At 44.7% G+C, this 576,716-nt stretch overlaps 1 protein-coding gene across 1 annotated transcript; it reads left to right on the forward strand.

The window, feature by feature from the left end:
• Positions 1–53,212: 53,212 nt before the first annotated feature.
• Positions 53,213–437,550, forward strand: STPG4 (sperm-tail PG-rich repeat containing 4). The gene is made up of 7 exons (XM_069608424.1): positions 53,213–53,452; positions 170,311–170,376; positions 316,540–316,791; positions 329,476–329,540; positions 387,425–387,479; positions 425,452–425,559; positions 435,709–437,550. Exons 1-7 carry the CDS (start codon positions 53,354–53,356, stop codon positions 435,823–435,825), a joined length of 762 nt encoding a protein of 253 aa, XP_069464525.1. The 5' UTR covers positions 53,213–53,353; the 3' UTR covers positions 435,826–437,550.
• Positions 437,551–576,716: the final 139,166 nt, after the last annotated feature.

The following is a 576,716-nucleotide window of genomic DNA, read 5'->3' on the forward strand; positions in this document are numbered from 1 at the left end:
AAAATAAAAAAAAATACAATATAAAAGGTGTTTCAGAAGCATCTTAAAAAAAAAACTAAATAAAAGGCTCTTTTCAGAGCCAACCACAAGGGGAAATGGGGTACACTATTTAAATTTTCATTCCCCTCTCTCAGATTTTACAATTTGTCTGCTGACGCCGCGGATGTCCGCGTACACCGTGTATTACATACAGGGATTTTGAGGTTAAGAGGTATGCAAATGAGACTTAGCAGAGCAAGGGATTGGTTAATAAAGTCTACTGGGTGTGATGTGTAAGGAGAGAGTTTGTCAGAAAGTCTTTTTCTTGAGATGAGAGCACATAGCTATGGCTGTGTGTTTCAGAAAGCAGATTGTTTTGGATTTTGGGAGATTCGTGGGTAAATTGGTTGGAGGTGAATGCAGATCGCTGTGGAGTGGCTGCACATCTTGGATTCCCTCATGTGGAAGTGCACTGGCATGGAGTGCGTGGAATGAAGTGGCTGGATTTGGTACCTCTCTGTGCTACTTTGGTGACACAGTGTCATCCAGACATTATTATTATTCATTGTGGAGGGAACAGTTTAGGACATGTGTCTGGAATCTTTTTGCAATTTGCAATGAATGAAGGACTTGGGGGAGTCATTGACATGTTTCCAAACTCCCGAGTAATTTTTTCTTGTATAGTCCAGAGACAAATGTGGCTGCGTTCTTCTTCATTTGGTCCACAAATGGAGAAAGCGAGGCGCAATATCAACAAGGCTGTTTGTGTCCTTTTGAGAGATGTTGGCATGTCCTCTTTGCACAATGAAAATATTATGTTCGGTAGCACACACATTTTTCGCAGAGATGGAGTACATCTTACTTATGCCTGCAATCAGATTTTTCTGCGAAATATGCAAAAGGCATTGGAACCCTTTTTGGAATCATAGTAATCCATTTTGCAATAGGTGTAGACCATTTGAAGTTTTCGAAACACAAAAACACCCACAAAAAGGCTCTTTTCAGAGCCACCACTTCTTCCCGGAGAAAGGTGCAATGGTTCTGATAGGACAGCACCCCAAACATTTTAAAAGTCAGCAGACTTCTAAAAATGCACAGGGCCCTGCAGCATTTCATTGACACTTCTATTTTTGAACTGTGAAAGGCAGCTCTGAAAAGAGCCTTTTTTTTGTTTCTGTTTTATTTGTTTTGGTTTTTTAAACACGACACACAAGGAAAAAGGGTAAGGAAGGGACACCAACCACAGGGATAAGAAAGGGCAGGTGGAGAGAGGAAGATGTAGGGTGGGCCTTATTCAGGTAGGTAGCAGTCCTTCTCATACTCCTTGACCTGCAGCCTTGAAAGCACTTTGAAGTGTCTCCCCCCTGCAGAGTACTGCGTCGCAGTACATGCACAATACTGGGACCCTAGAAAGGTAAGGGTCAACAGCATCACGTATGGCCTGTGAGGCAGCTGGAGGGATGCACTGTCACACAGGAGTGATAGTAGCAGCGACTTCCACTACCTCATCCTCTTCATTACTCTCCTCTGCATCCTCATGCCTGTTCCCCTCTGCAGGCCCTTGGGGAGGTGATGGTGATGGTGGAGGGAGTGGGGCTGGTGCTGTGACAGCAGCATGGATGCCGTCAGGTCAGCTCTTAGCAATCAGCAAAAGCAAATAGCAAAAGCAGGTCCATCTGCAGTAGTAGAAAGACAGAATGAGGATCAGTTTTAGGGTGTGGCCTTTTATAGGGGTGCTGGGGCACGCTCCACGGGCACCCGCACTGTCACAGACACTTCAAACACTAAGAAAGGGCTCAAAAAGTTCCAAAAAGTATGTAGATCACGAGGGACATTGTCTGGGACATGTGCAATGGTGAACCTTTACTGAAAAATACCTTGGATTCGTCAAAAAAGCACTTTTTTTTAATGTTCAGGGGCTCGGATAGGGTCCGCAAACAAGGACCCATGCTCAGCGTGGGTGCGGTCACATGATGATGTCGCGGACTCGTTCGCGAATAGGACGGCTTTCGTAGAACATCAAATGCGCGGGGTCGATTGTATGCATGTGCGTGGATGTTCTACGGACAGTATTCCAGTCCCCCAACGAATTCAAACTTCGACACACGTGCGGTGGACAATTATGGACAGCAGCGCTGTTCCTAGGGCCCAAGAATGTGGTACGCATGCGCGCAGGTGTTCTACGGACAGTGTTCAAGTCCCCGAATAAATTAAATGTGCGTCAGAACTTTGCAGACAGGTGGACGGGATATATGTTCTATGGACATATTCATTCTGGTTGTGGACATTGCGAACAGGGGGAATGTTCTTAGGACACCTTAATCTGAATAGTTACGGACATGCGAACGGATTTAGTGTTGTGCGGACAACACCATTATAACTACGAACAGTGTAAACAGGTATTGTGTCCTTAGGACATTCCCATTTTGATTAATTACGGGCAGGTGGACATCTTGTGTGTCCTAAGGACACCTCCATTTTGATTGCGAACTGTATGAACAGGTATAGTGTCCTTAGGACACCCCCATTTTGGTTAATTGCAGACAGACGGACATCTTGTGTGTCCTAAGGACACCTCCATTTTGATTGCGAACATTACAAACAGGTATAGTGTCCTTAGGACACCCCCATTTTGGTTAATTGCGGACATCCCGGACAGCCGCGCTGTCAACAGACATCCTGACGGCCTTTTAAAAAAAAATAAGACACAGGAATATACTAACAACAAACTGTTTATTATTGTATAACAGTATGCAAATTACAAAAGAGAGAGTGAAGCAGAAACTGAAACAAGTACAGGGGAGTTAGGGGTTTGGACATGATGGATGGGAGGGGAGGAAGGGATGGAAGTCTCACCATAATATTTTTCTTGCTGGGGAGGGTTTTGGGATAGTTGACTGGGACATGGAGAGGGGGAACAGGTACATGTGGGACACTGATATTTAATGTTTTTTTTTATGTGGTCCTCTACAAAGTGTCTTAAAATAATGACATTTTTCATGAACATATTCATGTTTAGTTCCATTCGCTGCAGAGCTTTTTCTAATGTCTCTTGGTATATTATTTTTAGTGTCTGTATCGTCTGTTAAATAAAATGTGTTAAGTACACATAAAGTAATGGTTATTAATTGGTTTATATAAAGAAATGTTGTGTCTACCGTTAGTATCACTGTCTTCACTCATTTCATCCCATGGGAAATTTTCTTCCAGCCATTCCAAAGTACTGGACATTTCTGTGTAAAAAAAATAAATAGTTTTAGTGTATCTAATATAGAAAGTTTATAAATATATAAAATAAATGTAGTGTACGTACTAGTTTGGTACGTTTTGCTGTTACTGCTGTGTAGGTCTGCTGTTGCTTTTTGCTGTGCAGTTTCTGTGAGGTAATAATGTTGGAGGCATATTTATTTTGTTTTGGTATATTCCATTTTGGTGCATATGCTATTTAAATGGATGGTTGATGTCTTACATATACAGTTTCCACTTACTTATTTATTATTAAATTTAATGTGTTTATGTGATGCTTTTTGAACTTGTTCAGTGTTTCTATTGCATGATACAACAATGTAAGATACCCCCTGAGTTTTAGGATAGTTTTGATGTTGGCCGAGTCTGTCCGAGGACAGGAGCATAGTCCGCGGACATCAGAACCACTAGCACAGGTAGGGGGTTCAGAATGTTCTATGTTATATGTATATAAACTAAGGGAATCCTACTAAAAATGTATCAAATTTATATTATCTATATGCATATTCAGTGAAAGAACTTTGTTAAAGGGGTGTTATGGTTAGGTTGAGCTATTAAAAACCTATGAAATTCAGTGAAAAATATTCATTAAAGGGACGTTATGGTTAAGTTGCGCTACTAAAAACCTATGAAATTCAGAGGAAAAACTTTGTTAGAGGGATGTTATGGTTCAAGTAAAACAGAAAAACCCCTGAAATTCGCCAGTTATGGTAAGCTAAGCTACTATAACTCCCCTGAATTTCCCAGATCAAAGAACACTCCAAAGGACAAGTTCAAAGTCCTGATTAACAGCAGACCTCTGAGGTGATGATGGATGGATATATCAATCGGTGGGAAGCTATGGTTAAAACGAGCTCACGAGCACCTGGACGCCCAGCCTGCGTGCTGCTATATGTAGGTGGGAAGGTACTGATGCAGGTTAGAAGCCAACTAATGATAGGGTATTGCACGAGGGTCCTATAGTTATTTAGCCAATGGAACGTTGTGTATTTAGTGAAGTTCATAGTGACCTGTTTGAGGGGAGGGCTTAGTTGCCCCACCTGATATTAAGAAGCGAATCACATTATTCCACTGCCTAGATAAGTAGGGATTATATACTTGGATGTTTTCTTAGACCCTATCACACTTGTCACTAGGTTTTTGTAGTTTTCCACATAGGATGACGTTAGTAGTACGTGGGTCAACATCACCTATGACATTTTTTTGTTATGTAAACAAGCCTTTTTATGAAATGCATTGAGATCTTGATGAGGGACGTCTGCTGATGTCCGTTGTACTCCCTGTGCTAGATAATTGATATTAAAACAGTTATCCTTTTACCAACTACCAGAGTCATTTTGATTATTGATGTTTGAATAATTTCTGCATCAACCATCCATTTCAAGGGTATTGCTACCTCATCTTAAAGGGCTGGGAATTCCAGTTCACCTCAATTTAAATAAGTCTCAGCTGACACCATGTCAAATACTCCAATTCATTGCAGTGGTCTCGGATTCTCCCTCAGGCAAGGCTTTTCCTCCTGAGGACAGGGCTCAACACATTCTGCAGATGGTCACCAGATTCCAGAGCAGGGAATACCTGCCAGCCCTAGACTTCCTACGATGGCTCGACTTCATGGCATCCTGCATCTTTCTGGTGCCAGAGGCCCGATTGAGAATGAGATTGCCCCATGGACTCTGAGATCTCAATGATCGCAGTTCTCTAGCAGTAGTACAGATTTTATTCAAGTCCCGAGCAGAGTCACTCAGGATCTCCTGTGGTAGACACACAGGGAGAACGTGATGGCGGGAGACCAATTTTAGGAACCGTGGCAACAGGCAACCATAGTAACAGACGTGTCTCTGAAAGGCTGGGGCACTCACCTGAACAAGCTGCCGGTGATCTGGTTTTGGTCCCTGGTGAAGACAAAACTTCATATAAACCTGTTGGAGCTGAGGGCACTCAGACTGGCCAGGATGCCCTTTTTGCTCTCCATACAGGGGGAAGACTGTCCTGATCATGACAGACAACAGTGGCCATGCACTACATCAACAAGACAGGTGGTGTAGGATCACTCACCCTGTGCAGAGAGGAGATGCAATTCTGGTTGGGCATTACAGAATAAGATCTCCCTGTTAGCAATTCACCTCGCCAGAAGGAGAATACGATGAAGGACGCCCTGAGAAGGCAGGGCTCGGTCTCCCGCTAGTGGGAGCTGTGCCAGGAAGTTCTAGAGTTCTTTGCCCCCTGGGGAACCCACCCAGTGGATCTGTCTGCATCGTGTGAACAGGAAGTACAAACCATTCTGCTCCAGGAAATTTCCCAGAGAGGAGCACGGGTGAACACATTGTTGGTGGACTGGAACTTCCAGCTCCTGTATGTGTTCCCACCAATTCCTTTCATTCCTCAAGTGATGAGGAGGTTGAAGAGGTATGGAGCAATCATGATCCTGATTTCCCCGGACTGTGCCAGGGGGACATGGTACCCAGACCTTCTGCATATAGCCATCTGTCCTCCACACCATCTTCCCCCTGAGGCCAGACCATCTCTCTCAGAAGAGGGGGATGGTTCTTTACCTGATTGCACACTCGCTCAACCTGCAAGCCTGGCTACTGAAAGGCTATGGTACAGGGATTGTGACCTTCAAGAAGACGTGACGGAGGTGCTGCTTTCAGCCAGAAGGCGAGCAACTAAGGCTCTATACTGCTGCCGTTGGAGAAAGCTTTGCAGCTGGTACAGAGGACAGGATGTGGACCCCTTTTTATGCCACATCTCAAGGGTGTTTCTTTTCTGCTTCATCTGGCAAGACGGGGCCTTCAGGTCACCACCATCAAGAGCTATGTTGCACCGCTATTCATTTTTAAGTGCACGCCAGAACAAGGATTGTATTTTACGATCCCTTTGGTGGTTCAACATTTCTTATGGCCTCTCCATTTGAGCCATTGCATTTGTGTCCTCTGAGACTTCTTTCATGGTAAATGGCCTTTTGCTCGCTATTGTCTCAGCTCAACCAGTCAGTGGATTGCAGGCCCTCTTTAAGCCACCTTTTACAGTTTTTTCCAAGGACAAGGTGACTCATAGAGATCCCTTTGTTCCTCTGATGGACATATCGGAATTTCACTTGTCACAGAAAATGTGTTTGCCAGCTTTCTATCCACCTCCTCATCCATCTAAGGAAGAAGAAAGGCTGCATAGACTCGACCCCAAGAGGGCTCTGAGTTTTTACATCACTAGGACAAGTCAATTCAGACTGGAAGAACAACTGTCCATTGGTTGTACGAGCCTGAAAACGGGCAAAGGAATAACAAAGCAAGCCATTTCAAAATCTCAGTTGTCTCAGTCAGACGGGCTGGATCACCACCCATCAGTCAGCTTAGCCTGGTTCCTGAAGATTAGACCATCGGACAACTCACAATCTTTCTCCGTAACATGGTTGTTCTGAAAGCAGTCAGAAAAACCTCCACTGGAAGACAATATTCAAGTAAGGGGCTGAGATTCTGCCACTGGTGCCTTAAACAACTTGGCTATCTTCCTCTGAAAATCAATGTCCTCTCATTGGAGTTGGTGGAGTCTGGCATGGTGCTGGTCTCCTGTAGAACATTACCTTTCGGGTAAGAGGAGCCTTCATTGTCCAACCCTGTAGCTGAAATATAATTTCAGTGGTTTAAAGCATTTCCACAAGTAAAACCATCCCCAATCATTGAGGTACTTCAAAATGGCTCTAGAAGCTCTTGGGCATAAACCTGTTGAGCCTGTTAAATTGATGGACCTTGGGCTCCTTTTGTGCATGTGTTCGGCATTTGCCAGAGAATTGCAAGCCCTGCCATTCAAACCTCAGTTTAGGCGTTCTCAGCGAAAAACGTGTGCTCCACACCACTTTTTCCTAAAGTAGGCTTCACATGATTTAAAACACGGCTCTGCCAGTTGTTTTCCTGGATCCTGCCTGTCCATGGTTAGGGATTTGAAGTTTTAACCCTAATAAACACAAGCTTTCAGATTGTCTGATTGTCCGGAGTCTTACCAACCTCGCTGGGTCAACAGCAGCCAAGCAATCTATTGCCTGCTGGATATTGATTTGGGAGCGTACAAGGTAACTAAACCTACTTCCTTCAAGGGTCACAAGCCTCTGCTGCCTTTCAGACCTGTGCTGAAGAAAGGGATCTGCAAAGTGGCTACTTCTGTCAGCATTAATTGTTTGAGTCGAAATCTAGGGCTGAAACATCATCGGCCAAAAATTCATCTAACATGTATGATGGATTGTGGACCCTGTGCCTGCCTCCCATTGGTGAAGTGCTTGGTAGTCTCCCATGACTATGGACGAAAGGGGATAAGACCTAGGAGTAATTTAGCTACCTTAATGACTGATGTACTGGTCCTCTTTATGCCATACAACCCCCTCTTAGGTGTTGTACAGTAATGTGGAAAGCCCTGGCAGGTGGTGCCAGTTGCATGTATTAGGGGGGATCTGTAGTTGGGCCTGGTAGCGTATGCGCCCAGGCATGCCTGGTTAAATTGACCTAGAATGCTGCTTTGTAACATTTTGCGTTACCCAGAGGAAACAAGATCCACATCTATGTGGGAAATGCGACTATAGTTTAGCAGTACAGGAGAAATTAGGGTGAGTCACATATCTTTGGTTGTGAGTGATCCAATTTTAAGCAGTACCTGTTTTAAACTGTCATGGACTTTGGTTAGTGTGGTCTGCAACGACTCCTCACTTGTGGTTCGAGGCTCCAGGGAAATTGCCTTGAATCGTTCTTGATTATGATGTCCTGAAGCATCAACAATTAGGATTATAGACTATGGGTCAGTAGGATCCCAAAAATAAATTGTCTCACATGCCTTCGGGATGGGCAACACATGTAGCAGTGTGAAGGAGCGTGGTGTTCAAAGTGTGCATACATAGCCATGTGCCCCAGTGGCTCCCCGTGTATGCGCTGGATGCAGATGGCCAGTCCCTTATGGCATGGGAATTTAAGATTGCAGAGCAGCATCACTCTTCCCACACTTGTGTTCTCGGTCCCACATGTGGCGAACACTACTTCTTGCTGCAGGTTTGCAAACTGGTGTGAGCTAAAGAGTTAAAACCTGGTCTGAGAGCATTCCTTCATGTACCTTGGTTACTGTATCTGCCTATTGGACGGGGAACACCGCCAGTCGGTACCACCTTTTAGGTTCTTTTGCAACACCAGGAATTATAGCATTCTGTTGGACACATGTACCAGTCCTTTGATCATGTCCCCACCCTATGTACTAGCCAGGAAGCCACTGGTGGCCCTTGTCACAACAGGAAGTGTTCAGCTTCCAGCTTTGGCCATTTAATGTCATTCAGCTTTTCCAAGATAAGGAAGCACACCATGTTGCTCTTGTTTGCATTTTCTTATCTTACTTGTCACATTTAGGTGATGCATCAAAGTAAAGGGTCGCGGAAGGGTTTGGTGGGTCATCTAACAGATGAGATGTAATCTGCTGCCTTTATTGATTTTCAGTAGATGCTTAGTTTTACCGCAACACATAACACAAACATAACACACAGGGCAATCGGCGGACAAGGAGCACATTTCCTAGAAAAGAAAATAATCCACAAACCAGCGAGACTCCTCAGATCAAGCAATGAAATATGCCTAGAACAAAAACCAATCAAGAAAAAACTTGGGGGATCCTCTTTCTCCCACCCAGCCGCAAAAACCTGGAACAACCTCTCGAAAGAAATAAGAAACATCAAGCTCCGCCTAAAATTTAGAAAACTTCTAAAAACCTGGCTCTTCAACACCACAGAACCAAATTGAAACAACCAAAAACAATCAAACAGGAACCACAAAGAACAGACTGACAGAATATTAGATAGCACAGACAACACCCAGGACCGACTAAGGGAAACCACTACAAGAACAAGAGAGACGACGCTAGGTGGAGTAGAACACAAGCAACAACTCCATTAGGATAGAAAGTAGCGTACATGCCCAACACTACCAACAACCTTACCCACTCAGAAAGGGCCTAGAATATGGGCGTAGCTCACAGGTAATAAATCCAAAACCAGGTTACAGCGAAGACAAACTGGGATAAAACGGCTGGCCAATCACAAAGATGGAAACACGAAAGTAGCTAATTTAGCATAATGACTGAGAGATGAGACAGCGTTACCACGCTGAAACGTAATCTCCGAAAGGAAACAACCTTCTTTAAATCATGAAGGAGACGCAATAGAAATATGCATCTCTTCTAACAACAAGGATACTAACAACCACAAACACTACTAAAAACTTCACCACTCCTCAAACACCTCTCACACTCCAACCAAACACAACCACACCTCTTAAAGCCACAGCAAACCACACACACTTCACCACACCACAAGAACTACAACCACACCACACAGACCCCCAAACAACAGCACACGACGGACTCAGAACCAAATAACACACCATTATGCTCGGCGAACTGTGTTAACCGAACTTAAGCTGCCAACAGTACTTCACAGCTCTCTTACTCTTCTCCACACTTTGTCCTACTAATACACCTAACCTAACCTACCCTCCTTTGCTTTCAGATCCGCCAGAGCACCAGGGGACCACTCCAGTGGTGATGGTGTGCAGTACAAATATCCTTTAACATTAACATGTGTTTCTACAATTTAGCATCCTACTGCATTCTTGGTCGAAAACCAGACCTACATACAGAGAATATATGGATCGCTTTTTTATTTTCATGTGTAATATCCGATTCAAAGGAAAGTGATAAGGCAAGAATTCTAGATAAGGTTTGGGACACCACTGTGTCTAGTGTGGGATTCGAGCAGCAGTATTTGACTTTGCTCCTGTTAGAGGCTGCTTTAATGGATGTGGTGTAATAAGTAGCCTTAGTTTCTGATATCGAGTCTGCTATTTGGAACTTACGATTTTGAGGTCCTCCCTGCTTTCTGTGCCTTGTGCCAGTCTTTTCCAAGAGCTCTAATGGACTGTTGGTCGATGAAACTGGAGCATTCCAAAAGGTGGATGTTTTGGTTGTGGTGTGACCTAAATTGTCTAGAGCAAAAGTATCTGCCAACTCCTTCGAGGTTTGGTTATAGATTTCTAACAGCAAGATGACATTTAGAGGTGGCAGGAGGTGAACGATGGAGAAACTGTTATCCAGTACATCTACTGGAAAGTTTTTGAAGGAGTGCTGTTGCACCAGGAGGTTTTTATACTGACTCTTGTGGGTTGTGGGAGGGTGATAAGGAGAGTGAGATGGCTGGATGAGCTGCCCAGTTGAGTGTGATGGAGTTTGCATATCTTAAGAGAAGAGGATAAGATGTGATCTTGGCTATTACTCTTTGTGTAGTGGCTAGTATGTGCTAGGTTAATCCAGCGATTCTGCCAGGGACAGGAATGCATTTCTGGTATTTTTGGTTGTTTCGGTCCCGAGGACTTTATAGAAGCTGTAGAAAGTAAGTCGTAAATTCCCTCTAGGAAGGTACTGCACCTGTGAGGTGGTCTGTAGATGAGGTGGAAAGTGTCTGAGCGCTTGTGTGATAAAAATAATTTGCACAGGAGTTTCCATTGCATATGGAAGGGGAGTGAGAGGTGGCGGCGGCATACCCATTTGAGTCTAAATATAGACTGTACTTTCTGTAAATTATATATGTTCTCAAACCCTTTGCCAGTCAGTAGTGCCTTTGAGGAACAGTCTAACCCTGACCACATGCAATGTTGATTATATTGCAACTGCAGTTAGTACCGCATTACAGGGTCAGCGCTAGTTGTCCTCTAGTCATGTTGGGCTCTCTATAAGCAGAGTACCTTTTCATAGACTGGAGTAGGCTACAGGACAGGCCCAGTGGTCACTAACAGGCGCTGTGGCTAGTGCCCCCTTGTCATAGCTAGTGCCCAATACAGGCTGGCCTGGAAGACCCTGGCCACTACCCATCGGTTCTGAAGGTTGGCTTGGCCAAAGACTATGCCCTGGACAGTGACCCCTGGGAACAATAGGTAAGATAACTTATCTTTGAGCCATTGCAATTCAGTGGGAACTTTGAAGGATTGTTATGGTTGCAGTGCTAAACCCCCAAAAGCTGTTTCCAAAATAACCACTCCATCATGAACTCATAACTCTGCAATGCACTATTTGTGCTTCCAATTTTTTCCAATGTACCCACACATTGCACAATATTTGAGTAACCCCCAAAACTGGTTAGGGACTTTTTGACATTTTCTGTGAGGACCAACACACACGTTTGAAGACCCAATTTCCCACGGTAATCAGCGCAACGACTGCATGTGCTGTGCATCGCAGTGCATTCGTGTTTTCTTCAATGGCATTGCTTTAGAAACTATAACTGGTGATTTTCTGTTTTTGTGCTGCAACAATGTTGCTTTAGTATTTCACTGTATGTAAAGATGTTGGCCCTTCCCAACTGGTTCAATACAGCTTGCATCAATTGGGTTGGCAGACATATGAGTCGTGTGCCTTCTATATATACTCGATGGTAAGGATTAGTGTGTTAAAAGGGGCAGCTGTGCTCTGGACATACGAGCATGCAACCCAATGATAGATTCAATTACAGTAATGTCTTCATAATCCAGTGCACAGGCTCCTTAGTAGTGTAGACCTATATTAGGTACAAGTATTTTTATTGATTACACCCTGTTGCTTCACAAGGTATACCTCCAAATGCAAGTATTTACAATGCGTGTGCCTTTTGAACCCTGTTGCTTCACAAGGTGTATCCTAAGTACGTGGGTATTCAGAAGAATTTGTTATACAATTATTGTAAGTTCAAAACTTAAACAACATAGTTACTGTGAACTAAAAACCAAAAGCCGACTGCATGGCCACGAGTTTCACCCGTTGGGCTTTGTGAAGGCAGGTTTACATTACAATAGCATGCCCTTTTGATTTGTATCATCCGCAGCTGAGTAGGGAGTAGCTGACAAATTAGGTTTTTTATTAACTTGTTTTCATAATAGCCCTCCTACTCACACCAACTGCCACAACAGTTCCTGTTTTTTTCCACCCAAGATGTGGGTCAGAATTTGCTAACTCCGTGGCACTGTCTTTGTTGAGGCACTTAATGTTGTAATTCCTTTTTGTAGCGGTTTTGCCACTGACACATTTACTCTGCTGTTTGACCAGGTGGTTTAATGCTGGCTTGCAAGCATGCTGTTGAACACACTCCACACAATGGCAGCAGGTGACAACCAGGGAGTGGCGTATGCAAGGGAGACCAAATGCTGGTAAATGGAGGTCAGACGAAGTGAAACTGGGGCAGGTCTGCCAATCCAAGGATAAGAATAGGCAGGATGCATGCTGTGTTAAAGATGGTGAAGAACTGCTGAAAAAACAAGCCATGAGGTAAATACACAAGCAGCAAAGAAACCTGCTGTTTCATCCGAGGGTATGTTGTTCAATTTACTAACCGATGCTAATGAGCATGATGTTCCTTTTTGCATGCACCTCCTTCGGGCCCTGGCTTCAAGCAGTGCGTTCTGTGCAGAAAGCGATTCTTGTGTCTGGGGGAATCACCATTTGGTGAGTTCTTGTGTTCCCTCGGGCAACTCACTGGATGTCCTTGTGAAACTGCCTTTTGTCATATCACAGCTCAGAACAGTACCAAGCCAACCGTTGACTTGAGCAAATATTGTAAGCAGTGTTCCAGATAGAAATTTGGGGTGGGAGTATTTCACTCCGCAGTTTTAGAATTGGAGTGTAAATCCACTTTCAAGAAATGTATTTTTTCCTTCCCAAGAGTAAAAGTGAAATCGATCCAATGGGTGCATAAAGTTACCGGTTTCGGAAACAAAACAGTTGTCTCATTTGTTACACTTGTGGAAAATGTTCTCACACACACTAACATGTAGATGTGTGCTACCCACTTGCGTCCTCATGATACTTGGACACAGGAACTCTATCATTGTTTCTATCCTGTTAATCGTTTTCCATGTCATTACTCTGGCTCTTTCCTTTCTCACTGTTGATGTGTCTCCTCCTGTTGATGGACTTTCTTACACATTGTCTTGTGGGCTTTCTTTTCTCCTTTCTCACGTTTTGCATTTCCATCTCTCCCACATCTCTGTTTCCTTATTGTCGTTTCTCTTAATTTCTGTTTTGCTCTGCTTCTACCCTTCATATCTGTTGCTGGTGTTTATGTCCATCAGCTATTTTCCTCCATTTCCTTACTTTGACTTTCTTTGTTGCTCTACCTCCTTGGTCTTTTTATTTTCTTGCTCTACTTATTGTTTTGGCTTGTCTATTACATTCTCTGTTCTGTCTTACTCCTATTTAACTCAACCCTTTTTCTTCCCTGTGAGAGACATACATAGGGCCTCATCACGACCTTGGCGGTAACGCCGGCGGTATTAGCGTGGGGGCTTTTAGCGCGGGATCACGAGTTGGGCGGACTTGGAAGTCCCCATTCCCCATTGAGCCCATTCAGGAATGCCCCATTCCCCATTGGGCTCAATGGGGAAATTTCGCGCTCATACCGCCGGCGGATTTCCGCTGGTGGTATGAGCGCGAATTCTCGGCGGATTTCACACCAGCTCAGAGCTGGGTTGAAATCCGCCGAGGCCCTGATTCGGTGGACCCTTAAATCCGGCGGTAATAGCGCTACTGCCGGATTTAAGGGTTACCGCCGAGGTCGTGATGAGGCCCATAGAGTGGTAGTGTTTTCGACATCAGATATCCTTATTAAAAGAAAAGGTGTTGATAAAGGCCTCTCTGTCCCTATCCTAAAGAAAGTTTCCCTGCTTGGAAAACTAAAACTAAAGATCAGTTTGTGTCTTGTCAAAATTATATAAACTGTCCGTGTATCCAAAACATATCTGACCCTCAAACTAAAAATGAACATCTAAGAAATGTAAGGAAAATGGTGCTCTGACTTATGTTTAACCAAAATGTTCAAAGGTGAAACAAATAAAGAAATCCAACAAAAATGGTTTGCCCAAAAGAGAAGTCCCTGAATCCAGAGGGTAGTTCCCTTCCTATTTCAGGAAGGAAGGTGAACATTTCTTTCCCCAAATATTGTTTCCTTAATGAGAGCAAGAATGTCTCTTCCAAGTAACAGTTTCTCAAGTCTAGGAAAAGTGTTTCTTTTATACAAGTGTTATCGGTTATTTCAAAGATGGTAAAATGTCTCTTTAATACAACTGCTTCACAGATGGCAAAGTGTCTCTTTTACCCAACTGCTTCAAGGATGGCAAAGTGTCTCTTTTACACAACTGCTTCAAAGATGGCAAAGTGTCTCTCTTACACAACTGCTTCAAAGATGACTTCCTGGCACACTCCCTTACCAGGAATTCTTCAATAGTTTCCTCAGACCCCCTGGCATACCCTCCTACCAGGTATCTTTGTATGATGTCTCTTTCATTCATACACTTTGAGTGGACTCCCTGGTATACCCTCCTGCTAGGTATCCCCTTCTGCATTCTATATATCCCCTGGTATACTCTCCTGCCAGGTATCATTCCTCCAAAAGGTTAACTGCCTGATATATCCCATTTATCAGGTCTTCTTTCAGTGTTCTCTTTATTTCATAGTGAGCCGCATGGACCCCAACCGGTCCATAGGACTGGGGGTCTCCAAAAAGCCCTTTAAGATGAGCAGCAGCACCCTCGAGATAGATGGGGATGCAGATTCGTACTCTTGCACCAAACAAATATGACAACTCAATAGTTTGGCAAAGGGAGTCCGTTTAATGACGAGTACAAAAAACGGGGAGTTCAATGAACATCGGCTTCTGCTCGTTCTTCCTTCTTGTGTCTACTCCAATTAATTTCAGAAAAAACATAATATTTATACCAAACTTGTGTCATCCCTGACGTGTAATTCTTAAAACTTTAACATGCAACTTGATTGGTTCTAGGAAGTTAACTTTAACATAGGTACTATATCTGTATATGGTAACGGTGAGAGGGGATTGGATAATCAATGTCAGGTGGGGCAACTAAGCCCTTCCTTCAAAATGGCTCCTGTAACGTCACTAAAAGTACGACGTCTCTTTAGTTCTACTAACTATAGGACCCTAGATTACTTGGTCCACTATGATTGGGTTGGCATCAACCCCACTCTTACTTTTCCACTTGCGCTTAGCAGCATGCAGAATAGCCAGCCAGGTGCAGGGAGGTAGTCTGCAGCCATGCCTTCCTTCAATTATGTTACAATAAATCATCACCTCAGTGGTCATGTGTCAATTATTTCCTTGCAGTTTGGCCTTGAGTCTGCTTCTTGGTCTGGGAAAGTTAAGGAGTATGGGTATCACAAGGATCCAAGCGTAGGTGTGAAAGTCTCATCCCCTTCTGCCTGCCTGGTCACGTGATTCAGATACCGTGAAATCGGCCTCTTCTTCATGCATTTGCATGTATTTGATTTAATTTTGCCAGTCGTCTGCCATCTGTGGCTTATCTAGACCTTTCTGAACAGGATACTCTGCTCTTTTTTTCTTTAATTGTATCCACTGGTGGCCGATTCCAGCTGATACGACCTTGGTTTCTTGGCATGGTTACCTTCAGCTGGGTTTCTCTCCGTCTTAATTCTCGATTTGTTTGCTGCAGCACTCTCCTCTTGAGACTGTTAGTAACCTCTGTTTAATTCTGCGCATGTGCATAGTGGAATTGTATTTATACAAAGTGCTTCTTGAGGTAGATATATGTATAGGTGGCACTTGCCGCAATCTATTTCACTACTCGGCATAAGCAAGCTTCACTTAATTTCTTTGCTTCTTGCAGTTACTTTGCATATGTACACGTTTAAACTGACTGAATATCTTCATCTTGTCCGTGGCATACCTTTTTTTATCTCGGGTTCAAAATGTCACTTATCCTTGGTATTTCGTCTCCTTGTTATTATTCTCAGGTCGTTATATCTTCTATATGCGCATCAGTCCGATTTATTATGATGTCACCATTCATCTTCCTTTAGTATCTTCTTGGCTTCTTTGGGTACCACATTCTGACAAATGTCATTTTGTCTCGCTTGTAGGTATGGTTTTCTCAATGGGTACCTTACTGTCCAGGTTTTCTTAGGTGTCGGTACTTCAATAGCTGCTGTTATTCTGATAGACACTGGGCATAGCCCAAGTGTGGCTCTTTGCTGATTTATCTGTTCTCCATACGTCACATATTTTAGCGTGAACGTTCCTGGTACTTCAAAGTGGGGGGCTAGAGTGCGAATGATACTTGGCACTTCCTCTTCACTCCCCCCCTCTGAGCGATTCATCGACCACTCTCACCTCTTTCTTTGCATCCATTTTTTCTTTGTCTTCTAAATCCAGGCATCTGGGTCCGAAGAGATGATTCTTTAGGGTCCATATCTTTATGACTCCCTTCAAGCATCCTGCTGTTCTCACGTGTTCATCCTTGTTCCATGTAATTAGTTGACATTCTCCACTTGGATTGCAATAGTTCCATTTTCCCACATATTGTCTATGTTTCTTCGGATATCGAAACTTTGTTCCTTCTCGTGCATAAATGCTGGCTTTCACAAAGTCTCTAATCTTTTTGTCAGTTAAGTCCTTGGGCTTCCATCCTGACTCAACATCAATCATGATTTTCATCCCTATGGCCTTTATTGCAGTTTTCTAGCACTGAGAGATTATTAGCTTGATAACACAGAATCCAAGCAATATCATCACCAACAGGGCTCATAGGAACTTCAATGCATCTGCCATCCATTGTGGAACCCATGAAAACAGTGATCCAAACCAACTGTCATCGTCGACTTCGTCAACTTCATCTATCATTTGATTCTGTAGTTGTGTCAGCATACCTATAGCTTCTATTAAGGTTCCATTCTCGTCATTGTGCGATGGTGTAAATGTGCAACATGATTCTCAGATTTTTGCACGAATACCTCCATCCATAGCTGTGATCATATCTAGGACATATCTGTTCTGGAGAGTCATTAGTCGAATCGCTCTTAACTCTTCCTTGATCGCATTGAATCCCTTTATGATTGTGTTGATGCTCTGCAGTAACTCCCATCTGGTTATCCGCAACCATTTAGTATTTGCTCCAACTTGAATTCTTGGCATCAGGATTGTCATGAACACTGATGAGGTTAAGCTGAATAACCTATGTTCATATGGGATTTCATGAAAGGCTTCTTCTGATTTGGCAGAGAAGTAATTCTCTCTCTTCATTTGGCTTATCAGTTCCACAGATCTCTTCTTCCTCATATGAGCATCTGCTTTTGGGAAACTGTTAATATTCAGATCACTTTTTGGACTCACCAACGCTGGAACATGGACATTCACCAATGTACATATACCTCCCCAATGCTTCGGCAACCTGATATATGCTTTGGATCCACATGCCCAATAATGATCCATGATTACTGCTGTACCGTGTACCATTCCTCGAGCGTCAAAGACTTGGCCATAGTTCTGATTCTCTCCCATTTTTCTCATACCATTGTTTCTGAAACACAGTTTGGAATTCTCCAATGGCACTATCTGTGGGGGTCCTCCTCTGTCTTTGACCCATGTTAGAAGTCTTGCAAGTCTCAGCCATAATGGCTTGCATATCATCTGTGCATTTTCACTGGTTTCCTTATAGTATCCGATGATAATCCATGCTCTGCAGATCACTACTCCCTTCTCCCATCCTTCTGGAGAAAGCACTGTTCCCCACATTTGCATTTGACCTCTGGTCTTCCAACTTCAAGCTTTTTCTGGAGTTTTTCCTTGAACGTTCAGTTTTCTATTTGTGTCTCTTCTGATCTCTGCTCCTTGGACTCCAGGCTTCTCATATCAGATCACAATGCTCTTTGTTTTGCCATTGTTTCTCGTCTTTATGTCTTGGCCTTAATCATCTTCACTTGGATCAGTTGCTTCAGTTGTCCATTTGAGTGAAGCATCACTTCCTATGAACTTGCCTCTGGTCTTGCACATTACACCATGTGATAGGCAGTGCACTGTCTTGACATCTATTTCAACAGCTACGAAGATTTCTGACCTCCCCATGCTGTATGGTAGGAGTGCACACACAAAGAATTCCTTCTCTGACGTTAGTCTTCCAACTTCCTTCATATGTTGGTTCCATATGTTATTTCCCAAGTGTGCTGCACTGTCCAGGTAATCGTTCAATTTGTTATTGTCTTCATGTGTGTTCCTTTTAATCCTTAGGGGCTTCCTGTAGTTCGCTAAAACGACATCCTTGAACACATCCGTGAAACTTCTTCTTTTTGGAGAATTCTCAGGTACTTCCATCAATGATCCGGGCATGTCCTTATGTTGGCTTATTTGTGTGGGAGTTTGCGCAATTTGCTTCATCCTTTCAAGATACCAACCAGGCATGAAAAGGTCTCTTATGATTTCTGCTCTTGTCTTCTCTCCAGGCACTGCCCTTATCTCATGCCTCAGAGGATCAGGTGTGATTGCAGGTGTTGTCTTTGTTTGCTTATTCTCTAAGGTCTTTTGTCTCCTTACAAGTTCAGCATTCTCCATTTGTCTTTCAACTTCTCTTAGCTTGGAGCTTCTCATCGTTGGTTGTCCAAACTTCCCCCATTCTCTGGAATGTGATTCTGTAGTTATCGACACTAGACCAGGTGTGTATGTACTCATCATTTGTGCGTGCACTTTTCATCAACCCCTTCTCGGGTTTACCTTGCCGACCCTGTCTCCGGCGTTTCAATGCATTTGTTACCACAGGTGTGTTTGTGTCATTGCCAATCACATCCATCTTAATTTCAGTGACTCTATCATTCCTTCTAGGGACTGGGATGACCATATAAGGTCTGGGCACCTTTGTAGGTTTCATGTGTACATCATTAGGTGGCTGCACTGGAATCTGAACGCTTTGTGCACCAATAAAAAATGCAGTTCAAATCGTTAGTGACAGTAATATGATAATGAATACTATGCATGTGTAAATGATGCATCTGTAAGTTAACTTGCAGCACTTATTCCTGGGCCAACATGAGCGCCTCTCCTCCCGAGGAAGGACAAGGTTACTGTTCTGGTTGCCCATCTCGATCATCTAAGGAAATAAAACTAACTCCTTAATGCATGCTAAACAGTGTTATATCCAGATTCTGCGCTCTCTGTTTGCAGATCACAGATGCTGGAATGATTATCCTTCTTGTCTGAGCAATAGACTGTCTCTGTCTCTGGAAACAGTTCTCCTTTTCACATATGAAAATTCCAAATGAGGCAATAAGTTCAGCAAGTCTTTAGTTTGTGTGTTCAAAATAGACCAGTTCCCAGTCAATGCCTCTAATCTGTTTTACTACAGATGACATTTTGCTTCTCCGCCAGCAAAAATGTATTTCTTGTCAACACTTCCACGATCTGTCCCTTGAATGAAAGTTTACAATCTTCTCCGGTGATTCTGATGCTGACTAGAAAGTTCGACCTGCATCACGATTCCATGCAGGAGTATACTCAGATGTGTACTGTTCGCTGGGTCTCTGATGAAAGTGAGGACATCAACACTGGTAGGTCTCCCCACAAGCTCTGGAAAGTCTTCAATCAGATGAAAAAATACATTGCTAGCTAGTCTGCTATCTTTGTGTGACAGGGACATTTGTCTTGTCCTCCCTGTACTCCAGGAGTGAAGGAAACTGCTCTGCAATCACTGTGAGCAGCCTCCTTATTGTCTTTTCGTTTTCAGGATCTTGAAAAAATTCTATAATGTTCGTGAGCCTTCCCACCAACGACCGATATGACCTCAGTACCAACTCAAAATAGATCAGAATGCCCTTGGTGATGTCACTATTGCGTGACACCATAAGTAAGTCCAAATAAGGCTTCTGTGTCGAAAGAGTCAGGATACTGTATTCTCTTCTAATTTATATATCCTTGATCAACATTTGGCACATCGTTTCTTATCAAGGCTTCAGTGTGCCTCAGTTCAAAGTTCAAAGTCAACAAATTATGTTGTGGCTTAAACGTGCAATTTTCTTCTTCACCCTGCAACTAGGATGCACAGAGTGTCTGTGTTTTTATGTCCTTCTCCCCTTATTTTACTCAAAGGAAGTGTCAAAATTGAAGCCACAACTTTGCACAAAAGTTCTTTGTCTTTGCTTTGTTGGTCATGCGTCCTTCTTCCTCGTCATGGATCTCGTCTGCACGTGCTGTGGTCCTTCCCTGTTGTCTTTAGTCTCTACACAGTGGGGTGTGGGCAGAGGGTCTTCTCTGATGTATGGCTTGATGTCACCCAGAAATATCCAAGCTCTTCTTCCCTGTAACTTGACTGCAGAGGGTGTGACGTTCTCCACTCTAAAGGGACCGTTTAAACGTGGCTCCTCCCACTTTTTTCTTCTGTGATTTCTCACCAGGACCGTGTCCCCAGGGAAAATTGGTGGAACACATAAGTCCAGATTTTGGTCTGTTGTAGTATCACCTTCTGTGTTCTGTGCTACCCCGCATCCTGCTTGTCGTCGCTGCAGCTGTCCTGAAGTTACAGTAAGACAAGATGTTATGCAATTCAAGTAATTTTGCATTTCCGATCCTAAAACTTCTCCTGTTGGCTGAGCATCACACCTAGCTCTATTTTGGGGGTGTTAATGGCATGTGCATACTTCTGCCCGTCACAATCTCGTGCAGCGTGAGATGATGGTCAGACCCAGGCTGTTTCTGAGTGCATACAATGCCAGTGGAAGACAGTGTAGCCATCCCTTCTTCAGAGTATGCTTCAACTTGGCTATCCTTTCCTTTAACAAGCCGTTGAGCTTCTCGCATATTCCATTACCTTGAGGATGATACGCCGATGAGAACTTGTGCTTTATACCAAGCAACAAGTTGATCTGTTCAAATACTGCATTAACAAAGTGAGGACCATTGTCTGACCTCATGACTTTACACACTCCCCACCTGGGAAACACCTCCCTCACCAGAAATTTGGTGGCACAGGTAGAGTCTGGGTGTGTACATGGACCTGCTTCTATCCACCTAGAGAATGGACACACCACAACAATTAGATACCTATACCGTTACATACTTGAATCATATCAACATAATTGATATGCAAGTGCTGAAAAGGACCATTAGGCCTTTGGTAACTCCTCTAATCACACGTAGTGTATGCCCAGCTGTGAACTGCTGAGAGATATACAATTTATCTTGAAAAATGCAACATGTTCTGCCAAGTTCGGTATGAACCAGTCTTCGGCAATTGTTGCTGCTAGATTCTCCTTTGTCATGTGCGCTGGATAATGTAACTGTTCCAGTGCTATTTTTAATAAGGGTATAGGCATCACTGGTTTACCAGTGCTGTCTTGTCACCTCAATCTCTTGGAGGGGTTTAAAGAACACTCTCTTCGCTTCCATAGGTTTTCTTCGTCCTGTGGTGCCTCCCCCTGTGTTTTTTCCATATTACTATATCCTTCAGGTTCATTTCGAACAACAATCATTCTCTCATACACATCAGTTATTTCCACATTCATTATTATTTCGTCTTTGGTTGCCACATGCTTGGCTTCAGGGCCTGCGGTGTGATTTCCTCGTGAGATAAAATCTGTCCCTTTCATGTGGGCGGCCCATTTCACGACTGCTATGCCCACTGGGAGCTGTAGTGCCTTAATCAGCCTGTCCAATAAGGCTGCGTGCTGCACTGGTGTGACTTCCGCTTGGAGGTAGCCCCTCCTTTTCCAGCACGCTAGGCCTGCGTGCACTGTCAACGTCACATAGGCAGAGTCACTGTACACCATCACTTCCTGGTCTGCGTGATTCTCGACTGCGAGTATCAACGCCAATAATTCTGCAGCTTGTGCCCAATAATGTGAGGGTAATCGTGCACTAATGAGTACTCGAAATTCCCCATTTGCGTGTGTTTCATCACAGCGGCGCCTGTGTATCTTTGTCCACTGTTTTGATTGATCCTCGAAGAACCATCAACAAAGACGATTTCTCCTTCTGCCAATGCATGTTCTCTTACTCTGGGAATTTCATCATAAAATTCTTCATAGTTTGCGCAGTCATGTATTGGCTCTCCTTCAGTGACTGGCTCTGCTATAAACATAGCTGGGTTCACTATTTTGCATCAAACTATTTTAATCGATGGATTTGATATGACCACTTCATAAGCAGAAGCTCTCTGAGATGTCAATGTGCCTTTTGGTTTCTCTAAAATGGCAAATAATGCGTGTTCGATGAACAACGTAATTGGGCATCCCATTACAATGGTTGTAGCCTTCGCTATGGCGAACGCACCGGCAGCTAAACTTTGTTCGCACAGGAAGTGACCCCTCATCACTGGGTCTAGATTCCCACTGTGGTATGCCAGGGGCTTTTACCCCAGCGTGGTTTTCAGTGTTAGTACTGCCGTCATAACACTGCCATTCGTGTGTGAAAACAGGTAGAATTTCTCTGCATAATTGGGAATCCTTAAAACTGGTGCCGTGCAAATGTCCTTTTTAAGTTCACCATGCCCTTCTTGTTTGGTCTCGGTCCACACGATTCTTTCTTTCATTGCCTGTGCTTTCTTTAAGGCTTGTAACAAGGGCTTGGTATAGGAACTTTATTTTACACAATCCTAGAAAACTCTGCGTTTGTTTTATCGTGTGTGGCTTGGCTGTTTTTAAGATGGCTTCAGCCCTTTCAGGGGTGACCTTTTTCCCCTCTTGTGAGATCAGCTGGCCTATGTACAGCACTTCTTGTTGACAATACTGTAACTTCACTTTGTCAACTTTATATCCTATCTCAGCCAGTATAGTCAATAGCTGAATGAAATTGTGTCTGCACTTTTCCTCTGTCACACTGCAAATTAGAATGTCGTCCACGTATTGTAAGACAACACTTTCTAATGCAATATTGCTTAAGTCCATCTGCAGGACTCTGTTGAACATCGAAGGAGACTCACAGTACCTACCCCTGAGGCAGCCGTGTGCTTTTCAGACAAACTTGTCTGAACTTGAATGATGTCAGATCTTCTAAGTCCTTGTGCAATGGGATTGAGAAAAACGCATTTTTCAAGTAAATCACGTTGAAATATCGCACCTCAACGGGTATGTTACATAGAATCGTGGACGGGTTAGGGACTAGAGGGAACTCGGCTTATACAATTTCCTTTATTGGCCTTGAATCCTGAATTAAACGCCAAGACCCTCCCTTTGATTTTTTAATCGGATAAACCTCAGTATTGCATGATGTCACTAAGATGCCCTGCTCCTTATTAGCAGACATTTTTTAAAAATCCTTTCATCTGCTTCACTAGACATGGGATACTGTCCTGCCTTTGGTAAAATTGCTCCTGGTTTCAATGTAATCTTCACTTCTTCGACTCCTTTCAGTAAGCCTACGTCATAAGGGCCTGTAGTCCATACTGAGACAGGCACCTTTGCCATGTCGTCATCAAAATAGTCAGGACATTTTTGTGTCAGCATCATTCTCTGTGGCACCTCTTTTAATCATTTTCACCCAATAAATGAGATTATCCTCCACTGTCATCTCATCTACACCTATTTTCTCCTCAAACAGATCATCATCAGTGACATCAGTCAACCTGTATCCTTTCCCCAATGGGGATCACTGAACACCATTGTCTGCCTTCGTCATCACAACCATCAAGCAACGCCATCTTTCCTCGCACTATGGCTGCTTGTATTGTCAAGGGAAACACGTGTCCCTTTTCCTCATGCATAGGTATTCTTGGCCTAAACAGAAACTCATATGGGGTTCTCATTGTCTTGTCTGCAAGGCCTGGTAGCCATGACATTAATACATGCACTTCATACACAAATATTTCTGGTTCCAATGGAATAGCTCTCATGGCCATTTGTCCTGCGTATGCTCTAATCATTTTGCATACGTTCACATAATGCATTCCTGGAGTTGAACATAGTATGCCTTTCTCCGTGAACGAGATTGTCATGTTTAACTTTGTCATTATGTCTCGTCCCAATATATTCACCGGGGTTTGCCTTGAATATAGCAGTGGCACATTCATGTCACATTCTCCTATGGAAACTGGAAGTTCTTTTGTGAAAGGAACACGACTTGTTGCTCCTGTGAAGCCCTGACTATTTATGGCATCGCCGAACATGCGTTGTCTCCTCCGTCACCTTGAGCATTGTTGGCTCAAATCCTCCACTCTTTCTAACCAAACCTCCTACTTTTCTTATCACTCTCTTTATGACTCCTGCCTTAACTCTGGTAAGCGCTCCTACTTCTCTAACCTCCTTCACCCTCAAGTCTCTCATCCTCTGTTTATCTTTCAAACGCTTTCTCGGCTCCTCTCCCCCCACTCCTGACCTCTCTTCAACAACTCCTCTCTCACCTTCTGGCTTTGCTGACTTCTTCTCCGCCAAAATCCTTTCTCTTCGCCAAATAATTAACTGTTCTCCTTCCTATTCCCCCCTCCTCCAACCTTCCTTCGACCCGAATGTCTGAACTTTCTCCAATCACACCCTCTGATGTCTCTCTCCTCCTAACCAAGTACCATCCTACTGCCACCCATTCTGATCCCATCCCAACTCTTCTTATTCCAAAGATTGACCCTCATCTCATTCCCTACCTATCCTCCTTCTTCAATACTTGTCTCTCCTCTGCCGCCTTCCTTTCTGCTTTCAAGCACACCACTGTTATCCCTATCCTGAAGAAGCCTTCTGCCAATCCCCTTCTTGCTTCCAATTTTCATCTAATCTCACTTCTACCTTTTCTCTCTAAAATTCTTAAATGATTAGCCTATTCTCAGCTCACGACCTTTGTCACTAATCTCACTCTCCTTCCCCCCTCTCAATCTGGTTTCCGCCCTAAACACTGAGACCGCTCTCACTTATGTTCCCCGCTCGCTATGCTAAGCAGTCCTCAATCCTCATCCTCCTCAACATCTTGGCTGCCTTTGATCATCCCTTACTCCTCTATACTCTTTCCTCCTTTGGTTTCAAAGGCTCTGTCCTCAACTGGTGTTCCTCTTACCTCTCCCACCACTCTTTCGCTGTCTCTTGGGGTGGTCAAACCTCCACTACGCTCCCTCTGGACTACAGTGTTCCCCAAGGCTCTGTCCACGGGCCCTTCCTATTCTCTCTTTACACTTCACTCCTCGCCCCTATCAACTCTTCCTTTGGGATTTCTTATAATTTCTATGCCGATAACACCCAGCTGTCCTCTTCTTTTCTTCCTTCTCCCCTGACTTACATCTAAATCTCTCCTCCTGTCTTACTGCCATTAAAAACTGGATGTCATCTCACTATCTCTCTCTCAACACTGAGAAGACTGACGTATTATTCTTTCCTTCTAACACACTTCCTCATCCCTCCCCCCTCCTTCTATTTGTTTCCCCCCTTCTAATCTTCCCATCTCCACCCATGCTCGTAATCTAGCAATTCACTTTGACTCTTCCCTCTCCTTTACCCATCATATTTCCCCTACTTCTCGTACATGTCGCTACCACCTCTTCAATATCCGTAAAGTCTGCTCTTCACTCACCTTCCAAGCCACCAAACCTTTAATCTCCTCCCTCATCTTTTCTCACCTTTTCTATTGTTCTTCACTCTTCTTAGGACTCCTTGCTTCCGATCTCGCCCCCTCAAATCCCTCTACCACTCTGCCATCCGCCCCCTCTGTCTTCTCTCTCCTCATGACTCCATCTCCAACTCACTCTCTTACCTAGGCTGGCTTCCCTTCCACTCCCAACTTAATTTTCACTTTCTTTGCCTTGTCTTTAAATGTCGTCATTACCTTGCCCCCATATTTCTCCTCTCTTCTCTCATTCTATACCCCCTCTCGCTCCCTTCGTTTTGCAGATCTCTTCTTACTTTCTGTTCCCCCTCCCCCTTGTGCCTCTTCTCGTTTCCGCTCCTTCCAACTTCTTGCCCCCCTACACTGGAACTCCCTACCTCTTTCTATCCGCTCCATCCCCATCTATTTTTCCTTCTGCGCCTTCTTGAAATCACTCCTCCTTCATTCCCCACCCTGACACCCTTTCCCCCTTTCACCTTTCTCTCTCCCTCTAGTACCCCCGTCGTAGTTCTCTTTACCTTCCTCCTTCTCTCCTAAGTCCTTCTCTCGTCCTACTGACTCACTTTACTCCTTACTCTCTCTCCCTCCTCCTTTCCTTCCCCACTCCCTCCTCTCTTCTTCATCCTCATATGAAAATTGTCCTACTTACTGTTTTACTGGTTTGATTCATGCATATTGTTGTTTGCTTCTACTGTTTCATGTTCAATGTATTCTTTTTGGTAAACTGTAAAGCACTGTGGATTAAAGCGCTATACAAAAAAAAGAAAAATACAAATACAAAGAAAAATTGCCTTCAGGTATGCACGAGCGTGTCGTACCCGTGTCAACTAAGAAAGAATATTTCTTATCCCCCATAAGGACATCTACCATTGGTTCCTCATGAGGGTTCGGTGTCACTGGGTTGATAGAACACATCAGGCCTCCCAGTGAGCTATCCTAATCTATATATAATTGTGTCCCATATTGATTAAATGGACTTCCTCCATCACCAGTGTCATTCCTTTTTCCAGAATTCAGTACCTGTCCTGTGCTCGTTGTTTTTAACAGTTAAATTGGCGACTGTTGAGACTGTCCCTGTGCAAACCATCCTCTTCCTCGAAAGCCTCTTCCTCTTCGGTAAAACCCATTATTGCCTTGAGCAAACTGTCTTTGATTATTTATCTGCTGTGTATTTGATCCGTCTGTATTAGTGATCATTGCACCCTCAATGGCATACTTTGATAATTTTTTCTGCACCAATTTGGCCTCTTCACCTTTTCGTGCAGCATCCTTTTTGCAATTCTTTTCTTGTAGCAGCCTGCAATAGTGCGCGACGATCAACTGTATCTCAGACCACGGCCTAGCCTCAATCCCTACCAATTTCTTGAGCTTCTTCTGTACCTGTTCTGGCAGCCCTTGGCATAATATATGGTAAAACACAGGTATAGATTTACCCCAAGATTCACGAGTTTGTAGCACCCAGGCGTCTTGGAAATTCTGAATGTAAAGCAAAGGATCATCTGACTCCTTCATTTTTACGCATCATTATAGCTCCCATATCGGAAGTGTCCGGGTATAGCACGCAAAGCGCTTTCCATACCGCGGTTCTGCAATTGTTAAACAGCGCTCTGTCATGCACAGTATTAACTGTAGTCACTCCAGGGTAACGTGTACATGCCCACACATTGTCAGCTCTATCACCAAGTATGGTGATTAAAAGACCCTTAATATACCCTATGGCTAACGTGTTCCCTCCCGTCATTTTTTCTAACTCATGTATCCATTTTCCAGCTCCCGATGTCAACATTGGGAGTTTAGTTTTTATATTTTCTCTATCCATGTGTGGCCAAGATGTATATTGTGGCCTCATTCCTCCTTTTTCTAGTAATGGGAATTGTGACTCATGGCACTCCTTTTCCTCTATCATCATTTTCCTGTCCATCGCAGGGTAATATTCCTGCATCGCCGTCTACCTGGCAATGTCCTTAGTCTGCTCACATAGGGTGGTGGAGACACCCCCCTCAGACCGTAGGATACTCCTTCATGCCGGTCTGATTGTGTGGCTGACTCTGATGTCTTAGGTACAGACTGCGGAGCAAATTTCTGATAAGTGGCAGCTTGGGACCCCCTGCCTGCTTCAGCACCGTCTGCTCCCGTGTGTCTGCCTTCACCTGTGGTTCTGCCTCCCGCTTCGCCCAAGCTGCTTCTCTGCTTTCCACCTTCTGATTACCAGTGAAAATGTCCTGTGCAGCTGATTCACCTTGCAACAACTAGTACGTATGATTTGCTTAGTGTTTCTTTCAATCCACAGTAACTCCTTCTCCCTCATCTCAGTATTTGGGGCATTATGGGAGTTGGAGTCCATAGAATTAACAGGACGTCTACTGAGATTTTGTTTGAGATTTTTACCTAGCACAACATCATCAAGGATAGTAGATGTGATTTGTGTGTTATGTACATATGAGTTATGAATGTCATTCAGTCCAGAATGGATGTCAAGAAAGGTTTGAGTTTTGTAACTTGAGGGATTTGTATAGTGACAGCATACCATCAGCGATTTAGGAATGATAAGGTCCTCCTCCTTTATAAAGGGAGAATACAGTGTTTTCCCTGAGGGAGTCACCACATCTTTCCGACAGCCATCTCCTTCAATATGATCCTCCCTCATAATACCACCCCCAGGGTCAGGAACAGATAGTGGCTGCCATCCCCTGGCCAACTCGGAGGAGATCTTAGGCTGGGGGAATCAGTAATGACTCCACATGATTCATCACGGTTTGGAGTTGCTATTCTGACTCTATTTGGCTTCTGCCTAAGAAATAATAAATATTCCAAAAGCTGAAAATGCATTTTCCATCTACAAATCTGGTTTAACATGAACACCGGGGAGTCCTTTTGAATGTGTCCAACCCTGATTTTGGGAGTTAGGCTAGACATTACAGAATTAGTCGTTCTTAGCAGATGCTGCACTTGGCTTCCATGCAGATGCTGCCCCTGGACTGTATTCCAATACAAGTATAGCAGCCCTGATGAGATGTGTGTCCTGAACCATTAGCAGTCCTGTTAATGGTTGAAAAGTTATGTTAGTGCTGCTACAATTCCAAATTGTTATCTGCATCTTAAACACACACCCGCTCATCAACAGATTTTGATTCAGCAGGTTAGACACTGATCTCTGCAGCAGGATTATTGACCCACTGAGCTAAATCTCCTAACAGCCTACTGACCCTGAAAGGCCCACAGGATTGGGGAACTGGCAGTCCCATGGAAGGCTTACCTGATGTGACTTGCATCTCCCAAGTTCTACATCTTTTTGAGTGGACTATCCTACAAGTGAATCAAGATATTTATAATGAGGTTTGGTAGCTTTGAAAGGTGGTAGCTTTTGGCAGTGTCACTCAATGATCATTCGTGGGAGAGATAACATTTGTGGAAAGCACAAGATTGAGAGCAGGATAACTTGAAGTCTACCACAGAAATGCAATTTTCTTACACTGTCCCCCAGTATGCATCACACCAGCTCGGAAGAATGTAGAGAAGAGTGCAGACAATGGCCCTCATTACGACCCAGGCGGTAAGTTACCGCCTGGGTCGTACCCTTACCACCATGGCGTAAACTATGTTTACGCCATGGTGGTTGGCGGATTTACCGCCCCATTCCAAGGTGAGTGGGGCGGTAAATCCCCATTTCCCATTTTACCCTTCCCCATTCCCATTTTCGCCCCATAGGGCATAATGGGAATGGGGAAAGGCGATAATTACGGCACCGTAAATTACGGTGCCGTAATTATCGCCAAGGTCCCTTTGCGGCATGGATTTTAACGGCTGCAAAAAAGCAGCCATTAAAAGCCATCCCGCAAAGGGAACCTTGTAATCAGGCGTTAAGGGTCGGCGCTGTTTACGGCGCCGTAAACCCCTTAACGCCTGAGTCAGAATGTCCTTGTTCAATACTTTAGCTCTCTGCTGATACTTCCAATACATGTTGGTTCCGTCATTACAGCAACTACTGTCCCAAAACATAGCAGTCCTGTTAAGACATATGGATAGTATGCCACTAAATGCACATCAGACCTGCAATGAATAGTTGACATTATCCCATGAAAACTATATTTCATCTCTGCTGTAAAATGTGTGGAACTGTTGAGAAGCACTGGTAGGATCAGCGATAATAAGAAATATATAAAGCAATGCTATGAAGTTCTTGCCTTGTCCCCTTTAAAGATTATCCACACACTGTTGGAAAGGGCTGCTACTGGTGGGTGGCGCTGTGGAGCAGCCCAAGATGGCTGCCTAGCCTCTGAGCTCTGTGTGGGATCGGTGAAAATCTGCCTACATCTGCGGCCACAACGTGCGTTTCGCTCCCGTTTTCATAGTGCCGCTACCCTACATCACCGTGCTGCCGCCAGGAGAACTCCGGCTACTCTTCGTCCCTGGGAACCCCAGACTGAGCCTTCTGCCGGGGCGGCCCTCGTCCTCGCGGAGGCCGCGGTACTGACCCGGATCCCGCCCCCGCCTCTCGGCCTGCCTACCCCTCCTGGCGATCTGTTGGGCGGACTGCGGCCCGATCGTGATCCCCGAGGCTGCGCGGCGATCCGCAGCTGCCTCTTCTGGGCGAACTGTCTCACCGGTGATCTGCTGCTGGGGCCATCGCGGGAGCGCGCCCCGGCCTTGCCTGCCCATCCGGCTGTGGGCCTTCCTCGCCGTCCCCCGCAGGGTGTCGTGGCCCCTGGGGAGCGCGGAGCGGCTCCCCCCGAGGTGAGGAGTGGCTGCTCATACCAACTTGGTCCCCTCCAGGAGGTGACCGGCTTGTCCCCCTTCCTCCCCCCGCTGCTCCTTTGCGGAGCACACCCCCTATCCGTCCATCCTTCCTGGGGGGGCGGGCGGACTGCGGCCCGACCGGACCCTGGGTTGTGTGGCGAGCTGCGGCAGCCCCGTCCGGGCGAGCTGCCACATCTGCAGGTTGCTGCCGGGGCCGTCGTTGGAACACGCCCCGGCTCCCAACATCTCCCGACAGGCTCCGCTCCCTTGTGGCGAGGAGCGGCCACCTACTCACGTCCTGCTGGGGACGGTGCAGGAACCCCTCCCTGGAGAACTCACGCCTGGCCGTGCGCCCCTCGACGTGGGCTCTACCTGGGGCGCGCGCCTCTTGCCCCAGCATCCTGGTAGACACTGACCTCCAAACCCCTGTGTGACTCTGGTGTTTCGGCGGGGTGGCAGGCGGGACAACAACTACTAAGCCAGATCCCGCTTCCTCATCTGTGCCGCGACGCCACCCCCCGGATCCATCTACTGAGGCGGCTGACCCTGTGGTCCCAGCACCTTCCCATTAACAGACCCTGGAACCACCTTACTCCAACATACCAGCTAATCTCTGCCTACCCGTGCCCCTTCTGAGCCCTGCTCCCATCTCGGCTGGGGTAATCCCAACATCTACAGTCTGCACCCCTGACCTGGGACCACACTCTTCCCCCCTGTGGCCGGGCCCTCTGTCTGCGTTGTCCGTGGACCTAAAACAACAATGCCTGGCAAGGTCAAGGGGAACCATAAGGGGGGTGCCATGGACAGATTCGCTAAAGCTGTCCCGAGGGGAGAGGTGGAACAGGACTCGCCCATTCAGGATGAACTGGAAGTTGACCATCACCCCACTCCCGCACCCCCAGATCTGACTACGCTTATGGAATCGATGGCCAAAAACTTTGCGTCTTTTCACGAGAAATTAGACGACATCAATGCCAATGTTGCCTCTTTAAAAACGCGGGTGGATCAGGCGGGGACCAGAATCAGCGACGCTGAAAATCGTATATCCACCAATGAGGACGAAATACATGTACTACAGGACACAGTGGCATCCCTATCACGTGACATGCGCAGTGTGAAAGCGAAGTGCGACGACCTTGAATCACGCTCTCGCAGAAATAATCTGCGGATCGTCGGTGTCCCTGAGAATGCCCTTAAGGGACGCATGGAAGACGCTGTGGAATCCCTGCTAAAGGACCTCCTGGGCAACCCAGTCCTGTCCCCATACTTTACCGTTGAGCGCGCTCATCGGGCTCTGTCACCGAGGCCCAAACCGGGCGACATCCCAAGACCCATTATAGCCAGGATCCTCAACTATCGGGACAGAGACCTCATCCTCCGGCTGTCACGAGAGAAGGGGGACCTGCGCCTCGAATCTCATACTATAAGGATCTTCCCGGACTTCTCAATAGCGGTTCAGCAGGAGAGGCGTCAGTTCATCGGAGTTAAAAAGCTGCTCAGAGAACGTAACGTTCCGTATGCCATCCTGTTCCCGGCTCGCCTCAAAATCACACATAATGGGAAACTTTATTTCTTCACTGTTCCAGAGGAGGCTGTGAAATTCATTGAGACGCACCTACCGCTCCCCAACCCAGCGGGAGCCCCGGTTGATGAGGGGTGAGGAGAGGTAACACGGGCCGGACACTATTTCTCCATCCAGAACATCCGACACCTTGAACGTGCATATGGAAACAGCGCACTACAGATCCATCGCATCAGGCTCCCCCAGCGCCTGACCGGGCTGAGACTAGACCAAAGTACGGCGGACAATGCTCCCCCTGCGGCGCGGAGCATCGTATTGTCTACGAACCCTAGAACTTCCCTCATTCTGGTCTCTCCCGCAAAGCTCTGCTGGACATGGGCTCCTGTCTTTAGATCCGCCCATCGCAGAACCTACTCATGACAGCTTAGGCTGTCCTACATCTTTGTCTAAGAACCGCCCACACGGCTACAGCACACCTCGCTGCAATGGCAACGGTTTTGGTTTATTGGTTGTCACTGCTTTGGTGCCCCTGTTGGGCACAGAATGGGCCTTATCCCTGTTGGATTTCGCCCTCCGAGCTCCACCCCTCGGGGAGAATCGGACCTGTTGGTGACACATTTTTTGGGGGGCAAGGGATTTACACTGCAAGTTGGGGGTGGGCAGTGAGGGCGGGGGGAGGTATGGGTGGGTACCCGAGAAATGTTTTAGAAAAAGGCAGTGGCGGAATGGCAGGGCGCTACACACCGGCTCACCTATATTTGTGCATGCTCACTCTCTTATTTGAAATTCAACAAATTTCGTGGGATGTACATTAAAACCGTAGAGATGCATGCAATCGTCTCAATCACAATCACCCTGGGATTGGGGGTTCTGGAGACAGAGTTTGCGGCACATGGTGGGGGACACGGGCGTGAGTGTCACCTAGTGGGAGATTGTCCTCCATGGGTATTGTGCTTAGTGATATTCTTGTTTGATGCGCTAAGATGTCAGTGACGATAATGTCATGGAATGTCCGAGGCCTAAGTAATTACACCAAGGGCCGCAGGATCATGGCTTATGCCAATAGACACGGCTGCAAGGTACTGCTCCTGCAGGAGACACACTCCACTGGTCCACTGGCCAGAAGCATTGCGCCTACCTGGGGACCCTACAGATATTTTACTTCTTATTCCACACGCGCCAGAGGAGTCCTAACATTGATCCACAAGTCTCTTAAGTTTGTCCTCCATAGGAGCTATATAGATCCTTGTGGGAGATACATTGTGCTGTACTGCGCCATTGCCAATAGAGATTACCTACTTGTAAATACTTATGGCCCCAATGTCGACTCCCCCGAATTTATTGACCAGGTGGTCTCCATACTGCTAGGATACATGGATGTGCAAATCATCTGGGGTGGGGATATGAACTTTATTCTGGACACCTCCCTAGACAGGACTGGCATAGCACCCAGGCCCCCGTCGGGCGCAGCGCGCAGACTCCTATCCCACTGCAAGACACTTGACATTCATGACGCATGGAGAGCTCTACATCCGTTAACACGGGAATACACCTTTTACTCATCAGTCCACGACAGTTCGTCCAGGATCGATCTATTCCTACTATCTGGTCCTATGCTAGGCAGGGTTTCCAAGACATGTATACTCGCTCGCACACTATCTGATCACTCACCGATCCTGTTGTCTGTTGACATGGGCATGCCAGCCCCCACTATTAACACATGGCGCTTTAAATCGGCCGCCCTACAGGACATAGTCTTTAGAGCGGACATACTTGCAGATATCCAGTCCTACTTTGACAACAACTCACCACAGGACACCACCCGGGGGATCCGCTGGGACGCCTTCAAAGTCTTCATTAGGGGGGCGTCTATCTCTAGGGAGTCGGGGGTACTCAAATCCATAAGAACCACCCTATCACGCACTGAAACTAAGCTACGAGACCTGGAACGGGCCCACCCGGCCTCCGTTGACCCTGGTATACTCTCCCAGATCAGTGAGGAACTCAAGACCTTCAATGAACAGGCTAACAGGGAAGTGCAGTACTTCAGTCGTCCACAGACTGCACGGAAATACGGTGAGGGAGATAGACCCGGCAAAACACTCGCTGCCCTGGCCAGGGGGGAGTGGGGCCAAGCCCACATTACCAGTGTTAAGGATAATCATGGGACGACTCAGTGGTCCTACCAGGACATACTGGAGGTCTGTACAAGCTTCTACTCCAAACTATACTCTCAACCCCCCGAACATAGCGAATCCCATATGCGCGAGCTTTTAGACCAGATACCCACCACTATCATCTCCCCGGCAACGAGAGAACAGTTGGATTCCCCCATTACACTAGATGAGATAGTGGAAGCCATATCTAGTCTCCCGAAGGGGAAGGCGCCGGGCCCCGACGGGCTTACGGCTGAATTCTTTCAGGAACATGTGGCCATATTGGGACCCGAATTGCTTGAGGTGTGGAATGAGGCTCTCCGGCTGGGATGCCTTCCCTCGTCTCTACGTGAAGCCGTTATTACGGTCCTCCTCAAACCTGGCAAACCAGCCGATGACTGTGGTTCGTATCAGCCCCTTTCACTCATGAACTTGGATACGAAAATCTTCGCCAAGGTGCTCGCCAATCGTTTCATTCCTATTATGTCATACATGGCACATGAAGACCAATCCGGCTTTGTCCCTGGTAGATCCACATCACACAATATTAGGCGGCTCCTTAACGTCATGGCTCGTATCAGTCAAAACGTATGTGCGGTGGCGGTCACCTTGGACGCCCAGAAGGCCTTCGACATGGTATCCTGGAAGTACATGTGGTTGGTCCTGGAAAACATGGGCGTCGGACCCGGGATGATCGCATACATCAAACTATTATACACATCCCCAGTCGCCAGGGTTCGCGTCAACTCCCAAACATCTGCCCTATTCCCTCTCTCTCGTAGCACCCGACAGGGCTGCCCGTTTTCCCCTATCCTGTTTGCCCTTGCCATCGAGCCTATGGCGGACTATGTCAGGGAACGTCACTCATGCAAAGGGATACGCCTCCAGGGTACACCCGAAATTATCTCACTCTACGCTGACGACGTCCTGCTGTTCGTCAGGAGCCCAGATCTCCACCTTGACCCTCTCCTTCGGGACATCACTCGTATCGGAACATACTCAGGCTTTACTATCAATTACACCAAATCCGAAATTTTCCCCCTCACACACTCCACGCTCCAGCCGGCCACTGAATACCCACTCCGCTGGTCCCCCAACGGGATTAAATATTTGGGAGTTCAGGTGTCTTTGACCAAGGAGACTCTCTTGACTAGCAATTACCTAGCAGTGGCAGAATTAGCCGAAACCAAGATTGCGCGCTGGCGCCCTCTCCCGTTGTCACTTGCTGGGCGGTTATCACTGGTTAAGATGATTCTGCTTCCCAAATTATTGTACACATTCACAAATGTTCCCATATGGCCTGGCAGGAAATACTTCACTGATCTGCACAGGCTGTGTGCGCAGTTCCTGTGGCACTCCGGTGCTGTGCGGAAAAAGTGGGGGGATATGACTCTGCCCTACGACAGAGGCGGGTTCACGGCCCCTGACCTGATGCGATACTGGATAGCAGCGCAGGCACAATTTGCCACTTACTGGTACCCCGGACCCTCCCCTCGCCCGCACGTCAAGCTTGAAAACCTTGCTGCCTCCGGCGCCAATATCATGACCCTAATTTTACATCGTCGGTACGTACCTGACTCACCTATAGATCCAGTCCAGACCACGCTATCAGCCTGGGGGCGGTTGTTTGCTGCAGGCTCTGCGGAACACCCATACTATAAGTGGCTCCCCGCCTGGCAGCTCCCCGGGTTGGAACCCACGAATGACATAGCTCTGGCGCGTCACTGGCGGTCCCTAGGATACCTGGCCCTAACTGACTTCTATCCGGATGGGGTGTTTATAACACCACAGACTTGGAAGCCATCCCACTCTGGTACACCGCTGGAACTGCTGCAATACTACAGACTCCGAGCAGCGTTCCGGACCGCTTGGCCTGTGTTCCCCAACGAACCCCCTGACCATCCCGCTGTTGCCTATATTGCCAACTCCGGTGGGGCCCGAGGGGTAGTTTCATCGCTATATAAACTCCAGCTCACAGCTGCCACACCACCGCCCTTACGGGCTCGGGACGACTGGGCCTCTGAACTGGGGGTTGACATTACAGACCAATTGTGGGGTAAATTGTGTTCCCATACCAGCAAGGTATCCCTGAATTTCCGATACCGCACTATACAATACAAGTTACTGAATAGGCTATACTATACCCCGCGTAGACTCTCCAAGTTTGCCCGCTCTGATACGCGGCTCTGCCCCCGCTGCGGCGCGGAAGACGCTGGCCATCTCCACATGTTTTGGGACTGCCCCCAACTTGCCCCATTCTGGGATGAGATCTTTAAAACACTGTCCGAGATTTGTGATGCGACGATTGAGCCTGACCCGATGGTTCGGAGTATGGGGTGATGAAGGGGTCAGAGGGGAGACCAAACTCTTGAATGTATGTTGTATAATAGCCAAAAAATGTATCCTTCAAAATTGGAAATGTGCTGCTCCTCCCACCTTTCAGAAATGGCTGAATCTACTGACCCGGTCCCGAAACTGTGAGGAAGATTACATTACTACTCTCCCATCTGGTTCCCGGCCAAAAAACATTTGGACTGCCTTCAACAGTTATCTTAACGGTCTTGATGTCCCCTCCTCCGGTGTTGGTTCTCCCTAGGTCTCCACTGTTATGTACTGAATTCTCTGCAACACTGTTATGCTTTCCTCATCTTGGGGGTCACCCCTCGCTGCCTATGTACATCCCCATGTATTGCATTTGTCTTGCACTGTTATCTCATAATCGGCCTAATGTGTGTGTATGTCATCTACCACTGCCAGCAAAAATAAAAGTTTAAAAAAAAAAAAAAAAAAAAGGAAAGGGCTGCTACTGTTTCAGTAAAGTATATCAGCCCATCAAAGAACTGCTGCAACTTCATCCTTTCGCAGAACTCTTCATTCATTGCCAGTATAACGGAGGATCCTTTTCAGGATCCTCTGTCTTCTTTTTAAGTGCCTTCATGGCCTGACTCCTATTTATTTTGTCTCCAAGATCTGCCCATACCGCCCAGATCGATCTCTTCAATCTACTGAAAGTTCCTTCCTCACACTTTGTACATCGTGGAGACAGGTATTTTTCTGTCTTTGCTTCCTGTGCTTGCAATTCACTGCGCCTGACTTTCAGAAACTTGATTTGCTTTCTTTATTCAGGAAAAAGCTGAAAATGTACCTTTTCCTTTAACCTCTGCAATAATGTGGTTTACTTCCTCCCTTTTCTTTTTACTTTAGAATCAACAGCTGCGCCTAGATACAGTTTTTCTGTTTGGCTTCCTCTCCAAGATTTAGTGCATTACAAATAAATAAAAATAAATAAAAAATAAAGTGTTGCTAGATTTTCATACTGCACACCCGTGTGTATTATACCTCCTTGGGGACGCATTTAGTGTAAAGTCCAGAGCACACTCCCAGCCATTTCCTCTGCTGTCAGCTGACATGAGACTATTAACATTTGACTGTGCCCTTTCATGCATGCATGCTAATATATGTAATCTTTCAAAACTACACACAACACATATTCATATTTAACAGCAAAAGCTTTTCCTACTCAAAAATATCAAGTCTTACTGGGGGGCGCCTCTGCCATTGTTGGGGGCATATCGCAGACCGTCCAATCCCGATGGCTACAGTCGGTATTGCGCTGCATCACATCACGTGTATGTAGGCACATATACATGCCATGCACAATCTAGGCAAGACAGAGAGTGTGGCAGGAGTTGTATGCCATAGAACACTTTCCATGGGTACTGGGAGCCATTGATTTCACACACTGAGCACATTTACTGCAACCAGAAACATTGGGATTCAATTAATGTGCGGGTCATCTGCGATGCAAATTTTCCTGGAAACCCACATGACAGCTTCATTTACCACCAGTCACCACTATAACGGGCCCTGGCATCAGGAAACTTTTGCAACACCTGGCTCATCAGGGAGTATCAACTGTCACGCATATGCATGAAGTCACGTGACACACTGCATAACAGACCATGACAATCAATGCTAACAAAAACCATTTACACATTTGCAGGGGACAGTGCCTACCTCTCTCACCATTCCTGCTTACGCGATTCTGGAATCCTGCCACACCAGGCAAGGTAAGGTATGCAGCACACATAGCCACTAGGGGCATTGTGGAGCGTACATTCAGGGTTCAAGTCACTTTTCCGCTCGCTTGAGCACTCTGGCGGCGTATTGCTATGTGCCCTACCAGTAGTATGCTAAATCAGCGTGGCAGGTTGTGTACTGCACAATGTTGCCACATGGCATGGCATAACCGTAGAGATGCAGGAGGGACACCGCCTCAGCCAAAGACACCACCTCTGCCCTTGGCAGGCCAAATGCCACACGGACAGGATTCACACAATCAGCTTGTGCAAACCTACTTCACATGAATACCAGCCCCTGTGGAGCACACACAGTAAAGCCACATCCCTGGTGCCCTTCAATGATGAATCTGAGCCAATCCACCTTGCCCAAATCAACACTCTGAGAATGATCCTCTAGGAGAGGCAAACTGTGTGGGGACAGAACCACAATTTACCTGGTGCTGTAGGAGTTCTTGGTACTTGACAGGGTCAAGTCGGTTTCAGGGAGCTTTGCAGCTTCTGCAACAGAGTTCAAGACGGGAAACAGCTGTGGGCATCAAGTCACAGGCAGTTTGGTGAACGAGCCTGTACAGACAGCTGCAGTCTGGCCTACAAAGTGGCTCGGGGACAGGAATCATTGTATCAGTGCTGGTCGGTGGTTCTGAAGCACTGGTCGAAGTCTTTAAGTGACTGCAGCATCGCAGTCGGTTGCAGCTCGAGGGACTTGACTGGCCCAAAAATGTCCTTTAAGGCAGACATCGGTAGATGCTCGTCGAGGCACTTCTCCTAGCTTCTTCAATGGGCTCATGTCATCCTTTAAGGCGAACAACCCAACGCTGAGGAGTGTGTTGCAGGCAGCTGTTTTGTCTTTGGTTTGGTTTAAAGACTCTCTGACATGTCCCACCTAGGAAGCTTGCTGCAGAGCCTAGCAGGGCATGCTGAGTGCTGGCTGGGTACCAGTTTCAGAGCTGCTGGGTGGTCCTCTGAATTCGGTATCTCCCTCTCGTCGCTGGGAGATGTTTAGGGGAGCATCTTCCCTTTTGGAGTTCCTGGCCTTCCTTCACTGGCAGAAGATTTAAGGCAAACTGTACCGTGAGCCAGGGTCCAGTGCTGAGTTCTTCTTGCGAAGTCTTCAGATAATCTGCCCAAAAGAGGGTCTCAGCTCCCTTTTAAAGCCAAATGTACAACAGGGATTGGTGTAGGCTAAGCCTACCTTAATGAACCAATCATGGGTCCCCACCAACAATCTCCTATATGCGTATGGTCATAAACAGAGTGCTTTGCAACAGAAAAGGTAAAGGGGTGACAATATGAAATACTAAGTCCCACCCATCTTCCTGTCTCTTGTGGATCAAAGGGTCTCTCTGGTTAATGGAGCTGTCTGTGGTTCCTGATTAAAGCAGCAGGTCTCCCTTGAATCTGCGGCGAGATCAGACTTTCTGTTTCTTGCAAACCACATGCTTTTACTTTCTGAATAGGGTTCCCCTGCAGGTATGACTACTGTAAACATGCAGTCGCACACTTGATATTTCACTGTTAATCGATACTGAGGGCTGGAGCTGGCTTCAGGATGACACAGAAGCATATGAAAGGTTGTTGGGGTTTGCTGTCTCCTTTGTTAACCTCTGCGGCCAGGCCCCATGTAGGCCTGTTTGAAGTGCACTCTGTGTGTATGTTAATTATGTTAATCGATTGCTATCACCAGCTGCAGGGCTCAACAAAAGGACAGGACGGTCCATGGAGCCTTTGTTAGTTAATCAGGCTAGCCAGAGCAGGGGTGAGATTTGGTCCTCTCCCTTCTGGAGATGCATTGTGTACTCCTCCTGTTAGATCCCAACTGAATATGACAGGGGGGATGACACCTGTAGGCTGTGTCCCCTCAGAGTACACATGTCTATGCGTATGTTGTGCAGTGAGCATAGGAAAATGTGTGCGGATTAGCCCCACGCATTTTCTGGAGGTTGATCTACCATCATTCAGTTTCATTTTAAATGTCAAAAAAGCCGAGGCGAGAGCACACTCACTATGCGGATAGTCAAATTCCTCACAGGGCCCCCCACCAGTGGCCTGTGCAGAGGTCAGGTTGTCACTCAGCTTCTGCTTGTCCTTCGAACAAGGCTGTTCATCTGATTTTGTACCTCTTTAGCAGTGCGCCTCTCTACACCACAGGCCTTAATTTGATCTGTGACATGCTGCCACTTCTCCATTCACTGGATGGGAGTATGGGTGCTGCCCGTCGAGGGGTAGAGCTCGACACTGTGTTCTGTAACATATGTAATGAGAATTTCAAGCTCCTCATTGATGAAGCGATTCTTCCTCGGCAAACCCTTATCCTTTGCCTGTGCCTGATGTTGGGGTGGTGCCTCTTCCTGGTCTAGGGCATCCACTCTTGGCCCTTGTGACCCTTGTTGGTGCTGGGCCATCTGTAGGCCTCCCACCATGTCCCCGTCCAGGTGCTAGGTCACCTGTGGGCTGAGGCTCACCACACCCTCCTCCTGGGGCTGAGGCATATGTCTCCACACAACATCCATGTCTTCTCCCTTTCCCTTTTGGAGCCTTCCCACACAAATGTAAAGCACCAACAAAAATATCTGACATCAAAATAATTAAACAGCCTACATGATGGACTACATAGATGAATGATCTTGCAAGGCTCCAATCATCCCAGAACCAAAAGAAACATTACACAATATGCAGAGGCACCCCAAAAGCAAAATAATGCATACGGGATAAACAGAAAGCTTCCAAAAAGGGAAAAAATTTATGTGATACGCAAAGGCACCCTAAAATTAAAAACATGTGTATGTGATACACAGAAAGCTTCCAAAAAGGAAAGGCACTCCAATCGCAAAGAAAAAGCATATGCGATACTCAGAAAGCCTCACAATTAAAAATATAAAATATACATGTGTGCAGAGGCAACCCCCAAAAAGAAAATGTGGTACGGTTACATGAAAGCAACGGCTTTCAAAGCACCCCCAAATGCATATTAACAAAAGTTGAACCTCCATCTTCGTACCTTCTGGCACACAACCAGTTATGCGCGTTGCACCTCTTAAATATCCCATCATTGCTGTGTACCATGTAAGTCACGTAGGCATGTTGCACGCAGCACATTGCACGTAACTTATGCGCTAAGGCCCTTTAATCTGTTTTCCTCACTGCGTCATGTACGGATGCAACACGGCCTTGCTCCTGCCTCTGTGCCATTTTCTTTAGCCTCCTCTTGCCCTTTACTGCCTCCCACCTAACCATCTGATGCTGTCTGGTCGAGTGCAAGTGTCAGCTACCCACAGCACTGTTTTGGAGTGCCAGCTGTTTCAACATTGCCTGTTCTCCTGTGTCCGCCCTGTGGCCACCTCATTTTACTTTTTGGGACTTCCAGCTCTCCATACCAACTACACCATAGCTCCACAGCACATTTCCAGGACCCAGCTAAGCTACACCTGCCTCGGGGGTTGCCATGCTCGCACCATCTACCTCGTCTACATCCAGTAGCAGCCCCATGTCAGCGAGGCAGAGGACTGCCAACTTCACCAACACCGAAGTTGGCATCCTGGTGGATCGGGCCCTGGATAATTATGACGCCCTATTCAAACCAGCGGCACAGCTGGCAACACGATGGCCATCACCAGATCTGGGAAATGATCACTACTGCCATCAGCCCAAAGGGGGTGGCAGTCTGTTCATTGAAGACTGGCAGAAAGCGCTCGGAGGACCTCAAGACCCGTAGCTGTTCCTAGGAGGTGGCAACCCTCGAGGTAGTGCTCACTGTGGAGGTGCAACATGTGGGCTGCCGCCAGATGTCACCTGACCAGCTACGGGTCCTCGAGAAGTTCTACCCAGCACTCCATGCCACAATCTCTGAGTGGCAAGGATGTCGGGTAGCTGCAGGTGAGTACCCATGTGTTGCCCTGCTCTAAAGTGTATCTGCCTCATCATGAGTTTGGCGGTAACCCTTAAATGTGGCGGTAACACTATTACCGCTGCATATAAGGATCCACCAAATCATGGGTTTGACAGGATTTACCCCCAGCTCTGAGCTGCATGTTGGATGCATGTTGCTAAATGTAATTGGGTGGACAGGAGCCAGCTCTGAGCTGGGGGTAAATCCGCCATGAGTTTGCCAATGTTTGGTGCTATTACCACGTGCTAATACCACCGACGGTAGTGCCAAAAATTCCACATTGGGCCCAATGGGGAATGGGTAACTCCCGAATGGGCACAATGGGGAATGGGAAATTACCGTTCCGCCAAACCCGTGACCCGGCGCTAATAGCGCCAGGGGGGTTTCGCGGTAACGCTAATAGACCTGGCGGTATCCCGGTGGTACCGCCTAACTTGTGATGAGGCCCTATGTATGTTGTGCATGGGCATGCATTATTTCAGGTAACCCCTTCTGTATACAGCATGTGTGTTGCAGTGATCTGCAGCAGCATGCAGTCTCCTGCCAATGCTGGGTGTATGTGATTGCAGACATATGTTGATTGGACATGCGTTGGTATGTGCACTGTTTGTCCTTGGTGACTTGTGCACATGCAATGTGAGTTGATGAGAGCAAGTGCTGAGACAGTACAGATGTCAGGTTACAATGTGGTCATTTGAGGGACATGTATGCAGGGCACCTCTTTGTATTGCACATCTGCAAGTGAAGCCATCCACACACTAATGCTGAGAGTGACACATGTGCATGGATGTCTGTAAATGTCATGTTGGTGCATTAACCTCTCAGGGATGGGGATGTGATGTGTCATCCCACTGCATGTGAAGCCAGAGTTGGCATATGATCATGCCATATGTTTTTGCTGGGGCCAACAGCTTAAGCGCTTGTTCCTCAGAAATGTGTGCTTGTACAGGTCAAGCTGTCAGGGATGCATGTTGCTAAATGTAATTGGGTGGACAGGAGCCTAGGTGCATTTCCCATGGCCTTGGCTGCATGCTACACTTGTGTCACGTTGGCATTGGTATTGTGCCAGTGCATGTTTTGTTTTTTTATGTGTTTGTGGCCACACGACAATGTGCTGGGTTGACATGTGAATGTTCCATGACTGTGAGTCATCATTATACCTACACTCATGTGTCAGTATTCATGCTGATTGCATGAGCGTGCACGTGTATGTTTGTGTGTGTGTTTGTGTGTGTGTGTGTGTCAGTTTCTGGTTGACTCATGTTGCCTGAATTGTACTGTTAACGTTGTGTGTGCCACACATGCATTCACACTGATGACTGATATCAATTTCTTTCTCCCATTTTCTATGGTTGCTGAAGCTCGTGAAGGGGCCGAAGCATTGCTGTGGAGCGGAAGAGCAGGGACCAGGCACCCAGACCCAGGTGCACACCCCACCCAGTCCCCATTGCCACCACCTCCCCTGACAGTGAATTGGCTGGGGGAGTGCAAATACCATCAGGCGAGGCTGGAGACGGTAAGTCCCAGGTGGTGATTGTCGTGGGAACACCTCAGCAGTTATAGGAAAGGGTGCTGAAACACAGGGACCATCGAGGGCAGAAGATCCTCTTGAGTCATCGGGGTTGATGGAGGTGGTGTTGGAGGAGCAGACCATTGCACCACAGCCCATGGGGTCAGGTGGGAGCATCGAGGAGGGTGTTCAGGCTGCACCCCTGGCCCAGAGACATGAGAATGTGCAGTTCACCATGGAGGGTTCTGTGCAAATTCCTGTCCCTGGGCCATCTGCTGTGGCAGTGACCACCTTCCTGGATGCCTCCACCCAGACCGTTGACCCGCTTCCAGCCGATGTGTCCATCCAGGATTGGGTGTTGCCCCTGCTGGCTGGGGTCACGAGGCAGACTGCATCCATTTGTGATGCTGTTCAGGTTTGTCGACAGGATATTCCTGGCCCTGCTGTCAACGGCACCCCTCTCGGGGGGTGCTCTCTTGGTTTGGCAGTGTAATGACCCCCTCTGCCAATTCTTCCTCTGTGCCCCAGTTGCCCTCCAGGGGGAACTTTCACGCCACATACCGCAATGACCCCCTATGCACCAGTCCCACCACCGCCCAGTCTGTTTGTAGCTCATCCCTGCCCTAGGTGGAAGTCCCAAGAACCCCATGTTAGGTGGTCACTGTGCCTGCCCAGGCACTGACACGCAAACAGGCAGTAAAGAAACAGCTGGCATTTCAGGTCAGTGCCCGTGCCGTATGCCCATGACGATGTTCATCTGGTCGCAGGCCTACATTGGGAGCTTGTAATCTGCCCAGTAACAGCAGCAGATGGTGACAGTCAGGAGGCAGATTAATGCAGGCACTTCAACACTGAGAAGGCACTAGGCACACATGTGGCAAGAAGAACACAGGGGATCCTTCCAGGCCATGTGCACCATGTTTGATCAATACCGGAGGCAGCTGATGGCAGAGATGGCAGTGGGCAAGGCAAGCTGCGGAGATGGTGTTCAGGGCTGAAGTGGTGCTGAGGCAGGCAAGGAGGCAGTCCGGCTTCCTGGAGGATATTTGTTGGTTGGCAGAGAAGCCAGAGAGGCAGATGATGGCCACCCTGCAAGCCCTCAAGGCAACAAGGGAGGCGTGCCTATTTGAGGGGGACATGGAATATGACTCAGCCCTGGTGGAGGTCTTGTCTGAAATTGCAGAGGACTAGCCCGCAGCCTATGTATATATTTCATTAGGATTTTACTTTTATTTTTTTAAATCCCTGGACACTTTTAAGCTTCCCTTCATTTTATTGTTTATAGTTCTATTTTGATACAGGTTTTCATTCAGTTCATTCCACGCTTCTTGCAATCTTTTTGTCTGTGTGCACATTTACTTTTTTCATGTTCTCCCGGTGCATGTGTTTGGTGTCTGTCATGTGGATTGAGGCCTCACTGTGTGTGTCCTGTTGTTACTGAGATGTGCATGTGCTTGACATGTGGGAGTGGGACCATCAGACAGCATTGGAGGATTTTATGATTCGATTCCATGTGCAGGGGCACTTCGTTTTGTTGTAGGTGTGTTGTTGGAGTGAAGGCTTGTGTTCTGTGTGTAATGGTGTTCATACAGGCATGGTTGTGGTGATGTGTGAGATATCTCATGATGGTGTTTGTACTCTCCCGTTGTGGATGGATACCTACTTTTAATGTGTATTGACACATGTTCCACATGTTTACGTTGTGTGTTTTATCTTGTGTCATCTCATTTGCCTCTGCACATTCGCTACTAGAGGTGGAGATCATTGTACATTGATTTCCTTTCTGGTCCACTGATGTTTAGGTGTTTCTTTGGCACTTGCCTGACAATGTGCATGTGCCTACACTTTATTCACTGTTGTAGGTATTTTGCATTCCGGGTGTTGAGATGAGATCTGGCCTTACTGTGGATGGGTGAGCTGGATGCATCACTTGTGCAGTAGATGGTATATTGCTGTGTCATTCCCATGTCATGGTCACCCACCCGCACCCATCTGCAATCACCCACCACCTACCTACTCTCATTTCATGCATCTCCTCTGCCACTGGAATACAGCTGAGTCCCATGATTTTTGTTTCAGTCTAGAAGCACACATTTCCTGTCTCCCTGAGTCGCACACTCTCTGACTGGCTTCCCATCACCCATACACAGGCCTGTTCCTGCTTTTGTCACTGGCAGGGACTTTGCCACCCCTACCTACTGGCATACTTTTACACAGGCTGAAATGCACCGAGGCATTATTCGTGATTCATTGTACTTCTGTCCTCCAAGGGCATTGACTTGCAGTGCTTTGAGGCCATTGCACTTGCACAGAGGCACTGTACATATGCCGCATTGCATTGTCATGTCACATGCACATGGGGATGGCCACAGTGTAGGTGTTGCAACAGTGTGTTGTCATGTTGTGGTGCAGCGGATTCTGGTCTAACAGGGAGTGATAGAAGATGCTCCTGTCCTGGATTAAACACCAGTCCCTCCCAGTTGTTTGTGTTGATATGACCATCACAGGATTTAAATTTTTATTCCAACATTGCAAAACATAAACGTCACCAATGAATACAATATCTTAGGCAAACAATCAACATTGCATATAGAAACTAATTTTACAAAAGAAAGAGATAGATATGAGATGGCATTTATAACGTCCCTATACACAAGTGTTTCAAGGTGCGACAAGGCAAGGGAGGGGAAACAGAGGGAAGACAGACAATGGGCCTCATTACACGGATGGCGGTGAACCATGGCGCTCTTAGCGCCATGGTTCATGCCGGTAAAATACCGGCACCGCCTTGGTGGAAAGGGGAATTACCGCCCTATTCCAAGGTTGGCGGGGCGGTAATTCCCCCTTCCACCATTGCCCTTCCCCATTCCCATTTTCGCCCCATAGGGCTCTATGGGAATGGGTGAAGGCGCTAATTATGGTACCGCAAATTGCAGTACCGTAATTAGCTCCCTGGTCCCTTCGCGGGTTGGTTTTTAATGCCTGCACAAAGCAGGCGTTAAATTCCCCAACCCGCAAAGGGACCTCGTAGTAAGGCGGTAAGGATTTACCGGTACCGGTAAAATACCGGTACCGGTAAACCCTTACCGCCATCCGTGTAATGAGGCCCAATGATCCTACTAGGCCAGGTGACATTGAGATCGTGCAAGTGCAGGGGAGGCGGAAACGGGAAAAGTACAGTGGGGAAGGGGACAGTGCAGTATATAGGATAACAGTAAAATAATAGGACAGTAATAAAAGTGTGGCCAGCTGGTGGCAAGTGCAAGGGTAAATGCGGACATCAAGGGTCAAGTGCTAGTAGGGAGTGTAGGGATACAGAAACAGTCCCTGAGTGCAAGGGAGCAGTGCAGGTGTGTAACTGGCAGGGAGGGGACCGGGGCCCGAGATCAGAGGGTAGCCAGGTAACCAGTGCAGTTTCAGATTCAGCCAGGAGATCAGCAGGGGAGAGGAGGAGAGAAAGCAGAAGCAAAGAGGAAGGTCTTGAGGTGATACCGGAACCAGAGATGGTTCTCTTCAAGTTTCAGAGAGGCAGGGAGGATGTTCCAGAGGGAGGCCTCAGCCGAAGAAAGAGATCTACCACCAATTCGCTGCTTGGAGAAGCGACTGACCCTGAGGGAGTTGGAGACGGACGAGCGAAGAGCTCGAGAAGGAAGATTTTTAGGAAGAGGGAGTGAAAGGTATTGAGGCCCCAGGGCCCGGAAGGCCTTGTGGACAATGCAGAGGGTTTTGAACTTAATCCTCACAGCCACTGGGAGGCAGTGCAGAGGTTTCAGTCCTGGAGAGATATGTTCCCTGGGCTTGAGGCCAAGGACAAGTCTCGCAGTGCTATTTTGGATGAGTTGCACAGGTCAGAGAGTTGAGGCAGGCAGATTTAGAAAGAAGCATTTGCAGTAGTCCAGCCTGGAGAGAACCAGAGTTCTGGAGTCACTGAGCTTCTGGGGGAAGGAGAGGAAAGGAAGAATACCCCTGAGGAGGTGCAGCTGGTATTGTGACTTCTTAGAGATGTCAGAGATGTGAAGAGAGAAGGAAAGTGTGGAGTCGAAGATGACCCCAAGGTTTTTAGCCTTACAGGTGGGAGCAGGAAGAGGGCCAAAAGAGGCCGGCCAGAGAGTGACAGGAAAGGAGGGAGCAGGTGTGCTGATGAGGAGAATCTCAGTCTTACTGGCATTAATGCAGAGATCATTGGCTGCACACCACTCCTGGATGGCGGACAGACAGTCTGAGATGAGAGAGGGAGAAGAGGTGGCAGAAGGAAGCCTGAAAATGAGTTGAGTGTCATCCGCATAGCACTGAAAGGTGGGGCAGAGAGCGGCAATGCAGTGGGCAAGAAGTGCCAGGTATTTGTTGAACAGCCAGAGAGAGAGGTTTAGACCCCTGGGGAACGGTAGAAGTAGAGGTAGAGATAGAGGAGAGGAAGAACCCAAGTTGGACCTGGGAGGGTCGATCAGAGAGGAAGGAGGTCAGCCAAGCCAGGGTCTGATCAGTGGGTTATCACAGAGACGGTTTAGCAGGGTGGCATGGTTGACCATGTCAAAGGCAGAAAAGAGATCAAGTAAGATGAGGACACAGGGGGTGTTGGAGTCAAGGTTGGAGGGCAGGTATTCATGGATGTTCAGGAGGGCAGTTTCCGTGCTTCTGGCACCTCTGAAGCCAGACTGATGGTCATGGAGACAACCAACAGATTTAGTGTGGAGATTAAGCTGGAAGATGGCCAGCTTTTCCAGGAATTTGCCCAGGAAAGGAGTGATGGAGATTGGAGGTTAGTTAGCTGGGCAGGAAGGGTCAGCAGAAGGTTTCTTGAGCAGAGGGTGCACAAACGGAGTGCTTCAGGGGGAGGGTAAGACTCCAGTGGCGAAGGAGTGGTTGCAGAAATCAGCCAGGGCAGGAGCCAGGGTGTCAATGTGGTCCTTGATGGTTTTGGAGGAGCATAGGTGAACCTTGTTTTGACAAGACTTTCATGAATCGGACTTGTCTAGAAACCTCGTCTGAGGAGAATAGGGGAAAGGCAAAGAAGGAGAGAGGAGAGGTGGCCGAAGAAGGGTCAGAGGTAGAGCAGGGAGTAGAGGGAGGAGAGGGAGAGGAAGAGAGAGAAGACAGGATGTCATGGGTTTTTGAGATGAAATGAGAAGCCAGGACTGTGCAGAGGGCCTGGGAGGGGACAGGAGAGATAGAGACTGCAGCAGGATTGGCCAGCTCCTTGCAGATTTTAAAGAGTTTAGCCGAGTTGCGAGATGCCGCGGAGACGCAGGCTTGGATGTGGACTTCTTCTTGGTGAGGTATATGTGACAGGTATATATGTTGGAGGTGTATATGTGACAGGTATACTTCATGATGGATGCAGGCCAGAGGAGTTGAATTACGTTGACGCTCCACAATTGACTGGTAGGGGGGCAGACTGGCAGGGGTCTGCCTGGGATGATGGGCAGAGGTGAGAAGGGGTGGTGTCAGGACTTTAGGCGCCTGCCTGGGTTGGGTCAGAGGTCAGGGGGTGGTGGGGTTTGGTGTACTTGCAGGGGGATGTGGTGGCAGTCAGGGGTTAGGTGGGGTGGTGGGTGGTATCAGGACTTGAGGGGGACTGGCTGGGGGTTGTGGTGGAAGTCAGGGGTGAGGGGAGGGCTGTACTAGCAGGGGGCTGCCTGGTGGTTGTGGTGGAGGTCAGGGAGGTGGGAGTCATGTCAGGACTTCAAGGTGCTGCATGGGGTTTGTGGGGGAGGTCAAGAGGGTGTGGGGAGTATGCTGTATTTACAGGGGCCTGCCTGGGGGTTGTGACAGAGGTAAGTGAGGTGCGGGTGGGGGTGCACTAGCAGGGGGCAGGCTGGGGTTTGTGGTGGAGGTCAAGGGGGTGAGGGAAGTGGGTGTACTAGCAGTGGGCATCCTGGGTGTTGTGGTGGAGGTCATGGGGGTGAGGGATGGTGTCAGGACTTGCAGGGTCTGCCTGGGGGTTATGGTGGAGGTAAGGGGTGGTGGTGGGTAGTGTCAGAACTTGAGGTTTTTATGGTGGAGTTGAAGGGGGTGTGGGGAAGGGGATGTACTTGCCGGGGGCTGGTTGAGGTGGAGGTTACGCGATAGTGGGTGGTGTCAGGACTTGAAGGTGCTGCTATGAGGGGTGTAGGCCAGCAGTTTAGGTGCCTTGAAACTAGGGTTGCTATGGGTTTCACTTTGGTGCTGCCTTGAGTCACAGGTTGACGGTCCACAGTTTCGCTGGGGTGCTAACTTGAGTTGTGTGGGAATGGCACGCAATTTCGCCGGGGTGCTGCCTTGAGTTTCAGGTTGACAGTGTGCAGTTTCACTGGGGTTCTGCCTTCAGTTGTGTGGGGACGGCACACAGTTTCACTGAGGTGCTGCCTTGAGTTACGGGTTAACGGTCTGCAGTTTCGCCGGGGTGCTGTCTTGAGTTGCGGGTGGACAACATGCAGTTTTGCAGGGGTGCTGCCTTGAGTTGCGTGGGGATGCCATGCAGTTTTGTCGGGTGCTGTCTTGAGTTACGCTTTCATGGTCTGTGGTTTCGCCAGGGTGCTGCCTTGAGTTACGGGGGAGATGGTCTGCAGTTTCGCCGGGGTGCGGTCTTGAGTTGCGGGGGGACAACATGCAGTTTTGCTGGGGTGCTGCCTTGAGTTGCGTGGGGGTGACATGCACTTTTGTCGGGGTGCTGCCTTGAGTTACGGGTTGATGGTCTGCGGTTTCACCAGGGTGCTGCCTTGAGTTACGGGGGGAGGCCACGCAGTTTCGCCGGGGTGCTGCCGTGAGATGCAGGGGGCGGCATGAAGTTTCACCAGGGTGCTGCCTTGAGTTAAGAGGGGGACGGCAAGCAGTTTTGCCCGGATGCTGCCTTAAGTTACGGGTTGACGGTCTGCAGTTTTGCCGGAGTGCTGCCTTGAGTTGCAGGGGTATGACATGCGGTTTCGCTGGGGTGCTGCCTTGAGTAGCGTGGGGATGCCACGCAGTTTCACCAAAGTGCTGCATTCAGTTACTGGTTGACGGTCTGCAGTTTCGCCGGGTGCTGCCTGGAGTTGCGGGAGGACGACACGCAGTTTTGCCAAGATGGTGGCTTGAGTTACGGGTTGGCGGCACACAGTTTCGTCAGGGTCAATGGAGGGGCAAAGGTGGGAGCAAAGGTTGTTAGCTGTCGCTGGTTTTTGTTTGCATGAGGGCGTGTTGTGGGAGTTCTAGGCGCAACTCAATTTTCTTTGCCCCTCGGGTTACTTTACACTTTTGAATCCATGAATAGGCGAAACACACAAAAATACTCTTACGCGCAAGTAGGTGCAAAGTTGTTTTAGGCGCTAAGTACTTTGCTGAGACTTTGTACTTTTTCTATGAATTGGTCCCTCAAGAACAGGGGTGTGCCAGCCGATAGGTTCGAAGAGAAAAGTACCTGCTATGCTAAGAAAGGAAGGCACGCCGGAGTCTGCTTGCAGGAGGGAAGTAGAGGCCTGCAGCTGTCATCGTCGGATCCCACAACCCCCACTTTTGTGCCTGAATACACAAAACAAACCAGGGAAGGCAACAATAGTTGTGCATCTTCAATGCGTTATTGCAAGGTGCATGCGACAGAACACGAACAGCAGCAGAAACAATAACAAAACAATGGTAATCTGTACTATGCTAGATAAGAGAGGCATGTAAAGTTGAACATAAGCGGAAGCGGAAGACACAAAAAATGTCGGCACGTGACTAGCACGTAAGTCATAAATTGCAGTAGGTAGCCCATCACAGTGCATTCTCTTTGGTGAGGTAACGGTCAGCACGCCCAACCCATGGACTCCATAACTCTGGAAAACCAGCACTGTCAGACCACAGACTGCAGAGCGCGTGCACCTGAACGTTCTTCTGCCTTCCTACATCTTTCGACCCTCTGTAGCCCATCAGCAGCAGGACTCCACTGCACCTGGCACGTTCCAGTCCGTTGTCCGTTTTCAGGCGCACGTCAGCACGTCAGTGAACATGCATGACACAACTCCACAAGACAGAGGAAGGAAATAGAGAGGCGGCCTCGAGCACATTCAATACCCATGGATCCGCTCATGTCACTTAACTCAGAGCAACTTTTTACAATACAAACTATATTTCGGCAATGCCATAAAACATTCACCAAAAATGTGTATAATTATTTTAAAGAATCCTAGCATACGATAAAATACATAAACATCCAGAGAGTCATACACATTCATAGGTTCCCATTATAAGGTGCCACGGGAGAATACACATCGGTAAAACAGCACAGTGTCTTGCCAAGGGATATGCGAAAGTTGTGTACACTGTGTGACATTCCCTGGTATACAACAGCAATTCAGTTCTACACCTCAAAGGGATTAAATACAATAACACGTATGATGAAACAATTTAACTATAAGAATCAAGTAAAATCGTAAATCCAGGTCAATTTTATTTCTAATCAACTAAACGAACATTTGTAAATACTTGCAGTACTTAAAAACGACTTCACTTTTTATATAGGCACTATTCTAAAAACGACCTACTAATTCCTATGCTTGGTCTGCATATAGGTACAACCCTTCTGATATTCAGGAAATCCCACGGTAGACTAAGGTATTGATGATTTAAATGATCCCTACTACTTAAACACTGATGCGGGAAGGCCGTTCTTTAAACATTCAATGCAGAAGGAAACGAAGTTGCACAGTATGAGATTATTCCGAAATGGCTCTCTTGTAGTGCTGTCTGGTGGTCTGTCTCTGCAATTAAGTTGGGCTGAATAGAAAGCATCCAGAGAGAGTTCGCGCACCCGTTAAGCTTTGCATAACCGCTGTGTCATCGCACTGAACCGCAGCAAGACTGGCCCATTCAACATCCATCTCACGAAGCACACATTGGCACATTTGATTCAGTCAAATCGGTTTCTCACAAATACATTGGGGCATTTTAATGACATTTCTGGCTGCACTTGTCCTATGATAGCAACGCCCGCACACTGCATGTTATATAATACACATGGTGACTATAAACGTATTATGAGGGCATTTGAGGGTGCACTTGCCTTATGCTAGGAGCACATCCACGTTGCAGGGTATCGCATACATTTGGTGACTATAACGTTCGTATGATGGATGGCATTTTTGTGGTATTAGAGGATGCACCTGAAACAGTGGGCCTATTCCTTACTTGGGGTTACGTACACGACATATTAAGGCATTATTGGTTTGTTTGAGGAACTGTTTAGCAGATGTCGGCAGCAACTGCACATATGGGAAGTGGGAGAGGAATCATACTTTAGCACATGGTGACTATACAAGGACTTTAATGGCACTCGTACAGTACTCGAGAGTGCACTTGGTAAATTACATCCAAACCCTATTTGCTATGGCACCCCAGCATGCCTCACTGTCAATGTAACATATGCCACATGCATGTACACAGTTAGTCACATTTTATATTTTAAAACATAGCAGTATTTGATCAATTATTTTGTTGTTAACTGCCAAGCCTTTTGTAATGGCGCCTTGAAACACCATTTGTTGTAAAGGCGCCTTACAAATATCCAATACAATTAAAATAAACTAGTGCAGCATGGTCCAGTGACATATTTTAGCATTCTTTTGTTTCAAACATTAAATCATTGTTTGTTTGTATTGTCATGGTTCATTAGCAATAAATAACCTAGGTTGGAGAAGTTAAGTGTGACAGCAACAGTCTCCTCTCTGGTGGCAACCTGCAATCATGGTACACAATGCGTCACCAGGAGACACAGCCTTCACGTAACCTGATCGTGCGGGTCTAGCGAATCCCATCTCTAAGGCGACCAGAGATGGGCCCCGGGGCGTCCGCTGGACCATGCCCGAGAGTGCCTGTGCGCTGAGCGGATCACCGGAGGAGCGAAGGACGCGCTCCTAACCACCGGCGCTTTTCCCCTCACCACCATGAATTTCGGGGAGCACGAGGCGGTGGCGCAGGAAAGAAACACTCCCCTCAGCCAACAGGAAAGCCGCGTGCTCTCAGGCATCGCGAGCCCCTCTCAGGTAAGCTAGAATCACCTCAGCTCCGCGGGGGCCGAGAAGCGCATGCGTCGTAACGACGCTTAGTTCAAGGCCGCTTCTTAGCGCACAATGCCGCCTGCCATTGATCAGGAGGTGGTCTGGTCAGCTGGGTATGGCCGTACCGAGGGGAGCTGGGAAAGAGGAGGGGGCAAGCCCCTCCACCCATGTACATGGGATGTTGCAGGGATGTCAAGAGCAAGTTAGACGTTTGTGAAAAGTCGTTCCTCGGTGATACATACAACGTGGAGTTTACCAGCAACCAGAGGCTAGGGAGAACATAGACCTGTGTGCATTCCTAAGTATACTGCTTTTTTGTGTGTGCTTTTTAGTGTATGTTGTATATTAAATGATGTTTTATACTAACAGTCAACGCGAAACACTTAATCGAACTGCAATTATGAATATAACAAAACGGGGAAACTGCAGAAAGCACACAATTTACTAGAATCCATCAAAGTAAAAATATAAGGACTATAACACAAGATCTGAGGTATAAAGAATTTGCCTGAACAAATGAAAATCGTGTTTTAGATGGAGGGTGCGTACTTCGCTGGAGATGAGGCGATCTCTAGAGAGACCCCAGCGCAGTGAGGGAGATTTGGGCCTGTCCTGTTGGTGGTTGGTGTTCTGATCAATCGGCTGTCTTGCGCAAGATCTCCCATGCCTTTTTTACGCATGTTGCAGGTAGGCCATAGAATCCGGGCACCCCTGTGGCAAGCAGTGTACGTAACAAAGAAAATGTGAGCGAGGAAATAAGAATACTCCTATGTCCCTTCCCCTTTCCTCCATACTTGTGGGACATTCCGTCCTTCAGGGAGGGGACCAGAGCACTTTTTAATAGCATCAAAACATTTACTTTATTGTCCTTCTTTTATTTTTAAATGGTGCCACCGCACGTGACCGTAGCCCCGCCTTCCTGAGCTGTGTCCCGTGCATACCCCTTCAGTACTTTTCTCCACACGGTCAGTCGGATGCACTTGCATCATTCATGCTCCGGTTCCACGGTCATCTTTCCTCCATCTATGCCAGAGCGTCTGCGATTCATGTCCTGTTCATCATGCGAACGTCGGTTCACGAGGGCAGATCCCCACTCTCTCTGCCTGGAGTGCTTAGGCCCGGAACACCATTGGACTTGTGCTTCTACTGAGACTCCCTCCCCGTCCGGGCACTCCAGCATTGGCTTGTCAGGTGGCAGGAGGTGTTTCAATGCATACCTCCACCACATTTACAGCTGTTCATTGAAGAAAAAAGGAAACGGCCAGTAAGTTCATTCCTTTTCATGGCACCCTGGCCAGGAGACTCCTTCCCCGGGTCTTCTGGGTCTGGGAGGGGCTCAAGTAGCTACATTACCCAGGATCTCCCTGAGATGTCCCGCAAGGGATCTAACGGTGCTCCTGAGTTTCCCCCGAGGACCCCTGCAAGGGGGCTGCCATTACCGGATCTCTTCTTCTGAGGTTCCCCTTCTAAGGGCTAAAACTAGGACCAGTACATCTGGGGCTGTTGTCACAGGGGTCAGCCCCCAGGTTTCCACTTCTGGAACTAAGTGTACCGAGTCTCGGCTCGCGGACCCTGTCAAGGTGACTAAGTGTACCGGGGTTACTTCTGAGGTACCCCTTCTTGGGGCTATATCTGCGACCAGCAAGATTGAGGGGAACCCCTATTAGGCTCTGGCTTCCGGGGGTGACTCTAAGCCTCCCCACACTCAGACCTGTGGTGGAACCAAACCTGCTGAGGGGGCAAAGAAGCTGGTCAAGCACCATAATTCTTCCAGTACCGGCTCCGTTGAGGTTCCCTCACTTGGGGCTGATTCAGCAGCAGTCATTAAGGTGTCTCAGAAACACTCTAGATCTGCTAGCACTGGCCCTGCCGAGGTTCTATGTCACAAGGCCAAAATGGCACATAAGACCCCTGACTCCCCTGGAGTGACTACGGTCTCACTCACACCTGTGACGTTGATCCCATCAGGTGTTGACAAAATGGCGGTCCAACCCCCGAGGTCTACGGCGGGCATTTTGACTACCTCTCTTACACCAGCGTTCATCACGGCTGGTGCTGAGGGGCCTATTTTTGAGGCAGAGCAGCCTTTTCCACATTTTGTGGATAATAAAAACCTGTTCCGCCCTGCAATGGATTGGCGTGCTCAGACTCGGCTGCCGCATACAGTCTCGCTCCCTCCTGCATCCGCTCTTTTGATCTATGTGGATCCAGTTGGTGGGGGGACCATCTTGGCAACCATCCTCTTTGCGATCCTGGGGTTATGCCCCTTCTGAGCAGCCTCTGCCCACTCCAGCACCTAGACCCTCATCTGAGGATGCTTTTTTTTGGCAAGTTTCAAACACGTATGCATTCAGATCCCATGAAGGTGTACCTTAAGGATTTATTTAAGGAAATGCATCCTAAGCCGCCTGAACCGGCCCCTGCTCCAGCAATCCATATGCAGCTTCCGGTGGTGCCACCTCCTCCACCTTTCCCTGTGGGGCCTCCTCCCCCACTGCCTCCTCTCCCTCCACACTCCCCTTTGGAAAAGACTCTGGTTGCTCTGTCAACCATGCCTTCGGGGCATGAGGCGGCAGGTGTGGTGAATCAGACTTCTGCTCCTGTCTTACTGGATGAAGACCAGATGGAGCAGGATGGTGATGACCCACCTCACTCTATTATAGCCTTTCACGAGCGGGTGCTGGATAGGATGGCACTGCTAGAAATTCCGATACCCGAGCCCCCAGCTCAACAAGAGGGAGTACTTTTTGTAGCCTTCACTCTGTCGACACAGGAACGAACTGGCCTGTTCCTTCAGAAGGCCGATGCCCGTAAGGTCTGGGAAAAACCTTATTCCGGGCAGCACGTAAACAAGAAAATTTACGCTCACTACAAGCTTCACACGTCTGAGGAAATATCCTTATCGGCATGCCCGCTCCCTTCTTCGACGGTGGTGGCAGCAGCTACGCTCCAGTCAAAGCCAGCGTCTACATCCTCCACTGCAGCGTCTCAGATCCTCTCCAAGGAGGACAAGCTTCTTGACGCCACTGGGAAAAAGGTTTTTACAATTCGGCTCTTCAGCTGCCTTTCGGCTAATAATGAGCTTATCCTGGCGGCTGCCAATGCCAAACTGTGGAAGGAGCTAGCCAAGTTTCAGGAATGTATTCCTCCTGATAGGCTTGAAGACTTCAACGGCGGCTTATCTGACGCCAGGGTTATGGCGCAGGATCTACTTGAGGCTGCGGCCCGTCCTGTAGACACTTCCGCTCGAGGCCTTTTGGTCGGAGTAGATTTCTCCCGCCAAGTGTGGCTGCATACTATGAAGTTTTTGAAGGAAGTTCAGGACAAGGTGTTTGATCTCCCCTTCTAGGGTAAAGAACTGTTCCACTCCTTATCGGACGAGGAACTCACAAAGACCAAGGCAAATACTCAAACTGCCAAGTCATTGTCGGTCCTTGTGAAATTGCCAGCAAAGGCACCTTATACTCAGAGGTCGGGGTCTCAAACAAGGTCCTTCTCTGGTTTCAGAGGTTTTCAGGACCGCCGTGAGCACTGATCAGAGGCTTCAGCTGGTGGGCCCTACCGTAAACTGCAACAGCAAGATGGCCAGTTTTTCTCTCACCTGACAGCCTCCTCTTCAGCAACATGTGGTCTCTCTGCCAGAAAAACATCTAAATGATATTTTCCATCGGTCGCACAAGACTGTGGTGGGACGACACATTTCTTCTCATCTGGAGGCCTGGCAGACCATCACAGAAGACCGATGGGTTTTGACAGTTGCTCGGGTGGGCTTCCGCTTGACCATCCCCCCTACTCCACCTTCTCATCCTCCTTTTCTGCAGACTGGGTCGCCCTCCCTCAAGCCGAGGTTCAGAAATTTCTAGACCTCAGAGCATTGGAACCTGTTCCCTTGATGGAGCAAGGGGAGGGCTATCACTCCCGTCTGTTTACAGTGCCAAAACCATACAGGCTGGTCTGCGCAATATCCTCAACCTATCCAAGTTCACTCTCTTTCCATCCCAAGAGAAATTAAAGATGAATACACTCTGCCAGATAAAGTCTTCTCTCTGGAAGTGCGATTGGCTCAGCGTGGTAGACCTTCAGGATACATACATGCATATTCTGACCTGGAGCCCGCATCGTGGGAACAGAACACTTCCAGTATCGTGTGCTTTTGTTTGGTCTCAGCTTGGCACTGCATGTCTCTACGAAGATATTATTGGTTGTCGCAGCTCCTGTGCAGTCCTTGCCCACAGGCCGCTACGGCCAAACTTCAGTCACTCATTCAGCTCCTGTTCCATCTTGGGCTGTCGGTGAACTGGGGGAAATTGTGGATGACGGGCGCTCAAAACCTGATCTTTCTGGGTTTCCGTTGGGATACCGTCAGTACCAGAGTGTTCCTGATGGAGGATAGGATAGCAAACCCTTCGGCCGCGTGCCAGCTCTTCCTGCAGTCCTCTCACCTGTCGGCTTGGTGGTTCCAGAGACTCCTGGGCATCATGGCCTCTTGCATGTTAGCTCTTCCTCTTGCACACCTGAAAATGAGGCACACTCAGCTTGCTCTTCGGAGCTGCTGGTCCCAGGCTACGGAATCAGATTCCAAGATGATTCTAGTTGCATCCTGCATGACGGCAGATCTTCAATGGTGGTCATCCGCCAGCAACCTTTCAGTGGGAACCTCCTTCCAGGAGCCCTGCTCACAAGTAACGACTACTACAGACACTGCGTCACCTCGAGGTGTATCATTTGTGGACGCCTCAAGACAGGTGGCTCCATATCAATTACCTGGAGCTCCTGGCAGTTTTTCTGGCGCTCCAGGCTTTTCAACAATCTATCACCAAGAGTGTGGTTCAAATTCGCACAAACAATTTCGTAGCTTGTTCTACATCAACAAACAGAGAGGCACCAAGTCTCCCCTTCTGGGGGATCTTGCTATCCAAATATGGAATTGGGCTATCCAACACAATGTCTTGCTCCAAGCTGTGCACATTCCGGATCACATCATTGTGGCTGCAGACTCCCTCTACCGCCAATCGGCTGCGAGTTACGAGTGGGAGATGAACACTGATGTTCTCACCAAGGTCTTCCAGCAATGGGGTATTCCCGGGGTGGACCTCTTTGCGACATCATCAAACAGGAAACGTCCTCTTTATGCTTCCAGGGATGGGCTCAGAGCGTCTTCCTTGGGGGACACCCTCGAGATCCTGTGCGACAACATGAAAGCTTATGCCTTCCTGCCATTGCCACTGATTCATTGGTCACTTTGGAAACTCAGGAGTGCATCCAACTGCACTCTCCTCTTCATAGCTCCTTGGTGGCCAGCCAGATCCTGGTTTTCAGAATTGCAGAACTTGTCGGTGTCCGCTCCGATCAGGTTGCCTCAGATTCCTGACCACCTTCACCAGAGCAATCACCGTTGTGTGAACCCCTCCCCACAATCGTTCAGCTTGGCGGCCTGGTGCCTGAGATCCTATCATTAGCGCAGTTCAACCTCTACGAGGACAACATGGGTATAATTCAAGCAGCATGAAAGCCCTCTACAAGAGCTCAATACAGGAGCAAGTGGCTCAATATTTCTCATTGGTGTCTGACCAAAGAGCTTGATCCCAGGCATGCTTCAATTGACACTGTTTTGTCTTTTGTATATGACCTTTCAGCCTCTGGCATACATGTCTTATCATGCAGGACATATTTGTCTGCCATTGCGGCTTACCTGTCTAAAGACAGTTGCTCCTTTTTCGCTGGCTAATCCAGTCGTCAAAAGACACTTTGCAGGTCTCCATCTGTTTCCCCCGGTTCGGGCCCCTCAACCCAAATGGGATCTGAATATGGTCCTTACTGCTTTATTACATAAGCCTTTTGAACCCATTGCCACTACTGAACTCAAGTACCTGTCCTGTAAAATTGCCTTTTTGATTGCAGTAACATCTGCAAGGTGAGTAAGTGAGCTTCAGGCCCTTTCTGTGGAACATCCGTTCCTAACTTTCCATAAGGATAAGGTTGTGCTTCGCACTCACCCTTTCTTCTTTCCTAAAGTGGTTTCTGAATTTCATTTGAATCATATATCTTTACCAGTATTCTTACCAAACCCAGTCTCTGAGGCCAAGAGGGTCCTGCACAACCTAGATGTCAGACGGAATAGAACGAGCGAACTCAGAAACTCTTCACAACTCTTTGTTACGTTTGGTGACACAAAAGGGAAACCAGCCTCAAAAGCATCCATCTGCCGCTGGAAAGCTTCAAGTATTTCCGAGACCTACAAGATTCAAGGCCTTCAACCACCAAAGGGCATTCATGCACATCTGGTCCGTGGCTAAGCGGCTGCTGTTGCCCTCCAAAAGTAAGCCCCTTCGGAGTCCATTGCCAAGGTGGCTACATGGACCTCCCCATCGGCTTTTTACAAACACTACTGTCTCGACCTGAGCTCACAGGCTGATGCTCAATTTGGCCAGGCAGTTCTTAAGAATTTGTTCCAATAAGGGAAATTTCCATCCACCCGTAATACCTGTCACGCGCCTGACAACCTGGCGCTTGTGGAATCCACTGCGGTATCGCCGCCATTGAAAGAGCACATCACGCTTCTTGCTACGTTGCCCAGCGGTCTAGTTTCTTTAGTGTCATGGCCGCCGGCCGAAACCTTCTTGGCAGTCCAACTTTCGTTTCTCCCTCGCTTTGCAAACCTGCCTGCTTTTCAGCTACTTTGGGGTCTGACACTTGTATTCTTTCTCTCTGCCTCAGTGGTACCTTGCTTTTCCTTGTTTGGCTAGCTTTAGCTTCTGCCTGTGTTGTTTCTGGTGCCTGGTGCTGCTATCCTCCTTTTTTCTGGGTCTCGCTCCCATTCTGTTTCTCTCCCCCTTGTGGCATCCGCGCTTTGCATCCTCTTTGGCTCCCGCCGTGCCTCTCTACCTTTTCGGCGTTTCCTCTAAGCGTCTCTCCTTGCTCTGGCCTTTACGGATCACACTTCCCTTTCTCTCTGATCTGTTTTTTTTCTCTCTCTCTCGCGCTTCCGACCGGAGAGCATATACAACCTACGGCTTCCCTAGCCCTTGCAGCAGCTGAACCGCACTCCTGCATTCTTTTCCGCTGCTATTTATGAACATACCACAGATATTCTTCTTCATTGTTAGGAGGTATTTTGGACTTGACAGTGATCCTTGTCCTACTTACCAACGGAGCCATCCTCCTCTGGCAAGAAGCTTTCCAACATCTCCCGTTCTGGAGCCCTTTCATCTGGTTGCTCTACCAAAGGACTACTACGCTTCATAGGTTTTTTCTGCCGACCTGCTTTTTCCTCTGATTGGCTGCCTCAGAAAGGGGTCCCTAGCGGTCTTGTGTACCAAGACGGCATAGTGGCTTCGACTCGAGGGAGGCCATATCTCTACTAAAAAAGAATACCTGCAGGATAAAAGGCAAGAATACCCCGAGCAGTTCAGATGAAACAGGTGAGGAGGAGGTGGTTTTGTCTGAGCTGAGTGACGACCAGGGGATTCTGACAATACCTATGGTCAGTGCTTTGGAATCTGCCACAAGTATGGAGAAAAGGGGACAGGATGTAGGAGTATGACGAAGTTACTCACTGTAGTGACTGCCTTACTCCTAGCCCATAGTCCCCTTTCCTCCATACGCCCGCCCGCCGCCCCTCTAATAAGTATCCTCTATTGTTGGTAAATGGCCTTAGATCTGGAGATAGAAAAGGACTGAAGGGCAATGCGTGGGGCGGAGCTCAGGAAGGAGGGGCTACAATCACGTGCCGTGGCCCCATGTAAAAATAAAAGAAGGACAACAAAAGTAAATTTCTTGATGCTATTAAAAAGTGCTCCGGTCCTGTCCCAAAGGATGGAATGTCCCACAAGTATGGAGGAAAGGGGATGATGGACTAGGAGTAAGTAGTCACTACGGTGAGTAACTTTGTCATTGTGCTAAAACTTAACAGATCTTCTCGTTTGAGTCTCATAACATTTTTGCCAGTTTCTCAAATTTTTGATTTGCTTCCCGCTTCCACTAATAAAAATTCCATTCCCAGTCCAAAACGTGCAGCAACACCAACAAAAATGGCAGAAGGGCACTATACAAGTGCCCCTTTTCATACTACCATGTAACTAGCTGCCTGTCTATGGGCCATGTGACCCAGCCCCATTTCTCGGGCCGGGCTGAGCCAGACGGCCCGAGGCGCAGAGCCAGACGGTCTGGGGCGCAGAGCTAATAGCTCATGAGGAGGGCACAGTAAGGGGTGTAACAGATTATTACACAGCCCACGCAAGCCAGGGAACTCCTGCCCCTACAATGAATGTGGTGCACAATAAAACGCTTTTTATTTTTTTGGTATACTACAGATTCTTTTTGAGTAGGCCTCCAAACCGTCTTGCACCCAACCTCCACAAACACACCGTGTCACAATGGAATGGGAACCAGGCCGGTGTGTATCAATAAGATATTTATTAATGTATTATTTAATGTCAAAGGAAAATCAACCAATTACAACAGCCACCAATATTGTGGCAACACAAAATGCAATAATTTCTACAAAACAACCAGGGTAAAAGATACCGTCACAGCTACTTCCTTCTTTTAATGGCAGAACAGAAAAAGAACAATTTACCACATCATGATAGCACTAGCGTTAATCACTTCCACTGCAACACCCAACCCCCCAAACATCAATTGGACTTGATTCCTTTGAATGGAAGGCAGTGGCAGGGAGTAAGAATACAGGGGGAACATCGGTTTTGGTGTAGGATAGCAGATGCAAAGAGGAATGATAGTGGCAAATGAAAATTCGTTTATCAAGGCCCAATTTAAACACAGGGACAAATTGGTTTCCCAGATCACAATGGGATTCATTCTTTTGGGCAACACTATATAACTATGACAATTTAAAAAACACTGGGAAAAAGATTGCTGGTTTCGAATTCCATCAACCCTTATCCCGTGAAATTCAATGGGGGAATTAAGTGATTGACTTACAAAAATACTAAGAGGCCGATTCATGGAATAATTAGCGCGGCTCAAGTGGGCAAAAACGTGTGAATCGCAGTGGAATAGCGAAAATCGCAGTGCAAGTACGAAAATCGCACGAAAAGCAGCGCACATCGATTCATGGAAGTCCGTGCGCGAGAAAACCAGCGGATGTGCGATAAAAAAGTGCGCGGCGCACGTTGGCGCACAGGCCATCTAACAGCGTGCCCCAGGTCACAGCGAAAATCGCACAGGCCACAGCGGAAATCGCACATAGCGCGGCGCACGCAACAAAAGTAGGCGGAACACGGGCGTAACACTCGGAATGGGGAACAACTTGCCAAAACGTGGGCGTCACGGGGGAAGTACAGGGCACAAGTGCGCGGAACGCCCACACGCTCGCCTACAACACGTATTCATGGAATAGAATAGGGCAAAAAAGCGCACGCTCAAACCAGCGCACAGGCACAAACACGACCGCCACAAGAAAGCAGGCGGTAGCGTCTCTGCGGCTGTAAGAAATGTGCGCCAAAAGGTGCGCCAACAAATAGCACCTATATACTGCCATGATGAATGTCCTATACTGTGGCCCTCCAGGACAAATGACGTGCAAAGGGGTACCCACAAACACGGACACCCGCTGACAAAAAATACGTGTGCGTGTATACCGGGGTGCGCGGGAAGTCTCACATGCGATTTGGCCGGGTACGTGTATTTCAGGGGTGCGCGGGAAGTTCCACACGCGATTTCAGCAGGGTACGTGTATTTCAGGGGTGCGCGGGAAGTTCCACACGCGATTTCATCAGGGTACGTGTATTTCAGGGGTGCGCGGGAATTTCCACACGTGATTTCAGCAGGGTACGTGTATTTCAGGGGTGCGCGGGAAGTTCCACATGCGATTTCTGCAGGGTACGTGTATTTCAGGGGTGCGCGGGAAGTTCCACACGCGATTGGCCCAGTGCGAGCAGGGTACGTGTATTTCAGGGGTGCGCGGGAATTTCCACACGCGATTTCAGCAAGGTATGTGTATTTCAGGGGTGCGCGGGAAGTTCCACACGCGATTGGCCCAGTGCGAGCAGGGTACGTGTATTTCAGGGGTGCGCGGGAATTTCCACACACGATTTCAGCAAGGTATGTGTATTTCAGGGGTGCGCGGGAAGTTCCACACGCGATTTCATCAGGGTACGTGTATTGCAGGGGTGCGCGGGAAGTTCCACACGCGATTGGGCCAGTGCGAGCAGGGTATGTGTATTTCAGGGGTGCGCGGGAATTTCCACACGCGATTTCAGCAAGGTATGTGTATTTCAGGGGTGCGCGGGAAGTTCCACACGCGATTTCATCAGGGTACGTGTATTGCAGGGGTGCGCGGGAAGTTCCACACGCGATTGGGCCAGTGCGAGCAGGGTACGTGTATTTCAGGGGTGCGCGGGAAGTTCCACACGCAATTTCAGCAAGGTATGTGTTTTTCAGGGGTGCGCGGGAAGTTCCACACGCGATTTCATCAGGGTACGTGTATTTCAGGGGTGCGCGGGAAGTTCCACACGCGATTAGCCCATTGCGAGCAGGGTATGTGTATTTCAGGGGTGCGCGGGAAGTTCCACACGCGATTTCAGCAAGGTATGTGTATTTCAGGGGTGCGCGGGAAGTTCCACACACGATTTCAGCAGGGTATGTGTATTTCAGGGGTTCTGGGGAGTACCACACGTGAATTGGCCGTGTGGGCCCTCCCAGGTGTACGCTCCACAACCTCCACGGACCCTGCAGGCAGCCCACACCATGGGGGACTACCCTGCACCCATGCTCATGTCCCGCAGGCAGCCCATCCACCATGGGCATGCCCCCCAGCCAACCCACATGTCACCTTGCACTACCGATCAACAATGCATGTCTACCACCACCCCCACCCCCCTGCCACCATGGGCATCCTCCACCAGGCCCCCACTCATGTCACCCACCACCCCCAACCCCCTGCCACCATGGGCAGCCTCCAGCAGGCCCCCACTCATGTCTCCCACCACCCCCACCCCCCAGCAGTGCAGGGGCAGCCTCCACCAGGCCCCCACTCATGTCTACCACCACCCCCACCCCCCTGCCACCATGGCCACCCTCCACCAGGCCCCCACTCATGTCCCCCTGCACCCCCACCCCCCAGCATCCAGGGTCACCCTCCACCAGGCCCCCACTCATGTCTCCCACCACCCCCACCCCCCAGCAGTGCAGGGGCAGCCTCCACCAGGTCCCCACTCATGTCTACCACCACCCCCACCCCCCTGCCACCATGGCCACCCTCCACCAGGCCCCCACTCATGTCCCCCTGCACCCCCACCCCCCAGCATCCAGGGTCACCCTCCACCAGGCCCCAACTCATGTCTCCCACCACCCCCACCCCCCAGCCACCATGGGCAGCCCCCACCAGGCCCCCACTCATGTCTCCCACCACCCCCACCCCCCAGCAGTGCAGGGGCAGCCTCCACCAGGCCCCCACTCATGTCTCCCAACACCCCCACCCCCCAGCAGTGCAGTTGCAGCCTCCACCAGGCCCCAACTCATGTCTCCCACCACCCCCACCCCCCAGCCACCAGGGGCACCCCCCACCAGGCCCCCACCCATGTTTCCCACCACCCCCACCCCCCAGCAGTGCAGGGGCAGCCTCCACCAGGCCCCCACTCATGTCTCCCACCACCCCCCTGCCAACATGGGCAGCCTCCACCAGGCCCCCACTCATGTCTCCCACCACCCCCACCCCCCAGCCACCAGGGGCAGCCCCCACCAGGCCCCCACCCATGTCTCCCACCACCCCCACCCCCCAGCAGTGCAGAGGCAGCCTCCACCAGGCCCCCACTCAGGTCTACCACCACCCCTACCCCCCAGCAGTGCAGGGGCAGCCTCCACCAGGCCCCAACTCATGTCTACCACCACCCCCACCCCCCTGCCACCGTAGGCAGCCCCCACCAGGCCCCCACCCATGTCTCCCACCACCCCCACCCCCCTGCCACCATGGGCAGCCCCCACCAGGCCCCACTCATGTCTCCCACCACCCCCACCCCCCAGCAGTGCAGGGGCAGCCTCCACCAGGCCCCAACTCATGTCTCCCACCGCCCCCACCCCCCAGCCACCAGGGGCAGCCCCCATCAGGCCCCTACCCATGTCTCCCACCACCCCCACCCCCCAGCAGTGCAGGGGCAGCCTCCACCAGGCCCCCACTCATGTCTCCCACCACCCCCACCCCCCTGCCACAATGGTCAGCCTCCACCAGGCCCCAACTCATGTCGACCACCACCCCCACCCCCCTGCCACCATGGGCAGCCCCCACCAGGCCCCCACTCATGTCTCCCACCACCCCCACCCCCCAGCAGTGCAGGGGCAGCCTCCACCAGGCCCCCACTCATGTCTCCCACCACCCCCACCCCCCTGCCACCATGGGCAGCCCCCACCAGGCCCCCACTCATGTCTCCCACCACCCCCACCCCCCAGCAGTGCAGGGGCAGCCTCCACCAGGCCCCCACTCATGTCTCCCACCACCCCCACCCCCAGCAGTGCAGGGGCAGCCTCCACCAGGCCCCAACTCATGTCTCCCACCACCCCCACCCCCCAGCCACCAGGGGCACCCCCCACCAGGCCCCCACCCATGTTTCCCACCACCCCCACCCCCCAGCAGTGCAGGGGCAGCCTCCACCAGGCCCCCACTCATGTCTCCCACCACCCCCCTGCCAACATGGGCAGCCTCCACCAGGCCCCCACTCATGTCTCCCACCACCCCCACCCCCCAGCCACCAGGGGCAGCCCCCACCAGGCCCCCACCCATGTCTCCCACCACCCCCACCCCCCAGCAGTGCAGAGGCAGCCTCCACCAGGCCCCCACTCAGGTCTACCACCACCCCCACCCCCCAGCAGTGCAGGGGCAGCCTCCACCAGGCCCCAACTCATGTCTACCACCACCCCCACCCCCCTGCCACCATAGGCAGCCCCCACCAGGCCCCCACCCATGTCTCCCACCACCCCCACCCCCCTGCTACCATGGGCAGCCCCCACCAGGCCCCACTCATGTCTCCCACCACCCCCACCCCCCAGCAGTGCAGGGGCAGCCTCCACCAGGCCCCAACTCATGTCTCCCACCGCCCCCACCCCCCAGCCACCAGGGGCAGCCCCCATCAGGCCCCTACCCATGTCTCCCACCACCCCCACCCCCCAGCAGTGCAGGGGTACGTGTATTGCAGGGGTGCGCGGGAAGTTCCACACGCGATTGGGCCAGTGCGAGCAGGGTATGTGTATTTCAGGGGTGCGTGGGAATTTCCACACGCGATTTCAGCAAGGTATGTGTATTTCAGGGGTGCGCGGGAAGTTCCACACGCGATTTCATCAGGGTACGTGTATTGCAGGGGTGCGCGGGAAGTTCCACACGCGATTGGGCCAGTGCGAGCAGGGTACGTGTATTTCAGGGGTGCGCGGGAAGTTCCACACGCAATTTCAGCAAGGTATGTGTTTTTCAGGGGTGCGCGGGAAGTTCCACACGCGATTTCATCAGGGTACGTGTATTTCAGGGGTGCGCGGGAAGTTCCACACGCGATTAGCCCATTGCGAGCAGGGTATGTCTCCCACCACCCCCACCCCCAGCAGTGCAGGGGCAGCCTCCACCAGGCCCCAACTCATGTCTCCCACCACCCCCACCCCCAGCAGTGCAGGGGCAGCCTCCACCAGGCCCCAACTCATGTCTCCCACCACCCCCACCCCCCAGCCACCAGGGGCACCCCCCACCAGGCCCCCACCCATGTTTCCCACCACCCCCACCCCCCAGCAGTGCAGGGGCAGCCTCCACCAGGCCCCCACTCATGTCTCCCACCACCCCCCTGCCAACATGGGCAGCCTCCACCAGGCCCCCACTCATGTCTCCCACCACCCCCACCCCCCAGCCACCAGGGGCAGCCCCCACCAGGCCCCCACCCATGTCTCCCACCACCCCCACCCCCCAGCAGTGCAGAGGCAGCCTCCACCAGGCCCCCACTCAGGTCTACCACCACCCCCACCCCCCAGCAGTGCAGGGGCAGCCTCCACCAGGCCCCAACTCATGTCTACCACCACCCCCACCCCCCTGCCACCATAGGCAGCCCCCACCAGGCCCCCACCCATGTCTCCCACCACCCCCACCCCCCTGCCACCATGGGCAGCCCCCACCAGGCCCCACTCATGTCTCCCACCACCCCCACCCCCCAGCAGTGCAGGGGCAGCCTCCACCAGGCCCCAACTCATGTCTCCCACCGCCCCCACCCCCCAGCCACCAGGGGCAGCCCCCATCAGGCCCCTACCCATGTCTCCCACCACCCCCACCCCCCAGCAGTGCAGGGGTACGTGTATTGCAGGGGTGCGCGGGAAGTTCCACACGCGATTGGGCCAGTGCGAGCAGGGTATGTGTATTTCAGGGGTGCGTGGGAATTTCCACACGCGATTTCAGCAAGGTATGTGTATTTCAGGGGTGCGCGGGAAGTTCCACACGCGATTTCATCAGGGTACGTGTATTGCAGGGGTGCGCGGGAAGTTCCACACGCGATTGGGCCAGTGCGAGCAGGGTACGTGTATTTCAGGGGTGCGCGGGAAGTTCCACACGCAATTTCAGCAAGGTATGTGTTTTTCAGGGGTGCGCGGGAAGTTCCACACGCGATTTCATCAGGGTACGTGTATTTCAGGGGTGCGCGGGAAGTTCCACACGCGATTAGCCCATTGCGAGCAGGGTATGTCTCCCACCACCCCCACCCCCAGCAGTGCAGGGGCAGCCTCCACCAGGCCCCAACTCATGTCTCCCACCACCCCCACCCCCCAGCCACCAGGGGCACCCCCCACCAGGCCCCCACCCATGTTTCCCACCACCCCCACCCCCCAGCAGTGCAGGGGCAGCCTCCACCAGGCCCCCACTCATGTCTCCCACCACCCCCCTGCCAACATGGGCAGCCTCCACCAGGCCCCCACTCATGTCTTCCACTACCCCCACCCCCCAGCAGTGCAGGAGCAGCCTCCACCAGGCCCCAACTCATGTCTCCCACCACCCCCACCCCCCTGCCACCATGGGCAGCCCCCACCAGGTCCTCACAATCCCCAATCATGTGCGTAATGGTCAGCCTCCACAGCCAAAAAGCCCTACCAAGTAACCCATTCACCCACATGGAAATGGAAATCACATGTTACACCCCCAATGTTCATGAAGCTAATGAACCCATGTCCGTCACACACAATGGTTGCAATTGAATGGGAAAACACCCAACATGACATGCATGAAACCAATGAGATGATACCACACAGTGAAGTATGGAAACAAAATTGTATTGAAAAAAATAAAGAATGCCAAAGAAAGAAAACAAACTACAATGTGAATGAGAAAAAAAAGCTGCATGTCCGTATAAAAACACAAAACTGGAAATCCGAATCCAAAAAAATGTTGTCCAAAGTCAAATGTAAAAAAATCTCCATGCAATAAAGAACTATGTACAAAACTACCAAGGGTCCATGAGCCCAACTGAACAAAGGAAACCTACTAAAAAACCTACCTAAAAATCAACTATATACAAAAAGTGGAGCAGTGTCCGTCGACTCCAAATCATAATAAGAAAGAAAGGAAACCTAAAACTAAAGAACTATATACAAAGGCGGCGGGCAAGTCCAGCGGCTCACTCCGTGGTGTCCCGGGCCAGGGCATCATCGAACTCCTGTTCGATGTCCCGGAGGCAGTCCAGTTCCATGGCCCGAGGGTCCGCAGGGGCGACGCCGTGTCCTCCTCCAACCCCCTGCGGATTGCCTCGAGGCACTCGGCCCGCCTCAGGGCCCTCCGCATGGAGTTCTCCGCCCTGACCATTGTGAGCCGCGCCTCTTCCGCCCGCCGCCGCTCCGCACCTATGGCGTGGCCCAACCGCTGCCACACGGAAGACACTCTCTGTCCTGGGTCCCCCTGCCCTCTGGCCGATGTCTGCCCCTCCGATGTCGAAAGCCCCGAGCCTTCATGTCTCCCACCATGTTGCTGCTGCTGCTGCTCTGCCTCTGCCCGTGCACTGCCTCCTGCTGCCTGCACATCCTCTGCCGGCTGGGGTGCAGTTGTTGATGTGGGCACCCCTGCTGGACCTCCGACTCCCGACTGTGGCAGGGATGCCTCCTCCACCAGCCTGGCCGCACCGTCAGAGGCAGCTCCACAGGGCACCCAGGTGACTGATGGGTGGGAAGATGGCACAGAGGACGACTGGCGCGTAGGGGGTCCAGTTGAGGAGGGGGTCGAAGCAAGCCCCATCAGACAGCGGAATCCGGCCTGGGTGACCTGTCCCAGCAGGCTGACGTGGTCAACGAGCCATTCGAGATGAAGTGCAGTCTGTCCATGAAAAGACTGCAGGTCACCTCGCATGGCCCGTTGACGCAACACCACACCAGCCAAGACAGGCTCAACCCGGACCTGGATGGCCACGTCCGCAGGCAGAGGAAGGCCAGTTGACGTCAGCTCATCCCCTGCCTGAAAACGGGTCTGGACGTAGGCATCCCTGCTGGTGCAAGATGATGCAGGGACAGGATTGCACACAGGCACCTCTGCGGCCGCCTGTGCTGCCTCCTGTCCCTGGTCCTGCACTGCACCACTAACACCAGTGGGATCCCCACCTCCAGACCCCGTCTCTGGTGCTTGCACGGCCTCCTCCTCCACCAAACCCCCCACCAACCTGGATGACTCCGTGCCATCTTCCCCTGTTGGGCCCTGTGGGGTCCCAGCTGCCCCTTCTGCTGCCGAGGAGTCCAACTGCAACCTCTGCCTCTTGGACCTCCCCCCGGCAGCTGCGGCCTGGGACGCGGCACCGGACTCCTCACTCCCCGACGAGATGACAACACGGGAGGGGAGCCGGGCCTTGCGTCTCCGGCTGGCGGTCGGATCCCCGCCGCTGTGCTCCACAGCACCTTCTCCGCCCTCTTCATCAGTTGACGCTGCAGACAGGGAGAAACAAAACACAGGCATCAGGGCACTGTACAATGGACACATACACGCATGACAGTTGCACATGAGTGGCATTGGCAAACCTCAGACATGTCATCACAATCCCCAACACACATGTCATTGCAACTCGCACACATGAGCCATACCACAGCCATATCGCAACTGCCACCACCATCCATACACATACAACAGCATGAGCAGCCAAAGGGGAGCCAGACATCACATGCAACACAGGAAGTGCACCACACATGTACACACACCACCACACTTGCATGCATGTCTACACCTCTGCCAAGTGTCGCACTGTTCAGACGGGCACCCATGTCACATCTGCCAATCAGGCTTCCACATACGCTGTCACATGCATCCATGTTGCATCACTGTTGCACCCTTGTCAAATACTCACACATGCACATGTACACAGTGCTCATACATGCAGCCGAAAACAACATACATGCCTGACATCACGGACATGTCTACTTACATACACATTCATCCAAACATGTGTGCACGCACAACTGCATTTGCCATGCAAGCCCACACACACAAGCACCATCCATGTCTCACACATTACAGCCCTCGCATGTGTCAGCCCCACGGCCCTGTACACCCCCACCCATACTCGACCCCATACAAACAGATGTGCAACCTGCACAATACCGAATAATCACCACACGCACTGCTCACAATCAGGATGCATGTACACTCACCGCTCGACTCCAGACGGGTCTGCTTCTCTAGGACCTGGACGTGGAGCGCTGGGGATATGCGTTCCAGGACCCCCATCTGTTCTTCCGACAAGTGGCCCCGGCGCCCCTTGGCATCCGCTGCCTTCAAGAGGCGCCGGGCCTTGTTCAGGGTCCTGGACCTGAAGTCCTCCCAGCGCTTCCTGACATGTTGTAAGTCCCGGACTGCCACCCCCTCCGCGTTGATGGCAGTCACGATGTCAGTCCAGATCCGAGTCCGTCCTTCCTTGTCGGCGCGGGAACTTCCGAAGAGGGCATCATACTGCCCCAGGACTTGCTCCACCAGGACACCAACTTCGGTGGCACTGAAGCTGGTGCCCCTCTGCCTCTCTGGCCGGGGGCTGTCAGTGGTCACAGATGGTGTTTGCCCCGACATGACAACCCCAGAGGCAGGAGTGGGTGGGCAACTGGGTCCTGGGGCTGGGCTGTGGAGCGATGGAATTCCAGTCGGGAGTCTTCGGTTCCAGCAGGGGTGGTTACAGCAACAGCACCCCTGGCTGATGTGCAGGCAGCAAATGGCAGTGCACGTGGGCAGCAGGCAGTCAGGCAGCAGCAGATGGCAGGTGGGAGCGTGCTCGGGGCTCTGGGGGGCAGTAGTTCGGCCTTCTGGGCAGGAGCGTGGTCTTCCGTGTGCTTACGCGTGGCCAGCATGGTACGGAGTGATTTGGCACGTGAAAATCCTGCACGTCAGCGTGAAAACCAAGGAAAGGCCCTTAGCGCGTAAGCGCGTCAGCACGCATACGCGATTCTATTGGACCAAAGGCCCTCAGCGCGTAAGCGCGTCTGTGAAGTGACCCGCACGGGTGTTTCCCACACAGCACGTGATGACAGAGCACACGTGGAAAGACTGCACGTCAGAGTGTCATCGCGTGTGATTGGTGGAAATGGCCCTACACGCAGAAGTGACAAAGCGTGTCATTGGTGGAAATGGCCCTACACGCATAAGTGACAAAGCGTGTAATTGGTGGAAATGGCCCTACACGCATAAGTGACAAAGCATGTAATTGGTGGAAATGGCCCTAGCGCGTACACGCCGCGTAAGTGACGCTGAATGTGTGGGCCTGTATAAAAGGTACGCGTAGAACACCATTTCCTTGTACGTGCTTTTCGTGGAGAGCGAGTGGGTGAATTCTGTACTTCTTGTCGTTTCACACGCGATTTACTTCACTGCGTTTCAAGTTCGTATTCCCTGTTACCTCTGACAGCTTTTTCTCTTTTTTCTCTTTTACTGGTTTACCTGGGCCTGTTCCCTCAAACAGTGTTCCCTTCTACTGTTGTCCTGTCTCCTCAGACAGCGTACAAATCTTCTTTTGGCGGGGGTGTTGCCAACCAAACGCGCTCCTTTTTCACGCTCTTTTACCTGGCAGACGGTGAGTCACGCACGTATCGAACATCTGTGCTTGCCCCGTGTGTAGCCTACCCCTTCAGAGGTCATTCTAGGCTGCGTGTGACACGCATACGTTCATTCTTGTGTTACTGGGTGCCACAGCGTAGTGCAGGTTTTTTTTTCTGCACACGTGGTCTAGGAGGGGTTGCGTGCACGTCATCTCCCTTTTTTGGGGCTCCTGTGCGTAGCGTGACCCGTCATCTTTCCCCAGGGGTTACAATCAGCCTTGCAAGAGCACTAGGGTACAATTACCATCTGGTACCCAACCCCTTTGACCCCCAATTGCCCAGGACAATATTTTACAGCCACTCCCATACGCACATTAACATCAGTGCCATGGCTGGGAGGCGAGGATTCCGTAAGGGTGGCAAAGGTGGAAGAGCCACAAGTGGTGGCCGTGGTGGATCCACTAGGGGACGTGGTCGTTACTTGCAGGGTGAGCCTGTCCCCCCATGTGTGGAGGACCAGTCAAGGGCACCCATAATCCCCCCCTCCCGTTGAGGCTAATGTGGCTGACACCATCCATGCTCAGCCCTTGTTGGACCAGCCCATTGTGGCACCAGACCTGGCTGACTCCATGGCTGACTTCCAGGTCAGAAGGCCTATGACACGTGCGCTGGTGCACGTTGATGTCACCATGCCACGTGCATCTGGGGCAGCAAGGTCATCTGCTGCACCAAGTAGGCAGGGCGGAGAGGCTGCAGGGGCAGCTGCGGCTCCATCCACCCCAGCCCTCACACACCCAGCCCGGACAGTGTCGGTCCTAGTCCATGCTGCTGACATTCCCCCTGACACCATCACACTAGAGCCAATGCCTGCACCAACTCCCATGCTGAGTGTGCAATCCCACACTCCTGATACAGAGTCCACCAGGGCTCCTGCCCCTAGTGTCCAGAGCAGCGCAGGACACTCAGGATCACCACCACCTTCCAAGCGGAAGAGGAAGAGTGCTCGTCCGGCACAGGCTGATGCCCCAGACACGGCTACACAGTACGGCCCGTCCAGGAAGCCCAGCTTCACGGATGACGAACTGAATGCACTTGTCGAGTATGTGTCCGCACATGACAACGAGATGGTCATTGTTGCAGGATCCAAGACCACACCTGCACAACGCCAGGCACACTGGCAGACCGTTGCGTACATCGTAAGTGCCCTTGGAATCGTGAGGCGCACAGCCAATGATTGCTATAAGCGCTGGAATGACCTAAAGCGCAGGGCAAAGAGTATGCTGGCCTCAAGTCATGCCGCAACTCTAGTGACTGGAGGTGGGTCTCCAGTAGCAGACATGGAACTCACTCCACATGAGTCAGTCGCTGGGACCTACGTCACGGAGGAACAGATCCAAGGCGTGGGAGATTTGGCTGATTACGAGGCATTGTCCGGTGAGTGCACATGCATGTGTGTGTCATCCATGTGCATGGTGTGTGTGAGGGCTTCTGTTTGTGTGCCAGGTGAGAGTGTGTGCGCCTGAGTCGTATGGGTCAGCCATGTGCTTCATGCAATACATCCTGCGCAGCTGCATTTGGCCATAGCAGTATCCCTTCTGCCAACAGTAGACATCTAGCCCAACTGCACGCCAGTTGCCCTTGAAGTGTCACCTTGCCACAACATTGTTGCTTAATTTTTCACTGTTCATTTAGTCAGATTGTTTGCATTCCACCACTTTTACTAGGCATGTCGCAGTCCTCTAGTCACATGTCTGACATGGCTATGGTAAAGTGGAGTGACTTTGTTACCTGGATATCATTTGTTCAAACATGTCCCTGTGCAATTGCACCATTTCGGACTGGCAGCTCCAGGTGAAGGATCTGACCTGTTTGAATTAGAAAAGCTATTACATGCGGGAACTGGACTGAATGAATAGGTGCTGCCCTCCTCTCCATCTTCACTCAATAGCAATGGTACATGCCATCTGTGTGATGGCATGTGTGTTTCACCTGGCAATCACAGGCCAATGTGTGATGCCACTGCCAGGCAGCATGCAGAAAATGTGTTCATCTTCCATCTTGGTGTCATCAGTGTGTGCCATTTGCCTGCCCTTCATACGCAGTGAGGATGCATGCATGGGAGGGTTTTAGTCATGTGGGACATGTGTCAAACAAGTACTGGTTCTCTTGCTTCTCAGCCCTCATTGTGTGCCATGGTGCTAATGCCTGTTTCCATTTCTTTGTTTGTATGTCTTTGCAGGGGAAGACGCACCTGATACTGCTGGGGTTGTGGAGATGGTGCAGACCCAGGAGGGGTCCGAGGGCCGACCAACCACCAGTGAGGGACGTGGTGTGGTGGTGGGTGAGAACCCACAAATGCTGCAGGTCGTGCTCTCAAGGGGTGTCTCTGGCTGCACCTCCCCCGAGCTGTACTCAGGTGTTGATTCGGATGAGACCTACGTGCCGTCGCAGGTGAGTGTTCCAGGGAGGGATTCTGTTCTGTCTCACCCATCTGCACCAGGGTCAGAACCCTCAATGGGGATGTCAGTGTTGGCAGCTACGCCTTTGGTGGTTACGGATGCAGGGTCACACTCCACGACATCTGATCCTGTTCCTGGGCCAGCAGATCAGAGGGGGAATGCAGTCCTGCAGCCTCAGGCAGTGCCGGCACAGCAAGGCGCAGTTCGCCTTGCCCCAGACAGGTGTGGTGCCCGCCGACGTGGTGGCCGTACGCCACCTGGCAATACCGCATGGGAGCAATCCATTTACGGTATGGCAACCCAACAGGCAGCATCATCCGAGATGATGGCTCAGGCCATGGATAGGGTGGCCACTTCCATTGTCCCCCCTGAAAGGCTGATGGAGTGACTAGAGCAGGCAACCGACTCCATCTGCCAGTCACACAGGGAGGACATGTTGGGATCCAACAGGGACAGGCGGGCGGCACTGGCGACTCTGCAGGAGGCCATCTTCATTGAGTCCCAGGGCCACAGGGAAGCCCTGAGGCAGGAGCTCCTTCACCTCAGGACGACTCTTGTTGAGCTTGAGGCTTCAACACACCAAAGGACAGAACAGCAGCTGGAGCGTCTCACCTGTACGCTCTCAGCTGAGATGCAGGCAACGAGGGCGGAGGTCCGGACATCCCGTGAGTTGTTGCATGGGGACCTCCGCACACTCATCCTCCAGAACCAGACCTACCACACCCGCATGCTTGCAGCCATGGAGGAGCAGACTAGGGCCTTGCGTGGGCTGCCTCCCATAGTGCAACCACCTCCGGATGCAGCTGCACAGGGTGATAATAGCGACAGCAGTGATACTCCCACAATAGGGTAGCCGTGTGGGCCATGAGCCCATGGAGGTGTTCTTTTTTCCCAGGATCCACACAGGTGGGTTCTGGTGTGCATCCTGTCCTCGGACCTCCTGGGTGGCCTCCCCAACCCCCCCGGGCCCTTCAATGGCCATTTTTGATTTTTTTTTATTTTTATTTTTATTTTTATTTTTATTTTTATTTTTATTTATTTTATTCCCAATTTTTTTGGGACGATTTGTTGGCTTCCGTGGTTCCTGTGGGCATACGCTGCATTGTGGCTGGGCACATGCAGGCTTGTAATGTATTTGGTTCAGATGCTTGGGTTTGAGTCACACACACCCCTCCTGCTTCCCGTTTCCATGGGCTTGCAAAGGGTGTGCCCAAGTGACAGTGAATTACACAGTGACGTTGGACTCCCATGAGCTGTGTGGGCAGTCTGTAGTCAATACTGTGTATACATTCCTAGTGCATATTGCTGTTGTGTTGTACACTGCATGTTGCATTGATGTGTAACTCATCTTCTGTGTCTACCTCCCAATTTGCAGGTCCCTTCCTCATGTCTACACAAGGACCTCTAGTCTGGAGATGTGGTCCATGTTGGCAGCAGTGCACCTACAACTCTACATGGCGCCAACACTGCACAGTTGGTAGTGGTGGGATTGCAGGCATTTCCAGGTGGTGAGACTACTAATATTTAACATTAATGATGTCATGTTAATGGTAGTACGAGCTCAAGTTTGTTGTTGGTCCGGCATTACTGTGAGCATTTCAGGTGTTGCAAGTTTCTAATAGGGACACTGTACATTGTGACACTAGTGTCATGTTGTGGGGATTACTTTGTTTACCTGCAAATAGCATGACATGGCACGGTGTGTCGTGTGGCAGTGCTGGGGTTGGGTTGGCTGACATGGCACTGTCCTCTTGTTGCATTTTGCAAATGGGTATTAATTTTAGCTGCTTGAATGTGTAACTTCACAAAACTGCATTGGTGGTGTCTGTGTGGGTAGGGATGCACACATTGTGACACTTCCAGGTGAACAATCTCAGGCTGATATGCTTTTCACGGTTCTTTCTCCAGACATTCAGGATCAGTGTCAGGTTGAGTCATCATTGATTGTCAGATGGAATGTGCCAGGGCAGTGTGCACTCCACAGGGGTGTGATTTCTATGTGAAGTAATTAGCCACTAGCTGTGTACGGGCTGCCTCCCCCCGTGCCCTTTCCCCTCCCATGCGCAGCGGCTGTGCATGTGGTTGGGGATGGGGGGGCACCACCATGTCCACGGCCAGGCCCCGGCGTGTTGCAACATTGTGCAGGACACATGCTGCCACTATGATCCTGCACACTACTGGGGGAGCGTACAACAGCTGCCCGCCAGAACGGTCAAGGGAGCGAAAGCGTGACTTCAGCACTCCGAATGTGCGCTCCACTATGCCCCGGGTTGTAATGTGGGCTGCGTTATATCTTACCTGGGGTGGCGTGGTGGGGTTCCGAATTGGCGTCATCATGTGGGGGCTGAGAGGGTAGGCACTGTCCCCTGTGGAGGTGGTGATTGGTATCATTGGTGGGGTTGTGACCTTGCTCAGTATCTGACATGCATTCATACTCACCAAGCAGCCATGTATCGCCATGCCGCCCAGCTTCTAGGTCCGGGCTTAGGGTGGACATTCGGTAAATGAAGCTGTCGTGGGTTGACCCGGGATAGTTGGCATATACTGAGGTGATGATTCCCTTGGCATTACATACTACCTGCACGTTGATGGAATGCCAGTGCTTGCGGTTCCTATAGATGTGCTCAGATGCCCTGGGGGGACGTAGAGCCACATGGGTGCAGTCGATGGCACCTAGCACTTTGGGGAATCGTGCCACAGTGTATAAATCCAGGGCGGCAGCATTTCTTTCTGCAGGGGTTCTGGGCAGGTATATGTGCCTGCGGACTGATGGGCGTGCAGTGATGATGTTCAAGACCTGGAGTAGGCAGCGTGACTGGGTAGCCTGTGATACACCACCCACAATGGCACTTGTCCGCTGAAATGATCCAGTGGCTAAGAAGTGCAGTACATTGAGGACCTTCTCCAGGGGGCTGAGTGCTTGGGAGCACAGGGTGGGTGATGTGAGGTCATCCTCCCACTCACTCACCAGGTCCAGTATGATGTGTGGTGGAAACCTGTACCTCCCATGCACCTGGTCATCAGGCATCCCGAAAAGGCTGGTTCTGGGTGTGAATATTCTGGCCCTGACTATCCTCCTCCTCCTCCTTTGGTAGGCCACGCCCACTGCTGCTAGGAACGGTATGTTCATCCTGGGTCTGAACTTGTTATTTTGTTAGCGCGCAAATTAATGCGTTGCGCGTGTTGTAGGCGAGCGTGTGACCCGCGCACCCTTGAAATCCAGTACCCAGTACAATAGCGTGTGGAAATTCCCGCGCACACCGGGATACAGGTGCGCTGACGTACTTGCGTGTGTAAGTGTCCGCGCACACCTGATATACACGTACATAGGCCAATCGCGTGTACGCGCACTTTTGTCCAATTACACGCGATGACACCCTGACGTGCTGTCCAATTACACGCGATGAGACTCTGACGTGCTGTCCAATTACACGCGATGACACTCTGACGTGCAGTCTTTCCACGTGTGCTCTGTCATCACGTGCTGTGTGGGAAACACCCGTGCGGGTCACGTCACAGACGCGCTTACGCGCTGAGGGCCTTTGGTCCAATAGATTCGCGTATGCGTGCTGACGCGCTTACACGCTAAGGGCCTTTCCTCGGTTTTCACGCTGATGTGCAGGATTTTCACGTGCCAAATCACTCCGTACCAAGCTGCCCACGAGTAAGCACACGGAAGACCACGCTCCTGCCCAGAAGGCCGAACTACTGCCCCCCAGAGCCCCGAGCACGCTCCCACCTGCCATCTGCTGCTGCCTGACTGCCTGCTGCCCACGTGCACTGCCATTTGCTGCCTGCACATCAGCCAGGGGTGCTGTTGCTGTGACCACCCCTGCTGGAACTGAAGACTCCCGACTGGAATTCCATCGCTCCACAGCCCAGCCCCAGGACCCAGTTGCCCACCCACTCCTGCCTCTGGGGTTGTCATGTCGGGGCAAACACCATCTGTGACCACTGACAACCCCCGGCCAGAGAGGCAGAGGGGCACCAGCTTCAGTGCCACCGAAGTTGGTGTCCTGGTGGAGCAAGTCCTGGGGCAGTATGATGCCCTCTTCGGAAGTTCCCGCGCCGACAAGGAAGGACGGACTCGGATCTGGACTGACATCGTGACTGCCATCAACGCGGAGGGGGTGGCAGTCCGGGACTTACAACATGTCAGGAAGCGCTGGGAGGACTTCAGGTCCAGGACCCTGAACAAGGCCCGGCGCCTCTTGAAGGCAGAGGATGCCAAGGGGCGCCGGGGCCACTTGTCGGAAGAACAGATGGGGGTCCTGGAACGCATATCCCCAGCGCTCCACGTCCAGGTCCTAGAGAAGCAGACCCGTCTGGAGTCGAGCGGTGAGTGTACATGCATCCTGATTGTGAGCAGTGCGTGTGGTGATTATTCGGTATTGTGCAGGTTGCACATCTGTTTGTATGGGGTCGAGTATGGGTGGGGGTGTACAGGGCCGTGGGGCTGACACATGCGAGGGCTGTAATGTGTGAGACATGGATGGTGCTTGTGTGTGTGGGCTTGCATGGCAAATGCAGTTGTGCGTGCACACATGTTTGGATGAATGTGTATGTAAGTAGACATGTCCGTGATGTCAGGCATGTATGTTGTTTTCGGCTGCATGTATGAGCACTGTGTACATGTGCATGTGTGTGTATTTGACAAGGGTGCAACAGTGATGCAACATGGATGCATGTGACAGCGTATGTGGAAGCCTGATTGGCAGATGTGACATGGATGCCCGTCTGAACAGTGCGACACTTGGCCGAGGTGTAGACATGCATGCAAGTGTGGTGGTGTGTGTACATGTGTGGTGCACTTCCTGTGTTGCATGTGATGTCTGGCTCCCCTTTGGCTGCTCATGCTGTTGTATGTGTATTGATGGTGGTGGCAGTTGCGATATGGCTGTGGTATGGCTCATGTGTGCGAGTTGCAATGACATGTGTGTTGGGGATTGTGATGACATGTCTGAGGTTTGCCAATGCCACTCATGTGCAACTGTCATGCGTGTATGTGTCCATTGTACAGTGCCCTGATGCCTGTGTTTTGTTTCTCCCTGTCTGCAGCGTCAACTGATGAAGAGGGCGGAGAAGGTGCTGTGGAGCACAGCGGCGGGGATCCGACCGCCAGCCGGAGACGCAAGGCCCGGCTCCCCTCCCGTGTTGCCATCTCGTCGGGGAGTGAGGAGTCCGGTGCCGCGTCCCAGGCCGCAGCTGCCGGGAGGAGGTCCAAGAGGCGGAGGTTGCAGTTGGACTCCTCGGCAGCAGAAGGGGCAGCTGGGACCCCACAGGGCCCAACAGGGGAAGATGGCACGGAGTCACCCAGGTTGGTGGGGGGTTTGGTGGAGGAGGGGGCCATGCAAGCACCAGAGACGGGGTCTGGAGGTGGGGATCCCACTGGTGCTAGTGGTGCAGTGCATTACCAGGGACAGGAGGCAGCACAGGCGGCCGCGGAGGTGCCTGTGTGCAATCCTGTCCCCGATCCTGTCCCTGCATCATCTTGCACCAGCAGGGATGCCTACGTCCAGACCCGTTTTCAGGCAGGGGATGAGCTGACGTCAACTGGCCTTCCTCTGCCTGCGGACGTGGCCATCCAGGTCCGGGTTGAGCCTGTCCTGGCTGGTGTGGCGTTGCGTCAACGGGCCATGCAAGGTGACCTGCAGTCTTTTCATGGAGAGACTGCACGTCATCTCGAATGGCTCGTTGACCACGTCAGCCTGCTGGGACAGGTCACCCAGGCCGGATTCCTCCATCTGATGGGGCTTGCTCCGACCCCCTCCTCAACTGGACCCCCTACGCGCCAGTCGTCCTCTGTGCCATCTTCCCACCCATCAGTCACCTGGGTGCCCTGTGGAGCTGCCTCTGACGGTGCGGCCAGGCTGGTGGAGGAGGCATCCCTGCCACAGTCGGGAGTCGGAGGTCCAGCAGGGGTGGCCACATCAACAACTGCACCCCGGCCGGCGGAGGATGTGCAGGCAGCAGGAGGCAGTGCACGGGCAGAGGCAGAGCAGCAGCAGCAGCAACATGGTGGGAGACATGAAGGCTCGGGGCTTTCGACATCGGAGGGGCAGGCATCGGCCGGATGGCAGGGGGACCCAGGACAGAGAGTGTCTTCCGTGTGGCAGCGGTTGGGCCACGCCATAGGTGCGGAGTGGCGGCGGGCAGAAGAGGCGTGGCTCACAATGGTCAGGGCGGAGAACTCCATGCGGAGGGCCCTGAGGCGGTCCGAGTGCCTCGAGGCAATCCGCAGGGGGTTGGAGGAGGACACGGCGTCGTCCCTGCGGACCCTCGGGGCCATGGAACTGGACCGCCTCCGGGACATCGAACAGGAGTTCGATGATGCCCTGGCCCGGGACGCTGGACTTGCCCGCCGCCTTTGTATATAGTTCTTTAGTTTTAGGTTTCCTTTCTTTCTTATTATGATTTGGAGTCGACGGACACTGCTCCACTTTTTGTATATAGTTGATTTTTAGGTAGGTTTTTTAGTAGGTTTCCTTTGTTCAGTTGGGCTCATGGACCCTTGGTAGTTTTGTACATAGTTCTTTATTGCATGGAGATTTTTTTACATTTGACTTTGGACAAAATTTTTTTGGATTCGGATTTCCAGTTTTGTGTTTTTATACGGACATGCATCTTTTTTTTTCTCATTCACATTGTAGTTTGTTTTCTTTCTTTGGCATTCTTTATTTTTTTCAATACAATTTTGTTTCCATACTTCACTGTGTGGTATCATCTCATTGGTTTCATGCATGTCATGTTGGGTGTTTTCCCATTCAATTGCAACCATTGTGTGTGACGGACATGGGTTCATTAGCTTCATGAACATTGGGGGTGTAACATGTGATTTCCATTTCCATGTGGGTGAATGGGTTACTTGGTAGGGCTTTTTGGCTGTGGAGGCTGACCATTACGCACATGATTGGGGATTGTGAGGACCTGGTGGGGGCTGCCCATGGTGGCAGGGGGGTGGGGTTGGTGGGAGACATGAGTGGGGGCCTGGTGGAGGCTGTCCCTGGTGGCTGGGGGGTGGGGGTGGTGGGAGACATGAGTGGGGGCCTGGTGGAGGCTGCCCCTGCACTGCTGGGGGGTGGGGGTGGTGGGAGACATGGGTGGGGGCCTAGTGGGGGCTGCCCCTGGTGGCTGGGGGTGGGGGTGGTGGGAGACATGAGTTGGGGCCTGGTGGAGGATGCCCCTGCACTGCTGGGGGGTGGGGGTGGTGGGAGACATGAGTGGGGGCCTGGTGGAGGATGGCCATGGTGGCAGGGGGTGGGGGTGGTGGTAGACATGAGTTGGGGCCTGGTGGAGGGTGACCCTGGATGCTGGGGGGTGGGGGTGCAGGGGGACATGAGTGGGGGCCTGGTGGGGGCTGCCCATGGTGGCAGGGGGGTGGGGGTGGTGGGAGACATGAGTGGGGGCCTGGCGGAGGCTGCCCCTGGTGGCTGGGGGGTGGGGGTGGTGGGAGACATGGGTGGGGGCCTGGTCGAGGCTGCCCCTGCACTGCTGGGGGTGGGGGTGGTGGGAGACATGAGTGGGGGCCTGGTGGAGGGTGATCCTGGATGCTGGGGGGTGGGGGTGCAGGGGGACATGAGTGGGGGCCTGGTGGAGGGTGACCCTGGATGCTGGGGGGTGGGGGTGCAGGGGGACATGAGTGGGGGACTGGTGGGGGCTGCCCATGGTGGCAGGGGGGTGGGGGTGGTGGGAGACATGAGCGGGGGCCTGGTGGAGGCTGCCCCTGCACTGCTGGGGGGTGGGGGTGGTGGGAGACATGAGTGGGGGCCTGGTGGAGGCTGCCCCTGGTGGCTGGGGGGTGGGGGTGGTGGTAGACATGAGTTGGGGCCTGGTGGAGGGTGACCCTGGATGCTGGGGGTGGGGGTGCAGGGGGACATGAGTGGGGGCCTGGTGGAGGGTGACCCTGGATGCTGGGGGGTGGGGGTGCAGGAGGACATGAGTGGGGGCCTGGTGGGGGCTGCCCATGGTGGCAGGGGGGTGGGGGTGGTGGGAGACATGAGTGGGGGCCTGGTGGAGGCTGCCCCTGCACTGCTGGGGGGTGGGGGTGGTGGGAGACATGAGTGGGGGCCTGGTGGAGGCTGCCCCTGGTGGCTGGGGGGTGGGGGTGGTGGTAGACATGAGTTGGGGCCTGGTGGAGGCTGCCCCTGCACTGCTGGGGGGTGGGGGTGGTGGGAGACATGAGTGGGGGCCTGGTGGAGGCTGCCCATGGTGGCAGGGGGGTGGGGGTGGTGGTAGACATGAGTTGGGGCCTGGTGGAGGCTGCCCCTGCACTGCTGGGGGGTGGGGGTGGTGGGAGACATGAGTGGGGGCCTGGTGGAGGGTGCCCCTGCACTGCTGGGGGTTGGGGGTGGTGGGAGACATGAGTGGGGGCCTGGTGGAGGCTGCCCCTGCACTGCTGGGGGGTGGGGGTGGTGGGAGACATGGGTGGGGGCCTGGTGGAGGCTGCCCCTGGTGGCTGGGGGGTGGGGGTGGTGGGAGACATGAGTGGGTGCCTGGTGGAGGCTGCCCATGGTGGCAGGGGGGTGGGGGTGCAGGGGGACATGAGTGGGGGTCTGGTGGAGGGTGGCCATGGTGGCAGGGGGGTGGGGGTGGTGGGAGACATGAGTGGGGCCTGGTGGAGGGTGACCCTGGATGCTGGGGGGTGGGGGTGGTCGGAGACATGAGTGGGTGCCTGGTGGAGGCTGCCCCTGCACTGCTGGGGGGTGGGGGTGGTGGGAGACATGGGTGGGGGCCTGGTGGAGGCTGCCCCTGGTGGCTGGGGGGTGGGGGTGGTGGGAGACATGAGTGGGGTCCTGGTGGAGGCTGCCCCTGCACTGCTGGGGGGTGGGGGTGGTGGGAGACATGGGTGGGGGCCTGGTGGGGGCTGCCCTGGTGGCTGGGGGGTGGGGGTGGTGGGAGACATGAGTGGGGGCCTGGTGGAGGCTGCCCATGGTGGCAGGGGGGTGGTGGTAGAGATGAGTGGGGGCCTGGTGGAGGCTGCCCCTGCACTGCTGGGGGGTGGGGGTGGTGGGAGACATGAGTGGGGGCCTGGTGGAGGGTGCCCCTGCACTGCTGGGGGGTGGGGGTGGTGGGAGACATGAGTGGGGGCCTGCTGGAGGCTGCCCCTGGTGGCTGGGGGGTGGGGGTGGTGGTAGACATGCGTTGGGGCCTGGTGGAGGCTGCCCCTGCACTGCTGGGGGGTGAGGGTGGTGGGAGACATGAGTGGGGGCCTGGTGGAGGGTGCCCCTGCACTGCTGGGGGGTGGGGGTGGTGGGAGACATGAGTCGGGGCCTGCTGGAGGCTGCCCCTGGTGGCTGGGGGGTGGGGGTGGTGGGAGACATGAGTGGGGGCCTGGTGGAGGGTGACCCTGGATGCTGGGGGGTGGGGGTGCAGGGGGACATGAGTGGGGGCCTGGTGGAGGGTGACCCTGGATGCTGGGGGGTGGGGGTGTAGGGGGACATGAGTGGGGGCCTGGTGGAGGCTGCCCCTGCACCACTGGGGGTGGGGGTGGTGGGAGACATGGGTGGGGGCCTGGTGGAGGCTGCCCCTGGTGGCTGGGGGGTGGGGGTGGTGGGAGACATGAGTGGGGGCCTGGTGGAGGATGCCCATGGTGGCAGGGGGGTGGGGGTGGTGGGAGACATGAGTGGGGGCCTGGTGGAGGCTGCCCCTGGTGGCTGGGGGGTGGGGGTGGTGGGAGACATGGGTGGGGGCCTGGTGGAGGATGCCCCTGCACTGCTGGGGGGTGGGGGTGGTGGGAGACATGAGTGGGGGCCTGGTGGAGGCTGCCCCTGGTGGCTGGGGGGTGGGGGTGGTGGGAGACATGGGTGGGGGTCTGCTGGCAGGTGCCCCACAGTGCTGGGGGGTGGTGGGAGACATGCATTGTTGATCAGTAGTGCAAGGTGACATGTGGGTTGGCTGGGTGGCATGCCCATGGTGGATGGGCTGCCTGCGGGACATGAGCAGGGGTGCAGGGTAGTCCCCCGTGGTGTGGGCTGCCTGCAGGGGCCGTGGAGGTTGTGGAGCGTACACCTGGGAGGACCCACACGGCCAATTCACGTGTAGTACTCCCCAGAACCCCTGAAATACACATTCCTTGCTGGTATCGCGTGTGCAACTTCCCGCGCACCCCTGAAATACATGTACCCTGCTCGCACTGGGACAATCGCGTGTGGAACTTCCCGCGCACCCCTGAAATACACGTACCGTGCTCGCACTGGGACTATCGCGTGTGGAACTTCCTGCGCACCCCTGAAATACACGTACCCTGCTCGCACTGGGCCAATCGCGTGTGGAACTTCCCGCGCACCCCTGCAATACACGTACCCTGATGAAATCGCGTGTGGAACTTCCCGCGCACAGAATACACATACCCTGCTCGCACTGGCCCATTCGCGTGTGTAACTTCCCGCGCACCCCTGAAATACACGTACCCTGATGGAATCGCGTGTGGAACTTCCCGCGCACCCATGTAATACACGTACCCTGCTCGCACTGGCCCATTCGCGTGTGGAACTTCCCGCGCACCCCTGAAATGCACGTACCCTGCAGAAATCACGTGTGGAACTTGCCGCGCACCCCTGAAATACACGTACCCTGCTGAAATCGCGTGTGGAACTTCCCGCGCACCCCTGAAATTCACGTACCCTGCTTGCACGGGGCCAGTCGCGTGTGGAACTTCCCATGCTCCCCTGCAATACACGTTCCCCGCTTGGCGTTTGCTGTTTGCCAGCCCGGTGAACTGGTCCAGGGTTAGCGCAGCCCTTTGCGATGATTTAGCGATTTTGATGGCTTTTCCTTGCGCGAGGGCGTTCTTGGGGGCGTTACTGGCGCTGCTGCAGGGTCGCTGCAATTCTCTGCGCCACGGCTGGTTTGGAAGCCTGAAATCCATGAATACGCTGTGTGCGGAAATCGGTTTTAGCGCACGTGCCTGGTGCAGTCAATCGCACGCGGACACTCTGCGCCAGCCGCTTGCGACACTTTTCTGCGAAATTCTATGAATTACCCTGTAAGTATTTACACAGACAAATGAGGGGTTTTTCAATGGGGACTGGCTAGCATACACAGGCAAACAAGATATTCTTCAATGGGGAGACGACTGAAATACTCGGGAAAACAAAGGATTCTTCAATGGCGAGATGAATAAAATGCACTGGCAATTGGAGTTTTCAATGGGGAATTTTCAATGGGGAAATAATGGAGGCACTGCTACAAGAATGAAGAGCTTACGCAATTTCGGGATGGGGTTATTGCTACTTACATAGAAAGCCTTTGTTTTAGGTTCAGGATAGCCAGCTGCATCTCAGAACGCTCTGGAAAGATAGGGCAGGGGCCTGGTCACTCCACTCTCAAAGATGGTAAGTTTCAGCAGCCTTCTCTTAACCCTCCTGTTTTTCTCCTTCTTCTGTCTCCCCATTTTTTTGTGTCCCCGGTCCTAATGCATTCCCCCTTATACAGCAGAAATGACATCACCAATTTTACAATCTAGGGGAAGGACCATGCAATAATCCGTGCCACTAGGATGGGACAGTTACCCTCTCTCCTCCCCCAGTCAGGATTGGTTCAGGGATTCAGAACAACATCTGTCTTTTCCCATTTGTCATGATCCATTGTTCTCCTTTGAACTTTTTGGCAAAAACGAGTTATGTATCACAACATCATAATTGTACTAGCAACTGCCATACTAAACATGTTTTCTGATTTAGCTGATCATGGGGAATTAGATAAGCAGACCCCCAAATCCGTATGATGTAGCATGGCCATATGTCACAAATGTTGTCTTTTCCATAAAATGCACAACATTTATGAAGATGTAAGCTATTAAGTATGTCCCTAATTTCATTTCCACCTTTTCACCAACTCTCACATTTGTAACATGTTCAGGTCAGCCAGAAACCTAGTCTAACTGGCCATTACAGTTCCCGGAGTCACAGGTAGATGCCTTTTATATCCCCAAAACCGCCTGGAAATTACATAAAAAATGGTATAAAAATGAAATCAATCCACAGTATGGTTGCTGCGCAAAATGCCTAAATGAAATTAGGGCCTCATTACGAGTCAGCCGGTGGTAAATCCGCCACCACCGTTCTCTCCGGACCGGCTGATTAAGAGTCCTGCAGGCGGGAGGTGTCACTCCCGCCAGGTGTGACCTGGCAGGTTTAACACCTCCCGCCTGCAGGTGAACATGGACACACCGGCACCTTTACAGCATGGTGCTGGTGTTTCCACTTCCCCATTCCCATGGAGTCCTATGGAACTCCATGGCAATGGGGATTAACTGTAACGCTCACCTGATTCTCGCAGAGGCGCCGGTCTTGACTGGGCGACTACCGTATCTCCAAAGGTGATTTGTAGCACCCGGTTGGCTCTTGGGCTGGACCTCTGTGCACTGTATGCCTGACGTGTAGAGTAAGATGTCTTAGGTAAGTGAATGCCGAGCTCTCCATCTGCCTCGGGGCAGGGTGCTGTAACCAGTTTCTTCACTGGATAGGTAGCGCAGGCCTCTTGACTTCAGAGGACTGCTGTCTGTCGTTTACTGCACGAACGGTAAGTTTCGAGTCATTCAAATGTCTTTAAAGTCTTTAGTAATGATGTCTCTTGTTTTGCAGGGTTCCGGCGATGGCGGATGACGGGCTGAAGTGAGTTGAAGATGGAGCCCGTGTGATGAATAGAAGCGCCTGGAAGCACGTAAGTAAGCGCTTGTTGCCTGCTTCATGATGCGCTCTAACTGTCTTTTTATTTTGCAGGTACGAGTTCGGAGCGGCTGCAGGGTGCCGGAATACCCACTGGATTAGATGTGGAAAGGAGTAATGGCACGTGAGTATTAAAGTTCCCCAATGTCTTTAAACGCACCTTGTTTTGTCTTTCAGATGCGGGATGCAGCGCCGAAGGCCTCCGGAGCGTGCAAAGAGTTGGTAAGCTTTTGTCTTTCAGATGCCGGAATGCAGTGTGAAGACCTCCGGAGCGCACGAAGAGTAGGTAAGCCTTTGCCTTTCAGATGCCGGAATGCTAACCTGTTCTTTCTTGTCTTTATAGGTGTTGCTGAAGACTGGATTCAGGATGGTAAGCCTTTGCCTTTCAGATGCCGGAATGCTAACCTGTTCTTTCTTGTCTTTATAGGTGTTGCTGAAGACTGGATTCAGGATGGTAAGCCTTTTTCCTTAGGCCCAGGACCGGATGCAGAAGACACGATGAGCGTTCTGCTGCAGAGGTTGCAGAATAACGCAAAGCAAGATTCATCCACCGGGTGTGGTTTAAATAGCCTCCTGTAGTGCTTCGGTGTCTCCTTCCACAGCCACGCCTAGGTAAGAAAAGAGTTCCTGCTTTCCAGAAGAGTTCCAGTGTTCTGAATCTAGGGAGTGGCTCCAGCCCCACCCAACAGGAAAAGTAGTTCCAAACAGAAGGGGATCAGAGGCTCAACTGGCAGGCAAGTAAGCAGCATGGTCTGCTGCAGCTAAGTCCACCCAAGCATTATGAGCCCGGCGCTTCCAGCGCTGGGACTGGGCATATTTATGAGCCTGGTGCCACTGGCACCAGGACTGGGTCCAAAAGGTCCCAATTGGGACTGGTTGGCACTCGGAACCTGGGTTATGGATCTGCTTCCAAGGGAGTTGGGAAAACCCTGACCTTTTGGAAGCAGAGATCATGACAGTACCCCCCCTCAAGGCCCCTCCCAAACCGGGCTTCTCCGGGGGTTTTGGCTTATCAGGAAATGTTCGGTGAAATCTTTTGATTAGGCGAGGAGCGTGGACATATTCAGCAGGTTCCCAGGATCTATCTTGGGGGCCGTAGCCTTTCCAGTCAATTAGGTAGAATAGTTTAGATTTGGAGATCTTGGAGTCCAGAATGCTTTTAACTTCAAACTCGAGTTCTCCATCAACTAGGATAGGTTTTGGAGATTTGGTTAGTCGGGTTTGAGGTTGCACAGGTTTTAATAGAGAGACGTGGAAGACCGGATGTATCTTCATGTGCGGGGGCAAGTCCAACTTGACCGCTACTGGGTTTACTATGGTAGTGATGGAATAGGGACCAAGGTATCTTGGGTTGAATGTGCGTGGCCCTTTTAGAGATAGATATTTGGTGCATAACCAGACTTGATCCCCTACTTGATAGTGAGGGGCTTCCTTCCGATGTTGATCTGCTCCTTTCTTGTATTGTTCTTTAGCCCTTTGAAGGTGAGAAACAGCTTCCTTAAAGGCTTGGGTGATTGTAGAATGCAGGTAGTCTACTGCTGGTGTTTCAAGATCTTGGAGGGGATCCAACTCCGAGGTTCGAGGGTGACTGCCGTACAAAAGAAAAAACGGGGTTTTCCCAGTTCCCGAATGGACAGAGTTATTGTAGGCATATTCGGCTATCCAAAGGATATCTTTCCAAGTTTTTTCAGTTTGTTGCAGCATGCAGCGTAAATACTGTTCCAGAGTTTGATTGGTCCTCTCGGTTTGTCCGTCGGTCTGAGGGTGGTGACTGGTCGATAGTCTCACATCAATTTGAGCCGACCGACAGCAACTTCGCCAAAAATGAGAAATAAATTGACTACCTCGATCCGAAATTAGAACCGAAGGAAAACCGTGCAGTCGGACGATGTTTTCGAGAAATTCTCGGGCCAGAGTTGCTGCTGTTGGCAAGCCTTTGAGCGGAATGAAATGCGCCATCTTGGAGAATAAGTCCACGATTACTAGAATCGTATTGTATCCGGAGCATGGAGGTAGATCGGTGGTGAAGTCCATAGAAAGCGTATGCCAAAGGCTAGGTGGGATGTCAATAGGGCGTAAGAGGCCTGCTGGTCTTTCCTTTTGACTCTTGTTTTGGGCGCATACTCCACAGGACATTATAAAGTCTCTGATATCTTTCTTCCAAGACGGCCACCAGAAGTAGCGCTTGATCTTTTCTGAGGTCTTGGCCATACCGGGATGACCTTCCATTAAAGAGTCGTGATAACAAGAGATTACTTTTTTCTGTAAATCTGTGCTGGGTAGGTATAATCGTTCTTGGAAATACAATAAGTTGTCCTTTACTGCAAAGTCCTTTCCCTGCAGATGCCAATTCTGTATGTCTGCTGGAGTTACAAGTTGCCTGGCTTTATCCTTAACTTCCTCTATGGATTCGGTGGCGATTACACACAGAATTCTTTGTTCGGGAATGATTGGTACAGGTTTGGGGTTGATCAAGTGTTCTTCCACTCCCATCCGAGAAAGGGCATCAGCTTTACCGTTCTTTGTACCAGGTCGATAGGTAATTATGAAGTCAAACTCGGCAAAGAATAATGCCCAACGGAGTTGTCTAGAGGATTGGGCTTTTGCGGTTTTCAAATATTGCAGGTTTCGGTGATCAGTAATCACAGTAACGGTGTGTCGGGCCCCCAGCAGGTAATGCCGCCAAGCCTTAAAGGCAGACTTGATAGCCAGAAGTTCCTTGTCAGTAATCGTGTAATTGATTTCAGGAGGCGAGAATTTGCGGGACCAAAATGCCACGGGATGCAACTGATTGGTTACCGGGTCCTTTTGTGATAGAACTGCCCCCATGGCAAGGCTTGAAGCATCAGTTTCCACGATGTAGGGGAGTTCGGGGCAAGGGTGTTTTAAGATTGGTGCAGAGATAAATTTAGTCTTCAAATCCTGGAAAGCTTGTTCCGCCTCGGTAGACCATTCAAAACGTTTGTTTTTCTTTAACAAGGCAGTGATGGGCTGGACTATTCGAGAGAATTCGGGGATAAACCTGCGGTAAAAGTTAGCAAAGCCTAACATGCTTTGCACACCTTTTACGGAGGATGGTGATGGCCATTTGAGAACTGCATCGACCTTCTTCGAATACATACGCACTCCGCCAGGTGATAATATGAATCCCAAGAATTCAACTTCAGTCACGTTGAAAACACATTTTTCCAACTTAGCGAAAAGTTTGTGTTGACGCAATCTTTTAAGGACCATTTTCACGTGTTTCCGATGTTCAGATTCCGATGAAGAATAAACGAGGATGTCGTCAATGTAAACAACAACACATACATCTATGAGCTCTCTGAGGACATCGTTCATAAAATATTGAAAGGCGGCCGGGGCATTGCAAAGTCCGAAGGGCATGACCTGATATTCAAATAGCCCATACTTGGTGCGGAAGGCCGTCTTCCATTCATCGCCCTCTTTTACTCGTACCAAGTGGTAAGCTCCTCTAAGATCCAGCTTTGTATATATGCATGCTTTTCTGACTTGGTCCAGGAGTTCAGGGATCAAAGGTAACGGATATCTATTCTTAACAGTGATCTGGTTCAGGGAGCGATAATCGATACAAGTTCTAAGGTCTCCTTCCTTTTTTGGAACGAAGAACAAAGCTGAAGAAGCAGGGGACTTGGAAGGACGAATAAACCCATTTGCCAGGTATTGATCCAGGTATTGTCGAAGGTGAAGGTTCTCAGGCTCGGTGAGGGCATACATTCTACTACAAGGAGGAGTAGATCCAGGTATCAGGTCTATCTGGCAGTCATAAGACCTATGAGGAGGTAGAGAGTTAGCCTGATCCTTTCGGAAAACATCTTGGTATTCTAGGTATTCGGGAGGTAACTGGGGAGTCTCTGAAGAAATTGCGGCCAGTGCAACACCAGGTGAAGGGTGACAAGTAGAGACACATTCTGGAAACTGGACCGTTCTTGCTCGCCAATCGATCAGAGGATTGTGTTTCTCTAACCAAGGTATTCCTAGAATAATCTGAAACTGAGGGGCCTTGATCACATCGAACACGATCTTCTCATGTTGTCCATCTTGACTTACTAGCGTCACCTCTTGAGTGGTATGCGTTACTGGCCCGGAGGCTATCTCCGTACCATCCACCGTAGTAATGACGTCCTTTACAGCCTTGGGACAAAGAGTTAGATTCATCCTCAAAACCATTTCATGATCCACATAATTGCCGATGGCACCGCTGTCGACGTAAGCTTCAATTGCATGTAATCGATCCGGGTTATCAGGGCTAATGAGGACCATAGGTATCACGAAATGCGAGGTCACGGAACTGGTTTTCACGCTCGGCAAGAGGACCTCTATTCTTGTCGGGCGAGGTCGTTTCCCTGCTCAGAGTTTGTAACTTTGGTAACTGCAGCTCCTACTGCCTTCTTGGCAGGTTTCACCGGACAGTCTCGAAGAAAGTGCCCTGAGTTTCCGCAATATAGGCATAATTGCAACTGTTTCCTCCTTTCCCGCTCCCTTTGTGTTAGAGGACCTTTCAGACCCCCTATTTGCATGGGTTTCCCGGAGTCTACTCCTTTGGAAGGAGTTGGCGGTTTGGAAAATACTCGAGCATCAAACTTGGAACAATCGGCCTTCCTGTTCTGCAGCCTGTGATCTATTTGAACGACCAAGTCTATATAATCCAAACAGTCTTGTGGGGGATTCACTACTTGGGCTAAAACATCTTTGAGCTCTCCACGTAGACCTCTATAAAACAGCGTAATCCTTTTGTCCTCAGGCCATTGAGTTTCCACTATTAGTCTATTGAAAGATGCAATATAAGCCAAAAGGTCTTGATTACCCTGTCGCAACGAAAGAAGCTCATTGTCCAAGGCCTGCCCCTGTGAATGTCTTGCGAACAGTTTTTCCATACTAAGCTGAAAGGCTTGAAAATCATGGAGAACCGGATCATCTTGATTAACTAGAGGGATCGACCAGTCTGCCGCATTGCCACTAAGGTACGAAAGTACAAAAGCTACTTTTGCTTGATCAGTTGGAAAGGCTGCTGGCCGGCATAAGAAGTGCAACCGGCACTGATTGATAAATACTGCAAACCTCTTTGGGTCACCAGAAAATCGTTCGGGCGGAGCCAGAGGTACATTCCCAGGTAGGTTGATCTGCACTGGATTCATAGAGGATGTTGAAGGAAGATCTGCCCCTGATGCGGGTAACGGGGTCTGTCCGGCTTGTGACTGTAGCACTTGTCTAGCAAGATTGTCTGTTCTCTCCTTGGAAATAATTAGTTCCCTTCTTAGAGCATTCGTTTCCTGACGAGCTGCATGCACTTCTGCCCTTAGCTCCCCAAGTAACCGGGCTAGGGGGTCAGTATCCGAGGTTTCCATAGCGCCTGGGCGAGAGTTTTGCGGTGGGCTTTGCGTTCTGTAACGCTCACCTGATTCTCGCAGAGGCGCCGGTCTTGACTGGGCGACTACCGTATCTCCAAAGGTGATGTGTAGCACCCGGTTGGCTCTTGGGCTGGACCTCTGTGCACTGTATGCCTGACGTGTAGAGTAAGATGTCTTAGGTAAGTGAATGCCGAGCTCTCCATCTGCCTCGGGGCAGGGTGCTGTAACCAGTTTCTTCACTGGATAGGTAGCGCAGGCCTCTTGACTTCAGAGGACTGCTGTCTGTCGTTTACTGCACGAACGGTAAGTTTCGAGTCATTCAAATGTCTTTAAAGTCTTTAGTAATGATGTCTCTTGTTTTGCAGGGTTCCGGCGATGGCGGATGACGGGCTGAAGTGAGTTGAAGATGGAGCCCGTGTGATGAATAGAAGCGCCTGGAAGCACGTAAGTAAGCGCTTGTTGCCTGCTTCACAATGCGCTCTAACTGTCTTTTTATTTTGCAGGTACGAGTTCGGAGTGGCTGCAGGGTGCCGGAATACCCACTGGATTAGATGTGGAAAGGAGTAATGGCACGTGAGTATTAAAGTTCCCCAATGTCTTTAAACGCACCTTGTTTTGTCTTTCAGATGCGGGATGCAGCGCCGAAGGCCTCCGGAGCGTGCAAAGAGTTGGTAAGCTTTTGTCTTTCAGATGCCGGAATGCAGTGTGAAGACCTCCGGAGCGCACGAAGAGTAGGTAAGCCTTTGCCTTTCAGATGCCGGAATGCTAACCTGTTCTTTCTTGTCTTTATAGGTGTTGCTGAAGACTGGATTCAGGATGGTAAGCCTTTGCCTTTCAGATGCCGGAATGCTAACCTGTTCTTTCTTGTCTTTATAGGTGTTGCTGAAGACTGGATTCAGGATGGTAAGCCTTTTTCCTTAGGCCCAGGACCGGATGCAGAAGACACGATGAGCGTTCTGCTGCAGAGGTTGCAGAATAACGCAAAGCAAGATTCATCCACCGGGTGTGGTTTAAATAGCCTCCTGTAGTGCTTCGGTGTCTCCTTCCACAGCCACGCCTAGGTACGAAAAGAGTTCCTGCTTTCCAGAAGAGTTCCAGTGTTCTGAATCTAGGGAGTGGCTCCAGCCCCACCCAACAGGAAAAGTAGTTCCAAACAGAAGGGGATCAGAGGCTCAACTGGCAGGCAAGTAAGCAGCATGGTCTGCTGCAGGTAAGTCCACCCAAGCATTATGAGCCCGGCGCTTCCAGCGCTGGGACTGGGCATATTTATGAGCCTGGTGCCACTGGCACCAGGACTGGGTCCAAAAGGTCCCAATTGGGACTGGTTGGCACTCGGAACCTGGGTTATGGATCTGCTTCCAAGGGAGTTGGGAAAACCCTGACCTTTTGGAAGCAGAGATCATGACATTAACAGAATTCCGCCTCCGGAATTATTTGGTCACAGGGGTTGTAATGCCCCGGTGATTCCGGCACTCACGGAGGCGGAATGGTAATACGAGTCTGGCGGTAACCTGGCGGAATTTCCAGCACGGTTACCGCCGGACTCGTAATGAGACCCATAGTCTTTTAAATTAATTGTTAGTGTTCCTGTTCAGCAAATGGGATGGCTGCATCATCTCTAACAGCCATCTGTCCCCCTGGGCCAGCCTGTGACCAGAGATTTTTATGAGTCTCTTTGAAATTAGTGTGTGCTGTCGGGGGGAAATTCTGCCGGGGTCGGCCGGGCCGTCCGCAGACCTCCGGGCAGGGAGGCCCCAACTCCTCCCGTATATCCCAGATGAGATAGAGTATGAGACACACACAAGGAGCAAGGCGACTCTGCTGTTTATTATGCAAACGGCTGGGATGGGTCAAGGAGCGTACACGTTCGTCCTGACACACCCAATTGTGGGGCTCGCAGGCCCTTTTTACTGCATTATGACGCGCTACTTGCGTCACTTCAGAAAATTAACAAAAAACCTATCGCCACTCTTAATTGGTTGCTCAAGTGGTAGGGTTAGTATAGTACACATATAGAGAATGATATTAGTGGTCAAGGTGTAGTCAGGTGGTATATCTGGGTTGTCCCTATAATTAGATACATAAGAATTGTTACATGAAGACCCCTGAGGATTGGCTAATGTTACTGACGTCTGAGATAAGAGCCCCATGTTCTGATTGGTGCATCCGTGAGCTCCCCAGCCTGGGACCACCGTTGTTCCCAGCTCTCGGTGTACCTGTGTTTGCAACAATGTTTCAATATGGGTACGTGCAGACAATGTGAGGATTTATTCATAGGTGGAAGGCTGACCGCTCCCACTGTAGCAGGTGTTCATTGAGCCTTTCACGTGTCTCGGCCTGTGTCTCGTAGTGAGGGACCCAGACGCCTTTTCTCTCCTGGGTTTTGGCATCTCGTCAGGTTCGGCTTGGTCACGTGGGGCGGGACCGTGTTTGAGGCAGAATTCTGCACAATTAATATTGCTTTTCCACTATGTGTCTGGTTTAATTTGTAGATATGACTTTAACGTTGGTATGCGGAGTGCGAGGTTGCAACATCGTGCCTTTGATGATTTGTTCTTGGATGTGGGTTTGCAACATTGCGACCTTGGCTGATTTCTCCACCAGGCTCATTCTGCAGGATCAGCAACCTGACTTTTGCTTTGTTAATGTCCACGGGAACTCTTGCTTGAGGCCTACTTGGGCCTGGTGTATAGTGATCCATTTCGGACATGGGTGCTTTAGGTTATAGTGGCATATATTTCCATGACCAGTATCGTGTTTCTATTATACCTCTCATGGTGGTAACGGGTTTCAAGAGAAGCGTGAGCAAGCGGCGTTATAGATGAGTTCATGATGCATCTTGCGTTTCTGCATTCTGAAAGCCTATGTAAAAATAATAAAGATGTACATCCGTGAGTATGTCTGTCGCCTACGTCAGAGCACTGAGTATGTTCTTCGTGTAGATTGGTGTGGAAATGTTAAGTGTGTATATTTGTACAGATGTGCTTCCCGTCGTCTAGGTCGTCATGGCATCTCTAACGACGTGTGGTTTTTAGTCTAGCTGATCCGAGCCGCAGGTGTCGGCATGGCCAGTGCGGGCTGCTGGGCAGGCAGGTGGACACATCCGTATGTTCCTGTACCAGGGTACCTGGTCGTCTGGTAACTGGACAAACTCTTCTCGCGGCGGGTGTCTGGGCCGTGACCCTCTAGGCCAAGCGCGAGAGGTGAAGGACGGGAGCCTGGTCTTCCATTCTCCCACTTCAGTCCCCCCTCTGGTCGACTTGTCGACCACAAACATATCCTTCTCGTTATCTCCTCTTACTCTCCATATCTTAGTTATCCCTCCGAGATGTCCATAATGGTTCACATGATCTTCAAATGACCAATACATGTATTCACATGTTCCTCCAGGAGTACAGTATACCCATCTTCCTATGTAGCTCCTGGGGTTCCTTGGATTCTCGATCTTCACTGATGGTGGGTCTAGATGATTGGTGATGATTTGGGTGCGCAACTTCTCCCTTTCTTGTATTATCACACCTGTATGCTGGCCGTCATCTGCTGGCATTAAGGGGTGCATTCCCACCATTTCCAGCAACTCGTCAGTCGTGCGTGCCTTCCGGGCCTTCCAAAATCTAATTATGATCAGGGCAGCTCCAGCCAAAATAGCACATCCCACTATTATTTTCAGTCCATCTGACAGCCAAGATGGCATCCATGACCATAATAGTGAAAACCAGCTCTTATCCTTGTTTACACCGTTACTTTCGTCCATCATTTTGGAGTGCATCTGGGCCAGTTGTGAAACTGCTTCTGTCAGTGTACCATTGTCAGCATCGTTGGCAGGTATGAACGTGCAGCAAGATTGTCCTATCTTTGCACAAACTCCTCCTTCCATTGCTGTGAGAAGGTCCAATACATATCTGTTCTGGAGTGCTACCATCCTGACAGCTCGCAGCTCCTCTTTAATTGCGTTGAACCCATTTACTGTTGAATTGATGGTCATCATTAGTTCCCACCTGGTTATTTGGAGCCATTTTGCGTTTGCGTATGCCTGCAGTCCCGGATGTATTATTGAGGAGAAGAACATTGCTGCTCTGCTGAATAGTCTGTGTTCTGGCGGTATTGATGTTAGTTCCGTTTCCGACCTTCCCCACAGGTAATTTCCTGTCAATGGCTCTCCTTGTCTTTTTCTCCTATTTAGGACAGTATCATTGCTGTTGGTCCTGTTTCCTTGCTCCTTCTGAAGTGGTGCAGATCTCTTTCTTCTCTTATCTCCTTCATCCATTTTAGGAAATTTCGCCACATCGACATGCTTCTTAGGTACCACTAGTGATGGTACGTTGACGTGTACCATTGTGCACACACCATTCCACAGGGGAGGCAGTGTATGATATGCCTTTTCTCCACAGGCCCAATAATGGTCCATTATTACTGCTGTTCCCGCTCCCCCCTCAGGTAACTCCATCAGGCTTGCACAATTGGTGTTATATCCTACGTCCACCTCTCCTTTATGCTGGTAGCATACTTTGGGCGCAGTCAATGGTAGTATAGTTATCGGGTCTTCATCTTCTTCTACCCACGTGAGCATTGGTACATATTTGATCCACGTCGTCCAACATCGATGATTGTGTGTCTCGATAGTTGAGATAGTTTCTTTTGTTACCATGTTGCTGCCAATCACTCCTATCTCCCAGTTGTTGCCCAGGTACACCTTTCCTGTTATCGTCAGTAGCGGCCTTTCCCAGCATCCTTGTTTACCCGGAACTTCAGTGGCGTACCAATCACATGGTAGATACTGCAGTGTTACCTTCTTTGTTTCTCCTTTTGCAGGGCCACTTGTTATGTACCTGAATGCTTCAGCATGTAAACTGGTCTTGTGATAACTCAGATAGGTCTTGAGGAAGTTGTTTTCATATGGGGATGAGTCTCGTGTCTTCCATGTCATGTGCACTACTGTTCCTTGAAACCTTCCTTTCGTTTGGAACAGGGCCAGATATATTATGCACTGTGCTGTTTTTTCATCTATTTCTGTGGCAACAAATGTTCGTGAAGCGCTCATGGTGTATGGTATTAATGAGCAAACGTAACAGCTATCCTCAGTTGTCTGCTTACCAATGCGGGTCATGTGCTGGTACCATATGTTGTTTGTGACGTGTGCTGAATCTTGTACATAATTATCAATACCTTTATTGTCTGAGTATGTGCTGCGTTTAACTCTATTTTGCTTGGGTGCAATGTTACTATTACCACCTGACGTAACACCTGTTGCAGCAGAGGACGGGGGTATATTAAGTTTGGGTGCAGCAATAAAATCGATAGCATAGCTGTACTGCCAGACAGAGGCAGCCAAGAACCCGGTGATCATAAAAATCCCTATTATTTTTATTACATATGCTAATTTCACCGGCATTTTGCTCTTACCTTGCTGCGGTCCTGGCAGCTTATTCTTGCGACGTTACAGTTGCCCGCCTAAAAATTCTCAAAAGTGCTCGTTATTAAATGTTAGTTTTAAGCTCTCCCTATCAAGTAGTCATTCAGTGCCCAGGCGAAGAGCTGCTCCCACACTACTCTAAGTGATGGGTCTCTTAAGACCGGCAAGTATGGGCGGAGGTGGGGCATGTGATATTCTATGGCCAGGAGGAAGGCTGTGTAGTAGACACGTACCCTTCTCCTTTTTAAGTATGTTGGCCTCTTTATTTCGTATACAAATTGGTGTGACAATTCCTCTGGGTAGTTATCGTCTGGCAGCACCATCTACACCTGCACACTGAATTTGTTAATTAGCTTTTCTTAACAATACAATATTACGCAGTTCCTGTATGTGCGAGAGAAAAAAGAGAACATTCACGTGTTTACATGTGTATTAGTGCAAGCATGTCTTTCAGTTTTAGTTACAACTGTACTTAGCAGTCAATGGGGGGGGGTTTGTGCTCAAATGGCGGAAGTATTTTTACTCTTTGAGCGAGTGATCATGGGGTGGGCAGTATGGGGATCACCCCCTTCTTCGTCAGTTATTGTCTCCGAGGGAACAATTGGGTCGTTGTCTGTGGTGGAACTTTCTTCCGCTGTCGGGGATGTTGTTGCTGTTCTTTCAATGGACCTGTCGTTGGCGCTGGGGCGGGTCTGCAGTTTGTAAATCTTTACGTCATGTAGGTGGTTCCAGGCACGCTTATCCTTTAGTTTTACTGCTCTTGTTGATACGTCCTCTACCAGATGGGGGCCAGTGAACCTCTTCTGGTTCCACTTTCTATTGAAATTGCGAAGTAGTACGTGGTCACCTTTGGCAAGTTTGCACGAGTTCTCCTTTCCCAATTCCGTACTTTCGTCTTTTTCTTGATTGCTGGTAGACCCGCCCCGTGTGCGCTCGAGCTGTTGAGACACAAACACGACACTAGTAATCAAAGAAGACACATATTGATACATTTCATCACCTAACACATTCGCTGAACTTTCGTGGTCGGTGAATGCCCTTGATGTTGGTGTTAGGGGAAGGCGCATTTGACGTCCAGTTACCACTTCGTGAGGGGTGAGGTGGTGGTCGGACCCTGGCCTGTTTCTAAGCTCAAATAATGCTAACGGAAGGCAATACAACCAACTTTTCTTTGTTGTTTGTTGTATTTTAGCAATTGCCTCCTTCAATAAGCCATTCAGGCGTTCACATACACCATTAGCCTGTGGGTGGTATGCACATGCAAATTTGTGTTTAATGTTCAGCAGGGATGTGATATGCTGGAACATTTTGTTTGCGAAATGGGGGCCATTGTCTGATCTTAGCACCTCGCACACTCCCCATCTGGGGAAGACCTCCCTTACTATGAATTTGGCTGCTCTAAACGCATCAGGGTGTGAACAGGGCCCTGCTTCAATCCATCTAGAAAATGGGCATACTACTACAATCATATACCTATTGCCTTGACAGATGTTGATCATATCAACATAGTCAATGTGAAGGTGCCGAAAAGGTCCTTCTGGCCGGGGTATGGTACCTCTTATCACTTTTAGAGTATGACCGGCCGTAAACTGTTGACATGTTAGGCAATTGCTGATAAAATTTGACACATGGGAGGTTAACTCGGGACAAAACCAATCTTCTCGAATTCGTGCTGCAATTATTTCCTTGCCTGTATGGGCAGGGTGGTGTATTTGGCTCAAGGCGGTATTTAACAGTGTCAACGGTATTACAACTTTCCCAGTGCCACCCTGGCGCCATAGTGCGTCGGTTGGTGACATTGTGCATCCTCTTTTCACCCATACTTCTTTTTCGGCCATTGGTGCAGCCGCTTGTAGTTCCATAATCTGTGTGGCTGGGAGATGGGTGTACCCTTCTCTTATTAACATCTCCCTAGCTATTCCCCTCCCTCTCCCTCTCTGTGAGTCTGTGGGGTTCCATATCTCACCAAAATATGCAGCATATTTCGCATGTGCGTCTGCTGCTGCATTTCCTTTTGAGACGTAGTCTTCTCCATTGGTGTGTGCGGTGCATTTTACTAGGGCTAATTCTTGGGGGTCGTTTATTACTTCAATTAGTTCAGCCAACAAGAGGGCATGTTGTACTGGAGTGCCATCAGCTCTCCTAAACCCTCTTCTTCTCTATTTTGATAGCCCTGAGTGGACAGTGGATGTAACATATGCACTGTCAGAATATATAGTTACTCTTTTATTAAAACTTTCCTTTAATGCCAATATTAGTGCAACGAGTTCCGCGGCTTGAGCAGAGTAATGCTGTGGTAATTGTACACACTTCATAGCCACACACACCGGCGCCTCCATCATTTTTACTACTGCTGCCCCAGTCCTTCGTATCCCATCTCTTTGATCAATAGTTGATGACCCATCAATAAACAAAAGCTCACCTCCCTCTAGTGCGTTTTCTTCAACTTTCCTAGCACATGAGTACATTTCAGTTACTTGGGTGCAGTCGTGGGCGTAATCTCCCTCTTCAATTACTTCTGCTAGGAACCTTGCAGGGTTAACCGTGCTACATCTAACAATTGCTAGTTCAGCTTTAGACAAAATAATCTCATAACCTGATGCCCTCTGTGTCGTTAGTGTGGACTTAGGTTTATTCAATATCGCAAATAATGCATGTTCCACAAATAGTGTATTTGGACACCCCATAGTTATTGCTGATGCTTTTTCTACTGCAAAAGCAGCTGCAGCAAGACCTTGTTCACAAGAGAAGTGGCCTAACATTATAGGGTCTAAGTGACCGCTGTAAAATGCTACTGGTTTATAGCCCATGCTAGTTTTTTGGGCCAACACTGCTTTCATCACTGCTGAGTCGCAATGTGAAAATATAAAGAAGCGCCGCTCATAGTCTGGGGATGCCAGTACTGGAGCAGTTGATATCGCGTCTTTTAATTCGTCAAATGCCTCCCTCATTTCCATAGTCCATCCCAACTTTTTCTCCCCTTTATTTGCTTCCTTCAAACCCTCAAGCAGGGGTCCTATGTATGAGCTATAATCAAATACCCATGCTCTACAGTAGTTGCACAGCCCCAGAAATTGCTGCAGTTCTCTCACAGTCTGTGGCACGGGAGTGCTTGAGATGGCCTGTGCTCTTTGTGGTGCAATCCTTCTTCCATGTTGGGATATCAGTTGGCCAATGTAAAGTACCTGTTCCTGACAGTATTGTATCTTTTCCATGTCTACCTTGTACCCCTTTTCAGCCAATATTGTCAACATTTTTAGGGAGTCCTCTCTACATTTGCTTTCGTTTGTACTGCAAATTATTATGTCATCCACATACTGTAACACTGTGCTTTCCACCTCAACGTTACCCAAATCCATCTGTATTACTCTATTGAAAATTGAGGGTGATTCACAATACCCCTGTGGTAATCTGGTATGTTTCCACTTTGTATTTCGGTAAGTGAAGCTTGTCAAATCTTGTGAGTCTGGGTGTAATGGTATTGAGAAAAAAGCATTTTTAAGGTCAATCACTGTAAATCGTGATGCTTCTGCTGGGATGCCACACAATATTGTGGCCGGGTTTGCTGTTACTGGATACTCTGCTTCTACTATGTTGTTCAAGGGTCTGAGGTCCTGTATGAAGCGCCAAGACCCCCCTTTAGCTTTGCGCACCGGGTACACAGCTGTGTTACATGGTGATTCTGAGGGGACCAATATGCCATTGTTTATAAGGGCCGTTATGGTTTCATATATGCCCTCATCTGCCTCTTTTGACAATGGGTACTGTTTCACTCTTGGCAGTATGGCACCTTTTTTCAATTTTATCCTTACACCCCCTATGCTTTTTATGCATCCCACGTCATAAGGGCTACTAGTCCATAATGATTTGGGCACCTTTGACATATCCTCCTTAAAAAATGGGACTGGGGTGCCTGCGGGTGCCTCAAGTGCCATTGCAATTTTCTGTGCTACTTGTTTGTGAGCCACTCTTAGCCATATTTCTACACTCATCATGAACACCATTTCATTTTCTTCCTTTTCTTCTGAGATCAGCTCTTCATCTGACACCTGGGTCAGCCTACATCCTTCTGCTAGTGCTATCACCGCCCTCCATGCTCTCCCTTCTTTATCTTGGGCGTGCACAGCAACATAATCAGCTGTTGCAATAATGCTCTCAATGTCCACTACAAACACCTTCCCTTCTAGTTCATTACCTGGTGTTTCTGGTCGGAATAGATAGGCTGCTGGTCTCCTCCATATTTTCCCTTCTATCCCTGGCATCCATGCAAATGCCATGTCTGTGCCATATTGGAATATTTCGCCATCTACTGGCTCCGCCCTAATCGCTGTCTGTCCACAGTATGCTTGCAAAATCTGTCGTGCTGCGAGCATGTTAATCCCTGGAGTAGAGCAAATTATGCCATCCTCTGTAAAGGAGATCGTCATGTTCAACCTGTTCATTATGTCCCTCCCCAGTATATTTACTGGTGAGGCACTATAATACAAAAGTGGAACTGACAGATCATAATCTCCAATAGATAAGGGAATGTTATCAGTAAATGGAACCAACCCTTTAGCCCCAGAAAATCCTTGGGTGTTCATGGCTTCGCCTGACATCTTAAATTTACCTTCCCTTATGCAAGACCGAGTTGCCCCGGTGTCAACAAGAAATGATAATTTTTTGTCACCTATCGTTACCTCTATGCGTGGTTCCTCCGCACTATTAGGTGTTACTGACAGGATGGGACACACCAAGGCCGTCTGTGGGCTGGCCTATTGGGGGTACAATGATTGGCCATTCCCTGTGTAAGGGTTGTGTCCCAACACCGTCACCCCACCCAATTGTGTTCGTTCAGTTTGGGGTGGTGGTTGTATTAACGCCACTTGTTGTTGTGGCAGTGAATAGGTTTGTGGCTGTCGTGTTTGTTGTTGTTGGTCACTCCCTTGTTGTGACATCTGCTGTTGTTGTATGCCCTGCTGTTCTTGTGATGTCCTAGGTTGTGCTTGTTCATTCCATGCTGGTGTTCCTGGCCTGACCCTACATGTACGTGACATGTGTCCTAATAGTCCGCAGCTCCAACACACGGGTGGTTCCCTGTTTTGCCATGGGAAGCTCCCTGTGTTGTCCTGGTATACGGGTTGCCCTGGGGGGTAGTAATTTCTAAGTCCCCCAGCCTGTTGCTGGGTATTATATCCATATCCTCTCCCCCTCATAAACCCTCCTCTCCCTCTGTTATAACTATAATACCCAGTTCCTTGCATTGGGTACCCTCCTCCCATGTTTGGTGCGTGTAATTGCAGAGGCGGCACTTGCTGTATTACACCTTGTGGAGGCGTTATTTGAGCTGGATCTTGTGCAGCCACTACTTGCGTTGGGCTTTGGGCCATTGGTGTGGGCGTAGTTATTAGTGCCCCTTCCATTGTATATTTAGTAAGTTTTTTCTGTACTAATTTGGCCTCTTCTGTTTTCCTGTCCTCCTCCTTTTGTTTCATTTTTCCTTGCCATGTCCTGCAGTGATGTACTATAGTCAGTTGTATTTCTGGCCATGGTTTTGCTTCCATTCCCACTACTTTCTTTAGTTGTTTCTGAACTCCTTCTGGGAGCCCTTGTACTAGTATATGATAAAATATGGCTGGTGTTTTGTCCCATTGTTCTCTAGTTTCCATGCGCCACTTCTCTTGAATATCCTGGATATAATCAACAGGATCCTCATTTTCACCCATCTTACGGGAAGTAATGGCTCCTATGTCTGATGTGTCTGGGTACTGCACTCTCAGTGCCTGCCATAGCGCATGTCTGCAGTTTGCAAATGGTGCCCCATCATGCGATGTGTTTGTTATTGTTACCCCATGGAATCCCGCTCTTTTCCAAATGTCATCCGCTCTATCCCCTAATATTGATATTAACAGGCCCTTCACATCTCCTACTGCCAGTTTCTGTCCTGCGGTGTGTTTTTCCATTTCATATATCCACTTACCCGCACCTCCACTTAGTGATGGGAGCCTACATTTTATATTTTCCTTATCCGTATGTTTCCAAGGTACATACTGTGGTCTAACCCCTCCTCTCTCCAGCAGTGGCATTAAATTCTGTCTTGTGTCACCCTTTACGCTCCATGATATTGAGTCTTCACACCCCTCCTCTTCCCCCATTTCTTTTACTACTTCAAATTCTTCCTTACTACCTCTGCCCCTACCTCCCTCTTCTTCCTTCCCCCTTCTTTCATCATTTCCTGTGTTCAATATGGGTATGTTTATTTGTCTGTCTTGCCTGCGACTAGGGAGGTCCCTAAGCCGACATGCATAGGGTGTAAGTTCGTTCATGAAGGGTGCAAGCTTTATTCTTTGCAGAGAGCGTGCGGTGGTTGAACATGTAGGTAGTGACGTGGGAGGGCGGCGTGATGGGGATGTGGGTGGCGTGGTTTCATTGGTTTGTGTTTCCCCTATTCTTTTCACTTCCTCCTTACTTCTCTCCAGCTCCTCCCATCTTCTACTTATCCAGGGCGAATCTATGTTTGTTCTAGTGAGGTACAGTTTATCTAAGCTTTCCCTTTCACTCTTTCTTCCATCCTTCTCCACTCCTCCTTCCTCCTCACTGCAAAAATCATTCATAAATGGCACCCCCCACTCTGCCTTTTTTCCTTTTATTGTTACCGTTTTCAAATCTATTAGGTCTCTTTCTCCCCTTTCGTTGTTAACAACTGTCCCCCCTAGTGCTGATGTCGTTGCTACCTCCCTACTTTTATATACATCTCCCCATCTTTCACTCTCCCTACCCCTTCCTTCTCTTCCTTCTTCACTTCTCTCCTCCATTTCCCTACTATTTTCCTCCCTTTTCCTTTTCAGTTCCTCCATTACTTCGTTGCTCATCTGTTCCAATATCCTTTCATCCTCTCTCTTCCTTTCCCATTTCACCCTTTCTCTTTCTACTATACTCTCTATTACCTTCCCCTCTTCATATTTCTTAGCTGTCTCCGATATTATCCTCCTCCTCCATAATTCCATTTCCTTTTCCTTTTCTTCTTCTTCCTTCTTCTTCTCTCTCAGTACTACTCTTGATACCCTATCTGCTGCTGCTTTTACCCTTTCAGCTTCTCTCTTTTGCTCCTCACTTCGTTCCCTTAATTTTTCCAATTCGTCCTTACCTTCTTTCCTTTTCCTCACTCTCTCTCTTTCCTCCCTCTCAAGTTGTTTGATCAGTTCATTCTGCTCATCCCTTAGTTTTGCTAATCTTTCCTCCAAAATCTCTTCCTTCTGCCGTAGTAGCTCCTCTCCCCTCATTTCACTCTCTCTGGCACTATCCTCGTTTGTTCTCTTTACCGCCTCCCTTTCTTCTCCAGTTAGTGAGCCTCGTAATTTCAACAATATCTGTGCAGCTACCCACTCATCGTTTCCTATCTCTACAGTCTGCTCTTCTCTAATCCTCCCTTCCCCCATTGGTATCTTCCCATGAGCCACATATGGTGGAGGGCTGTATGCCGGGTTTGAGTATCCTTCAGCCGCCCTTAACTGTCCTTCTATTTCTCCTAATTCTCTTAAAGGGTACAACCCTCCTCCCTCTGTTTTCACTCCCGGTGTTATGGGTATCTCATTGCTCAGTTCCTTTTTTATGTCGTCTGATTTATCAACCTTTTCTCCTCCCTGTCTTTCGTTCCCCGTATTCTTTGTACTTTCGCACTCCTTTTCCCCACCCGTTCCTTCTTTCTTAATCTCCTTTTCTTCCGGTGTTTCCCCCATAGTGAACATTCCATTTGGTCCTGGTCGAGACCCCTGGAACATCCTCCATAAGTTAAACACCTCCACATGGTTTGCCAACTTCTTCCCCTTGTATGTATTGTGCAGATGGTTCAGTAGTGAATGTTGGGCATATGGATCGAAACTACCATTAGGCGGCCATGGTGTTAACATTTTGTTGTCTGTCCCCTGGGTCCACTCTATGCTGTACTTAATTAACTTCTCCCTGTGTGGTGGCAATGTGGTGCATATGTGCTGTAGTGGGGTAGTGAGGGTGTTCCCCCACCCTCCCGACCCTCTCCCGTATGACATAGTTGCACTCCCCTTTTTACCCTTCCCCTTACTAGCAGTTTATAATGTACAACCTTGTATTGCTTACCTCGCCCCGCAAGTGTGGGGACTTACGACAATCCTTTGACAAATTATGCAATAATAATAAATATGATGTTATATTATATTCCTTCCCCTACAGCCCCCTGCGGCCGAAGCGCACGCAGCCCCCTGCGGCTGCGTACCCCTTACGACGATCTTATACAGTCGTCCTGTTTCTCCGTTCTCCTCCCCCTTTTACACTCGCCGTGGCCGGCGTTCTCCGTGCGCAGCCACGCCCCTTTCCCCTTCTTCTTTCGATCCACTGGTTTATAGTTTATCTCCGTATCAGCTCCTTTATCATGCTTCTCTTCCCCACCATTCTCAAACCCAAAATTCCTTGTGCTCGCGATATCCTATTAAATCCCTACTGGTGACGTCACCGATTTCTTCGAGCTACTGGTATATTCTTGTTATGTTCTTTAAGTTCAAAATACACTTGCAATCTACCCCGCTAACCCTACAGCTGTCTTCCTGTCTCTCCTGGAACAAGGTAATCTCATCAATAATATAACCGGACTGCGCACGCTGCGTCGCCTCGCGTGTGATACGCCCCTCAACAGGAGGGCTTAACCAGCCAATTATCTTCCGTTTTGGGCAACTATGTAGCTAGCTACCGGCCACAGGGAAACGTCATCTACCTATCGAGTTTCTTGCTCGAACAATAGGGAACCTCATCTACTCATTGATCAATAAATGTCAAGTCGTAGGAAACCACACACACCCACCCTCACACTTAGTCGCACTTTAAGCCATCAGTTTCTTACGAGCGGCTGCACGTGATGTTTTCGTGCCCCGCCCCCTCTTTCGCGTAACGTTAGCTTACTGTTACGAGCGGCTGCACGTGATGTTTTCGTGCCCCGCCCCCTCTTTCGCGTAACGTTAGCCGACTGTTCTCGCACTCGTTTCACTACCATTCATTCCATTAGCAACGCTCAGTTAAACCTTCACCGCACATCTGTACAATACCTCCCCCCTCCCTTATTTACTTCCTCCCCCTCCCTCACAATTTCGCATTGCTTGTTGCGCGTGTCATGCTCACCAAGTTCTCTCGATGCAGGGCCGCTCGACTGCGTGCACCCTCCAAGCGGCTCGCCACCTCCCCTCGTCTGGACCACGTCTGGACACTCGCCGACCGCGGGCGGGATACTTCTCAACCGGCTCCCGAGGGCCAATATCCGGATTGCGCTGTCCGGTCTTCTCGCGGCTCCGCGATGGTCCTGTAGTCCTCAGAAGGGGGCAACGGCAGAGGGGGCCGCGCCGCCGGGCCTCCTCGCAATGGGAGTGCCTGGAAAAACTAAAAAATAAAAGTTGATCTTAAACAGATCTCAGCAGTGCCTCCAACTTGTCGGGGGGAAATTCTGCCGGGGTCGGCCGGGCCGTCCGCAGACCTCCGGGCAGGGAGGCCCCAACTCCTCCCGTATATCCCAGATGAGATAGAGTATGAGACACACACAAGGAGCAAGGCGACTCTGCTGTTTATTATGCAAACGGCAGGGATGGGTCAAGGAGCGTACGCGTTCGTCCTGACACACCCAATTGTGGGGCTCGCAGGCCCTTTTTACTGCATTATGACGCGCTACTTGCGTCACTTCAGAAAATTAACAAAAAACCTATCGCCACTCTTAATTGGTTGCTCGAGTGGTAGGGTTAGTATAGTACACATATAGAGAATGATATTAGTGGTCAAGGTGTAGTCAGGTGGTATATCTGGGTTGTCCCTATAATTAGATAGATAAGAATTGTTACATGAAGACCCCTGAGGATTGGCTAATGTTACTGACGTCTGAGATAAGAGCCCCATGTTCTGATTGGTGCATCCGTGAGCTCCCCAGCCTGGGACCACCGTTGTTCCCAGCTCTCGGTGTACCTGTGTTTGCAACAATGTTTCAATATGGGTACGTGCAGACAATGTGAGGATTTATTCATAGGTGGAAGGCTGACCGCTCCCACTGTAGCAGGTGTTCATTGAGCCTTTCACGTGTCTCGGCCTGTGTCTCGTAGTGAGGGACCCAGACGCCTTTTCTCTCCTGGGTTTTGGCATCTCGTCAGGTTCGGCTTGGTCACGTGGGGCGGGACCGTGTTTGAGGCAGAATTCTGCACAATTAATATTGCTTTTCCACTATGTGTCTGGTTTAATTTGTAGATATGACTTTAACGTTGGTATGCGGAGTGCGAGGTTGCAACATCGTGCCTTTGATGATTTGTTCTTGGATGTGGGTTTGCAACATTGCGACCTTGGCTGATTTCTCCACCAGGCTCATTCTGCAGGATCAGCAACCTGACTTTTGCTTTGTTAATGTCCACGGGAACTCTTGCTTGAGGCCTACTTGGGCCTGGTGTATAGTGATCCATTTCGGACATGGGTGCTTTAGGTTATAGTGGCATATATTTCCATGACCAGTATCGTGTTTCTATTATACCTCTCATGGTGGTAACGGGTTTCAAGAGAAGCGTGAGCAAGCAGCGTTATAGATGAGTTCATGATGCATCTTGCGTTTCTGCATTCTGAAAGCCTATGTAAAAATAATAAAGATGTACATCCGTGAGTATGTCTGTCGCCTACGTCAGAGCACTGAGTATGTTCTTCGTGTAGATTGGTGTGGAAATGTTAAGTGTGTATATTTGTACAGATGTGCTTCCCGTCGTCTAGGTCGTCATGGCATCTCTAACGACGTGTGGTTTTTAGTCTAGCTGATCCGAGCCGCAGGTGTCGACATGGCCAGTGCGGGCTGCTGGGCAGGCAGGTGGACACATCCGTATGTTCCTGTACCAGGGTACCTGGTCGTCTGGTAACTGGACAAACTCTTCTCGCGGCGGGTGTCTGGGCCGTGACCCTCTAGGCCAAGCGCGAGAGGTGAAGGACGGGAGCCTGGTCTTCCATTCTCCCACTTCAGTGCTCTTTGAAGTGGGTGCAACAAGGATTCACACCTTTTAGTCATGCTCCAGCCAAGGATGGCTTTCTCTTGAAATCCCTGCTTTCCTAGTCAGCAGGTATGGAGCATACTGCATTTTGACGCCTTTAGCAGCACCAAATTCTATCGCAGGGTCATTACATGGGAGATGTAACATCCAGCTGGAAGTAGAGTTTTCCTTTGTGAAGTTTTGCCTTCAGCCAGAAACAGGTTTTTCCTGAAGTAAGTGTCTCTCCAACTGTCACTGGAGGTCTGTGGGGGAACCATGATATACATTGCTTTGGTCAACCACATCCTGGTCTGCTTTCCTGACATATTCCTGTGACCAGTGATATCTTTTTCCATTGTAGCTTTTTAAAGCCATTTTAATTTGCAAACACATGTGCATTACGTTTTTGTTTTCAGTGTTTAAAAATCCTGTTTCCATGTCACAGGAGTCTTTGATTCCACATTCTTTTGTAAATTAAACTGCTGCTTGTCCATGGATAATGACAGGTAGGCCCCTTTCTGCATGGCTGTTTAGCTTTACATGAAAAGCAAAAGCAAAAGCCAGGCCGTTTTTGTTGCAGAGTTTAAATGCCTGCCATTCATGTGAAAAACCAAAGCAAAAGCTAGGCCGGTTTTGTTGAAGTGTTTAGATGCCTGCTATTCGTGTGAAAGGGACTTCTGTTTGGGGCCTTTGAATGCACCCCACAGTGGCCTACCCAGAAAGCTGCTTCTGAGCTTGCCGGACAACAGATTAAGCAGTCTGCTGTGCCAGTGAGTGTTCTCTGCGATGTGCAGCTGGCTGCTCTCTGCCTACTGCAATGCATTTGGAATATGCAAACAAAGGAATGCATATTTCAAACGCAGCATGCAAGATGCTCTTGAGTCACTCACCCTCTGCCCCTCATTCTTTGTGTTGACAGCCTTTCAAGTGGGGCAATTTATAAGTGATGGCTCATTTAACAATCCATTGTTTTTACACAGTATGTGCTTAACATTTCAGTGTTAAGAACTGAACATTGGTAATTTGTATTCACCAGGCCGGCACAAGTATAAGCTGATTAAACCTATGCATTCTTCAAAGAGAATTAACATGCCACACAGAAAAGTTTTAAACTATTTTCTTTATTTTCACGTCTCTTTATTTGACACACCAAAATGTTTTTTTTTTTTAAAAGATTACTTTTTAGTTAGGCATGGCACATCCCTGGGAAGGTTAACTGTCATTTAATTCCTTAAATATTCTAGTGGCTGCTTTGGGACATGGACTAAATGCATCAGTTTAGCATCAAAGGTCTTTTAATTTTCTAAACAAGCCAACTACTGCCTAAAGTGCACACCAGATGGCACCTCAATGTGACTTGGCACCTTGATTAGGAAAGCAGGGTTCATTGTATGTCTGTCACCATGCAGACAGTACTTCATGGTAAATCAATGCAGTGATGTGTGCAGCAATGATTTGTGTGCTGCCCAAGTCACCACCGTGTTGGTTAATGGCATCTATGTAGCACCCGTATGTAACAGAACATATGCCTGTTTATGACTGATGTGCTCAATGTCCATACAATAGCACACTAGAATGTTTTATGCATGTGGCTCTGAGGCGCATGCTACACTGTGCCTACACTTAAACACATAAAGCAATCAAAGACGTTGCCTCAAATTGTTCATCCACTAGGCCAAATGCCCTTTCTGCACTGCCCCACCATGATTTTCACTAGCTGCAGGCCAGCGCTAATAACAGATGCTAATGCCAGCTCTGCTGGATAAAGCATGGGCCTGCATTTTTTTGCAGAAATGACCCCTGAGGCCTGCATAATAGTGAGGAGGTAGTGACTGAGGAACTGTGGAGTCTTTACTATGCATTAGAAGCCAGTTTTGTTTAAAACACTTCATCCTCTTTTTACTGGTCAGGCTAAAGTTTGTTAGAGAAAGTCTCATGGGGTTTCAAGATGTCAACTTCTCGTGCCCTGCGACCAAGTCTCACCCTCCGGTGTATCAAGTGTTGCGTGTGTGTGTGAAAGAAGTCGGAGGAACCAATTCCCCACCTCTGTTGTCTGCATGAAAAACTGTCACACAAAAAATGTGCCACAAGTGTGATCAAAACCCGCTTTAATATAATTGTTTGAAACTTAGTTCTTAACTCCCATAGGAGAGTCCTTTTGATGACACATGTTTCGGCACATCATGTGCCTTTTTCAAATCAGGGCATATAATCTTTCAAAGCCAACCATAACATATATCTCTCTTTTTTCATTCTTTAATATCATCCTTGACTGCAAAAGATCACAGGTTTTAATTCCACCTCAAGAGTCTCCTATCGTCTCTATGCGACGATAGGAGACTTTTGAGGTGGGATTAAAACCTGTGATCTTTTGCTGTCAGGGACATTATTAAAGAATGTAAAAGAGAGATATATGTAAAGTTTGTAAGAGGTAAAATCATTTCTGTGTAGCCTTTCTGTGCATTGTTTATTGGGTCTCTCTTTTGCGGTATCCTGTCCTGTCTGTACATATAATTCCCTAAAGATGTTTCTGTATTGGGGTTGGGCATGCTCACACTGAGACCCAGCCTTTCCTCATCTAAAATTCTAAAGAAACAAGAAGCAAAAGAGCCCTTGTACCCCATTTGAGTGGCTGATGTTGCAGCCATTTAATACTCGCATCCAAAAACGAACGCTGTCCAAATGAGCATGTATGGTTCATGGTTCCAAACATTTTAATGTTATGGTGAGTATTGTGAACCATGTTGTGAGCACCAAGCCATGCATCGGTTATGAATTTAGAGATTCACACATAAAATCCTTTAATCACAGACTTGTTTATCAAATATAGAGATCACTGTTATAGTCCTGAAATGTTCTGTGATTTAACGCAAAGCATATAGGAATCCCCATTGGTGCTATTAGTCTGCTTTCTCACTCCCACAGAGGTATTTTGAAAGAGTACAATAAGAGTGTACCAGACTCTCCATCTTGGAATGATAACCTACTATCAGAAAATAATTCATATGGTTAGTCTAGTATTGCCCCTTGCAAAATACATGTGAGGTGGTACAAACAGAACTCCAACACAGTGCCAGTGGTCAGTGGGCCATCAGACCCCGGCAGGCTGGTCACACCGCAGTGTGCCAGTAAGGACAGTTTGAAACTGCGTTCAGGCAAGGCCTTCCCTAAGAGCAGGTTACAGAAAAATTATTTACTTGGGCAGCAACAGCTTTTTTTCACCTTCTAATTCAAGTATTTTACAGAAGAATGCTAATGTAATGAAACCAGCTTCATTTATGTAGCAATTATTCATTCATATTGAGGAGGGGTTTTGGGAGTGACATGAGCCAATCGGGGGCGCATTCTGATGTTTTGCCCTGGGCACCAAGTTGGCTAGAAACTGCTCTGGACATGTACCTAATAATAATACTCAAATAATAATATTATTTTACAATATTGTGCTTATTATAAATTCTAAATACACATACTGTACTTTTACATTAAACATTGCTGTCAGTATTCTTAAACCTAAGAGAGAAGGGACCCAAAAACGTAATAACTGTACTTTGAAAAGTGTTTTAATTACAGGGATATATTTCTGCCTCTTGGCACTTTCTAGCTGAGATGGGCTATGCATTTTAATGTCTGCACCTTCTCTCTGTGTATCTAGCTAAGGAAATTTAAACTGTTTATTTTTGTGATTTTACATGTACTTTCATATAATGAATAACGATTTTGAAATAAAGATCTTTAGTACTGACACCAGACTCCATGCACTCAAGTCTCCTCCCCTCTGACAAACCATGATGAGCCTATCCAACCAGCATTAACCGCAAGCTCCCTGTTTCTCCCTTGCCCGTTCCTGTACTCCGACCTCCTACTGCTAATTGTTCGGACTGTGGTTGGACAAAGGGGAAATAGTGAGTCAAAAAAGCCAGAAAGGCCATGTAGCACAGAAGATAGCGTACAAGAATCATGGATGGAGGTGTTCTGTGACACAGAGGCATGTACCAGGCAATGGCTTGTGAATCCCATCCTAAAAGTGTGTCCCTCCCTAACCTTGGTGATACGTTGATTCCTGGCTCTCAATATGGAGTTACCCTGAGGCCTACTTACTCAATTGTTCACCATGATCATGATTGTTGTGATCACAGTGATAGAATCACTCTCCAAAACCCCAAAATTCAGGTGTCCAAATCCACTCTCGTATCAACCCATTCCCCTTACAATAAGATTTTGCAGTAGATATATGCGGGTCGGAGACACCATGCAGCTCGCCCCTTAACCCTCCTACATTAATTATTCTCCTAAACCCACCCCCAAAACCCACATATATTTGGGGCAAACTCCAACAAAAAATAATTTAACTAAATATACTTTGACAGCTTCTACCGCGGCAAAATGTACCGATTTTTTTTAAAAAAATTTTATTAGTTGGTATGGTCACGATAAATCGAGAACTTTCAACTTTTATATATTAAAGAAAAATGCAATTTTACTTTATATTGCTAAAAAAATTAAAAATGTCATATAATATATTAATACAACTTTTAACATAAAAAATAAGATTTACACAAATGTATAAAAATATAAAAAGAAAAATTCAAGAATCCTAATTACATTTCAAATCACTATATAAAAATTAACAATATTACGATAAACAGTTGTTCAGCCTCCAGTTACCAGCAGTACAAAATCATACCAATTAATCTAATTTGCAATATAGACCAATGAACCACGTTAACATCATAGACTCATTACCACTTTATACCTGGGTTCTTGCCTTTAAACCTAGATGATGTAAAAAGTTTAGTGTTGCATATCTCACTGATTTCCTTGTAGTATGAAAGAGCAGACCCCATAGTTTTTCATCTGTCATGTTATTATGCTCTTCAAATAGATTTTTATAATGAAGGTTTCTCTGTGTCACTAGTTCAATACATTCTGCACACAGATGTTTCAAAGTTTCCATCTTGTCATTACAAAAATGACATTTCGCATTCATACTATTCAGGATCCTTGGTTTACATAACACTTCTCTGGTCAGCCAAAGGTATAATCTAAACCGCGGGAAGTCGTCTCAATGTTGCGAGTTTGAAAATTTCTCCAAATAACTTGCAACCTCATTGTAACGTTTCAATTCAAAAGGATTATCAGCGAAGTTCTGATAATGAAAGCATACACTTCTGGTTTTAATCGAATCCATTTCCCATATTTTGATTTTTGCTCTGTTTGGATTCTCAATTAGCAAAGCTATATTAATAGCTGACTGTGATAAAAATGGGGCAGATTTCATAACAAAGACACCTGATGGCTCAGGCTCTGTTAATACTAGGCAGAAAGTCCATATGAAGGGTTAATTGGTGAGGTCTAAAGAAAGGGAGTAATTGACAGGTCACTGGGCCAATAGCAGAGAAGATTCCAGGGAGATGACTTTGATGGCAACAATTGTCCTTTCTTTGTTTTTGTTTTTGGTTGCCAGGAGACGGAGGAGGAGGTTTCGAAGGAGGACGGTTGGAGCTGGGCGTACTAAGAGAGTATGAGAAAGGAATGGAGTTGTGCCGTTGCACCTAGATGAACAGAAGTTGATGAACTATATATATATATTTTCAGCGATAGTTCGAAATCGCTATTGACTTCGCTACATGTGAGGCGGAGAGACAGCGAAGAGAGGGAGACTCCGGGCACGAAGGGAGCAGCTGATCGGACGAGGGGAGTGACTACCGCGGAGCTCGGGGCAGCGGAGATCAGGCCGAGCCGAGCAGCTGATGACCCGCTGAATCTCGGAAATAGAAGTCCTTTCGACATCGGCGAAGTACCAGTCGATCAGCTGATTGTCTCTCACGAATGAGAAGAGGACGCGACAGTGACGGAGTCCTCAAAATAATCTGGAGGTGAGACAGAGAGAAAGTTGTCGCCGGCTGACAGAGGGGATCGAGGGCGAATTTCAGAAGAGGCGTAATCGAGCGTGGACAAATAGGGAGAAACGAAGCAGGGGAGTGTCAGCGGAGGATCGTGCTGAAGATACATTGAAGTTACGCAGCTGATTAGCGGTAAGCGATCGTTAAGAAAGAACGAACACCCCTTTAAGAGAAATTGAACAGTTACAGATAAAATCTTATGTAAATGATTTATAACGTTGAAAGTGAACGCCGATACGATACGCATTAGTTAAAGAACGACCCGCTACAAGTTATTGACACTAGTAACTGGATGCAAAACGCCGAGCTGCATGCTGAGAAAAACTGAATATAGACGTTTAGAAGAGTAAAGAGAATAAAGGGGGAGACAAGTCATAAAGAAGAAAAGGGAGTCAGAAAAAAGGGAAGAAAGAGCGACTCAGCCAATATTATAGATGTTAGAGACAGGAAGACACGAAAACCGATAAAGACTTACCTGAGTTATTCAGTTTCGCTGGGCCAAAAAGAACTTGATCCTCTCGCGAAGATAACCGGAGACCACCTGTATCCTTTTATTGAGTTCTCTGAAAGAAAGCACAAAAAAAGAGATTATTAGAAAAGTTGTATGTTGATAATAAAAGTTGCCTTGTGAATAAGTCTATACATTCTACGTGGAACTGCATTTATTTAACAACATTGTGCCCAAACCTTTACAATTTGGTGTCAGAAGTGGGATTTAAAGCCGAACACCATGGAAGAACTCATTAAAACGCTAAGTGAGGGGCAACAATTTCTTCAACAGGCGTTACAATTACAGAACCAACAAGCCCAAGCAGATAGACAAGCATTTCAACAGGCCATACAACTACAACAAGCTCAATTAATGGAGGCGACCACCGTACGAAGACATTCCCAGGTTCCGGCATCAGTTTTACAAAAGTACACCGTAGGAGAGGATCCAGCTCACTTCTTTGTAAATTTTGAGAGAGTGGCTAGGAACGCTCAATGGCCAAACGATAGCTGGTGTCACTACATAGCACCACTCATGACAGGGGAAATGCAGAGTGCTTTCCAAGCAGCCAATCCAACCGGGGAAACCCCGTATGCAGATATGAAACGAGTAGTACTGGAACGCTTGGGACATGATGAAGAAGCATATAGGAAAAAATTTAGAGAAGTCAAGTTACAAGCCGAAGAAACACCGAGGCAGCTCTTTTATAGAGTCAAAGAGTTAGGGGAGAAATGGTTACAGTCTAACACCAGTACCGCTCATGAGATATCAGAGAAAATTGTTATGGAGCAGTTTGTCGAAGCCTTACCTTTACCAATGCAACGCTGGGTACGACAACATCACCGACCCAGCCTGGTTGAGGCTGTTAACATCGCTTCAGCCTATCAAAAGGCTGGACAAGGCAGATCCCTGACATATGCAGCAAACAACAAACCAACTCCCACTCCCAGTGGGAATAACCATTCTCTCAGAACAACTACTGTGACAAGATGGCCGAACTCGATGTTACGTAAGCCGGAGTGGGAGGCTCCAAAAGGGAGACCAACGAGTGAGAGCCCGGTAGGCATCAGGCCCACCAGTATGGTCCCAAAAGGCATACAATGTTTTGAATGTGGTGAATGGGGACACCTAGCAAGAATGTGTCCCAAAAGAGTTAAGGCTGAACCTATGGACGTGGGAAACATGGAGGTCCCCAGAGAAGGAGAATATCAAGAAGGAACAACAATCCCTAAATCCTCGTATTCCTATATTTGCGAGGCAGAAGTTGATGGGAAACCTACAAGAGCTATGGTGGATACCGGCAGTTTGCAAACAGTTGTAAGTACAGAACTTGTGGGGAATACTGGGGACTCAAATTCACTAATTCCCATACGTTGTGTCCATGGAGATGTCAAACCATACCCGACCAAAGAGATTAGGTTAAAAGTAGCCGGGGAACAGATGGAGGTGAGGGCCGCCCTAATGCCAGTATTACCAGAGCCTCTACTTATTGGGTCCGATGTTCCCAATTTTTCACGGATCATAAAGTCGATAGAAGAAAATTGGTTAAAAAGTGCCCCTTTCGCCCATGAGACCATTGCAGAGCCATTAAGTAAAGAGAAGAAAGGGAAGTCGGACTTAAGAAAGTTAAAGAAAGTTTGGGCCGAAAAAAATGTTTATCCCATTGCAATTGACTGGAAAATTGATGAAGCTGGAGATTCTTTCAGAATGGCACAAGAAATAGATCCATTATTAGGAAATGCTAGGGCTGCAGTTAACTCAGGTGTGTCGGGAAATGGTCCATCTTTTGTTAAAGAAAAAGGATTATACTATCGAACTAGCAAGGATGCCACTGGAACAATTCTGAAACAGTTGCTAGTACCCAAGAAATATTATCAAACGGTGTTAGAAGTGGCCCACCTACAAATTGGTGAAGGTCATTTAGGAACAGAGAAGACCACACAGAAAATCCTTGCCAGGTTTTATTGGCCGGGGCTTTATGCTCAGGTGGCTCGTTTCTGCCAAGCATGTCCAGAATGCCAGAAGAAAAATAAAGCCAATGTGAGGAAAGCACCTTTACAGCCGATGCCAGTCGTGTTGGAACCTTTCCATCGGATTGGGTTGGATATTGTTGGCCCCTTAGAACCTTCATCCAGAGGCCATAAATATATCTTAGTGATTGTCGACTATGCTACAAGGTATCCAGAGGCCTTTCCTCTTAGGTCTACTAGTGCACAAAGTATATGTGATGCCCTAATTCCATTTATCAGCCGAGTAGGAATACCAAAGGAGTTTGTTACCGACAGAGGATCCAACTTTATGTCGTCAGTGATGGAACAAGTGTGTACGATTCTACAAATGAAGCATTTAAAAACCGCTGTCTATCATCCTCAAACTGATGGCCTTGTGGAGAGGTACAATCAAACCATAAAACAAATGTTGCGTAAAACAGGGGAACCAGGAGGAAAGAATTGGGACAGGTTGCTGCCATGGATACTCCTTACCTTAAGGAATACCCCCCAGTCATCGACAGGGTTTTCACCCTTTGAACTTCTGTTTGGAAGATCAGTGAGAACACTACTCGATATTTTGAAGGAAAACTGGGAAGAGGAGCCGAGTCAAGAGATCTCACTTACTGAATATGCATACCAACTTAAAGAGAGGGTAGAAAAGTTACAGAACATAGCCAAAGAAAATCTGTTACAAACACAATCCAAACAAGAATACTACTACAATAGGAACACTCAATTAAGATCATTCAACAAAGGAGATAAAGTGTTGGTCTTACTCCCGACGTCTGAGAACAAGATGCTGGCCGCGTGGAGAGGACCCTATGAAATTGAAGAGGTCCTAGGTCCACTAACCTACAAGGTGAGACAAAATGACCGAAGGTTCCCTACACAGACCTATCATGTGAATCTACTAAAGAAATGGGTAGAACCTATAACGACGGTGGCAATAATTAATACTAAAGAAACATCTTTCGAACCTTTTCCAAGGTTAAACGAAGATCTAGGATTGGAAGCGTTAAACATAAATCAAAATTTATCTGAGTTACAGAAGGAAGAACTCCTCGGGTTGGTGAGGAGATTTACAAATATTTTTTCGTCCTTACCGGGGAGAACGAACATGGTATGTCATCGTATTGTAACTCAGCCAGGAGAAGTGGTAAGAATTAGACCCTATAGAATTCCAGAGACAAAACTCCAATCTATCAATAAGGAGATCAAAGAAATGTTGGAGATGGGAGTAATAGAACCCTCTCATAGTGAATGGTCCTCCCCTGTAGTAATGGTGCCGAAGCCTGACGGAACGGTTCGTTTTTGCATGGACTTTAGGAAGTTGAATGAAATTTCCAAGTTCGACGCCTACCCTATGCCACGAATCGAAGATTTACTAGACAAGCTAGGAAAAGCTAAATTCTTAACAACTATAGACCTAACAAAAGGATATTGGCAAATACCGTTGCTCCCCGAGGATAAGGAAAAAACTGCGTTTGCCACACCATCCGGTCTGTTCCAATTTACAGTATTACCGTTTGGGTTGCATGGGGCACCAGCAACATTTCAAAGGCTCATGAATTCAATCCTTAGAGGACAGGAAGAATATGTAGGAGCATACCTTGACGATATTATTGTCTTCAGTCAAACTTGGGACGAACATTTAACCCATTTGGAAAATGTACTTAGACTATTACAAGAATCTGGCCTACACATAAATCCAAAGAAAACATTTATGGCCAATTTCTATACGAGATATTTGGGATACTTTGTAGGACAGGGGATGATTAAACCACAAGAAGACAAGCTGAAAGCAATAAAAAGCTTACAATTTCCTACAAACCTCCGACAAGTGCGAGCCTTTCTTGGTTTTATTGGGTATTATAGAAGGTTCATACCCCATTTTTCAACAATAGCAGCACCTCTGACAGATTTGTTGAAACACTCATCTAGCAAGAAGAAGGACTGGTATACAACAGAGACAATGAATGCATTTAATACCCTAAAGAATGCTCTATCTGAAAAAGCCATTTTAAAATGTCCAGATTTCTCAGCCCCGTTCTTCCTACACACAGATGCCTCTGGAACAGGGCTTGGAGCGGTATTGTTTCAGGGGCAAGATGAATCAGAGAAACCCGTACTCTTCATAAGCAGGAAGCTCTTACCACATGAACAACAATATGCTACCATTGAAAAGGAATGTCTTGCAGTGAAATGGGCCATAGAAGCGCTACGCTATTACTTGTTAGGAAGAGAGTTTACTCTGGTGACTGATCATGCACCTCTTGTATGGTTGGCACGTAACAAAGATACTAATCCCCGAGTACTAAGATGGTTTTTATCACTACAACCTTTTACGTTCAAGACCATTCATCGTCCAGGAAAATTAATGGCCCAGGCAGATTTTTTATCCCGAAACAATCCCCTTACCAAACGTAAGGGACTAGAGGGGAGGGTATGTGATAAAAATGGGGCAGATTTCATAACAAAGACACCTGATGGCTCAGGCTCTGTTAATACTAGGCAGAAAGTCCATATGAAGGGTTAATTGGTGAGGTCTAAAGAAAGGGAGTAATTGACAGGTCACTGGGCCAATAGCAGAGAAGATTCCAGGGAGATGACTTTGATGGCAACAATTGTCCTTTCTTTGTTTTTGTTTTTGGTTGCCAGGAGACGGAGGAGGAGGTTTCGAAGGAGGACGGTTGGAGCTGGGCGTACTAAGAGAGTATGAGAAAGGAATGGAGTTGTGCCGTTGCACCTAGATGAACAGAAGTTGATGAACTATATATATATATTTTCAGCGATAGTTCGAAATCGCTATTGACTTCGCTACATGTGAGGCGGAGAGACAGCGAAGAGAGGGAGACTCCGGGCACGAAGGGAGCAGCTGATCGGACGAGGGGAGTGACTACCGCGGAGCTCGGGGCAGCGGAGATCAGGCCGAGCCGAGCAGCTGATGACCCGCTGAATCTCGGAAATAGAAGTCCTTTCGACATCGGCGAAGTACCAGTCGATCAGCTGATTGTCTCTCACGAATGAGAAGAGGACGCGACAGTGACGGAGTCCTCAAAATAATCTGGAGGTGAGACAGAGAGAAAGTTGTCGCCGGCTGACAGAGGGGATCGAGGGCGAATTTCAGAAGAGGCGTAATCGAGCGTGGACAAATAGGGAGAAACGAAGCAGGGGAGTGTCAGCGGAGGATCGTGCTGAAGATACATTGAAGTTACGCAGCTGATTAGCGGTAAGCGATCGTTAAGAAAGAACGAACACCCCTTTAAGAGAAATTGAACAGTTACAGATAAAACCTTATGTAAATGATTTATAACGTTGAAAGTGAACGCCGATACGATACGCATTAGTTAAAGAACGACCCGCTACAAGTTATTGACACTAGTAACTGGATGCAAAACGCCGAGCTGCATGCTGAGAAAAACTGAATATAGACGTTTAGAAGAGTAAAGAGAATAAAGGGGGAGACAAGTCATAAAGAAGAAAAGGGAGTCAGAAAAAAGGGAAGAAAGAGCGACTCAGCCAATATTATAGATGTTAGAGACAGGAAGACACGAAAACCGATAAAGACTTACCTGAGTTATTCAGTTTCGCTGGGCCAAAAAGAACTTGATCCTCTCGCGAAGATAACCGGAGACCACCTGTATCCTTTTATTGAGTTCTCTGAAAGAAAGCACAAAAAAAGAGATTATTAGAAAAGTTGTATGTTGATAATAAAAGTTGCCTTGTGAATAAGTCTATACATTCTACGTGGAACTGCATTTATTTAACAACATTGTGCCCAAACCTTTACACTGACCCATCAAGAACTTTTTGCGCTTGTAAGCGCCAAATTCTGGGAAATGGATCTGGTGAATTCAACAGATAGTTAGATATGATTTTCAATAGACCTGTAGTCGTTTCACTCATTAGACATTTGCGATATAACGAGCATAGCTTCCATTTATATATCACACATAATGATATCAGGCCCAATTTGTATTTTATGATAAGTATTGGCTCTGAGTTAGGTAGATTTAGCACCTGCTTCCAGTACCATCCTTCCTTACTTGCCCAGTAATTATATGGTTTCCATGATTTTGTCTCCACGCCATACATTATAACAGGTATCACTTTTTGTTTGCAATATGTTATTACTGGAATTAATGAAAATCTACAAAACCTTGCTTTAATAATTCCTGCCTGGGACACTGTCGTTTGAAATTTTAATTTGACTTGTTGGTGAGAGTTGGTATCTCTCCATTGGCTGGAGATACACGTCCCTAAATATGTATATGATATCACCGATTAAATCTCACATTTTTGCAAGGACCAAAACAGTTGTCACATTCTCTGTTTTCGTGTTCCGAACTGAATTACTTTTGTTTTGAGATGTTAATAGTGAAACAGTTTTTTTGCTCATATAAATCTAATGCATTCAGTAAGGTGCGTAAACCCTTTGGCGTTTGTGATATGAGGACCATGTCATCGGCATACAATAACCAATTCACATCTGTCACCATGATTATCGGTGAATCTGTGACAAGTCCTTCAAAAGCCTGACCTACATCCGAAATGAAAAAGTTAAATAAGGCCGATGCTAACAAGCATCCCTGTTTTAAACCTCATTCAGTCCTGATCGGATCCATTAGCAAGCCATTGTTAGTTAATCGTATTTGTATAGTAGTATTCGTATATAGCTCTGTCAATCATTTTAGGATTTCCCAAGGACAACCAGCATCTGCTAGTTTTTTATAAAGCAATTCCCTTAGTACTGCATCAAACGCCATCCTAAAATCAATAAATGCAATGGAGATCCCTTGTTTATAATGATGGGCTCGCTGTGTTAAGCTAGCTAGTGTGATCATATTTATGGCTGTGCCTAAACCCGGCAGAAATCCTGTCTGGAAAGGAACTTGTATGTTCTTCTTATCCAACCATTTATTAAACAGGTTCAATACTAGCCTAGCAAACAACTTTCCAGGACAGTCTAACAAGGCTATCGGTCTATACTATCTAGGGTCTTCACGATGACCTTTTTAGAATATTGGAAGTATAATTGATTTCTTCCAACTGTCAGGAATTCTGCCCATCTTAAAAACATTCTTATATATCTGAAATAAGATCAAGGCCAATTCTTCTGGATGTGTTTTAATCATAGCATTATGTAAGCCATCCAGACCCATTGCACGTGAAGTACCTATCCCAAATTAATGACAGAAATAGGAAGGTAAAGGTGAAAGTGAAACTGCCTGAATCAGAGCCTTCAACAGCCATTGTACTGATGGTTCTGGGTTACCTTCCTTAAAAGAAGGATGCCCAAGGGCCTAAGTCAGAGGACTCAATCTTAATGGCGGCACAACCGCAGCACATACGCAGAGGGTAGCAGAGCTATTCATTGCACTTTTTTAAGTATATGTGCCATATACTCTGAACACACGTGTATGTGCCGTAGTTTTTCAGGAACTGCACTTTTGCTTATGCTGGGCTGTGCGAAATTTTATTGGAATCCTAGTAACTTTTGTAGTGATGTGTGAACTGCTGCGAAGGCCCTTGGTGGCAAGCCCATCTTCTGTGCTTCTGTGTATTAAACTATATATCATGTAAGTATTAACAATCATCTGGATGACCCTTATCTGGTGGACACGCCTTGAACCACCTCTAAATATGTATAGTACAGATTATAGCAGCATAAATGACAGAGGATTGGTCTATGCAGCATTGTACAGCGTGTTGCTACGTAGACCCTCTGATTGGATGGCATGGTTTCCCAACATTGGACCTTCGGCTCATTAGCAGCACGTAAGAAAAATGGAACCCAGCTTCCGAGAGCGACATAAGACTACTCCCCACTTTCCCAATTAGTCCATAATCTCTCATCTGTCTGGCCCTAAGCCAAGGCTTCTCCTTTCTAGTTGACCTTGCAGCCTGTTCTCTATTCTGGCACTTTTAAGGGAGTGTATGTACAGCATTATCTTTGCCTAGAGCACAATGAATAGCCCTTGTTTTTGACTTCTGAATCACATGTGAGGAGACCACACATATGTCAATTTTGACCTTCTATTTACTGCTATTTAATTCAATTGTGCTGGGTGTTATCACTCCTCTTGATCTCTGGAGACTTGCTCACTCCACCTAGCATAGGCTTTCACATCTTTAATTGTCCAGTACTTGGCTCTTGCAGATGTTTTCCTCTTCACTTAATCCTATGTTTATGGCTTATCCTTTTGACTCCTCTTATGCCTTGCAATTATTCCTTGACCTAGCATCCGTGATCCCAAGCCAATAGGCTCCTCTTTATTCCACACACAAAGCTGTTTTTCCATCGTCTCCTGACTCTGCAGCCCTGGTCTGTCCCTGAGGTAGCTTGATTGATTTCAACAAGAGTCCGACGTCCATCTTTCCATCATGGCTGCTCTACCCACATTATGTTTTCTTCTGCGGCAAGCCTCTATGTGTCTCGTCTACCATGCGTTTTTGTGTATATACACTTATTAATCAGCAGGTTATTTTATCTACATTGCATATATGATTTCTTCATATTGGATTACATGTTTCTCTTGTTACTTTGGTTACATCTTTATTCTTTAAGTATTTGCATATCATTTCAGTACGTCACAGTATCTTTTTTCTTCATGACATCACTCTGCCCTTTTCACGAATAGCTGTATGATGTCCAGTGGTGTGTGCCGACATCCTTCATTATTCTTATATAGTTATTGCTTCCATCAGGGTTCCATTTTCCTCATCATGAGAAGGTGTGAAAGTACAGCAAGAAGACCCTACCTTGGTACGAACGCCTCCTTCCATTGCTGTAATTAAGTCCAGGACATACCTGTTCTGGTGGGTCATAAGCCTATTGTCCCTCATTTCTTCTCTGATTGCATTAAATCCTTTTATTGTTATGCTAATAGTTTGCAGTAGTTCCCATCTGGTAATTTGCAGACACTTGGTTTTGACTGCAGCTGAAGTCCGGGCATAAATATAGATGTCATTATCATTGCCATCTTGCTGAATGATTTATGCTTATCTGGTATATTGTTATAGGTTTATATAGACTTTGAGGAAAAATAGTTCTCCCTCTTCAACCAGCAGAGATCAAGCGGCCTCTTATTTCTCTGCTGTTCAATCATTTTTGGCAACTCATCAAAATTGAGATCACTTTGAGGAATCACATATGCAGCAACGTGTATAACCACAATGGAGCATACCCCTGTCCACATTTTTAGGCAGCTGCATGTAAGCTCTGGATCCACATGCCCAATATCGATCCATCAGCACAGCAGTTCCTCCATTAATTCCTGGTACTTCGAGCACCTGCTCACATCCTTTATTTTCTCCAACCAAAACCAGGCTTTCATTCTTGAAACATGTTGTTGCATTTTTTATGGGTATTATAGATACTGGTCCTGCTTTATTGTCAACCCATGTTATTAGCTTAAAGTACTTGGCCAATGACTCTAAATGCATGTCATTTACTATTTGCAGTATGCTTACTGGTTCCTTCTTCAATAAGTGTGCAGGGCAAGCTAACATTCCTTCTTCCCATCCTGTACTGATGGCAACTCGTCCATACACTAATAGCTGAGGTCTCGCCCAGCATCCTGGTACTCCTGATCTCTCCACTATGTTTGAACATTCCATCCTCTTCATTAAAACAACCTTTATTTGTTGTTCCAATCAGAGATAGATATATTTGTTTTTTGCTTGTCCAACCCATCCCTTTCTCCATCCTTTGTGTTTTTACATAAGTATCTTCATATGGAAATGTTCTCCTTGACTGTCATCGTAGGGTTTCCCATGTTCCTTTGAATTGTCATCTGGTTGTGCATGCTGCTAGACGACTAAGGCATTTCACATCATGTGCAGTCATTTCTTTTTCAATAAATGCTCTGGCTGTGTTCATGACATAGGGGATGAGAGAATAAACGTAGCAGCTTTCATGTGACATTCTTTCTCCCACCTCCTTTATGTTCTGGTACCACAGGTTATTCTTTAAATAAGCCAAATCTTCATGATATGCATTTATGTGTTCATGATCCTCCCCAGCATCTGTTTTAAGTCGAACAATTTGTTTAGTAAAATCGGGGAAGATGTTGCTTGTGCTTTTGTTAGGGATCATTAATAATGTTTTGTTGTACCCCACTGTATCTGCATTTTTAATCATTATTTGTCCAAATGCCATAATAATAAGAAAGAACAGACAAATCATAATGCAGAATGAAATTACAATTACGTTTTTAAAAAACTCATAATGTTTCTTGATGTTAATGCATCTCATATTTTGGAACCTCCCCATCTTGCTTTAATTCAATATTTAATTTTGATACCTTTTATAAATCACACTTTTGCATCAAAAACTGTAAAATAATTGCCACAATGATTCTGAAACTAATATGATTGTTTTTAGGATTGCCAAGAAATGTTCTAATGTTCACATGCCATCTTATCAGAACTGGGTAAGGCTGCAATATATAGATAAGAAAAGCATACAAGAATGTGTGCAATGTTATTATGATGGGTAGCATAGAAGATGCAGTGTGTTCCTTTTCTCTTGGCTCTGATACATCAACACATTGTTCCTTGTTTCTATCTAAAAAAGTTCGAGGATAGCTGCAAATCCATTCATTCCTTGTTAGATTTAAGAAATGTCAATTTTTATTTAGAGGGCATTCCATTAACTTTTTTTCTTTGCTCTTGGTTGCTGATCTTGTCTGCATGCATGGAACTTCTTCTCTTGTTTCACTGTCAGTAAATGCTGGAGGGGTTGAAGTTTCTCCCTTGTATGGTTTGATCTCGTGCAGATGCAGCCAGGATCACCTTCCTTGTAGCTTGACAGCTGTGGGAGTAACTGCTTCCACCTCATAGGGTCACTCAAAATGGGGTATATTCCATCCTGGTCCCCTGGATATAAACTACATTGTTTCAATAGGATATCTGGATGAGTTGGCTGGCTTTATTCGTTAATCCTCTTGACCCCTCCCTCCGGTTCTTGATCTGCTGAGAAATAAAGGAAACTCTAACGGTCCTAGTTGCCAAATAATCATGCATCTTATCACCTAAAGTCTTCGCTTCACACAGCACTTTAATATACCAACCCCATATACTTCTCACACTTTAATGTATGTACTATCATATGCACTTTAATGAGCAGAGAAACTGTTATGTGTTGAATATGTCAATTTCTTTTTTTATTGTAGTGATTTGCTATAATTTTGTCACCAATGTTGTGTTTGTAATTGGTATTGTGTGGCAATCAATGAAATGTTTAAGAAAGTACGAATCACCTCCATTGTTGTGTTGAATGCCACCAATGATTTTAGAATGATATGTGTTTTGTCTTTGAATAAAATTACTGAATGAAAACATAGAGGTCAAGTGCAGTATTTGCTTGCTACAAACTGCACCCTTCCAGATATAGGTTATCTTACTTGCACAATGGATGGAGGGGTAGCCTTACACTCGCATGTATTTCTGTTGAAATATTAGCCTTGTTTTTGAGTGAGGTAGCCCGTGAACAAAACAGAGGGGCCGACCCATTGTTTATGAAATTCGCTACACTATGGGCATCAGTTTCTAACCTAGTTGGAGGAGAAAAAAGTGTTCTTATTCAGTGTCCAGTCACCAACTCATGAGGAGTTAAGTTGCAATCTGACCCAGGTTGATTTCACAACGCATATAGTGCGAGGAGCAGGCAATTTAGCCACCCCTTCTTTAAAGAAATGTTCATCTTGGCTATCCTCTCTGTAAGTAATCCATTTAAACATTCACAAATCCTATTCGCCTGTAGGTGATAGGCAGACGAGAACTGGTGTTTTATCCCCAATAAAAGAGTGAGCTGCTCGAATAGTGCATTTACAAAATGCGGTCCATTGTCAGACTGCAGGAACTCGCACACACCCCATCTTGGGAACAATTCATGCACAAGGAACTTGGCAGCTCATGTGGCATTGGGGTGCGTACATGGACCTGCCTCATTCCATTAAAAAAAATGAAATACCACGACCTGCATATACTTATAGTTGTTGGATGTCTGCAGCACATCTACATAATCTATATATAGATGCTGAAATGGGCCATTGGGTCTAGGGATTGCTGCTCTAACTGTTCGCAAAGTGTGCCCTGCAGTAGATTTCTGGCACTTGTTGCAATTCACAATAGACTGTGCCACAAGTTCTATCCCCCACTGAGGGAATCTGGAGGAAGGATAGCACAGGGCCAATGTGTTTGTCTTGGAACCAAAACAACGCAGCACAACACAGGTTCAAATGCCGATCCCACACTTAGAAACCACTCATTGGTATTAAGCACGTTATAAAAGAACAATTATAATAATTATAATGAATACATTTGGTAAAAACAATATTCTGCAATTGTAGCAGCAAGACTTTCTCGAGTCATATGCAAAGGGTAGTGAAGCTGCTCCAGCACCACCCTCAATAATGCTAGAGACATAACTGGCTTTCCAGTCTATCCTGCTTGTAGATTGCCTCAATGGGGGATAAAAAACACCATTGTTTTCTCCATAAATCTTGCTCCTGTGAGGCTTGACCTTGTATCTCAATTAACGGAACAATAAACAGCATGTTGAAGCCCTCATTTACCAACATACACCATCCTTCCATCTGTTTGACACTCCTTATTTCAAAATCAGAAATATTTGGGAAATATGCTGCCTTTTTGGCTTCTAAGTCTGCGGTTTTGTTCCTGTGAGAAATCATGTCTGTTCTTTTAGTATGCGCAGCATATTTTATGACTGTGATAGTCAATGGGAGCCTTAATGCCTCAACAAGCTTATCCAAGAGGGCCGCATTTGCACTGGAGTGCCGTCTGCACAGAGTAAGCCCCTCCCTTTCCAGCGTGATAAACCTGCACGTACAGTTGACGCCACATAGGCAGAGTCAGAGTACACCGTCACTTCCTCATCCTCATATCTTTGGAGTACGATGAAAAGCGCCGCTAATTCTGCAGCCTATGCTGTAAATTGCAAAGGCAATCTCGTTCTTGTAACTACTTCAAATTTACCAGTACTGCTGACCCAGTATGCTTTTCACCTGTCGTTTGGTCAATTTTTGGAGAACCCACAATAAAGAGAACCTCCCCCTCTCAGAGAGCATTTTCTCTAACACAGGGAATGTGATCATAAAATTCAGCATACATTGTGCAGTCATGTACATAATCATCCTCCCCTACTGGTTCTGCTGTGAATGTGGCTGGGTTCACTATTTTGCATCTAACAATTTTGATTGTAGGGTTCGAGATAATTACCTTATTCCCTGATGCTCTTTGTGTGTTGAATGTACTTTTAGGTTTTTCTAAAATAGATAATAATGCATGCTCAATAAATAATGTTACTGAACACCCCATTGTAATACTTGAACCTTTTTCAATTGCAAATGCAGCAGCAGCCTAAGCGTGTTCACAAGGGTAATGCCCTTTCATAACCAGATCTAAAATCCCACTGTGGTAAGCCAATGGTTTATGTCCATGTCCTAATGTCGTTTTCTGTGTGAGGACTAGTGTCATGACTTCTCCATTTGAAAGGGAGAATAGGTAAAATTCGTCATGATAATCTGGAATTCCTAACAAAGGGGCTGTACTGATTGCCTTTTTTAATTCCTCAAATCCTTCAGTCATTTCATCTGTCCATGTTATTTTACGTTTGTCTACCTGTGCTTCAAGTCCTTTTAAAAGTGGTCGAATATATGTGCTGTAATCGAAAACTCAGCCCCTACAATAGTTACATAGGCCTAAAAACTGTTGCATTTCCCTCACTGTCTTAGGTTCTGAAGTCTTCATAATTGCTTCTGCTCTTTTGGGTGTCACTTTTCTCCCTTCTTGAGATATTAACTCTCCTATATATGGGGCGCTAGAGAGCCTGACCAAGATGCCGTGAACCTGTGAACTCCAGCACACCTTAAAAATTCCGGAACGCTATCCGGTGGTTTCCCCTGATAAAACCCTCTTTTGTGAAGTAGAGCCATGCCTAGTGGGGCTGTACCACCCGGGGGCGAAACCCCAGTGAAAATCTGTGCCAGAAATCCCTACCAACAAGTATGCAGAGATCGACGGACATGCTGTGGAGGACATGGGGGCAGCGTCGGACTGGCCTCATCGGCCGATCGGCCACTGGCCGATGGCCCTTGAGCACCTGGGGGGCCTGTTTTTCATCAGCTACCCCCGGGCTGGTTTTTGGCAGGTGTTTTTTTGAGTGCGTGCAGGTGTGTGGGGAACTGGGCTGGCCCTGGGCACTGCAGCATCAAAGCAAGGTAACAACGTGTGGGTGTTTACACGTTGTTACCTTGCTTTGATGCTTTTTTTGCAAATTGCTTATTTGCATGAATCCATCAAGGGCCCAGTCAGCCAGGCCGTGGAGATACACCATGGTAGCACTTTTGTCAATTGTCTCGAGTGTCGAGACAATTGACAAAAAGTGTTACGGATGTGCCATGAAGAATCTGTGACCCCGTGACCGTGACTAATTGTAGCATGGTGCGGGGAGCGGGGGCTGGGCTCATGGGATGAGGCCATTACAAGTACTTTAAGTTGCAAGCAGCAACTTGTGCCTGGGACTGGTCCTGGGGCTGGGGCCGCAGGGGGAAGGGAAGTTAAAAACCAATTAATGCAGGCAGCAGCGCCCGCACACAGAGACTTGGAGGTGCCATAGAGGTCAATTCCATGACTCGTAGAAGTGGTGTCAGTGTCACGTGAATATGGGCCTCTGTTGCTGCAAGGGATAGGAACGCCCTGGAACGTGGTAGGGGGAGTGTCCTGGGCTAAGGAGGGAAGGTGAGAAGGCACCAAGCTCTTCACTCTTTCAAACAGGAAACTCTGCCGCACACTGACAGTAGTGGAGATGCAAACACCATCCCTGGAGCGCAGGCGCTACCCTAGCGCCTAGAGATCTACCCAGGAGCTGTGAACATTACCCAATGCTTCAGGTGAAATACGCCATCGGCAAACTTTTAACACAAGCGACTCCAGTGCTGCCATGGAGTTGTCAGCTGTACCACTGAACAAGGAACTTCTCTGCAGAGCTAGCTGTGTCCTTCTAGGCGCTGCACACGTGACTCACTGAAAGGCTAACCTTAGTATTCCAATGTATTCAGCACCACAAACTCTACTCCGGTGTCAAGATATATTGTCCTAAAAGCCCAACACTCCAGAGCAGCACAATTCGCACAGATGCACCACACTCTGTTCCTCTTCCTTCAGAGACGCAAACTCTACTCCCTAGCAGCGCGCTCTACTCCACGGGCATGGACTCTACTCCCTAGCAGCGCACTCTACTCCACAGACACAGACTCTACTCCAGAGCATCAAACTCCTCTATGGGGGCCACAAAGTCTTGCAATTTCTTCAGATAGAGATCTACTACTCTGGATCAGCAGCAAGGTCTACCCTGAGCCTCATCGCGCACACATGTGGGGATGGAGGGAGCGCCACTGGCAGATCCGATCGACCGGCCCCAGCCTCGCCTGCAGGAGGAGAGTGCCCACTTCAGGACCAGGCACCGCGCCATGGACCCACCCGGGAGGACAGCGCCCAGAATCGAGGCGCGGCGCACGGGACCCTGGCATTGGTGAGTGGGGCGAGGGGATCGTAGAGGGTGTATGATCCAGTGGGCAGCCGGGGGGGCTGGAAGATGGGATGTGGGAGTGCAGCCGCTGCCCAGGAGGAGGGAAGGGGAGGCGGTGAGCCCCTGAGAAGGGCGATCGGGGGTGTTAAGAACAGGCTTCATGAAGGAGACTGTTGGAGGGAGAGGAACGAGACATGCAAGGCTGGGCAAAGGAGGGGAAGGGGAAAGGGAAACCGCGAGAGAGAACAGGGAGGGCAAGGCGGGGGGCTGAAAAAAAAGATGAGGGAGGAAACAAAGAGAGAAAGAAGATCAAATGCACAGAAAACACAAGTAAACGGGGTATGAAGGACAGAGGCAGGGTTGGATTGGTCACTCGGCCTCCTGGGGAGTGGGGGCATGTTTCTGGCCACTCCTGGGCAAGTTTGGGAGAGAACGTGTTTTTGAATTTTTTTTAAAAAAAATGTTGTTGAAAAAAATCCTTTTTTGAAAAGAAAAAAAAACACCTGAAAAAGCATAATTCATCAAAGCAAGGTAACACATGTTACCTTGCTTTGATGATTGATTTGCATGCATGATGTGTGCATCATAAATTCTGATGCATGCATCATTCACATGCTGCTGCTAGCATGCAAAGTTGAGGCGGCTGTCACTGTGCCCCCACTCTAGGGGGCATGGTGCCCATTGGAGTGGCTGTGCTGCTGTATTAGTGATAAATATGTATTAGTGATAAACAACCAACTTTAGAGTAGAATAAGCATCCATTTCGGACTATGTATTTTGCCTTTCGCAGGTTGCAGTAATAGCATGTTTTTTTCTGCTGTTGTCTCTGTTACGATCATCACAAGACATTCCATCTCTGTGTCCTCAGTCACTTGACAAAATCCTTGTGCCTAAAAGCTTCTGTACAGTATAGAAATATTTGACCATAGCACAACAAGTAGCCATTGACTGCATTGTGCCACAATGAATGCTTTGTTGTAATGTGTCTTTCTTTCCCATCTCCCTGACATGCTGTTCAGGATGTTTGTTTGCATGTATGAGGTAACCAGTGCTCTGAGTAGGGGATGTCCTCTGAGTGCACCGCTTTCCCTATTTTGCCAACCTCTGAAGCCTGAAAGTAGATGCATGCAGGCTTGACATGCAGCCAACTTTGCGCCAAACCTGCAGATGAATTTAACTGGTCTGCTGTTAAATCTCAGTTACCAGTTTAATGGTATCCACTACAGAATAATTGCTCATATTATAATAGCCGATAAGATAGATCAGTGGGTTGAGCGCTCGCTGCTGTGATGTGTGTGTGATCTGCAGGTTCGAATCCCAGCAAGGCCATCTCAGCCTTTTCATCCTTCCGAGGTCGATAAATGAGTACCAACACCGGTTGGGTGGCATTGTATGCATATTTGTTCTATAAAAAAGAAAGAGCTATACAATAACATTATCATTTGTCCTTGGAGGTCTGCTTGCATTCACAGTAATTTGACAATATGGATCTATACACACATATATTAATGACACATATGGTGATCTATTCTTGTATTAAATGTATATCACATTAGTGAAATCATAACCATATTTTTCATAGTGTACTTAGGAACAATGCTATTTGATGCCACTTCCTGTTTTGTCAAGGGGTGAACGGTTGTGTTTCATTGCTTCCCGGGATGTCACTTTGGGGTGGGGTCAAATGACCACTTCCGGTGATGTCCTCTGAGGTCAAGGGTCATTAGGCGAGGGGTGGGCCACTTTTTTGAGGCGAGGGGTGGGCCACTTTTTTTTGGGTGTCCGGGCCTATTTCCTGTCCCAGTCCGACGGGGGAGGGGAGGCGTGCCTCCGGTGTGAGTCCTAGTGCCCCCTATCCCGACACGAGGACCTGGTGACTCAGCGGAGGGAACTGGGACAAGAAGGGGAACCTGGGAGATACCCGCACCTCTAATCTCCACCAAACGGAGCTGGGGGCTGTCTGACACCAGGATCGAGTGCAGACTGTGCCAGTAACTAGAGACCATGGAAAGCTGGGAAACTCCACGCTGGGGAACCATGATCAGCCCAATTGTGCCTCCTCGGGCCCCGGACATCACAGTGGCAAGAACTTCTATGGAGTCGGACGAGATCACGCTGACACCGCACACAGGGGGTGAACGACAAGGAGAGCAGTGCCGCGTGGTGGCAGTCGGCAGGGTCCCAGTCTGGCACCCGCTGAGGTGTAGCGTACTGGCGATGAGGAGGCGTAATGAGGCGCTGATGTGAACTGCTTGCGGCCTGACTGTTTCTACCTTGCTGGGCCGGAGAGACCATGTCATCGCTGATATCAGGGAAGCTGCTCATGCCATTATAACGAACATCTCAACCACAACTATATCAATGAGATAACCCAGAAGCGGTACGGAGTGCATCAAACAACAGCAACCAGACCTGGTCACTAATGTGGGACGAACGCAGCAAGAGGAAGCGACCGTCCACACACGGACACGCCAAACAATACGAAGTGGAATCAAGTCAGTCTGCTTAAGGGGGAGTTTGGGGCCGAACAGACGCCCAAGGCAGGTGCCGAGCCCCATGCCTACAGACACCACCAGAGGGGGGTAAGAGTGCCAAGAGAGCAGCAGTACTGTTCAGCCTGATATCCAGTTGGGACAGAGGGGAGGGCATATGGAGACAGTATGTAGAGCTTTTTGAGTGGGAACTACGCAGCTGCAGGGGCGCCAATGCATCTGCCATAGTCAGTGCAAATGTATGAGCCAGTCATAAACTGACTACCAGAAGGGAGGCACTGCACTGGTGGAAAGGAGCCTTGCAATGTCACCCTTCCACAACTCGACCCTGGGTGTCACTCATATCAGTGTCACAACCAACTCAGTAGGCATTCCCAGACCTGACACCAGTAAAGGAATCACTGCCCTCCCCCCCTGCGGACGGCTATGAAGCACATGAAAGGGGGAGTAAAGGAGTTAATCATCTGCTGACACAGCACGCCTGAATGGCCTTGACCTTGGAACGACTACAATGTCTAAGTCAGGCAAGGGGGGCAAACAGCAAACAAAACTACAATTGGACACATCCTAACAGACAAAAACTGGCAGTTCTGTGGAGGCCTCTCCCCAAGCGCAGCCCCAGGTGGCACTCCAGGATTCGGCAGTGGGATTCCAGAGCATCAAAGAAATGTTCACTCAGCTGCAGACTAACATACAATCCTTAGACGGGAAGCTGGACTCTCTCACATGTAAGGTTGACCACATGCAGGTCCGCCTAGACAAACATGGTGAGAGGCTGGATGAGGCAGAGGGGAGAGTGTCAAGAGTGGAGGATGAATCTGCCTCTGTTGCCAGAGAGATGATAGGAGTGAAGAGGGTGTTGAAGGAGCTCCCCAACAAACAGGGGGACTTAGAATCTAGATCAAGGAGGAGGAACCTTAGGATCATCGGAATCCCGGAGTTGGCAGAGCAAAGACACATGGAACCCCTCGTGGAAGAAATACTGCAGGAGGCGCTGGGTCCTGAGGGGTTTTCCTCAGTGTGTACAGTCGAAAGGGCACACCAGATACCAAGCGGGAGGAAACCCATCCTGGGGGCACCACCTCGCCCAATCATAGCATGTTTGCTGAACTATCGAGATAGGGATTTGGCTCTCCGCAAAGCCTGAGAAAAGGGAACAGTTCTCTACAAAGGCGATACGATCCAGTTTTTCCCAGACTTCTCGGATAAAGTGCAAGCATCCAGGAGGACATTTATAGACATCAAGAAACAGTTGCGAGATAGAGGCATGAAATATGCTATGATGTTCCCGGCCAATCTGCGGGTTGAACACGAAGGGCGAGCACTCTTCTTTTACACTCTGGAAGAAGCTGCTGCTTTTCTAGAAATGCAGCCAAGGAACCCCAGGCTGCGGGGGAAAAATAGCTGATATTGTGGTATCTATGTAGGTGTGACGAAGCGTTGGTCTCATAGCTAGCCCTCAAGTGGAAGCTTAAGTTTGTCTATGAGTGGAGAAAATGGGAAGCTGAAGATTTTAGGTATTCAGCAGGGCGGGAGGGTTCGAGGGGATCCGAGCAATGGGTGTGTTGAGGTTTTGTGGTGTGAAATAGTGGGGTATGAGACTGGCGAATTGGAGTTATCGGTGGGGGGCGAGGGGAAATCCGGCATAGGCGACACAATGAGTGAGGGCAGTGGGCTGTGGTTCCTGTAAATCCGGGGAGACACAGAGCAGTCCAGTCCCCGGAAGACGCCACCTTGGAGGGCAGTGGGCCTCATTATGAGGTGGGCGGTAAGGGATTACTGGCACCGGTGCCGGTAATCCCTTACAGCCCTACTGCGAGTTCCCTTTGAGGGTCCTCCCTTAACGCTTGTTTTTTCCAGGCGTAAAGGACAGGACCCACAAAGGGACTTTAGAGCTAATAACGGTACCGCAACTTGCGGTACCGTTATTAGCGCCTTCCCCATTCCCATTGAGCCCTATGGGGGCTCAAATGGGAATGGGGAAGGGCCCTGGTGAATGGGGAATTACCGGTCCCGCCAACCTTGGAATGGACCGGTAATTGCTCCATTCACCAGGGCGGAGTCGGTAAGGTTTTGGGGGCAGCCATGGCGCTAATAGCGCCATGGTTACCTCCAAACTCGTAATGAGGGCCAGTGTATTTCATATCGAATATCCATGGCAACGCTTAGTTTTATCATCTGGAATGTCAGGTGGCTTAACTGCCCCTCCAAGATCTGAAAAGACCTGTTGTACATGAAGCGCCATAAGGTGAGGATTCCTTTCCTACAGGAGACTCACTTAATAACAGATGTCGAGTCCAAATTTGGGAAGGTCTGGGGCTGTCACAGATACTTCTTGTCGTACTCTTCATATGCAAGTTGTGTACATAATCATACATAGTTCTGTGCGGTTATGCCAGCCTAATGTAATCAAGGACCAATAGGGATGGGCTCTTGTGGTGCAGGGGATCATTCAAGGGAAAACGTACACTTTAGTTAACTACTATGGCCCAAACCAAGATACGGCAGAATCGCTGGATTGGATAGAAAAGCAACTGGGGGGAATGCTCATAGGGGAGATAATTTGGGCTGGTGACTTTAATGCAGTGATAGACCCAGAATGTGATCAAAAGGGAATGACCCAACACCCAGGGAGCAGGGGGACGAACAAGCTGCAGGGTATGCTTCTAGTGTGGAAAATGGAAGATGTTTGGAGGGTAGGGAATCAGGATACACGTCAGTACACACACCATTCTGCATCACGGCTGGACCTCTTCCTGGTATCGAAGACCATCCTAGGACTAGTCAAAGGGGTAGAAATACAGGCCTGCATGCTCTTGGATCATGCTCCAGTACTTCTGTCAACCTGGCCAGACAGAACAGGGAGAGGTCCCCTGGAGATTCAAATTAGGAGGGAACTGGCAGACAAAGAAAGTGTAATTTGGATGATGCAGGCGGCCGCCCCCAGCCCCTCGAATACTGAGCAGGCGGAGATGCTGCAGCAGCTTCAGAAATTCCTGGACCTGGTGCAGAGGGAAATAAAGTATCTATGGGGTAGGATGGCGCCTCGCCAGTGCGGGGAGTGACAGGCACTGGGCCGGACACTAGCCAGGTCTACTAAAATGGACAATCTCATGGGTAGAATCCCAGTGATAGCTGATGAAAAGGGGGTGGACCAATTCGAGGACCGGGCGATAGTTTGACAGTTTTTTAAGTTTTATGAACACTTGTACTCCACCCAATCTTTGGCTTCTCAGGCAGAAATAGACTCATATCTGGACCAGGTGGGGCTGTACTGGTGCACCGGGGAACAGAGGGAATGGCTGAGCCACCCACTAACGCTGGAGGAGGTTCCAGGGGCTATCAGGTCTCTGCCATCTGCGAAATCACTGGGACCCGATGGGTTCATGGCTGAATTTTATACGTACTGTGCCGATAAGGTCACCCCCTATTTAGTGCAGGTGTATCAGCACAGTTTGGCAATGGGACAATTGCCGGACTCTCTGAGGGAGGCATCCGTGGTGGTGCTGCTGAAACCAGATAAGCCCAGTAATGACTGCCCGTCCTGTCGTCCGATTTCACTCATCAATCTTGACAATAAAATATTTTCCAAAATTCTAGTGACCCGATTATCACCTTTAATGTCAACCATGGTCAGGGGGGATCAGGCACGCTTCATCCCGGGGCGGTCCACATCATAGGGGCTTAAGGGGATGTTCGGGTGTTGACAGCAGTACACAGGAGGACACCGCAATAGTAGCTCTGCTTGACGCCACGAAAGCATTCGACTTGGTCGAATGGCTATTCTTGTTCTCAGTGATGCCCCAAATGGGTATGGGGGAGCAGTTCATCACTATGATGTCCTTGCTAGATAACAACCCGATAGCTAAGGTAAGGGTGAATGGGCAGGTAACACCATCAATAGCATTCAAGAGGGGGACGCGCCAGGGTTGTCCGCTCTCTCCTCTACTGTTTGCCCTTGCAGTAGAACCACTAGCGGAGAGGATAAGGGACATGAACATCCACCGGGGAATCCAACTACACACCCACAGAGTGGTGATATCACTGTACGTGGACTGTATGGTGCTGTTCATACGAGAGCCCGGCACTAACCTGGACCTGATCATGCTAGAAGTAGAACAGTTTGGGGACCTTTCAGGGTTAAAAGTGAACACTAGTAAATCGGTCATATTCCCCCTGACAAATAAAGTGATGCAATTTGAAGATACGTGGGGGTTCCAATGGCATATGGTCCAGACTCGCTACTTGGGGATTACCATCGCAAGGGATGTTGAAGTGGTGTATAGTAGCAACTACATGAATGTTCTGGGAAAGGCGTAAGTGGCAATGGCAAGGTGGAGGTCTCTCCCTCCCAATCTATACGGTTGGATATCTGTCACTAAGATGACACTGCTCCCTAGATTTCTCTACATCTTTCTGAATGCACCCATAGCGATACCCAAGGGATACTTTTGAGGATTGAAATCAGCGGTAACACAATTCATTTGGGCGGGTAAACAAGTGAGAATATCCTGGGATAAGCTAACAGCACCAATACGGGAAGGGGCCTGGCACTACCAGAGTTCGAAACGTACTATAATGTGGCACAGACCGGGTTTTGCCTATATTGGTATGGGATACGGGGGGACCGGCAGCATGTGGAGGTGGAAAGAGCAATTGCAGCACTGGCACTGTTGAGATCTGTGATCCTCACAGCCCCGGGCGGAACACATAAGGTACATAATATGACCTGACCGGCAGGGCGTGGGATTGCATAGAATGTAAAACCAAAGGGGAGGTGCTCTATTCGCCCAATCTCCCGATCATACACTTCTCGGGGGTCCCTCTTTCCAGCTAGGCAGGATATGTGTCCCTGATGAAAAAACTGGGGGTGACACACTTTAGAGAGTTGTTTCCCAATCGGACATTTGTATCCCTGGACCTTCTAAGGAGAGGGGAGAACTATCCGCACTAGATATAGGATACCCTTCCTATACTACAGGCTCAGGCTAACCTTAAATCGGCTGTTTTCCACTTTCCCCGAGCAACCTCAAACCTCAACCTCAACCCGCGAACATACTGGATAAACTGATTCAGGGGAGTTTTGGACGCATCAGGCTTGTATGGCCCTTAGCACCAGACCTGAAGTGGTGGTCTCCCCCCAGAAAGCATGGGAGCGGACTCTGGGGAGGGAGTTACCTGAAGAAGTGTGGGGATACTGCTGTGAGATGATCAGAAAAGGGGCTGTTAATTCATTTCAAAGATTTACATCAATATTACTACACTCCGAGTCAACTGAAAGAGTTCTTCCCAGAGACCTCAGGTAAATGCAATAGATGTGATAACAAATCAACAGACTTTCTCCATGTAGCCTGGGGTTGTTATGGTGACAGGAGATTCTGGGTGCAGGTGTTTGAGGTGATCAGCGGGATTACTGGGCAGCCTTATTAGGTTATACCAAACCGATGCCCAAACACACTAGTACATTGATGGGATTACTCCTAATTCTGGCTAAGCGTAGAGTGGCAATGCTGTGTGTTGGGAAACAGAGCCCAAGGATATCCCAGTGGAAGGCAGATATTCTGTATTATAATGATATGGAAACCAGATGGGGCAACATATCAGGTGACCGATGTGGGGACAGGCACATATGGGATGCATACACTCAATATCTAATCGGATGCCCTGACGAAGGGGGGTCTGAACCTACTATGGCATGAGTCGGCCCCCAAAAAAAAGGGAGGAACTGAAGAATGATGGGCATGAACGTGTGTTCTCTCTTCTAGGTCCACTGAATGTACCCTACTGATGACTAACGACCCTGGGACGGTGCCCCCTATCATAATGCAAAATTGTAACTATACTGGAAATGCAAGCTGCTATCTGTGGGAGCTCCTCGACATCCGTTTTAATGTAACAAACTGCTGTGCAATAACCAGGAACGTGCTATTCACTGAACTGTCAAACTGTAAAAGTACACAAACCACATAACGTTAATTGTTGGACAATGCTGGAGGGGTGGGGGGAAGAGGAATTGTTTCTTTGTTAGCACATGGTGCCAGTTGTTTTAAATGCCAATAAAGAGAATAAAAGAAAAGAAAACACTGTCCTATATACAGGACATCTTCCTGACAATGTTGTAAATTCACCTTGTCTACCTGTAACCTTTCTCTGCTAGTTTGGTCATGAATAGAACTGAGCCTTCTCTGCATCTTTCTTCTGTCTCACTGCACACTAAAATGTCATCCACATACTGAATTATTGCACATTCGAGATGAACATTACCCAAATCCATCTGAAGGATGCTGTTTAAGGGGACTCATAGTACCCTTGAGGCAAACAAGTATGCTTCAGATGAATATTTCTAGAGGAAAATTAGGTCAGACTTGTGAGTCCTCATGAGGGGAATAGAGAGAAGTGTGTTTTTTAAATCTATAAGTGTGAAATATTTGGTATATTACATAATATTGTAGCAGGATTTGGAACTAAAGGAAACTCTGCTTCGACAATATTGTTTAGAGGGTGGAGATCCAGAATAAATCTCCATTACCCCCCCCCAGTGGATTTCTTCACTGGGTACACAACCGTATTATATGGGGACTCAGATGTCACCAATATTCCTTGCTTCATTAAAGCAGAAATGGTCTCTAATATACGTTCCTCCGGTCTCTGTACATGGGATATTATTTTGCTAATGGCAAAATTGCTCCTGGTTTAAGCTTAATTTTTACCTGCTCCAACTCCTTTCAATAGACCTATGTTATAGGGACTGGTAGTCCATAAAATATTTTGCACTTTCTCTTAATCTTCCTGGTAATATTACAGTTTCTTTTTTACCATCACCATTCTCTGCAGTATTTCTCTATTCTCTACTTTAATCCAAAAGTGAGATTTATGAAAAATACTACTTAATCATCAGAATAATCATCACAAACAATCTCTTCATCTGTCAAGTCTGTCAGCCTATACCCTTTACTGAAGGCTATCACTGATCTCCATCCTCTCCCCTCATCATCTGTTCCATGGACAACCACTCGTTCCTCTCTGCCCACTGCTGCTTCTTGCCCTATAGGGAAAACCTGTCCTTCTTCATCATTTATAGGTATTTCTGGTCTGAACAAAAACTCTTCAGGTATTCTCAATATTTTACCTACCAACTTAGGTAACCACAATAATAAAACAGTCACTCCATACAGAAAATGTCTGGATCTAAAGGGACTCCTTCTGGTCTGTAAAGGATCATAAACATTCTTTCACATTCATGTAATGTATCCCTGAAGTGGAGCACACAATTCCTTTGTTATTAAAAGATATCTTCATGTTAAGTTGTGTCATTAAGTCACGCCCTAATATATTACATGGTGTCTGCCGAGAATATAATAATAGCATCGACATGTCATGTTCTCCTATAGAGATTGGTAATTTGTCTGTAAAAGGAACTAAGCTCATCTCCCCAGAAAATCCCTGCGCATTCATGACAATGCCTGACATTGGGTTATTTCGCACACTGGACACAGGAATGAGTTGCTCCAGTGTCTACAAGGAATGAAAATGTCTTGCCTCCTATCTTTACCTTGACCCTTGGTTCCTCTTGGGGGTCCAGTGTCACTGATAGAACTGAACACACCAGGTCAGTCTGTGTGCTGTTCTATTGTGAATATATATTCATCCCTGTACCTGTGAAAGGATTTCCTCTTACCACGGTCACACTCACTAATCTGGGTGAACCCTTATGGGCTTTTAATTGAGGTAACACATCGTACGATGGAGGGGATGCAGAATAACTCTTACATCAAATAATAAGACAGGCTCAGGAAGCTGGCAAAATGTCTCTCGACTGTTTTATTTTCAATTGTCTTAAACAGGGAGTTACAATGGACATCGCACAGCATAGTCTCAACGCATTTAATAAAAACACTTATTTTATAACAAATACTTGTCATATCTGACGTCATACTACATGGCAAACTAAGAAAACCTTTGTGGGATTGTGGTTGGCTCAAGGGGAATATCTAAGTATACTTTCTATAAGCAATTGGATTGTGATTGGGTCTCTACAATCAGGTGGACATCTTATGCCCACTCCTAGTGCACGTCATCTTCAACAGTTATTAAGCACACAGCATATTATTGGCTCTCAAACTATAAGGCCCTTCATTATATGGCATTCTACAATTGGTTGGTGTGCTTGTACCCTTTTAGAATATTCGATTCACTAGCAGCACGTAAGCTGGCACCCCAGGTGCTGATGGGTGGACTTGACCGTGCCTCCCCACCCAATTAGCACAGCATCTCTCAACACCGATGCCATCTGCCATCCAGATTGTCTTTGAACTTGGCCTTGCAAAATATCATTGCTCCTGAGAATAAAAGGGAGTATAGGCACATCCTTATCATAGCTCAGGTCTGCACATCCACTCCTATTTCCATTCTTGACTCACGTGACAGGAGACCATATTTCGACCTGTTTTGCAACATTTCATTGTCTTGAATTAATAAACATGGCACGCATGGTGTTCTGTCTTTGCAACTTAACAAGGGATGCCTCAGTGTCTCACATTTGCTGTTCCTCAAGGACTGATAATCAGTTTTGGCTGCTTCGGCCTTTGACACCAGGCGAAACAGCCTTTCTTGGTCTACCTTCAAGCTTCAGCTTATTTCTTTGCTGCGACACATGCATAGCTATAAATCCTTCTTTCTCTGGGGGTTTCAGCTTACTAAAATTGTGACATTGAATATCCAAATTCTAGATATAATGGCAGGACCACATTCCATCTATTCACTAGGTATAGCCAGCCTTATGATTACTTAGTCTACTTACGTTACAGCATCTGTGCACTAATAAAACAGCTTGTATTTTCTGCAGTGTTCTTCACACTTGCAATCTTTAGTCCGCATATGAAAGTCTTCTCGATTCTTTGCTTCATCATCAGGTTTCATAAGGTCTATGCATTCTTCTCTGTAGCCTCTCTTCTCAATGTGTCACACTTTCTTCTTGTGGCATCACCGGCTTCTCTTTCTCTCATCTTCATATTCCTTTGGGGATCTCTTCCAGAAGATTGTAAGTTCTCTGAGGATACACTAGATAGGGTTTCTTAGTGGATACCTTGTCTTGAAGACTCTCCTTGGAATAGTCACAGTCACTGGTGTTGTGCACATTGCAACTTCCGGTTTTCCAGCATACAGGTAGAATGGTGGCGGGACCTCCTGTACAGGCATTCGTCTGCTCCTCTACACTCCCCCTTCTGGTTGATCCATCAACCACGACTTCATCAGTCTTTACATCTAGACATCCTCTTTTGAAGAAGTGCTTCTTTGAGGTCCAGATCTTTACTACTCCCTTCAGGGATCCTGCTGATTTCATGTGTTTATTAATGCTTCAGGTCATGTGGCTACCCTGTTCATTCAGATTGCAGTAGATTCATCGCCCTACATACTTTCTGTGATTTCTTGGATGCAGGAACTTCGTTCCCTCAGGTGCTAAGGTGCTGGCCTCTACATATTTTCTGATTTCTTCATCTGTGAACTCCTTGGGTCCAAACCCTGATTCGACATTGATCATGATCTTCATTCCTACTGCTTTCTTTGCTGTCTTCTTGCACTGTGTGATTATCATCCTGATCACACAGAATCCAAACATCACCATCACCAGTACTGCTCCAAGAAACTTGAAGATACTCGCCATCCAGTGTGGAATCCATGAGAAGATAGATGCAAACCAACTGTCATCTTTAATGTCATCTACTTCATCTTCGATCCTGTTGTGCAGGTTTGTCAGCAACGTTATCTACTCTGTCAAGGTCCCATTCTCATCATGAGGAGGTATGAACCTGCAACATGATGGCCTGATTTTGGCACAAACTCCTCCTTCCTTCGCTGTGATCATATCAAGGACACGTCTATTCTGGAGAGTCATCAGTCTTATGGCTCTCAATTCTTCTCTCATAGCATTAAATCCCTTTATGGTAGTGTTAATTTGCAACCACTTCACTTTAGCCATCGTCTGGATCCCAGGCATAAAGATAATCGTAAAGATGGAAGCAGTTTTGCTGAACAGCCTATGCTCATGCGGAATAGAATCAAAGGCCTCTACTGATTTATCAGAGAAATTCAGATTCGATTCAGAAACTCAAGTGATCTTCTCTTCTTCAAATGGGCATCTGCTTTTGGGAGCTCTGCAATATTTAGGTCACTCTGAGGAATCACTAACACTGGAACATGAATGATCACTATGGAACATGTTCCTCCCCAATCTTTAGGCAGCTTCATGGAAGCTCTGGATCCACAAGCCCAATATCCATCCATCAGGACAGCTGTCCCTGCTCCCATTTTGGAGACATCGACTTTCGTCTTATGACCTATGTTAGTTCCCACATGCTTCTTTCATTCTCTTCGGAAGCACAATGTTGCATTTGTCAGTGAGATCACCATCATTAGACCTGATTTATCTTCTACCCATGTCATATGCTTGGCATGTTCGGCCCATGACTTCAAGCATTCATCATTCACCTTTTGCACCTCTCGCACATATTCTGACTTCAATAGATGAGATGCACAGGACATCAGTACTTCTTCCCATCTCTTCTTAGTTTTCACTCGTCCATAGACTACCATTGATTGATATTTTATTTCTATCGCGCTCGTACACAAGTGTTTCAGAGCGCGACAAGGCAAGGGAAGGGAACAGGGGAGAACAAAACAGCGATCTTACTAGGCCCAGTGACATTGAGAACGCGCAGGTGCATGGGAGGGGGGGAGGGGAAAAGTGCATGGAAGGGGGGAGAGGTGGAAAGTACGAAGCAGAGGAGAAACAGATAAATAACAATAAATAAATAATAAAGGCAACAAACAGCGGTAATGCAGCCAGCAATTTTCAAGTGCTAGGTTTAAGGCAGCAGACAGGGTAGGTCTGATAGGTGCAGGAAGAAAAACCATCTGAGGTTGTTCCCAGCATCCAGGCGCCCACAGTGTTTCTATTTTATCAGGACAGTCCATCCTCTTCATCTCATTTATGACCACTTCATACTGTCCTGCCCTAGGATACATGAGCATCTTTCATTTCCATGCAGGCTCCATTTCCATCTACGTAGTCTTGACATAATCATCCTGGAATGGAAATGACTATTTCAGTCTTCATCGTAAAGTGGGCCAACTTCCTTGGAATTGTCCTCAAGTCATACGTGCAGCAAGGTGAACAAGACATGTAGCATCATGTTCTGGAATCTCATTGGCAATACAAGTTTGGGCAGCATTCATGGCATAGGGTATGAGAGCACAAATGTAGCAACTCTCTTTGTATGTTCTCTCCCACCTGTTTCATGTACTGATACCATTTGTTATGACCAAAATGTGTTGTGCTATCTAGATAATTATTTATCCCATCATTATCTTCCTCTGCACTTCTTCTGTATTTCCCTCTCAATTTGTCAGCTACCCATGAAAATAACTCTAAAGCAGCTCTGTGGGATAACACAAAGGGTCTTGACTCTTTGGTAAGGGGTGAATCCACACCAGTCCCTGGAGTGGGGTGGATCAAAGGGACTCCTGCCTTATTTGGACCATTAAAATAAAGATTATGAACCAAGAGAAACAGGAAGACAAAGATAGAAACTGAGCATGCGTATATGACACACCAGAATATTACCCCACACCATTTATGGCATTCTGGAATCTGTTGGTCTTGCTCATTCTCTAAAGCCGTACCACTTTCAGCATTCATCATGTTTTCTGTACTTAATTAAGGAAGGAAAAACATGATTTACTCCGGCAACTGTACTAAACATGATACAATGTACATTAGTTTTGTGGAGAACCATAAACTCAGTCGAACAAGTATTCAGTAAGAAACAAATCGCGGAACTGTTCACGTTTCTAATTATCAACTCTGAACTCGAAATCCAGTTCAGGCATATTTGTGATACATCAACAACTTTCTAAAGTTTACTTTCAAATATTTCTGTGACTCAAGCAAAGAGTTGCACGCCTGATATAATATCTATAAGGAGTGTCCAAGGGGAGCCACAGTCCAAAAGCAATTTTGCATTTATCAGTTCTTTGCCTTGTCGTCCTTCTTCTTTGTCATCAATCGAGTCTGCACAAGCTTAAATTCTTCTTTTTGTCTTGCTTCTGGATCGATCATTGTGGGTGCTGCGGTCTCGCCGTCGTGCAGCTTCACATCGTTGAGGTGGAACCATGCTTGTCTACCTCAGACCTTTACGGCTGAGGGAGGGACATTCTCAACTATATAAGGGCTGTTCGAACCTTGGCTCATACCACTTCCTAGTTACGTTTTTTATTAGCACGGCATCGCCAGCAAAGAGTTCTGGAACTGATAAAAGTTCTGAAAATCCGGTTGCTGAATGGTTTTCATCTGTGTTCTGAGACCAACCCCCCTGGCGCTTGAGTTGATCTGAAATGACAGAGATACTAGCGGTCATACATGTCAAATATTAATTCTATTAATTTCCTAAAATGTTTGCTGTACTCTGGGTATCACTTCTACTGCTCGATGGAGGAGTCAGAGGTATTCTCATTTGCCTCCCTGTCACTAGTTTGTGTGGTGTGATGTGGTGGTTTGAAACAGACTGATTCCTTAGGGCATATAAAGCTAAGGGCAGGCAACATAGTCACCCTTTTTCAATGTCAGTTTATGCTTGGCAACCCTTTCTTTAAGGAGGCTGTTGAGTCTCTCACATATCCCATTTGATTGTGGGTGATAAGCAGAAGAAAATGTATATTTAACATTCAGTAACAGACTTATCTGTTCAAATATTTCATTAACAATATGTAGCCCATTATCGGAGCTCAGCACCTCACACAAACCCCATTTTGGCAAGACTTCACGTACTAGAAACTTCGCTGCGCAAATGGCATGAGTGTGTGTACAAGGACCTGCTTCGATCCACCTGGAGAAGGGACACACCACTATTAAATATCTGTATCCATTACACACCTGCAGCATATCAACATAATCAATATGTAAATGCTCAAAAGGGCCATTTGGTCGAGGAATGACTCCTCTAATCAGTCACAGTGTATGCTGAGTGGTAAACTTTGACATACAATGCCGTTTACTACATAAAATGAAACGTGTTCCAACAAATTTGGCACAAACCAGTCTTCTGCAATTGTTGCAGCAAGACTTTCCCTCGTTATATGCGCATGGTAGTGCAGCTGTTCAAGTGCTACCACAATGTTACTGGCATCACTGGCTTTCCAGTGCTGTCCTGTCACCATCATTCTTCTGTGGGGGACAAAGAACACCCCCTTCCCTTCCATAATTCCTGCTCTTCCTGTAGTGCACTGCCTTCAATCTCCATTAATTGAGTTCTTTGTAAATGATTAAATCCTTCATTCACTACCATAATTGTGACTTCTTTCTCCTTGACATCTGGAGAATCAAAACTTAAAATATCTAGTGAATATGCAACTCTTACGGCTGCTGCGTCTGCAACTTCGTTCCCGCAAGAGATAAAGTCTGTTTTCTTAGTATGCGCTGCACATTTAACTATCGCTATACTACTGGGAGTTTTAGTGCCTTAATAAGCCTGTCCAATAATGATGCGTGCTACACTGGAGTGCCATCCGCTTGGAGGGAGCCCCTCCTTTTCCAGCGTGCTAATCCTGTGTGCACAGTTGACATCACATAGGCGGAGTCACTGGATTTGATATTATTACTTCATAAGCAGAATCTCTCTGGGATGTCAATGTGCCTTTGGGTTTCTTTAAAATGACAAACAAATCATGTTCTACAAAAAGCGTCATAGAGCAGCCCATTATAATACTTGTAGATTTCTCAATTGTAAATGGGGCGTCTGCCAGTGACTGTTCGCAAGGAAAATGCCTTTTCATAATTGGATTTAAGATCCCACTGTAATATGCCAGAGGTTGGTACCCCAATGTAGTCCTCTTTGTAAGCACTGCTCTCATGACTATCCCATTTGTGTGCAAAAACAAGAAAAACTCCTCAGCATAATTGGGAATTCTTAAAACCGGAGCTGTACAAAGTGCTTTCTTCAACTCTTCTAATCCTCCCTCCATTTACTCAGTCCATTCTATTTTCTCCTTATTTACCTGTGCTTTCTTTAAAGCCTGCAAAAGAGGTCTTGTGTACGAACTATAGTCAAACACCCAGGCTCTTACATAATTACATAACTCCACAAACTTTTGCATCTGCTTTACTGTGTGCAGTTTTGCAGTTTTCATGATTGCCTCAGCTCTTTCAGGCATTACCCTCTTTCCCTCATGTGAGATCAACTGGCCTATATAAGACACCTCTTCTTGATAATATTGTAACTTCTCTTTGTCTACATTATATCCTTTGTCTGCTAGGAAAGTCATTAACTGAATCGATTCTTGTGTGCACACATCTTCTGTACTGCTACAAATTAAAATGTCATCTACATATTGTATCACAATTCTTTTCAAATCAATATTGCCTAGGTCCATCTGTAGGAATCTGTTAAAGATTGACAGGGACTCACAGTACCCTTGAGGCAGCCTATTATGTTTCAGACGGATTTGGAAGAATGTAAATTAAGTCAAGTCTTGTGAGTCCTTGTGCAATGGGATTGAGAAAAATGCATTTTTCAAATTAATAACCCTGAAATATCGAGCTTCTACTGGGATATTGCAGAGTATTGTCACTTTATTAGAAACTGAAGGAAACTCTCCCTCTACAATCTGGTTAATCAGTCTCATATCTTGTATAAATCTCCACAACCCCCCTTTGATTTTTTCACAGAGTACACTGTGGTGTTACACAATGTTTCTGATGGCACCAGTACACCTTGTTCCATCAGTGCTGAAATGGTCTTAAAAATGCCCTCATCCGCCTCCCGAGACATGGGGTACTGTCTTGTTCGAGGTAGAATTGCTCCTGGCTTCAGTTTTATCTTAACTTTCCCTATTCCTTTCAATAGGCCTACGTCATAAGGGCTTGTAGTCCATAAAGAACCTGGCACCTTTTCCAAGTCTTGGTCAAAAAATGCTGGACACTGCTGCATAACCGCCGTTCGCTGTGGGATCTCCCTTTTCTATGTTCTAATCTAATATGTAATGCTCATAAAGAACACTACTTCATCATCTGATGGATCCTCTCTAAACATGTAATCGTGAGTGACGTCCGTCAATCTACCCCCTTCCCCAATGGCAATCACTGTTCTCCACGGTCTACTCTCATCATCTGTTCCTTCGAGCATTGCCATTTCCCCTCGTGCTATGGCTGCATCTAACTCTAGGAGGATAGTCTGTCCCCCCTCTTCGTCCATAGGTATCTGTGGCTTAAACAAGAATTCATCAGGTATCCTCATAGTTTTTTTCCCACTAAGCCAGGTAGCCAGGTTAACAGAATGCTCACCCCATAAAGGGAAACTTCTGGCTCCATCGGTACATCTTGCCGAGCCATTTGCCCTGTAAATGCCGGTAAAAAATTCACCCACATTTAAAGTGTATTCCAGAAGTAGAACACACTAACCCTTTGTCCGTAAAATAAATCATCATGTTAAGCTTTGTCATTAAGTCTTTTCCCAAAATGTTAACTGGTGTATGCCATGAATACAACAATGGAACAGACATGTCACACTCTCCTATAGAGACTGGTAATTCATCAGTAAACAGAACTCGGCTTGTAGCTCCAGAGACCCCTTGATCATTCATGGCAATTCCCAACATTGGACATTTTCCCTCTCGTATACATGAACGAGTAGCCCCACTGTCTACTAAAAATGAAAAAGATTTACCTCCTATCGTCACATCAACCCTTGGTTCCTCTTGGGGGTCTGGTGTCACTGATAGTACTGAACACATTATGTCGCCCTGTGAGCTGTCCTATTGTGGATACATGCATACCCCTGTACCTGTGAAAGGATTCCCTCCCACCACAGTGACACCCCCTATTCTATATGTCATTATCTGTCCTGTGTTTGCATTCTGCTGTATCTGCATATGGGCGTGCTGTGACTGTCCTTGTGGTGGATTCAATGGTGCTAGCTGTTTTTGCTGTGCCTGTTGCATTTGTGGCCGTTGTGATCTTGGGCGTACCCTTCCCTAGCTTGTGAGCTATATGCTGGAGTATAAGCTGTCCCCACTCTTGAGAATTGGGCATTCTGTAAATACCCTTGCCTTCCACATATGGGCGCAATTTACCCTGTCATCCCACATGTCCAACACATAGGAGGAGCCTGTCTAACTAGTCCCCCTTGCGCATTCTGTTTCTCATTCTGTACATTCTGAAACCCACCTTGATTGCTTTGGATTCCACCCCTTCCTCTATAGCCCATTCCTCTACCTTGTGGGACAAACCTATTCCCGCCTTGGTCCATCGGGCGCTGATTATTCGACTGTGATGTACCCGTTGCTTCCTGTACTCCCAGCCCTTCTCTGCTTGTCAATACCGCTCCTTCTATGGCATAATTTGGCAATTTCTTCTGAACTAACTTGACTTCCTCAATATTTCTAGCCTCGTATTTCTTCTTATCTTTCTCCTCTAATAGCCGACAGTGATGCACTATAGTCAACTGTATTTCTGCCCATGGCTTTGCTTCCATTCCCACTAACTTCTTGAGTTGCCTCTGTAGCTGCTCGGGCAACCTTTAACATAAAATGTGGTAAAATACTGCCACTGTTTTTCCCCATGGTTCACACGTTTCAAGAGTCCAGCGCTCTTAAATGTCCTGAACGTAAGCAAGAGGATCCTCGTCTTTCATCTCACGCATCATAATTGCACTCATTTCTGATGTGTCAGGATACTGTACTATGAGAGCCCTCCAGACATGTGCCCTACAATTATTAAACAGCGCTCCATCGTGTGCTGTCTTTTGTGCTGTCACACTTGAATAGCCTGCTCTCTTCCAAATGTCATCAGCTCTTTCCTCAAGAATGGCTGCTAGGAGACCCTTAATGTCCTCTATTGCCATGGTATTTCCTCCTGTCATTTTTTTGAATTCATAAATCCATTTTCCCGCACCCCTTGTTAAACTGGGGAGTTTACACCTTAAATTATCCTTATCCATCTGTAGCCATAGAATATACTGTGGTCTTGCTCCTCCTTTTTCCAATAAGGGAAACTGCATAACTCCTGACCCGCAATAGGCTCCCATCGTCTGTCTAGCCATAGTGGGGACAATGGTTCCTGATGACCTTCTTCCTGGCAATGATCTTAACCTGCTCACATATGACGGTGAATCTCCCTTCTCGCTATACAATCCTCCTTTGGGACACTCTGGATATGCTAATGGATCTGGCGTCCTATCCTTAGGTTGCTCTCGATCATAACATCTTACTTCCTTGTCTGACTGCAGGCTTCCCTTGGGGCACATGCACCTCCTCCCTCTTCCCCACAGAATTATTCTCTCTCCTCATCTGACATGTCTAGTCCCCAACTGGTGGGACTTTTGTCCCCTTTACCCTTATCTAAGGTCAGTCTGCTTAAAGATAAGGCTCTATGTTCGAGGCTGAATGGTTTGCTCTCTTCGCTTCATGATTGGAAGACTAGTGTTTGATCTCCCTTCCCTCTGCTTCCCATTTTGATACCTTCCCTTAAGTCTTGATAGGCCTTATTTAACCAATCTCCGATTCCTTCTATATCAAAGTTCTCTCCTAAGGTTACTCTAGATGGCCCTTACATTGCTCCCTGTAATGGGAGGAACTCTTCTATACTGCCCCATCGTATTGCCGGACTTGGCTCCATTAACTTCTTTTGAATGCAGTCAATATCGCACTCCCGCTGTCTTCTCTTTTGTTCCAATTCTTCATCTAATTCTCTTCACTTTTTCGCTTCCCATCTAACTCTTTCCTCTTCCTGTCTTATTTCTTCTCTCCTTGCCCCTGCTCTCCTTTCTCTGTTTTCTTTTCGTCTTTGTACTCTTTGTCCCTCAATTTCTGCGCTTCCTCTCTTCTCATTTCCTTTCTTGTCTGTCCCGTTCTTCCATTGCTCTCTGCCTGTTGTCATGCTTCCTTGCTCCTCTGACCTTTCTTCTTTCCTTTGTTGCTCCGCCTGACACAGCTGTTCTTGCCGCTGTCTGCTTTTTCTTTTGCATTAATCTTAATCTTTTTTCTCGTTACCTGTCTTCTCTATCTTGTTTGTCTTGATCATCCCTTTGCCTAGTTTCCTCGATGCTTTTCCCATCCAGCTTAAGTAATATCTGTCCTCCCATCCATTTGTTCTGTATGAGCGTTACCTCATCAGCTGTATCCTTCTCTCCCTTCCATTTCTTGATTTCTCTTTCTAATTCTGTCGGTATGTTCGATCACTCACTCTTCTCTTCTTTATCTTGTGTGATCTTAAATATCTCTTCTCTTCTCCTACTCTCCTCTGGACTATCATCACTGCTATAAGCGGGCGGTTCGTACATATCTGATTACTATACCCCGTTTCAGCTTTTAGTTCCCTAAATGGGTACAACCCTTTGTCTTCCGTATTAGCGCCTTTTACCTATGGTGAGTCAGGGGAGCAGAAGGCTCGACACCTTCCTCCTTACACTGATTAAGAATCCACTCCTCAGGTGGTGGATCCTCTCTCTCTTCCTGGTACATTTTCTAGAGCTCTAAAATAGCTAACCTTTTCTCCACTATCTTCCCTGTGTATGCAGCATACAAGTATATGGTCATGTGTTGCAGTACCGCTTTTGACAATGATACCCCTTGTGGCCATGGCATGAACATCTTGTCTGCCGTGCCTTTCACCCATTTCACACTATACTGTTTGAGCTTGGGCATGTGCTTTGGCAATGTTTTACATAAATGCATCAGAGGAGTAATGTCTCCCATTGTGACAAGTCCTAAATGACTGTCAATACTTACCAGACTTTTGAAAATACCTTCACAAAACAACAAATATAAGCAAGCTCCAACAATTGCCGCTCAGAACCTTTATCTCTCCAATTTTTTCTGTCTACCTCTGAATCAGTACCGATTGATTCTCTAGATAGAGAGCATAATTTTCTAACCTCGTCTTAGTTCTCATACAACAGTTTGTGCCACTCTAAAACACCTTAATTTCAACACAAATACATAAACAGACAGACATGTCAACTCTTTACATAAACCTTAGTGATCACTCTTAATCTCTGCCCCTAATAACACCCTGATTACAGAGTTTAGATTGTCATTTTATGTGGACCTGTCCTGCACGTCGCCTAAATTACTGTGACTTGAGTGTAAGACAATGTCTTCTAAAAGCCCTTGGGTTAGGACTCATAGGTTTTCTCTATCTCTCATTACACAAAAATAATCTCCTGTTACTTTCCCGTTGCTTTCTAAATTACCACAATCCCATCCCCACAGTTTGCCATTCCCCTTAGTCTACTCACCATTCGATAGTTTAGCTCGAGGCCTTCGGTATTGACTTCCTCCTCCAATCGACCACTTTCGCCTTCCATCTGCAAAGCGCCTGTGTAAACCAGGTAGGGATTTTGTCAAAGAGGGACCTTGCCCACCGTCTTGATTTTCTTGCAAGATTTCAATTCTCCTGCTCACCACAGGAAACCCACAATCTTCTGGCTAGATGGCAGAGGATGCCCGATCGTCTGAAACACTGTAGTCTACAGGTCGATGGGTCTTATTTCCAACCATCCTCTGCAACCAAGTGAACCCTTATGGTCCTTTTATTGAGGTAACACATCGTACGATGGAGGGGATACAGAATAGCTCTTACACCAAATAATAAGACAGACTGAGAAAGTTGCCAAAATGTCTCTCTTGACTGTTTCATTTTCAGTTGTCTAAAACAGGGAGTTAAAACGGACATCAACGGACGCCGCACAGTATAGTCTTAATGCATTTAATAAAAAACACTTCTTTTATAACAAAAACCCGTCATATGTGACGTCATTCCATGTGGCAAACTAAGAAAACCTTTGTGGGATTGTGGTTGGCTGTAGGGAATATCTAAGCATACTTTCTATAAGGGACTGGATTGTGATTGGGTCTCTACAGTCAGGTGGACAGCTTATGGCTACCCATAGTGCAAGTCATTTTCAACAGTTATTAAGTACACACCATATTATTGGCTCTCAGACTATAAGGCCCTTCGTTATATGGCCTTCTACAATTGGTTGGCACGCTTATACCCTTCTGGAATATTCAATTCACTAGCAGCATCTAAGCTGGTATCCCAGGTGCTGGTGGGTGTACTTGACCGTGCCTCCCCACCCAATTAGCCCAACATCTCTCAACATCCATAGCATCTGCCATTCAGATTGTCTTTGAACTTGGCCTTGCAACATATCATTGCTCCTGAGAATAAAAGGGAGTATAGGCACATCCTTATCGTATCTCAGGTAAGCACATCCACTCCTATTTTCATTCTCGACTCATTTGACAAGAGACCATATTGCAGCCTGTTTTGCAGCATTTAATTGTCTTGAAATAATAAACTTGCCACTCACTGCGTTCTCTCTTTGCAACTTAACAAGTGATGCCTCTGCATCTCACATTCACTGTTCTTCAAGGATTGATACCAAGTTTTGGCTGCTTCAGCCTATGACACCAGGCCATACAGCCTTTCTTGGTCTACCTTTGAGCTTCACCTGATGTCTTTGCTGCGACACATTCATAGCTATCAATCCATGGGTTTGAGCTTACTAAAATTGTGACATTGAATATCCAAATTCTATATATAATGGCAGCACCACCTGCAGTCTATTCACTACGTATAGCCAGTTTTATGATTACTGCATCTGTACAGTTATAAAACAGCTTTCTATTTTCTCCAGTGTTCTTGACATGTGCAATCTTTATTCCGCATATGAAAGTGTTCTTGATTGTTTACTTCGTCATCAGGTTCTATAAGGTCTATGCATTCTTCTCTTAGCCTCTCTTCTCAGTGTGTCACGCTTGCTTCTTGTGACGTCACCGGCTTCTCTTTCTCACATCTTCATATTACTTTGGGGATCTCTTCCAGGAGATTGTCAGTTCTCAGAGGATACATTAAATAGGTTTTTCTTAGTGGATACCTTGTCTCGAAGACTCTCCCTGGAATAGTCACAGTCACTGGTGCTGTGTACGTCACAACTTCTGGTTTCCAGCATATGGGTAGCATAGGGGCGGGACTTCCCATAGAGGCATTCAGCTGCTCCTCTGCACTTGTGTGGGTGTTTGTGGTATTCCTACATTCGTATTCCATTGTGGTACCGTGGCCTGTTGTGTCTGCGCTTGCTGGGATTGTATTTGTTGTGTTTGCATAGGCACTGCATCTGTAATGGAGCTTGTTGTGTTTGCAGTGGTTGCGGTGCACGTGTCTAATTCTGCGTATGATCTTGGGCATAATACTCCTGTGGTTCTGTATTATATTGTGGAACAAAGCCCATCCTGCATCTTGGAGCTTGCCAGTTCTGCTGCATGCCCCCTCTACTTTTACATGTTCTGGCTATATGTCCAATCGTCCCACAGTTCCAACATTGTTGCGGCTGTCTACCATTAAATCCTTTTCCTTCCTGAGGGTTCTGAAATCCACCTCGTCTTCCCCTAGGTCCGTTCTCTCTTTCTCTTGGCCAAATATTGTACCCACTCTGATCCATAGGGTATACAACATTACTTTGGTGCGCTGGTTGCTTCTCTTGTGTTGCCACTCCTTCACCTCGCGTCTATACCGCTTCTATACCGCTCCCCCTATGGCAAGTTTTGAAACTATTTTGGTATACAGTGTTTATAATGAAAAGAAATAACAAATAACTTTTTTACTAAAAATAAATAACGAAAACATTTCGAATTTTTGGTAAAAGTTATAATGGTTAAGGGATTACAAAGGGTGTCCCACTCTTCTCTTTCTCAAACCCTATCAATGCCTTTATCATCCAGCTTGACTAATATCTGTCCTCCCTTGTCTTTCACTTCCCTTTATCTCCTTTCTTCTTCCTCTATCTCCATCTGTCTATCCTGCCTGTCCTTCTCTCATCATGCTGTTTACTTTCATCGCGTGTTGACATATATTTGTGTTTTCTCCTTTTGCTTTCTTTTGCATTATCCTCACTATTGTAAGTGGGGGGCTTGTATGTCGGATTAAAATACACCGCTGCTGCTTTAAATTCCTTTAAAGGATCAAATCTTTGCTCCTCACTAGCTGCACTCTTGTTTTCGGAAGGGGAAGAGGGGCCGAAGGTGTTACATCCTCCTCTTTATGCTGATTAAGCATCTACTCCTTCTCAGGCGGATCTTCTTTCTCACTCTGATACATCATCCACAACTCTAAAACAGCCAACCTTTTATGTAACTTCTTCACCTTATCTGTAGCGTGCAAATATGTTGTCATATGTCACAATACTGTTTTTGACAACAAACCCTCTTGAGGCCACGGCATGAGTGTTTTATTAGTTGTACCTCTGACCCACTGCGCATGATACTGGGCCGCATTACAACTTAGGCGTTAAGGGTTAACGCCGTCGTTAACCCTTAACGCCTGATTCCAATTTTAACTGCTGCTTTTAGCAGGCGTTAAAATCCATGGGGCTAAACTGCCTTGGTGCTAATTACGGCACCGTAATTTACGGTGCCGTAATTAGCGCCTTCCCCACTCCCATTATGCCCTATGGGGCAAAAATGGGAATGGGGAAGGGTAAATGGGGATTTACCGCCCCACTCACCTTGGAATGGGGCGGTAAATCCGCCATCCACCATGGTGTAAACATAGTTTACACCATGTGGTAAAGTTGGTGTACTTACCGCCTGGGTCGTAATGACCCCAACTGCCTTATAATGATGTGTTATTGATATAGCGCCTTAATCCAAAGTGCTTTACAGAGCACATATTTACATACAATATTACCCAACCAAAAGTGGTACTCATTTAGCGACCTCGGAAGGATGAAAGGCTGAGTTGGCCTAGCCGGGATTCAAACCTGCGACCTGCAGATCACGCTCTATTCGCAGCAGCGAGCGCTCAACCCGCTGAGCTATCTTGGGTGTATAACCCTGCAGTGTCATGCATTGGTGTGAAAGACGAGTGTCCCCCTAAGATGACAAGTCGATCTCGACTGTCAATATTTACCAGATCCTTTATTCTTTAATTTTTTTTATCAAGTATACCACACTGATTAATTTGAGTGGCACCATCAATCGCCGCTTTTTACCAACAAAAAACAATTTTTTAACAACTTTGAAAATCTATACAATGATGTTCTTTTTGTTCCTTTGTTTACTCTTTTTATCAGTTTTTGCTGTTTTAAGAATCTCTTATTTATTTATTATTATTCTTTGATTTTTACCCTCCTGATTGATGTCAATCTCTTGATTTAAAAATCTGATAATCACTTTAATTTTTTACTATAATTTTATATCTCCTAATCTAGACACAATAAAGGTTTTATACTGACATATTTTAACCCCATAGACATGTGCACTTTTCAATGTTCTGCGTATGCCTTCCTTTAATGTCTCTAGTAAATCTATCCCATCTCACTTTTTACTGCATTTTGGAGTTTGATACACACTCTTCTTTTTGGCCTTGCCTTAGGAAACTTTAATACCCCTACTTAGAGTTGTTTAGTACGTACCCTACTGCCCTTCTTGGAACCAGGAAAATTAGGTATCTATTTCTCTTCTTTCTAATCCCCAATAATCCTGTTACTTCTATACCTATATTTACAATAAAGTCCTTGCATCTATTGTTGCCACTTTTGATGTTCTGCTTACATCCCTGGCTCAGCTTGAGTACCTCGGCATTGATTCTTCCCCAATCGACCAGTTCGCCTTTAGTCCACGGAGCACCTGCGGAAACCGGACAGATATTTCGTCAAAGGGGAACCTGCCAATTGATTCTTTTCACACGTGTGTTTTGCGCACCGATCTCCACAGGAAGCTCCATGGTCTTCTGACTAATGGTGAAAGCAATAGAGAGTCCAAGAGTGTAGATCTGGGCCGAGGTCGATTTGATGCTGATGCAGCTATCTAGCCTAAAAACAACATTTCTAGACGTGCTCAAGTGTTGTATTGATGAACATTGTATTCTGAATGAGCTCACTCATGCCAAATGAGGTTGACCGGTTTCGATGATCGCGGTGGCTATGATCATCTTCTTCAGGACCGTTCTTTTCTCAAGGTATAATTCCTTCTGGAGATCAACGTGGTGATCTGTGGGACACCTCCGCTTCCTAAAGGGAAACACAAGGTAGAGATACAGGCAGTAAGTATTTCCCCTATAATTACCCACACTCAAATGGCTGCGGGTTACTGGTGTGCTATTTATTTATTTTGCATACTCTTCTCAGTAGAGATGGTGCATGGGTATAGGAATAATCAGTAACCTAGTGTTGGCACCATATTCATGCAGCAGGGGAGGGGAGGAGAGGGAAAGTTTTTTTTCTAAATCAATAGTCCATCACCCTGTGATAGTTCAAACACGGAGTGCAAGGCATAACTAGAATATTGACTATGTGATCTTCATGTTACATGAGGTGCACCGCATGCACCCCTTAATTGTGTGGAATGTTGATAGGCATGCCGTTGGACCTACCCCCTGAACCGTGTGGAATCATTCAACCACGGATAGGAAAGGGGTGCACGTCTGATGAATTAGGCAGGCGCTCAATCTTCATGGTATCTATAAATGCAACTACAATTGTTAATTCGTTGGTAGTCATGTATCGATTGGTGATATTAAATGGAAGGAGTTGCATGGGCTGCTTACCATGGTATCTAATAACAGTGCATGGCGAATCCAAAATTCGTATGTACGCAGCATGCTGCCTGTGTTGGGAGCCTGCTGTGTTGATGTTCAAAGTGCTGTCTGCTTGCGTGAGATTCCTAAAAGATACAAGGAATCACAATGGTTCCCCATATGTCTACATACTCCAAAAAACATTAATTTCAGGCCAAGCGGGTAAAAACGGTGCAGTTTACCTGCAAACTGCTCAGGACACCGGATCAAATGTGTTTGCGTGTACTGGACGCGACAAGCATCTCTATGGTCTCTGCGATCCAGTAGAAAGGGCCTCTGTTATAACATTGCTATGGCGTTGACCTCCTGAACCCTGCACCATATTGGAATGGGCATGACTGAGAATGTTTGGCATAGTCAGCACTGTTGATATATGCTCGAAACCACTATACATTTGTCGACATGTGTGTCTTAGAGTTTGACAATCATGGTGGCATACACAATATATCAAAAAATAATGCACAACAAAGCAAATTATTTTACATCTATCCATACATGTGCATGACAAGGAAACCTGAATGTGAGTGCTCTCTCGAAACATACATACTGAATGGGTACATCATGTTGGCTCGGGCGGGGCTCCCCCATCAGAATACGTACGTGAGCCCTTCACCAAATTGGTTTGGGCATAGCTAGAAATCGCTGGCATAGTCTGGACTGTTGGTAGTAGCTTGAACACACTGAGTGTTGATTTGTACATGTGTCTAAGATATGTGCCTGAGGGTTCTATGACTGGAATACCTAAATGATGGTACTAGTTCATGCATACTGAATAAGAGTACCATGTTGTATGAAGCAAGACACGACCCTCACAGTCAACTCAGCAGACATGTCTAAATATTCAAAAACACTATATACATGGTGTCTTTTGTTGTGTGACCTGAGTGCTAAATCCTGCTGTGCATTTCAAAAACTCATTGTCAAAACACCCTTACTACTACTACAACTCATGTAAATTATGGGCATGCAGCCTCTGCCCAAAACCCCATATCCACTGTGAATATGTTATCTCATGTGTCTAAAACAGCTAAGTCATTCCACTGTATCTGTTAATTGAGGCCAGTAATATGGGTGCCAAATCTGAAGATCCAACTTGGTTCTCTTTTTAGAAGAATGTTATGAAAATTGCCTTCTCATCTTGGTGGATGTATTTTCTCGATAACTGTCCAACTGAATTCTTCTACCCCATGTCCTGTTTGCACAAAATGCGTGACTAGGGGGGCCGTGAGTTTTTTGGTACGTAGACATGATTTATGTTCAATCATCCTAGTTTTCACTTTTCTTAACGTCATACCAACATACCGTAAGTTGCATGGGCAGGTAAGGAGGTATTCGACTGCGCTTGTGTTGCAGTTAGTGAAGGTTCATTGTATCCAGTGGCTTTTGAGCCCAATATCTTTTTGCATGCTGTGTCGGGTTTGCGAGCACATAGTGCAACTCCCGCAAGGGGCATGTCCTGTGGGTAAGTGAGTATTCCACAGAGTTGATTGAACGGGATCAATGGTTTTTTGTTCTTGTAAAGTCTTGACCAGTTTGTCTCTTGGGATGCTTCATGCTCATTTGTATGTCATATTGATGATCTTTTTCGGGTACCTTCTCTTCGCTAATTGTGCTTTCAATTCTTTACCTTGAGTGACGTCATCTTGAATATCCGTGCATAATCTTCTGTACCTTAAGAATTGCCCAAAGGCTAATTCTCTCTCAGTGCCCTCGGGTGGTAGCCCAAAAAGGTCAGCAAGGAATTTCTGTCTGTGTGCTTCTTGTAGACATTTGAGATGAGTCGGCCATTCTCAAACGAAATGGAAAGGTCCAGGAAGTGTATTACTTCTTTACTCGTTTCCATCGTAAATTTAAGGTGTGTATATTGCATATATTGATCCATTCATGGAAATCGTGCAGATCTTCTTCTGAGCCTTTAAATATCATAAACACATCATCTATATAGCATCACCAGATGGTTATCAACACATCAACTAACCAAAGATGAAGAAGCTATTCTACAAAACGGGCTATCTTTTGTGCCTACCACACACTATGATCCTTTTCAAACTAGGATAGAGATATTCCAATTTATGAGAAAGATAAGCCTTAAATAATTCTTCCAGGATAGTTCAGTGAAACACAAGACACCATAGGCTTTAGGCCGAAATAACAATTCTTTCCACCCCCACATACCAACTCTGTCGAATCGGCCACGTTTGAACAGGCTCTGTTAAAAAGTCTAGCCAAATGGAAGACAACATACCATTCATACATGCAAATTGTACCAAAGCACAGCTACAAGCTCTAACCACATTGGCCAACAACGAAACACTGACCATAAAACCAGCGGACAAAGGTGGTGCTACTGTCTTAATGAACACTGCTGACTACAATAATATGGTAGACAGTCTTTTACAAGACAGAACCAGTTATCGAATCCTCCCTGATGATCCCTTTTCCATTCTTAGGAACATGATCAACACGATAGCGTATGAAGCGGAAGCTGAAGCCCACATAAGTGCTAAAGAATCAGCATTACTTTCACTAAAACATCACAGAATTCCAGCTTTCTATGCAACACCTAAATTTCACAAAGGAACTCAGCCCCCGCCTGGCCCGCCGATCGTTTCAGGCATACAATCTCTTCTAGAACCACTATCCCAATAGGTGGATTTCTTTATCAAAAATGAGGTACCTAAGATCAAATCGTATATAAAAGATTCCATGGCACTGCTTATAATACTGGACACTCTAACCTTCGACAAGGAGATGGAATGGTTAGTCACAATGGACATCGAATCACTCTATACCAAGATTCCCCAAGCATCGAAACTATCGATGGTGAAACACCGCCTGGATTCAGGTATAGATCTACACAGTGTTCCAGCTTCCTTCATCATACAGCTGGCAGAAATTGTCCTAACTAAAAACAACTTCATATGCAACAAAGTATTTTACCAACAGATCTCTGGGACAGCGATGCATGTGATATGTTCTCATAGTGAGGCACAGGCAGTCTTGCTTGCATATTAAATACATTACCAGTTTTTTAACAGTTCACTGTCCGCTGTTATCTAATTTCGCCTCATGCTCGATAACGGGTGCCAACCATTTGAGCTTAGACACCCAAGATTTCTGTACAAGCACTAGCGGTTCTGAACAGGAGTGTACAACAGAAGTTGGTGAGTGGTTGTACTGCAGGGTTGTCTTCAGGTAGTGGTCTTCAGGTGACGGTATGGCAGGGTGGTACTGCGTGATTCATGTGATTGACTTACTAGTCCTGGGCTCAAGGGTAGCCATACGATGGTGCATCTGAGAAGGGTCATCTTTTCACACAGCTACTGGCAGGTCTTACATATATGTATACTTTTCTTGCAAACAATTCTTGCATTGGATGAGGTACACAACATTGGACCAGCTGCAGTTGTGTGTCTCATATTTTTGTATTGTTTGCTTTTGTAGGGTTCTTATGGCAGATTCTGTGCACAGGTGTTGGCACATTTTGCATCTAACATTGCACGGGTACGTTCAAGATCTTCTACGTTCAAGATCTAGTCGAAGTGAATTATGGTCAAAGACTTTGCTAAGTTTCTTGATTTCATGTATGCAATTAAGGTAGCTTCTTTGAAAATCTCAATCATGATAAATATTGGCTGTAGGTCCTTAATAATCCTATTCAGTTGTGTTAGTGATGCAACCATTATTTGTCCTGTATTTGCACTATTTCTGTATTGTAGCAGGTTGCCTCTCAATGCAAAATCAAATCCCATCAATTTGTCTGTGTCTCTTTTGCATGACGTATGCACATAATGTGACTATCCCTTCCCTTTCTATTAGAACATACACTTTGGCACCAGATGGCCTGGCTGTAAATAACAATGATTATGTGTGGAAAATTGCCCTGAGAAAATATTTGTTCCTCTCCATTCCTTACAACAGTGATGGTTGTATCCAGGAAGTGTGTGCTCTTCTTGGAATATTCCATGGGGAACGCATTGGTGGAAGCCCTTTAGTGATACATGGAATTTTAGAAGAGAATCTCTGTCATCTGTCCAAATCAAGAAGATGTCTTTAATGTTGCACAGATATGTTAGTAGTTTCTGTGATTGTTTTTGTTAGAACTCTTGTTCAAGGGTTGCCATGAAAAGGTTAGCATACTGAGGTGCCATGTTTGTGCCCTTGACATTCTGGTCTAAAATGATTTCTGTACATCAGAGTTTGAAACATTTCATTAAGAGTTTTCTGGGGAATTGTTTTTGCTCTTTCCACTTGCTCACTCTAAAAAACACTTTGATTGCACATTTAAAGTTGAAACCAAGCACGCTCTTTTAAAGTGACCTAGATTTCATTGGCCTCTGATCCCGTTAGGATGTATTTTAGAGCATTCTACGGCACATGTTTTTTTAGACTAATGCAAGATTGACACAAAACCTCCCATCTACCAACTGGACTAGACTGCCAGTGAGCAGCTTTTGTCTGGGGATGGCCAACCACAGGAGCCAAGTGGTGGCTGATCTGTGGCCTCTGACTTAAACTTAGTGAACAAAGATAAATGGAGAATGAAAGCATGGGAAAAACAGATACACATCTTCGTTGCCGCGGGCCATTAGAGTGCCTGCAAGTGAAGATCTGCTGAACAAAATGTTTTCTGCTGTGCCAAGATATAACCTGACCTTTTGATGGGGACTATCTGCAGAAGGCAGAGAAAGTTAAACCTATTGTCACTTTCACAACATATAGAATTATACATGGGAGACTATCAACTATGGAGAAATATTCCACCCAGGGGTTCTGAGCCAAATCTGATGGACAACAAGAGCGAAGTTCGCTGTGTCTAAATTATAACTAAGCACCCAGACGTTGAACATTTCCCGAACAGTGTATAGTCAGCAACGTGTAATTTTAGGCTGTGTATGAATTCCATTTATGAAGTGCAGCCTATCAGTTAATTGAATTGTCTGGTGTAGCGCACAGTCAAAATGAAGGTCCCTTCTTCAAATGGGGCCTTGTTTACTATTTTGAAGATTGGCCTGCACAGGTAATGTTGCGGATTATGAGCGACACCAGAGGGAGCGTCGATTAGGGCATCGCCACATAGCTTTTTATTTATGGTTTTGTGACCCAGAATAGAGACTTGTGAGTAATGACACTGGCGAAGTGGTTCAACAGCAGGGTGGAGACCACACATGCTACAGTAGGGGATGCCCTCAATACTATAATGACGTTTAGATTGGTAGCTATTTTGCCTAGACTCTGCAGGTTTCAAGAAATAACGCAGAACAAACATCCGTGTTGAGGACCCTGGATCAAATCACTCAAATGAATACCTACATTTCCAATGAAGCTGGACCATCACTCCTTAAGTTGAAACAGAAGTCATATGTTAAGGGTAGTACGGTCAATACAATTATGGTGCAGACACTCAGAGCTAAACTAAACTAGTCATGTGATTACATGTGACAATGGGATATGATTAGTAAAAGGAAAAAAATAAACGAGCAGAATTTCAAAGATTGTACCAAAACCTGTATGAGGTGGTGAGGATAGGATGCTGTCAAGCAGGGTTGCTAATTAGAAGCGAAGCCATGGTTTCATTTTAATGTAGGCAGTTGAAAGACTTGAGGCCTCTCTAAGAATGATGGGAACAATTATATATATATATGAAGACTTAAAGCAAACAGTAAATAACCTTGATGGCTTTAATGAATGTTTCTATATGTACTTTACAGAACAACCAAGCAGGCTCCTGAACCAACCTATATAACTTACATAACTTGTTAAAAGAATCTGGCAAGGCAATTAAGTCATTGTCTCAGGTTGATATCATTCGGATATCAAAACCCAGAAAGGACCTTATAATATGCATGTCATTCAGACCTAGAGCACTAACAAACCTGGATGCAAAATTGCTGAGCACAATTTTGATGATTAGATGCGATCATTTAATTCCCTAACATATTGAGGTTGATCAGTTGGGCTTTGTCTAGGAAAGGAAAAACAAGCAAAAAGAACCAGACATCTTGATCTTTTGGTGCTGTGAAAAATATTTGACTCCATCAGCCGGCGATTAAGTAGATAAGTGCTGACCAATTACAATGTCTGTCTGCCAAATAGCGTTGCACAATTACAACATCCACCTGGCCATTATCACCACACTTGCTTTCTCTCTCATGTGCACTCTGATAGCCAGCCAAATACATCACAATAATTATCTTATTAGCGACATGTAGTTCAGAGGGGAAGAACATACAGTTAAAATGTTTTCAGAGGATGTACTGGAAGCTGTAATGAATGCCCTGCAATTGATGATTGAGGCAATACGGAAATTAGAGACCTACAGAGAAGCAGGGTCGAAGGGTTAATGTAGTGCAGCATTCTCGTTGCCTTAGGAGCGGGTGCAAGAACCGAAGTAACAAACATCATTCTGATGGGCTAACAAAAGCAGTGTTGACATGGGAATCAATACCATAATAAAACCTAGCGTCCCCAAAATGCTAACGGGTAACAACATGGATTTATACATATGATGTCACCTATTGCTTCTGTGGTTCGGTAGAATCAAAGTTTGGAAAGTTAATATCCTTCCGAGATTACTATGCTTATAACAACTTTACACCCCCCTGCTGCCAAATATTTATGGAAAGGTGAAAGAGACAAATGCTCTTAACGAAGATCATAAAATGTCCAAAGTTTAAAGGTGGTGTCGGCACTACCCTACCCATGTTTTCAAGACACCCGGATATGGATAATGTGGATTAACCATAGTAATGTGACATACCGTCGTGATTCTAGTAATGGCACGGAGGCGAGTATTATTCACGACTCTTTCCTTTTACTTCAAGAACAGCAATGCAAATCATCCATATTACCAATAAAACTACTGCTCCCATGCATTTCCCACTCCCCATGACTTCAGGAGCTCCTAGAAAGTCCCTCTGCTACCATCACCCCTGTCCTGGTCCTTGTCCACCCCCCCCTCCGTCCCCTCCCCAACTTGCTGCGGGCTCTGGCTTCCGCTGCCTGCTTCCTGCTCTGTGTGTGCTCTGGATGCCACATCCCTGGAAGCCCAACACACAGCACGTCATGCGTTTGACACTTTGTTCCTCTGGCTTGCAGGAGATGCAGCATCTAGATCACAAACTAAATGATGCTTCAGTAATTTAGCAAGTACATAAGGCATCAGAGCCGGCGTGGGGGAGAGGGGGCGAGCCAGGTGACCGCCACGCCGGCTCCCCCGAGCTGACGTAGTGGGAGAAGGCATGGCAGGTGGGCTTTTGCTGTTAAATGCGCGTTAAATGTCAGCAACCTATTGTCATTAAATGCGCCCCTCCGCCGCAGGCACGTATAATGACAAAAGGCGCCATTAGCCCCCCACCACGCTAGCTCGGGGCAATCTTTCAAAGTTTCCCCCGAGCTGGCATAGTGGCAGAAAGTGTGACAGGTGCCTCATTGTCATTAAATGCACCGCGGTAGCGGGCTCATTTAATGACAATAGGGTGCTGACACGCCCTATTGATATCATTACCTGCTCGAGGTTAAAAAAAAATAAAAATCAAAAAGTGGCCCATCCTGGCCCTGCCCCCCTTCCTTCCCACCCCCTGTTAACCCGGGGGGGAGCCCAGGGGTTTTGAGGGGGTGCCAATTCGCCCAGGACGCTGCTGCCCTTAAGGCCGGCCCTGTAAGGCACCTGTCAAATCAAACTATAAGGAACTGGTTATGGAGCAGGTGTTTGCTACCTGCCAAGACACTGAGTCATTGAAAAATGTTTGGTCTATGAGGGTTCGAATCGTACCTAGATATTATTAAACCTAATTTTCACTTCTGCTTAAATCATTTAGAGCCAAGTACGCAGAGCCAAGCATTGCTGGCTTAAAAATAAAACCAGGACTAATCACAACATTTTCTCTTCATCTCTTGGGCTTTATAGCTCTACCCTGGAACAAGCTAAGATTAATTATTTTCAATCACTTATTAATTTGCATCCTAATTCTCATAGACTACTCTTTTCTAGTCTTAGCTCCTCCCCCAGTTGACTCTTCTTTATCTTCCTCTCTTTCTCCTGATGATTTTGCTTCCTTCTTCGTGACAAATATTGACAATATTGGATTGTCCTTGTCTAATACTTCTGTTTCTTCAGTTGGCTCCTCTTCTCTGCCTCGCTTGGACAATTTGTCATCCCATACTATTCTATCCTTTTACTTTTTCTCCCTCATTACTGAGGGTGATGTCACTATCATTTCTGATCAGAGACAACCAATCCGTCTAACCCTCTTCCTACGACCTTGGTGCAACCAATCTTTTCTGCCCTTGCTCCAGTCCTCACTGAGTTGTTTAATCTACATCTAGCTCATGTCTTTCCTCTTTTAAAATGGCAATTGTTGTTCCACATCTTAAAAAAAACATCTCTTTCTCCTTCTGAACGTACAATTTTCATCCTATTTCTTTGCTCCCATATCTTTCAAAACTACTGCACTGTCTTGTGCTTTCTCAACTTTCCTTTTTTCTTAACTCACATAATCTTCCTTCTACCCAATCTGGATTCTGTTCGGGGTATTCTACTACACTGCTCTTCTTTCTGTATCTGATCACATTCTTCATGCTCATCACCATCAACTTTCTTCCATTCTGATTCTGCTTGACCTCAGAGCCACCTTGGACACTGTGGATCACTCAAATCTACCATTGACTCTCCTCTTCCTTTGGGTTAGCAGGTTCTGTTCTCAAATGGATTCCTTCTTATCTTGCTAATCGTTTTTTTCTGTCTCCTCGAAGTGTCTGATTTCTCGCTCGTGCTCTCTTTCTCACGGTGTCCCTCAAGGGTCTGTCTCAGGTCCAGTTTTATTCAAGCTCTGCACCGCTTCTCTTATCACAGATTTCGATTTTCAGGGGCACTTGAAGGCTGATGACACCCAGATCCTTCTGTCTTTTTCTTCTTTCAATGATTCTATTCACTCCCATGTGTCTTCCTTTCTTGCAGCCATTTCTTGCAGCCTTCCTGGATGCCTTTCCGTTTTCTTTGTTTAAACACTAAGAAAACTGAAATCTTATTTTTCCATCTTCTTCTAAAATATCTCCTGCTTTGTTGATTCTATTCCCTCCTCTGTTTCTTCCTTTATCTCAGGCACGTAATCTCGGCATCTTATTTGACCCTTCCTTTTCTTTTCAGATTCAAATTTCTTCTGTTGTTCGTTGTTGTCGTTCTCATTTATTTAACAATACGAATATTCGTCCCCTGCTTACTTTTTCCTCTGCAAAAACGTTGCTTCATACTCTGGTTTTATCTCAGTTGTACTATTTTTGCTCACTTTATGTTGCTCTCCCGAAATGTTTTCTTCTTCCATTATGGTCACTTCTTCATTATGCAGTTTGCATTCTTTTTCTTTTTGCTCTATCTTCCCACGTTCTCCATTAAGCAGCGCTGCAAATTCCAATTTCTTTGTTTGGTCTTTAAATCTTTTCCTGTGTTGGCTCCTCCTTATTTATGTGCTCTGATTTCCCTTCATCATCCATCACGTAATCTTTGTTCTTCCTCTCAGTTTCTTCTTTGTGTTCTCTCCCCTCCTGGTGCTGCTTCTCGTTTTCGTTCTTTTCAATTACTGGTTCCCAAACTGTGGAATACTGTACCTCTGGACATCCGCTCTTGCTTTAACCTTTTACAGAACATCCATCTCCTTTATCATGACTTCCCTGAATAATGATTCAAACTCCTACGGTGAGGCATTTTTTTGTTATTCTTTCTATTTGTTGCACAGTGTTGTTATTATGTGAAGCGCTTTGGATAAAAGCGCTATATAAATGCAGTAAATAAATTAAATAAATACATTAGCCAGATCACTATTTATACGATGTAGGCTGGGTACCTTTCCTTTAGGGAATCTAAAGAACTAATGGAATCAACATTCCAGTTCCCTATGGCCTCATTGCAATGACACTATTGAGTCTCTACCACTTGCTATTTGTTTGGTCCCCTATAAAGCGACCTAAGAGTCAGCTACCTGATCCCATTAATGAAATGATATGGGGTCAGGTTTGTCACTGATGCTCTGATCCCAAGTAAAGTGACATACAATGATAAGATTTATTTAGCAGTAGCCAGCTTTATACATAGTGCCTGGTCGCGTCGATATAGGACATTTTTACCCGTAAATAGGTAGTACCATAAGGAATTGGATTCTCAGGACAATTCCATGTTTCTGTGAATCCCTCACACTGATAATGAGTGCCTGACAGACACTAGATCTATTGATATGTACAATTGCCCCTGCACTTTGTTGTTTGCAATCTCTTCGTATGTATTATGAGTTCTATTTTTGGGTTCTTTTAGGTTAGGTTGCTTTGAACAGGATCGGTTTCCTTTTAATATCTGTAACCTTGAAGGGAATCCTTAGTCTGAAATGTTTAGGTTCATCGTACATTGGCGCGGTGTTCATGACATGTGTCAAAAAAAGCTTATAGAAAGATCAAAGTATTTACGCCTATTTGTGCGGACGCATTAAAACTGATTTCAAAGTCACTGATTTTCCCGCCTTTCCAAGTCACCCTCGGGTTATTGCCAATAGGTATTCGATATGTTTTAAGGTGGCGGGCACATAAAGTAATTTCAGCGATTCAAGGATGACCTCTGTATTTGGTAAAATGATAGGATACAGTACATAGAGAGTACACACAGGGATATGAGCCAGAAAACCATGCCAGGCAACCACAAGCCATGCCAGTTTTGCGAAGTGTATCCCGACAAGTCCAAGTTCACCATCAAGAGACCGTGGAATGACATGAAGAAATGGTAGAATGCTAGAATGAATGGTTTAGAGATCACAGCCTCAAAAAAAAAAAAAAAAAAAAAATGAAGTGAATTGTGGTAGAACAGGTGGAAAAATATTAGGCGTGTCCAAAACAAAGACGTTTACTGCAAGGTTTGACAGATCTATACCTCAGTAAGAATAACATATATGTCCACAACCTGTGTGGTTTTAAGAGCATGTGTAGTGGTATGAAAACCTGAGGGAAATAATATAGAAATGGTGTGCCTTGTCAGAGCATGGGCCCTGGTCAGTAGAAGGGGTGGTGTGGCAGATACCTCAGCAATGACATGTGTGTATTCTAAAGAAATGCGGCCCGCGAGCCAGCTTCACATTTTACCATTTGGCCTGCAAGGCCCACACTTTGGTGTTGCAGAAGATGCTATGAGGCCCCTTGTCTAATACTTAGTGTGCACCCCCACCTCGTTGAGGGCGTGTAATCTGAAGGGGGAGTTCCACTCACTCGCATAAGGGCACCCCCAATGCACAGGAGGGGATTCTGATGGCCCGTCCACATGTTTCATGTCCTTATAGCATGCACACATCCGTGCTAACGCTGACAGCGACCTCCTGCCATTCTGTCAGTGATATTCCGATCTGTGCAACAGCAATGAGGGATTATGAATTGAATGTACACATGCCGCAGTATGAAAACACACTGAGCAGACTGCGCCACTGCCCACGAGCAGCGGGTTCAGAAGCGATCCTCTATAAGAAGGCCTTGTTTTATATTTCATCGCGCCTTGAAACACTTGTGTATAGGCGCGTTATAAATGCTATATCATAAATCATATCATTTAAGAAGTACTTCAAAGTGAGACCAGAGGCGCCACCAAGGGGTGGGCGGGCAAAGGGGGCCATGACCGCCGTTATTTAAACGCTGTCCCCCCACTCCCACCAGCCCACCTGCCTCTTATGAATGCAACTTTGTGTGCCACCCTGAGATTTCCAGTGGGCCACCCCTATTAATAACAATGTTGGGGGCGCCTCTGAGTGAGACTGGTTTATGTGTGTGTAATGCTGTGGGTGCCTTTTACATTACTTGAAAGACGTTAGGTTAGCATTCTGCATTATGCCTGCTTTCACTTGCTTCACACAAGTAACACATGCATGTGTACATGTGTTTCCCAACAGAGCCCTTCAAAGGAAAAAGGAGACCATTTGTCCGAAAGGGATGGCTGGTGGATGGAGGCGTTCCGGGTATGTATACGTTCGCTTTACCGTCATTATTTGCGACTGCCCGATTAACGACGGCTGAAGTTCATGTGAGGATAACACTTCTTAGGTTTTAGGGTCTGGTGGCCTACCTGCTGCCCCCCTCACCACTTTCTGCTGCTCAGAGAACCGTCAACTGAAAAAATGATAAGAACTTTCTTTGTAATATTTTATCCTTAACAACAAGATAGGAAGGGGCGGAGCTTGGAGTAGATAAGGCCATGTAAAATCCTTGCTAAACAGATAAGGGAACTGACAACAGAAGGTCTTCATTGTGACCATTCCACCCCTTGTATTCTCCAGTGCTCATTTAGAAGATAATGACCATGTCAAAACATAGCAGTCTCAAAGGAAATGCCACAAGGACCTGGGAGGAAATGAGCTACTGCGGGAAGTACACAGACACATAAATTAAGACAATTAAGCCCCACTCCTAATGCGATTATCTTTCCTTGAGCTTCTCAAGAAATGCTACAGGGGAGAGCAAAGTGAAACCCGTGCTTGGGCGGCGTCCTCCAGCGCTGGACTGCCTCGGGATATCAGTCTCGTAGAGTGCATCAGACATGTATCCAGCCCCTGCTTGCTCAGTTTGCAGGAGGGTAAGATTTACATTGTACGAAATGTGTCTAACAATTTGAAGGAAAACGGTGGACATTTTGTATTTGTCTTTATTCGAAATACGGTACAGTGCTTCTACCAGACACACTGTGCAACACGAATAATACAGAAAAACAGAGTACTTGCATCCTTCGTGCCTTACAGTGGCAGGGGTATAAGTAGATGTTGGAGAGATGAAAATATCTAAGAAAAATTGTGAAAATAAAAAATCAAATACAAGCAGATAAAGCTAATCTACTGGGAACACGGATATAATTAAAACAATAAGAAAATCTACTGTGTAAGTATCTATCTTCGCAGCATGAATCAGTATGCCTGCTCAAGCAACAGATAGTAGTGGTACAATCAAGCTGCGACAAGCTCAACCAGCATTGACACAACCATGACAAACTAGCGTGCAGGTTGCCGCGTGGTGACGTTATCATGCAGGCATGCACAGGGACGCCAGCGTCTGTAGCCACTGTGGGTGCCAAAGAAAGAAATAAATAAAAAGGAATAATCAAGAAAGTCAAAAATAAAGACAAAAAGAATGGCAATTTATAAAAAAAAAAATCACCAAAAAAGTGATTTGTGGAAGGTTTTTAATTAATCTGAACCACTGGCACTGCTCTCGGCAACCTTCCACCCAACATTTTTTTTGACCATCTGCGCCATTGCAAAAGGGGTCCATCCATATACAAATCAGTCAGGTACTGCCACCAATGGGAGCAGCCCACCCCGAACTGCTAGGCCAGGTCCCCTCTGCATGGAAACACATGCAACCCCAGACATTTTTCAACCTTGTTAGGCCTCATCAGTGAGGTGCAGCTTGGTTCCCTATGTTGCAGTGAGCAAGGGACCCACGTCGGGACATACCCTCTCTCACATAGGGAGACAAACTATAACAAAACAAGTGATGGCTGGAAGGTTTTGAATTAATCTGATCCACTGACACTGCTCTGGGCAACCTCCCACACCACTGTTTTTTAGGCCGTCTGCACCATTGCAAAAGGGGTCCAGCCATATACAAATCAGTCAGGTACTGCCACCAATGGTAGCAGCCCACCCCAAACTGCTAGGCCAGGTCCCCTCTGCACGGAAACACAAGCAACCCCAGACATGTTTTGACCTCTTTGGGCCTCATTAGGGAGGTACAGCTTGGCTCCCGATGGCGCAGAGAGCAAGGGGCACTCACTCGTCTGGGCATACCCTCTCTCACATAGGGAGACAAAATATAGCCAAAAAAGTGATGGGTGGAAAGTTTTGAATTAATGTGAACCGCTGGCACTGGTCTGGGGAAACTTCCACACCACTGTTTTTTAGCCCGTCTGTGCCACAGCAAAACGGGACAGAGAATTGCAGAAACAAAACGTACAACAAAAATCAGAATATAATAATACATTCAAATAAGGAGTTCTGCATTGTGCATAATACATAATATGTGTATTCTGTGTTTGTACAAATATGGAGTTTTGCATGGTTAATAATTAACATGTGTACGTAATGTGCAACACAGTATGTAAAAAGGCAATTTCTCCATATTACTTACAAGAATAAAGTCTGGATAGCCAGAACCAGTATTATGTTTGAACTACAGTATTCATAATAATGTGAAAAAGAATTTGATAGAATATAATGTCTGTTTCTTTTTATAATAGCTGGTTAGGTCATGTTATATTATGTTGAGGTTTCATTATAATGTTTTGCTTTACATGTCGAATGTTCAAGCACCTTTGAAGCAGCTGTAAGGTAGCACCCCCTGAACATGCAAGAAATAGAAACGGGAACAGAAGGTAGACTTGGAAATCTAATGTGTTAACTAGACCCTACACCTCCATCATAAACTAGCATTCACATTATGCCCTTTATTAACACGACAGAGAACTGCAGCAGAGTATGAGAAGGCTAGTCAAAGGCAGGATTATGTATATGTCTCTCATAGGCGCCCATCCTAAGAGTATTCCTTCCTCACACACCTATCAAACCATTCCCATAAAGGCGCTAGCAGGACTCAGGAACCCCCAGATATGCCTGACGGCACTTCTGCACCCAGGGAAGCCATGGTCGAAATCCCACCCTAGTTAAATGTGTGCATATTTCCTTCCAGCTTTCCACATATTTGGAACCTTGTCATTTGGGACTTAGGAGGAGTAAGAAGAAGGGCTTTCAACACTGTGGGCCTCATCACGAGTTGGGCGGCATAGCGCCGGCGCTAATAGCCCTACCGCCAAACCCCCGGCGCTATTAGCGCCGGATCATGGGTTTGGCGGAACAGTTATTGCCCATTCCCCATTGGGCCCATTTGGGAATTCCTCATTCCCCATTGGGCCCAATGGGGAAAATTCGCGCTATTACCGCCGGCGGGAAACGTGCCAAAAATCGGCAAATTTGCCACAGATTTCCCCCCAGCTGAGAGCTGGGGGGAAATCCGCCAAGGTCATGATCTGGCGGATCTTTAACTGCAGTGGTAATAGCGCTACTGCCGCATTTAAGGGTTACCGCCAGACTCGTGATGAGGCCCTGTGTCTTTGGCCATGGTATCTACATTCCTTGGCTTACCATGAATTAAGGGGGAAGGGAGACCTGAGGGAGAGGAGCAGGAAAAGAGTTTTATCTGCAATTCACCCACACATTCTAAGCCTCCTGATTGGCTGGCGCCACTCCTCCAGGTGCTGATAAGAATTCATAGTGTAGGAAGGCAGAGGAGAGGAGTGAGATGAATAGGAATGAGAGGGAATTGGAATAGAAAGAAGCCGAAAGAAATAATGTAATGGTATCATGAGATAGGGACAATGCTTCTCGTTTCATTAATCATTACAGGATTAATTGGTCAGGCCAGACTTCAGTGGTCCGCAAGGCCATAGCCTCAGCCGCACAGTAGACCATATGACATAAATGTTTCATGCGTTGCAAAAAATGTGCATTGGCTTCTGTCCATCAGTCAGCCAAGTGGGGTCCCCTTTGGCCTCCCGCAAAGAAGTCTCTGACTCTCCATGGAAGTTGTATGTACTACTTAACGTGTTTGCTTGGTTGAAAATAAAAAGGGAGCATGCCTTACTTCACAAGCTTGCATGGCTAAAAATGCATTAGGGATAAGAGTGGTCACAGTCTTTACATTTTATTCTCACTCTACTATAAGACGGCAACCAATGTTGGGCAAATTTTCTGTGATTTGCCTCAGCGCAGGGTCTAGGTGGCAAAATAGCAGCAGAGGGTATATAGCAAACCCAGCCCATGGGTAGGGCTAGCTGCTTTCTTTTTTTGCCATTCTGATTATGGTCTGGATCAATTGTACTCACAGATCCTAAACTAAAGATGGAAGTTCATGGAGGCTGTAAAGCCCACCTGCCCACCCATGAGGAGGAATGGGGTGGGGGAAAACAGTTAGGGTTATTTAACCGGAGAGCGCTAGCAAGCATGTAGAACTGCACACAGTATTTTAAACAACACAGAGGGCCTGATTCTGGTGGCATGTGTTGTCGAACTGTGCTTATTCAACTACTTTTCACAGTGCACCAAATAGCATGTCTTGTCCTGACAGGATTATCATGAGTGCCCCACCCTTATTTTATGACATCGCAGAGCCTTTTTTCCATTTTTAACACACAGCACCACTCTATTCCACAGTGGGACCGTTATGAGGTCATCTCTCACCACCACACCTAGGACCACCACCTCTTTCAGCTTTATACTTACCATAGGCTATAGAGGGGACACACCCAATTTGCACCAATTAGTTATCGTACCTTTCCTCATCTTCTGACAGGCATGACCGCGCTTTATGCACAAGATGAAGAATCCATCCTGTGGAAGTGGATCCTCCCACTTTGAAGTCCGAGCCACTGTGCTCTTTGGATTCGTTAAGCACCGGCATCGGCCCCATCAAGTATTTATTACTTTTTCTCTGCCAGACCCTTGTCGACCATCTGCATCCTTACACGTTCTTTGTCTGTTTCATTCCAACAGACTGCATAGGATATTCCTCTCCTAAAGACACTCCTGTCCTGATGAAGGCCGCCTACACCACTAGAGCTCACCCAGCTCCACGCAAAATGGCCAAAACACTGTTGTGTTGACTTGTTATATATGTTGTTGTTCAACTCTGTATTATGCCCACACCCAATGGGCCACCTACTTGTTTATGTTTCCACTAAACTATCTAGCCTCCTTCCCAAGGAGCCCATAGAGAATGAACAAACATAAGAATTAGATTGTTTCAAATATGAACTACTTGATTGTTCCTACTCAGATACTACACTCTGTACGTCCTTAATGTTGAATGCCCTATGTTCTTTGAAAACAGCAGTGTATTACCACACAAACTGCACTTAAAAATACAACTTTATTGCAGTAAAACAGATTTTGTGATAATTCTGTGTCCACCCACACATGGGGTGACCCACCCAGGGATGCAGCAGTGGTCGCTCTACAGCAAATAGATCTACCTGACCTTGCTCATTCGTTTGTTGATACTACTGTACCCACCTGGGCAGAGCAAGGCTGTAAGCAGGTACCCTTCAGAATATTAGATGCAGAGGGACGTCATGGATCTTTTCTGATGGGTGAGCTCCTGAACTTTAATTTGTTCAAGCCCTTTGCAGGAGCATCATTTGCATGTTTGCGTTAATGATTTCACAGGCCATTTGCATAACGATGAGGAGGAAACAAGGCATCAATGGTTAGGAAAGATGTAGGGCCCAACTGTGGAGTCTCACATTGACACCGCTGCTTCTGGGAAATTGGTGTCCCTGCTCATGGAAAAAGAAGGCACTGGATAGTAAGATTTTAACTTGCGTGGTAGCTTTGTCCTCACGTGGCATATATGTAAACAACCCTCACTCATGAGATAGTGCTACAGAAATAGGAAGGACGGGACAGGCCCATTTCTCATACAAGAGTGGCTAACAGAGTGACATTCTAAAAGAAATGAAGGGTCATGTAAAGAGTCATAGTATATTGTGTAATAAATGCTGCAGAGAGGCACCAACACAGGCTGTGTGTTGTGGCAGCGATTACATTTGACAGACTGCATGAACAGTCTTTCACTTGTAGTCAAGTCTACAACAGAACCACAGACACACTTCAAAGGTCAGGCAATACCCATCAGCAACTGTGTCTGTGCCTCTGTTGAGAGCAATTCAGGATGAATGTAATCACCTATTGCCCTGCTTCAGGTTCAAGTGAAAGAATATGATTTACTAATGACAAGCATCATAGTTCCCAGTAGCAACATGCCAACACCAATTTGGGAAGCACGTAGTGCAGTAACAGTGACACACGTACCATGTCCCGGATCATGTCATGGATCAGTTATAGAAGATGCTTACGGGGTCAGGATGGACCTCGTCATTAAACATGATGGAAGGTGATCCAAGAAACTAAGCCGAAAATATCCCAGAATGAATAATGAAAGCTCAGTGTTACTCACCACCGAGCAGGGTAGGCCGTGGCGTTGAATAGAAGACCTCAAGTTGAGCGACCAGGATAAGGAGAGAACCACTCTGGAGAACAGCTCCTCAGCCAAATCTTTGGATAATCTCCCGTCAAGTATTTACCCAGAACCAGGCCTCCTCAACATGAGGGAACTCTTCTTTGCAATACACCCCTCTGCTGTTTGAATGTATGGACAGATAGAGGTGTTGCTTGCACAAAAGAGCGGGGAACACCCACGCCGCCACCCCAATGCTGTAAAGAAAGTACAAACAGTTTAGCACAAGGGCGGAACAAAGTACAAGTAATACTCTAAATGTCCTATTACTGTTTCTTAACAACTCTCAAGAAACGACTGGCAATGATCAGCTTACCCCTCCGATGAGGAATGGAAGTTTCTGGATGTTCAAGGAGTCATTAAACAAGGGCCGGAAAAAATAATAAATGGGAAGGTTAGTAGAGGGTATCTGCCCAGCCGGAACGAGGGACGCTTCTAGGTTCGGGGGTGGTGCACCGGGCAGCAAAGTGTTCAGTGATGCACGTGGTGTAATTCAGAAACCTTGCAGTTGGAGTTGAAAGGTCCAGAGGCAATTACAGGCTCAGGTAAGTGTGTAGTAAAGGACTGGTAGCAGAGTTCAGGAATACAGAGTCGGGCTGTAACTGTAACAGAGCACAGTTCAAATAACAACCTTTATGTAGCTTACCAGGTGTGGTTGTATTTGTGCGTCACAGAGTAATGAACAGCGAGACTCTCGCGGAGAAGCACTGTTACATGGTGTGTAGCGGAATGCACAATTGCGAGAAGTGGGATTCCAGCAGACCAGCGCGGTTGTGAGGTGTGTAGCGGGATACACACGGACCGCACTGGAAGGAACTAATTCCAGAATCAAGGCACAGAAACGTTAGGCAAGAAGTCTGTGTCGGAGTTCCGGTTTGTCAACATTCGAGTCAATGAATTCCAAGGTAACAGGCAATAGGAAGTCGATAAGAGTAATCCGTGGTCAGAAGTAAATGCAGTTATCAGAATTAGAGTAACACTATAATTAGAAGCAGCGCCAAAGTGATGTAGCATTCTTTTATGAGGACGATGAGGGGCGGAGTCTGTGGGCCCATGTTGCAGTCAAAGTCAGCTGGTTAGTCACATGACGTGAATGACGCTCCTGTACAGTCGATGTTGGAGCTGGTACGCGTCTCTTAGGCAACCTCCAGCATTGCTAAAATGGAGCAGCCAGGCGCCGAGAGAGGAATAGATGCTCCCTAGTACGAGAAGAATGCAAAGGGCGAGGAGTAGATAGAGACCCAGATGTAACACTCAGACACATGTGTTGCATATAATGCAACCACATGAATTGCTGCCTGCTTTCCTCATAAAGCCACATGTTCACACTTTTCAGTTGTTGATGCATATGCTCCAGACATCATATAAAAGCCCCATACATTTGTACACCAGTTACAATGATAAATGTACCTACTTTTTCGTTTCTCAGTGACATAGCAGAGTAGAAACAACAGAAGCAAGACACAGAAAGTTATGTTTTACTGCAGGTTTATTTATGGGATTGGACCAAATGAAGAATATGCAACTGAATTTAAGTAATACCGGGTTGGCTTCTCATTGGTCAAGAGTTGAAGCCTTTTTAGTTATCGAATCTCCATCTGGGTTTTAAAGTATTTCCACATTCCATTCCTGTCTTCTTAGTTTGTTGACTCTTTTTGTCTGTGACTTATCCTTGGGTCATCCACTCTGGTCATCTAATTCTCGTCCTTGGTTCGTGGGGGCCCGTTTGATCAGGTCTCTGGGCCTCACTGTGCCCACATTTTAGGACTGCATAGGGGTGGAAGCTTTGGCTGAATAGGTGAGACCAACCCCAAAACTTGCACCAGGGGGCTGATAGTGTGGGTATTATTTTGCGGCTTCCATTCTGGATCCTTAATGCCTCTCTGTATCAGGGTCCTGGCTCCCTTCCCCAAAGCTCCAGTTATCCCATTCCCCTTTCTGCTGGTTGCAACCATCTTGTGCCTAAAGGGTCACCTGCTGCACCCTCTATCCCCTGCCCTCGCTCCTATTTCTCTTCCAATGCCTCTTAAGTGCTCTGCCAGATGTTTGTACCTCTGAGCCTGACTCCTGAACACAGCCTCCAACGTTCCCTTTTTAGTTTTTCCTTGACCTCCTCAACATTTATTTCCAACCTTCTCCTGATGTCTTTTTTCCAACCTCCTTCTCCTCCTCTTTAATACCACCTCCAATCTCCTCCTGATGTCTCCCTCCACCCTTCTATTCTGCCTCATATTGCCTTCTTCTAACCTCTTCTTCTTCCTTTCTAATATCTCCTCCAACTACTTTCTGATATCTCTTTCCCTACTCCTCTTATCAAGTATCTCCTCCAAACTTCTCCTGCTGTCTTATCTTAACCTACTCCTCTTTGGGTCCCCTTCCTGCCTTGTGTCTCCTCCCTTTCACTTTTTTGATCTTGTAGATATATCCTCCAATCTCTTTCCCTCTCTCTCTCTCTCTCTCTCTCTCTCTCTCTCTCTCTCTCTCTCTCTCTCTCTCTCTCTCTCTCTCTCTCTCTCTCTGTCTCTCAGGAGGGGGAGGGGAGAGGTAGGGGGATGGAGAGGGGGAGAGGGAGGGATAGGGGGATGAGAGAGGGAGGGGGAGGGATAGGGGGATGGAGAGGGGGAGGGGGAGGGAGCGGGGGAGGGGTATGGAGAGGGGGAGGGAGAGGGAGAGGGACAGGGAGAGGAAGAGGGGGACGGGGGGGAGAGGCAGAGGCAGAGGCATTATCATCAAGTTTATATAATTTCGTACATGATGAAAAAGGCATATTTACTTTCATATATGTCAACAGGAAGGTAGGACCGCTGATTTAGGAGTCCGTTTGGATGTTAACCTTGTTCTGGGATGCACAGGGGTCATGTTTTTATGGCCAGAGTCCGTGGGGTGCAGAGCAGGTTTACAGAGACAGATAGCCCTGTCTCTGGCCCTCGTTCTGGGCTGCAGCTGAATCAATGGAGGGAGTCGGACGGCGAGTGATACAATGTGGATTTTGTTGCATTCCTGCTGCCAGCCTTCTCATGGGAAGCAAGTGGTTCTGTGGATGGCGGAGGGGAGGAGGTGGGGGGGGAGCCGTGCTGGCTGTGTGTACCTGACGGGGATGGCTGCAGGCTGGAGTGAAATCTAAATGGCCTTTTGCTATTTGCAAATGGAGTCCTAGTTTTGCTATACAAGGGTGTGCACGGGGGTATGACAGTATCCAGGGATATTCTTGTACGAAAGGGGTCACTGTTCTTGGAGGTGTTTGCACATGAGTGTCCTAGGGCCAGGGCCCTGGACCTGAAGCAGCTATGGCTAGGCCCACCCGAGAAGCATAGGAATAAGGGGGAGGGTTCTTAAGCACACCCTCCTTCCACTCATTCCCCCCTTTCGTTACTTAAGTAACGAATACTGTAACTGTCCCAGCCTCTTCCGTTCTTTCTCCTCTGCCACTGCCTCGTCCCATGCAGGGGTTCCCTTTATTGCCATCCATGCCCTGCATACTGCTCTGAGGCTGTGTCCCCTTCTAGCATATTTGTCAGGGGTGCAGCTCATATATATATATACACCTCCCCATCACCTTCCAGATTCACCCTCACTTCCTCGTACCAACATAATTCTCTCGGTTCTTTGATAGTTGTGTGATATAAACTATAAACTATCAACTATCTGTCCTGTGTTGTTTATGGCAGTCATTCTATATTTGGGACCTGTGGCGTCTTCTGTTTGTACCTTGGCCTCATGTTTTATTTGTGCCACATCATTTGCACATCCCATTGTCACCATAATTAGTGCGCCATTTGGAAATACATTTGCGCAGCATCGAAGTCCCAGTTGGCACACACAAAAAATCAGAAGTAAAAAGACGATGAAAAGGATGAGGAGCTTTACAGTCATTCCAAGTAAGGAGGGCACCCACGAAAACAGATTGTTGAACCATGTGCTGGGCTGTGCCCCTCCTTCATCCTTCATTCACTCACCAAGGTCGTGTACTGCAGCTATCACATGCGCGAGGGAGCCATTCTCAGCGTCTGCAGAAGGTACAAATGTGCAACATGCGCTCCCGATTTTTCGGCAAACACCTTCATCGATCGTTGTTAATAATAATAATAATACGTATCAATTCTGCATCGTCATTAACTGCAAGGCTCGGAGTTCTACCTTGATGACATTGAACCCTTCTTCAATGTTGTTGGCCAACTGAATGAGCTCCCACCTTGTAATCTGCAGCCACTTGGCATTTGCTTTCACCTGGATTCTGGGAACGAGGGATGCAAAGAATGTCTCTATTGAGCTGAATAGTCTGTATTTGTCCAGTATCTGAGCCAAGAGTTCCGACGACTTGGTGGAAATATAGTTGGATGACTGCTTCTTTATCCTGTATGCGCCTTGCACTCCTTCCTCGTCAATGCCATATTCATGTTTCGTCTCGAGCGGTGTTGGTGAAAGGCGCGTTGTCGAGTGTTTCACGTTTGAACTTCCCATTGATGTGGCTTTTGGGGATTACCATTCATGCAGAGTGCAGTGTTGACGGAGAGCATGTTCCTTTCCAGGACTGCGGGAGATGCAGGTAGGCCATGTTGCCGCAAATCCAATACGTGTTCATTAAGACTGCAGTTCATTTTTTCATGTCGGGGATTATGAGGGTTTTGCAACAGTTCTCGTTCCTTCCCATGTCCCTCTTTCCCTCTCCATGGAAGCATAGTTTGTATGAAATGTTTTTCTGTAATTTGAAGGGCTTCTCGATAGTGGTGACCCTTGTGAGTTTGCTTATGTGTTCAGTCTATTTGGGAGCACATGTTCTCTGTACCCATGAGAGTCTATCTTCGGACAGCCCTCGCAGTGCTTCTGCTTTGCATAATATCTCTTCCTTCTGCCACTTGTTGTCAGCATGCAACGTTCCTTTTAATTACAAAAAAAGTTTCTTTTATGCAAATGACTCCTTGCGGCCGGGAGTAACATGTGCGTTCATTCTGTAATAGTTCAAAAGAGACTGTGTGCGCTTGAAATGTATTTTTGATGTGGCACAGCGTAAGATGTACGAGACATTGGGCCTCTGCAAGTGGGATTTCTTGTGGCAGTAGCACTTTGGGAGTGCCTGAGGCATGGGGTATAAGGGAGCAGACATAGCAGCTCTCATTAGTTGTTTGTTGGGCTGTATGGCTCATGTCGGCATACCACTTATTTGTTTGATGGGGGTGCTGAGGGTTATCAACTGTATTGAAGCCTATTTTATATTCTTCTTCCCACTCGTCTACCTCTGCTCCTCTCCGCTCTCTCCTCAATGTTTTCCCTTCAGCTCCCCACCCTTGCTCATTATCTCCAATATAAAAATTGCTGTGAATACTTAACATGGCTCTGCTCCTATTACCCTCTACTCTGGTTGTTGGGCTAGTGGGTATGTCTGTCTCTTGTGTCGGTACAGTTGTGGGGTATGGATGGTCTTGTACCCAGGAGAGTTCTGAGGGCATTTTATCATTCATTGTATATACACTAAAATGAGAACTGTTCACCTTTTTGGGTGATGTAGTGGCCTGTGTTGTTGTGTTGTGGGTGGTATTTGTGTTAACAACACTGTTCTGTTCCTTTTCCAAAGTCCAATGCCCCCATATTAACCTTGCCCCATCCCAAATTAGATGGGTCCAGTTTTTGATTTTCTCCACGCCTGTTCCCCCCTGGCCAGCATCAATTGAGATGTATGCTATGACCCAGTATAGAAACAGGCCAAATAATACTGAAAAGAATATCACTGCACACACAAACAGTACACACTCATACGAATAGCTAGGATATGCCTCTCTCCTCCTTCTACCCCTGTCTACACTACCACTCGTTGACGTTGGAGGCTCGTCCATGCCAGATGATATTCCTAATAAATGAGACATAAGCATTTGTTAATCATGCATAACATTTTTGTCACCTTGAGCCTATTCTCTATTGTCATTTTTTTACACATAATTTTTACTTTGGCTGAAATTTACATCTATACATTTCTTGCCTACATTGTGTCCATCCATCTGCCCTCCTCACATCGTGCGTCTGGGGAGGGAAAACCGAGGGAGATGAATGAGATAGCAGTATCACTTCATTTGCAGGAGGAAGGAAAGTTTTATTTATACGTTGTTATTTCAATTCATAATCAAAGCCACAAGTTGCACAACAAGACCGTTTTGCCAACCTTTTCTAGTTATTTTATCATCAAAAAGCATTTACTCTATTCACATGATCACCTTTTTGATACTATTACCCCTGACTCTCTATCTAACATTCAATGTGATATCAGTGTCTAGCCCCTTCTGAGGGTTAAACCTGTGCACTGCCCCCTCCTTCACCTTCTTGGGTATCTTGATCAGTTAGGCTCTCAAGGGCCCTATATACATCTGTCAAATGTACCCAGTATCTTAATCCCTCCACCTTAACAGCTGTAGGTGTGCAAAAGACCACCTTGTATGGACATGGAATCTCGGGCCATTCCATCTGCTCACAAAACTTCTCACGTAAACCATATCACCTGTCATCAGCTGGCAGTTTGCGTCCTCTGTGGTGGGGGCTGCTGTGTCTGTGGGTGTATCTTCTGTGGAGGGGGGTGCTATTTGCCTTGCTATTGCACTTGCTGCCTTTGTCAAATTCCTGAGGTATTCGTGGAACTGTTCACCTAAAACAGTGGCACTTTGATGGGCGTCTGACTGTCTGCGCAGGGGTGAATGGGCTGTATGCATCCTCCTACAGGTCACAATCTCATGCAGTGACAGGTGGTTTCACATTTATAAAAGCGCCAGGGGTAGACAATACACCCTGTTCTTTTGGAGTGTGTGGCACAGTTTGGACAGTCTACTTTTAACCAATCCGTTCATTTTTTCCACAATGCCATTTGATTGCGGATGATAAATCGTGCAGAGTTTGTGGGTTATGCCCAACATTGTGGTAATGTGCTTAAACATGTCATTTACAAAGTGCGTTCTGTTGTCGGAACGTATGACGTCACAGATGCCCCAGCAGGGAAACACCTCTCTCACTAGGAGCCTAGCTGCGCATCGTGCATCTGGGTGAGCGCATGGTCCTGCTTCCACCCACCGGGAGAATGGACACACGACACTGATCAAGTACCTGGCCCCGTTACACCCTCTCTCCCATGTCTGCATAGTCTATATGCAGCTCCCAAAAGGGTCCTTCTGGTCTTGGTAGTTTTTTGTGTTAGCACAGCTGTCATGAGTGTGCCATTGCATTGTGAGAAAAGATAAAATTCCTGCTCATAGTTTGTAGTCGCAAGAACTGGTGCGGTAGATATCAATTCCTTGAGCATGTCAAAGGCTGTGTGCATTTCTCGTGTCCATTGCAACTTAGTGTTCTCCCTTTGTGCTTCTTTGAGTGCCTGTAGCAGGGGCTTTGTGTATGATGCGTAGTCTAGTATCCATGCGCAGCAGTAATTACACATGCCGAGGAACTTCTGCATTTCCTTTACTGTACTAGGCTCTTTTACTGCTTTTATTGCTGCTGCCCTGTCTGGGATAATCCTTTTACCATCTTTGGAGATCAATTGCCCTAGATACAGTACTTCTTTTAGGTAGTATTGCAACTTTTGTCTGTCTACTTTGTACCCCTTCTGTGCAAGATGTGTAAGCAGGACGATTGAATATTTTCTGCATTCATTTTCACTTTTCCCGCAAACCAACAGATTGTCTATGTACTGAATTTTGGGGGTCGCTGTGTGTATGTTTCCAAGGTCTTCGTGCAGTATTCTGTGGAAAATGCTAGGGCTCTCACAGTATCCTTGGGGCAGCCTGCAATGTTCATACCTCTTACCCCCTAACGTGAATGCGGTCAAGTACCAGGACCCTCGATCGAGTGGTATTGAAAAGAAGGCATTCTTTAGGTCCACCACCGTGTAATGGGTGGCTTCTATGGGGATGCTGCATAGATTTGAGGCAGGATTTGGGACAAGAGGGAATTCTTTCTGTACTATGTCGTTGAGGGGGTGTAGATCTTTAATCTTCCTCCATGCCCCTCCCTTTGCTTTCTTAATCGGGTAAATGCAGGTGTTACAAGGTGAGATTGATGGTACTATTATGCCCTGCACCATTAGTGCATAAATTGTATCTTTTATTCCCTCTTCGGCCTCCCGGGATATAGGGTATTGCTTCACCCGGGTAGAATGGCCCCAGGTTTGAGCTTGATTTTTACTGGTGTCACCTCATGTAGCAGCCCTACATCGTGTGGGCCTTTGGTCCATAATTGCTGTGGCACTTGGGACATGTCTTCCTCAAAGTAATCTGGTGAGGGCTTGATCATTGCCACGAGAGGTAGCTGCACCTCTCGTCTTTGAATCATGACGTCACATGGGATTGCAATTTCCATTACTATTTCCCCAGCGTCTGCTGTATCAGAAAAAAGTTCTTCATCAGTAAAGTCTCGCAGGGCCTTATTGGCGTTGATGCACAGTACTGTCCTCCACTGGCATCCCTGCATGTCCATTGCTATCACTGCTATCCTCTGGGCTGAGACCTGCACGGCGTGTATGTCCAAGGACACGATTGACCCTGGCACTATTTCTGGGTCTGCTAGTGGGCGGCAGATGAATTCTGAAGGCACTCTCCATTTGTTGTTCTTTAATTATGGCACTACTCGTGTTAATATTCTCAACCCTTGTATGAACATGTCTGGATTCAAGGGTATACCTCGTGTTTGCCGGAAGCCGGCCTGTGTAAGTATCACTAACATCACACAAATTGTACATATGCCTGGCGTGGAGCACACTATCCCACTTTCCGTGAACGAGATGGACATACTGAGTTTGCTGAGAAGGTCCCTTCCCAGCAGATTAATGGGTGATTCCTCGTAATACAGCAGTGGGGCACGTACAGTTTTTCCCCCACCGTTATGTCTAGCTCCTCTGTGTATGGAACCTCGACCACCGCCCCAGAGAACCCCTGCGTTTCCAAGGTCCGATTAGAAAGCGGAAACCTGCATTCCTTGAGGCATGACTTTTCTGCTCCCGAAGCTACCATGAAAATGAATTGTTTGTTTGCTATCGCTGCCCCAACAAGTGGTTCCTCTGCTGCATTGCGGGTTATCGATAGTACTGGACACGCAAGTGCTCTCTGTGGGCTGTCCTATGCTGAGTGCCACGGCAGTTAATCTATGTCAAAAACATTTCCTGTCACTACTGCTGTTCCCCTACACGGTGCTGTTGGGGCCCCATTGGCTGTAGTGGCATAAGTCTGGTTGCGCACGTGGGCGGCATGATTATGACACTGGGGGTGGGAGGATGTGTCCGGAGGGGTTGTTGGGCATTTGTTCATGTACCTAGGATCGGGCTGACTGTCTCTCCTATTTCCGCCCATTGGCAGCCCGTAGGGGCTTCCTGGGTGCGGGTGTCCACTCGGGTATGAATTGTTTGGCCTGCTACAACATTCTCTCATGAAATAGCCCCACCTCCCGCAATGCCAACATTGTCCCTGCATTCCCCCTTGCGGTCCTCCATACCCGGCACCCGCTCCTCTTGATCCCCTGAATCCTCCTCTATTGCCTCACCCCCTCTTGGTAGCCATTGTGGTCCCTCGTATTCGTTCTCTCCTGCCCACTGTTCCTGGCCATTACCTGTCCAATTTGCCACCATCTGCATTGATATCCCCATCTGACCATCTTCTTCCTCCCGCTCCTTTCCTGCCGCGCCAGCAGTCACCACTGCACTAACCGTCATTAACTTGCTTTGTACTAATTTAGCTTCGCCTGCAAACTGCCGCTGTGCTATCTCCTTTTCCTTCTCTTTGATCCTCTTGCAGTGGTGTACTATAATACTTTGAATTTCAGGCCACCCCTTGGCTTCTATCCCGGCTATTTTATCGAGGGCCTTCTGCACTTCCTTTGGGAGCCCCAGCTTTATAATGAAGTAAAACAGGGACGTTGATTGATCCCAGGCCGTACCCATTTCCGCTCTCCACATGTCCTGCACCTGGAGAATGAAGGACATTGCATCTTCCTCATCATTCATTGTACATTGCATCACTGTTTGTTAGTCGGGAGTGTCTTGGGAATGTTTCCCTCAACGCGTCCCACATGCGTGCACGCACTGTGTTGAACGAGGCTCATGGTGGTCACAGTCTAGCGTTATTCCTGGGAACCCCACCTTTGCCCAGACCCTATTGGCCTGGTCTTCTACTGCAGAAACCAGCAAGCTTTTAACATCCCCCACTGCCAAGGGCACTCCTGCCATGTGTTTTTTTCAAATGCATATATCCACTTGCTGGCGCCTCCGGAGAGTGGGGGTAACTGTTTAAGCAAGTTGGCCTTCTCCATTTGGGCCCACGGTATGTAGTTTGGCCTTCCTGCCCCCCGGTGTATCAGAGGCAACTGCACATTTTCCCCCCCTTTTTGGTACTCACCTTCTTTCCTTTCTTTCCAACCACTGCCATATGCCCTGCCCTGTTTCTTAGTCTTCCCTGTCCATTCTTCCACGGAGGGTAACCCCTCTCCAAGCGCGGCACCGCCAGTGGTGATTCCTATCCTGCTGCCCTCTTCTTCCTGCTCTTCTATGTCGCTCCAACATTCTTCCTCCCTCTCTGTCGCTGCCCCTCCTTCCTCTACCTCCCGTTCCCTGTCTACTGTGTTTAATTCAATTATTCATGTAGGGGTGTCATTTATTCTGAACAAGATCTCTCCTTTCTTCCATCCCTCTTCTCCTGCTCCTACACTCAATGGGGGAGTGTCGTCTCATTCTGCCCGGGGGTAGATGCCACCCCGCCTTCTCCCAGAGCCCTTATGCGGGACAGTTCTGTTTGGGCCATTGTGAGCTGCGATGCTAAATCCTGTGCAAGTTTTCCAATATCAATTGTTGAAGCTTCTAGGGGTCTTGTTGTGCTCTGGCTCTCATACGGGGGCGGTGCAGTGGCGGATGGTTTATGTACAGGTGGGGCTGCAGGTTGTGCTACATACACGGGGTCACTATACCCTTCTGCAGGCTCTGGTTTTGAAAATAGGGGGTAGACACGTGTGACCTCTATAATTTTCTCACCCTGAGTGGGGGGCCTTGTACTGCCAGTTGTTGTCAGGGGAGATGTACCATGCTCACTGTCTTTACCTGGGGGCAGCTCCTCGAACAGGCGCGACAGATCAAATATTTCTCTCCTATTCTGTAACTGCTTTCCCTTGTACTTAATAGCAGACAAAGTGGCGACCATATATAACACCTCCTTGTCGAAGGACCCTCCTTCAGGCCATACCTGGGGTAGCCCTTCGCCCTTCAACTCCACGATCCACTGTTCATGGTATTTAGTAATTTCCTCTACATACACTGGTAACGTTTTACAAATATGGGTAAGAGGCGTCTCTGCACCCATTGTAATTTTGCTCTTAGTATGCCTTACCTGACGTTTCTGTTTCATACCGGTTCACTTCTCATATAACCAAATTGATATATGTTACACTTCTCACTAGCCTAGATCAACTGTTCGTTCTCCTTTCAATATTTGTCAGACCACGTTGTTAAACATACAATTTTTTCTCATAATTCACCAAATTCTCTTTTCACTTCATGTGCCACAAATAACCTTTTCACACAAAAATGGACATTTGCGTTCACATAGACAACGAAAAACATAAACATAAACAGAATATTTCCCACTGTCCCCAATATTGCTCTGGCTCTACACACTAGAAAAAAGGGGTGGGGGTAAGGAGGAAACAGATAAGATAAAGGTCAGATGAAAGCGTTTCTACTTGATATTCCGGGTCTCCCCTTGCACCCCAACGTTATCTTCTTTTACCTCAATTTCTTAGACCCATATATCCTGTACTAGTCGAGATGGCACTGTGTGGTGCCGCCTTCCACCCCCCCATCAATATATGATCCCTTTTAACCTCTTGTCATCTTTAACGCTGTCACCGTCCTAATAGCCATACGCGATAGAAATAAGAATAGTATAAAAAATAGAGAGAACCCCACCCTCCCAGAGCCCCTTCAACCCTCTTTAGCTTCACCTTTCCACACCCCTATGTGTTACCCGGACTATATCTTTTGTCCCAAGACCTCCTAATCTGACTCCCACCCGTGCCTTTAATATCACTTGCACTTAATACTCACGTGTCCATCTTGATCCGAGACCCTCTGGACCCGATCGACAGTGTGCTGCTCCTCACTCAAAGACCACACCCGGCTCTGGCGAGTGGTACGTATGGGTTTTGTTAAGAGGGAATCCCATACTCGCTCGCCCTACTGCGTGCGCACATCTAGGTGTACCGGTTGCTGTTGGCGGGTAGCTCTTGAGGGAGCGTGCTCAGGGTCAAACCAGGGGTGCATCTCATGCCAGAAGAACGGGAAAGAACGCTATCGCGTCGGGGTCACCAATGAAAGTGAGAGGCCCCCAGTTCTGCTGGTAAATCACCAAACAGAGTCAATAAAGGTACATCCCAGGAGGGAATAAGACCAGGACCAAGTGAGAGTACGATTAAAGGGTTTTATCTAAAGTTAGGGCAAACAGAATCTACTCTGCTCATGCCGAGAGTGCTCTGCAGAAAACATGTTGCAACTTGCTTTTATACAAAGTTTGTGTCATCGAGCAAGGGGAGGGCCTGAGAGGCACAGAGTTGATTGGGATTGGACACTAAGAGGAGGCACCTATGGGTGCTATATGGTCGGCAATGGCTGATTGGTCCATGGGCACGTGACGAGATGATGTGGTACATGGGGTCACATGTTTAGCTGGGCTGATCAGTCCGACATCCGATGGGTTGACACATTGACGTCCTACCACTGTAACATTTGCCCTTGTGGCCACACATTCTCATCCATTCATACTTTTGACCAGATCATCCGTCAGCAAAGTCAGCAATTTGCACGTGTGAAAACAAGGCTTTGAAGCATGCGTATTCATTACTGGAAATGAACATGAATTACACGCTTCTATCAACGGTATCACTCCCTTATTTAAACAAAGTCGAATACTGAGTTGGGGGTGGGGGTTGTGGGGTCACTGTATGGTCAGGGGTATTCATCCGATATTGACAAGAGGGGGGGTGGGGAGAAAGAGAGAGAGGGGAGAGAGGAGAGAGGAGAGAGGAGAGAAGGGAGAGGAGAGAGGAGAGAGCAGAGAGAGAGAGAAAGAGAAAGAGAGAGAGAGAGAGAGCAAGAGAGAGAGAGAGAGAGAGAGAGACAGAGACAGAGACAGAGATAGAGAGAGAGAGAGAGAGAGACAGACAGACAGACAGACAGACAGACAGAGAGAGACTCGCACAACAATGGATGACCAGGGCGACTAAACTCCATATGATGTTTTCTAACAGTGTAAATGCAATTACATTCAGGGTTTTCAACAGTGAGGTAGCATTGTGTGAACTTGCACAGATTTATGGTTCATTAATTGTTGTAACTACAGTTAGTCGTGGTAACATTTCAACATTGTAACATCATGGACAACATATAATTTGCTTTCAATGTAACAGTTTATCATAGGAGCTTACAGTGGCACACGTATATGCATTTACATTGCTTATGCATAAGCTTTCTTAGGTTATCATCAAGTTTATATAATTTCTTACACAATGAAAAAGGCATATTTACTTTCATATACGTCAACAGGAAGGTAGGATTGCTGATTTAGGAGTCCGTTTGGCTGTTAACCTTGTTCTGGGATGCGCGGGGGTTATGTTTTTATGGCCAGGGTCCGTGGGGTGCAGGGAAGGTTTACAGAGACAGATAGCCCTATCTCTGGCCCTCGTTCTGGGCTGCAGCTGAATCAATGGAGGGAGTCGGACAGCAAGTGATACAGTGTGGATTTTGTTGCATTCCTGCTGCCAGCCTTCTCATGGGAACCAAGTGGTTCCGTGGACGGTGGAGGGGAGGAGGTGGGCGGGGGGGAGCCGCGCTGTCTGTATGCGCCTGATGGGGATGACTGCAAGCTGGAGTGAAATCTAAATGACCTTTTGCTATTTGCAAATGGAGTCTGTGTGTTACAAAATTGAGTCCTAGTTTTTCTATACAAGGGTGTGCACGGGGGTATGACAGTATCCAGGGATGTTCTTGTATGAAGGGGGTCACGGTTCTTGGAGGTGTTCCCGCATGAGTGCCCCAGGGACCTAAACAGCCATGGCTAGGCCCACCCGAGAAGCATAGGAATAAGGGGGGTCTTAAGCGCCCCTCCTTCCACTCACTAGAGATGGGCACCATAGGGATATCCCTTGTTTCCTGTTCATCAAAGATAAAGAATGAAGAGCTGCACTTCCAGGGGTCCAAACTGGACTTGGGTGTAGAAAACACACAAGATTGAGGCCAAGCTCTGTAAGAGAACCCTGAATTTGCCAAACTGTGTCCGCGTAGCTTGCCTAAGATATGAATTGGGTTTGACCTCGCTAACGTCATGGATGGAGTGGAAATGGATCTCCATGTTTAGGTTAATCCTAGATCCACTGAAGGGCTCCCTCTATGAGGATGTGGCTCTATTAATGCAAAGAGCTGACAATACATTTCTTAACAAGCTAAGATGAAAGAGCTCGGAAATATTGGTTAACTCAGATTGTACAATCGATCTCCTTGTCCAAAATCCTTGCAAAGTAAAAGAATGGATGAAACAAATGGATTGGATAAGGACGATTGATAAAATGAGTTTGGGTAAGATATAATCGTCACTCTCATTAATGGACAAACGAAGGTCACTATGCCTCCCTACTTAAATAAATCGTCAGACCCAGATTCAAGATCAGAATTTCTGAGGTTTAGACTAAATCTGCTTCTAACCCTAGAGATTCTGTTTATTAGAGACAAAGAGGAATACACTACTGATATATGTGATAAATGTGACGAAAAAGAAAGTCAATTCAACATCTACTGTCGAAATGTTCTGGTACCTGGGATTGGAAAGATTTCAGAGATTTGTTCATGATGTACGTTGGCTGGACTCTGATGTGTTTTGGGATAGATTAGCATTAGGAAACAAGACCTTTCTGACTGCTCAAGTTCTTACTCTTCTGTAGCAATTGAATTTGGGAAGAAGTAGGGAAACAAAATCTAGTAAGAGCTGAAATTGAATGGATGAGTTTCTCTTTTGTCTGGAACTATTCTCAGTTGGGGGTTGCCCTTTTTTGCTTGAACAGCCTGAGTATCTGGTTCTTTACTCTGGTTTTATGTCCATCAGTGTCTGCTTGCTCTTGTGATTTTTTTTTCTCTTTCTTATTTTGGTTTAGGCTGTTAAGATGTTTCTTTTGTGAATTCAATTCAATTGATTCTATTAAGACAATACGTTTTTATTTTGTACGCCTGTTTATGTAAAGATATGTGTTGTCATATTATGAATTATGTTTTTTTTCAACTCATTGGGCCTCATTACGAGTATGGCGGTAGCTGTGCTTGTAGTACAGGCACGGCTGCCGCCGGTATTGATCTTTATCCAGTGTTCAGAAAAGGGCAATTACCGGGTAATTACGACTTTGGCGGACCCGGTAATTGCCCTTTTCTGGGCGCCAGAGAAATGATTCTCCATTCCCATTTCAGCCCCATAGGGTTCAATGGGAATGGGGAGGGTGATCCCCATCAAGTTCTGCTTGCGGGTGCTGGTACGGCCACCCGGTAAAACCTGGTGGCTGCAAGGGCACCCGCGAGCAGAACTCATAGCATGGCGGTACGGTACCAAAGGTGCTGGTAGAAATACCAGCACCGTTGTTGGCTTACCGTCATACTCGTAATACTGTCTGTATTGCGTAGTACTTGTGAGTATGTAAAATATTTAGTTTGAAGACATTTTTCTGATTTATGAGATTTCTTTTATGTTGTAGATGTTTTAAAAGTCATAATTTTGTCTTCTTTCTATGGCTAACAAACAATAAATAGAAAAAAAAGAAAAAAGAAAACACACACTAGGGATGTAGAAGGAGAAGGACCTGGGGGTCATGTCTCACAAAAGCATTTCCAGCATTACAGATGGGGTGGTCCGAGTGATTCCAAATATGCCCGTCTGGGCCCAGAATCACTCTGCAGGTAAAGGCACCCAACCCTGGTAACTATCTCCTCCCTACACGGGTACAATTAATTGACTATATCACCTCGTGTATCTCTCAATTTTTGCATAGTTCTTACCTGTGTTGCTGCAGCAAGTGAGCCCTGTTTTTAGTTCTGTTGCTACAGGACTTAAAATTCCCAGCTGTACCTGATTTTCGGGTGATCCGATGGACGGCTCGGCAGCCGGAGCGTGTTAGCACTGTCTGCCATCTTGCATTCCTTATCGCCATTGCAGAAGTTGCAGACACATGAAGTGCTGAACAGTCCATGTGTGTGAGCGGTGATTAAACAAAGGCTTCCTCCTTCAGCACTGGCACCTGCAAAGCTCACAGTTCATGTTCACGCAGACTTGTACCACACTTGTTACTGTACATTGGGCCGCATTAGAAGTTTGGCAGTAGCCTTTCCGGTAAAACCGGCAGGCTGCTGCCAAACTTCCGAAAATGTCTGGCGCCCGCGAATGGCCAATTACCGGGTCATTACAGCTCTGCCGGTCCCGGTAATTGCCCTTTTGCGGGCACCTGAACGGAATGCTCCCCGGCACCGGCACCGTTATAAATAGTTCCGGTGCATGCGACATGCTGTGCTCACGGGTGCCGCTCTGCCCGTCAGGTCAAACGTGGCAGGCAGAAAGGCACCCGCGAGCCCAAATCGCAGTTTGCCTGTCCGGGAACTACAGTACTGGCATGCTTACCAGTACCATAGTTCCCGGACCGGCTAACTTATAATGAGGCACATTGACTCTTGTAGAACTATTGCCCATATGTGTACTGAAATCTGTGAGAGTCTGTAGTCTCAGATCCATGGACCATTGCCCTGCAGCATACAATCTCTGTGGTTGGTTGATATTTAGTTGTTTAATCACTTCCATGCAATTTTTGTCATTTCCAAAACGGAGTGGAAATGTGTAGGCAAAAAAACCTTTAATCTTAACTTTTCTGATCCGTTTCGGAAAACATCACGCTCTGCAGGTAGCATTTACCCATTGGATGCTTATGGAATCTACCTATCTATGTTTAGCATTTACCTGTATGCAAATATATGTCGGAGGAAAATCATAGTGCAATTTGAAGTTGGGGAGCGAGAGCCCAACAGAAATGTATAACCCATTCCGCGCTAGCCCACACTCTGCCTTCAAATCCCCTGGATTGTTAAAGGGAAGCGTAAAGAGCATTCTCCTTGCTTTTGAAACTTTAATAGAAGTATTTGGGGACTATAAAATGATCCCAAAGTCCTTTTTGAGAGGGAAACTTGTGAGTCTTACCAAGAAAATGAACTGAACACCTCTAGACAGTCCCCTTCTGCCCAGGTTTCCCCTTCACCAGGACCTTCCCCTCTCAGAAACTGGCGATGTGCTTTCACCATGAATGGTTGCTTTAATGTTGGGGTCTCTCGCTTCTCTCCGCATGAACATGACTCCTCCACCCCATTCCTTGAGCTTGTGACTTCTTACCAGGCTGGGCACTATTCGCAGAGATTCCCATTTCCCTATGCTGGCCTACTCCAGCCAGCCAGTGGTCCATAAAGGTTTTATAGTCGTCTGAATTCCTGAGGCCAGTATGGACTGGGGAACCTGGGGTAGTCCCTGTATACCACCACCAAGGTCTGCATCAACGAGGGAGTTTAGACTTCTGGTTCCCAAGGTTACCCCAGCCCCAACATCCAGCCTTCAAGGCGTGTAAGGCACCCGTACACCATACATATGCATACATATATATTATAGGGGGTGCTTGTCGCTGTTTTTGGCCTAGTCCCACTCATTTACTCATTTTCCCATAGAAAAAAGTGCTTCGATTGAACACCGTAGATCGAAAAACAATGGATGAATTTGTACTGTATAAGAAGCAAATTCGGCACAAGGCGTCACAGATGTGCCTTTTGGTGCTTTGGGGTAAATCCTCCCAGTAGCTTTTAAAATATTCGCTGGAGAAGGGGTTGCCACCTTCCCCGAAAAGCGTTATATATCACCCATGATGCTTTGCTGCAGAGAGACTAAGAGCACTTGAGAAATAAAAATGCCCCGTTTTATTTTTGCTCGATGCATGAAGCCAAAAATGAAAAGTGCATAAAATATATTTTGACGGGGAAGAAGGGTACATTCATATCAAGCTACAGTTGGGGAGGGTGAAAGAGGAACACATATTCAGTAGCAGAGATTGGGATGGGTGTGGGAGTCTTTTTGAAGAAGAAAAAGTTCCTTTTATCGGGGGAAAACTGCGGGAATCTCCCGAGATTTCCATGGTAGCGACACAAGACACGCTCCAAAAAGAAAATGCTGCACACAAACCGAAGAGCGAAAAGAACGTGTGCGACATGTACAGCGGCACAGGCCGAAGTGCAGCGGACCCTGACGCTGCAAGCCATGGACCTAAGCTATAGCTAGTGGGATGGGGCTAGGTATTAACAGTGGAGGCTGGTGATGTTGTAAAGGGGTGGGGCATAAACGCTGGCCTCCCAAATTTCCCACCGAGCACATGCACAATGTGCAGGTTTGAACTCAATGTAGTCGCAAAGTCCTCCTCCTCCCCTCGGGCCCCCACTGCCTTCGGTCAAATGTTTGGAGTCCAAATTGTACAATTTACATCAACACTTCACTAAATCATTACCCAAACGCATTAGGTTTTAGCTACTAATGATATATTACACCGATATATGAAATAGCGTATTTTAAATCAAGTTGTATTGTATATCACTGGTATTAAAATGTTTTAGACACAAAAACGTCATTATACTTTATTTCTCTGAATGCCAGACATGGATGTGTATTATGCACTCAATAAATAATGTAATACTTGCGCACAACACAATCTGAGACTCAAATAACGATAAATGAAGTACCCTGTGACAAAGGCACTTTCAGGGGTTGGTAGCTTTTTGAAGCTCTCTTGCGTTTGCATTAACCTTTAGATGGATTGTGACTGTGTTACTGATTTCTGAAACAACTTGTGGTGTTAAGAATGGTGTGCAGTAAAAAGTCGAAAACATTATGTCGAAAGACATAATAATGTTGAAAAAAAAATGTCGAAAATGTTTTTTTTGAATGTTTTTTTTTTATTTATATGTTTTTTTGGGGTTCCGTAAGTAAAAAAATGGGTAAAACAAAAATAAAATAAAAAAAGGTGGGTTGAGGGGAACCCCCCCCCCCATTTCGAACAAAAATCAAACAAAAAATGACATTCGAATTTTTCTTATACCTTTTTTTCCGACATTACTCGATTTAATCACTATAAACCGTTAAGAATGAGAGTTGCCGTTATCTTTTTGTTGTTGTAAAGAAATCGGCGCAGCTAGCAGAGCAGCCGCAGCCATATTAAATATGCAGCCATTCCCAAGGAACTGTTTCAGAAGTAGTATTAACCCATTCAAATCCTGGCAGCACTAGTGTGAAAGGCCAGGCCAGAGCTTGAAATGCGAGTTCTGCCCACCTTAGAGTCTTCCAAATATGAGGTAATCTCGTACTACACGCCTTCTATTATAAAGGCCCCGGAATACGATGAAAAAGCAGGACTGTTCGAGGTACTCACTCACACCTGATTTGGCGCGGTCGATTGGCCGCAGAGCCCGTTTTGGCGTGCTCATTGCGGCTCGGCTAGTTCGCCGCTGGGATGTTCTGGCGCCAGGATGTTTTTTCGCGGGTATGGCCGCATTGAGAGCAACGAGTTGCTGTGGCGAGTTGCTGTTTACACACACACATACACATCTCCCATTAGCACTGCCCAGCTCCTAGCATGGAATTAGAGCTCTCTCTCTCCTCTCGCTCTCCCATCCTCCCTGCGAAGTGTACAGGCCATGCTTGGGAGGAGAGCTGTCCCCAATGCTCTTTGGGCACTGGTTTAGTTCGTGCTTGAAAAGGACGTTCTCCCTCTCATCCTCCCTGGGCGCTGTGCAAAGTCTACTCCCTGCTTGCATTCTCTGTGCTTCCTGTTCTATACATACACACAAAGTTTTGACAACTTTGTAATTACGTTCTGTTAACCTGCAATATGTTTGCAATGTGTCAGTCCAAGTAATTTTGCATTATAAGATGCCATCGCCGAGCTGTCTAAATTTCGTGGCCGCCTGAGTAGTTTCCAGCCCTGAGACCGACGGTGGTGCAGTGCAGTGTATTGCACCTAGTGTCTGCTCCCGCCAGCAGCTCGCACTGCACTTCTGTGTTCCTTTCACATTCACGCTCACAAAGGGGAGGTAATCTGGGGAGGCGCTTGTTAAACTAATTATTTAGATGAAACGGTAATGTTTTGGCGCGAAATCTTCAGCACTTATGGTCAGAGTGGAACACAGTACACGAGACACATTTAAGAAAAGTCTGCGTCAGTGCCTTTCGTTTATTTCTGAGACTGCTAATGGGGGTATAGGCCACGGAGCGTGCCTGGAAAGGGATGTAATTGGCAATAACAACACAGTGGTTTTGCTGACATGCCCCCACCCTCCCGGCCTCTCATAAGATATGAAAAGTTCCTCCAGCCAATTTTGTAACTCAAGCCAAGTAAATTGGATTCTCGGTTTCAACGCAGAATCTCCGCGCCAGGTGTGATCTCGGGCAAGTTACATGCTGTCATCGGGGACTTATGCAAAATGTGTTAATGAAGCTGTAAGCATTGCATTTTGTCAAGGCACAGGCACAACAGAAAACTCCATAGAGGTACGGCAGCCACAGACATTACACATTGGTAACACCCACACGATGGTTCTTATTGTCTCAACCTCAGAAGGATGAAAGGGTAAGGAAAACCAGCCGGAGCTAAACTTTTGAACCCACGGAATTGCAAAGAATTCTGCAACAGGCGCGTGAGCCCTCTGAGCTATCCGGCCGGATTAATATATTGCAATCTGGTATGCATGAGCCCTCTGAGCTATCCGGCCGGATTCATATATTGCAAACTGGTGTTTGAGTTGGTCTCCCGAGTGATGCATATTGCAGTTTATTTCGGGCTGTGTGGAGGTGACGACATCAGAAGACACTGGTTGGCAAAGACTGCAGCTGCCAGGCAACTCGTGATAGGACAGTAGTGGCAGCTTGTGGCATGAGATTCATGCGACATCCCCTGGTGCTATGCTGTCACGCGGACAGGGTGACAAGGGGGACACTCTTTGATAGGGCACCCCACTGCCTCTGAACCATACGTAACGCACACAATTTCTCTCCCCAGTCCCTGAGTGTTGAGTCTGCGTGATGTGGGCATGGTGGATGCTGCTGGCTCCAAGATGCCCCTGCTGCCTCTCCCAAAAGTGGCAGATCTGACACTGCCTGCCGGAGCAGGACGTATTGGCACGGCCGGTTCGTGCTGCATTTGCCAAGAATTATGCTTTTGGCGTGAGGGAGTTTAGACGTGGCTGCAATGTCATGCACGTTCAAACATCCCTCGTGCCAAATCGACGGTGCCAGAAAGGCTTCTGTGCCAAAATGGGCACTCTGAACTGGCCACGACGCCGAAGCGGTTGCACCAAACCGGCCCACACTGAAGCGGTTGCGCCAAACCAGCCCACGCCAAAACGGCAGCGCCAAGGGTGTACTGTGATTTGGCCTGGGACCACTCAGGAAGCAGTGCAACTGCATTTTATTGCCCTATAATAAGCAGAGAATCCCTGCTGAGAAGGGCTGGTTCTTCTGATTCATTAAAAGTATATCTGTCCTACCCAGAACTACTTGTGGTACAATATAGCATTCATATGAGAAGTGCTGGAAATCAAGCAGCCCTGATGAGAAGTGCAGTGAATGTGCCTTCAAAGAAGTAACTTTACAAGTACAGAAAAACATTGCAAGACTATACCCCCCCATTGACAAGCCTCCCATTTATCAAAAAAGCTGGCGGTCACCTCTTCCAAGTTTCATGCCTGTTACATCTGAGGACTTGTGGCAACAAATGTGTATGAATGTAAAACTATGCTCTTTGGGGCTCACAGAGAGGTCAAGGCAGATTAAGATTCTTAATCGGATTTATTGGTCACCAGAAAAAATGTGGAGAAGGGGGATGTTGGGAAGTTTGGATTGTTGGAGATGTGTACATGAACCTGGTACGTTGGTACACATGCTGTGGGATTGGAGGTTGGTGAGGTTGTTTTGGAGTGAGTTTGGTCAAGTGTGTGATGGAGTGGTTGAGGGGTTGCAAGCCTTGGATTTCAATATGGTGATCTTGGGAAGTGAATTATTGGACGAACATACACAATGTCAGAAAAAATGGTTGTTCAGGGGGACCATGATGGGCAAGAAGATAATTTTGCACAACTGGAAAACTACTTTGACCTTGGACATTGGATCATGGATGAATTAAATGCACAATTTGGCAGACATGGAAAGGGTGCTGTACAGAAGAGAGGGGAAGATTGGTTTGTTTGATAAAATCTGGGGAAAGTTTCTCTCGCTGTACTAACTTGATGAAGTTTTTGGGGCGGGTGGGGGTGGAGGGGTGTACATAGTTGTGTTATTGATTGCTTCTTAAATTGTGTGTTTTCTTTTGATTCATGTGCTTATTGTGTACTATATATACTTATGGTTAACTTGTACATAAAAGTTAAAAAAAAAGTTTCATGCCCGTTGGCATTTGGCATCCCTCAGCCAGATGCCTTTTAATGACGAGGGTAGGGGAAAAAAAACTATTGGCTATGATCATGGGTCACCACACCACTTCACCATCCCAAAACACTAATGTTTTATTTGTGCAATTTTTGAATTTAAATGTGGTGGAATAACTTCCTTGATGTTTCAGCTTTTGCACATATGGGTTTCTGTGTCTCTGGCATCACAGGCAGACATATTCTCTGCTGCTGGCTGCCACCTGGCACATTACTTTTAGTAGAACACAAACTGATTTGTTTGTTTGCTTTCAATATTTCTGGTAGATTAGGATTCAGCAACTTCATATAGGTTACTCAGAACTTTCAAAACTCATGGCATCCAAATTGCAGCCTACTAAACAGCCCCAAAAGGACGGCTTCGTAGTTTGCAAATAACATCTTTATGAGATGCCCTCCATTTTCTGACAACGCCACTGTGAAGTGCTCTTACTGTCATTGATGTAAAATATCTCTGTAACCCTCTGGATGGAGCTTTTTAAGTTCAACAAATAAAGATAAGTGTGTTGTATAACGCCTTTCCCAACATCAAGTTCACATCGCAAGTATATTTCGCTACACATCCCAAGTGCGAGTTGCCGATTAGGTGGCGTGTCTTAATTGTTAACTGTGCGACGTTCTGCTACTCTATATAAAGCACCAAGTTAACCTGTAATTTCGTATCTTTGCATCCTGTAGTGGCTTGTTTTTCACTAATTTTTTTTTTTATTTAAACTTAGTTTATTATTAAACTTTTTTGTTTTAGCACATCATCTCACACAAAACAAATCCTTTACAACCTCAAGAAACCTGCCCCTCCACCCACATAGGCCCTATAATTGAATGGCATCAAGAAAGTTTATCACTGAGCATGTTAGATGAATAGAACTCCCACTCAGTATTCGGTACCACCAATCCTCCATATTCTCATTTCTCGGAGCATATTTACTCAAATGTACAGATCTTAAAGATCGAAGATTGGGGCAGGCAACTAATAGATGTCTCACTGTTTCAATGTCCCCTTGGCAAAATCTACACAGATTGTCGCTGGTCTCTGCGTCCTTTCTTATTAGTAGGATTTCCTTTGTTCTTATCGTATTCATTCTCACTTTCAGAAAGCGATCACGGTGATACCTCGAGGGAAACTGTAGAAGGTACCCTGGCATCTTGTTCATTTTATTGGCAGTGGGCCCAAGTTTGGGTGCAGATGTCTGAACTTCCAATCTTGCTATATTTCCCGCCCATGACCATTCTTTTAGTTTTCTTTTTGCGACTTGTGGCCACTTTATCAGCATTTCTTCAGATATGTTAGCGGCTGTCATAATGTCATTCGCCTTCTTAGACCATTTTGTATATGCAGCTCCGGCAAGCTTCATATCCTTTACCGCTAAGATTTCATACGCCGGTTCTTTTTTCGCTGTTAGCATCTTTCGCAATAGTGCAAGTGATTTCCATAGCACAGTTGTGTATAGGTCGTCCAAAGCTAGTTCTTGCCTTATTACTGTTGTTGAAAGGAATTTTGGTAACCTTAATACTCGCTTCCAGAAATGGCCCTCCAATTTTGCCCAGATTTTATAATCGAGATTCCATCCAGATTCGGCTCCATAAGTAATTGAAGGAATGACTTTTTGCAAGTAAAACAGGCGAATCGGGATCAATAAGAATTTTCCAAAGAGATTATGAATTCGTGAGCCTTGCACTGCCAGAATCTTTATCCGGAGCTCCACATCACGGACCCAACTCCTCTCACATATCGAGGTGTTAACCATGATGCCCAGATATCTGATTTCTGTTACTTCTTCAATATAGTTTGTTCCCACACTCCATCTAAATGGCTGTGTCTTCGCTCCTTTGTAAGTTCCTACTTTCATAATCTTTGTTTTTGACGTGTTTATTCTCAAATTGTTGGTCGACATATACTGTTGTAACTTTTGAAGAAGTCGTTGCAATCCGATCTGCGTAGTGTCAGCCAAAACAAGATCGTCTGCATATGTCATGCAATTTATATGGGTCCCGTTTACCTTTGGTGGAAAGCAGAGAACATCGCCTAGAGCGGCGGGAATGTCAGCAATAAAAAGCTTGAATAAACAAGCAGCAATCGGGCAACCCTTCTTGACTCCTCTTTGTGTTTTCATTCTTTCTGATAAGTGGCCCGCTTATTTGGATTGTTGTTGTCGTGTGTAATGCTATTATTGGTAGCAAGATGTCATGGGGACAATTCCAGTTGTATAATTTCTCCCACAATAATTCACAGTCAATACAATCGAAGGCCTGATGAAGGTCTATGAATGCTAAGAACAACTTCGTGTTTCTAGCCAGTGCATTCAGTTTTAGAATGTTAAGCAGTGTCAAGTTGGTTTCGGTTCCGACACCTTTCGTGAACCCTGTTTGTCGGCAGTCTGTGATTCCAGTTGCATTTGACCACTTTGTTAGTTTTTTTTGAAGAAAATTTGCAAACACCTTGCCAATTGTGTCCAGAAGGGCGATGGGGCGATAATTAGCTGGATTTGCCCGATCGCCCTTCTTAAAGATTGGGACAATTATTGCTGTTGTCCAATTTGCAGGAATTATTCTCATCGATGCAATCTTGGCAAACAATGTCTCGATGAATTTAGACCATTCCAGTTTATTTTGTTTGAGCATCACATTTGTGATGCCATCGGGTCCTGCAGCTCGCGAATTTTTTAACTTCTCAATTGCGGTGACTATGTCGTCGGCGGATTCGCAGCAGTCCCACTTTACAGCTGATAGAGCAAGGTGTTTTGGTTCAATTTCACCGTCTCCTAAGAAGACTTTGTTGAAATGTTGGTTCCAGTCGGCTTCCGTCACCACATTTGCCATCTTGGTCGCTTGATTGGATGTACACTTATTAAGTGTTTGCCAGATGTCTCTGCAATTATGCGATTTCAGCAGGCTCAACATTACTTCTCCACGTTCTTGGTCATGCTGGTACTTAAAGGCTTTTACCCAGTTACGATATGCTTGCCGTCGTTTTTGTATCGAATTACTCATATCCGGTCCGCCATGTAATTTCAACTGGCGTATTTCACTGTTTGCCTTCTTTTTTTCATTGTTTAACTTTCTGCTCCATTCATGAGTGTGCATTTTTACAGAATTTATCTTCCATAATGCACTATCTTGGCGGCAGGGTAAAAGTGACACATAGTCTATGTTACTACCCGACCAGTTCTTTACTTCATCTAGTTCAGTGGTGATGGTAGATATCAGATGGGAAGATATTCGTAGCCTGTTTTTCCCATTATTTACTCCAAGGATAGGTGTTGGTTGCTGCCTCATACACCTAGAGATTATGTTCATGTTCATCACCATTATCTCATGATCGCTATTTCTGGTCGGTGTTACATGCATGTCTCTAATTAAGTCCCATGAATGTTTGGACACCCAGATATAATCTAGTGTTTTTGCAAGACCCATGTTGTGCCACGTATTGTTTTGTGGTATGTCGCCAATCACTTGTCCATTTACCATGTCACAATCATAGGTCTCCATGATGTTGTCCCATTGAGTTCGTCTAGCTTGATTTTGATGACATTGCGTACTCTTGCGGTTCAACCGGCCACCATTCGAATCAAACCATGACAGATTCATGTCTCCGCATATGATGACCATAAGGTTGCTCGTTTCGTGCAGGTTTATATCCAGGATTGCCGTTATGGCAAATATAAAGTTCTTAGTTGTAATCATCACCGGGTTCCAGTACACATTTAATAATAGGATGTGCTGCTGTAACCGTAGACTATGGTGTTTATATTGGAGTAGCGTCCATTGGATATATATATTCGGATTTTCACTTTTTAGCACCTCCCAATTGCAACCAATTTTAATCATGGTTATTAGACCTGAAAACGGTCGTCCATATGCATTTTTACCTGCCGGATTTAGCAGGCACACATAGCCATCTTTCACCGGGGGGTTCCTCAGCCACGTTTCTTGTAAACAAATTATCAAATTATTTTTCAATTCAATTGGAAATTCTTCAAACAGGTGTCGAAAACCTCTCGTATTCCATGAGATTAGGGAGGACGCTATTTGTTCCTTGACGGCCGGTAGCTAATGATTTGACACGTCATGCCTATTTTGAGTTCCATGATGATTTGAATGAGATACTGTTTGCAAGTGTTGTCTTACCTCGAATTTTCTCCTTCCAAGGGTAAGCACTCTGTTTTCATACCTACTGGAGGACTTTCTCTCATTTGGGCTGGCAACCCGTTCGGGTTTAAGCTTTGGTTCGCTGACATCAAAACCAAGCTGCAATAAATCGTCTTTTGCTGCCAGGATGACTTTTCGGACCGCATTGGACTTTATATGCAAGTATACTTGGTCCTCATGATCTTCCGACATGTATTCGATGATCGCTATGTCGTCAGTGGACACTGTTCTTAGTGCGGGCACCGAATGTAAGAGGCGCATAACATTTCTTCTATTCAGATTTACCTCAGAGTCGTCTTTGAGGATGTTAATAATAGCAATTCTTGCGTTTTTCTCCAGTCGATACTCTTTGGCCTCTGTACTAGCATTTAAGTTGTCCTTTGCTCGCTGTCCAGCTGTTAGTTTTGGATTCAGGCTCCTCATTTTGTTTATGCGGCCCTGATGTCCCAAACCGGGTCTTTCATCCTTTAAGGATTTGTGGAGGAGCCTGGCATTCCTGTTTGGTGACCTGTAATCAAGGATGGTGGATTGGTTTTTCTTGTTTGACAGGACCACCTCTTTTAGACCAGATTTTTTCTTTAAAACCCAGGGATTTGTCAGCGGCGAGTCCACATCAGTTATGATCACATTTGAATCGGAGCTACCCATAGTGCTACTCAGGACACTTATCTGGGCTGTTTCTGTGTCGTCATCGTTTGAATACGTGGATAGATCACATAAATCAATTGATGAAGATCCTGCTGCACTTTCCAGATCATCGGAGTCGAGTCTTTGTCGTTTTTTAGGATTCACCTTTACTTCAGCAGCTTCAGGGACTTCCTTATCTATCCTTTTTGTACCTTTAGAGGTCTGCAGTAAGGCTCCATTTGTGTTTCTCGAAAAAAAGTTCAGTTTTGGTGGAGTCGTCAAGTTACGTATAAATTTCTTTGAATTAGTGGTTTGTGGACGAGCCGCACAGTGCTTTCGCTTTTCACTCTGTTTTTTCGGTTGGTTCGTTATCAAACGAGTATTTTGTCCATTTGACGGGATTCCTTTATCCTTGTGTAGATTTAGGGCAGGCCCGTCAAAAATGCCAAAAGTTACTCTTTTGTTGCCACATGCAGGTAAGTTGAGACTTTTTGGTTCATTTTCCAAAGGAACACGCTCAAACACGACAGAAGACGTTGACGGCTTCACAGCTACGTTCACAGGTAATCCTCCAATGGGGTCAGCAGCTGTCTCGTTTATAGGCAAGATTGGAGCGGCAGGCAGGGATCTACCTACCCCCTCCTCATTTCCATGAATAACATGTAAGGGGACTACGGGCCCGATCTTTACCGTCTCACTCGCAATCACCATCACTGGTTCCTTCACCACCAAGGGGCGGTCGCAGAGGCTGTCGCCATGCTGACACAGCTGTTGCAATGAGGTTGTGGTTTGCTTTAAACATGCCGTGACTGCTACTGTCATTGCTTTTACATCGGACGTGTCTTTGGACATAATTTCATGTAATTGCTTTTGCATTGACTGCAGGGCATCTTTATCAGTGTCAAGTTTATTTTGTAACTGAGCAATAGTTTGTTCTTGCTTGGCTAGTTTTTCCATAATGTGCAGGAGCATACCTTCATTCGATTGGATGGATTCGTGTATATTTTCGTATAATTTGGTAAAAGGAATAAGGGCAACCGATGTTGCAGCTAGCACATTGTTGTGTATTTGTAGGGCCGCTGCTGCCGATAAGTTTGACTTGAAAGCTGCCGCCGCGTCTTTCATGACCTCCACATCGTTTTTTTGGTTTTGAAATTCCATGACCTTAATCGGATTTACGCCCATCCTCATAGAATCGTCCTTCTTACTTGTCATGGCAGACGGTGTTACCTGGTGCATGGGAGTTGAATATGTTGACAAAGTCCTCAAGTTGTCATTAAAGAACTTCGCTGGCAGGGGGGACCTGCCCTCAGCCCCTGTCAGTGGGATGCCACTGAGAGGGAGATTTGCTTCGACAAAGGGCCTTGGTACCACTTTGCTCGTCCCAAGGCCTGGTCTTTGATGTTCCTGTTCCGTACTCATCGTACTCAGGTTTGTCGAGTCTGAGTTAAAGGAGGACTTGTCGGCCAGGTCAATATCGGGTCTTTCGAGATTGGCCGTCAGACGTTGCTTCATTTGCTCAAAATCAACCCTCAAGCGTTCAGCTAGTCTTGCTTCGCACCCAGCTAGATCCAGCAACTGACCTGATTTGCTAGGCCTCAGTTGTTGGCAATTTGGGCTGCTGAGGTCAGGAGCTCTACATCTGGTATTAGTTAGACACGTCTTTAGTCCACTCTGGTTCACACATCGTGTTGGAGATTTGTTGTTCCAGATCAACTTGCTAGCTTCGGCTTTCCGCACGGGGAGCGGCCGATGTGGGACCGCATCATTCGGCTGAGAGCCTGACATCACAATATCACCATCATTTGCCGCACCGGACGGCTCTGCCAAGGTGTATGAGTTATCTGGTTTATTGACTGGATACAGAAATCTAAGCCTTCCAGACTCATTTCGTTCCGACGGTACTTCAAGTTCCAGCAGTTCGGAGTCAGTAACGTCGAAAGGAGATTGAAACACCGCAGTATTTATTTCAATCACCAGCTGTGAGGCATCGTTTGACGCAGCTGTTTCTAAGCTGGTGGGCTTAACTGCCGAGGTGCCTGTCTTATGGCTGCTCGATACCTCAAGGAAACCTTCCGTGGCGCCCACCTCCTGTATATGGCTGGGATGCAGGCTTGATATTCCTGTGTTCAATATAGTCAGTGATTGGCGATTTCCATAGTTCCTTGTAGGACCTCGAAGGGGGGAGTTGAACACTTTAGGGCAAGCGAAAGCGGGTAAGTCAAGCGGGCAGCTACTGGAGGCATGTGGCGAGGTTTGAATGGGAAAATGAGTCACCGGTGGCACATTTTCCATGCATATCGCCTCTGCGGGCATCGTTAGACTCTTTCCACGCTGCCCACTCTGATTTCCCCAGTCATATCCGGCTAGTGAGCCCACATGCGGCGGTGAAATATTGTGGATGGTGTTTGCCGCAGTTACCACAGGGTCCACTAGTTCTACAAGGCCGAGCTCGTCTTTGCCACTATTAGTATTACTCTCAGCGGCAGCCTCGACAGCAGAAGCAAAAGCGGAAGCAGCTAAATGGTCAGACCTCGCTCTAGGGAGGAGCGTTTGCCTGACCATTGCACGCGTCAGGGGGCCCGTTTCGGTCATCCAAGGAGTAGTGAGGAATTAGTGAATTAGTTTCACTTACCTTCTCACGACCGTCAACCGAGCAGCCGAGCAGCCCACCTCAACCAGCCTCCGTTCAGCCACGGACTGCCGCAGACTGAACTCTGCCCGAACTCCGCGCGCGCTCCGCGCTCGAGGCAGGTTTTTATAGGAAGTTGGGCTTTTCTTTCTTAAAGGGATAAGTATGTAGGAACACGATCCAGCAAAGTCGCAGTCGCTGCAGCTCCTCTCACCACACTCCACCAGGTACTGCCGCAGACTGAACTCTGCCCGAACTCCGTGCGCGCTCCGCGCTCGAGGCAGGTTTTTATAGGAAGTTGGGCTTTTCTTTCTTTAAGGGATAAGTATGTAGGAACACGATCCAGCAAAGTCGCAGTCGCTGCAGCTCCTCTCACCACACTCCACCAGGTACTGCCGCAGACTGAACTCTGCCCGAACTCCGCGCGCGCTCCGCGCTCGAGGCAGGTTTTTATAGGAAGTTGGCCTTTTCTTTCTTAAACGGATAAGTATGTAGGAACACGACCCAGCAAAGTCGCAGTCGCTGCAGCTCCTCTCACCACACTCCACCAGGTACTGCCGCAGACTGAACTCTGCCGGAACTCCGCGCGCGCTCTGCGCTCGAGGCAGGTTTTTATAGGAAGTTGGGCTTTTCTTTCTTAAAAGGGATAAGTATGTAGGAACACGATCCAGCAAAGTCGCAGTCGCTGCAGCTCCTCTCACCACACTCCACCAGGTACTGCCGCAGACTGAACTCTGCCCGAACTCCGTGTGCGCTCCGCGCTCGAGGCAGGTTTTTATAGGAAATTGGGCTTGTCTTTCTTAAAGGGATAAGTATGTAGGAACACGATCCAGCAAAGTCGCAGTCGCTGCAGCTCCTCTCACCACACTCCACCAGGTACTGCCGCAGACTGAACTCTGCCCGAACTCCGCGCGCGCTCCGCGCTCGAGGCAGGTTTTTATAGGAAGTTGGGCTTTTCTTTCTTAAAGGGATAAGTATGTAGGAACACGATCCAGCAAAGTCGCAATCGCTGCAGCTCCTCTCACCACACTCCACCAGGTACTGCCGCAGATTGAATTCTGCCCGATATCCGCGCGCGCTCCGCGCTCGAGGCAGGTTTTTATAGGAAGTTGGGCTTTTCTTTCTTAAAGGGATAAGTATGTAGGAACACGATCCAGCAAAGTCGCAGTCGCTGCAGCTCCTCTCACCACACTCCACCAGGTACTGCTGCAGACTGAACTCTGCCCGAACTCCGAAGTGGCTTGTGTGGAGTAAGCAGTAACTTTCATACTAGTAGTATGTCTCCTGGGAGAGAGGGCGTTCTGTTGAGGGTCAGCAAAAACACACCAACAATCCCGAACATCCCAGTGTAATAGCTCGTCCAAGCAAAGTAACCCAAGAAATGGCACCCCTTTATTTTAAGGTGCATGCCAATCAAATAAATAGTCCTTTGATTCAACAGAGACATCTCGACTGCAATTCGGCACATGCAGACATAGTTAATGGAAATAGAACATATTTAATATATTTAATGGGAAAGATGGCATAGAAAGGCGGTTCTGAAGGTTTACACTTGGGGCCTGCTGTAGGAATACTGTTTGCATGAGGAGTACTTCAAATATCTGCATGAGGATTGTGTGGGTATGACACACACCAGGTTCTTTTATCTGCCCACAACCTACCTCCAACTTCGCTCTCCTTCTCAGCAGTAAGGCTTCCCTAGCGGTCTTTTGAAGGAGGCCATTCTGATGACCCATTCTACTCTGGCAGGCTCCGCCCTCTTGTGATCACACGCTCAGAATCAGGGCCTGAAAGCCCCAGGTCTGCACAGCAAACAGTTTCCATTGGCTCAAAAGCAGCCAATGGAAACCGAGCGTGTGCATGACTGACAGTAGACCTTAGCCTCAGACTCTGGCTTCAGACTGGCTAAGGTCTGCTGTCAGTCACACAAGGTTGCTGTTGCTACAATCGTATGCTATTTGCCTAGCTTCAGGTAGTCAACAGGGCCTGTCCATGAACGCCCTGCTGGACTCAAATGAAAAGCTTTACTTGAGTTGCGCACAGCACTGGACTCAGTGCAGCAAAACATTGAGAAAGACTTCTTGGCATGGGACGCGCCACTGCGCAGGCCACACCAGCTCCCTATTCTGGTGAGCAACGCATGCGCATAAAGATTATTACACACTCGCACAGCTGCTGCTAATAGCAGATCATGCTGCAGGATCGGCGCTGCACTCGGTGAAAGATGGAAGTGTGTTTTTAATAAAAACTTAATTCTTTCACCTAGCGCAAAACAATGACGATGGCGCCCAACCATACGGGCCTCCACTGGCTACTAGGGAGGCGATTATGGGCTTCAGCCGGAAGGCCTGGGCCGCGACAAGTGACCTTTCCTCTTTGAAAATCCTTGGTGCAACATATACAGTAGCCACGGCCGAAGGACATAGCTAGTGGGCCCCGAAAAAACTATAGTACAATAAAACTCCTGCTAATTCAGTGGAACAACTTTAGTCAAAAAAGAGTTAAGGTGATCTGATTTATTGCAACAAAACCCTTTAAGTTCAGTGGATGTGGGAAGTAATGAGCATCTCAATTCGGCGTCCCCTCACCACCTTTGCAAAGCCCATGAACGCATACCTCATATCACCGAATGGATTAAAAATGAGATACAAAATTACATAATTGGGGACATTAACGTGGGACACACACCCAGTTAAGGTGTTCCTCACTTCCCACATCCACTCAATTTCCAGGGTTTGGTGCAATAAATCAATAACTCTGATCACCTTAGCTCGGGCTTGACCAATGGTTTTTCCCAGAATATATATATGTGAACAAGCAACTATCTTGTGGCGAAACGTGGCGGGCTGCCTGCCGGCATCACTGATACTGGGAAATTACACTTTTTTACTGCAATGTATTGAATAAAGGTAGTTACATTTAAATTGTCCAACCTTTGCAGTTCTCTTTGTTCTTTCTTGGCGTTTTAGGGACTTATGGATATGCCAAATTGGAGTGCTACTCGCTGGAATGGCTTTTTTGTCGCCTTTCAAACTCTGGATGTATATATATATATATATATATATATATATATATATATATATATATATATATATATATATATATGTGAACAAGCGGTCAGTGGACCGTGAAACGCGTAGACTCCATCTACTATGCGCCAGCTACCTTGGGAGGGACACAATGTGAGTGGCTTGTGAAAACTTGTTCTTGCCATGAGGATGTGCAATGATTTTATGGATTTTTCCTTTTGATATTTAAATAAAGTGAAACAATTTTGCATTTTGGCTTCCTGATTTTGTAAATCCATCTGGGACCAAGGAGTGCTCCTCCACCAACTGCGGAAACGACATCTGAAGTAAGATATATATATATATATATATATATATATATATATATATATATATATATATATATATATATCAGTGAAAAAACATTGTTAAAAGGACGTGTTATGGTTACAAGTAAAACCGAAAAAACCTTGAAATTCGCCACCACCTTGCACTGCAAAGACTAGCACCCAGGACATGAAAGTTGACATTACAAAATTATGACATCACTGATGACATCACATATCAAATTAATTCTGATGACAAGTCGCTAGAAAGGGTTGTCTGTACAATGTTGGCAGCAACATATCACATGTAATTGGGGGACCTCTCATGAACTTAATGTATAAAAAATGTACTTATTTAAACAAACTGTTATATTGGAGTGTCTTTGTTAATAAAACAACATAATAATGCATACACATAGGAAATGGGTGCAGCATGCACCACAGCAGTACAGTTTTTTAAATCTGGTAATATTAGTCAGTAAAACAATGAATGCAAGTCTATCACAATTTGGTCTTGTGTTAAACTTGAAATAAATAGCTAACAATGCAAGATTTATAACACACTTGTGTTAGTACAAAGAATACATATAAATAGATGCAATGCATTACAATGTGAGGCATATACATGGAAACTCCAGTAAGGAGTAAAGAAACAACATCAACAGAAAATGACAATAACATTAGAGTTCATCATCATGTACACAAATGAATTGTGTGTTTGAGGCATGCTTTTTAATTTTTTAAATGGTACAGTTTAATGGTAAACTTTTCATTTATAAACATTTTTGAGTGCTTTTCTTTCTACAACTGTGTGATTTAGATCTAGCTGTCACTATTTCTGAGTTTCTTCGATTGGGTGTCTTTGTCCAATTCCAGTACATTTCTGAGAAATTGGGTAATTGTGGAAATGAGTTTGTTCGAGTTGCCGTTGAGCATCAGTGCCCATCTTGCTTCGGTATCCATGGATTGGGAGGAGATGTTGATTAGGGCGCCAAATCGAGATCTCTAGGGGGCTAGTTTTTCGAATTCAATGAAGAGATGGTATAGCGTTTCTGGTACTGTGTGCTCTTTACAAAGCGGCAAAATTGTTCTGTGAGAGGAATCAATCTCGAGTTGGCTAGGTAAGAGCGTGTTGGTATTGTATTCATTTGAATTTTCATATATGTTGCTCTGATCTTGTTGTCTGGAAAGATTGTCAGATAGTTGGGTAACTCGTTGATCGCTCGTATATCTGTGTGGCAGTTTAAATTCATGCAGTATTTTTCTTTTTGGTTGATGGTTTCTCATCAGTTTTAGTTTTGCATGTTGTGGGCCTTGCGTTAATAATTTGAGTGAAATGTCTTCATTTCCGAGTTGTTGGATAAGTTTGTCTTTCCATGCTTGCAGGACAGAGTTATTCATGGTATTGGGGTGATACCTCAGGATTTGAATGGCAGGTGTTTTCTCATCAGATACTAGTTTGCAAAGTATGTCTAATTGTTTCCAAAGAACAATTGAGTCTATTGACAGGGCCGCTATTACATACCTTATTCTGGGCATGGGATATGTCGGCAGAAGCTGTAGGATCTTTCGCCAAAAGATTGCTTCAAGTTTTGTCCAGTTATAGGATCATGCGTTGAGCATGGCCTCAGTTCCGTAGGTGATGGACGGAATTACTTTTTGCCTGTAGTAGTTGATTACGGGTTTAAAGGAGAATTTTCCATACTTGCGGTGAAGGACGCAACCTTGCCTTGCTAAGGATTGTGTTTTTTCTTTGAGGTTGGTTGCCCATTGTTTTTCTGACTTAGATTGATTGATGTAGCTTCCCAGATATTTCAATGTTTTAACTTCATCTAACTGATTTCCATTGAGCGTTAGGTTCAGTCGTTTTTCCCTTTTGTAGTGCTGTTTCGCTAGAAGCATGAGTTTTGTTTTTTGTGCATTGATAGAAAGTTCATTCAGTTCCATGTATTCACTGAGTTGAAGTAGGCTATTTTGTAGTCCAGAGGTTGTGTTATCAAGTAAGATGAAGGTACTGAGTTTATCTTTGAAGGGTTCAGTGCATCAGTTTGAAAATGGTGCTTGATGTCTGTGGTAAATAGATTGTACAATGTGGCAGCTAGTGGGCAGCCCTGTTTTAGACCGTTTGCTGTTTGGATGTCAGGAGTGGTTATGCCCTCTTTGTACAATCTGATCTTTATAGAGGTGCTCGAAAAGAGTTGTTTGATAGGCCTTATGATGTCCTTTGGGCAATTCCAATTTTCTAGCTTCTCCCATAGTTTCTGTCTGGAAATTGCTTTGAAGGCCATGTGAAGGTCGATAAATGCCACATATACAGTAGTGTTATTCTTTATTGCTTCATGCTTAATCAGATTCAATATAAGCAGATTGATGTTCTTGCCGACATTTTCTGTGAAGCCTGTTTGTCTTATTGCAAATTGGTTGGTGTCATTGGCCCATTTTTTAAGGTTCTGAGAATCGAGGCGAACAACTTTCCCAGAGGATCCAGTAGAGCAATAGGTCGAAAATATGCTGGGTCGTCTCGGGCCCCTTGTTTGAAGATTGGTACAATTGTGGCAGTCTGCCAGAAGGGCGAGATTTGATTTAATTTGTTGATCAGCGAAATTATGTTCTCAAACTAGGTTGCCCAAGTTTGTGGATTTTTCTTAATGGTTGTGTTCGAGATCCCGTCTGGGCCGGGAGCACGTAATGTGTTTAGTTTTTGTATCATCACCAAGATGTCTTGTTTATTGCAGTTTACATGCCAGTTGTCTTTCCTATCTGTTTTCCCAGGTGCAGTGTCAGAATGTTGTGGTTTGTATATGTCAGAGTAGTGCTGGATCCATCTTTGTTGTGAGAAATTTGCAGTCAGTCTGTGCTGGTTTCCAGAATGATTTTTCAGAAGATTCCATAGTTTTCTCAGGTTGTGAGTTTTATAGGTTGCTAGAATAGCTTCTGTGTCGTTTTGTTGCAAGATCTTACAGTGGGATTTTCTCCAGTTGGTGTAAGCCTGTTTGGACGCTTTTATTTGTGCAGCATTATCTTCTCTGTTGGTGTTTCTTAGTTGTTGGAGTGTCTTTCGCAAGATCTTTTTTTCTGCTAGTTCTTTGTTGTATGCATGAGGGTGTGATTTTCTGGCCTGCGTTGTCATCTGCTTGTAGAAGGGAATAAGTAACCATTGATAATCAAGTTTGTCTGCGTCATCCATTGTTGTTTGTTGGAATTGGTTCGGCAGCAAGGTGATTTGTTCTTGGATTATGCGCAATCTTCTGCCTGTTGAAGCGAGTTCTAGATGAATCTTCGGTTGGGTTTCCGCAGGTTGTCCCATGTCTCGACCTTGTATGATTAGCTGATTGTGGTCACTTTTTGTTTTTAGGATGGTACATACTTTCTCTATGGATTCTCTTAGGTCTGTCGACATGTAAATGAAATCGATTACAGCTGTCGATTTCCCACGTGTCCAAGTTGGGATGATGTTATTCCTCTCATCCGTTGGATGAGGGATGAGTTTGAGATCACAAATGTGAGTTTGTTTGTTCCATCTGCTTGCGTGTATTGTCAGGTCTTTTTGGTCAAGCAATTGGCCGTTATGTGTGTAGAGATGGTGGGTTAGATCTCTGCAGATGATAAATTCAATCGCTTTGTGTTTGTTGATCAGCTTGTCAATTGATAAGAATACCCCGCCGAGAAAGGTGTCATTATTTATAGCTGTTGGATTCCAGTACAGATTCATGATTGAAATTACCCTTTCCTGCAGCTGATGAAACTGGGTGTGGTGGTCGGTCTTATAGGTTTGGCTTTTTATTACAGTGTTCTGTGTCCAAGAGTTGATATTCTCTGAGTATAGTACAGTCCATGCAGGATCGATCTTAATCAGCATGAGTTGGCCTGAAGATGGTCTCCCTTGGGTTCTTTCTGGTGCTGGATTGAGAAATGCTAGAAATCCATCACAGCAGGGTGGTTCGGTGATCCATGTTTCTTGTAGACAGATAATATGATGTAGTTTGAGTTCAGGCGATGGGCAGTTGAATAGGTGTGCATTTCCTCTTGTGTTCCATGAACATAAAGACCAGTTGTTTCTATTAAGGGTTAATGGTTATGAAATGTTGCTTAGATTGTTGTAAGTATCCTCAGAGTGTCTATCGTAGGCATCATATTCTCGTCTTATCAGCCATCTTTCGTTCTCTGAACAGTTCTTGTTCTGATCATTTTCCTGAGTGGAAAATGAATCTTGAGTTAGTAGAGTCTTGTTTCTGCGTGTAGAAAGGACTTTGTTGTGAATTTTTTGTGCGTGATCACGGCAGTTTGGATTTAATTAGATCTCTGCATTGTCGCTGTCTGGTATTCTTGTGCACTTGAATCCTAGTTTGCACATTTCCTTTTCCACCATTAGGACCTTTTCCATGACCTCCTTTTCTTTGATTTTCAGACATATTTTGTCAAGGCATAGATCGTCCTCGGAGATAACCAGGGAAATGTCTCTCGTTCTTATTTTGTTCAGTTGTGGGATTGCTTGAAGAAGTAATAACACATTGGTCGTGTTTAGTACTAGGGGTGTGGTTCTGGTGGTGATGTTTTCTATCCGCATGGTGTAAGTTTGTGTTTGATGAAAAGGATTGACAAATGTAGGTTGGTATAGATCTTCGTCCATGTTGATATTTTGTTTACGAGGGTCTGTGGAAGATCTAATATTGGGCTGCTTTTTGATTGGTTGTCTTGGTGTGGTTGCCGTTCCATGGTTACTGGTTGTTACATACATCATTGAGGTCGATGAGATTTCTTTGTAAGTTTTGTTCTAATTACTTGTTTTACTTGAGTGCGCCAATGAGATGTCTGAGATTTCTTCAAATTGAGAGATCAGAGATTTCGCCATGGCTCAGATTGAATTCATCAATGATTATCAGAGTGGAGTCAGTTGTTTGGTTATTTGGCTCTATCGCTTCTGGATCATATGGGTCCATGTGATTTGTGAAGTTGAGTAAATCTTCAATTGTAGGAGTGACTTCTTCATTGGTTGTTGTGTGGGAAACTATGGAAGATTAGATTTTTTACGGTCACTGTCAGGTTTGTTTGTTGATGGATGTTTCCTCTGGTCTTTTTCCTTTCTCGCTGGTGGTGCGTTTAGATGGCATAAAAATGCTTGTGATCCAGTTTGTTTGGTTGGACGTTTGGTTAACTTATTCGGGTGTGCAAGGGGAGTTTTCTTTCCATGAGAGAAGATCTGAAAAGTGTCTTTCATGCTAGCTTCTTGCATATTTGTTGGAGGGTTAATGGTTAGAGGATTTAGAGTTGAGGGCTTTGCAATCTGATTTTTTGTGATCTGAATCGATCTATGGAGGTCTTTTGAGGTCTGTTTTGGTCTGAGTTGAACTAAGTTTAGCCGTTCTGGAACCAGACAATCTACCAATTGTTTGGAGTTGTTTCCGAGTGTGGTTGGGTTGGAGGTGGGAGGACGGTTGGTTGCGAGTTTGTGTTGTTGGGCTTTAAACCAGGCCATTAGTTCAGTGGTTAGCTGTGTTTTTTCCTCCTGCTCTCCTCTCGCAACCTCGAAAATTCTTTGTTGCCAGATGCGGATTGTTCGGCTTCCAGGTCTAGTTGTTTTTCTATGGTGGATATAAAGTTTTCTGTTTAGATTTGCATGGAATGGATCATTGTGAGTAATGTTGCTTGGTCTCGGATGCTGTGTTTTATGGTTTCCTGTAGTTTGAGGAAAGGTATCATCGATTGGGAAATTACTGCAATAAGCATATTTTGAAGATCTAACATTGTGGTTGGTATCCTGTGGTTGGTTTGGTCGGCTGTTTGATGATTTTGGTTTGGACGTATGCTAGGGGTTTAGTTGGTATGTCTGGGCGTTGACTCTCGTTTGTCTGCGAGGGAGTGTGGAAGGATTCCTCAGGTTCGTAAGCAAAGTGGGTTGCAGTTGGTTCTTTGGAGTATGGTGGGTTTAATGTTTCAGGTTTTATGTGGGGTTTGTGAGTCTTTTGTGGTATGCTGGTTTTAATCAAGGGTGTTGAAGTAGAATTTGGGTGTCTTGGTTGCGCAGATTACAAATATTTCCTTCCGTCTTTCTATGCTATTCATGATGGATTCTATTTCGGTGATGTCCAATGATAATCGCGCAACTTTGGTTGTTGTGCTGTTTGTTAGTTGTAGTGCAGATTCTCTGGCAAGTTTTTGGGCTGTATGAGAATGGAGGCATTGTAATTTCGGAAGTTTGGCTTTTTGTTTCTTTGTTATACCAACTAGGGGAGAACATGTCATTTGGTTTGGGTTTCTTGCACTGATTACGTTTCCAGGCGGTTCTCCTGCAGAAGCTGTATGATCTATCATTGGTTGACTTTTTTGGTCACTCTCTGGTTCTGGGAGAGGAGAGTGTAGTATAGTTGTGCGGTTGATCGCCCAGATTGGATCAGTGAGTGTACACTTGGGGGTATCATTTGCAGTTAGATCTTCAGAGCGAGTGTTGCCTTGGAACTCTGGTAGAGTCCTGTTGTTTGGGATTCTGTGGTCTTTGGTGGCATCTTCATTTGCGACTTCTGCTAGGCTGGTTATGATCAGAGTCAGAGTTGAACCTGTAGCTATTTCTATAGCAGTGTCTTCGGGCTGGGTAGAAGTGTCCTTGTTGGCCTGAGTCAATCGTTGGTGCTGGGGGTCATGGTTTGTGCTGGCTGATTCAGGCTGTGTTGCATGATCGGTGCTATCAAAATTGGCCTTTATTGTTTTGCATTTTAGAATGGCTTGTTCCATTGTCAATTGGGTTGAATCATTGTTTAATCCTAGTTTGCCCCGCTGCCTTGTGTTAGGGCCAACAGTCTGGATTGATTTGGTCTGGTTAACAAGGCCATTCTTTGTGCTTATTCGAAGAGTCAAGCAGCTGTGCAGATTTTCGAGTGGCTCTTTGTTTTGAGGATTTTGGTCGATGGTAGAGCCATGGAGCACCAGAGGTGAGGGCAGCGGGCAGTGGGAACTCCCATGCCCTGATCTATGATGTTCTGGTTCTTTTCCTTGTATTGTCATCACCAGGGGTGTGGTGAATGGGATCAAAGGGTAGACCTCCCACAGTCTCCCGTATCCTGTTAATTTGCAGTTCGGTGAATGGGATCAAGGGGCGGGTGCCCTGCAGTTTCCCAAGTCAGTCCTCGTTAGTTCGGGATGGTAAATACTGTTAGTGAGGAGCGGGGATATCAAGCAGCTGCGCAGGTTCTCAAGTGGCTCTTTGTTTTGTGGATTCGATCGATGGTAGAGTCACGGAGCACAAAAGCTGAGGGCAGCGGGTGGTGCGGACTCCCAGGCTCTGATGTAGGGTGTTATGATTCTTATCACCAGGGATGTGGGGAACAGGATCAAAGGGGTAGGCCCCCCGCAGTCTCCCGTATCATGTTAATTTGTAGTTTGGTGGATAGGATTAAAGGGTGGGTGGCCTGCAGTTTCCCAAATCGGTCCTTGTGGCTTTCGAAGGGTAGGTTCTTTTTGGTTTGTAGGATTACTTGCAGAGAGTAAGGAGCAGGATGTCAATTGGTTGAGTGTGCTCCCAGACAGGTCTTCTTTTTTGAGGATTCTCTCAGTGGCTACGTAGCGCTGGGTTGCAGGCGAAGTCCAGAGAGGACGGGCGGCGAGTGCTCTCAGGTCCTGGGATAAGGTTTTCTCTCTGTGTCTCATGTGATCTGGCCAACACAAAAGTGACTTGTGCTTCTGTGATCAAGTCTTGTGGTAGAAAGGGGTAGTTGTTAGTTTCTCATCCTTTCTGTATGGTGAGTAGGGAAGGTACATCACTTTGTTTGTTGTATGTTTTCTTTAAGTAAGAGTGTGGTTTCGAATTGTACGGAAAGTTGCTGTTGCGTTGCGCGTTTGAGATCACAGGTCGCAGCTCACGTCGCAAGGGGCGTGGATCTGTGGGGTGATCGTTCGGCTCTTGGGTCACGGTATGTGTATAGTCAGTGCTGGGCTTACTGGTATACGCTTACTTCTGTCTGTGAGGGCTGGGCGAGTGACCAAGTGAGCATTGGTGAGCGGTTCGTTTGTCAATGTTGGTGCAAAGGCGCTCAGCAAGTTAGTTCTTGCGGATGGGTCACAGGGTAGGGCCGTGAAGCTGGCAGAGCCTAAAGACCGAATGACTCTGCGACCGACTCCGCAGCCCGCTCCTCTGCTTTCTGGGTTATTTGAATGGTTGAAACAGTCGCAGTAGAAAGAGGACAAAAGTTCAGAATTAATCCAGGAGGTAGGACGCAGTAGCTTCTTTCTCCGATACCGAAAGATTCTGCAACCGACTCTGTGGCTTTCTGGGTTATTTGAATGGGTGAAACAGTCACAGTAGAAAGAGGACAAAAGTTCAGAATGAATCCAGGAGGTAGGATGCAATAGCTTCTTTCTCCGATACCGAAAGACTGTGCGACCGATTCTGCGGCCCGCTCCGCAGCTTTCTGGGTTATTTGAATGGGTGAAACAGTTGCAGTAGGAAGAGGACAAAAGTTCAGAATTAATCCAGTAGGTAGGACACAGTAGCTTCTTTCTCCGATACCGAAAGACTCTACGACCGGCACCGCGGCGCGCTTCACGGCTTTCTGGGTTATTTAAGTAATGCTTATTGCCCCATGTGTATGCACCATGAGCTGAAGCCAAACCCTATGGAAAGTACTTTAAGAACATAAAACAAGGTTAAAATCTGGATATATAGCACAATTTGAATTTTGAATTTTTGAAATTCTCTAAGTCAGTTAACAAAAACAGCTGCCCTACACATGTTAGTGAACAAAAACAAGTGGTCCAGATATGTGATGTCATCAGTGATGTCATCAATGTCATTTGTGATGTCATCTTTCATGTCCTGAGTATTAGCAGTGCATGGTGGTGGATAACTGGTGAATATCAAGGGTTTTTTGGGTTTACTTGTAACCATAACATCCTTTTAACAACGTTTTTTCACAGAATTTCATAGGGTTTTATCAGTGCAACTTAACCATAACACCCCTTTAACAACGTTTTTTCACTGAATATTATAGGTTTTCATTAGTGAATCTTAACCATAATGTCCCATTAACAATGTTTTTTCACTTAATTTCATAGGTTTGTATTAGTGCAACTTTACCATAACATCCCTTTGACAACTTTTCTTCACTGAATTTCATGGGTTTTTACCAGTGCACCTTAATTAGCTACAACTTCCTAATATAATACCCCCAATATAACCTTATTTCTGACAAATGTACAAAGTTTTAACTTAAAACTGTAGCATTCCCTACTTCCTAGCAACATTTAAAAAACTTTTATACACTTTTTGCTACTTTTTCCACTATTTATGTGTTCGCAGATGTTTGCGAACTTCTAACATCACAGCAGACTTACTGGACAGTGTCACGTGACCACGCACATGTGTGCAGCAGGATGAAGTGTTCGCGAACGTGTCTGCACTTTGTGAATGGGTCCTTGCTTTGCAAACAGTTTGGATTCACATTTCCATCTGATCTAGGAAGTTATAAACTGAAAATGTACCGTAGCACAGTTCCTACAAATTATTTTACTGATTATCCATTTGCAATCTACGACACAGCACATGCCTGCAAGAATATTGGCAGAACTGCTATTTATTTCCAAAATTGGCATTAGCTTTGCCATCCCTCCTCCACCAAAAATAGACATTCTTCCCGCTCTCTGTTTCAAAAAGCAGTAAGTTGGACATATTATAGTCCTTGCAATTAGCAGGAGTCAAAGTACACATTATCGGCTGTAGTGATACCATTCCTGGGCTTCAGGCCAAGAATAATTCTTGCAGCCCTATTCTAGATTAGCCAAAGGGGGTATAGACAACACATGGGGATGGTTAAGGAAGAGGCTATTGTAGTAGTGCAGCCTACACAGTACCAGGGCTGTACAGACATTGAGCTTCTGGGGCAACGTGAGGAACAGTGCAATGCCTCTAAGGAGGTTAAGCTCAAACCATGGGCTTTCTTTACAACGTACAAAATGTAATGAGTAAAAAAGAGAAAACACTTAAAGACAGCCCCAACATGTTTGGCCTCACAGAATGGTAAGAGTAGAAGGCCCAAAAACAGCAGCCACAGGGTAGGAGAAAAACTGGGTACAGATGTCATAATAAGAAAGATCTCTGTCTTACATATATAGTAACTTTTCCATTTAAACATTCTTACTATCAGTGAAGAAAACCGATCGGCTTTGATATGCCAGTGAACAAAACCAAGTGGCCCAGACTTCTGATGTCATCAGTGATGTCATCAATGAAAATTGTGATGTCATCTTTGATGTCTTGGGTGTTAGTTTTAGCAGTGCATGGTGGTGGTGCGGGTTATGGTTGCTTACTTTACCATAACTTGCACATTTCTGGGGGGGGTTTCATTTTACTTGTAACCATAACATCCCTTTAACAAAGTTTTTCCACTGAATTCGTTAGGTTTTTATTAGTGCAACTTAAACTTAGTGTCCCTTTAACAGAGTTTTTACCAGGATACCCTTAATTTTTCTCCATGTTCCTTACATCATGCTGAGCCACCCCTACCTCCATCGTGATAGCCGCAGAGTCTGCGAACCGCGAAAATGTCTGCAGACTTCGGACAACAGTCACACTGCCCAAAAGCACAGTGGTTACCTTACAATATTGTATCCTGCAACAGGCAAAAACATATGCATGAAAAAAATAAGAGATATTTGTACTGCATCCAAAAATAAATAGTTATAGAATTTCTGTACTTGAAAAACCACAAGTATGTTTTCATAGGCTGCACAATATAATGGAATGCACCAAGCACAAAGCTTAACTGTACACATAACAGTATCACCTCAGTGGGGAACCTTGCTTAAACACTGACAAGCACCAGGCAGTTATTCCAGAAGAAACCCTTAGAAAATAGTAAGTACACCGTATTTCCTTCTGTAAAATTAACGTTTATTATGTGTACATAACTTGTAAGAAATAGTACTATTGTTTTTCTTTGAACAGAAACGGCAAGCACACTGGAATGGTTGGCGGAACATTTCCCCAATGATGAAATGAGTGAAGAAAACAGCTGTAATGGTACAGAATAAATATTTTAAAGCAGAAAAAGTGATCTAATTTGTTCAAATATCACTATAAAATTTTTTAACAGTTCATAGTGGGAATCCAGGCCCGAATTACATTTGAGTGAACCTGAAGATGTCCACAGACATCCCCTAACTCCAAATGCACAGAATGAACTGATGAAGGTATCAGCAAAAATGGATGAACTAAATAATAATTTTATGCAGTTGATGACAATTGTGAAAAATCGCCTGCCTCGACATGTCCACTCGCACATGAAGCACTTTTAATTAGTTTGGGGACAGTGCCCCTGTCCTGCGGACACTCGCACGCATGCGTACATCGTCTTCTGCCCAATAGGTGTCCGCAGGACAGCCGTCATGTCCTCGGGATGTCATCAAGTACCGCACCCACGCGGCTGGCTGCAAGTGTTCATGGAGAGTGTCTATAACCCCAGACAGTTTAAAACTGCATTTTGGGCCAATCTAGGGTGTTTCAAGCTGAAACTTTACCCTTGCAGAGCTCCTAGATTGTGTCTTAGTTGATCTGGCAACTTTTTATCCATTTTTAAGTGCCAATTCTGGCTTGGTAGTCCACGGACAGTCGTGCGGTCCACAGACAGCCTGTTGAAGGTACCCACCCATTACTGCTCCTTTTTCCACCACCACCATCTGGAGTGCCTGGAGAGGGGAACAGGCATGGTGATATCGAAGTGGATCAAGAGGAAGATGAGGATGATATGATATGATAGGTTATATATAATGCGCTTAATACTAAGCGGTTTCTGAGAGCAGATCCGGGGATCGAACAGGTGATGCTACATGTCGTCTTGCTTCCAAGGTGAGTCCGTTGCCCCTGAGCTATAGTACTGGAAGTCCCTCTCTCCAGCTCCTGTCATGAGTTCTGGGTGTGGCTGATTTTTTACCACCATTGGGGTGTACCAAATGCTTGGGCAGACAAGGTTTGATGCACTGAGTGCAAGGTCTGTACTCCCACAGGGCCACCCCCATGCAGCACCACCTCACGTCCAATCACATGGGAGCAGTGCGGAAGGTTGCACCTTTCAAAGGGACAAGTAGGCTGATGCCCACTACCTGATCCTCATCATCTGCTCGTGTCACCACAAGAGACACTCTTGCGTGGCAGAGGATCCCAGTGAAAGCCTCACAGGCCATATATAACATGGTCTACCCTTACCTTTCGAGGGTGACAGTGCTGTGTATGTACTGTGACACAGTGCTCTGTACGGGGAGCAGTTTCAGAGTGCTTTCGAGGCCGCAGTCAAAGAGCATGAGAAACACTGTCGCCTACCTGATTAGCCCAAAATCTTCCTCTCTCCACCTGCCCCTTCATCCTTGTGGTAGGTGACCATTCCCTCCCCTCCCTTGTCTCTCCTGCAAGACAGAAAAAGCCCCAAAAAATACAAAACTCTAAAAACACACAAAAAAATTGTTCCTTTAGGAGCCACCTTTCACATTTGAAAAATAGAAGTACCAAAAATAGTAACAGGCCCCTACGTGGCCTGTGGAGTCCACGGACAGCGCGGTTGTCTACGGACATCAGACAAATGTGTGCAGTGGTAGAATCAAAAAACATTTATCTCTTTTGTGTAGGAAAGTGGTGGCTCTGAACTGAAAAGTTTTAAAGTAAACTAAAGAACATAGTACTAAACTGAACAATTTCTTTAAAAAAGTAGGCATTTTGTTTCGCCATGTTTCCATATTTTTTTTTGCACCTATTGAAAAATGCTCTGTTTGTTTACAAAAACACCTTCAAAGCATTTGGAATATTTTGCAGAAAAATCTGATTATCCCCTTTAGTAAGATGTACTCCATCTCTGTGGACATTTTTGGCAATGTCAAATTTAATATTTTCCTTATGGAAAGACATCATGCCAACATCTCCCAAAAATGCACACCCAGCCTTGTTGACATTGCACCTCGTTTTCTCCATTCATGGATCAAATAAACTGCAGCACATCCACATCTGTCTCTGGGCAATGTGAGAAAAAATCAATCTTGAATTCGGGAACATTTCCTTCAATTTGCCAAATGTCTTCTTCATTGCAAACTGCGGTGAAATTCCAGTGACATACCCTAAACTGTTCCCTTCACAATGAACAATGATAATGTCTGGATGTTTCAGTGTGACCACATTTACACAAAATGGGAGCAAGTCCACCCACTTCATGTCACACACTCCATACCATTGTACATGAACCTCATCAAATACAAGATTTTCAGCCGCTTCACAGTGCTCAGCATACACCTTCAGCCAGTGGATCCACGAGTCCCCAAAAATCCATACACTCTGCCTCCTGAAACACATAGCCATATCCATCTTCATTTCTCTCAGCAAAAAAAGCTTCTACCAGACTCTCTCCTTTGCATTGTCAAATCCAGACAGAAATATGATTGTTAGCATGGATTCTCAAGTTTTATGAATCCTAGCATGTCCACACTTAGATAGAATTGTGATTGTTAGCATGTCCACATTTGGATAGAATTGTGAATGTTAGCATGCCCACTCTCAGATGGAATTGTGAATACTGGCATGTCCACACCTAGATAGAATTGTGAATGTTAGCATGTCCACATTTGGATAGAATTGTGCATGTTAGCATGCCCACTCTCAGATGGAACTGTGAATACTGGCATGTCCACACCTAGATAGAATTGTGAATGTTAGCATGTCCACACTTGGATAGAATTGTGAATGTTAGCATGTCCACACTTAGACAGAATTGTGAATGTTGGCATGCCCACTCTTGGATGGAGTTGTGAATGTTAGCATGTCCACATTTGGATAGAATTGTGAATGTTAGCATGTCCACACTTGGATAGAATTGTGAATGTTAGCATATCCACGCTTAGATGGAGTTGTGAATATCGGCCTGCGTCGCATCTAGATGGAATTGTAAATGTTAACATGTGAAAGATGCATTAAGAAAGCGTGCCCTATAGCCTCTCCATGAATTTAGAAATGTGCCCAATAGCCTGTCTGGTAAACTGAATTTAGAAGTGTACCCAAGATCCTCTGTGACAGTTGCATTTAGAAGTGTGCCCAATAGACACTCTGGAAAGTTGCATCTAGAAGTGTGCCCAATAACCTCGCTGTGAATTTAGTAGGGTTCCCAATAGACACTCTATGAAAGTTGCATTTAGAAGTATGTCCATTATCCCCTCAGTGAAATTTAGAAGTGTACCCATAGCCTCCCTGAGAGTTGCATTTAGAAGTGTGCCCAATAGTCTCTCTAATAAATTGAATTTAGAAGTGTTCCCAACACCCTCTCTGGAAAAGCCTCTCTGAAAAATTGACTTAATAGTGCGCCCAGTAGCCTCTCCGTAGAAAATGGAATTTAGAAATGCGCCCAATAGCATCGCTGTGAAGGTTCCATTTTAGAAGTGTAACCAATACTCTCTGTGAAAGTTGATTATAGAAGTGTATCCAATAGACGCTCTGTAAAGTTGAATTTAGAAGTGTTCCCAATTGCATCTGTGAAAGTTGACTATAGAAATGTATCCTATAGACACTCTGGAAAGTTGCATTTAGAAGTGTGCCCAATAGTCTCTCTAGTAAATTGAATTTAGAAGTGTTCCCAACACCCTCCCTGGAAAAGCCTCTCTGAAAATTGACTTAATAGTGCGCCCAGAATCCACTACGTAGAAAATGGAATTTAGAATTGCGCCCAATAGCATCGCTGTGAAGGTTGCATTTAGAAGTGTAACCAATACCCTCTGTGAAAGTTGATTATAGAAGTGTATCCAATAGACGCTCTGTAAAGTTGAATTTAGAAGTGTTCCCAATAGTCGCTCTGTGAAGTTGAATTTAGAAGTGTTCCCAATAGCATCTGTGAAAGTTGACTATAGAATTGTATCCTATAGACACTCTGGAAAGTTTCATTTATAAGTGTGCCCAATAGCCTCTATTAAACTGAATCTAGAAGTGTGCCCAATAGCCTCTCTGTGGAAAACTGTATTTAGAAGTGCGCCCAGTACCCTCTCTGGGAAAGTTGCAATTAGAAGTGTGCTCAGTGAAAGAGCATATAACCGATCATACCACACCACCATGCTTACTCTCTCCTTACATCACCACTCAACTAGAACACAGAGATACTATGACACCATTCGGTATAACTGTTCTCATACCAACATTCCGCCGCTTACTCCACATCATTCTATGTAATCACTGCTGGTCCCACACCCCCAGCCAGGCGTTTTCCTCAGGCCTAACGCAGCCACATCCGTTCTGGATAAATCCTGCCAGAACGAACACATTCTCCTGATCTCTCAACCACCACACCTATCGCTAAGAAGCAGCTATTACACGAGTACCGCACGAGCTGCACACATACCCGGTGCTCACACGCACCTTTTGACTCTCCCTACTCTCTCTACTGATCTGAACTTCGGTTCCCAAGGGCGTTCAACCTACAAGCGCCTTCAGACCATACCAATGGTATATAAGGCGCTATATAAGTACAAAATAACAATAACAATAACAATAACAATATACCACTACCAGGAAACCTGATTGGCTAATCCACTGGGATACACAGTCCAATTTCCATGCCTGGCATCCTGAAAAGACCTGCATGTCACATGTGCCATCCGTGTTCCACCGTGGTGTCTGTTGACAGATTGTCAAATTGAAGGGGGTGGTGGGATTAAACACAATGTATGTTATTTAATCTTTGGCGGTGGCTCTGAAAATAACCTTTTTTCAGTTTTGATTTTTTTGGGTGGCTTTTTAATGTTTTGTTTCCTACTTACATGCTCGCTACATTATTTTCACAGGAACTTTCTGATTGCATTTTGAATGTTTTGAAGAAAGATTGCAATGCCAAAGTCAGTGAAAATCATGCCATCACTGAAAAAATTAGGTCCACCATCGGCACAATGGTCTCATTTGGGAAGGATGTCATCCCAAAACCATTAAAAAATGACCATACCCCTTTATTCACAAGGTGCCTTCCTGCTTCTTGGGGACAAAACACATCGATGCATCTCCATACTGCCCTAGGAGGTATGTGTGAATAGATTATCTTTCCATGTGGAAATAGTTCCATTAGTGTTTTCAGCATATGTTTCAGTGCAATCTGCAAAGATATTGCACTAATGTAGCCCAAACTATGTCTTCAACAATGTAACACAAATAAATCTGGACATTGGAAATGAGACAGGTTTTTGCAATATGCAAATAAACTCTCCCAGGTTTGGCCAGGCACACCATACCATGAAACCTCCCCTACCCCCAATCCAATATTAGCAGAAATGCCACACATTTCTGTGTACCTTTTCAGATTCAGCATCCAAGAATCTCCCACCATCCACACAGTGAGTTTTCTCATCTCAACAACCACAGCCATCTTCCCTACACACAGCAATGACAAGAACTGCTACCCTCACTTCCTATACATCACAACCAAAACACCTCATTGGCTAATCCCCACAGTCCCCTTTCCATGCCAGCCATCCTTAAAAGACCCAGATGTGGCACTCCCTGTCTGTGGACTACCGCACTGTATGCAGACCCTGTAACACAGAGCAGCCCTTCTTCCCTTTCCACTTTAATCTTTGTAGCAGTCCCTCATTGGCTACTTTCAAACAGTCACACACCCATCCACCAATCACATCCAAAAACCCTACATCTAACTCTGTCATCTTAGTGCAACACTTCAAATTTGTGGCCTGATTCACAGAATGTTTTCCTATGGGATTGTGCCATTATAAAACACTTCCATGAATCAGGCCCTTAATGTTGAACTCTCAGATTACATGTCTCCTGTTACTCAAAAGCACCTGCTTCAGAAAGTACTATAAACATCTCCAAGACTTCTATTTGCAGATTCAACCACACCTGCATCTATCAAGACAAAGTACAGATATGCTTATATTTTTGAAGTTATATTTCCAACTCCTTTACAAATTCATGTAAACAGGATTCCTGCCACTTACCCTGCATTATCCTACTCAGTAATCATACTCTCTTTTGCCCCATCCCCTGACATCAAGTGGCAGCTACTTAGAATGCTGGATGGTTACAAAATGTTCTTTTAATGAGCATTTTCAGCACAGTTTAAAAATATATATTTGCAATTCCAGCACCACTGACTATGTTTTTTTTGTGAAAGAAACGAAAATCACATGTAAAACATTTCTACAGCATGATGATTGAAACACTTGTATATAGGCACATTATAAATGCCATATCATATCATATCATGAAATGACAGATCCTGTATGAAAGTTCAATATATTGGCAGTGCATGAATACTGCCCATTATGACCCATTATAACCTACCAAGTGTTATTTTTTTCATTCTGTCACTTGTAACACCACTTCTCCCTCTAACAAAGTTACACTAGAACTATCATAATCCAAACTGAAAATGAACACAGTTCAAGTATGTTGCTAAAGCATGGCATCTACATGGAATGAAAAATGGGAAAATGCAGTGTGTTTAAAAATATTCATTTCAGCACCATTCGAAGTACAACTAATAAATACATGTGCACATTTACAATAGTACTGTGTGTAATTTCTAACAAATAAATGAAAGGAAATGGAAACAATTTGTTCTGCATTTTGAAATAACATTGTGTGCAATTGTATTGACTTTGACGCACATGCATACTTGCTAACATTCCCCTTTCTAATGTGTATGTGCTTATTGGCTCCTACATTTTCTCTGCATTCTGGGACTTGTAATGCACCTTTCCCAATGGAAAAAGTGCAGCCACAACTCTCACAATACAAACAAAAGCACCATCACTTAATAAGCAACTACACATTGAAATGCATCACATGGGCAAGTATGTATGCACTGAGACCATAGTAAACTTTCAAAAAAGTGCCACTTAAAAGTGTAGTACAAATGTTTTCCATCTCCACATCTTTTTTAATGAAAACATCACAGACAGTGCTGCTATAAATCTGCAAAACCATTTCTCATCTTTCATGTACAGCCTCCCAAAAAGGACAGCTTTTGAAACCCTCAGCATTTTCCATTTGGAATTCTATACAAATGTCACACTTTCTTGCTGCAGCCCCATTAGGCATACTTATCATGGGACCAACAGCCCCATTAACAACAGATCCAGTCCTTCCATGTCCCCATTCTCTGAGAGTCCAATGAGACTCCACGGGAATAGAGACTAACAGTTTCCGGCAACTGACTTCCTTGGCCAATGAGTCTTGTAATATCGTGCTGGCACCGGAAAGTTAGGTGCCAAAGAATGATTAGGAATCTGGTGGCAACCCATCTGCAGCACTGCCATTGTTACCACCATACTCATAATGAGGGCCAATTTTATGAAGTCTTTTTTCCAATAACTCATCCTCCATTAATAAATGATGTCTTCTTGTACTAAAATTACTTCACCACTACCATATATAGCCCCTAATTGTCTTCTTTCAAAATTACAGTGAAAAACAGCATCCATGAAGACAACAATCTGAAGGAAACTACTCTTCACATCCTACAAAGTAATTGCATTACTGCAGTAGTATTCTTTCTGTTACACGTACAGTATAGTTTAGCCACATAGTAGCCTACAAAATTCCTTTCAAAACAACAACAATTATTTGGCTGTTACTCAATACACCTCAACATGTAGACTCTTTCTATGGTCACATATACACCATTATTATAACACCCACTATTATACTGAAATCATCATAATGTCCTCACTTATTCATTGACACTACCACTGTCTTATACACTTACCCAAGCCCTCCACACTTCTAAACACACAGCTACCCTTAGAACCTTCCCAACCACAAGTATCAACCCATTATACAATCAGACAGCCCTCTATTATTGTCTGCCATCATATTCACAAAGTCATTCACAATATTACACAACTTTCAAACCCATCCTTTCCTTTTCTTTCCAACAGACAGAACAAAATGCCTGCTAAAAACCAACTCTGTAGAAAACAAAGATAGAATAGAGCCGATAAAAATTAAAGCATGGCAAATACTCATACACCTCTAGCAGAATTTATAGCAAACATTGAAACAAAACTGCTAATACAACCAGTCAACAAAAGTAAACCGGTAACCACTAAAAAACCTCTATATCTAACAATTTTAACATAGCCAGGATTCCAAAAAAGTATTTTTACAAAAAGAATTCCACCGCAGAGTTCTTGACAATCTTATGAAGACAGCTGAGAAATCACACTCTACCCTTAAAAATTACTGCAGAAGACTAAACCTGGAAAATGTAATTGACAGCGCAATTCTGCTGAAAAGAAAATTGTTTATATTAATTTTAAACAGAATGAAACCACTAACAAAATGAATCAGTAAATTACAAATAGTACTTATAAACATGCACAATGTCAACATAGATACCTTTTCAAACTTCTGTGAATGGTTTCACACAAGCAGCACAGCAGCACAGAACCATATTTCAATGAAGAGGCTTATAAACATGAACAGAAAAACCCAATTGCCATACATACTAACGGCCGAGTGTATGAAATGGTAGAAAACACCAATATGGCACAAGAAACCCTTATCGAAAACACATCCCTAACAAACTTTAAATCTACTGTTCCTTTCACCCAACCAATCCGTCCAGTCTACAAATGGCCATGAAGCTCAATGTATAACGTACACCAAAAATCCTTCCAATCTTTACGACAATCCCTCAATCACTATGTGAAAGTGAAAGAAAAAATGAGAATAAAAACTTTACAAATCATTGACTCCTTTCCAGTGCGCAAATACACTGGACTGCGAGGACATTAATTAGCCTGCATTTCTGAAACTGCTTGCAAAAGCACCTTCCACCACATCAAAATGTTAACTTCACACCATTCCACTATATGGAAACTTCTGCAGAGACTGTACAATGCAAAAACTCCTGCTTTACAACTGCAACATTTTAATAACATTCTCATACATGGAACAGCCAAAGAACTCCTTCAACAAATAGAACACATCCAAAGTAAATATTTTGGAAGTGAAGATGGCTTAGAAAATTCACTAACTTTAGAAAACATTACCGAAATCCTTACAAACACCAATCTCTTAACAGGCACATACAAAAAAGAAATAGAAAAGTTTAAAAGCTCACCTGCTGAAGTACCAAACCAAGTATGTATGTGTTGTCGCAGAACCTTTTATAAAAAGAGCACAAAAAATTGTAGATATGACTTACAGAATAGAGGACAATGAAGAAATCCAACTGTTCCAATTAGCTTTACATTTTATAACAGAAAATAAATAAAAAATAAGGGACCCCCCTCAATACTTTGCACACACTGCAATACAAAGCTTGATAATAACCAAATGTCATCACGTGCTGTCACTAATAACTTGGAAATATTCCCACTTCCCAAACCTCTCCAACAGCTTAATTTGTATGAAAGCATTATAATCCAGACAATACACCAATTTCAATCTATAATATGCCTTCAACCCAAAACAGTAAAATTGCCTTCTTCTCAATTTTTCAAAGGCATTTGTGGCAAAGTAGTATTTTTGCCATTAGATCTTAACAAAAATGTAGACATTGTAGGAGTGCAACGGCCAATAGATCAATCTTTGATTATCCTAGTAAATTGTATACCAACAAAAGACAAACAAATTTGGCAACAACTAGTAGACATAAACAAAGTAAGAAAAGCCCTACAATATCTAAAAGAAAACAATTAGTACTATAAAGATATAATCATTGAAGAGAAATTAAGAGAAACTACCCAAATAATTCAGGATTCATCACCAACTGGCCAATTTGAATATGTAGATCCTATTGCCTCAGCCAATATGTTGTACCAGTATACAATTCACCCACTACACTCCAAAGACACAATAGTTGAGGCATTAAAAACATATCAAATGGTCAAGCAGAAGGATCTCGAATCAGCATATGGGAAAAAAGTGTAGAAGCACGTGCCTTTCCTCTACTCTTTCCTACAGGAAAAGGAAGAAGATATGATGAAAGATCCACACAAATAACAGCATCCGAATATCGTTCTTTACGAATGTATTCTGAAGACCCCAGATTCAGACAAAATGTACAAAACATATTCCACCTCCTGTTTGAAAGTGAACTAGCAACTCTTTATTACGGAGTTGTACACACATTAAAAACAGGCTCTAATTTTTTTAAACATGTCTGCTACCCAACTGCTTCAAAAGATAAAATGAAGTTTTGCAGTCAAATATCACAAATCTCTTGGCAAACCTGTGTGGTACAAAAGAATACTGCTTCCAACGTCACACTGATGTGCGTTGTATGCTAAGGAACCTCGGCCCACCCATATTGCTTGTTACTTTAAGTTGGGCAGAATATGCATGGCATGACTTGGACGACTTCTTATGCATAGCAAACCAAAATAAAGAAGGAATAGACATAAAACCACCAGGAGAACTCTGTTCTCCTCACCCTGTGAATGTATCAAGATACTTCCACCACCGCTTTATTGACATGCTGCACTTCATCTGTAATACAAGTATCCCACCCCTCGGAGAAGTGCAACACTTCTTTTGGAGAAAAGAATATCAATCCAGAGGAGAACCACACATCCACATGCTTTTGTGGATAAATGATGCTCCCAAATTTGGTAATGACAGTGATGCCACTATTTTGCAGTTTATTCACAAATACATATTTTGCGACATCCCTTCAGGAACCACAAATACTGTGCTACACACATTTTATACTTCCAAAAACATAAGTGTGGCAAATACTGCTGATGCAGATATATAAACAAAGGTGAATACTACACCAAATGCTGCTTTGGTTTCCCTAGACCAGTTTCAGCAAAAGAACAAATAAACAGCTTGATGTCTTCTGTTAGACACCCTGTGAAAGGAAAATCACCTAATAACACATACAGCATTAAAATAAATGAAGCTTCAAAGTACATCAATGATTACAAAGCAATCATTGCCTCTTGTGGAATGCAAACATAGATATACAATATATTGCAGACAATCCCACTGCTGTTGCAAGATATGTCACAGCCTATCTCACCAAAGCTGGGAAAACAGAGCTAAAAGACCTCTGGGATGACATATCATCTGACAAAACACTGTTACAAATATTCTCTCCCATAGAGAATGCGGATGCTACAAAGCCGCAGACCATTAAACAGTCACAATCTTATGTGTCACATCTGAACACATAGGGTGTCATTCCGAGTTTGGAGGCAGCCATGGTGCTATTGCCACCATGGCTGCCCCCAAACCCGGGTCTGGGTCCGGTCTGGCTGAATGGGGACTTACCGGGTCATTCTGACCCTGGAGGACCCGGTAAGTCCCCATTCAGTAAACCATTCCCCATTCCCATTTGAGCCCCTATAGGGAATGGGGAAGGAGCTAATTACGGGCCCACAAATAGCGGGCCCGTTATTAACGCCCTGGTCCCTTAGCGTGACCCGCAAAGGACGTGTGGTCAGACCACACCTCCTTTGCGGGTCACGCTAAGGGACCTCGGAATAGGGTGGTAAGGGTTTACCGGCATCCTTACCGGTGCCGGTAAACCCTTACCGCCCAACTCGGAATGAGGCCCATAGTCTAGTCTGAACACATAGTCTAAGCATTGGTTCAGCTGCATCCAGAAAAAGAGTGCTGAAATCCTATCAAGACATAGGGCCTCATTACATGGTAGGCATTACGTGCTATTAGCACCTTGGTCCATGCCGGTAAAATACCGGCGCCGCCTTGGAGGAAAGGGAAGTTACCACCCTATTCCAAGGTTGGCGGGGCGGTAATTCCCTCTTCCCCCATTGCCCTTCCTCATTTTTGCCCCATAGGGCTCTATGGGAATGGGGAAGGCGCTAATTACGGTACCACACATTGCGGTACCATAATTAGCACCCTGGTCCCTTTGCGGGTTGGTTTTTAACGCCTGCTAAACAGCAGGCGTTAAAGTACCTACCCGCAAAGGGACCTCGTAGTAAGGCGGTAAGGGTTTACCGGTACCAGTGCCCTTACCGGTACCGGTAAACCCTTACCGCCATCCGTGTAATGAGGCCCGTAGAAACAATAGCCAGAAATGGTCACAACAGCCAGGACATTTTAAAAAACAATGCATTAGACACATACTATCCAAACAGAAGTACTACTTTGGAAAACATGTGCCTGTACCACATAGCCCAAAACCTCTCCTACTAAAGTGAAACCAGATGAAAAAAGTGGAAAATACGTGGTTTTAGCTTGCGAAGGATGCCTTGTCAGATTTACCAAGCCCTGCCTAATAATTAATCATATAAAATAATCATTTAAAACTTCTCAACATAGAGAACTTTACTACGTGCCCTACTGCAACTCTTTAAACCATGGATAAAAGAAGAGGATTTATTAGATAACCATGACTCATTTGAAGCAGCATTCAATGCAAATGAAAGCAGTATAACAAATGCCAATTCCAAGCAACACACAAACATGTTGGACAATGAATGCCAACAAGAGGAAGAAGTTCAAGCACAACTAGATGAAGACACTCCTGAGGGCAGTCAACCTTCTCTTACAGGAAACCAAGCACAACTCTGTTACTCTATGTAAGTGGTGAAGCTGGTTCTTGAAAAACATTCTTAATTAAAATCATCAGCAAATTTCTCCAAACGTAACAAACAACAACCTTTCAGCTGTTGTAACAGCACCCAGAGGTTTAGCTGCTTACAACATAGGAGGTGTTACTTTACACCGACTAATGCTCCTTCCAGTAGAACACCTAAACAAATTAGAGTACTACAAACCAGAACCAGAACACCTAAACAAATTAGAGTACTACAAAAAGTATGCAGAATTCTGAAACAAATGAAGATGCTCCTAATAGATGAGGTAAGCATGGTTTCCAGCATAATGTTAGCTTTAATTCACCTCAGATTGCAAGAAGTCCTTAAAACGGACTACAAATAACTCTTTGAAGGAAAACATGTTATTGTTTTTTGAGAGCTCTTACAATTAATACCAGTGAAAGGTGAACCTATTTTTAAAACCTTAGGACACAAACAGTGCTGCAACACACGTGGCAGCATAGGAAATGTAAATCTCTGGCATCATTTCCAATACAGAGAACTAACTCAAAACATGCGTCAATCTGCAAAAGCATTAGAACTGGTCTTCTTTCTAAAGATGCACAATCCATCTTAAATAGTAGACTCATCATGAGCTATATGAATGTAACACATCTGCTCCTGAAATCATGGAACAATTAGCGCAAATAAAAGTAAAATGCATGTCCTTAATGCCAACCATAGCAAGCTGTACACAATTCAATGAGACAATGTTAAAAAAGAAATGCAACCAATAGTGCATATTGGTTGTATACTAATTGACCTTGGGAGAATTTACCTAATTTAGAAGGTCAATTAGGACATATATGCGGGGGAAACCCCTCGCAACTCCCCACCCAATCCAAAACCCCCCACAAACCCCATCCAATCCCCTTATATTATTTATAATCCAAAACCAACCCAATACATATATAAAATAACTAAAATAATATAAAGGTCAATTGTGCAAAAGGTCAATTGTAAAAGGTCAATTTGGGTAATACCTGCCTATTAGCTTCACAGACAAACTGGAAGTGCACGGCATGACTAAATAGCTTAGAAAAATATATCTCCCAAACAGCTGGTTTGAAGAAAATGTTAATGTTGTGTTTAACCTGCAGAGTAACTCTAAAACGTAACCTTGACGTGGAGAAAGGTTAAGTCAATGGAGGAATTGGTACAGTTGTTGGCTTCCCGACGTATCCACATGACAACAACATTCAGTTTGTCAACATCTACTTTTACAAACTATTCGTGTTAAAAGGATAGGATTCTCAACAGCACAATTCCTTCTTTTCAAAGATGTGTATGTACACAGAGAACAATTATCTCTGTCTCTTGTATATGCAGTCACTATTCACAAATCGCAAGCTCTAACCCTAGATCAGGCATTGATTGACATTGGCAGCACAGACTTTAAAGAAGGTATGCGTTATGTAGCATTTTCACATCTACGTACACTCAAAGGACTATTTCTAGTCAATTATGATTCAAACAAAGTCAAGGCTGACATTCCTTGCAATCCTAGAGTACAACAGACTATGGGCCTCATTACATGGTAGGCGGATTACCAACATGCCGGTAAAATACCGGCAACGCCTTGGTGGAAAGGGGAATTACCGCCCTATTCCAAGGTTGGCGGGACGGTAATTCCCCCTTCCCCCATTGCCCTTCCCCATTCCCATTTTTGCCCCATAGGGCTCTATGGGAATGGGGAAGGCACTAATTACGGTGCCGCAAATTGCGGTACCGTAATTAGCACCCTGGTCCCTTTGCGGGTTGGTTTTTAACGCCTGCTAAGCAGCAGGCGTTAAAGTACCTACCCGCAAAGGGACCTCGTAGTAAGGCGGTAAGGGTTAACGGTCACCGGTACCATTACCGGTGACCGTTAACCCTTACCGCCTTCTGTGTAATGAGGCCCTATGTGTACTCTACACACCCCATCTAGATATATACCCTGTTCCTCAAAAAGGCACTGTTTGAAAAAGAAAATTAATGCAAACAGAACTTATAAGAGATCTCCCAACAGTACCACCAAAGAAACAAAAAACAACTGCTACTCCATCAAGCAGTGCAACCACAAACCTATATAGTGCATAAACAACTTCACATCCAACAGCAGATATAAAGAGAAATATTTCTTCTACAAATACAAGTGGGGCTCAAGCAAATGACACCGAGACACTTTCTGGTCCATCTAAATGTTCCAAAACAACCAGTGTAAATTGCCATGCAAATGTAGCAATTAATCTTCTGTTCCAATTGCCACCAAATGTTTAAAACATTTACTTGAACGGCTCAGACTAGCTGTTTTTGCCAATGCTCGTCCTTAATAGAAATGACACAAATAATCCTGACAACACTTACAGTGTCTCAGGAATAAGGCAAGAATTGGACTAATGTGCAGGAATGGTAACATTCACCATAAACACAGAGTAAGATCCATAGGAATTTCTAATGCACTTACTACCAAAAACATACCTATTAATGAAATCTTCCACATTTCATACATGTGAAAACATACATGCACTCTCTGCAACCATGTTTCACAAGAGCACATCCTAATGAACGATTTGTGTATGTATCTATACCAAATTCTGAATCCATTCCATTTCATTAGCTGGTGCAAAATGCATATCATGCCATATTATGCAGTTTTTGCAATGCAGACAATCGTTCCACCTTGTACATAAATTCACATAGCCAATATGTGATACTAATGCTTTTAAGGTACAACGTAGATGGTACCAAAAACAACTGCAAGCTTACTAGCTTCACACATGGGTAAGTATCTCTTGGCAAGGAAACCTTCACATCAGTAGGCCTAATCTACCACATTGGTGCCAAAACCACTGCAGGTCACTATACAGCATACATTAAAAAAATAGTTGGTTGGTTTGAATGCAACAACACTTCCTTTACTGTAAAACAGACATTAGCAGCAAATCTAACAAATGCCTCCTTAATATTCCTTAATCACTAACCTGTGAAACTATCAATTGTTAGTGCACTTTAAGCATTCCCTTAAGTACTGCACAGTTCAAACAAACATACCGTGAAAGTTAAACTCACATAAATGTAGTACTTTTTTAAATATTTCTGTATAGATGTATTTTTTCCAATGATCCAATGATTATGCAAACAGAAACACGAACTGTGCAAAACACACAGTTATGTTCTTTCAAACATAGTACTTACAATGTACTGATTATGAGGGTCTACACAGTTTAGTCACTGACCTGTAGAATTATCAACAGTTAGAAAATGCCATCTTCTAGCGAACTGCATCCATAGTATGCATTCAGGATTCAACTGCCCCAGGAGGCACAGAGGAAACGGTGTGCATAGCACCATATTGAAGTAACTTATTCACTCGTAGTTACTCTGCTTTTTTTTACTTGACTTGCTAATTGTAATTGTATATTTGGAATAGAAGCTCAGCCTCATAAAGACTGTAGCAACTTAATTCAATAATACTTTACTGTTTTAGCAAAACAGGAAGCAGCAAACCTAAGTTAACCACAGGAAGTTAAATGCACACCAGCATTTTAATTTGAAGTACAGACTGTAGTTGTTGCAACTGTATAGATTGTGCAGTTTATTATTGTTGTATTTGCACCCTAAATCCTTGATTCTATCTCTGTACCTGTTGAGCATTCCGGCATCACTTGCCACTACAGGCACACAAGCACGCACAGTCAGGAACTACAGTTCCCAGAGTGCTCTCACGGCAACTTAAAGAAACGTCAGGTGCTTCAGCGCCGGCGCTTCTGCAACGAAGCCGTCTATGCCGGTCCACGGCGTCCAACGGCTCACGGCCAGAACCGCTGGCGGTTTCCAAATTCAGGCTTCGCGGCTAAAACTCAGGTATGGGTTACCCAAATCATACTGATCTACTGTCCCGAACTGCTATATTACAGCAGCAAGGGTTGGTCCAAGATTTTCTCAGACACAGACATGATCCACTCGATCAAAATGAGACACAGATTAGAAGCTTTACACCTAAAGCTACCCCCCTCATGAAAACAAACCAGGAGACAGGAGCTGATAATGTACACCTTAAAATTGCACTACTTAACATCAGGTCAATGGGCCTCATTCCGAGTACGGCGCTAACCAATGGCGCTATTAACGCCTTGGTTGACGCCGTACCCGGACCGGCAGCGCCTTGGTGGATGGCGGAATTACCGCCCCATTCCAAGGTTGGCGGGGCGGTAATTCCCCAATCCCCATTTACCCTTCCCCATTCCCATTCTTGCCCCATAGGGCATAATGGGAGTGGGGAAGGCGTTAATTATGCCACCGTAAATTACGGTGGCGTAATTAACATCAAGGTCCCTTAGCGCCATGGTTTTTAACACCTGCTAAAAGCAGGTGTTAAAACCTCCATGGCGCAAATGGAACTCGGAGTATGGCGGTAAGGGATTACCGCCACCGCTCTCGTTAGCGGTGGCCGCTATCCCTTACCGCCATACTCGGAATGAGGCCCAATGTCTAAACATGCTCAAGAAATCCACGATTACATTATAGATGAGAAACTGGACATTTTATGCCTAACAGAAACATGGCTGCAAGAGCCAGTTGGACCTACTATTGATATTGCAGTACCTACAAACTACAACATATCTCTAAAAAATAGAGAAACTGGAAAGGGAGGAGGAGTGGCGATTAACGCAAAAAACTCAGTTAAACTCTTTGCCACCCCTATTCAGTGCTCAGGATGTGAGGTCATTCACCTCAAACTGACTCCTACGCAAAACAACTGCATTAACATTATCACTATATATAGACTCCCATCTCTAACATCGGAGTTCAATGACGAGATTGTGTCCAAATTAAACAACCTCAAATCAACCAACACAGAGACTATACTTTTGGGTGACATAAACAGATGGAGGGGACACCAACATGACCAACAAGCCATAAGCCTAGAAGAGGACCTTGAGAATAGCGACTTCACCATTATTAACAAAGGCTCTACGGCAACCACAGGGAACCAGCTGGACTGGATTGTCACAAATAGCCATAAAGTAACCATGCTTGGAACTTATCCATGCATCTGGTCGGACCATTTTAAAAATGAAATCTCACTACTACTGAACTTTAAAAAGGAAAAAGGAAAAACCAGCTAATGTACCGAAATCAGTCCTTGGCAGGAATCTGAAAAAAATCACGAGCATTATGCTTTCAGAGGAAATGCAGAAAACCATGGCCACCACCAATAATGAAGACCCTAGCGAACATATAATATCATCATACAATCAAGGCATGATAAAACTGTTAGATCTCCATGCCCCCCTAAAAGAAAAGAAAGTCAGACCAAATCCCAATCACCAAAAATGGTTCACTGCTGAAGCAATTGAGCTAAAAAAAGACAAAAGGAACCTTTAGAGGAAATGGCTAAAATAACCCACTGAAATAAACAAAACAAATTGGAAGATTGCAGACCACATATAGAAATCTAAACTCATAGATTTGAAGAAAAACTACTATAATGACATCATTAGCACTGCAGCCAACTCCATCGGAAAGCTTTTCCAGATCCTCAAAACCATAGACAAACCCACAACACTTACTCCACCCTTCCAACCCACTGAAACAGATTGCGAGAAAGTCCAAATTGCATTCTAAAATAAAATTTCCAAAGCTAGAGAAACCATCATTAACTGCCTGACCACAAACACCTCAGTTAAAACCCACTTCACAGAAAATAAAAACAAGATAGAAACCTCAAAATTCCAATTCAGACCCATCACACTCGATGTAATGAAGAAAACACTCACCACCATGAGGTGTACCTTCTGCTCGGAAAATGTTTTACCACCTAAACTCATTCTAGAAAACCCTGACATCTTTGCCCCTTTATTCACAAGAATGGTAAGCGCTTCTTTTAGGGACCAAACTGTACCCAACATTATCAAAACGGTCACGGTCACTACTCTACCAAAAAAACCTGACCTCAACCAACAGGACCCGGCCAATCTCAGACCCATTACTAACTGCAATTTTCTGCTGAAAATTCTGGATAAAATAGCCACAGAACAACTTCAAAGCTATGTAGATGAAAACAACTTATTGCATCCACAGCAGTCCGGATTTAGATCCAGCCACAGTACCGAGTCTGCGCTGTTAGACCTCCAGACAGAAATGCTGTCTATTTTGGACAAAGGCAAATCAGGCCTGCTAATATTATTGGACCTCTCGGCGCCATTTGATTTGCTTGATCATGCAAAACTCAGAGAGGCCCTTGAATACTCAGGCAACTGCTCACCAGGAGCAATTGAATGGATAGCCTCATTCTTGCAAAACAGGCAATCCAGGATTGTCTGGGGAGACAAAACATCTAACACCAAACCGGTCGATTGTGGTATCCCCCAAGGGGCCAGTTTTTCTCCTTTGCTATTCAATCTCTACATGCGCTGCCTGTGCACCATGCTAACCCAGATGGGTATATTTTTCACCAATTTTGCCGACGATACCCAACTAGTGTTTGAACTCAGTGGGGATTACAAAATGGATAGTGACAAACTCTCATCCCTATACAACACCATAGAATGTTGGATGAAAGAAAACTGGATGTGCTTGAACGGCTCCAAGACCGAGCTTATGATATTCGGCTCCACACAGGCCAGAAAGAATTTGAGCCCATCCTACTCATCATTCCTCATCAAAAATACCCAAATTCCAACATCAGAAAAAGTGAAGACCTTAGGAGTGTATCTTCAAGCATCATTAGGCGCTGAAGCACACACAGCCTACCTAAAGAAAAACTGTCAGTACCACCAAATACTTTTGAGAAACATCAGACCATTGCTAGATCAACAAAACAGCACGATCATCGCTAGAGCCACTATACTGTCCAGATTGGATTATGGAAATTCCCTACTATTAGGAGCTAACAGCAAATGTGTGCAAAGATGCCAAGTAATCCAAAATAATGCCATCAGAACGATCACAGGAAAAACTCGGAGAGAACATATCACCAGAGAAAGGAAGGCTCTCCATTGGTTGGCTATGAAGGAGAGAATTTCCTTCAAGTCTCTCACCATGGTTCATCGCTGCCTATATGGCAAAGCCCCGGTCTAGCTCAAGAAACAATTCAAGTGGTACGAGCCACCTAGGCGACTTAGATCCGCCAACACGGGTAAATTGCAAATCACTAAAACGAAAAAGCAGCACGGCCTTGGCAAGGCATTCCCGACCTTAAGCATTCAAAAATGGAACGAACTTCCCACCTCATTGAAGCTTGAACCCAATTACATTCTCTTCAGGAAAAAATTGAAAACATTACTCTTCAATTGAATCCTGGATGTAGCTCTTACTAAGTATGAAGCAACACTGGTCACTCCACACCTTGTCCCGTCTTAACCTGCTGTTGTCCTGTCTCTTCGTAAGCGTTCTGATGCCCACGGGCTTTAGCGCTATACAAATAAATAAATAAAAAATAAAATAAATAGTACTGCAATGCTACTTTTGAGTAGCAAAATAGTTAGAATTCACCAACAGGTATCAAACTGTTTCAAAAAATACCCTTCAAAACTATAAAACTGTCAACAGTTAGAATACGCCAACTGGTATATAACTGCATCCATAGTACTGCAATGCTACTTTGAACTGCAAAATAGTTCAAATATGCCAACAGGTATCTAACTGATTCAAAAATACCCTGAAAAACTATGAAACCATCAACAGTTACAATACACCAACTGGTATCTAACTGCATCTATAATACTGCAATGCTACTTTTCAATAGCAAAATAGTTAGAATACGTCAAACAAGTATCTAACTGCTTTAAAAAATACTCTTCATAACTACAAAACTATGAACAGTTAGGATACATCATCTGGTATCTAAGTACTTCAATAATATCCTTCCTTACACTTCATTGCAAATACACCATTACGATTCTTCCTACTGCAACACTGCTTGTCACAACAAATATACTTATTGCTGCACTTTAAACTTCCCCTTAGGTACTGCACACTTCAAACACACATACTGTGAAAGCTAAAGCCACATACATGTAGTAGTTTTTAAAAAAAATCCAGTATGGATTTATTTTCCCAATGACACAATGATTATGCAAACAAACAGGAACTGTGCAGAACACACAGTCATGCTGTTTCAAACATAGTTATTGAAATCTACAAGTTATGAGGGTCTAAAAAGTACATGAATATGTGACATTGTATGCAATGAGACATTGTACACTATCCTGCCTAACATATTATGCTGTGTTTTTTTTCACAGAGAAAGAAGCAAATATGTCTCCTTCATTACCATGTACCCCCATTGGTACAGCAATCATAAATACTATTTTCACTTCAATTGTATAATGTCACCATGTTCGAAATACTGTATACTGCCCGTACACTATCTGTAATTACTATACACATATTATTATAATGGTTGTATCCAGTGGCCAGATTCAATTTCTGTGCACAGATTATTATAATAGTTGTGGCTAGTGGCCAGACGGTCATGCACCCAAGAATCTAGCCTCTGGCCACAACCACCACAGCATAATACGGCTATGCACCCAAGAATCTGGCCACTGGCCACAACCACCACACCACAACTCGCCCTGAACCTCCCAATTAAAATGATATCTGCAGACAGCGAAATGGACTGCGCACCCTATTTTTCACCTATGAAAATATCCCCATATCATCTAGATTCCACTCCCCTACCCTGAGCAAGCCCTCTTTGAGTCACAAAATAACCCCAAATGTGTGTCTCAAGCTGTCCGCCCAAGCCCTCTTTCAGTCACCCGATAATCCAAGCTGTCCATCCAACCCCTCTTTCAGTCACCAAATAACCCTAAATGTGTGTCTCAAAATGTCCGGCCAAGACTCTGTCTGTGGACTACAGTGGTGTCCGTGGACTACCGCGCCACTCGTACGCTCTTCTTCCACATAGACAAAGAGCCCCATATCACCTTTATTCCACTCCCTGCCCTTCTTTCCAACACCAAATGACCCAAAATGTGTTTTCCAGAATGCTTCCCCACTGATCAGCCGGCGGTCAGTTGCGGCTGTCCGCGGATCCAACATGGCAGGCGTTTCATAACCTCATGCTTTTCACCATCCAATCAGCAGGTGTGTTTGATGTCCGCGGACCTCACGTCGACCCCTGGGCCAATTGGAGGCCCCTCCGAGGACCGAACAGGGAAGTGGGTCCACGGACCGAACCCAGATATCACTAATTTCTTTTTACCTACTTTTGGCCTGTTTTAAAAAACATATACTGAACGGATTTACACCGAATTTACAAAGGCACACTTTCGGGACCAAGCTGCCGCCCCTGCCGCAAATTTGGGGGAAATCCATCCAGCGGTTTGGGCTGTAGACATGAGCAAACATTCTTTTCATTGCGTCTATGGAAAAAACTGAAATGTTGGCACCCTGCTATAACTTTGCCCCCCCTTGACAAAACCTCACCGAACTTCTCAGAATCAATCTGATGGGGCCAAATACTTTTTTGCAAGTTTGGTAAGGATTTGTCTGGGGGGGGGCAAAGTTATAAGCCACCCAAAAAGTGCTCTTCCTATGGGTTGAGCAACTTAACCATAACTACAGGGCCGCTACTGCAGGCCCTGTTATATATATATACATATGTTCAGTGAAAAAACTTTGTTAAAGGGACGTTATGGTTACAAGTAAAACCGGAAAACCCCTGAAATTCGCCAGTTATGGTCAGCTAAGCAACCATAACTCGCGCCACCACCATGCACTGCTAAGACTAATACCCATGATATCAAAGATGACATCACAAATGCCATTCATGACATCACTGATGACATCACATGTGCATTTAGTTTTTATGCAGAGCCTATACAAGGGATTGTCATTATAATGTTGCAGAGAAATGGCAAAAAATAATTTTGACCTATCCTTTGCCCTGCACTGTCTCATTTGCATGCCCCTCAGCTTCATAATCCCTACACGTAATACATGCTGTCTGCAGACAACCGCGGTGTCCGTGGACAAATCGTTAAATAGTGTGCCCCACTTCCCCTTTGAGGTTGGCTCTGAAAAGAGCCTTTTTTTGTTTTTTTGGAAAGTGCTTATAAAAAAACAGCTTTCATTTTTTTTTCCACTTATTTCTTCACATTATCCTCTGTAAAGCACTCCTTATATTTTTAAATAACATAGCATTTCCCAATATAGATAAACAAATTCCATCTGCTTTAAAATAGTCACCATTAACAACATCAATATTGTCGTTCTTACAAGACAACATTCCAGTTCTCAACAAGAAACCAGACATCCCTCTGTTCACCAAACACCTTCCACCATTTTGCTGGGGACAGAAAACATTAGAATTGTCCGATAGCACCCTAGGCAATATTTCCGAAAAAATCACCTTCCCATTTGGAACAACCTCCATCACTACCTGAACTAAGTTTTCAAGAGTACTCAACAAACTAGGAGCACTGATGTATCCCAAATGGACACCACCCCAATGCAGTACCACTACATTTGGTCACTTCCACATACAGAAAGTTTTACAAGCCCCAACCACTGCCTGCATATTGGAACCAGGCACAGTGGACCAGAAAACCTGCACTCCATCAAAACCAAAACTGGCAGCCTTATGTTTAAACATAGCATACCTCTCCAAACCATCTACAAATAAATCTCCAACAACCAACACCCTCACTTTCTTCACCTCTGCCATCTTCACTACACACACACACACCCTCTCTTCCTGCAAAGAACAACTTCAACACCTAATTGGCTAATCCCAACAGTCCCCTTTCCATGCTGGATTTGCTGAAAAACCCCGGATGTGGCACGCCCTGTCCGCGAATAGCCGCGGTGACCGCGGAATGCGTAACACTGGGGCAGTCCTTATACCCTTTCCACATCATTCTCTGCACCATTCCCTCATTGGTTACTGTTAAGCAGTCACACAACCATCCACCAATCACATCCAATAACTCTACATCTAACTCCATCATCACAGTTCAGCACTTTAGCTGTACTGTTAATCACCCTGAGTACAATTCCACTGTGATTGCAAAGCACCTACAGCAATAACTACTGGAAAACTCTCCAACATTTCTGCTTGCAGATTCATGCACATCCACATGCATGAACACAAACTACATGTATGAATATGTTGTGCCCAGTACATGTACAGCTCTTGTTTAAATGCATCTGAACAGGGTAACTGCCAATTACCCTGTATAAACTGCAAAAAAACTTACTGCAATCTATTATGATCAAGTTTCACTTGCAAAGCTGTGTGCTTTCCAAATGTTCATTTACCCATATTACTAATTGTTATGTTCAAACTGTTATTCTCTTCATTTATTCTGTCATTTCTGTTACCACTGCCACCTATTTATCGACATTTCAATCATAGTAGCATTTCATGCATTATAGTGCATAGGAGGTACTTACAATTTCCTTTGTGTACATTCTGGGCATTTTACATATAATCTATCATTTGAAGTGTACAAAATAAGCATCAACCTCTGGCAGAATTTATACAAAAAGTTCAAACAAAACAGCTAATACAGTCACTAAGCGAAACAAAAGCAGCTTCCAGTAAAGAAATTTTGCCTCCTCTTTCAAAATGTAAAACTAAACACAAAGTGATTAGAAAAACTACAGCTACTACCAGTGCAAACACTCCACCTATAAATCTCGATGTAGCCACAAGTAAGCACACCAAAAAAATTATTTTACTAAAAATGTTCCACCACAGAGTCCTTCAGAACCTTATAAAAACAAGAGAGAAATCATGCACAACCCTTAAAACCTACCATAGAAAATTAATCCTGGAAGCTCTCATAGACAGTGCAATCCTTCTCAAAAGGAAATTATTTATTTTAGTTTTAAACAGAATGATACCACTAACAAAACTAACTACGAAACTACAAAAAAGACTTCTCAATAAACGGAATATCAACAAAGATAGCTTTGCAAACATCTGTGGAGGTGAGTGGAGTCACACCACCAGCACAGAGCCATATTTCCATGAAGAAGCATACAAACAAAAGCAAAGAATCCCAATTGCCATACATAGCAGTGGACAAGGGTATGAAACACTTAATTATACTATTATGGAACAAGAAACGCTGCTCTCAAAAATATCCCCAGGAAACTTAGTATCAACTCTCCATTCCACTGAACCAATACGTGTAGTCTACAAATGGCCGTGCACATCAAGCCGGACAAGTGGCACAGCGAGTAGAGTGCTTGCTTTGACATCCGTGCAGAGCTTGCTAACGCAGGTTCAAATCCCGGCAGGGCCAAACTTAGCCTTTCATCCGTCCGAGGTCGATAAATGAGCACCACACACCGTGGGTAATAATAAGCAGCGCTCAGATACTTGAGGGTTCGTAGCGCTATATAAATGTAAAATTATTATTATCAATGTGTAACACAAGCAAAAAATCTTTCACATCTTTATGCCACTTCCTCAATCAGTACGTGAAAGGCAAAGACAAAATGAAAATAAAACTGTTACAAACTATGGACTCCTGTCCATTGCGAAAATACTCAGGACTAGAAGGACATTCATTAGCCTGCATTTCTGGACCTATTTGCAAAAACACCTTCCACAAAATCAAAATGATAGGAACACACCATTCAACTGTACGAAATCTTCTTCATGAACTCTACTATGCCAACAGTCCTGCTTTAGCACTGTCCAATTTAAATAACATTCTTCTACATGGTACAGCCAAAGAACTACTCGAAGAAATAGACCACATCCAGAAAAAATATTTCGAAATTGAAAGCCACTTACAAAATTCAATATCTCTAGAACAAAATAGCAACAACTTTACAGATTACAACCTTCTACTGCACACATACAAAAAAGAAATACTGAGGTTTAAAAGCACATCTGCTGAAGTACCAAACCATGTGTGTGTGCGTTGCCGCAGGACTTTTTATAAGAATAGCACAAAAACTGTAGACATAATGTACAAAATAGAAGACAATGAAGATTCCAAATGGTTCCAATTAGCTATCTATATTATAGCAGAAAACAAATAAAAAATACTAACCGCTGAATACTTTGTAGTTACTGCAATGCAAAACTTGACAACAACCAAATACCTTCACGTGCTATCACTAGTAACTTGGAATTATTCCCACTACCAAAACCACTGCAACAACTTAACTTGTATGAGAGCATCATAATTCAAAGAGTACACCCATTTCAAGTAATAATACGCCTTGAACCAAAAACAGCAAAACTTCCTCCCTCTGAATTACTGAAAGGCATTCATGGCAAAGTAGTTTATTTGCCATTAGATATCAAAGAAAATGTACACACTCTAGGAGTGCAACATCCAATAGAGCAATCTTTGAGTATCCTAGTAAATGGCGTACCTACAAAAGACAAAACAAATTGGTTCCATATGATAATATCGCTGCAAAAATATCACCATACAAAAATGTTGCCATATTTTTGCGGTGATATTACCCCATGGAACCTGCGGGGGACACCCCTGCAAACCCCCATATATTTTAAAAGGGAGTGGGGGACACCCCCACAACCCCCCCATCCATTTACCCCATAAATTATCCCCACCAAAAATATCGCCTATGGCTGTTCTCGACGACCATATTTACGGCGATATTTTTGGTGGTGATATTACCTGATACCAACAAATTGGCAGCAAGTAGTTGATTTACATGAAGTTAGAGAAGCCCTGCAATATCTAAAAGACAACAATGAATACTACAAAGAAATAAACATCGAAGAAAACCTGAGGGAAACAACCAAAATAATTAAAGACTCATCAGGAACTTGCCAATTTCAACTTCTAGATCCTACTACAGAATCCAATATTTTAGACCGTTATAAAATTCACCCATTGCACTGTAAAGATACCATAGATGATGCACTGGAAACCTACCAAATGCGACAAGCCAAAGGATCTCCAATCAGCATATGGGAACAAAGTGTAGAAGCACAAGCCTTTCCTCTTCTCTTTCCAACTGGAAAAGGAGGAAAGTACGATGAAAGACCTACACAAATAACAGCATCAGAATACCGCTCTTTACGGATGTATTGTGAAGACCCCAGATTCAGATAAAATGTGGAATACATATTCCACCTTCTCTTTGAAAGTGAACTAGCAACTCTATGCTATGGAGTTGCACACACATTGAAATCAGGTACCAATTTTCAAAATATCTCAGCTAAGCAATTACTACAAAAAGTGCAAGAAAAAGACTACGTTTTACAATCAAACATCACAAATCTTTTAGCAAACATGTGTGGTACAAAAGAATACTGGTTCCAACGTCATGCAGATGTATGCTGTGTGATAAGAAACCTTGGCCCACCCACTTGGTTTGTGACATTAAGTTGTGCAGAATATGCATGGGAAGATTTGCACGATTTCCTATGCATAGCAAACAAAAATAAAACATATATAGATATGAAAACACCAGGAGACCTCTGCTCTCTAGATCCTGTAAATGTATCAAGATATTTCCATCATCTCTTCATTGCTATGCTACACTTCATTTGTAATAAAACAGTGCATCCCCTCGGAGAAGTGCAACACTTCTTTTGGAGAAAAGAATACCAAGCTGGAGGAGTACCACACATCCATATGCTTTTGTGGATTAAAGATGCTCCTAAATTTGGTCAGGATAGTGATGCCACTGTTTTACAGTTCATTCAGAAATATGTCACTTGGGAAATCCGTTCACAAATTACACATAGTCACCTGCATGCACAAATTTTACAATTTCAAAGACACACATGTGGAAAGTATTGACGTCGCAAATATAAAAACAAAGGGAAATACTACACCAAGTGCCGCTTCGGCGTCCCTAGACCAGTTTCAACAAAAAGTCAAGTGATCAACTTCATGCCTTCAGTTAGACATAGTGTCGAACGTAAATCACCTAAGAACACATATTGCATTAAAAGAACAGAAGGCTCAAAATACATCAATGATTACAATGCAATCATTGCCCTCCTATGGAATGCAAATATAGATGTGCAATACATTGCAGACAATTCCACTGCAGTTGCATGATATGTTACAGCCTCCTTAACCAAATCAGAAAAAACAGAGCTCAAAGACCTCTGGGATGATATAACATCTGATAAAACACTGTCACAAAAATTGTACAGTTTAGGCATAAAAATGCTCTCCCATAGAGAATGTGGCAGCTACGAAGCCACAGACCGTTTAACCGGTACTGCTTGTATGGGAAATCTGAAAACATAGTATGGCGAAGCCTTGGTCCTGCTAAATCCAGAAAAAGAGTTCTCAAATCATATGAAGAGATATAAACAATAGCCAAAAATGATCCCAACAGCCAGGACATTTTGAAAAACAACTTACTAGATACATACTACCCAAATAGCAGTACCACTTTGGAAACCATGTGTCTATTTCACGTAGCTCAAAACTTCACATACAAAAATAATATTAAACCAGATGAGAAGAAAGGTAGATACAGAGTCAAAAATTGCAAAGGCAGCCTGGTGAATCTTACCAAACAAAGCTTAATTAATCATATTAATTTTTCATTAAAAACTCCTCAACATAAAGAACTGTATTACATGTCCCTACTACAACCTTTTAAACCATGGAGAAAAGAAGAAGATTTACTAGATACTCATGACTGCTATGAAGATGCTTTCAAAGCAAATTAAAGCATTATGACAGACGTAAACTTTACTCTATACAAAACAATGTTACAAAATGAACAGCAACAAGAAGAAGAACTCCAGGCGCAACTAAATGTGATACTCCTGACAGCAGTCAACCTTCTGTAACAGGAAGCCAAGAACCACTTTGACAGCCACTAATAGCAAATGAGGCAGAATTAGCCAAGACTGAAGTAGAAAACACCATGTGTCAGTATGAACAATTGCGGAAGACTTTGCTCTACTGAAATCACAACTAAACAATGAACAGCATAGCATTTTCCTAGAAATAACAAAACAAAATGAACATGGTATGTAGAATGAAACTAAAAATTGCACCTGTCAAGACTACAAGCCTATACTGCTATATGTGAGTGGTCAAGCTGGTTCAGGCAAAACATTCTTAATCAAAATCATCAGCAAGTTCCTCCAACACTTGACAAACAACAAACTGTCAGCTGTTGTAACTGACCCCCCAAGTTTAGCTGCCTACAACAAAGGCGGAGTCACTTTACACCAATTACTGCTCCTTCCAGTAGAACACCAAAACAAATTAGACTACTTCTCCAGAAGCTGCAATGGAACTACGCAGAGTTTTGAAACAAATTAAAATTCTGCTAATCGATGAGGTGAGCATGGTTTCCAACCTAATGTTAGCCTTCATTCACCTCAGATTACAAGAGTTCCTGAAAACAGATGACGACAATCTCTTTGGAGGAAAACACATTATTGTTTTTGGAGATCTTCTTCAATTATCACCAGTTAATGGTGAACCTATTTTTAAAACCTTAGGGCACAAACTATGCCGTAAAACTCTTGGCAGCATAGGAAATGTCAACCTTTGTCAACATTTCCAATACAAAGAATTAACTGAAAACATGCGTCAATCAGTAGACCTCACGTACGCCAACATTTTAAAAAGTATTAGAGTTGGTGTACTATCTCAAGAAGCACAATCTATATTAAATACCAGGCACATCCATGCACTCTATGACTATAACTCATGTGCTACTGATGTCATGGAACAATTAGCACACAAAAATGTAAACTGTATGTCCTTGAAGCCAACTCTTGCAAGCTGTGCTCAATTCAAAGAAACAATGTTGAAAAAAAGAAATGCAACCAATAGTTGAAATTTGCTCCACAGACAAACTGGACGTGCACGGTATGACACTACCCATGTGTGAACAAGCCACAGCATGACTAAATACCTTAGAAAACTAACCCAGCTGGTTTGGAGAAAATATTAAAATTATTTTCAAACTGTAGAGTAATGCTTAAACGTAACCTTGACATGGAGCAAGGACTAGTTAATGGAGCACTTGGTACAGATGTTGGCTTTCAAACATACCCACATGACAACAACATTCAGTTTGTCAATATTCACTTTGACAAACTATCAGAACTTAAAAGGATAGGACACTCAACAGCCCGATTCCTTCTTTTCAAAGACATGTATGTATGCAGAGAACAATGTTCTTTATCTCTAGCATACACTGTCACGTTCATAAATCACAAGGTCTTACCCTAGATAAAGCATTGATAGATATTGGTAGCACAGTGTTTAAATAGGGCATGAGCTGTGTAGCACTATCACACTTATGTACACTTGATGGACTATTTCAAGTCAACTTTGATGCAAGTAAAGTAAACGCTGATATTCCTTGCATTCTAGAATACAATAGACTGCATGCACTATACAACCCCATCTCAAAACCTATCCTGTTCCTCAAAAAGCAAAAGTTTGTAAAAGAAAACTACTTCAGACTCAAATTATGCAGGATCTCACAGCAATACCTCCAAAGAAATTAAAATAAGCTAATACTTCATCAGTGATCACAACCAAACAAGGACCTATTGCACAAACAAAACTAACTACCTCTTCAAAGAAAGAACGTGCACTCCGAACAAATAACTTGGACACAGAACTGTCCATTCAAGTTTTGAAATACAACTGGTGTATATTGCTATGCAAATGTAGCAATCAATATTCTATTCCAATTGCCACCAATTGTTGAAAACATTTACTTAAACGAGACAGACCAATTGTGTTTGAAAATGTTAGTCCTTCACAGAAATGCAACCAACAATCCTGACAACACTTACAGTGTTTCTGGAATAAGGCAGGAATTGGACTACTGTGCTGGAAAGTTCAAATTCACTATAAAAACACAAGAAAATCCACAAGAATGTCTAATGTACTTACTACAAGTACTGGAAAAAAAAACATACCTAAAAATGAAATCTTCCAAATTTCATACATGTGGAAACATACATGCACTCTCTGCAGCCATGTGGCACAGGAACAAGTCCCTAATGAACGCTTTGTGTATGTATCCATACCTAACTGTGAATCCATTCCATTTCAACAAATTGTACAAAATGCAAACCATGACAGATTATGTACTACCTGCATTTCCGATAATCGCTCCACCTTACAAATAGAGTCACATGGTGAATACGTAATAGTAATGCTTTTACCTTAAAATGCAGATGGTACCAAAAAGAACTGCAAGCTGATTGGATTCACACATGGACAAGTTTCACTTGGTAAGAAAACCTTCACAACAGTAGGTATAATCTACCACACAGGAACCACAACCAATGCAGGTCACTACACTGAATACATAAAAAAGAATTGTGGATGGTTTGAATGTAATGATACTACCATTACTCTAAAGCAGAGATTACCACCAAATCTTGTAAACGCTTACTTAATATTCTTAAAACCAAAATTTAATCACTAATCTGAGTATGAACATCAACACAATTTCCTCAATAACCTTTAAATCCATAAATTACAACCAGAAAACATCAACATGAATTTTTCTAAGGAAACCCTGCAACACTTATTACGTATATAAAAATACCCTCACCAACCCCAAGACTATCAACAGTTAGAATACGCCAACAGGTACCTAACTGCCCCAAGATTCTGCAACAACCAAACAGATAAATGAATACTTCTAAAATTCAACAAGAAATAAACAATTAGAATATGCCAACTGGTTTCTAATTGCAACAATACTACCACCACTTCCAAACCAAAAACCATACACCTATTCAATTCCTCCTATTGAAATCAACCACAGAAAGATTTTGTACCATAACGTAGAAAGGTTTTTTTTAATCCGGCATGGATTTGTTTTTTCCACAGACCCAATGATTTCATGAACAAACACAGGAACTGAGCAAATTGTACAGTACACTGCTTTGAACCATAGTACTTGTAAAGTACTAACGTTGAGGGTCGGAAAAGTACAGAAATGTATACTATGCAATGCAATAACTCATTACAAACTACCTACACTAACATGTGTTCTTTTCTTTTATCATAGAGATTGAAGAAACAATGTCTGCTCCAACTACCCCTGCCATGAAAAAAGTACATACAACCGCAACAAATCAAACAGTAAGTATATAATGATTGGACTCACAAACACCGCAGCATAACACACCCATTCAAGCAAACACCTGACCATAGACCGCAATTCAAAATGTTTCCTTGCATGGGTATTTTATGCTGCAGTGATTGGAGCCAAACCTTACAGTCTTGACTGCACGACCTGGCCAAAACCCTACATACAACCGCAACAAATCAAACAGTAAGTATATAATGATTGGACTCACAAACACTGCAGCATAACACACCCATTCAAGCAAACTCCTGACCATAGACCGCAATTCAAAATGTTTCCTTGCATGGGTATTTTATGCTGCAGTGATTGGAGCCAAACCTTACAGTCTTGACTGCATGACCTGGCCAAAACCCTACATGCAGCCTCAAAAAAGCAAACAGTAAGTATATAATGATTGGACTCACAAACACTGCAACAGAACACACCCATGCAAACGAACACTTGACCAAATAAATACAACCCAAAATGCCTAGAGTCTTGAGTACCAACATTCTGAACACAATCCAACAAACCAACTAACACACATCATGTCACTATCCCAGAAACACTACTGCCAATCAGTACACAAACTTTTGAAAACATATCCCCTAATCAGCCTACATACCACAGTCAACGTGTTTGATTGCATGGGTGTATTATGCTGCAGTGGTTGTGGCCAGAGCCTAGAGTCCTGGGTGCATGGCCGAAGGAACTCAGAACTCTGTGAGAGTTCTGAGAGTCAATTTATTTGCCTTTTGCTGAATTGCATTCTGGTATTTGAAGTCCCCTAGTCAAGATGTGGGGAATGGTGCCAGAATTGTACACTTTTTTTTTAAACATAGTTCTGTAAGTATTTATATATTTTAGTGACACTATGGTATGTGTACTTTTCAAGTTATCTTTATAAAGCAGAGTATTGTTGAAAACCAGACATGGGGGTGAGGAGGGGACATGATGAGAAGGCAAGTAAGTCATGAGTTTTTGCCCAGGATCTGGCAAGAGAGGTTGTAATCCTGACACTGGTGCAGTTATTTTCCTTTGATTGTGGCTGCTTTTCAGGACACAAGTAAAGGACACATGAGGGTGGACAGCGTAATGTTTTTTCAGAGGGCGGACGCAACACCTTATATTATTTTAGGTTTACAAGCTTGCTCAAGTATTTAGCCACCAGGATTTTACTCAGTTTTTCATGTTCCCAGTGCATGCGCTTACCCACAAAACCACAAGTCCCGTACTGGGATTTTGTTTTCCAGGGAACATTTCACTACAGATTGCTGGGTTTAAAAGGTGAGCATATTTTATACTTTGCCAACATATTTATTAGAACATTTCCTCTCTCGGGTTATTTTTCTGGTGTTCGTTACTTTTTTGAATGTCCGTTGCCATTTTGTCTTGAGCACTTTCTTGGAAGGGGAAGGTCAATTGAACTACATTTGTATATTTCACTTTAAGATATTGTTCACCTGCTGTGGGTATATTCATGGATGCCAGCTTTTGATTTGTGCTATGGGTCAAGAGTGCCTGTCCACAGAGCATATGAGTTTTACAGTAAATACATTACACAATTAACATCTCCTAAAAAACTCACATTAAAGGCAAGTCTCAGCTGACTTTAATGTGAGTTTTATGTCAATGGATTAAATGAATATTGAGTGTATGAATTGATTTTGATGGCAGTTTTAAGATGATGGGATAATGTACACTTTTCATACAAACTGTACACAGATTGGGCACCTGCAGCCTTACAACACACACTCTAATGACACACAACCCTATAACATATGCACCTACCACACATGTACCTACTACACATAACATGTGAGCATACGGCACAGGCTCTCACCTATACTTAGGGGACATGCACGTATGACACATTCTCTGATGAGAAATGCTCCTATGACATATGCTTCTATCACATACACTCTTATGAGACATACTGTAATGACACGCGTTCCTATGACACGTGCTCCTAAGACATGTGCTCCTTCATCACACGCTGCTATAACAAGTGCTCCTACACCACACACTCCTATGATATATGTTCCCATAGCAAGCACAACTACTACATATGCGCCTACTACACATAATATGTGGATGTAAAACAAGTGCTTTCACATGCACATAGGACACATGCTCCTATGTCACATGCTCCTATGTCACATGCTCATACAACACATGATCTTATGACACACATTCCTACCACACACACTCTCATGACACACTCCTAAAACACATGCTCCTATGACACGTGATACTATATGTGCTCCTCCACCACACACTCCTACACTACACACTCCACCAGCACACACTCCTAGAACACAAACTCCAACAATACATGCTCCTACAACACATGCTGCTACAACACGCATGACACAAAATCTTACCACACACAGTTTTACAACACAGAAACTTACAAAACATGCAGTTACGAATCATATACTTACATCATATGCCGTCATGCAACATGCTCTTGTGCCACACACACACTTATACTACATTTATTTTATTTATTGTTTCTTTGTAATGCACCTATACACGAGTGTTCTGAGGTGCAGCAAGGCGGGGGGGAAGGGCAAATGGGAAGGAGGAAAGTAGGGATATTAATAGACCAGGTGATATTCAGCTTGTGCAAGTGCGGTAGCGAGAGGTGCAAGGGAGGGAGGTGGGGAACTGCAGGAACTGAGTGGAAGGGACCATGAGAATGAGAATACCAGGCAGGCCATGTGGACAGGGCCACGGGGAAGAAGAGAATGAAAAGGGGTCTACAAATTAAGTGCAAGTAAGGGAGATGAAAGGCTGCAAGGGACATACGCCAACAAGCCTAGTGTAGGCAGGGGGGGGCCTGTGAGGGCAAGTGCAGGATGAGGGTTGGGTGGGGCGAGGATGGGAGAATAAATGCAGAGGTAGAGTGTGCAGGGGAGGGCCTGGTACCATGGAAGACTCTGAAGGAACCAGGCCATCAGTCTCAGGCAAAGGAGGAATTAGCAGGGGAGCAAGAGGGGGAAGGAAGAAGAGAAAAGGAAGGTCTTGAGGAGCTTCCAGAACTTAAGAGATCAGGCTCCAGGCTGAGAGGGGCAGGGAGGCCATTCCAGAGGGAGGCACCTGAGGAAGATAGAGACATACCACCACTCTCTGCTTAGAAAACACATCTGATTAGCAGAGAGTTTGAGCTAGATGAGTGAAGGGCTGTAATGAGGAGGTATTTAGGGAGAGAATGCTGGATATAGCGAGGTCCCAGGCTCCAGAAAGCCTTGTGGATGATGCAGAGGGTCTTCAGTTTGATCCTCGCAGCAACCAGGAGCCAGTGGAGAGATTTCAGGGCTGGAGAGATGCAGTGCCTGGGCTTAAGGCCAAGGATAAGTCTCACAGTCCTATTCTGGATTAGATGATGGGGAGAAGGGAAAAGTTAGGCAGATTGAGGAAGAGGCTTTTGCAGTAGTCCAGCCTGGAGAGAACCAGAACTCTGGAGACATTGAGTTTCTAGGGGAAGGTGAGGAAGAGGAGGATGCCTCTGAGGATGTGTAGCTGAAAGTGGGCCTTCTTGGCCAGGTCTATGATGTGAGGGGTCGAAGGAGAGGGAAGAGTCAAAGATGACACTAACGTGTTTTACTTCACATGCAGATGAAGGGAGGGGGCCCAATGAGGGTGGCCAGAGTGTGGGGGGGAAAGAGGGAACAGGGGTCCCAATGAGAAGGATCTCTGCCTTACAGACTTTAAGGCAGAGATCGCTAGTAGTGCACCATGCATGAATAGCAGGCAGCTAGTCAGGAATGAGAGAGGAAGAAAAGGAGGTAGAAGAGGGTAGTTTGGAAGAAAGCTGCGTGTCATCAGCATAACACTGTAAATTAGGAGGAAAGGTGGAGATCAGATGGGCTAGGGAGGCTAGGTAGATATTGAAGAGCCAGGGCGAGAGGGACACCACAGGTGGATAGTGAGATGGTAGAGATGAAAGGGCCCAATTGAACCTGGATAGGGTCGGTCAGAGAAGAAGGAGGTCAACCAGTCTAGAACCAGGTTTGTGATGCCAAGTGTGTCACAAAGCTGCTTAATAAGGGTTGCATGATTGACCGTATCAAAGGCAGAGGAGAGGTCAAGAAGGGTCAAAACAGATGGTGAGTTGGAATCTAGATTAGTAAGCAGGTCTTCACAGGTGTTCAGGAGACCAGTTTCCAAGACAGACTGGTGGTTGTGGAGGCAACCAACATTCGGTGTGGTGGACAAGCTCAGAGATGGCAAGCTTCTCCAAGAGTTTGCCCAAGAAGGGGATAGTGGAGATAGGGCAGTAGTTTGCTGGACAGGAAGGATCGGCATAAGCTTTTTTGAGGAGAGGATGAACCAGGGAGTGCTTGAGGGGTGAGTGGAAGGATCCAGTGGCAATGGTGTGATTGCATAAATCAGCCAAGGCTGGAGCAAGGGAGACAATGCTGTCCTTAATAGTCCTGGAGTAGCAGGGGAGCATCTGTTTATAAGAGACTTTCATAGAACGGACTTGTTTAGAAACCTCATCAGGTGTTATTGGAGAAAAAGAGGGGAATAAAAGGGGGCAAAGAGGGGGGCCAAGGGATACCTGGAGGAAGGAGAGGGAGAATGAAGTGGAGCAGGGGTGGGTGAGGAGAGGATGTCCTGGGTTTTGGAGATGAAGTGAGAGGCCCGAGAAGTGCATAGTTCCAGGGAGGGCAGAGGAGAATTGGAGACTGCAGTAGGGTTGGCGAATGTTCCTTGCAGATTTTTAAAAGTTCAGCTGTGTTGTTAGTGGCCCCAGAGATGCAGGTGTGGATATATGCCCTCTTCATAGAGTAGATGGCAAGTCTGCATTGCCTTTGGAGCAGGCGGCAGGCCAGTTTGTTAGAGTATGTGCTCAAAACAGCCACTTCTGCTCAGCAACTCTGCACTTGCTTTTCAGAGCGGCCAGATCAGAATCATACCAGGAATTGCACTTGGAAGCCAGCTTCAGGGGAATCCTCATAGCAAGGGCAAGGATATCCAGAGTGTTGGAGATGGAGGGTTGAAGGTTAGAGAGGCCTGTGTCAGAGCGAGAGTCCGTGGAGGGAGTAGGAGGTGGAGTGAAGGAGAGGTCAAAAGTGGCAGCTGACACTTGCTTCATCAGATGAAGGAAGGGGAAGGAGTCTGGCAGTGCAGGTGAGGGCTTAGCTGGGGGGCCAAGGAGACCAGGAGAGAGGAGTAGCGCAAGGGTTGGAGATGGTGAGGTATGAGGAGATTAGAGCATCCAAGGCGTGTCTGGCAGAGTGTGTTGGACCAGAGGGGAAAATGGAGAGGAAAAGAGAGTCACAGAGGTTGCAGCAAGACCCAGAGGCCGCATCATGGGAGTCGAGGTGAATATTGGGGTCTCCAAGGAAGAGAAGCTTGGAGGAGGAGGTTACCAGGGAAGAGGTGAGGCCAGCCCACTCAGAGAGGAAGTGAGAGACCTGGCCAGGGGGCCTAGAGATAAAGGCCAGAGTCAGAGAGAGGCCAGAGGAGACACCAAGCCTGCAGATAAGGGATTTGAAAGAGGAATAGGACTAAGTTGCTATGATAATAGCAGAGACCCATTCAGGGAAAATGAGAGCCACTCCATCCCTATGCTGGTTAAGCCTGGGTTTAGAGAGGATCTTGTAGCCCTCAAGTAGGAGAGTGTCAAAACTTGTGACAGAGCTATCCTTGAACTATGTCTCACTGAGAGTGAGGACATCTAGATTGAGATCCTCAAGGAGGTGGCAAATGTCAGAGGAGTGTTTGAATGCAGAGCGAGAGTTGAGGGTAGCTAAGTGGAGCAGATTGCCACTTTTGAAGGTCTTCTGAGGAGGGGTACAGGACTCAAGAGCATGGTACACCATCAGAGATGGCAGAGGAGCCAGAGGGATGACAGACAGAGGAGAGGCAAGAGAGGGGAGGAGGAAGTTGGTGAGAGATGGGAGATACCTATCTAGAGGGAGGATGTTAGCCTGAGATCCCTGGGCCATGACAGTGACCTTCTGATAGACATTAATGAGGACCCTGGAGGAGAGGAAGGATACGAAGAGTGCCTCCCAGCTAGTGCCACCATTAATGGGAGAAGAAGAGAAAGGGGAGACCATAAGGGGAACCCAAAGGCTTGGAGAGGGAATGAAAAAGAGGATATAGGTAAGGGTCTGCCTGGGAGAAGCTTTGACATTGGTGTCAGCAATAGGCAGGCCAGGGTTGAAGATCTGGAGATCCTTCTTGACCTTTTTCATTCCCGTCTTAGACAGAGGGGTAGGATAGGTGATAGAGAAGCAGTCAGAGAAAATGGGAGAGATAGAGAGCATCATAGTGGAGACTAGGGGAGAGAAAGGGGGGAGGGAGGAACTGCAGAGCACAATCCACTAGCCACAAGGCAATGCAATAAGCAGGCCAAGAGATAGAGGATGAGGCAAGAATTACAGATAAAGCATAAGTGTACGAACAATGAAGGGGCGTAAGCAGGGACAGAGAGACAAGATAGAGGGAGGGATATGGGGGATCTAATAGGCTAAAAGCAGCAGCAAATTGACAGTCACACTGAAGAAGAGAGTGCATACTTTTAAACACAACCAGCAATTAGCAGATAGGTGGATTCGACTTTCATACAGGTGAGTAAAAAGGATACTTTTTAAAAAACAACCAGCAATTAGCATATACGCGGGTTTTGACTTTCATACAAGTGAGTATAACGTGTACTTTTAAAAACACAACCTGCAATTAGCAGATAGGCGGATTCGACTTTCCTACAAGTGAGTATAAAGCATACTTTTTAAAACACAACCAGCAATTATCAGATAGGTGGATCTGTCTTTCAGACAGGTGAGTAAAAAGGGTACTTTTAAAACACAACCAGCAAATAGCACATAGGTAGATTCAACTTTTCTTGCAAGTGAGTAAAAATCATAGTATTGACTTCTAAAATAAGGTCTAGCTTTTAAGCATATCTAGTGGTATCAGAGACAAGATTAGACTTTCAAATAGAGGTAGCACAGCAGCAATTATAAAGCATAGGATTTGGATTCAATAATAGAGGTCGAAGGACTAGTATATAAACAAACCCAATAGAATCAAAACCCCTCAATTTAGTTTTTATAAAAAGCAAAAAAAAGCCTGATGATAAACAAAGCAGGCAGCCAGTACAACATAAATAGATTAATGCAGCCCTCAGTGCAAAATACAGACTGAGGTAGGCAGGAAGAGATGGGCAGCACAACAATGGAAACACTTATCCAACCGGAAAGGTAGTATTGTGTGGCGGCAATATAAAAGTTGGTTAGTGCAGGCTGATATGCGCGAGGCAGTGAGGGCATCCCCAGAAGCCTCTTAAGGTAGAGGTTGCTTGTGACGTGACTTGTAGAAAAGTTAGGAGGTTTAGGTTGTAGGCAGTTAAGAGTCAGCTAACACGGAGTTAGTGGAGCAGTGCAGGACAGATGAAGGCAGTATCCAGCATCATAATGGTCCAGGGAGTGAAGTAAGGTATAGGCTGCAGACAAGTGGAGGAAGTCAATCCTGCAGAGATGGGACTTGGGGCAGAGAAGACATGAAACTGCGGCTGCTGTGAATGAGGGAGAACCAGGCTCGGTCACTGGCAATGTCAGGTATTCAGAACCGGGACAGAGGGCAAAGAGGCCACCTCTGGGCGTAGGGTGGAGTGGGGTGCCTTACCGGAGAACCCAGCCAGGATGGGAGTTCTAAATAAAACCACTCCCACTCCACGGGAGAGAGAGGAATAGTAAGGGGTGGGGTGCTTACCCAAATTCATGAAGTGCAGGGCCAATGGTAGGCGAATGGCAACTCTGTGGGCGGCGAGCCCTACCATGCCCGGACAGGCCCAGACAGTGTCTTCATATCTCCTTAGAGCTTGCTCTTTGAGGGGACTGGTGTCGCCTGCCAGCTCCCGGGTCAGGTGCAATTTGTTAGAACAAAGACCCAATGAGGTGGCTGCGGGTGCAGGAAAGGAGTCACTGTGGATGCGGGCCGAGCTCGGCGGTCATGTTAAAGGGGCCACGCCGAGCAGATGGTGAATGAGGGTCCAGTCAATAAGGGCTCGATGTTGTCATCCCAGATGAATAAAGTTTAATGAGGCCAGACAGGGTCTTCATATGCCCTTAGAGGTGGCCCTTTGAGGGGTCCAGTGTCGCCTACCGGCTCCCGGATTGGGCTGCAATTTATTAGAACAAAGGCCAAATCAGGTGGCTTGGATGCAGGAAGGGAATCACTGCAGATGCAGATGAGCTCTGTGGCCATGTTGAAGGGGCCGCACCGAGTGGTTGGCGAATGAGGCTCCATGTAGTCCAGCGGATAAGGGCTCGATGTAGTCAGTGCAGATGAATAACGTTGACAACACAGGCTATTATTACAACAAACACTAAGCATCAATAATCATGCTACCATAAAAAAGTTGAATTTATATGAAAAAATCATTTTCTTTTACAAAAGGGTTAAGGTTAAGCCAACTAAAATGTAATGTCTACAAACATCAGAAATAATAAAATTAAAGTAGTAACATGATTAGCTTTATTAATGAATAAAAAATATATTTAAATCAAATATCGTGGTAACCTAAACTCACCCACACACTTAAAAGCATACATTATTACCATAACAGTTGAACTACTTCACACATAAAAACAAATATTGTATAAAATGTCAAATCATTCAAAAGTACATTAAATGTACACCTATCATAAATGTTAAATGAAACTATCATATATTTTTGTAATACTTGATCACTACAATAACACATTGAAATTATAATATACAGAAGCATCATTCCTCCAAGAAATTGCAATTAAAAAATACAAAGAATATTTTCAAAAATAAATCTACAATAACAAAACATATATAATTATTCACATCTTATAAATTATGAAGGCAATACTATCAATTAACAATTAACTTTACAAATTAATAAAAATACAAATACAAAATGAATTAGCAAGGTATATATCATCATTGTAAATACATATAATTTACTAAACAATAAACATGCCATTATAAAAATAAAACATACACAAAGCCAATAAATAATTGTTAAAATATCATATACAGTAAAAGCTTTGTAACATTTACTTCTACAAATAACATTAACATATACACAACATTTATACTTGTTACACTGTGCATAAACAATGCAAACATTTAATATGTGTTCTAAATTAAATTGAGCAAATAATGCAAACTATAAACACTAACTAAAGCAGCACACGTGCAATGCACATTAAAACATAAACACATCAAAAAATGTTAACACTTTTATTAAAAGCAAACAAATATTCACATAGCATATTACATTACTACAAATGTAAAGCATTTTAGAGCAAAAACAAAATATTGCCAAACAAAAACAAGGCGAGTTAAGGTTTTACCTTAACTTTATTAATACTGATGTTTGTACACTTTAGGTTTTTGTTCGTTTAACCTTAACTCTTTTGCAGAGAATATATGTATATATTTTTAAGTATAATAATTAATTTGAGCCAAGTCACACATACCTCAACACCACCTACTAGACATCGCTGGAAGTTCACCTCCATTTCAGAGATATAGCAGCAAGTCATTGTGGGTATGCAAATTAGCCCAAATGCAAGCCTTTGGCTCCAAACATGACCCAATGCTCCAACCACAAGGCTGTCATGACTATACTGCACTGATGATCCCTAATAAGGGTGATACTGGTATGTAGTTGTCTGGCGGCCTTGCAAAATCTCTGTCTTGGGCTGATCAATCTATGTATAAAGTAGCACTGCCCTCTAAGACAAAGACAATTATATATATGTGCATATATATACATATTATAGGGTGGTGTTCGCCGCCCTATAGTTAAGGTAAGTCGGTCCCTCATAGGAACCTCTCAAAATTCTATTGTTAATAACTTTTGATTCGTTAAAGACCAGGGGATCCCCCCAGACTGCAACATTTCATAAAGATCTGTTAATAAATAAAGAAGTTATTAAGTATAAAAAAAATCAAAAGTGCGGCCTACTTCCCATTCATTTTCCGATAGACAAACAAGGTAATTTTTTGCCATAGCACCCAGCCCAAACTGCTGTGCAGATTTGGAACAGGTCCGAAACAAGTTGGGTATGAAGCATTGCATGCTTATTCCATGCTGTAGTTATTTAAATATTTGATGGAGAAGGTGTTGCTGCCTTCCCAAGAATAGATAGTGCTATTTAGGGGATTTACCCGAAACTGGGTGTCTTTAGAAATGAAACAACCACCATCTTGTTTTTCTTTCGATGCAAGAGATACCCGCGGCTATAGCCGAGGATATGGGAATATTAAACGTAGGAAAAAAGCTATTTGCAGGTCAAAAACATTGAAATGCCATCAGGCTAGAGGTGGGTGGGGGGAAAGGGAGAGGGTAGGGGAGGTGTGGAGGCCATCTGGGAGTGAGGGGAGGAGGCACAGATGAGGGGGCACATGGTGAGGTGCTGGGGGGCAGGAAAGCATGTTTTTGTGTGGCCATTTTGCCGATATACACAGCTATAGCCAAGGCTACAAAGGACTACAGATAACCGTGGGTTTGAGTAGTTCTGTTCCCGCAGCTAAATATTTTTTATTTTGGCTGTGTGTTTACAGGCTTTTGTGTAAGTGAGACTTTGGAGAAAAAGAGAAGAAATTAGTTTAACAAAATTAATATAAAAGGGATCAATCATATTCTATTTTTAGATGCCCCATAAAATGCATTTTAGGCTGTGTGTTCTTACTTTTGGTATTCTGTTGTGTGGCTGTGAAATTTTTGTTCACCCAGTTTACTGTTATGTATTATGCTCTGCTAGCTTTATTTTCAGCTACTTTATATAAGTACATGAGTAGTGTTGTGATGTATTGATCTTTTAAGTTGTATTGTTGTATAAAATCTGAAGTGAGGCCCCCTTTTTTAACACATTTTTCTAATCACGGTTATGATAAAAGTCAATTAAATGTAACCACAAATATCATAAAAACCTTGTCTTTATCTATTGTATTTTTGTATTTACACTGTATTTCCTTCATCGGTTAGGTGTTCTCTAGTCATGTTTATGAAAACAGGCCATGTAGATCTGTATCCGCGGCTACGCAGAAGCCATCCAATGCGCAGCATTGCTATTCGTGGGTAAATGTGGTACCTGTGCAGCCGTGGATATTTTGGGTCAAATGGAACGTTGTGTGTTTGTGGATGTGTGATAGCCACATTTTGGATGGAGTTGCATCATAGATGCATTGAGTGTTTTGGGGATTTGGGAGAGATCGGGAGAGTGGAGAAGGATCATGGGGAGAGGAGGGAGGCTGTTATGTTTCTTAGGGACACTTGTTTGGAGTTTGGGGGAGTTGAAGTACATTTTTCAATTCGTAGTTTTTGCAAGTAACTGCGGCTACCAGCAAATGCCAATGTATGGGTCTTATATAACCGCACGTATAAAACGCACGTGCGTAGGTGCATCAACGCTTTTTGTCTTTTCATTGGTTGTCTGTGTAGGTGCGGTTATATTTATAGACGTGGATACGAATATACATTTTCTCTGCTACAATTATATTGCTGTGTGGATGATATAGCGCAGAACTTTATATGTGTGTGTTATTTTGTGTGTTTAGTTGTCTTATTTAAAGTTTTGAAGGTTGGCTTAGATTGTTTTTTAGTTTGTTGAAAATGTATGTTTAGCCATGTCTACAAGTAAAGTCTGTATCTGGGTTGATTATTCGCGGCTACTAGTGATGCTGGTCAGGGTTTGTATGTGTTTCTAATTGACTGGTGTTCATGTTATAAATGTGTACTTTGTTGTGATAGGTTGCAGTGAATATGTGTCAGCCATTTTATTAGTTTTCTTACAATATAGTCCTCTTTTTCTGGTTTTGATTTTGGAACGTATGAAACTCCCCATGTTGTCTACTTTTCTCATTTTGACTGCAGAAATCGCACTGTGCAGTTCATGTTACCTGTGATAAAATATGATTTGCATTAATCAGTTTTTTGTCATTGTTTTGTTGAAAGTTTGATTTGATAATATGTTGATAATGCCTCTGTGTTTTTTTTTTACTGTATTTGTTAACAATGAAGTGGTCCTGCTGTATATGTAGAAAATGTGTGGAAATAATTGTTGGAAGTTGTTTATTAGGAAAGAAATTGAATTTTAGTGAGGTACATGATAAAGAAACATGAAGTATACTTGTTGCATTCAAAATATAAGAATGACCACACTGCAGTAGAAATTTGATTTTATCTACAATGCTTTTTAAATCACTTATGGTGTGTGTGTTAAAGTGATTTTTGGGGTGATAACGAAAATGTATTTGTTTTAAAAATATTACATTTTTTGCTGGTGTGGTGTGATTTGAAAATGTGCGTTTAAAAAAAGATGTGTTTACTGAAGTGAGTTACTGTGTTGTTATATATAAGAGAAATTCAATTTGTCTTTGGTGTTTTGTGAAACCTAGTGTTTAATTTCATGAAAAATATGTTTGATTGGTTTTACTTTAAAATATATATTCATAAAGAATGTAAGAATGGTATTAATTGTGCAAACTGCTATTATGTAAAAAAGAAATGGAATGCATTTTTTGGTTTAAATTGCCCCAATAAATGTAGGCACACTATGTGTTCGGCAATGCTATTTGAGTACACAAATTAAAGGTTGTAACATGTTGGGATGGTTTATTTTAAGTTTACATGTGCAACAGTTTAAAATAGGAAACACACTGATTTCTTTTTAATTTTCTTGTTACTGTACTGTTTGTTATTTGATACAGATGTACTGGCAGCTGCCAATGGCAGCTTACTGGGCACACTGGTTCTGCTATGGAGTTTAGGTGAATATTTAGCATGCCTATAGTTACAGGTCAGACCAACATGAGGGCTTTAATGAAGACCCTGGGCATTATCTGATGCAGGAATGCCTCCTTGGTTCTGGGTTATAGATATTAGGGCTGTTGCCATTACACTGAAGTAGTAATATTTTTTTTTTTGTTTGCTTGGATGACACACTGGCATTTTGCACCTGAAAAAGATTTCTGCATGGAATGGGATACAAAGCCTGTTAACTCTTTCAATGGTTGCTGTTTAATACAGGAGGAGGTCATGTGCATAGTTTGAGAACTGAGCATGTTTCTAGGCAATATTTCAGATCTTGTCCATGCTATGGGAGAATTTGAACTAATTCTGTATGAGGGATAAATGCTGTGAACTATGTGTCATACTAGCATCTTACATTTTCTGGATATTGTGGCCAATACTTAGTTGTACATTGCACAAGACAACACTAAGATGTTGTCCTTCTAATGTTCCGTCACAAATATTGGGAATATGCAACAATTTAAAACAGGAAACATACACATTATTTTATAATGTTCTTGAAACGTTCTGCTACATGATACATAAATACTGTCAGTTGTGAATGGCAGTTTACTGGGCACACTGGTTCGTGCATGGAGTTAAGGTGAATATCTAGTGTGCCCGTAGTTACAAGTCCAACTAACATGAGGGCTTTAACAAAGACCCTGGGGCATTATCTGATGCAGGAATGCCCCACTGGCTCTAGGTTTATTGCTGTTAGGATTGTGTCTCATGAAACTCGTGTAATAATAGTGCCTTTATTTGCTCGGAAGACCGACCAGAATTTTGCAACTGAGAAAGATTTCTGTCATGGAATAAAGATTATGTATCAATGTAGCACTTAATGCCTTCTGAATGGTCTGGCCTATACTGGGCTCTGACCTTTTTTGACTTACATGTGGCCTTACCTGTTAAATGTGGCTTTGAGCAGTGGTTGTGTAGAATGAATCTGCACCCATTTAAGGTGCTGCCAGTAACAGCCAGGGTGTTGAAACATCTGCAGAACTGGAACACTCCATTTGAAGATTCATCCAAAATGCTAGAGAGATTTAGAGAGGAGTCTTCATTTTTTTGTGGTATTGTCTTTTTGGTGTTGTCTTTATTGTTTTTTATTTTCTTGCTATTGTACTGCTACTTGATACAGAAATACTGTCAGCTGTGAATGCCTGTTTACTGAGCACACTGGTTCTTGCATGGAGGTAAGGCAAATGTTTAGCATGCCTATAGTTATAGGTTCGACCAACGTGAGGGCTTTAACAAAGACCCTGGGGTATTTCAGGAATGCCCCCTGCATCTGGGATTATTGCTATTAGGATTGTGTCCCATGAGACTGCATTAGTGATAGTGTCTTTATTTGTTTGCAAGACACACCAGCATTTTACAACTGAAACAGATTACTGCCATGGATTTGGATACAAAGTCTGTTCACCCTTTCGATGGTTGCTATCTAATACAGGAGGAGGTCATGTGCATACTTTGAAAACTTAGAATATTTCTAGGCAATATTTCTGATCTTGTCCATGCCTTGGGAGAACTTTAACTAAATCTGTATGAGGGATGGATGCTGTGAACTATGCATCATACTAGCATCTAACGTCTTCTGAATGGTGTGACCTATACTTGGTTGCACTTGATTGCACTTGGTTGCACATTGTGGAAGACAGCACTTAGACGTGGCCCTTCATATGTTCTGTAACAAAGCTTGGGAACTTCAATTATGATAAATTATATGGTGCGAGGTTCCTGGGATGATGTGGATGATGCGTATTGGAAATTTCATGAGAACCACAAAAAAGAAATGCTTGGGGCTCATGTGTTATATGTATGGAAATTGGCAGCACGTCGAGAAGGTCATTCCACCAGTGGCATGCCATCAATAATTAATGAACCCTCGACTTTGACAGAAGTTTCAATTGCACATGTTCCAGTTTTACCGTCTGCCAATTTCTAAGTTATGATAGTTATTTGTGTTCTATGTCAGCAATGGGTAGCTGTGGGATTGTGTGTAGCTAAAGATTGGAACAAGTTAATAGCTCAATACTAATTTTATTCTGGGTTTTTCTTTTTTTAGAGCTTTTATGTCTTTATGTGTTTTGGAAGATGATTGCATTTCTGTCTTTTATTTACTGGATTGCTAATGCTAGCTTTCTTTTTACTCAACTGAGCTGGGTGAGGATATTTAATATGACGTGTTTTCTTTTATCATTGATCAAAGTGCTTTTCTTTTACCTCTTTTTTCTTTTTGTGGTGTAGTTGCACATGTGTGGCCATCATGTGCCCTCTGGGCTTTCTTTTTCCTATTTCTTCTCTTATATGGATGGCTATATTTTTTATCTTGTCTATGACTTGGGAGAATTGTATCTCATTCGGAATGAGGCATAGATATTGTGAGCTATGTTTCAAAATATCACCTAATGGCCCTCATTACAAGTCAGGCGTTAAGGGTTTAACGGCGCCATCGGCGCGTTAACCCTTAACGCCTGATTAAGAGGTCCCTTGTTTTAACGCCTGCTTTTTGCAGGCATTAAAACCCATGCCGCAAAGCAACCTTGGTGCTAAGTACGGTGCCGCAATTTGCAGCACCGAACTTAGCGCCTTTCCCCATTCCCATTATGCCCTATGGGGCAAAAATGGGAATGGGGAAGGGCAAATGGTGAATGGGGAATTACCGCCCCACTCACCTTGGAATGGGGAGGTAATTACGCCATCCACCATGGCGGAATCCGGCATGGACCATGGTGCTAATAGCACCATGGTCCACCGCCTGACTTGTAATGAGGGCCAATGTCTTCTGAATGGTCGGAGCATACTCGGCTGCAGACATTTCTGTCTTGCATGCAGTATTACCTGTTTATTGTAGCTGTGAGTGGTTTGTGTGTACAATTAACCACCCATTAAAGATGCTGACGCCAGCAGCCAGAGTGTTGAAACACCTGTAGTACTGGAACACATTTGAAGAGTTATTAGAAATTTTAGAGTCATTTTTTTGTGAGGTTGTCTTTTTAGAGTTGTCATTTGTGTTATTTAATGCTTTCTGAATGGTGTGACCCATACTGGGCTGCATCTTATTTTGGGTTACATGGGGTCTTACCTATTAATTGTACTTGTGAGCGGTGGCTGTGCAGAATCATCTCCACCCATTAAAGATGCTGCTAGTAACAGCCAGAGTGTTGAAACACCTGTAGAGCTGGAGCACTCCATTTGAACATTCATCTGAAGTGTTAGAGAGGTTTAGAGATGAGGGTTCATTTTATTGTGGCATTGTCTTTTTAGAGTTGTCATTTTTGTTATTTTATATATTCCTTCCTGGTTGGACATTCCAACATGTCCGACCACGAGAGTATCTGCAGTGATGATGACGTTATTGTTTGGGTTCTGAATCAGTTGTCACTGAGGAAGAAGTCAATTGGGTTTAAACCATTGCTGACAGTTAGGGCTTCTATGATGTCAAACAACACTGTTCTAGAACAGAAGCAGAGGAGGTACTTTGCACACGTGCAATGTCACCAACACTTAATTAACTCTTGACTTTGGCAGCTGTGTCAACTTCATATTTTGTAGTTTTACCAGCTGCCAATATGCAAGTTAGGAGAGTCATCTTTGATCTATGCCACAAGAGTGCATTTGTTTTGTTATTTAGAGCTTGCTTTATTAAACATTATTGTTTACCTTCTTAGAGATTTCTATTTGAAGATTCACAAACATCTATATATTCTTTTATTTATATTAATTTTCATTAAAAATGAAAAATATGTAAAGAAAACAATTTACTCACTGTAAGTGGTTTCAACCCAGCACTCCACCTAAGTCAATGCCTAGCGTGAGATGCCTAGCTGGAACCCTTAATTATATGTTTTTATGTCTAAAGTTATTTTATTTCTGAATGATGTACCCTTATATCACGCCCCTCTTTTTGAATCCCCCCCGGTCTCACTGAACCAAGAAGTAGGTTGTTTTGCAAAGTTAAAAGACTTATTTTATGAATTTGAACAATATATATATCACACTTTTATGAATTTGAACAATATCTAGATATCACACTATTAATATTTATACAATGATCAGTGTTGGGTGATATTAAAATCAACAATCTCTTTAATTAATAGGAGTATGGATGAGAAGAATAATGTAGCATAGAATGAAAACTTGATGTGGGTTCAATGAAATGCAATGGGACCGTATCTCTCCAGGACTGAAATCGCTACACTGGCTCCCTGTGGCTGCGAGGATTAAGTTCAAAACCCTCTGCATTGTCCACAAGGCCTTCTGGGGCCTGGGGCAAAAATACCTTCAACTCTCCCTTCCTAAATATCTTCCTTCTCGAGCACTTCGCTCATCCGCCTCCAACTCCCTCAGGGTCAGCCGCTTCTCTAAGCAACGAGTTGGTGGGAGATCTCTATCCGCTGCAGGGGCCTCCCTCTGGAACAGCCTTCCTGCCTCCCTAAAACTTGAGGAGAACCATCTCCGGTTCCGGAAGCGCCTCAAAACCCTCCTCTTTGCTTCTGCTTTCTCTCCCCCTCTCCCCTGCTAAATCACTGAAATTGTACTAAATCAGCAACTGGGCCACTCACCAATCTCGGTCCTTGGCCCAGCCACTCTCCCCTGCACTGCCTTCCCGGCAACCCCTGCACTGCGGGACTGTCTCTGTATCCCTACAGCCCCTCTTCCCAGCACTTGTCTGCACTTATCTTGCACTTGCCACCAGCTGGCCCTTATTATTTATCTTGTTCGTTTCTAACCGTGTACTGCACTTTCCCCTCTCCCTTTCCCCCTTGCACTTTTCCCGTCCCCTTAACCTTGCACTCGCGCAATCTGAATGACACCTGGCCTAGTAGGATATTGTCTGTCTCCCTTTGTTCCCCCCTCCTTGCCTCGTCGCGCCTTGAAACACTTGTGTATAGGCGCGTTACAAATGCCATATCATATCATAGGAAATTAATGCAGCACATAATACTTTTGTGTGTTCAATCAAATGCAATGTAATCACTCTTTCCCCCTGATACTACTCAATCCCCCTACTATGCAATAGAGAGATGAAGGAGAGAAAACAGGTTTCGGGAATATACAATCTCAACCAATGCAGTTTCAATTCCAATTCCCCCAGCAAGCTTAGAGAGAAACAGGAATGATTTCAAAATAAATCAATTGCTTTTGAATGTGATTTTATATGAATGGGAAAAATGCTAAAAATTAATTTAATTCTCTAAATTGGATTCAAAACTAGTGGGAGCCGCTTTGGATAGCTTCAGGTAAACACTAGCAATGATGATTGAATAACTAGCAGATTGGAAACTGAATTCTGAGGTTGAATGCAAGAAATAGCTATTTTACATGTGGTGAAACTGAGCCAAATGCAGATTTGCTGCAAACTTTTCAGTGTGCGAGAAACGCGATTACAGAATTGCAGATTCGTTTGGAAGCTGGGGATGTTAGCTTCAATTTGACACTTAAATTATTTTTCTAGCATGTACGGTTCAGAAGTTATGAAGGTTTTAGTAGAGGTTGATTTCTTTCAGAAAGAGTTAAGGTGTTCAAATGAAGGATGCACTTTTGAATATTACAAACAATAATTTTCTTGGCACTAAGGAGGCTATGAAGATGCAAGATACTCAACGGTACAGCCACCAGAACAGGGCGCCTCCGCTCTGACTTTTGCCCTCCGAGACACTTGTCTTTCCTCAGCAAATATATTAGCGCAAAGTTGATATTATCACTACTATTATCAAAGGACTATATGGATAAGGCAAAGATTCGGAATAGACAAAAGAGATTCTACAAAGCAGTCTGGATATGTTGGAATGGATTGGATAGGATTACTTAAGGATAAGAGATTGGCTATGGACAATTCTATGCTAAATACTCACAACTATGGTTGTGGAATAAATTTGGACTGGAATTCGGCTAGCCCACCAGACAGGATTCAGGCTCCCGGTTCTGCACTCAGCACAGCACTCTGGTCTCTGCACAGCACTCTGGACTGGATCTGATGGGTTGGCTCTGGAGTTTACAGCTATCTGGTTTCAGTTCTGCTCTACTGGTTTGGATCTCTGGGTTCTGGCAAGAGTTCTTGGCAAGAAGCAGAAAAACGCACAGCCAGGCTGTTCAATTTTTGATGTGCCCCTTGGAAATCTAGGGTTAAAATCAGGTTCAAGATTTTAAAGGCCAGCTGAGAAGGGTTGAGCTTTGGAATTGGGCCTTCTGCTTTCAGAGTTCTGGAGTCTTGGATCTGGATTCTCCTGCTTCGCCAGTAAATCAGTTGATGGGTGAATGTGTGTGTCCTTCTAGGTCCTAAACAGTCCCTATTTATCTATTTCCCAAAGGGGTGGATAGGCAGATTATACTAAGCCCACCCTCTAGGAATATGATTGGTCTGAGCATTCCCCTCTCCTGATTTGAGAAGGAAACCTAGTGTCATAGTGATGCTGCAATTTACAATCCAGGGAAAAACCTCTGCTTTGTTTCTACACAGAAAATCTATTTTTCATAGAAAGCATATCACAATATCACCAACTTGCTAATAATACATATTCACATCACATATTTAATAACGCACGTATCCCTCTGAGTCCCATCTTCTTGAGAGTTTCAGTTTAAAACTGACTGTTTTTCACGCTTTTGGTTGGTTACCCAGTGTCAGATCAGTACACAATATTCCACATACATGCGCATGACATCTGGGCATAATCCTGTTAACTTTCATATTCCTAGCATGATCACAATTGCTACAATATCAACATTTTAGTAGTCCGGTCTCTGAATATCACACAGGGTTCAGAGTAGTTTCACATTGTGAGCAGCATTTTTATACTAACAACCTATAAAACACAGATTTTTCAAATTTGTTCACAGTTTTCTATGAGTCTTTTTCCAAAAATATATGTCCTTGAAATTTCAGATACACATATCAGTCTAGCTCCGCCTCCAAGGTTTGGCTGGGCCAGAGCAACCTGAGCCTCTCTTCCTTAGCATTTGGTTTCTGTTGACCCCCGAATTTGCATTTTCTTTCAGTCAAGGGAGTTTTTTGTCCCTACTCAGAGCAACAGGCCAAAGTCTCCTCCCACTTCGCTTAACAACTCAATGCCAGTTCCTGTGCAGAAAACAGGAGGAAGATTCCTTTGTTTGGGGAGAAGCTGTGGAATGTCTTTGAAGTCCAGTGTAGCTGACATTGATACATAATTTAAACACAGTTTAAAATGGTCCTTTCTAAAATACAATTTACATTTTCTACAAATATCCACACAAATCTCTTCATTCCAGTCTTTTTAAAACATAGAAATTGAATTGTAGCAACCCATATTGGTTTTGATGGCAAGTCTCTTCTTTTCTACAATTTAATTTTAAGACACAAGTATTAAACTGACAGTATAAGTAATGACAGGTAGGACGCAGGCGAGCGATGGTACTGCGCCCATTTCTGACATATTTTTCCCATGCAAGCACCTTTTGAATGTGGATTTTTTTATGGTGAAAGGTGTTTCTCCTGACATGGTGCTTAAATAAGGTGATGGTGAACACCCCACATGGATGTTTGATCGTCTCTGCTGTTTGGGAGCCATGATTTTGCACTTCCTTCAGCCAAGGAAAAATGGATTTTAAACACTTCTGTATTTTCCTGGCAATGCAGCACTGCCTTTTCAAGCAGTTCTATTCCACTCTGTGGGCAGCCCAATGCCAGGTTTGGCAGTGTGGTCTCCTGTTTTACCACCGACATAGGCAAAAATAGATTCGGCAGCCTATTTTTTAGGTTTCCCTGCGCACTTCTCGCAGATTTTTAGTGCACATAAGGCTTTTTGGCGGCCATACTGTTATTTTTGATGAAAGCAACACACAGTGATGTTGCAGGGGAGAGCCAGTGGGTAAGAACATCTCACAAGCCCCCACTTGCGATTTGGCATTGCTCGTCCATCAATGGGAAGTCGCAAGACTGGAATGATCAGTCTCTCTTCTTTTGGTTCCAAAGATGGCAGAGTTCATCATCTTTTCCTCCATCAGGGGTGGATCGACCAGTTCTCCTTGCCCAGTCCTGATGTGAGTATGGAGCGATACTCCGGGCCCCTTGGATCATTCCTCCCGGTCCCTGGGTGGTCCTCCTTGGTTTTAGTCTCCATGGTTTCCAATTAACTAGGATGACAAAGCAAAAACATATTTGTAGACATTTTCCCACCACTATTAATGTAGTGGGGCGGACACATACATTTTGACAAATCAGGACACATTTTTCTATTGTAATTTATGGACTATATATGGAATATTTTATAGTTGGAATTCTAGGGAGCTGGAGTGACCCCCTCTGGGGTTCCAGAAGACTCCTCCAGTTGAGTTGCTGCAGAGCGTGCCTAGGATGGCAACACTTTAGTTGGTTAATATGGACCCACTTATCTTCCCCCTCTGCCAAACTGCCTTTGGAGATGCGGATTTTGTAGGCGACTGGTGAGATTTTGTCTACAATTTCAAAAGGTCCCCTCCAGCTAGGCAAAATTAGCGCTGTTTGGCATGGTTCCTTTGGAAATTGTATAAGTAGACCGGGTCTCCTACATTGTATTCTTTTCTAGTAGTCTTTAAGTCATAGTGGGTCTTCATGTTGTCTGCAGATCTTTCTAGATTTAGCTGAGCATAGGCAAAAGCATGTTGAAGGTGTTTTCTTAGATTTTCAACATACTCATGAGTTGTTGAGGCATTTATCAATGTCTGCTCTTAGGTTCTGTAGAGCACATGCTGGGGAAGCACCATCCTGCGTCCAGTCATCAGCTCAAACGGTGACATTTTAGTTGCAGATGAAGGGGTAGATCTGATGGCCATTAGGACAAGAGGTAATCAAATATCCCAACTGGCCCAGAATCGGCCACAAACCTTTTTGATATTCTCACAATTGTTTTGTTGTATCTTTCTACTGCACTACTAGAGGCTATCCGGTAAGCAATGTGTAGCTTCATTTTGACCCAAAGTATCTCCAACATCTTTGTCAGTACTTCGCTAGTGAAATGGCTACCTCTGTCTGACTAGATCCTTTGGGGTAGTCCAAAACGCGAAAAGATGTGGCTGATCATCAGAGCAGCTGCTGTTTCTGCCTTGCAATTTGGGTCCGGGAAACATTCCACCCACTTAGTAAACAAACATGTCACGGACAACATCTACTTGTTCCCCTAGAGGAGCGAATCACAGGCCCGATATAGTCGACTTGTAAATCTGACCAAGGCAGTGTCATCCCCCTCTTTTGGAGAGGCGCACGGTGTGTGAGGGATGTTGGCTGAAATTGTGCACACACAAGACACCCCTTCAAGTATTGGTTGAGGTCCTGCCCTGTGCGTGGCCAGTATGCAACATCTCTTAAGATTTCAAGTGTTGTATGAAACCCCCTATGACCGGCTGTGGCCCCATCATGAGCGTGACTTAACATCAGGCTTCGGAATGAGGTAGGGACCACACACTGATCATGGCCAGCTAGGGATCACCAACAAACCGTCTTGGATTCGGAACATTTTTGGACATTTCATCAACACTCTGAGGTCCTCTTTCCCAATGTAATCGGTAGCTGTCAGGGGAAGGTTCTCAGGGTCCTCAATGTGTTGATAAAACTTACCAATTATTGGATCCCCTTTTTGAGCCGTAATCAAATCAGCATTTGGGGTCTCCTTACTCCATTGTGCAGTTGAAATATCATTGTGAGCATTTGTCTGGGACCTAGTGATAGCAGTGACCTGGATTTCCCCCAACAGGGACTCGATCTCTATTAGATCCCCTTGGATGGCTCCGGTTTTGGCCAGATGATCAGCTAAGTCATTTCCAGTTTTGTCTGGTCCCTCTACTTTGGAATGACCCTTGATCTTTTTCCAGTAGATGGTCATCCCATTCGAGGTGACCAGATCATCAATGTTTGAATTAATTTCCCATGTTTCAAAGGTTTATTATTAGCACATACCATGCCTCTGGTTTTCCAGTTAACCAGGTGCTCCACGAACCTGTTCCGTACATAATCTGAATCTGTGATTATGACCAGTTCATGGAGTTGATGTTGGACAGCAGTGAGGATGGCTTGATGTACAGCCATCAACTCTGCCACTTGACTACTTCGGGGACCAATCTTGTACCCAGCGGAGGGTTCTGGGTTCTCATTCACCCATGCATTCCCTACGCCGGCCACAAGTTCTTTTTCCCCGGGTTGCCAACATGGTAGGAGCATCCATCCACATAGACAGCGAGAATTCCCTCACACTTGCCTTCTTCAAAGATTTTGTGTGGGGAATTGAGGTATGCCTCCATGTTGTCTTTAATTTTTAGACTCTCGTCCTCGAGACAGTTTTTCTCTGGCACAATCATGCAAGTCAGTCAGACCTTGCGCGAGGGAACTGTTCTTGTTTTGGCCATATCCGACCACCACAGGAAAGCCTTGCATTGACAGAATCCAGGAAGTAATTCGGGAATTACTGACATTTCCAGCCCGGATTCTGTCACTTTGGAGATATTGCAAAGGCTGGTGTGGAGTCTCCACTATGATGTGTTCCCCCTGGATAAACGGGCGGTAATTCTTCAATGCCCACACCGTTGCCAGGAGTGCCTTCTCACAATCGTTGAATTTTTCCTCCACAGAGGATAAAGTTTTACTTGCATAGGAGATTACCTTATTGACCTTGTCATTCTTTTGGTATAATACTGCAGTCAAGCATGTATTAGAGAACCCTAACTCTAAGAAGACCTCCTTGTTTTTGACAGGGTAAGCTAGGCAAGGGCTGAGAGGCTTCTTTTGAGTTGTCTTACTGCCTCGGCTTGTTCTGGACCCCATTCTCACTTGACCGCTCCCTTCAAAAGATGAATCAGGGGTCTTGTGATCTCTGCATAGTCCTCAATGAACTTTGTACTGTAATTAGTCAGTCCAAGGAGGCTCCTTAGTTCCCGCAGAGTTGTGGGGTCTTTCAATTTCTGGTGTGCTTCCACTTTCTTTTCCTGGGGACAGAGACAATGAGGAGTAATCTCATGCCCCAAGAAATTGACACGGATTCTACACCACTGTGCCTTTTGAAAGGAAAGTTTTGCTCCGGCCGCCCTCAACTGTGTCAGAACATAAAGGCTTTCCGCTATGTGTTCCTTCACAGTTGAACTTTTGATGAGAACATCATCTACATAGGCCAGGTTACCCCTTTCACCCAGGTCGGGCATGGCCTTATGTAGAAAAATGTTGAATTAATTGCCGTAGTTGATGTATCCAAAGGGAGTCTGTGTCCATGTGTACTTCTGCCCCCCAAAGGTGAAGGCCAGCTTGTATTGGTCCTCCCTACTGACAGGTACAGTCCAGTATCCATTGGTCAGATCTATTGCAGTGAATACATGTGACCCCAGGATCTTGGCCAGCCCTTGGTCAATTTAGGGAAGAGGCCATCTGGAAGTATGGACCCATTTGTTGAGCTCCCTAAGGTCGGCGCGGAGCCTCCACTGGCCGTTTGGCTTCAATATCCCCAGCACTGGATTATTGAAGGTGCTGTGGACTTGACGGATTATCCCACGGGACTCAAGGTTCTTAATTATTTCAGAACGGGACTCCATTGAGAGGCAAGAGATATTGCTTCACAAACACTGGGGTCATGCCAGGGTCCGTGGGAATTGTTGTTGTGTGGATGTCGGTGCGACCACAGTCATATGAGTCTACCGCAAAGAGATCTTGAAAATCCAAGAAATCTTGTTTCAAATTTTGCTTCTGCTCCGGAGTCCCACAGGCATCAGCTAGGTTGACTCTCTCTTCAACCATCTGCCTGAAGCCCGGAAAGACTTCTGCTTTTGCTATCTCAGCGGCCTTCTTCAGCTGGGTGGAGAAGTCCCTGGTCAAAGTGCTGATTTGGACTGGTGGCTTCAGGTGGGGAAGACAATCCTCGCTGACTTGGAAAATCACCTCATCCCTCCTGAAGTCACAAGTCACATCTTCCTTACCATAAGGGCAGGAAGTGTACACCAGGAAGTTCCCCCCATGTCGGATAAAGATCCTGTCTGGTGTTGTGTTGTCATCACTATCACTGTCAAAACAGTCCTTGGGGATTGGTCCTAACAGTTCATTGCCTAAATCTTTGGAAAAATGTCGGTCATCAACCGCCATTCCAATAATGGGGCCTGCGGCTACAGTGATACTCTTTAAGTCGCTGTTGTCCACCTCTATTGGGATGGTGTCATGTTCTATAGTGACTAGTGGTGTTGGGTTTACCCCCAACCCTTGCTGTTGGAGAGAAGCATTTAGATGGATATATGCATCAAGGTTTTTCAATTTCTGTCCTCTTTTAACTTTCACTTACAGGGAGAATTGTCGGGTCCTTTCTGGGATGGTGACTTCCTCTCCAATCTGAATTTCAACTGCATAAGGCAGCAGTTGAGCTGACCTAAATGCTTTTTCTGGGTCATCAAAGCCCATGGGATTATCCGCTAACCGGGACCAAGCTTTGAAGTTTATTAGGTCCAAACTAATGGCAAAGCGATTGAGAATGTCACTGCCTAAGTAAAAGGCGGCAGTGAAGTCTCGCACGACCCAACAATTATGGACTATGCTCTTGTTGCCTATGAAGATTTTGAGCATACACCTGCTTGGCAGGAGATGTTTGGAATTGGGTGTTTCCAGATCCATTTCCCATTTGTCTATCAGTTTAAATGTGGGAATGGCTGGATCTTTTGGGAGTTTGCGGAACATGGCTTTGCTGATGAAGCTCTAACCATTGTTCACACACACTCGGGCAAGAACAGAGTCCTTCCCTTCATTTAACTGAACAGGGATGAATAACTGTTTCAAAAAAGGTAGCAGGCGCTCCTCTCCAGAAAGAACATGGCATGATAACCTGTTCTGAGATGAGAGTTTGCAGCACAAGCTTTTTGCTCACTGTACCTTTCACAGATGGGAAATATCCATTTGCATATCAGTCTTTGTCTCACCCACATGGGCAGTCCAGCACCGAAATGCTACAGCAATTCCTCTCTGAACAAGAGTACCAAAAGCAACTCCTTACACGTGTTTCAGCCTTGTTGGGCCTCATCAGTGAGGTGAAGCTTTGCCTCTCTGAGCACAGTGAGCAGGGAGTCCACGTCTGGTTGCCCCCAGGTAACCCAGGGTGACCAACCCCAAGTTCCTTGCAAATATTTCAAAAAAGGTAGCAGGGATGAACAACTGCTCTCCAACTTGATGAATATCAGCCAGGCTCTGAGCTGATTTCTCATCTTTCTGGACTATAGGAGTGGGAATGTCTGATTGTGGATTGGTAAAGAATTTCAGAGTGTTTCCTTCCAGTGTGGAATGCCACCTTTAACTGGAAGGAAGGTTAATTTTCAGAAATAGAGAGGACCCCTCATCACCAATTTGTTGTCCTACTGCTATTACTGTCACATCTGGTATTGGGTTGTTCTGGAAGTGAAATTCTACTTGGTCAGATTTTTGTTCAACCATGTGGCAGGTTCCGTTTAAACTAACATGGTTGACACTCTGTTTTAGTTTCATTGGTCTGCTAGTCTGGGTCCAGAGGACCTTGTTTACGCAATCTATTAGGGGTGACAACCTTCGCAGGAGGTAATTCCCTAGTAAACAAGGGGTGCCCTCTTGAGTTACAACTATGACCGGGTGCTCCACCTTGTGTCCCCCAATTTTAATGTCCAAATCCGCAGTCCCCTCGATGGGAATTTCCTTCCCGTCGAAGTTCTGAAGTTGTACAGGAAGAAGGGCGAGAGGAATTTGGTAATTCTCCCCCCTTCCTGCATTCAGTTTATCAAAGGCCTTTTTGGACAGAAGGGTAGCTTGGGATCCAGTGTCCACCAGTTCCAAAATTGTACCCTACCCCTGTATTTGGACCAGGGCATAGAATCTTCCCTCCTTCTCTGCAAGGGGGCACAGATAATGTACATTTTTGGACAACTGGTGGGTTAGTTTTCTAGTTTTGGACACTGATAGAGAAGAGATTTGGGCAGAATTCTGTTCGGAATCTAGGGAATCTGCAAAGAAAATGTGACAACTAGATATGGGAGATGTTTTGGGTTCCCCTGGTTCTGGTGCTGGGCTGTCCCCCCCTTTTTGGAGGCAGTCACCAGGATGGGTTTGAACCAGGGGATTTTCATGTTGTTGTTTCTGAGGGTGGATGATGGGCGGCGCTATCTCAGTCCCCACATCTCCCCAGTCTGGATTTGAATCCTTTGGGACCAATTCTTCTTTGGGAGGAATTCCCCCATCTCTGGAGGAGAAGATCATTTTCCCAGGATCCTCTGAGGATCCCTCTCCTTCAAATTGGAAGATTTGTACCTCCTCCTCAAAATGGGTCTGTTTGGGTTCTTTGTTTCTCCTATCCCCCCTCTGCTCCTTGGGTTGCAGACTTTCAGGGGCAGGAGATTTTGGTCCGGTTCCTGGGTTTCCAGGGGCTTTTTACAAGTGGGGGAGGAAGCTTCCTCCAAGGCTTTACACCCCCCTTCCCCTTGTGCCTCCTCCCTGGGAACCGGTGGGTTGTCGGGGTTCTACCCCCGTCATTGCTCTGGAGCACCAGGTCCGAAGTTTGAGGCATTCTACGCCAGCATGCTCATCTGAGGGTTCTGTTGATCCCTCTGCATGTGACCTAGATCCTGTGACATGTTTTGGACCTGGCGCTCTAGCTGTGACACCCGCTCAGGCTGATAAGGAGTTCTCATTTCTCCCCTGTGACGATCCCGGGAAGGGTAGCTATCCCTTCTCTGAAAATACACCGGGTTTGGAAAATTTGGGTACCCCTCCACCCTTGGCCTGCCCTCTCCCGGATTGGGTTGTCTGGCTCAGGAAAGTGGGGAAAGAAGGATGGATTGTTCTGGGGTTGAATGTTTTGTGGGTACCTGGGGAAGAGGTTCTTTCTAGGATCTGGGGAATTTCTGCCCTCCTGGGGGAAGTGAGGAGGGAAGTTCCCTGGGTTAGCTGGTGCTTGGTTGGATCCCCCCCTTGGGCTGGAGGAGTCCACACATAACCCAGGATGGGTCTGTTCCCCTTGTAGCGGTGACTTATGTAGTCAGGGGAGTGAGGGATCCCATTTGGGACTACCTCCTTGGCTCCCTGTCTGTGACTGGCCCTAGGGCCTTCTGGGCTTGGGATTATTCTGCTGTGCAGGCAGGTTTTTAGGCCCCCCCATCTCCAAATCTAAAATGGGGGCAACCTTCACCTCTGCCACCTTAGCAGCAGCAGGGGTGTTGGTTGTTTTGGGGCTTTTAGTATTATTCTTGTTTTCTATGGGCTTTTGCACCTCATAAATTCAGGTGGCCTTTTCAATGACCCAGTCTAGTGATCTTTTCTCATGACAATCTCTCACTAGCTGGGTCATGATGTACTTTGGTAGAGCGTGGAAAAAAGTATTGACAAATTCTTTGCTGTCCGTGCGCACCCTTCTGATGGTCTGTGCAAAGGCACGCTTTAATTCCTGCACACATTCTTGTGGGGCCTGATCCTCCCCACATTGCAAGTTGTAGGCTGCCTTGCGAGCCTCCTGAGGATTTCTGTGCATGGAAAATGCCTCAAGGTGGCCGCCCTATAGGTAGACCATCTAGAATGATTTTGGTCCTCCCGCCCCGCAAAGAATCTGGAGTATTCTGGTGAGAAGGTCCATTTCACATATTGAATACTGCTTTGGCTGTCCTTCAAATGGAAAGTGTCCATTATCTCCTCAAAGTGCTCTAAGTGTTCCCAAACAGAATATTTAGCGTTCTTATGATAAAGTGTCATGACACTCCTTATCGCTTTGATTTGCTTTAAGGGCTCCTTAAACAAGGCCCTTTTTGCCTTATTGGCCTTCTTGGTTCGGGTAACCCTGGTCCATTCCTACTCTGATTCAGAGGCACTGCTCCCAGAGGTGCCCGTCTGGTCTTCTAGGTTTTCCCAGATTCTGTGAGCCTGGGAATGGCTGGCAGAATGTGGGGACCTAGTCTCCTGTGTCCTGGGGCACTCAGAGGAGTCTTCTGATTCCTCCTTGCTCCTAGGATTTGATGAGTACCCCGCCTCCCCCACTGTCCTAGCTGGGCAGAGGTTTTCAGGATGCCCTTAGTGGGCCTACTCTGATGGAGTTCCCCACTAAATTTTACAGTACTTCGGTACCCATACCCAGATGCCCGTCATCCATTCCTGGGAGGTGCTGGTCTATGAGCCCCACATTTCTGATTGGCTTGAAATCTGCCATCCCTGTGGCCCTTGGCTCATGTGCGCCAGTGGACATGGGGGTGGCAGAGTCCAGGGATTGGAAGAGGTGAAGACCTCTGGTGCTAGTGTTCCTGAAGTTATGCTCAGGTGTTTCCCTTTCCCAGAGAAGCTCATCTCTATCAGCCCCTGCTCTCTGTTGCCATGCAAGAAGCTGAGCTTCCTGTTCCTCAATCAAGGCTTTGCTAGATTCTATCAATCTCTCTTGCATGGCTACCTGTCTGTGGAGCCTGTCATTGTTCTCACAGAGGGCCTCATTTTCTCTCTGTGCTTCCTGGGTTGTTTTTGAGTACTGGGCCAGTCTTTGCTGCAGGAGGGTTACCTCCTGAGTCCTGTCCATACTGGCCTGGTCCTTCCTTTCCAGAGCCTCTTCCACCCTCCTGGTGTGCTCTAACCATTTTTGATGGTCTTTTTGGAGGTCACCCAGTCCCTGGAGGCCCAGGTGATTTTCTTCCAGTTTCTCTTTTAAATAGCAGACTTCCTGGCCTAAGGTGTCCCTTTCCTGAGCGAGAGCCTGCCTCTGTGCCGCCAGGTTGTCCCTCTGTCTTTGAAGGGCACCAGCTTTCTGGCGCTCTTCATCAAATTCTGCCTGGGTGCCTAGGTCTTTCAGGATTAATGTATTGCTCTCTTCTTTCTCTCTATCTAGTTGGCTTTACAGGGTGACTACCTGCTCTGCGCACGCCCTGTTGAAATGTATCTGTTGCTCCAGCTTTTTCTGGCTCTGCAGTAGGGAGTCCAAACTTTCCTGGTACTCCTTCTGCAAGGCCAGAATTCTGGTATCCTATTCTGCCTTTTCCTGCTGCAGGATACCCATATCCTCTTTTATTTTGATTATGTGCTGTCTAATTTCATTTTCGGACTCCTGGCTCCTCTGTAGCCTCTGCTCAGTAGAGTCCAGATCAGTTTGGCCCTTTCCTAATGCCTGCAGTTGCTTACTTGCCAGATTTTGGCTTTCAGCATATTAATCCTGTATGGCTCCAATAGATAGGTATAGATATGCCTCTATTTTTGCAATCTTGATTTGCTCCTCCTTTGCCTTAGGGGCCATATATAGTTCACTCAGGGCCATATGTAATGGACCCTGACCTTGCCATGTATCTAACCCTGTTGCAGTGATCTGTTCTCTGATTGCCTGCAACCACACATTCTGATCCTGCTCTGTCCATTCACCTCTCACAAATAACTTATGCAATAGGTGTTCTCTAGCCATATTGATCTCTACCAATGTCACCATTCTGGAAATATTAATTTCCTTCCTGACTTACAGAGGTTTTATTTTATTTTTGCAAAACAGACCTTTTCCTTAGAGCGTTCCTATTGAGGGGTGCTTTTACAGTGTAACACAGCATGGTAGCCCAACAGGATTTATGTACCCTATCAGTTAGCACACTGTATCAAGCTGTCACAATTGGTATATCTAATTCAGAAATCCCGCACACGAGCCCCCAATCTGTAAGTGGTTTCAATCCAGCACTCCACCTAAGTCAATGCCTAGCATGAGATGCCCAGCTGGAACCCTTAATTATATGTTTTTATGTCTAAAGTTCTTTTATTTCTGGATGATGTACCCTTATATCACACCCCTCTCTTTGAATACCCCCCCCCAGTCTCACTGAACCAAGAAGTAGGTTGTTTTGCAAAGTTAAAAGATTTATTTTATGAATTTGAACAATATATATATCACACTTTTATGAATTTGAACAATATCTAGATATCGCACTATTAAAATGTATACAATGATCAGCGTTGGGTGATACTACAATCAACAATCTCTTTAATCAATAGGAGTAAGGATGAGAAGAATAATGTAGTATAGAATAAAAACTTGGTGTGGGTTCAATGAAATGAAATGATAGGAAATGAATGCAGCACAGAAATAATACTTTTGTGTGTTCAATCAAATGCAATGTAATCACTCTTTCCCACTGATACTACCCAATCCCCCCTAATATGCAATAGAGAGATGGAAGGAGAGAAAACAGGTTTCAGGAATATACAATCTCAACCAATGCAGTTTCAATCCCAAGCTTAGAGGGAAACAGGAATGATTTCAAAACAAATCAATTCCTTTTGAATGTGATTTTAAATTAATGGGAAAAATGCAAAAAATGAATTTAATTCTCTAAATTGGATTCAAAACTAGTGGGAGCCACTTCGGATAGCTTCAGGTAAACACTAGCAATGACGATTGAATAACTAGCAGATTGGAAACTGAATTCTGAGGTTGAAAGCAAGAAATAGCTATTTTACATGTGGTGAAATTGAGCCAAATGCAGATTTGCTGCAAACTTTTCAGCGCGTGAGTTACGTGATTACAGAAAAACTACAATGGGTTTGAATGTTCTAGATTCGCTTGAATCTGAGGATGTTAGCTTCAATTTGAAACTTAAATTTCGTTTCTAGCATGTACGGTTCAGAAGTTAAGAAGGTTTTAGTAGAGGTTGATTTTTTTTCAGAAAGAGTCAAGGTTTTCAAATGAAGGATGCGCTTTTGAATATTACAAACAATAATTTTCTTGGCACTAAGGAGGCTATGAAGATGCAAGATGCAAGATACCCAACGGTAGAGCCACCAGAACAGGGCACCTCCGCTCTGACTTTTGCCTGCCGAGACACTTGTCTTTCTTCAGCAAATATATTAGCGCAAAGATTATATTATTACTACAATTAACAAGGTCTATAAGGATGAGGGAAAGATTCAGAATAGACAAAAGAGATTCTACAATGCAGTCTGGATATGTTGGAATGGATTGGATATGATTACTTAAGGATAAGAGATTGGCTATGGACAATTCTATGATAAATACTCACAACTATATTTTTGGAATAGGCCCGTCAGGATCTGGTCAAAAGTTTTGGACTGGAATTCGGCTAGCCCACCAGACAGGATTCAGGAACCCGGTTCTGCACTCAGCACGGCACTCTGGTCTCTGCACCGCACTCTGGACTGGATCTGATGGGTTGGTTCTGGAGTTTACAGCTATCTGGTTTCAGCTCTGCTCTACTGGTTTGGATCTCTGGGTTCTGGCAAGAGTTCTTGGGAAGAAGCAGAAAACAGCACAGGTTGCAAGATTTTAAAGGCCAGATGAGAAGAGTTCAGCTTTGGCATTGGGCCTTCTGCTTTCAGAGTTCTGGAGTCTTGGATCTGGATTCTCCTACAGAGCCCTTTGCCAGTAAATCAGTTGATGGTTGAATGTGTGTGTCCTTCTAGGTCCTAAACAGTCCCTATTTATCTATTTATCTATTTCCCAAAGGGGTGGATAGGCTGATTATACTAAGCCCACCCTCTAGGAATCTGATTGGTCTGAGTATTCCCCCTCTCCTGATTTGAGAAGGAAACCTAGTGTCATAGTGATGCTGCAATTTACAATCCAGGGAAAAACCTCCACTTTGTTTCTACACAGAAAATCTATTTTTCATAGAAAGCATATCTACAATATCACCAACTTGCTAATAATACATATTCACCTCACATATTTAATAAAGCACGTATCCGTCCGAGTCCCATCTTCTTGAGAGTTTCGGTTCAAAACTGACAGTTTTCATGCTTTTGGTTGGTTACCCAGTGTCAGATCTGTACACATTTTTCCACATACATGTGCATGACATCTGGGCATAATCCTGTAAACGTTCATATTCCTAGCATGATCACAATTACTACAATATCAACATTTTAGTAGTCTGGTCTCTGAATATCGCACAGGGTTCAGAGTAGTTTCACATTGTGAGCAGCATTTTTATGCTAACAATCTATAAAACACAGATTTTTCCAATATGTTCACAGTTTTCTATGAGTCTTTTTCCAAAAAGATATTTCCTTGAAATTTCAGATACGCATATCAGTCTAGCTCCGCCTCCAAGGTTTGGCTGGGCCAGAGCAACCTGAACCTCTCTTCCTTAGCATTTGGTTTCTGTTGACGCCCGAATTTGCATTTCCTTTCAGTCAAGTCAGAGCAACAGGCCAAAATCTCCTCCCACTTCCCTTAACAACTCAATGCCAGTTCCTGAGCAGAGAGCAGGAGGAAGATTCCTTTGTTTGGGGAGAAGCTGTGGAATGTCTTTGAAGTCCAGTGTAGCTGACATTAGTCCACTATTAAAACACAGTTTAAAATGGTCCTTTCTAAAATACTATTTACATTTTCTACAAATATCCACACAAATCTCTTCATTCCAGTCTTTTTAAAACATAGAAATTGAATTTAGCAACCCATATTGCTTTTGATGGCAAGTCTCTTCTTTTCTACAATTTAATTTTAAGACACAAGTTTTAAACTGACAGTATAAGTAATGACAGCTAGGACGCAGGCGAGCAACGGTACTGCGCCCATTTCTGACATATTTTTCCCATGCAAGCACCTTTTGAATGTGGATTTTTTATGATGAAAGGTGTTTCTCATGACATGGTGCTTATGGGGATTCCTTAAATAAGGTGATGGTGAACACCCCACAAGGATGTTGGATCTTCTCTGCTGTTTGGGAGCCATGATTTTGCACTTCCAACAGCCAAGGAAAAACGGATTTTAAACACTTCTGGATTTTCCTGGCAATGCAGCACTGCCTTTTCAAGCAGTTCTATTCCACTCTGTGGGCAGCCCAATGCCAGGTTTTGGCAGTGTGGTCTCCTGTTTTACCACTGACATAGGCAAAAATAGATTTGGCAGTCTATTTTTTACGTTTCCCTGCACACTTCTCACAGGTTTTAATGCACATAAGGCTTTTTGACGGGCATACTGTTGTTTTTGATGAAAGCAACACACAGTGATGTTGCAGGGCAGAGCCAGTGGGTCAGAACATCCCACAACACAGGTTTGGGAAATTAGTGTCTTTTCAGTATGTGTGTAATATATTACACATCTGTGTTGCAGGAAATTATTATTTAATATTAGTACCTAGTGAGGGTTAATGAGTTACAAGCAACCTGATTGGCGGGGCATTACCTGGCTGATAAGACTCCCTCACCGACGTGGCTCAGGTTTTTTTTCCATGACTGGCCGCTATGGAATGGGAGAAATACTTTTCAAATATATTATAATTAAACAAATCTTGAAATATGTCTCTGTGCTCTTTCTTTACATGTTGAATTAATGTTCTTTTCATGAAGAGGAAAATGTGTATTCCCTGTCAAAAATATTTCTCTACAATCGTAGCTTAAACATCTCATTTGAAACACTGCATCTAAAATAATATTATAGAAGCAAAACAAGTTTCTAAGCCAATGCTCTGAAAAGATATCTTCTATGTCCTAAATATTACTATGAATCCCATTCTAAAAATGCAATCTTCTGTACGATAAAAATACTCTTCTTCTAAAATTGGCTGCATGTTTGAAATATCTAATCTAAGAATATATGTACCCTAATAATAGCACAATCTCTTAAGACTACACCTCACACTCATGTACTAAATATGTACTATGTAGAAAAACTCTTAATAGAAGGGTACACTATACTCTACAGTTTTATTGGCTTACATAAACATCACTCAAAAGTACATTCTCTGATAGGTTCAACAATTCAACATCATCTGAGGGACTTTACGTGCTATTGGCAGCTACCCACCAAATAGACAATGATTAATGAAAGAGAAAATGAATACAAATATTCGATTATCTCTCCTCATGTACTCTACTCTTTTTCTATTTCTGACAAGCAGTATGTTTATCTATCACACTAAAACAGAAAGCTACATGGAATGGCTGGAGGACAATTGTCCTACAGAAGAAAACATTACAAAATAAGTTGTTGAAGAAAAAGAATAAGAAAAAATACACCACCTGTAGTATTTTGCAAGTCCATTCTTTATATATATGTAAAATGAGACTAACAACAAACACATATAGTTTGTCTGCCTACTATAAATCTTCTATACAACCAACACAATTATTTCGAAATTGCATTATATCTTCAACTGTTTCAAAATATTTTAAATATTTTCAAACAGATGAAAAATTTATTCAAATATGATGGAGAATCAATGAAGAAACACCACAAGAAATACCCATGATACTAATCTTGGATAAAATAAAATAATTAAAATGACAATGTTGGAAAAGAAGTACAATCAATCAAAAAGTATGTTGAACATTTCTGAGAAATTATGGACAGTAAAAATGGCATTGTGTAAGAAACCACAAAGACATGGCTTTCTTAATGTTCTGCCACAAAAATTGCGAACATGAATCATGATAAATCATCTGGTGCAAGTCACCTAGGATGTTGTGGGTGATGTGTACTGGAAATTGGACGAGATAGTCTGGCTCAAAGTCAAATGCAGTTTTTTGGTTTAGGTGTGGTCTTATATTTTCACTCTATCTGTTAGCAGTAGTTGTGCATAATCGTTCTCCACCGATTAAGTTCTGCTAGCAACAGCCGGAGTCTTCAAATAGTGGCAGCACTGGAACACTCTATTGGAAGAGTCATTAGAAATGCTAGACAGGTTTAGAGAGGAGGCTTTGTTGTTTTGTGGAACTGTCTTTTTAGAGTTCTTATTTTTGTTATTTTATGTTTTGCTGAGCAGTTGCACATTTGAACATATCTAACATTCTGCAAGAAAAATCACTAAGACATTGCCCTTGTAATGTTCCATGAGAAAGCTTGGGAACATCAATCATGACAAATCATCTGGTGCGAGTCTCATGGGCTAATGTGGATGATGCATATTGGAAATTGCATGAGATGGTCAGGCCAATTCTTTGGCTTATATGTGATGTTATATATTTACTGTATTTGTGAGCGGTGGTTGTGCAGAATCAACCTGCATCCATTAAAGGTGCTGCCAGCAACAGCCAGAGTCTTTAAACACCCGCAGCACCGGAACACTGTTTTTGAAGAGTCATTGGAAATGCTAGAGAGGTTCAGAGAGGAGGCTTCATTTTTTGTTGCATTGTCTTTTTAGAGTTTTCATTTTTTTTATTTTATGTTTTCCTTACCAATTGGACATTTAAACATGTCTAATATTTTTCAAGAAAACACTAAGACGTGGTTCTTCTAATATTCTGTCAGACAACATAGGAAAATTAATCTTGATGAATCATGTGGTGCAAGTCTTCTGGGATTATGTGGATTATGTGTATTGGAAATTGCACGAGATGGTCTGGTCCATAGTGGACTACAGCCTTTTTTGGCTTTTGTGTGGTTGTATATCGTTACTGTTGCTGTGAGTGGTGTTTGTGCATAATCAACCTCCAACCGTTAAAGGTGCTGCTAGCAATACCCAGATGCTTTTAAACATTGCCAGAACTGGGACACTATATTTACATAGTTATTTTTTGTGGCATTGTGTTTTTAGAGTTCTCATTTTTATTATGGTATGTTTTCCTCACCATTTGAACATTTGAACATGTCTAACATTGTTTAAGGAAACACCAAGATGTGGCTCTTCTAATGTTCCATCGGAAACCTTGGTGACATCAATTATGATAAATAATGTGGTGTGAGTCTCCTGGGAAGATGTATATTGGAAACTGCATGAGTTGTTTTGGACCAAACTGGGCTGCAGCCTTTTTCTGCTTATATGTGGTCTTATATCTTCACTGTATCTGTGAGTGGTGGTTGTGTAGAATGAACCTCGTACTATTGTAGCTGGTGAAACAGCTAGAGTTTTGAAACACATGCAGCAGCGGAACATTCTATTTGAAATGGTAGGTTCACAGAGGAGGTTACATTTTTTGTGGCATTGTCTTTGTAGAATTGTCATTTGTATAATGTTAAGTTTTCCTTTTCTAATTGGACATTTGAACATGACTAACATTGTGCAAGGAAACATTATGCCCTGGCCTTTCTAATGTTCTGTCAAAAAGCTTGGGAACATCAATCATGATCAATCATCTGGTGTGAGTTTCCTGGAATGATATGGATGATGCATTTTGGAAATTGCACTTGCACCACAAAATAAAAATGCTTGGGGCTCATGTGTTATGAGCATGACATTGGCACCACGTCCAGTAGGTAATTCCACCCGTGTGACACCACCAACAATTAATGATCCCTTGACTTTGGCAGTAGTGTCAACTCAACATTTTCTAGTTTTACCGTCTGCCAGTGTCTAAGTTATGAGTGTTATCTGTGATCCATGCCACCAATGTGCAACTGTAGGAGGTGCTGTAACTATAGATTGGGACAAGTTAATAGCTCAATACTAGATTCATTGTCATCCTTAGTGTTTATTTTAAAGTGACAATTTTTTCCCATCTTCTTTAGAAAAAGAAGAAGATTATGTGTACACAGATGAAACACGTATGGCATTATATATAATGATATTTTAAAGTTTGCTTATAAAAACGTTGAATTTCTTAATAGCAATGTAGGGTATGATTGCAGAAGTCACACTTTGCACATGCTTACTCTATTGCTGATGCAAACATCTGTGGATCATTTGGATAAGCAAATAGTAAGTGTCACAAAATATTTACAGCTTTATTTGCTGTTGAAACTCTGAGAGAGTGCATTTGTTGTGTTATTTTGGGCTTTATCATATAGTATTGTTTAACTTCTTACACATTTCTATTGGTAGATTCACGCATATTTATATTTTGTTTTTATGCATATTCATGTTTATAAAAAAATAAAAAATATGTAAAGAACTCAATATACACAGTAGTTTGGGGAATTAGTGTCTTTTTAGTCCAAGTGTGTTAGATATTGCAGATCTGGAAATAGCATGTAGATATTGGAAATGAGAAAAATGCATTTATTGGAGCACAATAATTTATGCAAAGGCAGTCTGACTGTACCAGACTTTTCTATGCTTGATGTTGGGTCAACAAACAGGGAAAGGTCCACAAGAGTCAGAGGTAGGTTTATCTGTATATTCATTTTCAAAGCTGCATGCAGGTCAAAGAACTGACCAACCCTTAAAAAACACAAGTTTGAATATTTGCGAAGTAGATGGTGTAATACATTCTGGAACCATGAAACAAGAACTGGGTGTTTAACTCACAGGGAATTAGGGATTCCAAATCACAGACATAACTTTGGTATTTTTTAAATGAACTGTACAATTACATTTTGTCAAAACCTTTGGATTGTGGGAATAGAAGTGACCTTTCCTTGGCCCATTTTCCCAAAAGAACTTGAACAGGCTAGTGTTTTATGGACGATCATTGATCAAGTATTCCATTTGGCTCTTCTCTGACAAGTCTCTTAGTATCTTTATCCCTCTGCCCTTTTAACTTTGGGAAATTGCTACTTTAAAAAAATACATTGGCCAAACAAAAAATAATTAAGGGGAACATATCAGATGGCTAATTTAGTTTAAATTGTATTAGTATGAAAATGACTGACCATTTGTACTAGGTGGCAGCACTGACCTTACTTTATTACAGGAATCTAGGTTAGCACTGCCATCTATTGGACATTTATTTTTAGATAAAACTCTAAAATGGAACATTATTTTCGAGGGGCAGAAATTGGATTAAATGAGATTTGACTGAAGTCCAAAAATGCCAATTCATGTGAAGAGTTTGGCCATAAAAATGATCTGCCTAGTACTGGACATGGTGCAGCATGCAGTAGTTTATCCCCACCATGCTGTCATGACCAACATTTATATGTCCTCTATGCATGAGAACAATGCTTTCAATTAGGGGATTTCATAGGTTTCTCTTCTGGTAAATAATGCCAGTATGTTCACTGTTAGGTTTTATAATCATGCCATGTCAACAGTATAATGCAAAGATAAATGTACAATGTCTTTTAAGCAACTTCATTCTGATTTTTGGAGCAATGTTGGCATAAACATTAAAAAGGTGAAAGCTCAACAAAGCATCGTGTACCTTTACTTATGCTGCCACAGCATGATACATTTCACTGCAAACAGCTAAGTTAAATAAACTTGTAATCACACCCCGTCACAGGTGGTGCCTACATTGGCATCATTCGAATTGTCCATCAGTGCAGATTGATAGCGGTCTGCCTCTATGGGGTTAGAGGTTTTGAGATTTGTTGCTATATAGCAAGATTGTTAGTGCTAGAAATGGACAGTATTTACTCAAGGAACACCCCCTCCCTTCATGCGGAGGGTTGTACCAAAGGGATGTGGGCAGGGCTAAGGGGTGAGTTCCAGCCTACATCAAACAATGCCCATCTCCTCAAGGTACCAAATTAGGTACAGCTGGTGTGCACCTTCAGGAGGGACTGAGTCCTGGCAATTTGCATGAAAGCAAAGAGCATTTGGTAACATAAGAACGACCCCACAATTTTATATTTTTAAATGTGTCTGTGATAGTCATTCATCCATTAAATCCCTTTGGTGCAGGTAATGCAAACTGGCATCCCTGCTCATATAATTTGTCACAATACGTTCCCTAACAAAAAAGTCTGTAAACCACAAGACAAATTTACTCCTTTGCACAATATCTGTTTATGGGTGTGAGGTGTGGGCTGTTTTGTACAGATTTTGTACATTGATCACTCGGTTCCCATGCTTACCGCAAGCCCCCTGAAGTGCTGCATATGGATGACACAGGGAGCCCGAGGAGCAGATATTGGATATTGGTGCTGAATCGGGAGGTTTGGACTTTGGCCCAACACAGAAGAGTACTCTAGCAAGGCACATTTTGGCAGAGTGCACCTATGTCTTGTTCCAGCTCATTTCCTCCCCTGAAGATTGTGTAATATGCAGCATAATCTTATGATCCTGTATACTTTTTCTAGGGCAAAGATTAGGGACCTAATTCACAGAAGCGTTTTATAATGGCAAAACCCCATTGGAAAATGCTCTGTGAATCAGGCCATTGGTCTCTTCCCCATGACATGTAGACATGCAATCAACTCTTTAATAAGCCAAATGCTATGGGGTTGCGGGATTGGATTTAACAGCCGTGGCTTTTTGGGTTACATTCTGTCACCAAAATTGAGTTTGACATGGATCAAAAGCAATGCTTCTAGATTTTGTGGGTGACCTCTACACATAGCACTCACTGATGACGTACTGATGATAAATATTTTCAAATGTAAAATCAGCAAATGTGGCAAAGGTATATTCCAAGCAACCAGCTTCTCTGCTGTGGTAGACTGCCCATGAGTACCAGGATGCTGCTATTCCTCAAAATGAAGGCTTCATGGGCTGTGCCCAAGCAATGTGCACAGCAATGCGTGAACGTCAAATCTGCAATCAAGTCTTCTGGATTTTCAGGTACAATTGCATCTTCCTACTGAGGTATACCCGCTCTCTTGCCTGTGGTGGTAGGAGATATATCTAGGTTTGAGGAACTGCCATCTGGCTTTCTTGACTTTTATTGAATAATAAAATGAGGCCAGTAGTTCCATCTCAAAAAGGGTAATCTGCTGATCAGATTCCCCTTTCACAAGCTCCATGTCAAATGCATAGTCTGTATCTGTGGTCTGCTGCATCGGTATGCTGAGCCGCAGGGCCTGCTCTACCCAGGGCACTGAGCAGGTCCAGAGGTCACAGATGCCTATGTGACAGCAGCAGTGACAGAAAAGTCTCTACTGTGCAGGGGCAGCATTTAAGATATGCATCTTTAGCAACGATGATAATAAGTAACCCATGATGGTGGCAGGCTAATCTATAAAATAAAGATAAGCTCAAGTTTAGGCATAGTGCCTGGTACCACTTATGATCATGGCCACCACATTCCAATTGATATCACACATGTGTCAACTCCTGTGTGTCAGCTCTTCTGTGGAAGGTGATGTGTATTATGGTCAGCCGGTCCTCCTCTTTGATCTCTTTGTGAGGGCAGCTAACAGAAGGGCCACCCTTCTACCACACAGAGCACCCGCCTTTCCCCCTACTCGACGCCCGCTTGCTGCTTGTGCCCACACAATCCAACATGCCCGTTATACGTTTGCATCTTTGTTCGACACTGGATCTGACTTTGTCAGGCCAGCAAGAACTGAATCCAGGTCTGTTTACACTGAACCTCCCGCTTGGTCCACTTCGAGCCTAGAGACTGGTTAGGTCACGATCACTCCTGTTTTCATTCAATATATCTTTTTTGTGGCTAGTGAACTACCTACCACCCTTGGAACTGTACTCCAAGTGCCACTCTATCAAGTCTATTGCATCTTCTCTGTCCGTCTTTTGTGGTGGGTTTTTGTATGGTATTTTCTATTCGTTCTACGTGCAGATGGTGTGCTTAATTAAAGTATATATATTTTTATAGAATCTTGATTGGACATTCCCTTTATTTTGGACTGTGATACTGTGTTGTTTGGGTCACTACTAGTTCACCTTCACACCCCTCTGAAGAGCACAAAAGGTGAAGGAGGTATATCTCTTAACTGTCCCTGTTTTACCTTTATGATTGTGTTGTGTTGTGGTTTGTAGACGTGAGAGTGCTGAGTGGGCCATTTTACCTCTACTTATCCCTGTACTCCTGTGGAGCAGAATCCAATTTGTCACACGGCTCCCGACGTGTAGATAACCTGTCAAGTGCATGAAACACTACCTTCACATGGTTGAGTGCTGACACAGGGCGAAGAAATGTTATACGCGTGTTCATGTGCTTGAGCATCAAATTTAGCACTACTTGCATTATGTTTGTTGCATCAGTTTGTGGCATGCCAGCCGACACTGCCATGCTTAAAGAAATGGAGCACAGATAACAGCTTGGAAACATGTAGCACAAAGGTACTGATGTTTCGATTTGGTTCCAAATTCTGCTTGATCAATGGAAGCGCCTGCATAATTGTCTCCATATTAAGATAGAGACCTACCACTTTCTCTGGCATTTTGAACAATCTTACTCTCATGCAATATAACAGAGGAACAGTATATGCATCCTCGTAGCCCAGGTCCTCTGCATTTTGTTAGAGGGTAGGAGCCATTTCTCTTACTCCAACAGTGATTTGGCCACTGGCACACTTTTATGGGTCCTGGCTGGTGGTGGTCCTGCAGTGTAGATTTTAATGATTTGTGGCATTATCTGCAATTTCATAATTTACCATCTTTTTTGGTCATTTATAAATCAGAGCCAAGAGGGGGAGGAGGTATTACAGGGTAATACGAGGATTGGTTGGCGGGCGCTAGGCTGCCATGACATAGCGCACTGTGGCCATTAATGATGGTCCTGTGGCATATTGTGTGGCCGGCCACATGGCACTGCGCAATGTGTGAGTGACATTTGCGCCATGTCGCGACCTTCATCCACCATGCCAGAGGAAACCATTCTTCTCTGCCTAGTTAACACATTTGAAAATATGGCAACACATTAGTGATTTAGGCAATTATCAGAGCACTAATTATGCGCTGCAGCCAAATGCCCATTTCAGTCCGAAAATGGGTGCGCCCAGTCCGACAATGCCATGTTACCGCCTGCATCAGAGTTGGTGGTAATTAATGAACGTGTCAAGTCAATCCCACGTTGAGATGCGAGCCCCCTCATCAGAACTGGCCCCAGAGGTTCTTTGTCAGATCTTGTTATTGGTCTATGTCAAGGGGGACCCCCTTCATGAAAGCAGTCGTAATGGAAGACATGCCATCCCTTTACAATGCAGTCCTGGGGATTTTGAGATGTAATGAAACAAATCTCTATTGCAGTTTGGCAACAGTGGTGAAGCATCTGGTATTTTTGAATAGCGGGTGCTTTTCCACTCTGCCAAACTGCGAGTTTCACACTTGTAACTCTTCTCCGCCTGCTCTTGTGCGGGGGTAATTACTCACACTGACATCAGGGGTGTTGCTAGGTCTGTAAATGATCCTGGGATATGCCAATGCCGGGACTGTCGAGATTCGGGCGAGCTTGCCTTTTTGGTTGTAGCCCCTGAGCTTCTAGTTGGTGCTACACGTAGAAGACCCAGAGGTATAGCCCCCTTAGCCCCGCAGCAATGCCTCTGCGAAAGTGGCATAATTTTTGACCCCCACACTATATTATGGGGAACCATTTTGATGTAACCAACATACAATCCAAACCGCAATGAGGGGTGCAGCTGACATTCAAAATTATACCAAGAGCAGAGCACCGACCATTGTTATGCAGCTGAAGGCATTGCAATCACAAACATTAGATGTAATAGACTCTTCAAACACAAGCATTTTTACAATATTTCTTTGAATTATAGATGTATCCATGTTTATAGCTACGTCTGTATCCATTAGAACATTGCAAAACAGAATCATGCAAATTAAGGATGATGTGGGACTGATTTTCTTGTGAGAAAAGAAGCAGCAAGAACACTTAACGAACTGCGGAAAATCCATTAATGTTAATGTTCGAGTAGGCCCTTACAAATATATCCTGTGCAACAAAGCAATTAGGAGTTCCCACAAATGATCTGAAGGATGAAAGAGTGCTTGTTAGTGCTTTTTAGCCCTGTGTTTGGTAACCCTTTAGACATTTGATAGTATGGGCTAGACTGTGTAAAATTATTTTATAACTGATTACACGTATGATGCCATTTCTGGTGCATACATAAATACCCACAGTAACATTAAACATGTTCATGCACTGAATGGACAGCCGTAAATGGATGCAACCCAGAGGAGCCTGGGCTGTACCATGGTAATACCAATTAAAGCATTGTCTATATCTTTGTACGCATTGCAAATTGTAAATTCTCCTTTTTATGGGGGAGGGGTTACATGCTCCCTCCTCTTTGAACTATTACCCCATCCCTCAGGATAGCATTGACCTGATTGATGAAGGGGTCTAGCTATGATTCCATTTTTTTACAGCCTCCAGTTCCGAACCCCTACCTTGTACATTAGGCACCTCTCGCAGTACCCCTAAACTCCTAGGAAAATTGCCGAGTGTTGGAGGGATGGACGATTGGAACGAATGGTAAATGTGAACTTCATACTGCACCCTTGGGCAATTGTAGGGTTAGCTTAGTGACTAGATTGCTCTACTTTGTGGAACAGCATAGAGGAGCACAGACTTCTTCAAGGGGCTCCTCCTCAACTCATTCGGCACCTTATGCTGGGTCAGAATATCCACTCCCTAGTCAAGGCATGGGAGGGGTATCCCCTACCTACCATATCCAGTGCAGCAGTGATGATAGGATTGGGTTTTCAACAGGTTACCAGAGCAGTCTTCGATGGATCAAGGATAGGTTCAGACTCAGATTCCACACAAGCAGTGTATTGACACGTGGTTGTGAGAACTCACAGTTGTAACAGGTCAGGGTAGTGATTACTACCAATTCCGAACTGATTGTTTTCTGTGTCAGCATCATCCACTTCTGGATGCCATTCTGATGGTCTCAGAGTCACAGGTGCTTCAGTAGCTTCTGGAGATTGAGCAAGTACAGAGTTCATCTGGTCTTCCATGCAGAGTTGTTGCTGAGTGGTTGACAGCTTCTCAGCCTCTTCTTGAGGTAGCTAATCCTTGTCCCCAACTGGGAGCAGTGCAAGGTCTTGATGTTTACTGGCCAAGCTTCCTCACGCAATTGGTAGATGGGTAGCTTGCCTAGCTAATGTTCTATGATGCATGGTTGAAATGCCAAAATCCAAAATGCCTAGCTTATTTCTTCCCATTCTCCCCAAGCTGCAGATCGGCACACAATCACTGGGCTGAAGACCATGGAACCTGACCACGGCACCATAGAGGTATTTGTTTATCTTGGCCGTTTGGTTCACTAGCTGGTAGGCTTGCTCTAGTTGATGTTAGAGCTGCTTCACGTAGCTGGGAACATTCTCACTGCCTGTTCCATCTGCAGACACTCCAAAACACATGTCTATAGGCCTCTCTTCTGAACATCAATTAGTACGGACAAACTCTGGTAGCATAATTCTTCGTCAGTTGTAGGCATTGGTGAGGGTAGCCATATGCTGACTCCATAAGGTCATCTCCAGCTGTAGGTTGCCTAGCATTGCTAAGAGAGGGTGAGTAAAGCTTTCTATCTGGGTATCGTCCTGGGTGTAGTAAGAATTTGTATAGGGCTTCTTGATGCCAACCAGCTCCAGCATCTGCTTGATGAGTGTCAACTTGAAATCTGGTCCCTGACCTGAGTTTATTATGTCAGGTCAACCATAGCGCACAAAGTATTTTTCCCAAGGCATATGGGCCACAGTGGTGGCATGCAGGGGTCAAATCCTAAAAATTAAAGTGGGGGAGCTCACCAACAAACGCAATGGGACGTGACGTCGGCAGAAACATGCATATCAAGGAGAACTATGCACATTTACTTAAATTGGCTTTGTATAACCACCCAAATTGAACAGGACGAATGGCATTTGCCTTCCATAGAGTCAACTTAAACACAAACCAAAACCGGATATTTTCGTCTAATAGTGTTTTTGAAAACGTTAAAAGGTGTGCATGTTTTAAGCTCCAAGAACAAATACAACTGTTTTCGCTGGGCCTTGCAGTAGCGAAATGGGAGACTTCAGTTTTAGTTGTTTGTTGTTTTTAATCAGGTTATATAGTGCTGTGGGGAAGTGTCTGGCCTAGAAACCTGATGACTGAGGTTTGATCCCCAAGGTCGGCTTTAATTCAAAAAGGACATCCAATGATTCTCTTTTAGTTAGTGGAGACTAATTCCTCCCTCTAAATAAAGTGGGTGTACTCCGTCGACTTGGGCCCTGGTGGCATGCTGAACCTTGTTGGGAAAGGCCTGTCTACAGAAGTGGTCTTCATACCAGGATGCTCTTCACCCCTCGGTGATCCATCATTAGACCGAGAAAGGAGATGTGATGAGGTGCACAGGCTTCTTTGTGAAAATATACCCATGGGAAAAGTCGTCAGGTAGGCAATTTCTTTTTCCCTGCACCCCTAAAAGCCTTCCCTCACATATTCTAGGATGGGTATGAATTACCATTCTAACTCCAGTCCTAGAATATTTGGGGAAAGTGCTTGATTTTCATGGGAGTACAAACATGGTGAAATGTTGCCCCGAGGTGACCTTTTCCCGGACGCCTCCATCACTGCATACCGTCTATGGTTCCAGAGCTCTGCACACCTGGTGCAGTGATGAAAATAGTACTCTATTTTTGTGAATAGTTGTGGCCAGAAGGACCCTTAGAGGACCAACTTGAATACGCTGTAGCAACACCAGGAGACATAAGGTCCGATCTCCATCATGACTTTCTGTGTACAGGACTCCACATTTCTGCACAGGTGTCTTCCACTCTGTCATCAATGCAGGATGGTTCTGATTTTCTGGGTCAGATCGGTCTCCTCCGCTCACTTGGTCTTGTCTTGAAGGAATGGTTCGATGCTAGCATCCACCAGCTGGGTTAGCCACATCTCATCTCAAGTCAGACGAAATAACTCGGGTGCAATGAGACTGGTGATGTTGCCTTATACTGCTGGCACGCCCCAGCCAGGGATTATAAGCAGTGCATGCTCCTGTCTGGTTTCTGCTGACTTATAGCATGGCAGATAGCTCTGGGCCCTGCAGTAGACTGCTACTTCCAAGTGGTGGATATAACCGGATCTTCCGACAGAGCAGAAGCTCTCAGAGAGAGGGATACAGCATCTATGTTAGTGAACCCATGTCGATAGTGTAGGTTGAAGTTGTATGTGGACAGTGCAGCAAGCCACTGATGTCCTTTAGCATCCAGTTGCACTGACATCAGCACATAAGTCATCTGGTTGTTATTCATCCTCTCTGTGAAGGTGGTGCCACAGGGGGAAATCCTGGAACTTCTCTGTAACGGACCTGCTGCAATGCCATGGACTCCAACTTGTAGACAGGTGAATTACATGATGGTCTCAGTTGGCAGAAGCAATGGGTCTGATATCCTGGTACAGGACAGCCCCCACCCTCAAAACCCTAGTCCATTTGCAGGATGTAAGGCTGCTTCATATCCGCAAAGGCCAAGACTGGTCCTGTGGTGAGGGGCCACTTGAGCCCCTCAAAGACCTGCTGTCATCGGCCTGTCAATCTCATACCAAAGGGGTGCCAGGGTTAATGTAAATGTTCTATGGGAATGATGGTAGGCCGTTTTTGTCCTTCTATGCAAATGCATATCCCTTGGTGAGGTCTATAGGTGATCGGGCGATGTTGGCAAATCCTGCGACAAACCTCTAGTAGTAGTTGCAGAATCCCATGATACTGCAACTCCTTCAAGGTTGTGGTTGAGGCCCTTTGAGGAGGGCAATGCCTTCTGCAGAGTGTGTCCAATATGCTTGACGTTTGTGCAGAAAAACTGACACCTGTCCACATTTACCTCTACCCCCTGGTCCCTCAGATGATCCAGCACCTCCACAAACCTGTTGTGTTCCTCAAGGGTTCTGCTGAACACAATGATATCATTGAGATATACCATACCTCCAGGAGATTTTCGACACCCATCGTCTTCTTCATAAGGAGGTGGAATGCAGCTGGCATTCTGTAAATCCTCTTGTGGCATCTGTTGAATTCATAAAATCTCAATGGGCAGATGAAAGACCTCTTATCACGGTCCACCAGATACATCAGGATCTCATAGTAGTCACTCTGCAGGGCCAGGTCAGGGGACCACTGCCTCCCCTTCAGGTAATCCATTGCCTAATATACCTGGGTCCTGGTCCAGAACAGTGCAGGTGTTCAGCCAACGGTAGTTGATTCACATCTGGACATTTCCATTTTTCTTCTGCCGATGATGATGGGGGAAGCAAATGCATCTCCTGGATGATCCCAGTCTGCAGATGGTGGCATACATCCCCCATGGTTCCTGTGACTATATGTCATTATTGCTTCCTGATGGGCATCTTGTTGCCCACATGGATTTTATGTTCCACTCTGTGGATCTCACTGATGACCCTGTAGCTGGTGGAAGAGACTTAAACATGCTGTGCAAGTAGTTCTCTCAGCAAGTCCTTGCCCCTCTCCAAAAATGGGGAATCCCCAAAGTTGGGTCAAACTCTGTTATCGGGTTGACTGGTAGTGACACTCATTGCATCTACAGAAGTTTTCAGATGGAACTGTGCAATGATGCTGCATCATTGTAATTGGATTGTCTATTTGGTCACATTGATGATAGGTACTTCTATGGTCTACAAGTCCTCACTGTCTATTGTCACCAGGGTACACCATACTAGTAAACCCTGTGGGAGCTCCCTACAGTCTGGTTCCTCCATCACAAGACATCTTGGGTGTTGCTCAACATTGTGCCTCATTACGACCCCGGCGGTAAGTAATGGACATTTCCGGCATGGGGCAACTAACGTGTCCGTGCTGGCCAGAAACCGTCAAAAGCGGTACATTACGACTTCTCGGGCACGAGCATTGCGCCATGCCGGTAATGTAATCTGCGCCATGCCGGTAACGTCCCAAAAACGGCACTTACCGGCATCGTATGCCGTGCAAGGTGCACTACCGCCACCCTACCCACAGATATTAGTGATCACCGCAAATAGCGGTGACCGCTATTAGCAGTGACCGTAAAGAAGCGGATCCGGAAGTTGCGCCATCGCACCGGAACGGGAAAGAGCACGGCGGCCATCTTTAAAAACACAATACATTGCCATCCTCCACAACCAGTGCACATCTGACCCCGAGACCCGCCACAAACCTTCACCCACATTCACCCATCGTCAGAATGCCGAAAGTTGTTAAAAAAAGTTGCGATCGGCTGCGGCAGGAGCGCTTCACTAGGGAAGAGCTCACCATGTTGGCGGAAACCCTACAGGAAAACGCGGATGTTGTATTCTTAACAGAAATGACCAGACTGGCAATAGCAGGGAAGAAGGCCATATGGGACCTAGTCCCACAGCGGGTCAGTGCAGTTGGAACAACACCCCGCACCACAAGACAGTGCCGGAAAAGGTGGGACAACCTCCGGCTCCGTGTAAGTAGTATACTGTCTGCCAACAGAAACCTGGGCATGGCAACTGGTGGAGGAGCAGACTCATCGATAAAATTGCAGTCGTGGGAGGAGATATGTGCCACAACCATTGGCATTGAGAGCATTGAGGGGGTCAGAGAAATGGAGAGAGGAGCCCCGACATCAGGTGACGCAGGTAGATGCCTCAAATCAAGCTATGCAAAACTCTCTGAAGTCCAGTTTCATGGGAAGCACAATGTTGCCTAATAGGGTTAACGCAACACATCAGCAGAAGACTGCCTACAGGCATTATTGACCTACACCCTGTACACATGCATTATGCACACTCTCACTCTAGGCACCCACATTCCTGCATGCTTCTCCCACCCAAAAGGGAGACAACCTTTATGTCACTGCCTCCAATGTGCACCATCTAGTTATCAAAATGATGGCAGTCATCACAATGCCTGCTCAATGTCCGCAGACCCATCAATAACACTTTCCCTCCTTTGCTCCACCACAGGCTCCCATTCGGACCTTGGCGAGGAAGACACTGGCACCACACCTGCCAAGAAGGCCAGGCCCAAAGTAACACCACACCAACCCTCCACCTCTGCTGGACAAAACAAACCCCCACAGCAGCCAAAATCGACGACCACAACACAGGCCAGGGCACCGATAAGCACCAAGGCAAGCAGCATGGTACCACCAGCAACAGACATCCAACAACTGGTGGCCACTGAAGGGACTGTGTCTGCAGGAAGCAGCAAGATTGGGGAGACTGCTGCCATTGCAGCTTGCTTGGATAGTGATGTGGGGAATGATGATGATGCCGTAGAATGTCCCCCCACTGCCCACCCTCATTCCCCCTGCCTGTCCCCATATAGCCTGCATGATGATGGCACACAGGGGCAATCCAGCCACTCCATGCCCAGTGGAAGGTGTGGAGGAGGGGAGCAGCCCAATGAATGCGCCACTGGCATTATCCAATGCCCAAAAAAACCAAGAGTCGCTGGACCAAATCTTAACACGCCAACACCAACTGTCCTCAAAACTGACTCAGCATGTGGCCGAATGTGGAGGTGCAAGGGCGGAAATGCTAAAATGTGCCGAGACTGTGAAGGCAGCCATACAATCCTCGACCAAGGATATCTGTGCCGAACTTGCCGCGGTGTGGCACATGCTCTCGGAGCTTGTACAGACAATGAGGGACATGCGTCCTAGTGAGCAGCCGAGTACCTCCTCCGCTGCCAGTTCTGCCCCAAGCAGCCCCGTCCGTAGGTCGGGCAGGAACCTGCGGAGTACAGGCTGGGGTGCCCCGGGGGCCGGCAGAGGGGGCTGCCAATAGAGGCCGCCCAGTGGAACAATCCCACATTAGGCACTTCACCACAGGCATCCACGCACTTTTGGGGGGAGTTGAGGGGGGAGTGGGGAGTGGGTGTGTTGGGAGTTGAGGGGGGAGGGGGGACTGGGTGTGTTGAGGAGTTGAGGGGGGGAGGGGGGAGTGGGTGTGTTGGGGAGTTGAGGGGGGAGGGGGGAGTGGGTGTGTTGGGGAGTTGAGGGTGGAGGGTGGAGGGGGGAGTGGGTGTGTTAATTGAATTCACATTTACAATACAATTTTTGCTTGAGCACAAATCACATGTGTGGCCATTGCTCATTGCGTATGTGTGCTTTATTGGTGAACAGACCACAGAGTGCATATCCCAGACACACACAGTGCCCCAATTGCTATCTCCATGTGACACCCCATCCGTGTGTGCTAGAAACATTGGTTGATCAGAGTCCGACGCATGTCACGTCCCTCCTGTGCATCGCTGCCTCCCTGAGGTGCTGCCCCATCCCCACCCTCCTCATCGTCAGGTGGTTGCAGTTCAGCGTCAGGGGGCAGGTGCACATTCCGTCTGATGCACATATTGTGTAGCATGACACATGCCATGACGATCTTTGCCACCTTCTCATGGCGGTACAGGAGTGCCCCACCAGACCTGCTGAGGCAGCGAAACAGTGCCTTCAATAGGCCAAATGTCTGCTCAATCACCACACGGGTTTGTGTATGTGCACGATTGAAGTCCTCCTCGTGCTGGTTCTGTGGGTTCCAGACTGGGGTTAGGAGCCACCTCTTCAGGGATAGCCTGCATCACCTGTATGTGGGCAACAATGTATGTGTCAGTCATGACATCAAATCTCAAATCATGACGTGCCACCATGGCATGCATTCATCTCTTACTTTGTACCACATTTACATGCACAAATGGAGTCACACTATGTGACCGGTATATGTGTATTCCTCTCATGGACTGTTTTGCATGCCATCAACCAGTGTATGCAGGGGGGTCCAGTGCCTTGTGAGTGCCCATCCACTGTGTTAGTCCATGGCGTTTGTTTTGTTGACCTGGCAGGTGTCTAGTGATATCAATGCTCTCATCATGGCAACATTGCTGTCAGCCTCATGATGACCCCACTGAGCACTACTAATGTTGCTAGACATTTTCTTTTGGGCCTCGGTGTCTGTGTAGTAGTGTATTGATGTTTTTGTCTGTCATGTGCCTCCTTTGTGCGCAGTTATGGGGGACTGGCCTTTCAGTTGATGGTGTTTGGTGCCGTGTATTGGCTGAAGTCATTGCATGTAGGTGCATTTTGTTGAGGTCGATGTGGTCCGATTCAGTACATTGCACTTGCAGATGGTTGTGTCATGGTTGGGACACACCTTCATTCACATGGTAGGGCTGCTTACATCGGGCATTATGTGTTCAGGTGTCAGTTAACGTTTGGGCTGCTTTAGGGTATGAGCTGGCTCCATTGCCTCTGGCACTCGCAGCCAGGTAAGGTATGCATCACTCCCCCCCACCCCTTTCAGCCAGGTAAAGTATGCATCTCTCCCCCCCTTTCAGCCAGGTAAAGTATGCATCTCTCCCCCCCCCTTTCAGCCAGGTAAAGTAGGCATCTCTCCCCCTCCCCCTTTCAGCCAGGTAAAGTATGCATTGATACGTCAATCACCTACCCACCTAACCACTTCACATTTCCATGGCCATGACATGAGACTCACCGAGTAGCCAGGATCTTGGCCTTGCATGTCGCTCCATGTAGCGTGGTATTGTTACGCAGGACCATTGAATCATTGGTTGATCCGGGGAATCGGGCACAAATATGTGTGATGATCCTGTTGGAGTCACATACCATTTGCACGTTTGGAATAGTTTATGGTTGCAGTACGCTACCTCAATGTCATGTGGGACCACCAATTCCACATGGGTGCAATCGATGGCACCAATGCAACCAGGTATGCCGGCTAGTGCATGGAAACCCACTTTGGTGTTATCAATCTCCTGGGCAGACCGTGGTAAGGAAATGTGGTCTTCTGTGTGTTTGAGGAGGGCATCGAGCACTTGGATCAGCGAACGTGAGAATAATGGCTGTGAAATGCCATGCAAGTGCCCCACTGTGTGCTGGTAGGTGCCTGTGGCCAGGAAGTGGAGCACAGACACTACCTTCAGTAGGGGGGGGGGATGGCGGTGGGTGTTTCTATCATGCTGACGATGTTGTTGTGTATCATGTCCACGACGGTGGTGATGGTGTCCCGTCCAAACGGTACAGGGTGTGGATCTGCTCAGCGGTGAGGTTGAATGGACTGGCTCGGATGCGTGGGATTGGGGGCTGCCGGCGTGGTGGCACTGGCTGTGCTGGTGGGGCTTGCTGGCCCTGCCTTGCCCTCCTTCTCCTCCTGCGTCTCCTCTGTGCTGCCTGTTGTTGTTGTTGTTGTTGTAGTTGTAGCACTTGCATTGCAATCAGGTCCTCCAGCCCCAACATTGCTAGTCGTATTGGAATCATTGTGGAGTGTGACTGGGTGTGGGAAGGGGTGGGGTGTGCTCCTTTTGTACTTGGCCAGTCTGTGTGCTGATTGTGTGCACCTGTCACCGCTGGGAACACTGCACATGGCCTATTACGGTTTGTCTGTGTGGCGGTATTAGCACCATGGCGGTAAGGTACTTTACGGCCTTCGCAAGGGCGTTAAGAGCATGTCCGCTCGACTCGTCATGTTCCCCAATTTGCGCCATGCCGCTATTTCCGACATGGGGGGTCGCATGCCCGCGCCCTTGGTGCTGTTATCCGCACCGTTAACTACAGTGCCGCTAATTGCAGTTACTCGGGTCATAATCGGACCTAGCGGTAAGCGATGTCGGTAATCCTTTACCGGCATCGTTTTTCACTTACCGCCAGGGTCGTAATGAGGGCCATTGAGTCACACTGACAGCGACCATCATGGTGGTGTGTGCCGGGATAGTGGTCTGCCTGAACCAAGCAGTGCAAACCTCTCCACTGGCTCCATCAGGTGGTGCTTTGGAAATAAATGATTTACCTTTGTAAGTACAGCTGTTGGCACATGGGTGCACATATAGCATGGTGGCTTTGCAGTCCTGCCATCTCCTAAAACAGTGAAGTTAGTGCATCAAACATTGAAGATTTGGTTCTGAACACCACCAGTGTTGCGGCTTCTTCATTCTGACCGCTACTGACCAGAGCCAGGGTGTTGAGTGGAGCACTGACTCCAGCTATGTTGTGTGGAGACTGCAGTCTGGCCCATATGAACTCTAGATAGCTGCAGTAATTGTCTCCCACACTGAGAAGGTTCAGCCCCATCAATAGCTTCCACAGGATATGTGCCAGCTGATTCCTGTAGAATGGCAAATACACAATAGTCCCCTGCCAGCCACTATTCAGTAGCACTTGTGCCTGCCATAACTGTCTCTGTTATTGATGTTCCCACGCGCCATTCAGGTATGCCCTGTGAACTTCAGGTGCTTTGCCTGCTGTGTGTAAGGCTACAGGTGGTCTTCATTCGAAGGGGACTATCCAGTCTCGATGGATGCTGTTTCCCATATGACATGCTCTGGTGGTTTAACTGCAGTCTTGCGCCAACCTGGTTGTGCAGGGGCTTAATGTTGCTCCTCTTCACCCTATTGGAGCATAGTACTGGTGAGATTCCAGGTTCTCTACTTCCTGATCCTCACTGCATTCACATTGCATACTCTGTAGTCTTCAAGGTCTGGAATCTCTCTGCTGCTTTGGTTTATTCTGGTGGTTGTGTGAACATGCAAAATGTATATATTGCCACTCTCTACACTTATGGCAGAACTGCCAAGGTTGGAGTGATCTGGTAAACTGGCCCTATCTGAGCCTGTCGGGGCCGAGGAGGGCCCGGGTGTGCTCACCTTTTTCCCCCTCCAAACTGACAGATTGCTACCCCATGAGCTTGCACCCATGGGCCTCTACACTCCCTGAAGATCTACCAGTCAGTGATGGCTGAACTCGCCCATTGCCTCCTCTACTATCTGGCTGGACCAATTACTATGCCTATTTACTTTACCTTCTTTGCCTCACCTAACCTACTTCTTCTCTCATGGAATTTGTACCCCTTGTTTCTTGAAAATATATTAGGTGTGAGTGCTTTTACATCTCTGCGCCCTCTTTGCATTGCATTTGTGTCACTGTTTCTGTAATTCGCATTCAGGTGTGTGTGCTTTTACTTCTCTGCACCGTCTTTGCATTGCATTTGTGCCACTTATTGAAATTCACATTTAGGTGTATGTGCTCGACACCCTTTTTGCATTGCAGTTGTACCCCTTGTTTATTGAAATTCGAATTTCCTTTTTGGATTGCATTTGTGCCTTTGTGACTACTAGGCCACCTGGTGAGTTTAGCTAGAACTGTTCTGTGCAACCACTCTTCTTTCATTCCTCTACTAACCTCTGCAGGCCGTTTGGCTCTCACCATCTAAAGCATCTTCTATAACTGCTACACTATCACTTATCCCCCCTCTCTCATGAAGTCTGGAAGGAAAAAGCACAAAAAAGACATCCTATCCTCGAACCCTGGCCTACCCATCGCAGACACCTATGTCAGCGCAACTTCCAGACAAGTCTTAACTGAAATCCTCTTCTCTGTCTCTTCTCCAGATCAATGGACTCCTCATCTCACATCCACTCTCCTCCCTTTCACATCCTCTTCCATTAATGGTGGCACCAAGTGGTAAGCGCTCTTGGCCAGCTTCTCATCATCATGCTGCATCATTAATGTCTACCACTATTTTGGTTCAGGGTCCTCAATCCAACCTCCTCCTCTTTGACCGGCACCTGCCATACCTAATTAACTTCCTTCCCTCACCTGCCTCTCCCCCTGCCACTCTCTCTGTCCCCTTGCCCTCTGACTGGTGTACCACAACCTCCTTCACCTTGCTACTCTTAATGCCCGCTCAGCCAACAAACACTCTGTCAAAATCTGCCTCCTTCTTGAAGACACCAACCTCGACATTCTCGCTCTTTCCGAGACATGGTTCAATGCCAGCTCTGTCACTGCTTTTGACTCCCTGATAGCTTCAAGTTCATCTCCAAGCCATGACCTCACCATGTGGGGTTTCCCTAATCTTCCCTGAGTGGGTTCCTTCTTCTGTCATACCCACCCAGCTCTACTCTTCCTTTGAGAGGCTGGTCTGCAAGCTGGTTATCTCTCCCTCCTCCTCCTCTCTGACCATTGCTACCATCTACAGGCCTCCTGGTGCTACCACCTTGCTCCTCTCTGAATGGGCTGATTTCTGTTCCTCCCTACTCTCAACCACCTCCAATCTCCTCCTCATGGGTGATTTCAACATCCAATTGGACTCCTCTGTCACAGCATCCACTCTCTTCCTTGACCTCTGCACACCACTCTCCCTCTCCATTCTCCCTTCTGGGCCAACCCACTCGGTTGGACACACTCTGGATGCCCTCATCCATTTTGACCTCTCTCTCTCCCCCTCTGGTCACTCCACTCACTTGGTCAGACCATTCTCTCCTCACACCTGGATCCCCTTGGCTCTTTGACCGCCCCTCCAAAAGCCCTGTCAACCTCATTCATGAACATATGTCTGATGAAATGAGTGCCAGCTGCTGCCTTCGCATCCACCTTCATCCTCCCCCTTCCCGCAGACTCTACCACTGAATCTGCTCTCAGCAACCTCTATTTGGCCATTACCAGCTCCCTTGACATTCTTGCACCAGTCATGAGGATCCACCTGAAACCTGCCTCCAAACGTAATATCTGTTACGACTCTAAACTTGGAGCCCTGAAATGCAAGTGCAGAGCTGAGGAATGGAAGTGGCAAGCCTCAGGCTCACCCTTTGACAAACTGTCCAGCTCCAAAGGCAATACAGATTCTCCATCCATACCAAGAGAAGGGCGCAAACTAAGGCACTGGTATTGGATGCATTCAACAACAACAAAGCTGAACTCTTTAAAATCTGAAGGGAACTAGCCAACCCTTCCATAGACTCCTCCTCTCCTCTTTCATCCCAGTCTCTCTGCAACACACTGGCCACACACTTCACCACCAAAACTCTAGACATCCTGAGCACTCCTGCTACCCTCCTGCCCAACCCCTCCTTGCATCCTACGGCCTATCCCCCTACTTCTTTCTCTCTCCCCTTCTCCCCTGTTACCAAAGAAGTCACCAAAGTTGTCTGATCCATGAAGGTCTCTTACAAACAGGTTTCCCATTTCCCCTCCAGAACCATCAAAGACAACATTGGCTCTCTTGCCCCTGCGCTCGCTGATCTCTGCAACCATTCATTTGCCACAGGATCTTTCCCATCCTCCCTCAAGCACTCCCTTGTGCGCCCGCTCCTGAAAAAAACATCAGCAGACCCTACATGTCCAGCCAACTACCAACCTATTTCTACCACCCCCTTCCTTGGGAAACTGCTGGATAAGCTGGCCTTTCCCAACTTACCTCACACACTGAACTTGTTGGTGGTCTCCACCATCATCAATCTGGATTCCGAGCATGCAGAGGCATGGGAACTGCGCTTCTGAACACCCGTGAAGAACTGCTAGCTTTTCTGGGATCCGACGCACCAGCTGTCCTCAACCTACTCGATCTCTCATTTCCCTTCAATACGGTTAACCATTCCATCCTCATAAAACAGCTCCATGATACCCTTGGTATCTCGGAGCGGGCACTGGATTGGCTTACCTCCTTCCTAACTGACTGTTCATCCCAAGTAATTTTGGGTGCTTTCTTCTCACCTACTTCCTTCTCCACCTGTGGTGTCCCCCAGGGCTCAAACCTCTCCCGCTGACTCTTCACCACCTACCTTCCTCGGCTAGCACTTCTCATTTCCTCCTTCTCTGCCAACTTCCAGTGCTACACAGATAACACACAACTCTTTTTCAAACTTCCTGCTGACCCTCTTGTATATTCCATCATCCCTGACTGCCCATCTGCCATCCAGTCCTGGTGTACTTCCAACGATCTGTGCCTCAATGCCAGCAAGACTGAGATCATTCCCATTGGGACCCCTACTCCCTCTATTTTGCCTTCACTTTGGCCATTCTCCATGGGCTCTCCCCCTGCTCCTTCTTTTGAAGCCAAAAACCTTGGAGTCATTTTTGGCTCCTCTCTCTCTTTTCTCCCACAAACTCAGGACATTGCATAGAAGTCCTACTTTTAACTCTTACTTCTCAAAGGAATTCTCCCTATTCTCACTTTTACCCATAAGCTCAATTTTACCCAAGCCCTGGTGCTCTCTTGGCTTGACAGCTGCAATAACCTTCTCCTGAATCTACCTTCCTCCACTTTACGACACCACCAGCTAATCCAGAATAGGGCAGCAAGACTTATCCTTGGCCTTAGGCCCAGAGACCAAATCTCTGTTGCACTAAAAACTCTTCATATCACTCTCCATCATCCACAAGGCTATATTGGGCCTGGGACCACGCTATCTGCAACTTTCCTTTACTAACTACTCTCTGTCTAGACCTCTGCGGTCCTCTGGCCTCATTACAAGCATGCCGGTCTGGAAATAGTGGTGCCGGTAGCTCCGTACTAGCACCTTTTTCCGTTTTGCCATACTCTGAGTTGCAATAGCTGTCACTGCAACTGCAAGTGTCACTGCAAGTGACCTACCGTATCCGTAAACAACGTGACCAGAATCTGCGGCGAAACACGTTGGCCGTGCCTGAGACACCGGCATGGCATTAGTATGTGCACATTCCAAGTACCACTTACATGGCAACACCATTATGGACATGCCAGTAGCACTGTGAATCCCGTGCCAGAAACACCAGCATCGTGGGACTGGTGTTAACTAGAGTCAGGGGTGCAGAAACAGGGAACATGTGGCAAAAATCAGCCCAGGTGGCCCTAATGAGCACTGCAAAAGCACAAAAGGACCACTCCCACACCCCTTCCAACACTACCATGCTAGCAATAGCAGTAGCAGTCCTGGAGCTGGCGGCCCTCCATGCAGGCCTACTACTTGAAGAGACAGGGAGGCAAATGATGTGGCGGAGGTGTAGGAGAAGGTGGGCCACCAGGCCCCTGCAAAACAACAATGGCCACCCCCTTCAACCTGAACCAAACCCCGATCCATACAGTGTACCGGCTATAAAGGGAGACCTTCACATCCATGGTGGACATGATCCATGATGACCTAGTCAGCCTCATACAGATCTGTACAGCCATGCGCCCCTTGCTCAAGGTAGTGTCTGTGCTACACTTCCCAGCCACAGGCACCTACCAACACACTGTTCATGCACTGCATGGGCTATCACAACCCTGTTTCTCGCATGTCCTGTTTCAGGTCATTGATGCACTCCTGCAGCACGTGGCAGATCACATAGGCCTACCCAGAACAGCTGACAAAGTCAATGCCACGAAAAATGCATTCCATGCCCTTGCAGGCATGCCCAATGTGATAGGTGCATTGAACTGCACACATGTGGAGCTGGTGGCCAGGCATCCCCTTGAGTCAGTGTAGAGGAACCAAAAACTCTACCATTCACTCAATGTGCAGATGATGTGTGATACGCGCCACCCCATCAGCCACTGCTGTGCCAGATTCCCTGGTTCAACGCACGACTCCATGGTGCTGCAGAACTCCACGCTGCCAGGGTACATGGCATGTCACAGCGTAGAGAGTACCTGGCTGTTGGGTGAGTGTATCTACCAAAGCATGTACACTGTTTGAGGGGGGGGGCAAGATACACCATAGTGGACTTGGCTGTTAGGAGAGTGTATCTCTCAAAGCATATGCACTATTTGAGGGGGGCAGGATACACCATAGCATACTTGGCTGTTGGGAGAGTGTATCTACCAAAGCATGTGCACTGTTAAATGGTGGGATATACAACACCTATCAGCAGTGCATGTGTGCAATGCAATGTCCAACACAGAAATATCATGCAGGAGTGCAAGACGTTGACTGGTGTGTGTCAGTTGTGCAAACTGGATATGCGCATGCATAACAACTTCAAATCTGCATTGCAACATCAAAAGCACTACATGTACCAGCATGCATCACACTAAAGTCCCAAAACCCCGCACAAACACAGTCAGCACAACCCACAACACCTGCTGCACAGACCAATCATTCTTAACCATCACAACACCCAACCTCCATACCACTAGCGTACCGCACACCAGGTAGTCAGTTCCCCTGCCTGTTTCAAGTGCACATACACATATGCATGTTACCTGATTGGAAAAAAAGTAGCCAGACATATCTATGAATGTGTGATGTGCTCATCATAGGACTACCGAAATTGTAACATAACACGAACACACACCAGTCTCGTTTGTGTGTGTTGAAGTAAAAGGGGCAGAAGTTAAGGTGGGTGTGACTGACCCATGGAAAGGGAACAACAAACCACACACCCACCACACATATTGCCAAATTGTATTGGCTTGTTGGCAATCATTATGATGTCATTCCTTTCCCCATCTATTCCTCTGTGAAAATATACAACCCCATCATTTTGCCATAATCTTTGATGCTGTACAACCACTCCCATGTAGCACCTCATGTACCTCAGAATGCAAGTACGACTTCAGGCATGTACTGAATCCCAAAATTATATCAACTCTCATTTCAACTCCAATTTACGTCCTTACCTGTCTCTGACCTGCCTACCAGGTCTGCAGCCACCGGCAGTGTCTGCCATGTCAATGACATTTGTGATGTCATCTTTGATGTCCTTGGTGTTAGTGTTAGCAGTGCATGGTGGCGCAAGTTATGGTTGCTTATGTTACCATAACTGCCGAATTTCAGGGTTTTTTCAGTTTTACTTTGAACCATAACATCCCTTTAACAACGTTTTTTCACTGAATTTCATAGGTTTTTAGTAGCGCAACTTAACCATAACGTCCCTTTAACAAAGTTTTTTTACTGAATTTCATAGGTTTTTAGTAGCGCAACTTAACCATAACGTCCCTTTAACAAAGTTTTTTCACTGAATTTCATAGGTTTTTAGTAGCACAACGTAACCATAATATACCTGACTTCATATACATGTAACAAAGAACATACTAGCTCTAAGCATGAAGGCACACATGCCTCGGTTGATGACACACCTAGCAATGTTTTGCTGAGGACAAAAAACTATTGTCCCATATTGCCCTAGGTAGTAATCCAGAAAAATGACTTTCGCATTTGGAAGGATCTTCATTACGGCTTGAACCAAGCGTTCCAAATCAGCCAACAAAGTAGGGGCACTGACGTTGCCCAAATGGAAAGCACCATAGTGCAAAACTACCACATGCGGACTGTTCATCGTGGCCATATCCTCACAAACTTGTACAATTCCCTGTACATTGCAATCAGGCACAGTGCTCCACACCACCTCCACTCCTTTCACATCAAAGTTCTTTGCAACATGCCTGCATTGAGCGTACTGTTGTAAACCATACACAAACATATCACCAAGCACCAACACCTTGACTTTCTCTACTTCTGCCATCTTCACCACACACAGTCTCTTTCAACACAAATCCACAACCTCGACATCTCATTGGCTGATCCGTACAGTCTTCTTTCCATGTTGAATTTCCTGGAAAAACCCGGATGTAGCACGCCCTGTCCACGAACAGCCACGGTGTCCGCGGACGGCGTCCTCTTTACTCTCTGTGCCATTCCCTCATTGCATACAGCTAAGCAATCACACAATACGAATAACGTCCTCAGAACACCCCCATTTTGTGAATTTTCGAACATTTCAGGACAATTATCATTTCATTATTCAACATATTAACATTACAAATATTATACTTTCATCTTGTACCCTGCACACAATGCTATGTTTCTCCATTAGTAGCTCAGTATGCTAGATAGAATCCCATAATACAATGCTATTTATATCAATGCATCATTCAAAGCACTAATAACAGTATGATATTTATTGCAATATCCTTGACACTTTTTTCGCAACATCATAATAAAAATCCCTAGTACACAAATTCCATGAAAGGTACATACACATGTGATGTCATCAGTGATTTCATCAATGACATTTGCAATGTCATCTTTGATGTCCTGGGTGTTAGTCTTAGCAGTGCACGGTGGTGGCGCGAGTTATTTTTCATAGCTTACCATAACTTGCGATTTTCAGGGGTCTTTCGGCTGTACTTAGAACCATAACGTCCCTTAAACAAACTTTTTTTAATATCACGCAAACAATATACAAACCTGGCGTGCAAAAACCAACTTCTCACAGATGGCTTTACACAGAATGTTGGAAAGTAAGAATGTATGCTCGTTCACAGTGACGGTCAGCTGCTTCCATTTTTTTCTTGGGCCCCGGAGAGGCTCACGAAGCGGACTATAAGGTTGTATTGTGTATTGACCTTGACAGACAGAGATTGTGATGAAAGACTTCTCTTGAAGGAGTGTTGCTAAACCGTAAGAGAAGATAAGGATGAAATTTCTGAAACAAAACCACTTTTATATATTATATCACTATGCGAAAGATTGTTCGCACACGCAGTGTCGTATTTTGGGACTGCACTACTCGTAGACAATGGAAATTGCAATTGTACTGTAAGTAACCCTTTAGATTATGTTATACCAAATATAATTACAATAGCGTAGCATTAAAGACCGCTCAAGTTGAACTTGTTCGTTGAAAGTGGCATAATGTTTTCTACCGCGCACTATCACCGCCGATTTTGATCCCCTGTCTTTTAGAGGGCTCTGAAAAAGGCAGACGACACAGGGTGGGTTAATAGAAATAATTTAACCGGTCCATAGGCGGTCAAGCGCTCTACTCGCTGTGCCACTTCACTGTAGCCTGTCAAGTGGCACAGCGAGTACAACGCTCGCTTTGACATCCGTGCACAGCTTGCTAACGCAAGTTCGAATCCCGGCAAGGCCAAACTCATCCTTCCGTGGTCGATAAATGAGCACCACACACCGTGGTTAATAATAAGCACCGCTTAGATACCTCACGGTTCTTAGCGCTATATGAATGGGAAAATATTATTATTTTATTATTAACATGCGCTGTGTTGTGACATAATATGTGTTGTCTTCCGGGTTCTGTGTAAAGTCACTTAGGACTGCAGAGGACTGGGCGCGTTTGATGACGCACCCTGTAACGTCACGGAGAGAGGCGGGGATTATGAATGCTTTGATAATATCAGGTTTAGGGGCGGGAGAGATGATTTAGTGTCGCAAAAGCAAGTCAGCCAGGTCAATAGCGCCAGTCATAGGATTATCACATAATGTCGGCGCACACCAGCCGGATTTATCGTTTCTTTAGTGGACAAAAGTCGGTTGACGCCCATAGGAAATTGTACTATTAGCGGACAAAGGGAGTGGTCTTAAAACACTCTCACCCTGAGAACAAACAATACAAACAACGTTCTCAGAACACCCCCATTTTGTGTAATTGCAACCATTTCGGGACACCGCGAGTGTTCTTAGAACACATTCAACTAGACAGATTACAATACGGACAGCGTCCTGAGGACACCCCCAGTTTGTGTATTTACGAACAATTAAGTTCACCGCGAGTGTTAATAGCTCATTTTTACCTTCCTTGCGAACAAAAATGACACATACTTCGTCCTCTAAACACCCCACCATTTAGTTTGTTTACAAAATGTCAGAACAGCCGTGTTCTCTGCGGACAAATCAAACGCAACAAAAACGTCTAGCACATAAAAAAACAAAACATTGAACCTATCTCATACTCCCCCACCCTCCCCAAACACTCTTACACATCAACACATGTCACTAAATACAATTTTTTAGCCACGTTTCACCGCGCTGTACGCGGTTGACGGTGAATACAAGATGGCGGGCGCCACAGAAAATATGATGCGCTCCACGCCCCTCGACGTCCAATCAGCGAACATGCCGCATGTCCGCGGACATGACGCAAGGCCATGGGCCAATCGGGGTGCTGTCCGCGGAGCGAACAGGAAAGTCCGTCTGCGAAGAGAACACAGATATCACTCATTTTTTTTGCCTTACGTTTTGGTCATTTTATAAAAAAACTACTGGACGGATTTACGTTCCTGCCGCAAATTTGGTGTAAATCTGTCCAGCGGTTTGGCCTGTGGCCCATTATGTCTATAGGAAAAAACACAAGTTTTGGGACCCCCCCTATAACTTTTCCCCCCCTGGACGAATCCTCACCAAACTTTGCAAAAAAGTTCAGATTGGGCCATATGCTTTTTCTGCAAGGTTTGGTGAGGATTCGTCCAGAGGGAGCGAAGTTATAAGCCACCCAAAAAATGCTCTTCCTATGGAAACACCAACTTAACCATAACTACATGGACGCTACCACGTCCATGTAATATATATATATATATATATACATATATATATATATATATATATTTTCTGTTTGTTTAGTTTTGTCTCTGGTATATGGCGCACTTGTTTACACCCTCGTAATCTGTCTCTCCACTTGTTCTCCTCTTTGTGCTACTATCGTGCAGACACCCTTCATGGGAATGCCTCCACCATCTCTAAATGTGTTACTTTGTCATTTCCGATCTAAACTGACATTTCCGTTCGTTAAATACATACCAAAGCAACGTATTAACACAAATAGATCAAAGCAAAAGGGGGAATGACTTCTAGGCAGAAGCAGTAGGGTATTTAGAAGGTGGGGAGGGTAAGGGGAGCAGGACGGGATTTTCCTCAGAAATCCTGCTGATGCCTGGCCATATGTGATTGGAGGCTTTGTAATCATCAAGGATTGCGCGTTTTAAAATTAGGAAGAATCCAGGAACTTATTTCCTTAAAAAATGCAAATAGGTAAGTGCAAAAGATGGGGTTATGACGTGAGGGTGGGGAGGCGATCAGTCATAACACCCCATCATTAAGAATCATTAACATCCCAACGAATACATATAATTGGATGCAATTTTTTTTGGGGGGGGTGGGGTAGGTAAAATTATATTTGCAGTGAGTGCTTCCTTTATTTCAAATGTATTTATAATCACTGTTTATATTGCTTTCAATGTAAGATGATTTATTTTGACCCCATCATCTTTCTCTCCATTACATAAAAGAGTTATTGAACTGGTTTTAATACATAGCACCTAATAAGTTCCTTGGGCAATTAAATATCCGGGCAGCCAATGAAAAATCCAATTTGAGTTTGTGTTTCCATGGTATGATTACTACTTTCCAGGGAAGGTCAGAAAGATATGAAACGAGTAAACACCGGAATGCGTTATTAGGATAATATGAGATCAGATATTGAATATTGATTTCCACTGTGCTCTGTCTTAACCATGACAGTAAAAAACACCTTACGGATATTGTAAAATGCCAGAAAGAAAATCCCTGAACTTAATTGATGTTTGTTTTGTTAGGAAACACCATTTCCTGGTACCTACAATGTGCGAGATTTCATCCAGGAAGCTGACCTAAACCCTGTGCGGCAAACCTACAGTTTTAAAGGGGAAGGCCGAAAGAAATGCCCCAATGTGGGAAGGACTGGAGAATACTTGCTGCCTGGATGCTACAACGTTATCGAATCCATCCAGGTTATAGAAAAGAAACCAAACACATACTCATTCAAAAATACGCCGAGAACCAACATCCTGTTAGGCGTCAGAGATAAGGTATGTTATTTTATGGCGTTATCATACACTTCATGCCATTAACAACTAGATTTAACACTACGAGATAAAAAGTTACAATATGTAGCACAACACACTTGTCCTTATTGGGTTCTGTATGGTCTTGTCACCCACGTAGAACCCAATAAAGACAAGAGGGGACCCACCATTAAAAGAAAAGGAAAATGTGTACGACCGACAGGGATCGAGCTAAATGTCAAAGAGGCAACTGCGGTCTTGTCAAACACACGTTTCTCTTTGACCTTTAGCTCGATTCCTGTTGGTCGTATGAAATGTATTTTTCTTTTAATGGTGGGTCTTCTCCATAACCCCCCCCTCCTCTCCCCCCTCCTAACCCCACCCCACCCCCAGTCCCCCTCACACCATTACCCCCTAAACATGCACAAACATACAACCAACAGGAGTCAAACTAAAAGGAGGTGAGGTAAGTGTGTTTGACGAAAAACCACCGATTTCTCTTTATGAGATCCATGACAAATGCTAGGCAGACTATCTTCAACTATCAATGATCTTCAATCTGCGGCTCCTCCAAATGCGATTAATTGGTTCTGCCAGCTGAATGCTCTGAGACATGGAAACATCCTGATAGGGATAGTGCAGCTCTCTGGGGAGCATGCATGGTCTTTTGATGCCACAGAGAGTCTTCGCTGGCGGGCATCATAGACCATCACCCACCTCTTACTCCTCTTGTGTTGCATTTGCATGTTCTGCCAAAATATGTATGCATCATAAGCCAAGCATAGAAAATGGAGCATATACGTATTTTTAGTTTTACGTTTAGGGGCTTATTTAGGTATATTGTTATTTGAGTGTCTACCATCAGTAAGGAGGAATCCAGAAGCAAGACAAAACTAGGTGTTTGTTCACAAGCACATCTGACCTAGGATGCACTTCCAGAAGACCAATGATCACCTCAGCAAAAGCTCCCTACTACCAGAACACCAGGGCCAACAATGAAAGCAAGGCACTTGAGGAAATAAGGGCTCCAGGCAGCAGTGATGAAGAAACAGTAATTTATTTCATTACAGCGACCGCGGCCTATGAGAGCCGAGTGCCAACATGGCTCTCTCCCTGCAGTCTGAACTGTAACCCATCAACATTCTTAGAATAACATTCTTAGAACTTAATGAGCTCATAGTGCAGCTCAATGCTTAACTAGGATGTGGTAATACATTTTTATGAACCTGTTTTAACTTACACTTACATCATAACACATCTCATCCCTTATGTGCATACAGCTGTTTACTCCACATAATAATCCTTAAACCAGCTGGGTTTGTTCTTGACTCTATTTGAATGTGTCTCTGCTGCAGACCTTGAATTGGTGTCATCCTTGGAACACTTATCTATGACACTAGAGTCTCTGATACTGTTATTAGCAAATTCACCATTGTCACGTTCACCATTGTCATGTTATCATGTGCATTGTCCTTCATGCATTCTGGACATTTCACAATTCTGGACATTGACCAACACTCCCCCCCTTATGCAATTACTACACTGTTTCTTACTGCAGATATTTTCTTGGGACCAATGTATTTGCTTTCTACACATTTGGGAGTGAATCTAGGGTTCTTTATGAGAATACAATCTCCCACTTTCCAGGTATTACTTTTGACACTCTTGTCCTCATCAAATCTTTCTTTGTACACATCCTGTGCTTCTTTGATGAGAGTCATAATTCTCTCGCGATCAATGTTGGAACTCTTGGCTAAGTCCATCCACCCTGGACATAGTTTTGTTCCAGGTTGTCTCCCTTTCAATGACATGAACGGAGATACATTTGTAACTGAGTGTGGTGTGGTACAGTAGTTCCATATCATTTCTCTTACTACACCAAACCATCTTAGATTAGAAGCCATGGCCAATTGCAAACCACCCTTTATGAACCTATTGGCTCTCGCAACGAGGCCGTTGGCCCTTGGATGATATAAAGCAGTTCTAGTGTGTCTGATGCAGAATTTCTTCAAGAAAGTTAACATCCTTTCAGAACAGAATTGTACTCCATTATCAGTGATTAATTCTGTCGGGAAACCCTCCCTGTAAAACACTTCCTCGAAGAATAATACCATCTCTGCAGTGGTTGCCTCACGCAAAGCCTCCCATTCAATCCATTTGGAATGGTAGTCTACTAACACAACAATGTATTTATACCCATTGTCAAGGTTTTGTAATGGTCCTATCAAATCAACTGCAACTTTTTGCTATGGTTCACTCAGTACTTTGACAGGATTTATTGGTACTTCTCTAACCATCTTGGTCTTGTCACTCTTACCACACTTTCTACAACCCCTAACACACTTCTCTGCATCGCTGTCAATCCCGGGCCACCAGAAATATTGCCGCAAATATCTCTTTGTTCCTCCCATGCCCAGGTGACCTTGATGTGCTATATTTACTAAATGAGATCTGACTCCACTGGGGGGTATTATCCTATTTCCTTTTGTAAGTTTACATCCGTCCTCAGACATACTTAACTCGTCCTTCACACCAAAATATCTGTCAAACTCTTTTCCCACAATATTCTTGTGAGGCCATCCTTCTCTGGTCCAAATCATAACTTGATTCAATATTAAATCCTCCTCACCAGCTCTTATCCACATCTCTTTATCAATGGCATCATGCTCAATTTCTGCAATGCTCACATCTTGAAATTCAGGTGCTCCCTCCAATTCACCATCACACACAGGTAATCTGGATAAACAATCTGGTACCACATTCTCCCTCCCGGGAATGTAACACACCTTGAAATTATAACCCAAGAGCTCTACCATCCACCTCGAAACTCTTGGAGACTCTTTGGCCCACTCAGAACCGTTCATCAATTGAACCAAAGGCGTGTGATCTGATCTGACAATAAAAGGTCGACCCCATAGAAAGAACTTGAAGTGCATGACTGCCCAAAATACTGCTAGTGCTCTCTTTCAATGACGAGTAATTTTTTTCTGCTCCTCTAAGTGGCCTGGATGCAAATGCAATTGTGTATTCAGTTTTACCTGAGTCAAAACTGCTCCTAAGCCAAGGGTAGTAGCATCAACTGAAAGCAACGTTTTCCTGCCAAACATGAATCCACTTAAGGATGGGGCCTTGACTATACAATCTTTGGTTTGCAAGAATGCTTCCTGACACTCTTTGGGCCATGTGTACTTCACGTTCTTTTTTAGTAACTCCCTCAATGGAGATGAGATGGATGCAAAGCCATTCACAAATTTATGGTAATATTCCGCTAGTCCCATGAAAGAACATAGTTGGTCCTTGTCTTGGGGCTGAGGAGTATTACTAATACTTTCTATGAGTGACTTTTTGGGAGACATACCTTCTTTCGAAACTTTGTGTCCCAGATACTCCACTTCCTCAACACTTATTTTACATTTGCTTCTTTGGACCGTTAACCCAGCCTCCTTCAGTCTGCATAGTACTGCCCTAAGTACTCTGTCATGCTCATGCTCATTACTTGCAAAAATCAGAATGTCATCTTGAAACACCTTAACATTTTCCAACCCTTTTAACACTTCCTCCATCACCTTTTGGAACACAGATGCGGCCGAGGCCAACCCAAATGGCATGCGATTGTATTTATAAGTGCCTTCAGTTATGATAAGGGCAGTGAGATGTTGCGATTCTTGGGAAAGGGGAACTTGGTGATAGGCAGCAGAGAGATCAATGACAGAGAACAATTTGGGTTCGCCAAGAGTGGAGAGTGTCTCGGAAATGTTGGCTAGGGGATGTCTCTCCACCAGAATATTGTGATTAAGACTGCGCAAATCTACACAGAATCTTAATTTACCATTATTTTTGGCCACTAAGACAATGGGGGACAACCACTCTGTGGCCTCAACAGGTTCAATGACACCCTTATCTACTAAGTTATCGAGTTCACTGCGTAGTTGCGCTCTCATGTTTAACGGCACATGTCTCACTTTATGAACAATAGGCTGAGATTCTTTCTTTAGTCTAATATGATGTTCAAAGTTCTTGAGTCTGCCCAGACCTTCGGTGAAGACCTCTGGGAACTCTCTTGACCACATATCATCAATCTCGTCAATGGTGACAGGCTCAGTGGCACTAGCTTGCACCCTGACTCTCAACTTCCTTTGTTCCTCCCAACCTAAAAGGGAGGCTCCCTTTCTTGCAACCAAAATGTCAGCTTTGCATTCTCCACCTCTGTATTGTACACTTGCAGTAAACTGTCCCAGCATCTCAATAGGGGATTCCGCATAGCCGCAGGGCCGAATTCTTGGTGGATCCAGCATTGATTCATCCTTTTTTAGAACATCTTTAAATGTCTCTTTAGAAATGATGGTCCATGGGGAACATGTGTCAACTTTCATGAGTATTTCTTGACCATCAATTACAAAAACATCTGTTGGACCTTTGCTGTCTCCTCCTCCAATGGTCGAAATCTCGAAGACATGTCTGGGGTTGTCTTGCGAGGAGTATACCTCTTGTATATTGTAAGCTAAGTGAGCACCTTCTTCTTGGTTGTCTCTGATTTCTAAGAGATTTATTGATGACCTCTTGCATACATTAGCGAAATGTTCTCTGGTCCTACACTTGAAACATTCAGCATTCCTTGCTGGGCACGAAGGGTAATTCAGACCATGCTTGACACTGCCACATCTGGTACACTTCGCACCCCATGTTCCTTTCTTGCTTGTATTGACATTAAGTCTCTTCCTGTGATCAACTGTGCACACAGCTTGGGTACTCTGTTTGTCAGACTTCAGTTCTTTGACATATTGTGAGGTTTGTTCTATACTTCTGGCTAGGTCCACTGCTTCATCCAACTTCATGTCTTTTGACAACAATTTCTCCTGTATCCTAATATTATTTGTGCACCTCACTAACTGATCTCTAATTAACGAGTCAGATAGATGTTCGAATTCACAGGAGTGGCTTAATGTTCTTAATGAGGCTATGTACGATTCCACGGATTCTGACGACTCCTGCGTACGCTGAAAGAACTTGTGCCTCTCGAATGTAACATTTTTTTTAGGCTCAAAATGATCCTTGAGTTGTTTAATCGCATGGGCATATTCATCTGTGTCCAGCTTGTGCACTGCCTACCCCATCAAACACTGCACAGCCTTCCACACCAAGATTGTGAAGTAATAATGCCTTTTTGCGAGTTGAGCTGAATCTCTCTCCTCCCATTGCCTCCAGGTAGTTTTCAAACATGTCTTTCCACCTGTCCCACCTAACTTGGGGGCGTCCAGGTTTATTCAAAAATGACATTGGCGGAGGTATTGAAGCTGCCATGTCTTAAGCGGTAAAAAAAGGTGGTAAAGAGTGGGCTTGCTAGATGCAACCAATAGACTCTGGATCAGTTCAAGTATGCCCAGTGGATGCACAGACTGAGCAGTGACAGTGCTGTGCTATGCAGACAAAGGGATCAGTCTTGTATGAGTACAATCCCTTGTGTATGATGTCACAATCCTCCTTACATCAGTCTGAATTGGAACGTGATGGCTGCTCATCCACAGAATGGATACATGTCATAATGGCTGGCTCCTGAAACTTGCCAGAACTGCATGGGCAGGTTGCTCAGCAACGATAATGTCAATGCTATGGAGGCCACACCCACTTCCTTGCTCAGTGACTAGTGCTCGAGCCGGGAATCCTTGAAAGTAAACACTGTTGCTTTGAGACAGAGTCAATACAGTAATGGGGAAGGCAAGATTACACCCCCAGGGGACGCGCCTGCTGAACTGTTGTTCCGCTCCTCCTGACCTTCCTGCAGCGTCCGCTGTCGCACGGGAGTGTGGAATAATGCAGGCCGCACTATGACGAGACTTCAAAGGAGTAGGGAGACACTGCTGAGAGCCATCCTCGTCGCCAATGAGGAAATAAGGGCTCCAGGCAGCAGTGATGAAGAAACAGTAATTTATTTCATTACAGCGACAGCGGCCTATGAGAGCCGAGTGCCAACATAGCTCTCTCCCTGCAGTCTGAACTGTAACCCATCAACATTCTTAAAATAACATTCTTAGAACGTAATGAGCTCATAGTGCAGCTCAATGCTTAACTAGGATGTGGTAATACATTTTTATGAACTTGTTTTAACTTACACTTACATCATAACAGCACTCTCTCTTCAAAGCCGTGAAACCTAGCATCAACCCCCTCCCGATCTTCCCTTACCAGGTGATTCATTACTGCATTAAGAAGTCCACTACCATCAACAACTTATTTGTTGACAAGTTCAGCAAGTCCCACCAAAACGATGATGTTAATTCTAAAACTGACAACGCCCACTCATTCCTCCATCCAAAAACAATGAAATGTACTACCTTCCAAGCCCTCTCCATGGAAGTTCTGACTGTGACTCTAGAATATCCTCAAATCAACATCCTAGTCATTTGACAGCTTGCCATACTCCATTCTCAAGACACTCCTCATAGAAGCCCTCAACTCCATCCTCGCAGTCATCAATACATCCCTAACTAAGAGCACCTTCTCTACGTTTCGGGAGGATAGCTCAGGGGCAACGTGCTCGCCTTGGAAGCAAGACGACACAGAGCACCACAGTTCGATCCCTGGGTCTGCGCTTATAAACCTCTGGGTATTAAGCGCGTTATAAATAACCTATCATATCATATCATATCATACAACCAAACCTGATAAATCCTCCCAAACTTCAAAATAAATTTCTGTACCCCACCATAATGTTATCAGCAACTACCGCATCACTCATCTTCTTTTCTTAGGCAAATCATTGACACCAACAGCCTCATACTAACCTATAGTCATGACTAAGACTGAAATGCAGCACAGCAACAGCCACCAGCCAACTGGTAAATGATGCATATGGCATCCTCGATGATGGAAACCTCTTCCACTTGTGCTAATTGAACTCTACACAATAAACTATCCAGCCTTCATAAACATTCAACTCACCCACATAGGCATCAGAGAGACTGTCCTCCACTGCCATCAGTTTGTCGAGACAAAAACCACCAGATCACCACATTATTCATTAATTGTCGAGTGCCAAAAGGAGCCATTTTCTTAACATTGCTGTTTGATCTCTAGAACTCGTCTTCACCAGCCGCAATAGCCACATCCACCAAAATAGCTCTTCCTGAAAATGTAATGTCCCTACCGGAATGTCCCCCATGTACTTCATGGGCTTCAAGTGGAAGCTCAATAAAATAAAGTGTCCTTAATTGGTGGACACTCCCGTCCCTTGCACACCTTTTGTACTGACACAGGGGTCAGTCAATAGTTTATATCCTTAATGTAAGTCAATATTGATTTTTCAGTAATCAGTACAAAACGTGATAGGTGTCTCAATTCTGTAGACAATTTCTTAAAAAGTTAATTTATTCATAGGAAATGGACACATTGGGCCTCATTACGAGTTTGGCGGTAGCCATGGAGCTATAGCTCGATGGCTGCCGCCAAACCAGGCTTCTTTACCGGGTTCCTGCAATGAGGAATAACCGGGTTATTCCAACATTGGAGGACCCGGTCATTCCTCCTTGCAGGAACCATTCCTCATTCCCATTTGAACCCTCATAGGGCTCTATGGGAATGGGGATGGAGGTAACAATGGGCACATTAGCATGCCTTATTATTCGATTAACTCTTAATTAGATAACTGTACACTCTTGTAACATTTAAATGAAAATAATCACCTTCTCTGGCAAGTCGGACGATACATCAACTCATTTCTTGCTTGTATTATCAATATTATTGTAGCATCCCTATAGTTAAAAAGTATCAGTTAACATTGCTATTACTCTACTAATCTACATAGCAATTTTTGATTACGATTTATAATAGTGCCTACTTGCCTGTTAGATAGCGCCATCAACTGTGTGTGGCGTAATGATAGTCATTTATCTGTAGGTGTCCTAAGAAAAGGGAGGACGCGGGCATCCATGTTATTAAGCCAGATTCTGTTTGCTTGTTTTCTTCTTTCATAGGATTTGCTTGCTTTGTTTGTCCACCTGTTCCCTTTGGCATTTATCTGTCTCCTGATGGGTGTCTTCTTTGGTCTACTAATATACTTTCCTCATTCGCCATTGTGATATGCCTGCTCATCATACACTATGAAATGAAGCTTCTAACACAGCTGTTGTATTGATGTGGTTTATTGCTATGAGTGGAAAATACCATCTTCACAAACAGAAGCACTGTCATTCACAGCTTCCTTTATTGGTTTTGTGTGTTGCTCTGCCTTCTCGCATACCATGCCCTTCATTCTTCTCCACCCTCCTGTGTCGTCCTCCCATTTGACCTCACTTTTCTGGAATTGGGTGGGGTTATACCTGGCAAGGTTCTGGTGTGCACTGTGGGTGGAGGAGGAGTGGCTAGGATGTGTTCTGGTTGTGTTTTGGGTAATGCTAGAGACAACTATCAAGCTGGGGGAATATTTAGGGTCTGGAGGCTATCACAGTGCTGCAGGAGCCAAGTTTCAATAGTCAGGTGGCCCCACTAATGCACTTTTTATGAGACTTGTGACCTGAAGGTCACAAGTGCTGACATAACAGACAGAAGTATTCCTGCTTGCATTTTTAAGGAAGGGCACTGATGGATTGAAGACAACCAGGCCTGAATCTCCAGGGCAATTGCAGGAGGTCCTGGATTTTAGTTTTACATCTGAAGAAATGGCCAGCAGCACATGACCTTTCAATCTTACACCCAATTGCTTTAAATGACATTTTATACGGCACACAATTTAACAATATAAGCATATCATTTCTGAATGGTATATGTACATGAGAACACCATGAGCTTGAAAGTCTGATGGGCATTTTGCTGACCATATGATTAATCTAGATGAGGGGAAAACAAAGTGACATTCTTTTTATTTAATGTACATGTAAAATGCTTTGTTTTACTTCAGCTGCTGAGAACACAATTCTGGCATCCCATTGAATATACTATGCATTACGGCTTCCATATCTGTCAGTGCAGCTCTCCATATTTTTTGTCAAAACATTATTTCCACAGGTGTTTCTTTTCCTTCATGAAATGCATTGTGCACATTTTAACCTCTAACAATTGAGGCCCACTTTCTTTCCTTTGTGATTTGGGTTCTATAGGCCTTATGTCCGACATCTCTGCGCTGGCCTTAGGTTTCAGTGGGCATGTATAAATGACTGGGGACTCTTTATTTCTCGCATCCAGGGGCTATATTTCACCCCACAGGTGAGGGACATAGTGGCAGGGGATAGGTTTAGGGTTTGTTGTGAGGGATAAATGTGAAATGGAGGCAGGAGGGAGGGACACAGAAGACAACTGCTTTTGTGTGCTCCAGGTAAATGAGATGAAAGGGAGTGAAGCTGGCTGAGTTTTGGTCAAGTGGGATGATGTGCTGGTGTGGATTGTGGTAAAATGGCAGGATCGAGGTACAAGTGGGGATGTTTTTGGTGGTGTTGTTTGAGGTAGCAAGGACCATGCACTGGCGTGTGCTGCGAGTGAAGGATGTGTTCTGGGGGGTAATGGGTACTGCTATTCTGCCAGTGGCAGGAGCTATGTACTGAGGTTGTATGGAGTTTGGAAGGGGCGTAAGACAGGCACAACAATATACTGAAGGAGGTGTGGAAAGGCAGATGCCAGGTGCAGTGTTTTGCTGGTTCTTAAGCAGGGTTGCAAGTGGTAGCAGCAAGACACAGGTTGGGCGGGGTGGCAAGAGTTGGCCAAGATGTATTAATGGTTGTGGGTGGGTCTGGCCTTCATCTCAGTGAACCCCTCAGCATCATGTCAGGCATTCATCTAAGTGACCCCATTAGTATAATGTCACTGAATTGTCTTGGCAAGGCATAACATTCAAGAGCATTTATTTGGTCACAGGGGTCATAGATGATGTGGGTGGCATCGTTGGGTTTTTATCCCTGTTGGACAGGAATAGGACAAATTAAGTATGGGGTTTTGGAGCTGCATTGTTAATTGCAAGTGCATCTCCAAGACATTCCAGCAGTTGTGGTGGCGACCTCGGGGTATTTATAGACTGCAAATTCAATGCTTCATATTAAAGAATCTGCAGAGCTTGTTGACTGACTCTCCCGAAATTTCTCATTTGCCTTTTTTGGTGGCATCCAGGCTTGCAGAGCGGGTTCTTCTGTGAGTCTGTCTCGAAACATAGCATGCAGGACACGTTATTCAATCGGACTTTACTATCGCTCCCAGCCTTCTGGTGGGCTCTGCTCCTGTTCAAAGACGAACACATTCCTCCACAGCATTCCCACAAAAGTGCTTCTCTATTAATGAGCCATGCATGAGATGGAGCAGTGCAAGTCGTGGATGGTCAGTTGGTCGAGCACATTGTCTGAGCTGCTTGCACACCAACCATGCCTTAGATCTTGGTGGCCAATCTTGGTGGTCAATGATGTTCTTAAATGAGAAAGCCCCAGTCTTCATGGAACACACAGCTGTTTATATGCCTCTGTTTACAAGCCTCTGCTTGCTTATAGGCAGGAACAAAGTGGGTCAAAGTGCTCCGGTCCTTGTAATTGAGTGTAAGTGCCCACTAATATAGGATAGCACATGCAGCAGTTTTGAACAGAAGCTGTCCATAGGCTCGCGAGAGAAGATTCTGGTTATCTATGTTAAATGTGTACCTTTAGTGACTATGCCACAAGTAAGGGCATTGCGGCCCCTCACCCCGCCAGCTTGCGCAAATGAGAAGATCGACAAGTTCACACTTTCCTCGCTCCTGCACAGGCACCATGCCACATAAGAATGGCAATGGCAGAATGAAAAGTCACAGATTGATAGCCATTAAAATGACTACCAAAATTCCACCATCGTCACCAACTCTGTCTCAATGAATATTCACGTGACTTATAATCACCACAGAAAAAACTGAGGATGCTTTTCCTGCTTGGGCAGGAGTGCATGCTGAGTACAAACGAGGCGTAAAACGTCTTATGCGTATTTTTTACTCAGTGTGATTTTCTAGCATTAATTAAGAGGAGGTAGGCCATGGATCGTAACTTCCGATTCCTCGTCCTCATTCCGCTCGATTAATTTTCATAATCATATAATACTCACACAGAAACACGAGTTCGCCGGAATTTCCATTTTAGAAATACACCTGTTGTCAAATCGAATCAAAGTAACAACGAGGTGACTGCGTGCAGGCAAGTGCATCCATGCGTGCTGTGTACAGTGCTGAAATAATCCCCATTATTCTGTAAACACGAACTCAAGATCTAGTTTAGTGACAGGACACCACCCCAATTCAGGATGCATAGGGCCCCATTTTACTGGAGGTGGCCATGCAGAACAGTTCATAAGAAGCACGTGGACAACATTCAATGCATGCCTTTTACAAACGGTGCAATTCTCTTGGCATTCTGGCACAGTGGGGCGACAGGGCTGGGACTTTACTATTCGGCTGCATGTTAGGAATGCAATGCTGTGCAGTTGCAATTCTAATACTGGCAGAGATTCTGCAGGTTCCTATGGACTTCACCTGCTATGTGCTCCTGGGAACAGCAGGTAGATGTCACGGGGAGCCGTGCACATTTCCGCCGCCATGCTTGCACGTGACATTAGGCATTTACAATGCTGTTTATTCCAAGGAGTGACAATGCAGGGTAACTTGCTGCTGCCTGGGTTTGTGTGCGTGATGAAGACCTCGGCATGCAAACAGCTGAAATGTTATGGTAGTGGCTCCGTGTTCAAACGCGCGTTTGAAGGCAGTCCCCGCCGTGCACTGCCCAGGCACATACAAAGCAGTTGCAATAGGGTTTTCATTGGAAAGAGAGAGGTTTGGTGCTGGGGGTCCCGGCAGTCAGAGTAGATTCCCTCCTCCCCTCGCTCAGCTCTTTCAGTAGCAAGTGAGAGCTGTGGGCAATACGGCTGTGAGACACAGGGGCACTGCCTCTCCCTCCAGGAGCTGACGTTTCTTATTAGGGCATTCTAGTCTAGGTGCATATGGTAGAATAGTCCAGTAGCCGCATTGCCCGCTACATTAACGGCACAAGCAGTCACTGAATGCCCTTTCCCTTGGTATTTGCTTTTGTCTTGCCCCTGCCAAACATGCAGGAGCAAGCATTTCATTGGCAGTATAGGCTGCTTCCGTGGGCCGAAATGCAACGTGGGAAAGTGCGGATTTATAGCAAGCAATCGTTCCTATGCGTTTTTACAGATGATTTTTCACTGCACTATTTTTTTTAACTACAAATATTTACTGATTATTTTGCCTTGAAATCCCTCACCCATACCCATAGCATATTTACTCACCCAAACAATCCCCCTACATTTTTGCAAAACACATTTTAAAAAACTGCAGTAAAAAATACTGCAGTGAAAAAATATACACTAAAAAGACTGGATATCCAAGATACCACATGTCTGTCTTTGCAATCGTTTTAAAGGATTTGTAATTCACATAGGCACAGCTTGTGACATTAATATATGTAGTTATGCGATCTGCTGTTGTGTATTCCTTGATCTGATCAATTTGCCTATATTTCCTGAGAATGTGCTAATTCTCTTGTTGTACCTACTTGAAAACCGGCTGATGAGATTTGATTTTTCATTCTAATTAGATTTGTTATCAATAGCCATGGAATTCATGACTTGAGTCTTCTCCTAATGCCATGCAGCCCTTCAGCTGCAGCATACATGGAAGCAGTCATGTAACATGTACATGACCTTTGAATCTGTTCAGAGTCTGCCTATTGTTAACTGTTCTTTTTTTAATTTCAGGATATAAATATCGCGCCATGGCAGTATGAGGTTGTCACCCCGCCAGTAACAACATCTCCCTCAAAGTAAGTAGAGCAGTAATGTTCCTTCAGAAAAAATTGAGTATTACGATATCAAAGGTTATGACTTCTCTGTCTTAAAATGCTGTAAAATGACATTATTTGAAAATCCTAGTGAATGAAAGATTTCTCAAAAAAGCTTAATGGTGTGGCTTGGAAGAAAAATGACAAACAACATCCAGTGTCATGTTAAGCAAATACCTTTCAGGGTTCAAAATGAGCAGGGGCTGCGAGCTGTTTCGCTCACAGTTATGGCATAGGGGAGCCTGGTTAGCTGGAAACCAACGGCTACCAGGAGCTACTTTTGACTGCTCAGACACGTGGTGCCATACAAACCTAGCTGTGTGATATTAACTTTAGATTTTGGAACATGGTTAAAGGTGAATAAGGAACACACCCAAGGGACATTTAAAGCACATTGTATAATAAGTAATGGACTAAAAGTTAGCTTTTGCATCTTGATTGATTGATTTGTTATTTACTATGCGCCTATACACAAGTGTTTCAAGGCGCAACAAGGCAAGGGAGGGGGAACAGAGGGAGTAGACAACAACAATCCTACTAGGTCTTGTGTCATTGACATCGTGCAAATGCGCAAACAAGAAGTGTGGGGGAGAGGGTCCAGGGAAAAGTACACCCAGAGCATGAGAGCCCTGAGTTATGTGCTGCGAGGCTGGGACTTCAAGGGGCAGTCCGAGCCCGACATTGCAAGGTTAGCCAGGAGGCAGTGCAGTAGGGCCAGGCGGCAAGTGCAGGGGGTCTGGTCAGGGGGGCCTGGTGTCTTGTAAGACTCAGAGGACAACCAGGCAGCCAGTTAGCAGAACGAAGCAGTTAGCAGGGTAGAGGGAGAGAGAAAGAAGAGGAGAAAAGGTAGGCGTTGAGGAGTTTCTGGAAATTAAGGAGGTCCAGCTCAAGGCAGAGAGAGGCAGGGAGGCCATTCCAGAGGGAGGCACCTGCAGAGGTGACAGTTCTGTCATTGAGGCCTTTACAAACAAATAGACGGGGAGAAAATGCAGCAGATGCAACCGAAAAACAGAGAAACAGCTTGCAAGAACAGCAAAGACGAAAGTATGAGTACCTGGGAGCGGGAGAGCCTAAAGAATTTGTAGAAACAATGCAGGGTGAGATACACATAGAAATGGAAGTAAGTGCAAGGCAGGGCAGTTTAGTAGGACGCAATAATGTCTGTCTTCCCCACCTGCACCTGTGTTACGTTATGGTCGCTGCTGGTCGATGGCTGCACTGCATGCTCGCCATCTGCGTTCTGACGCCTTTGTCGGCAAACACCTGCATCACACAACACTGCGAGCTTGTCCTGTGAGGGCTTTTCCGCAGAGGGTCCGATCCTTGTTTCTTAAAGGCTTGGATGCTTGGACATAGGCGCAACATATGTACCGACGGGCTGCGTCTCCTGCGCACCTGCCTAGCACAACACTGTGGCCTTGTCCTGCGAGGGCTTTGCCGCAGAGGGTCCAATCCTCGTTTCTTAAAGGTTTTAATGCGTGGACAACACTGCAGCCTTGTCCTGCGAGGACTTTCATGCACATGTTAGATTTGCTGCTTACTATGCACTGGCTCCTGCATCGCCCGAGGTATCTTCTGCCTAATGGGTAACGTCAGATATCCTGGAGCTGCTTTTTGCTCCTGGTCAGCAAATCCTAATTTCTATCCCTGCCTTGTTTATCCAATGTTGGTCTACACACTACACAGTGGCCACCCTTTACTTATTTCTGTGGTTATTAAGTTTGGCTCCTAGGTCAAGGCAAAATGAGTACTATTCATTTTGCAGTGGAGAAAATACAATTGGAGGATACATACATTGCTTTCTCTACATTCCTCACTTTTCTACGCTTTTCAACCGCTGATTTGTGAGAAGAACTTGGATGTCACTTCCTGACACATGTTGTGCTTTTGAAAGTAATAGCCAGGGGGCCCATTTATTTTCTGCATTCATGTTTTCATTTTTATGGTGTGCTTTATTAGGTGAGTGAGATTTGTGTGGTCTCTGCAATTAGCCTCGCTCCTGCTTACAAATTGCCGAGCAAATTAGCTTCCACTTCCTGTAAAACTGTGATTGGATTTCACCTATTTAGGCTTTGTTTTACTTGCATGAATACGACAGAATTTGAAGAAGTTGGTGGAGAAAAACATTGCTAAATCTCTTGAGCAGCATATATATATGCAATTCATAACTATTGGCAAACATTGATCTCATAGCAAGGTAGGATGGGTGATGTTAAAGTTGGCATGGGTATGAACAGACTATATGGGTCTGTTTATCATTTCTTTCCGAATGTGTAGCCAGAGACTATATAGATTGGATGGTGGTGGTACAAACTGAGAAATGGGCAGATTACTTGAGCAACTATCTGGTTGATTAGAATGTGGCATCCCATTTAAACATTCTAACACTTGTTCCTCCTCTTTCCCATAGATCAGGGGTCTTCAACTTTGGACTAAGTCTTCGGTTAGCCCTTGCTTCCATAGTCAATTGTGAGGCATCATGGGAGTTGTAGTGCAAAACATCTGAAGGGACACAGGTTGCTTAACCCTACGGTAGAATTTCCCTTTCATAGATAATACGAGAAAACAACGAAATCTACACTTAGCCGATAACATGTACATAATGTGGTAAGTATCTCTACAAAGTGACTGTGACCAAGAAACTCACCAAGAGGGAGCTTCAACTATTTTTATACTGTAAAGATACACAGATAGGCCAACTTAACAGAAAACAGGGTCTGTAACACATAATATGACCCAGTCCTCGCAGTCATCCTAGGTGTCCAAATGGGGTTTGTCACCCCTTTGCAGTCTTTCTTGCATTGCGAGTTTTAGGGATCCCATTCCTTTTCTTCATTTATTAACTAGTTGCAAGCTTCTGGTGTTCCGTACCGCAAGGACTAACTATAGCCAACAGTCCACCAAACAGTCAGGGAAGCACTGAAAGTCTTCTTGGAGGGATGCAGAGAGAGAGAGATATGGCCAGGAGTCCATTTTGTTGTGCCTTACAATGGACCACTTCTGTTTCTTTGCATTCCGTCTCTCTACTCCTGACATACTCTCCCAGCCACACTCTTGTTCTTCCTCCCACATCCTGGACCTGCCTAGGGCAATTTTGTCCCACCTGAACCTTCCTGGCTGACTGCCTTGGTCGCAGTGGTTGGTCACCATCTTCTAAGTCTCACTATGAGTTGTGTTTTTTCCTCCTACTTATTTTTCCCACTTTTAATCCAAGCTCCTTTCTCCTGGTGTTTGCTTTCAAATTTTTCCCTCAATTGTCATCCTACTAACTCCTCCTTACACAGGTGTCACTCCTTTAGGCCTTTATCCAAAATCACTCTCTTCAGAAATCCAACTCCTGAAGTTACCGCCCCCTTTGCACCACCTTCCATTCCTAATTTTTCCACTTCCTCATCAGCACATCATCCACCTACCAAAGTTATCACCTCCTCTTCAATACCATGTACACCGCCTTGTGTGAACACCTTCTCTTTAGTACCGTTTCTGCCTCCTGATGCTATCACCTTCTAAGTCCCACTTCCACCTCCTGATGTTACCACATTCTCTTTAACACCACATCTATGTCCTGATTTTACCACCTCCTCCTCAGTGCAGCTTCCATGCCCTGGTCTTTAACACCACCTCTGATACCACATCATCTCTTGATGTTACCACCTCATCCTCAGTATTACTTACACCTTCTGATGTTACCACCTCCACCTCAATTTCTGTTCCACCTCCTGAAATTATGAGCTCCTTCTGAATATTATTTCCCTACTCTGAACCCTTGCTCACCAGCCTTTTCTTCCCCATTCCTAAACTGTCTCTCCAGCATCCTCCACCACTCTGACTATGCACTCTCAAATATTCTCTCTTCCCCAACTGCCTCCAAACTCAATCCTCCATTTCCAACAACTCACCCAAATTGACTGGGATCTCTGCCTGTAATAGGGTTATTTTCCCTTGTCCTAGGCTGGGCTCTGATGGTTGTGAAATGGATGAGGGTCTGGGATTGGCTGCATTTCCTAGGCTAGGTTCACCTAAACTTGCTTTGGGCTCTCAAGGATGGACTGTATCAAATGGATTGGCTGCCTTCTTGGAATCCACTTCCCCCTTCTTTTTGCTGTATAGTATCGCCTGGGAATGACACAGATCCTCTGCTTCCCCAGCATGTGAACTTACTGGTGGTTAATCTCTTGACAGTCTCTCTAACACACCTGGATGTGAAAGGAAACCTGCCTCTCTGTAAATTTGCATCTTTGTATCATCTGCAAGGGAACACCCAGTCAGTAGACAATTAGTATGTTTGTATTGTTCACAGATAAACATAGTGCCAGAAAACTGTAAACTAGCTACACTGCATCACTTGCCAGACCTTCCAGGATTTTGCGGCATGAAATGGCAAATTTTGCGGCACAAACCTTTATTTATTGCGCCATTTTTACGGGACATTTTGTATTAACTGGAGGGTGTAAGATTGCCACATTGCAGGAAATAGGCAGAGTGCAAGGCTACAAGAGAGCCAGGGTATCATTATGTATCTTTTGTATTAATTTAATAGGAAGAGTCCCAGATGTTTATGGCTTGGCAGAACAGTGTTTGATTTGGCTACATTTCTGGTTTAATGTTCATGCCTATTTAATAGTATTAACCAAATTGATCATTTTCAGTTGTAATGCTGAAAATATTCCCCTTCTATGTTCTCCAATCCCCCAAACACCCACACACCTCTCTCACCAACACACATCTCACCAACTCTCCATCACAACTTGCATTCCTTAACCTCTCACTCTGTCATACAAATACTCACGTGCTATGTCACACTGTCAAGTCACAATTTGCACTGCCCATCCCCTGCCACACTCTAAATCATACTCCCAACTCACACCTTACACTCTACAATTCCTCCCGCAATATACAGTCCTTCATTCTTTTGTGCTGCTTCTGCATCTTGCATCCTTTCTCCCATTCTATCGCACTCTTCCCTCATCCTTTTTCCCAATCTGCAGCTCACTGCCTCTTTCTGGCCAACCGCTTCCTCTCTGCTTTCTGGCTCACTGACCACACGCTCCCTCTACTTTCTGTACCTCTGCTCGCTCTCAGATTTCTGGCCCACCACATCACTGCTTCCTCTGCTCTCTTGTGCAGTGCTTCCTCCTCTGACCCACTGCACTCCCTCTGCTTTCTTGTCTATCACTTCACATCTCACCCATCACTCTCCCTCTCTCTCAATTTTTTTAAAATGTAGATTTTGACCCAGTTCCTCAAAAAATGGGGCATTTAAAAAAAGAAAGGAGGATATGCTATTTTTAGACAACCCATTTTTGGAAATGAGTAGGTCACCTTATTCTCAAAGGTGACCGGTGCATTTCCACAGGATTGAGCTCTAGCGCAAATTGTGCGCTGGCCAGCTGCCTTGAATGGTGTTCTGGGTTGTTTGACCGAAGTGTAATTATTTGCGACGGAATTGACCGTAGTCAATTTCGCTGCAAATTGATTTGCACTTCAGCCAAACAACCCAAAATGTACCTATCACCACCACCCCACCCCATCCCCTACTTAACTGCTTGGTCGCTGCCGCTTCCCCTGCAACCATGCGGTGCCAGATCCGTCCCTCTAACGCGGGTCGGGTCCGACTCCGCAGGGTCCCTTTTTCGTTATTTTCAATTTTTCTGTCCCCAACTCCAATTTTGAGGAAAAAGGGGAAAACATTTCTGCAACCACTCTAGACCAGAAATACTGAACATGGGGAGCGGGTGACACTCCCGCAACACATGTTCAGTATTTATAAAAATCAATGGAATAGTACTGGACGAAATAGGTGAAATTGTAACATTCCATCGATTTTTGTCATCAAAATGGGCAGTACTTTGAATAGAATCGCTCTCCCGACAGTGTTCTGCAAGTTCCCAGCGCCTTTCACAGGGACAGGCCCTCTAGGTGCCTGCCACTGTAAAATGCGACCCAAAAAATGCATTTTTATCTTGTTTGAGGAACAGAAATGCAAGCAACACAGCAGCGGTTCATACTTTAAAGGAAATGCATGACAGGGTCAGGAAAGACCCTGTCATGCAGTGGCTAGCCCCACATCCCGTGCGCGTAGGGTTGCCTACAATTTCTGCAATTTTTTTTTTTTGTTTGATGTTTTAGTTTTGTCTCAAACTTTTTCATCTTGTGATTCGTGCGAAGTACGTGGATAAAAGAAGAGACAGCAATGTAGTCTACATTGCTAGGAAAGCATTTTTCCTCCATTAATCTCAAGAATGCTGTGAAGGTAAAGGACAGCTGTGAATGTGTATTTGTTATTTTGTCCACTGAGAATCGCAGCCCATCTTTCATCTGTTGTCATTTGCTGTGAGGCCATGTCAAAATAGGCCCCAAACTGCTTGCAGTGGTTGGCGAGAGAGGGACATTCCATGAGCAAATGGAATATGGTTTCTGGTGTCGTGATGATTTCACAGAATCGACAGTGGTTCTGGTTTTTTGGGATCTGTCTTATTGATGCCAAGTAATCATTAGTTGGTAAAGTGTTCAGGCGGATTTTTAAAAAAGGTTGATCTGATATTTGGATCAGGGAATGACAAGATGTATGGTTGCGGTTCATGTAGTTTTCTGTTGTCCTTGTTGCACTGCAAAGTCCGTTTGTATGTATTTTTCTTTTCGATGGTTTTGATCCAATCGTTTTGTAGCATTTTGGTTTTAGCCTGTTGAGGACGTTTCGTTAGAAGTTCTTCCGATATGTTTTCTTGTTCCATTTCTTTGGTTATTGTTTTTTTCCAGGTTTGTAGTATTGTGTTATTTAGAGCAGTTGAGTTAGTTTTCAGAATTTGGGTTGCCGGGGTCTTGTCATCCGACAGTATTTTTCGGTATATGTCTAGTCTTTTCCATCGTACCATGGAACCGATGGATTGGGTAGCTACTTCGTATCGAATTCTCGCCATGGGATATGATTGAGGAAGAGTTAAGATCCTGCGCCAAAATATTGCTTCAAATTTCACCCAGTCTACCTGGTCTGCGTTCATCATTGTTTCCGTTCCATATGTTATGATGGGAATGTATTTTTGTCTGTAGAACATGATGATGGGCTTAAATGAAAATTTTCCATATTTTCTGTGTAGGATGGAGCCTTGTCGTGCGAGTGCTTGAGCCTTTTGTTCTAGGTTGTCTAGCCAATCTCTTTCTGTCTTTGATTGATTGATAATGATGCCAAGGTATTTAAATGTTGTGACATTTTCCAAGCGTATTCCATTGATGTTGAAATCCGGTGTTTTTTTGCTTTTGGTTTAGGTTTCGTTAGAGCCATGGTTTTTGTTTTTGTGCTGTTAATTGTTAGCTCATTTTGTTTCATATAGTCGCTTAGTGCTGTAAGAGAAAATTGGAGACCAAATGGTGTTCTGTCGAGCAAGACGATGTCGTCTGCATAGGACATAATGGGGACCGGTATTGAGTTTATTTTCTGAGGGTTTGTTTGAGTGTTGGAGAGGTATTGATCAATGTCTGATGTAAACAGGTTGTATAAAGTCGCTGCGAGGGGACATCCTTGTTTTAGACCATTCGCTGTGTTGATAGGCTCCGTTGTCAGACCTTGTTTTGTGAGTCTGATTTTTATTGAAGTGTTTGAGTAAAGTTGTATGATGGGTTCTAGGATATTTGCAGGGCAGTTCCATTTGTTCAGTTTAGCCCAGAGCTTTTGGCGAGGTATTGCATCAAAGGCCATCTTTAAGTCAATGAAGGCCGTGTAGATCATGGACTTGTTGTTTATTGCTTCGTGCTTAATGACGTGCAATAGGAGAAGATTGATGTTAGTTCCAACGTTACGTGTGAAGCCTGTTTGTCGCGGTGATAGTCGTCCAGTGGAAGTGGCCCATGCAGTGAGTTGCCTCAAGAGAGCTGTTGCAAAGAGTTTTCCGAGTGGGTCAAGCAAGGCAATCGGGCGAAAGTTCTGAGGAAGGTCACGTGGTCCTTGTTTGTGGATCGGCACTATGGTGGCTGTTCTCCATGTAGTTGGAATTCGGTTGTGTCTGTTTATAATTTCCAAAGTCATAAATTCAGCCCATGCTGCAGGATCTTGTTTAAGGGCAGCATTGGAAAGTCCATCAGGACCCGGAGCTCTTGAGGGATTGAGGTTTTGGATCATGTGTAATAGCTCTTCGTACATGATGACTACAGTCCATTTTGTTTTGGGTTTGGGGTTGAAGTTTTCTTGGGATTGTTGTTCGTGTGCTGCGTACATGGTCGAGAAATGAGTAATCCATGTTTGTTCTGGTACGTTAGCTGTGAGCTTGTGTTGTTTTTGCTGGTTGTCGTTCAGTAAATTCCACAATTCTCTTGTATTATTTGTCTTGTCGGTCTTCATTATTGTTTCTGCATCTGTCTGGAGGAGGATTGCTTGTTGTGATTTCCTCCAGTTGTTGTATCGAAGTTTCAGTTTTCTACTCTCCGTCATGTTTTCTGATGTTTTGTTTTTCTTGAGTTGGCGTGTCTGTTTAGCTAGCTCCTTTTTTCTTTGTGCTATTTCTTCGTTGTAGGAGTGTACATGAGTTCTTTGCGGACGGTTTTTTAATGTTTGGTGAAATGGGAGCAAAATCCATTCATAATTCAACTTTTCAAGATCTGGTTTTGTTGAGGCGTGTAGTTTCATCGGCAGAAGTGATAGCGCTGATTGTGGTATTTGTAGCCTTGAAGATGTGCCAGTAAGTTCGAGCGTTGCAACTTTTGCGTTTTGTTGGCTGATGGTGTGTGAGGTGACAGTTATCTTGTTATGGTCGCTGTGGTCAGACGTTAGTGTTAGAGCTGTCTTGACCGATTCATGAAGGTTTTGCGAAAGAAATATGTAGTCGATAATTGCTGCTGAATGGCCTCTGTTCCATGTTGGGACAAAGGGGGTGGAGTTATCTTTTGCATGATTTAGGAGAGTAAGATTTCGCGTTCTGATTTCGTTCATCCATGTCGCTGCTTTGCCTGTCAGTTGTTCGAGTGGGCGCGGGGTTCCATTTGGTGTGATTAGGTTGATATTGAGATCTCCGCACAGTATAAGTTCGAGGCGTTGATGGGTCGTTACTAAGTTGTCTATTGTCGTGAATACGCCATCGATGAATGCGACAGGTGAAATGGCTGCAGGATTCCAGTACAAGTTCAAGATGGCGATAGTTGTTTCGTCAGTTCCTTTTTTTCGTTGTTGGTGCGCTTGTGTTGTTATGATAAGCAATTGAGTCCAGGGATTTATATTTTCATTGCGCACTACTTTCCATTGCGGGGTAATTTTGATTAGTGTGAGTAGACCTGATGCTGGTCTTCCTTGGTGTTTTTTTATGGCAGGATTTAGGAAGGTAAGATAGCCGTCGCATGCTGGTGTTTCAGTGATCCAAGTCTCTTGGAGACAAATGATGAGATATTTCTCGAGGTCAGGCGAGGGTTGAGTAAACAAATGTAGGTTTCCTCTTGTGTTCCATGAACAAAGTGACCATGTTATATTGTTATTAATTAGTTGTTATGAGTGGGAGTAGGTTGAACTTCTTGAGGAGATGGTTTCTGTAAATGACGTTTCTGGATCATAAATTCTCTTGAATGGTCTCTCGTGTGTATTCGATTCTTCTGGAATTGGGAAGTACGGCGAGTTTGGGTATTTCATTGAGTAATTTTTGTTACGATTTTGCGTATATTTTTTGTAGGATTTTTCCTTGATGACGTTGAGGCCCAGCAATTGAATCCAAGTTTGAGGAGTTGGTCGCGTTTTGTTATGATTAGTTCTTGATCGTCTGGATCAGATAATTCTACAATGATTCTATCTAGGTGCTCTTCGTCTTTGAAAATTATTGAATCGATCTTGTTAGTTGTTATGTGTTTTAGCTGTGGTATCGCTCCAAATAGTCTAAGGGTGTTAGTTCTATTGAGTATTAAAGGTTTTGGTCTGGTAGTTTGATTTTCAATGTGAATTTGGTAAATTTGGTTTTGTTCTAGCGGATTGATGAAGGAAGGGAATGTGCAGTCAGTAGAATCCATTGTATGAGAGGCAAAGGAACCATCTGAGACTTGATCATAGTCATCAGCAAGTAATAAACTGCAGTCGGAAGTATTCGAGGAAATCTTGGAAGTTTCCTGTAAGGGATGTTCTGAAATATCTTCATATTGATATGAGGGTTGTGATTCACGGGTGGTGGAGTATTCGTCAAGAATAATATATCTTGGTGGTGTTGTAAAGTGGATGGATGGCGGTGTGTCATCTAGTTCGCAGTCTTCGTGTGTTGAACAGTTTAGAAGTTCTTCGTCGGTGGAGGGTGAATGTGGGAGGAGTTGTGGCAGTTGCATATTTATAGTATCTTTAGAGGCTTGTAGTCTGTTTGAAGGTTTTGCCAGCTGTGGTAGTGCCTGATCCAATGGTGCTTGATGAGCCTGTATCAGTGTTTTGTCTTTTGACGCTTGTATAGCTTGATCCGTAGATTTTATTGTTCTGAGGAAGGCTCTAGAGCCTGTTTGGTTTTTCTTAGTTGTCTTGGGCTGTGTTGATTTGGTTGTGGGGATTGGTTTTTCTTTCAGGAAGATCTTGAACTGTTCTGGTTTGGTCGCTTGTGGTTGGCAAGAGACTTTGGTCTCTGTTGGAATGGCAGAAGCTAATGACACGTGTTGTTGTGCGAGGCTTGTGTCCGAGGTTTCAGTTTGTGTGGCAGTCTGTTGGATGTTTGAACGCTGAGGTAGTTGAGGTTGAATGCTCTTTGAGACTAATTTTTGGTTTGATTGAAGTTGTTGTTGTAGTTTAAGTAGAGCTAGAAGTTCGTTGTTTAAGTTGGTTTTTTCCTGTCGATCACTTCTGGCCATTTCTGTTAGACGTTGTTGCCATCGATTTGAATGCTCTGCTTCTGAATTGAGACGGGCCTCTGTTTTGTTTAGGAAATTTTCGATATAAATCTGTTTGGCGTGGATCATTGCTAAGAGGGTTCCTTGGTCTTTGATGTTATCGTTCATGGATTCGTGTAGTTTGATGAAAGGTATCATGGTTTGAGAAAGTACTGCCATCAACATGTTTTGCAAATCGATCATTGTAGTTGGAATTCTTAGATTGGTATTTTCGTCGTTTTCCGGTTTGTTGGGTGTTGAGGTAGGAGAATTGCGTTCTGTTGGTTCTGCTAGCGGCATTGAGTTGTCGTTTTTGTTTATGTTATCTGGTGTGTAGAAAGATTCTATCGTGTCGTAGTTAAATCGGTTGGGAATGTTCTGGTTTCCTATTTGGTTCGTGTCGCTTTCTGTCTTGATGATTCCGGTTGCTTGTGTTAGACACGGGGTTGATGTCATCTGTAATTGTTGGTTTCCTGTAGTTGTACTAAATATTTCTTTGCGTTTGTCAAGGCTTGACATGATTGATTCTATTTCTGTTATGTCCATTGATAGTCTTTTTGCTTTGAGTAGAGTTTTGGTGTTGGTAGGTTCTTGGAATTGGGGGCTTTTGGTTGAGTTGTGAGTCTGTAGCCATGCAATTTTGGCTAATCTTGCTTTTTCCTTCTTTGTTTGCTGCAGTGTGTTATTTAAAGAGGTGCATGGTTTGGTGGAAGTTCGTAATTCTTCTGGCTGCGGTTTGATGGGTTCATGGTTAGGAAAGTCTACGTTTTTATAGTAAGGATAGTCTTTATTATAATTGTGATTTTTGAATGAGCAAGTAGTATTGTCCAGTGGCCTTTGTTTTCCGTTGTTCTTTTGTTCGGTATTATCGGTTCGTTGTTGATTTTTTGCTGTGGCTAGTTGCAGCTCGGAGTTGTATGTGTCTTCTGTTGAGCTGAGAGCTTGTTCTCTGTTGTGTAGTTTGGTTGATTTTTTGCTGTGGCTAGTGGCTAGTTGCAGCTCGGAGTTGTATGTGTCTTCTGTTGAGCCGAGAGCTTGTTCTCTGTCGTTTAGTTTGGTTGAGGGAGAGGTCTCTCTGTTTGCACTTGGTTCTGCATGAGGCTGCATGACGGTGTTAAGCAAGATCAATTCTTCGCGTCTATCTTCAGGGCGGTTTTTCAGTAGGTTGTTTGTCTTTTCCGGTTGTTCTTGTGTAGGACTGATGTTCGTATCTTCCGATGGTTGTAGGGCTAGATCTCTTCGAAATGGTAGTGTTGTTATTTCGTGAGATTGTTTTGTGTTGTCGGGAATCTTGGGGTCCGTTGGTCCGGGCGGGGGGTTTGCTTCTTCGTTAGTTGAAAATGCAATTTTGCCGTCTTGGGTGTATAATTTGTTGGAGACCAGTGTTAGCGGGGGGTTTTGGTCATGATTGATTCGGGTATCATGTAGTGGTGCACTTGAGGCGTCTTCTGCTTGGGCAATTAGCTGATCATCTTCGCTGGTATTGACGCGGGGATTGTTAGTGATATGTTCCGAAGTCTCAGATGTGTTATGTATTTGGTTTTGTATGCTGGTTTGAGGTTGCATATCACGGTGGTCATTTGGTAGCCTTGTTGTCGCACTTGTTGTGTTTGTGAAATGGTCTATATTGAGCAATTGCTCAGTCTGATTGTGAGGTTTGCGTGAATGATGATGTTGTCCTCGTGAAAAGGATTGTTCCATCGTGAGTTGTGACGAGTCCAAGTCAGATTGGGCAGCTGTGTTAAGTTTTGTTCTCAGTCTCGTCTTCGGGCGGGCAGCTGGTGGTTGCTTGGGACGAGTTTCCAACAGTTCTGCTTTGTTTGCTGACGGATCTGTTGTGTCCTGACGCGTTCGAGGTTTGATGGTGGTGATTTTGTTCCTCCTAGAAGTTCGGTTGAGGTGGTGAAAGAGTTGACCTCAGGATCCAAGGGACTGTCCCTTTCGGTCTCCTTTGGAGGTGGTAACTTTATTCCTCCTAGAAGGTTGGTTGAAGTGGTTGGATAGCTGACCGCAGGATCCAAGGGGCTAGCCCTTTCGGTCTCCTGCAGTGTACCAGAGTTAGGAGTACTGATGTGGTGGGGGATTTCAGGGGTAGGTTTTATCTGTTGAGGGTCTGGCACGCACAAGATCCAAGAGACGCCCTTTCGTTCTCCTGGGTGGGAGGTGGTGTGGGCAGGACTGTCTGTTACCCAGGTGTATCCTTGTAGGTTGCTCTTTCGCTCTCTCAGAGCGAGGTGTTATCAGGTAGAAATGTGATCTGTTAAAGGTCTGGTGGCCACAGTATCCAAGGGGCGAGCCCTTGCGGGACGTAGATGATGTGTGGCGGCTTGTCTATTTCCAAGGTGTATCCAGGAAGGATACTCTTTCGATATCTCAAGTCCGGGTGGTTTCAAGGAGAGATGTTGTTTGTTGAAGGTGTGGCGCTCACGGGATCCAAGGGAGGAGCCCTTTCGGTCTCCTGGGGCGCAGGTGTGTCTAAAGGAGATGCTCTTTCAATATCTCACATCCAGGTGTTGTCAAGGAAGGATGTTGTTTGTTGAGGGTCTGGCGCTCACGGGATCCAAGGGACAAGCTCTTTCGGCCTCCTGGAGCGCAGGTGGGTTGGGCAGGCCTGTCAATGTTCAAGTGGCGGATCTCGTTGAAGCGAGCAGCAGTGTTGAGTTTTCCGCAGGTTTTCTCCACCGAGATGCGTATGGTGTATGCAAACTGATTAGCAATCTCTGGGACGAGTGATCAGGAAGTCCCATGTTATCCTCAGTGGACGTCCTGGGCGTGAGGTATTGCACTGCAGGACTGTGTGAGAATTTCGATGAGATGAAACGTTTACTGCAGGCTTTAGAGACGTCGAAGAGTCGCAGCTGGGGCGTAGGTGAAACTTGTGTTCGCGCGGGGACCGGCAGTCGCAGCCAGGGGTACCGGGGAGCAGACTGGGCCAGGGGGGCTGTCGGGCGTAGGACGTAGGTTTCACCTGGTAGGTGGGTAGTTGGCGAGGGGGGAGCGTTGGTGACACGCTGTCCGGAGAGTGCAGCTTTCGACAATAGAACAGTTGTCGGAGGAGAGAGGGAATATCAGCTCAGGCTTGGTATGATGGTAGTGTACTGCGGTTGTTGTTTTCACAATGAGCTTCTGGTTGGTGTCTTTAAATAAGGTTCCAAATGGATATAAGGAGCGGGAGCGCCGCGGAGCCTGCAGAGCCTAAAGACCAAAAGACTCTGCAGCAGACTCCGCGGCCGCTCCGCGGCTTGCTGGGTAATTTGAGTCCTCAAAGTGTAGAAGTAGAAAGAGAACAAAAGGGTAAAGCACACCCTCACTGGAATCAGGAGCAAAACACTGTAGAGTCTCTCTCCAGGCACGACCAAAAGACTCTGCCTGCACATTTAAAAGTCCATCTTGCTTAGAAATGAGGGATGCGCTTTTAAATTGACAGAAACGCCACTTTATTTGATCAAGGAGGTTAAAACAGTAATTTTTGCAGATTACTTTAAAAAATGTTTTTTTTTTTAAGATGCTGTTTTTGCACAAAACGGCTGTTTTTGCGGCATCTTGCGAAAAACACCGTTTTCACTGCATTTTGCGGGATCGCAAAATCGCTATAAGCTGGAGGGTGTGACTTGCAGGGATTCCTTTCTCAGGGAGAATCTCTCTGAGCCTCTAAATGTACTCATTGTCTACCACAGGATGTTTTACAACTGTAGAAGAATGAGTTTTACAGTATCATGTGGTTAAATGTGTCTACCAATGAATCAATGGGCCTCATTACAAGGTTGCCTGTCCAGTAACAACGGTGCCGGTAATTTACCGGCACCGTTGTTACCTGACCGGCAAACTAAGAGTTCTGCTCGCGGGTGCCTTTCAGCCCAGTTCGACCGGCACCCGCGAGCAGACCTCGACGGATGCACCGGCACCATTCCTGAATGGTTGCCGGTGCATCCGGCCTCCCCATTCCCATTGAGTCCAATGGGACTCAAATGGGAATGGTGAGAAATAAATACCGGCACCCGACAATGGGGATTTACCAGGTCCACCGGGGCTGGAATGCCCTGGTAAGTCCCCATTGCTGGGTGACAGTAAATTCATGACTCCGGTGTCAGCCGTACCAGTATTTACCAGCACAGCTACCACTGGACTCATAATGAGGCCCAATGTGTTTGTTCTCCTTCTTGGGGACTTTAAGTTCTGACTGAAGGGACCTTCAGGCCCTTTCATTTGGGGAGAAAGTTTGCATGAAGATCTCATGTGACTGCCCACTGCTACAAGACTGGGGCCAAGGGAGAGTGACGAGAGGATCCACGCCCCAGGGCCCATCCTCCAATAGCTTGGACAATTACCCGGCCCCTGCGTCACCCCTTTGGTGGTCACCATATGTAGGCAGGAGCCTTTGTTGAAATAGAGTGGCATGGGAACTATTATCAGTCTCCCCATCTACATGCAAGAGGAACTGGGCCATGAAAATCCCCTGCCCCAAGAATGGGAGGCCTAGCCATAGGACAAGAATGGGAGGCCCAGCCATAGGACAAGAATGGGAGACCCAGCCATAGGACAAAGTTCACTGTCTTTATTAACAATTAAAAGGACAGGGATTGCAACATGAGCAATGCAAAATTCTTCAAGTGCTCTCGCTCTTCAAGCACCTGTTGTTCCATTTTGTTAACCAGTGATGTCACATAAACAAAGGTACATCCCAAAAACCTAAGAGGGGAAAGGATTGGTTAGTGAAGCGAACTACTTATGCCTTCCATGAGGGATTATTATGTTCATTGGGTAAGCCATATCTGATGCCTCCTCCTGAGACCACCTCCCTTTGTCACAAATACAAAGTTACAGTTTAGTATAAAGGTGATTGGCTGGTGCAACATAGTGTATGCTTAGCATGGAAGGTGATTCGGGATTGGACAGAAAGGGTGTTCTCAGTCCTGGAGCTTTGGACATTTACCAGGCCAAGGGCAACTATTCAAGGTAGTGGGAATGACCTTGAAGGTTCTGCATGTTTCCAATAAGATACCATCTCTGATCTTCAAGGCCCTGAGACAGAACATTAAGCTTTGAACCTGTATAACTGTTGTATCCTTTTACCTTTGTTCGATGGGAACAGTTTTCTCCATCTGCCTCGAATGAATAGGCTCTGTCTCGTAGAATCAAGTCATGTGCGAAGGGACCACGAAATGGAGCTCCTTTGCTTGCAATTAAGAGGATTTTTTTACTGTCTCTCTCGCAGGTGCCCTATTTCTTCTGTTAACCTGAAACCTTCCTTAGCTACTTGTCCTTGGCAAGGCTGTGCTCGGTGTCTGCACTGGAAGACTTGCCTGCATGCTTCAGCAGGATCAGTCTGTCACCCTGCCAGCCTTTCCCGGTATTCTAAAGTTTGTCTTGATTTTCCCATTCACTCCAATGTACTGATGGCTTCCATCTTTACTTGCATGGCCATCCATGTTAATTACGGTTAAGCGTAGGGAAGATGTTTATATGTATTGTCATGCATCTTGCAGTTCCCGCGTAACAACAGTGTGTCAGTCCTCTAACTATATGATTCATAAGCATATTCTTTGTATCTAAGAGAAATGCGGCCTAAGTGTCTGTGCAAATTTGTGCTGGGATGCCTATGTGCTTCATGTCTAAACATATCTATGTCATGATGTCAGTCGTGATGTCTTCAGCGTTATTCAAGGTTGCAGTCAGTTAACTTGTTCGATTGATGACAGATGTATCTCTTCAATGCTATAATCCGGGTATGGTCTGATTGTTTGTCTGAGTGAGTAGCACTTCTCACACCTGTGATATAGCAATGATTTTGAGGGAGGGCATAGAAGTGATGAACAACTATAATTTCTCTGTCGCCACGTTAAGACTGGAATAAGCGTAATGAGGGCCATGTTTGGGTCTCCCTCTTCAATCCTCCCTCTGGTCAACAAGTCGACCAAACTCCCTAGACAAGCCTCTCTATACAAATGCGGTCGTGGGGCCCAGACCTTTGTCACTCCTCCCAGATGTCCATGGTACTTCACATGCTTGTCTAAGTTCCAGGTCATGTAGCTGCAATCTCCATCAGGGTTGCACCATACCCATTTTCCCCAATAGTTGTGTGTATCTGGGGTAAAAGAGAACGCTGTACCTGGCGGAACAGAGGGCACTGTGTCAAGTGTGATTACAATATGTCAAGAGTCTGTGTCTCTCCATCTGTCTTCGTCTCTACGTCCAATAATATTTTCATCCCTATCATCTTTTCAGTAGTCTTCTTACACTGTGATATAGCTACTCTATAATGCAGAAGACAAATAATACTATTATAAAGGCTGCTATCAGCACCTTCAGTCCACTAGCCATCCATGATGGTATTCAGGAAAAGATGTATGCCAGCCAGTCTTCGTCATCTCCTATTGTCACTCCATTCTAGCATGCAGGTCTGATCATAGCTGTGAGAAGGTCCAGGACGTGTCTGTTCTGTAAAGTCATCACCTGACAGCTCTCAACCATTCTTTGATGGTGTTGAACCCCTTAATGGTCGCGTTTATCATCTGCAATAGTTCCCATGTGATGATCTGGAGCCACTTGATGTTCGTATTGGTCTGGTCTGCTGGAACGACTGAAGCAAAGAATATCTCTGTCCTGCTGAATAATCTGTGTTCTAGCTGTAGTGTGTCAAGTGCATCTTCCATCTTTGACAACACATAGTTTCCTCTCTTTACTCTTGTCAGCTCTACAGATCTCTTCTTCCTCTGGTGTGTATCCATTTTGGAGAATCCATCTACTTGTATGTCTTTTTTGTGGCACTACTCATGCTGGTGTGTTCAGCTGTACTATAGGGCTTATCCCTCCCCAGTTTGGCGATACTTTCATGCCTGGTATCTTGGATATTTGCTTGCATCCTTTATTCTCTCCAACATTCACTGGGCCATCATTCTGGAAACACAAGGAAGCATGCTCAAGTGGTATGATTGGCATGGGACCTGCTTCGTTTTCCATCATGGTGAGCAGTTTTACACTTGCTGCCCATTCCTTGAGGCAATCGTCATTTTCCTTCTGCACCACTTCTACTGGAGCGTTCAAAAGTGCATGTGCTTTGCTTCCTACTATTGCTTCCTTCCATCCTTCTGCTGTGAATATCTGCCCATATACTAATAACTTGGGTCTTTCCCAGCATCCTGGCATTCCCCAATCTTTCTCTGTCCTGTCTATGGACATTGCAATTCCTTTTGTGTCACTATTCTGGCTTCTCCTTTGTTTGGGCCATCAGGAACATACTATATTGTCTTGTCATTGCTCCAAAAGTCATCTATCATTTCTAGAGTCTTGATATAGCTGTCTTCATATGTGAATGTCCACTGCAAAATCCATCTCAGTGTAGACATTGGCATTACCACCACCTGCATGTAGAGGAGGTCCCAAGCACGATTTACACTCCAAACGGCCATTTTCAAGTACCACGAACGTTCACGCCAAAATATGAGACGTATAATGAGCAAATAAACCAGCAGAGAGACACAGTTGGGCTCTGTCCAGTACCTATCAAAAGAACAGCACCCGTTGAAGTACCGACATCTTAGAAAACCTCGACAGTAAGGTACCCATTGAGAAAGCCATATCGACAAGTGAAACAGAATGACGATTGTCAGAATGATATCTCTGAAGAAGCTAAAAAGATACTGAAGGAAGACAAATGGTGGCGTCATAAGAACCTGAACTGACTCACATATAGAAAATATGATGACCTGTGAATGATGAAAAAGAGACAAAACACCATGGATAAGTGACACCCTGAGTCTAAAGTGAAATAATGATGCCAAATGTCAGAAACGTATGCCATGAGCACGATGAAGATATCCAGTTAGTTTAAACGTGTACATATGCAAGGAACCGCAAGAAGCAAAAATTCATGAGGCTTGCTTAAGCTTAGTAGTAAGATAGATTGTGGCAAGCGCCACCTATACATATCTTCCTCAAAAGGAACACTTTAAATAAGTATACTTCCACTATGCACAAGAGCAGAATCAACCAAAGGTTACTAAAGGTCTCAAGAGGAGAACCCTGCAGCAAGCAAATTAAGAATTAAAGACAGAGAGAAACTCAGACGAAAGCAAATCATGCCAAAAAGCCAAAGTCATATCAGCTGAAATAGCCCAACAGTGGATACAATGTATGAAAAAATGAACAGAGCATCCTGTTCAGAAAGTTCAAGATAAGCCACAGAAGGCAGATGGCTGCCATAATTAAATCAAATACACAAATTGCATGAAGAATAAGACGATTTTACGGTGTCAGAATCACGTGACCAGCCGAGCGAGAAGGGATGAAACTTTCACACCTATGCATGGACTTGTGCCATGCACAGATGTCTTAACTTTTCCAGACCAAGAAGCAGTCTCTAGGCCAAAATACAAAGAAAAAATTGATGCATGACCACTGAATTGATGATTGATTGTTGCAATAATTGGAGGGAGGCTGGGGGTACAGGTGAACTCCCTGCACCTGGCAGGCCATTCTGCAGGCTGCTAAGCAAATGGAAAAGTATGAGTGGGGTTGTTGGCAACCCAATCATAGAGAACCAAGCAAACTAGGGTCTTATAGTTAGTAGAACCAATGAGATGTCGTACTTTTAGTGACGCCTACAGTAGCCATTTTGAAGGAAGGGCTTAGATGCCCCACTTGACAGTGTTTATCTAATCCCCTCACTTCGTTACCATATACAGGTATAGCACCTATATTAAAGTTACCTTCCTAGAACTAATAGAATTGCATGCCCGATTTTGAGCGTTACACGTCAGTGTTGATGAGTTTTTAGTATAAATGCTGTGTTTTTTATTAAATTAATTGGAGTTGTTGAAGTGAGACGGAAGATCGAGCGATTGCTGATATTCATGAACTCCCTGTTTTTTGTACTTGCCATTAAACAGACTCCCTTTGCCAAACTATTGAGTTGTCATTATTGATTTGATGCAAGAGTATTAATCTGCATCCCCATCCATCTCGAGGGTGCTGATACTCATCTTAAAGTGTTATTGGGAAACCCCCAGCTCTATGGGCCGGTTGGGGTCCTAGTGCACACTTGATAGCAGAGGATGGTATGGTTTATCGACTATCGATTAGATAACACACTCATTGGCCGTCGACACAAGTAACTCTAGGTCCTCAGAAATATCACAAGTCCTTTGCCATCTGGCTAAGTAGACCGAGAGGCTCCCTGTAGGTTATTTTCCCTTGTCCTGGTTAGACTAATGTGTAAAACCTGCAGGTTGAGATCTGAAGGAACCTGTGCTTTCTCCCACAAACCCCTTCCCACTTCTACGAGCAGCTAATTGAGCGAAAAGCAAAGAGAGGCGGTAACGAAGGCGGTGATCCCGAGCATGCAGAGAGGAAAGAAATTGCGAACAGTGAGTGAAAAAAGACTGAATACTTTGGCAAAAAGTTGCATGCCTTAGAACAAGTAAGGGAAGCTAACGGAGGGAGGTGGGACAAAAATAACGAGCTAGAGAGAGGATACTGGGAGGTTAACCGAGCTAGAGGATACGCCTAGATACCTGCGCTTTAATATTACGCTAGAAGAAGCCTGCATTCAAAGTCCTGAAAAGATAGGGCGAAACCAGAATCGATGAAAGAGGCAGTCTGAAAGGGATGGGCTTACATTCCATGTTGGAATAATGATAGGGGCATGAGCTTCATGTAGCCGTCCGGAGTCTGTCTAGTCTGTCACGTCTGTCTTGTGTTTTTCTTTTTTCTGACATCATAAAGTAAGAACATTTTTGGGGGAATTAACATGAAAATTGCGCGATTGTATAGCCAGGATGTTATATGATATAAATTGATGGTTGTTGTTTGAAAACGTAAAAATGAAATTTTATGTGAAAAAATGGGATTGGAGCTTGCGACAATTGGTGCTCGCTCATATTGTTGGTTTTTTTTAAGAAACGTAAAGCATAACAAAGTGTTATATGACGAAAAGGTAAACAGATTTAAGCATGGAAGACGTTACACCATTAATACACTTGTGCAAACAGCTGCCAAAACACGCACCTAAGCTGAAAAAGTACAGTGCAGAATGGGTTAAAGGAACTGCCCACAAAATGTTTATGCCATGGCCACAGGTTGGATCTCTATCTAAAACGATCCTGCAGCACATGACAACATATTTGCACGCCACATACACTGGCAAAAAGTTAAACAAATGCTTAGATAGTTTAGAACTTTGGAAAATGTAGCAAGAGGAGGAGGAGCCGCGTTAGATTGGATACTTAACACATGCACAGAGGGGGGTGAAACGCCTTCTGCGCCACCCGCCCCATCTGAACCAAAAAGCAAAGACAGTAAAGACGAAGGATTATACCCGCTGAAGGAACTTAAAGCAGCCACGGGACATAGCAACCCAGCATATGAGTCACCTATGCAAAGTAGTGACGAAAACCCAGACAAAGATAGAGACAGAAATATCAAAGTCCAGAGGGACAAGGAGAGGCGCGAGAAAGAAAAAGGAGACCAGACACAAGCAAGTACATCTCCAGATATGAATAGAGAGGGAAAGAGATGGAAAGGAGATGAGGACAGAACTTATGAGATGGCATTCACACAGAATGAATGGATGGGAGGTCAGATTCTATTGAAACTCAATGGTAAAGGCATTGAGGACTTGAGACAAAAGGGAGAGCCACACGATTCAAAAAGGAAAGAGAAGGAAAAGAAAAAAGGATTGAGAGACGAGAGAATCAGGAAAAGAGATAGACAGCAACGAGAGCAGTTGTATCACGAGAAGCAAGAAAGTAAACACGATCATAAACCAAGAGCAGCTAATGATCAGGAGAGGCAAGAATAACGAAGAATAGAGGAAGAAGAACAAAAGAAAAGGAAGAAGAGAATAAAAAGACGAAGGGATGAGGAAATACAAAGGGCCAATGAACGCAGAGATGCAAAGAAACCAGAAGAAGATAGGGTCAGAGAAGAAGCAAGGAAGCGCAGAGAGTTCGATGATGACATAGAACGTAAGCGAAGACAGAGAACACGAAATCTTGAATATCTGGAGAGAGAGGTTAAAAAACCCCATCCAGTAGTAAACTGGGAAGGCATAGTAGAATTATTTCCTGAGTATGACTCAGTACCAGGCATGGCTAGGGCAAATATCGAAGATGACTTCGACACCAGAAGCATCAGAGAGACAATCGATAGGATATATGATGAAATGGGGCTAGAACAGGTACCCCAAGGGAGAGGAGAAGATGAGCGTCTTGAGAGCAATCAGTTGTATGACACTGAGGACACCTCCAAAAGTAGCAGAAATAGAGAGCTGTCCCTAGATAGGTTGACACTAAATAAGATTGAGGAAGATGAGAGGAGTTACACGAGTTGGGCGCAGCCAATATCAGACGCGGAGAGAGAGGAATGTGAAGAAAAGGAAGATGAGAGAAGACGCGAAAAATGCTTCTCTGCAGGAAAAGGAATAAGATGGTCAGATTCTAGTGGATCTGCACCTAAGGCATCAGAATCAGCCACACAATCAGACCGACACAAAGGCGTATCTTACGTCAGAGGGGGGTGTGACTAAGGACATTGCCAGGTAGACAGCGATGCAGGACTATTACCCCTGCAGTGGATAGAAAAATGATGCGGGAAGAAAAGGAGTGCCATGTATTACAATTCCTGCTGCTCGAAAAAGGAGGAACGAGGCCACAGTATATTCCCTGGCTGCACATGGATCAAGAAAATCAGAAAAATAAGCTTCCAATGTTAACATCGGGAGCCGGAAAGTGGATACATGAGCTAGAAAAAATGACAGGAAGGAACGCGTTAGCTATCGGGGACATCAAGGGTCTTTTAATCGCCATACTTGGTGATAGAGCTGACGATGTGTGGACACAAGCATGTTACCCTGTCGTGAATACAGTTAATACTGCGCATGATGGAGCACCATTTAACAATTGCAGAGCCACGGTATGGAAAGCATTGCAATTGCTATACCCGGATACTTCTGACATGGGAGCTATAATGACACGCAAAATGTAGGAATCAGAAGATCCTTTGCTTTACATTAAGAATTTCCAAGATGCATGGGTGCTGGAAACGCGGGAATCTTGGGGGAAATCTATACCCGTATTTTACCATATATTATGCAAAGGGCTACCAGATCAGGTACAGAAGCAGCTCAAGAAATTGGTGGGAATTAAAGCCAACCCATGGTCTGAAATATAGGTGACGATAGCTCACTATTGCAGGCTACTGCAATAGAAAAATCGCAAAAAGAGGCTGCATGAAAAGCTGAAGAGGCAAAACTAGTGCAGAAAAAATTGTCGAAAAATGCCATTGAAGGGGCATTGATAACTATCACAGACGGATCAAACATGCAGAAGCCCAATAATCAAGGGCAGGGTGATCAAGGCAATAACGGGTTTTACACAAGGGGGAGAGGCTTTCGAGGAAGAGGATGGCAGAGTAATCAGGGAGGTTTTCAAAGTAATCAGGGAGGGTTTCAAAACATGCAAAATGGCAATCAGGATATGTCAAATGGGCAAACAATCAGACCACGGCCAATATGTCGGACGTGTGGATTGACAGGGCATCTAGCATGCACATTCAGACATCAAGGCATGGTGCCAAACGATCAAGGAACAAGAGTAGGGATGGTGAATCCACCTGTGTTTTTACAGGAGGGTGGAAATGGAGTTGCACAAAATCACACGGTGCAAGCGCCGGGAGCACAGCAAAGCTTACAACCTCAGAACTAGATCAATTTTCCACAAGGACTGTCTCAACAGTCGCCAATGCAACTGTCACAGACAGCAAGTGCAGGACAGGCATTGAATTCTGGAATGAGAACCAACACTGGTGATGGAGGATAGATCATGGGACAAAGTTATATATGGATTAGGACAGCTCACTGGGAAACCTGATGTGTTCTATCCGATCAGTGATACCGAACCCTCACGAGGAACCAAGGGTAGATGTCGTTATAGCGGATAAAGAAAATTCCTTCTTAGTTGACACAGGTGCAACACGCTCGTGTATACGTGAAGGCAAGTTTTCCAAGCCCGGTGATGCCATAAATACTCAGGGCTTCACAGAAGCAACAAGTCGTGTTCCTTTTACAAATGAACTTCCAGTCTCTATAGGAGAATGTGACATGAATGTGCCACTGCTATATTCAATGCAAACCCCAATAAATATATTGGGACTAGACCTAATGACGAAGTTAAACATGACAATCTCATTCACGGAGAAGAGCATAGTATGTTCGACTCCTGGAATGCATTATTTGAACATATGCGAAATTATTAGAGCATAGCAAGAACTATCTGCTATGAGAGTTGTTCCATTGGAACCAGAAATATTTGCATATGGAGTGTGTATATTGATGACAGGGCTACCAGGCCTTGCAGACAAAACCATGAGGACCCTGATGAGTTTCTATTCAGGCCATGAATACCTATGCATGAGGAAAAGGGACAAGTATTTCCCTTTGCAATACACACAGCCATAGTGCGAGGGAAAATGGCATTGATCAATGGTTATGATGACAAAGGCAGAGAATAGTGCACAGTAATCGCCATTTAGGAAGGATACAGATTGACTGATGTCACTGATGACGATCTGTTTGAAGAGCAAACAGGTATAGATGAAACAACAATCAAAGTTAATCTTATTTATTGGGTGAAAATGATCCAAAGAGAGGGGCCCCAGAGAATGATGCTGGCACAACACCGTCCTGAATATTTTGATCACGACATGGCCCAGGTGCCTGTCTCAGTGTGGACCACAGTACCTTATGACGTAGGCTTCTTGAAAGGAGTAGGAGAAGTGAGGATTAAATTGAAACCAAGAGAAATTTTACCAAAAGCACGACAGTATCCCATGTCTAGGGAAGCAGATGAGGGGATTTTCAAGACAATTTCTGCCATCATGGAACAGGGCATCTTAGTGACATCAGAGTCAGCATGCAACACCGCGGTGTACCCTATCAAAAAATCAAAGGGACGGTCTTGTCATTTAATCCAGGTCCTAAGGCCAATAAATGATATTGTAGAGGCCAAGTTCCCTCTAGCCCCTAACCCGTCCACAATCCTATGTAATATACCCGTTGAGGCAAAATATTTCACAGTGATTGACTTGAAAATGCATTTTTCTCAATCCGATTGCACAAAGACTCACAAGATCTGACGTTATTCACGTTCAGGCAAATGTGTCTGAAAAGCACAAGGTTACCTCAAGGGTACTGTTAGTCTCCTTCGATTTTCAACAGAGTCCTGCAGATGGACTTAAGTAATATTGCATTAGAGAGTGTTGTCTTGCAATATGTTGATGACATCTTAATTTGCAGCACGACAGAGGAAAAGTGCAGACACGATTCTATTCAGCTGTTGACTATATTGGCTGAGAAAGGATATAACATTGACAAAGAGAAGTTACAATATTGTCAGCAAGAAGTACTGTACATAGGCCAGCTAATCTCACATGAGGGGAAAAGGTTTACCCCTGAAAGAGCTGAAGACATATTAAACAGAGCCAAGCCACACACGATAAAACAGATGCAGAGTTTTCTAGGATTATGTAATCATGTCAGGGCATGGTTCTTTGACTACAGCTTGGATACCAAGCCCTTGTTACAGGTGACGAAAGAAAAAATTGAACGGACCAAGACCATGGAAGAAGGGTTTGTCGAACTCAAAAAAGCCATTTGCACGGCACCAGTTTTAGGGATTCCCAATTATGCAGAGGAATTCTACCTGTTTTCACACACAAATGGCAGTGATATGACAGCAGTACTCACACAGAGAACCACTTTAGGGTACAAGCCCCTGGCGTACTACAGTGGAAATCTAGACTCAGTGATGAGAGGTCGCTTCCCTTGTGAACAAAGTTTAGCTGCCACAGCGTTCGCCATAGAGAGGGCTACAACCCTGGTGATGGGCTGCTCAATGCCGTTTTTTGTCGTGCACGCATTATTTGCCATTCTAGAGAACCAAAAGGCACATTGACATCTCAGAGAGCTTCTGCTTATGAAGTGATCATATCAAATCCATCGATTAAGATAATTCCATGTAAGATAGTGTACCCAGCTATGTTTATAGCAGAGCCAGTCACTGAAGGAGAGCCGATCCATGACGGCACGAGTTATGAAGAATTCTATGATGAGATTTCCAGAGTGAAAGAAAATGCATTGGCAGAAGGAGAAATTGTCTTCGTTGACTGTTCCTCGAGAATAGATCAAAATGATGGGCAAAGATATACAGCACGGCTGTGATGAAGCACACATCAAATGGAGAATTTCGAGTACTCATTAGTGCACGATTACCATCTTATTATTCAGTGCAAGCTGCAGAATTATTGGCTTTGATACTCGCTATTGAGAATCACGCAGACCAGGAAGTGACGGTGTACAGTGGCTCTGCCTATCTGACATCGACAGTGCACGCAGGCCTAGCACGCTGGAAAAGGAGGGCCTACCTCCGAGCGGACGGCACGCCAGTGCAGCACGCCCTTATTGGACAGGCTTATTAACTACACTACAGCTCCCAGTGGGCATAGCGGTCGTGAAATGCGCTGCCCACATGAAAGGGACAGATTTTATCTCATGAGGAAATCAAGCAGCCTTCACGGAAGCCAAGCGTATGGCGACCAAGGACGAAATAATAATGAATGTGGACATAACTGATGTGCATGAGAAAATTATTGTTGCACGAAGCGAACCTGAGAGTTTTAGTAACATGGGGCAAACCCAGTTAATGGAACTCCAAGGGGAAGCACCACAGGAGGAGACAAATATTTGGAATCAGCGAGGGTGTTCTTTAAACCTCTCTGATAGCTTGCAGTGACAAGATAGCAGTGGTAAACCGGTGATGCCTCTAGCCCTGTTAAAAATAGCATTGGAACAATTGCATTATCCAATACACATGTCAAAAGAGAATCTAGCAGCAATGATCGCTGAAGACTGGTTTATACCGAACTTAGCGGAGCACGTTGCATTTTTTATCTTTAACTGTATAATCTGCCAACAGTTCATGGCTGGGGACACACTAAGAGTAATTAGAGGAGTCATTCCAAGGCCCAATGGACCTTTTCAGCCCTTGCATGTCGATTATGTCGATATGATTCAAGTACGCAACGGGTAAAGGTATCTAATTGTTGTGGTGTGTCCATTCTGTAGATGGATATAAGTAGGTCCATGTACACACCCAGACTCTACCTGTGCAGCCAAATTTCTGGTGAGAGAGGTATTTCCCAGATGGGGAGTATGTGAGGTCATGAGGTCAGATAATGGCCCTCACTTTGTTAATGCAGTATTCAAACAGATTAGCTTGGTACTTGGTATAAAGCACAAGTTCTCTTCGGCGTATCATCCTCAAGGTAATGGGATATGTGGGAAGCTCAATGGCTTGTTAAAGGAAAGGACAGCCAAGTTGAAGCTTACTCTAAAGAAGGGATGGCTACACTGCCTTCCACTGGCACTGCATGCACTCAGAAACCAACCTGGTTCTGACCATTATCTTACGCCACACGAAATAGCAACAGGCAGAAGGATGCACACTTCATTGACACTCCGAGATAGAGCAAGATATGATGCACAGCCAACAAGGGAAATTTTAGGATCGGAAATGCAAAGTTACTTGAATTGCGTGACTCTTGTCTTACTGTAATTTCAGGACAGCTGCAGCGATGACAAAAAGGGTGCAAGGCACAAAGAACACAGAAGGACAGACCCAATTCAAGGTTTACGTCTACCACCAGTTTTCCCTGGGGAGACGGTCCTGGTGAGAAACCACACGAGAAAAAAGTGGGACGAGCCAAGGTTCAATTGACCCTTTAAAGTGGAAGACGTCACTCCCTCTGCCATCAAGCTACAAGGAAGAAGAGCTTGGTTGTTCCTGGGTGATATCAAACCATACAACGGAGAAGGCCCCCTACCTGCATCCCATCACTAAAGACGTTCTAATTTATTTCGAGCTAGTATTGAGATCGTATCCGTTGTTAGTGGTAAGGCTCACTAACATCACTGAATTTCTTCAAAACTCTGAAAACGAAAAAACAATAAGGAGACTGCTCATTGTGATCGCCGAGCAGTTCCTTCTGCTTCCGGGAATACAGGGAGGACAAGACAAATGTCCCAAGCAGAAGAAGCAGCGAATAGGCTTGTCAGCATGCTATTGTTTCGCTTGATTGAATACTGTCCAGATCTTGTTGGGAGACGTCTTGACATTTCTTCAAGATCCAGCAAACACAGAATGTTTGAGTATAATCCTGCACGGAATCATAATTCAGGTTGCACTTCAAGCTCATCAAAATCACAGAAGCTGCTCACAGTAAGTGCCGAGCAGGTCCAGAATTCGGCAAGGATAAGACAAATGTCCCTGTCACCAGAAGATAGCAGATTGGCAAGCAAGGTCTTCTTTCGCCTAATTGAGGACTTCCCAGAACTTGTGGGGAGGCCCGCCAGTGTTGACGTCCTCACTTTCATCAGAGACCCAGTGAACTCTACACAGATGAGCATGCTCCTGCATGTTATTGTAATGCAGGTTGAACTTTCTAACCATGATCAGAATTTCCAGAGAAGATCGTAAACTTTCCGCTGAGGGACAGATCGAGCAAGTGTTGCCAGAAACTTCACTCTTGTTTATGCTGACAAAGACACAACATGTCTTCTGGAGTGAAACAGATAAGAGGCATTGACTGGGAGCTTGTTTATTTTGAACATGCCAACTAGAGACTTGCTGAACTTATTACCTTGTTTTGACAATTTCATATACGGCAAAGAGAACTGTGTACAGTGACGAGAAACAATCTATTATTCAGGAAAAGAAGGACAATCGTTCCAGTACCTGCAACCAACGAGCAGAGATGGCAGAATCCGGAGATAATATTGCGTAGAATGTATTAAAAGTTAGTTGTCTTTCCTTAGATGATCGAGATGGGCAACCAAAGCAGTAATGTTGTCATCCCTCAAGAGGAGAGGCGATCCTATTGTCCCGGAACTAAGTGCTGTAGACTGACCTATAGAGAGATCATGTACCTATGCATTATATTCATATGTTTTACTGTCACTGATGATTCGAACTGCATTTTTTATTGGTGCACAAAGTGTTCCGATTCCAGTGCATCCACTTAATGATGTACGCATGACACCCACAAAGGCACTGAGATCTTTTATAGTCATTCCAGTCCCTAGAAGGTCTGACAAAGGAGTGAGTGAACTTGAAATGGATGTGATTAGCAATGACACACTCACACATATGGTAACAAGCAAGTTGAAAAGCTGGAGACAGGGTCGGCAGAGTAAGAGTGAGAAAAAGTTACTGAAAGACACACACACGATGAGTGCACATACACCAGGTCTAGTGTCAATAACTGCAGACCCACAATCCAAAGAATGGGAGAAGGTTGGACAACCAACAATGAGAAGGTCTACTACAAGTGAAGTGACAAGACAAATGGAGAAAGCTGAACTTTTAAATAGACAAAAGGAGTTGGGGAATAAGCCAACAGAGACAGTATTGATAAGCACCGCTGATCCAGCACTGAAAAACGCAAGTGCAAGCCCAGCAAAAATCTCACAAGCACAGATGATAGCAGAATCAATATGGCCGTTCATAACCAGAGCCAGAAAATTCAAGAGGATAAGGAAAGAATTGGCAGACTTTCTTCTACTCAACTGGTGCAGATGAAGATGCCTGAACCATGGATTGAGATACCTGAGAATCCTCCTGCATGAAGAAGCCATATGGATGTGTTCAAGGATGTGGTTATAGCAAACTACAGGAAGACCTTAAGAATCAGAAGAAGCATACAGGAATATGATCATGAAATAAAGGGCTACCTGGACTGCACAGCACACTTGGGATTTAACATCTGGTACCAACATATGAAAGAATTTGGATGACGAAATTCAAAGGAGGAATGCTTTGTTTGTGCACTCCTACCTTACAGCATGGGGAAGTCAAAGATCTTTGTAGCTGTTGAAATAGATGTGCAGACGGCGCACTGTCTATCACACGTAGTAATGTGCAAGACCAGAGGCCAGTTCATGGGAAGTCATGCCTCACTGAAATGGGCAACTGAAGCAACAGATCCAAATGAAGACGATTATATCCAGGACATAAAGACGAGAAACAATGGAAAAACAAAGCACATTGTGATCAGATATGAGAAGCCTGGAGTTAAAGGTGTGGAGATCGGAAGAGAAGCAAATCAAAAACTGAACGTTCAAGGAAAGAATCCAGAAGAAGCTCGGAAGTGGAAGAACAGAGGTCAAATGCAAATTTGGGGAACAGTGCTTTCACCAGACGGTTCGGAGAAAGGAGTGGTGATCTGCAGAGCATGGATGGTCTTCGGTCACTACGAGCCCACCAATAACATGGTGGGAAATGGATGCAAGCTATTTTGGCCAAAACTTGCTAAACTATTGACATGGGTCAAAGACAGAGGAGGACCCTTACAGATAGTGCCATCGGAGAGTCTGAAATTCTGCTTCAGGAATAATGGTACAAGAAAAATGGGAGAGAATCAGAACGGTGGCTGAGTCTTTGATGCTTCAGGAATGGTACATGGTACTGCAGTGATCATGGATCTTTATTGGGCATATGGATCTAAAGCATATATCAGGCAGCCGAAGAATTTGGGAGGTATATGCAGACTGGTAAATGTCCATTTTCCAGCGTTGGTGATTCCAAAAAGTGATCTGAATATTGACAGTTTCCCAAAAGCAGATACTCACCTGAGGAAGAAGAGATCTGTGGAACTGATCAGCCGAATGAAGAGAGAGAATTACTTTTTTGCCAAATCCATAGAAGTTTTCAATGCTATCCCATATGAACATATACTGTTCAGTCAGACTTCTTCACTGTTCACCTTAATTTTTATGCCAAGAGTTCAAGTTAGAGCAAATACTAAATGGTTGCAGATAACCAGTCCTCGCTGCTATACGTGGGTGGTGCATGAACAGGGTTGTTATATCCTGTTGCTGCTTTTAATTCCTTCATGGGGTAACATCCATGGCTTTCTGTTGTGGGGTCTGTGGTTTGAGGAGGAGCCATGGGTGATTTGCCCCCATATCAGGTTGGCTCAGTATCCACTCTTTCTTGGATGGGTTCTTTTCCACATTCTGAAACATTTTCCATAGCTCCAATATAGCTAATCTGTTACTCAGTTTCGTCCCTTTATAGGCGGCATGCATAGATGTCTAAACTTTTCCAGACCAAGAAGCAGTCTCGAGGCCAATATACAAAGACATAATTGACACATGACCACTGAAGTGATGTTTGATTGTTGAAATAATTGGAGGGAGGCTGGGGGTACAGGCAAACTCCCTGCACCAGGCCGGCCATTCTGCATTCTGCTAAGCAAGTGGAAAGTATGAGTGGGGTAGTTGCCAACCCAATGATAGTGGACCAAGTGATCTAGGGTCTTATAGTTAGTAGAACCAATGCGACGTTGTACTTTTAGTGACGTCTACAGTAGCCATTTTGAATGGAAGGCTTAGATGCCCAACCTCACATTGTTTATCCAATTCCCTCACTTCGTTACCATATAAAGATATAGCACCTATATTAAAGTTACCTTCCTAGAACCAATAGAATTGCATGCCAGATTTTAAGCATTACATGTTAGTGGTGACTAGTTCTTAGTAAAAATTATGTGTTTTTTATTAAATTAATTGGAGTTGTTCAACTGAGAAGGAAGATTGATCGATCGCTGATATTCATGAGCTCCCTGTTTTTTTACTTGTCATTAAACGGACTCCCTTTGCCAAACCATTGAGTTGTCATTATTGATTTGATGCGAGAGTATTAATCTGCATCCCCATCCATCTTGAGGGTGCTGCTACTCATCTTAAAGTGCTATTGGGAAACCCTCACCTCTATGGGCTGGTTGGGGTCCTAGTGCACACGCAAATGTGCAATTACCAGACCATTCAACTCGTAATCGGCTGGTTATTGCCCAATCGCGGGTGGCGGGGCTGGTAGCGAGCATGGCGGTAGCCGTGCCTGCCATACAGGCACGGCTAATGCCATGCTCGTAATGAGGCCCAATGTGCCTAGACTAAAAGAAGCACTAGCCATCATTGAAGTGAGTTGTTCACGCATTTCATCACCTAAGACAGTGGCAGTACTTTGGGCATCTGTCAATGCTGTAGTGGGAGGAGCAATTGGGAGTCACATGCATTGTCGTGTCACCACATCATGAGGGGTTAAATGGTGGTTCGATCCAGGTTGATTGCACAATGCAAACAAAGCTGGGTGTAGGCAATGTAGCCATTCCTTCTTCAATGTTGCTTTTATTTTGGCTATTTTTTTATTCATCAAGCCATTGAGGCATTCACAAATCCCATTTGGTTGCGGGTGAAAAGTGAAGGAAAATGTATGCTTAATCCTGAGCAGGCTGTGATGTGCTCGAAGTGAGGACCATTGTTTGAATGCAGGACCTGAACGCAGGACCTTGCACACCCCCCATCGTGGGAACACCTCTCTGATGAGGAATTTCAGCGCACTGAGGGCATCGGGGTGTGAGCAAGGACCAGCTTCGATCCTGCGAGAAAAAGGGCATACCACTATGATCATGTAGTGGTACCCTTGGTAAACTTGGATCATGTCTATATAATGTATGTGGAGATGTTGGAAGGGCCCAATAGAGCGCAGTATTTCTCCTCGCACTACTCACAACTTGTGACCTGCATTGTATTTTTTACACAATACACAATTGTCCATAAATGTGGTAATATACTCTGCCAGATTGGGACAGAACCAATCTTCCCCAATATGTGCAGCAAGACCTCCTTACTTAGGTGAGTGTGGTAATGCAGCTGTGTGAGCAGAATCTGCAACAATGTCATCGGAATTACTGGCTTTCCTGTGCTCTCCTCTAGCCACAATGCATCCGTAGGGGATATTGAACATCCTTTATTCACCCATAGCTCCTTTCCATCTAGTGGTGCTCTCCCCTGAAACTGGCAATGAACTTTTCCCTTCTTTCAGTATCATGTTATGCATGTGTATGCGTGTGGTGTGTTAGATGGGGCATCAAACTCATTTATTTCTGTAAAATATGCTGCTCACTCTGCTTCTTTGTCTGCAGCTTTGTTTGTGTGGGAGATCAAGTCCTCCCACCTTCTGTGTGCCTGGCACTTCATGACTGCAATGGCTGATGGTAATTGTAGTGTGTCTATGAGTCTAGCCAATAGGGGCATGTGCTGCAGTGGTGTACCATCAGCACGTCAGAACCCCTCCTCTTCCACAGTGACAGTCCGGCATGAAAAATGTGAATGCAACCTTGTGGTTACTACTACTTCCACTGTCCCGTCCAGTTTTATAGTCGTGTAAATAGTCTCGCTCTATTTGTTCAGCTATGAATGTGGCTAGGTCTACAATTATCCACCTCACTATTTTTATGGCCCGATTCAAGATGATCACCTTTTATCCGTATTATCTCTGCGTGGTCAATGTGCTCTTGGGCTTTTCAAGGATAGCGAAAAGAGACTGCTCCATGTAAAGTGTGGTACTACACTCCATTGTGATACTCGCCGATTTCTCTACTGAAAATGCAGCAGCAGCCAATGCTTGTTCGTAAGGGTGATGTCCTTTCATCACTGGGTCTAAATGTCCACTGTAATAGACCATTGGTTTGTGCCTTTAGGTCGTCTTCTATGTGAGCACCACTGTCATCACTATTCCGTTGGAGTGTGAGAACAAATAGAATTCCTCACTGTAATTGGGGATCCCTAACACTGGGGCCGTGCACATTGTCCCTTTCAATTCCTTGAATGCTACAGTCATCTCTTGTGTGCATGTCAGGTTACCATCCCCCCTATGGGCTTGCCGGAGCACGCGTACAAGGGGTCTTGTGTATGTGCTGTAGTCGAACACCCAGGCCCTGCAATAATTACAAAGACCTAAAAATTGCTGCATCTCTCTTACCGTTTGTTGTGGGGGTGTTTTAAAGATCCCCTCCGCCCTTTATGGAGTTACCTTCCTACCCTCTCATCCAATGTACAACACCACAGTTTGACAATATTCCAACTTTGCCTTGCCCACCTTGTAACTACTTTCTGCTAATGCTGTCAGCAACTGCACTGAGTCTTTTTGACACTGTTCTTCTGATTTGCTGCAAATCAAGACAATAACTGTGCTGTCCAAATATATGTTCCCTAGGCCCATCTGGAGGACCCTATTGAATATAGAGGGTGATTCACAATACCCCTGTGGTAATTTTGTGTGTTTCCACTTTTTATTTCTATACAGAAAGGATGTCAGATCCTGGGATTCCTCGTGAAGTGGTATAGAGAAGTCATTCTTCAAATCTGTTACCATGAAATGGCTAGCTTCCGGCGGAATGCTACATAGTATTGTCACTGAATTGGGAACTAACAGGAATTCTGCTTCAATGATATGGTTCAGAGGATTTAAGGCCTGAATAAAATGGCACAATCCCCCTGTTGTCTTCTTCACCGAGTACACAGCCATTTAACACTGTGATTCTGAAGGTACCAGAAACCCTAGCTGCACTAACATGTAAATGATCTCATAAATGCCTTTGTCTGCCTTCCTGGACAAAGGATATTATTTTGCCCTTGGTAAGAGAGCCCCTTTCTTGGGCTTTATTATAACAACTCCTACTCCCTTTAACAGGCCAATGTCATATGGGCTGTTGGTCCAGAAGACACTCATTACTTGTGCTAGGTCTTCTTTGAGAATAGGTGATGATGCCTTTTTTAGCAAGGCCATTCTTTGTGGTACTTCCCTATAATGAATTCTCACCTAATAGGTAATGCTCATAAAGAACACTGTCTCACGGTCTGAATAGTTATCTCAGAACAGTTCTTCATCTGCCAAGTCAGTCAGTCTGTGCCCTTCTCCTACTGCGATTACTGATCTCCATGCCCATCCTGCGCATGAGTTCTGTGCAGTACTACCCTCTCATCCCTCACTATAGCCATCTCCAGTCCCAGTGGGAACTTGCCCATCCTTCTCGTCTAAGGGGACTTCTGGTCTAAACAAAAATTCATTGGGCATACGAAGCAGTTTGCCCTGTATCCCAGGAAGCCATGCTAACAGTACTTCCACTCCATATTGGAACAACTCAGGGTTCACTGGCACCCCCCTCTGTACAGTCTGCCCGCAATATGCTTGAATGAGTTCTTGCACATTCATGTAGTGAATTCCTGTGGTCAAGTATAGTATCTCCTGATTGGTGAATGAGATGGTCATGTTAAGTCAGTTCGTCATGTCCCTACCCATCATGTTGACTGGTGTCTGTCGGGAATATAACAATGGCATGGTCAGGTCTTGTTCCCCTATGAAAAACAGAAGCTCTTCAGTGAAAGGAACCAAGTCTGCAGCCCCAGAGAAACCTTGCGCATTCATGGCAAAGGCCGACATGGGGTATCTCCCTTCCCTAATCCAGGATCTGGTCACCTCCGGATATCTGGGAAAAGAGAATGTCTTGTCACCTATGGTCAAACCTACACATGGATCCTCGATCAGGTCAGGTGTAAAGGATAGGATTGAACACATGAGATCTGTCTGTGGGCTATCATATTGTGGGTACAGAGTCATCCCTGTACCTGTGTAGAGATTACCCCACCACAGTCGCTCACCCTAGTTGTGATGCGGGAGTATGCATCATGGAGTCTGTGTATCTCGCGGCTACAAAATTCTGCTGCAAAAGTGCTTGTTGCACTGGTTGTGGTGACCATGTGTATTCCTGTGTTTGCGGTATGTATACCATGGGTTGATGTGACTGTCCTGGTGTATCTTGTGCTACCGCTGGTTGTGGCACATATATCTGCGTCTGCATGTGATCTTGGGCATAATAGTCTGTTTGTTCAATCTGTTACGCTGACTGATATGTCATTCTCCCATTCTGCTGTACCCTGTCCCTGCTTCTGCATAGTCGTGATATGTGACCTATTCTGCCACACTCCAGCATTGTGGTGGACCCCCCATGGGTCCCTGCTGTCCTCTGTTAAACATTTCTCTACCCCGCTGCATTGGGTGTTCGAATCCTCTTTCCTGGGCTATTCCTTCCCGTCCCTATGGCCAATAATTTGTGTAACCTGTTCCTGCAAAACTTCCCCCTGCTATCTGTGGTCGGCTTTGCCTGGTCTGAGTAACTACTCCATGTCCGCTAGTCAACATTGCCCCTTCTATTGTATACTTCAATAGCTTCTACTGCACCAACTTTGCTTTTCCTCGCACTTTTTTCTGGCATTCTCCTGCATTAGTCAGCAATAATGTACTAGTTAGCTGAATTTCTGATAATGGCTTTGCTTCCATCTTCACTAATTTCTTCAGCTGCTTCTGTACCTGATCTGGTAGCTCTTGGCCCTTAATATGTGGTTAAATAACCCCACTGTTTTATCCCATGTCTTTCTCGTCTCAAGACACCACCGTTCTTGGATCTCCTGAATATATTAAAGTGGGTCTTCATCCTCATGCATTTTGCTTGCCATAATTGCATTAATGTCAGTTGTGTCTGGGTACTGTAATCTTAGAGCTTGCCATACAGCTGTTCTGCAGTTATTGAATGGTGCACCATCCTGCGCTGTGTTCTGTGCCATCAATCTGGGATACGCTGCCCATTTCAAAATGTCAACTATCTCCCCAAGAATGGCTGAGAGTAAGCTCTTCATGTCGCTAACTGACAGTGTCGTCTCTGCCGTCAGTCTTTCTAACTCATATATCCATTTCCCTGCTCCCAAAGTCAACGAGGGTAGCTTCCACATCAAATGATCCTTGTCCATCTGTTTAGATGGTATATATTGTGTTTGTCCACCACCCTTTTCTAGCAACGGATACTGTGTCAACTGTGTTCCCCTGTCATGTCTCCTTATGTCTTTGATAGTTGTGAATGCTCTCGTCATACTTGCTCTTTTCTGTCCCGGTAAGCCTCTGAGCATCTGTGCAAATGGAGTACGTTTGCCTGCGCTATGCAACCTATCTTTGGGATGCCCAAAGCATCCTTCGGGTTCTCCCTTGTCTTTCTCAGTATCTTCCTCCCCTCCACAAAGTGTCTCTCGTTCAGGGCTTATTTTCCTGGAAGGGTGGCAAGGCTTCCTCCCTTCATCATCATCACTTTCCCCTCGATCCTCATCTGACCCACATGGTCCCGATACTGTCAGCGCTTTAAGTGTCCTAAACATATGTTTCCCATGTCATATCCTGGTCACCTTGTCCAATGAATCAATTTCCCCCCATCAATGGAGACCCTTCTACACTCCTGCTTGTCTCGGTGCTTCTTTGTATCCCCTATTCCACATCGTCATTTAGACATTTTGGTCCTGTCATAATGTCTGCTATCTCCCTGAGACTTCTCTCTCTACTTCTGTCTTTTTCTGGTTCCTGTCTCCTATCTCTCTCTTCTTCCTCTCTGCATCAACACTCTTTAACAAGTCTTTCAATTTCTTTTTCTTCCTCTGCTTTCCTCATCACCCTTTCTCCTTCTGCCTTTTTTCTCTCTTTCCTTCCTTCCATTTTCTTCTGCCTTTTCTTTCTCCCTTTCCAGCCGTTCTTGCTTCTATTTTTTTCCCCTCTCTCTTCTCTCCACTTCCTCCATTATCTCTGCCCATTCTCTGTCCTCTTCTTCCATCCCCTTATGTTTTGGAGCTTCCCCTCCCATATTTGTGTGCTTGTCTACAGTCCTTCCATTCAGTTTGACAAAAATCTGTCCCCCTATCCATTCGTTTGTCGGGACTATCAATTTGTTATCCTCACTACATCCCAATATCCCTTTGCCGTCTCCTTTCAGTTTCGCATGCACGTCACTGTGCTCCTTATGTTTGTCATGTATAGCCTCTGTTCTCTTACTTGCCTTTTTCACGCCGCTATGCATGTCCTTGCTGCTATACGTGGGTGGTGCATGAACAGGGTTGTTATATCCTGTTGCTGCTTTTAATTCCTTCATGGGGTAACATCCATGGCTTTCTGTTGTGGGGTCTGTGGTTTGAGGAGGAGCCATGGGTGATTTGCCCCCATATCAGGTTGGCTCAGTATCCAATCTTTCTTGGATGGGTCCTTTTCCACAACCTGAAACATTTTCCATAGCTCCAATATAGCTAATCTGTTACTCAGTTTGGTCCCTTTATAGGCGGTATGTAGGTAGTAGTCATGTGTTGTAGCTCATATTTGGAAAGACTGCTCTCCCGGGGCCGTGGCTTCGACATTTTGCCCTCTGTATTGAAGGTCCATTCTGCGCTATACTTGCATATTTTGTCTTGATATCATGGAAGGGACTTGTATAAATGTTGAATGGGTGTATCTCCCATAGTGGCATGTCACTTTCTGACTGCCGATACTTACTTGTCCTCAAATTGGGTTTTTTGACACGTTTTAATACTTTGTAATTTGTAAATTTCACAGTTATCACCAAATTTCAGTTAAATTCTGCAAAACCGTGTTAATTCTCAAAACACTGCACCAGCCTCTCTGGCTCACCACCATCAATACGAGCATGCTCCGCTCATCAGCCACACTGTATTCTTCGCCCTCAAAGGCCACCCCACAATTTCTTCAGGTGCTCATTGAGCCTACTACAAATGGCATAACACTCCTCTATAATCTAAACATCACTTCATCAAGTTGAAAACCGTTGACTTCTGTTTTTCAACACTTTCCGTTTCTCTCACCATCACATCTGTTCCCCTTGCTGTGGGCCTTTGCTTCCACATAAATGCACCAAGTCCTATTCAACAATCTTTATTTTGACATCACAAGCTCAAAAGAAAATAACCTAATACTTCAAAGGCATTCCCAACAATTACGACATCCTAAGACACAACAACACAAATGACATAACACACGGCCCTCTTCCTGCCTCTCAAATCACAGGGAATACCAAAATCATGAGGTCCTTCTTCTATACCGTCGCATATAGAATACATGCCAATGAGATAAACTAAGAAACCAACTTCCGTGACCTAAGCGAGCTGCACTAGTGCCTAGACACAGGGATACCTATCTCCTCGGCAGGGGCCTCCGTCTGGAACAGCCTCCCTGCCTCTTTCAAACGTGAGCAGAACCTCCTCCAGTTACGGACGCAACTCAACCTTCCTTTTCGATTCTACTTTGCCTCTTCCTCTCCTCTGCTGATTCACCTGACTGCTCCGCACATTGGTCAGCTGGTCACCCTCTGAACTCGGGCACAGGCTTCTGCATGTCCAGTTGTTCTTGCACTGCCTCTGGGCTCCCCAGCACTTAAGGGTCTGTATCTGCAACCCTACAGCCCCTTCTCTCTGCACTTATGAGCCGCCCGTTGGCTGAACTTGTGAGTTAACTGCACTTGCCTGTACTGCTCCCCCCTGGCACTTACACCATTTTCTCTTCCCTGCACTTGCAAAATCTGAATGACACAAGGCCTAGTAAGATTGTTATATTGTCCTCCCTTTGTTTCCCCCTCCTTGTCTTGTCGTGTCTAGAAACACTTGTGTACAGGCACGTTATAATAAATACCACATCATAAAATTCATACATAAATAACCCATAAACCAAGCTTAACTGCTGAGAAAATAGGTATCCTTTTTAATGTGTTTTTCTTATTTTTCATCTGTAAACTAAGATAGCAGCTAGAGAGCAAGTATACTTTTTATTGTCTTTTTCCTTTTTTCATCGGTAAGCTAAGCTGACCGTCTAAAAACAGGGATACTATTTATCATCTTTTTTCTCTTTTTCCATCCATAACCCAGCTAACGTGCCTGGAAACAGGGATCCTTCACAAAAACATAGAAACACGACGAAAAACAACACCTTATTCTCCCCAATATTTGTGATATGGCTGAGTCTATGATTACACTCTGCGGATCTGCTGAAGCTTCTCGGACTCCACCTCTCCTACAATGTGCCACTCTACCATCCAGTCTGCTTGGTGTCCCTTGGGGTGTGGGCCAGAATTTTTCCAAGGCCGGCCCCTGAGGACCCTCTTAGTAACCAAGCGTGGCTTTTCGATTCGGTCCACATGGATCGCAACGCATTTCTACGCACACGTGGCGGGAAAAGACAGTCTTAGTGGCTGTCCTCTGCTACCACTTGTTATAGAGTGGCTGGGGAAATATTATCAGTCCCACCGTCTACATGCAAGAGCAAGTGGGCCCTGGACATCCCTTGCCCCAAGAACAGAAGACCCAGCTATAGGACAAAGATCGCTGGCTTTATTAGCAATTAAAATGACAGGGATCCCAACATAAACAATGCAACATTCTTCAAGTGTTCTCGCTCTCCAGGGCCTGTCACTCCATTTTGTTAGCCAGTGATATCACAAAAACAAAGGTACAGCCGAAAAACCTAACCAGGGAACGGATTGGTTAGTCAGGCGAACTACATATGCATTCCATAGGGGTTAGTATGATCAATGGGTAAGCCATATCTGGTGTCTCCTCCTGAGACCATGATATTTTTCACAAATACAAAATTCCAGGTTAGTATAAAGGGGATTGGCTGGCGCAACACAGTATATACTTAGAGTGGTAGGTGGTTAGGGATTGGACAGAAAGGGTCTTCTGAGCCTTAGAGCTTTGGACAGTTACCAGGCCAAGTGCAACTATTCAAGGTAGTGGAAACGACCCAGAGTTGCTGCATGTTCCCAATACATTTCCATCTCCAATCTCCTAGTCCCTTAGTTAGAACATTCAGCTTTGAACCTGTAGAAATGTTGTCTCCTTCTACCTTGGGTTCAATGGGAGCATCTTTCTCCGTCTGCCTCACATGAATAGGCTCAGTCTTGTAGATTGAGGTCACGTGTGTAGGGAAAACAAAATGGAGCTCCTTTGCTTGCAATTAAGAGGATTGTTGACTGTGTCCCTCGCAGGTGCTCTATCTCTTCTGTTAACTTGAAACATTCTGTCCCTACTTATCCTTGGCATGGCGGTGCTCGTTGTCTGCGCTGGAAGCCTTGCCTGCATGCTTCAGCAGGATCAGTCTGTCAGCCTGTCAGCCTTTTTCTGTATTCTGAAGTTCGTATTGCTTTTCCCATTCACTCCAATGTACTTATGGCTTCTATCTTAACTTGCATGGCCATCCATGTTAATTGCGATTAAGCGGAGATAAGCCATTCGTATGTATTCTCACACGTCTTGCAGTTCCTGCGTAGCAAATGGTATATGTGGGTCAGTCCTCTATGTGAATCATAAGCATATTCTTCATGTCTATATTATTAGTTATATTATATATATATATAATTATATAAGAGAAATTCAGTAAAAAAACTTTGTTAAAGGGACGTTATGATTAAGTTGCGCTACTAAAAACCTATGAAATTCAGTGAAAAAACTTTGTTAAATGGACGTTATGGTTCAAAGTAAAACCGAAAAACCCCTGAAATTCGGCAGTTATGGTAAGATAAGCAACCATAACTCGCGCCGCCACTGTGCACTGCTAACACTAACACCCAGGACATCAAAGATGACATCACAAATATCATTGATGACATCACTGATGACATCACATGTGCATTTACATTTCATGAAAAGTCTGTACAAGGGATTCTTAGTGTAATGTTAATAAAAAAAGTGTCAAAGATTATTGGAATAAATATCAAGTGCTAATCAGTGCATTAAGCGATGCATTGATATAAATAGCATTCTATTATTAACTTCAATCCAGTATACTAAGGTACTCATGTAGAAACATAGGCATTGTGTGCAGCATACATGATGGAGGTGCAATATTCATAAGCTTGCCATGTTGAATATTGAAATGATAACTGTTTTCATATTAGAGTTTTGCGTACAGTGAAACTTGTGATAAGTAGGTAATAAAACCCACTTACTACATAATTGCATTATTATACACAATTCACAAAGAGACAACACCACATACAAATATGAATATATACAAGGGAATTGAAGTAGGAAAAAGAAACAGCAATAGTAGCAGAAAGTGTTCATAACCTAACTGATTACCTTTATGGAGAGAAATAATTGCTCTGTTTCAAAGCTGTTACTTACCCTATCTATATATATCACATGATGTGTCTGGACCCTAAGGAAAATAGTGTGAGTACAACATATAAACATATGAGCATATACAGGGAAAGTACAGTAATAAAAAACCATCAAAAGTATCAGAAAGTGCTGATAAATCTACTGATAATTTCAATGCACAAAAAGGATTGCTGTCTTTCAAGGTTGTGACTTCTCCTATGTATATGTTTCATATGATATGACTGGACCATAAGGGAATTATTCTAAGAACATACTTGAAAGATAAGTCTACGAATATAGTAATTTACAATTTTTAGTTCCTGACTGTTACTAAAGAAAATCATGTGGCCTAGATATGTCAGGAAAGGAAAAAAAGGGAGAGCCAGCCACGTGATGTCATCAGTGATATCATCAATGACATTTGTAATGTCATCTTTGATGTCCTGGGTGTTAGTGTTAGCAGTGCACGGTGGCGGCCCGAGTTATGGTTGCTTATCTTACCATAACTGCCGAATTTCAGGGGTTTTTTGGTTTTACTTTGAACCATACCGTCCCTTTAACAAAGTTTTTTCACTGAATTCCATAGGTTTTTAGTAGCGCAACTTAACCATAACGTCCCTTTAACAAAGTTTTTTTACTGAATTTCATAGTTTTTTAGTAGCACAAATTAACAGTAATAACTTTGACTTTATGTACATATAATATGGAACATACTGAACCCTTTCTACTGGATTTGACGGTCTGCAGACATGTTTGGACAATAGTACCACCACCTAAAAACTCTGGTGGGTATGTGTAATAGTTATATCATAACATAGGAACATTTAACAAATTCACAAGCAGCACACATACAAAGTATATGTAGTAATACTTAAAAAATGTTACCCATATATGTAACACACTAACCATTCATGTAAATACAATATGTTTTAAAATGGAATCTACCAAAAGAAGATAAAGTGGCTTCCACCATAATTACCTCACAGATGCTCCACAACCAACAGCAAGACCAGACGTATACACTACTGATTACATATCTCACCAGACATAGTAAGTGCACTTCTTTTTACTCATATATTTATAAACTTTCTATATTAGAAAAAAAACATATTACTTTTTTGTTTTCTCACAGAAATGTGTACTACTCTCGACTGGCTAGAGGAGCATTTCCCACGAGAGGAAATGTTAGAAAATAGTCCACCTAATGGTACACACTTTACTATATAAACCAATTAATGAATATTATTCTGTATACATTTAACATATACATTTTTTTTATTACAGACCATAAAAAATTCCAAGCATCTCACTACAACAATCAGAGGATATCACTCTACAGCAGATTAATCAAAAAATGGACGACCTTATGCAAAATTTTATGGATTTGAAAAACTTGGTGGAAAATTATGTGAAACCCCCAACAGCACACCATTGTCCAACCTGCACTTGTCCCCCCTCACCCTATCCCACGCAGTTAACCGCAAACCCTGTCTATGGACCAAAGCGTTTCGATGAGCTTTCCTTCCCTTCTTCACCTGATCCCAGTTATCTAGAAATCCCTAATTCTCCTGTTTTTGTTTCTGTTTCTGCCCCACCTTCCCAGTCATAATTGTATATATATATATGAAATAAAGTTACTTTTCTTATATTGTGTTGTAATTACTTTCAGTTCCTTGTGATAAAACCAATTTAGGTGTCCACGGACACCGCGGTTGTTCGGAAATGTTCGTAAAGAAACGAAAATGTGACTGTCCTGAGGACACTACATCTGTCTGTAATGTTCTCATGCAAGTTGAAATGTTCTAAGAACACTCGTAGTGTCCTGAAATGTTCGTAAATAAACGAAAATGGGGGTGTCCTTAAGAACACTATGCCTATTCGTAGTGTTCGATAGCAAACAGAAACTGTTCTAAGAACACTCGTGGTGTCCTGAATTGTTCGTTAATAAACAAAAATGGAGGTGTGCTTGAAACGCTATGTTTGTCGTATTATTAGCAAATAAATTAAACTGTGCTAAGAACAAACGACTGTCCATAACTGTTCGTTTTACATGTGATACACTTTTAATTAGTTCAGGACCCGAACACTGTCCGCAGAACATCAACACGCATGTGCAAAACAATGTCCGTGCATTGGGTGTCCTGCGGACGACCGCTACCTTAGCGAACATGCTCACAAAACAATCATGTGAGCGCGCCCACGCTCATCTCGTGCTCTAAATGCGGACACTGTTTGTGTCCCCGACCAGTTTAAAAGTACATTTTCAAGTAATCCACAATATTTCTCATTAAAAAATCACCATACCACAAATCCCACATACTAATCCTAACTTACCACATAGTTTTTGTGACTTTTTGAACCTTTTTTGATATTCGATCTGTCTTGCGGACGGCGCGCATGTCTGTGACCCGTGCACAAGCACCCCGATATAAGACCACGCCCTAGAGTGCATTCGCATTGTGTTTCTGACTAATCCACAGAGCACACTGCATTTTGCTGCATACTTTGCAGATTTTGAGATTTCCATCTCCAAGCCTATGACATCCATGGCTCGACTATTACCAGATGGTGCTACATCTGCCTCAGCACCACCCGCACCCCCTCCACCACCACCATTTCCCCAAGGGCCTGAAGAGGGGAAAAGGAGTGAGGATACAGAGGAGGAAGAAGAGGATGACGAGAATGAGGTAGAGGGAATCCCTACTACCCGCCCTCGGCGTGAATCTTGGGTGTGGCGATTGTTTACCGTTCATGGAAACGGTTCTAAGTCTCATGCGAACCGTGTCACCTGTAATGAGTGCAAAATGGTACTCAGTCACGGGAAGCATGGCTCGTATAGCTTTGGGACCACTACCATGAAGCGACACCTGCGCTCATTCCACACTGGGGCCATTCGCAAGGTTGTACCTTGCGAGAACCGTAGTAGGTTGATTGCCTCTACTTCATCCTCTGTTCCTGATCCTGTCACCACAAGGAACACCTCTGTGGGACAGCGTCTTCATCAAGCTGCCTCACGGGCCATACAGAATTCTGATGACCCTTACCTTTCGAGGGTCACAGTTGTATGTGTGTACTGTGACACAGTACGCTGCAGGGGGGAACGACTTCGGAGTGCTTTTGAGACGATCGTCTCAGAGCACCAGAAGACCTGCTCACTACCCAAACAAAACCCACTCTACATCTTCCTCTCTCAGCTTGCCCTTTCTTATCCCTGTGGTTGGTGCCCCCCTCCCTTTACCCTCCTTTCCCTCCTCTCCTAGTGTGTCGTGTATAAAAAAGAACAAAAAAAATACAAAATAACAAAAATCAAAAAAAAAATAAGGCTCTTTTCAGAGCCGCCTTTCACAGTTAATAAATAGAAGTGAAGATACATAAAGCATAGCCATTTCCATTTCGTGAAAGTCAGCGGACGGTCCGCAAACAGAAAAACAATTGCATTGCTACCCTATTGAAACCAATGCATTTTTCTCTAACAGGAAGTGGTGGCTCTGAAAAGAGCCTTTGGGAGGTGTTTGAATGTAAAACATTTTAACTACGTAAGACGTACTTCAAAACGAATGCTGTATTTCTAAAAAAGGTTGCAATGCATTTTGTACATTTCTCAGAAAAATCTGATTGCCAGCATAAGTAAGAGGACTCCATCTTTGCGAAAAATGTATGCACTACGAAACAAAATATTTTCATTGTTAAAAGAGTACATGCGAAAATCTCTTAGGAAGGCACAAACAGCCTTATTAACATTACGCCTTGCTTTCTCCATTTGTGGACCACATGAGAAAGAACGAAGCCACACTTGTCTCTGCGGAATCCGTGAAAAAATTATTTTAGAGTTTGGAAGCATATCCATTATCTTCTGAAGTCCTTCTTTCATTGCAAATTGCAAAGAAATTCCAGACACATGTCCTAAACTGTTCCCTCCACAATGAATTACAATTATGTCTGGATGTTCCTCTATCTTCAAAGTTGCACAGAGAGGTAGCAAGTCCAACCACTTCATTCCACGCACTCCATGCCAGTGCACTTCCACATGTGGGAATGCAAGATCTATAGATACTCCACAGTTTTCTGCATGCACCTTCAACCAATGAATCCACGAGTCTCTCAAAATCCATACAATCTGTGCAGCCATAGCTATCTGTTCCTTTCTCTGCAAAAACAATATCTGAGAAAACCTCTCCTAGCACAACACACTCACAAAACTTTACTGACCAATCCCTTGCTTCATCTAATCACATTTCCATAACCCCCCGCAAATTCCCCGGATGTAATACGCGGTGTCCTAGAACTACCGCCATGTCCGCGAACATATCGTAACATGTACAGCCTTCTTCCCTCATTGGATGTAGCTAAGCAATCACATGACCATCCACCAATCAAATGCAATAACTCTACATGTAACTGCATCATCATAGATCAGCACTACAAATGTACGGTGTATCTCTCGGAGTACAAGTCTCATACCATTGACAACCACGATCTACGAGAAATACTATACAAATCTCCAATATTTCTACTTGCTGCTTGGTCCATATCCATATACATGAACAGAAAGTACAGGTATGCATATTTTCTACACAGTACATGAACACATTTTCTAACAGACTTTTACCTTCTATAATCTGAAAAATGAATGGACGATCATTGTTTCATTGTCCTAAAATGACCTGTCACTTACAAACCTTTATATTGTTTAATTTCTTCATACACACACACATGCAAGTACTATTAAACTAACATTTTCGAAATAAAATATATACACGACATATAATCACACAAAATAACATACACACTCTATGATCAAATCTCAAACAATAATATTTGTACAAACACATAATTGGTTTTAATTTTTTTCGTTTATAAAAGTACTTACATACATTTATATAGGACAAGCAGACTATGACATTCACTCACTGTTACATGCAAAAGCAGGCTATGACAATGACTCACTATTACGTGGAAAAGCTTAGTTACAAGAATAGTGGTATACGTTGGTAGATTATGAATTCCACAAACCATAGTAAAGATATTTTCTTTCCTACTCTTAGTCATAATATAGTTTTAATGGTTTTCAGGAAGACGCTGAGCATTTCAATTCAAAAAAATCTATGTCTAAAATGAAAACAGTGCTCTATAGCAACCAAATTACTCATTTCTTTCTTTTACAATTGCAGTGAAGCCCATTCTCCTGAATAGAAGCAGCTGATTTTGATTTACAAAGAACAACTAAGAAGCAAACTACTCATTTTTGAAAAAAAAGTAAGTAGATTGTTACCATAATATTTGATTTATAACTCACACGCACTGTACGGTACATACATGGTATTTCTGTGCCTATATATAGAGATTCTGCACCATTCTGACCAAAAATCCCCCCGTCTTAAACAGTGATCTCCTGTCAGAATGGCCCTCAAATTCCTATTTTTCAGCACACAAATTACCCAACTCAGCCGCTAGAATGTAGATGTTGTAGAACAAACAACTGTTTTAATTGTATAGCTTTACCTATATTATTTATTCTTCTCCACACCACCGGCTTACTTTTTTCTGTCATCTGAACCCCAGTTTAGTAACACATTAATTGAAGAATACCCATCCCTGGTAGTTCAACTTCCCAATTCACAATCACACACCATTACATATATCTTTATCATCTTACTCAAACAATCATGCACACAACACACATGCATTGCAGAAAACCCTAACCCATACCTTCTGTATTTTTTTCAAGAGACGCTACAGAATGCCCACCAAAAAGCAACTCTATAGAAAAGGATGCAGAAGTAGAGCAAATGAAAAGAAAAGTCTCCAACATAAACACCCATCTATAGCAGAATTTGTAAAAAACGTTGAAACACAACAGCTAATACAGTCAGGTTGTGAAACAGAAGAAGTTTCTAGTGCAAAAACTTTGCCTCCTCTATCACAAAGTAAAAACACCCAAAAAACTATTAACAGAAAATCAACTATCACTACAAATAAAACGTCTTCTATAAATCTTCATATAGTACAAAGTAAGCATACCAAGAAAAGTATATTAGCCAAAATGTTCCATCACAAAGTCCTTCAAAATCTGATAAAAACAGGAGAGAAACCATGTTCAACACTTCAAACCTATCGTAGGAAAGTAATCTTAGAAGCGTTGATAGACAATGCAATTCTTCTCAAAAGAAACTTATTTATTGTTGTGTTAAACAGAATTAAACCACTAACAAAACTAATAACTAAACCTCAAAAAAGACTTCTCAATAAACGAAATGTGAACAGAAATAACTTCTTAAATATCTGTGGAGGTGAATGGAGTCACACTACAAGCACAGAACCATACTTTAATGAAGAAGCATACAAACATAAGCAAACAAATACAATTGCCATACATAGCAGTGGTCGAGGTTATGAAAATGTTAATAATACCATAATGGAACAAGAAGTACTCCTTACAAAAATATGCCCTGAAAACTTAGATTTACCCCTCCATTCGACTGAATCAGAACATCTAATTTACACATGGCCATGCACGTCAATGTGTAACATTCCCAAAAAAATGTTCCAATCTTTACGCCTTTTCCTCAATCAATATGTGAAAAGCAAAGACAAAATCAAAATTAAAATACTGCAAATTATGGATGCTTGTCCAGCACGCAAGCACGCAGGACTTCAAGGACATTCGTTGGCCTGCATATCAGGAGCTACTTGCAAAATAAGCTTCCATGATATCAAAAGGATATCAACACATCATGCAAGTGTAAGAAATCTAGTTTATAAACTGTATTATGCAAAAAGTCCTGCTTTAGCACTAGCCAATTTAAATAACATTCTTCTACATGGTACACCAAAAGACCTACTAGAAGAAATCGAGTATATACAGAAAAAATATTTTGGAAATGAAACCCACTTACAAGATGAAATAGCTGTCAACCAACTTCGTAACAAATCTGCACATGGCAACATTTCACTACACACAAAAAAGAAATACTAAAATTTCAAAGCACTTCAGCTGAAGCACCAAACCATGTGAGTGTATGTTGCCGCAGAACGTGTTATAAAAGTAACACAAAAACTATAGACCTTTCATACAAAATAGAATACAATGAAGATTCTAAATGGTTTGAATTAGCTGTCTACCTTATAGCAGAAAACAAATACGAAATAACTGACCCATAATACTTTGCAGTTACTGCACTACCAAATTTGACAACAACCAAACTCCTTCACGTGCTATCTCAAATAACTTGGAATTACATCCACTACCAAAACTCCTTCAGCAACTTAATTTATATGAGAGCATCATAATTCAAACAGCATTTCAAGCAATAATACGCCTTCAATCAAAAACTGCAAAATTACCTCCCTCTGAATTAGTGAAAGGTACTCGTGGAAAAGTAGTGTATTTACCATTAGATCTAAAAGAAAATGTGCACACTCTAGGAGTGCAACGTCCAATGCAACAATCTTTAATTATCTTGGTAAATGGAGTACCTACAAAAGACAAAAACATTTGGCAACAACTGGTAGATTTACATAAAGTTAGAGAAGCCCTGCAATATCTCAAAGAGAATAATGATTATTACAAAGAAATTAATATCGAAGAAAACTTGAAAGATACAACTGAAATAATTCAAGAGACACAAGAAACTGGTCAATTTGAGCTCCTAGATCCTGCTACAATAGCAAACACTTTAGACCATCATACAATTTACCCATTGCACTCTAATGACACCATAGAAGATGCACTGGAAACATACAAAATGCGTCAAACAAAAGGATCACCAATCAGCATATGAGAAAAAAGTATAGAAGCACATGCTTTTACTCTACTGTTTCCTACTGGCAAAGGAGGAAGATACGATGATAGACCTGTTCAAATATCAGCATCAGAATATCGCTCATTACGAATGTATTCTGAAGAGCCCAGATTTCGACAAAATGTGGAATACATATTCCACCTACTCTTTGAAAGTGAACTAGCAATGTTATGTTACGGAGTTGCATACATATTAAAATCAGGATCACACTTTCAAAATATGACAGCCACACAATTATTACAAAAAGTTCAACAAAAAGATGAGGTTTTACAGACAAATCTTACAAATCTATTAGCAAATATGCAAGGTACTAAAGAGTACTGGTTTCGACGCCATGGAGATATACCTTGTATGATCAGAAACCTTGGCCCACCCACTTGGTTTGTTACATTAAGTTGCGCAGAATATGCATGGGAAGATTTACATGCTTTCCTACGCATATCAAACAAAAACAAAACAAACATAGATATACTAACACCTGGAGAACTTTGTTCTCAGGATCCTGTTAATGTTTCTAGATATTGTCACCATCGCTTCATTGCTATGCTACATTTTATTTGTAATAAAACTGTTCCTCCCCTTGGAGAAGTGCAACACTTCTTTTGGAGAAAAGAATACCAAGCCAGAGGAGCGCCACATGTCCACATGCTTTTATGGATTAAAGATGCTCCTAAATTTGGTCAAGACAGTGATGCCACTGTTTTACAGTTTATTGAAAAATATGTCACTTGTGAAATTCAATCAGAATCCACAAATAGTGATCTTCATGCAAAAATCTTACAATTCCAAAGACACAAATGTGGCAAATATTGTCGTCGCAAATACAAAAACAAAGGGAAATACTATAGCAAATGCCGATTTGGTTTCCCTAAACCAGTTACAAATACAGGTCAAGTGAAAACCTCATGTCTTCAGTTAGACATAGTGTTAAAGGTAAGTCACCTACAAATACATATTGCATAAAAAGAAAAGAAGAAGAAAAATATATCAATGATTACAATGCAATCATTGCCCACTTGTGGAATGCAAACATAGATGTGCAGTACATTGCAGACAATTCTACTGCAGTTGCACGATATGTCACAGCATACTTAACCAAATCAGAAAAGACAGAGCTCCAAGACCTCTGGAATGACCTGTCATCAGATAAAACAGTGTCTCAGAAATTATACAGCTTATAATGCTGTCCCATAGAGAATGTGGATCCTATGAAGCAGCTGATCGATTAACTGGTACTGCATTGTATGGTAAATCTGCAAATATAGTATGGCTAAGTCTTGGTCCAGCTAAATCTAGAAAAAGAGTTCTAAAATAACACGAAGATATACAAGCAATAGCCAAACATGATCCCAACAGCCAAGACATTTTAAAAAACAATTTATTGGACACATAGTACCCAAACAGGAGTACCACTTTGGAAACCATGTGTCTATACCACATAGCCCAAAACTACACATACAAAAATAATATAAAACCTGATGAGCAAAACCGTAAATACAAAGTGACAAACTGTGATGGCAGCTTAGTAAAACTCACCAAACCAAATTTAATTAATCATATCAAATTGTCATTAAAGACTCCTCAACATAAAGAAATATATTACATGTCCCTGCTACAACTCTTCAAACCATGGAGAAAAGAAGAAGAAATACTAGATATCTATGACTCATATGAAGACTCTTTCAAAGCCAATGAAAGCAGTATAACTGATGTAAACTTTGCACAGTACAAAACAATGTTGCACAATGAACAGCAACACGAAAAGGAACTCCAGGCCCAACTAGATAAGGACACTCCTGACAGTAGTCAACCTTCTGTCACAGGAAGCCAAGAACCACTGGGAGAATCACTAATAACAAATGAGGCAGAGTTAGCTATGATAGAAGTAGAAAACACCATGTGTCACTATGAAGATAAAGAAGACTTAACTACACTACAATCAAAACTAAACAAAGAGCAACGTAGCATTTTTCAAGAAATAACAAAAGAAATTGCACATGGTGTGCAACATGAAACAAAGAATGCACCTGCCAAAATTACAAACCTATACTATTGTATGTCATTGGTGAAGCTGGTTCTGGCAAAACATTCCTAATCAAAATCATCAGTAAGTTCCTTCAACAATTGACAAACAACAAACTGTCAGCTGTTGTCACTGCCCCCACAGGTTTAGCTGCCTACAACATAGGTGGTGTCACTTTACACTGATTACTACTCCTGCCAGTAGAACACCAAAACAAGTTAGATTATTACAAACTTTCTGCAGAAGCTGCAATGGAAGTACGCAGAGTATTGAAACAAATGAAAATGCTACTAATAGATGAAGTGAGCATGGTGTCCAACCTAATGTTGGCTTTGATTCACCTCAGATTACGAGAAGTACTCAAAACAAACTATGAAGAGCTATTTGCAGGAAAACACATCATTGTTTTCGGAGATCTTCTTCAATTGACACCTGTAAAAGGTGAGCCTATTTTTAAAACATTAGGACACAAACTATGCCGTAAAACTGTTGGCAGCATTGGAAATGTCAACCTTTGGCAACATTTCCAATACAGAGAATTAACAGAAAACATGTGCCAATCTGCAGATCTCACTTATGCCAACATCTTAAAAAGTATCAGAGTTGGTATACTTTCTAGAGAAGCAGAAGCAATATTGGAAACCCGGCACATTCATGCACTTTATGGTGATAATGCATGTGCTACACATGTTATGGAACAATTAGCCCAGAAAAATGTCAATTGAATGGCCTTAATTCCAACTCTTGCAAGCTGTTTCAAATTCAATTAAATAATGTTAAGCAAAGAAATGCAACCAATTATGGAAATTAGCGCCACAGACAAACTAGATGTACATGGAATGACACTACCCATGTGTGACCAAGCCACAGCAAGACTAAATAGTTTAGAAAAATGAATCTCAAACACAGCAGGCTTGGAAAAGATATTAAAATTATCCTTAAATTGCAGAGTAATGCTTAAACGTAACCTTGACGTGGACCAAGGACTAGTTAATGGAGCACTGGGTACAGTTGTTGGCTTTCAAACATACCCACGTGACAACAAAATTCAGTTTGTCAATATTCTCTTTGACAAACTTTCAGAAGTAAAAAGAGTAGGACGCTCAACAGCTCAATTCCTTCTCTTCAAAGGCATGTATGTACGCAGAGAACAATTTTCTCTAACTCTTGCATACTCAGTCACCATTCATAAATCACAAGGTCTTACTCTAGACAAAGCAATGATAGACATTGGTAACACAGTCTTTAAAGAAGGCATGAGCTACGTAGCACTGTCATGCCTACGTCATGCAAGTAAAGTAAACGCTGATATTCCTTGCATTTTAGAATACAATAGACTTCGTTCACTATACACCCCCCATCTACAAACATATCCTGTTCCACAAAAAGGAAAATTTTCTAAAAGAAAACTAAAGCAAACAGAAATGCAACAGGATGTCACTGCAAATCCTCCAAAGAGACTAAAAGAAACTAAAACTTCATCAAGTACCACAAGCAAAAAAGAATCAATTAGGGAAAGTAAACCAGGTACTTCTTTAAAGAAGGAAGACAAACTCCAAAAAAAGCAGTTAGATACAGAACTACCTGGACCATTTAAATTCTCAAATATAGTTGGTGTAAGTTGCTACGCAAATGTAGCAATGAATATTCTATTTCAATTACCACCAATTGTTGACAACATTTACTTACACAGTACAGACCCATTGTGTTTGCAAATGTTAGTACTTCACAGAAATGCAGCAAACAATCCTGACAACACGTATAGTGTTTTTGGAATAAGACGACAATTGGACTACTGTGCTGGAATGGTGAAATTCACTATAAACTCACAGAAAGATCCACAAGAATGTCTAATGTACTTACTATTAGTACTGGAAAACAAAAACATACCTATAAATGAAATCTTCCAGATTTCATACATGTGGAAACATACATGCACTCTCTGCAACAATGTGACACAAGAACAAATCCCCAATGAGCGCTTTGTCTATATATCAATACCTAATTGTGAATCCGCTCCATTTCAGCAACTTGTACAAAAACCACAGTAGATTATGTTCTACCTGCAATTCGGATAATTGCTCCACGTTACTAATACAAACACATAGTAAATACGTAATACTAATGCTTCTACGTTACAATGCAGATGGTACGCAAAACAACTGCAAGCTGACTGGATTCACACATGGGCAAATTTCACTTGGTAGGAAAACCGTTCACAACAATAGGTATAATCTACCATGCAGGAGCCACAACCATCGCAGCATATCACACCCATACAAGCTTATAACATTGTTCCTTATAAATTAGTTTTTGACCCAAAGTTAAAAGCCACTATGGGTGTGATATGCTGCAGTGGTTGTGGGTGCATGGACAAATCGAACACAACAAAAGCGTCTAGCACATAAATAAAATACAACTTTGAACCTATCTCATACTCCCCCATCCTCCCCAAAAGACTTCTACACACCAACACACTCTACTAAATACACATTTTGAACAAACTTTCACCGCAATGTCCACGGACGTCCGTAAATGCAAGATGGCGCGCGCAACAGAAAATCTGACGCGCATTCACGCACCACGCCGCCCAATCAGCGAACACGTCGGCTGTCCGCGGACATGACGCAAGCCGCTAGGTCAATCGGGGTGCTGTCCGCGGAGCGAACAGGGAAGTCCGTCCGCGAAGCGAACACAGATATCACTAATTTTTTTGCCTTACATTTTGGTCATTTTTAAAAAAACTAATGGACGGTTTTACACCAAATTTGCAAAAGCACGCTTTCGGGACCAGGCCGCCGCTCCTGCCACAAATTTGGTGTAAATCCGTCCAGCGGTTCGGGCTGTAGCCGTGCGCAAAGTTTTTTCCCATTCAATCTATGGGAAAAAAAAGTTTTGGGACCCCCCCTATAACTTTTCCCCCCCTGGACGAATCCTCACCAAACTTTGCAAAGAAATTCAGAGTGGGCCATAAACTTTTATTGCAAAGTTTGGTGAGGATTCGTCCAGGGGGAGCGAAGTTATAAGACGCCCAAAAAGTGCTCTTCCTATGGAAACACCAACTTAACCATAACTACATGGCCGCTACCGCGGCCATGTATTGGGGTCTAAGTGGCTGCGTAGCTTCATGCAGGATGTCTATGTGCTTCATGTCTACTGTATCTATGTCATGATGCCAGTCATGATGTCATCAGCGTTCTTCGAGGCAGTCAGTCGACTTGTTCGATCGATGACAGCTATATCTCTTCAATACTATTATCCGGGTATGGTCTGAATGGTCGTCTGAGTGTGTAGTGCCTCTCACACCTGCGATACATCCTTGATGGTGAGGAAGGACCTATAAGCGATGTTCAGCTCTTGTTTCTCTGTAGTGGAGCTGCGAGTGGATGGATGTAACAAGGGTCAAGTTTGGGTCTCCCTCTTCAAAGTGCATATAGTGGAACAGCATCACATTTGTAGGAAGGTCACTGCATGGCCGCCTCTCAAAAAAAGTTAACTAAATTACTAGTCATTACCACTCTGATTCAAAGAGCAGAGATTATTGTGACACTCTTCAACAGCACACAACATCCACTCGACTGAATTTACTGTGACCTAAGGAAAGTAGCAGGAGAAAGGTTCCTGAGAAAATGGTGGCAGCGTGAGCTGCATTCGATTTAAAACATAAACTGTTGTTGCCACCAGCAAAAAGTTAAAGTGATGATCAGCTGCCGAAGGCACGTTGTGAGGTGATATGGCTTAATTTAACTCTTAAATTACTTGATTACAATTAAAGAGTCCATTTTTCCAAATTAAACTATTTTGAAACATAAATACTAATCAGCACAGAAGCACCCCTTTCATTTGTTGTTTAGCAAAGGAGGTCAAATTGAGAACTCACAGATCTGGTAACTTTATTATGGCGTAGGACCAGTTTTGGATTTTTCATGCCCATAATCTGGAAAGTGAACATAAATGTTGATAAAATGATTTTTATGCTCTGCAGTGCAAGGAAGGCTCCTTAGGGCTTTAGGTATCATCCTACAGAGACTTCTTTCCTTTTGCAGGAGCCGGTAGGCTACACTTGATATATGATGGCAGCACCATCAAGACTATACCTTACATTTGGTGGCTTACCAAGGGTATGATGACATTATTGGGGCATTGAAGGCAGCACTTGCACATTTGTACCTCTTGACACTCTATACCTTAAAGAGGGTGACTATAACAGGCACTGGAATGCATTATTTGGAGATTCAAAATTGCAGTTAACATATGATGGATACACCTGCACGTGTAGGGTTACACCTTAGCATACAGTCACTATTCTAGGCACATGATGACATCAGAGGGGGACTTCACAAATAGAAGATAAAACCTATACCAATGCTTGCTTTCATTGACTCCTTCTATTTTTCCTGACTTGCTGCAATGAAAGCACAGTGGATGCTAATGCCTGACAGGAGCTAGAGGGCTTGCTGGGACCCATGAATAGCACCAATACAGAAAACTACACCCACACAGAAAGGGTTGAGAGTCACATATGTTTCATGTCTCTGGGTCGGTCACATTTCCAAGCATACCAGGGCCTATTTTCACAGGAAAGCACTGCTACCTAGGCAGAGGTTTAGGGTCAGAATGGACATGTCACTCTATTCATTTTTAAAATATATCTCTGTAGTATATACTGTCGTGAAGGAGGTGGTGGGAGGGCTGATCTTTTGTTAAAGTAATCTGAAAAAAATCTATTGAAGCATTACCGCATGCACCAGAGAGATCTATGTTGTGGTAGGTTCCTGCTGCCAAAGTTAGTGTTACTAAGCCATAGGTGTGGCCCTCTAACAAAGGCAAAGGGCACCTTGTTTCACACTACTAAAGTCTGTGCACCTTCTGTCCTTCCCGAATGCTTCACCACAATCTCATCCCTCCCCCTCCTAGGTGCACCCCTTGGTGTCCATCACCTTCTCCTCCATGCCACTGTTCTTCCACATCTCTCCTGATGTACAATCTCCCTCCTACTCCTTGCAAATACTCCCCTGCTTCTTTGTACTTATTTCTGTCACATTCACCTCTTTGCTGTTCATCCACTTTTTCACTTTCTTCTGGTACCTCTTCCATCCCCTCCTTGTTGTTCCACAACTCCCCTTTTTCACTTCCCTCTATCACCTCCTCCTTATCCTTCTAGATGGGTATCTGCTCCTCTTCCTCATTCAGCAACCCTTCCACCAACTCTCGATCTCTTTTGCCATTCTCCTTCCCTTTTCTGGTTCTCACTACTGGTCTGATAATTCTTGCCAGCCCCCCCCCCCACACTTTCTGGATCTGTGTACTCCCTGCCCTCTGGGCCAATCTTCTCCTAACCTTCTGGGTCTTTCTCACCTAAGCTTCCTGGTTCTTTCTTTTCTCAGCCTGATGGGTCTCTTAATCCGTCTCCCCTGCATCCTACTGTCTCCTTCTTACCCCAGCATTCTGGGACTTTCCTCCAGTCTCCGGTATCCTGCACTTGTTCCAGCTACAGTTCTAGATCCAGCTCCTTATCACTCCTTGTCTCCATCTCCTTCCATTCACATCTTCTGCCAGCTCAGAATGATCCCACCCTATTAATTCCCACTGCTTTCTGCCACAAGCTTTTCTAGCATGTGGCCTTACCTCCCAGCATCTTTCTGGTGTAAAGGAACACAGGTGTGTTTCTTTTGGTAGCTGGGTGGGATTTGGCTTTCAAGCCGCGCCCCTAAGGTTCACGTGCAGTTCAGCTCAACCCTCCCCTTGGGAAGTCCTCTCTCTACCTGCCCCTTGCTGGGACTACCCTTGCAGTGGGCCGCCTTAACTTAACGAGTCGTAGCTGTATAAGCATGGGGTCCTTGTGGATGATCGCCACTTTCCCCCCTTTGGGTTTACAGCAGATTTCTATATCTGGTCACATGGTCGTCCCCACCCAATTGATGCTCCCAGATTCTCTTAACGGGACAAGAGTGTCTATGGTAATAATGTGGTATCTCTCCTTGTATCATTTTAGGGGTAGCCTTGGGATTCTGCCTCTGGGGCCAGCATCACATGGCTTTTTACAGTGCCAGGTCCCCTTGTCGACCACACCATCCAGCAAGGTCAGGTAGGGGTCTTCGGCACATTTCCCAGTAGCTTGTTACTTTAGTTACTTTAGACCAGTCTCCTCTAATGTTAACAAAATAACATGCAACCCCCAGCGACTTGTCTTCTAGGAAATGTCTGAATACATAGTTCTGGCCTGGCAAAGTGAAGAGAGAACATTACATATTGATGATACAATCGCTAATTAGCTAAGTGTTTTTCATTTTTGGCCAATCCCAAGTCTTTTACATTATTGTGTACTGAATCGTATTGTTCAATCTCCTTCTCCCACCAGGCACTTCATGTTTCGCTCTGCAGTCAAGCGGTTTCCAACTACCCACTTTGTACCTGTGAGTATTATACATGCATATTAAATACCTCTGTAAACTCTCTTAAGAAGGTTATAGTTTTAATAGAACCTCAATGTTAATGCAAATAGTCAAGTTCTCAGCTGTTTTAATGTGTACCAGTCACACTCTCCTGCCTGTTGACTCGCAGTTCACCTATAATCTGGCTAGTGTACGCTTCATAGAAGGCAGAGCAGACACAGCAAAAAAGCTGAAAGCAAATGCTTCCCCACATCCAAGGGAGCCATAGTGTGGTTGCTGCCATGAATGCACACAGTGCGCATGCACAGAGGACCGTGACCCATCTCCGGTGCATGAACGCTGGGAAGCACTATGTCAACAATGGCAAAATTAGGCAAAGCCTCACTCCCCAGGTGAGTAGTATCTCAACATTCTCTGGGGGTTGCTCCTTGGATTCAAATACACTTGTTCCATTTCTGGCTTCCTGCTCTGTTGTCAGTTAGCCTAGGTGCTCCTTACTGTGGTCTTAACCCTTCTTGTTCTTTTCAGCAATATTATAATTCTCCTTTGTCCTGGGGCTTATTTTTCCTATCCACCTATTTACCCCCACTTCTAAATGTGCCGTCTCTGGATCTGCCTTTCCTTTCCTCTGCCTGGACCACAACTTGACATTGTTCTTTACCAGCTGTGAGAAATCTGAGGGGGAACTCACTCCTATTCCCCATGGATTGTCTGCGCAAGTGGCCAGGGAAAGGCCATCGCTCTTGGATCACGACCCTGGGCGTGGACAAGTGAAGGAGGATCATCTGGGTGGAGGGTCTGTGGGGACTGGGAGTGGGATGCCCTTGGGAGAGACATGGTATCCCCTTTCCCTAATAATGACCGAACCAACCCATACCACGCCTTTTTGGGTATTACAAAACAGCTCCCCTGAGTTATTCACACATGTCTACAAAAAGTACTGAGATGAAAAAGAAGCAACCGAGAGCAGTGAAGACTAGTTGCTTTTACCACTTAGGTACTGGGACGAAGAAGAGGCCTGCTAAGAGCAGCAGAGGTCAGGCATGTCCCTTTAATGATGGACAGGCAAGTCTAATTGTGAACTCACACCTTCAGCCTGTTAAAGGGCTGCAGGTGCATAAAAAGCCCCACCAAATTAGAGTAAAGTAGGGAATGGTGAAACAAGCAGTCGCCGTAAATTTGCAGCAGCAGAGAGGCCAAGATGAACAACGAGGTGCTGTCCGTGTGCAACACACTTGTGGTTCGGGGAGGAGCGGCCTGGGAGCTGGGGCTGGCTCTGTGCAACCAAAGGAAGTGTGAAAGGGGAGCTGTGCAGGAATGCTGCCCTTTTTTCTATTGCTCAAGGTGCTCATTTTCCTGGGGCCAGAAGTCGACCCATGAGTGCCTGAGGGGCAGGAGGTGGAACCCTGAAGCAAAGCGGAGAAGGCCGGAAGATCTGCACTGCAGGAACTCGCACCACAGAAACCAGTGAGTTTCTAGACAAACAGAAACCTGTTATGTTAGTGTTTGATGCTGCGCGTAAGGATACTTTGTTATGGAGTTTATGAAATAATGTAAACAGTTGAACTGCGCCACATCAAAAAAGATCCAACAAGTACAGTTGTACTGTATTTTAATGTGTCTTCTAGACAGCCTGACACGTGTTTCGAGCGTAGCTCTTCCTCTGAGGCGATAAATGGTGTCCAATCTGAAAATCAATTAGATGAAATAACCAATATACAGCTCATAGTCTGAATTCTTAATTAAGACTGCAATTGCACTAATACAATAGTAAGAACTGCCTTCCGGCATCCGAATGAATCAATCGCTTGATTCATTTGGATTCTGGAAGGCAGTTCTCTGTTTATCTAGGTGTTTGTTTGCGCAACACCTGTGCTTTTCCTTGTTATGGAGCATGTATCTCAGAGTCACTTGTGATGGGGGGAGTGGAATGGGAGTTGTGTGATTCCCTCAATTGACTACATGTAATACTGCTATCCTCAGTGCACACAGCAAGTGCTGCTTCAGGAGTGAAAAGACCAAGATGCCTCATTACAAGTTTGCCAGTCCAGAAACAACGGTGACGGTAAGCTTACCGGCACCGTTGTTTCCAGACCGGCAAACTACGAGTCTGCCTGCTGGAGCCGCTGTGCCCAACAGATCTGACCCTGCCGGACACAGCAGCCACGGTAGGCATACCATCATGGAAGTACCGGCACCATTATTAATGGTGCCTGCTTCTGTGTTCCCCATTCCCATAGAGTATGACAAAAGATAATGTATGATGTATATATATTGTATGCAATAACAGCAAAATATGAGGATCCCAAATATCATAACCAAGATTGCAATTAGTTTCCATCCCCAGGATCGTAGCAGTTCCCAGAACCATGAACTTATATTTAGATTCCAACCACCTGTGGGGACATGAATTTCGGAGTTTAAGACATGTAATTTCTTAATTGCTTCAAATATCGTGGGGGAGGAGTCACTTACAAATAAGCACGCTGATCCTACTAAATTGCATACACCTCTACGATCAGCCAATATAATATCAAGCACCATTCTATTCTGAAGTGCAACTAGTCTAATTGCTTTTTGTACCAGTGTAATATTATAAAGTATATCAGTTGTTCCATTTATCGTTTTCTCTAACACCCTGGACAGTTTTCGTATATTCCATGAGTTTATTGCTTGTCCCCAAAATGGTATAAATGATTTCGCCATATCCCGAGCAATCTGCCCAGCAGTATCATCTCGTCGTGGCCGAGATCTAGATATTTTTGCTATTTCAGAAGTTTTGGCAAGGAATACACCAGGTAAAAGTATCCCTAAATAACAGGTCCCTTTCCAGTTTCTAGGTAATCATGGGTAAGCCTGATCTCCACAAACAAAATAGACAGAACTTCCGATATACAATGGCTTCTCTTCTTGTTCAAGCACAGCAGTATTCATACATCTAGTAAATGTTCCCACTGGGTGGGAACCCTTTTTCCATAAGCAAAATGGAACAGAATGTGGACTATGATTAATAGTATAAGAGGGAGGCACAGCATCTTTGTTTCCAACCGGAGCTATTTTAAAAGTGATTAGGGACTGTTAAGGCCTTGAGAGCCTATCTACTGGACTTATTACCATTTTTATTTTGCTTCTGCTTGTAAACATGGAAAAACCCAACGGTTCCTATACCAATTTTTCAAATTCATTTATATTTGTTCCATCAAATTGTCCAGTGACACTATCATTCCATTTCCCGGAAAATAGCGCTCTTAATGATGCATAACAGGCCGTATTAAGCGGCAAATGATGTACATACCAACCCATTCCTCTTTCCCCGTGCTGGGGTAAATGGGGTAAATGGGAAGAAAACCAACAATTGGACCTATTCAAGATAGCATGGGTCAAATTCCTAATCAGCATTAAAGTGTTATTATCATATCCTTTTCTATGTTTCACTTCTTGTGATGGAAGAGTATAAGAGAGCACATGTACTGGGGTGCTCATAGTAGGAGCATTGGTAGCTGACAATAGAGAGTTTAAGGGATGCATAGTCTCCAGGGACCAAAACATTGGTATCAGTGTAATCAAAATGCAGAGTTGTATCATAATCAAAAGCACGTTATTCTTTCTAAACAAAGTCTTTCTTGGAATAGACTTAATGTCAATCTTTATATCATCAACAGCATTTGTGCGGGCAGGAGCAGGAGCGAGTATAGTCATCGTCTATAATGATTATTTCAGAAAAAGTTTGTGCCTGCTTAAAGATAACAGCAAGCTGATGTGTAACTTCACAGAGCTCCAAAAAGGCAGGAGCAAGTATCAATTTTATAGTGTCGGTACCATTTGCCCCCGCTTGTTCATGCCAGGTTGCAAAGACCTTCACTTTCAATTGTAGCACCGGGAAACCGCGTGTCAGAACTCTCAACTGATACAGCTTGTACACTCCTTTTCCCTAGGCCTCCTTTCCCTGCTCCATTCGTGATCTAGAAACAAAGGCAAAATAAAAGCTGATCACTTCCGATTTCATGAACGTAGATTGTAACTTACAGCTCCAGGTACAGTATGATCGATGAACAATGCACTCTCATCTCCAGATGCAGGATCAGTACCAATTCGTGATGCAATGAGTGATGTTGAGGCAACACTGGTCTTTCGATTTTTGTTGCAATCTCCCCAGGTCCTTTCTCGGGCTTAGGAAGGACTTCTGATGGGGATTCAGCGGTGATATCTTTTTGATCAAGTACAGCTGTCTTGCTTTCGATGTCAGGATCATCAATCTCTCTCATGTGGCAAAGGAAACGGAACTCTTTTTGTGTGTGTTGCGTGGATCCATTGTTTTCGGCCATTCACTCGGACTGCAGTCTCCGTGGCCAGTAGCACCTGGAAAGGTCCCGTCGAGCGCGGTGCAAGTGAAGACATTCTTTCAAAATTCTTCACCAGAGTCCAGTCACTTGGCTGCAGACAATGTCCTGGGCCTGTATATCTGACAGGAAGAGCTTCCTGCACCTGCTGATGAATCAAACACAAGTTTTGAGTCAACTGTTTGCAGTAATCAATAAGTAATGGATACTCAACATCCCTTAGCCGTTTTGGACGGGGCACATTCCAGACATCGCCTGGTCTCCCCATAACAATTTCATATGGGGAGAGGCCAGTCCTTGCCTGCACAGCTGTTCGCATGCACAGTAAAGCTAGTGGTAATGCATCGGGCCATTTGAAATTGCTCCCTGTGCAAATCTTGCTCAGCTTATTTTTCAACATACCGTTTTGGCGTTCTACCAAACCGGCACTCATCAGGTGTCTGGCCGAATGGAATCACTTATCAATTTAGAGACCTGCACAAATTTGCAATATCACGGCCGCAATAAAATCTTGTCTTGGCTGCTTGTGTCAACAGATGGACGCTGACTGGTGTGTCGACGCATACCTGAATATCTGTTACTCCTTCCCAATTAAATCAGATGAGTGTGTCTCTCCCACAAGCTATCCTCAGGGATGCCCAGCTACCCACACTCTTCATCCCAGGTGTCAGTCGATGACACATCTCTCACTTGCACACATCAAGGGACTGAGTGGTGTGTTGTCCACCTCCCTAACTCTTTAAAGAGGACCCTTGTGCTTTTTCACCCACTCCAATTTAGTGAAAGTGTCATGCAGCACTGCATAAGCAAAACCAAAACGTGCCTAAATAGCCTAAGCCTACTGAAATGATCTGCTATACAGTAAGCAGAAAAGTCCTTTTATTGAAGTAATACAGAAGAGCCACCTGATACACCTACACACACATATGTATACAACCAACTGCATCTTTTCCCCTAAGTTCTAAATTCCATATTGCATTCTAGTACTCTACATATTCTTGCTAAAACACTCTTTTGGGAGTAAGATGCTACACATCTCCCTTTTTTTATAACATTAAAACAAAGTACCTGAAAGAGAGAAAAACATGCACAAAACCTGTAAAGAACACCATGGAACAAACATCCTAAAATATATATAAGGAAACAAAATGAGGAACCATGTACAGGAAAACAAAATTATATATATTCATATGTCAAGTGCACATAACTCACAGAATGTTTAAAATGACACAGTTGAGAGCTAGTCTACATAATCTTTAAGATACAATGGCCTTCCACGGTCTCGTCGTCTCGTAAAGGATGAGCGCCACACACATACTGACCTTTCCCTTTATGATCATTAACCTTTGACTGCACCTTCTCTTTGTGAACAGTATAATCTGTATCCTTCTTCTCACCATTAGCCTGAGCACCCACTCCTCTCCCAACCTGCCAAACAGGATGTTTCTTCAAACACCTACACACCCGGTTAACATTCCAGACTCTTCCATCTGCTACTTTTATAGCACCATGCAATCTTTCAATCACTTCCATTGGTTTAGACTAATGCACATCTCCTTACATCGTGGCATGTGGGAGTTTTCTTCGCACCCAATCACCTCTTTTGATTGTACATTCCTTTATAGCTTTTCTGACATCAAAACAGGATTTGTTGTACACTTGTTTCTAGCCAATGTTGCTCTTGATCACAGCCAAATCAATATTTTTCAAACATGCTCTCCCCAACTAAGCTGGACAAACTCTGGTGTTAGGCTTCTTTTCCCTTAAAACCTCAAAAGGAGATACTCCTGTAGTGGCATGAGGTGTACATCTATAAGCCACAACTGTACCTTCAGCAGCCTTTCTCAAATCGCCTCCTTCTGAGATAGCAGATCTGATACTCTCCTTAATCACCCTATTAAATCTATTGACAATGCCATTTGTTTCAGGGTGATCAATTGAACTGGTTTTGTGATCTATGACATTCTACTTCAAAAATACACCCATCTCCTCTGAAATTAGTTGAACACGGTTATCTGTTTTAATAGTGGTGGGATAAACCTCCCTTCTAGAATTTCACTGAGAAATGTAATTATATCTTTGGTACACACATTTTGCACCCAAGCAATCTCTCCCCAATGCGACAATACAATATTTGAGTAGTCCATGAGACTTAACTGGTCCAACAATGTCCAAACCAACTCGTTCCCACGGCATAGAGGGAATGGACATCAAAGTCATTGGTTCTAATCTAGTGGCATAACCTTTGGCAGTACTTTCACACTCTGTGCAATCTTGAACCACCCTCTAAACTTGCACATCCCTTCCAGCCCACCAATAGTCCTGTCTTACTAATGGTTTTGTTTTGGATATTCCTTGATGACCTTTGTGAGCCATCTCTAAAATTTGTTTATGAACTGCTACTGGCAGAAAGAACTTGTCCCCTCTCAACACTAAACCATCCTTTACTAGTAGCTCATCAAACACATGTAAAATGGGATCAGGAATCGCACCTCTTGATTTGATTGCTTTTTAAACCAACTTCAAGCCTTTCCTTGACATCAATCATCACTGCATCAGTTGACATGGCTTCACGCCACTTACTCTCCAAAACTACATCTTGGTTGACAATCAAAATCTTATCTTCTTTATCTTCCTCCTCATCATCATCTTCTACCACATTAGTCAACCTTGAAAGGCAATCAGCTGCTTTGTTTCTTACTCCTGGAAGATACTTGATTTCCCAGTTATACTCCTGCAAACTCGCCACCAACTTGCAGAGTCTAGATGATACTTTATCTAAACCTTTCGTGGTGAGAATCTCCATCAAAGATTTGTGATCAGACCTCAATATGAACTTCACACCCCACAGAAAAAGCAAAACTTCTCAATTGCCCATTTAATTGCCAATAACCCATTTTCAAGACCCTTGAAGAAAAAGCAACAGTGCATTCGTCTCCTTCTAGCTTCTGAGAAAACACAGCACCTAACCCATTATTGCTGGCGTCCATCGTCAGCACACTTGTCCTGCTAGGATCAAAATTGCTCAAGGTGGGGTTTTTGCTAAGGCTACTTTAACCTCTGGGAATTCTAGTTCACATTGTTTACTCCATAGGAATTTAACAACTTTCTTCACTAAATCTCTCATGCTACTGGATTTATCTGGCAGACCTGGAATAAATTTGGCATACATAAGAAACAACTTTTTCCTTGTCTGTGGGACTGGGAAAATGTTCAGTGATTTCATGACCTAGATACTGAATTATCGACTTACTAAACTTGCATTTTTCCTTACTCAAGGTCAATCCTGGGTACATGAAAATATCAAGTACCTTTTTAAATCTTCCATCATACTCATCTTGACTTCCTCCATAGACCAGAACATCGTCCTGAAAGCACAGAATCCCCTTCATGTTGTTAAAATGTTGGTACATAATACGCTGAAAAATAGCTGCGGCAGACACTAAACCAAAAGGTATTGCCTACATTGGAATAAGCCCTCTGGGGTAATAAAAGCTGTGATACCCCTAGAGGATGAATGTAAAATGATTTGGTGGTGTGCAAAATTCGAATCCAAAGTACTCATAACTTTAGTCCATTTGATTGTGCCTAACATCTCTGAAATATTATGTAAAGGATGCCTATCAGGTATAACACATGGATTCACTAACATAAGATAGATACATAGGCCCTCATTACGGGTCTGGCGGTAACCCTGCCGGACCCGTAAACAGTTATCTGCACCTGGCTTGCCGGTAACACCAGGGTATTACAACCCCGGCTGCCAGTAAGTCAGGCGCCGGTAACTATGTTGTTCCCCATTCTCATAGAGTCCCATAGGACTCCAAGGGTAGTAGCGACCACTGAAACACTGGCACCGCCATTGACGGTGCCAGTGTTTCAGTGAATGTCTGCGAGCGGGTGCCGTTCAGCCTGCCAGGGCAGACTAGGCGGTTGGGACGGCACCCGCCCGCAGAACTCGTAGTTTGCCGATCCGGAAACAACGGTGCCAGTGATCTTACCGGCATCGTTGTTTCCGTACCGGAAAACTTGAAATGAGGGCTATAGTCTTAACTTCCCGTTGGGTTTGTGCACTGCAACGAAAGGAGAAACCCACTCTGATGCTTCAATTCTCTCCATTAGTCCTTGTCTTTCCATACTTTCTAGTTCTTCTTTCACTGCAGCCCTGGCAGCTAGTGGCACAGGCCTGCGTTTTTTTTACAATGGGAACTGAGTTGTCTTTCACTCTTATTTTGTGCATAAAACCCTTCAATTTACCTAGTTCTTCACAAAACACATTGGGCCTCATTATGAGACTGGCGGTAGCCATGCCGGTAAAACTGGCACGACTGCCGCCGGAATAATTTTTTTCCGGCGCCTGGGTATGGCCAATTACCGGAGCATTACAGCCCCCACCAGACACAGTAATTGACGAATCCTGGGCACTGGTAAAAAATGCTCCCCATTCCCATTCCCATTCAAGGCCCGTAGGGCTCAATAGGAATGGGGAGGCCAGATGCACCGGCACCATTTTTGAATGGTGCCGGTGCATCCGACATGGTCTGCTCATGGGTGCGTTCCGCCTGCCAGGTCAGACCTGGCGGGAAAAAAGGCACCTACGAGCAGAACTTGTAGTTTGCCGGTCCAGTAACTATGGTACCGGCAAGCTTACCGGTACTGTAGTTACTGGACCGGCAAACTTATAATGAGGCCCATTGTGTTGGAAAGGATCATTAAGCTCTCCTATGGCATAAACTGCTTCATCTGCATTTGGGTCAAGTTTTATTTTTAACCTTCTTTGGTTTGACCAACTAAAAAGGGTATTATTACCCTTCCTTGAAACATAAACCGTCCGTTTGGCTGACCTATCCTTAAACCTCCTTATTGCCCAAAGCCAAACCTCGAGTTCATTTCTTTTCCCACCATATGCTACTGGTCTGATGTCTACAGTATTGAGAGAGACTCTTTTCTTTAAGTGGTGGTCAAACATGGAGTTGGGAAGTGTATTTTGTTCCAGTTTCAATTACGATACCAACATCAACTCCTTCAATCATAATGGAGGACTGGGCTTTTTGATGCCAGCATCATCATCGCCAACTATGGCAACATTATCTGAAGTGCTATTCACTGGACATGTACATTCATCCATATCTTCACAGAGTTCATCGATACAATCAATATGTTCAGGTTTGGTTTTGCAACAAGAGGTCAAATTACCTATCTTATTACACCTTTTACATAGAGCCTTAATGAACGGACACTTATCGCTACTAGCAAAATGGGATAGACTGTCACAGTGAAAACATCTCGTCCTGACATCCTTCTGTCATCGTCTTCCTTCCTTTTTTGTTTTGGCTAAATCTTCTTTTAATTCTGCCCTTTTTTGTAGACTGTTTCTTCTTGTCAGTTGTCTTATTTTGCACTAGTGATATTTCTGGATTCTTAACATCCATGTCAGTTCTTTTCTCTAGCTCTTTCACACATTTGTTTGTTTGCTCAACCTCCTTTGCCACTCTGAGTACTTAATCAATTGAGGTATTGCTTTTGGACCACAAAGCTTCTCAGACTTTCTCATTGCTGCATTCCAACATGAACTGATCCCTTAATCTCTTGTTTAAGCTAGTGCCAAATTCACATAAGGCTGCCAGATCTCTAAGAGCTGTGATGTATTGCTCAAAGGATTCCCCATTTTGTTGCTTCCTTTTGCAAAAGATGAATGTTTCAAGTATAGTGCTCACTGATTTTTCATAATGCTTGTCAAGCATTTTTATGCACTTCTCATATTCTGTGAGTCCTATTGATTGTTCTTCGGATAGTGGGGGCAGGTTCTCAAAATGTCCTAGGCCATAGTTCCGTAAACAATGCATTAAAAGACACTTCTTCCGCTCTCTGGAAAAGTTCAGTCCATGTGCCACAAGAACAAAATGCTCAAAGCTTTTTTTCCATCTTTTCCATGGAATGTTGGGTTCTCCTTGAACTTTCATAAAGTAATTAGCAGGAGGTACCCCTTGTAAAACCATGTTGTCAATTGGTTGCAATTCTTGTGTGCAAAAAAGAAAAAGAAAATCATTATTTTTTTATTGTTTAACTTAATGAAACAATAGTAGTCCTCTTTCTTTATTACATTTCATTTTCATGAGTCTTCCTTTTGCATTGAGTGCGTTTCTGTGTTTATACAGGCAGTTTCTTTTGTTGATGTTGTTGCTAAAGCAACCAAAGTTGCAGCACATAAAATCAAAGGGCCTCATTACGAGGAAGATGGTAGGGGGTTAACGGGGCCTAGAGCTACCCGCCCCGTTAATCCCCTACTGCCTCATTACAAGTCCTCCTTGCGGGACCCGCTAAGGATGCCTGGTGAAACTAGGCATCCTTAGCGGGTCCCGTGAGCAGACCAGGACACAAACAACGGGCCCGTCATTAACAGGCCTGTTATTTGCATCCTCCCCATTCCCATTGAGCCCTATGGGGGCTCGAATGGGGATGTACCGTGTCCGGGTTCCCTGAATGGGGAAATTCCGGGCCCTCCAAGGTCAGAATGGCTTTTTGCGGCATGGTTACCTCCATTCTCGTAATGAGGCCCAAAGTCTCTTATTCCTTTGTCCGTGTTATACATGCGGTTGCTAAGGTAAACAACATGGCGGCATGCAGGACCAACATCTGTAGGTCCTTTTCTCTAAGGCTTCCTCTCTGCACATGGAACTTATGCCACAGTTTGCATCAGCGATCGCTCGCACCGGGCCACCTTGGATTGCATGGATGGTGGCACGTGCTGGGCCCGACAGAATAATGTGGTCCCTCTCGTTGCAGGGAAGCAATTTAGGCAGCAATAAAGTAAGAAGCACTGTGCCGAAATGAGTAATCAGGGGGAATACTCTTGTCACCTCGTCAGATGCTGTGCATTGCTTGCTACCTTGAATCACCCGGAGACCAGTCTTCTGCCTTGGTCAAGGATCAAGCAGCATGTGGAATTTGTCACAAAGTACACTGGAGCTACTCGGTGGGCTGCTCCCAGTCTAATCTCGTCGCCAGTGAAATGATCTGCCACACGGTAAGCAGAAAAGTCATTTTATTGAAGTAATACAGTAGAGCGCACCAAATACACACACTTATGTCTACAGCCAACTGACTGACACCCAGTATTACATCTTTTCCCCTAAGATCTAAATTCCATATTTCATTCTAGTACTCTACATATTCTAGCTAGAACACTCTATTGGAGTAAGATGCCACACCTACCTTTAGAAACGACCTCCTGGTTCTCTGAAATCTGCCTGAGACTGAATGAGAGCGTCAACCAAATGTCCCTCTTTAAACCATGTGGATGAACTTCAGACAAACATTTCAAAAAATGTGTCTGAGGTCCGCCCTTGAAGAATTGGCCCAAATTCAGATGATTCGACTTCCTTGCGGGAATGCTCATCCAGGCCTAGATATGAGAAATTACCATTTTAGCCGCATTTATACGTGGAAACATCAATCTCCAGGCACATGTTTTCCAGCATTGCAAGCTTGAGAATGACTAGGAGTATATCGGGGTTGGATGGGACAGAGAGGCTCATGTCTTTTATAGCTGACCATATCTCCTACTAAAACAATTTCAGCTTCAAGCAAGACCAGCATACGTTGGGCACCATGCCACACGCTGGGCAACACAAATAAGAACACTCATCTGAGTCTTATGTCATTTTGAAGGGAACATATACTTATTATAGAGAACCATGTACCATATCTCTCTCATTTGCATGCATTAGTGGAAAGGAGTAGACCAGGACTGATAATACTTCTAGATCTTAGCGCTGCCTTCGATCTCCTGGAGCATAAGATCCTACTAAATAGGCTGTCGGATACGGGCGGCTTGGCCCCCGAGACGATAAATTGGGTTAGGTCCTTCCTGGAGGGCAGAAGATCTAGGGTACAGTGAGGAGACGCATCCTCTGATGTAGAAATTATCTTGTGTGGTGTCCCTCAGGGAGCATGCCTATCGCCCCTGCTCTTCAACATTTACATTGTTCCCCTCTGCAGAGAATTGGAAAAGCTGGGCTTTTTCTTTACCAATTATGCAGACGATTTTCAGCTATCTATGGAGCTGTCAGGAGATCACCTGGAGGATCAGCATAAATTAAACGAAGTCTACAGAGTGATAAAGAACTGGATGCCATCAAACTGGTTATGCTTGAACGCAGGCAAAACGGAACTTATGATTTATGGGCCCAAATAATCGAGAGAGGCATTAGCTCCTACCTTTGCGAGCTTTATGGTAGAGGACAGCCTTATCAAAGTGGTCGATAAGGTACAAACTCTGGGTGCATACGTAGAGGCCTACTTGGATACAGGAGCCCAGATAAAGGCTATTGAAATAAACACCTGATACCATCTGCGAGTATTGAGACAAGTTGCCCCTCTGATTTCCAAAGAAAATCGAGTTAAGTTAGTAAGGGCAGTTATTTTGCCTCATCTAGACTACTGCAACGCCCTATTAGGGGGTGCTAACAGAGAAGACATCCTCAGACTACAGAAAATTCAGAATACTTCTGTGCGTATAATCCATGGCATGAAAAGACATGAACCTACCTCTATGGCTACAAGGGAACTACACTGGCTGCCGATACAGGCTAGAATTACTTTTAAAGTACTGACTATGTGCCATAAATGCATCTATGGGACGGCCCCTACTTACCTAAATAATAGGATTACCATATACCAGCCTACAAAACATCTTCGTTCTACCTCCACCTGCCTCCTACAGGTGGAAAGGACGAAAAGAGCTTGTGGAAATGGACGCTCCTTTCCAGTGATTGCATCTAAGGCATGGAACAACTTACCGTCAGGCCTTAGAGAGGAAAGTAACCTCCTATCATTCCGAAAACTTTTGAAAACAACACTCTTTGTCTAACTCTCGGCTCAACCACACTGAACCTTCTTCTTCTTGTGTAGGAGCGCTTAGGCCTGAGGGCTTTGGCGCTTTATAAATGACTTAACATAACATAACATAACATATATTTATTTTCAGGGTATCCTTCCCAAAAATGTCACAAAGACTGCTCAGACCACTGGCTACCCAATTTTCCTTTCCAGCAGGAGGTGGAGTCCCACGTCATATAACACTCTGAATTCTTCAGTGATTTATATACTGTGGACACTAGGCCACTCAATCCTTGTGGCTGGCTATTAATTCTTTTTATTCTGTACAACGATGAACCTGGAGAACTTCTCTCGGTACTGTGTGCTCACCACCAGGTCATAAAGACCACCTCAACTTTACATACACTTTAAACTGTTTGCATAAAAAAATAACATACTTTAAATGATGATTCAGTTATTTAATCCGTGATAAAATGCATAGTAAGGAAACAGACTCATGTGAAAAAAAGCCAATGAACTTTGGACAATGTCCGTCATCAGTGCTGAATGTACAAAAAGAAAGAAAAAACTAAAAATAAGGAATATAAAGCCAATCAATACACTTACAACTTGATCGATCAAGAACATGTACCCAGTGACCCACTTAGTTAAATCAAACCTGTATCATCTTGCACTGAGAACCAGAATCATCTACTAATATCAACAGAAGGAGATATAACCTGCATGGTAATGTAAATCCGATGAATTACTTACTTAATACATGCAATCGTGCCAACATGCACAAGTTCAAAAACAAATGAGGAATGTAGCTGTCCGACTAGTGTGCTAAAGCTAGTGACATCCTTCAAAAGAGGAAACCTCTGGTACTTTGTTCAACACCCTGTAGCTGGTAGTTTAAAAAAAATGAAAAACAGATATATTTAAAAAGCTAACACAATTAACAAGTTAAATAGCCCTTATATCTTCAAGCAGAATGTCCTAAAACCAGAATTAATGATGTTTCACAAGTGCATTCAAACAAAAAGCAGGATGGATGGAGGATTCAGAACACAGTTAGAAAAAATAAAACAAAATGGGGATAGGCATGTGTGACGCAATGACATCATAATGCTCCACAGGCACAAAAGGAAAAATAAAGGACATAGGAGTGTTTAATGGTACTCATAAATCAAGCATACCAGTAAAAACATAGGCAAAAATAAAAAATGAAGAAAAACGAAGAGGAAAATGAAAAAATGAAATATTTACCAAACATGAGAATGTCCCACAACCACATCAGAAATCTAAGCATTGTTTGGGGATGATGTATATGTAAATATAAAATATCACATAAACATTGCCCCACCGCAGCATGATGCATCATTGCCCTCAGTTTATCCTTTTAACCCTGGGTCCATTCAAGATAGGAAGCCATAGAATATTTTGTTAAAATCTGGAGACATACATCCCCTCTAGATCTTTGTACAATCTGATAATTCTGGGAGCCATGTTAACTCAAACATAAGGTGACACTACTACTGAAGATTGAAAGAAGGACCTGGGCACCTGATTGGAAAATGTATGAAAATAATACAAATTTGTGGAAGGATTACCTTCTTGACAACTTCAATGTCCTTTAACCACGATAAGTACACTGGACGTCATTTATTCAGATCTGCTGTGGTATTGTCCAACCATTTAGGATAGTTTATCTGGTACTAATATCCCTAAACATTAGTGATTTTAATTTCCTAATATTTGATTTCTTTGTCTGCCCACATAAATTGGGTGATGCGCCCAGCTGAGGTTTTGTTTGATAGGGTTTAGATTAAGACCCTTTTATTTATAAAGATTAACTTAAAACCCTGACACTACTGGATACTTTCCAAGTTCTAAAATTAAATGTGGAGAGGAGTCGCCTGGGCCTGCTAAAGAGACCAGAAAGTAATCAGCAAACATGCACATCATATGTATTTTGGACGCAAAGAAAATGCCTTTGATGTGTAGGTTTGTATTGTCCAAAGGCTACAGAAGCAAGACAAATAATAAGGATGATAACAGGCATCCCTGTTTGGTGCCCCTATGTATGCAAAAAAGTTCAGAGGCCAGCCGATCACTCTTTCACTGACTAGTGACAGAAAGCACTCCCCAAATCCCATCTGTTTTAGTGATCTGAACAGGCAGGACCATGCAGTGCAATTAAGCACCTGCCTGGTCTCGATGAGCACCAAGAAAGATTGGAGTTTTGTATACGCATCTTTTCAAGCATGAAGCTATTCTCCTAATATTGTTAAATGTCTGCCTCCCCTGAATAACCCATGGTCAATCTGCATCAACCAAAATCGGGAGAATGCAGTCTAATCTCTAATCAAGATTTTAGAAAATAAGCTTGCAGCATAATTTATAAATAGAATAGGTGGATATGACCCGCACTTTAACAGGTCTTTTGGAGGTTTAGAAAAACACCCTTTTTCAGTGTTTTGCCACAGAAGGCCTCCTCGTGGGACCATGACCTTTTAGGAGAGGTAGTTCACTCTAGGGGCCTGCTTGAACACAGTACATGTCAGTTCCATACTGAACCAGTATCCGTGGCTACAGTGTCTTCTTCAAGTCAGGCCACCTGTCTCCTGTGCCTATCCTAAGAAAGTCTTGCTGGAGAAAAACTGCCTAATAGAGCAGAGCTCAGATTGTGATCTGGGTAAAGGCAGTACAGGCACTCCTGATGTTTATCCTCTGCATGCATGTGTTTTAAACTACAAACAGAGCATGGTTTCAAAAGGCTTGGTATGTGCCATTGTCAGAAGAGGAATTTACAATTTCACCGTGCTTGGCCTTGGAGGAACACAGATCAAATGTATGCCCCCCATAGGGGAGCACTGATTGAGTGTAGGAGCTGAGCAAATAAGATGAATAGAGAACATGTTGAATAAAGTGAACATTTGAGAGGACTTCCAACTCTAAACATGCGGTAAAGCATCTGAAGATGGCCTCCAGGTGTGGAGCTAAGGGAGGCACTTCCTATTGGCTAAAGGGGTAAATGAGCAAGACTAGTAGAACACTAAGGTGAGTGCAGTTTCTTGTATCTCTTTGAAACTGCTTATTTTCACAAGAGGATATATTTAACAGCATTTGAATCTATGGAAGATATCAATGCTGGAGAACACGAGTTAAAGGTAAATAACTTAATAATGCATGATGTTCTATGTTGGTAATCAAAGTGTATATAGCAAAGTGTAGTGCCTGGGGAAAATATAAGAGATCATGAAATACATGGACTTGCTGGCTGAGAACTTTAACCAGAGGGCCCCTAAATCCATCAAGTGTGGCTTCTAGTATCAGAAAGTGCGTTACAACCACTAATCTAGGAGGAAACAACATCCTTGATAAAAATAACAATAAATAACACTTCATTTTACCTCGTTTCAGAAGGAAAGTTACCCATATTAGAAAGATGCTGGGTGATAATGCAAACCCTAATAACTGGAATAAAGCAACACTAAGGGCACCATCAGAGGCATTTGTCCTATCCAATGATGTCCACCCACACAGCAATACATGCCCAAGCACCTCCCACTCGGCAGGACTCAACCATATACCCTCACAGTTTATATACATCATCAGAGAAGAGGAATAGAATACTAAATAAAATGAACACATTTCAAGTGAACAGTTTCCTGTCAAGGCGTAAGCAAAGGGTGAGTCCCAATTTTTTGTTACAGGGGGATTGAGCTAGAGTAGGGACTGGTTATGGAGTGTCAAACACGCAACAAACCAGCTCAATTACCCCTCATTTAGTCCACCTCGGACTTGGGTCTGGGAAAAGGAGATAATGATAGGTTATCTATTTTATTTATCTGAGAGACACATAGAACAAATGTTATTTTCAAAAGAGTAAGCAGAATGCACAACACATTTATAATCACATCAATTTAGTAGCACAAAAAACATGGTGGGTGCTTTCCACAAGACACCTCAAAAGTTTAAAACACATTCAAAGAACTCAGAAATTAAAAAGTCCAGCAAAAACACATTTTTTCTGCTGTTGTAACAGATCACCTTGCTAAAGTGTTTTCAAAATGTTGGTGATCTCACACAACGTTTTTAGGGGAACAAACTAAATATACACAGCGTGGCAGTTCTAATGCCGTAGGGGAGAGGCACATAGATTGTGGTGTCTACAGGATGTCTACATATGTTTCGGCCCACAGATTTACATCAACACCATCCCTGGTGTTCTGCTGTTCTAGTTGTGGCCCTCTTCAGGACAGTATTTTGCTTCTAGGGTGACATAGAAGTTCACAGAAACAGATCCCCGGGTTTTTCACAGTTTTTCAGATACTATAAAGAATGGAAAAACAGAATTTGTGTTAGTGCTAGGTCGACAGAAGTCCATGGTTAAAAACTCTTTTGATAGAGGTTCGTGTGTATTTGGGCTCTTTTGTTGCCCATCATTCAACTTTTCACTGACCTTTATAGACTCTTGTGGTTGGACTAAAGATTGATTACTGTAGCAGAGGAAATGAAGGATCACTTTCTCTTTGTGCGTTACGATACGCAACTTAAACGATCACATTTTCAGCTTGTGACAGGCATCATGCCATTGTTGTTTCCTTTCGTCAAGGGGTTTCCTTTTTTTCCTTTTTCCGGACCTATTTATGAGAAAGGATCATATATCTAATAATGGAATATATCCTAGGGTAAAGGGGAACACAAGTCATCTGACATGTGTACTGACCTGGTGCTTCTTAGTTTCCTGTCAAGCCATCTTTTGACAACTTATCCCCCCTTTATCTATTCCATTCTTCTCAACCACCATTTGTGCATTTCAGGATCTGAGGAGGACTTATCCTTCCCCTTCTCTGAGCTATGCAGACGTAGGAAGCGATGCCACTCCTCCCTAAAGAAAAATGAATCATTGGAGCCTTCCTGTGCAAGCTGAATTCTAAATGGAAAAAAGGCATTTTTGTTTGATCTGGTGATTAGTTCACCCTTTGCAATCTGGAAGTCCTGCCTTTTGGCCAATATGGAGGCAGCAAGTTCCCTGAACAATTGGACTTCGTAGCCAGAAACACAGAGGGGGGGTTGTTGTCTTACTTCTGTTAGTATCTTCATCCTATGCCCCTACGATACCACTTTACAACAATGTCTCTAGATAGTGTCTTGCAGCATCTGCCCTATTTAATATACGCATACCATTTGCCATTCCCAATAAAATGTCCCCTTTGCACGAGAGGTCCAGTAACTCCCAAAATGCTTTAGCATATGGGAAAACACACCAGACCCCACAATGCCCATTTTTATATTTTAAACCTGGATATTGTCCCGTCTGGAATGATTCTCAAGCCTTCACAAAGATTTCACATTACTTTAAACATTACTGTAAACATTACTGTAAACGGTCCCGGGTAACATCAGATTTCGTGAGTGGCCATTCAGACTCTGACTCAGTCGTCTTAGAGTGCTGCTGGGAGAGGCTCAGAGTGGTATTTGAACAGCTGGTAGGAGACTATCGCTAATAAAGGTATAAATACATCTCGAATGGCATGGGGAAGAAGGATTCTCTTTTTCAGGCCTTTTCAATTATACATTTGAATGAATCTTTTCCGCCCGTTCTACTTCACTACTCTCTCCCCTTAGAACTTTATCTTTGTGAATGATTGCATGAACTATGAACTTGAACTATGAATCCCCTTGAGCATGTACTCAGTAGAATTGGACGAAAAGGCAGCTCTCCAGCTGGTGTAAATGGCCAAGCGCTCTTGCTCTTGCACAGCAATAGAGACGCTCATTAGGGACCGGAAATCGTCATGGGGTGGAGGTCTAACGCCCCTAATAGGGGATCAGCAGACTGGTTCACACCATAATGTGTCACCAGCTGAAGTAAATATGAAAAACAACTTCCCCAACATGAATGGGTTTATTGTTTTGGAGGAGCCGAGATGAGTGTGCTGGAAGGCCTAACAGTAGTTTTTCTCCATCCTTTTCAGGTCAAGTGACAATCCATCTTTTTAAGCATGGCAGGCGGGTCAGGTCAGTCCAGTGGGGTCCCATTTGCTGCAGGATGCTGCTTCTTTGACTTGCAAGCCTATGAATAAAGATGCCGCTAATGGTCATGACCTGAAATTGAGGCGTGAGCTTGGTTTCTGCTACAAGCTCTGCACATTGCAAATCTTTCAGGAGCGATTGTCTAGAATGCCTCTTCATTTGGTGGCCCTCAGCAAGCTTTTAAGCTGACCCCCCTTAACCACGAGCATGTTAAATGTAATGTGAACATTTGAAGGCAGATGATGGTCTATTCCACTCCAACTATAAAACGCATCTGCAGGCAACTGCGAACCAGTACCCAAGACCATGCCCCCTCAAAGGATTATCTTTTTTTAGGAGTAATCTCATTCTATGTGTAGAAATAATTTGTGCTCAGATTCAACCAGACCCTTCAATCTGCAAAGAGAGTTGGAATTCATCAGGCTATGATACCAAGCAAGGTTTAACAAGAGACATCACTTCTTGACAAGAAGAGACCCTAAGGCCAGCAATAGCAGCACACCATGCATGCATAGGGCCATCCGCTGCTGAGCCACGTAAGCATGGTGGACACAGGTTTGGCTTCCCAAGCCCAGCCCATTCACACCCTAAGACTATCCAAGGAGAGGGACCCAACTCAGCCTCACCTCCTTTCTCCCTCACTACGAGCCCCACTGAATCTCAACCCTTTCCACTATTCATGACTTGTAGACTTCAGAGGGTCGGGTCAGCTTGCACTTCAAACTAACTGCTGTGGCTTCACAATGTGCTGAGCCCAGGGGCCATCTTAAATTATGCAAAACAGCTTTCTGTTTGGCCCTTGCTCAGGTGTGAAAAGTGAAACAGGGATCAATGAAAGGGGAACAATTGTAGCATCACCGGATTGCCCAAGTCCTCCCTTCATCTACTGAAAATTGCTTAGAAAGTTAAGGCATAAACATGGCCTGCCCTGATGCTGGAGCATCCAGAGTTCACATCTACTCAGATCCACTGCTGGTGCCTCACAGGTTAAAACATCCTATTAAACTGTCTTGATCCAGCAGTTTTAAGCTGTGTTATGGAGGTCTTAATACCTTGCCACCGCTACCCATCTGTCTACCTATGTCATGGAAGGGACTTCACAAAGATGTTTCACAAAAGCACCAAACCATATGGTCTTTCACGCGTGCTTGGTTTGCATCTTGTGAAAAGTCTTCACACCTGAGCTGCGAGCACCTTCCTCAAAAATTAAATGAGCAGTGAGTAGATGAGTCTTAACTTCATGCTATTCACCATGGTTTTTTCAAGACTTCAGTCCGCCATAAGATAAGCGAGTGACTTTGCTATGTGCACATGCATGTCAATTGGGAAATGCTTGTATATACAAATTGAAAATTGAAAAAAACATTTCAATTGAGTAGTCTCCAGCATGGGATCTTGCACAGATTCACATGCTCATGAATATTCATCATCAGGCTGGGAATCCTCTGTGAATTTAAAGCAGTTAGCTTTAAACTAAAAACTGCTAGTCTCCTCTATAGCCTATCAATGTCCCTTTGGGCCATACTCTTCCTCCTAAGCTCCACTCCTGGTGGCCATCTTCAAATTTTTATAGCACGTTTCTCTTGTTGGGAGTCCTTGTGTGTCGCTCCTCAAAATCTGTTTATTTTTTGCCTATTTGTCTAAAATTCTTCATCGCTTCATCGTCTTCTGTCACATTGGGACTACAGGCAGCAGGGACCCGTTATCGGAGGAGATCCTGGGTCCATCGCCGGATCTCCAGTCCATGGCACCACACACCAAGGCTTGGGCATTCACCTCGACACGTCGACGACCATGGCGGATGCCACAAAGAAAAGGCTCTTCAGGTCCTGTGAAAGCTGCAGCCTGAAGAATATCTTCATTGAGAATCAGCACTTCAAGTGCATTTACTGTCTTCACCTGTACCACGATGTGGACCGATGTCCGATTTGCCAATCCTTCTCCTCGAAGACACGGAAGGATCACCATCAGAGGTTGATGGCATGGATTTAAGATGGGAAGGCCTCTGACGCGGCCTCCGAGCATAGTCATGCCTCTTCCAGGGCTGGCAGATCCAAGGAGTTTACTCCCTCTGATAAAAAGTGGTCAAGGTCCTTTGAAGATGCTTCCTTAGAGAAGATCCAAAAGAAGGCAAAATCGCATCATCTTCCTTGTCAATTGTCACCATAGCTGTGGGACAGAGTTCCGAGAGAGGCCAGTCACCGTCACCGGCTCTGTCGGAGGTTAGGCTACCGGCTGGTGGGCTCAGTGGCGCCCGCAGAAATGTTTAATAGGGGTGGCCTGATGAGGCGACAGGAAATTTTGGGGTGGCACACCAAAACAAACACATAATTGAATTTCAGGAAATCTATTATGCCGATGTAGTATATAGTGCAGTTGAAAACTATATATATGTAAGAGTTAAGGAATTGCATATTGATATAGTTTCATGTATTATTTAACTGTTAACTAATTAATGTATCTGATGCGCATAGACTAATACCAGTATGGTTAACATTTTGAGTTCCACAATCTTGTTTGTGCGAGACTTGTCCTTGGCCTCAAGCCCTGGGATAATATCTCTCCTCCCCTGAAATCTCTTCATTGGCTCCCAGTGGCTGCAAGGATTAATTCAAGACCCTTTGCATTGTCCACAGGGCTTTCTGGGGCCTGAGTCCAAAATACCTTCAACTTTCCCTCCGTAAATACCTTCCCACTCGAGCTCTTCGCTCCTCCACCTCCAACTCCCTCAGGGTCTGTCACTTCTCCAAGCAACGAGTTGGTGGCAGATCTCTTTCCTCAGCAGGGGCCTCCCTCTGGAACAGCCTCCCTGCAAAACTTGAAGAGAAGCATCTCCAGTTCTGGAAGCACCTCAAGACCTTCCTCTATGCTCCTATTTTCGCTCCCCCTCTTCCCTGCTGCTGATCTGTCTGCTTTGGCACAATGCACCTGGTTTTCCCACTTCTTTTGGGCCAAGGTCCATGCCCACCCAGCCACTCACCGCACTGGCCCTGGCAACACCTGCATTTGGGTCTGTATCTGTTACCCTACAGTCCCCTTACCTGCACTTACCAGACAACCCTTGTCTGCGCTCAAAATATGCACTTGCCACCTTACTGGCTGCGCTACCTTTTGTATTGTGGTACGCCTTGCTCAGCACCTTCCACTTTTCCACCCTCCCTCGCACTTTCCCCCTTCCCTCCCCTCTGCACTTGCACATTCCCAATGTCACTGGGCCTAGTAAGATCATTGTTTTGTCTTCCCTTGTTCCCCTCCCTTGCCTCATCGCGCTCTGAAAGACTTGTGTATGAGCGTGATACAAATAAAATATCATATCATATCATAGCCAGAGAATCCTCTAAATCCTCACTCACGAGTTTTTAATTGCCAACATGTCTATCGAATATGGTGTACTCAGCAGGGTTTGACTTATGTAGGAATAGAATACTAGACGTATCTTGCCATGGTACTGCATTTACGATGGGAATGCACCCAGTGGTTCATTTTAGGCATTGGTCTCCACAAAAGAATCTTAGGGAAGTCAGGTTGATGGTAAGCTGAGGGTCTACCAAAAGGCTTATTTTCAGTTTCTGAAAAGGCAGCTCTTCTGCTATCCCCAATTCAGTTTTCAGAATGTTAATTGTAAGCTTGAGCAACACATCTTTCCTTTACTATTTTCTGTTTCACTGAGAACACAACCCAGGTAAAGTTACCACCTGCCAGTGTGCATAAAAAAACCAGGCAGTTTAAAAGTTAGACTTTCTTAGGAATACTCTTACTCTTCATGTAGTGGGTGGGTTTGCCATAGGAATTAGCATGGCCATGGGCAGTCAGTGGGCTGGTAAATAAAACACCCTCAAATGTCCCTCCTCACAAGTCCTGTCCTTCCTAAATGTACTCCAGTTCAATAGTTTCAGCTTACAGCAAACATTTTAAATAGAATGAAGTAAAACTAAGGTAAAAGTGAACTTCTCTGGTCAGTTGCCCCTCTGGTCCTTGGCTGCTCTGGTGAACTCTCCTCTGGTCCTTGCCTTGGCTCACTTGCTGGTGAACCTTTGGTCCATCCCTCCTTTGGTCTTTGTCTCTCTGGTGAGTTGGTGGCAAAAACAAGAGGCAAAAGGCTTCAATTTTCTGTCAATCATACAAACAAGTACCTTAACTACCTGAAACACACATAACGAGTGACACCACACAGCTGACAAAATATCTAAAACGTCCATCGTACACAGCCATATCTTTTAAGATCTGTAAACATCAGTGTTGTAACAAAACAATCTTTATCCGGATCCCTCTGCTACTGCATTACCCCCCTACCCTATTACTTGCATATTATGAAGCTCCAGGAAAGTGTGAAAATGGCAGATGATGTGCATTGAAAGACTCAATATCATAGCATAACAGGACATTGCAGAGTGTGGGGCAGTACTATGGATGGCACAAGTAACTTCAGTGGCTGGGAGCAACAGGGAAGAACATGTAATGTTGGTTCAACCACAGTTAGTATGCTATACTAGAAACTCTGGTGTACTGACTGGCTGGTGAGACTGTCTGCCTGTCAAATCAAGTGATTGGAGACTTGGGGGAGGGCCAGTGCAGCAATCATGCAATCATATGTGACAGTATTGGAGCCACTAGCAGAGGAGCACTAGGGTACACCAATTTGTCCCTACACTTATTAAAACTGTCCTATTGTAAGGGCGAAACATAATCACTGATAAGCACTCCAATTTGTGCAGTTGAAGTTAGGGTGAGATTGCATTATTTGCCCAGGATCACACACTTATGCTAAACAGCAAAGCAGGGATTTTAACCCACTCTCCAATTTAGGCACAACCACCTTCTTCCACGCTTTACTTGGAAGAAATAATAAAGTTTTGGGAGTTGAGGCCTACAATAATACTGTCTTATAGAGTTCACTTGCAAAATACACAAATTGCATAATAAAGCATCATGTCAACATGTAAATCCTTGTAGCAGCATGTTGAGATAAAATAATATTAGAGTACCTTTATTTTCCACATCCTGAATGGAAAACTATAAGATGCAAAAGGCAAACTATCTATTTACCCACTTTATTTTCAGTGGTTTAAGACGCACAATAAAAGAAGTTGTGTAGTAAACTCACTTAGGTTTGGAGATTCGTCACAAACCTAAAGCGTGTCATGTATGGTTTTAAGAACATTCAACTAAGGACAACAGCGCAAACTTTACTTTTGAGTAAATCAAGCTATTAGACATTATGGGTATGAAAACATATTTCAATGGGTGCTTTATTGTGCTGCTTGCTTTAACTATCACAGATTTGCAAGGTGACTGGTGGTCTTTCATTTGGAAATTCATCATCCTGCATAGGAAAGGCTATGCTGCTGAACGACAAAAGAAACGTGTTGTCCAGTTTACTTCAGTGCTGGCTGGGGGCTGGTGCCTGATAACGGTGTAGGCACAGGACTGCACGCGGTAAAGCACAGTAGCTACTGATACTAGTGGTGTCAAAGGGTCAAGGTTTCACTCTCCACCAGCACCAGAATGAGGGTCAAGGCTTGAGTAGCGGATGAAATAATTCCATTGAGCTTGGAGGGTTGATAGTAGCAAGCATGTGAGCTATGAACACTGATGGTAGCACTCTCTCGAGCTGTGGGCACTGATAGTAACACGCAGAAAAAAGGGAGAGGGTGATAGGTCAGAAGAAAGGCTTCCATCTACGGTGCTGGTTCATGTTATAGGTACCCCCATCTGAATCAGCTGCTGTATACGCATGACTCTTGCTGACTGACTGCAGTAGAGATCACGTCTTTGTGGAGTAGGTTTTGTGAGGAGAATAGGTCAGTGCCTAGACTTTTTCCTACGCCACTAACTTTATTTTTCAGATCTCAAATAGTCCAGCGCTAGCACCTCTGTAAACAGCCAACCAGAAGGGCCATGCAACGGTTAATATGTTACTCCTCTTTCAGGTGCTTATACGTTGAACCCAAATGAAAATCTTTTATAAGGTTTTGTTTAGAGTAGGTGGCTTAAAACATTAAAGGGAACCCAGAGATTTGACGAAGGGCAGGACAGGGGAATACTTTTGAACTGAACTGGGCATGTTAAAACATTTTTTTTTTGCTTGCTTTTTCATGGGGTGGCCGATGGGGGGGCCAGCATTTTTATAAGGGTGGCCATGGCCCCCCTGGCTATCCCATGGCAGCGCCCCTGGGTCGGCTGCCTCCATCTGTGAGAAAGCTGCTGGCATCAGTGGTCAAGCACAGACCATCGTCAAAGTGCAAGTCATCGAAGAATCCATCACTGGTCCACTGTCGTCGATGCCATTATCAGCACGAGGCTTGTCGATTACTTCACCCGCCAAGACCGTCACCCATAGACAACCCCGTCGATGAGTAAATCGTTGACTCCATCTACATAGTCTGCTTTTCCTTTGACGGCTGTGACACTATGGGGTTCGTCCAGGACTGTCACCTTTACCACATCTACAATGACCACGCCCAGGTTTGTCTGCACCTAGAACCCCGTTGCTGGTTCCAATGACAGTACCGTCCGTGACAGCATCTCTTCATGCTCGGCAGGCTGCTGTCATCGCAACGTTCCCTAAGAGCTCTGATTTAGAGAGCGACATGCCTCTGCTGCACCACTCTTCTCTTCGCCCTGGCACCTCAGGTATCACCCAGAAGGTCTCAAGTGATATACACCAGTCCTGAGGAGGACCTGCCTGAGGGGTTTTACCTGGATCATGAAGGGGGCCAAGGAGAACCCGACTCCATCTTGACCATGCCTCAGCAGGGATCACCTGTTCAGACGGACACAGGCACATACACCGATACCACTGGTACTCACACAAATGAGTATGACGACTACATTCCCATGAACGTCGAGCCCTGGAAATGTCAACGCGCCCCCCTGGGGCTTCTGCATCTGACAAAATTGGTTAATTCCACTGATATCTGAAGGTGTCAAGCTTTTCAATCTTGTGCCGGAGGAGAAGAAAAGGGAAGGCTTCCTTATTGAACAACGAGAGTCATCCAAGAAGACCATTGTCGCTATCCCACTGTTGGACGACCTATGGGACGGCGGCTTAGCGGTCATGAAAGCTCCAAATACCACTCCTGCTAATCGTGACAAGTTGGAGAAGAAGTACTGTGTTCCACTCTCGGCTCTGAGGTGCCTCAGGTCACATCCCTCGCCAGATTCAATGCTCACAGCCGCCACTAGAAAGAGGTCTTTCAACTCCTCTTCTTTGTCCATGGTGCCTCTAGACCATTAGGGTAAGAAGCTAGATGCGGCTGGCAACCATCAACCATCAACCACCAATGCCCTCGCCATCATGTAGTGTAAGTTGGGGCCCATCCTCCACTTCCTCCCTGATGATAAGAAGGATGAAGCCATGGCCCTGTTCCAGGAAGGTGAGGTGGCTTCTGACCATGCAATAACCGTTCTTGATATCACTGACTCTGGCTTTCGCAGATCGGGAATGGCGTGGCCCTTCATTGGCAGGGTTGGCTTAAGGCCACCAACTTCCCCAAAGATGTGCAGACCAAAGTTGTCAACATGCCATTCGATGGCGACAATCTGTTTGGCAAGGTGGTCAACAAAACTCTTCAGGCCATAAAGATTGACACTGAGACGGCACGTTCCCTGGGCACCCTTCAACAAAGGAAGCTATTCTTTTGTTCCTCCAAGGGGAGAGTCTCCAGGTCATCAAAGAGTTTCACCATTTTCTCTCTTGTGCCTTCCTGCTCTACCACCCAGGAGGCTTATAGGGGACGCTCCCAAGCTTACGGCAGTGGCAACCAGTGTCCTTGTCAACCCCTGTCCAGGACTCAAACACCAAAGCAGGCCTGGACAGGCCCGGGACCTGCGCCCCGACTTCCACACACCAGTGTGAGACCGACATTCACATTTTGTTGATCAGTGGCAAAAGATCTCCACACAAAAATGGGTGCTGGATGTTCTTCAGCAGGGGCACTCTTTAGAATTTATGGACAAGTGCCACCACATCCCTTGTGTCATGTGACAAGAACTGCAAATGGTGCAGCTTCTACAGGAAGTTCAAGCCATGATACGCAAAGGGGCAACAGAACCAGTCCCTCAGAACCTCCAGTGCTCCGAAGTGTACTCTAGATATTTTCTGATAAGGAAGAAGTCAGGAGGGTGGCCACCAATCCTAGACTTGCGATGCCTCAACAAGTTCTTCAAATCCTAAAGGTTCAGGACGGTCATATTGCAATACATGCTCGATGAACTGGAGGAAGGGGATTTTCTGGATACTCTCATATTGGAGGAGACATAATACCACATCCCCATTCATCGCAAGCACCCAGAAGTTCCTGTGTTTTGTCATTCAGGGGCGACATTACCAGTTCAAGGCCCTTCTCTTCGGTCCAAGGGTGTTCACTAAATGCTTGTCCCTGGTGGCAGGGCACCTGTGCCGCAAAGGGATCCAATTCTACCCTTACCTGGATGATTGGATCATCCGGTCCCACTCCCACGCACTGAGAACGGTTCCATGTGTTAATATCCCCGCAAAAATATCGGCATACAAAAATATCACCATATTTTTGCAGCGATATTAAGCCATGGAACCTGCGGGGGACACCCCCGCAACCCCTGCTTTATTTTTAAATAAGGGGGGACACCCCTGCAACCCCCGCTCCCAAAACCCCCCCAAAATTAGCCCACCTCAAAAATATTGCCTATGGCTGTTCCAAACAACCACATATACGGCGATATTTTTGCTGAGGATAATTTCACCTGATACCCTGGCAACCCAGCACAGACCATCCAAGTTCTGACTTCACTTGGATTCTATCAACTATCTTAGTGCCATCTTGCTTAGTGCCATCGCAGAACGCACTGTTCCTGGGTGCTCGAGGCAACAGTCTCATGTCTGGTGACTCCCTTGGAAGAGAGGGTGTAGACCATCCTGGGAAAGGTCCAACGGCTATCAACAGCTTCTGTGGCAACAGTCCGGTCCATCAAGTCCCTGCTGTGGATGATGTCTTCCTGCATCCATCTGGTCCCCTTCTGCAGGCTACAGATTAGAGCCCTTCAATAATTTCTGGATGGCAGATGGCAAAAAGTCACTGGCACATGAAGCAACAAGATTGCCCTCAATCGGGCATTCCGTTGAGCCCTGCAATGGTGGTCAGTTCATCCACAACTCTCACAGGGCACTCCCTTTCAGATCCCTCTGTATCAGGCTACAGTCACAACGCACGCCTCTCTGTAGGGTTGAGGAGCCCACACAGGGCATTCTCATGCCAGAGGCCTCTGGCTCCAGGAGGAAAAGGAGTTGCATATCAGCGTCTTGGAACTACGAGCAGTCTTCTGGTCCCTCAATTCTTTTCAGCCTCAGCTCCAGGGAAAGGTGGTTTGATCTTCATGGACACCACCAGCATGTTTTACATCCCGAAACAGCGCGGAACATGCTCCCCAGCACTCTTCCTGGAAGCACAGTATCTCTGCCGCTGGCCCATTTGTCAATGCTTGTTTCTCATCCCATTTCACCTGGCCTGCGTCCAGAACACCGTCACAGACTATCTCAGCAGTGATATGCGGTCCTGCCATAAATGGGAGCTTGAACAAGCACAAGTGTCACATCTCATCAGCGAGTGGGGTCTCACTCAGATCAACCTCTTTGCGATGGCTGCCAATGCCAAGTGTCAAACGTTTGCCAGCAGATATTCTAAGCCAAGGAATCTGGGGGATGCCTTCTCTGTCCCCGGGAGATCCACTTAGAATTTGGACACTATTCGCTGCCTTTGGAATGCAAGAAGATAATAGCTAAAGCCAAGGCCCCCTCTACATTGGCTTGCTCAAGCACAAGTTGAAGCGCTTTACAGTGTGGTGCTGGCTGTGGAAGATTTTGCTGCTGCGTGTGACTGCTCCACAGCTTCTTCCACTCCTGCACTTGCTGGCCAAGACTGGCCTCGCCCATGCCTCCATTAAAGTCCACCTAGCCGCCATATCCAGTTACACGCGGACCCTCGGCAAACTATCCTTGTGGTCACACAGGCATGTTAAGGAGTTACTCAAGGGCCTCTTCCGAACATTCCCTCTGGTGAAGGCTCCTGTGCCAGTGTGGAAGCTCGACATGGTACCATCTAAACTGATGGGGCCTCCGTTTGAACCAATGCATCTAGCCCCTTTGAAGTTTCTATCGTGGAAGACTGCCTTCCTGGTGATCACCTCAGAAATACAGGCTCTTTCCTGTAAGCATCTGGATTTGTCCTTCCATGACGCTAAAGTCGTTCTACAAACTCATCCTTCCTTCATACCAAAGGTTCAGTCGAATCGCCATCCGTACAAACCTTTGGTTCTGCCAGTTTTCTTTGTGATTCCTTCTCTGCCTGCTAAAAGAGCTTTGCATTCGCTGGACTTTGCACGTGCTCTGAAGTTCTATGTTGCACGCACGAAGATCTTTCAAAAGATGTCTCTGCTTTTTGTCAATTTTGGACCTGTGGGATATGGGAAGGCCCTGTGGGACATGGGAAGGCTTCCATCTCCAGGTGGCTCTTCGGCTGTATCATGCATCGCCATTGTCTGACCAACAGACCACTTGCAGGCCGGCCGAGAGCCCATTTCCCCATAGCCATTGCAGCTACAAATGTGTGTCTCTCTGGTGTTCCCCTGCTCGACATATACAGGGCTGCTATGTGGAGGTCTTCCCACGCCTTCAAAAGATTCTACGGTGTCGACAGGGATTCGAGGGAGGAGCCGCGGGTGAGCCCAGCAACCTGTTTGTTTGAGGTGAGTCTGTTCCAGGGGTAGGGTTATTGCTTCTCTGAGCCTTGCCACCTCCCTTGGTTGTGTATACGTACTGCTGTACAATCATATTCATGACCATGTGAATCCATGCAAGACTCCATGTTGGAGAAGGAACACGTTAATTACCTGTAACTCCTGGTTTCCAGCATGGGACATGGGAACCCTCCCTTCTTCCCCTCTCTGGCTCTTCTTGGTTCATACTGTCACTTTATGTGGGCTGCCAAATCTGAAGATGGCCACCAGGGGTGCAGTTTAGGAGGAGGATTGTCATTGGCTGGGGCTGTATGGCCCAAAGTGACACTCATAGGCTATAGAGGAGAAAAGCGTTTTTTAGCTTAAAGCTAAACTTCTTTACATTTACCGGGGATTCCCAACCTGACAACGGGGAATATTCATGAGCATTTGAATCCATGCAAGACCCATGCTGGAGAACAAGAGTTACAGATAAATAACGTGGTATCCTATACTAATTGTATGAGACTTGTATTGATATGTTTATGTTAAAGTACAAAGAGGCTTTAGAACATTAGAGTACTGGGTTAATTGATGAGTAGGAGGAATCATGCCAATATATATATTGCTAAGTTTTAATTTCACATTCTAGTTGAATATATATTAAATAAATAGGAGTCTAATGATGAATTTATTTCTAATAAGAAATAAATACAAACATAATCCCATAATTTATTCTTGCCATTCTTTCCATGTAAGGTTCATAGTCGTGCAATATTAAGCACGCAAGTGCCTCCATTTAATCCAGATTTCACATTACAGCTGGTTTTATGAAGTCATTTGAATATATATATTACACGGCCTGGGGTAGCGGGCGTGTAGTTATGGTTAAGTTGCTCAACTCATAGAAAGAGCACTTTTTGGGCGGCTGATGACTGACGCCATTCGACTATTCCTCACCAAACTTTGCAAAAAAAAAGTATATGCCCACCTCAGAATGATTTTGTGAAGTTTGGTGCGGTTTCATCCAGGAGGTCACAGTTAAAGGGGTGCTCCTGAAAACGTTTCAAATCCTCATAGACATAATGTTTATTTTTTTTGCTCCAGCCTACAGCCCAAACTGCTGTACAAATGTCCACCAAACTTGCGCAAGGCATGTCAGTTTGGTCCCAAATGCGTGCTTTTTCAAATTTGGTGTAAATTCATCCATTATTTTTTTTTTCAATTGCCAAAAAGTAGGTAGAAATAAATTAGTCATATCTGAGTCTGGGCCGCTGACTCATTCCCTGATTCAGAGTCTGCGGATGCCCCTGGATTAATGAGAGGGTGGCTTGGTGTTCGCAGACATCGAAGACGCATGCTGATTGGATGTTCAAAAATGTGAGGTGTGTCAGAATTTTTTTAATGGTTTCCATATCGAATCCGTGGACCACTGCCTTTGTCTGCAGACAGAGCGGAGACAAAAAAGTCTGGAAAATACATTTGGGGTTATTTTGTGGCCAAAAGAGGGCCTGGAAAGGGTGGGGGACTGGAAAAAAGATGATATGACCCTAGCCTACGGCCATGCACCCAAGCGTCTAGGGCCTGGCCACAACTGCTGCAGCATAATACGGCCATGCACCCAAAAATCTGCCCAGTGGCCACAACCCATACACATAAGGCAGTCGCCTGAGGCCCTATCCACTTCAGTTCACATACTACTACACTACTTGCACCCACTGCACAGACTCTCATACACCGAGGAATCTCGGGGCAGTCCAATAAGCCTGCTGACACACACACTATACACTTCTCCACACATACTATTACAGTACTTCAACTAGTGGGCAGACTCTTGGGTGCATGGCCTCTGGCCATGCACCCAAGAGTCCAGTAGCTGGCCATACACACCACAGCATAATACAGCCTATACAAACATTCTCATATCATCTACATCCCACTCCCCTACTCTAATAAAGCTTACCTGCAGTCACCACATAAGCTGCTCGCCTGAGGACCTATCTGTAAACTTCTGTGGTGTCCGCGCACACCTCAGACACAACACAGTCTTCTTCCACCTAAACAAATACATCATATGAACCATCTTTCACTCTCCCACCCTTTGCAGCCCCTCTACCCAACACCAGATGCAACAAAACATGTTTTCCAGCCGTTTTCGTAGGTGTGCTATCCACGGATATCCACAGACACCCATGGATACAATATGTCAGGCGTTTCAGGAAAATGTGACACACATCACGCTTCCATCCAGCCAAGCAGCGGGCGCGTTGGGTGTCTGGAGACATGACGTGACCTTCTGGGCCAATCGGATTCCAGTCCGTGGAGCAAATCGGGAAATGTGTCAGCAAAGCGGAGCCAGATATCACTAATTTTTTTGGACCTGCATTTTGCCTGTTTTAAAAAAAACTACTAGACAGATTTTCACCAAATTTACAAAAGCATGCTTTCGGGACCAAGCTGCCGCTCCTGCTGCAAATTTGGTGAAAATACGTCCAGCGGTTTGAGCTGTAGGCATGAGCAAAGGTTGGTTCCATTCAGTCGATGGAGAAAAAAACGTTTTGGGACCACCCTATAACTTTGCCCCCGCCTTGACAACACCTCGCCAAACAAACTTACCAGAAAAATTCAGAGTGGGCCATATACCTTTTTTTGCAAAGTTTGGTAAGGATTTGTCCAGAGGGAGCGAAGTTATAAGCCACCCAAAATATATATATACATATATATAGTTGCAGGTAATATGACATTTGGCACGCACCAAGTCCTGATTTCAAATGATGTGGCACTACTGGCATTTATTGTTGAAACTGTCATCACAATTTTCTTTGGGCACAAAACACATGAAAGTCAGTTTTAGTTGTGAAGTCTTGCATATATGATTACAACAGGCCTCATGATTTTCTTTCTGCAATAACAGCATGGCAATGGGCCTCATTACGACCCAGGCGGTAAGTTACCGCCTGGGCCGTGACTTTACCACCATGGCGTACGCCATGGTGGTTGGCGGACTTACCGCCCCATTCCGACCTAGGCGGGGCGGTAAGTCCCCAATCCCCATTTACCCTTCCCCATTCCCATTTTTGACCCATAGGGCATAATGGGAGTGGGGAAGGCGTTAATTACGCCACCGTAAATTACGGTGGCGTAATTAACTCCATGGTCCCTTAGCGCCATGGATTTTAACACCTGCTAAAAGCAGGTGTTAAAAGCACCATGGCGCTAGGGGACCTCGTAATTGGCGGTAAGGGGTCGGCGCAGCTAACGCTGGCGTTAACCCCTTACCGCCAGGGTCGTAATGAGGCCCAATGTGTCTTACTGTGGCAATGCTAACATCTTCTTTTGCAACTTGCTGCATGATTTTCTTTAGGCACAGGCAGCATTAAATGAAGGGAACAGTGGCACATATTGTTGAGCTCACCCTGATAATTTTCTTTGGGTATAAAAAGACTTAAAATGTGCTTTACATTGGAAATGCTGGCATATATTATTGAACGAGCTTTCATGATTTTCTTTGTGCACAGGCAGCACAAACATGTAATGTTATCTAGCAGTAATGCTATATACTGCCGAGACAGGCTTTTTTAATTCTTTGTGCGAAAGCAGTATCACATATTTTTTACAGCAACACTGCTGCCATTTATTGTGGAATCAGGCCAAGGGTCTGCAACCTTTGGCTCTCCAGATGTTTTGGACTACAACTCCCAACAGCCATAGCCAGTATCGTCAATGGTGAAGGATCACAGGAGTTGCAGTTCAAAACATCTGCAGGTTGCAGAACCCTGAATTACGCCATATCATTTTCTTTGGGCACAGGCAGCATGAACATGTGTTTTACACTGGTAGCACTGGCATATATATTTGTAGTAGGCCTCAGAATCATCTTTGAGCATGAGCAACACCAAAATCTGTTTTACAGTGGGATGCTGGCATACATTGTTATGTTATGTTACTTTGCATTTATATAGCGCCTTATGTACCATTGGTATGGTCTGAAGGCACTAGTAGGTTGAACGCCCTTGGGAACTGAAGTTCAAGTCAGTAGAGAGAGTCAAAGGTGCGTGTGACCACCGGATATGTGTACAGCTGGTGTGGCATTCGTGAAATAGCTGCTTCTTAGCGGTAGGTGTGGTGGTTGAGAGGTCAATAGTATGTGTTCGTTCTGGCAGGATTTATCCAGACCGATTGAGGCTGTGTTGGGCATGAGGAGAACGCCTGGCTGGGGGGTGTGTAACCAGCAGTGTTTAGTTAGAGTGATGGGGGGTTTGAGGCAGATGTTGGTATGAGAACAGCTATACCAAATGGTGTCATAGTATCGCTGTGTTCTATTTGAGTAGTGGTGTAAAGAGGAGAGTAAGCGTGGAGATGTGAATATGGTGGTTTAGTGTAGGTGCTTGAGATCACGCCCACTCGAATAGTTCTATGAACTTCATCCGTTCCATGTACTCTGACTGTTCCGTGCATTACGACCGTTTGAAGTGCTCAGACTGTTCCTTTCAAAGCTCTTTCAGACGTTCCATGTCCTCCAAACCATTCCATGTACGTCACGCCATTCTGTGCACTCCAACCCGTTCTATGTACTCCCATCCGTTCCATGCACTCCCATCCGTTCCATGCACTCTCATCCGTTCTATGCGCTCCCAACCGTTCCATGTCCTACAACCATTTTATGCACTCCATCATTTTATGCACTACTCCTTTCATTCGTTCTACCCACGTTATCCTTTCTCCATGCATCATCCATACACATACGTCATCTTCACACTGCTTATTTCATTCGTTCTACCCATGTTATCCTTACTCCAAGCATCATCCATCCACATTTGTGATCTTCACACGTTCCATTCACTTAACTAACTGCACCCAGTTCACTCGTTCCATGCACTTCATTAGTTCCGCCCACTTTGCTGGTTACAAGCACATCACCCGTTCGTTCACCTACTTCGTCGGTTCAACCATTTCACCCATTCCACCCACTTCACCCATTCTACATCAGTTCATCTGTTCCATCGACATACTTCACCCGTTCCATCCACATACTTCACCCGTTCTATCCACATACTTCACACATTCCATCCACGTACTTCACACGTTCCATCCACGTACTTCACACGTTCCATCCACACACTTCACACGTTCCATCCACAGACTTCATCTGTTCTATCCACATACTTCACCTGTTCCATCCACAGACTTCACCCGTTCCATCGACATACTTTACCCGTTCCATCCACATACTTCACCCGTTCCATCCACATACTTCACATGTTCCATCCACATACTTCACACGTTCCATCCACGTACTTCACACATTCCATCCACGTACTTCACACGTTCCATCCACACACTTCACACGTTCCATCCGCACACTTCATCCGTTATATCCACATACTTCACCCGTTCCGTCCAAATACTTCACCCTTTCCGTCCACATACTTCACCCGTTCCATACACATGCTTCACCCGTTCCATCCACATACTTCACCCGTTCGATCCACATACTTCACCCGTTCCATCCACATACTTCACCTGATATAAGGCATCCACTTCACCCGTTCACCTGATGTTGGGCAGACTTTCTACACTTTGGCACAGTGAACGTTATTGGGGATACTGTCAAATCCCGCTATGCCAGAGTGGTGTTGTTATATACACTTCTAGAATCAACTTTGTACCGAGAGGATATTAGGCATACTTCTAAAATCATAACACATGTGTAACAGAAGGCTAGGTAATTACAAAAGTTATTCCTGACGCTGAGTCCCTAGCACAAAGTTAAATGACCCTACATGTAAAAAATCTTGTATCAAATGTAAGATGGCCCTAGTGAGTGCTGCTGAGCAGACTACAAAAGATGTTGAGATCCTGACCCTATCCTCTCTAAAACACTTTCCTAGTATCTACAAGTGCACACAAAAGTGGAGGTCGGTATTTTGTTTTTAATCTTTCTGCCCCCACAACGCGTGTCTTATCGTTAAAATAACAAAGGTCCTCGCTGACAGTTAGTCACTAGAGGAATTAAAAAACCCTATTTCCTCACCACTAAGTTATAGTGGAGATATAGTATATAGTGATAACTTCAACAATTTCTTTGTGCAACCCCTTTCTCTATATAGAAGGGTATTGGAGTCTGGGTTATCAACCAGTACTCTTAAACCAACAGTCAACCGGTTTCAGCGGGATTCTTGGGTTGCCGCTTTCATCAGGACGAATACTTTTCTGATTTTAGTATTCTCAAATTGTCTTCAATTTTTTGAAGAGTTTAGGGGTGTCTTCCGTAGTCCAGAGTAGGTATAGTGGAAAAATCCCTGGTCCTATAAGGACAAAGACAAGAAAAAACAAGTGGGATCGTTGTCAGTCTCGAAGTACTTTTTTAAAAACCTTTTAAACTATAGGCTAGGTGGTGTTTTCTTTACCTATATCTGTCGAGGTACTAGATCGTGTATTAGTCCGATCTCTGTCTTCGACTTTCTGTTCGGGGAGGAAGGTGTTGAGTCCTCTCTTCTCTCCCGGGATGTTCTCACTAGAATGAGAGCATCGGTGTCAGATCATTTGTGTAAGGTTTTACAGCCTACTAGTAAACACGTTTAATACCACCAATGTTCAACGGCTTCACCCTGGCTTGATACGGTTAGCCTGGTGCTCCTTCTATGTGTTCTAAGCTACAATATTATCTAGCTTCTATTGGTAGTGCAAGAAATAGCTTGTGCGTTATTTTCATCACAGTTCACATGCATTATTGTTGGCAATGCGGTCACTCTCGGTAGCGCTTCCCTATTCACTGCGTTTCGTTAGTTTAATTATCAGGTGATTTGGCTTGATCTATCTTTTTGATTAATCATAGCGAACGAACACTGGACCGATTCCAGGCTCTCCTGTGAGTCTAGTCGTTACAATCTAGGCAAATATTTAAAACGCTACTTGGGAACGCTTACCTCTATTTAATCGTGGTGACCGCCTCTCGTTGCATGTACTGTTATCGCGCCATCTTGGATGATGTTTGTTTATATCTCAGCGTCACGTGTGCGCGATCACGTGTGAACTTCTAAAATCAGGTGGAAAATAGGCAGCAAGGCTCTGGGCACACTCACCGAGCTCTGATGGAGGAAAGGGGCCGGTGAGGAGGTACGAGTCGATAGACTCTCGTAGACAGCCTAAGATGACCAATGGGAGCAGGGTTGGCGGGAGCTGGAGGCGGCAGAAGGCGGGAATCAGGATATGGGTGTGGGGAGGGAGGGGGCGGCAAGGGGGATACTCGGGGGGTCAGGGGACTGCAGAATGGCCCCAAGAAGGTGGAAAATAGGCAGCAAGGCTCTGGGCACACTCACCGAGCTCCGATGGAGGAAAGGAGCCGGTGAGGAGGTACGAGTCGATAGACTCTCGTAGGCAGCCTTAGTTGACCAATGGGAGCGGGGAGGCCGGGAGCTGGAGGCGGCAGAGGGCAGGAATCAGGAAATGGATGGCACAGGAACCGCAGAATGGCACCAAGAAGGTGGAAAATAGGCAGCAAGGCTCTTGGCACACTCACCGAGCTCCGATGGAGGAAAGGACATTGTCAAATCACTACCTGTCATGTAATGATTTGACAATGTTGGTTACCTGCTATTAATGTATTTGGGATATTTCTCTTCAGTACTAATTTTACATGCTATGGCTTTTTAACAAATGTTCTAAAATGTGTACGACGAAATGCATAGCTTTGACAAGCCATTTATGGATGCACCCAGGGGGTTACAAGTAGGTTCCAATGGTAGCAGAGGAGCTGGGATTGGTAGGAAGTTGTAGAGAGCTCCGGACAAGGAGTTGGGGGAGAGTAGGACTTAGTGGAGTGATCAGCTATTGGTGAGATGTTCTTTGAAGAGTAGGGTCTTCAAGTTTTTCCTGAAGTATATGGTGGAATGGTCCAGTCTTATCTGAACTCGTAACTTGATCTCCTCATTATGTTGATGTTCTACATTTTACCTGTACCCTATATCTCGTAATGGATGGCCACTAGTAACCTAGAAAACAATTCTTATTTAGATATCTTTGCTTCAATTCGTCAAGAAATTAAATTACCCTCTTCCTCTCAATTTGACCTGCAAACTTCTGATTTTTTCTAGAAAGAAGGACCAGGACCAGGCGATTATGAAGTAAAAAGGGCTGAACGTCGCTGCGTAATTTCATCCTGTTTTAAGTCCACTGTGCCCAGATTCAAAGAGCTGCGTTCAGTAAGTACTCAAATAAACTGAATTTTAATAATAATTTTTTTAAAAGTAAGTACTCAAATCTGAATATCTGAACTGAAGAACAAACACTGAGGGACCGATTCAGAAAGCTACTGAAAATTTGACCAACTCGGGTCATGCTTAATGTACCCATTATACTTATTTACAAGTTACACATGTTTCCTCTTTCACATATATTTCCTTGCATAACATGCGTAAATTGCGCATATGCAACTTGCTACATAACTTGCTGCTGCATCCTATATCCTTTCTCCTTGTTCATAGTTGCCACAAATATCTCTTGTCACCCTGTGCTGTATACCCATTAGAGCACTTGGCAGGGCCAGTGATTCCAATCAAAATAAGACAGCAGACACAATATTGCTTACCAAAAAAAATATTGCCCTTAAATATTCCTCTTTGGTCTAACACCATCAATTCAAATTGTTCCAGGAATATGGAGCAGTTTCAGAAATTCCCACTTTTAAGGCCACTTAATTAATTTCCTCCCACTTTTAGGCTCTTTAGAGTTGTTCCTTACTCACTGGCAATCCCCAGCAGGTGTATCTTATCTTTCACTATATTAATGTTTCCTTAATCATCCATGTGGTGCAAAAACTCAATATTTGAACCACTGGCAAACATTTTGAAAGGAAATTAAATCCTACTGTATGTACTCCGACCACAATTTGAACTTTTACTCATGGAAATGAATTTAAAAAGGTGAGGTTTCTGTGAGATGCTGCAGTTTCTGGGAGCTGGGAAAAGAAATATGAGGACTGGAGAGGACAGTTTCTTGTGCTGGTAGCGTACACACTACCACGGCACAGGCCTGGACTGGCCTATAGGGAACTCTGGAGATTCCCCTGTAGGCCTCTGCACCCTTGGCCTCTTGTGTGATATTTTCACATTTTCTCATAGTAAAAGGGCTGAGCTTGCTGAAAATGTGTAATTTGGGGCCACTTTCAAAATTATTTCCAGGGCCTCTTTCGGTTGGTAGTCCACCCGTGCCACGGCAGCACGAGATACAATGAAGCCGCGGAGACACGCGGTGCATGTGCACAGGTATTCTTAGTTTTTAGACTCTAGAGCATCACTATATTGTGAAGTCATTTCCCATGTACGATCTGGCCCCATGGATTCAGGAAAGGATTATATTCCCTTAAGAGTAAGCTACCCTTCCTTTGTGTGTCTGGCAACTGGTCTCCAGAGTACCTGGAAGGTTTTCCCTGCCAAGAAGCTCGATCGTGCCTCAGTATATGGCCGTACTGCACGAAACTTCCACGGACCCTATACGTGAGCACCAGCACTCTTCTGGGGTGTTCAACTGATACTGTTCGCAGTTTGGGGAGTGAGTAAATCATCTGGACAGTTATTTTGGGAATGAAAGTGGGGCTAGCTGAAGCACCCATCATGAGACAGAGGGCCTGGTCACAGTGTAAACGCTTTAAAAAATGTAGTACATGGGCGCACACAGGCTCTATAGGGGCTGTGGCCAGGCACTAAAGGGGGCGGGGTGCAGGTTTAGAACGGGCCACGCACATGCTCAGAAGGGACAGCGATGTAGCTCAGGCAGGGGCTGCTCGTAGTCAGTCAGTGATCAGTCAGTCAAATGATTTATTTTGCAACAGAGCTGTTAAACAGATCTAACAAATATTCACTAATCCCATATTAAGCACATATTATTAAACTTGAAATAAAGAACATTGCAGCAATAATTAAAGCATAATCTATACACTTTCCTAATCCAAACATAATCTTTCAGTACAAGTTACAACTAAACATGCTTGCTGTAATCAACCTAAAGCGTGAAGTAACAAGGTATGTACGGTGCCAATAATGTACAATTATGCATAAAATACAAAATACAAAATATGAAACAAATAAATTGTGTAACACTGCCGCAATGATGAAACCACACATGTTCTATACTTCTGCTCAATCTAAGGATAGTCTATCGGTACAATTTACAACTACAAACATAATATAAATCTGTTGTTTGTATAGCGCTTTTTCCGAATATCTTTATACAGAAAATGTTGATGTGCAATAATTATTAGGCTTCACCTGCTTAAATATCTTACTGGTGGAAAGTACTTTTAAAGAATTGACCTAAAGTGCAGAATTCCATAGCATGTGGTCTCTCGGCCAGCCGAGTGTACGCAAAGCCACTGTGATATATGTGAGCTGATGAAATTATATCATAATGCCCAATTTTTCCATTATCACCATGAATCAATAGTGCAACTACCGGACCAGGTGCACTGCTGGCATTTATATGATCTCGCTTTAAAATAAACAATCTATGCTGATGAACCAATGAGCCTCATAGAACACTGTATGCATGTACATGACCCTATCTACACATCCCTCCCAAGAATTCACTATCAAAGTTTAGGAAATGATCAATAAAAGGCCAACTTTCAAGAATTGATGCCACCTTTCCTTAATTCCGGAACCAAATCATTCATTTATACCGCCTCATAATATAAACATACAATCATGAAACGCATCAGCGTTTCCGGCTCCCGTCTCCCACGCTTGAACTGATCAGAAAAGGTGAGAAAAGTTGTGATAAAAACTGCCAGGCCAGTCAGCTTGCTAGAGACTCAGGGGGGTACTCTACCTAGCCCTTTGTCATGTTTAAGGGGGCATAAACTATAGCCGTTTCCTTGACAAATTCCATACTGTCCAAAACACATATAATCAAATGATTTGAAAATCTGACCATGGGATCTTCTTAAACCACCTGTGAATTAGAGTGAGATTTCGAAGAATGTTCTCATTATTCCCGACTCATGAACAAATTTGTCATAATGGGAGGCTCACTCTCCAAACCTCTACCTATAACCTCATGGGTCCATTCTATCGCTCATATCCTCCAACCGTGATGTGAAGCCCCATGTAACTGAAGGGAGCGTAAGAGGTTGTCAACCAGCAAGAAGCTGACACTGAACTCTTTAATCAGCAATTTACACCGAAATGCACTTCATGTGGCGACTCAGTTGATCACGGCACCACATGATTTGACCAGATTAAGGCAGTTCTTGAGAAGGCAGTTGGTTAACACATCCACCAACCTCGATTTAAACGGCTCTGTGGGGAATGTATTGCACAGCAGGAGTGATCAATTATAAGGCATGAAGACCCCAAAGCTATTATTGTATGTGGATTTTCCAGAAATGGAATGCCACCAGTAAAAATGCATCCATTTTATTTTTTTAATGTTTGTTTCCAGGGGCTCTCTCTCAGTACCTGCATACACTCCATATCCCCTCCAGTCATACTCCTGCATCTCCTCCACTACACGGGGAAAGGGAATGCCAACACCAGCAGCATTCTTTCGTCTGAGGTTTCACGTAATACCCACTGTTAGTCCTCATGGATTATGCCAGGCAGGCGCAGAGGATTAAGCATGACCGACTTGCCCCTTTGCCATCCCAGTGGCTTTTAATTAATTCCCTTATTGGGCCGCCTGGTATTTTCTCATGCAGCTCATTCACAAGTGGTAGCATAGGCACGATGACCTAATGGCATTTTTAATCTGCTATATCTATTTGGAATATTTGCTTATCAAAGGGAGAGTTTTGAGCAGACCCTTTTTCAACAGACTGGCTCTTGCTAAGTGTTAGCAGAAGGTTAGTCAGACCCTGGCAGGATCACATGGTTTTCCTTCTGTTATTGGTTTTTGAGTTCCTCTGTTGCTCAATTTGGCTGAGATGTTTTGAGACAGATGCTTGTTCTGTGTCTGTTCATGAGAATGACTGAAGGAAAGACCATTTGGTTATGAGAACAGTGCCTGCTTGTTTCTATGTTGATTGCAATGCGCACCCAGTAGTGGACTCTTCTACAGGAAACTCAGGAGATTTCCCAATGGGCCTCTGCTCCATTGGCCTCTGTTCTCTTCAGTCTGGTTTTCTGCTTCTATTACCATCTCTCCCAGTCGCCCCATCTTCTTTCCAGCACTCCCTATTCCCCACATCCCTTTGAAGCAAAGGATTTGTTCTTTCAGTATGTTTTTCTTCATAACAAATCTTAAAACCATTTTTCACATTATATGGAACTACTCGTTAATCACTAGATTGGGACAAAAACATTTTTAAATGCCTTATGTTGACCCATTTTTCAAAATGTCGATGTGTTGAGAGCCCCTTAGCCCCCCTAAGAGGGAGTTGAGATTGCTTAGTACTCTTGCTCACGCAGTGTAACATGAGGGCACTTTGAAGAACTTTTCCAGGGTCAGTTTTGTTGCCTTTCACTGAGATGTCTCACCGTGACACGGAGGGCAACCTGGATGTTAATTTACACACCTCACAAGGCTAAGGGATTCATGGTTTGAATAAATTCCTTCTATACTACGTTTAGTGTATCCAAAGCATAAATGGTCTCAACACCTCTGAAATCATTCAGTATCAGGGCGCTTGCCATGCCATTGTTCAAACAGGATTACTTTTTTATTGTGGAATACCCGGACAAAACAGTTTGTCTTGTCACAACCAGGTCTATTCATTCGGTCACCTAGAACAACATGTCTCAAGGTTGTGTTACTTTTCCCAGTCGGCCAAACATGAATACCATAATGCTAATTTAAAGGCCATTTTGTCCGGCATGCCTTCGTTTGAGAATACCAGATTTAGGTAGGTTTTCATAGAGGTTGTGGAAAGCACATGTGCTATTTTTATATCTAAATTAGCAAATTAGTTTTGCCAGCATCTGGTTGTGATGCAAGTTTCTTTTTGTGAAAGATCCCAGAACCACAGAAAACATCTCTCAGAACCCTTCATTTTTAAGATTCTACATACACTGGGGGATTTATCAGTAGGTTATTAACCCACATTTCTCTGAAAGACTAGTTAGGAGGCCTAGCTGCCTGAAAGTTCCATAAAACTCATTTTTCTTCTGCCTCCCCTGCGCAGGAACTGGCGGGTCAGGACGGTATGCCCACCTATTTATTCTTCTGGTTCTTCTAACTGTAGCAATGGGCACACACGCTTTTACAGCATGTGATTTATCAACAAACTCCCACAACTGATTTCAGCTGCATTTCCGTTAGTGGCGAATATGAACCACAGAGCCATGAGGAACATGGCCAAAACAGTTTTGGCATTTCTGCCCACTCCAAGCAATATGTGAGGAGAGAGATTCAGTTTTATTTCGTACCTCTCCAAGACACCGTGCTAAACATGTAGTGCCCCGAACTCCCAAAAGATTGAAACAGGAAACAATTGATTCCAGTAATGGCTGGAATCAATGGTATTTTTTAAATGTACATATGAACAAAGTGAATCACAAATTCAAATAATCATCAAATGTAATGTGGTGAAAACATTTTAAATGCATTGGCCATATGTGTCTGCCTATTGACCACTTGAGACCCAACACAGTCCTTCATTGGGCAATGTCTGGCCTAATGAAGTGCCAGAGTACCACACATAAATCTGAGGAAGTCGTGCCTCAATAAACTGGTGCCATAGACGCCCAACCAGGCAAAGTGAGTCGGCCGTGGGATTACATGTTTAAAACAAACACATATATAGAAAAAGAAACTCCGAGGTTGATTTAAACGGGACCAGTAGATATCAACTGCAGTAGTAGAAATGTAGCAGTTAGGGGCCAGAAATGTGTTCCCCGTGGTTCACTGAATGTAGGGATGCCAAGCATATATAGGAGGTGTATATGCTCTGGAATTGACCAGAACGTCATCGGATCTATGTGATCACTATTCTGCAGATAGTGCTGAATCCGAAAATTCCGAATTCCCTTATGGCGGCACGCAGTGATCACATAATTCCTTGTTAGTGCTTCTGCGATTTTGTACATTTTCTATTTGACCCCACTGATGCATCAAGCTTGTGATCGCCGAGTTATCTGCCAACTCCCTTCCCCCTCCATACTTTACCTCGCTACTTCTTTGCGCGCTTCCTTCGCTGGCGCCACTCACGTCTCCTCGTCCCTTCCGGCGTGTGTTTCCACTCCCACGAGAGTCCTTTTTTCCCCATAACTTCATTCATTCCCTTTTTGACACCCACGCATCTCCTCTGAACCCGTTCACAATGTTTAGATGCCAATCAAGGAGGCAGGGGACACACCCGCAACCGCCTTGCGCTGTCTTTGATCTTCGACATTTGCATCACTGCATTTTACGCAGTAAACAAACGTTCGCCATATTAGATTCGGTAGTATTGTATGATATCCACCTCATCTATAGTTCCTCCTTTTGTCATCCATTTGCTCAGTGTATAGGCCCCATGCTGATTCATCTCCGGAATCAACCAAAGATGCATCAACAATTCCATTGTTGCCACATAAAGAGGGAGGACTGCGCCTGGATAACATTATAGTGACACAGTGAAAATATGGCATATTACACTTATACCTGGATTCATGTAATGTTCATTGGTTTGGTATAGCATTAATTTGCTATTTATGTACCCCTGTGATGCGGAAGAGATGAATTGACTGACTTTAGGCTGCAGGAAGATAAGGTAATATGCTGAATAGTGACGAGCCAGGTCTCTTAGCTACTGCACTAGCTAAGTCTTTCTGCAATGAAGCCGAGAGTTTCACGGAGTAGGCTCTGAAGGGGTCATCCTCAAAGAGGGAACCGTCAGCAGGATATATTTTTAAGATAGAAACTAGGGGCTTCTCTACAGAAGGCAAGATGAGCAGTGGATAGTGCTCGGGGAAAATTCTACTGTGCACCGCTAGCCAGTGTATGGAAAGTATATCATTGATATGGATTGGCACGGGATGATATAATAATATCCACGCCTGGCCGTTTCATAACAGTTGTACTAGAACCAGTCCTCAAGATACACTACCACACAAGGTTAACAGGATAGTCTCTAACCATCTTCACAACTCCAATTAAGATTCACTTTTTCCAAATGTATTTTGTGTGGATATCCTAAAAAAGTGGTGTGGCGTTGGCTCATGAGGACCAGACTTGGAAACCCTCCCAAGTTGAAGCCTTGTGCCTGCATAGGGTGAGATCTCTAGACTTGAGGCCCCCAATGCAGAGGCCAAGGCTGCTGTGTGAATGAAGGGCAAGAAGTCATGGATCTGGTTGCAACCATCAGGTCTTTAGAGATTAGAGAGAGAAACGTGCAGAGGCTGGGATTTCCAAAATCAATTGGCAGCCAGTAGGTGTCAGTTTAAAGGCTGGAATGAGGGCCAAGCAGAAATGCCTCAGAGTAACTTGGGTTCACCAGGGTTTAGCACATCTAGCTGTTTCCACACCTATGGCAGGCAGATGCTGGGTCAGGAGTGGTAGAGTTCTTGCCACCAAGTCTTAGAAGAACTTGGGTAATGCTAACATAGTTTTAAAATGTTAGCAAAAAGGTATGAATTTTCTCTGACAAGTGTGCAAATAAAGATTGAAATGTAGTTGTGCTGTTCTAATTATGTAATTGAGATTGCCTTGTGCCATTTGCATGCCATCTTGTCACTTAGGGTCCTGCAAGGGAGGGTTGGGGGATGGTTAGTGGGCTAAAGTGTGGTGAGCAAAGTTGCTAAAATGATGGTTAAAGTCAGATCAGAGTAACTGTGCTGTTGTTTGGGTAAGCATCTATGCATTAAGAAAGTTGTGTTGTGTGTGTTGCATGATCTCAGGGCGGACACATTGCTTTATGCCTGATGATCTCTCCAGCCTGCACGACTGTAATTGTGGGAGTTGGTTACCGTGTTGGTCATTGCGTGGGATACGTTCAGAAGAGTGTCCGCTGGGTGTGAGGAGTAGTCTGAGGTAGAAAGATGGGTGCCGGTGCTGAAGGATTTCTCCAGGGTGGTAGTTTAGAGAAACATGGTTCTCTGTTAGGACAGGAGGCTGAGGGTTAGATGTTCCTGTTGTGTCATTGGCCGCATCAGATTAATGGGGATGAATTTCATGTTCACATCTTTCCTCTCCTGCATGCCCTCAACCCCACCCATGCAGCACATATGCCCCCACCTCCCACTGGCCTCTTTGAGTAGATACCATGTGCATGCCATCTACTCTAATTTCTCAACATGTGACATGTAGTGAAAGGTGCAAACCTTTGGGATTTGGAGACAGAACTGGGTTTTGAAGTGTCTCTTTTGCCGCGCCAAGCGATCAGACTGAGAGCTATCTCAGGCATCATCAAGTGTTAAGTGGGTGGTGTGCCCAGAGGCACCATCAAAGCCTTTGCCCATAAATGCAAAGTCCCCAGGGCAAAGAATAACATGTGTCAGGTGACTGGAGAAGGCGGCAAATCTCTCGCCATTGGCACCAGAAAGGCGTTAGGTAATGTGTACTCAGTATGTGAGTGGAAGTTTAGCAAAAAGTCACAGAGCTTCCTGGATTAGGAGCTGCTGCGTGGATTTAACAGGAGCGGGGAAGTTTAGCTGAATGCACACATTATATTCTACAAGCCCAACGTGAATGCATGCAGCCACAGTTCAAATGACCCACCCTCCCCTTTCATCTTTCCTGAACTCACCTGGTATTGATTTGTCTCCTTGGGGATCAAAGTTCCACCCGTGAGAATTGCCACATGCACGTGCCATGTCTTTACCCTTCCTGCCAGTTAAATGGTAGTTGCACCAGCTCAGGGCACTGCCCTTTACACTGAAGATGGAATGAGGGGGAAGCAGTTTGGAAATATCAATTGTGGATGAGGTAATTCACAGATCTCGTAGCATTTGTGCCCTCACACCACAGTACTCCGTCAGTCAATTGATGTCCTCCACGACAGTAGGGGCAAAAGCCAGGCTAGATTGTGTGTGTTATGTAGCTAGACTCCACAAAGGATCCCTTTTTAATAATTTAGTTGTCTATGGGAGTATAGCGATGGAGCAAACGTTATTTATTCGATTGCACGGGTCCACGAATGGCCACTGCAAAAGCCAAGTCCTTCCTTAAAGTGTGGCGGGAATGTGTCCCAGACCCTGAGGGATCTAAATAAATGTATTGTAAATGGCTTATGAGATATTCTTCACGAGAGTTGCACGAGTGGTAGTGGTGTATAGATGATGCTAGTGCATAGATGATCCTGGTGTATAGATGATCCTGCTGCATAGATGAACCTGGTGCATAGATGAGGCTGGTGCATAGACGATGGTGGTGCATAGATGATGCTAGTGCATAGATGATCCTGGTGTATAGATGATCCTGCTGCATAGATGAACCTGGTGCATAGATGAGGCTGGTGCATAGACGATGGTGGTGCATAGATGATGCTAGTGCATAGATGATTCTGGTGTATAGATGATCCTGCTGCATAGATGAACCTGGTGCATAGATGATGCTGGTGCATAGACGATGCTTGTGCATAGATGATGCTGTTGCATAGACGATGCTGGTGCATAGACGGTGCTGGTGCAGAGATGATGGTGGTGCATAGATGATGCTGGTGCATAGATGATGCTGGTGTATAGATGATGCTGGTGCATAGATGATGCTGGTGCATAGATGGTGGTACATAGATGATGCTGGTGTATAGATGATGCTGGTGCATATATGATGGTGGTGCATAGACGATGCTGGTGCATAGACGATGCTGTTGCATAGACGATGCTGGTGCATAGACGATGCTGGTGCATAGACGAAGGTGGTGCATAGATGATGGTGGTGTATAGATGTTGCTGGTGCATAGATGATGGTGGTGCATAGATGATGCTGGTGTATAGATGATGCTGGTGTATAGATGATGCTGGTGCATAGATGATGGTGGTGCATAGATGATGCTGGTGTATAGATGATGCTGGTGCATAGATGATGGTGGTGCATATATGATGCTGGTGTATAGATGATGCTGGTGTATAGATGATGCTGGTGCATAGATGATGCTGTTGCATAGACGATGCCGGTGTATGGATGATCCTGGCGATTGTACCTTTTTTAATTCACATAACACTGGAAAGTTTTGTAAATTGTTTAGGTAACTCTTCAGGTGATCAGGGAATGAATTAAGTTATTCTGAGGGGGATTTGTGTTCAATGAAAGTAGAAATACCTATTAGAAAAGGAAGAATGGTGAAACCCTAAGAGGAAGCAGCTTCTGTATAGAAGTAAAAACGAGTTGTGCTGAATTTGCATAAAGCAGACTTTGTTTAATGTATTTAACAGCTGAAATGACTTGCATGATCTGTAAACATGTATTTGAACACTTTTGTTACCTTTTTGTCTTTTCAGAAAACCCCAGGTCCAGGAACATATGAACCAACAAGATATTTACCAAAGCAACCAGCAACTCTAGCCAAAATGGGGCGCTCACACAACATATTTTTCCGTACTTCTTTTGATCCCTAAATTACATATGTTTAGAGAGTGGAATAATACAGTACACACACAGTCCTGCAAATTATTTAATGTAATCCGATGACCAACACTTTAAAACAAATATAAATTGCTATATGGAATCTGAGTTTATTTAGGCAATGGGAAAATTGAGATGGATGATCAAGTTTGTAATATAGAGACAATTTAGGAAAAGTGTAAAAATAAAGATTTACAGGCAGGACATTGGAAATAATAGTGAATCTCTATAGAAAGATGCAAGGTTAATTACAAAATAGTAACAATATAATTCTTCATATAGCAGTTCATGTCAGATTCCTGCCATTGCTACCCAATTTAACGGAACTCAATTGATCGATCTTGGAAGGTTGAAAAATTGAGTCATCCCTGCTGCGATTCGAACTTGTGAAGTGCAGGCTGACCCCATGGCAGGGACATGTGCTGAACCCATGCACCCACCCGGGCATCGGTGGTGAGAGGGCAAGATTGTCCAGTGTAATTTGCATACATTCCTATTTAATTGAAGAGCTGCAGCAGCTATAGATGGCATTATGTTATATCTGCCTAAATTTGTTTCAGCAAAATCAAAGACTTTTAAATAGATATTGTATTGAAGAAAGAATGCCCTCCTTTACAAAATGTCACTTTTGCTGGGATCGTGTTCCTCTTGTGTCTCTTCCCCTCAATGTTGTGACAGGCAACCAGAGTGCTCCCATGGCTGAATGTACAGGGCATGCCTCTGGTCTCATATTGTTCAAGAGAAAGCATCCATCTTTCCATCCATGTCTCCATGACCCAGTGGTGTTTCTATAGGCATGTCTACTACCCGATGGCCTTCTCTGTGCATCTCAGCTTACAGAATCCACCAAGGAAGCCCCCCGACTGTGAGTAGAGGCACACTACGGCGTCTCCCTGAGCCACAGTGAGGACACCGGCATGGTATGCTAATGGCAGCACTTTATTTCCACAAGCATGCTGGATGACACCACTGATCTAGTGAACAACATGGCCACGCCTTCTTCCCACCCTCTACCCATGCTTCTAATTTCTCCTTGCCCAGCTATTAAGCTACACTGCATTGATGTCCTCTAGTATCCACAAGAAAGAGAGAGGGGCCCCAAGCAGGCAAGAGTGAACTGGACTTACTGCCATCAATCTGTGTCTGTTTACTCAGAAAACACAATTCATATTTGTTATTTAGAGTAAGAGTAGCGACCAGCTTATGCTACAGCTCCCCCGCCCCTGTTCCTGTTCTCTTTGTACCTCTGCTGAACTGTTCTTCCTGCAGATATAAGTTGGCCTTGGTATGACAGAAAGCTCGGGCACCAACACCCTGCTTCTCACACGCCAGGAAATGTTTTCAATGTTGTTCTTAGTGAGTTCACTCTTTTGCTTCTCTTTGATTTCCTGTCGGTACATTTGATATTGTATTGTCTAGACACAATTTAACGTTTCCTTTCTTTGTGATTTCTTTATTTCCCAGTCTAGTTTGCCCGACTCGTACTATGTTTCTGACCATGCTCTTGTTTTATCCCCTTCCTGCCGCTATGTATGCTACTGCACGAGTTGGATTTTTTATTTGACGTTTTCTTTGTATGATTGGCCTTAGATTGTGCTTCCTTTTACTTCCCTTTCAATCTGATCAAGTTGCAGTTCATGTTTGCTTCTTGCGTGCTGGTGCCCTCACACTTGCTCTACCACCACCATCATTGGTGTCCATTAAATGAGCCAATAGTTCTGCTTTCCCTCATTTCAGTCCTTATATTGGTGTTTTGTTGTGGTGTATCATACAAATGGACGCACAATTGTCTTGCCCCATGCAATACATTTTTAAAAATATATGTATATATATATACACGCACGCACACACACGCACACACGCACGCACGCACGCGCGCGCGCACACATGATTGCTTGAGAGTGTTGTTACTGTTGATGATCCCTATGCCCAGCTCTACTTACTCGAGCTCACCCTGTTACAGGGCAATGCAATGTGCTGGTTGGTTGGCTGAATTGAGTGGTTTAATTATGAGCGTGCATTGCTTTCCTTCTCAGCATAAAGCGCTTACGGTACTGTATCCATTTTGGCGATGAAAAAAAGGAACCGTTCCTGTTCATTAAAAATGTTTAATTTACCAAGGAGTCCATACATATTTCTGCCAGCCGCATGGATTTATGAGTACGTTTGGAGTGGCTTACACATTAGATATGGGAATACAGACCATCCCAGCAGAGATGATTTGCACAGACCCCTCTTTTAAGATTGTCCTAGCAACCAGTTTGCAATTTCTGCAAAAATAACAAAACTGAACTACACCAGAGGCTACACATATATTTGTAGACACATAATTTTCAGATTTCTCTTTCTCCCTCTCTATAAAGAGGGATAGAGAGAGAATGATGTATGTTCATGAAGCCGAATCAAGAGATTTATGGATCATTATCTACCCCTCTGCTTGTCTATCTTGTTCTTGCTCTCTCTCTCTCTCTCTCTCTCTCTCTCTCTCTCTCTCTCTCTCTCTCTCTCTTTATCTATCTCTCTCTCTCTCTCTCTCTCTCCCTCTCTCTCTCTCTCTTTCTATCTCTCTCTCTTTCTCTCTATCTCTTTCTATCTCTCTCTCTCTATCTCTCTCTCTCGTTCTATCTCTCTCTCTCTTTCTATCTCTCTTTCTCTCTCTCTCTTTCCCTCTCTCGCTCTCTCTTTCTATCTCTCTTTCTATCGCTCTCTCTCTCTCTCTTTGGAGAGAAGGAAAGAGGGTTAGGGAAAGAGAGAGGGAACGAGATAGATAAATAGAGGGGTAGATAGCGATTTATCACTCGCTTGACTCTGCTTCATGAACATAAATAATCCTGTACACTGGTTCTGTTTGTACAATAAGCACACTATCAACAAAGCCATTAAAAACCAAAAAAGGGACACATGTATATACCCATTTGGAAGTCAACACATTGTAAAAGCAACTCATTTGCAAGTAAAACGTTTATGAATGTGGACTGGGGCATATTCACTACTTGATGAAGAATAACTACATATCTATTAATGGCTCCAAAACATAGATTTGAGCACTCAGTGGCACTGATTATAAGGCAACCCCAGGTGTGTTTCCCCAAACCCTGGGAAAATGTGAGCAGTTTTCCTCTCTGTTTGCAGGGCCCTTACTCCTTGTACTTACCCTATTCCTTTTTGTGACAATATTTGCTTGTATATACATTTCGACCTTTGGACTGGCCAACATTTAGCAGTCTGAGTTAGGATTCCCCCTTTTGGATGTCGACATTTGAGCCTGCGCCCAATGTAAACTTTACCTCTGTCCAACCTCCCCCACACCTCAAGTAAATACAAAGGTTCTTACCACTCCTACAAACCAGGCAGTGCAGCTGATGAGAGCCCTGCATATCTACATTTTCACAACACAAATTCACATTCCTCCCCAGAAATATAATCGACACATTGCAAGTTCAAGCTCCTAGACTGAGCTTAGACATGAACAAGCACACACCTGTAATTCTATCATGAAAAGCACCCCATTTGCTCCCAGTTGAATTTGGGATTCTATTCAAAGTCATCAGTCCCATGCATTCTAGAACCACGAAGGACTCAAAAACCTGCAGAGATTGAACCTATATGCCGACCAGGGAGCTCTGGTAGATCAGCGAGTACAGGGCCCTGGTCTCCACAATGCTCTTTGCACATGCAGCAGAATAGGGAAAGACCCTTGTCTCTTTGCAGAACCTCCGAATATCAAACAACCTTAGACTGTAGGTTGAGACCACACCACCACTGGGGAATAAACCTCACACTCATTGCGCCGTTATCCAAGCACAACGTGGCACACAGGGATGTTCTCAATGCCCTGTAAGAACAGTCCACTCACACTGTACCAGTCAGGTGATGAACACTACACAACTCTTTATGATTCCCTTTATGGACACAGAAACCCATACTGTTTCTGTGAAGTAAATCAATACATTTAGACTGAATCACAATGCATTGATATATTGAGTTTTATTGTTGCGTTGAATCATCAATGTTTCTGTACGTCGGATCAGTAAATACATCTAGAGATTTAAGAAAAACACACACAGGAAATCTGTGAAAGGGTTAAACATTGGAGCAGTTCATGTGTTGCACTGCAACCTGATATTTGACTTCTCTATGAAGAGAAAGGCCCTTCATGACAGTGCTAAGAAATGAACTTCAGACTACACACCAAAGTGGTAATCATAATCAAAGCGCAGTGTGGGGGGTAGCTGTGAGGACATTATTACTGCTCATTAGGCGTACAGGGATGAGCAGTGGATAACGTGCCTTCTGATCCCCAAACTACTGACAGGTACACCTTTTTTGCCATTGAGGGTGGCACATGCAGAGGGTGTCCTATACTCTCCAGGAGGGGTGTGAGCTGGTACAGAAGCAATCCAAAAACCAATAGTACTTTGAAAAAAACATAAAATAATGATCAAGCAAGGTTCTATCAAAATAGAATCTTTAATTAAACTAACAATGCTGCACACAACTAATAACAACACTACTGCACCACCTCTGTAGGGGAAAACACACAGAAAGCAGGTTTTAAAATAAAGGGGCATGCTGGGTTTGTAGACAGAGGTGCTCAAAGATTTCAACATCAATATGATAAAGTTAATGGATATATCGCTAAAAAGGGTCGATCAGGGGGACTTACAAGCCACTGGGGCCATTTAAGACAGACCTGGAGGACAATTACCTTCAGTTATTGAGTACGGGGATCAACAGCATTAAGTCAGGCTTTTGCTGCATTGTACCCTGAGTCTGGGCACTTTCTGAGACAAGCCGGTGTTGATAAGGGGCACAGTGGTCACAGGTTTCAGTAAAGCAGTGCTGTAGTGCTGTTCAGCAGCGGCAAAGGTTTGTGGGTTAAAGACACTGTAAATGGCAGGCAGTGTCAGTTTTGCTGTGCTGGAAGGTTTGAAGGCATAAGGTCCGGAGAAGTGGCGATTCTGTGGCGAACAGGCACAAATTATAGCAGTATTGCAGTTGCAATGGCTCAGTGCTCTAGGAGGCTGGCAACCAGGCAGGTAATGCTGAGTCTGGGATATTAGATGAAATGGGAGGTCTCGGCTGCAGAGGCGGCAGAGCTTCAGCATCAAACAAAGCTCAGATATGGGGAGGTGGATGATTGTCGAGGCTGAAGAGGGCTCTGGCATTTTCCTTGCAGCAAGTTGTATGATGCCTAAGGTTCCCAACTAACATCAAGGACGTTTGGAGAAACATAGGTAGAGACAGGGGCCACTTCCTCAGTTCTCTGGCTGCTGGGAGACCCAGTACAGGGTTTCAGGGGCAAGGTACATCCTTTACTCTGCCCTTTCCAACAAGGTTTGTAGTGAGCACTTGCAGGTTTCTGTCACCTCCACTGACCGGGATTCTGGAAACCAATGTATCAGTTTCAGTAGGCCTTGTCAAGCCAGAAGGCCGTCCCAAATAGGCCTTTGGAATGTTGGAGAGAAGGGTTTTCCTCTTCCTTGGAACCTCTGGTCTTCACATATAACTTTGGAGTAGCCTGTGCTCCCAATCATGCCCCAGTGTATCCTTCTTCAGTGGCTGTTATCAGGAATATATATCTGATTTTTAAGCTTTCTCCATGGCCACAGCAGGGCAGCTGCTGGGGATGTTATGCCTTTTGGCTTGCAGCATTATGAAAGCGTGGTCTGATCATCAGATCTCACTTTCAGAAATAGAATTGCGCACAAAATGTAATAATTAAAAAATCAAAAAAAGCCAAAGCAATTTCATCCTCTGAGATGGTATTTCATCAAAGAATCCTAGATGCAAAAGTGAATTCTCACCCATTGCAAATATTTTATGTAAATAAAATGACACAAAATATTGAAAGTGCAAAACAATCCTGCTATTGTGTGACTAAAAATCAGAAGCATGACAGAACACAAGAAAAAGGAAATAACCATACCCCATGAAGTAATGTTTTCTTTAAAATCCCGTGTTACAAACACTTTCCAAAGGTGCAAGTGAAATTATCACTAGGGGAAATAATCAACTAATGCAAAAACACATTCTTTCTTTGCACTTGTGGGATGAAAATATATTCCCACAGTGACAGAGATTGATTGGCCATGCAAGGCCCCTATTGTGAGAGTGAATCTGGCTGATGTTGAGACCCACTGGAAAATGCAGGCCAGTTCCATACCGTAACTTGTGACATAAGGCCTCCAGAAGGAACAAAAATGGGCCTCCCTCAACTATGTCAAATGGAAAGGAACTCAACTGAAGGAGAGTGTGCCTCAGTACTATAATCGTGCGAACTGTGTCCAATGTATTCCGAAAAGACAGGTGGTGCTGCGGATGCTGACTTTGTGTAAACTGGGAAAAGGCACATTTTGACAGATTCAAAGCTGCAGCAGTACCTATCGGAAAGGATACATTGAAATGCAGTGCATTGGAAAAATACAAAGGAGGAATTGTGCCTTACATTTAAAAAGTGAAGCCAAGCACCTTGCATTTGTTCATAATAAAAGGGAAAAAAAGACTTCTTTTCATCATATAAAAAAATAATTTAAAGGCAAAGACCTATTTACTTTTTGTGTAAAAATGAACATTGATTTCTATGTAACTGTGGCCTATGTGTGAATAATACCAAAAGTGAACTTATATCTGTTCAAACAGTAGGTAAAGAAAGATTGTATTGTAGTTATAAACAGCAGGACCAGATGCGAGACAAACATGTCATTTTGAACACATCTTTTCAATTGAAAATACTATTCTGCTAGAATTATGTATGTAGCTTGTATTCCCTACTGAACTGAAACTTTCACCTCAAGACCTTTGGGCTGGTCTCACCAGGAAAGGCAGGCCTGGTTTTCAGTTTAAATGCTAAGAATTACTAAGAATTAGATCTGAATTGTGGGGGATCCATATAAGCCGGCCAGCAGAAATGACCTATAAGGTCAGGCCCCCCCATTAACTGTGGGCCAACAGAAGTGACCTTTTTAGGGCTGACTTCACCTCAAGAAGAGGCCTTCAGAGCTACCAATGGACCTCCAAATGCCCTGGAAGCAGGCCATACTGATAAACAGATGTTCGTTTCAGGTCACAGAACAGAACTGAAACTTTTTTTAAAAAAGTGTGGACTGCATATGAAACCATGAACTCCCAGGTGATGCCTTGCCACTGATTACTATTGGGCCACCTTTTCTTTAATTAAAAGAGAATCTTGTGTTCCAGTGAGCTTATTCCAGATAAGACGCCTGTCGGTTCCATGCAAATATGAATTCTGTGTGATGTATAAAAGTTGAGTTATGTAGAAAATTATGACTCCGGCCTTCCCATAATTCTGAGAAAATGGAAAGTTAGTGTGGTGATGGATTGGGAACTTAAGGTTCGAAGCTTGAAGATTCAGATTTGCAACTCTTTCGGCTGAGGACAATTTGGAAATAAAACAGTTGCTCCTCCCTCAGCCTCCATCCTCTGCACCTCCCAACTCCTTGTCCTATCAGCGGGCAGGGAGCATATCAGGGGGGAGAGAGTTAGCGAATCCGTATTGTGGGAATTATTTATTTTATTTATTTTATATTGTTTTGTAACACACCAGTAATTCTACAAGCATCAGGACATGGATGACGTAAACACCCGAGAAACAAAGACACACATGGGACAATGGTGATGGTCCTAATGGAAGGGGAACCTTATGATAGTAATGCAGTGTTACTATCCCTACAAGAGATCAGTTTCAATGTGAGGGACTTTGGACTTGACTTTTCCACTGTATTCCTGGAGGTAGTCTACTTCTGGTCTCTTGCGAGGAACAACTAGCAGAGAGGCAAGGAGAGCTATCAAGACCATCAGGGTAAACCTTGCCAGGAGAAAAGCTGGTTACCTGGAAAGGCCTTATACCTTTCATGGGAGACAGAGACTGGGAAATCTAGAAGCTAGCTTGGCCTGCCATTTGAGGAGCCAGAGGATGACTGGTTGATGGGGACTATCCTAGACCAAAGCCTTTGACCAGATATGTGCTCTCGTCAGAGGAGCCCTGCTGTTTCCCTGGATGCCCCATAACCAAGGCCTCCCACTTAAGTAGATTAATCCAAATGCCAACAAAACTGTAGGGAATCTGCCAGCCTTAATCTCCATCTTGCATAGCAGCTAGTTGGTTAGAACTGGGGAGATCCTTGGCACATTTTATTAAAGATAAGACAGATTAATTCCCCCATAGAAAATCGCCCTATCCATTTAAATTGAATTGTGTTGGGAACTGCCTGCCTTAATCCTTTTAATTAAATTGTGGGCCGGGGTTGGGGTGGGGGGAGAAACTGTGTAGAACCTTAGCATATTTAATACAAGATAAATAAATTAATTCCCATATAGAAAAATCATGGGATGAATGTTGTTAGAGTTTGAAACTAACAAAGCTCATGCCCAGTGTGTTAGAGTTGGCATAGACAACTAGTGCTTAGGTGACTATTTTTCTGAAACCCCTGACTTCGGTACAGAAGGGGGTGTCTTTAATCCCAAAAAGAAGTAACCCTAAAACTCTGCCTTTCAATTAAATGTAGAGTTTGTAAAACAAATGGTCCCATTCATTTCAAACAAGAATCATAAAGCATAGTATTGGCCTTGCACGAGTGGTGCAAAACAAAATTCCCCACTTATTCCCATTTATACTTAAACCAGAATCCCAAACCATTAAATTTCCGTTGTTTGAGTGGTGCAAAACAAAATGTCTCAGTTATTCTGATTTATTCTCGAACCAGAACCCCCAAAGCCTTGCATTGCACTTTATTGTGTGTTGAACATGACTTTTCCCAGAGAGTTAATTTCCCTAACCCTGCCTTTCTAATAAAAAGCCAAAACGATGTTCCTACTGTATTCCCGTGCCCTGTACCTTGCCTTAAAATTAAGGGGTGATATATAACTGATACCTTGGGGTGGGGGTTGCTGGGAGAAAAAAGCCTGATAACAAACTAAGCAATCACTATGTGAAGTATATTGTTCTATGGGTTCCATTGTAAGAAATCTGACTTAAAGTGATGACTGCCCATCTCTAAATTTTACCTGTGTGTTGTACTATCTGAAAGTCCATTAGCGATATAGTTCAGTCAATTGGTGCAAGCAATTTGAAATGGTGATATTGTGTAGTGCCATGGCATTGGTGACTGTTTTGATGATGGTTCTATTATTCTTTGCCAAACCTTAAATAAATATACATTCTTACTATACACCGGCCTGGTGCCTAGCTCATTGGTGGTAAAGAGGGTATTTGCTGAAGGGTACAAAATTGGTTGGAGGCCTCACTAAAGTTGAATATGTAAAGTGCTTTGTTGTGCGCCAGCTGGCTTGGTGAGGAAAGGAACGCCCTGAGTTGAGAGTGACCGCCCAATTAATTGTGACAATTATGCACCAGGGCTAGGGACTAAGGGCCTCATCACGAGTTGGGCTGTAGCCCTTAAATGCAGTGATAACGGTATTACCGCTGCATTTAAGGGCTGGCCCTATCATGAGTTGGGCGCTAAATGGGCTGTTTTACCTCCAGCCTTTCTCTGGAGGTGAAAATCCCCTGTTTTCGGCTGTATTACCGCCGGCTGCATTAGCCCGCATAATTAGCGCTGAAAATGCCCCATTGAATCCAATGGACCCAATGGGGAATGGGGATTTACTGTTAACACCCAGTCTGTGATCCAGCGGTAATACCGCCGGGCCGGTCGGTGATAGGGCTATTACAGTCGGGCTGTATTACAGCCGGGATACAGCCCAGGTTTTTCCCTATTTCTCATTGCACTTGCACCAGTGCAAAGTTGTGGTAATAGCTCTACAGATGTGAGAGTCAGAAAGAGAGCATAATATGAAAGATACAGAATAGACAGATTTACTTTTTTCCATGTCTTTTTGACAGTGACTATATTGGGATTATATCTTATATCATAGGAATGGTGTGTTCCTTCTACATAGTTTATTAGCAGATTGGTTAGGCCTGCCTTTGCTACTTTCTCCCATGTACTAAAGCTAACCATCAGGAAAGATTTCCATTTATGGGTAATTTTCCCTCCAGTTGTGAACCCCCCAACTTTTGGCTGTTGTCTGACCATCCGAGCCTGACTTTTTCCAGTAGAGCCCAGCCTTCTGCTGTACTCCGCTGGGCTTCTGCTCATTTTGTTATGGGGAAACTGACATGCCCTTAAGACAGTCAGTACTGGGAGACTTTGTTTCCCTTAGTATTTCACTTTGTTGCTATTATTTAGTAAAATGTTATCAGTGCACAAAGTACCTTACAGTACAGTGCGCTGGGGTCCCTTTTTTCATTTTTAAGGCCCTAGACACCCTCAAAGGATTTTCGTTGAATGTACAAGTGTGCCCTGGACAGAGCTGGTGGCAGCTGTTCTTTTTAATGTGTTTTCAACTCTTTTCAATGGTCCATACTGCCTTTACCATGGTTGGCCCAGGACAGTGGCCAGTGTCTAAAATGGCCATGCCACGAGGTCCTTTGTTCTGTCCTTTGGCCTTCTTGTCCCGTTGCCTTCCCCAGGTCAAGCATACCTGAGAAGTTCCTTATTTGGTCATGCAGACCCCCGCGCAAACCAAAGCTTTCGTGGGCTTCTGTATGCCTTGTGTGTGTGCTTCCAGGATGGGGGCTGGAACTATCTAGTTCCAATACACATCCTGGGTCCCTGGATGTCTGGTGTGGTGGGATGACTGGGACCACCGTGGTCCATGATTGATCCACGTCTGGGATGGCTGTATGCAAGCAGATCTCATATTGGTTTCTCTTTGTTTTGGCACAAAGGAGATTTTGGATAAGAGAAGGCATCTTACACCCATTCCAAGTCGATCTTCTGAGTTCACACCAAACTTAGTAAAGGAGCCATGCATCCTGAATCAACGACGCAGATCTATGGAACCACTGGTGACCCACTGGAAGGTTTGGCACCCTGAGCCCACTGTTGTTCCGTCGGACCCCATATTTCTGAACTAACCTAGAAGGCCTGCAAGTGTGCTTCGACCCATTGGAATAGTGGGACTAACTATTCCCAGCACCTCCAACTTAACCTGTAAGCAAGTCTCTTCGGAAGTGTTCCTGGAGCGCCCAGTGAACTGACCAGCTTTTACAGGACCTTTGCCTGGAAGCGTCAAGAGTTTTGACTTGAGCCTTTGGAGACTGTAAGCTCTCTGTATAACGCACTCTCCCGCTGAGTTTCGTATACCTAGCATTCCTCTGACTGGAATTAGGAGAGTATGCCTGACCCAGAGCATACACGGTCACCATGTCACCCAACTGTGGTGATGAAGTACGTGGGTGCCTTGCTGCTGTGGCCCCCTTTACCCCCAGAATCGCTGCAGCAGAACTGGCCTGATCCCTTCATCATGAGCAGAGAAATCGCCACTGTCCCACAACGGGATAATTCCTGGAACACAACCCCTGAAAGCCGCAGAGCTGCACAACTGTAGGATTTGAACCTGCGACCGAAGTGGACTCGACTGCCAAACTTTGTTCCGGAGTGCGCCGAGGGTCGGTGAATACTTTCAACCCTTACCAGTGGCCCCTGGCGCATCCATCAAATGAGCCTGAGGCCCCTCTTCTTTATCGAGGTAGCCTGTGCTACCGAGCTATTCCCAACTCTTGGATCCTGTTCTGCCCTCTTGGGGAGACCCTCCTCGAATAGCTGAACTTATTCTTCACTGCCTCACCCACCTTCCTGAGTCAATACAGCCCCTTGAAGATACCCCATTTTGACTTAACCCCACGATCGCATGCGCCAGCACCGAAAGTACTTTTGAGCTCAAGGCTTCACTCATCTTAGGGTCTGGACTGCCTCTAAGCAAGGGTGTGAATTGTGAAGGACTGCCATGGAGATATTCACACTGTATAAACCCTTTCTTTACAGGTTGTGGAACTGTACTGAGTAATATCCCTGTTGGCCATTGGCTAAAGTGTATATGTTTGCTAGACTAGTGTTGTGTTGGTTTTGTTAATATTGCTGAATAATTACTTTGTGTTCGACTTAAAAGGCCTTTAATATATATATATATATATATATATATATATATATATATATATATATATATATATATATATTTTTTTTTTTTAGTATACACCTGTCTGAGAGTAATTTGTGGTATCGTCTGCTGTGTGTGCTCATTGTGGGCTTTCGATCACCCTTACCCCTCCTGAGACCTAGGGGCCTCATTATGAGTATGCCGGTCCGGAAACAATAGTGCCGGTAAGCCTACCAGCACTGTTGTTTCCAGACCGGCACAATACGACTCTGCGGGTGGGTGCCGCCCGCCAGGGTCAGATCTGGTGGGTGGAACAGCACCTGCCCACAGAGTTTCACGGAAGCCCCGGCACCATTGTTAACGGTGCCAGTGCTTCCGTAGTCCCCATTCTCCAATGGAGACTTACAAAATTACTGGGCCCTAACTTCCCGGCTGCTGGGGTCGGAATACCCTGGTGTTACCGGGAAGTCAGGCACTGGTAATTCATTACGGGTCCGGCGGCAACCTCCTGGTTTTACCGGCACAGTTACCAAAAGACCCGTAATGAGGCCCCTATTCTTGACCGCTGCCAATGCTACCGTGATTGGTCTGGCTTATCCAGAAGATTACTCTGTTCCAAGAAACTAGGCTGGCCTTCTGAACCTCTACCCACCAGATCAGAGTTCAGAAATTCATCTTAACACTAACAACATAAGTACGTTCTGGTAATATATCCACGTGAACAAACAGAACATTTCACAGGTGGTTTCTCATACTGCCATCACTTTCTTTCCAGGGTAAGGAGACCATTGTTTTTTGTTGTCAGAAAAATAGAACCAATGTATAAAAGGTACAGAATTGCAGTGTAAAGCTGGCATACCCTCTGCATCATTTCTAATTCCATCAGGGATCAGATGACCTAACATTTGCGCTGGTGCTATTAATTGAGCACATCTTTCTTATTTTATTTTATTGTTAGGTACATTTTACAACAGAATTATATTTCAAAGCGCCACAAGGCTAAATGGGAAAGGAAAAGGGGAAATAATAACAATGACAAATCAGTAAAATACGGTCATGGTCCTACTAAGCCTTGTGGCATTCAGATGTACAAGTGCATTGAGGAAAGTGCAAGAGTTGGGAGGGAAGGAGGGGGATCAGTGGAGTGGACAACTGTTGGTGGAGGGTTTGGGAGGGAAGTGCTAAGGGGAAGCAAGGAGGAGGACTTCAGGTTAAGTACTAGTGCAGGCGGCTCCCAAGGGTGGGATGCAGCGCTGCCAAGCAGAGTCATCAGGGGCAGTGCGGTGGGGGAGAGGGTGCTGGTATCGACTTGGCAGAAGGGCCTGCAATCCTGTGAGACTCCTGAGGATCAGACCATCACTCACAGCGGCAGTGGGGTTATTAGCAGGGAAGAGAATGAGGGAAAGAAGTAGAGAACAGCAGCGTTTTAAACAATTTCTGGATCTTAAGGTCCGGCTCAGGTATGAGAGGCGCAGGGAGGCTGTTCCAAAGAGAGAGACCTGCCCCCATTCTCTGCATGGAGAAGCGTTTGACAGTCAAAGAGTTGGAGTTAGAGTAGTGTAAGACTCTATCAGGGGTGTATTTGGGGAGGGAGAGATGCAGATAGCGTGGTCCCAAGCCCCAGAAGGCCTTGTTGATGATGCAGACAGTCTTGAATTTGATTCTTGCAGCCGCCAGGAGCCAGTGGAGAGATTTCCGGGCTGGAAGGATATGGCCCCTGGGCCTGAGGCCACGATAAGTCTTGAAGCCCTGTTCTGGATTAACTGGAGAGGGCGTAGGGAGGAAAGAAGATTGAGAAAGAGACTGTTGCAGTAGTCCAGCCTGGAGAGCACTGAAGACATTGAGCTTCTGGGTGAAGGTGAGGGTAGGAAGGATGCCTCTGAGGAGGTGGAGTTGGAAGTGGGACTTCTTAGTAAGATCCATGATGTGAGGGATGAAGGAGAGCAGAGTCGAAGATGACCCTGGGTTTTTTGGCCTCAACGGATGGTGGGGGTAGAGGGCCCAAAGAAGGTGGGAGGAAAAGAGGGTGCCGGTGTCTCAATGAGAAGGATCTCGGTCTTACTGGCATTAAGACAGAGATTGTTAGCTGCACACCATGTCTGAATGGCGGACAGACAGTGAGGGATCACAGAGGAGGAATAGGAGGTAGTAGAAGGAAGTTTGAAGGAAAGCTGTGTGTCATTGGCGTAACACTGGAAATGAGGAGAGAAGGAGGAAATCAGGTGAGCAAGAGGGGCAAGATAGATACTGAAGAGCCATAACAATAGGATAGAGCCCTGGGGATGCTACAGGTAGAGAGTGAGGTGGTGGAGGAGAAAGGGCCCAGTTACAACTGGAAGGGCGGTTAGTGAGGAAAGAGGTCAGCCAATCCAGTGCCCGGTCGATGAAGCTGAGGGTGTCACAAAGTCATTTTATGAGGATAGAATGGTTGACTGTGTCAAATGCAGGGGAGAGATCAAAGAGAATGAGAACAGCAGGAGAGTTGAAGTCGAGATTTGAGAGCATGGTTTAACCGATGTTTAGGAGAGCAGGAGAGCAGTTTCCGCGCCTCTGAATGCCCACAATCCAGATTGATGGTCCTGAAGGCAACCAACAAGATCAGTGTGAACGGTCAGTTGGGGAAGAACCAACTTCCAAGAGTTTATCCAGGAAGGGGGTAGTGGTAAAAGGGGGATAGTTAGCTGGGCATGAGGGGTAAGCAGACCGATTCTTTAAGAGAGGATGCACAAGGGAGTGCTTGAGGGATAGAGGGAAATAACCAGTGGCGAAAGGATCGTTACAGAAGTCAGCAAGAGCAGGAGTGAGAGAGGAGATGTTGTCCTTAATGCTTCTGAAAGAGAAGGGGAGAACCTGGTTGGAGGAGACCTTCATAGAGCTGACAACTTTAGAGACATCATTCCGTGCAATGGGCAGGAGGAAGGAGAGTGAGGGGGGTGCAGGGAGGAGCCAAGGGAGGCAGGGGTGCAGGTGCAGGAGTGGAGAGGGGGTGGAGGAGAGTGAGGACAAGATGTCCTGAGTTTTAGATTAGGGCAATGTGGTGCAGAGGGCCTAGGAAGGAAGGAGAGAGGTGGAGACTGCAGCTGGATTGGCAAGTTTCTTGCAGATTTTGAAAAGTACAGCCGTGTTGTTAGTGGCTCCATGGCTTGTATATGGGCCCACTTCTTGGAGCGGATAGTGAACTGATATTGCCTTTGGAGCAGGTGGCATGTGGGTTTGTCACAGGGTAAACCCAAGGTCTGCCGCTTCCATTAAGCAACTCTGCACTTGCAATTCAGAGATGCTAGATCAAAGTCGTACCAGCTGTTGTTATTGGAGTCAGGTTTTAGGCATATTCTCATGACAGGAGCAAGGATGTCAAGGGTGTTAGAGATGGAAAGGTGCAGGTTAGCAAGGACAGAGTTAGAGGGAGAGTCAGAAGTGGGAGCGGGAGAGATGAAGGCAGAAGCGAAGGCAGCGACTGACACTCACTTGGACACGACTTGGAATTCTCTTCCTTTAACAGAGATGGGAATATCATCCAAGTCTCCAAGGAAGTAAAAACCCTTGGAATCTACCTTGATTCCACCCTATCACTTGATAAACAGGTAAAATCCTAAGCCTCTACCATGGCCTATACTTGTAAGTTGATAAGAGCCGGTAAGCGCTTCCTCTCCAATGACAGTTGCTTAATGTTGGCCAGAGCTCTTATACTCTCCAGAATTGATTACTGCAATGCATATATACTCCGGAGCCAATAAAACAATCATTCAAAGACTAAGAACACTACAAAATAATGCTTTAAGAGCAGCACTGGGTATAAATAAATGAACCCATATCTCCTCCATTAGACGCCAACACAAGTGGCTCTCCATTGATAACAAAATACAACTAAAGTTGCTATCTCTGACCCACAAAGCTCTTAACAACTCTGCCCCTAGATACCTGATAGACAAACTCCATAGGAAAATCTCTTTCAGACCGACCAGAGCTGCTAACTCCAACTGCCTGATAATACCTAACTACAGACTTACTACGATCGGTGGTAATAGCTTCCCTGTAAAGGCGGCCAAAACTTGGAACCTACTGCCACAAGACCTGAGAGTAGATCAACCCTACCTCCATTTCAGAAAAAATGTAATTCAATACCTCACGTGCACTGACCTTTAACCAATCTGTATCGCCTACCACTGGCTGTAACTACCGGTGACACTACCTGCATATCTCACCTGTATTTGTATATCTGTAATCATGCAATCATCAGCACCCTATTGGGCATACTACACAGGTATTATACCTGGTAAACTATACCCTGTAAATTGTATATTCATATGTATATTTTGTAATTATGTGTGCTGACAAACGTCTATTGTACGTTGCATATTATTCTATGTTGTAACCCTGTAAGCCTTGTATCTTCTTATTGCTGCGCCCTGTTACCCACGGGTCTGGTGTGCATAAAAAATGAATAAAACAAACAAACAAACTCACTTCATAGGTCGGATGACGGCAAAGGAGGCTGGCAGTGCTGGGGATGGCTCTGATAGGGGGTCAAGGCGGGAGGAAAGGAGAGAGTGATCAGACCAGGAGAGGGGGGTGGTGACCATGTTAGAGATAGGGATGTCTCCAGAAATTAGGGCATCCAGGGTGTGACCAGCAGAGTGGGTCAGGCCGGAAGGGAGAATGGAGATAGAGAGAGGGAGTCACAGAAGACACAGATCTGAGAGGTGGATGAGTCAAGGGAGTCGAGGTGGACGTTGAAGTCACCAAGGAGGAAGAAGGGGTTGAGAGGGAGGAGGCTTGATCGGCCCATTCCGAAAGGAAGAGAGAGATAGGGTCAAGGGGCCTGTAGATAGTGGCAAGAATGAGAGAAAGAGAGAGTAGGCAAGACCCTGAGCCTACATACAAGCCATTCAAAAGAGGAGTAGGATTTAGTAGGTATGGTGGAGGCAGGGACCCACTCAGGGAAGATCAGTGCCACTCCACCTCCAGGTCTGTTGGGTCTGGGTTTGGAGAGGATATTGTAGCCCTCAGGAAGGAGAGTGTCAAGAGCAGTGACAGAGCTGGCATTGAACCACGTCTCGGTAAGAGTGAGGACATCCAGGTCAAAGTCTTCAAGAAGGAGAAAGATGTCAGAAGAGTGTTTGACAGCAAAGCCAGCATTCAGAGTAGCTAAGTAACACTGGTTACCACCTTTGAAGGTTTTCCGAGGGGGGGTACCGGGGAGTGGTACTTCCATCGGTGGTGGTGGAGGGGTGAGAGGAGAGGATCGAGAAGTGGCAGGAGAAGAGAGGAAGTTTATGAGAGAGAGCAGGATAGGTGACAGAGTAACAGTTGGAATAGATAGGGGAGATAGTGAGTGCCATGGGAGTAGTGGAGGAGATAGAGACACACACAGGGGAGCTGCACAGTACACAGGAACTTACCAAGTGGCATAGCAGCTAATGCACAGAATAACCACACCTAAATTCGAATTCCCAATAGAGAACTAAAATACAGCACAAAATGGAGAATCCACAGATTTAAAAGCACACCAAAATTCGAATTCCCAATAGAGCACTAAAGTACAGCAATAGCAATTCGATTTTTGAACATGGCAAATAAGAAGCAGTAGAAAGCGTTCAATGAGAGGTAAAGGCACAGCAGATACATAACAGGTGGTACAGAAATTGCATTTTGTAGTTAAGTTTGAGGGGAAGGGAGGCAAGAATCAAACAGGCACCCAAGGCAGAGGGACCTGGAGAAAGGGTAATGTCCAGGGCAGGGTGATCTGGGATTCTTACCTGTACTGTGTAAGAGCAGATCTTTGATGGTCGCTGGCATGGAGAGGGGCTCCCTCTAGCTCCGGAAAGGACCAGGCAAGGGCCTTAGTGGAGGGCCTTTGTCAGGGGCTGGCTCAAGCCTGCCGGCTCCCTGATTGGTGTAAAGTGGCCCAGGCAGGCCAGACGCAACTGCTGCAGGGCAGGCTGGCGAGGCCCTTCTTATGTGAAGATGGTGTAGGCCATGTTGGAGATGATGGTCCCAGCAGGATTCTGCAGCCCAACTGGGATAATGTGGTGTTATGAGATTGCAAAGCAGCCGAAAGTGATGAAAGAATTCCCAGCACAGATGGGTAGCACAGCCAGGCCCCATGGGGCAAATGAAAGATGATTTTCCCAAAAAATGTCAGGAATGAGGAAAACACTTAAATAAATCACCCCAATCCCATCTGGGCTTACCTGCTTTGCCGCGTTGCGGGGATGATCAGAGAAGAAAGAGCCTTGTGGTGTGGATGCTAACCATTGCTGCTCAGGGACGTCATTTCACCAAAATGCCTGGGGTAGCGAAGTGACATCACACGTCCCTTGACCCCTTGGTGACATCACAGGAAGTGATGTCATTTGACCCGACCCCTAAGTGATATCGCAGGAAGCGATGGAACACGACCTTTCACCCGTTGACAAAACAGGAAGTGGCATCACATAGCATTGTACACTACGAAATGGTTACGATAGCATTATAATGTGATGAACATTTCATACAAGAATGGATCGCCATATGCATCGTTAAGATCAGTGTATATAGGCCCATATTACCAAATTACTGTGAATGCAAGCAGATGTCCATGACCAAATGATAATGATGTGTTATTATATAGCACTTGCGCTTAAGCGCTTTATATAGAAAAAAATATACACCAATATCACCCAACCTGTGTTGGTACTCATTTATCGACCTCAGCCAGCCACTCCAGAAGTAAAGAGCCACATGGTGCTGGGCAAAGCCCAGGAGCTTACATTACTCACACATTTTTTTAGAGGTTGCAAGGGAGACCTCAGAGGTCGCAGTTGCAACCTCTGGCGACCCCTAAATGACGTCCCTGGTGCTGCTGCAGACTGCCTTGGTGCCATGAAATGCACTTAGCACCCGTTTTGATCCTTAGTTAATACAGAATGAAGCAAAAAGGGTTTGCCCCAATTCGAATTTGCTTTAAACCTTTCTAGGGCAAAAATGAATTAGACATTTTTGTTTGTTCCATTTTGTTGCATGACATTAAAAAAAGGTCTATACTGTGTTTCTTTACCTTACGTTGCAAACAAAGTAGAAAAACAGTATGCTTCAAGTTTGTTCTAGTACAAAACATGTGTACAATAAGAATTGGGTCAAAACCTGTTGCTCCATTCCTTATTATACAAGTAGCAGGACTGCGTGATTGCTCCCTCAGGGTCAGTTGCTCCTCCAAGCAACGAGTTAGTGGTAGATCTCTTTCTTCTGCTGGGGCCTCCTTCTGGAACAGCCTTCCTGCCTCTCTGAAACTTGAGGTGAATCATCTCCTGGGTTTCCGGAAGCACCTCAAGCAGGGGAGTTGCTAGGTCTGGAAAAGATCCGGGGCTAAGCTAATGTCCAGGCTGTCAGGACTCGGGGCTAGCTAGTCTTTTGGCTGTAGCTCCTGAGCTTCTATCCGGGGCTACAGCCAAAAGATCTGGGGCTATAGCCCCCTCAGCCCCCCCCTAGCAACGCCCCTGACCTCAAGACCATTCTCTTTGCTTATGCCTTCTCTCTTACTCTCCACTGCTGATCCCTGTATCTTTCTGCACTGAGCACCTGGGTACCCACTGAATCTGGGCCTAGATCACTGCCCACCCACCTGTCTCAGGAGGATAGCTCAGCATCAACGTGCTCGCCTTAGAAACAAGACGACGCAGAGTACCAAAGGTTCGTTCCTCAGGTCCACGCTTAGAAACCTCTGGGTATTAAGCATGTTATAAATAACCTATCATATCATATCATACCTGCACTACCCCTTGCAACCCTTGCACTTTGGGTCTGTATCTGCAACCCTACAGTCCCCTCACCTGCACTTATTAGACATCCGTAGGCTGTGCTTAATTCTTGCACTTGCCACCTGTTGGCCGCACTATCTGTTGTTGTTTTGATCACGTGTTCAGCACTTTCCACTCCTCCCCTGCCCTTGTACTTTCCCCAATCCCTCTCCCCTGCACTTGCGCGTTCACAATGTCACTGGGCCTATTCATATTGTTGTTTTGTCATCCCGTGTACCCCTCCCTTGCCTCGTCGCGCCTTGAAACACTGGGAACGCTATAAATAAAATATCATATCATACGCCACATTAGAATTCAAGTGTCTGCGGCGGCTGTTGATACTCATGCGCCGAGCTGCCTACACAAGCAGTGTCAGAGTGATATGCAAAAGGTTACTCCCTTCTAGTATGGCACAGGAAGCTAAAACGTGATCAAGGTGCTTCTGAGCCGATTCCAGCCAGTGGAACAAAATAGATATCTTTTGTTCGTTCTCCATAGAAGATTTCTCACACTATTTTATTTTCGAAGGTTCATCCCCTTCAAACAAGAAAGTAATAATTTGTTAAAAAGAAAAAATAAACGAGGAAGTTTTGGAGCATCAGGAGCCAGGGGCCACGGACCTTTAATCTTTTGTGAGTAGTGGGAACACCTTCAGTCTATACTATTGTGCTTTCTGGTATGCCCTCTGCTACTCCGCACCCATAAACATTTGAACTCGGTTTCTTTAACTGTTTGCTACATATGCTCATGCTTCCAACGCCGCCGCCTCTATGCATTACTGTTGCCACCTCTTTAATAGTACAGGCATCCTCAGCCCTTAGTGCTCCATGCCTCATGACTGCTATTTGGCCGTGCCCTATGGTCGCTAATGTACCACCGCAACTGTGTTGTGCCCTATGGTCGCTTAGACCTCATTCGCATTGTGTTGTGCCCTATGGTCGCCCAGACCCCACTTGCATTGTGTTGTGCCCTATGGTCGCCTAGACCCCACTTGCATTGTGTTGTGCCCTATGGTCGCCTAGACCCCACCTGCATTGTGTTGCGCCCTATGGTCGCCTAGACCCCACTCGCATTGTGTTGTGCCCTATGGTCGCCCAGACCCCACTTGCATTGTGTTGTGCCCTATGGTCGCCCAGACCCCACTTGCATTGTGTTGTGCCCTATGGTCGCCTAGACCCCACTTGCATTGTGTTGTGCCCTATGGTCGCCTAGACCCCACCTGCATTGTGTTGTGCCCTATGGTCGCCTAGACCTCATTCGCATTGTGTTGTGCCCTACCTATAACGCCCATGCCCCCTTCACGCCACTCCCCTGTATATTACCTTAGCCCCAGCATGCTACTCTGCCTGACTGCGATCATGTTCCCTTTCTGTGTCATGCAAAGTAACATACCCTGCACTGGCAACAGTTACCTAGCCTATAATAATGGTTTAGTCAGACCCGCCTGCCCAAGACACCACCCGATCACCTGCCCTACACCATTCCTGCCCACCACACTAGCCTTCCCCCCGGATACCAAGTCCGCCCTTCCCACCCATAGACATGCACACGTTCCGCATGTCGCAGCTAACACACACCTAGCTGTCTATAAGCAGAACCCCATCAACACGAGAGCATCTTGCCCTACCATTGACTACAACACCTCTACATTAGCTAACCTAACCAACTCCCGTAACACTACCCTCATCCCCTCCGATCGGAATTCTAGACTTGGCGCCAGAACCCACCACAGACCTAGCAAAGGCCCTACCAAATCACTCAATAAGATCAACCCTCGCACTGTAACACCCATCAACACTATCCATCCCAGTCTTAAAGGAGCTCTCCTAAATGTCAGATCATTAGTCGCCCATGCCTCAGAAGTCGCTGACATTATTCTAACAAACAACCTGGACTTCCTTGCGGTAACCGAAACATGGCTGCACGATGCTGCAGGTCCTTCTCTTACCCTAGCCATACCTGATAACTACACCATCCTTAGAGCAGATAGACCGAACGCTCGAGGTGGCGGCGTAGCTATCATCTTTAAGTCCACGCTTGACATCAGACTATCCTCTGCTCCCCCACTCAAATCCTGTGAACACATTACAGTCAAATTTCAAACCTCCCCTAAAAGTACTATTACGCTGCACTTAATTTACCGACCCCCGGGCCCTCCTGGCTCATTTGAGGAAGACATCACTTCACTAGTTGCTGAAAGCTCCAAACCTTCAGCACAATTGATTATACTCGGAGACTTTAACCTTGGGTTTAACGACCCCCTAGACACCTCAGCCACTGCCCTGGCCTTGGCATTAGAGGAGCATGGCCTCCAACAACTTTGCTCCAAACCCACCCATTCGAAAGGCAGAATCCTTGACTGGATAACTACCCTTAACTGCAACATTACTACGAAAGATCCCACACAACTTATCTGGACTGACCACCACCTCCTCCCGTTTGACATTCTTACCAGTAACTCAGCACATAAAAGGCCTATCATGGCACCTGCCTGCCCTACTAGGAAAAAGAGCAATATCACAGCGGAAGCCCTAATACCTCTGGTGATCCCTACTTTAAACGCACTACCCGCCACAACGGACTTGAACCAACTGGTCAACGCCTACAATGAGTCCATGGCCAAAGCCATTGACATCATTGCCCCACTGAAACTGCGCAAAGGAATACCCAAAGCGCACCTGAACACATGGTTCACCCCGGAGCTCAAAACCCTGCGTCAACAAAAAAACAAACTTGAAGCACTCTGGAAATTAGTGCCTTCTATAAATAACAGAACCAATCTCACCAACATCTCCACCCTCTACAAAAATGAGATTATACGGGCCAAGAAAGAATCTCTCAATACTAGGATCTCCCAGGCAAGCTCCAGTACTAAGGAGCTCTTTAACATACTAAAGGAATTAGAAAACCCCATTACCCCCACTGACGCTTGCACTAAGGATAAACCCTGGTGCACAGGGATCCAGAATGCCCTTGCTAACAAAATCTCAGGGCTCCAAACTAAAATCAACAACAAACGACAACAACTCACTCTCGATCCCACCTCCTTCCCCACGCCCCCTCCACCTACTGCCACTAATTCAGGCTTCACCTTCAAAAAGGTATCCATATTGGAGGTTCAGAAAATTATAGCATCCCTTAAACCATCGAATTGCAAGGGGGACAGCTGCCCCGCACAGATCATAAAAGATGCAGCTAGGGATCTCTCCCCATTTATCACCAAATTAATAAACCTGTCCTTCGCCAACAACATGGTCCCCAGCAATCTGAAACAGTCCTGGGTCCTACCGCTACTAAAAAAAACTACTCTCAACCCTGACATCCCCACGAACTACAGACCCATTACCACCGTCCCATTCCTACTAAAAATCTTGGATAGAGTGGCCTATTTACAAATCCAGGACTACCTTGAGGCCAATCACCTACTAGGAACTCGCCAATCTGGCTTTCGACCACAACACGGGACAGAAACGGCCCTTGTTGATCTCAAATGCCAGATAGACGAACTCAAAGACAAAAACAAGGCTGCCATCCTTCTACTCCTTGACCTCTCCGCTGCCTTCGACCTGGTCGACCATAAAATCCTGTGCAACCATTTATCTCTGGCAGCACACTTCTCCCACTCTGCAGTCACATGGATCCAATCCTTCCTGGACAACAGAACCATGCGGGTTTTCTCCCCCCTAGCAGCGGCTGACCCCATCCCCATCACCTGCGGTGTCCCACAAGGATCCTGTGTCTCACCTACCCTTTACAATATTTTCACCAAGCCCTTATTCGACAAGCTGGACAATCTGGGTGTCACCTATACTAACTACGCAGATGACACCCAGATACTCCTCACCTTATCAGGCAACTACAACAAGGACGCCAAATGGATCAACGAAGTCTTTTCCATCATTCAGGCATGGATGGCCACACATGGCCTATGCCTGAATGATGACAAGACTGAATTGCTTCTTGTCGGCTCACCGAACACTATCAGTAAACTCTGTCCCGGCTACACTAGCTTCACTATTAACGGTAACACCATACCCATTGCCAAGAGCGTAAAAACCCTCGGTTTCTACCTAGACACGAACATCAACCTAGCTAAACAAATCAACATGACCGCCTCAGCCACTGCCTACACCGGTAAACTTATCAGGGCCTGCAGACCACTGATCTCCCCTAGCAACTGTCTCATCCTAGCCAGAGCACTCATTCAATCTAAACTGGATTACTGTAATAGCCTCTATGTAGGTGCCAACAAAACAGTAATCAATAAATTGCAAGTTTTACAAAATAACGCACTCCGTGCCGCCCTCAATATTCCTAGAAGGGAACACATCTCCGCTACCAGAACTGCCTGCAAATGGTTGTCCATCCAACAGAAAATTGATTTGAAAACCATATGCCTTACCTACAAAGCCCTCAATCATCTTGCCCCACCCTACCTCTCGAACAAATTTACACTCAGACAGAACACCAGAACCACCAGATTGTCCAACTCATTACAACTAACAGTTCCCAAATACTCCCTCAAAAGAGCTGGAGGATCCAGCTTCCCAACCCTGGCATCACAACTCTGGAACTCCATCCCACTGGATATTAAATCCACACCTACCTTCCAACCCTTCAGAACCAAGGTCATTTCCTGGTTAACCAACAAATAACTGTCCTACCACACATGTATGCACTCCGAATGTCCAATTTTATGTATATTGTTTGAATACTATTATCTATGCCCTATCAATACTGCACTATTGTCTTTTACCTGTAACCTGATGTTCAAAGCGCATATATACCCCCGGGTCAAGAGCGCTATATAAATAAATAAACAAACAAACAAACAGTAACTTGCTGGCGCTTTCACAATTCAGAGACAGGAACTGAATATGTGTTATGATATTTATCTCAGCACATAACATTGCACTATGTATGAGTTCTTAATATTCAAATGAGTTAAAGCGAGTGCAGATAAACGATACAGCTTTACAGTACCTCTTTTATTATCGTGTTCAGGGGCGCCCAGCAGGCCTGGGAAAAGCCGTCTGCGCTAAAATCACCTAAGCTTTCAATGGAACTTTGGGCCTCATTACACGGTAGGCGGAGGACCAAGGTGCTAGTCCATGCCGGTAAAATACCGGCACCGCCTTGGTGGAAAGGGGAAATACCGCCCTATTCCAAGGTTGGTGGGGCTGTAATTCCCCCTTCCCCCATTTCCCTTCCCCATTCCCATTTTTGACCCATAGGGCTCTATGGGAATGGGGAAGGCGCTAATTACGGTGCCGCAAATTGTGGTACCGTAATTAGCACCCTGGTCCCTTTGCGGGTTGGTTTTTAACGCCGGCTAAACAGCAGGCGTTAAAGTACCTACCCGCAAAGGGACCTCGTAGTAAGGCGGTAAGGGTTAATGGTCACCGGTACCATTACCGGTGACCGTTAACCCTTACCGCCTTAAAGATCCGCCAGAGCGACTGGAGACTAATTCCGTTGGTGACGGTGTGCTATACAAGTACCTTTAACATAACATAAACATGTGTCTGACGGTCCCTCCCCCGCCCCCACACGGAAAAATCAAAAGTAAACTCCCTTGATTGTGTTATATCAATTCAGTATAAAAAATGCAAAATGTTTTTTTAGAAAAATCGTGACAAGTTAATCAATGTATCACCTCGCCCATCAAATGTAATCTTTATTCTACATCATTAGCACACACAGAGAGACTGGGAGAGATAGGGAGGCAGAGAGAAAGTGAGAGAGGGAGAGAGCGATAAAGAGAGGCAGAGTGAGTGAAAAAAAGAGGGTGATAAAGAAAGGAATGAAGAAAGAGATAGAGAGAAAGGATGACAAAGAGAAAAACACAGACAAGGATAAATGGAGACAGCGACACACACATACACACATATGCATAGAGACCGACACATACTTAGATGCACCCTGGGGCACGTGTACACACAGACCTAACAGGTAACAATGTGTGTCTGTTTTCTTCATAGATTATCGCCAGTGCTATGTGAAGTTCATCTCCCGGAAATCCTCACTTACGTTGGTACAGAATGGCTGTTTGCTTCGCTTTACCTTTTGACCTCATATATTATCATAGAGATAATCTGCGAAGGAAACAGTCACACATCTTGACAACATGAATGTTCAAGCTCCCGAAGAACAAACTTAAAGCCTAACAGGGACTACCCTCTCACAAGGCCACCTGTTATCCTAACGCCTATCCATGCTTTGCCACGGCCCCATTCCTCCATGCTTGTCACCACACCTCCACTTCCAGAACACAAACTCGACTGGTGCACTTACCTAACACCTTCAAGCTCCTATCTGATCCTGACTCCCTGGGATGCCAAAGCACCATCAACATTCCTATGGAAGTCCTGACTTATGTCGCTGGCTCCAGGCTTATAGCCTTCATAATAGTACAAAACAGAACTACAAATATTATACCGCAATAATACAACCCAGAAGGGTACACGCAAATGTTTAATCCAAAAGGGAGATCACTACATATGAGTTTACTAAAGATTAACCTGGATCCAAAGTCAGATGGAAATGTAAAAAGCGAAGCAAAAGCATAAAGGATGAGGAAAAAAAGCAGAAAACAGCAAACATTCAAAAATAAAATATTAACACAGGGCAAAAAGGAAGGGAAAAATGATAGGGAAAGGGGAACAAAAATACAAAAACTATCAAAAATACAATTAAAGTGTAGACATTCAAAAGGGTGCACTTAAAATTGTCTTGGGAAGGTCAAGTTTTAGCAGCTTCATTTCAGGTTTTCTCATTAAGCATGCTGACTTTTTGACATGCAACAATTGAAAAACAGTAGCAGCAGTGGATGAAGGGTAATAATGAACACAATGCAGTTTTGCAGGAATAAGTTTTTAACCCCACACTCGCACATTAAGGTGTGCATGGGAACCACAAAGCTCTCTGGCCCAGACAGTAATAGACCATGGGCCTCATTACAAGGTTGGCATGCGGGAAAAAGTGGCGATAATTCTGTTTGCCGCCACTTTTCTCGCATTGCCAAATTATCATTTTGGAAGATTTTCAGTGACAAAGTGGACGATTTGCCTCCAGCTTGTTGCTATAGGTAAAACCTCCTCTTTAACAACCGAAATCGGAGGATTTACCTTGCAGTAATACTGTGGGAGGTAAATCTGCAAAAAATCCCCAAGGAGTCCTATGGACTCTGAAAATGGGGAATTACCACCACTTGTAACTCCCCGGGACCAGGGGCCTCATTACGAGTTTGGCAGTATTCTGGCAGTACATCTGTCAAAATACTGTCAAACTCAATTACCGTTACTGCCACTTGGTCCTTTGGAGAAACCACGGCTTTACAAGTGGCGGTAATTCCGCATTTTTAGTAGCTTTCAAGATAAAAGTCTGCGAGTGCCCAGCAGTGGCATTAGGGCATACCGAATACCCTATGAATTGTTCTCTTTCAACCAATATCTACACTATATTTCCCCAAACATCAACTTATTAGTTTCTCATTCCTGTCAAGGTGAAAACCCGCGGACAAAGGGAAACGAAAGCATTGAAAGAGCAGCCAAAGGGACATCCCGTGTTACTGGTCTAAAGCTCTGCATGGCTCCTGTATAAAGATGGGGAGCCTAAGTCCAGCCTTCTCGTGGATCATAACACATATGCCCCTTGGTTTGTAGTTCCTGACGGATCCTGCTGAACTTGCCAGCAGCCGATCATTGTAGCAGCCGAACCCATTCCTTGGTTTCAGACACGCAGGGTTCTCATAGGTGGCCCAATCAGTGTCAGAGAATCTGCGGGCAAGATTTCTTTGCGGTTTGGATGTCCTCTAAGACTTCTAAATCATTTTCACATTATTCTAGTGGGTTCCGTTGGCCTTTAAGGGCAGGAGTCTATAGGGAAAACACAGAGCGTGTGTTTTAGAGTGGGTTGAGTAGATTTTGGAGGCGTCTGGTGGTCTTTCTTATCAGTGCATTAGATGTTACTGTTTTAGTTTCTATTTGCCAACATTTGTCAGTTTGTGTGGCCATTAGGCTCTTTTTGTTGTCTTTTATTTTTACCCTCACTTTCACTTACAATAAACACTGCAGAAATGTTCCCTGTCCTTTCCCCTTAGCAAACTAAAGAAATTGCTTGTCCCACTCACTCAAGGACTACCTAGGACTAGTTTATCAAAAACACAGAATCTATTTCCTGAGTGTTTTTATACATTAGGTCAAATGTAAACAGGGAATCTAAGTCCTTAGGATTGATATTAATTGCATAAAATACAAACAATCATCTGGCCCATGGGCCTCATTACAAGTTAGCCGGCCAGGATTTAACGGTGCCGGTAAAACCGTACCGGCACTGTTTCCGGACAGGCTAACTACGAGTTCTGCGGCCGGTGGTGTAACACCCACCAGGTCTACCCTGGCGGGCATAACGCCACCGGCCACAGACGGACGTGGAAACACTGGCACCATTACTGCATGGTGCCGGTGTTTCCACGCCCCCCGTTCCCATGGAGTCCTATGGGACTCCACCGGAATGGGGAGTAATGGAATGCCGGCTCAAGAATTACTGAATCACCGGGGCTGTAATGCCCCGGTAATTCAAGCAATCCCAGAGCCTGTAATTCATTCCAAATCTGGCAGCAACCTGCCGGTTTTTCCAGCTCGGTTACCATTCCCGATCCAGCAGAGAGAATTGTATTTTCTTTGAATAAACGGGATACTTTAGCAAGATGGCCATACAGAGCCCCACCTTCTTCCATTTCCATGACGGCCAGGGTGGACAAAAGGAGGAGGCAGCAGCAGCAGCAGATGCGGCACATGCCTATGTTGCATAAATCAGATAACTGGGCCGAGGTGATTAAAAGAAGAAGGGAAGGGAAAGGATGGTGGCCTTCATTCACTGGTGGAAGATGTAAGGCAGACTGTACCTTCAGCCAGTATCCAATGAGGAGTTCATCCTTTTGCTTCTGGTGAAGCCTTCAGATGATCTCCCAAAAGAGCCAAATGGACCACAGGGATTGGTGTAGGCTAAGCCTACCTTAGAGAACCAATCCTGGGTCCCCATCAGCAATCTCCCGTATGTGTGAGGTCATAACCAGAGTGTTGTGCAAAAGAAAAGTTAAAATGGTGGAAACATGTACTACTAAGTCCCACCGATCTTCCTGTATGTTGTGGGATGTTTTTACCCATGCATCCAAGCCCTACCATAAAACTGTGCAGTACTGGCATGGAAAACATCATGATGGCCAGAACTCCCCAGAGAGTGCACAGGGAAAACATGAAGAATAGGCTGCCACCCATTTTTGCCTATGTTGTGAGCACAGGAGGGCACTGCCTAAAACCACCATTGGGTTACACACACAGTAGCCTGAAACCATTGGGAATGGCAATGCTGATTGCCAAAAGCAACCCAGAACTGTGGGGAATTCATTTTCTTAAACCCAAAAATGGTTGCAATACCGGTACTCACCACTATCAGAAAGCTGGCGTTTTAAAACCACCAGACTTTTGTGTAAAACTGAACAGAGGAACCAAAACCAGGCCAAGGAAAGACTTGCTAAGAGGTGGACACAATGTAAAACTATATTCTGAAATGACTTGAAGGAAGTCATTATTTAATGTATATGTAAAAATTGTAAGTTTTGATTTAAACTGGGAAGTAAAGTGACATTTAGCTGAATTCTGCCTGACAACTGCCCCCGACAGGAGTTGAAACTTGATGAAACTGCATTCCCAGGCCTGGCTGCCTCCCGCTTCCCCGCCAAAAGGAGATCAAACCTCCCTGATTGAATTAAGGGAGGGGACCTGCAGACCGCAGGAGGTTGAACAAAGCCTTGTCCTGGACTCAGGCAAATGTTATATTGGGGGGGCCGTAAAGTGGCTTCCTCTTGGGAGAACTGGGAGGGGCAGTGCCTCTGCTAGCAGCTGAGCTTGGGGGAAGTGGATAAACCAGTTATTCCACCCTGTGATGTGGGAAACCACACCCCTTTTGACCAGGGCATAATTTAATAAAAAGATAGATAACGCATAGCGCGGACTGGTCAAAATTATATAATTAATATCATTGTTCTTGTTATTTTTCGGTGCACGTTTTAAGAGGCGTTAGGACCCTGTGGTGTATTTTGGGGAGGTTGCTAGCGGAAAATAGGGTCTCACTCCAAATGTATGCATGTGAAAAATCTGACACTTTATCATCTGAAACCCATATCCATGGTGCACATTTGTGTAAAATCTGGAAAGGTTTAGAGGTCGTTATCTGGATGAAAAGGGGAGAATTCTGTCATCAGTGGACACAACATCGTACAAAGACAGGGATCGGATGGTTTGGTGCTACAGAAAATATGTTAACTGGACCTATAATATGAGAGAAATGGTACATAGATAAATATGTATTTGGATCAGAAATAGATTTGTGTGCAATTTGACAAGGAGAGGTTCCTCTGACCATAAAACCTACAGCATCACTCTGACACTCCATTTCTTCCCCCCAATCATGGGAGAGGGGAGAATTGGGCCAATGACAAGTAGAGAGGGGCAGGCTTAGCTAGGCCCAGGCACACACCCATTTTCAAAACACATAAAAAGAGACTGCAGGGACAGGTAGAGACATTCAATTTCATTTGCTGCGGAGCATGCTGACCGACGACTTCACATCCAGAGATCCAGACTTCAAATCCATCAATGTCCAGAACCTGTAGCAGAAATTAACTCCAGAATTTGTAGCAGAGAGGCCTGAATCCACCAGCTGAATCCTCTTCAGCAGGCCTCAAAACCAACCAAACTATTCAACAGCCGGGCGAGCTGTTTGAATTTTTGCCAAGAATTTTTGCAAGAACCTGTAGCAGTATTCAGAAAGCAGTGCTGTATCCGGAACCCGAGAGAACCACAAACCAGACCGTTGTGAGCAGATCCGGTGCTTGACAGACCCAGAGAGCAGAGCTGACCCAGATAGCCGGGACTTCAGAACCACCCGCTGGAAGTCCCGTCCAACCTGACCAGACCGTGACGAGGCCTATTTCAAATTGATATTGTGAGTACCTAGCAGAACTGTGCAGAACCAATCTCTTAGTTAAAATAATCTAATCCAAACTATTTTAACCTAAGTAGAACAGCCTCCTAGAAATCGTGTCATCTGTCATTTTTAAAGCTGCACAACTGTCACCTGTCAATTCTGCAGCTGCAAGCTGTCACCTGTCACCCGACTTCCTACTCCTTATACTTTTACCGCAATCGCGATTCACGCACTCGCGAAATTTACAGCGATTTGCGATTTTGGCTCAATTTCTCGACATGTCAAAATAGCAGCTCCATTCTTTCTTTTGTTAAAATCCGTTTGCAACTTGGTAATAACTCATAGAGCATTGCTAAAGTGAGCCTGAACTAATACCAACACGCATCTCCCACTCACCCTGAATCTCTAGAGGGAATTAAAATCAGTTGGCACATTTTCCCATCCATTGCCATCACATTTAAAAAGCATTTTGGGCCTGTGTTTCAAACTCCTACCTGTTTCCTCTAAGCTTGCTGAGGGGAACTGAATTTCGTATTGTATTTGATTGCATTCCTGAGAACTGTGTGCTCCTCTTTCCATCTCCTTCCATTTCTTACATTGCATAGGGGAGGGGGTGAATTGCCAGAGAAAAAGTGATTATCTTATCTTTTGCTAAAATCATATCAAGTATTTCTGTACTGCATTTTATTCCTCATTGCTTTTCCCTTGAAACCATAAAAGTATTTTTGCTACTTCATCCATCCTATACTAACTCCTCATTGATTGTAAAGAAGTGTGCTAGTGCCAGATTACCCATTGTTGATCAACATCATATGTCTAAGTGTACTATCAGATATTAATTTATTATAAAGTGTGATATATATATATTGTTTACATTTTCAAATAAACCTTTTAATTTGCAAAACAAACCTACTTCTTGGCTCAGTGGCGTCAGGGGGATTCTAAGAGGGGGGTGTTATACAAGGGTTGTCATCCAGAGTACTGAACTGGACATAAAAATACACCAATAAGGGTTTTCCTCAGCATCCCAGACTAGGCATTGACTTAGCTGTAGTGCTGATTGAATATCGCTTACATAAGTGGGGGCTCGGAGCCGGGATATTCTGGGTTAGATTTACCACTTGTGCAGATTAATACAGTGTGCCAACTGACCAGATACACATATCCGGTAAGATCACCACGCTGTTTTACACTGTGAAAGCATCCCTCAAAGGAACGCTCTAAGGAAACGGTCTGTTTTGCAAAATAAAATACAAACTTCTGTAAATCAGGAAGGAACTCAAATTCCAGAATAACGACATTGGTAGATATGAAAATAGCCAGAGAGCACTTCTTACATAAGCTATTTGTGAGAGGTGAGTGGACTCATCAGGACTAAACGGTCTGGTTGCAGGCAATCGCGCAACAGGTCACTGAAACAGGGTCAGATAATGGAGAGATCAGGGTCCATTACATGTGGCCCTGAGTGAATTATATATGGCTTCTAAGGCCAAAGATGAACACAATAAGATTGCCAGGATAGCGGCATATTTGTATCTATATATGGGAGCCATGCAGGACAAATGTGCTGAAGGCCAAGAACTGGTAAATAGGCAACAGATGGCGTTAGAAAAGGCCCAATCTGACCTGGTCTCTTCTGAGCAGAGGCTGCAGAGGAGCCAGGAGTCAGAAAATGATAGTAGGCAGTATATCATTAAAATAAAAGAGGACATGGATATACTGCAACAGGAAAAGACAGACCAGGATACCAGAATTCTGGCTTTGCAGAAGGCGCACCAAGACAGTTTGGACTCCTTACTGCAGAGCATGAAAAAGCTGGAGCAACAGATCAATTTCAACAGGGCATGCACAGAGCAGGTAGCCACCCTGCAAATCCAACTAGACAGAGAGAAAGAGGAAAGCAATAAATTGATTTTGAAAGACCTGGATTCCCAGGCAGAGTTTGATGAAGAATGCCAGAAAGCTGGTGCCTTTCAAAGGCAGAGGGACGACCTGGCGTCACAAATGCAGGCTCTTGGTCAGGAAAGGGATACCTTAGGCCAGGAAGTCTGCCATTTAAAAAGAAAAATTGAAGAAAATCACTTGGCCCTCCATGGGCTGGGTGACCTCCAAAAAGAGCATCAGGGCTTGCTAGATCACACCAGGAGGGTGGAGGAGGCTCTGGCAAGAAAGGAGCAGGCCAGTAGGGATGGGACTGAGGAGGTAACCGTCCTGCAGCAGAGACTGGCCCAGTACTCCAGGACCAATCAGGAGGCACAGAGAGAAAATGAGGCTCTCTGTCAGCACAATGATAGGCTCCAGCAACAGGTAGCGATGCAGGAGAGACTGATAGAGTCTAGTAAGGCCTTAACTGAGGAACTGAAAGCGCAGGCTCTTGCATTGCAACAGGGAACAGGGGCGGATAGAGATGAGGTTTGCTGGGAAAGAGAAACTCCTGAGCATAACCTCAGGAGCCCTAGTGCCAGAGGCCTTCACCTCTACCAGTCCCTGGACTCTGCCACCCCCATGTTCCCTGGCGCACATGAGCACGGGGCCACAGAGATGGCAGATTACTATCCAGCTAAAAGTATGGGGCTCATAGGCCAGTACCACCCAGGAATGGAGGGGCGGGCATCCGGGTATGGGCACCCAAGCACAGTGCAATTTAGTGGGGAACCCCAGGAGAGTAGGCCCACTAAGGGCATCCTGAAAACCTCTGCCCAGTTAGGTCAGTGGGGGGGATACCCAGCAAATCCTGGTAGCAAGGAGGGATCTGAAGACTCCTCTGAGCGTCACAGGACACAGGAGACCAGGTCCCCACATTCTGCCAGCCATTCCCAGGCTCGCAGAATCCGGGAAAACCTGGAAGATCAGACGGGCACCTCTGGGAGCAGCGCTTCTGAGTCGGAGGATGAATGGACCAGGGTTACCCGAACCAAAAAGGCCAATAAGGCAAAAAGGGCCTTGCTTAAGGACCCATTGAAACAAATAAAGGCAATAAGGAGTGTCATCACGCCTTATCATAAGAACGCCAAGTATTCTGTTTGGGAACACTTGGAGCTATATGAGCAGATGATGGAGACTTTCCATTTGAAGGACAGCCAAAGCTGTATTCAATATGTAAAGTGGACCTTCTCACCAGAATACTCCAGTTTCTTTGCGGGGCTGGAGGATCAAAACCATTCAAGGTGGTCCACATACAGGGCGGCCATCTTGAAACATTTTTCTGTGCACAGAAATCCTCAAGAGGCTCACAAGGCAGCCTACAATTTGCAATGTGGGGAGGATCAGGCCCCACAAGAGTTTGTGCAAGAATTAAAGCGTGCTTTCGCGCAGACCACCAGAAAGGTGCGCACGGATAGCAGAGAATTTATCAATACGTTTTTCCATGCCTTACCCAAATACATAATGACCCAGCTTGTGAGAGATTTTCATGAGAAAAGATCTTTAGACTGGGTCATTGAACAGGCTACCCGGATCTATGAGGTGCAGAAGCCCATCGAAAATAAAAATAATGCGCCGAAAAACCCCAAAACCAACAGCACCCCTGCTGCTGCCAAGGTGGCAGAGGTAAAGGTTGCCCCCGTTTTAGATTTGGAGATGGGGGGACCTAAAAACCTGCCTGCACCAAATAATTATGATATGATATGATATGATATGGCATTTGTAACGCGCCTATACACAGGTGTTTCAAGGCGCGAATTTCTGGGCAATTCACAGCCCAGAAGGCCCTCGGGCCAGTCACAGACAGGGAGTCGAGGAGGTAGTCCCACAAATGGGGTCCCCCACTCCCCTGACTATGTAAGTCCCCGCTAATGTAAGAATGTATGTAAGAAACCGACCAATCCTGGGTTATGTGTGGACTCCTCCAGCCCAAGGGAGGGGATCCAGCCAAGCACCTAACCCAGGGAACTTCCCTCCCAACTTCTCACAGGAGGGCAGAAATTCTCCAAATACTGGGGAGAACTTTTTCCCCAGGTATCCACCCAATTTCCAGCCCCAAAATCATCCATCCTTCTTTCCCCAATTCCCTGAGCCCAGACAACCCAATCCGGGAGAGGGGAGGCCAAGGGTGGAGGGGTACCAAAATCTTCCCAACCAGGGGTACTACCAGAGAAGGGATAGCTACCCTTCCCGGGATCAGCCCAGGGGAGAAAATAGAGCCCCGTATCAGCCTGAGCGGGTTTCACAACTTGAGCGCCAGGTCCAAAATATGGCACGGGATCTGGGTCACATACTGAGGGCTCAACAGAACCCTCAGTAGAGCACGCCTCTGCAGAATGCCCCAAACTCTGGACCTGGTGCTCCAGAACAATGACGGGGGCAACACCCCGATAACCCACCGGTTCCCAGGGAGGAGGCACAAGGGGAAGGGGGGTGTAAAGCCTTGGAGGAAGCTTCCTTCCCAACTTGTAAACAGCCCCTGGAAAACCAGGAACCGGAAACAAAATCTCCTGCCCCTGAAAGCCTGCCGCCTAAGGATCAGAGGGGGGTAGGAGAAACAAAGGACCCAAACAGACCCACTTTGTGGAGGAGGTACAGGTCTTCCAATTTGAGGGAGAGGGATCCTCAGACGATCCTGGGAAAAGGATCTTCTCCTTCAGAGATGGGGGAACTCCTCCCAAGGAAAAATGGGTCCCAAGGGATGTCAATTCAGACTGGGAAGATGTGGAGACTGAGCTACCGCCGCCCATCATCTCATCCCAGAACCGACAATACCAAAATCCCCTGGTTCAAACCCATCCTGGTGACTGCCTCCAAAAAGGGGGGGGCGGCCTAGAACCGGAACCAGGGGAACCCACAATGGCTCTGATCTCCAGTTGCCAACTTTTTCTTTCAGATTCCCAAGGCTCTCCAGAGAATTCCGCCCAAATCTCTTCGCTAGCAATGTCCAAAACCAGAAAGTTAGCCCACCAGTTGTCCAAAAATGTGCATTATCTGTGCCCCCTTGAGGAGAAGGAGGGAAGATATTATGCCCCGGTACAAGTACAGGGGCAGGGTACAATTTTGGCACTGGTGGACACTGGATCCCAAGCTACTCTTCTGTCCAAAAGGGCCTTTGATGAACTAAATGCAGGAAGGGGGGAGAATTACCGTATTCCTCTCACCTCTCTTCCTGGACAACTGCAGAACTTTTACGGGAAGGAAATTCCCGTTGAGGGGACTGCGGACTTGGACATTAAAATTGGGCGACACAAGGTGAAACACCCGGTCATAGTGGTAACTCCAGAGGGCACCCCTTGTTTACTAGGGAATGTCCTCCTGAGAAGGTTGTCACCCCTAATAGATTGCGTAAACAAGGTCCTCTGGACTCAGACTAGCCTACCAATAAAATTAAAACAGAGTGTCAACCATTTTAGTTTAAATGGCACCTGCCACATGGTTGAACAAAAATCTGACCAAGTCGAATTTCACTTCCAGAACAACCAAATTCCAGATGTGACAGTAATAGCAGTAGGACAACAGACTGGTGATGGGGGGTCCTCTCTATTTCTGAAAATCAACCTTCCTTCCAGTTTAAGGTGGTATTCCACACTGGAAGGAAACACCCTGAAATTCTTTACTAATCCACAATCAGAAACTCCCACTCCTATAGTCCAGGAAGATGTGAAATCAGCTCAGAGCCTGGCTGATATTCAGCAAATTGGAGAGCAGTTGTTCATCCCTGTTCAGTTAAATGATGGGAAGGACTCTGTTCTCGCTCGAGTGTGTGTGAACAACGGTAAGAGCTTCATCAGCAAAGCCATGTTCCGCCAACTCCCACAAGATCCAGCCATTCCCACATTCAAACTGATAGACAAATGGGAAATGGACCTGGAAGCACCTAATTCCAAACATCTCCTGCCAAGCAGATGTATGCTCAAAATCTCCATTGGCAACAAGAGCATAGTCCATAATTGTTGGGTCGTGCGAGATGTCACTGCCGCCTTTTACTTAGGCAGTGACATTCTCAATCGCTTTGCCATTAGTTTGGACCTAATAAACTTCAAAGCTTGGTCCCGATTAGCGGATAATCCCATGGGCTTTGATGATCCAGAAAAAGTATTTAGGTCAGCTCAATTGCTACCTTATGCAGTTGAAATTCAGATCAAAGAGGAAGTCACCATCCCAGAAAGGACCCGACAATTCTCCCTGGAAGTGAAAGTTAAAAGAGGACAAAAATTGAAAAACCCTGATGCTTATATACATCTAAATGCTTCTCTCCAACAACAAGGGTTAGGGGTAAACCCAACACGATTAGTCAACATAGAACATGACACCATTCCAATAGAGGTGGATAACAGCGACTTAAAGAGTATTACTCTAGCCGCAGGCACCATTATTGGAATGGCGGTTGATGACCGACATTTCTCCATTGATGTAGGAAATGAACTGTTAGGACCGATCCCCAAGGACTGTTTTGACAGTGACAGTGAGGACAATACAACACCAGACAGGATTTTCACCCGGCATGGGGGGAACGTCCTGGTGTACACTTCTTGCCCTTATGGTAAGGAAGATGTGACTTGTGACTTCAGGAGGGATGAGGTGATTTTCCAGGTCCATGAGGGCTGCCTTTCCCACCTGAAGCCTCCAGTCCAAATCAGTACTCTGACCAGGGACTTCTCCACCCAGCTGGAGGAGGCCACTGAGATAGCCAAACCAGAAGTCTTTCCAGGCTTCAGGCAGATGGTGGAAGAGAGAGTCAACCTAGCTGATGCCTGCGTGACTCTGGAACAGAAGCAAAAATTGAACAAGTTTTCTTGGATTTCCAAGATCTCTTTGCGGTAGACTCATATGACTGTGGTCGCACCGACATCCACACCACAACAATTCCCACTGACCCTGGAATGACTCCAGTGTTTGTGAAGCAATATCATTTGCCTCTCGCATCCATGGAGTCCCTTACTGAAATAATTAAGAACCTTGAGTCCCGGGGAATAATTCGTCCAGTACACAGCACCTTCAATAATCCGGTGCTGGGAATATTGAAGTCAAACGGCCAGTGGAGACTCTGCGCTGACCTTAGGGAGCTCAACAAATGGGTCCATACTTCCCGATGGCCTCTGCCCTACATTGACCGAGGGCTGGCCCAGATTCAAGGGTCACAGGTATTCACAGCAATAGACCTGACCAATGGATACTGGACCGTGCCTGTCAGTAGGGAGGACCAATACAAACTGGCTTTTACCTTTGGGGGCCAGCAGTACACATGGACCCGGACTCCCTTCGGATACCTCAACTCCGGCAATTAATTCAACATTTTCTTACATAAGGCCATGCCCGACCTGGGTGCGAGGGGTAACCTGGCTTATGTAGATGATGTCCTCATCAAAAGTTCATCTGTGGAGGAACACATAGCGGAGATCCGTTATGTTCTGACGCAGTTGAGGGCCGCCAGAGCAAAACTTTCCTTTCAGAAAGCACAGTGGTGTAGAACCCGTGTTCATTTCTTGGGGCATGAGATTACTCCTCAGGGTCTCTGTCCCCAGGAAAAGAAAGTGGAAGCACTTCAGCAACTGAAAGACCCCACCACTCTGCAGGAACTAAGGAGCCTCCTTGGACTGACTAATTACAGCAGAAAGTTCATTGAGGGCTGCGCAGAGATCACCAGACCCCTGATTCATCTCGTGAAGGGGGCGGTCAAGTGGGAATGGGGTCCAGAACAATCCGAGGCAGTAAGACAACTCAAAGAAGCCTCTCACAAGCGCCTTGCCTAGCTTACCCTGTCAGAAACAAGGAGTTCTTCCTGGAGACAGGGTTCTCTAATACGTGCTTGATGGCAGTATTATACCAAAAGCATGACAAGGTCAATAAAGTAATCTCCTATGCGAGCAAAACTTTATCCTCTGTGGAGGAAACATTCAACGATTGTGAGAAGGCACTCCTGGCAACGGTGTGGGCATTGAAGAATTACCGCCCGTTTATCCAGGGGGAACACATCATAGTGGAGACTCCACACCAGCCACTGCAATATCTCCAAAGTGACAAAATCCGGGCCGGAAATGTGAGTAATTCCCGAATTGCTTCCTGGATTCTGTCAATGTAAGGCTTTCCTGTAGAGGTCAGATATGGCCAAAACAAGTAGAGTCGCCACGCGCAAGGTCTGGCTGACTTGCATGATTGTGCCAGAGAAAACTGTCTCGGGGACGAAAGTCTAAAAACCAAGGACAACATGGAGGCATAACTTAATTCCCCACACAAAGTCTTTGAAGAAGACAAGTGTGAGGGAATGCCCACTGCCTATGTGGATGGATGCTCGTACCATGTTGACGACAATGGGGAGAAAGAACTGGTGGCCGGCGTAGGGAATGCATGGGTGAATGAGTCACCAGAACCCTCCGCTGGATACAAAATTGGTCCCCGAAGTAGTCAGGTGGCAGAATTGATGGCTGTGCATCAGGCCATCCTCACTGCTGTCCAACATCAACTCCACGAACTGGTCATAATCACAGATTTGGATTATGTACGGAACAGGTTCGTGGAGCACCTGGTTAATTGGAAAACCAGAGGCATTTTATGTGCTAATAACAAACCCTTGAAACATGGGAAGTTAATCCAAAACATTGATGATCTGGTCACCTCGAATGGGATGACCATCTACTGGAAAAAAATCAAGGGTCATTCCAAAGTAGAGGGACCAGACAAAACTGGAAATTACTTAGCTGATCAGCTGGCTAAAACCAGGGCCATCCAAGGGGATCTAATAGAAATAGAGTCCCTGTTGGGGGAAATCCAGGTCACTGCTATCACTAGGTCCCAGACAAATGCTCACAATGATCTTTCAACTGCACAATGGAGTAAGGAGACCCCTGATGCTGATTTGATTACAGCTCAGAAGGGGGATCCAATAATTGGTAAGTTTTACCAACACATTGAGGACCCTGAGAACTTTCCCCTGACAGATACCGATTGCATTGGGAAAGAGGACCTAAGAGTGTTGATGAAATGTCCAAAAAGGTTCCGAATCCAAGACGTTTTGTTGGTAAGGAAATCCCAAGCTGGCCATGATCAGTGGGTGGTCCCTACCTCTTTCCGAAGCCTGATGTTAAGTCACGCCCATGATGCGGCCACCGCCGGTCATAGGGGGTTTCACACGACACTGGAAATCTTAAGAGAGGTTGCATACTGGCCACACATGGGGCAGGACCTCGACCAATACTTGAAGGGGTGTCTTGTGTGTGCACAATTTCAGCCATCATCCCTCACACACAGTGCGCCTCTCCAAATGAGGGGGGTGACACTGCCATGGTCAGATTTGCAAATCGACTTTGTAGGCCCTGTAATCCGCTCGTCTAGAGGAAACAAGTACATGTTGACCGTTACATGCTAGTTTACCAAGTGGGTGGAATGTCTCCTAGCCCCAAATTGCAAGGCAGAAACAGCAGCTGCCCTGATGATTAACCACGTCTTTTCTCGTTTTGGTCTACCTCAAAGGATTCAGTCAGACAGAGGTAGCCATTTCACCAGTGAAGTAATGACAAAGATGTGGTAGATACTGGGGGTTAAAAGGAAGCTACACATTGCTTACAGGCCAGCTTCTTCTGGAGCAGTGGAGAGATATAACCGAACCATTGTGAGCATATTAAAAAAGTTTGTGGCAGATTCTGGGCCAAGTTGGGATATCCGATTACCTCTGGTCCTAATGGCCATCAGATCTACCCCTTCATCTGCAACCAAAATGTCACCATTTGAGTTGATGACCGGACGCAAGATGGTGCTTCCCCAGCATTTGCTCTACAGAACCCAAGTGAAAACATTGATAAATGCCTCCACAACTCATGAGTATGTGGAGAATTTAAGGAAACACCTTCAGCATGCTTTTGCCTATGCTCAGCGGAATCTAGAAAGATCAGCCGAGAGCATGAAGACCCACTATGATTTAAGAACTACCCGAAAGGAATATAAGGTGGGTGACCGGGTCTATCTATACAATTTCCAAAGGAACCAGGCCAAACAGCGAAAATTCTTGCCTACATGGAAGGGACCGTTTGAAATTATAGACAAGATCTCCCTTGTTGCCTACAAAATCCGCATCCCCAAAGGTAATTTGGTGGAAGGGGAAGATAAGTGGGTCCATATTAATCAGCTGAAGTGTTGCCATCCCAGGCACACTCTACAGCAACTGGAGGAGTCCTCTGCAATACCAGAGGGGGCCGCTCCAGAGTAATTCAGTTCCAACCCTAAGATATCCCATATATAGTCTCTAAAATATTATGATGCTTGTAAGCCACTGTCTCTGAATTATATCTTGTTTTTAAAAATTGGAATGCTATGTCTATTAAAGTATAAAATGTATATGTCGCCCCACTCTATCAATAGTGGGGGAGAAATGTCTATGAATAGGTATTGCCGCTTACCTTTGTCATCCTAGGAGAAAGAAAACATGAAGACCACAGAAGGCGACCTGGGGACCGGGAGCGAAGATCCGAGGGGCCCGGGGTACCGCCCAATCCTCCCATCAGGATCAGCAAGGAGAACTGATTGATCGACTGGAGGGAGGAAAAGATGCTGAACTGTGCCATCTATGGAATTGGAAGAAGAGGAGGCGAACATCCCAGATCTTGCGAGTTCCATCAGTGAAAGGAGAGAATGGCCATCGCAAGATGGGGGGCTTGTGGGATGTTTTTACCCATGCATCCAAGCCCTACCATAAAACTGTGCAGTACTGGCATGGACAACATCATGGTGGCCAGAACTCCCCAGAGAGTGCACAGGGAAAACATGAAGAATAGGCTGCCACCCATTTTTGCCTATGTTGTGAGCACAGGAGGGCACTGCCTAAAACCACCATTGGGCTACACACACAGTAGCCTGAAACCATTGGGAATGGCAATGCTGATTGCCAAAAGCAACCCAGAACTGTGGGGAATTCATTTTCTTAATCCCAAAAATGGTTGCAATACCGGTACTCACCACTATCAGAAAGCTGGCGTTTTAAAACCACCAGACTTTTGTGTAAAACTGAACAGAGAAACCAAAACCAGGCCAAGGAAAGACTTGCTAAGAGGTGGACACAATGTAAAACTATATTCTGAAATGACTTGAAGGAAGTAATTATTTAATGTATATGTAAAAATTGTAAGTTTTGATTTAAACTGGGAACTAAAGTGACATTTAGCTGAATTCTGCCTGACAACTACCCCCGACAGGAGTTGAAACTTGATGAAACTGCATTCCCAGGCCTGGCTGCCTCCCGCTTCCCAGCCAAAAGGAGATCACACCTCCCTGATTGAATTAAGGGAGGGGACCTGCAGACTGCAGGAGGTTGAATAAAGCATTGTCCTGGACTCAGGCAAATGTTATATTGGGGGGCCGTAAAGTGGCTTCCTCTTGGGAGAATTGGGAGGGGCAGTGCCTCTGCTAGCATCTGAGCTTGGGGGAAGTGGATAAACCAGTTATTCCACCCTGTGATGTGGGAAGCCACACCCCTTTTGACCAGGTGATAATTTAATAAAAAGATAGATAACGCACAGTGCGGAGTGGTCAAAATTATATAATTAATATCATTGTTCTTGTGATTTTCTGTGCACGTTTTAAGAGGCGTTAGGACCCTGTGGTGTATTCTGGGGGGTTGCTAGCGGAAAATAGGGTCTCACTCCAAATGTATGCATGTGAAAAATCTGACACTTTATCATCTGAAACCCATATCCATGGTGCACATTTGTGTAAAATCTGGAAAGGTTTTGAGGTCTTTATCTGGATGAAAAGGGGGGAATTCTGTCATCAGTGGACACGACATCGTACAAAGACAGGGATCGGATGGTTTGGTGCTACAGAAAATATGTTAACTGGACCTATAATATGAGAGAAATGGTACATAGATAAATATGCATTTGGATCAGAAATAGATGTGTGTGCAATTTGACAAGGGGAGGTTCCTCTGACCATAAAACCTACAGCATCACTCTGACACTCCATTTCTTCCCCCCAATCATGGGAGAGGGGGGAATTGGGCCAATGACAAGTAGAAGGGGGCAGGCTTAGCTAGGCCCAGGCACACACCCATTTTCAAAACACATAAAAAGAGACTGCACGGACAGGTAGAGACATTCAATTCCATTTGCTGCGGAGCATGCTGACCGACGACTTCACATCCAGAGATCCAGACTTCAAATCCATCAATCTCCAGAACCTGTAGCAGAAATGAACTCCAGAATTTGTAGCAGAGAGTCCTGAATCCACCAGCTGAATCCTCTTCAGCAGGCCTCAAAACCAACCAAACTATTCAACAGCTGGGCGAGCTGTTTGAATTTTTGCCAAGAATTTTTGCAAGAACCTGTAGCAGTATCCAGAAAGCAGTGCTGTATCCGGAACCCGAGAGAACCACAAACCAGACCGTTGTGATCAGATCCGGTGCTTGACAGACCCAGAGAGCAGAACTGACCCAGATAGCCGGGACTTCAGAACCACCCGCCGGAAGTCCCGTCCAACCTGACCAGATCCATGACGAGGCCTATTTCAAATTGATATTGTGAGTACCTAGCAGAACTGTGCAGAACCAATCTCTTAGTTAAAATAATCTAATCCAAACTATTTTAACCTAAGTAGAACAGCCTCCTAGAAATCGTGTCATCTGTCATTTTTAAAGCTGCACAACTGTCACCTGTCAATTCTGCTCTGAAAGCTTAGAATCTAAGCCTTCCAACAAGCCTAGAACCGACTTCCTACTCCTTATACTTTTACCGAAATCACGATTCACGCACTCGCGAAATTTACGGCGATTTGCGATTTTGGCTCAATTTCTCGACTTGTCAAAATAGCAGCTCCATTCTTTCTTTTGTTAAAATCCGTTTGCAACTTGGTAATAACTCATAGAGCATTGCTAAAGTGAGCCTGAACTAATACCAACACGCATCTCCCACTCACCCTGAATCTCTAGAGGGAATTAAAATCAGTTGGCACATTTTCCCATCCATTGCCATCACATTTAAAAAGCATTTTGGGCCTGTGTTTCAAACTCCTACCTGTTTCCTCTAAGCTTGCTGAGGGGGAACTGAATTTCATATTGTATTTGATTGCATTCCTGAGAACTGTGTGCTCCTCTTTCCATCTCCTTCCATTTCTTACATTGCATAGGGGAGGGGGGTGAATTGCCAGAGAAAAAGTGATTATCTTATCTTTTGCTAAAATCATATTAAGTATTTCTGTACTGCATTTTATTCCTCATTGCTTTTCCCTTGAAACCATAAAAGTATTTTTGCTACTTTATCCATCCTATACTAACTCCTCATTGATTGTAAAGAAGTGTGCTAGTGCCAGATTACCCATTGTTGATCAACATCATATGTCTAAGTGTACTATCAGATATTAATTTATTATAAAGTGTGATATATATATATATATTGTTTAAATTTTCAAATAAACCTTTTAATTTGCAAAACAAACCTACTTCTTGGCTCAGTGGGGTCAGGGGTTTCTAAGAGGGGGGTGTTATACAAGAATTGTCATCCAGAGTACTGAACTGGACATACACATACACCAATAAGGGTTTTCCTCAGCATCCCAGACTAGGCATTGACTTAGCTGTAGTGTTGATTGAATATCGCTTACAATGTAGTGGCTCAAGGGGTCTCTGTGGTTAATGGAGTGCTCTGTGGTTCCTGATTAAAGCGGCAGGTCTCCCTTGAAGCTGCAGCAAGACCAGACTCTCTGGCTCTGCCAAAACCATATTCTTGTACCTTCTGAATAGGGTCCCCCGTGGGGATGACTACTGAAAACACACAGTCCCAGACATGACATTTCACTGTCAATCGTTACAGAGAGCGGGAGCTTGGTTCAGGTTGACACAGAGCATATGAAAGGGAGTTGGGGTTTCCTGTCTCCTTTGTTAGCCTCTGCAGCCATGCCCCATGTGGGCCTGTTTGAATTAATCTCTGATTAGTATGCCAATGTTTCCACCAGCTACAGGGTGTAACAAAAGGACAGGGCAGATCCATGGAGCCTTTGTTAGCTAATTAGTCTGGCCATGGCAGGGGGAAGATTTGGTCCTCCCTCTTCAGGAGATGCATCGTGTACTCCACCTGTCAGATCCCAACTAAATATGACCTGGGGGACTACACCGGTCCGCTGTGTCCACACTGTTAAGTATTTCAATCAGGCGATACACCCTGGTCTCAGCCTAGTTTGCAGCTGACAACTGAAATGTTTGTTTTGTTATATATTGGTTCAATATTTGAGAGATACACCACTCCTATCACACCACCTTTTCAAATATCCCGGGTCACAATGGCCCAGGAACCAGGCTAGTAGGTAAAGGTAATACATATTTATTTATTTAGAAATTCAAGAAAATCACACTTTTTAATTTGGGGCAGCTATCACCAATGTGATGATAATACAATAGGAATGTAGGCAATGCACTTAAATTAACCCTTTAGCAACACAGATAAAAACGCCAGAGAATACAGATACTTTTGAATTTGGAAAGATAGCACTCAAGTTAGGATTTCCTCCTGCAATATTCCTCAACCCACAAATAAGCAATTCTAAATAGATATAAGGACGCAGCAGGTAATCAGGAATGAGGAATAAGAAACCAAATTAAAATCTAACCTTCCCTCCCCAAACAAGAGCGAAAAACGGATTTGAACCATTGCAAGGTTAAAATGACACTCGGAAATGACTGAATAAAACAATGAATGTGTGCAAAAATCCTTAAATAAGTACAATTCTGTACAGGAGCAACACTGAAAATTTACAAGCAATCATAAGCAATATATTGAGCAAAAGTAGATAATTAAAAAATAAATGGAAGGTTTAAAATAATTGATAGTAAAAATAACACGTGTAAATCTTTGCAAAAATGCTAATTCCCGCCTGAAATTAACCAAATGGGTTTTAATATAAATGGCTGAAATATTGTAAATCTGTATGCGGTTGTTGGATTGGAGGCTAGCTATGGATCCTAGGTACAATATGAAAGTGAAATGAGGTCTCTAGCTGTTAAATTGAGTGAGTTATGCCAGATCTAGTGAGGTGCGTTTTTGGAAAATAAAGCCACAAAAAAGGAACAGAAATCAATTTTGACAAGGACAGTTTTACTTTATACTAGGGCATTCAGGCTAGGATACCAGCTTGAGACACAGTAAGCTCCGGAGTTGATCTGCAGAATCAACCCTAGCACCTCCGCGCCCGCCCTGGCAGACCTAGTCCGATCACCCGAGGGAGGACTAAGGGTTTAGGATTTCACAAGACAAAATTATTAAAGAAGTTAGCACTAGTGCAGGAATCAAAGGCAGGGTTTCATGAGTGATTGTGACAATATTACAGTTATCAAGATAAGGATTGGATGATTTAGAGATTTGGATGGAACAAAACAAGGCAAGGTTTACTATGTTTCTATGGTTCCTATTGATACTCACAGTCCACTTTTAGTTTGGGTTTTGGACAGTCAGCGGTCTGGATCACCACACGGATCTGGTCTAACACAGGGCAGCCGGACAAACTCAGCGTGGCAGAGTCAGCTGGGCAGGGACTGGATGCCAAAGGATAGTTCTTCTGGACTGGCAGTTCTGGTTACTGGATCCTATAGGGCATCAGGTTAGCAGGATAGCAGTGAGTGGCAGCAAGCCCGGTAAATTCAGGATGCTTCCCCAAAACACCACAGCACTTCCCTTGGTTATGGGGATTGTTTTAGAATTGAGGACTAACTGAAGAATGATCAGCAATTGCTTGGCCTTGTGGTTGGGATCTGGAGTTTAGATGGATAGATGCAAGATGAAGACAGGAACAGACAGGAACATGGCGCCGTTGTAGGAATCAGGAATCAGTGTGTGTCCTGAGTGCTAGTCAGGGGCCCTTATTTATAATGCCAGATGACATCATTACAGTATATGACAGGGGCAGGATTCACTACCCATGCCTTTACAATAGGATTGGGCAAGGGCATAGTCTCCGCCTTGCTCACAATTGGTTGGATATCAGAAAAGTGATGTCATGTTTATGAGGTGATTTTTACTGTATCTAGAAACTCCCACATTTCCTTTATTAAAAATCTGATTTTGCCAAAAACAGATATTTATGCAGTTGCCACCTCTTAGTAAACCAGACACCCAGGTTACATATTTTGTGCAGCACAGATTAGTCCCAACCTCCAGTCTGTGTGACCTTGTTTCGTCTTTCTGACACATTTTGGTAATTTTACACATTAAAGATTTGGCCCACAATTCCCCAATTTTATACACAGATGTGAATTGTCCCTAAGGATGTATGTACAAAATTTGACTTTTGCAACATGGATGCTTTTCTGGTAATATATCATTGATTCTGTCCAGAGTGTGCCACGACATTCTACCAAGTTTTCAAACGCAGTCCACAATTCCACTTTTACGTGGTGAAAATCCCCCATTTTTACCAATTTTGACAGCTGGGATATACGTTTTTTTAAAGTTCTTTATAAAATAGTCTTAAGACAATGGTAGTCATTGTCTGTAATTTTTTTCTTCCCAGCTAACACCAACTGGCAGTTTCTTCCAAGCAGGATGGGGGCCTCTCTCTTAATTGAAGGTTTTATTGCCCTTCACCCTTGACAGGTGAGTGTCCCAGGACTGCTATTGTCCCAGCCTGGAGCAAGGACGAATGTCTGATGAGCATGTGAACTGTCATTGTCCTGTCCCATTCAAAGTTTTTCAAGCTGGTACTTCGCACCTAACTGTCCTGGATTTAGTGTGTATCTCCCTCCCTAGGAGGAGTTTCATAGCTGGAAACTGGAATTACAGGTTTCTGAGAGCTTGCAGCTCCAGCCTATGTGTTTTAAATTGTTGAATTTCTTACTTTAATTCGGTTTGCAGCTCCTCAGATTGCCACTGTCTTGGCAGCTGTAGTCATTTTCCTTGCAGCAGGACTCTTATCTAAAGTATAGATACAGTTCTCCTTGACCTGGCTCAGAGGATAAAAAGTCTCTTTGAACTGCTGTGCCTGGATACATTTTGTCAAGAAATAAACGCATGTTTCCCGTGTGAGTGAAAATGAAGTGGCTTTTATTTCTCTGAGAGTTGATTTTAACTTGGCCTTTTTACTCACAGTGGTTTCAGAATGACAGATGAAATTGGCATCAAAGCAGCATATTGAAAGGGTGAAAACGGTTTCATTTTTGAGGGGATTTTGGCTTTTGCGGCAATGACAGGCTTTCCTTTTCACTTGATTCCATGTATGTTTCAGAACACACTGGCATATTTTTCAGTGTGTCCCCTTGTTGCATTTTGCCCGAATTCTGTGAGGAAAAATGGTGCAGCCACTTTTCTGTTGTTGCTGCCAAAAGCAGTGTTGAGGTCCTGGTGCGCACAGGAGCAAACGCAGCCAGGTTACTGTTTCTTGCGCACAGGCAGCTCAGTGATGTGAGGCAATGCCGTTTAATGGGTCAATATATCCCACAACCCAGAGTACACAGGTCTATGTGTATGTTGTGCAGTTGTCTGGAGGGTTGCCCAGAGCGATGGCAGAGGTTAGGATTCATTCCAAACCTTCCAGCCATCACTCTTTTGTTTGCATAAGTTACCCTGAGTGGGACGGGTATGCCCAGATGTGGGTCCCGAGCCTGCTGGGCCTAGAAACCCAATCTACTCCTCATGACTCCCAATGAGGCCGAAACATGTCTGGGGATGATTGTGGTCTTGTGCAGTAGGGATGTGACCTAGCAGTTTGGGCTGGACTGCCCCTTTTGGGGTGCAACATACCCTGATTTGCACATAGTCTTTCCCCTTCTCTAATGGCTTGGCAGGCTGAAGAACGATGGTCTGGAGGGTTACCCAGAGCAATGCCAAGGGTTTAGGATTAATCCAAACCTACCACCCAACCCCTCTTTTGTTTTGCGTATGTGGTGTGGTGAGCATAGGAAAATGTGTGTGGATTAGCCCCAGGCATTTTCCGGAGGTTGATCTACCATCATTCAATTTCATTTCAAATTTCAGAAAATCCCAGGTGAGCGCACACCCACCATGCTGATGGTTGAATTCCTCACAGCTACATCTTCCATGACTCCCAGGAGACATACAAAAATCCTCTGAACATGACATGAACTAACTGAGGAAGAACAATGAAGTGAAGTACAATGGACATGGATAGGGCCTACAATAGAATGGGACCTATACCTGCCCGATGTTAGCATCATATTATGAATAACAACACAAAGAAAAATAACTGGCAAGGTGTGGATATACAGGGAGCATGGGTGCATATGAGTTAGAAAACAGGCCATTTGGAGGGGTGGAACGGGTACCCTGGATAAATTGACTCAAGAAGAGGAGGCACAACAAGATAATGTACAGAAGTAAAAATGGCACCAGTAGGGTAGCAGTTCAAATAGGAAGGCAAATGATATGTATTGCAATAACATTAGATTATGAACCGCTGCTCGTTGGGTGAACAGGGCAAATTGGGGTCAGAATGACTGCCCTTAATATTTACACTTATGTGGACAGTTAAAAGTAAATGCACAAGCATGGCAGGCAGCTTTTACAATGGATCCCTATAGGGTGCGCCTGCTTTATGTTGGTGCATGAAGCCGGGAGACTCCACAGGGATCTCCAGCATTTGCGCCAGCATGTAAATCCATGCCGACACAAATGCTCGAGCAGGAAGAAAGGTGGCGGAAACGCAAATTGTGTTCCGCCCCTCCTCTCCGACACACATAGAAGGCGTAAAGGTTTTTCCCCCATGAAAGTTACGACCACATAGAAAATGAGCTCCCCATGTTTGCGCTCTGGAGTATTTCCTTTGTTTTTGCAGGTGGAGTGGGGTCACGGCATGGCATGGGGTTGCTGTGTCCTCCTGACAAATACGCTTGTGGAATACGCCTGGATTCCTAAGGAATCTGTCTGTTTTTAGCACCTGCCAAAAAGCAGGCAGATTTTATAGGAATCCTTTGCACATTCTCCACGTACTCGTAAACTGCATGACACATTTAAACTTTTTGCACCATGATGTGCAAAAAAAGCATGTTGACCTGGTCTCCAGGTTGAACACAAGGGCCTCATTACGACCCTGGCGGCCGCGGTATGAACGGTGCTGGTAAGGTACACATTACGAGTTTGCTCGCGAGTGGTGGTATGATGTCTGGTCTGGCCAGACGTGCATACCGGCACCCGCGAGCAGACCAGGATGCTAACAACGGACCTGTCATTAACGGGTCTGTTGTTAGCATCCTCCCCATTCCCATTGAGCCCTATGGGGGCTCAAATGGGAATGGGGATGTACCGGGTCCCGAAAATGTGAATTACCGGGCCTGCAAAAGTCAGAATGGCCCGGTAATTCCCTTTTTTCGGGACCCGGACACGAGTTTGGAGGTAGCCATGCCGGTAATGACGGCATGGCTAACTCCAAACTCGTAATGAGGCCCAATGTGTTAGCATTTTGTAGTGAAAAAGATGAAAAATACACAGAGTGGAGCAAAGCTCTTCAAGTGCAAATATAGGTGGTCTTCTTTGTGCAATTTATACTTTCTTTTTTTTTAAACTGAGCTTCAAACTATACCTCTAAACGAAGAAAAAAATTAACCAATAACCCAAAAAATGATGTCATCATTGTAAGGCAGGTGGCAGCGGGCATAGTGGTCTCCGATAGTGGCCTGAAATGCTACGATCATCTGCTCCTGGTTGACAGCCTGGTGTGGCCGTGGAAACACCCAACTTTTATCTCCCCAAAAACAGGCTCAAACGCAGAAGCAATCTCTTCCCGTATCCTGTCCCATTCTCCCCTCACAAACGGGGGCTCAGCTGTGGAAAGAGACTGCTTCTTGAGACTTGTCCTTCTGCCACAGACTGTGGCAGCCCTAACCACTGCAGGTGTTGTTTTAGATTACGGCTCAAGAAAGCTTTCGAGTTATCTCACAGATGAGAGTTTGGCCCACTCTTGGTATCTGGTGCACATGGTGCGCGCTTGGAGGCTCCTGGTGGCAAAGTGAAGCAACGTCTCATTGGCTTTCCTCATCCCTTCTCAGTGGAGTGTCCTGATCTTCCAGTATGTACAGGATGTGGTTATCTTCCTCCTCCCCTCTTCTTCCTGCACCTCCTCATCCAGCCCTTGTGAACCCTCCTCAGTCATGTTTCATGAAGTCTTCACAGAAGGGAACATTACGCTCTTTCTTGGTCAAAGTCCAGTCAGAAATCAGCAGAGCTTATACGATACTTCCAAGAAGGTGGCAGCGAAGAGCATAGAATGTTACTGCTAATTTAATGTAATTGACATACATATCGGTACTTAAGAGTAGTAGAGTGATAAAGTGCAGTGTAAATTTAGTTTCACAAGTTAACTCCGGTTCGTGGGCAGTGAAGGAGGCACTAGAGAAACATATGATCAATGAAATGATCTCTCTCTCTCTCTCTCTCTCTCTCTTTCTCTCTCTCTCTCCCTCTCTCTCTCTCTCTCTCGGATCTTTAATAATTATGGATGATATGCTAAGAGATATAAAACTGGGAATGCCAGGAACTGCGGTTAATCCTGCTATACAATCTGGCAGTGCGACAAACAAAATCATTAATCAGACACACCAGGGTGGCAACCAATTACCCCTGAAGCCCGACCAATCCACCCCTTCAATATCTAGTACTGCTGAGGGGTATACTACAACCCCTGTGGAGGCAGATGTGCATAGTAGGTTCAACACCGGGCTGAACGCTTAATCTGTTACTTTGCCTGATTTTTATTCAAGCATATTCCTCCATAGTTTCTATGGACCCCCTATCTCTCTGTTTCGTATTTAAACCAGTTCTGGCTTTTTGAGACAAGTAAAGCCTTCAGCTCACCTATTTTGTAATTGGGGATACTGATCAGTACTTCATACCATCAGTACTGGGAGACTGTTTTCCTTTTCCTTTTTGTAACTTTTTAACGTTGCACACATCTTAAATTTGTATCACCCTAGCCTTTTACAACTGGGATTTTTGGTTACTTTCATATGTACAAGCAAGCTGGTGGCAGCAATCATTTTTATCATTTTATGTTAGTTCAATGTGTACATTCACGTTTACCATGTATGGCTACTTAAATGTGGCTAGTGCCCTGAGGTCGCCACACCACAAGCTTTTCTCTTGTTCTTTGGCGATATCGTTTGGCTTTTTTATTTCCTTGGCAGTTAAGGAAATCCCATATCCGGTCATGCACTTGCTGCAGCTTTTGTGTGTGGGTTTGGGGCTCAGGAAGCGGGTGGGAATGTCTGCTCCAATTTCACATTCTTGGAGCTAGAGAGCTTAGGTGTGGGGCATGAGTGAAACCAATGGGTGTCCCTGATTGGACAACTACGGTCTGTTTGAATGATGCAGATCCTTAACATTGGTGGGCTTAGACTTGCTTACATGCTGGTTTTTGCCACCACAGCGAAACGGCCCATAAGGAACCAGCAACAAACCCACCCACCCACAGGGATACAGCTCAAACGTAAACAGAAGTACCTGAATCAGGATACAATCCCACTAACCCAACCCTCAATTTTCTGCATACTCAACCCACACAAATGTCACACAACCATTTCTCTCCCAGCAATCCGCACGCACTTTACCACACCGCATCAACCACACATCAACAACACATAAACAGCACCTACAGCACACAAGGTCTCGCCCGATCCGATACTTGCACCAAAGCCCAGCAGTTGGTGTATACAGAGCTGAAGCTGCCAACAGCACACCACTTCTCCCACTCTCCTACTCCCCTCCTCCCGACTAACCCTACCAGCCCTCCTTCCTGTTTACAGATCCGCCAGAGCACCTGGGGACCAATTCCGTTGGTGACGGTGAGCTATATAAGTACCTATAACCTAACGTAAATACAAGGCAGGGCAACCATGAGATAATTCATTTAGCAGCTGAATCGCTCCCCTCCATCTAGTAGGTGTTATTGTTGCTGCACCATCACTTCCAACAGGAGCTTCTGCTTCCACTGCTTCCTTAACAAATGAAGTAACCCATTTGATTAACAGTGGCCTTCAATGGGTCTGGTTAGACCATTTGGGAAAGTTTATCTTTTACACTGAACCTTATCTGATGAGATACTACTGTGATGATCATTAACCTCTATGATTATCATGGGGGGATTCTCCAGGTCAGACACTTAAAGATGCTACTGAGTTATAGCCAATTCATTTGTTTACTTTGCAATTGTAAATATAGGAAATATTCCATTTAGAAATTTCACCTCTTTTTCATTTGTCGTCATTTATATTATTGAGAGATATTTGATTTCACGTGATGAAGGGAAGGTTTCCCTAAACTCATTGAGCACTGATTCCAATAAACGTGAAGACTGGATGACCAGCCTAAAATTAACGTGTTCATTTCATAGACTACTTTTTTGTTCTGCTGTTTTCTCCAGAAGATGTATAAGACATTACTCTATATTCTGTCTCGTATTATAATTTTATAATTATAATTGATTAGTTATTACGTGCTTAATACCCAGAGGTTTCTAAGCGCGAACCCCGGCAACGAACCTGTGCTGCTCGCGTTATCTTGTTTTCAAGGCGAGCACGTTGCCACTGAGCTATCCTCCAAAGACAATTATTATTATATACAGCCCTGAGGTGTGCAGGGGTTGGGGGTATCCCAACAGGATCTAAACACCCTGCAACAGAGTAGCTCTCACCTGGTGACCCCTTCCACATCACTTGCCTTCTTGTCAAGGAATATAGCAGGTGCGTGCCCTAGATTTAGGAATCCTGGTATTCGCGGTCACCTGAACAATCATCATATTCTCCACCTTCAGGAAACTTGGACTACAGAAGAGCTAGTGTTAGATGGATTTCTTAGTTTTCAAATTATGGCCTAAAAAAATACCATGGGTGATGTTATGGCGGGCTGATTGTCCTGATAAAGGCCTCATTAGCTTACAAAGTAAAGATTTTGGATTCTTGTCTAAGCTTTGTACAAGCTCTACACCTACATTTTGAAACTGGTAATTGACAACTCTTATAATAGGCCACAGAAATAGAATGATTCCTCCTTGCACTGAAGTCCCGCAAAAACAAGCACTGACAAAGCCAATCATTTCAGCTTGAGATATTACATAGGCATTTGCCAGGTACTGCCAAAGATATCCATGTAAGCACTCCATTGTCCAGCTGTTGCAATATTATGGCTAGATAGTACCTTTATAGCCATGCAAAGCAAATTCCTATCCCATACCTATTCAAACGCTAAAACAGTTGGCTTTGCTAATGCTTTCTGTATTTGTGTTGGACTTTTCCCTGGACTAATTTAATGCACATTATAATCAGTTTTCCTTTAGGTCAGTTTAATTTGTATAAATAGCTCACCCTTGTATGTAATTATGCAGCTTTCACTGAACTTTCAGTGCATAATTGGTGCCAGTCTGAAACAGAGCATTTACATGGGAAGATGTGTGAGTATGTTATTTTTAAGCTTTCATTTGTTTAATAAAGGAGTTATAATGTTCTTAATACTGTTGCTTCTGCATTTGTCATTATACAGTACTTGTTTATTAACTTGGTGCTGAGCATTTTGAACTTTATTGTGTGTGTGAATGTGTGTGCGGGCGCACACGGTGTGGGCAAATTCATTGTGTGTGTGGTTGCACAGTGCCCGCATGCATGGCAGGCCTACCGAGTGCGTGATTAGTGGAGGGATATGACTACAGCAAGGTTAGTCTGCATCATTCACACTGGACCACACAGAAGCTACACACACAGCGATTTAAGCAACACTGCCGAAGCTGTCCTCCAACAGTTGGAAATCACATTTAGCCACAACTCCCAGAACACTCTAAATATTCCTAAACCCTTGCCTCAGACACAGAATCTACACATATATGGTTGCACCGCTCTCCCACCCAAGCCCCAGGAAGATCTGCAGACAATCCGAGCTGTCTACGCACATCCAGCAAAGGGATTGTGCCTTCTCCTGAATGCTGACAGACAAGCTTCGCCTCCGAGGCCTTGAGCCTGCACAGTACGCCACAACACCTACATTTAAATGAGTTATTATCAGGTGGGAAGTCTGAAGGGAGACGTGCTGCCTCTTTTTTGCTTTACTGGTGCAATTCTATCGAGCAAGGAATCCAATCCTGCTCTTTCCGGGTAGACTTGGACATGATATTTGAATGGGCCACCGGGACGATTCACTGGCGTTGCCTGCTTATTTCCGGATAAAAGTTAGGCTGTCACTTACCCCAACCCTTTTTTCTTATGTAACACAGTTTTTGTTTTTTTTTACCAACGTATAGTCCCATGCGCCTGCCTGCTATGTACAATTTGTGATTGTGTCGCAGTGGGTGTGGGGCAAAAAGGGGACACCAGACCCCGACCCCTCAAAAACACAGTAGACAAAAATGCTCCACACTATTAGAAACTGCGCCACACTAGGTTCTGGTGAAACAAGTGTGTATTTAATAAGTTGCCCTTTTCGATAACACGTGTTTCGACACACAGGTGTCTTTTTCAAATCAGGGCTAGTCAAAAAGTTTCATTTTGAAATCACATGTATAAACCAAAAATGTAATCACAGGAATTATAATAATACCAAAAAGTGCATTTATCACAAAGGTGTTTGTAGAATTGGATCAAAAATATACATAATATATAGTCACAGAGAATCAAAGAGGGGGAAGAGGGTGGAGGTGTAAGGTAAAGAATGAGAGAACAAAAAACTAAACAAAAGAGTGAGTAATTCCATTTAAATGTACGATTGGTCTCAATATAACAATGGCAGTCCTGTTGATAGTTGGCTGAAATTCATGGGGACCTTACCTAAATTCCGCATCTAGGTTGACAGTTCAAAGCAGCAAACAAAAGTCAAGGGATAAATCCTCCGATTTAAAATAAAAAATGTAAATGGTTGGTTTGGTGCCGGTTTTGTGCACTCGAACGCACTAGAATTGTCTAGATAGTAACATTCATAATATCTCGTAGGTTGTTGAAGTTGGTGGCTGTCCAGAGTATGCAAAATATATTATATGTGTCTGGTCAAATTCATTGTGTGGGTGGTTGCACAGTACGCGACCTGGTGTTTCGCATGTATAAGGACTCAAGCGCGTTAAAATAATTAGCGCATCGAGTGATCACAATATTAATGCATTGCAAATCCAAGTCTATACACTTTCCCAGTGTGTTTGATACACTCCCACATGGCAATCGCGCAGCCAAATCCGCAGCACCGTAACGAAGTGGTGTCACGGATGCAGCCGCCCGACCACCGCACGGAAGCACCCCCATACGCGTGTTCGTGCCAGTGTGTTACTCTGACCCATCAGAGTGGTCGGGCGGCTGCATCCGTGACACCACGGTCCCTTCACCTGGCGTCCTGGAACTGTGCTCTGAGTGACAAAGAGGGAACGATGGCAAATTTTCCCAAAAAATAGAGGATGGCTGTACCCTTTAGTTCCTGCCCACTTCGGCCTCTGGGTGCGAAAGGACGATGAGAGGTTGAACATGACAAAGACCATATCCTCTGTCCAGGACACCTAAGCAAGGGATTTACCAGGCAGGCTTGTCACTGTATATGCAATTTGTTTAAAATAATTATATGTACAAGATTATTCATAGCAAATGCACATTTGATTATCGATACGTTTCCGAAAGATATTAGACAATCTCTGTACTCACATACTAATTATAATTTTGCTTTTATATAGTGCTACGAACCCTCAGGTATCTGTGCGCTGCTTATTATTACCCACGGTGTGTGGTGCTCATTTATCGACCTTAGAAGGATGAAAGGAAGAGTTTCGCCCTGCTGGGATTCGAACCTGCATCGTGGCTAATTATAGCGTTCACCATGTGCTGTAGAGAGCTAAAGGGCAGATTCCTGCTGTAGAATTAGCAGTAACATCTATCTATTGATAGGTTTGCTGTCACCAGAAATGGACTGCTATCCATGTGCAGCCTCCACCCCAGGCACCATCTAATTGCTAGATGGCTGGAACCTCTCCACACAATCGTCTCCCAGAGCTCGATGAGAAAAGCTACCCATCTTCCAGCTCCTGGAACCAGCAATAGGTGTGTGTTGGATCCTACCTTTCGGGGATCTCAATGTGGAAATTGTTCTCCAGAGCAGAGAGTGTGACCCTCAGATCTGTCGCACAGCATACTGGAGGCAGGGCACACCACAGACAGGGTTTGGGGAACCTTTTCAAAGTGAACTTCCAGACAGTATAGAAGGCCCTCAACCAGCATGCAGGCCCAAGAATACACTGGACAGCTGGGCAAACCCCAATCAGACACATGTACATGAGAGTGGTGCTCCTCGCAGGCATGGCGCTCGTGTGCGGCAGCTCACTCTTTTATGCACAGTGACGTTTCATGAAGTCACTGCGTGATGCGCCCGCCATGTTTCTCTTTCAACACTACACCATGAAGCTCCAGCTTCACGGACAAGTGACAAGAATACCACTCAAAAGGACATGGCACCATAAGTGCTTTCTAGGCCCCTTAATAAAGGGTCCTCCTTCCTGCCTGTGCACTGGCTGTTATGTGTTCCTCTCTCCACATGAGACTGCAGGACCCACACTTGCAGTTCCAAGTCATATACTACGATATACAAAGAATATCTTGGAATCAATAACTATTTCAGTGCCACCTTCCGCATCTGTGTTGTTAACCCAAGCAGACATGGTACCTTTTCTTCCCCCAGGTTCAATATTCCTCCACACATGCTCGTTTCAAGCATACCATCAAGACAGGATGCAACATGAAATCGTTATGCCAATTTGCAGCTATGAACAGTGCAGACATGTCAGATTTGTGCTTGGACACAGAGATTCTTTCAAATTGTAGAATTTGTAATGCACTTTCCTGAATCAATCTTGCAGGTTGGGTAATAATACTTTGACTACACTGGTGAAAAACATTTTCTGTGCACCAAACCAACACAAATACGCTACTGCTAATATGACTGGTCCTTGTAAGAGGAAACACCTTCCCCTTGGGAAAAGCATTGAAAGAACATGGGGCACATTCTCAAAAAAGTGCAAATAAGAAACGTGCAGGGGATGTATAGCAGTGCAAAAGAAGTGCTGTCGCTGACCCTGATCTACGACATGCTCCAAGAACCCAATGAGTTGGTTGTAATCAGGTGGAGGTTTGGGGGGGGCGTTGTTTTGTGCACATTTTAAAGTACCTTCCATTTGCGGTTATGAGATGTGCTTTAAAAGGTGCAGAAATTCCCCCTCACTTGCACAAATATGCAAAGTAGAGTAAAGGGGGGGGGGGTTTGCATGTGCACACCCAGCATAGGGCACAGCTTATTGGCGGAAATCATCAGTTGCACGAGCACATCTCATCACTTGCGCCAATAAAGATTTGGAGAATATGCGGCCATATTTTTTGCAGAAGGGAGATTGCTCTGCTGCTAGTACGGGTCTGTTGCGCACTTGCACTGTTGCAAAAAACTGCAAAGAGGCCGATGGCCAACAGAGGCCAAAAAGGGGCCTTGCAAGTTGAATCATTTTGGCGCTACAGTTGTGCAGGAGAGAGTAGAGGTGACAAGCAAAGGTAATAGTGACATTGCTAGAGGGTCTTGTTTAAGCAGGAAAGTTGCAATCTTTCAGCCAATAATTACTGAACCTATTAGACTGACTTCCAGCAGAAAATGCGCAGCAAAGCTGTACCTCATGATAAAAAAATAATATGCATTAGGGCGGCCATTTTCTGCGGGGTGCACTGCATCATCTCAGCTGAACGCTCTTTGCTGTTTATATCAACATTATTTACGCCTGTTTTATTGAAGCAGAACGTGATTTACCATATCTCTGCAAGAAGCCATTCATTGCTATTCCATTTTCTCATTAACCTAAAAGCTAGGCTTGGAGTCAGCAAGAAGCGACCGGCTTGAAGCATCAGCACTTTTTTTTTGTCTTCTTAGAGCATGACAGCCGTCTTTGCCAAAAAATAAATTAGACGAGCTCCTATCGACCCCACTGGAAACTATTGACATTTTTAATAGAGTGTTTAAATTTTCACTTAAATTACATTGAAAACGGAAAAAGAAGTGAGGCTAATCGCAGCTTGCAAATGAAATGAGAGTTGAGTTGGTCAGCAATTTGGTCGTCTGCCTATTTTGAAATGAGTCAAGGAAAACTTGCAACCAGTAGCGAGGAAATGGAAAAGAGTAGGCATGTGGGCTCTCCCAAATCCCTTTCGATGTGCACTTCCAAAGAGGGCATTTGTCTTGCTAAATCGAGGGGACGGGGTATTCATTAATTGCATTTTGTGGTTGGATCATGTGGGTGCCCTCGTCTATGGCCATGGGGGCCCAAGATGCAGGAGCAGATTAGCAGCAATACTCCCCACCAAAAGAAAACGGGTGCGTGGGAGCTTGGTGTGGTTGCGGTGATTTGGAGGCAGCCAGTGGTGGGAAAGAGATGTGGGTGGAAGATGGTGGTGCAGGGGGAGAGCAGCTTTCAGCCTGGAGCGTGAGATTCAGCCCGTGTTCAGAGCAATATGAATGTCAACAAATGAAACTTTAGGATTTAGAATGTAATCCTTAGGAAACAGGATTGCTGGCAAAGTGTTAACATCTAAAGATAACCATGTAATCGGTATCAAGTAGACGCTTGTCAATCCAACATAGGTGAGTTTGCCGAGGTGCTGAAAAAGCTTTCAATCGTACTTGTATGATGAAAAATAAGGATCAATTTTAAATAACCCATATTGCGCTAAGTGGCACTTTAGTGCAATAACCATTGCATCAACGATGGACTCTTTTTGAAGAATTTTAGTCCAACATTCACTATTATGGTCACCACCGATGCTAGTGAACTTTAGAGAGATTGAGCAGAGGGAACTCCTTAAAAGTCCTGTACAGCTAGGCAAGTTTTCCACCAATAAAGCACCCCATGAAACTGAAGCTGGTGAAGGCAGTGTAGTTAGGAACGACTTCAATCATAAGGCATAGTGTAGCCCGTTTAATATTCCTGTCGTAGGTGGGTAATCCGGGCCAGGAGCAGCCCCGCTGACATCAGCCCACCATCCCAGACCAGCTGCTCCGGTGGGGCGCCAAGCAACACAAAGCAAACAAAAAGTGTTAATTCAGGAGATGGGCCACAATACTGAGTTCCAGATGTCAATAAGGTACAGTAGACCAGAGGGGGAGTTTTGGTGCCCTTTCAGGATTTTAAATTAAAAAACACATCACTTCTCATCTTTATTTCCCCATGAGGAAACGCCCCCTTTCAGTTTCCATTCCACTTGCTACATGCAAGACAAGGTAGAAGATACCATGTAAAACAGCCCCTCAACGTATGAACTTTGACCAAGTTCCCCAACTTCACATACCCTGGGCCTCTCTTGTATCCATGCCAACGCTTTCCTTAGCCCCTCACAGACATTTCATGCATTTTCCCCTTTCCCCACCCACCTGACAGCCGCAGACTGCCTACCTGCCAGTCCTCTTGTCGGTTTGTATTAGCCAGACACATCACATAGCATGTGGTGCACAGTACCTTCGTGTTGCAGCCCTGATGCTGAAGTTCCTTCCCAATGTAACTTCATCCCCCCAGTTTGCAGCGGGTGGCTGATAGAGGACACTTATTTGCGCTCCATAGGGTTGTGTGAGCCCTCACTTCCTCAAACGGCTTTTTAAAAGCCCTTAACTCGCATTATAGGGCGTTGGGAGCCCTTCCTCCCTTTGTGGGCTTTGGAAGCTCAGTATTTAAATGGAGTTTTGGAAACCCTTTATTCCACTGTGGTGGTGCTGTTATTTAGATGGGGCTCTGCTAGCCCTAAATGTTCAGTAGGGCTTATGAACCCATGCTGCCGACTGGCAGCAGTAGTTTATAGTTTCGTTTTCCTCTGTGACGATGTTTTAATTTTGATGGCACTCTGTCAGCCCTAGATGTTTCGTTGGGTTTATAATCCCATGCAACTCCCTGTCAACAACTCAGGGTTTAATTGTCCTTGGTGGCGGTGTGCGCACACTGTCCTAGGGCTTTGGGAGACCTCTGTTTCTTTCCTCCGTGGCGGTGCTTGTCCTTGTTGGACTCCGCCCAGGTCCGTCCACCTGGGCAGATTCAGTGTTCCTCAGCGTACATTCGTGCTGAGCACCCAGTCGCGTAGGACGTATCGGCTAGGGCTCTGTGTAAGTGCTGTTCTCTCCCCCTCTCCCCATCTCGCCCTGGGGAGAGTGGGTAACGTGCAGGCCCCCCGGTGGTGCTGGCAATCACGCTCGTGCAGCTGGGGCCATCTTTTCTTCACCGCCCACCCTGCCTGGTCATGGGGCGGGCGGCTTCCTCTGTCATGGCCATGTTCTTAACCCCGCCGCACTCTGCATGTGGCCCGGGACTTCCCCTACTTCTGGGCCTCCCAGAATGGCCTCTCGGCGGCCTGTAGCCACCAGGCCATGCACTGGTTCGGGTCACCATGAACACACAGCCCGGGCCGAGGTGTTATTTTCACACAAGTCGCAACTCATACGCTGGCTGGGACTTTTTCTTCTTCTGGCCTGCCCGGGTTGGACACCGGGCAGGCCAATGCCTGCCAGGCCACAGTCTTGCTCAGGGACCGCCCCGCACATGCAGGCCCAGGCCCAGGTGTTTTCATTCACCCACGCCGCTCCACGCACGCGGCGTGTGGCTGGTTGTTCATGACGGGCTGCAGCTGACAGACACAGCGCGGCTCAGCACGTTCAGAAGGCCCTGGAGGCCGCTCGAGGCAGCGACCCCCCAAACAGCGTTAAACTTCCTTTTCCTTTCTTTCTTGCTTTCTCTATCTTCTTCCTCTACCTCCTTTCAGCTACCACCTTCCAACGTTTTTTTTCCTTCTCCAGAACATTCTGCAGGTAAGTCCACTGTTGTGGGCAGGGGAGACCTACCCATTGTCCCACAGTCCAGTGTTCCATGTGTCCCCCATGGTTAATGTTAAAGGATATTTGTACCACGCACTATCACCGCCGGAGTGGTCCCCTGGCGCTCTTGGGGAACATGGTACAGTCAGGTAGGCGTAAGTCCCAGTTAAAACACTTAAGCATACACATCTCAACATAAATAAAAGTGTCCTTTAAAGCCCTTTTGTGTCTTGTGTTTCTTCATATACATATGTATTTATTTACATCTTCTCCATAACCCCCTTTTAAAGGGTCTAGATCGGTGATGGTTAAATGCCACAACTTCAGAGACAAAGAGGACATTCTGAGGAAAGCAAGAGATCTGGGTCCGTTTGAGTGGGAAGGAGCCTTGGTCAAGTTGTTCCAAGACTAGTCAGCATACACCCTGGATCAAAGACGGACGTGTAGGCCTCTGACAACCTGGCTGCAGTCTGAGTGGATTACATACACGTGCAGATATCCCTTTGCACTGTGCTTTGAAGTCTGGGGAGAACAATATGCAATAAAGGAGAGCAATATGGCCGTCATCTTCCATGATCTACAGAGCTAAAAGCCAGCTGGCATTGATGGACACATACAGATGGGGAAAATTCCTGGAAGGTCTTGGCTCAGCCCAGAGTACGGAAAAAAGTGACTGGTGCAATGAAGTTTAGAAAAATGAATGGCTCCCCGCTGCAGAAATTTGAGCAACGTCAGCTGATAGTGACTAATGTGCTAGAGACATGTGAAAGTTGATTGTAGGAACAGTTGTTCGGAACTCGGTTTTGTGGACAATTGTTGATCTGACCAAACGTGATGTAGCATATAGGATACTTGGATTAGGAGTGTAAAGGGGATGGTCACCTATTGTCCTACTTCTCCCAGGAATGTCTGGGTGTCTCAAGGGTTTGTGATTACTCATTTCCACTATTATGTTGTTCCTGTTGAGTAAGGGTTGGGGAACGGGGAAGTTGCAAAGGGGAAGGTTTTATTCTTCTAGGCATGGATTTAAGAATTGGTTCTATGACGATATGGACAGGCACAAGGTGGGTAGAATGGGATACAGTAGCCTGGGGTCATGGGTGACCTCAAGGTAGTGATGTTGAATGTGAAGGGATTAAATTCACCACACGAACATTCTCTGTTACTCAGGGAGTTTAGGAAGCTGCATCTTTCAATTCTGCTTGTTCAGGAGCTGCATATCAGAAAGGGGCCGAGATAGGCATGGAAATAGGGCAGTTCTTCTGGGCCTCAGAAGGAGAGAGGAAGAGGGCTGGCACAGGCATTCTCCTGGTGAGAGCCCTGTTAATGAAGGAGGTTCAAACTAAAAGAGCGTTGGAAGGAAGGATGCTTATGATCAAATCGTGTCGGGGGAGCGACACATCACTTTGTTGCTCTCTATGCCCCCAACACTGGCCAAATAACCTTTGTTAGATTTTCTTTCACGGTAATCGATCAATGGTCAAAGGAACTCACGATAGGGTGCAGTGATTTAGATATGATCCTGTCCCCAGCGCTATACTGAAAGTCGGGCAGGGAACGAGCCCAGATGGAGTGGAGTAAGGATAATAAGGAGTTCTTGAGCCTCAATACAATAAAAGCAATCTTTCAGGGAATGACACGTGGGCGGCGAAATTGTACCTGGGAGATTCCTTTCAAAGGTGAAGCCAAATGCATGGCAGAGATCTAGAACGCCAGAGGATACTGTACCGCAAATGTGAAAGTGACATATGAAAATGTTTTGAGCCTTGAAAGGAAAGTGTTGTTATTGGATGAGACGACCACAAAGGATACGGGTATAGAAGCTATTCAGATAAGTTCGCAGACGGTCTTATGATGCCAGTGATCCGGATATTAAGTGTTCAGCCAACCTTCTAATTGCATGTAGTAGACTGCCCAGCAGGGAAGCTAAACTGTGTCCCACTTTCCGCAGAAGACTAGCGAGTGCGACCAATCAGAAGAGCTGGTAGTCTAATCAAGCCAAGTGTTTTCTTAGATGTGGAAGAAGCATCGCCTGTCATCATGCATTACATATTATGCTTGGGAGTAGAACAATGAACAGTTTTGCATGTCCATCTGCACATGCTATTTAGATCATTGCATGTCCTTACGATAAACAATATTTAGGGTCCACTATTAGACCACTTGAAGGTCTCATCCTGTGTTATGTACACACAATCGAGAAACTAAATACTGCTCGTCCATTTTTGGGATTGCATGCTGATTCAATTGCCAGATTCACATTGTTGGTCTTGAGAAAGTGCAACAGTTTGCAAGATGGAGAAGTGTGGAATTGATAAAACACAAGGAGTTCATCTCAACTCATGATATTTTCTGCAAGTATCCCCAAGGCCTCAATACTGAACAAGACTTCGCCTCCTTCCATTAAGTATTTTGTGTTGAATATGTATATGTTTAATACTGTGCAGTACCTTTCTCTTAATGGTTTGTTTGTTCTAACTCGTCGTACCCCCAATAGTTGCCTGTGATAGGCCCCATTGTGCTACTTCCTTGCCTGTGTTTGCCTTAATTAGTTACTGTGGTTGTTTGGGTTGGGTGCATACACACCGTGATTTATCTAATGATCAAGACATTGTATTTTATAAATGTCATGTTCGTTGCAATATATGCATATCTTTGCAATTCTTGAATATCCTTAAGTTTGCCTATTACAGGATTTATTGTGGCATACACCAATAAAAGAGTAGGTATAAATCCGGCAAATATGTATAACAACATGCCACAGCCAATTATCTAGACTGTGTTTGGCATGGGAAGAAAGTCATTTCTCCCTTCGCTTTGTTTGCTTGTATCCTCTTCCCCTCGTAATCCTCTCCTATTTTTGCCTTTCCTCACCTTCTTCTGAACCTCCCCTTTGTTGTTTTTTAAACTTCTTGTTTATTTACTGTTGTGACATCTCCTACCTGGTTGTGGAGACCAGCAAGGTGGTGTCTCAGGGGCCTGGCAGCCACCCTGAGACAGTGGAGGTTGTCCACAGGTTTGGCAAGGTGTGGATCCCCTGGTCACCCTACATTCGCCTCATCTCACAGAAGAGGACAATCGCTCTGCTTCACCACAGCCCAGTTTTGGGGGTATAGGTTTCCACCATCACGTGAGCTCATTGGGAGAAGCACGCGCTAATAGCTGTGACCCTTCCCAAATCCTTGTGATAACTCGCAGGGCAAGGATAAGGCAACCCTTTCACCAACTGAAAACGCCTAAAGCTGACTCTGAGCAGAGCCCATTAGGACAGGTCTGGTCTACAAGCCCTGACCCTAGCCAAAACCTTTGGCAGATTCTGCAAGACAAGGACAAGATATTCTCTGTCCAATGGTGGGATCCTAGAGGTCCCTCTGAGCAGACCCAATTCTCCAATGCGAGAATAGACGTCTACCCTTTTAAGGTAAATGATTCTTCCTCAGTTGGCAATGATGGCAAGTGGGTTGATCCAGTTACAGACGTGCCTGGTATATAAAAGCAGTCATTTCACAAATGTTGTGGCACGTATAGGGAACGCTGAGCCTCCGCAGACACAATGCTGCTAATCCGTGACTTCCCAAATGTTGAAGATTCCCGAGCACCCAAAGTAAAATCAGACACAAAGGGGGTCAATTTGTAAAAAGTACAATTTTCGTGCAGGGAATCACCGTTAGCACTTATATTCTCTGTTGAGCCCCCTGCATGCTATTCTGCACATTTACAAAATGGAGTGGAAAATGAAAATGCGAATACAGTTGAAATCAACTTTACTCTTTTATTTTACTCTTGCTGCGGTGTGTGCGCAGTGTGTCTCGTGCCTGCTTACCTGCTGTAGTCTCTGCTGAGTTTCTGGAGCTGTTACGACCTGTGTTCCAGAGTCCTCTTTCTATTTCAAGGATTTGGTGGAGGAGGGCTAGTTCTTTAAAACAACACTGAGTGTGGTGCGTGCGGAGTGTGTCTCATTTCTGCGAAAAACTTTTGCCTTGACATAGATCTTTGACTGCAGTCCCCAATGTCGTCTGGCGGGCCGCGTACCCATCAACAACTCAGACTTCTGCTGTCTTGTCAAGCCCGATTCAGCCACCCGAGGTGAGTGGCCCCCATTGAACTGAAGATGTGACCTCTAAATTGTCTACTAAATCGCTGAGCATTCAATCTGTCACGCATACTGAAACTGCGAAGACCGTGAGATCAGCGGTAGACGTGCTGCCTCCAGCACGTGGCTCTAAGACCCTGGAGGATGGCGGTGCGGACATAGCTTCAGGCTGGGTGATGCAGGCTGAGGGACCCAGTCCCTTTAACTCTGGTGGACTAGAAACGACAAGTCTTTTCGGCAACCCTGCAACAGTGAGATATCTTACTACACTGCATGTGAATTCCCCCACACTTATGCAGGAGGGCATAGGTGGGATAATTCACCCCCAAAGCACCTCAATGCTTGCAAGGGTCCTGAGGCATTTGAAGCTCTACACGGTCACTTAGAGAGGGAACATGGGGTAACTTCATTGGCAGATTTTCCGGCTGACTGTATTCCCCTGGACTGCATACCTGCTACACTGAGTTCTTCAACAGATTTGATGCCAGCAGAAGACTCTTTCCAGCAGGTCGTCGGCCAGGTAGATTTTCAGGAAGTCACATCACCATGTGAAGGGAAATATTCGTCCTTGATGGCTCGTTTATCACAGGGTGTAGCTCACATTGAAATGCAAACTGCTAGACATAAGAAAAATAATGATCTACGACGCCGGCATAACTTCACTCATCCTGACTCTCCCATGTTGGAAACTCTGTCAGGGACTGCTAAGGTTCAAGCACCACTCATCGAACCTATTTCATCCTGACACTCCACCAATTGGGGCGAGGAATACTGCCATCTCATATATTGACTCCTTTGCCTCCACGTGTGACGGGCTAGCATTGGACTCTAGGTGTCGGAATGAAATATCAGAGTAGGAAGTTTATCTTTGTCCAGCTGACATGTCGCAATTGCAAAATAACGTTATAGCGGCTCTGTGGCTCAGTTTGCCAAACTCTGAGGCACTTAATGATACATTAAAAGATCAAACGGCCCTCCTAGCGATGATGCACTCCAAGCTAATATTCCTGGAAAGTTTTGTTAATACTTTTCAGAGCAGGCTGGGCAAGGAGGCGGACATATCATCTACATTGCAATACAGACTATGTGATCTAGCTAACCAAGAACATTTTCATAGAAATACTCAGATGGAGGCCCTTTCAGAGGACTGTAATTGGATGAAATCCCTCTTCAAATCATCAACCACTTCTATTAAGTCATCATTCAAGACCTCTGAACAGACTCCTCATTTCCTGGTGCCTTATCTGGAAACTATAGAGCCTGTAAGGGGCCCCACCTCAATGGTTCCTAGCTCAATAGTAATAATTGACCTGGAACCGTGAAAAGAGGGGGCACAAATGAAAAGCTTAAAGATTCTGAGTAGAGTGTCAGTTGGGAAGCCAGGTGAGGGGCGTCAGACGGGGAACGATGTAATGGCAGCCCCCAAATTGACGGTGAACCAGGCTACTTTACAGCAAAAGGGGGAAACACCAAACCATTTGCGATATTTGGGAAACAGGGTAGGTCTAACCAAGCAACCGTGAAGACCAATTCAGTACATAAACAACAGAAAAAATCCCAAAATCAAATAACAAGTAAACCTAAGTTGAATGTGTCAAAAACATTTGTGGGCAAACGGAGGACCCCTCAGCTGAACCCTTCAATTATTTTTAACAAGACTGGAAAGCAACCCGATCGAAATCAAGGTAGGGGGATGAAAGTCTTCTCTGCGCATTCTCCCCAGGAGCCACAGGATGATAAACCAGCTGCACAGGTGTCAGAAGAATCCGGTCTTACGGCCCTCCTACAAGATATCACTACCCATGAAGATATCTGGGAAAACTCAGGATGTTTGGAATCTCTGGATTTGGCAGCGCGCAATAACAGCCCTACAGTCAGCACCAGATCTTATGTTCAGTCGCCCCCAGTGGAGCCAAAGGAGTTGGAGAGACTGGAGACCAGACTTACTGGGTTTGACACTCTTGAGCAATAAAGGTTGGCTTTGGCTGGGAAACCCAACTTTAGACCTGGAGATAGCCAGAACTCTATGCCTCCCAGTCCAACAGGAGTGGTCGAGAGACTAAGGCGATCAAACTTGGACCTGACCTAGGGAAATCTGATGATGCTGGAACAGCTGCTCCTTGTAGACGGAAACCTGATTTTTAATCAGAGAAATGTTTTAAAACTGTTGCACCATATCCCAAATCTAAGAAACTTCAACTATGAGGATATTCGGTTGGTCCAGTTTGTAAACGAAAGAAGGATGGACTAGGTTATTTTACACCTAGCCTCCCCTCCAATAAAAGCCATGCTAATCGAAGCAGGCAATGACCTACTGCTGCTGTTTGGGTTTAAAACCTGAATATAAACCTGACATAGAACAACGGCATGGCAAAAGTCGAATAGAGTGTAAAAGGGGATCGCCTAGCACGGAACCGTTATTTAGATCTAGAATTGGCAACCCTGGGAGAACTGAGCTGGACAAGGAGAGACTAAAACATCAGTATCTGCCCTTAAAAGTGAGGGTTGATGGAGTAAAATTATCCAGCAGACAAGCTCAAGAGGTGCAGGACACAGATGCCGCAAACATGGCTGTTGAAGACTGGTCATGGTTGGCGGGAGCATCGGCTGCATCTAGAGACCATTAATGCCAGGCATCAGATAGGATCCCAGGTCTCTTAATAAAATTGAGGAATGCCAGGGGTTTTGTGCATGTATTTAATAAAGGTTTAGGGCTGGGATCACATGACATCTTATGTTTACAGGAAATCGGGTAATGGGCCAACCTTAGTTGTGAGGGATTTGAATGTTACTTAAATCAAGCCCCAAAGGACACAGCAGAAAGATCTAACTCAGGTCTACTAACTCTCATATAAATGGGAAAGGGGTTCACAGTGACCCCAATTAATTTGTCCAAATATTGATTCTGGAGAGAGAGCAGCTGGGTATCGAGGATGCAAGAAGGTTTGTGGTATTCAAATTATATTGGAATGGGGCCATGTGTGACGAAGAAGTTTTCATTGACTCAGTGATGTGGAAGCTGGATGTGGTCTATGCGACCTATAAAAATCCATACATAATAATGTGCAGTGACTTAAATGTAAAACCCGTGGATAAACAGGGGATCTGTTTACGAGGAACTTATTGGACAACAGAGCCACAAGGTGGTCAGATGAAATTGGGGAACGGGAGTTGCATATGTTGAATGGTGAAACCCAGGGTGACAGACATTCCTGGTCAACGGACCTGGAAATGGACTAAGGCAACCAGAAATCTTGTCTGGACTACTGTTTCGTCTCATCTAATATTCTACATCCTGTTGATCAGTTTAGCGTGATCCCAATGGTAATGAGTGACCATAATATTTTGGAAGTGAGGTGTGAAGGATATGTTGATGCACTAAGAAGCCATCCACACCCTGTGGCCACAGTCTCCCAGGGAGGCCATAGACTAAGGATAAACTCAGTTGAGGTCCCGATTATAACAGCTAAATTGGGTGAATACCTGGAAGGTCCAAACCCTGGGATAGTATTCCTGGCTATTAAAAGACTTTGTTGAGCTTAGAGGCCTCCAACGTTCTCCCGAAATTAAATCCAGGCATATTTATAACCTCCAGGTGGTGGAGGCAAGGAGATCTATGCATTCGGACATAAGAAAAATCATACAAGAAGAGAACTTGGGGTGTGAGCTTTTGATAAAAAAAAACGAAAGCAAACATACAAAAACTGGCTGATTGCAAACAGAGGTTAGAGGGTGAAACATGACGCAGAGTCTATGCTTAAAATTATGTGCAAAGGTAATACCAATCTCTAGGAATTGCTAAAATAATGATAGCAGATTTCAATCTATGGTGCAATCCAACCAGGTTTCTTAAGAAGCATGGGTAGCCCAGTTTTCATCTTTATTCTCTGCACCGTCAAACAGTGTAAATATGGAGGACATCATGATTCCAAGAAAATGGGCCTTTGAATTTTATTGTGGGGATAATGAAGATCTAATTAAAAAATTCTATTCCTCACGGGATAGGGGGTCCGTTGGGCTGACTAATACCATACTGAAGGAAGCTGGCACACCCTGGGCAGAATTTATCACCCTAATTTTGAAACAGGTGAGAGCCACCGAGCCGTCCCCCAATCCTGGAAATCAGCGATAATAGTCCCAATTTAGTTTCTATCTTACTTCGGGATCTAAACATGTGGGCCATTACTTCTGGCAGGGTGGATCCAAGACAATCAGGATTTGTCAAAGGGGTGGGCACGGGTCTAAATCTTTTTCTTCTAAACCTGTTGAAGCTGAAGGCCATTAATTCCAAGTCTTGTTACTAGCTAGCCTGTACTGATTTAGAACAAACATTCAATAGTGTGGATAGACAAAGGCTGTGGGGGAAGCTCTATAACTGGGGATGCTTGTGGGATCTAGTTGAAGCAAATTAGGACTCTGTATTCAGGAACATCTATTGAGGTCAGACAAACAAGGCAGGAGATGTTAACAAAAACATAAGTAAGCTTAAGGGATTAAAAAAAGGCTGCCCTCTAGCCCGACCTTGTTTAATTTATACATCTCTGACCTGGCAGAATCACATAAGGGTGTTTGTGCTTTCCCTCCGTAGGTCCAGCAATGTCCCAACCCTTGGATCATATATATACCGACAATTTGATATTTATAGACCAAACAACAATAGGCCTACAATGCAGGCTAAACAAGTTCAGGAATTACACAGTAGAAAACAATCTGAGAGTGAACCTCAAAAAATCCAATATCTTGGCATTAACAGCTGCCCAAAGAGGGAGAAAAAAACAAAAGGGAAGATTTCACTGGACACTGGGAGGTGAGAGGGTCCCAGAAGTAGATTCGATATTACACTTGGGAACCCTGGTTAATCGAAATATAAATGAGCGAGGGAGGTATTTAGCGCTCAGAACCAAGGTCAAGAGGCTGGCAGCCCAAGGACTGGCCTTACACAAACGTTATGCCAAATTCACAACAACCCCAATTCTATCCTTCTACAAACAAAAGGTGGTCCCTATATCAACGTATGGTGCCGAGGCAATGATTAATTTACACTGGCAAACACGGGGAATCCTAGAGCGATGGTTCTGGAGACGTGTGTTGTAGATTCCAAAGAGTTTGTTGATGGCTATGATTCTATATGAGCTGGCTCTTCAATCCATGGAATCTATAGAATTATGGAAATCCATTTCTTTTTTCAGAAAAGGTGATATGTCTGATCACCTTCCTCCGTTTCAGACCTTGAGGAATCCAAAGAAAGGAACGGTAGACTGGTTTTTGGATAAGTGGCAAACGGGCTGCATGAGTTGGTTGACATTTTTGGGTGTTTCAGCAGACATGCTGAAAAGGAACCCGGTTAGAGTCAAGGAAAAAATAAAACTTCAGGACTGGATAGATACCTAGAACAAAAGTACTCAGGAATAGTTCTAAGGAGGAGGTCTTAGGGACCAGAGTGCAGGGTGAGGTAAAGATGCCCCAAGAGAATTAGGAATTGATAACATGAAAGAGAAATCACACAGAGGATGTAACATCATCGGCGGGTGGGATGAAATGAAGGGGGTGGAGGAAAGATCACTGGAAATCTAGAGTTGGTAGTGAAAGTGATAGTGAAAGTTTGTAGATGAGTGTGGAACTGGGACATAAAGGAGAGATATCACAAAGGGAACAGAGAAAATGAAAAGTGGTAGTGGTAGAACAGGGTAGAGACACTAGACTAGACCCGGTGGAAGTTTCCAGGGAGGTGGAAGAATATCATGGGCTGAAGGAAGGACTGAAAGAAGAGCAATTTTAAGATAGCCAGAACATTCAGGTTCTGGCAGTCCTTTTCGGCCCAGGCAGGACCAGATGTGGAATGAGGAATGAGATAGGGTCAGGGAGACTATTGTGAGATCGGAGAGGGTATGTTACGTGAGATAGACTTACATTAGATACTGCTACCACCCACGGGCAGTCTCCAGGTGCTCATGTGGTTCTGCAAGAAAGAGGACAGGGTTGCTTAGTGAGGGTAGAGGGATAGGATAGGTCCAGAACCAGGAGAAACTAGCATCTGTGTGTTGGGTTGCAGATGGGTTGTTTGCGTGCACTAGCTTGGTGTACCCGTAAGGGTGAGGCCCAATGACTGGGTTGTTTGTTGTAGGGGAGTGTTGTTATGTTGGGTGTGCGCTTCTGTGTTTTATGTATACATTGGCTGGTGTTTAAGGCTATGGTTGTGCACACTGGCTTGTTGTGTCCATAGGGGTATGGTACAGTGTGTGGGATTATTGTTGTATGCAAGTGTTAGTAATGTTGGGTTTGTGTGTAGTTTTTCTAGCCCATGGGCGTGGATAGTACAAGGCATGTGTGTAGGAGGGGAGCATCAGTGGGGAGTGGCGTTAGTACATTGGGTACTCTCAAAGGTTTTCTCGGTTGCTAATCTTCAGCTTCTATCTAAATGTGACGCATGGCTAATCATCACAATTCTATCTAAAGGTGATGCGTGGCTAATCTTAACGAATGTATCTAAATGTGACACATGGCTAATCTTCACAAATCTATCTAAATGTGACACATGGCTAATTTTCACAAATCTAATGTGACACAGGGCTAATCTTCACAAATCTAATTTGACACATGGCTAATCTTCACAGGTCAGAAATCCTAAGAAGGCTTTGTACTTTGCTTTAGTAGCATCTTCCAATGTTCTGATAATTCCTGGGATTCTGTCTTCAGAGGGCTATAACTGTTATATTAGCTGGACCACATACTCTCCAACAATGGGCTCCTTTTTGTGATGCTAGTTATTGGGTTCATGAGGCAGAAGTTGGAGAGCAAAGGACATTTGATCCAAATTCAGTGGGACCTTTAACAGCTAAGGCCTCAACAATTCCCCACCAGTGTCATGAATTGCTGTATGACTTTGCTAATGCTTTGTTTTCTCATTGTGAGCAGAACTGTGCAATTAGTTCAGGTTGGATGGATGTGTACTTCATTAGAGAAGGGGACGCTTTAGGAGTATTTCATTAGAAAACATAAAATTAGCTTTTTGGCTCCTCCAAGTCCCTGGCTGGGAGTTTGTTGTTAAGTATACCGAAAAGTGTCATCATTGCATCACTGTGTTGATTGTGATGGGATTGCTGTCAATCAATCAGTCACAATCTTTATTTCGATTAAGAATTACCAGGAAAGATTGCATGAAACACAGTAGACATAAAAGTAGAAACAAGGTGCAAGCTAAATCAAACCATAAAAAGATAATCTTTAAGTTAATACTAGGATCTTTAAGATTTAAAAGTATCTTCTATTGCATATGATTAAAAATGGTTACAGCATATTGACATTTCTTTTCCTCCTTGCCCAAGCAGACCTAATCTAGCTTGCAACTGAGAATATCACGTCCACCTGCTCTGATTTCATGCAAAACATCTATGCATCACACAATGTTCTGATGCCATAGTTAAGAAGGCAAGGGGCCTCTTTACAAGGTTGGGGGTAGCCTTGCCGGTAAAACTGGCAAGGCTACTTCCAAACTTGCAAGAAAGTCCGGCACCCGCAAATGGGCAATTAGCGGGGTATTGCCCTGTTACGGGTGCCGGAATCGGGTGATCCCCATTCCCATTGAGCCCCATGGGGCTCAATGGGAAGAGGGATGCCTGTAGCACCGGCACGGTTCATTACCATTCCGGTGCGACATGGAAGCTGTGCTCGCAGGTACCCTTCATTCTGCCAGGTCAGACCTGACGTAATGAAGGGCCCCCGCAAGCACAACTCTTGAGTTTGCCAGTACCGTTGTGTCAGGTGTCTTGACCCACGTTTGAATTATTAGGCTACAACATTTGGTGCTGTGGGCTTAGAAAATCCAAGATGTCCAAAAGGCCCACATTTGCGCCAGAATCCAGGAAAACCGCACAGTTTTGCGCACACCAAAATGGTCGCCTGACCTGCCACCCACCAGTGCGAGCATGATGGGCCAGAAGCGCCATGAGTGAAACGTGGTGCCAAAGGAAAAACAGCAGTGCCTCACTGAACACCAGCAAACATTTGGCAGAATGTAGTCTTGTGTGCATACAAAATCTGGAAAGATGAAGAGCCTAAAACAATGTTTATAACAAAACTGGCTGAGCTGTGGATGTCAGCAGCTTAAGTGAAATTGGACTTAAAGCCACTTAAATCGAAATGTTTAAAATAAATGAGTGATTTACTTTGGAGTGTCACATAGGTTGCAACTGTTTAAATGTCATAGTTTTGAACTTGGAATCAGCTTTCTAGCTGCATGTGTAAAAATTGTAAGTTTGATTTGAATGAAGAAAACTGGAACAAAAGTGACATTTGGCTGAAGCCTGGCTTAAAGAGATTGAATTCTGCCCGGCAAATACCCCCGGCAGGAGTTGAAACTTGCCCAGCAACTGCATTCACAGGCCTGGCTGCCTTCTGCTGTTCCCACCAAAAGGAGATCACACCTCTTTGATTGAATTAGGGGAGGGGTACCTGGGACTGCAGGAAACAGAACAATGAACTTTCCTTGGCTCAGGCAAATGCTAAATCAGGGGGTCGTAAATGGCTTCCTTTTGGAAGGAAATGGGAGGGGCGCTGCCTCTGGGAGCCACCTGAGCTGGAGGCGGGGAAAGACAGAAATTCCCCCATGTGCTTTGGAATCTAAACCACACCCTCTGAGCCAGAGCATGATTTTAAAAAGATGGATAATTCATGGTACATAATTTTCAAAATTATATCAATAATCTCATGATTCCTGTGATTTTTCTGTGCACATTTTAAGAGGTGTTAGGACTCTGTGGTATGTTCTGGGGGGTAGTAGCGGAAAATAGGGTATTACTCCAAATGTATGTATGTTAAAAATCTGACACTTCATCATCTGATGCCCATATTCCTTGCGCACGTGTGTGTACATTCTGGAAAAGTTTAGAGGTTGTGCTCTGGATGAAAAGGGCAGAATTCTGTCAGAAGTGGACACAACATCTTACAAAGACAGGGATCGGATGGTTTGGTGCTACAGAAAATATGTTAACTGGACATATAATATTAGAAAAATTGTACATAGATAAATACGCATTTGGATCAAAAATAGATTTGTGTGCAAAGTGACAAGGGGAGTGTTCTTTCTGTATGCCATAAAAATGACACCGGATGACTCACAACTCTGTTCTCCAGTGAGAGCACAGAAAATCCGCCAACCTATCAGGATCTTCAGAGGGTTGGGCATAGAAAGTCAGCCTTCCCATCCACTTTCAAATGAAATAAAAAGGACCACTGAAACCCAGGTAGGGACATTCACTTTCCACTTCAAACTGATTTCTTGTGAAGCACTTTGCCAGACCAGACAATATCCAGAAGACTCCAGAACCAGAACTTAGAATCCAGACTTCAGAACTTGCAGCAGGGAGGCCTAGTCCAAAAGCTGAATCCTTCTCAGCAGGCCTCAGAATCCAGCCACCTAACCAAACTATTCAACAGCCGGGTGAGCTGTTTGATTCTGGCTAGAACCCTGTGCCAGAACCCAGAAAGCAGAGCTGTATCCAGAACCGCAGTTCCAGAAGACCCATACCAGACTGCCGTGCAGTGGCGAGTACCAGACCGAGACCAGATAGCTGTGACTTCAGAACCGGTACCAGAGACCGTCCGTGGCGAGTGAAGCCCAAACATGACCAGATCTTGACGGCCTATTTCAAATTTATAGTGTGAGTACCCACAGAACTGTGCATAGTCATCTCTTAGTTTAAAATAATCTAATTCAAACCATTTTAACCTGTCCAGAACTGCATCATAAGAAATCGTGTGTTCATTCTGTGATTTCAAACCTGTGAAAGTGTCATTTGCCATTCTGAATCATTATTTCATATCTGAAAATCTACCTCCACAAAAACGTCTGTATCTTTTGATCCGTATGTGCTAGGAACGAGATTTAACTTTCATTTTAAAGCTAAGATTATCGGCTTTCCAACAGGCCCAAGACTTTTTACTCCTTATAGTTTTTCCATAATCGCGCTCGACGCACTCGGAAAAAGTGCAGCGAATTGCAATTTGAATCAAATTTGTCCACCTGTCAAAATCGCTGTCTTTTGCTGGCAACTGCTGAAATCCGTTTTCAACCTGATAATCCCTCATGAATCACTGATAGTGTTGACCTGAACCAATCTTAAGTAGCTATCACCTACCCTGAATCTCCTATAGGGAATTAAAATCATTTTTAGCATATTTTCACTTCTTTGCAAATCACATTTAAGTATTTTTACCTGTGATTGCATTTCCTTGAACCCATAAAAGCATTCCCAGCTACTTTATCGTCTCTATATCAACTCATAAGTAATTAAAAAGTGTGCTAGTGTAATATTATCCATTGTTGATCACTGTCATATTCATAAGTGTGCTATCAAATATTAATTTATTTATAAAAGTGTGATATATATCTTGTTTAATTTTTCAATAAATCTTTTAATTTGCAAAACATACCTACTTCTTGGCTCAGTGAGGTCAGGGGGATTCAAAGAGAGGGGCGTTATACAAGGGTTTATCATCCAGATTTATAAACTAGTCATAAAAATATATAAATAAGGGCTTTCATTGGGCATCCCAGACTAGGCACTGACTTAGTTGGAGTACTGAATTCAAGTCACTTAACAGTTGTATCCGGACCGGCAAACTCGTAATGAGGGCCAAGATTTTCAATTCCTACGGCGTATATGATCATACATTTGGCACATAATAAGAAAATGTTTAAATGTTTCTACAGCCTCTGGGCAAAAAGGGCTATTAGCAGATACAAATTTGGCAAGCACAATTCAAAAGCGGCTACAGGTAGCTTACCTAGTATTAATGGTATAAATGGTGTCCTTTGGAATGATTTAGATACTTTGCCATACCATAAGTTCATTTGTTAAGAAAGTATGTTTGTCTCATCAAAAGAATCAGGCATTTATCAATGTTCCTTGCTAGTGCCTGTGTTTTGAATGCATTAATGATGCCCTGTCTAGACCCTACTGCAATGGTAGTCGGAAAATCTCAAAGGTCACCCAGTCCTACTGTATGCAATGTGGTCTTAATACTTAATATGTCTGAACCAGGCATGGGAACTAATTCCCTACAATCCCAACAGGTCAAGAAGGGCCGGCATCCTGTATTTTACCACCATCGGTTGAAGTGAGAGGGAGCGGTTGAGAGCGGTGCTATTCTACTTAAAAAAAAAGTTTTACATTTCCTATACTTTATTTTAAAAAGAACCTGTTCTGGCATGGTTTAGTTTTAAAATAAAAGTGTAGAAGAAGTTGAAACTTGCACCGCAATGCACTGCACTCAACATTCCCTTAAACAGCAGGTGTGTTTGTGTGGGGGTTTGGATTGCGCTGGGGAGTGGGCATGGTGATGGGGATTGTGGGGGTTGGGGGCAGGCCAGCAGGGAACATAGTTCTACTACTTCCTTTTGTACACTTTGAACACTTTTTACCAGTGACTGGGCAGACCATACACAGACCCAGTGAAGGAGTGGTTTTTAGTGCAATCTGGTCATTGATGGACATTCACCAGAGTTCCATATGCAGGGTTACGTTTTGAGTGCTTGTGGGAAGATATAAGGGATTTTTGTAAAAAAATTATGTAATCCTCAGGCATCTGATATTTGAGTGACCCCAATGTTCTGAATGGTAACAATCCGCAACACTGGCCTGAGCCCTGTAGATGAAGTACTGGCGGCAGAATGTTATTTCCATATGATTGGGAGAATCCTAAAATAGCTTTGCACTTTTCATTCAAAGCTAAATTAGCTTTCCCTACGTGTGTCCTACTTCCTATTACATGTCAGCTTAGGCCCCAGGTAATCGAACAACTACACTTCTTCCCTGCTGGTTTCTTTAATGACCTATGGTTTTTAGCACAGTACTGGTCATTGCAGAATTCAACAAAGCAGTCCTTGAGCTTGGTTAAACCACAGGGGGCATGGGACATTAACACGATATAGTCAGCCGACATCAATAGGCAGATCTTATTCCCTCCTAATAAGGGTGTATCCAAGGATAGTGATGGCAACCATTGCACCACCCCATCAAAAAGGAGGTTGAACAATGAAGGGGCTAAAATGCCAAATGCTAAAATGCAAACAGGAAAAAGAACAAACACTGCTGCACACCTGTATTGATAGGTATTCTGAAGAGTTAAGGAAAGTAGTGAGGTGCAGAGGAGAAGGACACAACTCTGGCACTAGGTTGTGATGATCAGAAGAATAAAAGACATAGGGTGTCCATGGGCTGTGGAACACTCACGTCCCCTGCAAACTTGAGGTATTGTCAAAAGACAAACAGTAATTAATTGGTATTTCACTAATGATTTTCACATATAATTTGGTTTCCCTTTGGTTATAAGAGCGGACCCAGCGCTCATCTTTCACGTTATTATTGTTGCCAATTAGTTCTGTTTCTTAAAAAATTATTCTAGTGATATCATTTCCACAGTTTTCAAAAATGTATACAACTTATTTGTGCATGATTCTTCATGCCGGAATCAACATGTATTTCATTGATAATGTTATTATACATTATTCACATCTAGTACCGCAATATTACATGCATATTGTGTTATACAGATACAGATATTTGTACTAAAAAGTTATAACATGCAGAGATTGATATCTGTATAATAATGCATGTAATATTGTGGTAATAGATGTGGAATAAATTAGTTGTGAAAATCATTAGTGAAATACCAATTAATTAAAGTTTGTCTTTTGACAATACCTCGAGTGTGCAGGGGACGCGAGTGTTCCACAGCCCGTGGACACCCTTTGTCTTTTGTTCAAATGCTAAAATGCAGCCTTGTCTAACACCCTTTCCAACTGGGAAAGGTGCTGTGTCTTCTCGTTCGGGTCACCATCTGACTGAATCTGTACTATTCTCAAACAACTCAATGATTGCCTTTAGTAATGACAGTGGGATATTTCCTCTTTAAAGAGGAAGTTTGCGTCAAAATGTTATTGTCCCGATCATTTGGGCATGTATTTTTAAACATAATGTAATCGATCCCAACATTTTTTCCTATGCATCTTACCTTAGTTTTCCTCACTTTTACAAATGTGAAAACACTGGGTTGGGCGTGGCCATCTTGTGCTAGTCTTATCCGTTGCTGCATTGCCCTAAGTTCAAGTGCCCTCGTGGCACTAAATTGTATCACCTGCCCCTGAAGCTGACATCACTAGTCCAAATGATAAGGTTCACCTATTTTCATGATGTTTTTGGCCAGTGCAGCCAAATGTGCCCTGTCATTACCCACGCCATAACGTTACTTAAAGCAGAACCAGGAAGATAAACACACACATCCTCTCACAGTGCGTAACTTATCTTTTGTTGTCCCAAATAGGACAGCAAAACATTAGTTCAAAGAAACATCGATAGTCTGCAATGTAACAAGTGTTTTTTATTTATCAAAGAGCGCTCACAAGAGAATTTTAAGTCCACGAAATGAATGATATTTTTTTGCCATACAGTTATAGCTAGCAAACATTGCATGCTTTGAATATTCTTTGTAACTTCCTCATGGTACGTTTATTGCAATGAACGATCAATCCCTGTACTCTAATTCTTGTGTGTCCTTATGTTACACCAGCAAAGCTTTCTAAGGACGTACCTGGTGGTGTTTGGCAGTGAGAAGATATGGATTCTTTGCACTTTCAAGCGCAACGCTTCAGCACGTTGTTTGATAGTGAACACTGACAGGTTACTCCTTATTGCTCGTACCTCCAAAGGGCAGATTGGTCCCTGTCGGTCGTCGCACATAAAGGTTATAGAAAAAGCACTGTTTATGGCTATCTGCCAATGGTGATTGAAGAATCCATCCGACAATTGCTGGAAACTATGGCACACGCAGAACAGTACAATATATCAGTGTATAAAATAATGTATTTTAGTAACAGTTCTGTAATCAAATATAACAAGTTATCATATAATTCAGAAAGAGGATGAAACCTCTTCATAAACACAAACAACAGAGAATGAACACACACATGACAACGTGGAGGAGTATTTGAGACCACGACGTGCATTTAAGGTTAGCGCTGTGAAGTAGCTATAGCTCCCAATGGGATGGGGAACCAGATGCACCCGCTTAACAAAGCGGGTCCCACCAGAAAATAAGCACAGAGATAGTAATGTTTAATGTTGAACCACAGACAGATGGCATTATAACGGAACTGGTAAGATTAGTGATTGAAAAGAGAACCAAGTGGCGATGTAAAAGGTCGGCCCTTGCCCCTCTCCCTAAACCCCACCTTATGACACACAACGATGCAGCGGTGGCAGCACACCAGGATATTCCACTGGAAAAAGCAGTTTAGATATCATTAGCATGCATACAAGTTGTGGTTGCGGGTCTTCGATGAATAATTGTCACAATAAGCTCCAGCAAACAATCCATAACAAGGCCAGTAAGCAATACGTCCAAAAAAACCAAACCTCTATTCACTCCTCTTTCGACTATACACAAATAACAATCATTACTAGACAGATAAACAAACTGCGAGTTATACACTACGTTTTTTTGAGTGCACAGTAGAAATATTATTCAACATAACATGACATACTGTTTCAATTCTTTTGAACAAATCGCACATTTGCACGTCGCATAATTAGTCATTATGCACACAGCACACATGCAGTTTTAAAACGTACAAATATAGTATAGTTGAGCTTACATAATATCAGGAATTTCCATTCTCTCGTTGTCACACTGAGCAACTTCTCAGAACAACAGATTGCAGAAATGGAAATAAAATGTTCATATGTCCATTTTCAATATAGTAAATGTTATCATTCTTTGTGGCGACTCAACACATTGTGTCCTTAGAACAGTTGCAAACTTTTGCTCAAGGCCAAATTACAATAGCATCCTGTTTTCAGTGATTGAAGCCAGATACAGGCAGGTTTCAATTTTGTGAAAGAATGCCACAAAAATAAAACTGGCCAACACGCTGCTTCTGCCAAGTTGTTCAGAAAAACAAGGACAGTTACAAACGGCTATGCAAAACATGTTTCACGACAGGAACGAAGTAACAATCCAGAAAGGTATGTGTTGCTGCTACCACCGGGGAATATATCATCTCTGTAAGAAAATTCAATAGAAACCCCATATCTCCCTCGTCCAGCATTGTTTCATGGCACAAAGCGCACAGTGCGTGGGTCAGTATGAATGTATTGGTTCCTCCGTTCCCCCTGGCACCAGCCCACTAGCCTCCCAAGTGCATTCCATAGTGATGTAGTAGTATGGTTAGCATATTATCGTACTTGTGACAATGTAACTTTAGAGCAACCTGACCTTCACTCCATAGAGAAATGAGGCCAGCTGACCCACGTGGGAATCAACAGACGGCTGAGAAACAAACCAAATGTAGCCTGGCATCCCCCATGGAGCAGCATCATGTATACTGTCTTACCAATCAACTGTGCTGGTTCAGCCCCTATATGCAATGTCATTACTGACACTGTGGCATCTCACAAAGGCACCAACATTCATCTGGAGTCCCAACGTTCTCGATCAGCAAAGTCCTTTGCTGATATTTTTTGTATTCTGTACAATTAAAACATGTTATCCTTCCAAGCTATCTCTTGGCTTTGTTCCCTAGAGTGTTGTATTCATTCGGGTGTGAGCATAACAGGGGGCAGCCTTCAATTGCACAGCACTTACTATAATTCATGCAGGTCCATTCATACTACCTTGCACAACAGAGCCAGCCCCCTCTACCTTCTTGAGAGACAGGTGACATTGCGTGCCTATAAGTTGCATTCATGCTTCGATTAGGCCTTGTGCCATTCGGCTGTCCTAGAGCATAGGGTAAAGAAGGAGGACAAGTGCTGGTGGAGGGTATTAAAATGCATTTCTAAATTCTTACCTGATGTGCCGAAGTATAGGAGGCCACCCTCTGTCTAGTGAAACAGGGGACCTTTCTGGACAAGCCAGACCAAACTAGGTAGATTGGCAGGCGGTCAAAACTATGTTTCCAGAGGGGTGATAGTGATCAGAATGCATACAATGACCACACACAGCAACAAACCACAAATTACTCTTAGACAAGTGTATATGACAGATATCTATACATTTATTGTCGACAAGATCAATGGATACAAGTAAGCTTTAGTTACACGAAAACAGTTACCACACACAATATTCTACTATACAGTATGTATACAATACACTTCATAGTGCGAAAAAATTAGGAAAACCCTGCCAAAACCTGCAAAGCGTAGGGTTGCTTATACGCTAGGAGCATTAGACAATTTGCCAGAGTCATTCCCTAACATTCTATTCCAGCTCTGAGAAGTGGGTAGACTTGTGCTCAACATTGCAGTAGTGTGTGAAAGCGCACAATCGCGCCGGTGAAGCAAAAAGCGTTCCCTTGGTAAGGCTGTAGCAAGTCAGAAGGGGCCTGAGGCGATGAAGAATTGGTTCCGACTATTCGAGTCTGATGTGCCCTTGGCAGCAGATCAGTTTTCAAAAGGTGAGAAGAGCTTGGGAGCGTGGGTTAACCCAGCCATCGAATACTTTTATGGGATGTCCGTGCCTAAATGTTATCGGTATTGTCAGTCCGAAACCGTCAAGTGATGCAAGGGCTTTATCCATGTAGACATCTGGAGCCATGGGATAGATTTTATGTCTGCCATGACACGCGTTTTACCCCTTTCAATTACCCTTTCATCTATCATATTGTCAATGGGACGCACCGCGGCCTCGTAAATTTATGAAACATATACCTTATTGTAACTACTTTTTGCATATGATACGGGGAGGCTGTTAGTTAGTAAAAACATTCAACTGAGGCAGTCCAATACCCCAGTCTTAGTATAATGCTGTACCACCTGAGTTCAGGGTAGTGTAGACGGAGCAGGTAGGCTTGTTTTAGGAGGGAGAGGGGGTCAAAAGAAACACTGAAACACTAAGTATTGTAAAAAAATAAGTGGTTTATTTAAATACAAGTAGGCCTGGATAAATCTTGGGGGAAATAAGTACTATCACATTATATTTAACCACATTTATAAAAACACAACACTATGCTTGAAGGTACACAGACAAAAGCATATAACCTTATCTGGAACATCTAACAGGAGTTCTTGGGAAGTCAAAACCAAAAGTTACTTTTAAACTACTTTCAGTAATACCAGAGTAGTAGACCCTATCAGTTGTACTGTGACGCTCAGCAAGGAATCACATAGTCTAACGTACAGGACACATTTTGTTTCTGATCTAGTGATACTCACAAACTAGGCACAGTATAAACCTATAACTCTGTTGATTCAGAATAACACAGTTATTCTAGGGGAGTTGGACCTTGTGGTGTAATATTTAATTACAGTTGCTTTTCAGTTTACAGACTAGGGAGAACAAACCTCAGTGTTACACTGTATGAATGATCCAAACTTAATCTACGTAGGTTAAAACCTAATGCAGTTTTTTCTGGACAGGCTAACAGCAAGTAAGGGAAGCAAACCCCAGCTGGGGGACACTTATACAATCATCCCTACAGGTATTATTAAGTGAAACCAACAGCATTAATTTTGTGGAAGAGGCACAACCAAATCACAGGTGAGAAAAATAATCATATACTTTCAAGAATGGCAGAGCATTTCTAAGGTAAGTAAATTAACCTTTTATATACTTTGCAGGACGGAGAGAACATAATTTATCATAATGTAAAGCCAGCTTCAATCCTGTAATGAAGTCTAGGGAAGCATTTCACGGAGGGTTATACAGACACCAAGCCTCAGTTTTCCTTTACACAGATTGTAAATATCCATTTGCATATGCGTCTTTCTCCAACACAAATGGGCAGTGCAGCACTGATGTGCTAGGTCAATTCTCTTCTGAACAATAGTACCAATAGCAACCGCAGACACGTGTCTTCTAGACAGAGGGTAAGTAATATAAATTTATAAATTATGGCAAGGTTAAAGATATACATTAATGCATCATAAACCTGTTTATATCAGCGTAAAAAAATACTTTGTAATACATTATCTAGCGTTGAAATTGCAAGTCTGATAGCATTCAATTGTTTCTGTACAATGTCCAAACATTGGGGAACATATATAAAGTGTTATAGTGAGCAGATTTTCAGGACAGCAACAAATCATTTAAATCTGGAAGTCAACCTTTCAACAAGTTCCAATTTGGGAGGGCAAGGCTCGTTTGCAAAGCTTTGTGGTATTGTATGTGTCCTGGGAACAAAATCAAGATCCGTTCAATGAGTATGCACAGTCAATGTCAGATCTTTCACAAATTCAAAATCCATTTCCTGCTATATTGGCTTGGTCACCCATTGTTTGCCTCGTTTTGTAAAGGCCATGAGGGAATGAACCCAGAGAGCGGGTCCTTTAAGACGAGGTAACAGTATCTGAGATGGATGGGGATGCAGATCTTACTCAAATATCAATAATAAGACTGACTCAAGAAATTGGCAAAAGTCAAAGCTGTTTTAATAACAAGTCCTTAAAACAAGGGGTATAATGAACGCCGCACAGACGTATCTCGAAATAACTCATAAAACATTGCCTTTATGCAAAATATTCGTCATGAATGACGTCAGTATACGTGGAAAAATAAGAAAACCTATTTGGGGTTGTGGTTGGTCAATGAGGAACATCTACATATTCTTTCTATGGGATACAAGGACCTGATTGGATCTCTAAGGTCAGGTGGGTAACTAAGCCCATCCCAAGTACAAGTAATCTTCCGTGTCATGAAAATATACGACAAACTATTGGCGTATCAAACTAAAGGGCTCTTTGCTATGTGGCCCTCTATAATTGGTTGGCATGCTTGTACCCTTCTGAAAAATTCCACACATGAGCAGCATGCAACTGGGACTCCAGATGCTGGGGGGCGTTTGGCCTGGTCATGCCTCCTCACCCAATTAGCCCAACATCCATCATCACTCTTGCGGTCTGCAATCCAATTAATACCTTTGAACTTGGCTTTGCAGAGGCTCACTGTGCCTGGGAATAACAGGAAATGAAGCATGGTCTTACCTTCTGGCCTCAGTGCAGCGCGACCCAAAGTCTTTTCTCATCTGGTCATGAGACTGGAGACCACATTTTCAAGCTCTTCGTTGTATTTTAATACCATTAAATGAAGAAATCTTGGAACCCTCAATGGTGTTCATTACACCTCAAACAGGAGCTGGGCACGCGCTCATATGTTTGTATCTTCTTGGGAACATGGCAAAGCTCCCGGCAGCCAGACTCTTAACTCTGGGCCAGGCAACCCTTTTTCTAATCTTCCTTCGCCGTCAGCTATTATTCTGCTGCACCACACTTCCAATTCTTCAATTCATGGGGTCCAAGATTGCTAAAGTACGTTTGTGACACATCCAGTTTCTTTATATTCCTATGTATATACATTGGCGCATCACCACAATCTATTCACTGCGTAGCCAGCCTCATGATTACTTCGTCTACTTGCGTTACTGCGTCTGTACAATTGTAAAATGGTTTTGCATTTCCTTCGGTGCCTCTCTGCACATGTAATCTTCATTTCAGGGGTAAAATGTTAGATTCCTCATTACTTCACCATCAGGTTCTATAAGGTCTATGTTCTTACTTCATTTATATCTCTCCTGTGTGCGTCAACTCAACTTCATGTGACATCACCAGTTCTTTCTTCATTCATTTTCACACTTCTTCCCGAACTTCCTTCAGAACATCATAATTTCTTTGTGGATACATATAGGGTTTCCTCAATGGATACCTTGTTTCAAGGACTTTGCCTGGTATTGGCAGTCTCACCGGTATTGCACATGTCACAATTTCCAGTTGCCAACATATAGGCAGAATAGGGGCGGAACTTCTGGTAGAGGTACTTGGCTCCTCCTCTACAAGAACAAAGCATACCAAATGTTCCAGCAGTTTTCACTTGTTCCCTCCCAACATTCTCATTGTGTGCAAGTACAGCTAGTCTTGTTCTAGCCTCCATAACGTCTATGCCGAAATGCAACCTTTTGGGCCTGTACTTTAGGCACATTTTATGGAACACCTCCAAATCTTCAGTATGACATAATTCTGTGAGTCCTTTCAGGTTGCTTGAACATGTTTTTCATCATACACAATCTTCTCAAGAGCTTTGTTTGGAGGGGAACATGATACCAACCACTTCTTGCATTCCTGCTCCTTCGATAAAGGTCCATGTGCACATTCATGGAAATGTTGGTTTTCTGTCCATGAGTGTGCATTGGAACAATGGTGCATCAATGAACGCCATTTTTCAAGTACATCACAAGTTTTGGAGCTCCACCAAAGGGGGTTGCTGATAGACTGACACCACTTTACAAGGTTTTGAAATCCCTTTTTTTTTACCAGCAGCTGTAATTCTTTTATTGATTGATTTGGCAACATGCCACACATCAAACTGATGTCAAATATGTGGAAAATGCTCTCGCATGGCCTTAGCTATTGAAATGTGCCTGTCAATGGCTATCAGGTATATTTGCATTCCCCTGGATTCCAGATGTTCGATGAATTTAATGAAACCATGTTTCTCCATGGCCACAGACAACGTACATTTAGACACCTGCATGATGACCAAACTCACAATTATTTTTCTTTCCACGTCTTGAAAGTGGTATGTGCAGAAAATCCTGGACAGTCACACTGTCCGTCGCCAACTAGCCTGAAACATTTGCCAGAGAATGTACTGTCCATTGACATCTGTTTGAGTTTCCAGGCATGACTAATAGAGGGGAATAAGAATTCCTTCCAATATTTGTAGTACTGGGTTTTATCAAGGAACTCAAGTTACACAAATAGACTGAAACTGGACATCTTACTGAAAGTCAATCCGCTGAACAGTAAAGCTGCTGAACAAAGTACATTTCCAGGAGGCACTTTGCGGAGCATCGGTTGAACAGACCATGAAAATGTATTATGGAGGTGGACACAGCTGGCCTGGATTTTCAGGTTGGTGCCTTGTAATACACGAGACATATTCACCAATGGCTCCCCGCATATGCTCCCTCTTAATTTATTGTCACATTTCAGCATTTGTACAATCTCTAGCAGGCTGCTGTCGAATACAATGTATTTTTGATCCTTTATTAGCCAATCGTCCTGCCGTACTGTGTTTTGCGACTCAATGGTGGTGGACAATTTCCCCAAACTAGGCAAACTGAAGTCGAGATCTTGAGCAAATTCCTCAGTCAGTTGCATTGAAGCATCAGCCTCTGTTAGTCCAGGCTGTGATGTTTCCCCATGAATTGGAGAAACAGGTACCAATGAATGTTTGTTGGGTGTAACATTTTTAGAGGGTGTTGATTGTGTCAAAGTGTCTGCGGGCAATTGCAATGCATCTTCATTGTCTTCAGTTTCATCTGGTCAAGTTTGCACAAAGTAGCAATGGTCCATGGTAACTTTGTATGGTTCGCAGGTGAAAATCCATTCATTTTCCGGCCACTGGAGATATGCATCACGATTCTGAATATTGACTGGACCACGCTGTGCCTCAAATAGTAGTTGCTCCATTGTGAAATCCGTTTGGCAAGCAACATCTTTGGTGTCAGTTGTTGGCTGAGTCTTTATACTCTTCTTCCTTCTGGGCCTCTAATAGATTTATAGAAAAACATACTCAATGTATAGCAAACATACAGAAGCTATGATTTTTCCAACTTAAAACATAAAATGACTAAATCATCTACTTAAAAACTTCTTCAAAACAAACTGGTTTGTTCTTTATCCCTGTTTTCTTAATTTGCTTTGAAACTGTGGCTTTCTCTTTGACGACCACATCAAGCTGAAAAAAGTGTGTTTTTATATGGTTTCAATCAAGCACATTTCTTCTCGACTCAAACAAACATATGTACATATCTACAAACAGAACCAACTTGACGGACTTCAAAACATTACAACATTATAAAAATGTAATTCCAATCCAATGTGAAGCTCAATTGTATTTCATATTAGGTTATGTATACCTCTGGTCCATGTGCCTCTTCAAATTCAACATCTTCAGTACATTCATTGAAGAGAAGAATAATAAACAAAAGTTAAATGTCAAACAAAATTAAATGTAAAATATTTCATCGCACAGATCAGTTCCTCACAAAGTAAATTATTGCAAACTTTTTACTATAAGGTTTGTTGTTACAACACAAATAGAACATTTGTATGAACATAATCTCGAAAACAGTGTACGTGATTTGGCCCTCATAACCTTACGAGATGACACATGGACTTGATATGAGATCAACCTGCAATACATAGTGATTATAATGTTGCCTTCAAAAGAGGTTTGCTTTGTAATGTTTCCTTTGTAATCTATTCAGCATTAGGAAGGAAGTGTAATGTTAGAACCAAAAGTTTGAAACAGTGGAAAGTTAGTTACATGCATTTCAGTCTCAAAAGTATATCCTTTGGAGAATTTACTTTCATTCTAGCCAGGAAACTAAGTACGCATACCTCATACTCTGGACCTGTTGCAAAGGAGCAAGTGATTGTAGTCTATGTTCCAGCATCCCCCTTTTAACATGGTACTTATTTTAATATGGATGAAAAAGCAAAATGAAACTGAAAAAATGAGATGCAGATGATGGTACATACAGAGTGACACCCATACATGCCATTTTGTGTTTAAACCAATACTATACATAATAATTTTCAATATTTAGAAATTCAAAGAATAACACATATAAAGGACTAGTACAATATAATTACTTAATAGGCGAGTGAGGTTGATGTTGACTTCGGAAAAGTAAGTGATGCAGAATCTTGCTCCTTCATTTTCAGTACATTGTCAGAAATGAGTACAATGGAAAAGGTAAATTAGTATTAGACATGTGGCCGCATCAAAAGCTCTAAAATATCACTTTGCACAAGTTGGTAGAGCTCACCATTGGGATACTAGACGCATCAGTGGTTTCATCCCTGATGAGGGTCTGTGCTTCCATCAGTGTGCTCTACGTAAAGGAGAACATGTCAACCAACACATTTCAAAAACATTATGCGACTTTTAAAGGGAACTATGGAGGATTTTACTGAGGGTCACAAATCACTGATTTATTCGAGGCTCCCCAAATCGGGGATAGATAAAGTATACCGAAGTGAAACATTTTAAAATTCTGGTGATACTGGAAACTATGGAAACTTGCGTAATACAACTTTGATGGAAATTAATACTTAAAAGTCTAACACATTCATGATGTTACCTTTTTCAATACACCACATTATAAATAAATCGAGAGATCATAGAGAATACATATTTTTACAGGCCACTGTCCCACATACCAACAAACATAACAAATACATTGACCAATACCCACCTGAGGCAGCGTGTGCCGAAATTGAGTTGGAATTGCATTTGGAAGCAATTTACAAAGAATTCTGGGTTGATGCTTTTGGTGTACTTTCGTTGCTCTCACATATCGTCGGTTAAGTGCAGGCAGCAGACGTGGAATCGATTGGCCCTCACGTCTTCCAAGACAGTCTGGGCCCTACTTTCAATCTTGTTCACTGGAAAACCTCAATTTGTAATCATCAATATCCATCAGGAAAATATGCAGGACTGTGCCCTGAGTTTTGGCATGGCACACAAAAGGGCAACCGACAACGATACATGAAAGCATTCTTGAAAAGTCTGTAATATCTGTATAAAAAAATAAAATTATTACAAATAATACTGTATGAATGTGAATAAAGCAATTATTACACAGCTTTGTCTGTAAGTTGGTTTTAAATAAAGAAAGACAACCTGTGTAAACTAGTCAAATTAACACAGCGATAACTTACTTACAGAATTGATTGCCATATCGCAAATCGTAACATACTACTCGTCCGTTGAATGAACTTTCAAGCATCAAATGGAAACATGCTTCCAAAGATAGACCACAAAACATTCCATTCTATTACAATGTGCAGTGATGTAATGTGCTATTTAACAAGATCAAAATACATCAAACATTCGATAATGGTGAAATCTTTAAGATAAATTAACATTAGAATACTGGGTACATTAGGTGGAAATTGATAGAAACTTTCAGAGCATCGCTCGATGAACATAGAGAAAATAAAGGTGACCTACCCTTACTTGGACAAACAAATTACGCGATTCAGCAAGCAGGGGAACAAGTATCCAGGGAACAGGAAGCTTGATGACGATATCTTCCTGGTTAATGACAAGGTGTTTATGAAGGCTTAGAAAAGTTGCTGTGTATGTGAATGTCTGACTCTCGTTGACACCCACTCAGCCCCGATGACAATGTTTCACATCTGCCATACCCATCCAACCATCCCCCTTGCGAGCGCACAGGCATAGGCCTTCTCGTACTGCCTATAGGGCAATAGGGCCAGGGCTGAACTACAAACGCAAAATGCTTATGTGGTTCATTTTTGTTTAGGAAAGTGGCCAAATTTTTCAGGCTATGTGGGCCAGTTTGATAAGTTACTTCAATATGCGGCTAGTACTGTGAACCCTGTTTCTCAATATATATATTTTAGATGCACAATTTGCATCACCTTTTCATCAAAAAACTCAATTTTGGGTAATATTCAAACGGTGTCCGAAAAGGAATGAACATCGACTTCAAACTGTGTGCCACGTTTTCTTTGGTGTCTGAGACAAACTTATGGCCCAGTTTGACCCTTTTCATAGGTGCCAACTGCCATTGATACTAGGGAGGAGGATGGATGGGGACGAGGTGAGCACAAAAGTCCACTGCTCAACGGACAAAAACATATGTTGATTGCATGAACAGGGTCTTGAAGAGGGGAGTCAGGCGACACTTGGTCTGGCTAGGCCATAAGGACAATGGATATCACAGAATATGGGAGGCATTCTTTGAGGATAGTCGCAGCCACAACACCACAACGTGAAGGCATGTGGTAACAAATAATCAACAAGATTGGAAATCACAATGTTTCACCAGATGTATAAGACCAGAGCTAACATAAGCAATATCTTATAACAAAGAAGAGAAACCCAACAGACCAGCATGTATCGTGGGACATTCCTTTGAGGGTAGGACAGGAAAGTGGACCGAAAAGGCAAGAAGAACATTATTTAAAAACACAATCACATCCTCGCGGGAGCAGTGTATTCTGACACATTGCATTTCCACAAAAATGGAACACAATTGTCATTAAGTGGGATCGAATTATTCCATACAGGGATTTTAAACATACTAGCAACAAGGGGGTGCGAATAGAGCTTTAGGAGAGCAGAAGTATTTTGAGTGAAACAAGTTGGCCCTGATCCCACTCAGGTGTTGCGGCATGGGCCTGGGTGGAAGCTGCCAGCAAAGCAAGAGTGCTCACCAGACAAGATGCAGGTCCCCAACACACAGACCTGAGAGCCCACAATGGGGGCAGTCGGTGAGCTATGATAACGCTTCACACCTGTTGATTTGTGACATACACAGTAATCGTGTTTGGTTTATTATTGTTATATTTAATAAAAGCCACAGACTTTTATTGTCAACACAAAAACAAAGAGTCTGCATAATTTTGTATGATGTGTAATGTATATTTTCAATGCTACACAGAGGCTAGCTAATCAATAGTTTGTAGCACCTTGAGCATCCATACACACTAAGCTGCCTTGCCAGCGCATGGTCTCAGGTGCAAACTGTCATCAACACTGGGGATAGAAGGAGTAGGATGGATGGACTTGATTAGGGGAGTCATATTGGAGTGCACGGCCATAGGTGTGAACTACCATTGATACTGGAGGGGGATGGAAGGGCATGAGGTGAGCGCAAAAGGCCCAGAACACTGCTGACGGTAAACAAAGTTGTGATGATTGCAGCGGTGCGGTCTTGAAGAGGGGAGTCTGGAGACACTGGGTCTGAGGAGGCCATGTGAACAGTGGCCACCGTGCGGATGATCCCTTTGAAGTGTACATGGTGTTTGGCAACTTGAGTGTTCCCAGCCCCCTTGGGAGTGCACGGTCATAGGTGTGAACTGCCATTGATATTGGAGGGGGGATGGATGGGCATGAGGCGAGCGCAAAAGGCCCTGAAGACTGCTGACGGGACACAAACTTATGTTGACTGCAGGGGCATGGTCTTGAAGAGGGGAGTCTGGAGGATCCCTTTCAGTTTGACATGGTGTTTGGCACATTGACCGTTCCCACCCACCCACTACTGGAGGGGATGGATGGGGACGAGGAGAGCGCAAAAGGGTACCAACCATTCTTTCATGACCCTCAAAGACGATTGAGCGTGTTCTTGACTCATTGAAAAATTCAAACAACTATTCGCATATGGTCATTGTATTTTATTTAGTTTATTTAGTTTCAACGATTCACCATGTCTGCAGAATTCTTCCAAGCTCTGTAATTGAATTAAATAGCACAAAAAAGTACAAAGCCCAGATTAAATGTCATCCTTATATAAATCTAGCAGGATCCCATCCGGACCCAGTGCTTTCCCTGAAAACTTGGCTCTTAAAATGGATTTGCTGTCATTTAGCTCTAGTCAGTCACATTCTAGAACCTGTTTGAGGTGCTGATACTTATACCAAGTTACACCGGCAGAGTTATCACAGTCTGCATATATGTTCTGCAGATGAATGAAAAACTGTCTCTAAACTACAATTTGGTCCTTCTAAGTATTGGGTAATAGGCTATGCAGTATTCTGAGACCTTTTTAAGAAGAGGTTGCATGCTTTTTTCAGAAATATTTATTTAATTTGTAATACTGAACCGGGATGATATTTTGATTTAATTAATTGATGCATATTCCGCAAAACTAATTATAATCAGGCATTATGGGAAAAGACTAAATAATCCACTGTTTGGAAAAATCCAGAAAAACATGACTAATTTTAACTGAAGTTAAATGTTTTTATTATTCTCTGAAGTGCCATTAAGCCCCCATTGGCCCTAATGCCTAGTGGTAGCGAGTTCCACAGTCGAGCAGCCTGAATGACAAACCTCCTCCCTACAAATGATTTAGTAGTGAAACAATTTAGCAAAGGTTGCCTGAAGGAGTGGAGTTCCCGGTTAGGAACAAAGGGAACAATCTGCCTCTCTATCCAGGGACCAGTCCGTGAAAGCATTCAAATCTTGAATGTAATCCGGCTGCTTACTGGCAAGAAATCTAAGGATCAATCTAGGTCTACTACATGATCTCTTTGGCATAATTAAAGAACAGTCGAACAGCCCTATTCTGCACCCGCTATAGCTGTTTCAGGCCATATGTCGGGAGCCCTGAGTATAACACACTACCATAATGCAATTTACTAGGGTTTCCGCTATAGCATGATGACCTTCCATAGGGATAAAAGGCATGATATATGCGCCAAAGCTGGTGAAACCTGAAGGGCCCTGTCGACTACTGCATCGATTGTGCATTTTCATGTCCCAAAAGGCACCAGATATTTGACTCTGGTTGAAAAAGAGTATTCTTACCCTTTTGCCTGTTAAATTCATTCAATCACTGATCCTTTGGATGTAATTGGTGGAATTGAGGAAACTTTCATGCCATGCAGAGACACATGTAGATACGTATATTGACCTTTTCATCTTCATTGCTGGAGCATGAGGATAATAATGGGAGATACAGTAGGGTTGGAAAAGCTGAACATGTGGGTTGAGGAAGGAAAGTGCATAGTATTTTTGCTTTTTTTCTTTCTTTAGGTTGACCATCTTTGGACCGTAAGGAGGATTGGCCCCCTTTTTAATGAGTCCACTGTTTTTTGAGGGGTGGGGGTCAAACTTGTTTAGGCAATTTTTTAAGACCTGTTCATGAGTTTGTTTGGTAGGAGTGAAAGGGCTTTTACACCTGTGACAGTCTTAAACCAGCGACACACCTCTAGGAATGTTATTGTACAGTGTGATGCTTCAGGTAGATTTATTTATTTAAATTTTATTTATAATGCGTGATACAAAAGCCCGAAGGCATAGGGGCGTTAGAACAGGACAAACAAACACTCAACAACAAAATGGAGTAATTCAGAGACCATTATACTCAACACAAGAAGCAGAGAAAAGTCTGGTTTTCAGTTTCCTTTTAAATTCCAGAAAGGCTACGCATGCACGCAAATCAGCAGAAAGAGCATTCCATAGTGCATGAAGACCCACGAGCAACGAACGCAGGACAAGTTAGCACGCAGGATAACCAGAATCAAGTGATGTTAGAACGGAGGGCTCTGCGGGCCGGAAGCCAAGGTAGATGTTTAGCTAAATATACAAGACTTTGACCCTAATTGCAGCGATGTGAGATGCAATGGAATTGAAACAGAATGTGCTTGCTCATGGGGAGCCAATGTAGGGCTCTGCAAGCAGCGGACGCATGGTCAGTTCTGAGAAGACCTTCTACTATACACACTGTATTTTTCTGGATGATCTGGAGCCGAGATAGATCCTCACGGTAATACCTAACAGGAGACTGGCACAATAGTCGAGTCCTGATCCTATAATGGCGCGTGCCACCATGGGACAGATTTAACCTTCAGGAACAGCCGTACCTGTGCATGCAACTGCAGTTAATATGAAATAACCGCCACCAGGCTATTTGCCTGAGCCCTCATAGTCAGGTTCTGATCCAGGGTAACGCCCAACATTTTGATAATTTGGGTTGTGTTTTAATCAGACTCCACGCCAGATCGAATTGCTCTAATTTTTGCCCTCGTTTTTTTATTTGGGGCCCAGAACCGACCACCATGAGTTTTGGGGTGGTTTAGTGCTAGCTTATTTGCCAACATCCACGTTTGGATTAGTCTGCAAGTGCTATTGAAGGAGGTGGAGCCAATATCGTGATTTCCTGACAGTGGCACTAGTCACTGCATGTCATCAGCATAGTTTGTATAAACAATGCCAGCACCATCCAGTTGTTTAAATAAGGGGCACGTAAAGATATTAAATAAAGTGAGGGACACACAGGATCCCTCAAAGAGATACTCAAACTGTCTTTTTTCATAGTCCTGGAATGATGACCAGGTGAAGCACCTGATATGCGTTGGTCCCACATTCCAGCGTTTTGTGAGTGGTCTTATTTTTTTGATGAAGTAAGAATTGTAGTCTGTTAAAGATGTCTGTTCAGAACAGAGATGTTTATTAGTGAGGGTATGTTCGGAAATGTAAATGCTAGCATTTGCAATTTGTTTGGATGATGAAATAACAAACCATCAAACTTGCTGGGTGTACTCCTTTGCTCACTATACTCTCATCACAAGTTGGGCAGTATCCTGGTGGTAAATCCACCCAAATACCGCCCAGCACAATTACAGTTACCGCCTCTTGGTCTGGCGGTATTACCACCGGATCACAAGTGGCGGTGTAAGTGCCCATTTTTATTTTAGTGCATTGGACTCAATGGGACATTTTTGACGCAATTACTGCGGCGGTAATTGCGCCGTGGTAATTGTGCCAAAAATGGGTGGAAAGTCTGCAGATTTAACTCCAGCTCAGAGCTGAACGTGAATCCTCCAACTTTTCGCCTAACTTGTATTCGAGCGGTGCAGTAATGCAGCAGTAACACTATTACGGCCGCATTTTTTCTGCACCGCCCAACTCGTGATGAGGCCCATGTCTTTTTCATCACTTATATTCTGGGATATACTGGCCTTTGAAGCATCTGAAACTGCTAGCTCAAAATGCTGCAGTACCCACTGCCCTTTTTCCAAAACAAGAGAATCAATTGACATGCTCCTTTCTTGTAAAAGGGGCTGCTAATCTTGGAGCCTAAAGTACTGACTTAAGTTCCTGTTAAGGAATGATTAGTAAACATGGACGGCTGTATTTATCAGGTTATGCCTTGACTGTGCCTGATTGGAACATGAGGGTAGAGGATTTGATATCATGCCACTATTTGTATGTTATGTTGTATTTATTGAGCTTTATAAAGCGCATTCAACAAAGCACTGGACAAAAGTTACAAAACAAATTGGTGCAAACATTTAGCAAAGATGACAATACATAATGCACGGAGAGAACATTGATTGTTTAGGAGTCAGTAAGAGAATAAAGAAGATGGGTTGTTTAGCAAGTTCGAAAAATATGGTAGATGGGGAAGAGCAGATGGACAGAGGAAGGGAGTTCCAGTATTTAGGGGAGAGGAGTGAGAAAGTGGGAAGAGGCACAAGGGTGGGTGGCAGGGACAGAGAGAAGAAAGAGGAATTGAGAATACAGAGTGCAAGATGGCGAGTGAAATGAGAGCAGTCAAGAAAGGTGCATAGTCAAAGAAAATGAAAGGGAAGACAAGAGTCAAACGGGAGAAGACAAACAGATAAGAGAGATGATGAAAGAGAGCAGAGAGGTGGTAGTAAAAAAGAAGACACATTGCTCAGTTCTAGACTGAACAAAGAGGGCTAAAATGAGAGCGAGGAAGACCAAATAGGAGAGTGTATCAGTAGTCAAGTCACAAAGATTATAGAGAAAGTCAAGTGGGAGCAGTGTTAGTTATACAATTAGTGAAAGAAAGGGGTCAAAGATAACACCAAGAATCTGAGCTGAAGAGGTGAAGGATAGAGTAGGCAGGTCCTCCCTGCAGTGTAAAATGGAGGGCCCAGTTTGATCTGCTTTGGTAACTTGATCCAGAGACAATGTGAACTCAGGAAACGCTGGTTTCCTATTTTTCACCTCTTGCAGTTCTTTATTTCCAGTCTAGCAGCGTTGAGGCTTTGGTTGGTGTGCTGGACTCCACAGATGCTATGCTATTCTTGGCAAGGTAGAATGATGTTGATTGTGACTGCACTTGAAGATAGGAAAAGAGGTGCCTATATTCTCTTAGTCCTGTGATGAGGATGAGGCATGCCCCAGCATGCTGGGTGGCTTTCCTTGGGGGCAACAGTGGAATCTGGGACTCCTTCAAATAAGGGGATGCCATCGTCTAGGTGGGACTAATCTGAAACTCTGGCAGAGATGGAAGGCTTGTCTTTGCAGAGGAGGTCCAGCTTGTACAATGCTGCTTGGGCCTTCTTGGAAATGTGTACTTTGAATGAGAGGTCACAGTCGATGGTACGTTTGTAAGATTTTGCACTAGATGATGGGTGAGGAGTGAATCAGTTGAACTTCACGTCTGCCAGCCAATTCTGGGCATGGGCATGCTTGGTGGGGTTACCTATGTGAATTAATTATATTGTTGCTGGTTTAAGTTTCAAGTAGGTGCTTGACATCAAGGCTTCAACGAGGGACAGTTGGTGCTTTAGTCATTTTGTGTTGTTGTTGCAGCTGATCTTTAGGTAAATCTGTATGCCATCTGCACATTAGTGTATCTTGGGGTCAGTGTTGGCAGGACTTTCCCTCAGAGGTTCCATTTTGAGGATGAAGGTAACAGGGACAGGATGGAGCCTTGTGGAACTCCAAAGGTTACTTAACAAATCTGGGAACTGTCGGGCCCATAGCATAAAGTTGCTCTCTGTTCGAGAGGTTGCCACTTCCTAATCCTTTCTAGGAGAATGAGCACAGACTTCTCGGTTGGCTGCTGAAAAGTTGTCTGCACATTTGGCAGTTGTGAACAGAAGTGATGAGTTGAGAAGTGGTGTTCCTAAATATTCTGTGGATTAGGCCTGACCCTGCTCGTGGTTACTTACAGCTCCTTCATTGCCATTTACACCGTGTCCATTTTTTGGCCCTTCTGAATAAAGAATATTGTTAGTCCTGTTGAGCTTTGGTCCTAATTGCCATCTAACCGAAGGGCTCACCCAGTGTTTCATTTGTCCCAGGTGAAGCCCGTGGTTCAGGATCCTTCTGAGTAGGAGCATGTTCTCTCCATTTGCTGATGGTAATTGGATTCCTCTGGTCACCTGAAGGATCTGTTTCTTTGGAAAGGGTAGCCTGCTGGGGTAGATATTGGGGACTTTTATCCTTTGACTGATCACCACAAATGATTAGTTGTGTTTAATAGTTTCCTAAAAAGCCCAGGGGCCTCATTACGACCCTGACAGAATTGGTTTAACGACGCCGGTAGAGCTGCCGGCACCGTTAAACCCATTCCGCCCTATTACGAGGTTCCCTCGCGGGACCCGCTCTGGACGTCTGGTCAGATCAGACGTCCTTTGCGGGTCCCGCGAGGGGACCAGCATGCTAACAACGGGCCCGTCATTTACGGGTCCGTTGTTAGCATCATCCCCATTCCCATTGAGCCCTATGGGGCACAAATGGGAATGGGGATTAATTTTGACCAGGTCCATGGAATGGGCAATTACCGGGTTCCCCAAGGTCGGCATTACCCGGTAATTTCCGATTCCATGGACCCGGTAAAAATTAATTACTTGCGGCAGCCGTGCCCTTAATAAGGGCAAGGCTACCACTAGGGTCCTAATGAGGGCCCCATATGTCCTCGAGTGTGGTGTACAAGGGGAGAGTGGAATACTGCCATTGTATGGCATTATGTCCAGGAGGGTAAATAGGGTTATTAGGGCAGTGTAAAATGTCTGCCTTCAAGACTAGTTTCACTTTTGTGGGCATTGTAATCAGTGTGTAGTGCTCGGTTCAAGAGGATCCATAGGGGTGCTCAAGTACACTCGTGCTAGACTGGTGGAATAGGGTTATAGCATTGGTGTTTTGGGGATAGTGGATGGGACATAAATGTCTTTGATATTTCTTGTAACCTAGTGCAGTATGGCTGAGTTATTGCAAGGTCATGCTCCCATTATTAGCCAGCCCCCGCTAGATAAACTACTGGTAATGCCATGAAGGTGTGTTACATCTCAGTTTCTGAGCAAGATGCTGTCCCTTTGCCAGAGGGCTACACATCCCTTTGCCCTTTGGCCCTATGGGCCTCATTCTGAGTTTGTCTGTGTGGGGAAAAAAATGGGCGATAATTAATTTACCAGCACTTTTTGGGACAATAACGCAAATACTGCTGTTTTTTTCTGCACCGCCAAGTTATAATTTTTTGCATACTTAACAGTGGCGGAATTACTGCGCAGTAAATCTGTTGATTTTTGGAGATGAAGTGCGGATTCAGCTCCAGCTTGTTGCTAGAGGCAAAGCCTCCACTTTACCCCGGGAAATCGTCGGATTTAACACAAGGTAATTTCGCCAGTGGTAAATCTTCCATAAATTCCCATGAAGTGGGTACTATGGACTCCAGAAATGGGGAATGACAGTGCTCTACCACCACTTGTAATCCTGTGGTGAACCCAGGGGGCAAAGTGGCGCAATGGCAACTGTTTTTTTGTGGTAATTCTGCAGATTTACAGCAAAATCTGCAAACCAGGAATGAGGCCCTATGTTATTTAAGCAAAATGTTGGAAACCTAATGCTGGGGTGCCTTGATCAGGACACCCTTAAATATAGAGTCATCATGGATAATCTTCGGGCACATGCAAGTGCTGGGAATGTTATGGACCCTGAATGAGATTTGTTTTTCATTTTGATTTATAACGTGCTTCAGGCAAAACAAGTTACTTCAATGTGTAGGGACTAAAAGGGGGAAGGAACAAGTCAAATGCGGGCGCTGTTGCAATATAGGCCTTTCACAGAGATAATAAATCACATTCAGGGTCCATAATCAAACACAAGATTATCCAAGAGTTCACTTTTGAAGGAGTGGAACATGGCCAGAAGAAGGAAAACGGAAACAATGCAATATTTCAGTGCTTGCTTGAACTTGCTGTGGCAGTTAAGTCACGTGAGTTTACATTGTAGATTGTCTCACTGGGTTGAGTTCAGTCAATTCACTTTTCTTACAATGTTTGCAAACATTGCGGGTCAAGTCTTGGTGCCAGAGTGGATGTCAAGTGTCCCATTGATATTTAGTGGTTTTACAGTTTAGTCAAGCCTTCTTGACCCTTTTTCCAGTAGCCCCTTGTGTGCACTGAAGCTGCTCCTAAATTGGATCCTTTTGTCGATTGAGAGCCAGTGGAGGTAGTTCAAGTGGGCGTAGAAAGCACCCTTAATTGCTACAAATAAGCATTACTCAGTTGATAACGACAAAGATAAAAGGGGGAGGCATGAACGTCATTTAGGGGTCACAAGGGGTTGCAACTGCGACCCCTGTGGTCTCCCTTGCTACCCCTAAAAAATATATATGTATCCGACGAAGCCTGTAAGGGTGAAACGCGTTATTGTTTGTTTCTCTCGTTTTGCTTGTCCACCGTTTTGAAAAATAAAGGACTAATAACGGAGATCCTTTTTTCGTCTCACATGTGGAGGGGAGTGCCGCCATAAAGCTGCAATTAACTTTTGTTCTTCTTTGTTTTCTATATATATATATATATATATATATATATATATATATATATATTACATGGCCACGGTAGACTGAATGGGAAAACATTTTTGCTCGCGCCTACAGCCCAAACCGCTGGACGGATTTCCACCAAATTTGGACCAGGATCAGCGGCTTGGTCCCGAAAGCGTGCTTTTGCAAATTTGGTGAAAATCCGTCCAGTAGTTTTTTTTAAAATGACCAAAAAGTAGGTAAAAAAAAATTAGTGATATCTGTGTTCGGTTCGCGGACACACTTCCCTGTTCGCTCCGCGGACAGTGTCCTGATTGGCCAATCGTCTTGCGTGATGTTCGCGGACATGCAACGTGTTCGCTGATTGGACGGCGTGGAGCGTGAAGCGCGTCAGATTTTTCGGTAGCGCCCGCCATTTTGGATTTGCGGACCTCCACGGACAGCGCGGTGAAACTTTGTTCAAAATGTGTATTTAGTAGAGTGTGTTGGTGTGTAGGAGTGTTTGGGGAGGGTGGGAGTGTATGAGATAGGATGAAAGTTGTGTTTTTTATGTGTTAGATGTTCTTTTTGTGTTTGATTTGTTTGCGGACATCACGGGTGTTCTGAAATGTTCTAAATAAACTGACTGGGGGGTGTTCTAAGGACTCAATATGTGTCCGTTTTGTTCGCAAGCAAAGTGAAACTGTTCTAAGAACACTCGCGGTGTCCGTAGCGGGTGTCCTGAAGACGCTGTCCGTATTGTTCTCTGTCAAGTTGAATGTGTTCTAAGAACACCCGGGGTGTCCTGAAATGTTCACAAATAAACAAAATGGGGGTGTTCTGATGACGCTTCTAAGAACACTCGCGGTGTCCGGGGAGTGTTCATAGGGGGTGTCCTGAGGACGCTGTCCGTATTGTTCTCTGTCAAGTTGAATGTGTCCTAAGAACACTCGCGGTGTCCTGAAATGTTCACAAATAAACAAAATGGGGGTGTTCTGAAGACGCTTCTAAGAACACTCGTGGTGTCCAGGGAGTGTTCGTAGGGGGTGTCCTGAGGACGCTGTCCGTATTGTTCTCTGTCAAGTTGAATGTGTTCTAAGAACACCCGCGGTGTCCTGAAATGTTTGCAAACAAACAAAATGGGGGTGTTCTGAAGACGCTTCTAAGAACACTTGCGGTGTCCGGGGAGTGTTCGTAGGGGGTGTCCTGAGGACGCTGTCCGTATTGTTCTCTGTCAAGTTGAATGTGTCCTAAGAACACTCGCGGTGTCCTGAAATGTTCGCAAATAAACAAGATGGTGGTGTTTTGATGACGCTTCTAAGAACACTTGCGGTGTCCGGGGAGTGTTCGTAGGGGGTGTCCTGAGGACGCTGTCCATATTGTTCTCTGTCAAGTTGAATGTGTCCTAAGAACACTCGCGGTGTCCTGAAATGTTCGCAAATAAACAAGATGGTGGTGTTCCGAAGATGCTTCTAAGAACACTCGTGGTGTCCGGGGAATGTTCGTAGGGGGTGTCCTGAGGACGCTGTCGGTATTGTTCTCTGTCAAGTTGAATGTGTTCTAAGAACACTCGCGGTGTCCTGAAATGTTTGCAAATACACAAAATGGGGGTGTTCTGAAGACGTTGTCGAACACTCGCTGTGTCCTGAAATGTTCGCAAATATGAATGGGGGTTGTGGCTGGCAAGTTGAATGTGTTCTAAGAACTCTCGCGGTGTCCTGAAATGTTCGCAAATAAACAAAATGGGGGTGTCCTCAGGACGCTGTCCGTATTGTTCTCTGTCAAGTTGAATGTGTTCTAAGAACACTCGCGGTGTCCTGAAATGTTCGCAAATAAACAAAATGGGGGTGTTCTGAAGACGTTTCTAAGAACACTCGTGGTGTCCTGGAATGTTCATAGGGGGTGTCCTGAAGGCGTAATCCGTATTGTTCGCTGGCAAGTTGAATGTGTTCTAAGAACACTTGCGGTGTCCTGAAATGTTCGCAAATAAACGAAATGGGGGTGTTCTGAGGAGACTGTCCTTATTGTTCGTTGTCAAGTTGAAAGTGTTCTATGAACTATCGCGTTGTTCTGAAATGTTCGTAGGGGGTGTCCTGAAAACGCTGTCTGTATTGTTCGCTGGCAAGTTGAAAGTGTTCTAAGAACACTCATAATGTCCGCGGACATTAAAAGATTCCATAGACCATAGTTGAAATGTTTGACTCTATGGATGTGATATGCTGCGGTGGTTGTTGCCAGGGCATAGAGTCTTGGGTGCATGGTCAAATGGCCATGCACCCAAGACTCTATGCCCTGGCAACAACCACCGCAGCATATCACATTCATATTTGCTTATGACTTTGGGTGAAAAACAAATGTATAAGGAACAAAGGTATTAGATACTATGGATGTGATATGCTGCTATGGTTCTCCTTATTATTGTATACATACTGTTTGGTCTAGTAACCGGAGTACATGTATTTCTTGTTAATTTCTGTGATAAAAGAAAATAGCATGTTAGTATTAGTATTTTGTAATGACTTATTACATTGTATAATCAACATACTTTTTTTTTTTGGACCCTCATATTTAGTAGATTACAAATCAGAGTGCAATTTGTTCAGTTTCTGTATTTGTTGCTAAAATCATTGGGTCTGTGGGAGAAAAAAAAATCCATGTTGGATTAAAAAAACCTTTTTCTGTTATGCTACAGTTTATTTGTTTGTTTTCAGTGTTCACTTGTTGTTTCTGGCTAATGCTTTATACTTTGGCTTGTTGCATTTTTTTGGAGCAGTAACATATTATTTATTTGTTTGGATATTATAAAATTTTGGAGCAGTTAGATACCAATTGGCGTATTCTAACTGTCTATTTTTTTTATATATTTTAGTGGTATTGATTTATCTATTTGGATATTGTTAAATTTTGGGACAGTTAGATACCAATTGGCGTATTCTAACTGTGTATTTTTTGGTCTAATTTAGTGGTATTCATTTATCTGATTAGTTGTTGTAGAATCTTTGAGCAGTTAGATAGCTTTTGGAGTATTCTAACAGTTTATATTTTTTTAACACAAGTTTACTTAGGGTTTAAATATAGTTTAGTTATCAAATTTTGGTTTTAAGAACATCAAATAAGTGTTTGTAAGATTTCCTGGTAATCTCTGCTCTGCTAGAGTAATGGTACTATCATTACATTCAAACCATCCACATTTCTTTTTTATATATGCAGTGTAGTGCCCTGAATTGGTTGTGGCTCCTGCGTGGTAGATTATACCTATTGTTGTGAAGGTTTTCTAACCAAGTGATATTTGACCATGTGTGAATCCAGTCAGCTTGCAGTTGTTTTTGGTACCATCTGCATTGTAACGTAGAAGCATTAGTATTATGTATTTACTATGTGTTTGTATTACTAACGTGGAGAGATTATCTGAATTGCAGGTAGAGCATAATCTACCATGGTTTGCATTTTGTACAAGTCGCTGAAATGGAATGGATTCACAAATTGGTATTGATATATATATATGAAGCGTTCATTGGGGATTTCTTCTTGTGTCACATTGTTGCAGAGAGTGCATGTATGTTTCCACGTGTATGAAATCTGAATGATTTTATTTATAGGTATGTTTTTGTTTTCCAGCACTTGTAGCAAGTACATTAGAAATTCTTGTGGATCTTCCTGTGAGTTTATAGTGAATTTCACCATTCCAGCACAGTAGTCCAATTGTTGTCTTATTCCATAAACACTATACGTGTTGTCAGGATTGTTTGCTGCATTTCTGTGAAGTACTAACATTTGCAAACACAATGGGTCTGTACTGTGTAAGTAAATGTTGTCAACAATTGGTGGTAATTGAAATAGAATATTCATTGCTACATTTGCGTAGCAACTTACACCAACTATATTTGAGAATATAAATGGTCCAGGTAGTTCTGTATCTAACTGCTTTTTTTGGAGTTTGTCTTCCTTCTTTAAAGAAGTACCTGGTTTACTTTCCCTAATTGATTCTTTTTTGCCTGTGGTACTTGATGAAGTATTAGTTTCTTTTACTCTCTTTGGAGGATTTGCAGTGACATCCTGTTGCATTTCTGTTTGATTTATTTTTCTTTTATAACGTTTTACTTTTTGTGGAACAGAATATGTGCTTAGGTGGGGGGTGTATAGTGAGCGAAGTCTATTGTATTCTAAAATGCAAGGAATATAAGCGTTTTTTTTTACTTGCATCAAAGTTGATTAGAAATAGACCGTCAAGTGTACGTAAGCGTGATAGTGCTGCGTAGCTCATGCCTTCTTTAAAGACTGTTACCAATATCTATCATTGCTTTGTCTAGGGTAAGACCTTGTGATTTATGAATCGTGACTGCGTATGCAAGAGTTAGAGAAAATTGTTCTCTGCGTACATACATATCTTTGAAGAGAAGGAATCTAGATGTTGAGCGTCCTATCCTTTTTACTTCTGAAAGTTTGTCAAAGAGTATATTGACAAACTGAATTTTGTTGTCACGTGGGTATGTTTGAAAGCCAACAACTGTACCCAGTGCTCCATTAACTAGTCCTTGGTCCACGTCAAGGTTACGTTTAAGCATTACTCTGCAATTTAAGGATAATTTTAATATCTTTTCTAAGCCTGCTGTGTTTGAGATTGATTTTTCTAAACTATTTAGTCTTCTTGTGGCTTGGTCACACATGTGTAGTGTCATACTATGAACATCTAGTTTGTCTGTGGCGCTCATTTCCATGATTGGTTGCATTTGTTTACTTAGCATGATTTCATTGAATTTGAAACAGCTTGCAAGAGTTGGCATTAAGGCGATACAATTGATATTTTTGTTGGCTAATTGTTCCATAACATCTGTAGCACATGCATTATCGCCATAATGTGCATTAATGTGCCGGGTTTTCAATATTGCTTCTGCTTCTTTAGAAAGTGTACCAACTCTGATACTTTTTAAAATGTTTGCATAAGTGAGATCTGCAGATTGCCGCATGTTTTCTGTTAATTCTCTTTATTGGAAATGTTGCCAAAGGTTGACATTTCCAATGCTGCCAACAGTTTTACGGCAGAGTTTGTGCCCTAATGTTTTAAAAATAGGCTCACCTTTTACTGGTGTTAATTGAAGCAGATCTCCAAAAACAATAATGTGTTTTCCTGCAAAGAGCTCTTCATAGTCTGTTTTGAGTATTTCTTGTAATCTGAGGTGAATCAAAGATAACATCAGGTTGGAGACCATGCTCACTTCATCTATTAGTAGCATTTTCATTTGTTTCAATACTTTGCGTAATTCCATTGCAGCTTCTGCAGAAAGTTTGCAATAGTCTAATTTGTTCTGGTGTTCTACTGGTAATAGTAGTAATCGGTGTAATGTAACACCACCTATGTTGTAGGCAGCTAAACCTGTGGGGGCAGTGACAACAGCTGACAGTTTGTTGTTTGTCAATTGTTGAAGGAACTTACTAATGATTTTGATTAGCAATGTTTTGCCAGAACCAGCTTCACCACTGACGTTCAGTAGTATAGGTTTATAATTATGGCAGGAACATTCTTTATTTTCATGTTTTACACCATGTGCAATTTGTTTTGTTACTTCTTGAAAAATGCTACTTTGCTCATTGTTTAGTTTTGATTGTAGTATAGTTAAGTCTTCTTTATCTTCATACTGACACATGGTGTTTTCTACTTCTATCATAGCTAATTCTGCCTCATTTATTATTAGTGGTTCTCCCAGTGATTCTTGGCTTCCTGTTACAGAAGGTTGACTACTGTCAGGAGTGTCCTTATCTAGTTGGGCTTGGAGTTCTTCTTCGTGTTGCTGTTCCAACATTGTTTTGTACTGTGTAAAGTTTACATCAGTTATAGTGCTTTCATTTGCTTTGAAAGCATCCTCATATGAGTCATAGTTATCTAGTATTTGTTCTTATTTTCTCAATGGTTTGAAGAGTTGTAGCAGGGACATGTAATATAGTTCTTTATGTTGAGGAGTCTTTAATGACAATTTGATATGATTAATTACATTTGGTTTACTGAGTTTAACTAAGCTGCCTTCACAGTTTGTCACTCTATATTTACCTTTTTTTTCATCAGGTTTCATATTATTTTTGTATGTGTAGTTTTGGGCTATGTGGTATAGACACATGTTTTCCAAAGTATTACTTCTGTTTGGGTAGCATGTGTCCAATAAATTGTTTTTTAAAATGTCTTGGCTGTTTGGATCATGTTTGGCTATTGTTTCTATATCTTCATATGATTTTAGAACTCTTTTTCGAGATTTAGCTGGACCAAGACTTAGCCATACTATATTTTCAGATTTACCATACACTGCAGTACCAGTTAAACGATCAGCTGCTTCATATGATCCACATTCTCTATGGGTGAGCATGTTTATGCCCAAGCTGTATAATTTCTGAGACACTGTTTTATCTGATGACAGGTCATTCCAGAGGTCTTGGAGCTCTGTCTTTTCTGCTTTAGTTAAGTATGCTGTGACATATCTTGCAACTGCAGTAGAATTGTCTGCAATGTACTGCACATCTATGTTTGCATTCCATAAGTGGGCAATGATTGCATTGTAATCATTGATATATTTTTTCTTCTTCTTTTCTTTTTATGTAATATGTATTTTTAGGTGACTTACCCTTAACACTATGTCTAACTGAAGACATGAGGTTGGTCACTTGACCTGTATTTGTAACTGGTCTAGGGAAACCAAATCGGCATTTGGTGTAGTATTTCCCTTTGTTTTTGTATTTGCGACGACAATATTTTCCACATTTGTGTCTTTGAAATTGAAAAATTTGTGCATGAAGATCACCATTTGTGGCTTCTGATGGAATTTCACAAGTGGCATATTTTTCAATAAACTGTAAAACAGTGGCATCACTGTCTTGACCAAATTTAGGAGCATCTTTAATCCATAAAAGCATGTGGATATGTGGTGCTCCTCTGGCTTGGTATTCTTTTCTCCAAAAGAAGTGTTGCACTTCTCCAAGGGGAGGAACAGTTTTATTACAAATAAAATGTAGCATAGCAATGAAGCGATGGTGAAAATATCTTGAAACATTAACAGGATCCAAAGAACAAAGTTCTCCAGGTGTTAGTATATCTATGTTTGTTTTGTTTTTATTTGATATGCATAGGAAATCATTTACATCTTCCCATGCATATTCTGCACAACTTAATGTAACAAACCAAGTGGGTGGGCCAAGGTTTCTGATCATACAACGTACATCTCCATGACGTCGAAACCAGTACTCTTGAGTACCACGCATATTTGCTAATAGATTTGTAATATTTTATTGTAAAACCTCATCCTTTTGTTGCACTTTTTCTCATAATTGTGTAGCTGTCATATTTTGAAAGTGTGATCCTGAATTTAATATGTGGGCAACTCCGTAACATAAAGTTGCTAGTTCACTTTCAAAGAGTAGGTGGAATATGTATTCCACATTTTGTCTAAATCTGGGATCTTCAGAATACATCCGTAATGAGCGGTATTCTGAAGCTGATATTTGAATAGGTCTATCATCATACCTTCCTCCTTTGCCAGTAGGAAAGAGTAGAGGAAAAGCACGTGCTTCTATACTTTTTTCCAATATGCTGATTGGCGATCCTTTTGTTTGACGCATTTGGTACGTTTCCAGTACATCTTCTACGGTGTCATTACAGTGCAAAGGATGAATTGTATAATGGTCTAAAGTATTTGATATTGTAGCAGGATCTAGTAGCTCAAATTGACCAGCTTCTTGTGTTTCTTGAATTATTTCAGTTGTATCTTTCAAGTTTTCTTCAATATTAATTTCTTTGTAATATTCATTATTCTCTTTAAGATATTGGAAGGCGTGTCTAACTTTACATAAATCTACCAGCTGTTGCCATATTTTTTTGTCTTTTGTAGGTACTCCATTTACTAAGATAATGAAAGATTGCCTCTTTGGACGTTGCACTCCTAGAGTGTGTACATTTTCTTGTAGATCTAATGGTAAATAAACAACTTTTCCACAAATGCCTTTTACCAATTCAGAGGGAGGTAATTTTGCTGTTTTTGGTTGAAGGCATATTATTGCTTGAAATGGGTGTACTGTTTGAATTATGATGCTCTCATATAAATTAAGTTGGTGTAGGGGTTTTGGTACTGGGTATAATTCCAAATTATTTGTGATAGCACGTGAAGGAGTTTGGTTGTTGTCAAGTTTTGTAGTGCAGTAACTGCAAACTATTAAGGGCTCAGTTATTTCGTATTTGTTTTCTGCTACAAGGTAGAGAGCTAATTCAAACCATTTAGAATCTTCATTGTCTTCTATTTTGTATGATAGGTATACAGATTTGTGTTACTTTTATAAAAAGTTATACGGCAACATACACATACATGGTTTGGTACTTCAGCTGATGTACTTTTAAATTTTAGTATTTCTTGTTTGTATGTGTTTAGCAAAAGGTTGCCATGTGTAGAATTGTTGCTTAATTGGTTTAAAGCTATTTCATTCTGTAAATGGCTTTCACTTCCAAAATATTTTTTCTGGATATAGTGAATTTCTTCAAGTAGGTCTTTTGCTGTACCATGTAAAAGGATGTTATTTAACTTTGCTAGTGCTAAAGCAGGACTTTTAGCATAGTACAGTTTATAGACTAGATTTCGTATAGTTGAATGATGTGTTGATATCCTTTTGATATCATGGAAAGTGGTTTTACAAGTAGGTCTTGTAATGCAGGCCAATGAATGTCCTTGTAGTCCTGTGTACTTGCGCACTGGACAGGTATCCATATTTTGCAGTAATTTAATTTTGATTTTGCCTTTGCTTTTTACATATTTATTGAGGAATTGGCGTAAAGATTTGAAACATTGTTTGGGAATGTTACACATTGACGTGCATGGCCATTTGTACACTAGACGTTCTGATTCAGTTGAATGGAGGGGTAATTCTAAGTTTTCAGGGCATATTTTTGTAAGGAGTAGATCTTGTTCCATTATGGTATTATTCACTTTTTCATAACCTTGACCACTGCTATGTATGGCAATTGTATTTGTTTGCTTTTGTTTGTACGCTTCTTCATTAAAATATGGTTCTGTGCTCGTAGTGTGATTCCATTCACCTCCGCAGATACTTAAGAAGTTCTTTCTGTTGACATTTCGCTTATTGAGAAGTCTTTTTTGTAATTTAGTTATTAGTTTGGTTAGTGGTTCCATTTTGTTTAACAGTAAAATAAATAACTTTCTTTTGAGAAGAATTGCACTGTCCATCAACGGTTCTAAGATTAATTTCCTATGATAGGTTTTAAGCATTGAACCTGATTTCTCTCCTGTTTTTATAAGATTTTAAAGGACTTTGTGATGGTACATTTTGGCTAAAATACTTTTCTTGGTATGCTTACTTTGCACTATATTAAAAATTTGAAGAAGTAGTTTTATCTGTAGTGATAGCTGATTTTCTGTTAATTGTTTTTTGGTTTGTTTTACATTTTGATAGAGGAGGCAAAGTTTTTGTACTTGAAACTTCTTGTGTTTCACTAAATGACTGTATTAGCTGTTTTGTTTCAACTTTTTGTTTACAAATTCTGCTAGAGATGGATGCTTATGTTGGACACTTTTATTTTAATTTGCTCTACTTTTGCGTTGCTTTCTACGGACTTGACTTTTGGTAGGCATTCTTTAGGGTCTGTTGAAAAAAATAAAGAAGGTATGGGTTGGGGTGTTCTGCAATGTATGTGTGCTGTGTGCATGAGTGTTTGAGTAAAATGATAAAGATGTATGTAATGGTGTGTGATTGTGCATTGGGAACTACAACTAGTAGGGATAGGTATTCTTGAATTTATGTGTTACTAAACTGGGGTTCAGATGACAAAAAAAAAGTAAGCTAGTGTTGTGGAAAAGTACAAATAGTAAATCTAATGTATACAATTAAAACAGTTGTTTGTTCTGTAATATGAAAATTGTAGCGGTTCAGTTGGGTAATTTGTGTGTCCAAAAACAGGAATTTTTGGGCCTTTCTGGCTGTAAATCGCTGTTTAAGACATGGAAATTTTTGGACAAAATGGTACACAATCTCTATTTTTAGGCACAGAAATAGCTTGTATTAACTTTATAGTATATTTGAGTAATAATACAAATATTATGGTGATATTCTACTTACTTTTTTTCTTAAATTAACAGGTAACTTCTTAGTTCTTCTTTGTTCTTCGAATTCGGCTGCTTCTTTTCAGGAGACTGGTCTTCACTGCTTCAAATTAGTAACTTTGTTTGTATATAGCGCTGTTTTTAATTTAGATATTGATTTTTTTAATTGAAATCCTCAGTGCCTTCTTTAAAACCATTAAACTAATTTATTTACATAAGATACATTGCATCAGTTCAGTACATATGATATGTTCTTAATGAACAAATTGTATTGAATGACTAACTGTAGCAAAAAAAATATCTTTACTATGTCTTGTGAAATTTATAATATAGCAGTGAATACCACTATTTCTGTAACTAAGCTGTTCTAGGTAATAGCGACTCAATGTCATGTCTAAATTAAAGTAATTAAGTAAATAAATAAATAAAAACAAAAAAATATGAAATTGTATAAGTATTTTTTTTAAAGATTTAAACATAGATTGTGCTTGCATGCAATTTTGTTTGAATATATGTAGTCGATATATTTCATTTAAAAAATGTTAGTTTAACATGATTTGAGTGTGTCTGTATAAAGAAAGTAAATAGTATAAAGGTTTACAAGTGATAGTTGATTTTAGGAAATTGAAAAAAATACAGTAAATTCATTTTACAGATTACACAAACTAAAAGTCTGTTTGAAAATGTGTTCATCCACTGTACAGAAAATATGCATACCTGAAGTTTGTGTTCATGCATATGGTTATGCATGGAGCTGCAAGTAGAAATCTTGGAGACTTGTACAGTATTTCTGGTAGATGGTGCTTGCCAATGATATGACACTTGTAATCAGAGAGATTCACAGTACATTTGCAGTGCTGATCTATGATGATGCAGTTAGATGTAGAGGTCTTGAATGTGATTGGTGCATGGTCTTGTGATTTCTTAGCTACATCCAATGAGGGAATGGCAGAGAGAGTGAAGTGGAAATGGTAGAAGGGCTGTTCATGTTACGATATGTCCGCGAACATGGCGGTAGTTCGCGGACATCGGGAGTTACATCCGGGGATTTTTGGGTTCAGAAGTCATGCAAATGAGAATGAGTACTAAAAGGGATTGGTCAGGAAAGTTTAGTGGGTGTGTTGTGCCAGAAGAGAGTTTCTCATATACTGTTTTTGTGAGAGAACAACAGATAGCTATGTCTGTGTATTTTAGGAAAAAGATTGTATGGATTTTGGGAGATTCATGGATATATTGGTTGAAAGTGCATGCAGAAAGCTGTGGAGTAGCTGTAGATCTTGGATTCCCACATGTGGAAGTACACTGGCATGGAGTATGTGGAATGAAGTGGTTGGACTTGCTACCTCTCTGTGCTACTTTGGAGACAGAGCAACATCCAGGCATAATTGTAATTCATTGTGGGGGGAACAGTTTAGGACATGTGACTGGAATTTTTTTGCAATTTGATATGAAAGAAGGACTTGGGAAGGTTATGGACATGTTTCCTAATTCTCAAGTGATATTTTCACGGATTGCGCAGAGACAAATGTGGCTTTGTTCTTCATTTGGTCCATAAATGGAAAAAGCAAGGCGCAATGTTAATAAAGCTGTTTGTGCCTTTCTAAAAGATTTTGACATGTCTTCTTTTCACAATAAAAATATTCTGTTTCGTAGTACAAACATTTTTCGCAAAGATGGAGTCCATCTTACTTATGGTGGCAATCAGATTTTTCTGAGAAATGTACAAAATGCATTGCGACCTTTTTTGGAATTACAACATCCATTTTGAAGTAGGTGTTAAGTATTTATAATTTTTGACTTACAAACACTTCCCAAAGGCTCTTTTCAGAGCCACCACTTCCTCCCAGAGAAAATTGCAATGTTTGTGATAGGGTAGCAACCCAATTTTTTAAATGTTCGCGAACTGTCAGCGGACTTCTAAAACATACAAAGGGCCCTGCTTCATTTATTTTCACTTCTATTTTTTAACTGTGAAAGGCGGTTCTGAAAAGAGCCTTATTTTTTTTTTTATTTTTATTTTGTATTTTTTTTGGTTTTTTATACACAACAATTCAGTGAAAAAACTTTGTTAAAGGGACGTTATGGTTAAGTTGCGCTGATAAAAACCTATGAAATTCAGTGAAAAAACTTCAACGGGTCGTTATGGTTCCAAGTAAAACCGAAAAACCCTTGAAATTCACCAGTTATGGTAAGCTAAGCAACCATAACTCGCGCCACCACCGTGCACTGCTAAGACTAACACCCAGGACATCAAAGATGACATCACAAATGTCATTGATGACATAACGTCCCTTTAACAAAGTTTTTTCACTGAATTTGAAAGGTTTTTAGCAGCGCAACTTAACCATAACGTCCCTTTAACAAAGTTTTTTCACTGAATATATATATAGATTGAGGCTCATGGGCTTTGGCCAGCAGCATGTGCTCTTTGTTTCTGGAGTGGCTGGTTTTCTGATAGCTACAGCCGGTAAGATAGCTCAGTGGGTTGAGTACTGGGGGGGTGGTGTGTGGTGTGTGTGTGTGTGTGTGTGTGTGTGTGATCGTGAGTGTGTGTGTGATCGTGATCTGCAGGTTCGACTCCCAGCAAGGTCAACTCAGCCTTTCATCCTTTTGAGGATGATAAATGAGTATCGACACAGGTTGGGTGATATTGTATGTATATTTGTTCTATATGAAGCGCTTAAGCGTAAGTGCTATATAATAACACATCATTATCGTTTGGCCTTCCGGTGATGTCACTTTGGGGTGGGGTCAAATGGCATCACTTCCTGTGATGTCATCAGAGGTCAAAGGTCGTGTGATGTCACTTCTGCTACCCTTCTATTTTGCTGAAAGGACGTCCCTGGGGGAAGAGAAGTCAAATGATAACATGGAACTCGTGCTGATCATTATAGAGGCAAATACAGTACTGTCTTCTAGGCAATAGCTCATAAAACAAGGAAAGGTACATCCAGAGTTTTGGGACACCTGGGAGACTGGGAAATTTTAAACAAACTCAAGCCAAAGAACCACCATGTCTACACCAGACCAATTTAGTCTTATTTTGGAACTTTACAAGAAAATAATACATTTTTTAAACTCCTAATTTGTATAACATCTGTATTAGTACAAAACCCCTCGAAAAACAGGAGAAACATGTACTAATCAAGGTACAGAAAATATATACAGTCAATAGCACAAAAGTGATGTAATTTGTCATATCACCTCCAAGGCATAAAATCAGCAATGTTACACAGCAATTTGCTATGGAATTCTGTACGTTTTCCAATTAAACTGACATTTGTGTTGGCAGAGCTAGCTATTTAAATGAACCTCTTCAATGAAAGCACATATCACCATGCTTTTCTTGCTTGCCCTCAAGACTCTCTACACCCTCTTTTCTTTATTCACTGCAAGCACAAAGAGGTTAATGGAGAGGGAGTTATCAGTAATCATCTCCTCCACTCTTAAAAGTGCCAAAGGTCTATGTGGGAGTGCTTGGCACAGTTATTTATTTTAAATAATTGCAAACCTGAAGTAATTGGATGATACTTTTATTAAGCTAAGTATATCCTGTCTGCCAAAGACCAGTATGTGTAAACTTGATTTTTTTAAAGACAGTCCTTAAATTCCATTCCTATGAAATAGAGATGCTACATAATGCATACTTACACATTGCTAGAGTAAAACACTGCATTGCCTCCAGGTCTTTCAGTGACGTTTAGCTTAGTCTATTTAAATCTCATAGTGTCAACTATGTTTCATTTTGTTGGGAAAGGCGCATCATACTAATGAGTGAACATGGCCACGCACTACAGTGTTCCTACTTGTTAGCCCAGTTCTCTGCCTGCTATGCCATCCACTCTGCTTAGTCTCTTATTTTTCCCCTCCTACATAATGAATACACAAAGCCAACTATATGTTTATGCAAAGTAGTGATCAATAGTTCCATCCAGTGTGTACCTCTACAGATCTACTGCAATACCGTATGCGGTACTTAGCCTCCAGAGCCCGCTTTTCTCTACATTATGATAGCATGATATATTAGCACATGCAGGAAAGAGCTGGCCAATCCAGCTGGAAACTCAAGGAGAATCTACAAGTACCTACCCGCATTTCACGCTAAACTGCTGAGCCTCTGCCAGACTTCACCCTATCCCTGGAAGCAATGCACCAGGGAGAGTCTCCACTGGAGAGCCACTCCTCAACCCCCACAAGCCACACCCACTCACATGCGCAACTACTAGCTCTCCTCCCCGTTCTGCAAATAGTTATTTCCAATGGTGGACATATGGGTAAATTCTTCTTATGGGAAGCATGAACTGAGCAGAGCAAACGTATCAGCACTCCAGATGGCAGTTTTGAGTGCAATAAGTGATACAAAAAAAAACAGATTTATAGGGGCACAGGGCTGGAATGCAGGGCTTGAGAACCGTTAGGGGCACTGACCTCCCCAGAAAGTGGATTTAACGCTATATTGAAAAAAAGTTGATATTAAGGACAGGCAAGGCCATCTTGCCCACCTGAAGTTGACAATTAATATGCCTGCCGCCAACACCATACTACATACTTCTCATGCTATGACTTTCCTTTACCATTGTGAACTTTTTGATTTACGAAACATCTGAGCTTCTCCTTACACAGCAAATGATGGGTCAAGCATACAATATACGGGACACCGCCCTGTGCACTCAGCTGCACAGAGACTTGTGCTGAAAACTGTTTTCAGAGTCTTTTTTATAATATCTTTTTTATTTATTCGTGTCCATTCATGCAGCTTACCTTTACATTTTAAAGACAAGGATCCCACTAATGTCTTAATTCAGTGGTACACAAAATGATGTATTGTTGCTCATTTTATATTATATCTTGGGTACAGAAGTTTCTGGTGGCATTAAAATATGAGTACAACATTGCTACTCATATAAGTTTGTACGCTAATCAAGAACATTTTAATTAGCAAACTCTGCCAACTCTTTTTTGAAAAATAGTTTATGACTTGACATCACAGTTCTTTCACATTACAATTCAAGAAATGCATGATAGAAATGTCTTATGTGTTTTTGTAACCTAATATAATCAGTAATATCCTAAAAAAATTTAGCAGACATGCATCTTGGCTTTAAAAAAACGGCACCCTACATGTTTCAATACCCGTTTCCTGTGGGACTTTCTTCAGGGGCATAAGATGTATCAGGTGGTGTAGAACATCAGATAACCTACAAAGACAGTTCGAGAGGAGAGCTACTAACACAATGTGCATTAGGGATGTGGCGACATATATTGGAAGAAAGCTCTTATATTACTTGAAAACATGTGCATACTTCTCAGAGTGAGGTGCTTCTCGGAAAACGTAACCATTGATTTTTAGTTCACTCCCCAACCCTTCCTTTCATTAGTGGGCAGAGAAGAGCAAATATAGGGATAACCATTTACCATTTACAAGGCGAATGTACCCAAAGACGAATGAAAAAGGGATATTAAGAAATAAATCACAGCCCTTAAGTAGTCTTGCAAGTATTGTATAAGTGTGGGAACAGAATGGAAGCTGGAAAAATCAAAACGTTGTATATTAAGTCAATGGCATTGAATACTCACATTGAAAGAGATGGGCAAAATGGTGAAATGGAGACACGTGCTGTTTACCAGATGAACACAAAAATCATGCTTGAATTGAGAGCAGGATTCAAGGTCTCAAGAATGAACACTTTTAATTGAAGACATGTGGTGAACACAGACAAGTGGTGTCTCTCAGCCCTACCAAGAAGAAAAGTTTACCGACACACTTAACATACAAATGAGGGACAGAACCTGAAGAAATGTATGCTTACAAAGGACACACTCACAAGCGCGCCAAAAAGCACGGGCGTTGCAAGGGAACGCCATCTGGCATTCAGTCCGCCATCTTACAGTGAGTTTTCCCGTGATGGGAAATGTTTAAAGCTATTTAGTTCACAGCTTTCGGATTCAGCTTTCATAATAGCAAGCAATAGAACACGCACTAATGTGTAATCATCGCACAGGTTTTCTTGCTATTGTCTCAGATGGACCATTGTGCCTGTATTGTACTGTACCCCATTGCCAGGTACATGCAGTTTGAAGCACAGAGCCAGGACATTGCACCCTAAATGGAATACATGCCGTTTATAGGCAAATCATTCTGGTTTTCTTTTCAGCACAGAAGTGTGACATGATGGGAAGAGAAATGTGCCATGCGTGCACTGCAGGAGTACAGGTCTGGCATGCATGGCCTCAAGAAATGTGGAGGATGCGCGCCCGTGAGGGCCACACTCTGTCCACCTTTGTTTTGCCAAACATGGCGCTATTGGTGACCACCACCATAAAAAGTCAACCGTTTTGGAAGGGAACCACAGTGTGTAACCACAGGTGCAGAATGTCACCGATGGAATTAAAGAAAAAACGATACATTATACTCACGCATTTTTAGTACTCCATCTCTGTTTCTCTCTCTGTCTATCTCTGTCTTCCGTTCCCTCCTTTCCTGTCTGTCCTCCCTAACTCACGTCTCTCTTCTTCACATCTCATTCCCCTTCAATGCTTGTTCTTGGCCGGGATTTTGTAGCTTCAGTGGAGTAAGGGGTGCTGTGAGGTGCACCTTGAATTAGCAACAGAAGGCATGTTGAGGGTGCGAGTGCAAAGGTCACGCGAATATACTCAGCGAAGGAAAGGGTCCCCTGCTTTTAGAACCGTCCTTAGAAACAACACAACATGGATTAGCACCGTATGTACTCAACAGCATGCGCAAACAAATGGCAATGAACATACATCACAATATAACATCATTTACAAATTATACATATGTGAAGCCAAAGGGAAGTTGTTTTAAGGCCAGTGAGGTGCACTTTGAGCAGTGTCAATAATTGGCAACATTTAATTCCTTCATTGTTTTCTTCAATTGTGTTCTCAGTGACTTGTACAATGTTTCCCACCCACCCCATGTAAGCCTTTAACAAAAATGTTCTCCATTATTAAATTAATGAAAAGAAGACTTTGCAAGATAGCTACCATGCTATGCTTCAGACTGGCCCTTATTTAGGTTCGGCTACTGGGTGGTGCACAGTGCCACCTATGACCCAGAACTATTATACTTGAGAACATATCGGATATAGAGGGGATTTGTGGAGGGACGCACAGTCTGTGGGCATTGTTTGACTATTTGCCAACCCATTGACCACCAATGGCCATGCTAATCCCAATTGCCATTCCCTCCCAGCACCTGCCTTTCCTCACCCAAAACACTCCCTCCAGGGATCTCTTTAAGCTAGTTTTATCATGCATAAACATCAAACATGTTACTGTATAGGGCCTGCAAGTGGTATTTCCCAGCAGTCTTCTTGGAGTCAATGGCTTAATTGCCACTGCAAATGAGATTTATTTATGTATTTATTTATTTGAATTTGTAAAGCGCCCACTGCCCTTGGGCATCGTGGCGCTGTTAAGAATGCTTGCTTAGTTACATAAGTGCAGTTAAAAGGCATACATACATAGATGATAGCTTCAGACAGTTACAGTAAGAGCATAACAGTGATTACATAGATTGGTGGGCAAGTATATGGTGCCAGCCACATCTTCCATGGCGGCAGCTACATAAAGTTGCAAGGTCAGCTTCGGTGGGCAAGAGCATGGTGCCAGCCACATGTTGCATGGCGGCAGCTACAAACAGTTGCTGGGTCAAGAATAGTATGGATACATTAGTGCTACCTAAGGGTGCAATGGCGGCAGCATCTCATGAATGTGTGGTCATGTTCAATGGGCAAGACCGTGGTGACAGGCACAGATACATAGTAGAGAATCTACAGATAGGTGCGTGGTTGGTTTCATACATAGAATAGCATGGGGCCAGTCCCTTATTGGACGGTGGCAAGTGCATACTATTACATAGGTTTAAATCAACGGGCACTCGCCTAGAGCAAATCTCGTGGAATGGCGGGCAACCACATACACTTACTGGGGAGGGGGGAGAAGGGAGGAAGGAGCGACTAGGGGGTAGGTGAAGGGGGTGGTGACAAACATGGGCAGGCGGGGGGTGGAGAGTGGGGAAATGAAGGGGGAGGGGAGCGGTGGGGTGGTGGGGGGGTAAGACATACAGGGGGCAGCAGGGGGTGATTGAGACGTACAGGGGCAGAGGAGGGGGTGGGGGCATTCATTCACACTGTGACAAAGGGGAGGGAGTGGGGGGCATAGACTCACATTGGCGACCAAGGGGAAGGGGGGGGCATTCACTCACACTGTGACCAGGGGGAGGGGGGGCATTCGCTCACACTGTGACCAGGGGGAGGGGGGCATTCATACGTGTTGTGAACAGAGGGAGGGGGTGGGGGCATTTATTCGTACTGTGAATAGAGGGAGGGGGTGGGGGCATTCACTCACGCTGTGACTAGGGGGAGGGGACAATCATTCGTGATGTGACCAGGGGGAGGGGGTGGGGGGCATACACACACACTGGCGACCAAGGGGAGGGGGTAGGGGCATACAGTCACACTGGCGATCAAGGGGAGGGGGTGGGGGGCATACACTCATGCTGTGACAAGGGGGAGGGAGAGATGGGCATACACTCACACTGGCGACCAAGGGGAGGGGGTGGGGGCATTCATTCGTGATGAGACCAGGGGGGAGGGGGGCATGCACTTACACTGGCGACCAAGGGGAGGGGGAGGGGGGCATGCACTCACATTGGCGACCAAGGGGAGGGGGTGGGGGGCATTCACTCATGCTGTGACCAAGGGGAGGGGGTGGGGGGCATTTATTCACACTGGCGACCAAGGGAAGGGGGAGGGGGGCATGCACTCACATTGGCGACCAAGGGGAGGGGGTGGGGGGCATTCACTCATGCTGTGACCAAGGGGAGGGGGTGGGGGGCATTCATTCGTGATGAGACCAGGGGGGAGGGGGGCATGCACTTACACTGGCGACCAAGGGGAGGGGGAGGGGGGCATGCACTCACATTGGCGACCAAGGGGAGGGGGTGGGGGGCATTTATTCACACTGGCGACCAAGGGAAGGGGGAGGGGGAGGAGGGCATGCACTCACACTGGTGACCAAGGGGAGGGGGTGGGGGGCATTCATTCGTGCTGAGACCAGGGGGGAGGGGGGCATGCACTTACACTGGTGACCAAGGGGAAGGGGAGGGGGGCATGCACTCACATAGGCGACCAAGGGGAGGGGGTGGGGGGCATTGCCTTTGTGTTTGGAAGGCTGTTGTGTTCCGTCAATAGAGGGATCACAGTTTTTGGTGTTGTCTCTCGAGATAGTTGTGCTTTGGTATCTCCAGATGGTTCCAGTACTTTAGATCTTTGGGCACAAGTTAGCCTCATTGTGACGTGGTAGTCGTGTGGTCAAAACGGGGGGAGACAGGCCGTTACACTTCCAGGTTAGAATCTGTTTGAGTAATGCCCTGGTATAGACTTGAACTCAATTCCCACACGGATTGCGTATGGGTGCGGTAGGGCAAGAACGGAGGATCGCTGCACTTCTCGCGAGTATCAGATAGGCCCTTGTGCTCAGGCCCTGTCTTGCTGTGCCTGGTGGAGGCTTATGGTAGTACCTTGAGATGTACTGGCTATTGATACAAAGGTTGGGAGACAGGGTGATGATCCCAGCCAGTCATGACGCTGTGCCCAAGTGTGGTGATGAGTGCTGTGACCCCCTGAGACCCTGATATCATAACAATCTCTTAACCAAGTGTGCCTCCAGTCACTTGATGTATAAGCATATGTTTATCCTTGCATCGGTTTCCTGCACTGAAGTCTTGTTAAAACAAGCTTTGGCAAAGCCAAAAGATTTGGCATTTTTATATCTATTAGATAGGCATTTGCTAGAGACTGGCCTCATATGCCTAGGTACTCACACCATGTTCGAGCTCTTGCCAGCTTATGAGCAGGTAGTATTATTATGAAAGTGCCTGAAAAATCCCTATTCCATGAATACACAAAAGCCGAAATTGTTGACTTTGCTTATGGTTGTTTGTCTTCTGGCTCAAGATCTTAGGAAAGCTCTGGAGGTACCCGAGGGTTGTGAACCACCAATAAATCTATATTTTGCATACTCTTACAGTGAATAGTGAGGATCCGCTCTCTGATAAGGCGATGAGTCTGTTTCAGTTCAGTAACAGCCGCCAAACGATTCTCGCCCCCACCAAGCACACTTAAGCTTAGAAGAGTGTTGGGAGGCAGATGGTTACGTCATCCATAGCTACTGCCACTCCCCCGGCCAATACTGCATTCTCCTATATGATAGCCAAACTATGGAACTCGGTATGAAAGGAAATAAGAGCAACGGAAGACCATCTAACTTTCAGAAAACGACTGAAAACCTGGCTATTCAACACAGGGACAAGCATAAAAAGATGCACCCCAACAAATCATACTTTGCGACCAAAGCAAACATGGGACAATACGGATTGAAGAACCAACACTAAAATAACCGCACATCCAGAGCCAAATAGAAACCAACTAACCACCCCCTCCTCTTTTCCTCACTGCACACCTCTCACATACTACACACTGCCAAAAGGACCAGCAAAACTACACACAAACCACACACACACACACGCCGTTACCGCACGACCAAACACTTGCAAACAACAAACAACACAGACACTGGATGCTACCCCTTCGGACAGAAGCCTAGAGCACACAACAAAGGACACACAGAAAGCTGACCTGCACATCAGTAGAAGAGCACAACTTTCACCCCATTAACCAACCCCACACACCTTTCTTACACAGCCACGTGAGTGCTTGGAGAACCTGCAAATGGTAGCGGTGTGAGGTATAAATCATCATAACGTAACATAAGCCATTTCGCGCTAGCTGTACTCTAATGCAATAGTTTCGGTTTATAGGTGGTGTTATTAAATCAGGGGAAAACAGGTTAATTATTTTGATTGCATTTTATAGTGCACAAACTAAATGTTTCCCACAATCTACGCTTGCAGAAAGCATTTAGAATGGAATCCTGTAGAATGTGCCTGCTTTTAGCAGTTGTTAAAAGCAGGCGATCTCTATAGAAATTCAATGGTTTCTGCCAGCATGAAAATGCCATGGCGGTAGATAACCATTCCGTCTGTACAAGCCTAGTCTAGAGGAACTGTGCATCCATTCCGTGTCACAGCTCCACCTATAAAAATGAGGTAAATGTACTGGAGCAGAAAAAGTGTTTTTTTTTTAACCAACTGTCTTCGGGCTTACGCTGCGCTCTACAAGTGTTATTAAGATAAGACCACGTGTAAAACTTTCCACCTGCTTTCTGCACCATGCATTTTGCCTGGGGGACTTAAAAAATGAGCCCCTGAGAATTGTTGGCTTGCTGTTTTTAAACATATGTGCGATCATTTAAAATCATAAATTGCACAGAGGGGACACGTTCCATTTGCACTTATGTGCAAACAGGACCCGCCCACGCAATCGTCATCATTTCCACTGCGAACTGCAACAGGTGGTGTAAAATGCCTTTACACCTCCCTTTTACACGACACGGTGCAAAATGACTAAACACTGCCTGCCTTTTTGAGCCTATTATGCCACGTTTACAGCGCAATCCTATGGAATCTGCCTGCTGTTTGCTGGTGTAAAATGCAGGAGGATTCCATAGGAATACATTGGTTTTATACTTGCATTAAAATGTAATGCTGCCTAAAACTAAATGGTTTTTGGAGTCAGAGGGAAAAAGGGAGGGAGAAATGTAACTTCCTTTCTATCGATCCCCCATGCCCCCTCGTTCAAAAACCACAAGAATAACCCAGGTCACTAAAGGTGTTACGACAGCGTTGCACCTGCCTCAAGCACTTATATTTACTCTGCGGTGGCTTGGAAAATGAGCTCCATGCTAAATGCCCACGTGCACTGTAGTATATAATGTGTGCATAAAACAAATGTCCAAGTGATTAGCACAAGCAAAACCCCTATGCAGAAAATAGTCTTCTTTTCTATAGCACTTTTCATGTATTGTTGTGTCACTGCACTGTGAGCGGCTATTAAGCTTCGTGCAACACGCTGCCGCATGCCATGTATAGAGCTGTACGAGGAAGTGTGCAGGTCAGGCCACGCGTCAGACTGCTCTGCCTTAAGATAGCCCTGCAAGCAGTTGTAATGTTACAGAACGGGCACAGCTAAGCGCACAAAAACATAACCGTGCACGCCAAGAAAAGAAGAGCAGGCAGCTGGCCTGGAGGCGGCTCGAAATAGACATTCCGGAGTTGGCATCCAACATGCACATCTGCAAAGCCTTATCTGGGCAGGCTTAAAATGACTTGCATATATCATCACCCATGGCTAGGTTACAACCGCAATGCAGCAGCATCGCGCTGCAGTGTGGAGACGGCTGCGCTCGGTTGTCACGGCGATTTACAAAGGGTACAGACGCATCCGACCAGTGCAAAGGTAGAAAAATGGGCACGAAGTTTCAGGGAAGGAAATTCAGGCCGTTTTCTTCCACACCGTTTACTGCAAGATCAATTAAATGTGAGCGCTGTTTAAACTGAAATAATCTAGATGGCTACTTGTACGCGGTGCTGACTTTAATAGAGTCTGCATATGAGGAAAGTCCTGCTCACTGGATAGCAATGTGTGCCACCAATTTGCCTTCCTCAATAAGGGTGCACTATTTGAATGTTTTTTGTTTTTGTTAATTCGTTGTTGAAAACTCACACATTGGAATCACATTATCAGTGTACCATAGCCCATGTGACTCTGCACTGCTAGTGCTGGGTGGGGGGACGAGGGGGTGTATTTACAAATTCTGAAACACATTTCTCTTTGGCCAATTACCAGAGAACCACCTGAAATAGACCAACCTTCAGCCATACCAACTGTGGCAAACAATGGCCCCAGATTGTGCTAACCTTCTAATGACTACCTCTAAAATTACATCTCATCCTGTCCCAGTCCATTTATTTGTTCATTGGTTGGATCCATGTGTCTCCCTTGGCCAGAGGACTGTACTGCCACCTATAGTTGTAGGTTCGAATCCTGGCAAGGCCAACTCAGCCTTTCATCCTTCGGAGGTCTATAAATGAGTACCAACACAGTTTGGGTGATATCGTATGTATATTTGTTCTATATAAAGTGCTTACGTGTAAGTTCTATATAATAACACATCATTATCAGTCGGCCTTAGACGTCTGCTTGCATTCACAGTAATTTGGTAACATCGTCCTATACACACGGATATTAAAGATACATATGGTGATGAATTCTTGAATGAAATGTATATCACATTACAGTGATATCATAACCATATTTATCGTAGTTTACTCAGGAACTATGTGATGCCACTTCCTGTTTTGTTAAGGGATGAAAGGTTGCGCCACATCACTTCCTGTGATGTCACTTTGGGGTGGGGTCAAATGACATCACTTCCTGTGATGTCAACAGAGGTCAAGGGTCGGGAGATGTCACTTCCCCTGCCCCTGGCATTTTGGTGAAATGACGTCCATGCACTTGTGACCCTGCACAAAAAGGTCTAGGAGCCCCTCTACCAGGAACAAACACAGACAAGGAACCTGTTCTATGGGTATGGGAAGGTGCCCACTCGGGAGGGTTTACAACCACGTTTTAGCTCACTGTAGATTTAACAGAAGAATACTGGAGATTCCAAAACTGCTTAGAAAATGCACAAGTACACCACTTTTCTACTGACACAACACTCTTTAAATGCTTTACAAGTTGCCTGAGATTAACTCAGAAAATCACATGCATAGCCGAGAAGTGACAGGCCACCACTTGCCGTGCACGGGATAGAACTAATGGAGGCAAAAAGTTTTTTGGGTAGTCCAATCAAGGCATTACGTACATGCTCTGGTACGTTAGGCTTGATGATCATACAATATGTGCTCAAAAGAACAATATATATGTAACCACAACTTGTTATTAAAGAGACAATTAGATGCCTATACAGTTGCGCGGCCACAATGTAAGACTAAACATCAATAAGAAGTTAGAGAGTACAGTGGCATTTGTACCATTCACGCAATAAACGAGTTGCCACGATGGAAGTTGCCAATGCCCCCACTGCATCACAGCCTCTCACGCCTACCAGGTACTTCCTGGCACTTCGCATGGGCGCGCGCACACTGGCTTTAGTAGGTAGTGCTTTGGAGTGGAGGCGTGGCCTATAATAAAAAGAAAATAATGAGTCTTAAAGCCTATATGCATTATTTTAGTAAAGTCTAAATGACTTAGAAGAATAAACTAAGTCTATGTGCATAATGTCCATATTTAGTCCTCAAGAATATCCACATTACTTGAGACTCGTCGTTTGTCGCGGGGAAGCAAGAGAGGGTCCTTCCAGTCCCTCCAGGTGTATCAGGCACTTCCTGGCACTTCACATGGGCGCGCGCCCATGATTATTCGATTATTCAATTATTCGATTATTCGAACAGTGAAACATAGCTGTGAGCCACGTTATCTGGTTGCACAGTTTGCAAATTTGAGAGCTTCACACTGTGCATTCTTCTGCTGCATCTATAGATGTCTTTGGTGAAGGATTAATATTAGGCAGGTTCTGGCATTTTAGCTGACATTCTATATCCTTGTGTAGTCCACCAATTAAGGCATAACAAAAAAAACACATACTCAAAAAGTAGAGCAAATACCAGGCAAGAAGCAGCGCTGTTTATTACAGCTAGGTGAGCACACATTAAACAGAAGAGTGGATAGGCTCTGATTGAAAGGCTGACATCTGAATGGAATACGAACAGTAGGTTTATACCAAGATATGCAATGGTCAGAAATCCACCAAAACACTTGTAAGTTGGAGATTAATTTTTTCTGATTCCCAGGGATTTTATTGGTTCATAGACATCGCCTCCTCAAAGATTACGTTGACTAGTGAGGCCTAATTGAAGCAAACAGGTTAACAGTATCCCTTTACCATGCCTCCCCATGTGGTACCACATTTATTCACATTCCATCCCAGAACAATGTATTACTCAAGCAACATTTGTGCTGACTTGTGGAACTTTAACACCCTGCCATTGGTCAGCACCTTTGAGAATGGAACACAAGACACCCTGCAGTTGGTGAGAAAGGGGACATTCACACAATACCTGTTGGATAATGACTGTTGCAAACTCTGTAGTAGATACTTTGGAGGCTGGCCACCTCTGTAGAGCTCAAGAGCTTACCGTCTGATTGGTCCTCCCAGGAATGCCACTCTGTGTAGTGTTCCCTTCCCACAACTGCCTGCCGATGGGCATTGGTGGTCATGTGACCAGTACACTGGTACAGAGCCACCCTCCCCGTTGCCATGTAGGGTGGCTAGTTTGGCTGACTGCCCTGTAATTACATCACCTAGTTCTAGTTATGTTGGTTTTCTCATAGTGAGCAGCTTCAGCCCATCCCCCATTTGCAGATCCCTGTCATATTGGTCATGTGGTTCACATCGAGGTTTCCCAGGTCCAGCCCACCCAGAGGAATTTCCCTCTATGTGTGTTTATGATGGCGCTATTTGTGTCCTTCCCTTCCTTTAGCTAATCATAGAACAGTATCTTGGATTGTGTGTACATCCAATGCATCATTACCCCCTACCGTTCCCGATAATGCCCTTTGTATGGGGCATCTGTAGCTTAGAATATTGGTGTCATGTAGCTGCCCCCACAATCCCCCTTCTTTACTCGCAGTTGGTAATCAATTAATATTCCTGCCCCTCTCATTCCTTTATCCTTTTCCTTGCGCACTCACGCCCTTGTTACCCATGTCATGCCCCCTTCCTCCTCATAACAATCCAAATATTCCTAAAAAATCAGTATCTTTGTTCCATCAGGTGAACACCCTCCACATAATGCTTCGTAATTTTTCAAGTCTGGTGGGGGTGCTGTTAATATTATTTCTCCATCATTTTCTCTTTCATTCATACTGGGGTATTCCTCAGGTAATACCCCCTCGACCTCCATTTTTTGTAATTCCATTATGTGAGTGTTCTTATGCTGGCGACACTTAAACCAATGGATAATCAGAAGATGGATGCAGGTGATGATGAGGGACGCGACAAGCACAGGGACAGTTTTATTAAATGCTGCTACAAGCCAGCTGGGTGCCAACGTGAATAATGAATCCTGCCAGATTGGCGATGAAGTGTCTTGCATTTCTTTTACTATTCTATGGTGTATTGTTCTTCTTTCCTCTTCTGTGTCTGTGATTGTTCCATTTGCAGCATCATTAGCGGGTCTTGCAGTACAGCACATGCTCACTATATTATGGCGCACCCCTCCCTCAATTGCCAGCCTAAGGTCCAAAATTAAACAATTGTGGAGGGTCAATCAATCACAGAGCCTGTAGTTCCTCACACACTGCAAGGGGCCCCTTTTCAGCTTCATTTGCCAGCTGAAGCAGTTTGTAGCCCATGATCTGCAACCATTTTGCATTGGCTGCAGCTTGTACCCCAGGAAGCATGATAGAGGAAAAGAAGACAGATGCTGAACTGAAAAATGTCAGATGGGGTGGAATGTTTTTTAGGCTCTTGGTGGATTCCTCCAAAATGTAGTTGCTGCTGGACCTCTTCTTCCTTGTTAGCTTGTGTTTGTTTCTTTGTATTTCTGATGGCACTTTCTCTATATATGCAGACAACTCATTGAGTGGTATCAAGTCTGTGTGGGGCACAACTAAGGTAGTATTATGGAGGGTTATCAGGGTGCACATCCCTTCCAGTCCGTTGGTAGCTGGGCATATGCTCTCGTTCCGCACGCCCACCCAGGTGTCCATCATGGCTGAAGTGCCCTTTTGCAAGGCTACAATGTCCATCGTCCGCCTGCACCCGGTATTCATCCCCAGCATTTCTGTTCTATTTGCTCTGAAACACTAAGAATACTGTGCAAGTGGCTTTATGTTTTCTGGACATGGGTTTTCATTTATCCATTTTGGATCATGTACATAACTGTTCCAAATTTTCTTACATCCCAAATTTATTTTCTTAACTGCTGTTTATTCGAAACCCAACAGCCCTTCTGCGCAGCACTGTGCTATTCCCCTTTCCCACTTTCCATTGTGCTTCACAGAACCCTGGATTTGAATCAAGGGTCTGGTGTGACACGATGGCACATCATACCCCGTGGAGGTCTTACAGTATATCCTTTTATGGACCGTGGGCACCTGTTTTCCCTTTTGTGGCCCCTCTGTTACATATTCCAGAACCATGTACTTACTCTTCTCCTCCTAGGCCATACTTTCTAGCTGTAATAAATGGTCCTCGTACACCTCCTCCCCCTCATCAATCCACTTTACTTTCACTGTATGCCGCTGGAACATACCCTTAGTCCTGGACAAGGACATATTTACCAGACATCCTCCCTCTTCCACTGTCACTTCTTGTGGCAAGAACTCCTTCAGTTTTCCTGTGGGGTGTGGGATGAGTGAGCACACATAGCATGTACCATTGGTGCTCCCCCGCCCCACCTCCTTCATTTCCCCATACAATACATTTTCTGAGGCCAGGCCTACTCCCTCCCTGACAAATTTATAGAATTCTATTGGGCTAGTTATACTTCGCTTAGTGCGTGTATCCCCATCACCACCAGCAGATGGGCCCAATTATACTTATCGGCTAAATACCAGAAAAGAAGGAGACAGAAAAAGATGCAGAACAGTACAACACTTTTTACATTTACCCCACTCTTTCCTGTAATACCACCCCTTTGTCTCCTTGTCCATCATCCATCTCCATTGTGGGTCTTCTGTAACACCTTATTATAGTACACAATGTTTATGTAATTTGCCCAATAATTCCCGTCAAGTGATTCCTCCTCTTCCCAATGTGCTGCTCGTATCTCGGCGAATCTCTGTGTGATGAATCCATGCATCCTGTTCTTTAATTTTCACTGCGGTGGGTGTTGAGAAGACCACTTGAAAAGGACCACAAAACGAGGCTCCTTCCACTTTCTCACTGTGTTTTGAATAAGTATTTTGTCCCTAGTATAAAGAGGCTGTGTTTGTGGAAATAATTGATGCACTTGTGCATACTCTTCAATGTTGGTTCGCTCCCTTGTAGATTGCTGGACCTGGCAGGAGATGTAGCAAAGCACATTGGTAATCTCAATTAAATTGTCTTTCGTTTAATTACCAAGGATTTCTGAGATAGGGTTAGCGCCCAAAACTAAACGTGAACGAGGGACAGGCTCATGCATTCTCCTCCCTGTTACAATTTCATGCAGTCTGAGGTGGTGCTCTGTGAAATGTGCATTTCAAAGGGCGAAAAGTGCCAGACGAAGGCAGAAAAGCCAATTTCGGTACATATTACTGGTTAGCTTAGCCAACCGCTCTTTTAGTCATCCATTAATTGTCTCCATAAATGCGTTTGCCTATCGCTGGTAAACTGTGTAAAGTTTGTGTTTGATCCCTAAGAGACGTGTTACCTCCTCAAAGAGATCATTGGCGAAGTGTTGGCCATTATCTGACCTTATTTCCTCACATACACTCCATCTTGGGAATACCTCTGTCACTAGGAACTTCGCCGCAGGTTTTGTATAATTATTTGCACAAGGCTCTGCCTCAAGCCAATGCAAAAATGGACAGACTACTACGATTATGTACCTGTAGCAGGCACATCTTTCTTGCATGGCAACACAATCCATATGTAAGTGCCGGAAGGGCCCTTCCGGCCATGGTATTGTTCCCTGTAATGTTTTAAAAGTATGACCAGACAGAAACCGTTTGCAAACCATACAATTTCGCATAACCTCATTCACTTGCTCGCTCGCTCATGCATGTTTGGAACGTACCATCCCTCACTAAACTATGCTTTCTTTCGACACATGGTTGGAGAAATGCAGCTGTTTTAAAGCTACGTTTAACAATTTCCGGACACAACAGGCTTCCCTGGGCTATTCTGCCACCAAATCAGGTCCCTTGGTGACAGCGAAAATCCTCTTTTTATCCATCATTCTTTTCCCTCTTTTGGTACCTCTCCTTGTAATTCTATTATGTGTACTATGTGGATTGTGTTAAAGCTTTTCTCCCTTTCTTCCGCCCCACTTTTCTTCCTTTCTGCTACAATGAGTGGCACCTTTTCCCCCTCTGGGGTATCTCTGAACTCCCCTCCCTCCGGTAAACATGCTGCTGCTTTTGCTGCTCTGTCCGCCATTTAGTTCCCTATCAATATCCTGTTTTGTTTTCCTGTGTTGGTGGCATATTTTATTATCACCACTTATACTGGCACTTTTAGGGCCTCAATTAAAATGTTTAATAGTTCTGCATTTTGTACAGGGTATCCGTTACTTCTTTTTGAATCCCCTCCTTTTCTCACTGTGCCAGTCCTCAGTGGATAGTTGACGTGACATAGGCTGAGTCGGAAAAGATGTTTGCTGCATGCCCTTCCATAATTTTTAGTGTCCTTATCATCGCCACAAATTCTGCTGGCTGTGCTGAAAAATGTGACGGTAGTTGCTGCTGAGATACCATTACATATTCTTCATTTATGCAGCACACTACTGCCACACCAGTATGTCTCCTTCCTGTCTCTGGGTCAATGCTTAATGACTCGGCAATATAAGGCATGTCTACTGCTGCCATTTTTTGCTCCTTTACCTGTACATTCCCTTCTATCCTGTTCATGTTTGCTGCACAATCATGTATGTAATCCCCTTCCTATATTGGTTCTGCCAAGTACATTGCTGGGTTTACACTTTGGCATCTTAACACCTATATGGCTGGGTTGGTTAATATGACCTCATATCCCGGTGCTCTTTGGGTAGTTAGTGTGATTTTTGATTTCTTGAGAATGGCAAATAATGGGTATTCTATGTACAATACTACATGACACCACATGGTAATCATTGATGCCTTCTCTATTGCAAACGCTGCAGCCACAAGCGATTGTTCACAATGGAGGTGTCTTTACTGGGTCTAGGCTTCCAATGTAGAAGTTGTGTCCCTGCGGTTTCTTTTGTGTGAGGATAGCCATCATCACTGAGCCATCTGAATGTGAACACAAATATATAATGTTGCCGTAATTTAGGGTTGCTAACACTGGTGCAGGTGCCAGTACGTCTTTTAGTTCTGTGAAACTTTAATTCATCTAAGATGTCTATTTTATGTCCGTCTTCTCTTTTTGTGCTTCCTTAAGGCCCTGCAATAGGGGTTTAGTAAATGTGGCATAATCAAATACCCATGCTCTGCAGTAATTGCATAGACCTAGAACCTTCTGCATATCTTTCACTGTCCGTGGGCTAGTGGTGGAGTGAATGGTCTGTGTCCTTTCAGTGTTATTCTGTGGTTTTCATTGTATATTATTTGCCCGAAGTACACAACCTCTTCTAGGCAATACTGTAATTTTGCCTTATCCGCCTTATTCCCCTTCACAGCAAGAAGTCACAGAACATGTAGTCTGTTCTATGCTCTTCTTCTGTTTTACAGCATATTAGCAGATCATCAACATATTGAATCACAGTGCTTGATGTTTCCGCATTGCACAGATCAATTTGTATGAGCCTATTGAAAATACTGGACGAGTCGCAGTACCCCTGGGGCACATGAGTGTGTTTGAATCCATTTCTGTGATACGTGAAGGCGATCAGATATCTTGAGTCTGGGTGCAAAGGTATAGAAAAAAAATGATTTTTTTAAAGTCAATGGGCCTCATTACACGTTTGCCGGTCCAGTTACTACCTATATTTAATGGTAAATCCTTTGTTACTGGAACCACGACTACCACCCCAGAAAAGCCCTGCATATCCATCACTTAGTTAGATAATAGAAATACCCCTTCCGGAATGCAGGATTTGCTTACTCCTGTATCTATGAGAAATGAGAACTCTCTTGGTCATATTTTCCATGCTAATCTCGGGATCCTCTTCGGGGTAGTCAGTTACTGCTAGGACTGGACACGCATTGATGTTCTGTGGACCCCCTATTTCTGTGTGTTACTCAGCAGGAAGGGCAAAGGGTTCCCTCCTACCACGCTGACTCCTGTGTGATGGGGCACCACGTTTTGCCCCAGACCTGCTGTGGTTCTGCCTGCTACCGTGTGTGCTCAACCATCGCTGGGACCATTAACCCACTGTCCGTTGTCCTTCCTTAAGGCTGTACTCCTCCTTGCTGTGCTGGCATCTGTGCTGGTTGCAACTGCCCTGGAGGCCACTGCATCCGCTACCACTGGAGCCCCTGCTGTTGCGCTACTTGGATTGCCTGTCCCTGTGCCTGTTGCATAAATGGTCAGGTGCGCGCCACGTGTCCCATGTTCTGACATATAGATCATATAGATCATGGTCCAAAAACCCTGTATCGTGTTCTTGATGGCCCAGCTTCCCTTTTGTGAAAACCCTCTTCCTATAGGGAAGTATGCCTCATGCAAGTAATTCCCCTGTGATGGTGTTCCCCATTGTGGACCATACTGTAGCTGCATGTACTCTTCTTGTTGTAGTGTTTGTCCTGTGGGAAACTCTCCCACGGCGTCAGCCTCTGGCACTAACAGTGCCCCTTCCATGGCATATTTGTCCTGTTTCTTTTGTACTTATTTTTTATCTGCCTTCACAGCATTCTCGGCTGCCTGCTTCTCGCTTTCTTACAGTAATGTACTATTGTTGCTTGTATTTCAGGCCAGCCTTCGGCTTCTATATCCACTACCTTATCCAAGGAACACTGTACTTCTGTTGGCAGTAATTTTACTAGTATGGATAGAACAATGGTATGCATTCGTCCCAAAAACCCTTCAAGTCTTTTGGGTCTATAAACCCTCGACTTGCTTTATATATTCAGCTGGGTCCAGCCCTCCAGATAAGGTGCGTATCACAGATATCTTGTCAATACGGCCCTTTTAATTCTTCCTTGCGTATCACTCACACAGGCTATTTATGGCAGCACCCCATGAATCATGGAGCTCACTGGTGACAGCCTGGCAAGCAGCAGCTTGCAAATCCACTCTTTAATTTAGTAATCCACAAAGTTCCTTAAAAGAAGCAACTGGGATGAGTCCTGGTCTGTTTAATTTTTTTAACACTCTCCTCTGATAATGATTCTATCAAGATAATACTTTCTGAGTAACGTAAAAGGGAATTTGTGTTTTGTTCACTTTGTTCGACTGCCTGCATTTTGTAGGTTACAGTGTTATTAAAGCATCTTGAATCATGAACATGGTTTTCACTTTGCTTTAGAACACCGCAGTATTGTGTAAAATGAAAATTGTCTTAAACAAGGGATGGATTTCTGCTTCATTTTCCTTCTTCTTAATCATCTTTAACAGAGGCAGCGCAGTTGCAGCAGCATGGGCATTTCATACGTTGTCTTCTTTTCATCACAGAAGCACACCAATTGCATGTGGTCTGAACTTTAAATCCCTTCTGACCACGCACCGCAAGCAGGTATAATGGATACAGGTAGAAGCAGTGCTGTATGTATTTTCAGTGGCACAGATTGTACCGGTACCTCTCAAGAGGACTGCTATATATTCAGGCAGAGAATTTATCAAGGGAGCTGCTACGTGCAGGTCATGGCACAATGCCAAATATTCACAGCATGGCTGATTGCATAATGCCCACATTTCTTAGCAGGACTGCAATGCTTTGGGACAGTACCTGAATTTATTAACAGAGCTGCTGTTAAGAAAGCACAAACATGTGTTGGCATTTTCTGCAGTGAGCTAAAGTACTGAGCAAGAACAGTGTCTGCGCTCTGCCCACAACCTCCGACTGTGTGAGAAGATAGCGTTGCTGTCATATACTTAAATCCCTTCTACTCCGTCTTGCGCTTTTGAAAACCTCTGCTTCTGCCCTGTCCGATTACTGAATCCCACCGCCAAAAATCTAGCACATTTCAAAGCCATTTTATGAATCTCCTGACTAATATAGGATAGTCCAAACAGGCTCATAGCTTTTGACAAGTCATTTATGTCAGGCAAGCCTCACATGGAACTGCCAGTGCCCTCACCCTATGCGCCTTTCAGTGTCAACAGCCTGTTGGGAAAGGCAGCTGAGTGGCTCAATAACCCTTCTGCAGCGATTATTATGTAACCTGTTAGTTCAAATCCTGTTGAGAGGTGAGTTAATGAGTCTGTATCAGAGATATGCATTTAAGATGCAGTTAACATTCAATTGTAACAGAGTTTACTTAACTTTCGACTTCTCAAAGGGACTACTAAATGCTCAGTGATTCAGAACACACATATTTCATCCGGGATGCTTTACTTGTAATGGGCCAGAACACAAATTTCATCAGGGCTGCTATACCTGTCTTTGTTCATAATACAACTATTCATGGGGTAATGGTGCAGAACACACTCCTCATCTGGGCTGCTATACCTGTGATGGCACAGAAGAAGCACATCCCACGAGGACCACTATTCTTGTAATGGATCAGAACAGACATCTAATTTCAGCTGCTATACTTGTAATGGCTCAGAAGAAGCACATCCCATGATGACTGCTATACTTGTAATGGCTCAGAACAGACACATCTCATCTGGACGGCTATACTTGTAAGGCTCAGAACACACACCTTGTCAGGGCTGCTATACCTGTGATGGCTCAGAACGCACAACTCTTCAGGGCTGCTATACTTGTAATGTCTCAGAACACATAGCTCATATGGGCTCTAAACTTGTAATGGCATACAGTGTTGGTAAATCATCTGCATTCAAACAAGTGCTGCATCTGATCAGACAAACCTCTAACTCTATCATTCCAAGCCTAATGGCCAAAAGGTTTGCACATATCTAAAAAGGAGCATCCAATGTTAAAGCTGCACTAGATTTTTAAATATAAAAGGCATTTTCAGGTTGTTGGTTATTTATTGGTGCTATGTTAAAAGACAAACAGAAAAACAGGAGAGGAAGAGCAACTCTGAACCTAAGCAATACAGGAGAACAATGGTGTGGCGGGTGGGCGGGGGGCGGGGTCAGAGAGACAGCCCATACTAGACAATCCAATACAGGAATTTGTGCAACAGGAAGGGAGAGAAATGAGCTACATGATAGGGCAACAAAGAACATGAGAAGGGAAACAGAGTAATAGTACAAACACACAATAGGAGTGAGGGATAGAAGCAGACCAAAAGAGGAGACAGTAAAATAAAACACGGATCAACAGCAAGTGGGGAGAGATGGAGATAGAAAAGCAACACTAGAGCAGGGCAGGCCAATAACGTAAGTGACAGTGCAAGTAAGATAATCAAAAGGAGTAGCAACCACAACCGAAAAAAATGAAAAAACAGATATTGCCAGAGTAATGCCATGAAAGAGGAAGAGCAGTCAACCTATACAGCCAGATATAGGAGGGAAACAGGAACAATAAAATGCAGAGGTGGAGAGGCAGAGTGACAGAGAAACAGACTGCAAAGCATGGCATCGCAACACTTAAGGGAGAGAGGCAGAGCATCAGAAAGTGAGAGACAGGGGAAACAGAGTAGCAAATGGAAGGAGAGATTGAGGAAAAGCATGGAGTGGCTGTCAAGCAGGTAGTGCCAGGCAGCAATAGTAGACCCGAGAGGCAAAGAAGTGATGCTGGTAGAGTGAGGGACTTGATTTATTAATCACCCTCTGGGGTCTCGGGAGGATAGCTCGGGGCAAAATACTCTCCTTGGACGAAAGGCAACATGGAGCAACGCAGGTTCGATCCCCGGGTCCGTGCTTAGAAACCTCCGGGTATTAAGTGCGTTATAAATAACCAATCACATCATATCATATCACCCAATGTAACTTGCTGGCATCTGTAGTAGCTCTTAACAGAGTATGTTCACAAATATCATGAGGATGAAGCTGGGTAGTATGTGTGGAGAAAATGTTTTCTACAGGTGCAACAAGTTATAAAGAACCACTTTAAAATACAGCTGTTATATTACTAAGTTTTGCAAACAAAGTTTTAATTTTATACATAAATTGGATAGTTGTCAGACACTTTTTACTCTCTTGCGACAGAGGAGACTCATTTTTACTCTCTTGAAATTGGATTTAATCTCAATTCTAAAAATTTGGATTAAAATACTCTCACTCCAATATCCTTTCTGGAGCACTGGCTGGGTCATCGTCACCTTTCATTTTATAAGCCAATACTCACCCCAGGTCATAGCTGTCTGGAAACATGCTTTGGAAATCATCCCAACCATGTGCGACAATAGCTGTCTGGATACAAGCTTTGGAAATCATCCCAGAAATGTGCGACAATAGCTGTCTGGATACATGCTTTGTAAAACATCCCAGACATGTGCGTGAAAATTGAGGACCGAAATGCATTGGACATCCTAAGAATGCCTAGGTATTCAGAATAAAAACTTCTTTTTATGTAAAACCATTTGGCAAATGGTGGGAAGTTTTGTACTAAGCAATTTAGAACATGAAACTGAACTAAATGAAAATTACTTATATAGTGAAAATGTGTAACTTCCATGTAAATTATATGTGAAGTATTCACGCTAGGTCCTTCCAAATACCAGGGTCATTCCAACCAAGACACCATACCTAGATATATTCCATACCGCACAGTGCATTTGGCTGTATTCTGGCTACAGGACCAAAAAAACTCAACATGAAAATTAAATCATTGAATTTGAATTCAAGTATTAGATACATGCGGTGCTCACTGAACCAGAATTCCTCATAATGCCACGAGTAGCCACCAGAATTTCCGTACTCCTGAAAAAAGCCAATATAGACCCAATATCAAAGAAGGAAAGGAGAGAGACAATCCAGGTGTTTATAGGCAGTTCAATATCACTCCTGGATTCACATTTTAAAATCTTTGGGTGAGGGATCTTGGCCAAACTTGAATCTTGGGCCTTCGAGAAAAACATCCTGATGTATATTCATCTGGCCTTCTGCCAGGGACTTGGCACGAATGAGCAAACACTTAATCTATATTTGATCATAGCAAACCTTATTTAAATTAAACCATAGCCTATTTAGCAGCCATTTAGGGACCTCGGCACTGTTTTTGACAAAGTAAATTGAACTAAATTATGGTGGATACTGGTGTCCATGAAGTGTCCAGCAGGCTTGCTAGATTTTCTGATTAAGATCCACTAAGGCACTCATGTCTTTGTCAAAACTGGGTAGAATGGCCAACGCACAAATTATGTTTCGGTGGGTCTCAAGAGTGCAGCAAGGAAGCCTTCTTGCCACATGCCTTTTCTCACTTTAGATTCATGGCCTTCTAAATGCCCTACTAGAGACTGGTGCTGATACCTCCAAAATCAGCAACTGTTTTTTGCCAGCTCTGGTGTATGCCAATGGCACTATGATGTGGGCCAGAACCCTTTGGGCCTTGCAGCAACTCATTACGGCATACACCCTATTGATGAATTCTCTTAATGATTAAATCAGCAGAACTCCTCTGTCAAGCAGGCAGAAGAGTCATTAAACTTCCTAAAATCGACACCAGCAATTCCAAAATCCCTTGCATACTGGCATTCAACTATCTTGGTGTCCGATTTACATCGAGGTTGAACGGTATTGCTCACGTGGCAGAACAATCTATAAAAATGCAACAAAGCATTGGAGGAATATTACGATTCATGAAAACCTGCAGGGCCCAACCTTTCATTTTGGCCCTGGAAGTGTATAGATCCAAGTCCTTGGCAGTTGCAAGATTTGGGGTGAATTTATGGCCAATTTCGTACCACGCTTCAAATTATTGAAAACAAATTATTAAAGAAATCTTAGGCCTATCACAATCAACATCGAACTTTATTGTACACTTAGAACTAAATACAACTTTTCTTGAAGACAAGTGCAATAGTAAACCAGAGGACGGGGGTGGTTCACATCAACAATACCACAAGTTAGCAGAGTATCTGGGGCCCATCCGGAACCTTCCCCTGTCAATAACGGAGAACTCAGTCATGGGGCAAATACACAGCCTTTATTTTCCAATAGACAGGGATCATACAGCAGACAAAATCTCCAGCAATCTCAGCGTTTGAGCCTGTGTAACTCGGTTTTTTGTATCATGGTGACGCACAAACATTAGCACCATCCCCAAAACCTAAGGGGCATTCCCATTGGGTAGCTCGGGTGGTATTACGTATGGAAGTCCCGTATATTATACATCCCATTGGTCTACCATGTCAGTTGGCTTCGCCTGAGACCTCCCCAAAAATGATCTATTACTTTGTTGCATGATCACACAATGACTATTGGCCCATGCAACATTCTTCACCACCCTATGATCTGAGCATCTGGATTGGCTGGAGCAAGTCCCCCCAGGCCTGGGACTCGGTTCTGTTCACAACGCTCGGTGTACCTTTTCAAGGTAATGAGAAAGACTATGGGCCTCATTACACAGAAGGCGGTAAGGGTTAACGGTCACCAATAATGGTACAGGTGACCGTTAACCCTTACCGCCTTACTACGAGGTCCCTTTGCGGGTTGGTACTTTACCGCCTGCTTTTTAGCAGGCATTAAAAACCAACCCGCAAAGGGATCAGGGTGCTAATTACGGTACCGCAATTTGCGGTACCATAATTAGCACCTTCCCCATTCCCATTATGCCCTATGGGGCAAAAATGGGAATGGGGAAGGGCAATGGGGCAATGGGGGAAGGGGGAATTACCGCCCCGCCAACCTTGGAATAGGGTGGTAATTCCCCTTTCCTCCAAGGCGGTGCCGGTATTTTACCGGCATGGACCAAGGTGCTTAACAGCACCTTGGTCCACCGCCTACCGTGCAATGAGGCCCTATGTGTCCCCATTGTTGCCACTGGTATTTTCACCTAGCCTGGGACAGTGCCTGCAGGTTGCAGTTTTTGGTGGACAACGCATGTATCAATCTTATCTGCTTCGCTGGGAACAGCTCCTCTTCCCACCATGAGTAAATAGCCATCGTCCGGCTGGGTCACGTGTGCGAGGACCACAAAACTGACCCTTTCTGTCTACAATTATGAGTATTTTATTCTGTATCTTGCAGGTGGCACACTGCCTCCAGAATCTGGAATCTTCCACCCACCCTTTGTCGTTGGCTGCGAACACTGTCTCTGTGCTTCGTGCACCTTTCCCGCCATGTATTTGAGGCCTGTGGTTTTATGGGAATTCACTACAGTCATTCTATGGTTTCCCTACGTATTCTAATTTCTTATTAGAGGTTAGTAGTGATAGAGTTCTATAGGTCCCTTATACGTTCCTGTAGCTCCTTATGATTAGTTGCGGTAAAGCGGTTGTAAGCTCGGTCCATGTATGCTTAGCTTTCTTGCGTTTCTGGGTTTGGCTAATGAAAAGGAAAAGTTCTTGACAGTATGTACATGTATCTGTCCTCTATTGAATGTTTAAGCATGTTCTTCATGTATGTGTGTGTGTGTCTGCGTACCTTCATGCAGGAATGCAAGTTTGCTTTGTGACTAGCGCTGCTATGTCGTGTTCTCACTACTGACGTCATCACGGCTGGATCTTGTCATCAGTCAACCTGATCCATCGATGAGGCACCTGTCACTTTGATACCATCAACTGGATAAGGCTTAAAGGGTCGTCTGGCGAATATCTCATTGCATATGTGGGATACACTGGTGCGACTGGTGATTGGCCGAACAGTAAGTTGCATCATTCATTTCTCATCCTTTGGGCTGACATTTGCATAGTGGACATGAGGGCCATTCCAGTGACAACCTCTTCACCAGCTTACCCTGGAACCAGTTTACCACTGGGTGCAATTGTGGGGCAACAATAAGGCAACTCTGACCCACTTTCCTATCAATACTCTCTAAGTAAAATCCACTTCAATAAGATTACGTGGATTCAGTATATAAGCAGCCTGTTTTTAAGAATAAATGCACTTAATCACTTTAGACACCCTCCTGAGGCACTGACTAACAAACTAAGCAAACCATCTAACTGTATGTTTATAACACTGTCAGCTAAGTGTATTCAAGTTTACTTGACATGGAGTAACTTTCAGAAAGACAGGTGTTTGATCAGGAGAGCAAGACTAAACTGCATTACTCTAAATGAAAGTTACAGCTGCATGGTCAGGACAGGATGGAGTGCCCAATTACCCATTATTTAACGGACCAGAGGAGGGCCTACTGTACTTTTTACTATTCTGCCCGGCATATGACACCATTAGGCGGAAAACTGTAAGGTAATTCTTGAAGTCAGATATCTGCCAATGTCGACCAGCACTTTATTCCTTATTGATGGTTGAAACTCCTCGCACTGGCCAGGCATTATTGTCTAACTTGTATTGTGCTTTTACGATTAGACAATCAAATGGGAAACATATAGGTTAAAATAATCCTTTTGGTTGTTACACAATATTTCAAGTGATGATATTCGACTGATTATCAAATCATACTTTTATATCTCCTTTTTATTGACTGTAATTGTTTTTATGTATGGTTTTTATTTGTGTTTATTTATTGAGTGTATTATTGTGTTAATTACAGTCGAACAAACATGTTTTGATTTGAAGATCTATTTCCTGGGAAAAGTTGAAATGCTGTGTTTGAAACAAAAAAAAAAAGAAAACCGAGTCTTTAGAGATTACTTTAAACATTTGCTCTGCTTGTGGTATCTCCATGTGGCAGAACGTAGGAACGTCACATTGATGTGTTAATGGCCTCCATCACACAGATGACTATCCTGTTGTCTCCGTTCAGCCGATGGGCCAGAGGCAATGGAGAACATTTCCTTGCCGGTGCTCCTCAGGTCCATAGTTTTCTGTCTTCAGAGGGAGCACAGCCCTCCTGCATTTTCCCAGTGGGGGCTGAAAACCACCAGCTCCCATGTAGGTGGCGCCACAGACCAGGGCATGAACATGATCCCCTCTGTGAGGGGTCAGTAATGCGAGGCGGACAACTGTTTGATGATTTATTGACACATGCCATTTTATTCTCATAGTAAATGTAGTAAAAGGCCTCACTATTCCTACTCCGCTGAGGATTACCCTGTCTAACCAAAGCTAAGGAAACACTAACACTGGACATGTGGCCCTCACACTATGCAACAAGTACACAAAGAAAATATATGGCAATACAACATAACATAAACAACATTACCAGTTTCTTAATAACCTTCTGATGTCCTGGGTAAATCCCATTCCCCAGGATTCAAGGTCAAATCTATTAATGCTCATAGAAAGAAATGAGGACATCCTTGTCGATAAGAAAGTCTCAAATCAGTTCTTTATGTTTCAAAGTCAAAATAAAAGTTTGTTACTCAAAGTTTCAATAATAGCTAATCTTTTCTCCTTTGTGAAACATCCACTTTACACTTCCAAATAGCACCAATGGTAATCCTGACCACAGTGCTTTATCACTTCTTCAAGAAGACTTGCCAGAGTTAAAAAGAAATGCAATATCTACAGCTGTCAGTTAGACACAGTTCGTGGATAACTGTTCGTGTTTCTTTAGTTACAGTTTTAGAATTCACAATGGTATATTTGTCAGGATGACTTCTCAGTGCTGTTGCTTTCACTTCAATAACTCCACTTCTACGTTAGAATTCACAATGGTATATTTGTCAGGATGACTTTTCAGTGCTTTCACTTCAATAACTCCACTTCTACGTGATTCACCATCTACTACAATGTTGCATCTACCATCAACCAGATATAGCACCACAACTTCAGTACTTTGGCCTACTACCACAGCTTCAGTGATTTGTACTTTCAGGTCGGCTTCGACAAGACTCACTTTAATGTACTTCATCATCTTCAAGTAGGCAAGACGCTCTTCCTTTGAATATCTCTCTTAAAAAGGGGCAGCCTCTTTGCCTCTCTTGTCTTTCCGCCACAATTAAAACCTGGGGTTGCCTTTAAGACTTACTTCTCTCTGTCTTCCACAGTCTCTGGCAATACAGGCTGTGTCCTCTTCAAATTAATCTTTAGAAGCAGCCATTTTCTCTTCCCCTAACTTCATCTTCACCTTTTTGCCAGCTATCAGCCCAGGTCATTACCCAGAAGCCTTGGTGCCACTCTTAGCTTCAAGTAATACATGCACACCTGTATTTTAGGTCAGTTGAACTGTTATTAGACTCACAGTAACAGATTGCTCTTTACTGTGATAAAGGCTGATTTCGCAGTTAATATGGGGAGACTCTTGGATTGGGCAATTCTTGCTCTCCTCTTCAATAGTAAATACACTAACTTCTTATATATGAAACATATGCTGCGTTAAAGGGAAGAAAAGAGTTGCGTCTTCCTTTAGGAATCACAATTAGGCACACACAACACCTTCTTAATGTAATATTCACAAGATAAATATTTGTATCGGATTGTATTCCTGTGTGAAAGTAAAGGTTAGAGTTCAGTCTTCCTTTGGGAATCACAAAGCACACGTGACCACTTCTTGGTGTAGTTTTCGTAAGATACAGGTTTCAAAAATTGTTTTATCAAGGTTACGT

Source organism: Ambystoma mexicanum, chromosome 4q (genome assembly GCF_040938575.1).
Source record: "Ambystoma mexicanum isolate Mex_15411 chromosome 4q, UKY_AmexF1_1, whole genome shotgun sequence".
Taxonomy (NCBI): Eukaryota; Metazoa; Chordata; class Amphibia; order Caudata; family Ambystomatidae; genus Ambystoma; species Ambystoma mexicanum.

Coding starts and splice junctions, on each gene's coding strand:
- STPG4 (XM_069608424.1), top strand. CDS start 53,354: ATGAATTTCGGGGAGCACGAGGCGGTGGCGCAGGAAAGAAACACTCCC. Junction 53,453..170,310: donor GCATCGCGAGCCCCTCTCAG/GTAAGCTAGAAT, acceptor GTTTCCCAACAG/AGCCCTTCAAAGGAAAAAGG. Junction 316,792..329,475: donor TGTTAGGCGTCAGAGATAAG/GTATGTTATTTT, acceptor TTTTAATTTCAG/GATATAAATATCGCGCCATG.